Source organism: Bubalus kerabau, chromosome 1 (assembly GCF_029407905.1).
Source record: "Bubalus kerabau isolate K-KA32 ecotype Philippines breed swamp buffalo chromosome 1, PCC_UOA_SB_1v2, whole genome shotgun sequence".
Taxonomy (NCBI): Eukaryota; Metazoa; Chordata; class Mammalia; order Artiodactyla; family Bovidae; genus Bubalus; species Bubalus kerabau.
In genome coordinates this window covers 40322504-40899219 of record NC_073624.1, presented here as the reverse complement: position 1 = coordinate 40899219, position 576716 = coordinate 40322504, and the positions used below count along the sequence as shown (strand labels likewise).

Here is a 576716-nt window from a genome sequence, read left to right as displayed (position 1 = left end):
AGAGATGGAGCCAAAGTGAAAACAACACCCAGTTGTGGATGTGACTGGTGATGGAAGCAAGGTTCAGTGCTGTAAAGAGCAATATTGCATACGAACCTGGAATGTTAGGTCCATGAATCAAGGCAAATTGGAAGTGGTCAAACAGGAGATGGCAAGAGTGAACATCCACATTTTAGGAATCAGTGAACTAAAATGGACTGTAATTGGCAAATTTAATTCAGATGACCTTTATATCTGCTGCTGTGAGCAAGAATCCCTTAGAAGAACTAGAGTGGCCTTCATAGTCAACAAAGGAGTCTGAAATGCAGTACTTGGGTGCAGTCTCAAAAATGACAGAATGATCTCTGTTCATTTCCAAGGCAAGCCATTCAATATCACAGTAATCCAAGTCTATGCCCCAACCAGTAATGCTTAAGAAGCTGAAGTTGAATGGTTCTATGAAGATCTACAAGACCTTCTAAAACTAGCACCCAAAAAAGATGTCCTTTTTATCACAGCGGACTGGAATGCAAAAGTAGGAAGTCAATAGATACTGTATTAACAGGCAAGTTTGACCTTGGAGTACAGAATGAAGCAGGCCAAAGGCTAACAGAGTTTTCCCGAGAGAATTCACCGGTCATAGCAAACATTCTCTTCCAACAACACAAGAGATGACTCTACACAAGGACATCATCAGATTGTCAATGTCAAAATCAGATTGATAATATTCTTTGGAGCCAAAGATGGAGAGGCTCTATACAGTCAGCAAAAACAAGACTGGGAGCTGACTGTGGCTCAGATCATGAACTCCCTATTGCCAAACTCAGACTTAAATTGAACAAAGTAGGGAATACCACTAGAACATTCAGGTATGTGGGTATGTGTGTATGTCTACAAATACACATATGGGCTTCTCAGGTGACACTAGTCACAAAGAGAATAGCCCGCCAGGCTATTCTTGGAATTCTCCAGGCAAGAATACTGGAGTGGGTTGCCATGCCCTCCTCCAGGGGATCTTGCTGACCCAGGGATGGAATCGGAGTCTTTTATATCTCCTGCATTGGAGAAGCCCATAAAGTGAAAATGAAGTTGCTCAGTCATGTCCAAATCTTTGCAACCCCATGGACTGTAGCCTACCAGGCTTCTCCATCCATGGGATTTTCCAGGCAAGAGTGGGTTGCCATTTCCTTCTCCAGGGAGAAGCCTATATATATATAATATATGCATGTGTGTATATATATAATATATGCATGTGTGTATATATATATATATGCTTAGTCACTCAGTCATGCCTGACTCTTTGTGACCACATGGACTGTAGCCCACCAGGCTCTTCTGTCCCTGGGGATTCTCCAGGTAAGAATACTGGAGTGGGTTGCCATGCCCTCCTCTAGGGGATCTTCCCAACCCAAAAACTGAACCCAGGTCTCCTGCATTCAGGTGGATTCTTTACCTTCTGAGTCACTTGGGAAGCTCAAATTTTATATATATATAAAATACGGAGAAGGCAATGGCACCCCACTCCAGTACTCTTGCCTGGAAAATCCCATGGATGGAGGAGCCTGGTAGGCTGCAGTCCATGAGGTCGTGAAGAGTTGGACACGACTGAGCGACTGAGCGACTGAGCGACTTCACTTTTCACTTTCATGCATTGGAGAAGGAAATGGCAACCCACTCCAGTGTTCTTGCCTGGAGAATCCCAGGGGCGGGGGAGCCTGGTGGGCTGCCGTCTGTGGGGTCGCACAGAGTCGGACACAACTGAAGCGACTTAGTAGTAGTAGTAGTGGTATATATATATTATATATATATATATACACATATATGTCTAAAGTTCTATTTATCCATTTATCCTTCAGTAAATCTTCTCATTGTCTAAATAATTGGTGATGCATAACATAAAAATAAAACATAGCATTTGACTTGAAAATCATAAGTAATTTCAACATTAGAGTTCTCAGGATGCAGTAAAAGTAAAGTACATAATATTTTTTTGATGTATATATGGAAGAATATATATACTGGACTGCAAGGAGATCAAACCAGTCAATCCTAAAGGAAATCAATCTGAATATTCATTGGAAAGATTGATACTGAAGCTGAAGCTCCAATACTTTGGCTACCTGATACAAAGAGCTGACTCACTGAAAAAGACCCTGATGCTGGAAAGATTGAGGGCAGGAGAAGGGGACAACAGAGGATGACATGGTTGGATGGTATCACCAACTCAATGGACATGAGTTTGAGCAAGTTTAAGGAAATGGTGAAGGAAAGGGAAGCCTGGCATCCCGCAGTCCATGCAGGACTCCTGCAAAGAGCTGGACATGACTAAGCATCTGAACAACAATAACAAATAGATACTGATTAAATCAATGGATAATTGAGAAATATAAGGATGTCTCTGGAAGTTTTCTAACTCTTGAAGTGTCCTATCGTCAGTTCCTAAAACTAAATTTTTTAATCTCCTCAGAGAAGTTCTAGGAAATTGTTCTAGAAATGTTCTAGGAAGTTATAGAAAATGTTCATCATGCAAACCACTCCCCTCCCAGACTGCTCTTCCCCACAGAACTGTGTATCACACTCTTACCCATAAGGAACCATAGACCCAGTGTTTAGAACTCATGGATATGTTGAAACTGATTTTAAAAAACTATTTTTTCCAAAACGAATGCTGAAAAGTTGAGATTTTAGTACTTAAAAAGATGTGGAATCATTTTCCTAACACACCACATATTAACCTTTTTAACTGCTAAATATGGTATTTGAAATTAGTTACTTTGGGAAACCATTTATAGATTAATTTTTTTTACTTAATCGGAATATCTGAGTCTTCATGATAATTGTGAAGACATCATACCCGAGCATAAATTAAGATTTATTCAGAATAAAATACTTTCACAATCAAAAATCAATGTGTATAATACACTTGATTTGACATAGGGACCTTTTAGAATAAAAGTTACCAGGACCTGCACAGGTCTTAGGACAGTCCCAGAAGTCATTTGTTTGATTCATGAGTCTGGGTGGAGGTCACCAACAATTCTGTTTCTTCATGAATGAGCCTTTTGGGACTCTTGCTCTGCCTCTGCTCTCTTGTTCTCTTGTCCCCTTCATTTTGGCCTGGGGAAAGTTGCGCATGACTTTTCTTCCCACTGGCATGGGGTTAGCACGTAGGGGCAAGTTGCTTGCTCCTTGTTCTCCTTCTTACAGGAGGCTATGTTCCATTTGTGTGGAAAGAAGTAGGAAGCTTTGTTTCAAACTCAGACTCACTCCCTCTCTAACCCAGTCTTACTAGCACTGAGGTAAAAGCTATGTTTCAATTTCTAACATGCTGCTCTATCTATTTCTCAGTGAGTCCAAATTCCAAAGAGGAAAAGGGATGAAGGGTTAGGCTCCCTCAGTAGCCTCAATAAATATTTTATTAGATGCTGAATATATCTATAAAATAGCTAGGATGTGATATATCAACTGCCAAACCACTAGAAGAAAAATAATATGGAACAAAGAAAAGTCAAGTATTCCAACAAAAGATGGAAAAATACACAATAAGAAATCATAGAAAACAGGACACACAAAACAAAATGTCAGGAATAAAGCCAAACAGATCATTAATTACAATAAGTGCAATTGAGTTCAAATATATTTGTATATATGCCCACATGTGTATAGTTTATTAGATCTGCAATGAGAAGTTTAACTGTATTTTAGTGAGAGAAAATTTGTACTTGAAATCACATGGAAGTAAGCAGGCAAATCCAAACCAACTCTTAATCATTATCTTCAATACAATTGCAAACCAGGAATTCAAAAGGATCAATCAACAAGAAACTGCAATGAAAATTTATGGGGAAAAGGTATTATATACTAATTTTTTTCCTTTAGGAAGGTAGCAATCATATTGCATTTAAAGAGGTCTGGCAAAGAGAATAAAAACTTAAAACTAGAGAATTATTTTACTATAGCTTCCCTAATATCAACCAACCCGTGCTGGTAACTATCAATCAGGGAAGAAATCTGGAGAACTATCACAGGCTTTCAGTTCAAAGGAATTGTGGTTACCAGGTCCTCAGAACTTAACACCAATTTCCCTAACACGCTATGTAAAGCTATTTTGATATGTATAATCTTTGTTGCTTTTCAGTCACTAAGTTGTGTCTGATTCTTTGCTACCCCATGGGCTGTAGCATGCTAGGCTCCTCTGTCCTCCAATATTCCCTAGAGTTTGCTCAAATTCATGTCCATTGAGTTGATGTTGTTATGTAACCATCTGATCCTCTGCCACCTCCTAATCTAATATCAGTCGTTTGCCATATGAAGTGCATGGCATAGTGGAAGTCAAGGGATTTCAGAAACATCCTGGTTCTATCATATAATTCCAATACGTGACCTTGGGTAAATTATTTAGTTTCCTGAGCCTCAGTTTCTACACTTCTAAGTGGGTTTAATAACAACTTTCCTTAAGCAGGAACAGTTTTTTCTAAAAGGTTTCGTGAAAATTAAATGTGAGGGCTTCCCAGGTGGTGCTAGTGGTAAAGAACCCACCTGCCAATGCAGGAGAGGTAAGAGAGATGGGTTTAATCCGTGAGTCAGGAAGATCCCCTGGAGGAAGGCATGGCAACCTACTCTAGTATTCTTGCCTGGAGAATCCCATTGACAGAAGAGCCTGTCAGGCTACAGTCCACAGGGTCACACAGAGTCAGACACAACTGAAGCAACTTAGCACACACACATGCAATGTGTATGAATCAGTAAGACAATACTTACCTCATAAGTGTATTGCATTCATTTGTTAGCGTTGTTAAAACAAAGTGCCACAAGATGGGTGGCTTAAGTAAAAGATACTTATTGTCTAACAGTTGGAGATCAAACCAGTCAATCCTAAAGTAAATCAACTCTGCATATTCATCGGAATAGCCATTCACTGGAAGGACTGATTCTGAAGCTAAAGCTCAGAATACTTAGGCCACCTGATGTGAAGAGCTGACTCACTGGGAAAGATCCTGATGGTGGGAAAGATTGAAGGCAAAAGGAGGAGGCTGGGGGCAGAGAGTGAGATGGTTAGATAGCATCACTGACTCAATGGATATGAATTTGAGCAGACTCTGGGAGACAGTGAAGGACAGGGAAGCCTTGTGTGTTGCAATCCATGGGGTCACAAAGAATCAGACAGAACTCAGCAACTGAAGAACAATAGTTCTGGAAGCTAGGCATCTAAGTTTAAGGTGTCAGCAGAATTGGTTCCCTCTGAGGGCTATGAGGAAGAATGTTCCAAACGTTTCTTCTTGGCTTGCCATTTTCTTTGTATCTCCCCTCTGTGCATATTTCTGCTTGCAAATTTCTCCTTCTTATAAAGATATCAGCCATATTGGATGATGACATTGCTTTACCCTGCTGCTGCTGCTAAGTCACTTCAGTCATGTCCGACTCTGTGCGACCCCATAGATGGCAGCCCACCAGGCTCCCCCGTCCCTGGGATTCTCCAGGCAAGAATACTGGAGTGGGTTGCCATTTCCTTCTGCAATGCATCAAAGTGAAAAGTGAAAGTGAAGCCGCTCAGTCCTGTCCGACTCCTAGCGACCCCATGGACTGCAGCCTACCAGGCTCCTCCGTCCATGGGATTTTCCAGGCAAGAGTACTGGAGTGGGTTGCCATTGCCTTCTCCTGCTTTACCCTAATTACCTCCATAAAGTCCCTTTCTCAAAATAAGGTCACATTCTGAGGTACTGAGGCTTAACACTTCAATATGAATGTTGAAGGGACATAATTCAACCCATCACAAGTACCTTCTATTATGATTTTCTCCAAATGTTCCCAAGAAATGGAGGAAATTATTGTTTTAAGTCAAAAGAGGCCATGGTATGAGAAAAGAATAGGAGATCTGATCTTCCTTTATTAATGATTTCACACTACTGAATAGTCTATAACCTATCCTCTGAATCAATTATAATTGTTTCCAGAAAAAAATGTTGGAGATGTGAGACTTCTGCATATGCAGAGCAATTTCCTCCCTTAACTTGTTCACCATATCCCCTTCTGTCCACAAAACACTCTGCTTGGGATACCACAAAACCGAGGAAGGCCACTGTAGATGAGAGTCCCTGCCTAGTACAGAAACAGGCCATTTCTCTTGAGTCATCTTGGTAAAGGCTGGCCTTAATTCTATTTGTATATGGCTCAACCTCAAACACCAGCTATAGATGAGTACTTTAATTTAGGTTGCTAAGTGGCATTTGTGGTCATCCTCCCCAGGAGAAACCTGAAACGGCAGTTTCTGGCAAACAGACAACTATGAGTATTTCTTGACTTACAAAGTTTTCCTTAGCAAGAGTGAATGAGTTCTCTCATAGGAGAGAGTCAATTAAAAAATATGGGCTATATTAATATATGAAGAAGACTAAAGATATATATCAAACCATTTGTTTAGGAATATGTCTTTCCATTGGGGCAACCTCTCAGCCACAAAATCACAGATAATTAAAATGTTGTTCCTTGGACAAAATATCCATCCACTGTGAGAGAAAAATGGCAAGCCCTCATGCTATGGATGATAAACTCTCTCCTTCTCTAAAAAGGAGCTGAGAAATCCAGGGCGAAAATTGCACATTCATGCAATGAATTCAGACAGACTTAAATTTCATATCTGCTCTGGTGGCCAACATATGAGCTGTCTGTATTTAGGGTAAAGTCATTTTTTTTTTCCTTCTTTTTTTTGGCAAGAATACTGACTGTAGGATTATTTGCCTTGCATATTTTTAATATCTGAACCAGCTTATACAGAATGTTTTTAAACAGATATGTATTTATCTTCAAAGACTAAAGCTCTCACTCGCCTGGATAAAACGGTAGTGGATCACTTAGTTCTCAATCCCTACCGGTTGTTAGTAAAGATTATGAAAATTTTCTTTATCCTGTTTTCACTTGGTTGGTAAAATAAGGAAATGTATGGAGACTTCCCCCTAAATGGGACCTCTCAATATGAATGCCCTTGCAGTCTAGCTCACTGCACAGACACTGAACTACAAAAGCGATTTCCCAGTAAAGTGTACCTCTTACATATTATATAGAAACAAGGAGAAAATTTCTGAAAAGAATACAGACAGGATTCACAGAGGCTCAGGTCTGAAGATAACACCATAATTTATCAGTTGTACCCTGGGGCAACTTGCTTAACCTGTCTAAACCTGTTTCCTCATTCTAAAATGGTGTTTGGAGGAATAGAAATGACTGAATCCTCAAGAAACAATGCTGTAGTGAAAAAGAAGAGAAAATGCTATCCCTAAGGACAGATAGCTAGAGGTAGGTAAACTGGGAACTCTGCAGCTCAAAGGAGAATTTTGTGCAAAGGCCAAATGGGTGGGCCTTGGAGCAAGAAGGAAGGAAACTCTCATTTACTGGCACCGCTGTCTCCTAGAGATCATGACAGGCCCACTCCTGTAACAGCTCCCACTTGATTCTTACATTAACCTTAGGACAGGATATCATCATCTCCATCACATAGAGGCTAAGTGAAGTTAAATAAATTATCCAAAGCCACAGAACTTATAAGATGTGGAGCCAGGAATTAAAATTGTCTGTCTGATTCCAAAACCCATTATTTTCCATAACACCAAACTGTATTAAATAAGAATATCAATAATCATAATAACAATCTTGTTCTTGCAGAGTCCAAAAGGAAGTTGGACCTCTGTCCCCGGGTCAGCCTTCTTAGCACCGGCCCTGCCCTCTCCCCAGTGTCCACCCTGCTGTCTGTTGTTGCTGCCTACTGCCAGATGTTCCTAACATTATGCCTCTTCCTCTCCTCAGCTTGACCTTTGGCCTCCTCAGACTCCTTCCCAGAGTTTCAATTTTGCCTTCGCAGTTCTATCATTTCTGTTTGGCTGCCAACCAAGTCCTGATTCTGAGAAGTTATCTCTAGGGGGAAAAAAAGTGAAAAAAAAAGACTTTGAACAGAGCAACAGTTCTTTGTTCCATTCACTACATCCTCCTTAAAACCAGTTCCTTCAGGCAACCTTGCATGAGCACTCAAACCAGATTAGGGACCTCCATTCAATTCCCCAAATCCTCCCTGCCTATTCCTGTCATAGCAGTAAGCAAGCTCTGTTAGGTCCAGCTAGTTAACACCACCAGAATGTGAGTTCTTGGGGGATAGTATGTATCTTACTCATCATCATCTCCCTAGCACTTCCTAAGGCACTTCACACATAGTGAGTCTTCAATCAATACTTGTTGAGTAAAAGAGTAGATATTGCATAGATTTGAATGAGTCAGTGGACAGTCGGACAATTAAGCTCAAAAAACACTGTAATTATACATTATGCCTTATCCCCACAGATCCTTGATGTGCTGACAAATGAAATTATTTTAAAATGGCTTTTGGTGATTATGTTTTAAATGGTTGAAAGGTAATAATCTCAATGGGAAGAGTATTTTGTGAATGTCAACAATCAAGAAGTTAGAAAGCTGAGTTCAATTTTTTCATCCGAAATTTATAATGTTCTGACTTTCGTGCCATGAAGCAAAAAAGAGTCTGGTTTGATTATGATAATGTCCTTACTCGAATTTGAATAAATGTCCAATTTGTTGTCATCTGATTTCCTTCCTTCTTTCTATATCTTAAAGCTTTTTATCACTGCTTATATTAAATATTCTCAAAGTAATAGATACAACATTATCCAAAGTTTATTCAAACTTATCTGAACCTTTTGGGGCTAGAAATTAGGTGGGAACTGTTTTCTTCATGAGATTTCTAGTGCTTTTTGGCTTTGAAAGGCTGGAAATGCAACAAGAATAGCTTTTCTTGCGGTATTTTGGTTTCTACTCCCAACCAAAATCAGGAAGTGCAGAGATGCACAAAAAATTAAAATAAAGGGGAAAAAGTTAACTCAACTTCTTGAACCTCAAACAAGATTCAGGTTCAATTTCAGTTTAAGGCAAAGGTTCAACTAAGATCTTGTTTTATCCAAACCACTTGGTCTTTCCATTGAAATAACTGGTAGACTCACATATGGAATTCTTTTCTAATGTAAGAACAGAGGCAATTGTTGGTATGTAGAATCACTATGTCAATAGAATGCTCTCAGATATTATCATTGTGATGCTAGATTTCCCCAGGACAGTGACCATAGGAAAGCAGAATGCCTTAAAAGTGCAACTTCTGCTTTTCAGAACTCATCTTTTCTTAATATAATATTTTATAGAATACAACTCCTGAAAGATGAGCTTAGCTCAGACTGAGTTTGTACTTCTTTCTATTGGGAACATTAAAAGAAAAGTTACTCTCTTAAAACTTCCATTTAGAACCAAAAGTTGGCTTCTGCATTGTTCTAATTGGTTAGTGAGTCAACAAGTGACACTGAAAATTTTTGCATAGATAGTTAAAGGAGAATTCATGAGAATTAAAAAAAAAAATTAAACCATTAGGATAGTGAATGTTCAATTCCTTGAAATTGTATTTTCTTCTTTAAGACTCTAAAGTTTCAGAGAGAACCAAATTCTATCCCTGTACAGCCAAGAACAGAGATTTACGAATGGTAGAAAAACCAAGTTAGCTATAAACTGTGAGTGGGTAAAAACAGGATTCAAATACTCAGGGATAATTGGTATCCCAAGAAGAATCCTCAGGTCAGATTTATTAGCTGTTCTATTACTTGAGAACAACTTGACTACAGGAACCTATTTGCCTGATAAGTGCCAAAGGAAATAAGTGGGGCTATTTTTTCTCTTAGCCTGTGTCTACATGAAAAAGAAGTTGGCCAAATAACAAGCCAAGTCAGTCAATTCACTTGAAGAGTGTCCATCAAACCAGTTGCCTAGCCCTGAAATAGGCAACTAGCTCATTTTTCAACTAGTTGCATTCATGTAGACACTAGCACAATCAAACGTCTACACAGAATGAAATTTGAATAGGAAGCAAAGAATTTGACATTTTAATCTTAATTGAATTTCCATACCCTTGCAAAAGGATGCTAGTAAGAATGGTTGCCTCATTGGTTGGTATCCAACAAACATTCAGAGCCTCTCAGTACAAATGCCTACAGAGCTTAGTTAGTTTTTACATTTCTGATAGTTTGACCTCAAATACGTAAGTGGCAGGTGCCTAAAGTATGTTTGGGTATGAATATTTTTTATATCTTTGAATAAAAGATCTTTGATACGTTATTTTGTATAACAGACTAAAAATTTATTTGAAATACTGTTTTTCAGGCCAAGATTCAGAGCTATTTGGATAGATAACAGAGGTTGCTTTATTAAATATCACCATTTTCAGGGATTTGCAGATAAAAGTTTTAGTGATGCTTTGAGAGTTATTTTATGGTTTAATGTTGAGAATATTTCAACAATCTTTGAAGTGCTATAAAAATATAAGGTATATTTTTAGCATCTAGCTTCTCCTATTTGAATATTTTATAATAATTTACCAAATAAAGTTTGAGAAAACCCCACAGCACTGCCAGATCTAAAAACAAGAAGTAGCATAATTTTCTGGGGAAAAATCTTGGCATTGGTAGACAATAAGGCTCGTCCAGTTGTCTTGAAATATCACACAAAGATAAAGGCCTATGTTCTGTTCCAGGGTTGAAGCATATGGTATCTCTCTTCCAGACCTAATGCAAAGGGAGTGCCAGATAAACACAGAAAGCTCCTAAGGACATCTAAGTAGTGAGCAAATACTCTTCATTTCTTGATGATCCTAGTCCATTCTATACAGTTATGCTTTTGAACCAACTTTAAACTTCATTGAAACTGTGTAGAAATGGAAGTAGACCTTTTGTAGAACTGACTTAAGTGCCAGGTTAAAAAGAAGCCAGACTTTTCAAGGAAAGTGGATTTCCCTTGTGTGCTCTGGCTTACAAAGTCTGTCTCTTTCATTTGAGGAATAAAATTGTCGCACCTTCTAAACAGTCAAATAAGCCAAACTCAACAATCAAAGTTCTGTTTTTCTGTGAATGATCTTGACCAGTCCCTTGAGAAAGTGAGTTGGGTGGGGAATATAAATGTATGATGAAGGAATAAAAATATTGGCTCTTATTATTAGAGTGAGCATTTCATCTGCCCATGATCTGCCTCTATTATTAAAAAAAAATTATTCAAAATACAAAGCACTGGCTGGAGAAACAGAATCTTAGATGTCTCCTTATTCAGAATGGAAAATAGATAAGAAGCAACCAGAGAAATTTCCCCATCCATGTCTGTCTGTGCAAGAATACACAAAGGAACTGTACAAAAAAGATATTCATGACCAAGATAATCACGATGGTGTGATCACTCACCTAGAGCCAGACATCCTGGAATGTGAAGTCAAGTGGGCCTTAGAAAGCATCACTACGAACAAAGCCAGTGGAGGTGATGGAATTCCAGTTGAGCTATTTCAAATCCTGGAAGATGATGCTGTGAAAGTGCTGCACTCAATATGCCAGCAAATCTGGAAAACTCAGCAGTGGCCACAGGACTGGAAAAGGTCAGTTTTCATTCCAATCCCAAAGAAAGGCAATGTCAAAGAATGCTCAGACTACTGCACAATTGCACTCATCTCACATGCTAGTGAAGTAATGCTCAAAATTCTCCAAGCCAGGCTTCAGCAATACGTGAACTGTGAACTTCCTGATGTTCAAGCTGGTTTTAGAAAAGGCAGAGGAACCAGAGATCAAATTGCCAACATCCACTGGATCATCGAAAAAGCAAAAGAGTTCCAGAAAAACATCTATTTCTGCTTTATTGACTATGCCAAAGCCTTTGACTGTGTAGATCACAATAAACTGTGGAAAATTCTGAAAGAGATGGGAATACCGGACCACCTGACCTGCCTCTTGAGAAACCTATATGCAGGTCAGGAAGCAACAGTTAGAACTGAACATGGAACAACAGACTGGTTCCAAATAGGAAAAGCAGTACATCAAGGCTGTATATTGTCACCCTGCTTATTTAACTTATATGCAGAGTACATCATGAAAAACACTGGGCTGGAGGAAGCACAAGCTAGAATCAAGATTGCTGGGAGAAATATCAATAACCTCAGATATGCAGATGACATCACCCTTATGGCAGAAGGTGAAGAGGAACTAAAAAGCCTCTTGATGAAAGTAAAAGAGGAGAGTGAAAAAGTTGGCTTAAAACTCAACATTCAGAAAACTAAGATCATGGGATCCCATCCCATCACTTCATGGGAAATAGATGGAGAAACAGTGGAAACAGTGTCAAACTTTATTTTGGGGGGCTCCAAAAACACTGCAGATTGTGATTGCAGCCATGAAATTAAAGCACACTTACTCCTTGGAAGGAAAGTTATGACCAACCCAGATAGCATATTGAAAAGCAGAGACATTACTTTGCCAATAAAGGTCCATCTAGTCAAGTCTATGGTTTTTCCAGTGGTCATGTACAGATGTGAGAGTTGGACTGTGAAGAAAGCTGAACACCAAAGAATTGATGCTTTTGAACTGTGGTGTTGAAGAAGACTCTTGAGAGTCCCTTGGACTGCAAGGAGATCCAACCAGTCCATCCTAAAGGAGATCAGTCCTTGGTGTTCTTTGGAAGGACTGTTGCTAAAGCTGAAACTCCAATACTTTGGCCACCTCATGCGAAGAGTTGACTTATTGGAAAAGACTCTGATGCTGGGAGGGATTGGGGGCAGGAGGATAACGGGACGACAGAGGATGAGATGGCTGGATGGCATCACCAACTCGATGGACATGAGTCTTAGTGAACTCCGGGAGTAGGTAATGGAAAGGGAGGCCTGGCGTGCTGCAATTCATGGGGTTGCAAAGAGTTGGACAGGACTGAGCAACTGAACTGAACTGATGTCTATCTCAAAGCAACCAGAGATAGCCCCTTAGAGGTAAAGACCATTTGATTCTCTTAAATAATAAACTTCACGGGGGACCCAGAAACAAGATCACCAAATTAAATTGATGACTTTATTATCATAAAAAATACCTTGATACCTTCCTACTTAGAAAAAAGTAAATCTAAATTTTCAGTCTGCAAAAGTCTTCAACAGAGTACCTACTTCTTGTGCTTTACATTGTAACTGCTATAAATCATCTTGTCATCCATTTGTATACATGAAAAGTGAAAGTGTTAGTTGCTTAATGTCTAACTTTTTGCGACCCCATGGACTGTAGCCTACCAGGCTCCTCTGTTAATGGAATTCTCCAGGCAAGAATTAGGTAATCGTTCCCTTCTCCAGGAGATCTTCCTAACCCAGGGATCAAATCCAGGTCTCCTACATTGCAGGCAGATTTTTTACCATCTGAGCCACCAGAGAAGCCCTATTTATATACATATGTATAAATACACATAAGTATTTTTTTGTATATGTATTTGTTGTCATAATAGATCCATGGCAGTCTCTAAATAATTGCCTGCCTTTACCGGGAAGATAACAAAGTGTAAGAAGTTAATAAAGACATAAATACAATAATTATATAAAACCAAATAAATCATCACAATTTAAATAATATTCTAAGATTTAGCTTACTTCCCTTTATGTGAAATCAATATATCTTCATTTGTAAATATTGGAATGAAAAGAAACAAATGATGACCTTTATTTTGTTATTGATGTTAATAACTGTGTCCTACTGCCTCACAGCTATTTCATGGTATTTAGAAGAATACAGAGAAGGAAATATTTTCTAAGAGCACTGTGTTGAAAGGCTGTAATGGAATTTAATATAGTTTTGGGAACTCAATTCCACTTACTTTGTCTGGTGTGTATATGTGCATAAGATCAGGTTACTGAGAAAGAAAAAAAATACACTACTCTTTTCATTGTTTAGACAAAGAGTGAATTACAGCTAAAAGAGGAGGCGAGGATAGAGGGAAGGAATGAGCAGAGTTGGTGGAGTCAGGAGAGATAACTAAGACAGCCTTGGATAAGGATAGAACAAATGGTTGATTTGTAGAGGCAACCCTTATGTCTTATGAGCAGAATCATTTCCAAAGAATTCATTCAATCCATCTCTCATTGATGATTTTTTCCCTGATGACCTATGTGTCTTGTACGGGTCTCTCTTTCAAAATGTATCACATACCATGTTACCTCTATAGGGGCTGTCTGGCTTATTACAACCATGAGCATCTCAAAAACTATATCAACTAAATATTTGTGTTCACCTCACTGTCCTTCACTGTGCATAAGTCCAGTAAATCAAGAAACATTTTTAAAGAAAGTTATGATTTAAAAGTAATGTAATTTTATTCTTTTTATTATTTTTTTTAATTGCTTTATAATATTGTGTTGGTTTCTGCCATATATCAGTATGAATCAGCCATAAGCATACATATGTCCCCTCCCTCTTGAGACTTCCTCCCACCCCATCCCACCACTGTAGGTTGTCACAGTGTTCCAAGTTTGAGCTCCCTATGTCATGAAAAGAAAAGTAATAAAGTCAAAAGAAAAGTAAAAAAGTCAAAAGAAAAGTAATAAAGTCAAAATTGATTTGACTTTCAATAAAAGTGTAGCTCAGCAGAGCCCCTTCTCAAGTGCTAAGACTGCATCATATTTCCACTTTGATAAACCAGTGTGTTCTGTGGAACACAAACCAAAAACATATTTGGTGAATTCACATTTATTTGTTATAGAAAAGCTGTTCTCAAAGTAAATTTGGGACTTCTGAGGGTCTACAAGGTTAAAATTATTTTCATGATGATGCTAAGACATGATTTGCCTTTTCATCAGGTTGACATTTGCAAAAAAAATGGCATGTTGCAAGTTCAGTTCAGTTCAGTCGTTCAGTCATGTCTGACTCTTTGTGACCCCATGGATTGCAGCATGCCAGGCTTTCTTGTGCATCACCAATTCCCAGAGCTTGCTCAAACTCATGTTCATCAAGTCGGTGATGCCATCCAACCATTTCATCTTTCGTCATCCCCTTTTCCTCCCACCCTGTATCTTTCCCAGCATCAGGGTCTTTTCCAATGATTCAGTTATTCACAACAGATGGCCAAGGAATTGGAACTTCAACCTCAGTATCAGTCTTTCCAATAAATATTCAGGACTGATTTCCTTTAGGATTGACTGGTTGGATTTCCTTGCAGTCCAAGGGACTCTCAAGAGTCTTCTCCAACACCACAGTTCAAAAGCATCAATTCTTCGATGCTCAGCTTTACGGTCCAACTCTTACAGTTTGCTCAAACTCATGTCCATTGAGTCAGTGGTGTTATCCAACTATCTCATACTCTGTTGGCCCCTTTTTCTCCTACCTTCAATCTTTTCCAGCAACAGCATCTTATCCAATGAGCTGGCTCTTCACATCAGGTGGCCAAAGTATTGGAGTTTCAGCATGAGTCCTTCCAATGAGTATTCAGATTTAATTTCCTTTAGGATTGACATATAGACATACAGAAATAAGAAAGTTGCTTAAAAGAAAAGCTTTTCTGTGAAATATGTTTAAAATGATTAACTGAATTGATAGCTCTTTTTCATAGAACACAATTTTTACTCAAAAGACCAACTTACAGACAAACTGATTATTCACATTTGGGCATTGGTTGACAATCTCTCAAAAATGAAAAACAAGTGAGCCTATCACAACAAGGAAAACAATGGATAGTTTTGTTGCCAGCAAACTTTTCTCCACCACTGGTAATTGAACAGCATTCTTTTACTTGACTTTTCTGATGAAATTGGTGAAACTATTAACCAGTATGGTTTTTTTTACATTATGTAATAAAATCTGTCACATCTGGAAAATCTGTTTAACTCAATAAACCAATCTTCTGCAAATGACTACAAATGATAATAAAAAAATCATGAATTTGTAACAAAGCACAAGATTGACCAATTGATTTTAATATGATAGTGAAGGAGGATTTCATTGATATGATTTCAGATTTCACATTGTGCTAACCTTTAAGAAACATACTCCAACTTTCCCAACTCCATGTAATTCAACCAAAGAAACCAGCAAAGTGAGAATCATTGTCTAAAATTCATTGGTAGTAATATAATAATCAAATGTAATTACCTGTCAGATTCTGACTAGCACATAATTTTCAACTTAAGATCTTATAATAAATGTTTTGAAACATCTAACACACATGATACAATAAACCTATCTTCAAATAAAAGTAATGAGGTATTCTAGAAAAGAATCCCTCCTTAATTCTTCACTCTCATAAAAATGGGATTAGAGATACTTCTCTGCTTTTTGTCATTTCATACATTTTGCAAAGTTTTTATCTTTCAACCCTCATTTGAAAATTAGAAAGGCTTAAGTTATTGACTTTCAGAATACCAATCTCCCTATTATAAATAATGGGATTGCTTTTGATCATCTCATTTCTTCCCTTCCTTTCTTCATTCCAAAACTATTTATTGAGCAACCTGTCTCAATTGAGAAATGTAAAAATTAGTAAAGTCAGAAACCACAGGATTGCAAGAACTATATAATGGTTAGCAAAGAATACATATGAATATGAGTAAGAGATGGTCTTTAAGTTTGAAACTTTTCAGGGCAAAAATGAATATAAATTCATTTTTCCATTGTGTTCAAGCTTCCCAAAATCACTGACAGGCTGGCACACACCCCTTCCTCTGTACTGCACTTGGCACTTGGTCACCTCTATTGGTTTCTGCATGAGTCACATGCAGAAGGAAGTAAAGTGTCCACTATGATCGTGAAGAGGAAAATATATGCGTCCCATTTCCATACCTCAAATTTGTACTATTTTAAATCAATATGTAGTATTATTGGTTTTAATTAAAACAAGGGACAAGCTAGGTTGTTATCAAACACTCATACATACATGTATCTAAAAACCATGTTGATGTATGGCAAAACCAATGCAATATTGTAAAGTAATTAGCCTCCAATTAAAATAAATAAATTTAAATTAAAAAAATAATAAATAAAAAACAAAAAGTCATAGTGCATCTCAGTTGTACTCTGTTTCACATGGCACCAGTAACAAACAGTAGTGGAAAGCATTTTCAAAGACCCCAGATTCTTTTAAGGACTCCAAGTCTAATTACAAGCATGTTGAACATCCTAGAAATATTTATAGAAATTCACTTAAGACATGCTGCTGCTGCTGCTAAGTCACTTCAGTCATGTCTGACTCTGTGCGACCCCAGAGATGACAGCCCACCAGGCTCCCCAGTCCCTGGGATTCTCCAGGCAAGAACACTGGAGTGGGTTGCCATTTCCTTCTCCAATGCATGAAAGGGAAGAGTGAAAGTGAAGTTGCTCAGTCTTGTCCGACTCTTAGCGACCTCATGGACTGCAGCCCACCAGGCCCTCCATCCGTGGGATTTTCCAGGCAGGAGTACTGGAGTGGGGTGCCATTGCCTTCTCCACACTTAAGACATAATTTCCAACTAATTATGGAATAATTAAACAGGGCCTTTGTTTCTGTACCTGGAAAATGAACACACTAACTACTGTATATAGGTGAGCAATGGGATGTGTGTTGGAATGGAGAAAGTGCTCCTTGGACATTTCTCCTTTTGTTTTTTCCAAAAGATTACTCATGGCCACGGAGTCATCTTTCTCTGTTACAGCAGGCTCCTGTACATAATCTACATCATGCTCCCTTCTCATCTACTTCTCCCTGAGATTTTCAATCCCGCCAAACCCACAGGGAAGCTTTCTGCCTAACTTCAGCATCCCTATCTGCTGCTATTACCACCAAGGAATGTTGTTATTCACCATAATCCAGGAACAGCAGTTGAATCCCAAAAGCAAACACATGGGGAAGAGGAAGAATCAGTCATCTATGAGCAACAGGCCATTGTGACACCCAGGAATCACCCATAATATGAATCAATCATCAGTAAAGGGAGAGCAGTTGATGGGATTCATCTTGGATTCTTGCTGAAATATGATTCAGTATCTTATAATCCTCTCTCTGAAGATAACTTACTTGATTAATAGCCTTTTAGGGAAAGTAACTTGGAATGGAAATGGAAGCTTGGTTCTGTCATTGGTCACAGGTAAGTTATTCCTCTTTTTCAGTGAAAGTGGGATAAGATGGTGGATTCTTAGAATGTTTAATTACTCTGAGATGAAATCAAATCTCAGCTACATAAGCTTGGGAAATGTATTCAACATCTCTGAATTTCAATATCCTCATCTATAAAATAAGAATTAAAACATCTCCTTTAGAAATGCTGTAAGGATTGAATGAGTGAATGAGCATTAATCCCTCTTGATAAGGTTAGTTCCTTTCCCTTTCTTTTTGGGTTTTCAGATCAGATCAGATCAGATCAGTCACTCAGTCATGTCCGACTCTTTGCAACCCCATGAATCGCAGCACGCCAGGCCTCCCTGTCCATCACCAACTCCCGGAGTTCACTGAGACTCACATCCATCGAGTCAGTGATGCCATCCAGCCATCTCATCCTCTGTCGTCCCCTTCTCCTCCTGCCCCCAATCCCTCCCAGCATCAGAGTCTTTTCCAATGAGTCAACTCTTCATATGAGGTGGCCAAAGTACTGGAGTTTCAGCTTTAGCATCATTCCTTCCAAAGAAATCCCAGGGCTGATCTCCTTCAGTATGGATTGGTTGGATCTCCTTGCAGTCCAAGGGACTCTCAAGAGTCTTCTCCAACACCACAGTTCAAAAGCACCAATTCTTCAGTGCTCAGCTTTCTTCACAGTCCAACTCTCACATCCATACATGACCACAGGAAAAGCCATAGCCTTGACTAGACAAACCTTTGTTGGCAAAGTAATGTCTCTGCTTTTCAATACGCTATCTAGGTTGGTCATAACTTTCCTTCCAAGGAGTAAGCATCTTTTAATTTCATGGCTGCAGTCATCATCTGTAATGATTTTGGAGCCTAGAAAAATGAAGTCTGACACTGTTTCCACTGTTTCCCCATCTATTTCCCATGAAGTGGTGGGACCAGATGCCATGATCTTCGTTTTCTGAATGTTGAGCTTTTAGTTCCCTGCTAAAATACTCCATAAGCACATCTTTCTGCCACATCTGACAGATAGCCCTTCTATTGTAAGAATACAATAGTATTTGTTAAATGTTTATTTTTTATTTGGCTCTGCCAGGTCTTAGTTGCAGCAAGCAGTATCTTTGATCTTTGTTGCAGCATGCGGGATCTTTAGTTGTGACATGTGAACTCTTAGTTGTGGTATGTGGGATCTAGTTCCCTGACCTGGGATTGAACCTGGGCCCCTTGCTTTTGAAGCAAGGAGTCTTAGCCACTGGACCACCAGGGAAGTCAAATAAGATTAATAATGATTTAAATAGTTCACCCCATAAGTGTGCCTGTGTTTTTAATGGAAGGAATCATCTTATTCAGTTCAATTTAATTTGACGAATAGTTATTGAGGATATACCAGGGATAAGGTACAGAACTTGAGCTCAATGAGAAAAACACAGTGCTTCTTCTTTGGAAACATACAAGAGAGTATAGAGATGCCCAGCATGTATGTCAACCATGGTGATATGTGATGGGACAAGGAAGTGCCTCTAGATATGTGCACATGGCCTAGCAGGTGTCTTAGGTGTATCTTCACACAACTCGTGAATGGTGAGCCCCTTAGGAGAGTTTCCATATGCCATGAACCAACCCATAGAGAGAGAGGACACTTGGTGATTTCATGAAACACTTCAGAGCTGGTAATGTAGTAAAGTCCTACCACTTCCCAACTCATTGGTAGAATGTGTGGCAAGCCTGATTTAGAATGTTAATACACATCAATGCAGTGCTGTAGACCTCTATCCTCTCCTGAAGTCAAAGTAGTTTGTCTCACATTGAATTTAGGAAAAAAAAATAATTGGTAAATCTATATTGCTCCATAAACAGTACCGCACAAAGTCTGTTGCAATTCTCTGCAATTTTCTGTAATCATATATACTTAAGTGAAATTTACATTATCCTTATGAGCTGCACCATGGAAATGATTCTTTTAGCCTACAGCTATTAGAACCACCCTGGTGCCAGGACCAAATTGTCAGCACCAGGGGAAGCAATTTCATTGGGTTTCTTTTTACATAGACACACGGCTCCTCTTAGTGCTTATGCCTCCTATTTTGTTTTTGTTTTTTTTTTCCCTGGACTCATGAAGTTTGCCTCTTTGGGTAGAAATGAAAACAATTTCAAGAATGAAAAGTTTCAACTTGTAGCTAAAAATATCCCCAATCATCAGCAGGGGAGGCAATTTCCTCAGACACTTGCAACAAAGATGACCTCTTGGGCTTGGTGTACAGCAGGAGATGTCTACTCATGAGCTCCTTTTACATGGGCTCAAAAATAAACAGCTTGTTCTCCCAGCTGGCCTCCCAACTTGAGTGGAGGCAGGGAAGGTTCTATACAAGGAAATCTTTTCTCTTTAAACTAGGGGCCAGTCCTAACCAAGTCAATTGAAGCATCTGATATATGTTAGACACTAATAGCTTTTAGTTGCAGGTGCCCAAGTGGACCAGTTTAGTGCCTTTCAACCCTGAGGACTCAGCACATTGAGGGTATTCATATTATAAAAGTGAATCAGTGCACTATGCTGTTTCTAAAAAATAAAATCAAATATCTTTTCCACACAAGCCTCTACCTTGAATATACATCTCTCCCAAGGTCATAGGAATACATTACCATATTATAAGGCACCAAGTAAGCAAAAATTAGGAAAATGAATGCCAAGTTCAGGAAAAGTAATACTTAAAATTCCCTCCTATCTCTAAAGCTGACAGTGAAACTTATACAGCTGAATTCACACTCTGAAAAATTGAAACCACATGGTATCTTTACCCCAGGTACCATTAGTTATGAGAAGGAAACATGCCAAATTTGCTTTTTGAATACAGAGGTTGAGGCAAAATATCACAAAGAACTGATAAAAAAAAAATTGGAATAACAACGTAGGGCTCTCTCTGTTCTTCATCTCCTGACATTGGTAGCTTAATCAGCTAGTCAGAATAGGGTTATAGAGGACACCAAATTTTAAGACTGTATGCAGGTCAGGAAGCAACAGTTAGAACTGGACATGGAACAACAGACTGGTTCCAAATAGGGAAAGGAGCATGTAAAGGCTGTATATTGTCATCCTGCTTATTTAACTTATATGCAGAGTACATCATGAGAAACGCTGGGCTGGATGAAGCACAGCTGGAATCAAGATTGCCGGGAGAAATATCAATAACCTCAGATATGCAGATGACACCACTCTCATGGCAGAAAGTGAAGAGGGACTAAAGAGCCTCTTGATGAAAGTGAAAGAGAACAGTGAAAAAGTTGGCTTAAAAATCAGCATTCAGAAAACTAAGATCATGGCATCCAGTCCCATAACTTAATGGCAAATAGATGGGGAAACAGTGGAAACAGTGACAGACTTTATTTTTTATATGTTTGGCTCCAAAATCACTGCAGATGGTGATTGCAGCCATGAAATTAAAAGAAGCTTACTCCTTGGAAGCAAAGTTATGACCAACCTAGACAGCATGTTAAAAGGCAGAGACATTACTTTGCCAACAAAGGTCCATCTAGTCAAAGCTAAGGCTTTTCCAGTAGTCATGTATGGATGTGAGAGTTGGACTATAAAGAAAGCTGAGCACTGAAGAATTGATGCTTTTGAATGTGGTGTTGGAGAAGACTCTTGAGAGTCCCTTGGACTGCAAAGAGGTCCAACCGGTCCATCCTAAAGGAAATCAGTCCTGAATATACATTGGAATGGCTGATGTTGAATCTGAAACTCCAATATTTTGGCCACCTAATGCGAAGAACTGACTCATTTGAAAAGATCCTGATGCTGAGAAAGACTGAAGGCAGGAAGAGAAGGGGATGACAGAGGATAAAATGGTTGGATGGCATCACTGACTCAATGGACATGAGTTTAAGTAGGCTCTGGGTGTTGGTTATGGACAGGGAGACATGTCATGCTACAGTCCATGGGGTCACAAAGAGTCAGACACGACTGAGCGGCTGAACTGAACTGAACTGAATTTGGGTGTGCAAAACTTTATTTTTTTTAACAAATCAGTACAATATCTAATTTGAATCCCCATTGTACCTGGTGTTAGGAAATACAGTCTTGATCAATTGCAGGAAAATAGAGTAATATAAGGTTTATTGTTGTAAATTCAGAATTACCCTTATGATTTCATCTCCCCACTCATTTCATCACTCAGATGATGGCACTTGAGTTCCATGGTGTACTCCAGGTTGTGTCAAAGGAATGTGGGTGGGACAGGAGAGTTATGTGTCATCTGCTGAGATGCACATTATTATTCTATTTGATCCCTATTGCTCTTCCTTCATTTTTGCACCCACTGAGAAGTCTGAATTCCCAGCTGCTGAGGGTATTCCCTTATCCTCACCATGAGACCCTCTAGGTCTTTCAATTTTCAGTACCACATTTGACCATTTACCACAGTAAAATATTTGGCTATTACCATGGTAAATGGGGCATCTCAGGGATTCAGAGAATGCCTAATGTGTATCTTTCTTAGACACATTCCTGTCCCTCCCATGCCACAATACAGCAGAGAACTTCGGAGCTTGCCCACTCTCCACTCCCAGAGATGACATTGGAAATAGGGTAGGATATAACAAGTGAAATTCTGGCTGAGATCTGCTTAAAGAAGTTTATTATCTTTCTTCCTGTCCAGTTCTTCTTCCCCTTAATAAAGCTGAAGGATCTCATTGAGGAGTTGGGAAAAGGGATGGTAACTAATTTGTTCTTGTCAAACACATATTCTTAGATATTTTAATTAATACTTCATATCACTGCCAATTGATCAATTTCAGGAAAATAGAGTAATATAGGGTTTATTGTTGTAAATTCAGAATTACCCTTATGATTTCATCTCCCCACTCATTTCATCATTCGGATGATGGCACCTGAGTTCCATGGTGTACCCCAGGTTGTGTCAAAGGAATGTGGGTGGGACAGGAGAGACACTTCACTTTCACCATAGGTGTAAAGTCATTAATAAAAATCAAATACTTAACTATTCTCCCTTTCCTCAAAGAACTAATGTCATAAAACACTATGGAAAAGTAAGGAGACAAGATAAGGACACCGACTGGAAATGATGAATTCAAGAATTCATTGACTATTATTTTTATTTGAAAGACCTCCTCTATACTGTCCCAGTTTTTCTCTTTTTTTCCCTCTATTCTCCATTCCTTCTTTTCTTTTTGAGCAAATGGTATTACAAATAGGCATTGTATTTGTACAGTGACTGGCCTAAATGCCTTTCCACAGTCTCACAACTCTTGACTACTCTGAGTTTTTTCATGATTGTTCATCACAAACTGTCCCTCTGTCCCCTCTATTCTGAGTATTGTTCTCATTTGTTCTTCTGGTATTTCATTTTCCCTTTATCTATCCCAGAACATCACAATCTTTTTACTTTATAAAAAATTATAATATTTATTAGACAGTAAGGATGGCATCACCAACTCAAGGGACATGAGTTTGAGTAAGCTCTGGGAGCTGGTGATGGACAGGAAAGCCTGGCATACTGCAGTCCATGGGGTTGTAAAGAGTTGGACATGACTGAGCAACTGAACTGAAATGAAGGGATAAATGAATGATTTCTGGTCATGGTCAGACACCTTGAGCTTGAGTGATCCAGTATCTTAGACATATCTCTAACCTTTTTGTGTAATGCTATTGAACCTCAACAAATCAATTAGGAATATTTGATCTGGTCAAATCTCCATTAACCATCAAAATCTTATTCCTCTTCCAAGTCATCCATGAAGCACTTATCAACTATTGTATGATCTCTTAAGAAGCGCTTCAAGGATCCTCTGTGCCACCCATTTTAACTGTTCATCCTAAATCTTTTAACATAATTATCTTTTAACATAATTATCTTTTTGTTTTGAGTGTGTTAATGCCAACCATATTTTAAAATACTTGAGGATAAAGGTGCCATGTTTTCTGGAACTAGAACCACTTCTAAAATTCAAGGCTTGAAAAGTTACAAAAGCTCAAAAATTATGAAGGAAAATATTGCATAATGAAAAGAATATGGGCAGAGTGATCAGAATTCAAACCCTTCTTTCATCACTTATTGGCTGGATAAATTTAAGAAAGTCAAATTGTGAATGCTGTGAGGATCAAAGGACAACATCTAGTAAACTTTTAAAAGCAATCAACTGAATAAGTAAATGAAGAAATTTCAGGAATAGGATGTGACAGATGATAAGGAATGTGTCAGATGAGAAAAGAAGGAAGGGTTTGAAAGAGATGGAATAGCCAAAATCTACAGAGGCCAGAGGCTGGTGAGAACATGATGTATGATGGAAACAGCAATATAACTTGAAGTTATCAAAGTAACAGAGGGGACTTCCACTTCTAATGTATATGAACTGAAAGAAATTAGATTTATCATCCTTCCCCAAAAAGTAACCCCACAGACTGAGCTAAATTTATGAAATAACATTTTCAAAACATTGTCTGAAGATTGGGTAATGAAGGACAATGATCCATTAAAAATGGGAAACAAATGAGATAGATGCTATTTTTGCCTGGGCTTAGTTCCCTGGTGGCTCAGATGATAAAGAATCCGCCTGCAATTCAGGAGACGCAGTTTCAATCCTTGGGTTGGGGAGATCTCCTAGAGGAGAGAATGGTTACCCACTCCAGTATTCTTGCCTGGAGAATTCCATGGACAGAGGAGTCTGGCAGGCTACAGTCCATGGGGTCACAAAGAGACAGACATGACTGACTGACTAACACAGTACCTTTAATGAGTTTACATGCTTCAGAGTAAGGAAAGAAAACAGAAGCAGAGTCCAGGCCACCCCTGAGTTGAGGATGCAAAGCTGAGAGTCTGAGGAAACCAAGAAAGCTAGAATCAGCAGGACAGAGTACTGACAAGGCCTCAAACCCCCACAGTTGACAACTATAATGTCCGAGGTGAAAAATACACCAGACAGGATTAATGGCAAATTAAACACTGTGAAAGAAAAGATTACTTAACTTGAAGACATAGCTTTAGAAGCTACACTAAAAGAAACATACAGAAAAAAGAATTTAAAAAACAAAGTATCAGTGAGCTGTGTGATAACTTCAACTAACCCAATATACATGTTATTGGAGTCCCTATGGAAGGAGGCAGGTAGAAAAAATATTTGAAAAAATAATGGCTGAAAGTTTTCTAAATATGATGGAAAATATAATCCAAGAGATCCAAGAAACTCATCAAATATCAAGCACAAAGAAAAGAAAACATAAATATACTAAGGCATATTTTAATCAAATGTTGAAAATCAATGATTCAAAAAAATCTTAACAATAGATAGAGGGGAAAGATACATTCTGTACTGAAAGAAAAAAACAGTAAAAAAAAAAAGATTAGGATTATAGAAAATTCCTCATCAGAAACAAAGTACCCAATAAGACAGTGGGAAATATCTTTAAAATACTGATAGGAACAAATCAAAACAAATACTTATCAGTGGAGAATTCTATACTCAGTGAATATCTTTCAGAAATAAAGACACAATACTTTTTTAGACAACAAAAACTAAATTCATTACAAGGAAACTAGTGCTATAAGAGATATTAAAGGGAATTCTTCAGCCAAAAGGAATATGACACTAGACGTGGATGCTGCTCACAGACATGAGGATTCACAAATGTATTTAAGATGAATGTATTTAAAATATTTATATTTTTCTTATTTTTGTCATTGTAATGGAAAATCAACTAGGAGTCATATTGGAGAAAGGGTAAATCTTTAAGCTAATGAAACAGAAGAGAGCTCAGACATGTCAGCTGAAAACTGGAGATCCGGAAAGCTGGTAGGGTGGTTCAGTATGAGTCTGAAGGCCTGAGAACCAGAGGGTGGATAATCCCGAAAGAGGGCAGAAGACTGGTATCCCAGAATAATCAGTTAGGTAGGAAGAAAAATTCAACTTTCCTTTCCCAGGCCCTCATAGGATTGAATGATGCCCTCCTTAAGGTAGGGCATCTGCTTCACTGTGTCCACCAATTCAAATACTCATCTTTTACAGAAACATCTTCACAGACACACCCAGAAAAAAATTTTTAATTAGATGTGTGGACATCCCTTGGCCTAGTCAAATTGATATACAAAATTAGCTATCACAATTTTTTCAACAAATAGTACTAAACAACTAAATGTCCATAGCAAGACAATCCATTTCAATCTAAAGCACATATCTTACAGAAAATTAGCTTCAGCAGAATTATAGACCTAACTGTAAAACTAGAATTTGGAGAAGAAAACATAGGAAAATGAATTGGTATATTTTGGTTAGAAGAAAAGTTCTTAGATGCAACACCAAAAGCATAATTTTTAAAGGAAATAAATAATAAATTGGACTTCATCAACATTAAGAAATACTGCTCTTTGAAAGATAATGAAAAGACTGCAAAGATGAGCCACAAACTGGAAGAATATGTGTACAATATACATATCTGATCAAGGGTTTGTATTGAGAATATACTTTTAAAAAACTTTCAAAATTAACTATAAGAAAGTGAGAAATTCAATAAGAATATGGAAAAAATTTGAACTTTACCAAAGAAAATACAAAATGGTCAAAAGCACATGAGAAGATAGCCAATATAATTAGTCACTAAGAAAATGCATCCCTAATTATTAGAGAAATACAGACAAAACTACAATGGGGTATCACCAGACTCATGTCAAACGGCCATTAACAAAAGATCTACAGATAATGAATGCTGGAGAGGGTATGGAGAAAAAGGAACCGTCCCACATTGTTGATGGGAATGTAAATTGGTACAGCCACTATGGAGAACAGAAGAAAGGCTCCTTCCTTAAAAAACTAAAAATAGAGTTACCATATAATTCCACAATCCACTCCTGGGAATATATCCAGAGAGAAATTTATCCAAAGGATACATGCTCAAAAATGTTCATTATACCACTATTTACAACAGCTAAAACATGGAAGCAACCTAAACATCCATCAACAGATGAATGGATAAAGAAGATGTCATACATATATATAATAAAATACTACTCAGCCATAAAAAGAATGAAATAATGCCATTTGCCACAATATAGATGGACCTACAGATTATCAAACTAAGTGAAGTCAGACAGATATAGACATATATCAAATGATATCACTGAAATGCACAGCCAAAGAAAAGATACAAATAAACTTATTTACAAAACAGAAATAGAAGCACAGACTCAGAAAACAAGCTTATGATTACCAAAGGGGAAATGAGGGGAAGGATAAATTAGGAGTTTGGGATTAATGCACACTCTTATATATAAAATAGAACCAATAAGGACAGACAACTATACTCATTTTTTAATAATGTAAAAGCCTTTGACTGTGTGGATCACAATAAACTGTGGAAAATTCTGAAAGAGATGGGAATACCAGACCACCTGACCTGCCTCTTGAGAAACCTGTATGCAGGTCAGGAAGTAACAGTTAGAACTGGACATGGAACAATAGACTGGTTCCAAATAGGAAAAGGAGTACGTCAAGGCTGTATATTGTCACCCTGCTTATTTAACTAATACGCAGAGTACATCATGAGAAATGCTGGGCTGGAAGAAGCACAGGCTGGAATCAAGATTACTGGGAGAAATATCAATAACCTCAGATATGCAGATGATACCACCCTCGTGGCAGAAAATGAAGAAGAACTAAAGAGCCTCTTAATGAAGGTGAAAGAGGAGAATGAAAAAGTTGGCTTAAAGCTCAACATTCAGAAAACGAAGATCATGACATCAGGTCCCAACACTTCATGGCGAATAGATGGGGAAACAGTGGAAACAGTGGCTGACTTTATTTTTCTGGGCTCCAAAATCACTGCAGATGGTGATTGCAGCCATGAAATTAAAAGATGCCTACTCCTTGGAAGGAAAGTTATGACCAACCTAGACAGCATATTGAAAAGCAGAGACATTACTTTGCCAACAAATGTTCGTCTAGTCAAGGCTATGGTTTTTCCAGTGGTCATGTATGGATGTGAGAGTTGGACTGTGAAGAAAGCTGAGTGCTGAAGAATTCCGCTTTTGAACTGTGGTGTTTGAGAAGACTCTTGAGAGTCCCTTGGACTGCAAGGAGATCCAACCAGTCCATCCTAAAGATCAGTCCTGGGTGTTCTTTGGCAGAACTGATTTTGAAGCTGAAACTCCAACACTTTGGCCACCTGATGCGCAGAGTGGACTCAGTTGAAAAGACCCTGATGCTGGGAAAGATTGAGAGCAGGAGGAGAAAGGGATAACAGAGAATGAGATGGTAGGATGGCATCACTGACTCAATAGACATGGATTTGGGTGAACTCTGGGAGTTAGTGATGGACAGGGAGCCCTGGTGTGCTGCAGTTCATGGGGTCACAAAGAGTTGTACATGACTGAGCGACTGAACTGAACTGAACTGATAAGGGAAAAGAATCTGAAAAATAATATATATAAGTACGTGTGTGTGTGTGTGTGTGTGTGTGTGTGTATACATGTGTGTCTGTGTGTGCTCAGTCACTTCAGTCAAATCCAACTCTTTGCAACCCTATGGGACTTCAGCCCACCAGGCTGCTCTCCATGGGATTCTCCAGGCAAGAATACCAGAGGGGGCTGCCATGCCTTCCTCCAGGGGATCCTTCTGACCCAGAGATCAAACCCATATCTCTTTCATTCCAGGCAGATTCTTTTCTGCTGAGTCACCTGGGAAGACCATATATGTACATATATATACACATATTCACAGTCCACTATGAAGATAAATAACATAATATAAAATAATCAACTAATTCAAGAGAAGGCAGTAAATTCAAGCAAGGAACCGATCAAACAAAAAACGGTAAGCAAGATGGTAGATTTAAATCCAACTACAGAATCGGCCTGCTATGCAAGAGACACAAGAGAAGCAGATTCTATCCCTGGGTTGGGATGATCCCCTGGAGTAGGAAATGGCACCCCACTCAAATTTTCTTGCCTGGAAAGCCCCATGGAAGAGGAGCCTGGTGGACTACAGTACATAGTGTCCCAAAAGAGTTGGTAGTGACTTAGAGACTAAACAATATTAAATTATGTCTTTTGCTATGTTCTTTTTCAAACTAAATTTGTTAGAAAATTGTGAGCTTAAAAAATATATCATTAATTTGACCTTGGCAAATTCTGTGATTAAAAAGAAAGTCAAATGTTGTGTATCACTCATTTTATAAAGAAATTGATCTCAGAAAATGAATTGCCTTTAAAAAGAATGTTTTAAAGCGTGTATAATCCACTATCTCTTGAGTGAGAGAAACATTAATAATTTATCTCTGGTTCTTTGAAATCTTTAATTACTCCTTCTTCTTTAGTATCAGGGATGACCACACAGCATCAAGGCATGTATGGCAGGCATTGTTGATTTCCAACCAAGACCATTTTTTTCTTGCTTATTAATGAAACTCTTAATTTTGTTTCAGAACAGAAATGTGCACAGTCTTAGTTGATCATGATTGTTTTAAGCATCAATTCTCAGAAAGAAAGCTTTTGTCAGTAGAAAGATGAGAGCTTATTATTAAATAGTTGTACAGGACTATACTGCCAATGGCTAATAATTTTGCCTCCCCTTTTCATTGCAGACTAAAGGCCAGCAGTGCTCCCTGGTCATTGGAATAATCAAAAACTGTGAAAGTGAAGATGTTAGTCATTCAGTTGTGTCTGACTCTTTGTGACTCCATGGACTGTAGTCTGCCAGGCTCCTCTGTCCATGGAATTCTCCAGGCAAGAACATTGGAGTAGGTAGCCATTTCCTTCTCCAGGGGATATTCTTGACCCAGGGATTGAACCCAGGTCTCCTGTATTGCAGGTGGATTCTTTACCATCTGAGCCACCAGGGAAGCTCCAATAAAAAAAATGTGAAACATATTCAAATGCTTTCCTAGAGAGTACTATTCTCCTGTTGAAAAACCATTGGCCAAGCTGTGTTAGTCAGCTTGGGGTGCTGTAGCAAAATCTCACGGACTGGGCGGTATAAAAAACAGAAATTTATGATTTCACAGTTTTGGAGGCTGGAAGTCCAAGCTCAAGTTGTCAGAATGTTTGGCTTCTTCTTCTTGTTTGCCCATTGCTCCTTGCTTTCCCCGTTGGCCCAAGCAGTTAAGAATCTGACTGGAATGCAGAAGACTTGGGTTCAATCCCTGGGTCAGGAAGATCCCCTGGAGAAGGAAATGGCAACCCACTCCAGTAGTCTTGCCTGGAAAATCCCATGGACAGAGGAGCTTAGTGGGCTATAGTCCTTGGGGTTGCAAAGAGTTGGATATGACTGAGCACAGATCCTTGGTTTGCCAATGGCCACCTTCTCTCTGTGTCCTTACATGGTCTTTCTTCTGGGTGCACCTCTGGTCTCTCTCCATGGGCCCCACGACCTTGGGCAAACTTCAGGAGACAGTGAGGGACAGGGAGGCCTGGTGTGCTGCAGTCCGTGGGGTCACAAAGTGTCAGATATGACTGGATGACTGAACAACAGCAAGAACAACAATCTTTACTTTTAAGTGGAGTGCTTAAATAATTTATATCTTATTTATTATTAATAATGTTGAGTTTAAATCTGCAATCTAGTTTGTTTTCTCTTTGTTTTCTGGATAATCCAAAAGAAAGCATGGAATTAGGTAAAAGGAGGTAAGCAAAGAGTAAATGAGACAAAGAGAAAACAAACTAGACTGAAGATTTAAATTTAACATTATCAATAATAAATAAAATATAAATTATTTAAACACTCAAAGTAAATATTGTTGTTGTTCAGTCACCCAGGGAAGCCCCATTGGTTTATTAGCCTAATCTGTTTATTTATTTGGTTGCTTTTCTGGTTGCAAATTGAAAATATATATACTTAATTTATCAGAGTCTAATTTTAACTTCATGCAGAGAAAAATCTCCCAATACTGTACTTTCAATTCCTTCTCCTGGTCTTTATCCTATTGTTGGCATACCTTTTACTCCTGCATATATTCTTAATTCCACAATATATTGTTATCCATTTTGCTTTAAACACTCAAATATCATTTTAATAAGAAATTAAAGATGAGAAAAAATGTTATATTTACCCATAAATTTATAATTTCTGTCACAATTAATTCTCATGCTTAGACAGGTCCAAGTGTCTACATAGTATCATTTTATTTCCAGAAGAATGTTCTTTAACATTCTTTAGCAGTGCAGTCTCTCAATACTTATTTGTTGAAAGTTGCATTTGGGTCTTTTTTTTTTTTTTTCTTTAATTTTATTTTATTTTTAAATTTTACATAATTGTATTAGTTTTGCCAAATATCAAAATGAATCCGCCACAGGTATACACATGTTCCCCATCCTGAACCCTCCTCCCCCCTCCCTCCCCATTCCATCCCTCTGGGTCGTCCCAGTGCACCAGCCCCAAGCATCCAGTATCGTGCATCGAACCTGGACTGGCGACTCGTTTCATACATGATATTTTACATGTTTCAATGCCATTCTCCCAAATCATCCCACCCTCTCCCTCTCCCACAGAGTCCAAAAGACTGTTCTATACATCAGTGTCTCTTTTGCTGTCTCATATACAGGCTTGTTGTTACCATCTTTCTAAATTCCATATATATGCGTTAGTATACTGTATTGGTGTTTTTCTTTCTGGCTTACTTCACTCTGTATAATAGGCTCCAGTTTCATCCACCTCATTAGAACTGATTCAAATGTATTCTTTTTAATGGCTGAGTAATACTCCATTGTGTATATGTACCACTGCTTTCTTATCCATTCATCTGCTGATAGACATCTAGGTTGCTTCCATGTCCTGGCTATTATAAACAGTGCTGCGATGAACATTGGGGTACACGTGTCTCTTTCCCTTCTGGTTTCCTCAGTGTGTATGCCCAGCAGTGGGATTGCTGGATCATAAGGCAGGTCTATTTCCAGTTTTTTAAGGAATCTCCACACTGTTCTCCATAGTGGTTGTACTAGTTTCCATTCCCACCAACAGTGCAAGAGGGTTCCCTTTTCTCCACACCCTCTCCAGCATTTATTGCTTGTAGACTTTTGGATCGCAGCCATTCTGACTGGTGTGAAATGGTACCTCATAGTGGTTTTGATTTGCATTTCTCTGATAATGAGTGATGTTGAGCATCTTTTCATGTGTTTGTTAGCCATCTGGATGTCTTCTTTGGAGAAATGTCTATTTAGTTCTTTGGCCCATTTTTTGATTGGGTCATTTATTTTTCTGGAGTTGAGTTGTAGGAGTTGCTTGTATATTCTCGAGATTAGTTGTTTGTCAGTTGCTTCATTTGCTATTATCTTCTCCCATTCTGAAGGCTGTCTTTTCACCTTGCTAATAGTTTCCTTTGATGTGCAGAAGCTTTTAAGGTTAATTAGGTCCCATTTGTTTATTTTTGCTTTTATTTCCAATATTCTGGGAGGTGGGTCATAGAGGATCCTGCTGTGATGTATGTCAGAGAGTGTTTTGCCTATGTTCTCCTCTAGGAGTTTTATAGTTTCTGGTCTTACGTTTAGATCTTTAATCCATTTTGAGTTTATTTTTGTGTATGGTGTTAGAAAGTGTTCTAGTTTCATTCTTTTACAAGTGGTTGACCAGATTTCCCAGCACCACTTGTTAAAGAGATTGTCTTTAATCCATTGTATATTCTTGCCTCCTTTGTCAAAGATAAGGTGTCCATATGTGCGTGGATTTATCTCTGGGCTTTCTATTTTGTTCCATTGATCTATATTTCTGTCTTTGTGCCAGTACCATACTGTCTTGATAACTGTGGCTTTGTAGTAGAGCCTGAAGTCAGGTAGGTTGATTCCTCCAGTTCCCTTCTTCTTTCTCAAGATCGCTTTGGCTATTCGAGGTTTTTTATATTTCCATACAAATTGTGAAATTATTTGTTCTAGCTCTGTGAAGAATGCTGTTGGTAGCTTGATAGGGATTGCATTGAATCTATAGATTGCTTTGGGTAGTATACTCATTTTCACTATATTGATTCTTCCAATCCATGAACATGGTATATTTCTCCATCTGTTAGTGTCCTCTTTGATTTCTTTCACCAGTGTTTTATAGTTTTCTATATATAGGTCTTTAGTTTCTTTAGGTAGATATATTCCTAAGTATTTTATTCTTTCTGTTGCAATGGTGAATGGAATTGTTTCCTTAATTTCTCTTTCTGTTTTCTCATTATTAGTGTATAGGAATGCAAGTGATTTCTGTGTGTTGATTTTATATCCTGCAACTTTACTATAGTCATTGATTAGTTCTAGTAATTTTCTGGTGGAGTCTTTAGGGTTTTCTATGTAGAGGATCATGTCATCTGCAAACAGTGGGAGCTTTACTTCTTCTTTTCCAATCTGGATTCCTTTTATTTCTTTTTCTGCTCTGATTGCTGTGGCCAAAACTTCCAAAACTATGTTGAATAGTAATGGTGAAAGTGGGCACCCTTGTCTTGTTCCTGACTTTAGAGGAAATGCTTTCAATTTTTCACCATTGAGGATAATGTTTGCTGTGGGTTTGTCATATATAACTTTTATTATTTTGAGGTATGTTCCTTCTATTCCTGCTTTCTGGAGAGTTTTTATCATAAATGGATGTTGAATTTTGTCAAAGGCTTTCTCTGCATCTATTGAGATAATCATATGGTTTTTATTTTTCAATTTGTTAATGTGGTGTATTACATTGATTGATTTGCGGATATTGAAGAATCCTTGCATCCCTGGGATAAAGCCCACTTGGTCATAGTGTATGATCTTTTTAATGTGTTGTTGGATTCTGATTGCTAGAATTTTGTTAAGGATTTTTGCATCTATGTTCATCAGTGATATTGGCCTGTAGTTTTCTTTTTTTGTGGGATCTTTGTCAGGTTTTGGTATTAAGGTGATGGTGGCCTCATAGAATGAGTTTGGAAGTTTACCATCCTCTGCAATTTTCTAGAAGAGTTTGAGCAGGATAGGTGTTAGCTCTTCTCTAAATTTTTGGTAAAATTCAGCTGTGAAACCGTCTGGACCTGGGCTTTTGTTTGCTGGAAGATTTTTGATTACAGTTTCAATTTCCGTGCTTGTGATGGGTCTGTTAAGATTTTCTATTTCTTCCTGATCGAGTTTTGGAAAGTTATACTTTTCTAAGAATTTGTCCATTTCGTCCACGTTGTCCATTTTGTTGGCATATAATTGTTGATAGTACTCTCTTATGATCCTTTGTATTTCTGTGTTGTCTGTTGTGATCTCTCCATTTTCATTTCTAATTTTATTGATTTGATTTTTCTCCCTTTGTTTCTTGATGAGTCTGGCTAATGGTTTGTCAATTTTATTTATCCTTTCAAAAAACCAGCTTTTGGTTTTGTTGATTTTTGCTATGATCTCTTTTGTTTCTTTTGCATTTATTTCTGCTCTAAGTTTTAAGATTTCTTTCCTTCTATTAACCCTGGGGTTCTTCATTTCTTCCTTTTCTAGTTGCTTTAGGTGTAGAGTTAGGTTATTTATTTGACTTTTTTCTTGTTTCTTGAGGTGTGCCTGTATTGCTATGAACTTTCCCCTTAGGACTGCTTTTACCATGTCCCACAGGTTTTGGGTTGTTGTGTTTTCATTTTCATTCGTTTCTATGCAAATTTTGATTTCTTTTTTGATTTCTTCTGTGATTTGTTGGTTATTCAGCAGCGTGTTGTTCAGCCTCCATATGTTGGAATTTTTAATAGTTTTTCTCTTGTAATTGAGATCTAATCTTACTGCATTGTGGTCAGAAAAGATGCTTGGAATGATTTCTATTTTTTTGAATTTACCAAGGCTAGCTTTATGGCCCAGGATGTGATCTATCCTGGAGAAGGTTCCAAGTGCGCTTGAGAAAAAGGTGAAATTCATTGTTTTGGGATGAAATGTCCTATAGATATCAATTAGGTCTAACTGGTCTACTGTATCATTTAAAGTTTGTGTTTCCTTGTTAATTTTCTGTTTAGTTGATCTATCCATAGGTGTGAGTGGGGTATTAAAGTCTCCCACTATTATTGTGTTATTGTTAATTTCTCCTTTCATACTTGTTAGCATTTGTCTTACATACTGCGGTGCTCCCATGTTGGGTGCATATATATTTATAATTGTTATATCTTCTTCTTGGATTGATCCTTTGATCATTATGTAGTGACCATCTTTGTCTCTTTTCACAGTCTTTGTTTTAAAGTCTATTTTATCTGATATGAGTATTGCTACTCCTGCTTTCTTTTGGTCCCTATTTGTATGGAAAATCTTTTTCCAGCCCTTCACTTTCAGTCTGTATGTGTCCCCTGTTTTGAGGTGGGTCTCTTGTAGACAACATATGTAGGGGTCTTGTTTTTGTATCCATTCAGCCAGTCTTTGTCTTTTGGTTGGGGCATTCAACCCATTTACGTTTAAGGTAATTACTGATAAGTATGATCCCATTGCCATTTACTTTATTGTTTTGGGTTCGAATTTATACACTGTTTTTGTGTTTCCTGTCTAGAGAATATCCTTTAGTATTTGTTGGAGAGCTGGTTTGGTGGTGCAGAATTCTCTCAGCTTTTGCTTGTCTGAAAAGCTTTTGATTTCTCCTTCATACTTGAATGAGATCCTTGCTGGGTACAATAATCTGGGTTGTAGGTTATTTTCTTTCATCATTTTAAGTATGTCTTGTTATTCCCTCCTGGCTTGAAGAGTTTCTATTGAAAGATCAGCTGTTATCCTTATGGGTATTCCCTTGTGTGTTATTTGTTGTTTTTCCCTTGCTGCTTTTAATATTTGTTCTTTGTGTTTGATCTTTGTTAATTTGATTAATATGTGTCTTGGGGTGTTTAGCCTTGGGTTTATCTTGTTTGGGACTCTCTGGGTTTCTTGGACTTGGGTGATTATTTCCTTCCCCATTTTAGGGAAGTTTTCAACTATTATCTCCTCAAGTATTTTTCTCATGGTCTTTCTTTTTGTCTTCTTCTTCTGGGACCTCTATGATTCGAATGTTGTAGCGTTTAATATTGTCCTGGAGGTCTCTGAGATTGTCCTCATTTCTTTTAATTCGTTTTTCTTTTATCCTCTCTGATTCATTTATTTCTACCATTCTATCTTCTAATTCACTAATCCTATCTTCTGCCTCTGTTATTCTACTATTTGTTGCCTCCAGAGTGTTTTTAATTTCACTTATTGCATTATTCATTATATATTGACTCTTTTTTATTTCTTCTAAGTCCTTGTTAAACCTTTCTTGCATCTTCTCAGTCCTTGCCTCCAGGCTATTTATCTGTGATTCCATTTTAATTTCAAGATTTTGGATCAATTTCACTATCATTATTCGGAATTCTTTATCAGGTAGATTCCCTATCTCTTCCTCTTTTGTTTGGTTTGGTGGGCATTTATCCTGTTCCTTTATCTGCTGGCTAATCCTCTGTCTCTTCATCTTGTTTAAATTGCTGAGTTTGGGGTGTCCTTTCTGTATTCTGGCAATTTGTGGAGTTCTCTTTATTGTGGCATTTCCTCACTGTGTGTGGGTTTGTACAGGTGGCTTGTCACGGTTTCCTGGTTAGGGAAGCTTGTGTCGATGTTCTGGTGGATGGAGCTGTATTTCTTCTCTCTGGGGTGTAATGAAATGTCCAGTAATGTGTTATGAGATGTCTATGGTTTTGGGGTGACTTTGGGCAGCCTGTATCTTGAAGCTCAGGGCTGTGTTCCTTTGTTGCTGGAGAATTTGCTTGGTATGTCTTGCCCTGGAACTTGTTGGCCCTTGTGTGGTGCTTGGTTTCAGTGTCGGTATGGAGGCGTTTGATGAGCTCTTGTCAATTAATGTTCCCTGGAGTCAGGAGTTCCCTGGAGTCAGGGTTTGGACTTAAGCCTCCTACTTCCAGTTATCAGTCTTATTTTTACAGTAGTTTCAAAACTTCTCCTTCTATACAGCACCATTGATAAAACATCTACGTTAAAGATGAAAAGTTTCTCTACTGTGAGGGTCACTCAGAGAGGTTCACAGCGTTACATGGAGAAGAGAAGTGGGAGGAGGGAGTTAGAGGTGACCCAAATGAGATGAGGTGGAATCAATAGTGGAGAGAGTGGGCTAGCCAGTAGTCACTTCCTTATGTGCACTCCACAACTGGACCGCTCAGAGATGTTCACGGAGTTATACAGAGAAGAGAAGAAGGAGGCAGGAGACAGAGGTGGCCAGAAGGATAAAAGGGGGAAATGAAAAGGAGGGAGACAGATCCAGCCAGTAATCAGTTCCCAAAGTGTTCTCCACCATCTGGAACACACAGAAATTCACAGAGTTGGGTAGAGTAGAGAGGGGTTAGGGAGGAGATACAGGCGACCTGGTGGAGAAAACGGAGAGTCCAAAGGGAGAGAGAGCAGTCAAGCCAGTAATCTCGTTCCCTAGTGAAAAATGGGTCCTGAATATTGGGTTCTTAAAGGTACAAAATTGGTAACAAATACATAAAAGCAAAAATTAAAAATCTAGAGTAGAGTTTGGAATTTCAAAAATGCGATGTTAATGAAAAGAAGGAAAAAATGAGAGAAAAAACGAACAAAGAAAAACAAACAAAGTTGCGAAAATTATAAAGAAACTACAGGTACAAAATTGATAACTAATATCAAAAAGCAAAAATTAAAAATCTAGAGTAGAGTTTGGAATTTCAAAAATACAATGTTAAAAAAAAAGAAGAAGAAATATAAAGAGAGAAAACAAACAAACCAACATAAACAATGTCGCAAAAATTATAAAGAAAATACAGGTACAAAATTGATATCAAATACCAAAAAGCATAAATTAAAAATCTTGAGTAGAGTTTGGAATTGCAGATATACGATGTTATATAAAAGAAGAAGAGAAAGAAACAGAGGGGAAAAAAAAAAAGTCACAGAAATTATAAAAAAAACTATATGTACAAAATTGATAACATATACCAAAAGGCTAAAATTAAAAATCTAGAGTAGAGTTTGGAATTTCAAAAATACAATGTTAAAGAAAAGAAGAAAAAGAAAAAAACAAAACAAAACAAAATACAGTCAAAAAATTATAAAATATATATATGAAGTTTGCTGAAGAAAAAAAAATAGGGTCTTTTTTTTTTTTTTTTTTGCAAAGTAATAGTTATAAAAGTGAAAATTAAAGGACAATAGAGGACTTAAAATTTTTTTTTAATTAAAAAAAGAAAGAAAGAAAGAAAGATTGATCATAAAAATAGTAAAAATATATCTAGGTTTTTCTTTGGTTTTGTTGTGAGTATTGTGGGTTCAGTTCATTTTTGGCTAGTTCCTGGGTCTGACTTATATTTCTCAAGATCTATAGGCCCCTTCCTATGTAGTTCGTAGTAACCACAGGGTTTTAATCTATGGCCTGTAGCTTCCAAGGCGTTTCCCTCTGTTATAGCTTCTTCTGTTTGCTGGTCTCTTCAGTGTCTGGTTCCCGCCCTGGGTCTTTTTATTTTAATTAAACTCCTTCTTGAAGTATTTGTAGATTCACATACTGTTGTAAGAAACAATTGAAAGAGATCTTGTGGGAAAAAAAAAAAAAGAAAGAGATCTTGTGTACCCTTCACCTAGTCTCTCCAGTGATAACATTTTGTATAACTATAGAACATTATCACAACCAGGAAACTGACATCAAAGCAATCCACTAATCTTATTCAAATTTTATTAGTTTTACATACACAGAGTTGCATGTTTTTCTTTATTTGCATGTGTGCGTTCTAAGTTGTTTCAGTCGTGTCCGACTCCTACGACCCCATGGACTGTAGCCTGCCAGGCTCCTCTGTCCAGGTGATTCTCCAGGTAAGAATACTCGAGTGGATTGCCATGCCCTCCGCCAGCAGACCTTCCTGATCACAGATCAGACCCACATCTCTTATGTTTCTTGCATTGGCAGGTGGGTTTTTTTACCATCATCTTCACCTGACCCCAAACCATACGCAGAAGATATTGAGCCAGGCATTTCAGTTCCTCCTACTAAACTCAGAAAAGGGTAAGTGAAGAGGCAGAGAGAGGTCAAGAGTTACTCCAGAGGAGGTTTCTTCTACAGTGAACTGTGATGAACAGGAGACAAGTGCTCTCCCAATCATTTTACTAACAGACAAGTCCCTTCTCCTGTTACCTTTTGCATATTTAATGAAGGTCTCTTAACTGCAAACATCCTTTCAGTGTTGTTTAAGTCCCAAGATTCCTACTACTGTCCTACTATTCCATATGGTAGACCACATGTGAAAACGAAGACATCATCCTTGCATAACTAATTACAAAAAATTGAAGAAAAGCAAGTATAACCATGTTAATAGAAAAAACATGACATTTTTAAGCTAATATTTTCTCAAAACTTCTAATAGTGCCTAGCTTATACCCATACAATAAGTGTTGAAATAATTAAGCTCATAGGACAACAGTCAAAAACTAGTTAGATTGGCAATACCACCCCCCTCCAATTTTTTTAAGTAAAATAATTCAAGCAATGGACATTGAAATCAGGACTACATGAAGAGCATGTATTTTAGATTCCAGGCTTAGTTTCTGACTTTTTTGCACAAGTAACGCCCCTGGTCCCAGGTTCTCTCACATCTAAATTAGGAAACATTCAGTTCAGTTCAGTTCAGTTCAGTCACTCAATAGTGTCCAACTCTTTGTGAACCCATGGACTGCAGCACACCAGGCTTCCCTGTCCATCACCAACTTCCGGAGCATGCTCAAACTCATGTCCATCAAGTCGATGCCATCCAACCATCTCATTCTCTGTTGTCCCCTTCTTCTCCTGCCTTCAGTCTTTTCCAGCATTGGGGTCTTTTCCAATGAGTCAGTTCTTCACATCAGGTGGCCAAAGTATTGGAGTTTCAGCTTCAGCATCAGTCCTTCCAACAAATATTCAGGACTGATTTCCTTTAGGATGGCCTGGTTGGATCTCCTTGAAGTCCAAGGGACTCTCAAGAGTCTTCTCCAACACCACAGTTCAAAAGTATCAATTCTTCAGTGCTCAGCTTTCTTTATAGTCCAACTCTCACATCCATACATGGCTACTGGAAAAACCATAGCTTTGACTAGATGGACTTTGTTGGTAAATTAATGTCTCTGCTTTTTAATATGCTATCTAGGTTGGTCATAGCTTTTCTTTCAAGGAGCAAGCATCTTTTAAAATCATGGCTGCAATCACCATCTGCAGTGATTTGGGAGCCAAAAAAAAAATAGTCTGTCACTTTTTCCATTGTTTCCCCATCTATTTGCCATAAATTGATGGGACCGGATGCCATGATCTTTGTTTTCTGAATATTGAAACATTATCTACTCTAAAGTGGTTCTGTGAAGGTGAATGAGACAATTCACTTAAAGTGCTTAACCCACAATGCCAACACAGTGACATTAATCAGGTGAGCAAGACAATAGAGGTCTCTAGATTGCTAGTCAACAAAACAGAATAATTGTAACTCCATTGCCTCTCTCATAGTTTGTTGAGAGGGTCAAATAAAATGTTTGTGAAAGAACTGTCTGGACACAAGGTATTCACATTAGAAAATAGTTTTTCAGGCTCCACTGCTCTTCATTTACTTATGACTCGTAATAAAGGTGTAGAAAGCTAGGGCTATCTGGGAAAAGATCAATGTTTTATAGGCTAAGACATTTTTCTGAGCCCATCTGCAAAGCTGATGACAGACTTTTTATTTGTGAGGGCTGTGCCTCTTAACCAGGCTGTCAGCATTTCTTTCTCACATGGGTGTGGCTGGGGGAGACTTGGCTGAAAGGCAGCCTCTCTGGGTGGTCTTTCTGTTGCTGCTTAGTCTGATGCTGCCATCATTTCTTAAGGAATCATCTCATCGGCTTCTTTATAACCTTGACCTCTCGCATTGAATGGCCTCTCCTGCAGATCATACTACAGTTATTAAACGGTAGTAGCTGCAAATATTAATAGTCAAATGATTTTGAGGGCAGAAAACCAATTTAGAAAGCACAACTCCCCTGATGAAGCATATATACAGGTTACATGGATCATCTCAATCTGAATTACTTTATTTACTTATAATTAACCCATCTCTGTTTATGGCGGTAGTGTTAAAGAACTGGTCTGCCAATGCAGGAGACATAAGAGACATGGTTTGGATCACTGGGTCAAGAAAATGCCTTGGAGGAGGGAATGAGAGTCCACTCCAGTATTCTTGCCTGGAGAATTCCATGGACAGAGGAGCCTGGCTGGCTACAGTCCATGGGGTCTCAAAGAGTCGGACACAACTGAGCAACTTCCATTTATTTCATTTCATTTTCTTATGGGAGGCTGAGAAATACAGGATGCTCAGGACTGGTGCACTGGGATGACCCAGAGGGATGGTACAGGGAAGGAGGTGGGAGGGGGGTTCAGGAAGGGGAACACGTGTATACCCGTGGTGGATTCATGTTGATGTATGGCAAAACCAATACAATATGGTAAAGTAATTAGCCTCCAATTAAAATAAATAAATTTATATTAAACAAAAACATATGTATCCCAATGTTTATTGCAGCACTATTTACAGTAGCCAGGACATGGAAGTAACCTAGATGCAAATACCACACCATTTTATAACAGGGACTTGAGCACCTGGGGATTTTGGTATCCATGGTGGGGTGTATTTTAGAACCAATCCCCCACTGAGGGACACTGAGGGACACTGAAGGACAACTGTATGTTCCATTACCCTTCTTCCTCTATTTTTTCATCTCTCCCTCACTCTGTCTACAGATTAGCTTATTCTTTAATCCTTAGTAAAAAGGATGTAGCTTAAAGGAATTTAAAGGTACATAGCCTTATTACATATAATCTTCAAGAATCTCAAGAAAAAAATATGTTCTAATGTCTTTCTAGGAATGTTGCATAGCCCAATGACTAGAATCCTAAAAATGCTTATACTGTCTCAAAATTCATAGGTCATAATATGAAACTGTTCTTCAATTATTATATTTATTGATCAGATGGTTTGAGGAAAGGCTACTGAATACTGTGCTAATAACTTCCTGCTCAGTGAATTTTTAAGTGCCCTTAAATGGAAATACTTCTGTCTTCTCAGACATGTTCTAATTCTTTATTAAGTTATCCTGAATACTTTAAACATTAAACGCAACTCAACCTAGAACAATCATTTGATGAGGTAAAGAATTTTTTTCAAAAACATTGGCTCCAAATGTCTTAACATTTAGGCTAAAACTGTGATTATTCCAATGACAGATATCCCAAGAATTTGTTTGCATATCTGAAATTCTCACTGTGAGAAGAATTCTTCAAGTAGTTAGTTGAGTTTAATTAAAACATAATGTATTCAGTGTTAGTTAAAGGTCACCCTCAAAACTGCAGACAGAACAAAACAATGCATTACCTGTTTACATGCTAGCTGCTATTCCAAGGCAATTAAGTAATTCAAGTTTAATTATCAATAATGAGCTCTAGCAAAATCATAAAAATACTTTTTAAATTAAGTTATAATGGTACCTGCTATTATTTTACAGAGTAAGTTAGGTTCTGACCATTGAGTTCTAAATGGATTTTACTCATTGGTTGGATGAAATTGTTGTTTCTCCTTAAAATTTAATGGCACCTGAACATGGCAATTTTTTCCTAAAGAATCTGAAATATTTCTTTAGCTGTGACATCTTTATTAATCCCTACTTTTTTGTGTGATATCCTCTTCACAGATTTGAATAGAGATCCCTTCTCCACTGATTATATCTTAAAATATTCCTAGAAATATCTCATTGTAGTTTTAACCCTGTTTACATATACAGATTATTATAGCATTAGCTCCCCAACTATTTCTGTTAAATGTTTCATTTTGTTACAGTATTATCTGTACAAGTTTAAGATGTCAATTGGTTCTCTAAGCCTTATGAAAACAAACAAGTAGTCTCGTCTCCCACCCCTCATCACCTCCCCCAAAACAACTTCAACATTTTTAGTTGGGTCCTTACTTTTATATGCTTAAGTCTATATAAATGATAATACCACTATATCTAGATTTTAAAAACTTTACTCATTATACTTGGAATTCCTATTATGAAATATAAGGATTTAACAGCCTTCAATTTTATTTTCTACCTCATTCTTTACACAAATATTCTCCTCCCTCCCATGCATTCAATATAGCTATGAGTTTTGGTTAAATTAATATGTCAGATAATTTCATGATGATTATGTAATTATTATTCACAGATGAGCCAAATGAAATGCTCTAATTTGTTTCCTGTATTAACGTTTCTTCCTATGGAGTTAATAATTGCCTAAGATAGTTTTTCCTTAATTGCTTTTTAAACCTCTTTTTCCTACCTATGTTGGATTCCTCTATTAACTTGATGTGTCTGAAAACTCTTTATTGGAATTCATTTTTCTGCATGGTTTCAGATTAGCATCCTCCAAAATAACACCTTGTGCAAGATCTTGAAGGTAGAGATGCAGCTCTGAGCACTGGTTTTCAAAGGTCTTTTCATGGATAGAACAATGACAGATACACACAGAGGTGCCAAGCAGCTACAGGTTGGGCTTACTTTCCTCTGCTCCCTATCCAGTTCTCCTTCTAGACTACAGGCTTTACTGACTGCACGTCCACCACCAGATACAGTGTCTACACAAAATTTCCCACAGATCTCTCCATGAGCTCCCCTCTCAGGGACCCACTTCAGTGGGTAGACATACTTGGCCTGTTAGATTTTCCTACAAGCTCCAACTTGTTCACATGTACCAGGGTTTAAGGTGAGCTGGTTAGTAACTTAATTATCTAGTTCTTTGGGCTTCCCTGGTGGCTCAGATGGTAAAAAAATCAGCCTGCAATGCAAGAGACCTGGGTTTGATTCCAGGGTTGGGAAGATCCCCTCTCTAAGTCTTTAATGCCCCTTCTAGATTTTACATTTCCAGCTTATCTCATAATATGTGTGGCTTAATTCCAGTAATTATCCCTGAACATATATCATAGTGGTGTTCTTCTCTCTCTGAACCTTAACTTGTCAACAAAGGTCTCTCTAGTCAAAGCTATGGTTTTTCCAGTGGTCATGTATGGATTTGAGGGTTGGACTATAAAGAAAGCTGAGTGCCAAAGAATTGATATTTTTGAACTGTGGTTTTGGAAGACTGTTGAGAGTCCCTTGGACTGCAAGGAGATCAAATCAGTCTATCCAAAAGGAAACCAGTCCTGAATATTCATTGGAAGGACTGATGCTGAAGCTGAAACTCTTAATAGTTTAGCCACCTGATGTGAAGAACTGACTCATTGGAAAAGACCCTGATGCTGGGAAAGATTGAAGGCGGGAGGAGAAGGGGACAACGGAGGATGAGATGGTTGGATGGCATCACTGACTCGATGGACATGAGTTTGAGCAAGCTCCAGAAGTTGGTGATGGACAGGGAAGCCTGGTGTGCTGCAGTCCATGGGGTCGCAAAGAGTTGGACATGACTGAGTGACTGAACTGGACTGAAACATTAGCTGAAGTTCTATCACAATTACTATGCCCAACTCTTGAAAAAATGATAGATTTCTAATTTATCTCTACACATTAGAAAATTTATTATTTTAGGTTCTTTTCTCTTCCCTACAAGAGTCCCTTTTCCTGACTCTATGTGGATTGGCTGCTATGAAAGTCTGATCCATTTGTGTTACCCGGGATCACCCTTCACCTTTATTCTCGGAATTCCCTACATGTCTATTTTCTTTCTATGTTAGGGAAGTTTACAGCTCTTATTTCTTCAAATAAGTTTTCTGCCCTTTTATCTCTTTCTTCTCCTTCTGGGCCCCTCTATAACACAAATGTTAATATGCTTGATGCTGTTCCTGAGGTCTCTTAAACACAACCTTCATTTTTTAAAAAATATTTTTTCTGTTCAGATTGGATGATTTTCACTGCTCTGTCTTCCAGTTCACTAATCTGTTCCTCTGTATCATCTAGTCTGCTACTGACTCTCTCCAGTGTATTTTTTAATTGCAGTTTTTGTATTCTTCAGCTCTGTTTGGTTCTTATTTATATTTTCCAACTCTTTGTGAAAATTCTCATTGTTGTTTATCCATTTGTCTCCCTAGTTTATTGAGCAGTTTTATGATCATTACCTTAAACTCTTTGTCAAGTAGATTGCTTATCTTCACTTCCTTTAGTTCTTTTTCCAAGGTCTTCTCTTATTCTTTCATTTGGAATGTATTCTTGTCTTCTCATTTTGCCTAATATTCTGTGTTTACTTCTAAGTATTAGGTAGGTCAGTTACATTTTCCAGTCTCAGAGAAGCCTTATGTAGGAGACATCTCATGAGGCTCAATAGTACACTCCCCTATGGTCACCAGAGTCCTGTGCTCTAGGGCTGCGCCCTATGTGAGGGTCATGGGCCTTCCTATTATGGTAGGGTGGACAACTGCCAATGTCCTGGTAAGTGAGGCTGCCCCCTGGCCTTGCTGGCTGCCAGGCTGTGCCTTAAGTAGTAGCTGCTGGCCAGCTGGTGAGCAGGACTTGGTCCTAGAGTGGTTAGCTGTGTGGCTCAGCAGTCCCAGGGCTTGTGTCTGTCCACCTCTGGGTGATGTTGTGTCCCAAGGCAGCTGGTTACAGGGTCTGAGGCTTGTACTTGTCTACTGCTGGGTAGAACCTGGTTCCAGGGCAGTTGACTGCATGGCCAAGCGGGTATCCAGAGTTGATACTGGCCATCTGATGGGTTGGAAGGCTTCCAGTGCTAACAGGCTAGAGGGAAGATTCCAAAACGGCTCCTGCCATTTTACCTTGTGGTAAAGTGAGCACCCCCAAATGGCTGCTGCTCATGTCTATGTCCCCAGGGAGAGTTTCAGTTACCTTCTTCCTCTCCCAGAGACTCTCCAAAAATCACCAAATGTGCCTGACCCAACCTCCTTTCAAATTACTCTCTGTGCTCTAGGACTTGAAGATTTTGTGTGTGCCATTTAAGGCTGGAGTCACTTTTCCTGTAGATTTCTGGCTCTTCCACATGCAAGCCCAGCTGGCCTACAAAGCCAGGCTTTCAGGGGGCTCATCTTGGTGCAGTTCTCCTGGGCTGGGGAGCCCAGTGTAGAGCTTGAAACTCATTCCTGTGAACCTCTGCTATTGTGATTATCCTCCCATTTGTGGCTCACCTAACTAGAGGTAACTAGTTAGGTGACTATACTAGTTAGGTTGACTATACTGCACCTCTGCCCCAACTATTTATCTTGCCATGATTCTTTCTCTATATCTTTAGTTGTAGAAAATATTCTCTGCTAGTCTTCAGCTCATTTGCATATATGGTTACTTTGTAAATAGTTGTAATTCTGGTGTGCTTGTAGGAGGCAGTGAGCTCCAGTTTTCTTGTTTTGCCATCTGGTCCACACCTCTCTAATTCTCCATTTTAAAAATAAGACTTCATATTTTTCATATCTTTGTCTCTTCCTTCTATTTTCTATGAAATCTATTTAAATTATCTTCCAAACTCCTCTAAAAAGTTTTCTGCTTTTGTGCTTTCAATTTCCAAGAGTTCTTGTTCCCCAGATATTCCTCTTGCATGGCGTTCTGCTCCTATATTTTGGATGTAATAACTACTGTTCCCTCCATGATGAAAGTAATTTAAAACAAAAATATTCTGCTTCATGAACTTTGTCCTTTCTTCTGCAAGCTTCTTTTTGTTTCTATTATGTTAAAGTGAGGCAGAAGAGGTTGAGTGGACACTCTCTGGGACAGAGCACGTCTACAAATAGGGCTCCCAGTGTGGTGACTGGACAGGGAGAGAATTTTGTGATTTTGCTTTTGTTTGGTTTGTTTTCTTTTGCTTTGCTTTATATTCAAAAGCAATGACTTCACTTATTTAAGGGAATATTCATTCACTTCTTTATTGATGGCAAATTTGAAAAAAATGGTCTTAGGTGGTTATTTGGAATACATCCTTTTATACAGCCTCTAGATGTCTTTCAAACACTTCATATACTAGGCAATAAAAAGGCCATATTTTATTTGTATGTTCTACTCAAGATAAAATAGATAATTCAACACGTTGTTGATGAGAAATTAAATGAAATGTAAGCAGCATAGAAAATAAAAGTATATGTAAAGAAAAAATTGCCAATGAAAATTCTGAACCTTAACAGAGAACATAAATAATAAATAAACATAAAACAGTGGTTTTAAAGAGAAAATGATGTCTCTCCTCTCATTTAATAATTATATTACAAAAATATAATTTTATAAGCAGAATCTGTGTGTTCTGGCCTAAAAGTGATGACAGAATTCTTTGCATATTTAATTGTTATTTTAAACATGAAAGAGCTAAAGCTTCATTTTTGGTTGGAATTCAAGTCTACAAATCTTCTTAAAGAGAAAAAGCTCATGAAATTCATGAGCTTTGGAGAAAACTCCAAAAGAATATGTCCTTTCATAGGCTTCACTTAAAATTAGGCAAGGGTAACAATAAGAAATGGGAATACCAGACCACCTGACCTGCTTCTTGGGAAATCTGTATGCAGGTCAGGAAGCAACAGTTAGAACTGGACATGGAACAACAGACTGGTTCCAAATAGGAAAAGGAGTACGTCAAGGCTGTATATTGTCACCCTGCTTATTTAACTAATACGCAGAGTACATCATGAGAAACGGTGGGCTGGAAGAAGCACAAGCTGGAATCAAGATTGCCGGGAGAAATATCAATAACCTCAGATATGCAGATGACACCACCCTTATGGCAGAAAGTGAAGAGGAACTAAAAAGCCTGTTGATGAAAGTGAAAGAGGAGAGTGAGAAAGTTGGCTTAAAGCTCAACATTCAGAAAACGAAGATCATGGCATCTGGTCCCATCACTTCATAGGAAACAGATGGGGAAACAGTGTCAAACTTTATTTTTTGGGGCTCCAAAATCACTGCAGATGGTGATTGCAGCCATGAAATTAAAAGACATGTACTCCTTGGAAGAAAAGTTATGACCAACCTAGACAGCATATTGAAAACAGAGACATTACTTGGCCAACAAATGTCCGTCTAGTCAAGGCTATGGTTTTTCCAGTAGTCATGTATGGATGTGAGAGTTGGACTGTGAAGAAAGCTGAGCACCAAAGAATTGATGCTTTTGAAGTGTGGTGTTGGAGAAGACTCTTGAGAGTCCCTTGGACTGCAAGGAGATCCAACCAGTCCATTCTGAAGGAGATCAGCCCTGGGATTTCTTTGGAAGGACTGATGCTAAAGCTGAAACTCCAGTACTTTGGCCACTTCATGCGAAGAGTTGACTCACTGGAAAAGACTCTGATGCTGGGAGGGATTGGGGGCAGGAGGAGAAGGGGACGACAGAGGATGAGATGGCTGGATGGCATCACTGACTTGATGGATGTGAGTCTGAGTGAACTCCGGGAGTTGGTGATGGACAGGGAGGCCTAGCATGCTGCAATTCATGGGGTCGCAGAGTCAGACACGACTGAGCAACTGAACTGAACTGAACAATAACTAAAAATTAATAATTTCATTTATTTTTAAAAGTACTCCTTATTACCAATACTTGAAATATTTACAAGGAATAGTTTGCAAATATTTTAGGCAGTCCTTATTAATTTTTTTATTTAGTTAATAATTAATGAATACTATGTGCCAGGCGAAGTCCTCAGCACTAAGTCTATAAAATGAACAAAATACAATCCTCTCCTTCTCCTCAAGGCTCCCACAATTTGATAAAAGAGAAACTCAAGTTTACAGTTATCACAATTCATTGTATACTACAGTGTGATACATACTAAAATAGAGACTGAGTAAAGGATACTCAGATGACATGAGTGAGAAAACATTGAGTCTTGGTAGAGGGGGTCAAAAAGACTGGTCAGGGAAACTGAATTGAAAGAAAGTGAGAAAATATAAAGGATGAGAGGAAGGGGGTTAGAAAGGCTATGCTCAGGGAGCAAAGCCCGCATGGTGACAGGGACCACAAAACATTTGGAGACCTAGTAAAATGTGTTAAGTGGCCAGTGAAAGATGTGGCTTGAAGAAAATGTGAAGACACAATATAAAACTTCTTATAAGCTATGTGAAGGACTGGGGACTTTGAGCAGGGAAATAACTTTACCAGATTTTATTTATTTTTTATTTATTTTTTTATTGTATTGGTTTTGCCATACATCAACATTACCAGATTTTAGTTTTCAAAAGATCATTTTGCTTGAAGAGAACCTTAGAGACAGGATTGAAGGTGAATCAAATCAGAGCCAAGGTAAGCAGTTAGATGGGTACTACAAAAGTCTGAATGAGCCAAGATGATAACATTAATTTAATACCCGTGAGATGGAGAGAAGTAGCCTGATTCCAAGCTGGTGAGAAAAAGATGACTGGAATTTGGTGATTGATTTGATGTAGGGAGTGGATTATTTAAAGAGTCAAGATTGAGAAGAAAGCTTCTGGTTTTAGCATCTAGTAAATGGAGTAGAAGAATCAATGAATAACTTGAATAACTATGGGACATCTAAGTGTCCAGTCAGCATGTGGTCATGCTGATCTAGCGGTCAAAGTGACCTGTGCTGGAGAAATAATTTGGGATGTTTTGGTAAGCACACAATAATTAAAGTTTTAGGAGAGGATAGTATCATGCATGGAGAATAAATGGAGTGAGAAAAGAAAAGAATAATTTTATAAAGTAGATTGTTGTCATATCTGTGATAAAAGTCATTTCACAGGAGAGAACATGCTTAGAGAGAAAGCTTGACCTAGGATGATTAACCTAACTATTCAGTTAACAATGAATATATCCTGCATTTCTGGCTCATGAATTTAATTACAGAAAGGGTTGATTTTCATAACTGTAAGTCATCAAGATTGAGAGTATTCTCTAGGCTTATTGAGGAAAAAAAAGCCTCATAATGTGTATGAGAAAAAGTTTAAAAACAGCTTTGCCAGAAGCATGGTGTAAACATTACTTAATTGAAAGATAAAGAAAGTATTTCATATGTATAGGATTATTTAAGAAAATATTTATATACAATATTGCCACTTGAACAGTAATGTTATATATAAAGTTTGATAACACAGTGAAAAGATCAAGTTTGAGGCATAAGATAATGTGTTGTATGTTGGAGAAAGTATATTTAAGGTGTTAGTCCTTCATTCAAATGGAGATACCAATAGGGATTTTTAAACCTGAGTTGGATCTCTGTAGGGAGATCAATGCTGAAGACATAATTTGAGAAGTCATCAATATTAAAAAGGGGTAGGAAAAAAGCTTGAAAAAGATGAAATAATAATAGAAAACAAAGAACGACATTGTCCAGTTCACATTATTCAGAAGGAAATATATTTTCAATGTCTTTTAAAAATGGAGTCAAGGCAAAAAATGTAGCTGGCCCCCAAAAAACAATAAATTATTAAAGAAGAGCTTGAATTCTATAAATTTTGCTGTTTCCACCATGAATTTGTTGTTCAGTTGCTAAGTAGTGTCCGACTCTTTGTGACCCCATGAACTATTGCAGGCCAGTCTTCCCCATTTTTCACCATCTCCTGGAGTTTGCTCAAAGTGCTGCAATTCATGGGGTCGCAAAGAGTCGGACACGACTGAGCGACTAAACTCAACTGAACTGAACTGAATAACAATACAGTTGAGTAAACTATAGGTTATGTGGGCAACTAAAATGCAGAAGCAACTCTGATAGACAGTCAATATTTAAACTGTCACTCAACTGTTATTTTGTTCAAATGTTAGTTTCTAAAACCATACTTCCCCCACCACCCAAAAAAAGAAAAATGATTTCCAGAAACCTTTAGGCAAAATCACTGTTAAATTTACTTCAACAATAAGAATATTGTCTTTTTGGAGAGAAAAAGTTCAGAACCACACAAGTAGGGGTTCATTATCAAGTGAATGATCTAAAAATCATGACTTGTTATGAAGAGAGAAAATTCCAACAAGACAGACACTTCAGAAATCCAGCCAGCAGCATTCCAGGATTTTTTTTCTTTAACAATTTAAATTTTATTACAACAAACAAGAGTTAGTCCCATTTAATTCAATATCAAGAAATGTTCCAGCCTTGAAATTTAAAACAAAACTGAGAGATTTAAAATACCAGGAATAAAGAACCAAAATATTCACTATTTGGAGACAGTATTTAAAAACTAAGAAAATTCTGTCGTATTAACTATTATAACTCTTACTGGCTATTGCTTAGCAAGTTTAATTCTATAAGCTAATCTTTGTTCCAATTACATTGCTAAAAATCTGTTACCAGTTTTTTGTTTTCTATCAAAGTATAGCTAATTTGAAATATTATATTAGTTCTAGGTGTACAAACTAGAGATCCAACTATTTTTAGGTGATAATCTATTTACAGTTATTAAAAAAAAAAAGGCTATATTTTCCAGTGCTGTACACTACATCCTTGTTGCCTCTTTATTTTATGCATAGAAGTATGTCTTGCCCCTCTCCTTCTTTCTCCCCACTAGCAACCACTGGTTTGTTTTCTGTCTGCAGTCTGTTTCTATTCTGTAATATGCATCTATTTTATTTTTTAAATTGCGCATGTAAGTGATAATCATATGGGCCTCCCTAGTGGCTCAGATGGTAAAGAATATGCCTGCCATATGGGAAACCTGGGTTCAATCCCTGGTTTGGGCAGATCCCCTGGAGGAGGGCATGACAACCCATTACAGTATCCTTGCCTGGAAAATCCCCATGGACAGAGGAGCCTGGTGGACTGCATGGGGTCACAAAGAGTCAGACACAACTGAGCAGCTAAGCATACGTGCACGCAAGTGATAATACAGATTATTTGTCTTTCTCTGTCTGACATATTTCACAGTGCATAATACTTTCTAGGTCCACTTATGCTGTTGCAAATGGCAGAACTGCATTCTTTTTATGGCTGAGTAATATTCCATTGTGTGTATATATTACCTTTATCCATTCATCTGTCAATGGACACAGATTGCTTCTGTATCTTGGCTATTGTGAATAACGCTGTAATGAATATTGGGTGCAAGTATCTTTTTGAAATAGTGTTTTTGCCTTCAAATATATACCCAGAAGCAAAATTTCTGGGCCATATGGTAATTCTATTTTTAGATTTTTGAGAAACCTGAATAATATTTTTCCACAGTGGCTATGTCAATTTACATTCCCACCATCAGTGTACAAAGGTTCCCTTTTTCCCTCATCTTTACCAATATGTGTTATTTGTGGTCTTTTTGAAGATAGCCATTCTGACAGGTGTGAGGTGATATCTCATTGTGGTTTTGATTTGCATTTCTCTGATAATTAGCAATGTTGAGCATTTTTCATGTGCTTGTTGGCCATCTGAATGTCTTCTTTGGAAAAATGTCTATACAGGTTTTCATTGGGCTGTTAGTTTTTCTTGTTGTTGTCACTATTCAGTTGTATGAACTACTTTTATACTTTGAATATTAACCTTTTATTGGTCATATCATTTATAAGTATTTTCTCCCATTCAGCAGATTGTCTTTTCATTTTGTCAATGGTTTCTTTGCTATGGAAAAGCTTTTAAGTTTAATTAGGTCCAGTTTTTTATACTGTTTTTGGCTACACTGTGCAGCATGTGGGATCTTAGTCCCTGACCAGAAATCAAACCCATGCCCCTTGAATTTGAAGCATGGAGTCTTAAACACTGGACTGCCAGAGAAGTTTCCATTTGTTTGTTTTTGTTTTTATTTCTTTTGCCTTAGAAGACAAATCTAAAAAAAAAAAAATTGCTGATTTACGTCAAACTGTTCTGCCTATGTTCTTTGTTAGGAATTTTATGTTTACAGGTCTTATATTTAGGTCTTAATTCATTCTGAGTTTATTTTATATATAGTGTGAGGAAATGTTCCAATTTCATCTCTTTACATGAAGCAGTCAGGTTTTCCCAGCACAACTTTGTGAAGGGATTGTCTTTTCTCCACTATTCTTGCCATGTTTGGCATAAATTAATCGACCATAAGTACATATGTTTACTTCTGGGCTCTCTATTCTGTTCCATTGATCTGTATATCTGTTTCTGTGCCAGTACCATGCTGTGTTTTTTTTTAATTTAAATTTATTTATTTTAATTGGAGGCTAAATTACTTATGGCAGAAAGTGAAGAGGAACTAAAAAGCCTGTTGATGAAAGTAAAAGTGGAGAGTGAAAAAGTTGGCTTAAAGCTCAACATTCAGAAAACAAAGATCATGGCATCTGGTCCCATCAGTTCATGGGAAATAGATGGGGAAACTGTGGAAACAGTGTCAAACTTTATTTTGGGGGGCTCCAAAATCACTGCAGATGGTGATTGCAGCCATGAAATTAAAAGATGCTTACTCCTTGGAAGAAAAGTTATGACCAACCTAGACAGCATATTGAAAAGCAGAGACATTACTTTGCCAAAAAAGGTCCGTCTAGTCAAGGCTATGGTTTTTCCTGTGGTAATGTATGGATGTGAGAGTTGGACTGTGAAGAAGGCTGAGCGCTGAAGAATTGATGCTTTTGAACTGTGGTGTAGGAGAAGACTCTTGAGAGTCCCTTGGACTACAAGGAGATCCAACCAGTCCATTCTGAAGGAGATCAGCCCTGGGATTTCTTTGGAAGGAATGATGCTAAAGCTGAAACTCCAGTACTTTGGCCCGTCATGCGAACAGTTGACTCACTGGAAAAGACTCTGATGCTGGGAGGGATTGGAGGCAGGAGGAGAAGGGGACGACAGAGGATGAAATGGCTGGATGGCATCACTGACTCGATGGATGTGAGTTTGAGTGAACTCTGGTTGTGGTGATGGACAAGGAGGCCTGGCGTGCTGCGATTCATGGGGTCACAAAGAGTCGGACATGGCTGAGCGACTGAACGGAACTGAATTACTTTACAATATTGTATGCTGTTTTGATTACTGTAGCTTTGTGTTTTAGTCTGAAGTCAAGGAACTCAAAACCTCTAGCTTTGTTCTTTGTTGCAAGATTACTTTTGCTCTTCAGGTTCTTTTGTGCTTTCCAATATGCCACAATAGGATTAGTTGCTCTAGTTTTGTGAAAATGACAGACATTGCTTAAAATCTGTAGATTGCTGCTGCTAAGTCACTTCAGTCGTGTCTGACTCTGTGTGACCCCATGGACGGCAGCCCACCAGGCTCCCCCATCCTGGGATTCTCCAGGCAAGAACACTGGAGTGGGTTGCCATTTCCTTCTCCAATGCATGAAAGTGAAAAGTGAAAGTGAAGTCGCTCAGTCATGTCTGACTCTTAGCGACCCCATGGACTGCAGCCTACCAGGCTTCTCCGTCCATGGGATTTTCCAGGCAAGAGTACTGGAGTGGGGTGCCATTGCCTTCTCCGGTAGATTGCTGAGGGTAGTATAAATAAATATTTTAACAGTTTAAAATATTTCAGTGTAAGAATATGGAATATCCCAGTGCACCAGTCCCAAGCATCCTGTATCCTGCATCGAACCTGGACCAGTGATTCGTTTCTTATGTGATGTTATACAAGTAATTAGCCTCCAATTAAAATAAATAAATTTTTTAAAAAAGAATATGGAATATCTTTACATGTCTTTGTAGAATTCTCAAATTCCTTCACCAATGTTTTGCAGTTTTCAGGGTATAGGTATTTGACCTCTTTGACTAAGTTTATACCTAGGTGTTTTTTTATGTGATTTTAAATGAGAATATTTTCTTGCTTTTTTTTTCTGATAATCCATTATTAGTGTATAGAAATGCAATAGATTTCTGTATATTAATCATGTATTCTACAGCTTTACTGAATTGATTTATTAGTTCTAATAGTATTTTGGTGAAAGCTCTAGGGTTTATATATGGTATCATGTCATCTGTAAATAGTGACAATTTTACTTCTTCCCTTCCATTGTGGATGACTATTTCTTTACCTTATCTAATTGTTGTGGCTAGGACTTCCAACATTATACTGTATTAAATGGAAGTGGCAAAAGTGGGCATCTTTGTCTTGTTCCTGATTTTAAAGGAAAGGTTTTCAGTTTTTCACCATTGTATATGATGTTAGCTATGCATTTATCATAAATTGCTATTAATTATGTTGAGATATGTTCCCTCTATACCAACTTTGATGATAGCTTTCTTCATGAATGATGCTGAACCTTCAAATGCTTTTTCTGAGTCTATTGAGATGATCATTGATTTTTATCCTTCTTTTTATTAATGTAGTGTATGACATTGATTGATTTGCAATTATTGAACAATCCTTGCATCCCTGGAATAAATCCCAGTTGATCAGATTGTATGAGTCTTTTGATATATTGTTGGATTCAGTTTGCTAATACTTTGTTGAGGATTTTTCTGTAAGTATTCATCACAGTTACTGGCCTATAATTTTATTAATTTGTAGTTTCTTTGTCTGGTTTTGCTATCAGGATAATGTTGGCCTCTGTTTTCTGGGAATTTTATTTTTTTATTATGAATTACTTTGCTGGGAGTTTTTATATTTTATTATAAATTCAATTTCATTACTAGTGATCAGTCTGTTTAGATTGTCTATTTCTCCCTGATTGAGTCTTAGAAGGTTGTATTTTTCTTGAAATTTGTCCATGTCTTTTAGTTTGTTTAATTTGTTGGCAGGTAACTATTCATAGAATTATCTTATAACTTTTGTATTTCTGTGGTATCAGTTGTTATTTCTCTTCTTTCATTTCTTATTTTATAAGTGTCCTCATTCTTCTTATTAGTGATTCTGGCTAAAGGCTTATCAATTTTATTTATCTTTTCATGAAACCAGCTCTTGATTTCATTAATCTTTTCTATTTAGAGGAGTCTCTATTTTATTTATTTCTTCTTTGATCAATATTACTTCCTTCTTTCTCTTAAGGGTTTTTTTGTCCTTCTTTTTATAACTCCTTTAGATGATAAGTTGTTTATTGGAATTTTTCTTCTTTCTTGAGGTAGGCCCGTATTACTATAAACCCTCTTAGGACTGCATTTGTTGCATTTGATAAATTTTGGAAAGTCATTTTTCTATTTTCATCTATTTTGGTATTTTCTGATTTCCTCTTCAATTTCTTCATTGACCCATTGATTTTTTTCATAGCATGTTGTTTAGTTCACAGGTATTTGGGATTTTTTCCCCATTTTTCTTCCTGTAATTGATTTCCAGTTTCATACTGTTGTTGTTGGGGAAAAATGCTAGATATCATTTCTATCCTCTTAAATTTGTTAAGACATGTTTTGTCACATTGCATGTTATATATCCTGAAGAATGTTCCAGGTGAACTTGTTTTAGGATGGAATGTTCTGTGGATATCTAATTAGCCCAACTCATCTATTGTATCATTTAAAACTACAGTTTTCTTATTGGTATTCTGTATGGATGATCTCTCCATTGGTGTAAGTGGAGTGTTAAAGTTCCCTACTTTTATTATGCTATTGTCAATTTCTCCTTTCATGTCTATATTTGCTGTATATATTTTGGTGCTCCTTCATTGGTTGCATGTATGTGTTAACAAGTGTAATATCCTTTTCTTACACTGATTCCTTTATATTATATAATACTTTTTTTTGTCTTTTGTTATGAACTTTGTTTTAAATTCTATTTTGTCTTATATGGGCATGGCTACCCCCACTTTCCTGTCATTTTTCTTTGTATGAAATATCTTTCTCAATACCCTCACTTTCAGTCTGAGTGTCTCTTTATCTCTGAACTGAGTCTCTTGTAAGCTGCATATTGAAATGTCTTATTTTTTAATTCCAATCAGCCATCTTATGACTTTGATTGGAGCATTTAGTCGACTGACATTTAAAGTATTATAATTATTGATAATTATATACTTATTGTCATTTGATTGCTGGTTTACCATTTGTTTTTGTATTTCTTGTCTGTTCTTTATTTATTTCTTCTCTTTTAGTTTTATGATAAACTCTTAGTTTTTATAGTATTGATAAACTCTGTTTTTGCTTGTCTGAAAAGTTCTTTATCTTAACTTTTAAATAATAATTTTGCTGGATGGAGTGTCTTAGATTGCAGGCTCTTTCTTTTCAGCAGTTTGAATATATCATGCCACTTGCATCTGGCCTGCAAGGTTTCTGCAGAAAAATTAGCAATGAAATAAGTCAGACAGAGAAAGGCAAATACTGTGTGATATCTCTGACATGAACACACTAAAAAATATAATAAACTTGTGAATAAAACAAAACAGAAACATTTCAAATGTAGAGAACAAACTAGTGGTTACCACTGGGGAAAGGGAAGAAGAGAAGGGCAATATAGGGACAGGGAATTAAGAAGAGGTACAAACCATTATCGGAGAAGGCAATGGCACCCCACCCAGTACTCTTGCCTGGAAAATCCCATGGATGGAGGAGCCTGGTAGGCTGAAGTCCATGGGGTCGCTAAGAGTCAGACACGACTGAGCGACTTCACTTTCACTTTTCACTTTTCACTTTCATGCATTGGAGAAGGAAATGGCAACCCACTCCAGTATTCTTGCCTGGAGAATTCCAGGGACGGGGAAGCCTGGTGGGCTGCCATCTATGGAGTCGCAGAGTCGGACGCGACTGAAGCGACTTAGCAGCAGCAGCAGCAACAAACCATTATGTAGCTTACAAAATAAGCTTCAAGGATATATTGTACAACACAAGGTATATTTTTTATAGTTTATAATTTATAGTTACATTTTGTGGTAACTACAAATGGAGTATAAATTTGGAGATTGTGAATTGCTATGTTGTACACGTAGTTTATGTCATATTGTGCCTCAACTATACTTCAATAAGAAAGAAAAAAAAGACATATATTATCATCAAATTGCTCTATGTGTTCATGAGTGCTCAGTCTCTTCATTTGTGTCTGACTCTTTGCAACCCTCTGGACTGTAGCCTTTCAGGCTCCTCTGTCCATGGGATTCTCCAGGCAAAAATACTGGAGGGGTTGCCATGCCCTTCTCCAGGAGATCTTCCTAACCAGGGATCTAACCTATGCCTCCTGCATCTAATACATTGAAGGCAAATTCTTTATCCACTGAGACACCAGAGAAGGCCAAACTGATATATAGGTTTAATGTAATTCCAATTTAAAAAAATCTCAGCAAGCCCTTTGAAGAGACTGGCAAAACTGCTGAAGAGTCCACAATCTGAGTCAGAGGGTAGAACTGCGTTATCAAAATGGCAGGCATTATTAATCTGAAATTATTTGATGACTTTATCTTGCATTGGGAAAAGCATTTCCAGAAGGGATCTGTTACTTGCAAATCACCCTTTCTTCTACAGATACCACTGAAGATGCTATGCTCATGTTTGCTTCTCTATTCTTTTCTTTTCTTGCATGGCAACTAATCTCCCATCTGACTGACATGTTGATCCCTTCCAAATTTGAATGCTATGCTCTGCAAACTAGGGGTGCAAACAAGCCCACATTGAATTCCAACTAATAATCCAACTTATTGCCCCCAACACCAATCTTATTAGCAGGAAGTCATTCTTCCAATACTTTTCTTCTTCCTCAGTTCAGTTCAGATCAGTTCAGTCGCTCAGTCGTGTCCAACTGCTTGAAACCCCATGAATCACAGCACGCCAGGCCTCCCTTTGCATCACCAACTCCCGGAGTTCACTCAGACTCACGTCCATCGAGTCGGTGATGCCATCCAGCCATCTCATCCTCTGTTGTCCCCTTCTCCTCCTGCCCCCGATCCCTCCCAGCATCAGAGTCTTTTCCAATGAGTCAACTCTTCGCATGAGGTGGCCAAAGTACTGGAGTTTCAGCTTTAGCATCATTCCTTCCAAAGAAATCCCAGGGCTGATCTCCTTTAGAATGGACTGGTTGGATCTCCTTGCAGTCCAAGGGACTCTCAAGAGTCTTCTCCAACACCACAGTTCAAAAGCATCAATTCTTCAGTGCTCAGCTTTCTTCACAGTCCAACTCTCACATCCATACATGACCACTGGAAAAACCATAGCCTTGACTAGACGGACGTTCTTCTTCCTACTCATTTGCAAATTATCTAAGAATTTAAGACCTTTGGGGCTCACTCCATGCAACTAATTTGCTTCCAAAAACAATGCAAGCCATCAAAAGAACTAGAGGCCATCACTGCTGTTGTTTCTGGCTGCCTTGTGACGCCCTAGTCCAAAAGTGGTCCTGCAGTCAATATGCCCATTATTGCTGCATACTCAAGGGAAGGTTCACACCCAGGCCATATAAGAACCCATGAAGGGTGAAGGCTATTTAAATTCACCATCCAGAGCTCAATGAAGTATTCCCCAAGCACAGTCATCGTGGAGGACAATTTGGAGAGTATTCCAGCCTCAGACACACACTGTGCTAAAATTGGGCCCCTCTGTTAAATCTTTGTATCATGGTGTGACCTTGAGTTACACACCTAAACAAATACTGTAGTCCACCAGACTCCTCTGTCCATGGGATTATCCAGGCAAGAATACTGGAGTGGGTAGATATTCCTTTCTCCAGGGGATCTTTCCAACCCAGGGATGGAACCCAGGTCTCCTGCATTATGTACAGATTCTTTATCATCTGAGCCACTAGGGAAGCCCAAAACAAATACTAATTAACCCCAACTATTGATCCATCACCACTCCACTTCACCTCCTCCTTTCATTTTCTTGAACAAAAACATTCTAAGTCAGTTCAGTTCAGTCACTCAGTCGTGTCCGACTCTTTGCGACCCCATGAATCGTAGCATGCCAGGCCTCCCTGTCCATCATCAACTCCCGGAGTTCACTCAGACTCACATCCATCAAGTCAGTGATGCCATCCAGCCATCTCATCCTCTGTCGTCCCCTTCTCCTCCTGCCTCCAATCCCTCCCAGTATCAGAGTCTTTTCCAATGAGTCAACTCTTCGCATGAGGTGGCCAAAGTACTGGAGTTTCAGCTGTAGCATCATTCCTTCCAAAGAAATCCCAGGGCTGATCTCCTTCAGAATGGACTGGTTGGATCTCCTTGCAGTCCAAGGGACTCTCAACAGTCTTCTCCAACACCACAGTTCAAAAGCATCAATTCTTCGGCATTCAGCCTTCTTCACAGTCCAACTCTCACATCCATACGTGACCACAGGAAAAACCATAGCCTTAAGACACACTATTAAGACTGTGGTCCAAGTACCCACAGCATGTTAGTTTTACCTAGGAGCCTGTAGAAAATTCTCTTGCTTAACTGGTAACCTTTTTTAAAAAAAATAAATATTTCTTTTTATTTATTTATTTGGCTGCACTGGGTCTTAGGTGCAGCATACAGGATCTACCTCCCCAACCAGAATTGAACCCAGGCCCCTTGCATCGTGAGTTCTGAATCTCAGCTACTGGACCACAAGGAAGTGCTACTAACCTTTGCAACTGCTAACCTTCAAACTGAAAAGCTCAAGAATAAAACTAAGAATCTGTGTTGAACATGCTTTCCAGATAATTCTTAGGCACAGTAAAGTTAGATTTGCTGTTTTAAGTTGTTTTAATGTCTTTGCCTATAATGAGAACAGATGTTAGTATTTTCAAACAGGTTACAGTTCTACTCAGCCAGGGAGCTATTCTATTTCTTCAAGAGCCCATTTGTACTCTGTAATTCCTTAATTATGCTCTTAGTAGTAAGAAGATTTGAAAAGTGTAGCCATTTTCTGAAAGAAAATTTCACCCTTGGACAAACATGTATACACATGAAAATCCAAGAGATTGCATAAGAGAAAATTCAGTTTTCCCTTGAGTAATTTATCAGTTTTCATTGCATCATTTCCTGGAGAAGGGAAAGGCTACCCACTCTGGTATTCTGGCCTGGAGAATCCCATGGACTGTGTAGGTCCATGGGATCGCAAAGAGTCGGACACGACTGAGTGACTTTGACTTTCACTTTATTGCATCATTTCAGCATAAGTAATGGAAGCCATTACTCTTGATTGGACTGCCACCTTCCACTCTTTGCTGGAATCCTCCCAAGTCATTTTTCAAAAAATCCTCATTTCTTCTGCCATGTATGCCCTGCCTTCTTATTGTCATCCTATATATATTTAAAGCAAAGAACATTTTGTGTAAGAAAATCTACCCCCCTAGGAGCCCAACAGAGCTTGATAAACCATAAATTTGGCATTTCTAACTCTCTCCATATTGTGCTCTTGGCTATTAGAACATAGCGTTTTGGACAGTAATATGCATTTTAAAAGAGTTAGGGAAGGGATTTAAGCAGTTATAAAGATGCTCAGTCTTTGAGCATACAATACAAACAGATCATCTAAGAAACTGCAGGCTGCTGGGGGTACTGGGGGGTGTGAAGAGAGGGGCAGGAGCAGTCCCTATCCTTACCATGTCCTTGTGACATCCTTTGGAATACATCTCCTTCTCTGGGAAACACCAAATCCCTTCCTCCTCCACACTCATTTTGCTTTCCTAATGCAACTGAATCCATGAAAAAGTCCCAAATCCAGGCACCAAAAAAAGTCACTATGCCTCCACATGAAGTTAAAAACTGACTACCTCATTTTTCATAGACTCAAAGTGTTTTCCAAGGTGTCCACATTTATCTCCTAACCCCAGGCGGAGAAGCCATGTAAGTAGCTACTGCATTTCAGACACATCCTCAAGTAAAGCCCTCACTCCCCCGACCTCCACCCCTGCATCTTACTCTGCTCTCCACCAGAAAGTTGTTTGGCAAATTACAAAGAATAATGTGGTCTTTTCTGACAGTTTGGCTTGGGAGCCCCAAATGTAAACTCACATCACTGCTACCAATGAATGATTTTATTCATTTTTAGGTACTTCTTTTCTTTTTTTTATTCAAATACACTTTTTAAGACATGCAGTGCCCCAAGAGGAAGTGGAAGAGGTTTAATTTCAGGAGGCCGACTTACATGACAACCTTGACATGAAAAATATTAAAAATTACTCTGTCGAAAACTCCCATTGAGAACTGCATTCATTTGTTGCATTTTCAACCCCTCGAACATCAAGGTGTATGTGGGTGTGGGTGTGTTTGTGGTTGCGTGGGCCTGGTTTGTTTAGGGAGAGGTTCCACTTCACCATTGCCACCCACTCTGTCTCAAAACCCAAGGTATTTTGAGGTGCCCCTGGGTTACCTGGAAGTGAATTCACCATACTTTAGTACCAGCACGTCTCTCTTCAAAATGTGGCCCGGGAGTCACTAAAGGAAACCACACAGTGTTAAGACTAAACATTCTTGAGTAAGCCTCAGTTATGGCAAGTTCAACAGCCTGGCCGTTCAGAGAGCAGTTACCGAAATTTTCCAAATAAATAAAGCAAACAAGTTACTTCAGGAAGAAGTTCACATCTATATGATTTATAATACTGGGAGTTGGCCCACTGAGGCAGAAGGAACCCAGTGAACCAGCAGTAAACCAGAGGCCACCCAGGCACTTGGGGCGGCCTCCAAGGTTTTAATTCACGTTCAATCACCTACTGAATCCTCACCAGGAGGTGCTCTGTCTAGGGAGCTGATGGTGTCTTACAACATCCTGTGAGACTTATTGGCTTGAACTTTATCGTCCAGCCTTTAAATGGGTTAATATTAACAGGAAAAAAAATAGGGATCCTATTTAGAGGCTCCTGGCAGCAAGCAAATACAGAAAAAAAAACTGCTCCTCCAAAATCAATGTTTGCTTTGCTGAGGGCCTCCTTAGGTGTACATTGGAAACAATTCTGTCTGTCTCCCACAGTTAAGTCACCCTGCAGCCTCCTATGCCAGCCAGGAGTGCTTAGCCGTCCAGAATCAACAGGTTGCTGCTGTTGAGCAGAACCAGAACACAGAGGCAAAAAGAATGGAAAATGTCATATGTGACACAGTGGTCTTGATGGATGATGATGATAAAAGATGAGATGCAGGTTGAAGATCCTACCTCTCATCACCCCCACCCACCAATTTCCCACTAGGCACCATCTTCAGTAATCATTCTGGCCATGAGGTCAATAACTACTGCTCTGTAGCTGGTCTCCATCTGTCATCCTCAGGCATTTCCAAATTCACACACACACACAGAGCATACTATGTATATTACTATGCAGGAGGACATTATGCTATGATGTAGCTATTAACCCATGCTCAACATTCTTGCAATCATGCCTACTTATCTCTCTGCCTTGGTGTATATTATACATGTATAGAATTATACAACAAAGCACATAAAGGGCATAAATTGTGTTTGATTAAATTACCCCACATGTGTTCTTCAGCAGAAGGCCTAAACTCCTTTTAGTGGACTGGAAATGAATTTAAAACACCTTTCAGTTGTTCAGTCTTAATATTTTATTCATATTATGAAGCATGTATTAAATGAAAAATAAATATTAGCTATTTATATATATATATGTGTATATATATATCTGAAAATAGCCAAGTGATCTATATTATTCTAATATAACTTTTTAATCAGCAAATTATAGCAGCAACATATCTTCCTGTCATTGGCCTAATGTTTCAGTTTGCAGGCAGGGATGTTCTGTCTTTGGTTCATGACTATATAATTAATACTTTGATGCCATTTAAAAAAATGCATGTAATCAAACTGTAAGTTCTACTTCACTGAGAACTGGAGTTCTCAGTCAATGTCAGCAGAGACAATGACCAGGCGAAGGAATATTTATAAACATTTTAAATATCACCCCAAATATTTATCTGAGTGAACCATTCTCAGAACATGCCAGGTACATGGGCATATCTTTGAGAATATCAAGATAAGTATTTATGTATTTATGCACACTGTGCTGTGCTTAGTCGTTCAGTCATGTCCAACTCTTTGCAATCCCATGGACTGTGGCCCACTAGGCTTCTCTGTCCATGGGATTCTCCAGGCAAGAATACACACACACAGAGCATACTATGACCCCTCCAGGAGATCTTCCCAAAGCAGGGATCAAACCCAGGTCTCTCGCATTGCAGGCGATTTTTTACCCTATGAGCCACCAGGGAAGCCCATATTTATGCACACATAGCACTTAATATACATCACTCTGTTTATGACACTACAACAGTCTATAGTTGGAAAGAAACAACATTGGCTACAAAGAAGGAATCATTTCTAAAACAAGAAAAATTAATGATCATGAAGAAACAACTAGGAACAAACAATAATACCAAGAAATAGAAGCCATTTCATGAAGAAAAAGTCTAAGTATCAAAAAAGATTTTAGACTAGCTGAATATTCTTCAATGGCACAATATTCAGGACATAAGAAAAACTTGTTCCAACTAGAACAAGAATGTGGAAAAATAAAATAAAACATGTATCCTCATAAGGGTATAAATAATGAGAAGGTATTTATGCATAAAAAGATTGAAAAGCAAAAATTGTGATAATGTCAAAATATTTCATGACTTTAATAAACCAGATAGAGAAGAATACAGAAAGGCCTTAAAAAAGAGACAAGGAAACATTTAAGATTCTAACAAAGCAAGACTGGAGTTTCTGTTTTCTTTTGTAGCTGTATTTACGTTATGAGAAAAGGTTGATAAAATGACTGCTGAATGAGGGAATCCTAAGGGATAGGGTGTAGGAAACAACTTTTGCAAAAGTAAGATTATATAAGCCATTTGCTAATTTTAACGCAAGATCTCCAACAAGAATCACCACAGCAGTGCACATTCTACTCCTTTTAGATAAAATTATCACAACCAAAGCAGGTGTTTGGAGAGCTAGTGGATAATAGGAAGATTTCCTCAGATAATGTTGAGCAGAGCCCCTAGATGGTCCTACATAAACATTCAGCATGAGCAAGAGAGAAACCTTTGTTTCTCTGAGCCCCTGAGACATAGGGGTTGCACATCACTGCAGCAAAACTGGGCCTATCCTCACTGATACAACAAGGGTGAAGAATAAATCTCTTTCCTATGAAGTGTTCTCATAGGAAGTAATTATATAGCGAAGAGAAAATATATGGCCGCAACTTCCAAATGCTGTTTACACTACAAAGTGAACAATTGGTTTCATTTTCTCTGGAGATGGTATGGTTTTTAAGAGACAAAGCAATGGGAGGAATTAACCACTGTGTATATGGCAATGTTTATTGCCCTCATATTAAAACCTAGACTCTGCAATTATAAAGAAAGGCACAGGAAGGGTCACAAAGTACAAGACATGAATACCAGAGTGGGTAGCCATTTCCTTTTCCCGGGGATCTTCCCCACCCAGGGACTGACCCCAGGTCTCCCGCATTTAAAGTAGGCAGATTCTTTACCATATGAGTCAGCAGGGAAGCTCTAACAAGACATGAGTCCAAATACAATTCAAGCAAGGGTGTGCATGACTGGGGACATCAACAGAGGAGGGCTCAAAGTAAAGAATAAACAAGAAAGTACAGCAGCAAAGGTGGAGATGAAGGCTGATCATGATTTTCTAATACAGAGACTATTCATTCTATTTGAAAACTGAAGAACATCCCTTCAGAAGTCTGCCCACCATTTTCTGGAAGGCATAGGTCTCCAACTATAGCATCCAACCCACAGACATTGGTAATCAGTTGTGGTGGGACAGGATCAGAGAGATAACCAAGGATGAGTCTGGAAAAAGTGTGTCCTAGAATTTCCAGAAGGAGCAGCAAAAGCAGACTTTTTTTTAAACCAAAAGTAAAGAAGCTCAGCAAGTGGTCAAAGATGACATTACTGGTTTCTCATTTAATAGGTGAATAAAACAGCTCTGGAGGCCCCTCAAATCTCTTGTGGTTAGTTTTGATTGGAAAGTTCAAATGGAGTATTTGCTATTTGTTTATTCCCTACTCATTTCCACAAATAATTTGAGGGCATAGGAAAATGATCCCTATGAAACTACATGGGTACCCAAGTTGGTAAAGAAGGACTTCATGTTTTCCTTCCTTTTGCCTCGATGTTATTTGAAATTTGTACAAAGGGCATGTACTCATGTACTACTTTGGAATTTTAATTTTTAAAAACTTTAAAAGGCTACAAAGTAGACTTTTCTCCCTGTATTTGATTTTTCTCCTCACTTCTGAGAACAAGATGAGACATCAAATTGGACTGATTGGTAAAGTGAACAATTGGGGACCAAAGAAAGATAATAAGAGAAAACTGCAGCCAAGTAAAAACCTACACAATAGGAAAGACAATACACTTGGATTCTCTCAAGTGTCAGGGGGAAGGTCAGAGGGTCACCACTGAACTCCAGGGGAAGAGTTCTTGCTTATAAACATTTCTGGTCACACATGAGTCTTATCTGTTACAAGTGCACAGAAGCAGAGACTGGGGGTCGGCAGGTTTGGCTGTGAACCCCACTGCACTGCATTCTAGCCAGGAATCTTGGTAAGTATTTTGAGCATTCTGAACACATTTATTCTCCTAAAAAATAGCTATATTTAACATGTATCTTGAGGAACGTTGTGAGGAACAAATATGGTGGTAAATATAAAACACAGAGAAGATCATCAGTAAATGATGTGTGTGTTACTCACTCAGTTGTATCCAACTCTTTGCGATCCCATGAACTCAAGCCTGCCAGGCTCCTCTGTCCATGGACTTCTTTAGGCAAGAATACTGGAGTGGGTTGCCATTTCCTTCTCCAGGGGATTTTCCCCACCCAGGGATAGAACCCAGGTCTCCCACATTGCAGGCAGACACTTTAACCTCTGAGCCACCAGGGAAGCCCTTAAATATAAAAACAGAGAAGATAATCAGTAAATGGCAACAAATATTAGCCATAAAAAAGCATAAAAAAGAATGAAATAATGCCATTTGCAGCAATGTGGATGGCCTAGAGATTATCATACTAAGGGAAGTAAGTCAGACCAATAAAGACAAATATGATATCACTTATATGTTGAATCTTTTTTTAAAAAGATAAAATGAATTTATTTACAAAACAGAACAAACTTCAAAAACAAATTTATGGTTATAAAGGGGAAAAGGTAGGGGGAGGGATAAATTAGGAGTTTGGGATTAGCAGATATACACTACTTTATACAAAATAATCAATAAGGATCTACTGTATAAGTACAGGGAACTATACTTTATATTCTGTAATAACCTATATGGGAAAAGAATCTGAAAAAGAGTGGATATATGTGTCATATAACTGAATCGCTTTGCTGTACACCTGAAACCAACCCGACACTGGAAATCAACTATACTGTAATATAAAATAAAAATTACACTTAAAAGATCAAGTGAGATACAACCCTTTATTCAACACCTGTCTAGATTCTCTAAAAATACACTATACACTTTGAAGCAGGAAATAAATTACGTGGCAAAAGGAAAAAAGAAAATGGAATTATCCTATGTGAAAAAGGCTAATTAAGAACTCTAATCATTCTCAAAATTTATAAATGGTATAGGAAAAGGAATGAAAAACCATTCCATGAATCCTTATGAGAAAATAGATTTACATTTAGGAAGAACACCTGAGTTTCTAAATATGAGAAGCTCTCAGTCATATGAATGAGTGATGCCTTGGCAATCATTCTCTCAGGAACTTTTGAAATACTGAATAGATTGACATCTCTAGTCTTGATGGCATGGAGTTTGCAGAGTTCTATGCTAAAACAGCTCAAGTCCCAAGATAATCATGCAGTTGAATTAGGTTGATTTTGAACAGCTTTAGGAAGAAGTGAAAAGAGAAAGGAAAGGAAGTCAGAATCAGGAGACCAAGGAAGGCTTTCAAAGTGGAAGGAAAGAGGTTACAAACCACAAACCCAGAGGGATAATGGTCATGATTCAGACAAATATCCCCTTATATCAAATTTATCTGGACATTTTAGTGACCATAAATGCATATTTCAGTAGGTAGAAGTTGAGGTGGAGAGAGATTTGAAAATTAGGTTTAAGAGACAGCACTGAGGCAGTAACCACCATCTCACCCCACCCCTGCCAACGCTCCTAGCAAGGGGACCAAGTCTCAAAGAGAAATGAATAGATTGACATCTCTAGTCTTGATTCCACCCTGAACGGGTCTATATCATTCCCCCTCCTTCATGAGATAGAAAATTACATTTTCTTCTTTTCGGTTGTTTTTAATTGACCCCCATCAGCGCACTTTCGAGAGCCGAGGGCTGTTGGGGTCATAACTCAACTTGAGAACCGTGTGAAGCAAGGTGAAAGTTTTCTCAACACTGGAAAATCTAAGAATTTGTCTCAAACACAGAACTTAGAGTGCCTGACTCTATGAAGAAATTGACGTTTTTACCTAAAATAACTGTTCAAACTGTACATTTGCTACGTTTTATAAACATCAGAAGGGCACCACTGACACCCAAGTGAAAAATCCCCACCTTGGCCAAAATGGTTTCACATAAAAACAACTTACCTACCAAGGAAAACTTTCTGCACTCCCTGTGCCCAGGGGGATTGGGGGCAGGAAAGCCTGTGCCTTCTTTGCGAAAAAGCAAAGATTTTAACCCCAGATGGGAAAGATGGGTTTAGGTTGCAACACAGCTAGCATTAGCATCTCTCCTTTTCTCCTGGGAGCCCAGTAGGTATCTCCCAAATTCACCCTTCCAGCAGCCCCACACAGCGATTTGTCTGCTCTCCACCTTTTAACTTGCTCTGAATAAACATTTCCCCTCCGCCCTCAGACAGCCGCCCACCTCTGCCTGCCTCCCTGCCTGCTGGCCTCCCCTCCCCAGTTAAAGCTGGAGGAGCGCCTCACAAACAACTCTTGCTTTGGGGCTCAGTGTTCTCCAAGCCTGCCAGTTCTTTCAGGAGGTCGTTTACACGCCTGGCTCTTACTTCAATGAGCTACTCTGGAACATCCAGTGAAAAGTGCTTTTGCTCCTGAAAAATATTGGAGTGCTTTGTTGCAAATGGTGGGTGAATCCTCGGCCCCCAGTCATTAAAGATAAGAGCCAACCTAACCTGATCGAAGTGGTGGCTACTTAGGGGTTGACTGCCTTTCCTTGAAGTGCAATATGACAATCTCAGCTCCCAGATTATGTTTTGTCAATAATTTGTCATTTTCTCCTTATTCATCAAACTTATGTTGGCTCTGCTTACCTGGTCACCCTCTTGTTTGTAAATCGCCATGGTGCATAACTCTTAATGGGCCAAACTAAGACACAAAGCTAACATTTACTCATTACATCCACATAGAGTGAGTGAAGAAAAACACCCCCCTCGCACACACCCTTTAGAAAAGACATAAATTTTGACAGGGAAAATATTTCCAGGGGAGCTCTGTGTATTTCTTTGCTCAATGTAATGGCAATATTATCGAATGAGTTTTCATTGCCTCCAACTTAATATTTTCATTTGGTTCTTTTTCCTCTTAATTGTACTGTAAAATGATGATTAATCATAAAGGGAGGGTTACCTTTGATTAAGGAAGCTAATTATGAGTGGCTGACTTGATGTGGGTGGGCAGTTCCCCATCTGTCATTCTATTTTCTTCTGCATGGGAGAGCTAGAAAAAGGGGCCATAGGAAATACCACAAAGAAGGAACCACTGGAGAACCTTTAAAGTAAGAAACTTTAAAGGAAACTTCAACTTCCACTGCCATCATCAATAAGCAATTTGAAAATGTTTCTTTGTCTACACTTTATAGCACATTTAATGGGCCTCCAAGTACTATACCAACATTGAATACATTTCCAAAACTCCCACGATGGATTATATATACTATTATATAGTATATATAACATAATCGCCATCATGGGTGACCCATGATGGTGATTATGTTATATATAATATACACCCATTTTAGGAAGGGGAAACTGAGTCAAACCTGAATTATAAGAAAGGAAACTGTCTTCATTATGTGTTTACTCCTGGAGTCCCAGGAGTAATACTTAAAAAGTATTTAAGTATTTTAAGTATACTTATGTAATACTTAAAAAGTATCTAAGAAGAGGCAGTGCCAACAGCTTTAGAACCTGGATGCCTGGGTTAGATTCTGCCTTCACATTAGATGAGTGAACACAAGAGAGTATTTAACTGCTTTATGCTTCAGTTTTCTCATTTGCAAAATGGGGATTATAATGATAATGTCAAGAATTCATTTTGAAGATTGTGTTAATTTGTGAAAACTGCTTAGAACACCACCTTCCTTATGCAGTAAGTGTAGTATAGTAGTAGCTGTTGTTGTTATTTGTTATTATTATCATACTAACATTATAATGTGTAAACACTTTAGTGGAAAAAACAATATTGAACAGAGAAAGCTCCCATGAGGCAGATACTTAGTCTACTCAGCTCCACTGCTTGTCTGTATCTGACTGGTCTTCAAGGGCCAGAGTGTGCTTCAGGTGGAACTCATCTTCAATTTTATCCTGAGATACTCAGCTCCTGGGTATCCCTTTTCAAGTGTGCTCAAGGAAAGTTTTGGTATCAACCACTCTCAGCTTCATGTTGATGTATGGCAAAACCAATATAATATTGTAAAGTAATTAGCCTCCAATTAAAATAAATAAATTTATATTAAAAAAAAAAAAAAAAGAGTGAGTCTAGCTGTCCTTCCTCAAGGCCAGTCTAAAGAGCTGGAATTTCCATGACTCTTGGCCACAACTGTTTCCTCCTTGGTCAGGGCTGAAGATAAAAACCTAATGTTACAATTGGTTGATTGCCTTGTGATAGATTTTAGTTTCTTGAGCTCCAAAATCACTCTGGATGGTGACTGCAGCCATGATGTTAAAAGGCGTTTGCTCCTTGGAAGAAAAGCTATGACAAACCTAGACAACATCTTAAAAAGCAGAGACATTACTTTGCCAACAAAGCTCCATCTAGTCAAAGCTATGGTTTTTCCAGTAGTCATGTATGGATGGGAGAGTTGGACCATAAAGAAGGCTGAGCACCGAAGAATTGATGCTTTCGAACTGTGGTGATGGAGAAGACTCTTGAGAGTCTTGTGGACTGCAAGAAGATCAAACCAGTCAATCCTAAAGGAGATCAACCCTGAATATTCATTGGAAGCACTGATGCTGAAGCTGAAGCTCCAATACTTAGGCCACATGATGTGAAGAGCCAACTCAATAGAAAAGACTTTAATGCTGGAAAAGACTGAGGGCAGGAGGAGAAGGGGCAACAGAGGATGACTTTGTTGGATGGCATCACCAACTCAATGGGCATGAATTTGAGTAAACTCCAGGAGATAGTGAAGGACAGGGAAGCCTGGCATGCTGCAGTCCATGGGGTCACAAAGAGTCGGACATGACTTAGTGACTGAAAAACAGCAACAGCTTGTGATCTGAGCCAGAAGACTGAAACACATTTCTGTTTTTAATGGTTGGAACTTTGCTCCCATGCCAGGCTCTGTATCCTTCACACTCAGTGACATCTCCTCATAACCTTGCCAGTGAGGGTGTAATGAACTAGCAAATACCATGTGGACACATTTTCTCAGCCAAGTTACCCTGATGTGTCCAGCCAGCTCCTCAGGGACCCCCAAAGTTCTCCATCTGCCTGCATCCTTTGAAATATGATCTGAAAGTTCAGTAAAGACGAATGTTCTTCAAAAGTGCCCTGATTCACCTGTCCACATGTGGATCACTTACAGGTAATTTCTACATTTGTCATCCTTATAAGAATGTACGAGGACCCACTGTCTCCACCCTCAGTTCTCTCATTTGTAAAATAGCTATAATAAACAACATCCATCTCAGTTGCTGTGGGGATTAAGGAAGATAGAACATCTTTTATACTTAAGACTATATATATTTTTGTCTGTGTCCTGATTTTACTGTTTTGCAGCGGAGTACCCGACATAAAACACAACTACACATATATTCAACTGTGCAAAAGAGAAAGGGCAATATTTTTAAATGTTTAGTAAATGCCTAACAAATATTAGCTGTTATGTCTGTGCTCTTATGCACTCTCAAATCAGATTACACAGTTGGTAACAACAGAACTCATATTTTCTAACTTCTTTGTTTTCAACCAAAGTAGTTTATACTGTGCTCTCATGAGATAATGTCCATTCCATTAAGCCTCTCTGCTTAAAAACATGCAGTTTCCTCTTTCTCTTCTTGTAATGAAATTTCTTAGATGGTTTTTCTGTCTGTAAACACCTAGCCATTCTTCCATTCAATCATCACTTTCTATATGAGTCAGTTTGCCTGGTGTCCTCTCTTTAGGTCCTCTTAGTGCAGTTACCATTATGGTAGTTCCTGTGATTACCATTTATATGTTTCAATTTATATATATATATATATATATATATATATATATATCTCAAGCTCTTTTGCTTTTCTTGAATTTCTTTTCTACATTTGAATGATGGAATACAACTATTTTCCGACCTCCTGAGAAGACTTCAAAAACCAGCCCTCCTTGCCCTAGAGCAAAGGGAAACAGGTTTCCATTGACCCCAGATGGAGTTTAGGGTTGGGGCAGGCTTCAGATCTTTTGTGAAAGATCCAGAAGATAAAGGAAGGTTTCCAAGGAGGAAGCAGGGCAGGCTAGGGGAATTTTCCCTAATATCAGAGAAAAGGAAAAGAATTGAGGAGATGACAGAGGATTCCAGCAGAGCCCAGGAGGTTGCCCAAGAAGGAAGAGAGCTGTGCCCAGAAGAAAGGAAGTGGGAGGCATCCTTGGAGGACCCAGGAGGCTACAGTGCCCCATATCACCCAGCAAGGACTGGCGGGAGATGGAATCCATCCTGAGCTCTGGCTCTGCTCCAGGTGAGCCTGCCCCAACAGCAGAGAGGAGGGCCTGGCTCCACATCCCCTTTTCTTTCCAGTTTGGTGGCCACCACTGCCGCACAGGCCTCCAAATCCACACAGACCTCCTCGGACGATACATCCTTTATCGGCCTTCCAACTCTCGCCTCAGTCCCAGAGCCATACGCCTAAGGGGAGGGCAACCCCCCATGGCAGGGAAGCTTCACACTTGGGAAGGTAGGGGAACTGAATGACAGAGCTCCTGACACTTCTGTCATTTCATTATATTTATGGCTTTGTCACCTGTCCTCTGCCTCCTCTTTCACTGGCCTGTGAGCAGGTAGGGGTGGGGTCAGGGGTAAGCAAGGACATTGCCTTCCCCTCCCCTCACTCCTAGAACACTTCCTGGCCAATAGTAGGGGGTTCTATTTAACCGTCTTGCTTTGGCTGAATAAATCACTTAAGCTAAATCAAATAAAGTATGGGAAGTTATACAGCTTCAGATAAGGCAACACAAGAAAAACAAATCCCATGAGATTCCGAGAACAGGAATCCTATATATCTCTGGTATTTCCATCCAGTCTGTGGACTGACTGAGACCATTACCAGTGCTGAATCCTAGTACCAGTAGTCATGATTAGTGGGCAAGATTATACATGAGTGGGCTTCCCTGGTGGCTCAGATGATAAAAAAAATCTGCCTGCAATGCAGGAGACCCAGGTTCAGTCCCTGGGTGGGGAAGATCCCCTGGAGAAAGAAATGGCTGCCCACTCCAGTATTCTTGCCTGAAGAAGCCCATGGACAAAGGAGCCTGGGCTGGGCTACAGTCACTAGGATCACAGAGTCAGACACGACTGAGCAACTAACACACTTTACGTGGGAGTAACATGACCGCATTGCGACCCCATGGATGGTAGCCTACCTGGTTCCGCAATCCATGGGATTTTCTAGGCGAGAATATTGGAGTGGGCTGCCATTTCCATTGCCAGGGGATCTTCCCAGCCCAGGGATTGAACCCTGGTCTCCTGCATTGCAGACAGACGCTTTACCATCTGAGCCACAAGGGAAGCCGGCAGGTACAACACAGGGAAATATAAGTTTTATAACATTGAACTTGCTTTGGAAAGCTGGAATAAAATCTGAAATCTTTCTTACTTAAATTCTTGCACCCTTTTAAGGGTGATACTCTACACTGGTACTTCCTGTCTAAGGCATAGTGTCTGCTGTTAATGCAGGCATTAGTGGGACATTCCTTCAAACTCAGATAGATCAGTTCAGGTTTAATAGTCCCAAATGCACTCCCATATTGTCTTGAAAGACTCATCATTCATATGAAGATAGACGTTTTCCAGAATCATATAACTGTAGTTTTAAAATGGCAAAATGCTTTTAGCATAAAAATAATATGTAGATATATTCCTACCTAGGGAATAGCTATAAAGCAATTTATAGCTGTGTTACTTTCATTTTCTGTTGCAAAAATAACTGTTATTACACACAAGGAAAGAGTTTTGTAAATGATAAGGGTCATAGTTGGCTTTGGTTTATTTAAATAGGAAAAAAAAAGTTATTGATAGGGTATTGGGTAGTTCACATAATTATGCACAAGATTAGGAAACCGGCCTCATGAAGTGGGCAAGAAGAAGAAACCATGGTGAAAATAGAATCTGTCTATTTAGTACATTGCACCGAACACCAGATGCTACAGTTTCTACCACTGCTACTGCTGACAACCGATTCTGCTCACAAGAAAAAAGCTGTCCCTGATATCTGAGAACTGATCTGATCTGATGTGCACAATTAAACCATATCATTTGCTCACAGTAAAGCCTCAGACAAGGTCCCTGTGCAGCACAAAATACTCAATATTTCCCCTTTGGCTGAATGAGTACCTACTATTTTGTTACTGATTACAGCTTTATCCTTGCTCTGGTCTGCCCTCTCTGTGAGTAGATTTACTGAGACCATTGCAGAACTGCCCCCTGGTTCTGATAGTATCCTATCTAGAGTGAGCCCTCCCTTCTTCTATCTTATCAACCAAAGCCCAAATCCTACAACAGGTTTTGTTTTTTGTTTTTTTCCTAAAATCCTCTTACTGAGACACTCTGTGGTTCTCTGTGATTTACACACTCCCTCACTGCAATGCGGAGATGGCAATGGCACCCCACTCCAGTATTCTTGCCTGGAAAATCCCATGGATGGAGAAGCCTGGTGGGCTGCAGGCCATGGAGTCGCTGAGGGTCGGACACGACTGAGCGACTTCACTTTCACTTTTCACTTTCATGCATTGGATAAGGAAATGGCAACCCACTCCAGTGTTCTTGCCTGGAGAATCCCAGGGACGGGGGAGCCTGGTGGGCTGCTGTCTATGGGGTCGCACAGAGTTGGACACAACTGAAGTGACTTAGCACTCACTGCAATGAGTGATGAACTCAACCTGTTCAACTGTAGATGTGGCCCTTGATGTTGAAGCTTCCTTGGTGGCTCAGATAATAAAGAATCTGCCTGCAATGCAGGAGGTTTGGGTTTGATCGTTGGGTCAGGAAGATCCCCTGGAGGAGGAAATGGCAACCCATTCCAGTATTCTTGTCTGGAGAATTCTGTGGATAGAGGAGCCTGGTGGACTACAGTTCATGGGGTTGCAAAGAGTCAGACACGCCTGAGTGACAAACACTTGATATTGGTGGCTAAAGGGCATTGACAGTTGTCATAGCTAGCTCCGTGCCACTTACCGCCCTTGATGGATGTTACCATCCCAACTGTCTCCATAGAGAATCTCCCACCCCTACTTCTTTGTGTCATTAGTTCCAGGTTCAAAACCCTAGGTGGACACATCTAATTAGCTGATGCTTATAGGAGAGGGGGGAAATGAGAAACTGAAGTTTGGGGATTTCTTTGCACCCCACCAAATCTCATGAAATTTCCAAAATATGGTAAGTTCATAAAATGTCTTGGGGAGGGAGATAGAGAAGGAGGAAGGAAAGTAAGGAAAGGAAAAAAGAAAGAAGAAGAAAAGTCTGGATGTGTTATTTTTTAAATAGCTCCTATAAAAGGTGACACATGAGCTAAAGGAAGAAAGAGATTGCATTTTATTGCCCAAACCACGATCTGAGAAGATACCCCTCCCTCCCAGATCCTTGGTGATGGTATAGTCAGGAAACCAGGATGGAGCAGTAGGTATGCTGTCGTATGCTTTCAAACTCACTGTCTTTTGTAGGATTATGTTTGACTGCATAGGTCAACAAAACCGAAATAGGGAAATCAGATAAAAGTTTCCCTCCCATTTACTGGTGGTGTTACTAGCATGCTGTTCCTTTTTTCTTGCTTCTCCATCATTCTTAGCATCCTTGGACATGCCTTTAAGGTGCAGGAATATATCCTTGTGATCCTCACCTTCTAATTTTTATATTCATATTTCAGGGAGGAGAAAGGAGGTGATCAAGGAGTTCTCATGCTCTCTTTTTCCTTTCAAGAAGACTTCCTGGAACCCCCACACAACATGATCTGGTATTTCTTATTGGGTCCCCAAATGGTGAGAGCAATGCTGGGAAATCTAGGCTTTCAACTGGGCAAAATATCAAAAAGAATGGGAAAATGAATGTTAGAATAGCACATACCACTTCTGGCCACAACTCATTTAACCCTTTTCAGAGTATTTTAATAAGCAAACATACATGAAGTGCAGTAACACACCTACTGGAAAAAATCTTATCACCGTCAGAAACATATACAGCAAATTGCCTCAGCCAGCTCCCTGAGATGGTTTAGTCACTACTCTCAGATTCACCAGTCAGCTATAAACTGGATCTTTAAGCCTGCTGTTAACCTTTTTCTTGTTTTTCTAGATTCTGTTTTCCCAGAACTGAAAGAGGTGACAATGTTAAGTCTGACTCCTTGCAACCCAATCAAGAAGGATAAAAAAGAGTTTGTTTTTCTAAAGATGAAAGTGAAATTAGCAGAAATTAAACATGTTTATTTCACTTCAGTTTCTGCCAGGATGTACATTTGCTGTGGTATACATAAATGGTTCTCAAATTGTGATCTCAGGGCCACTGGTGGTCCTCTATGTCTTAGGTGGTCCTGTGGCCAATTACAAATACATTCTAAAAATCAGCCTAAACTTGTGTTTCAAATTTATTTTAGTTTACTTGTTGCTTTTAAATCAAAATGTAAGAATCAATATTTTTAAATTGTAACCTCAGCAATGATTATTAATTTGAGAAAAGATTTCTTAAGATTTGTGTGTGTGTGGTGGTAGAGTAGGTGGTCCAATGGGCCTTTGCCCAATCTTCATGCTCTATGCTTGGAAAAAATCGAAAGCACAGAGTTTATCCTCTTCAGCTTAGGGTGATCCAGGGCTATAAGACTAAAACTATCAGTTACAGAAGACTCAACAATGAGCTTTATGTCAAAATTTGGGGCAAGATACAAAAGCCCAAGTAGGGTCTATAGGATGAGCTTTCTGCAGGAATGGACCACACACAGGCCATCTTGTACTGTGGCTTGGAGTCACCTTACGATACAATGTGCTGTGCTTAGTTGCTCAGTCATGTCTGACTCTTTGCGACCCCATAGACTGTATAGAGACCAACAGAGACGTCCTTAAAATGTAGCCAAGGTTAAGAAAGGTCAATTTATGCTTGAAATTTTTGATATTACTACCACTGGGTAGCAATAACACATGATTGGTTGATGGAGTTGTAAAATAGAAAAAAAAAGCATTTGAGAGTAAGAAAATTTTAGATTGATATAGTTTTTTCCAGAGAAGAGGCCCAGAATGACTCATACTGTGCATGTCAGATTGCTTGGTCTGTTAGTTAGCTTTTGCTTCACAGGCTTATTTCTTATATTAGCTAACTCTCTTCTAATTCTGTATTCACCAAATAATTATCTAATTTTATTTGGTTTCACTAGTAGATAGCAATTCTGATTGATATATATGTATTGATGTGAGCTTGGCCCTTGGGCTTTGAAACTGGCTGCTTTTAATTCATTCTTTTATTCATTCCTGGTGCTTTTACTGAGCATCTGCTCTGTGTTAAATAATATGTTAGGTCCTGGAGATATACTATCTCGAGTGCAATAAATTCCTATGGATCAAATTTGCAACACTTAAATAAATAAAAATACATTTCTGAACCATGCATAATCAACCTAGGTAGTGTCATTCTGTAAAGCCCTTCTTTAAACAGCTTTCCTGGCCTTAACCAGGTTCCCTTAAAAACTGAACCTAAAACAAAGGCTTATGATCAGGTATTAAATTATGGGATGTGATCCTAGGCCGTAGCAATAAAAAGCAGGAATAAAGGAGAGCAAGGAAGGAGAAAAAAAATCAACTGGAGGATATATTATTGAGTTGGCCTCCAGTGTGGGAAAATGGAACTTGATTCTGTGGAATTCTCTGAAGGAGCTTCATGAAATACATATCTGGGTGGCTTGCCCAAGAAGCAAAGTTAGAAAGCATTTATCCCATTTTGATCAAGGATCTCTCCACAGATGTTAACTTCCTTACATTTCTGAAGTCTACACACAGAAGTACCAAGCCTGGATCAATAAGCATCCCATGTGGCATCAGAGAAGCCCCAGGACGGGAAGTCAAAGTAGGCAGGAAGATCCTATACAATGTACTCTTGAATTACATCAAGTTATACTTGTAGGATGTTAAAGCCTCCATGGAACTTATTGCTACAACAGTGGCTGGTTGCAGTAAAGAAGTTAATTCTGAGAGAGGATTTGAAAAGGTGCATACGAAATAGCCTATAACAAGAATATCTTCACATTCTCTAGCCACCACCTCCACCACTACCAGCCAGCCCTACCAGTCCTTCACCGCCATCTGTCTTTCTCACCACCACGTCCATCATTTCCCTTACCGCTGCCGCCACCTCCGCCGCTGCACCACCTTCCGGCACCCCCTCCGCAGCCCCGGGAGTACCGCAGTCAGCGCCTTTGCCTCCACCAGGGGTGCTGCCACCGCTCCTGTTAGACTACACTGCCACCTTCATCTCCACCACCGCACGCAGCCACACAGGCATTGACAGTGTCTCAGAACTCTATTTTCTGAATGTTGCCTCTCAGTGTTTATACTTCTTAATAAACAGAGTCTTTAGTCCTGGACTAAAAGTTCTTGTGGTAACTTAAATTAGGGAAGACTTGTTCATATCCTAAGTAACTGGAAAGTATCTAAAAGGTTTTTATGCTTTGCTACCTAATAACTTGAAACTGAAGGAAAAAAAAAGAAACCTTAAAGCTAGACTGTAAATTTCATATCATCAGCACCATAATATAGTAAGGAAACAATTAGAGGTTTAGGCAAATTTTTATAGAAGAATGTTAATTGCAACATTACGTAAAATGCTGAAAACAAGGAATAATCTAATTGTCTAACAACTGGGGAGTAGTATGATAAATTATGGTGCATATTTGCAAGGAATGAATAATGATATGGGACAATGTTCATGTTACATCATCAACGAAAAGAGTGTGATATAAAAGAGCTAACCACCCAATATCTATCTTTACAGTCCCCCTTCTTTTGTATTAAAAAAGCCTTGACTTTATCAGGAATGGCAGTTTGCCCAATTAAAAGATAACCTTTGCCGTTATCCCTTGAATCTGCCTGTAGGGATGATGATTCAATGTCTGGAGATAAACTATGCATTTTCCAACAGTGAGAATTAAAGCCCCATGTTATGGGTGGCTGGGGCTTCCCAGCTGGTACAGTGGTAAATAATTTGCCTGTCAATACAGGAGACACAGGTTCAATCCCTGGGTTGGGATGATACCCTGGAGTAGGAAATGATAACCCATTCCAGTATTCTTGCTTGGAAAATTGCATGGACAGAGGAGCCTGGCAGGCTACCGTCCATGGGATCACAAAGAATCAGAGAATCAGACATGACTGGGTGACTGAGCACACACAGCACGTGGATGGTTGACTGGGAAACTGGAATGAGCCTAGATCACTAAACCTAGATCACCTAAACCAGCCCTCGACAGCCTATATCCAAACTTCTTTTGTTATGTATGAAAAGCAAAAGCATTTTTGGTTAAGCCGTTATAGTTGGGTTTCTGTCACATAAGCCAAATGCAGTAATACCCACAAGTTCTGCAACTTAAAAAAAATAAAAAAACTTTATCAGGATGATTTGCATGTCATAAAATTTGAAGATTTTAAGTGTTACTTGTTTTTGTTTTGATTCTTACTTAGCTTGCATATCCTTTCATAAATAGTACGTATGGATCTGACATGTTCTTGTTAAATAACTGCACAGTGTGATAGTCAGTGTTATCTACTGATTATTTCAATTTAGCATCAGGACACAATTCCTCTGCCCTGTGAAGTTAGGTGTGACCACCTATGGAAATAAAATGTCATTATAAGTGACAAAGTGATACTTTATTTTTTTATTAAATTTTTAAATATAACTCTACAATATTGCATTGGTTCTGCCATACATTGACATGAATTAGCCATGGGGGTTCATGTGTTCTCCATCCTGAACCCTCCTCCCACCTCCTTCCCTATCGCATCCCTCTGGGTCATCCCAGTGCACCAGCTCTGAGCACCCTGTCTCATGCATCAAACCTGGACTGGCGATCTGTTTCACATGTGATGCTTTAAAGATTCAATGTCTGTAGTTCAGCACTTTCTATCTTCTGTTGTGGTGACTAGAGCTGTGGTAGATAAATCAGTCTGGGTCCCAGAGACCCAGACTGATGACAGAGCACAGATTCTAGCTGATCTAAGATGAATATGTACCAAGAGTGAAAAATAAATCTTTGCTTATTTTTTGCTTACTGAGAATTTAAGATTGTTTTCTCATAGCAACATAACCTAGCCCATCCTGCCTGAAATGATATTACAAACTACAGCTATATCTTCATTTATTTCATCAAATTCATGTTGTTTATCACTTTGTCTAGCTTTAGTTTTTGATATCATCAGTTCAGTTCAGTTCAGTCGCTTAGTCGTGTCCGACTCTTTGTGACCCCATGAATCGCAGCACGCCAGGCCTCCCTGTCCATCACCAACTCCCAGAGTTCACTCAGACTCACGTCCATCGAGTCAGTGATGCCATCCAGCCATGTCATCCTCTGTCGTCCCCTTCTCCTCCTGCCCTCAATCCCTCCCAGCATCAGAGTCTTTTCCAATGAGTCAACTCTTCACATGAGGTGGCCAAAGTACTGGAGTTTCAGTTTTAGTATCATTTCTTCCAGAGAAATCCCAGGGCTGATCTCCTTTAGAATGGACTGGTTGGATCTCCTTGCAGTCCAAGGGACTCTCAAGAGTCTTCTCCAACACCACAGTTCAAAAGCATCAATTCTTCAGTGCTCAGCCTTCTTCACAGGTCCAACTCTCACATCCATACGTGACTACTGGAAAAACCATAGCCTTGACTAGACAGACCTTTGTTGGCAAAGTAATATCTCTGCTTTTCAATATGCTATCTAGGTTGGTCATAACTTTCCTTCCAAGGAGTAAGCGTCTTTTCATTTCATGGCTGCAGTCACCATCTGCAGTGATTTTGGAGCCCAGAAAAATAAAGTCTGACACTGTTTCCCCTGTTTCCCCGTCTATTTCCCATGAAGTGATGGGACCAGATGCCATGATTTTTGTTTTCTGAATGTTGAGCTTTAAGCCAACTTTTTGACTCTCCTCTTTCACTTTCATCAAGAGGTTTTTTAGTTCCTCTACACTTTCTGTCCCATGAAGTGATGGGACCAGATGCCATGATTTTTGTTTTCTGAATGTTGAGCTTTAAGCCAACTTTTTGACTCTCCTCTTTCACTTTCATCAAGAGGTTTTTTAGTTCCTCTACACTTTCTGCCATAAGGGTGGTGTCATCTGCATATCTGAGGTTATTGATATTTCTCCTGGCAATCTTGGTTCCAGCTTGTGCTTCCTCCAGCCCAGTGTTTTTCATGATGTACTCTGCATAGAAGTTAAATAAGCAGGGTGACAATATACAGCCTTGACGTACTCCTTTTTCTATTTGGAACCAGTCTGTTGTTCCATGTCCAGTTCTAACTGTTGCTTCCTGGCCTGCATATAGGTTTCTCAAGAGGCAGGTCAGGTGGTCTGGTATTCCCATCTTTTTCAGACTAAAATTAATATTCTGATATATTTATCTTTATGCATATTTCGATATTTTTAGAATAGTCTTAAGATAGAATTTCAAAATTAATGGACACATATTTTATATTCTAATAGATATTATCTACTTGCTTCTTGGGGAAAAAGAAGACACTTCTTCCTCAGAAGAAAGTTATGACAAATCTAGACAGTGTATTAAAAAGCAGAGATATCACTTTGCTGACAAAGGTCCATAAAGTCAAAGGATTTTCCAGTAGTCATGTATGGATGTGAGATTTGGACTATAAAGAAGGCCAACTGCTGAAGAATTCATACTTTTGAACTGTAGTGCTGGAGAAGACTCTTGAGAGTCCCTTGGATGTCAAGGAGATCAAACTTGTCAATCCTAAAGGAAATCAACCCTGAATTTTCATTGGAAGGACTGGTGCTGAAGCTGAAGCTCTAATACTTTGGCCATTTGATGTAAAGAGCTGACTCACTGGAAAAGACTATGATGCTGGGAAAGATTGTGGGCGAGAGAATGGGTTGACAGAGGATGAAATGGTTGGATGGCATCACTGACTCGAAGGACATGAGTTTGAGCAAACACTGGGAGATGGTGAAGGACAAGGACGCCTGGCGTGTTGCAGTTCATGGGGTCACAAATAGTCAGACCCGGCAACTGAACAACAACAACTTACTTTCAAGGAAAGATTGTGAATATTCTCTCTGACCAGAAGAGAGTGCCTGTGTCCCAGCCATAAAAGCAATAATAGATAGTATTATTATCTTTACTTTTGCAATCTGATAGATAAAATATATTATTGTGCTTAATAAGCGTCACTGATTGATAATGAAATAGGGCATATTCATATGCTGGGCAATTGAATGTCTTCTTTGTGAACTACTTGTTTCACTGAGAAGTGCTTACTTTGACCTTATGTTTTACCTCTTGGATTCTTTATCTTTTTCTTCCTGATTTTGAGGCGCTTTTACTGTGGTATGAATATTAATCTTTATATTATGTGATGCAGATTTTTTTCAACTTAATCTGGTATTTTAAGTATAAGTACAGTGCTCTTAAAATAGTTTGTATTTAAATCTGTTATTTTATTTTGCAACTTCTGAGTTCTGTGTGTGGTAAGAATGCCTTTCCCCACCATGATTAAAAATTTTTTTCCGTCTACTTTTAATTCTTCTATAATTTCGTTTTTCACAGTGCACATTTATAATTCATTTGTGTTTTTTAATGAATGATGTGAGCTAGATAAGACATCTTAATGTAGTGCTTTCCAAATAGACTATCAGTTTTTCCCATAGAATTATTAATCCTACAGATCCAAAATACTACCTTTGTCATAATCAAAATTAGTATGTATAAAAATATTGATTGTGAACATTGTTTTGTTTCAATGATCAATTTTCCTATTGATATCCCAGTACTCCCTATTTTAATTAAGGAAGACCTCCGTAACTGTTCTACTTTTCAGTTTTTTCTGTTAATTATTCTTGCACATATTCTCTTTCAGATAAACCTGAGAAACAACTCTTAAAGCTCCATAAACTATTTGTTAGAATTTTGAGATTGTATATAATTTACAGATTACTTTGGAGTCATTTAACATCTTTACAGTATTTGCATCTAAGAACACAACACGTCCCTCCACTAACTCAAGTCTTCTTAGTTCCCTTCCTATAGGTCTTGTACATTTTGATTGGCTTTTTTAATGGATTATTTTTGACATCTTATTTCCCCAGGTTGCAAGACAAAATGAAGTCATTAGACTGAAGCAGTTGCTTCAGTTCAAAAACTTTGGTTTCACTCTGGCATTTAACATTTGGAGAAATGTCTACTTATTTCTTCTTCTCTACTCAAGCAAAGCATTATCTTTCTGTTGTGACAGTTTGGAACAACCCATAGCATTTGACCTGCACATTTCCTTTCATCTGATCCAGATTTATGTTCTGCTGCACGAATGATGACAGGATAGTTGATCCCAATTGGCTCCACTCTCTTTATCCAAATGGTTTTTGCCTTATTATGCTGTTTTAAATAATGATTCCCTCTGAGCATGTTAGTTATTAAATCACAGTGAAATTCTTTTTGCACAACACAATGTTACATTTATATTAAACCTCTGGGAGCAGCAATACAGAACACATTGCACATATGGACCTTCAGGCAAAATTTAGGGCCTAATCATGTGTAGGAAGGATTTCCTCAGTGGCTCAGCAGGTAAAGAATCCACCTGCAGTGCAGGAGACACAGGAAACGTGGGTTCAGTCCTTATGTTGGGAATACTTCCTGGAGGAGAAAATGGCAGCCCACTCCAATATTCTTGTCTGAAAAATCTCACGGACAGAGGAGCTTTGGCGGGCTACAGTCCAAAGGGTGGCAAAGACTTGAACAAGACTGAGCAACTAAGTACTCACACACACATGTATAGGAAGTGGAAGGCTAGACTCATTTTAGAAGAAGAGGAATTGGCATAATTTATTAAGATCCAACAGGTAAACTAGTAATGGTGAAACAGCCATGACTGGAACCAATTTCCATTCATCATTGTCATACTTTTAACTGTTGGGCTTTCAGAGAAAGTGAAAATTCTAAAATGTACTTTGAATTTCCTATTATAGCACAGTGAACTTTTGAAATGGCTACAATGATTTTTATTGAGGACTTTTCCATCTTTTTTGTTTCAAATGTGTATTTATTTCTGTATTTTTGGAGCTCTGTAAATCCAAATAGAATATTAAGATTTGATTGACTTGATACAATATCTATAGCAAGAAATTGTTTTAGAAGTTTTCATCTTTCTTTACTTTTCATCCATTTTTTTTCCTTTTCTTTCTCTATTTTGTTTGTTTCTTCTCATTTCTTCATTTTTCAAGTATAAATAGTAGGAGACATATTGATTCAGTATATTGATTCAGCTCATTGGAGACTAGAACAACTTCAGATTTAAATTATGGCTGCATGGATAGAAATGTGAGTTTTCTTAACTGTTGGCTATGACACAACTTCCCAGAGGTTTCTGTGTTTACCACTGACCTTGTTTCATGAGTTGAATTGAATCCTCCCTCCAAAGACATGTTGAAGTATGAGGTCACATACCTCAAAATGTGACATTATTTGGAAATAGGGTAATTACAGATGCAACTAGTTAAGATGGGGTCATCTTAGAGCTCAGTGGACTTAATCCTGTGTGACTGATATCCTTATAAGAAGACCTCTATGTGAAGACACACTGTGAAGATGGAGGCAGAAACTGGAATGACGCTTGTACAAGTCAAGGTACGCCAAGGTTTGACAGCTATCATCAGAAACTAAGAGGAAAGAATGGAATAATCTCCTTCAGTGTCCTCAAAAGCAACCTCATGATTTTAAACTTCTAGCACCCAGAAATGCGAAAGAATAAATTCCTATTGCTTTAAGCTACCAGAGTGTGGAACTTTATTATAGCACATTCAGTTCAGTTCAGTCGCTCAGTCATATCTGACTCTTTGCGACCCCATGAATCGCAGCATGCCAGGGCTCCCTGTCCATCACCAACTCCCGGAGTTCACTCAAACTCATGTCCATCGAGTCGGTGATGCCATCCAGCTATCTCATCCTCTGTCATCCCCTTCTCCTCCTGCCCCCAATCCCTCCCAGCATCAAGGTCTTTTCAAATGAGTCAACTCTTTGCATGAGGTGGCCATAGTATTGGACTTTCAGCTTCAACATCAGTCCTTCCAATGAACACCCAGGACTGATCTCCTTTAGGATGGACTATTTGGATCTCCCTGCAGTCCAAGGGACTCTCAAGAGTCTTCTCCAACATCACAGTTCAAAAGCATCAGTTCTTTGGTGCTCAGCTTTCTTCACAGTCCAACTCTCACATCCATACATGACCACTGGAAAAACCATAGCCTTGACTAGACGGACCTTTGTTGGCAAAGTAATATCTCTGCTTTTGAATATGCTGTCTAGGTTGGTCATAACTTTCCTTCCAAGGAGTAAGCGTCTTTTATTTTATTTTATTTTATTTTATTTTATTTTATTTTTAAACTTTACATAATTGTATTAGTTTTGCCAAATATCAAAATGAATCTGCCACAGATATACATGTGTTCCCCATCCTGAACCCTCCTCCCTCCTCCCTCCCCATTCCATCCCTCTGGGTCGTCCCAGTGCACCAGCCCCAAGCATCCAGTATCGTGCATCGAACCTGGACTGGCAACTCGTTTCATACATGATATTTTACATGTTTCAATGCCATTCTCCCAAATCTTCCCACCCTCTCCCTCTCTCACAGAGTCCATAAGACTGTTCTATACATCAGTGTCTCTTTTGCTGTCTCGTACACAGGGTTATTGTTACCATCTTTCTAAATTCCATATATATGCATTAGTATACTGTATTGGTGTTTTTCTTTCTGGCTTACTTCACTCTGTATAATAGGCTCCAGTTTCATCCACCTCATTAGAACTGATTCAAATGTATTCTTTTTAATGGCTGAGTAATACTCCATTGTGTATATGTACCACAGCTTTCTTATCCATTCATCTGCTGATGGGCATCTAGGTTGCTTCCATGTCCTGGCTATTATAAACAGTGCTGCGATGAACATTGGGGTACACGTGTCTCTTTCCCTTCTGGTTTCCTCAGTGTGTATGCCCAGCAGTGGGATTGCTGGGTCATAAGGCAGTTCTATTTCCAGTTTTTTAAGGAATCTCCACACTGTTCTCCATAGTGGCTGTACTAGTTTAGTAATCATCTTTTAATGTCATGGCTGCAATAACCATCTGCAGTGATTTTGGAGCCCCAAAAAATAAAGTCTGACACTGTTTCCACTGTTTCCCCATCCATCTGCCATGAAGTGATGGGACCAAATGCCATGATCTTCGTTTTCTGAATGTTGAGCTTTAAGCCAACTTTTTCACTCTCCTCTTTCATTTTCATCAATAGGCTTTTTAGTTCCTCTTCACTTTCTGCCATAAGGGTGGTGTCATCTGCATATCTGATATTATTATTTCTCCTGGCAATCTTGATTGCTGCTTCTGCTAAGTCGCTTCAGTCATGTCTGACTGTGCGACCCCATAGATGGCAGCCCACGAGGCTCCCCCGTCCCTGAGATTCTCCAGGCAAGAAGACTGGAGTGGGTTGCCATTTCCTTCTCCAATGCATGAAAGTGAAAAGTGAAGGCAATCTTGATTAGGCAACAACTATACCCTGTTTCGGAGAAGGCAATGGCACCCCACTCCAGTACTCTTGTCTGGAAAATCCCATGGACAGAGGACCCTGGTGGGCTGCAGTCCATGGGGTCGCTAAGAGTCAGACACGACTGAGCGACTTCACTTTCACTTTTCACTTTCATGCATTGGAGAAGGAAATGGCAACCCACTCCAGTCTTCTTGCCTGGAGAATCCCAGGGATGGGGGAGCCTGATGGGCTGCCGTCTATGGGGTCGCACAGAGTCAGACACGACTGAAGTGACTTAGCAGCATACCCTGTTTAAGAGTGTCAATTTTGATCTTTTCCCTAGTGTTCAGATTTTGAGCCCAAGTTCAGTTCTTCCTTCCTCCTCTACAGGCTTTCTCTTCACAGATGCATATCAGTGTACTCTAGAACCAGACATTTTGGATATGTGTTGTACTTTACTGCAGTTATGTGCTGGTAGTTGTTCAGTCGCTAAGTTACATCTGACTCTTTGCGACCTCATGGACTGCAGCACACCAGGCTTTCCTGTCCGTCATTATCTCCTGGAGTTTGCTCAGATTCATGTCCATTGAATCCAGGACGCTATCTAACCATCTCATCCTCTGCTGTCTCCTTCTGCTTTTGCCGTCAATCTTCCCCCGCATCAGGGTATTTTTCAGTGAGTCAGCTCTTTGCATCAGGTAGCCAAAGTATTGAAGTTTCAGCTTCAGCATCAATCCTTCCAATAAATATTCAGGGTTGATTTTCTTTAGGATTGACTTGCTTGATCCTGCAGGCTAAGGATAAAGATATTGTTTAAGGATTAAAAATATAAACCAATAGATGAGCTACAAGCGCTCAGTTAGTCATAAATCTAACTTGATATTCAATATTACCTTTTATAGTTTATCTCCCAAGCCAATGGTTTCCTCCTATAAAGAGCCTAGTCCTCTTTATTTGCTCAAAGTCACATCTTCAACTCCAGACTGAACCATCCAGTCCCTACCTGTGTGACCCACCCACTAGGTCACCTAGATTCTGAGCTTAGAACCCTGTGAAATTTCTTTCCTTAGGTACCACATCATGGATGGAAATCCATTGGTCAGATCTCACACCTTGGATCACTTCCTAGAAAACTCATCTTTGCTGCATCCAACCATGCTCACTGTCATCTTCCATACTGCTAGCCTTCTAACTGCCTGCCATTTGCCTTGTTGTTACAATCTCTCTTTCCCAAGTGCATGCTCAGTCACTTCAGTCATGTCCTAGTCTTTGTATCCCCAAGGACCAGAGCCTTCCAGGCTCCTCTATCCATGGGATTCTCCAGGCAAAAATACTGGAATGCATTGCCATGCCCTCTTCCAGGGGATCTTTCTGACCCAGGGATCGAATCCACATCCCTTACATCTTCTGCACTGGCAGGCAGGTTCTCTACCACTGGCACCACCTGGGAAGCCCACGTATGTATTTGCAAATATGTAATTTTTAATTTGTTTAAACTCAGCCCAACATCCCATGCTCCTTCATGGAGTCTTTTAACCGAACACTCACAGTGTTCAAAAAGTGCACCATTCCTGGATCTCTATAAAACTGATACCTCCAAATCCCCTGTTTTATTCAACATGCATGAGATTTGAGTTGGGGAAAGAGCATACAGTTATTCCCTCCAGCACACATAGGATTGGAGAGGATTTTCACAACTGGAACATATAAATATTTCATGTGCAGGCTTCTTTGTGGAAACATTATTTTATGATCTATATAACCCCATAGGGTACCGTTTGATCTAAGACACATATGTGGCATGTTTAGTGAAGTCAGTGGAAATCTACACGGATCTCCTGATGGGAGGAATTAAATTCAGATAGGGTGAGATAATTTTACCAGATGCTATATATTTTCTATGCAAAACTTAAAGTTGTAAAATAGGAAGATTGGCACAAGGGAAAAATACTTGCATCATCTAACATCCTTCACTAGGAGCCCTTCACGGATAAGCAATAGGCTTTCTTGTCAGTACAACCTTTCACAGAAAGGAAGACAGTATGAGCATTTTAGAGTTATTTAGAGGTTGTTTTACAAAAGTGCTTTCTATCTCTAAGAACTCAGACTACCAATCTGTTGTTTTTCTTTATTTCATAGACTCTAAAAGCAGGAGAATCACCAAAGAGAAACAACCATTCTGAGATGGATTTGCAGAACTTACATAATCCAGTAAGAATTGTATTATTTTGTCAAGTAGAGCAACTGACACATGAGTGGGCTCCCAGGCCTGGAGTTTAGGATGTAACTAACAAGGTAGCATGAAGGAGACAGACTGTGTGTACCTCTTGCCCTAGGCTTCCAAAATAGAAGTGAAGCTGGCCAAAGGTTCCTCGGAGGCCCTGCCTCCAAATGACTATGCTTCTCTGCTCTGTCTCTCCCCTTCCCCAACTTCTCAGCTTCCCTAAGCCTTCCCACGACAAGACCCTGAGGAGCCATCCAAGTCCTTAATTCCACAGTGCACGTGTGAAAACATTCCTTCCTGACAGATCCTTTCTGTTGGACTCCCACTTCATCCAGGAAGGTTGGTGGGGACAGTGCTTACAGTTTGGTCAAGACTGTTGTGTTGAGTCTGAGGAAATTGCACGTCAATGTCAACGTGAACTTCAGTGCCTCACCACACCTAATACTAAGTGTGGAAATGGCTGGATTCTTCACCTCTGGAAAAAAGGAAGCCTTGCTAAAGTCACCTCAGATATGAGAGGATTACTGTTGGAAATAGAGGAGTATCACTACAATCTGATTTTGTAAATATACAACAAAACTATTCTATACATAAGGCTTGCCCTCAAGAAGAACTCCAAACTCAGCCATGGAAAGGCCTCACCTGTCTTTCCAGCTCAGACCTGGCTTCTCTGGCCCCTCCCACTCTGCTCTTCTACCACACTGACCCCTCAAAGTTGGCCAAAAGTGTAGCTTCAGCCCTTCCTTTTCCCTCTAACGTTCATCTCAAGACCCACACCACCTCCCTCCCACTCTAAGTAATCCTTACTCTTCTTTGGAAGCCAAAATTCCAGCTGTACAGCCCTTTGATTTTAGAATGTCCTCCTTGAGCTCCCAGAACTCAGAGGGAGGTTCTATGTTAACTTCAAGTCAAGCACTCACTGCTTTGTATTTCTGTTCACTTGCCTGCATCTCCCACTAACCTGACACCTCCTCAGAGACAAGTTCTGAGTCCAGGTCACCTTGGTATCCCTAGTACCCTGCCCAGTATCTAGCAACAGGAGGTACCGATTATTATGTTTCAAATGAAGACTCTCTCCCTCCTCCCCTCAGAACATTCATACAAACAACATCATGAGGCCAATTTTCTCAGTGAATTATATTATATCTTCCCAGTTAAAGAATGTTGTGACTTCCTGGTGTCTATGAGTCACCATATTCAAACCAAAACTTGGACTGGAAGCCACAGAGGTGAGGGGAAGTTCAGATTAAAACAAAAAACTCAACCAAAACAAAAGACTCGCAACTGTGATTTTATTGTCTGTTAAATGAAAATACTATACATAAGCATTTTCCCTCACAGACTCTCAGTGAGGTTCAGTGAGATAACCCACATTTATGCCTTCAGTGGAACACCTGGAACAAAGTAAACAATCAATGTTAGTTCAAGGAAGGGTAGTATAATAGAGTCTTAGAGGTCATTTCACAGAGCCTTGTCCTCCTGCCCACTGCAGGAAGGGCTTTGGCTGAGGGTTGGGCACCCAGCCTCTGTCAGACCACCCAATAGGCTCAAAGCAACCCATTCCCAGTGTAGACAGTCATCCTTATTAAAAAACTCCTTCCTCCAACTGAGGTGGAATCTGCCTTCTGCACATCCATCCTCTCATTCTCTATGTAGAAAAGTCAGATTCATTTTCTTTTTACTGATTTTATTTTCTGCATAAGTAACATGCAAATACATTCCCTTTCTTAAAAACTTCAAGCATTACAATTGAGGTTCTTTTCTCCAAATGCTTTTTATCCCCAGAGTCCACTTCCTTTGTATGTGGCAATTTTCTTAAAGCTTTACCGCTGTTTCTCTCCCCCTTCTCTGCATTCTCTCTCCAACCCTTCTTGTCCTTAAGCTAAACTCCCATTTCCTTCCTAATCTTATAAGATTTCTGTTATAAAAATCTATACCATGCTAGGGGCTTCCTCTGACCGTATTCAAATCCAAATTGTCAATGTTCACCTTTGCCTTGCATCGTCATTTCTTAAGGGTTGCTGTGAAATGTCTATCCCTCCCCGAACCCAGAAAAGGGATAAATAAAATTACTCTTTAACACAGTCAGACAATATTAATCAAAATCTAAAATGCATAAATCTTTTGACTTAGCAATTATATTCACATAGGTACACTAAAAATATACATAATTCATACACATAGGTACACACTATTACTGAAAAACTAGATTCACTTCTTGGTGGATGTCGAGCAAAAAATGATTGCAAGCCAAAGATTGGGAAAAGGAAGGACTTACTCTTGCAGTAAGTAAGGAGAGCACTGGGGCTGTTTCCCAAAGCAGGGTCTCCCCAACAAACAAACAAAACCTGGGGAAGTTTTAAGTTAAGGGTAGCATATTTATGAAGGGGTTTGGGCAGTCCACAGAAACCAAGATTTAGTTGATTGAAGTCAGGAGGGTCAGAAAAGGTCAATATCATCATTCCTTAGGTTCCAGTTGACCTGGCAGTTAAGTGCTTCAGGCTAATCTTCACCTTTGACACAGAATCTTTGCTACTGCTTCTTCTGCCTGATGGCAGTCATTTGTCTCTGCACTCTTTTGCTCCCTTAAGATCATTAGTTACTGAGAACTGTTCAAGAGCAAGCACTGTGGTCAGGCTTAGATCACAAAATGGCTTAGCCCAAAAATGGTTTTTCTTATGTCAAGAAAGCCATGTCTAGTTCCCTTTCTCTGGGGATTCCATACTCTTATCTACTTACAAAATAGGTGTGCATGTTTGTTTAAGTACATATTTCAGTGTATATTCAAATGTTAGAGTAAAATACATCTGATAAAATAATGAAGTTGATATGATTGAGTTATTTGGAATAATAGCCAATGTATTAAGGGAATTATGAAATTTGCATTTTTAGGCTACACCTGTTTCTGTTAAGATTTGAAGTTATGCAGAAATATATTTACTTGCATTTGCTTAGAAAATGTCTAGAAGACTACACAGAAACAGTTAACAGTTGTTATATTTGGGAAGACAGAATGAGGTATGGCAAAAGTGGGGAGGAGATGAACTTTTCTTTTTCATTTAATAATATAGTGTTTAAATAATCTTTTGCCATGAGCACATATTACTTTTATAGTTTAAATTTATGTAACTAAAAAATTATTCCTTAATATTAAAGTATAAAAATCAACACTTAAGAGATGTAAGCAAAACAGTGCATATTCTTCCTAGTGTATTCCTCTGATTAAATGGATTAACATTTCTAAAGGACTGACTGTCACTCAGGAAAGGAAGGAGAAGAGTCAGCCAAAGAAGGTCACCAAAGTATCAAGGAGATAACCAATTACAAGATCCAAAAATAATCCAAAGGAAATGAAGCTTCACCAGTGGACTTCAAATATCCCCACCCCACTGGCAAAGTCATCTGCATACAAGTGATGTAGTTGGTGCCATGGCTCATAGATTTCAAGTAGTTGGGTCCATTGTGTGAGTACTAAGTTGCTTCAGTCCTGTCCAACTCTTTGCTACTCTATGGATTGTAGCCCAAGCTCCTTTAGCCATGGGATTTTCCAGGCATGAATACTGCCATGCCCTCCCCCAGGGGATCTTCCTGACCTAGGAATCGAGCCCACTTCTCTTATATCTCCTGCATTGGCAGGAGGATCTTTACCACTAGAGACACTTGGGTCCATTAGCAAGACGCAATTGTATTAGACTACTTTTGTCTGATAACACAATGAGTATGAAGATACTGTAACCAAGAAAAGAAAGTAAAAGTATTAAGAAGTGAAGTATGTATATTCACCTTGGAGAGGGATGAGTGGAGAATTGAGAGATGAAGCATCCAAAATGATAGCTGTTTGAGTTGTCATATTCCCTCTTGTTTTAAATTCACCTTAGTTGCATCTCTCAAGCCACAATGCATATTTCTTAAAAGAAGAAAAATTTCATATGCCTGCTGATAGTTTACACAATTTCTCCTTAATCCTTATACTGAAAATGTCCCAACTGCAAAATTCCAGATACTTTATGTTATGGTCTTTGAAGGGTCTGACATTTTGCTCTATTGGCAAGCTGAGTTAGCTTATTACTGTTTCACAGATGCTGGCATAAGACATGAAATTCAGAGATCACAGATAAAGGACTTTAGTACTTATTGCACAGCAAGAATCTTAAGCTTTATATTGGTTTGCATTGATTCCCTGATGTGTGGTACAAGTGGGATTAGATGGATTTCTATAAATGCATTTTGTTGAGTTTTGTTGTTGTTCCATTGTTAAGTCATGTCCGACTATTTGCGACCCCATGGACTACAGGACACCAGGCTTCCCTGTCCTCCACTATCTTCTGGAGCTTCTCAGATTCATGTCCATTGAGACGGTAATGCTATCTAACCATCTCACCCTCTGCCTACCTCCTTCTCCCTTTTCCTTCAGTTTTTCTCAGCATCAGGGTCTTTTCCAATGAGTCAGCTCTTCACATCGGGCAACCAAAGTACTGGAGCTTCAGCTTCAGCATCAGTTCTTCCCATGAAGATTCAGGGTTGATTTCCTTTAGGATTGACTAGTTTGATCTCCTTGACATCCAAGGGACCCTCAAGAGTCTTCAGCACCACAATTCAAAAGCATCAACTCTTTGGCACTTCTCTATGGTCCAACTCTCACATCCATACATGACTACTGGAAAGACCATAGCTTTGACTATACAGACCTTTGTCAGCAAAGTGATTTCTTTGCTTTTTAATATGCTGTCTAAGTTTGTAATAGCTTTCCTTCCAAGGAGCAAGTATCTTTTAATTTCATGGCTTCTGTCACTGTGTGCTGTGATTTTGGAGCCCAAGAAAATAAATCTGTCACTGCTTCCACTTTTTTTCCTTCTATTTGTCATGAAATTATGGGAGAGGTGATTGTTGAGCTTTAGGAGAGGAAAAAATGAGCATGGGCTATTTATTGCTTTTGTAGGTAAGTAAACCTATTCTTTGCCTGTAAGAAAGTGAAAAGTGAAGTTGCTCAGTCGTGTCTGACTCTTTGTGACTCCATGGACTGTAGCCTATCAGGTTCCTCCATCCATGGGATTTTCCAGGCAAGAGTGCTGGAGTGGATTGCCATTTCCTTCTCCAGGGGATCTTCCCAACCCAGGAATCGAACCCGGGTCTCCCACATTGCAGGCAGATGCTTTACCATCTGACCCACCAAGGAAACTACTCTTTGCTTGAAGGGAGGTGTTATCTCCTCCTTCAAGGTTACCACTGCAAACACAATCTTGAGACTATTCTCAATGCGAACAAAACACTAGACTATGAGAAAGTCGAAAAGTGGCCCCAGGAAAGAATGGCCAAATCTTTGTATTCTTGGCATAAGTGGTGAGAATGTTCAGGGAAGTCAGGGCTGATCCAAGATTGCCTCTCCCAATGCTTTCTAGTTGGAGAGCAGGTGAGGAAGTGAAAGGACAACCAGCAGTGCTCTCCTTGTAACTCAATATTATAAGAAGATGGGTATTTAAAATAAAGGAAGGGGGAAGGAGGGAGGAAGGAGAGGGTGGGAAAAACTTACCACCAAAGAATACCAGAGGTTCTGTTTACACATTATGATGACAGTTCAACCATACTTCAAGTTTCTAGAGCATCTCCAACAGTATCTCTGGTAGGGATGTCATTTCAGGTATTCAGAATCAAGGCAAGAGCATAGGGAGAGCAAGAAGACTTATGCAGAACTCAGACCATACAACCTGTCCCTAGTCTCTGCCCATTCCCTGAATTTAAGGGTCCTCTGATATGGAAACCTCTGCTGGCTTTCTGCTAGTGAACACTTTCCGTGTTTTCTTAGAACAGTTCCAGTTGTTCATTAGAACAACTAATACATATATAAAGCTAGTTTTTTATTTTGTTTTTCATTGTGCACCCATTGATGCTTGCCCTGAACATGCTTCTAGTATAGTATCTCTAACACTAATTTTTAAAAATTAATACATGGTTCTCAAATATGGACTTCTTCCTACCAGAATAGTGAATTCCTCCCAACACACTGAAATGACTTAGACTGTTATTCATAATAACAGTGACCACAAAAATAGCTGACATGACGCGATGCCTACTGAACACCAGATACTTTTCTATAAACTGCAATTTTCCCAGCAGCTGAATGATGTAGGTATTATTTACATTCCCATTTTTCAGGTGAATAAACTTCAGGAGGTGAAATAACTCATAACCCAGAGTTAGAATTCAAGCTCAGGCAGTTGGTATCAGGACTTGATTTCTTAATCATCAAGCAAAATGAAGCAAAAATTTAATTACACTATTTCCTCAAATTTTTTGTTATCATTTTCTTTTCTTTTTTCTCTTAACTGAAAAATAACAGTTAGAAAACAAGATCAGTGAACATTTTAACTTTTGTATGTGTGTTAAATTGAAACAACTTTTGAAAATCATGAGATGTTTCTGAACAGTGCAGATGTCTTTAATCTCTACCTCCTGGTGTTTATCGGGTTCCTGGCACAAAATGGAATCTTAAGAAAGGAAGGGAAAATTGGAAAGGGTAGTGAGAGAAGAGAAGGGGAGGAGCAGGAAAAGGGCAGAGTGCAGAGAAGGAAAGTATGAGACAGTAATCACCATGTATTACAACTACTGTTGTTTTGACCTGGTATCTGCAACAAAATGACCACATAGGCAATCTCTGTTCAAGAAAGGAAGTACTTGGTTCTTAGAAGCAATTTGGCCATGGGCCCTGGGGCCTTTCATTTCATTCGGATATCTCAAGATATCTTTTCCATTTTCTTTTTCCAATACACATAAATAAAAATAGATGAGAAGATAAGACTATGTCATCCCATAAGACTCTAATACTTTGAAGTCAGAATATTTTTGAACAAAGTCAACTGAATACTACCCAGAAAACTGCTTTTTCTGGGAGAAATATCAATAACCACAGACACACAGATGACACCACCCTATGGCAGAAAGCGCACAAGAACTAAAGAGCCTCTTTATGAAAGTGAAAGAGGAGAGTCAAAAAGTTGGCTTCAAACTCAGCATTCAGAAAACTAAGATCATGACATCCTGTCCCATCACTTCATGGCAAATAGATGGGGAAACAATGGAAACAGTGACAGACTTTATTTTGGGTAGCTCCAAAATCACTGCAGACAGTGACTGCAGCCATGAAATTAAAAGACACTTCCTCCTCGGAAGAAAAGCTATGACCACCTAAACAGCATATTAAAAAGCAGAGACATTACTTTGCCAACAAAGGTCCGCCTAGTCAAAGCTTTGGTTTTTCCAGTAGTCATGTATGGATGTGAGAGCTCGAGTATAAAGAAAGCTGAGAGCTGAATAATTGATATTTTTGAACTATGGTGTTGTAGAAGACTCTTGAGAGTCCCTTGGACTGCAAAGAGATCCAACTAGTCAATCCTAATGGAAATCAGTCCTAAATATTCATTGGAAGGACTGATGCTGAAGCTGAAGCCCCAATACTTTGGCCACCTGATGTGAAGAACTGACTCATTGGAAAAGACCCTGATGCCCAGAAAGATTGAAGTCAGAAGGAGAAGGGGATGACAGAGGATGAGATGGTTGGATGGCATCACCGACTCAATGGATGTGAGTTTGAGCAAGCTCCGGGAGTTGGTGAGGGATAGGGAAGCCTGGCGTGCTGCAGTCCATGGGATCTCAAAAAGTTGTACATGGCTACGTGACTCAGACCCAGCAAATGGGCTTCCCAGTGCTAGTGGTAAAGAATCCGCCTGCCAGTGCAGGAGACACAGAAGACTTGGGTTCGACCTCTGGGTGGGAAAGATCCCCTGTAGAAGGAAAAGGCAACCACTCCAGTATTTTCTCCTGGAAAAATCCTACGAACAGAGAAGCTTTGCTGGCTACAGTCCATGGGGTCACAAAGAGTTGGACACGACTGAACACACATGCAGCTATGCACCCAGCAAATCTAGAAAAGAGCCTTTCTTAGCATTATACTTTGTCCAATAGAGCTCATGTTTTAAAATAGGAGAGTAAAGAGATCTTATTCTAGATATGCATTTTAAAACACAAATGACTCATGGCTCCCTTAAAACAAATAAATAAATAAACAATGCCAGTACCCTAGCATTCAGGAACAGCCCTACAACAACAAACCAGTGTGGGCAAATTAAAAAAAAAAATTATTTGCAAGGAAATTAATTCATTCCCAGAGTTTCCAAGAGGTTAGTATAAAAAACAGTGACTACATGTTTTGTTAAGACAAGAAAAAATTGCCTTACCATGTTTATAACTATTTTCTAAAGGAAGTTGCATGGCCTAATGAACTGCATCTTGGATTGGGAGTTAGAAATTTCAAATTCTGCTCTTTCTCAAACACTGTCTGGCTGTGTGGCCTTGAATAAATTACTTACCCTCTCTGTGTTTCCTTATTTTTTTAAAGTGAGGATTACATTGACTGACTGCACAGAAGAGGTATTGTGCTCACCAATGAATTAGTGACTAGAATGAATCGTTCAAATATGAACAAAGAAGCGCTATGTCTAACCTGAAACACACATTTTAAAGTAGTTGGGAACAGTTCCCTCATTAGGTAAATAAAGCTGTCCCACTTGTTAATTTTTGAAATAAATTCCAATTTAAAAAAACCAATTATTCTGAGAGCCACATTTCTAAAACTACCCTAGAAAATTCATAATTTATTTTTGATATTGAAACTGCATACCTTTTTGCATAGTTTCTTAAAGAAGATCACCTATTTTTAAAAAATATGTTTTTCAGGAAGCAGGATGAGAAAGAAATTACTTTAGCATCTGTGCCCTCGTCTACTTCTAGCAAATCTTACTAATCTTCGGAATTCTGACTCTGACTTATTAATTGACATGAGGAAAGGTTTAGTCACTCAGTCATGTCCGACTCTTTGAGTCCCATAGACTGTAGCCTGCCAGGTTCCTCTGTCCATGATATTCTCCAGGCACAAATGCTGAAGTGGGTTGCAATTTCCTTCTCAAGGACTTATTGATGACCCACAGTAAACAGTCAAATAGAAAAGAACCTAGGAAATGGTTTATGATACCCCATAAAAGCCCACTAGAATAAGCCCATCATGTTCTGAACATTCTTTCTGATATGTCTGTTGCTCCAGTAGGTTATAAAATAATCCAGGAGGAAGACTCCCTTATCCATCTCTACACACACAATATCTAGCATAATGCTTGGCATATGGACACTGTTAAGTAAATATCTGTTGAGCAAAACTGAAATTGGAGTGGGTAAGTTGGTTTATTCAGGAAAATTTGAGTCAAAGTAAATTTCTTGAATTGACCGTTTTCTAACTAACAGAATCACAGATAAGCTTCAGAAGCTTCTTCTATCAATTAATTGCTGGATTGGAGAATGCAATGAGGCATAGCTAATTTAATAATTTCTGTAACCTCCATGAACTTTCCACTGCTTCACAGATAGTCTAAATTTAGCATGACATGTGGGGCCCATGCAGCTGTATTGCCATCCTTTTTGGGTAAAAATTCTCTCCATCTTCATTTCAACACTGGCAACTCTGCCCAATGCACTTTGCTCTAGCTGATTAAACTTGTTGCTAATTTGCAAACACATCAAGCCTTTCTCCATCCTCCCAGTTTCATAAGGATTTTCAAAGGGAATGCCTTTCTATGTGCAAATCCCTGAAACTAGCATTTCTCACTTTTCTTATACATAAACACCCACTCATCAATAAGACCATACTTTGTGAAGTTTTCCCAAATCTCCTCCCCCTTTTGAGGGGGTACATACCTCTACAATAACACATATTTCAATAGTTCATGTATATAATTAATCAAAGGCAGACAATGCATCTTATTTTTTTTATGATCCCAATATTATCATGACACATGGCTTTTATTATGTGGTCAATACATTTTTATATAATGATTTGATGTTTGGGGGTCCTATTTTTTCAAATTAATGTTCTTTCCACAACTACTTTTTTCTGAAATTAGTAGGTGATTAAGCTTTGGGGATTAATAATATATTGTGGTGGGAGAAAGGACTCACATGAGCTTGAAGTACTTTCGGGATCCCTGGTAGAGAAACCCTCTCACTAAGCCAGTTTTGGTGACGTGGGATGTACTGGGTTGGCCAAAGTTTCACTCTGATTTTTATGATACCTCTTAGGGAAAATCCTAAATGAAATTTTTGGCCAATTCAATAGATAACACTTGCAGTACGCCTTAGGACATCAGAGACTAGGTTTTTGAGGGTAAGTTTAGTCACATAGATAGGCTTGTGTGACAACAAAAATAGCGATATGACAAATCACTTTACAAAACCGAGTGAGTATATTTTGTTGCTGTTTTTCAGTTGCTCAGTCATGTCCAGCTCTTTACAACCCCATGAACTGTAGCACACCAAGCTTCCCTATTGTTCACAGTCTCCCAGAGTTTGATCAAACTCACATTCACTGAGTCAGCGATTTCATCCAATTATCTCATCGTCTGTCACCCCCTTCTCCTCCTGCCCACCTGACGCAAAGAGCCAACTCGCTGGAAAAGACCCTGATTCTGGAAAGATTGAGGGCAGGAGGAGCATATTTCACTGCTTGTTAAAAACAAGTAATCTCTCTCCAAAATGTGATTGAGACTATAGGGATTAGTGTTTCCATGAAGAAATTCTTTCCCAGCACTTCTCAGGACATTTTTTAATGTATTTTTCCAAATCCCAATCCTCATCAGAATCAGTGGAGAAATTGAGAAAAGGCAGAAAAGTGTCCTATTTCTCCTCTGAGAATTAAAATGACATAGAGAAGTGGCTTATTTAGGGAATCCACTTATGTCAACTCAAAGACCAGAGTGAAAAGGGCAGTCATGTCTAGAAGACTGGAATAGTGGTATGTGAGATTGAGAGAAGATAGATTGAGCCTGAGAGGAACTCTTGGAATTAAAAAGTGTGCTGTCACTTGAGGAAATACCCTGCCTTGCTCTCTGATGGTAGATAGTGCTCCAAGATCCCAACAGCTGCCCTGAAGAGGCCTGATAAAGCGGTCATTTGATCAAGAATATACCCTTTTCTAGAGTGTCAGGTCTCATGCAAAAATAAATAAAAGGAATGGAACACAAAATTGCCAATGAGAATGAGAAAAGTATAGGGCTTTGAGGAGAAAACTCTTATTCTTTTCCATCCCATAGTTATTTTAGCAAAGATAAGCTGTAAATGGCTGCAAGATACTTTTACTAAAAAGAATAACCTGCTTCATATCAATATATCATAGTTCCTACAACTGTGCTTTTCCATAATCCCAACATTCTACTGCAAGGAGATCCAACTAGTCCATCCTAAAGATCAGTCCTGGGTGTTCATTGGAAGGACTGATGCTGAAGCTGAAACTCCAATACTTTGGCCACCTCATGCGATGAGTTGACTCGTTGGAAAAGACCCTGATGCTGGGAGGGATTGGGGGCAGGAAGAGAAGTGGATGGCACAGGATGAAATGGCTGGATGGCATCACCGATTCGATAGACGTGAGTTTGGGTGAACTCCGGGAGTTGGTGATGGACAGGGAGGCCTGGCGTGCTGCGGTTCATGGGGTCGCAAAGATTTGGACACGACTGATCGACTGAACTGAACTGAACATTCTACAGCTTGACTGTGTTGTTTTGGTCCCTCTCTTGTGAAATTGTTAATTCAAAAATCAGTGGTTTTCAAGCTGCTAGTATTACTTATTTTTTAGTGGCCTTGTGGTGTAGCAAGGTCTTGTGCTTTAATATAGATGAACATAGGTGGGCTTTCAGTTCAGTTCAGTTCAGTTCAGTTGCTCAGTCGTGTCGGACTCTTTGCGACCCCATGAATCGCAGCACGCCAGGCCTCCCTGTCCATCACCAACTCCCAGAGTTCACTCAGACTCACGTCCATCGAGTCAGTGATGCCATCCAGCCATCTCATCCTCTGTCGTCCCCTTCTCCTCCTGCCCCCAATCCCTCCCAGCATCAGAGTCTTTTCCAATGAGTCAACTCTTCGCATGAGGTGGCCAAAGTACTGGTGGGCTTTAGTAACCTATTAACAACAGATAATAGGTTACATTTATTGAACAATTACTATGTGCCAAACTGGGCTTAATGCTTTACATGTAGTATCCTGTTCACCTTCCCTAGTGGCTCAGATGATAAGGAATCTGCCTGCAATGGGGGAGACCCAGGTTTGATCCCTGTGTCAGGAAGATTCCCTGGAGAAGGAAATGACTATCCACTCCAGTATTCTTGCCTGGAGAATTCCATGGACAGAGGAGCCTGGTGGGTGTGGCAAAGAGTCAGATAGACTGAGTGACTAACACTTTCACTTCACGTAGTATCTTATTTCATGTTTACAATAATTCTATGAGGTATGAGCTGTTAAAAGATAAAATGAGGCATATTAAAATTTTTAAGAATTTATTTGAACAAAACTCTATTAAAAGTGGTGAACAGTACTACACCTACAGAAACCAGGGTGAGACATTTATATATGGAAGCAAAGCAAAGAAATTGGCTATAGCTAAAGAAGTTGACTCTTTGGGAAAAACTGAGTTAGCTGTTTGTGATTGTTGGTCCTTAGGTTTTGATTTCTTAAACTTGAAGGCATTACAGGCTTAAGTTTTGGTTTGCTTAAATAGACTGCTAAGGCATTAGAATCACCTCAAATGGCCCCTTATTTAATTAATTTAACCATACTCTTTAATTATCTTTAATTTGCAGATAAAAACACTAGATTTCAAGATTACAGCTAGTAGGCATCATTGTCGCAATTCAAGCCCAGGTTTATTCAATGTCACAACAGTCTTTTCCCTACCGTGCCATATTGCTTTTGGTCATTATTGTTCATCATTAGAGATCTTGTCTTTCTGCAGTAAAATCAGACACACTTGATGCTGTTGAACATGTTTGGGAGGTCAGATGCAAAAGCATCTATGCTAGGTTTGATTCTCTGTGTATGCCAGTGAGCCATGCCAACAAACCCACACTGAAAATTCCTCTACTTTTCTTATCTGATTCAAAATGATGAATCAGGGCTACTAACATAAAGAGAGCTTAGAGACCATCCATTTCTCAAATTTTAGCTGCATCAGAATCATCATGAGGGTTTGATCACACAAAATTGATGAGCCCTACACAGTTCCAGGGTTTCTGATTCAGTAGTTCATTTGAGGGACCCTAATTTACAAGTCTCTCAAGTTCCAGATTCTGTTGCTGGTCTGGGGACCACACTTTGAGGATCACTGATTTAATACAACCTCAATTAATCTTCAGGTGAGGAAATAGAGGCCTGGGGAGACGAAGGGTTCTTCCAAAGACTCTTGACAACAAAGAATACGGAGGCAGAATAGAATATAACACAAATAATAGAATATAAATTCTTTCCCCCTCATGATGTGGCATCTGAAAATAACTGACAATAAAAATAGCATTGCCTGGAGGAAGAAAGCTCATATGCTGCCAATGGAAGCATAAATTGGCACAAAGTCTTGTTGAACGCTCTCAGGCACAATACATTAGGCATTTTTAAGTGGTCACACCATTTGACCCCATCATTTCAGTTTCAGCAGACTAGCTTTGGAAACAACCAGAGGTGGCTAAATAGTTTTGCACAAAGTTATACATCTTTCTGCAATATACATATTGAATATATATAGCATTTTGGGGGAAGGGTGGAGAGTATTCGCACTAAGATTCAGTCTTCTCCCCTTCCAAAGCTCACAGCATCAAATACAACACACAATAGTAATAAATGTACTGTTGGTGGCTGGGGCAGTGGTTGTCGCCACTCCCCTGCCTCTGTCTACACTCACTTTGGTCAGGATGAGGGTTCTTTGTGCTCTCACTATCCTGAGTGTTCAAGCAACTCTCTCTCTACCAGGAGTCTACAACTGTCCTTAGCTGTTGACACGACAAAGAGGCATTAATTCAACCTGCATTTGTACCATCAACAAAGCGTGCCTGTCAGTGTCTCATCCTCGTTTCATGTACCAGGGTCTCTGTCCCCCATCCTCCTCATCAGGACCTGTGTGTTTTTCAATCTGCTCACTAGAGATTTAAAACCAATAAAAAATCTTGTTCTGAAAAATATCACCTTAGTTGTCTTACATTTAGAAAAGTGCCTATTGAAATTAACAAAACAGTATTTGCAGCCTTTGTTTTCTGTGTCCCAAGTGAGTGACTTTAAGTCTAGTTGTTTAGGATGGTGGATATCAAATTTCAGGGAAGGCAATTGTGGAGGGCAAATGGGGAAGTGATGGATGTTGGGGTACCAAGAAGAATTACAAGGGGCACAGAAACAGTGAAAGCATTCAAATGATTACATCAACATAAATTAGACTGCCAAATAAGCAGTTTGTTTAAATACCAACAAATATATGAACAAGAGCTTAAACAGTAATAATGACACATATTAAAGAGCAAAATTTCTCGTATCTCCCTCTCCCCAAATCTTTCCCCAGAAGTGAAGTGTTCCACTTTTCAGCTTGTCCTCTCCAGGGCCATATTTTGGTTTTGTGGAGCCTGAAAGGTACTCAGTCTATGGGGCTGTTTTAAAGGAAAATAATTCAGCTCATAGTGTGTGTACCTTTCCAGGCTTTGGGAGGGGCCTGGAGGATAAGGAGTTCTGACACTTGAGTTTCATTAGTTTCATGCTTAATCTGCCCTTGGTTATCTCAATAACTCCAGGTAACCTCTACCCACTCCAGAAGGTGCAGACTCAGCTCACCCAAGACAACCTCGCCCTCCCTCTCTCCTCCATGTGTGTGTTAGTTGCTCAGTCATGTCCATCTGTTTGTGATCCCAAGACTGTAGCCCGACAGAGGACATGCTCTTCTGTCCATCATATTTCCCAGGCAAGAATACTAGAGTGGGTAGCCATTCCCTTCTTCAGGGGATCTTCCTGACCCAGGGATTGAACCTGGGTCTCCGGCATTGCAGGCAGATTCTTTACCATCTCTCCTCTATGTCTAGCTGTATTTTTAGTTCTTTGGAGATGTTTTTATCTTTAGGTTTCAGTATATTTCAGTTAATATACTGAAACCTATTTCTGCTTCTTCAAGAAAAGTTAAATAAAAGATTAGGAAATGAATTTTCCTACACTTCTCTTTCTCTTTTCTCTCTGTCCAACCTCTGCTATCTCTGAATTTCTGTAAGCTATACCAATACTCCAAAAATACCAGTTTAACAAAATATACATATATATTGCTCAGTTTCCATAATTGTTTTGTGCTATGTCAACAAAATGATTTTAAAGGCGGCTGCTGTTGCTGCTGCTAAGTCACTTCAGCCTTGTCCAACTCTGTGCTAACCGCCCCCCCAAATATCATTGATAACATTATGATCATGCAAATATGAATAACTGCAGAAATACATAGTATGATTAGAACTTGGAAGAGAAAATGCAATCCCATGACACAAAATCTGGACTTTTAAAGGAAACAGTCTCAAAGGTAAAGTTCAAATAAGTTCTCTTTGATTGCATTTTATTATTTGATCAAGATTTTGTGATTTTTAGTTTCCTTTATATTTATACCACAACTTTCTTAAACAGATTTTTTCTTAGTGTTTCTAATTGTCTTACATTTTTCTTTCTTTTTCTTTTCTTTTTTTACTGTTCTCAAGATAGTATATATTAATGTGATTCTAGTGACTACTAACCACACTCAGCTCTTTGAAGCTGCTATCTATTACAGAAAATGTGTTTCCTTCTTAATGTCATGCTACCTAACTTTGGTTTCCTATTCTCATTTTGAGGGATTGCTTCCTAACTCTGCTGCACAGTAGTCATGCTAAGAATTGTTTTCATAATATTTCTGTTTGGAGCAACTGGTCCTTGACTCTCATGTCTTACTCTTTTTTGGATCCATTTTTGGTTTTGCAGTTATACATACATAAGGAACCATTTTTAGAAAAAAGGGAGGAACATTGTCTAAGGACTTACATGTCTAAATATGTCATTACTTTGTCTTCAGTCTTGATTGACAATTTCACTGTTGTTGTTGTTCAGTTGCTTAGTCATGTCCAACTCTGCAACCCCATGGACTGCAGCACATCAGGCTTCCTTATCCTTTACTATCTCCCAGAGTTTGCTTAAATTCAAGTCCATTGAATCGGTGACGCCATCCAACCACCTCATCCTCTGTTGTCCCCTTCTCCTCCTGCCCTCAATCTTTCCTAGCATCAAGGTCTTTTCCAATGAGTCAGCTCTTCGCATCAGGTGGCCAAAATATTGGAGCTTCAGTTTCAGCATCAGTCCTTCCAATGAATATTCAGGGCTGATTACCTTTAGCGTTGACTTGTTTGATTTCTCTGCAGTCCAAGGGACTTTCAAAAGTCTTCTCCAGTACCACAGTTTGAAAGTATCAATTCTTTGGTGCTCAGCCTTCTTTATGGTCCAACTCTCACATTCATACATGACTACAGGAAAAACGGTATAAATTAGTTTTAATTTAAGTGTATGGATTCCTAATTTCAACATTTTTTCCCTTAGAATGTAAAGGCATTGCATCACTAATTTTAGCATCCAGTATTTCTGAAAAAATTCTGATGCAAATCAGACTCTTATTCTTTTCCATATTGCCTGCTTCATTTTTCCCCACTCGGTAGATTTTTTTCTATAACTTATTTCTATCATCAGTGTTTAAAAACTTCAGTACTCTGTGCACAAGTATGAGTGTTTTTTCTTTCATTTCAGTTTGATCTATCCTATCTTTCAATTAAAAAAATTAATGTCTTTCTCCAGCTCAGGAGAATTTCCTTCAGAAAAGTTAAAAAATTATTTCCTGTCCTCTATTTTCTCTGTTCTTTGATTCTGGAATTTCTCTTAGATATTTAATCTCCTGAATTAATCTTGTATGTCTCTAAATGTTTATATTACATTTTCTTCTCTTGTCTTTTGCTCTGAATTCTGGATAATTTCCATGAGTTTCTTCCCAGACTTCTATTGAAAAATTTGGCCATTAGAGTTTTAAATTCAAATAAATCTTTCTTGTCCTTGGATTTAATAAATTTCACAATTTATTAAAAACTTCTCTTCAGTTTTCTGAATTGTCCTTGGATTTAATAAATTTCACAATTTATTAAAAACTTCTCTTCAGTTTTCTGAATTCTGAACCCTATTTTCTTTAGGGTTAAGACATCTCTTATCAGGCCTTCTGTGTGTGCTGTTTGCTTTTCTCAACTGTCTTGACTTTCCATTCATGTTGGAAATAAAGGAATTTACTTGACTGATGTTAGTAACTTGTGCAGATTTCCTCCTTTAAAGCATAGTGCTTTTTCAGCAGACCTACCAGCTGAGTGGAGGGCTGTTCTTGTGTGCACTGATCAAAGTAAGTCTTCTGTCACCGGGGATAACTGGAAGATAACCACTGGATAACTGGCCATTATTGACTAAGATGAGGAAGGATTAGCTATGGAGCACGCACATTCACACCCAAAGCCTGTTTATTTCCAGGCAGCTTGTTTAACTTTTTAAGAGCATCTCTTTGGTTGTGGCTTGTGGATGGTTTTTGCTCTCAGCTGCTCTATGCATGCAGAGGTGGGGAAAGATAAGGGAGACTGAGGGGGCAGCAGGGTCAGGTCTTCTATAGCTGACCTGCCATTAATATCCAGAGGTAGCCCCACTCTATACTCCTGCCTTTTTCCTCTCTAATATCAAGCTTGGAGTTTATTTGAGGTTCAACTAGGGAGCTGGATTTGGCCTTCACCAATTTCTTCTTGTGACTGAACTTTACCCACAATCCACCAGTTTTCTATATTCCAGAAATTCACCAACATGTCCTGTCTGCTGAGCCATTCCCTCCCAAATAGTTAACAACTTGCTTCATTTTGTATTTCTTCAGTGTCATTTTGTACTATTTTGTACTTAAGCATCATTTCAATGATGTTAATAGAATCAAGCAAAATCTGCCTTGAAAGGCCCATTTTGTCTACTTCAGCTTTAATCTTAAAAAACAGAGCTTCCCTTTAAAAGAATCTAGATCTGAGTACACACACACACACACACACACACACATTGCATATAAAATATTGGACTAAAATGATTCTGTAAGACAAGAGAAAGGGGAAAATCTTCAAAAAAAATCAGTCAATAAATGCTTGACTGATTGATTACAAAACCTTGTCCAACAGAATGCAATAGTTTTTATAATAGTATACGAAAAGAGCAACCTGGAAAGCTATTACCCAGTTGGAAACAAATTATCTAAGGCATTTCAGACCTGCTGACTAGTGGTTTCAAAAGCAGCAGAATATGCCAGGTGATAAGTTAGAACATAGCAATGTGCTTCTGATACTTAAAATGGAACACCTATAACCACTTTGTATGTTTATCCTATACACATGGTCATGAAAAGTTTTTCAAGTTTTATTGCAAATATACCTTGTAAATGACGTAACATCAAGCAGTAAAATGTAGTAGTCCCTGCTTTACTAGGACACTCTGGAATTTACCAAAATGCTCTTTTTCTTATACAGCAGCTATGACTTTGTGTAATGTAATGAAAATAGTAACAAACTTTTAACATTTTTTATGGGCTTATGAAATATTATTCCCCTGCATTTTTAAAATCTGAAAGCAGCAGCACGTTGGCAACTTATAGTACTGAAGATTCTTTTAATTAAGCACATACATGGCTTTGAATGGAAAAACATTAAGAAAACATTTAAACAATTAAAACTTTTTGTATTGTTTTATTAAAGCAGTGGTTACTTTAGACAAGCCATGTGACAGAAGGTTAGAAATTGTCACTTCTGTGACCACTTGTGAATCTTCCAAGGTCTCCTTGACATTCTGGGCTTAGGTTTCTATGCCTTTGTCAGCTGTGTAACCATAAAATATAGTAGCTGGAAATATCCTCTCCTCTTGCCATGTTTCCCCTCCATTTACCCCTCTTGCATTTTTCTCTTATTTTCTCTTTTGGAAACTTGAAAGATACAAAGAATTAAAAGGTAGACATTCTTACTCTCACCATTGACAATTAAATACTATTAATATTTTGCTTTATATTATCTCAATTTTATTCCTATGAATACATGTTCAAAGAAATTACACTACTATATGACTACATTGTCTTCTCAAAAGAAAAAAAAATAAAACTTACAAATTAAAATAGAAGTGCTCTTTAAACTCTTGCCCTTCTTCAAAACAGTCCCCATTTCTAAGAGGCAATCATTATTATAAGCTGTTGTATAGCCTTTAAAGTTTTTAAAATTTACATATATATGTACATACTCATAGAATAACTATGATGTTGCTTTGTACACATTTTTTAAATTATGCATAAATTATATCATGCTGTTCATTTGTTAGGCAACTTGTATTATTTACTAAATATTATGTTTTGGGGATCTATCTTTATTGCCAACATAGCTGTAATTCACTTGTTTAAATAGCTGTATTACAGCCCAACATTAAATTCTGTCTTGATAGGTATAGATATTACTAATATCGTATTAGAGAGTAGGGGTGAGTACATATGCTATATCCTTGTCCATCTTTTTATTTCCCTTTAATCATCTTATCAATAAGCATAGATAAGTGTCTCTTATCAATGGCACCCCACTCCAGTACTCTTGCCTGGAAGATCCCATGGACGGAGGAGCCTGGTAGGCTGAGGTCCATGGGGTTGCTAAGAGTCGGACACGACTGAGCGACTTCACTTTCACTTTTCACTTTCATACATTGGAGAAGGAAATGGCAACCCACTCCAGTATTCTTGCCTGGAGAATCCCAGGGACGGGGGAGCCTGTTGGGCTGCCGTCTATGGGGTTGCACAGAGTCAGACTCGACTGAAGCGACTTAGCAGTAGCAGTAGCAGATTTTTTTTTTTTTTTTTTTTTTTTTTGGTACTCTCCCGGGTCAAAAAGAGAACAGGGTCCTTTACTTTTTTCCTTTTTTTTCTTTGTATATTTGTTTATTGATTTGGCTGTGCCTGGTGTTAGTTGCAGCATGCGGCATTTTTAGTTGCAGCATGTGAGATCTAGTTTCCTGACCAGGGATAGAACCCGGGCCCCCTGCACTGGGAGTGCAGAGTCTTCGCTATTGGATCACCAGGGAAGTCCCAAGAGTTTGCCTCTCTAAATAGATAAACTTATCTCATTTGAATTTATTGTGATTTTCCCCCTTACTTTTGGTTTTTATTTACCATGCTTTCTCTTTGTTTCCTCTACTTTAAATCTTCCTCCTTCTCTCTTCCAGTGAAATGATCATGTTTTCTTGGACCTGTTTTCCCATTTGCTGGATCTGAACTTATAACTCTATTTCTTTTATTCAGTGATTACCCTAAACATTTAACAGGTATTATAACCAATGTTTTCTTAACAGTCTCATATTTACCACTGTACCTGTCTCCTACCTACTTAAGATCTGCTTTGATTGCCCTCTGCACTCCCTTTCTACATCTGCTTTGCTGCTGAAATGTTAGTATTATCAAAAATATAAAAGAAATATTGGTGTTGTTGCTATCTAATTACTTTCATGGTCAATACTTATTTTTGCCTGCTGCTTTGTGGTCAGGGTCAGGGAACAGATCGTGTCATCTCATTGTGTGTGTCCACATAGGGCTACCACCTTCTTGCTGGCCCGGCAGTGACCAGGTTTACCTATGAAAACTAGACTGTGGAGTCAGACATTTCCATTCTAGGGGTTGTATTAATAATACAAGCACATATTTGGTTTCATGTTTCAGCTCAATTCTACTGTATTTCTACAGAGAATTCCATGCTGGGATTATGCAGTACTAACCTGAATTAGGGCTTCCCCCATGGCTCAGTCAGTAAAAAAACCTACCTGCAATGCAGGAAGATGCAGATTTCATCCCTGGGTTGGGAAGATCCCCTAGAATAGTAAATGGCAACTCATTCCAGTATGCTTGCCTGGAGAATCCCCATGGACAGAGGAGCCTGGTGGGCTACAGTCCAAAAGGTCAGAAATTGTCAAATACAACTGAGCCGCTGAACACACACACAACCTGAATTAATCAAATCAGTATTGGTTTGTTTATTTAATGGATAGTGGACAGATGCAGGGTCAGAGGCTCTATTGAAAATATGGTTATACAAAGAATTCTATATGAATTAAAGTTAAACAGAAAGCAGGAGATGATCAGAGGAACTGGAGTAATAGAGATTTATTTTTCTTGGGGAGTCACAGACATCTTCCAGTGAGATAGATTTCAATTCGGCCCTTGAGGGATGATGGACCATGAACCAGGTCAGGCACTGAAGAATGATGTAAATTCAAAGTCAAAGAGTAGGGCCCATTCAGAAAATGCCACAAAGCTCCGCACGACTGGGGAGAATGACATGAGGAGAAGTATGGAAGGAAAGATGGGAGAAGCGAGGGCAGTAGGCCGGAGTCAGGTACTGACTATCCTCCTATGCTACTTTATGGTACCTAGCACATTGACTCATCTCCCTTCTCATCCTTGGCAACAATGAATTAGTCATCTTAGTTGCTTCCCTAGTGGCTCAGATGTAAAGAATCTGCCCACAATGCAGGAGACCCGAGTTTGATCCCTGGGCTGGAAAGATCCTCTGGAGAAGGGAATGGCAAACCAGTCCAGTGTTCTTGCCTGGAGAATTCCACAGAGAGGAGCCTGGTGGGCTACAGTTCGTGGGGTCACAAAGAGTCAGATATTATTGGGTGACTAACACTTGCACTTTCTTTTCCCCACTGAGCCTAAGTGGGGCCTTAGAAACCCTTTCAGCAGGACACTCTCAAGAAAAAGTTTCGATTAAAAAGAGTTGGCATCTCTATTTGTCATCACCGATATTAACACATTACTAACTGGAGACACATTAACACCACAGGTGTTAGTTTCTGCAAAAATCTCCTAGTCAGTAGTCTGTTAACCATGAAAAGCCTCAAATGCCTGATTCAGACTTTAGAAGGGCAGTTTTGGTGAAGAGATTAACACAAAAGATGGAGGAGGAAGTGACTGAAGACCAGAGAGGACGAAGTGCAATCAGAGAGTAACCGATATAAAGTAGAAGTAGTCATAATAAATTTGAGAACAAATTCAGTAGGTGGGTTCAATCCAGATTTGGCACTAAGAGGAGGAGGAGAGAAGAGGGTGGAAACCAAGGGAAAATCACGGACAGCTCTATTTAGGAGGCTTTATGACTGGACAACCGGGAGATGAGTGGGTGGTGCCTAGTTCCACATCCCCGCTGCCCACCTGCGACTTGGGCTGCAGCTGTGGTGAGCATTCCTGTCCATGCTGTCAGCCTCCTCCTTCAAGGACCTGCTAAATGCCTCTGTTTTTCTGCCTCATGACTGTGGAACTTCCTAGCACAGAAATAGCCCAGAAATGGCGAGACATTTATGATGTTAAAGATGCTTTTCCCAGAAGGAAAGCAAATTGGTGGATAAATGTCCCAGCCTCCTGTCCTCCAAAAGGAAAAATCTGAGGCACATTCTACATGGTTCCTGAGGGTCCCCAGTGAAACTGAACCTCAGCCACCATGGTAGTAATCAGACCAGAAGCACACTTCCTCAGCCCCTCCTCCTTTCCGGGCTTTTCTGAACTCCTCAGTCTTACTTCTGGAATGATCCCTCAGATAAGACACCTGCATCTTAGTCCTTGTTTCACGCTCACTTTGGGGTTATCCATAAAGACTGATGAAAATGCCTGTATTTGAAAGGAATGGAGACTTCAGGAGAAGGCTAAGGACCTCCATGGTTGAGAATCACCCTGCCAATGCAGGGCACATGGGTTCATTCCCTGGTCCAGGAAGATTCCACATGCCATGAGGCAACTAAGCCCATGCATGACAATCTTTGAGCCCCAACTCTAGAGTCCACAAACAGGAGCCCACGCATCTAAAACCTGTGCTCTGCAACAAGAGAAGCTGCCACAATGAGAAGCCTACGCATAACAACTAGAGAGTGGCCCCTGCTACCCACAACTAAAGAAAGCCAGGGCACAGCAACAAAGACCCCGCACAGCCATAAATAAACAATTATCTAAAGCCTTTAAACAGAGAAAGCTAGGACTGGAGACTGTAGGAGGGAAAATAAAGTGGCCAGTTTGAGAAACAGGAAATGTGAAGTTCCTGTGGGAATTCCAAGCATTAAAGAACGAGAACAGCAAGTGGAGGCTGCCAGTCATGCCAAGATGGCAAGTTAATGGATAAAAAGAAATTATATTTTACAAGTCAGTGTCATCTGTGTTGTATTTGAGTTGCTTTTTTTCTCTTATGTGATGAACGGGTAGTAGTTGAAATCTGGAAGCAGATGAAATCTTATGGCAAAAGTCAATTCATGCTTTAAAAAAACACCAAAGGCATGAACCTAAACTCCAAGACAGGTTTTTGGAGCCTGATGCCCTGCACACTCCGCACACCCTTTGGTAAATTAATGAGGTTGCCAAGATGCAAATTAATGGAGAAAAAGAAATTATATTTTACTAGACAGTATCATCTGTGTTTTATTTGAGCTGCTGTGTGTTTTTTCCCCCCCTTTGAAGAATGTTACATTAAAGAAAAAAGCTAAATTTTACAGGAAATAATTTGCAGATTTTGATGGCATTGGTGGAGATTTTGGGAGACCAAGGGCATGGTGGTAGGATCAGCTTCCCTTCCTCCTGTTCAGTGACTTTCACTGGTCACTTGGGCAAAGTAGTTTCTGTATTTTGTGAAGCTGATGTGAAGAGCAGCTGACAAGTAAGCATTTTGTTTATAAAGTTGTGCTGTCAAATACATTAGCTACTAGCCACATGTGGCTATTGGGGACTGGAAATGGTGGCTAGTGTAACTGAGAAGTTTCACTATGCATGGGTGTTAAGACACTTGAGCCATGTCAAACTCTTTGCAACCCTGTAGACTGTAGCCTACCAGACTCCTCTGTCCATGGGGATTCTCCAGGCAAATATACTGGAGCGGGTTGCCATGTCCTCCTCCAGAGGATCTTCTGGACCCAGGGATGACCTGAGTCTCTTACATCTCCTACATTGGCAGATGGGTTCTTTACCACTAGCGCAACCTGGGAAGCCCGAAGCTTCTTACTATATTTTAATTTATTTAAATAAAGAAGCTTAAGCATTGTTAACTATTTTTCTATGAAATACAACTTAGTTTTGGTAGGACTATAATACACTTAGTTGAAAATTTTTCATCTGAATATCTATTTCTTAGACCTAGTATGATATTTTGTCTCATTAATAATGTTTAACTTGGGCTTCCCTGTGGCTCAGACAGTAAAGAATCTGCCTGCAATGTGGAAGACCTGGGTTTGATTCTGGGATTGGGAAAAGTCCTTGGAAGAGGCAACTCACTCCAGTATTCTTGCCTGGAGAATCCCCATGGATTCTCATGGACAGAGGCTCCCATGGACAGAGGAGCCTGGAGGGCTACAACCCATGGGGTTGCAAAGAGTCAAACAGGATTGAGTGACTAAGCACACACACAGTATGATATTTTTGTCTCATTAATAATGTTTAACTACTTTGTTGAGGTATAAATATCATAGATAAGCCTGCACATAGTTAATGTACACAGTCTGCTGAGTTTGGGTATATGCATACACCTGGGCCCACTCCACCGAGGTCATGGTGGAAAGGGCTGACAGAATGTGGTCCACTGGAGAAGGGAATGGCAAACCACTTCAGTATTCTTGCCTTGAGAACCCCATGAACAGTATGAAAAGGCAAAATGATAGGATACTGAAAGAGGAACTCCCCAGGTCAGTAGGTGCCCAATATGCTACTGGAGATCAGTGAAGACATAACTCCAGCAAGAATGAAGGGATGGAGCCAAAGCAACAACAATACCCAGTTGTGGATGTGACTAGTGATAGAAGCAAGGTCTGATGCTGTAAAGAGCAATATTGCAGAGGGACCTGGAATGTCAGGTCCATGAATCAAGGCAAATTCGAAGTGGTCAAACAGGAGATGGCAAGAGCGAATATCGACATTCTAGGATCAGCGAACTAATGGACTAGAATGGGTGAATTTAACACAGATGACCATTATATCTACTACTGAGGGCAGGAATCCCTCAGAAGAAATGGAGTAGCCATCACAGTCAACAAAAGAGTCCAAAATGCACTACTTGGATGCAATCTCAAAAACCACAGAATGAACTCTGTTTGTTTCTAAGGCAAACCATTCAATATCACAGTAATCCAAGTCTATGCCCCAACCACTAATGCTGAAGAAGCTGAAGTTGAATGGTTCTACGAAGATCTACAAGACATTTAGAATTAACACCCCAAAAAGATGTCCTTTTCATTATAGGGGACTGGAATGCATAAGTAGGAAGTCAAGAAACACCTGGAGTAACAGGCAAATTTGGCCTTAGAATATGGAATGAAGCAGGGCAAAGAATAATAGACTTTTGCCAAGAAAATGCACTGGTCATAGCAAACATCCTCTTCCAACAACACAAGAGAAGACTATACACATGGACATCACCAGATGGTTAACACCAAAATCAGATTGATTATATTCTTTGCAGCCAAAGATGGAGAAGCTCTATACAGTCAACAAAAACAAGACCAGGAGCTGACTGTGGCTCAGATCATGAACTATTTATTGCCAAATTCAGACTGAAATTGAAGAAAGTAGGGAAAACCACTAGACCATTCAGGTATGACCTAAATCAAATCCCTTATGATTATACAGTGGAAGTGAGAAATAGATTTAAGGGACTAGATCTGATAGATAGAGTGCCTGATGAACTATGGATGGAGGTTCGTGACATTGTACAGGAGACAGGGATCAAGCCATCTCCATGGAAAAGAAATGCAAAAAAGCAAAATGGCTGTTTGAGGAGGCCTTACAAATAGTTGTGAAAAGAAGAGAAGTGAAAAACAAAGGAGAAAAGGAAAGATATAAGCATCTGGATGCAGAGTTCCAAAGAATATCAAGAAGAGATAAGAAAGCCTTCCTCAGTGATCAATGCAAAGAAATAGAGAAAAACAACAGAATGGAAAGACTAGAGATCTCTTCAAGGAAATTAGAGATACCAAGGGAACATTTCATGCAAAGATGGGCTCAATAAAGGACAGAAATGGTATGGACCTAACAGAAGCAGAAGATATTAAGAAGAGGTGGCAGGAATACACAGAAGAACCATACAAAAAAGGTCTTCATGACCAAGATAATCACGATGGTGTGATCACTCACCTAGAGCCAGACATCCTGGAATGTGAAGTCAAGTGGGCCTTAGGAAGCATCACTACGAACAAAGCTAGTGGAGGTGATGGAATTCTAGTTGAGCTATTTCAAATCCTGAAAGATGATGCTGTGAAAGTGCTGCACTCAATATGCCAGCAAATTTGGAAAACTCAGCAGTGGCCACAGGACTGGAAAAGGTCAGTTTTCATTCCAATCCCAAAGAAAGGCAATGCCAAAGAATGCTCAAACTACCACACAATTCCACTCATCTCACATGCTAGTAAAGCAATGCTCAAAATTCTGCAAGCCAAGCTTCAGCAATATGTGAACCTGAACTTTCAGATGTTCAAGCTGGTTTTTTGTTTTTTTGTTTTAATTTTATTTTATTTTTAAACTTTACATAACTGTATTAGTTTAGAAAAGGCAGAGGAACCAGAGATCAACTTGCCAATATCCGCTGGATCATCGAAAAAGCAAGAGAGTTCCAGAAAAACCTTTATTTCTGCTTTATTGACTATGCCAAAGCATTTGACTGTGTGGATCACAATAAACTGTGGAAAATTCTTCAAGAGATGGGAATACCAGACCACCTGACCTGCCTCTTAAAAAACCTATATGCAGGTCAGGAAGCAACAGTTAGAACTGGACATGGAACAACAGACTGGTTCCAAATAGGAAAAGGAGTACGTCAAGGCTGTATATTGTCACCCTACTTATTTAACTTCTATGCAGAGTACATCATGAGAAATGCTGGGCTGGAAGAAGCACAAGCAGGAATCAATATTGCTGGGAAAAATATCAATAACCTCAGATATGCAGATGACACCACCCTTATGGCAGAAAGTGAAGAGCAACTAAAAAGCCTCTTGATGAAAGTGAAAGAGGAGAGTGAAAAAGTTGGCTTAAAGTTCAACATTCAGAAAACGAAGATCATGGCATCTGGTCCCATCACTTCATGGGAAATAGATGGGGAAACAGTGCAAACAGTGTCAGACTTTATATTTTTGGGCTCCAAAATCACTGCAGATGGTGACTGCAGCCATGAAATTAAAAGACACTTACTCCTTGGAAGGAAATTTATCACCAACTTAGATAGCATATTGAAAAGCAGAGACATTCCTTTGCCAGCAAAGGTCTGTCTAGTCAAGGCTATGGTTTTTCCAGTGGTCATGTATGGATGTGAGAGTTGGACTGCGAAGAAAGCTGAGTGCCGAAGAATTGATGCTTTCGAACTGTGGTGTTGGAGAAGACTCCTGAGAGTCCCTTGGACTGCAAGGAGATCCAACCAGTCCATTCTAAAAAAAAAAAAAAAAAAAAAAGGAGATCAGCCCTGGGATTTCTTTGGAAGGAATGATGCTAAAGCTGAAACTCCAGTACTTTAGCCACTTCATGTGAAGAGTTGACTCATTGGAAAAGACTCTGATACTGGGAGGGATTGGGGGCAGGAGGAGAAGGGGACGACAGAGGATGAGATGGCTAGATGGCATCACTGACTTGATGGATGTGAGTCTGTGTGAACTCTGGGTGTTGGTGATGGACAGGGAGGCCTGGAGTGCTGTGATTCATGGGGTCACAAAGAGTCGGACACAACTGAGCGACTGAACTGAACTGAACTGAACTGATACACCCAAGAAACCATCACCATAATCAGGGGGAATAGCCATAGCCATCACCTCCAGAAGTTCATCCTTTCCTATGTTTGCCCTTACCATGAGAACTACCATCTTAAAGTTTTGTTTTATGGTATTTATTGTTGATTATAGCAGATCCCTAGAGCTAATTCTTCTTGCTAATTCTCATGTAGCATTTTACAGTGAGAATGGTATGGATACGTTGAATTAAAATATATTCATTTTTAAAAATATCTTTTTGATTTTTTAAATGAGGCTATTAAAAATAAAATTGTATGTGTGGCTAATATCATAATGTTATTGACAGTACTGCTATAAACTGTCCTAAAAGTATAAAACACAAGACCTCTGGTGAATGGCAGTGTTTTCTGGGTACAAGGATGACAGCTGGGGTGCCCTCTACAGACTCTCTTTTGACCTGATGCTTCTCAAGTACCTGCTATACTAATTGCTTCTTAATACTTTGGCACCTGGGAATAAAAGGCACAGGTCTTAGTTTTAGTTTTTTAAGAAATCTTCATACTGTTCTGCATAGTGGCTATACCATATAACCCAGCTATCCCACTCTTAGGCATATATCCAGAGAAAACCATAATTCAAAAAGATATCTGTGCCCCAATGTTCATAGCAGCACTGTATAGAATAGCCAGGACATGGAAGCAACCTAAATGTCCATCAATAGACAAATGGATAAAGAAGAAGTGTTACATATACACAATGAAATATTACTCAGTCATCAAAAGATGAAGTAATGCCATTTGCAGCTACATGGACAGATTTAAAGATTTTCATACTGAGTAAAGTAAGTCAGACGTGAAAAGACAAATACCATATGATATCGCCTATGTGTGGAATCTAAAAAATGAAGAGTACAAATGAATTTATCTACAGAACAGAAATAGAGTCACAGTTGAAGAAAACAAAATTATGGTTACCAGGGAATGTGGGAGAGGGATAAATTGGGAGATTGGGATTGGCATGTACATACTGCTATGTATAAAATAGATAAGTAATAATGACCTACTGTATAGCACATAGAACTCAATACTCTGTAATGGCCTGCATGGGAAAAGGATCTAAAAAAGAGTGGATGTGTGTGTATGGATAACTGACTTACTTTACTGTACACCTGAAACTAACACAACACTGTAAATCAATTATACTCTCCAATTTTTTTTGTTTTTTTTTTAAGGGCACAGGTCCTATAAGAAAAGAAAAAAAAATTGTTAGGATTTAGTTTTGATTTGTTTTGATTCTTGACACAGACTTTGGCTCTTTAAATGTATCTGCCAGTTTGTTTGTTTTATTGATGCCTAGAGCCCTGGATTTTCTTTCCAAATGGCAGGAAGAGGGTGAGATCTGAAGAGGAAGCAAAACCAAACCAAACCAAGCTCCCTGGCCCTGCAGAGAACTGGGGTGAGGCAGGGTGTGGCTGGGGCTGCCCTGGCACCTGGAAACAAGGGATCAGGTAGAGGGCAGCCCGGGGTGACGGCCTTGAGGATTGGTAGGGAGTATGCTCAGCTAGGGGAGCAATGCTGTTCCTGGGACCAGTCCAAGAGAAGAGATGGAGCCAAAAGCCGCTGGTGCTGGGAATCACAATAGAGGCCCGGACCAATCACAACAGAGAAAGTCTCATAAACAAGCTTCTGGGGAAAACACAAGGGAGGGGTGCGGTCCGGGGTGTCCTCCCATGGTCCACGTCATTCCTGCCAGTGCAGATGGTTTCACTGCACATCCCTCGTCTGGGACACTCTGCTGCCCAGCTGCTGACACATGTGTTTACTTCTCGGCCCTCGTGTTCAAAGCATACTCTGCTGCTCTCTCTTCAGATTAGTTGGTATTGTTGAGTTATTTTGCCTCTTCCACATTTCTCACACAAAAGTCTAACTTATTTGTTTGTTTCTCTACCTACTAGACTGGAAACACCTTATTACTCTATCACCAGCGCCCAGCAAGCTACCAGCTACGGAATGGTGGGCGTTGGATGTGGAATTAGAATTAGGAAACAATATCACTCCAGGATTCGTAAATCCCAGGACTGTAACAAATATTCCTCACAGATTCATTTTAGCACAACATGCAGATATTTAAATATTCACATTTGCACATATATTAAAGCCCCATGTATGTGAAAATAATCATTTTGATGTTGTTGGAGGTGAGGGGCCCCGCCTTTAGAATGGGTTGAGGAGGTTGTTTTTAAGAGCTTTCTTTGCAGCTGGATTGTTCACTAGCTCAATGGGGCTAAAACGCTCCCAAAGAAATGCACTGTCCTTCCGGAAATAGCGGAAAGAAACACACCAAGTTTCTTGGCATGACGCAGCAAGGCAGGCTGCAATAGATTAGCTCTGCCCTTAACAACAAGTTTCACTGGGCCGATGAGAGATGTTATGGAAACATATCAAGGGAAAGCAGACTCCAACTTCAGCTGGCCAGCAGAGCATCGGATAATCACTGCAAGGAAAACACTGAACCGGCACCAAGACTCACAAAGCAGCTTATTTTAAGGATTTAATATACAATATTATGGAGATTCTGGAGAGCTCTTGTAATGAGATACGGAGCCTCACTCTTCTCAGCCCCTGGGTCAGATTTGGACAGGGGTCCATTTCAACTCAAATTAGTTGCCATTTGAGACAATTTGGAGGCCTTGGCAAAACAAAGTGGTCATCTCATCCTAGTGACCAGGACAGCTGATCTCCCCAAAGTGAAGAATCCAACGACACTGCCCATTGTCAGGCCATAGATTCCCTTTCACAGCAGAGATACGCATCCACTAACATTATTTTACAGATGCTCTAATCACAACTCCAGCTCTGTGACCAGAAGGGCCAGGTTCCAGAGAGTCTAGATTGCAAAGGCTTTTCCTTTTGCTTGTTTAAAAAAGAAAGTTTTTTTTTTTTTTTAATTTTTTTAAGAATTCTTCCAGGACTTCCCTAGTGGTGAGGTGGATAAGAATCTGCCTGCCAACGCAGGGGACACGGATTCAATCCCTGGTCTGGGAAGACTCCACATGCCACAGACAACTAAGCCTGTGCGCCACAACTAAAAAGTCAGCCACAACAAGAGAAGCCACCGCAGTAAAAATGTAGCCCCCACTTGCCATAACTAGAGAAAGCCCATGCAAAGTAACGAAGACCCAGCACAGCGAAAATAGATAAATAAATTTTTTTAAAGGAACTTTTCTATGGCAAGATTAATTTTTCCTTCAAGAAAGAGAATGGTGACTCATGGTGGTCAGCTACTGCAGCCATCAAGGGGTTGTTTCTCAGGGGCCGAGTCCACCCTACTCTTGAGGATTCCAAGGAAGGCATCTTCCAGGGCTTTCATGAATGTCCAATCTGGCTGGATCTTGCTCTGTCCTTGCTTGTCCAGCTGCTACCTATCAAATGGTTTTGTTTGCACAGAAATAAGAATTAAGTTAGGTAAGTCTTGCTATCTCCATTTCTGACAGCTACACTCTGTTCTGCCACACCCTTGTTTCACAGAAGGTTAGGAAATAAGAGGTTATCAGAAAAGTGCCTGTGAACTTCATGGTGCCTGAGGAGGCTGACTTCCTGGGGGCGGAGGTCTGGGGGTCTTCTGAAGGACACTGAGGCCCTCTAAGCATCGCTGTTAAGTATACAATCCAGAACCTGCTACTGTTTCATTGATGCAGACAAGGCAAGGCAAGAGAGATCTTGCCATGTCTCGGCCAGAAAAATAGAGTTGCAGATAAAGCTGGAGAAAAGATTGATGTTCCTAAAGCTTGTCCCTGTCCCTGTCCCACCTTCCTGGATGTCCCTACCTTCACTGCCACCGTTTGGCATCTGGGACCCTTTTTGTGGCTCTAATCCCACAGAATATACACTAGTAACATAAACTTTCTCTGAGTGCAGTGTTCCAGTAAACCAAAATCTAGATTGACACATGCTTTCAGATTTGTGCCGCCTGAAAATTATACAGAGGTGGGCAGTCAGGCAGTCCACACCTCTTCAAGTCTCTGGGTTTCTTTTCAATCTGTCATCTTCTTGAGAAAGAGCCATTGAAACATGAAGAGAGACGATCCGGAAGCACCTCTACCCTTCCTCAAAAAGTATTATTTGGTGGGCAGAGCATCAAAGACATCATTAGACACCAGAGAGCAGGAACAGTACAGTTCTCTATCTGGTCCTTAAGACCTTGTTCACTCTCACAAACCAACCAGAAATGAAATTCACAAGCAAAATGACTTATGGTTATTTGTGGATGCAAAAGGTCAATATATCATCCTAATGTAATAGAGTATTAAAAAGAAAGTAATTTACAATTAAGCATACATTTCAATACACATCTGCGCTCCACCTTCATGATGGAGGTAGCTGGAAGTGTGACCTGACAGAGGTGTGCTTTATTGGCAGTGTCCATACTGGGGGCAACAGGGGGTACTTCTTTAATGAAATTGTGGACAGTGCTTATAAGTTCTGAGCAAAACAAAATGTAGTCTTCCATATTAGATGCACTCCTTGAAGATTCAATATATCCTCAACCTGAGCAAAACATACTTCATATAGATCTCAAACACAGAGTTAGAGTTTAGGCTTGAGCAATCATAAATAGATTTTTCACCTTTGTGATTGCCCAGTGAGGACTTAAAGATCATGAAGGGTGTGGGGCAATTTTCTCCATTATGGGGCTGGGGATTGCAGTACAAGACATCCAGAGACCTTGTATCCTGATTCCCAGAGGCCAGTAGCTTCCCCCCTTCCCAGCATTGTAACACCCCATAATATCCTCACCACTTACCCCTCTTAAGAACCATGAGCCAGAATATTAACCTAGTGGCTTGGTGCAGACTTTTGGTGTGTCCCCCATTATTTACTGTTAATGCTTGTTGAATATCTGTCACACCTACTAAATTATAAGTTCAGAGGGAGCCGGGGATATGCCTGTCTTGATCACCACTGAATCGCCTGACATGGTCTAGATGCTCAATAATATTGGTTGAATGAATCAATGGGGAAATGAATAAATGAATGGGTACCATATAATCATCAAACTTGCATAATATATAAGTATGGGCTAAGTCTATATTGCAATGCTTAAATTTTCCTTTAAAGATTTAACTTTAGGCTTAGTATTTACTTACATTAGATTTAAATGTAGTAACTCCCATGGCATCCTTAGGAGAACATTCCTAGCTCTGCAACTGGAGATTATCATACTAAGAGAGGTCAAAAAGAGAAAGACAAATACCATATGATATCATTTATACATGGAATCTAAACTATGAATGAACCTACCTATGAAACCAAAACAGAATCACAGACATGGAGAACAGACTGGCAGCTGCCAAGGAGCTAGGGGTTAATGGAGGCATGGAGTGGGAGGTTGGGGTTAGCAGATATAAGCTTTTGTATGTAAGACAGATAAACATCAAGGTCCTACTCTCTAGCATAGAGAACTATATGTAATATCCTGTTAAAAACCATAATGGAAAAGAATAGAAAAATAGAATGTATAAATGAATCACTTTGCTATAGAGCAGTAATCAACACAATATTATAAATCAACTATACTTCGTTAAAAAAAGAAAGAAAGAACAGTCAATATCCGAAGAGGGTCAGGATGATTTCTTGAGTCAGAACAATTTCTCTTTGTTCCAGAGAGCCAATACTGAGAGGAAGTAAAGAAGCATGGCCTGGGATAGCCAAAACCTCCATCTGGTCCCAAGTGTTCCTTTTCTTTGTGGCTGCATTTAGTGCCCTCAGCTCCTCACTGCAGGAGGCCTGCAGTCACTGCTCATGTTTCAGGGAAGGCCTCATGTCATGGGTAACATGTGAGGCCTCTCAACTACAAATTGGCACTGCCAAAGCATTGCCAGCGACTGAACAACAGCCAGAAGTGCATTTGCCATCTGCCTCTGCAGAGACTGAACCCTGTGCTGCTGCAGCTGCTGACCTTCAGTACCCCCTGAGGGGAATGCAGGATGGAGAGTGAGGCACTCTGTGCTCCAGGGAAACTGGTGGAACAGGTCTTTAGATAGATATTTTCAGGAACTGATTTCATGATCCTAATCCTTGCATCTCTTCATATCTAATAAAGCAATAAATCCCTTCATGGTGATATTAGCTCCTCATGACTGGGAGAAAACCTTTTGTAAAGTAGGAACTTGATTGCACTGAACTCTCCATTCATCAAAACCTTATATATTGCCCTTCCCCCACTGACTCTTTAAGTCTCTCAGAGCTATCTGAAGTGCTGCCTCCCGGGCTGCAGTCCTCATTTTGCCCCCGATAAAACTCCATTTGCAACTCTCAAGTTGTGTGTCTTTTTTATTAGACAAGCCCACCTTTGTTGGACTGGGAGTCGGGAAGACTGACTTTCCATGCCAATCTTGCCATTAGCCAGCTGTGTGACTTAGGAAAGTCACTTCCCTTCTCTAAGTCTCTGTTTCCTTGTTCATAAAATGAAAGGATGACACTGAAACTTTCAGCTTTAATATTTGACATTCCATTGATATGATATTTCGCAACTGGAAATAAACAGGTAGACCCAAAGTTGCAGAAAAGTTAGAACACGGCTTATGAAAAAGGCAAAGGTTGGAAACAGCTTTGCTTAGTTAAGTGACAAAATACCCTGGGAACTTCACAGAATGAGAAGGAAAATAAGTCTGTTTAGACTGCAGTTTCTGTAAAGTGAACTTAACTAATTTCACTCTCCGTCTAAAAAGGATTTATATTTCCTTCTGCATTAGCTGGCAAACCTGCTACATGATGTATTCTTATTTTTCTTTACTTTTAGTGTTCAAAGAGGTCTCAGCAGTAGGTGGTAAGCTGTCCAAAACAGACCCCACATTATGTCGGCAGCTAGTAATATTGTTGATTCTCTTCCTTGCAGGATCCTCCAAACTCTGAGCTTCAACTTAAAGATCAAACTCTATCATATTTAGGCCTAAGCACATTCAAAATTAATGATGTAATTTTAAAGAGGTTTCATTTGGAGGTTCTAAGTTCATCTTAGGATTAGCCCATGAAATCAGGGAATTGTTTTTTTCTGGAGGGAAAGAATTAAGTGGTATACACGTGTCACCTGTCCAGCTCCACCGATACAGAAGCATCTCAACGGCCCCTCCTTAGGCACCAGGCTGGGCCCATTCTCCGAAGCATCTCCAGGTATCTGCTGATCAGCTTTTCCCCAAGGCTAAGGAGCATGGGAGTGGAATGAGAACTGTGGGTCCATAGCAGGGAGGAAAGCTGAGCATGAATGAATGGACTTTACATGCAGTACAACCTTACTCCTTGTGCTGAAGGAATCAAAGGAAGAACAGGAGGTATTGATTGTTTAGCTCTCTATATCCACCTGCCATAGAATCTTGACATGAGCAAATGGCAGAGAATTCTATTTGAGAGCTTGATCCACCTTTAGTGACTTGAGAGATACCTCAGTACTGTGTGTGTGTGTGTGTGTGTGTGCGCGCGTGCGTGTGTTGTGCTGGTGCAGGGCCCAGGCTTTTGAACTCTCTGCTTAGGCTCAAACTCCAAGAACATGACAGAAGACTGTAAGCACTTTTACTACAGAGTAACCTTAAATGTGGAGCTCCCACCTCTGTGACGCCCACTGATCATCAGAGACTTGAGCCACATCCACTCTAGGTTTTAAGTGGTCAGAGGAGGAGGGAATGTCAAAAATCATACGGAATGTGCATGCTGCTGTTGTTCAGTTATTAAGTCATGTCCAACTCTTTGCGACCCCACAGACTGCAGCATATCAGGCTTCCCTGTCCTTCACTGTCTCCTGGAGTTTGCTCAAATTCACGTCCATTGAGTCAGTGACGCTATCTAACCATCTCATCCTCTGCTGCCCCCTTCTTTTCCTGCCCTAAATCTTTCCCAGTATTCCATGAAATGTGTATCAAGTAGGTCTTTCCTCCAATTCCTCAAAAAATAACAATGGAGTGAACAGATGGCCAAGGACACAGAAAGACAAAAGTAGCAACTTTGTCCCTCCCCATTAAAGCCTTTAAAAACTTAACAGAGTTCTCATTTTTTTCAGCATTCATTCAAATCTAAAAGTCATTCCCTTCTTGAATTGACTCCTCCAAGAGCATCTTCCCTGCTATTATTAGTGGATAATTGCTTAACATTTCCTAGAGGTAATTAACCTTGCCTTTGAAATGAAAGAAATCCCTAAATTGAGCAATAAGATGAAAGCCATTCTTTCAGGTAATTTAGTCTCATCAGCCAATACCAACCTTAAGTACATCAATTTCTAGCTCAAAGGCAGTGCTGAAAAATAAGCAGTGGCAATAGTTTAAAGAAAAAACTCAAGGTCTTAAGACTGTCCATCTCAGTTTCTTCAGAACAGGGTTCCTGAAGTGGCCACCTTGCACAAGATGGCAAGAGGCTTGTTCTTCTGTTTAAGCCCCACACAGTGACCTTGACAGAGGGCATCCGTTAGAATGAGTGCATGTCAAGCTGACAGCAGAATGCTAGGGGTTGCCAGAGTACCTGAAGCCTCTGGAGGTTTACAGAGGACTGAGAATTCTGTGTTGAAATTTAATTTTTCTTAACATTTTTAGAAAAACCAGTCTGCCCTATGGCAAAGAACTCGGATATTCTAGTTTGTCAATCCCACCAGTATTTGTGTGCCTGCTTGTTTCAGGACTAACTGGGTAAGCATCTCCTTTCAGTTCCTAGATTTGGGGGTTGTGAGACCCCCCTAGGCAGTATTTGTGTCCCCTCCCTCCACCGCAGGTTGTGTCCAACTGCTTTCAGACGGAGGGGTATCAGAATTTTCCTCTCGCCAAGAGAAAGACTTCCAAGATGGAGACTAAACAACATCCCCTAGGATCTCGTTCCAAAGGTTGGGAAAGTTCTGTGCCAGGAAACCACTTTGTGGTTACATTAGACGCTCTCCGCCGCCCTGCGGTTAAGGGAAGTCAAGTTACCGCAGGGCTTTTATCACCCAGCGACTGCATGTAAGCTTTCTGGGTGACCCTGGCCCACGCCCCAAACCAGAGGAAGGCCCTGAGGAGCTTTTTAAGGACCATCTAGAAACCCTCAGAGATGCAGGGGTTCCATGCCAGATCCCAATCTACAGAAATAATACTCTTTTTAAAAAAAGGACAATAACAAAACAAAAAAAAGCGTGACGATCACTCTGGCGCCCTCTAGGGGCAACTTTTTGCCATCTTGTGATTGTGAAATAGTAAGCTTGGGGGCTTTCAGGTCAGTATAGAGACAAACATCTTGTTAGCTATTTCCTCATACGGCTTACCAGTACCCTTTCCTGCATTCTTTTTGTTGATTATTTTACATGACCGCAGGATCCCTTTTCTCATGGAAACTTCATCATAAAATCCAGTACCAAAGGGGGGGGAAAAAAAACCAACAACAACAAAATTAAAGCCAGAGATTTTGATTGTGTCTATCAGTTCTGTTTATTTTGATGCAAGCATTGAAGGCAGCTTTTCAGCCATTCTTTTTAAATGTTTCCCTTTCACAAACATGTGATTTGAGTTGGTTTTTATCCCCCTTTAACAAATGGGGACCTCTGGCACCATGTATAATATTCAAAAGCATGGCGGTTAGCATCTGACTGTAATTCCCAGCACCACTTCTTAACTGTCTCTGGGTTAGCTGCTTAACTTCTCTGTGCTTCAGCTTCCTCAAGTGTTAAACCAGTCACATAAGAGTGTTCCCCCTTTTGAATGATATGGAAATTAAATGAAATAACGCTTATAAAGCAGTCATCACCCTTTACCTGTATCCAATGTGTCTAGGTGCTCAGGGCAGGAGAGTAGAGGAGACTCAGGGACCACATAACAAAAGCACAGCCACCTCATAGGGTGGCTGAAGGTGTTAAATATAGTTAATGAAGTCGAAAGCCTGAAATAATGCTAGTGTCTGAGTGTGTATATGTGTGTGCTCCATTTTGCCCAACTCTTTGGGACCCCATAGACTGTGTAGCATGCCAGGCTCCTCTGTCCATGGAATTTGCCAGACAAGAATACTGACGCAGGTTTCCTTCTCCAGGGATCTTCCCAACCCAGGGATCAAACCCATGTTTCTTACATCTCCTGAATTGACAGGAGGGTTCTTTACCACTAGTGACACCTGGGAAATAAAGTTTGCTATGCTATGCTATGCTAAGTCACTTCAGTCGTGTCCGACTCTGTGCGACCCCATAGATGGCAGCCCACCAGGCTCCCCCATCCCTGGGATTCTCCAGGCAAGAACACTGGAGTGGGTTGCCATTTCCTTCTCCAATGCATGAAAGTGAAAAGTGAAAGTGGAGTCGCTCAGTCGTGTCTGACTCTTAGCGACCCCATGGACTGCAGCCTAACAGGCTCCTCCGTCCATGGGATTTTCCAAGCAAGAGTACTGGAGTGGGGTGCCATTGCCTTCTCTGGGGAAATAAAGTTTCAGTTTAGCCTGTAGTAAATACTTGAAATTGTTTGCTGATGTTGTTTTCTTTATTAATATCTCCATTTTAGTGGAGCAAACTAAACACATAAAGTAACTTGCTTAGGAAACAGATAGTGAGCAGTGGAGTCAGAAACTTGCCTGCCTCTATGGTCCATGCTCTTGGCCATGATGCTCTCTCTGTGTATAGTAAGCATTGCTCTCAGTATTATTTTGACAGGAAAAATACATTTCTTTTTTTTTTTTTTTTTTAGTGAAGAGGAGTTTCTAATCCATCAGCCCATGAAGTATACACCCTGCAGCGTGAACCTGCTTACATTAAGACACTAAAAATGCTACTGCTGCTAAGCCGCTTCAGTCGTGTCCGACTCTGTGTGACCCTATGGACAGCAGCCCACCAGGCTCCTCTGTCCACAGGATTTTTTAGGCAAGAGTACTGGAATGGGTTGCCATTTCCTTCTCCACTAAAAATGCTACCCCCCATCAACTAGTCTTATGGTGGCATAAGGCAGAAATCTTTACCTTTTTTGTTTTATAGCAAGAAGTTATTTTCCTCTTGCTAAAATCTTCAAGTCGGTCTGGAAGAGGTGAGACAGTTGATAAGGAATTTAAAGAGGGAATACCCCGAGGAAAGCAGGAAAGCGTTCTTAGGGAGCCTTTCCACTAAGGTGAGTGGAGTCAGGCACCCTGGTAACTTCTGGCTTTTGTCTCAAAAGGGTTCCAGGCCACTCTACTTTCTGCTCAGAAATTTCCAGCATGGAGGATGCTCTTGCCCCCCTGAGAAGTGGCTTGAGAATTTTCATAACTTCTGTTGAACTTGTATAGAGCGATTCTACGCTTACAATTATTAGAGTGTTTCTAATATGGTTATGGGTTTCCCCTCCTCCTTCTCCCTGCCTTCTCCATTCTCCTTCTTCTTTTCCCTCTTCCACTCCCTCTTCTTTCTCCTTTTTTATTATATAATTGTCATCAGTTCAGTCAGTTCAGTTGCTCAGTCGTGTCCGACTCTTTATGACCCCACAGACTGCAGCATGCCAGGCCTCCCTGTCCATCACCAATTCCCAGAGTTTACCCAAACTCATGTCCATTGAGTCAGTGATGCCATCCAACCATCTCATCCTCTGCCGTCCCCTTCTCCTCCTGCCCACAATCTTTCCCAGCATCAGGGTCTTTTCGAATAATTGACATAGAGCAGCATATAAGTTCAAGGTGTACAATGTAATCACTTGACTTACATACATCATGAAATGATAACCACAATAAGTCTAGTGAACATCCTTCATTTTATATAGATAAAAATAAAGAAAAAGAAAAGTGTGTTTTTCCTTGTCATGAGAATTCAGGATTCACTTTAACAACTTTCATATATAACACAGAAGTATTAATTATATTTATTGTCTGGTACATTGCATCCCTAATACTTGTTTATCTTATAACTAGAAGTTTGTGCTTTTGACTACCTGTATCCAACACTCCCTCTTCCCAACCTATGCCTCTGGTAACCCCAAATCTGATCTCTTTTTCTATAAGTGTATTTGTTTGTTTTTGAAGTATAACTGACCTATAACACTATGTTAGTTCCTGATGCACAACATAGTGATTCAATATTTCTATACATTTCTAAATGATCACCATGATGTCTAGTTACCATCTGCCTGGTTTTCTCCACTCTCTTTGTTAGCATTTTACAGCTCTGCTAGCTAAGCTGCTAAACCTCAGAGTCTTATCAAGTCAAGGATCTCCCATTGATTTTAGCTTCTAAAATGGGGCAATGAAACATTTATCACTAGATCATTACCGCTGGTGAGAAGTCTCCTGCTATTCTGCTTCGTGTCTATAACTGCTTAAGCTGTGGAAACACAAGTCTCTGAGGCCATTTTATTTTGTCTGAGGGCAGAGATAGTTTGTTGTTTTAGGGAAGGCACTCACTCCTTAGACGTTTTCTAGCTATTGGGCAGGAAAAATAACTATTGGAAATGACTGTTTTTCTGATACTGAGGTGCAAAAATATGTATATAAAAGAGGTGTTTTTTTCAGAGAAATTGCCAAGATGTACACTTTCCTTTAAGTTCAGTTTGGCCATGACATTTCTTAGAACATTTTTCTCCCTTATTTAGGCAAGATGATAAAATACCTAATAGGTTAGTTTAATCTTTATTCACATGCTATATAAGAAGGAAAGAGGCCCATTTACACTAAAGTAAAATCACCTGAAAAAATGTTTTCCCTGGACATGCTAATAAGCAAGAGGAGGACATTTTCAGGTTTAATATTAGTCTTGAAGATTCTCAAAGACTTCATACTGCCTGAAAGTTATCACTCCTAGATAATCACAATTAATAGCACAAGCAGTAAGACAACAATGACAATTCCACTTGGCATTTATTTTTATATTGGTGTTTCCCTAATAGCACAGTTGGTAAAGAATCCACCTGCAATGCAGGAGACCCTGGTTTGATTCCTGGGTCAGGAAGATCCACTGGAGAAGGGATAGGTTACCCACTCCAGTATTCTTGGGCTTCCCTGGTAACTCAGCTGGTAAAGAATCTGCCTGCAATGTGGGAGACCTGGTTTTGATTCCTGGTTGGGAAGATCCCCTGGAGAAGGGAAAGACTACTCGCTCCAGTATTTTGACCTGGAGAATTCCATGGCCTATACAGTCGCAAAGAGTTGGACGACTGAGCGCCTTTCACTTTCACTTTTCATGAAAAGTTCAAGTGTATGTCAGGTTGTAGATGCACTCGCAGGTATGTTATTGCTCCCATTGACAGATGTAAAAAACTGAAATTGTAAAGGTGTCTGTCTCATTCAAGGGCTCAGAATAAATTATTCAGTGGAGACAGAAGAAAACACAAATTTCTCTCAGTATGCAGTACTGCACCTCCTAATATACACTATAATTCCAAGTATAGGGTTGATTAGTGGGAAGAGATACATGATGTTAGTATATTAATGCATTAATTTGACATCAGTGATTATTCATTACATGCTAAGTACTGCTCCAGGTAGTAGCAAGTAGAGTCCTTAATCTCACAGAGTTTATATTCTGCTGAGGCGAGGCTGATAATAAATCAAAATAAAATACCAGGTGAAGGTAAGTGCTGTGGAAAAAATAAAACAAAGGAAGGGGGCTAGGGAATGCTGAGCTTCTCTCATGGTGTTATTTTATACAGTGTAGTCAAAGGAAGCTTTCATAAGAAAGTAGCATTTTGAGCAAGGATTAGAAGGAAATTGGGATTCAGAGAGAGTTATTAAAAGTAAAATTTTCAAATAGTCAAAAAGTGACTCTCACATGATTAGAAACTGAGCATATGTCAAAGATTTATTCTATTCACTAAGTAATAAGGAAACAACAAGATACTAGGAGTGGTTCAGGTATTTCCTCAGCAGCCCAGTGGTTAGGACTCTGCGCTTCCAAGGCAGGGGGTGAAAGTTCAATCCCTGATCAGGGAACTAAGATCCTTCATGCCACGGATGCAACCAAAAAAAAAAAAAAAAAAAAGTGGTTCAAAAGGCATTCAAGTATCTGATATTTAAACAAAATTTAATAACAGAATGTTCAACTAAGAAAGACCAAACTGGTAAATGTCCCACAGGATAATAAACTATGTTCTTTGGGGTCATTTTTCCTAGTGGACAAAATTTGTTTGGATCTCTCATTAACAAAAAAAAAAAAAAAGACTTCGTAAAAAAAAAAATTTTAGTAACTTTGCTACATCTGGAACTTTGAATCAATAGTAAACAGTAAGTCAAATAAAGTACAAAAGTACATCCCCTAAATAATGAATTCTATCTTGAGCCTATTAGACAATGTACCCATAGGACACTGAAAGGCCACGCTGATCACCTTTTCCTCTGTTTTCAAGTTTTGCTTTTCTTTTTTTTTTTAAAGGAGCCATGGAGAGATGACTGGGCAAAGAACATTCTAGGCAGAGAGAGATGTAAAGGAATCAGCCCATTTCCCTCCACTCATTCTTCATTCTTCCTACAGCCAAGGAAAGCCCTCCCCCCACCCCTCCTTACCCGCCCCCCTCCCCTCTGCAGATTCACACACTCACCTGGACCATGTTATACAGTTTGATGTAAGTAAAGAGCTGGGAGCAATCTGGACAAACTAGAAAATTTATATTGGAAGAAGAATGGGAATTGAGGTTGGGAATTAAGAGTAGGGGAGAGTTTTTTAAAAATATTAGAGAGTGGTGACTATGCAAAGCAGTGAAAGTAGGGAAGAATGGATTTTCATGTTTTGCTATTTTTCTATGGCATAAAAATGTCCTTCCCCTACCTCAGTCCCACCTTTGGCTGTGTCTTGAGAGACTGAGTAAAAATATGAATTTGTTCAGATTATACATCTGTTGCTTGTCAGATTGGGTTCTATGTGAGGTGGGAATCAGGCTAATTTCCCAGACTCATGTTTGTCTGGTACAACCTTTTTCTGTCTCTGAAATGATTCCACGTGTGAGATGGAAACTGAGGAGGAAAGGAAATGGGAACTTTCTTTGAGTCTGGAGGGTTAGAGGAGCTATCAAGGGAAAAAGTGTGCATCTTCCTTTCTCCCACTCATTAGAATTGGTGCTCCTTTTCCTCTTTCCACTGCCCTTCACTAGACCTGTAGCCTCCACACTAGCTGAAGTTTTCAGAAGTTACAGTCGACTCTGCCTGCACAAAGCCCACACTTTAGTCCCTGTCTCCTGTCTTCCTTTGCATGCTGCAGGCTATAATCAATCTCTGACTTTCAAAATATCTCCTGTTCCCACTATCTGTGTTCCATAAAAGCTCCCATGCCCTTATAATATTTTTAAATACCTCCTCGAGAATCAAGTATCTCCAAATTTTTCACTTGGCCAGCTAGGACCACTATTAGAGGTCCTTCCAGGTATGGGCTTTCCTGGTGGCTCAGCTGGTAAAGAATCTGCCTGCAATGTGGGAGACCTGTGTTTGATCCCTGGGTTGGGAAGATCCCCTGGAGAAGGGAAAGGCTACCCACTCCAGTAGTCTGGCCTAGAGAATTCCATGGACTGTATATGTCCATGGGATTGGAATAGTCAGACACGACTGAGCAACTTTCACTTTCCAGGTAAGGAAAAGATACTGGGTGTAGGGAGTAAATTTTTCAGATGTGTAATTTATAGTTCCTCTGAGACATTTAAGAAGAACTGCTCTCCTGTTACAGCCCATTACTGAAAGATGAAGTTAAGACAGAACAGTCTGAACTTCAGACACTAGACAAGGATGTGATGGAAGAGGAATACAGCAGCAGCAGTGGGCATCCCTTATCCCCAGCCAAGAAGGAGATGTGGAAGGAGGAGGGGTGGTTCAGGGAGAAAAGGGAGAAAATGGTAATAAGGAAACAATAAAAATGTGACCCTATCCTCTTTGTTTTAAGAAGAAATCCTTGCTCCCAAAACTTTCTCTATACTGCTTAAAAGTCTACCAAGTAGATTCATTTGGTTAATATTTAAATATCTCAAAATGAGACCGTCATTCTTTCATCTCTCCCTGTAAATTGATTTCATAACTAGATTATGAAACTATAACTAGGTTATAAGACCAATGCAAAAATGGTGGAGTGAACGAACACTGAACAGAAAAAGATACTGATAACTTTTTTCTAGTATCAATCCAGAGCCATGACACCAAATGAAGGCCAAGACGCTGATGTGAACTTGCATCTGAGCCCTGTCTTTGGGCATTACCTCCAGCGTTTCCCAAGTTCCAGATTTGTGATATCTTACTGTAGAGGCTCCCTGGCTATCAGCTCCAAGTTAGTCCTAGAAGTTGGCAGAAACAATACAAATGCCTATATGTGTCCCCCTATTATCCTGGGGGTATTTCAAGTTTCATTCAGCTTATTATGGCATCAGGAAGCATTCTGTTCTCTTTCCCATTTTCAAGGTCAAGAATTTGATTCCTGATTGTTGAGAAAGGCCAAACTTCTCCTAGGAAGGAAATATCTTTGTTAGAGACGTCTGTGTCAGATTATTTCATCTGTTAACAGCAGAACCAGAAGATAATGAGGACTATTTGAAAGGAACTAGCATTGACAAATGGTATACATTTTTGAACTCATTTCAAAGTACGAACTCTTGTTTCATTTCATTTTCTAAGGCTCTGAGTAACTTACAGACAGTTTAATTGCCTGTATTTGGAATAGAGAATTCCTAAAATGCTGAGCATAATATTTGGATTTAAAGAAAAAGACACCATAATAGAGGCCATTGTTCAAATAAGTACAGACAGGTTCATGTATTTCAAACCTTGGATAAAATATAAAGAAGATCATTGAGCTCTAATTTGAAAGAATTCTATTGAAAGGCTCAGAAAACAATCCAGTACAAGAATATGAGACAGAATTATAATATTTACTGGACAATTGTTTGCTAAGAAGCATATATTTTATATCACTTTTTAACAAGACTGAACTGTCAAATTGTTTAAAATTCCATTGGAAAAATTTGGATTATCATAAAAGTGTTTACTTTTTTACCCTTCCATGTGTATTGAATTACTCATGGAAGACAATCGAAAGAATCTGAGAAATTCTAGTTTTAGCAGCAACTCAGACTACATTTCAGAACTATTACAGACTGTGTAAATGAATGCGACTTTTCAACATGTATTAACATAGCTGCAATACTATTTGGGTGCTATGTAGGCACAAAGAAATGAAAAATTACAGCATTATCAGTAGGAATGATTATTTGGAAGATGATGGGACAAATTAAACATTCTTCTCATGTGTATAATGACCATGCTTGCATAGGAAAAGAAGGATCATCTTTATCTTGTTTTGCTAAATACCATTAACTCCAGCAGCTATGATTCATAACTGGTGCAAATATATATATCCTTTTAAACCAGCACTAGAATTATAGAGTTATCATCTAAGAAGGTATTGTAGTCATATATATTCTAGATCATTCACTGAACATACATCCATGTAAAAGCATATTTAGAACAATGCCAAACTTCTCTTGGTATTAAAATCACTTTTGATTATTCATTATAATACCAAACAGGCATTTCCACCTTCTTTTATATCTGAGTTAGACATAAATAGCATATATTTTTTTAATTTAAACTTTTTGTTTTCCACTGAGGTATAGTCGATTAACAATATTGCAATAATTTCCAGTGAACAGTAAAGGGACTCGTCCACACATATACATGTATCCATTCTCCCTTAAACTCCCCCTTGCCCCATCTAGGCTGCCACATAACACTGAGCAGAATTCCATGTGCTATACAGTATATCCTTGCTGGTTATCAATTTTAAATACAGCAGTGTAGACACATCAATCCCAAACTCCATAACTATCCCTTCTCCCCATTCTTCCCCTGGGCAACCATAAGTTCATTCTCTAAGTCTGTGAGTCTCTTTCAGTTTTGTAAGTAAGTTCATTTGTATCATTTCTTTTTAGATTCCACATATAAGGGATGTCATACAATATTTCTGAGTCAGTAAAGTTGAGGTGGGGCAGAGAATGTGCTTTTAACAAACTCCACATGACAATGATGTGGCATTCCTGGAAACCACACTTTGAGAACTACAGCAATAAAGGAATCCGGGTTCAGTTCAGTTCAGTCACTCAGTTGTGTCCGACTCTTTGCGACCCCTGAGCTGCAGCACGCCAGGCCTCCCTGTCCATCACCAATTCCAAAGTTCACCCAAATTCATGTCCATTGAGTCCATGATACCATCCAACCATCTCATCCTCTGTCGTCTCCTTCTCCTCCTGCCTTCAATCTTTCCAGCATCAGGGTCTTTTCCAATGAGTCAGCTTTTCGCATCAGGTGGCCAAAGTATTGGAGTTTCACCTTAAATATCAGTCCTTCCAATGAACACCCAGGACTGATCTCTTTTAGGATGGGCTGGTTGGATCTCCTTGTAGTCCAAGGGATTCTCAAGAGTCTTCTCCAACACCACAGTTCAAAAGCAGCAATTCTTTGGCGCTCAGCTTTCTTTATAGTCCAACTCTCCCATCCATACATGACTACTGGAAAAACCATAGTCTTGACTAGATGGACCTTTGTTGGCAAAGTAATGTCTCTGCTTTTGAATATGCTATCTAGGTTGGTCATAACTTTCCTTCCAAGGAGTAAGCGTCTTTTAATTTCATGGCTGCAATCACCATCTGCAGTGATTTTGGAGGCTCCCCACCCCCCACCAAAAAAAAAGTCAGCCACTGTTTCAATGTTTCCCCATCTATTTCCCATGAAGTGATAGGACCGGATGCCATGATCTTAGTTTTCTGAATGTTGAGCTTTAAGCCAACTTTTTCACTCTCCTCTTTCACTTTCATCAACAGGCTTTTTTGTTCCTCTTCACTTTCTACCATAAGGATGGTGTCATCTGCATATCTGAAGTTATTGATATTTCTCCTAGAAATCTTGATTCCAGCTTGTGCTTCTTCCAGCCCAGCAGTTCTCATGATGTACTCTGCATAGAAGTTAAATAAGCAGGGTGACAATATACAGCCTTGACATACTTCTTTTCCTATTTGGAACCAATCTGTTGTTCCATGTCCAGTTCTAACTGTTGCTTCCTGACCTGCATATAGGTTTCTCAAGAGGCAGGTCAGGTGGTCTGGTATTCCCATCTCTTGAAAAATTTTCCACAGTTTATTGTGATCCACACAGTCAAAGGCTTTGGCATAGTCAATAAAGCAGAAATAGATGTTTTTCTGGAACTCTCTTGCTTTTTCCATGATCCAGTGGATGTTGGCAATTTGATCTCTGGTTCCTCTGCCTTTTCTAAAACCAGCTTGAACATCTGGAAGTTCAGGTTCACATATTGCTGAAGCCTGGCTTCAGCAATTTTGAGCATTACTTTACTAGCATGTGAGATGAGAGCAATTGTGCGGTAGTTTGAGTATTCTTTGCCAATCTTGATTCCAGCTTGTGCTTCCTCCAGCCCAGCATTTCTCATGATGTACTCTGCATGTAAGTTAAATAAGCAGGGTGACAATATACAGCTCTTCCAACAACACAAGAGAAGACTCTACACTGGATATTACCAGATGGTCAACATCAAAATCAGATTGATTATATTCTTTGCAGCCAAAGATGGAGAAGCTCTATACAGTCAGCAAAAACAAGACTGGGAGCTGACTGTGGCTCAGATCATGAACTCCTTATTGCCAAATTCAGACTGAAGTTGAAGAAAGTGGAGAAAACCAGTAGACCATTCAGGGATGACCTAGATCAAATCCCTTATAATTATACAGTGGAAGTGAGAAATAGATTTAAGGGACTAGATCTGATAGAGTGCCTGATGAACTATGGACGGAGGTTTGTGACATTGTACAGGAATTTGGGTATCAGGGGCTAAAAGCAATTTGAAGAAAAAAATACATGTGGATCAGGTTGATATTGTGCAAAATGAGATGAAATCTAAACTTTCCCCTAAAGACCCAGCTTCCCTGTGGCCTCTGATCTCCACCAGAGCCCTCTGCCTCCTGTTTTTCCAATTCTCTTTTTTTTACCTTCAGTTCTCAAAAGTTTTTGTAGATCTTGCTTTCTTAATTTACCCTAAAATGTAAATTAATCACAGTAGATATTCCTCTCAGAGAGCTTTCCATTTTGAATCAAAACTGTAACACCCATAAACGAAATTTGAACAATGAAAAGGCATTAAATTTTTTTCCCTTCACTCTCTTTCCTTCATTACACCAGTGACCTAAAAGTCAAATCTCTTCATGGTAATTTCTTATTAAAAGTCTTCAGTAACCGTCCTTCTACAGGCAAATATTAAATGCTTAGCTAGACTTCCAGGCCTTTCATTTCAGGTACTGTATTATTTAACTCTGTTCTTTAAATTTTCTAGCTCTTTGGTATACATTTATTGTATTCTCTCAGTCTTTTTCTGAGATCTTATCCTCCATTCTTTATCTGAGATCTTTGATCTTCATTATCATTACTCTGAATTCTCTTTACTATCTTCACTTCACTTAGTTGTTCTTCTTGGATTTTGTCTTGTTCCTTTCTACAGTACATATTTATCTGCTGTCTCATTTTGTATGCATGCATGCTAAATCGCTTCAGTCATGTCCGACTCAGTGAGATCCTATGGACTGTAGCCTGCCAGTCTCCTCTGTTCGTGGGATTCTACAGGCAAGAATACTACAGTGGGCTGCCATGCCCTCCTGCAGAGGATCTTCCCTACCCAGGGATCGAACCCATGTCTCTTATGTCTCTTGGCAGGTCGGTTCTTTACCACTAGTGCCATCTGGGAAACCCCCTCATTTTGTATAACTTTCTGCATTGGTGGTTTCCATTCCACAGGCTGCAGGATTGTAGTTCCTCTTGCTTCTGGTGTCTGCCCCCTGGTTAGTGAGGTTGGTCCAAAAAGTTGTGTAGGCTTCCTGGTGTATGGACTGGTGCCTGCCCACTGGTGGGGATAGCTAGGTCTTACCCATCTGGTGGGCATGACTGTGTCAAGAGGTGTGTCTAGAGGTGACTGTGAGCTCAGGATGACTTTAGGCAGTCTGTCTGTTGATGAGTGAGGCTGTGTTCCTGCCCTGTGGGTTGTTTGGTCTGACATGTCTCAGCATTGGAGCCAACAGGCTATTGAGTTGGGCCAGGATTCAGTGCCAAAATGGTGGCCTCTAAGAGAGTTCAAAATGATAAATATCCCTGGGGATTTCTGCCACTGATGTCCTTGTCCCCACAGCCAGCCACAGGCAATCCTTGCCTCCCAGGAGACCCTCCAAGATCTGAAGGTGGGTCCTGCCCAGGCTCCTATAAAGTCACTGCTCTGCCCTGGGCTCCAGTGCATATGAAACCTTGGGTGAGCCCTCTAAGAGCGGAGTCACTATTTCCCCCAGCCTTGTAGACCTCCTGCACTCAAGCCCCACTGGCCCCCAAAACCAAATACTCTGGGGTCTCCTCCTCCTGATGCCAGAGCTCCACGCTGGGGAGCCTGATATAGGGATCAGAACTCTCACTCCTGTGGGAGAACCTCTGCGATAGAATTATTTTCCGGTTTGTGGGTCACCCACCCAGTGGTTATGAGATTTGATTATATTGTGAAAGCACCCCTCCTACCATCTCACTGTGGCTTCTTTTTTGTCTTTGGATGTAGGATAACATATTTGGTAGGTCCCAGTCTTTTTTGTTGGAGAAGGCAATGGCACCCCACTCCAGTACTTTTGCCTGGAAAATCCCATGGACAGAGGAGCCTGGTGGGCTGCAGTCCATGGGGTCGCTAGAGTCGGACACAACTAAGCGATTTCACTTTCACTTTTCACTTTCATGCATTGGAGAAGGAAATGGCAACCCACTCCAGTGTTCTTGCCTGGAGAATCCCAGGGATGGGGAAGCCTGGTAGGCTGCCATCTCTGGGGTCGCACAGAGTCGGACACGAATGAAGCGACTTAGCAGCAGCAGCAGCAGTCTTTTTCGTCAATGGTTGTTTAGCTGTGATTTTGGTGTCTTCATAAAAGGATATGAGCTTAAGTACTTCTACTTTACCATCTTGTACTTTTCTCCTCCCAGGCCTTCCAATATATGCCATTACCTGCCTGTTCAACTTCATCAGCCACTTCTCCCTCCTTCTACTTTGTATAAAACAAAATTGTACTGTTTCAAATCCTGTGAAAATGTCCTATTCTCAGGATCAGCTACATAATTTCCAGGCCCCAGTGAAATATGAAAATGCAAGACACTTTGAACAAAAAGCATTAAAGACTTTCAAGGCAGGAACAACTGAGCTTTTGTTCAAGTGTAGAAGTCTGAACATGGGGTCCTGTGGACTGCAAGTCACACACCCATGAAGCATCCCTGACTACTCTAGAGACATAATCCCTAAGTCCCTGGGCACATGTGTTGAGGCATCACAAAGAAAGAGTGAAAAGTTTTTATTTCCTTTTGCTCTGAATTAGTATCTTTAGACTTGTTGAACTTCGAATATAAGAAAGCTAATAAGCATTGCCAAGCATTTTTTCATTTTCTAGGAAAACGTGCAGTCAGGGAGTATAACCTCTTACTTTAATCATGGCACCACTGACTCTCCTTATACACTGTTATAGTCTTCCCCTTTGTGGTATGTTTGGTACTAGTTCCTCATCCAGCAATGCCATTCACCTGCTTCTCATCTGATAATCCCCACTCACATATCAGCTGCTCAGCTCAGGCTGCTCCTGGGCTGTGAGGCTTCTCCCAGTGCTCAGGACACACTGGGCACTTGGAGCAGGCTTGACTTGAGAGGTGGGTTCACTAGGTTTTGATCATGTTCACATGAATATCTTATTCACTAGACTCTAGGCAATTTCAACAATGCCTTCCTCTTTGTACCTGAAAAATCTAATACAATACCTGGATTTTGAGAGGGACTCAAAAATGTTTTTAAATGAAAGGATAGGTGATCACACATTAGAACATTTTTCACTAATTAAAAAATAGTTTCTTGGAAGAAAAATATTTCTGAAGCTGAGTGGCAGCTTAAATGTGATTCAGCCTTCTGGAACTAGTAGATGAGCTTGTCAATCTGCTGCTGGTTACCACAAAAGTAAGATAGTCTGGGGCAAGAATGAAACTCCTTAGTCTCTCAAGCCTAGTCTATGTGGGTGTGGCCCCCAAATCTGTGTTCAGGCTTGCTCAGTGGAGGAATCTAACACATGAGAGAGTCTATGAGAATCATCAAGAATGCCTTTCCTAGACTGATTTCATGTGGGAACTTTTAGTTTTAATTCAAATATCAGCACTTATCTGAGGCCTACATTCAGTTTTCCAGGGCTGATGATCTGGTCTGTGGTTGATAAGTCATTTGCCTCTCTTCCTCCTTCGTGACTTCTGACTATTCACTGTCGCTCTAGCTTGAGTGGGTGGAGAAAAACCTTACACACTGAAATTCAAACCAATAAAGTCTGCTTTTTGTAAATGTATGTTCATCTACCAGTTTCACGTACCCCAGGTCTTCATCCCTAGCTACACGTAAAATTTGAGTGTTGGCAGGATATCATACTTACTTAGGTATTTTTCTCTGACTTGCATATATATATATATATATATATATACTCTTCTAAGCATGTTTTGAAAGATAATTCAAGAAGCTTTTTTTGTTTGTTTTTAATATAATTATTTTAGATATCTTTTAGTGACTGATACATACTTTGTCCTTGGAAACAGTCTAGGATTGAAGGAGCATCTGGTGGGATTTTTCTGGCTGAGCCATAAAGAAAGAGAGTTGGTTGTGCAGCTTCTCAGTCTTTCTCTTTTTACCACTGTTTCATCTCTTGAAGCTGATGGGCTTCCATCCCTCAACGTGCCTCAGCCCTGTGGACATCACAGATGAGCTGGGTCAAATGGGTCTGGGCCTATATCTCAAAAGACAAAGACATCACCAGGTTAGATTCATCATCAGGCAGGTGTATCTGCTACCTGCTCTGAGACCAAATCCCGGCTGCCTAAACTAAGCCACTAGTTATGGAGTGGCAGAGAATACATGTGCAAGTCTGCATTGAACCAGAAACTTATTTCAATAAAATGACTTGGATGTGAATGGTTTTAATTTGATCCTGTTGGGGTGGACTTTTCAGTTCTTTACTCTCAGTTTTGTCACTGACACCATGCATTCCCAATCTGAGCCCTGTTTCCTTGGACAGTTGATTTGTTTAAAAGCCTTGGAAGTTGCTTTTCTAGACTTAGAATTTGGACTCCAAGATCAGGAGGGAGTTCAAAAGGTTCTATAGTCTATACTCACCTAACGCTTGAACCTGCCCTACCATTGCCATACTCAGGGTGTGTATTACCTTTCCCTAAACACTTCCAAGCATGGAAAATTAACTGCTGCTTGAGGTCACCCACTTAATCCTGAGTAGCTCTTTTAGAAATATCTTCCCTTAATAAACCAGATGTCAGCTAAAGTCAACTTGCCCTTTTAGAATTTAAATGAAATTGTTTTGAATTCTCATGCCTTATGAGGTAAGCCATTTAGCAACTCTTTCAAACTCTGTTAATCTTTGGCATGTGGGCAAGAGGTTGTTTACAATTGTCCTGGCTGCCTCTGGCTAAAGCCAGACAACTCCATGTATGGCTCCTTGCTTGTCTATGCCTGGTCTCCCTTCCGTTTTCCCTCTGTTTTCCTTTCTGTTTCCCTGTGCCTCCACACCGAACAGCCTCTTTGTTCCTGTTTTGACATTTCCTGTTTCATCCTAAACACAAAGTTGTGTTAAGTGTGTGCACCACACTATTATAGGAGAATAGGGGCAACTGTTTAGGTTTATAGAGCAGCAACCAATTTATGATTAAATTGTACTCCTGGGCTTCCAAACTTTTCAGCAAGCTCATCACCAGGGACCTTGTTCCCTAGTCACCTTTATCTGTGACTTCCACCTCCCACCATGCTTGGTCCCTTCTCTTAACTCTTCCTCTTTTCTAACATTTTGCTTATATCTCAGATTCCAGTTAACTTCCTCTGTAGAGAAACCTGATGTTGCTTTTGTTCTTCTTCTAGACCTTGCTCTTGAGACCTCCTGTTCCACACCCAGGTCAGTTTATCAATATGTTTTTCCAAAAAGAGCCTTCTCCCTAAAAGTCTTGTGCCAGATGTTACCCTGTCCCCATGTGATTGCATAAAGCCCAGGTCTGACTCCCTAAAATTACTTCAGTCCAGTTCATTACAGCCTGCCCTGTCTCGGCTGACCCCTTGCTCTGAAGTCATTGCTATTGACAGAAAGAACACAGGCTTCAGAATTAAATCACTTTAAAACCTGGAAGTACTCCTCATCAATTTTGTGACACCTTTTCTAGAGCATGTTCCTTAGCTCTGAAATGTTGATAATTATACCTTCTAAAGAATTTGTGTGAGAATTTGACTAGGTAATATACCACATCTGACAGATAGTTAACATCCCAAATTTTTATTTCCTTTTCTTAAAATAAAATAAAATGGAGAAAAGGCTTGAAAATCTCCCAAATCAACAAAACCACTTAAGTTATGTAAGCAAAATTAAATCTAGCTTGTTTTATGAACATAAGCACAGCTTAACTTAGGTTATGTCTTATAAATGCCAAAGATAATTATCAGTTCAGTTCAGTTCAGTCGCTCAGTCGTGTCTGACTTTTGCGACCCCATGAATCGCAGCATGCCAGGCCTCCCTATCCATCACCAACTCCTGGAGTTCACTCAAACTCACGTCCATCGAGTCAGTGATGCCATCCAGCCATCTCATCCTCTGTTGTCCCCTTCTCCTCTTGCCCCCAATCCCTCCCAGCATCAGAGTCTTTTCCAATGAGTCAACTCTTCACATGAGGTGGCCAAAGTACTGGAGTTTCAGCTTCAGCATCATTTCTTCCAAAGAACACCCAGGACTGATCTCCTTTAGAATGGACTGGTTGGATCTCTTTGCAGTCCAAGGGACTTGCAAGAGTCTTCTCCAACACTACAGTTCAAAAGCAGCAATTCTTCTGCACTCAGCTTTCTTCACAGTCCAACTATCACATCCATACATGACTGCTGGAAAAACCATAGCCTTGACTAGACAGACCTTTGTTGGCAAGGTAATGTCTCTGCTTTTGAATATGCTATCTAGGTTGGTCATAACTTTCCTTCCAAGGAGTAAGAGTCTTTTAATTTCATGGCTGCAGTCACCACCTGCAGTGATTTTGACTACAAAAATAAAGTCTGACACTGTTTCCACTGTTTCCCCATCTATTTCCCATGAAGTGTTGGGACCAGATGCCATGATTTTTGTTTTATGAATGTTGAACTTTAAGCCAACTTTTTCACTCTCCACTTTCCCTTTCATCAAGAGGCTTTTTAGTTCCTCTTCACTTCTGCCATAAGGGTGGTGTCATCTGCATATCTGAGGTTATTGATATTTCTCCCAGCAATCTTGATTCTAGCTTGTGCTTCTTCCAGCCCAGCATTTCTCATGATGTACTCTGCATCTAAGTTAAATAAGCAGGGTGACAATATACAGCCTTGATGTACTCCTTTTCCTATTGGAACCAGTCTGTTGTTCCATGTCCAGTTCTAACTGTTGCTTCCTGACCTGCATACAGGTTTCTCAAGAGGCAGATCAGGTGGTCTTGTATTCCCATCTCTTTCAGAATTTTCCACAGTTTATTGTGATCCACACAGTCAAAGGCTTTGGCATAGTCAATAAAGTAGAAGTAGATGTTTTTCTGGAACTTTCTTGCTTTTCAAATGATCCAGCAGCTGTTGGCAATTTGATCTCTGGTTCCTCTGCCCTTTCTAAATCCAGCTTGAACATCTGGAAGTTCATGGTTCACATACTGTTGAAGCCTCACTTGGAGAATTTTGAGCATTTCTTTGCTAGCGTGTGAGATGAGTGCAATTGTGTGGTAATTTGTATGTTTTTTGGCCATTGCCTTTTTTAGGATTAGAATGTAAACTGACGTTTACATTCTGACGTTTTCCAGTCCTGTGGCCACTGCTGAGTTTTCCAAATTTGCCGGCTTACTGAATGCAGCACTTTCACAGCATCATCTTTCAGGGTTTGAAATAGCTCAACTGGAATTTCATCACCTCCACTAGCTTTGTTCGTAGTGATGCTTCCTAAGGCCCACTTGGCTTCACATTCCAGGATGTCTGGCTCTAGGTGAGTGATCACACCATTGCAGTTTTCTGGGTTATGAAGATCTTTTTTGTATAGTTCTTCTAAACTATTTTAAGTTTTAAGTAAAAACTTAAATCAAATTGATTTCATTCTTAATAAAGAGACATAAGGTATATGTACCTCCACACAGAGGCACACAATGTGGGTCAGATGAAGCACGACTGAGCTTTGGATATAAAATGACTTGCGCTGCACTGGATTACTGGCCCTGCTCTGTTTTAGGTAGGGAAGGCTTTACCTATGGGCCCATCCTTGCCCAGTTCCTCAACCAATCCTGATCAGGTGATCAGGTTATCAACCAATCCTGATCAGGTTATCTAGTCACTTTTACAGCTAGAGCTAGGTTCAGAATCAGGTGTATCCTGGGTGAATCCAAATTGCAGCCCACCCTTAACGCCTGATTTGTCTTGTTATTTCTTGCATCTCAGCTCTTGTGCCTCTTCTCCTCCATCTCCACTTGTCCAGACACACTAATGATAAGATTGATCCAAAATATGACACAAAGGAATGTTACCAACAATGCTTATATACACTCTTCTGCTATGATCATTACCTTTCATGCAGAGATTCTTTCTTCCCCAAGTTCCAAGAAAAGAAAAGGGATGAGATGATCAGAAGCACCGATGTCAGGAAACTATACCAGAGAGAGATGTAGCCAGGATAGAAACTCAGATGATAAAAATACACATGTGGTGGAGAGTGGTCACATGGCAGTCCTCCATAAACTCCAAATTACAACACAGAAGAACATCTGACAAGTCCCACTACACTGGACAGGAGGATTGAGGGTGGTGAGAAGGGGAAGAGAGTGACTCGTGCATCATTCCATGCTCAAATGACCCTCAGTTCAATGGGATGTCCAAGGAGGATACAGTCACAAACTGAAGGAAGAACTATTACTAGAGTGGGTTGCCATGCCCTTCTCCAGCAGACCTTCCTGACCCAGGGATCAAACCCACGTTTCTTACGTCTCCTGCATGAGCAGTCAGGTTCTTTACCGCTAGTGTCACTTGAGAAGCCCATGGCACCTTGTAGGTTTGTTAAAGAATTACATTTTACAACAGGTGTCTTTGGGGCTTTCTCTGTCAAAAATATAATAGACCAATTAGAGCAAGACTTGATGGGGGAGAGATCTCACATGGACTCTTTGACTAACAGGTGAAACAAGAATATAAATAATTCCAAACAAGAGCTTCAAAAGATCTCGTGACCACTCACACACAGCATTTTATAGCTGACACGGCTATGTACCTGCCCAGACCATACCAACTGACAGAGTCAAAAGTAAAACCTAAGTATCGGGGTCTCCTGACCCAACAAGCCTCATCATATACTTCCTGACATCAGAGGAATCTCTTATTCTGAAAAGAAAATATCTCTTATAAGAAATCATGAAATTGTCCTTAAAAACATTTTTATCAAAAGGACAAGACCTGCGATGGTGAAACAAGTTCTAAGTATATAAATAACGTCATCTGACTGTTGTAGGTTGACCACATTCCTGAAGAGTTTGCAGAATGACCAATGACTTCAAATAAACATTTGGTTCTGGCTGCACAGTGTGTAAATGGCTTTAGAGGAAATATTGCTTCAAGAGCACTGAAGAGGCTCGTGATCTCAATCAGCTGGGAATGAGGACCATCCTTGCTGAAAGAGCAGAGAACAAGGTCAATGTTTATGAAAGAGCCCTTCCCATTGAGTGAGATAGGACAGGCAGCCTTCACTGGGAGGATGCTCCCATGAGTGAAGGGCTACTCCTCGTTCATCAGGGAGACCTGAGCAGGGATCAGTGTCCATAGGGGAGGGCGGGAAGGAGCTGTCAGGGCTTTTCAAGTCAGTAACTAAAGCTGTAGGCACTGGCAGGCATGTGGGAGCCTGGGAGGCAACAAGTTGAGGTGAGAAGTGCATTGCACAAGGATTCAGAAGTCTTGGGTTCCATCCCTAGCTTTGCCCCTGGCCGTCCCTGTCATGTCACTTTGAGCTACTTACTCCACCTAAGAGATGAGTTTCAGCTTCCTTCTCTGTAAAAGGAGAGGGTAGCACAACACGTTTTGGGACACTTAAAATTCTGTTGTCCAGGGGTCCTGCTCAAATACTGACAGTCATGGTTCCCAACCAGAGGCAATGTGGCCCCCCGGGGAATATTGGCAATATCACCACTGGTTGTCACACAGAAGCAAATGTGCTACCACTACGGGCCCCTGGTGGGCGCAGGACTGGACAGCTAAACTCCAAAGGACAGACCCCCACAAGCAAGAGTTATGCAGCCCCCTATCTCAACAGTGCCAGGGCTGGAAAACATGAACTGAGAGGACAATATAATGATAAACTTGTTTCAGCCACTTAATGTCATGATGCCAGAACTTTTGGCTTTTAAAGTGAATCTGAACATTTAATTTTTTATTTAAAATACCCCAAATTTAAAATATAACAACATGTAATTTTTTTTTTTTTCTGAAACACTCAGGCAGCCACATAAAATAAGCCTTCAGGACAAATCCTGTCTGCAGGCTGTCAATTTGTGAAATCTCATTTGGCCACCTACTGTCCAAGTAATTAGAACAGCTTAGCTGAAAGCATGGATTCTTTCATCTGTATCTGGTTATTTGAGCCAGAGCCGAGCAGGTCAGTGTTAATCCACATATGTGCTCACACACACGTGTGCATGATACTATGGCAAAAACACTAAGTGAAAGTATCCAGAGACATGCACCACCTGGGAACCTGGTGTGGGGATCATGAAATTCCTTGAATAGCAGGGTGTCCAGGGTGACTGCCCCTCCCGGTTGTCACAGTATCCTAGGACCCTGGAGCTGGAAGGAACTTTAGAAAACCCCTGCTGAGCAGTCAGACCCAGAGAAGTGGTGAGACTTTGCCTTTGAACTCATGGTTAACCAGTGGTGGGAAATGGGGCTTAAAGCCAGCTGTCCTGACACCCTGCCCCGAGCTTTCTGAAGAAAGTGATAGGGAGGAAGGTGGGGAGAGGAGAGCGCAGATGTGTCTCTCTACCCCCACTCTTACAGATGTGGTCTACCTGTGCCTTGCCTTCCAGATGTGCCTGAGCAACACCAGATGTGATCCGAGGATTCAGGGAGAGGGGATATGAAAGCGCTTGGGAGCCTGTAAATGGTTACCCTGTCTCTCCAATAAATGTAAGACTGGTGCCAGTATTAATTTGTCTCTGATGTGTGACCGCAGGCATCTCTCTGGCCACCAGCAAGTCAAGCGCCTGATGTTTGTCCCAATACAGCCTTAACCCATCATGACACTCTACCCTTCCTAGAAAAACCATGCAGAAACCGATCAGCACCACATGTGTGGTGCCAAGAGGCAGTGGTTTTGCTGCGCCCTTAGGATGGAAAATGCAGGTAAGTTGATGTAACTTACTAATGGGAGCTAATGGCATTAGAAGAGAACTCTCCATGGTCAACCCTGGTTTCAGACACTAAAAGCCCTTCCCAGGCCTTCTCCAAACCACTGCCTGCTTTCCTGTCTGAGACCTTGTTCCCTTACTTTACCATCTCCTGCTGGCGCCTTTTCCCTCTCCTGCTTATCTAAGCCTCCACCTCTCACAATAGGACACCAGGGTTTTTGACTGTTAGACTTTGCTCCAGTGCAGAATACGCCCTTCTGTCCCACAGCTGAATCTCCCGTCTCACGCCAGGTCAGGGTCCGACCACCCCTTCTGCTTTGATGCTGGCCAAGCCAACTGTGGTCCAGCTCTAAGTTCTTAGCATCTGTTCCATCTTTGCTGAGCACGCTCATTGTGATTCCATGGGAGAGAGCCCCAGGTTTGTTCATCAACATTCAGAGTTCTTTCCCTCCTTACATATTGTGCTTATTTAGGGCTAAAATATCTCCCAAGACCACTGTGAATATGACTATTGAATATGGCTCTTGGTTGTGCTGTCTGTGAGTGAGTCAGAACATGCTGGGGTCGCAGCTGCTGGTCCGCCAGGTTTTAAGTTTTTAGTGTAATGATAGAGTTTCCAGTTACTTACCACTAAGGGAGCAGCATTAGAAAGTTTGCAGATGAGTTAGCTCTCACTGTTTTTTTCTTTTAATAAAAGATTTCTTTTTTTAAAGACAGTTTTAAGTACACAGCAAAGTTGAGAGAAAGGTACAGTTTCCCATATACTGCCTGCATCCACACACACATGGCCTCCCCTGTTATCAATATTCCCCACCAGAGTGCTCCATTTGTTACAACTGATGAACCTATATTGACACAACATCAACACCCAAGTCCACGGTTGACACCAAGTTTCACCCTTTATGTTGTACGTTCTACAAATTTGGACAAAGGTATCCACCACAGTAGTATCATTCAGAATATTTCTACTGCCCTAAAAATCCACTATGCTCCACTCATTTATCCCTCCTTCCACCCTAGGTCCTGGTAACCATTATTATTTTTACTATATTCATAGTTTCGCCTTTTCCAGAATGTGACATAGTTGGAATCAAACTATATGTAGCCACTTCAGCTTGGCTTTTTTCACTTATTAATATGCTTTTAAATTTCCTTCCTGTCTTTTCATGGTCAGATAATTTATCTCCTTTTAGTATTAAATAATATTCCATTGTCTGGGTGTACCACAGTTTATCTATCCATTCATCTATTGGAGGATATATCTAGGTTGCTTCTAAGTTTGGGCAATTATAAATAAAGCTACTATAAACATCCATGTGCAAATTTTTGTGTGAATATAAGTTTTCAGCTTCTTTGGGTAAATACTAAGGAGTGGATTCACTGAACCATATAATAAGGGTTTGTCTAGTTTTGTAAAAAACCACTAAATTGCCTTCCACTAAATTGTCATTTTGAATTTCCACTATTTAATATTTCCACCAGGAGAATTCCTATTGTTCCACATCTTCACCAGCATTTGGTATTGTCTATGTTCTATACTTTGGCTATTCTAATAAGGATGTAGTGGTATCTTCTTGTTTTGATATGCATTTTTCTAATGACATACACAGTGAAGCCCCTTTTTATATGCTTATTTGCCACCTATATATGTTAAGGTACTTAGACCATTTTTTTTTACATTGGGTAGTTTGCTTCTGGTTAAGTTTTACAAATTCTTTTTATATTTTGGATAAAAGTCCTTTATCAGATGTTTCTTTTGTAAGTCCGTGGCTTGTCTTCTCATTTTCTTGACATAATTTTGATTGGAATTACATCGAATCTATAGATCAAGCTGGGGAGAACTTATATCTTGACAATATTGAGTATTCCTATTCATGGGCATGGAATATCTGTATTTATTTAGTTTTTTATTTTATTTATCAGAGTTTTATAGTTTGCTCACCTGGAGTCTTGTGTATATTTGTTATATTTACACCTGAATATTTTATTTGGGGGGCTGCCAATGTAGATGGTATTGTGCTTTTAACTTAAAATTCCATTTGTTCGTTGCTGTTATATAGGAAAGAATTTGACTTTTGTATATTAACGTTGCATCTTTCAACTTTGCTATGATTGGTTATTAGTTTCAAGATTTCTTTGTTGATTATTTCAGATTACCTACATAAAATATCATATCATCTGTGAATGAGGATGCTTTTGTTTTTGTTACCAATAAGTATACATTTTATTCCCTTTTCTTGTCTTATTGCATTAGCAAGGACTTCCAGTATGATGTTGAAAAGGAGATGTTGAAAGAGGAGACATCTTGCCTTATCCTAGTCAGAAAGATTTGAGTTTCTTGCTACTAAGTGTGATGTTAACTTTATGTTTATTATATATATTCATTATCAAGTTGAATATCCTCTCTACTCCAAGTTTGCTAAGTCAGTTCAGTTAGTTCAGTCATTCAGTCGTGTCCGACTCTTTGTGACCCCATGAATCACAGCACGCCAGGCCTCCCTGTCCATCATCAACTCCAGAGTTCACTTAAACTCACATCCATTGAGTCAGTGATGCCATTCAGCCATCTCATCCTCTGTCGTCCCCTTCTCCTCCTGCCCCCAATCCCTCCCAGCATCAGAGTCTTTTCCAATGAGTCAACTCTTCGTAAGAGGTGGCCAAAGTCCTGCAGTTTCAGCTTCAGCATCATTCCTTCCAAAGAACACCCAGGACTGATCTCCTTTAGAATGGACTGGTGGGATCTCCTTGCAGTCCAAGGGACTCTCAAGAGTCTTCTCCAACATCACAGTTCAAAAGCATCAATTCTTCAGCGCTCAGCTTTCTTCACAGTCCAATTCTCACATCCATACATGATCACTGGAAAAACCATAGCCTTAACTAGACAGACCTTTGTTGGCAAAGTAATGTCTCTGCTTTTGAATATGCTATCTAGGTTGGTCATAACTTTCCTTCCAAGGAGTAAGCGTCTTTTAATTTCATGGCTGCAGTCACCATCAGCAGTGATTTTGGAGCCCCCCAAAATAAAGTCCGACACTGTTTGCACTGTTTCCCCATCTATTTCCCATGAAGTGATGGGACCAGATGCCATGATCTTCATTTTCTGAATGTTGCTAAGAGTTTTCATTAAAAATGGGTGTTGGATTTTATCAAAGGCTTATGCTATTGATATGATTAATGTTGATATCAACAACCTATTGATTAATTTTTTAAATATTAAACCTGTTTACATACTTGGGGTAAATCCCACTTAGTTGTTGTGTTTAATTCTCTTCATACCTTTTTGGATTTGATTTGCTAGATTTTTGAGGATTTTTTCATCTATGCCATGAAAGATGTATGTAGATTTCTCTTATTGTCTTTGGTTTTGGTATCAGGGTAATGTTGGCATCATGAATGAATTAGGAAGCATTCCTTCTATTTCTATTCTCTGAAAGAGATAGTATACAACTGGCATTATTTCCTCCTTGAATATTTGGTAGGATTTACTGGTGAACCCATCTGCTCCTGGTGCTTTTGTTTTGAAAGATCATTAATTATTGATCCAATTTCTCAAATAAAGAGTGGACTATTCATATTGTCTATTTCTTCTTGTGTTAGTTTTGGCAAATTGTGTCTTTCAGGGAATCGGTCCATTTCATATATGCTATCATACTTGTGGATATAGAATTGTTCATGTTAATAGTATTCTTTTATTGTCCTTTTAATAGCCACAGGATTGGTAAGGATATCCCTATTTTAATTTCAGATAAGAGTAGGTTTTATCCTCCCTTTTTCAAATCCTAACTAGAAAAATTGATTTCATTGGTCTTATCAAAGAACCATATTATTTAATTTTATTCTCTATTGGTTCTCTTTTTCATTTTAATTGATTTCTGCCATAATTCTTATTAGTTCTTTACCTTTGGTTATCTTGGACTAAATTATTTTATTTTTATTAGAGAATAACTGTTTTACAATGTTGTGTTGGTTTCTGTCATACAACAATGTGAATTAGCTCTAAGAATACATATATCCCCTCACTCTTTCAGATTTCATTCCAATCCCAAAGAAGGGCAATGCCAAACAATGTTCAAACTACTGCACAATTGCACTCATTTCATGTGCTAGCAAAGTAATGCTCCAAATCCTCCAAGCTAGGATTCAAACAGTACATGAACCAAGAACTTCCAGATGTATAAGCTGAATTTAGAAAAGGCAGAGAACCAGAGATCTACTTGCCAACATCCACTGGATCATAGAAAAAAGCAAAACAATTCCAGAAAAGCATCTACTTCTGCAAAATCCTTTAACTGTGTGAATCACAACAAACAGTGGAAAATTCTTCAAGAGATGGGAATATCAGACCACCTTACCTGTCTCCTGCAAAACCTGTATGCAGCTCAAGAAGCAACAGTTAGAACTGGACATGGAATAATGGACTGGTTCCAAATTGGGACAGGAGTGCATCAAAGCTGTATATTGTCATCCTGCTTATTTAACTTATATGCAAAGTACATCATGCAAAATGCTGGGCTGGATGAAGCACAAGCTGGAATCAAAATTGCCAGGAGGAATATCAGTCACCTCAGATACTCAGATGACACCTCCCTTATGGCAGAAAGGGAAGAAGAACTAAAGAGCCTCTTGATGAAAGTGAAAGAGAAGAGTGAAAACAGCTGGCTTAAAACTCGACATTCAAAAAATCAAGATCATGGCATCCAGTCCCATCACTTCATGGCAAATAGATGGATAAACAAATGGAGACAGTGACAGACTTTTATTTTGGAGGGCTACAAAACCACTGCAGATGGTGACTGGTGCCATGAAATTAAAAGATACTTGCTCCTTGGGAAAAAAGCTATGACCAACTTAGAGTATTAAAAAGCAGAGGCATTACTTTGCCAATGAAGGTCCATATAGTAAAATCTATGGTTTTTCTAGTAGTCATGTATGGATGTGAAAGTTGGACCATAAAGAAGGCTGAGTGCCAAAGAACTGATGCTTTTGAACTGTGGTGTTGGAGAAGACGCTTTAGAGTCCCTTTGACTGCAAGGACATCAAACCAATCAATCCTAAAGGAGATCAACCTTGAATATTCATTGGAAGGACTGATGCTGAAGCTTAAGCTCCAGTGCTTTGGCCACCTGATGCGAAGAGCTGACTCATTAGAAAAGACCCTGATGCTGGGAAAGATTGAAAGCAGGAGGAGAAGGGGATGACAGAGGGCAAGATGGTTGGATAGCATCACTGACTCAATGGACATGAGTTTGAGCACATTCCGGGAGATGGTGAAGGACAGGAAATCCTGGCTGCTGCAGTCCATAGTATCGCAAAGAGTCGGACACAACTGAGCAACTGAACAACAACAACAAACGTGAGAACTTCGGCTTCCCAAGTGGCTCAGTGGTAGAGAACTCACTTGCCAAGCAGGAGATGCAGGTTCAATCCCTGGGTCAGGAAGATACCCTGGAGAAGGAAATGGCAAATTACTCTAGTATTCTTGCCTGTGATATCCCATGGACAGGGGAGCCTGGTAGGCTATAGCCCTTGGGGTCACAAAAGAGTTGGACATCAGTTCTATGAACTTCCCTCTAAGCACTTTAGCTTTTGCTGAAACCCATAAATTTTGCTGTGTTTAGTTTCTTCTTCTTCTTCTTCTTTTTTTTTTTTAAGTAGTTCTGAGGAAACCTTAGACTTCAGGAAATGTACTGCTGAGGAGTTGAGTCCTGGGATGATAAACCTTTTGGATAATGACTGAATCTTTCCAAAAAGTAGGTTTTGTTTTCAAATGGTAGAGGAATAAAAAAAATGATGTTATAGCTTGGAGAGAAAAATGAGACTTGGGACAAGAAGTGAGGAGGTTAGGAACTCCTATAAGTGGCTATACTGGTAAAGAATCTGGCTGCAATGCAGGAGACCCCAGTTCAATCCCTGGTTTGGAAAGATCCTCTGGAGGAGAACATGGCAACCCACTCCCATATTCTTGTCTGGAGAATCCCATGGACAGAGGAGCCTGGTAGGCTACAGCCCATGGGGTTGCAAAGAGTCGGACACAACTGAGTGACTAAGCACAGCACAAGGCATCAGTGGCTATATGATATTGGATATAAGGAATTAAATTTGGGGATTTTATTTTAGATTATGGAAATACTAAGTTCTTGGTCAAATTTTTTTTTCTGCAAGAATCACAATTCTTTTTTGTTTTTTTGTTTTTTTTCTAGTGCTTAAGAACAGCCAGTGACATGTCTATAATTGTGAGATGGCAGTAATGAAGGACATGACACAATTAAAAATAGAACTATCATATGATTGTCCAAAAACCCCACTTGGGGTATTTATCCAAAAGAACTGAAATAAGGATCTCAAAGAGATATTTGTATTCCCATGTTCATTGTAAGATGTTCTGTAACATCTTACAGAAAAGTCTGAAAGAACTTTTTGGTTAACCCAATATAATCTAAAACAGTCAAACTCATAGAAGCACAGGGCACACTGGTGATTGCCAGGTGTTGTCACTATGGGGATATGGGGAATATTGCAAAGTGTACAAAGTTGCAGTTATATACCATAAATTAGTTCAGTAGATCTGCCACACAGCATAGTGCCAACAGATAGCAATACTGTACTTGTACTTAAAATTCTCTAAGAGGGTAGAACTTATGTTAAGTGTTCTATAACAAAATAATAATAAGAAGTTATTATTATTATGAAAAGGGAATGGGAGAAAACTTTGGGAGGTTATGGATATGTGTCTATTGGTGATAGTGCTGGTTTCATGGTGAATACTTATCCTCAAACTCAGAAAGTTGCGTATTACTGAATATGTGTAGCTTTTACACATCAATCATACCACAACAAAGTGATTTTTAAAAAAAAGACTGAAATGACAAAACTGTCAATAGAAGTCAGGGCTATCTCAAGTTCGGCCACCACCTGCTTGAGCATCCCCTGTTCTGTGGAAGCCTTTGAAGAGCTGGCAGTGACGCATCAAGAAGGAGAGATGAGAACTGTATACCTCAAGTGAGTACCAATCAGTGATGATCCAGAAATAAACATAGACTAAGTCATTTCTTTTCTTTCTTAAATATAGCACAGGAAGGTGATTCTTAATGGGTAGAAAAATCTGATTATTTATGGAAAGGGCACTGCTGCCTTCAAAATATAATAACCTATTTTCTTTGCCCATTATAGTTGGAGACATTCCATTCGATTTGCGGTTTTCTTAATGAACAAACATATACCTTAACTAGCAGCCAAGTAAGAAGTGCTTGGTGACTCTTTAATCACAGCATATTGCAGAGTTACTTCTTTCCCCTAATTTCTGTTTCTATGAACAATTTACAGAGTTGTGCAATGTGCAGATGACACATGGAAATAGAAGTATTACTTTTATGAAGACCATGTTGTTTGTTGCCTGTAAATTGTCTCCAAATGACTCGGAGCAAGAGTATTCCTTTACACTGTTTTCAACCAGGAAGAGCTACCTGAAATCATTTCCACCGACTATTCAGTGGAGCTTATTTTGTGTCCTCCTCCACCCTGTTACCCAGGTGGACTATATCGGTTTAGTGTTTCTTCTTAAGGAAAAATTCCACTGGGATACAGAAGAGTTTAGAAATCTTATGATGAAAGGTAGGGGAAGAAAATACAAAAGCTGTTTGGAAGAAATCTGGAGCATCTTAAAAATCACTGTAATTAAAACACAATTTTTAATTATTCCAAAGGGAGAAAAATTGCAAGAAAGTCAAAAATGCTAAGTGCTTACCAGTGCTTTGCCATATTAGTTCAAATTGACTCGGACAGTTACAATATCTTCAGATGAACTGAAAATTATTTGGAAGGCTTAAAACAAAAGAAAATGCGACATAATTGGGTGGAAAAGCAGTGGGTTTGGAGTATGGTTGGTTCTGCCATTGACTAACCGATTGAACTTTGGCAATTCATGGAACTTCTCTGTGACTCAAATTTTGAAACTGCAAAACAGGATACCACCACTTAACCCTGGGTTAAAAGAATGTGTGTAAAGACGGTGTTTTGTCTTAAAATGCTACTTTCCACACCCTCTACTTGTCTCTGTTTCTCTTCTTTCCATCCAGCAGTATACAACTGCTTGCCTAAGTACACTACACCACTCCAAGCCACCTGTTTCATTTTTTATATTCAAATTTTTCCTTAGCATAAGGCTCCAAATTTATAAATTTTGGCTTTCTTAATATTTCCTAAAGATAGCATTCAATGTCATATTTAAAATTAACCCATTAATATACTTATGTTAAGCGTTTCTTCAAAGTACTCTGCAAATTAAGAAAAAGTACTGGAGAAGGGGATGGCAACCCACTCCAGTATTCTTGCCTGGAGAACCCCCATGGACAGAGGAGCCTGGTGGGCTACAGTCCATGGGGTTGCAAGAGTTGGACACGACTGAGCGACTAACACACATTCCTCGTTACTCTTGCTTTGGGTTACCACTGCATCTCTTTGTCCCCTACTACTAGCTAAACCATTCACTTTCTGATTCTTGACACAGGTGAAGTAGTCAAACATAAGGCAGCTTATTGAGGTGTTATGATAAAATCAGTCACTTCTGTAAGGGTTGAGAGAGTCTCCCAGTTGTTTGGGAATGACTAAGTATGTCTCAGCAGTTCTCAAACTTTACTGTGTATTAGAGTCATCTGGAAAACAAGTAAAAAATGAAAATTTCTGAAACCTTCTTTAGAAAATTTTGACTCATAAAGTTTAGGTAGGGGACCAGGAATCTGCATTTTTAGCAAGTACCCCAGCTGACTCTGATGCAGGTGACCCATCATTAGTGTTCTAGAAATGCTGTTAGAGATTATTTAGGCACTTCTAGAGCAAACTGGAGTCTACCCTTGTGGCTTAGATGGTAAAGAGTCCACCTGCAATGTAGGAGACCTGGGTTCAATCCCTGGGTGGGGAAAATCCCCTGGAGGAGGGCATGGCAGTCCACTCCAGTATTCTTGCCTGGAGAATCCCATGGAAGAGAAGCCTAGTGGGCTACAGACCATGGGGTTACAATGAGTCAGACATGACTTGAGCATGCCTGCACATTTGCAAATAGGATTTTTTAATATTAAAAAATGTGATGACATATGTTATCAGAGCACTGATCCAAGTTTGGATGATAGTTTGTTCACTTGATACCTGTGTGTCTTAGATAAGTTAGTTAGTCTTACTTTTCTAATATGTGGCATGAGAACACCATTAGCCACTTGAAGGAGGTTGTTTTTAAAAACACTTAGTCATGAAAAGGATAATAGAAATATTAATAATAATCTCTTCATTAATGATCAAGAACTAGATTATTCAACTAAATAAAGAAAAGCTAAGGTCAGATTTTCCATAAGTTTCTTTCCCACAAACTAGTATTTTTACTTATGTGAATCACTGCAGATGGTGATTGCAGCTATGAAATTAAAAGACGCTTACTCTTTGGAAGGAAAGTTATGACCAATCTAGATAGTATATTGAAAAGCAGAGAAATTACTTTGCCAACAAAGGTCTGTCTAGTCAAGGCTATGGTTTTTCCAGTGGTTATGTATAGATGTGAGAGTTGGACTGTGAAGAAAGCTGAGTGCCAAAGAATTGATGCTTTTGAACTGTGGTGTTGGAGAAGACTCTTGAGAGTCCCTTGGACTGCAAGGAGATCCAACCAGTCCATTCTGAAGGAGATCAGCCCTGGGTGTTCTTTGGAAGGAATGATGCTGAAGCTGAAACTCTAATACTTTGGCCACCTCATGCAAAGAGTTGACTCATTGGAAAAGACCCTGATGCTGGGAGGGATTGGGGGAAGGGGGAGAAGGAAACGATAGAGGATGAGATGGCTGGATGGCATCACTGACTCGATGGACATGAGTTTGAGTGAACTCCGGGAGTTGGTGATGGACAGGGAGGCCTGACGTGCTGTCATTCATGGGGTCACAGAGTCAGACATGACTGAGTGACTGAACTGAACTGAACTGAATATGATGGGTATGTCACTGCCCAGTGGCATAAGTAATAGGTCAGAGGCAAGGTAAGGTGCAACTATGAAACAGTTATGTGACTGAATAGCAGTTCTTTGGCATTAATAGTAATTCAATAAAATCTACATTTAATTTAGGACAAAAAACTGCAACTAAGTGTACATACAATGTAATAGTATGTACATAATATGTACACTGGCTTCCCAGGTGGCTCAAGATGGTAAAGAATCTGCCTGCAATGAGGGAGACCTGGATTTGATCCCTGGGTTGGGAAGTTCGCCACTCCAGTATTCATGCCTGGAGAATCCCATGCACAGAGGAGCCTGGTGGGCTACAGTCTGTGGAGTTGCAAAGAATTGGACACGACTGAGTGAATAGGCACATACAATGTAATAGTAAAATATATGTGTTTATTTTTTTTATTGCACTAATTCATTTCAGACAATTTCAATCTGTTCTACAAAAGAAAGAAAAAACAAACAAAATGACCAGTTAGACACTGGCTGGAAATGAAATATGTGATTTCCATATTATCAGGGAACCATTTTTATTCTGTGCAAGACCGTGTCAGGTAGACCACAATTACACTGATTACAAATTTATTCTGTCTGGCTTTTGGAATTTAGTGAAATACCAACTGAAGAATGTGGTGCCTTGTATCTTTCTCTCTCTCCCCCCTACTCCTTCAAATATATACATACACCTATGTTTAAAACATTCATGCAGACTGAGTGCATTAAGCATGTATGATGTGTACACACAATGCATGCATGCACCATTTTCAGATTAACAAATTTTTTTTGGTAATAAAAAAATGTTTTCAGTAAAGTTGCCCAACACTGAATGGCTCAACAAAACCCTAGGAAGTACTTCTATATGATCTAAAGTCAAGGGGTTGTATCCTCACAATCTTTCTCTCACAGGTATCTTGTGTAGTGACTAGAAATATTAGACACTGAACCAACACTCGTTGTGGAAGTTGACTGATCTCTTTGAGACAAGGTCTAAATGGGTATTAGTAAGAATCCCAAGGAAGTTAGTTTATCCTGAGATTTGTTTCATCTCTTTTTAGTTGTATTAAGATAGATCAAGTTCTCCTGCGATAATAGAAAACTCCCAGATCTCCAACTTAACATACAAAAAAAACGTTCATTTCTCATTCAATTAAAACCATGTGTGGGCATAGGTTTCCTCCAACAACTGTCCTTCTTGTGGCAACTCAGTGATGTAGGCTGTTTTGATCTCGTGTCTCTACCATTTCAACACAAGGTCTCTTCCACTGTCACTCAGCAGGGGAAGAGAGCTTCGGGCTGGTGGGTCTGGCAGCGGTAACTGAATGTTTTGGCTTGGACATGATACACTTCAGTTCTGCTCATTGTTCATTAGTATCTCAGCAGTGCCTCACTGAACTGCCATGGCTGAGAGAAATACAACCCATCGTCTGTCTCAGAAACAGAGAACAACTGGAGAGAATAAGAACAGAAGTTTCCACATACAGACTGAATGGTTTCCAAGAAAACACACAACACAGCAATTCAGTTCTTTTAAGGGGAAAATAACTTAAAAAAATAAATAGATTGATGAAGAGACTATTTAATCATAAATGAAATGAACAGCTCTTAGATGCTGATTATGAAGTATTCTACAATTTGAATACATTAAAAATGTAACTAAAGCTAAGTTTAAAATCAATATGAATTTATTTTAAAATGCCATATATTTAATATTTTAAAGCAACCTATCATTGTCAACTTATAACTGAAAAATAATTCTAAATAATAATAGAAACTAGGAGGATAGAAGGCCCAATGGTTTTGAGGTAAATCTTCACTGTGTTACTGAATATTTGCTCTTCAATCATTGGGGCATTGACTAAAGCAAACTTTCCTTCCTTTGACCATATACAATTTTTTTTTCTTATGTAATTCTCACAAAAACATTATAATGTAATGTAGTTATAATTTAAATTCCTGTTAGGCCAAAGCTTTAGGTATTATGCCGGTGTAGTTTCTGGTCATCTCAAAATCTCTATAAAAGGACTGCCAGGATTGAGTTGATTCTCTGAGAGTTCTTCAGAGTAGCTTTTCTCTGGGACTTTTCCAACTCTGGATCCCTGATGGATTAACAAAAATTGACCAGTCCCAAACCTGACACATAAAGCTGACACAAAAAATTTAGAACTAAATTGTTAACATAATTTATGATATTTAGTTTCCTCCTTAGTCACAAAATGGTGATTAAACTTACTGGTCCAGACACTGGAATTGGCTAGCGATCCTTAAACAAGAATACAAAATTGTATGAATTTATCAGAAATGGAAGCCAAGCTTAATGTTAACCTTTGTGAGAAAATCTTTAATAATATAATTAATCTTCTTATATGGATGTCATTTAGCATAGTTTGAGATACCATCTGTTATAAGAAAGTTCAAATGCAGTGTTTTCTGGATGCGCTGAACTAGGTCAAGTCTGAAATCCCCTCCAGACCTGGGATTTGATGCGTAGACAGAGCGTGCAATTTTGCAATCTGATGAGCCAGAAGAGGATTTAACACTGCATTCAAAGCTGTATTCAAACTGTCAAAAAATGTTCAATAAAATAACATTGCAAATCATACTCAGTTGAACTAGCTGGCAAAGGTAGCATAACAAAACTGAGAATTAAAGCATATGAGACGTAGTGTTATTTACATGTTTTCAGGGCTTACGCACTGGGTGGCTCGCTATTTACCAGACAGCAGTTTCCACCCTTCCCCTCTGCTTTAAGGTTTGGTGTGAGGCCAAGTCCTCCATCTGACTTCATCTGAATGTGGTCTAGTTCAGATTAGTGTTCGTCACCACTCTTCACAGCAAACAGGAATTCAGCAGACTAGGGGAGGAGGAGGAGGAGAAGGAGGAGGAGGGGCTACGTCTGTTGAAGGTAAACATACCTGAGACAATCACAACATTGAAATTTGGAGGTTGCATGGCAGTCAGATGTACATGGCTTACTTTTAGATAACTGTTGAAGGAAAGAGTGTTTTAGAATTCTCAAAATTTTTGCTGCCCCTGGAAAAAAAATCATTTGGGAAAGCATTATTTTCACCCTCTCTGAAGACATTTACAGGATTCTAAGCTTCTTACTTGGAATCTACTGGGACATGTGGCTGAAAGGTGACAGATCATAAATCTGTTTCAAATAAATGAAGACATGGTTTGACAGAAGAGAAAAACCATGAATCAGAACAAATGGGTCAAAATAACGCAAGTATTTTTAAAAGCTAAAAAAATGACATTCAATCAATATGAAAAACATTAACAAAAATAATAACAAAAAGTTTTAAAGATAATAAAAATAGCATTTTTATTCTTTATGAATACAGAAGATAAACTCTGAAATATGGGCCAGACAATATTTTAATGGCTTTACACATTAACCTAACAGGCTTATGAAGTGAATTCTAGTCTAAAACTGAGGAAACTGAGGCAGAAAACAGGTTAAATACTAAGTTGGTAAATGATGGACCTGAGAATTGAACCCACACATCCAGGCTCCATCCTGCACAACCTGTGCTAATTTATGAAAGGGAAGAATACAAACCTTCTCATTAAAGATTTGCAGTGGAAACAATTCTCTCTCGTCTATTCCCAAATTACTTAGTATGTGATGTAATTTCTGATGTTAATATCACTGGAGAGCTGTATCAATTTCAAATAATAGGTAAAATTTGAGAAAAGGAGCTAGTGGTTCTTGGCTCCGTTTTGTGCTCTATGACTAAGATTTAGAAGAGAATTAAATTACTTTATTCAAACCTTTTCTATTTCCTTCTCTGAAAATGTAAGGTTATAATGCTCATCATACCATCAAGTTCTTATTGATTTGGACTGACAGTTTCCCTTAAGAATTGATTAGAGCTTGGGAGAAGATTAATCTTTTGGCAGACTCTTTATTGTTACATTATATTAGCCAATACTGTAGAAGTTGATCTCTTGACTTTATATTCTTGTCATTCAGCTAATGTAACTCCAGGCTAAATTGCAGTATTGATTTGCTTGAGCTGTGGAATGTAAACCTTTTCCCACCAGGTAAACACAAGCAATTAAATGGAATTTGGCTTAGAAGGGAAATGATTTCCCCATAACTTTGCCCCATTAGCAGAAACCCTGGCACTCCAGTAAGCTACAGGGTTTAGTGCCAGGTGTGATGACGCACGCATCAGTCAGTGTAATCTGGTTGCCAAGAAGCTAAGCCTGGAATTTGTAAATTCTTTAAGATCATCAACATCCTTTGGTGGGAGACACATCACAAAAGTGAACCTAAACAGACTGAGTAGCTTGGTTAAATAAAATAGGTGCATGTCACTGGCAGAAGGAACTGTTTTGCCTTCTGATAAGCATGGACTTGTCATCAGGTAGACATGGGCTGGAATCTGGCTTTACACCTTATGAAGCGGTGCTTGTCAAGCCATGATCACTGCTGAGTTACTGACCCATTCTCAGCCTTATTTTCCCCTCCTAAAAAAGCACTGTTAAGAGCATTAATTAGCTGTATTTGCCAAGCACAATGCATGACACATAGTAGGAGCTCAGTGCATTTATTTTTTAAATGACAAGCTATTTCTCAACAAATTCAATTACTGGGGAAAAACTGTACATAAAATATTCTTGAAAGACATAACCAATTAGTCATTATTTTTATTAATTAAAAATCTTTTTGGATGTCTGAATCTTAGTATTCAATTATGAACGATGAGTAAATTGAATTATTCTAAATTGATTGAATAATGACATTATTCAATTTCTGCTTAATTTAAAAAATTAAAGTTATATTGATTCTCCAAGTCCCTCTCAAAAACAAACCAAGACTGAATTTAAAGTATTTCCTCAAATCTAGGAGGTGAGTTTCTGATTTTTTGGATTATTTTGGCCAAAGATAAATGGCTCTTCTTCGTAGGCACTAAACTAGAAATGCTCTTAGCTCTGAGAGTCATAGTAAGTCAGAGGGTTATTCTGACTTAGTAGGTCTTTTACTCTTTAGTCATGATAAAATTAAACACATCAACAGCACTGCCTTCTCAGCCTTCTGCTGGTGAGATATCTTTCCTTAAAGAATTTCACACGCATTTGAACTCTTGACCTGCTCAGTCCCCACACTAATCTTAAGGTGGGTGGAAGCAAACAAGTTTGACTGTGTTGAAGATTAAGGGTAAACAAATCTCATCACTGCCTCTTCCCTGGCAAGAAAATCTCTAGATTCACAATGCACAATATGGTGTCTACTAGTCACATGTGGCTGTATAAATTTAAACTAAATTAAATTTAAAAATTAATTTCCTCAATCACACAAACCACATTTTAAGTGTTCAGTACTCACCTACGGCTAGTGATTTACTGTATGACATAAGGCATATATAGAAAGTTCCCCTCATCTCTGAAAGTTCTATCCAGAGGCATTGCTACATGAATAATGGTAAAAGCCCCAGATTATTTTTCTTTCACATTGAGCATACTAAGATATTATCTTCCTTTTACTTTCTTATTTTTCAAGAGAAAGAAATACGCAAAAATACTTAGAGCACAAAATGTAAAATTGAAGACCATCTCATGCTTTTATTCCCACTCCTTGTTTTTACTGTTTCATGGAGTTGCTCCAACCTTGGGGTCTTATGTGGTCCCATGTCCTCTATTTCATAAAGGAAAGAAGTATGGCCACCTGACAGTGATCTCAGCATGTTGAAGCAAGCTTAATTGCCCAGAGGGTACCTGATACATTCTACTTCTCAAGTATTTCTGTTAGTCAATTGAATAGGTAATAATTAGAACAGGTAATTAGAAAAGGACAGGGTGCTCCTGTTTGGAATTTCTTGAATTTTGCTATTTCCTCCATTCTGACAACCCCAGGCCCCCATCTTACTTGAGTTTCCGACCTTGTTACTTGTTCATCATAATGGCAGGATTGGTGGTGCCACATGGCAAGAAGAGACAGTGAACTTTTCATGAGGGCTGAGAAGCCTCTGTCTCTCATCCCCAGAAGGTAGCTAATGAAGGTTGAGAAAATGTTGGTCCTTCATGCTGCAAGCCAGGGCTAACTTAGAAAATGCCCAGAATGGCCTGAAACTGCATGCTCCTTTGTAGTACACACAACACTGGATGAAAAGATTCACCACTGGGGGGTGGGGGGAAAGGAATATATTTTGCTTCCACTTTTTCCACCACTGTGGATAAAATCCCTAACCAATCTTGAAAAGGATTATATAAGACAGGGGTCCCCAACCTCCAGGATCTGATGTCTGATGATCTGAGGTGGAGCTGAGGTAATAGTGATAAAGTGCACAATACATGCAATGTGCTTGAACCACCCCCAACCACCTCCCCTGCCAGACAGGTGGAGACTGTAATAGATCACGGATGTTTTAATGTTGAGTTCTATTACACTGTAAACCTTTAAGGAGAAACATTTTGGTATAGAAAAGTTAATAATTGTAGAGAAGCAGGTCAAACTGAAGCCATATAGAAGGAAAGGATGTGAAAAAGAATGAGTTGGATCCCGAGTATATATATACTCATTGCACACTTGCAAGTCTCAACCATTCATTTACCACTTTCTCCTTTTCTTCAGCCCAATCATATGTTCACCACCTACACTTGATCATGTTAGTATCCCTGCCCCAGTGATTGAAACCACTGCCGATGATTTGAAATTATTTACTACTTTTATATATGTTCCTAGCATCCAGAGTAAAATTATGAATGTATTTTCCCATAGACACATTAGTTGGTTCAATAAATTTAGGCTTTAGGAAATCATTAACTGTAATGTGGAGAATTGATGATTTGAGACCAAGAATGAAAATAAGCACTCACTTAGCAGACTATTTCAAAAGCAGTGTGAAGGACAGGGAAGCCTGGGGTGCTGCAGTCCACGGGGTTGCCAAGAGTGGGACACGACTAAGATGACAAAGGCTTTGGTTTGCGAGGCAGTTGTGAGAATGAATGGAAAAAAGTAGGTGAATTCAGGAAAAGTCTTGGAGTACAGCTGACAGTACTAAATTTGAAGTAGGGAGTAAGAGATAAAAGAGAGAAATGGGGAAGGATGATACACTTATTGAGATGGGAAATATTACAAAAGACAGAGAAAGATCTCTGGTTGGCAGGGGTGACGTGGTGATGAAGAGTGCTGTTTTTGACATGTTGGGTACCACATTAATCAGGCAGATGGATATAAGATTGGACTTAAAAGTCAATGATCTTTTAGCCTATGGCAAGTAGCAAAGCTGTGGAATCAGAAGAGAAACAGAGAGAGAATAAAGAAATGAGAGCATCAGCCCCATTACATTTAAGATTAAGGTCTATATAACACTGCATTATGGGTTATATAGAATTTTCAGGCTTTAGATTACTTAACATGTGTAATAGAGAGTATGCTTTTCAATTTCTAAGGAATAAAGACATTTCTGAGCACAAGAATTCGTGTGGGGAACTGCCAGCGTTACCAAGGTAGAATCTCTGTGACACTCTGAATTTAATTCATATAAAAGAGAACATGTCTCTTATCAATAACTATAGCTGGTTATCTGGATTTCTTGGAAGCTAGGACTGGAGTTCTCTAAAAAATTCTGATTTGCCATTTCTACCTATTATGTCATTTTATAAAACTGCTGCCAATGTCAGTTTTGATTTGATACAAAGTGTAAAAGTCTATGACTTGCTTTATGAGAAAAAAGAAAAATTATAAGAAAAATAAAATGTTATTATTTTTAGCTACATAAAAAGCCATGAACAAAAAAACATACGGTTTGCCTGTAAAATTATAATGTAGAATTAATTCTGAAAAATAGCTCACTGAGACAATTACTAAAATTGTACTACTTGCATCCCTGTTATATATTTAATAAATCTATAAATCTTTATATTTTTAGAAGTTATGGAAAGCAAACAAAAAGAAAGAGAATTACAGAAAAGTATGTTTCATAAAGGTAGTATGTTTCACAGTATTTGGTGGATCTAACATTTTCAGAAAAGAATACCTACACAAAACAGCAAAAACTCAACATTTATTACTATACATCTTGCCACAAGACATTTTCTATAATCTGCTTCAGTATATGAACTTGTTAAGTCAGTGATTTGATCATTCTGTAGCTTCAGTTATTTCTTTTTAAATCAGCTTCCAGACTTTTGAGAAATGAATCTTTGCCAGGACTGAGTCGTTTTCCTATCTTTTGAATGATTTTGTTCCTTGATCTCTGTGTATTTCTCAAAAATAAAAGACTAGTTTGCACCACAGTTGAGTCAGAGTGGGAGTCTAAAAGCCTATTAGATATCCTTCAGCATTCATTAACACCAGGACTCACACATTGTTCTGAATATTCCTACTTCTGATCTGATCCCTAAACTCTCTCTTCACCTGTCCCCGTCCCCATCCCTCACCCAGCTCCTGCTGGGTCCTCAATATCTCCTATTCTTGACTCTAAAATCCTGTGCATACAATCCCTTCTCTAACTTTTCTTCCTCCCTCCTACTGTAGCTGAAACCTGATAGACCAGGACCAGTGAGTCTAGTATTTATAGCTCACTCCCAATACTGGGAGGCCAGGTATAGCTTGGTACTGTAAGAAATTATTTGACAAATAATTTTCCATATGGCTTCCCTGGTAGCTCAGCTAGTAAAGAATCAGCCTGCAATGTAGGAGATCCTGTTTCAATTCCTGGATTGGGAAGATCCCCTGGAGAAGGGATAGGCTACCCACTTCAATATTCTTGGGCTTCCCTGTGGCTTAGACCATAAAGAATCCACCTACAATGCGGGATATCTGAGTTCCATCCCTGGGTTGAAAAGATCCCTTGGAGGAGGGCATGGAAACCCAGTTCAGTATTCTTGCCTGGAGAATCCCCATGGACAGAGGAGCCTGGCGGGCTACAGTCCATGACATCACAAAGAGTCAGTCATGACTAAGCGACTAAGCATAGCACAGTCCCTACTTATACTCTTAGGGGATCTTGTAAATGTGGGTAGCACATCAATTTAGTAGCATTCTAGTAGCTGTGATTTAGTTATCGCATGTAGCATTTGGAAATACAGGTTCATTTTAAAGTGTTCAAAAGGCAGGTCACTGTTTTATGACAGTTCTTTAACTTTGTCATAGGACCTCATTTCTTATTGTACCACAGAAATTTTAGTTATTCCTTTAAATTAATACTCAGACTCTATTAGCTCAAGTTTAATTTATTACTAGTGGAATAACTGATCAATTATTTATGAACTCACTACTATATACCAAGTTCACACACAGGCTAAGTACCAGGAAATTCCTTCAGGATATAATAAACAAGATAGATGTGGGCTCTTCCTTCAGAAAGATATGTATAAAACAAATAAGAACATATATTATTAATTATAAGTGATAACTAACACAAAATATTATTTAATTCTGTATGTACTCCATGGGCTTCCCTGATGGCTCAGCAGTCTAAGAATCTACCTGCCAATGCAAGAGATGCAAGTTCAACTCTGGGTTGGGAAGATCACCTGGAAAGGGAAACTGCAATCTACTCCAGTATTCTTGCCTGGAAAATTGCATGGACAGAGGGGGCCATGGGGTCGCAGAGTAGGACATGACTTAGCGACTAAACAACAACAAACACAAAATATGATTTCATTCTATATGTACTCCATAGGAAATTACAATTTAATCTCTAGAGATAAAGTTTTGACAAAATTATATTTTCAGTGCGATCATATAAATCCAGTTCCCAACCTAAGAACTACTTATTTTGGCTTCTTGCTCCTCTGAGTAGTCTGGAGACTTAGCAGAGTTGTTTACTGGTATGTAAACAGAAGACTAGGGGCTAAATTCTTTTATATTCAATAACTCCAGTTTTTCTCTTATAGTTTTATAAATGTCTTCCAGGTATTTACATATCTTTTTTCTTATTCAGAATTTATTATGCAAAGACTTATTTTAATTTAGAGAATGAGTAATTCTTTTGTCATTCTTTAAAGCATATTAAGCATTTTCTGATTCCAGTCAGTATAACTGTCAGAAAAAAGTTATAATTGTAGATACCTGACTCAGTGCAGAATCCTATCAATCATAGGGACACTGTTCTGGTTTTGATTTCAAAGCAATTACTGAGTAAGGCTTCACTGAACTGCAACATGAATCAGCGTTTAGCGAGGCTGAGTTTAAACCTCTATTCCAGATTCTGAGTGACAGAGAACTTCTAAATAGGGCACTGTTTGTTCACAGTTTTAGGTATCTGTGATTTACTTGGCTTTATTAGACAATAGAGGCTTTGGTTCAGTTATATTTTTAACATTCCTTAAAATAAATCAAAGAATGTTCCCATTTTGGATGAGGATTAGTATGGTGGAGGAAATGAAGAATTTATAAGTGCCAGGTATCCAGGGATTATGAGCTGGGCTCTGTGCTGAACTGCTTTGGTTAATACTTTATTGGTTGCATGTAATAGAAACTGGCTCTGGCTAGCTTAAGGGAAAAAAGTAAGTGGTGCTGGCATACTGGAAGAATATTTGGGTAGCTCAAAGAATCCAAGACTCAGGAAAGACAGTGATCAGGGGACTTCTGCCCTCAGAAGTAGAGTTCCTGTCTTGCCCCCTAGGGTAAAATAGTTGAAATACCTCAGCACATGACTTTTCACAAGAGGCCCAGTTATGGTCTTCGACTATGGACACCCAGTCAGTGTCAGAGGGGCAGAATAATATTGTTTAGCCAGTTGCTTGTGGGCAACTGCACCTGTGTTTTGTGGGCAGTTCCCAGAGAAAGGGGGCTTATTGTGAACTGGAGGCCATACCAATGAGGTCTACTCTATGGGGCATTTTACAAGCTTAATTTTTTTTTTTAAGTCTATTAAACTCACTATTTTCACCTCACAAATGAGAAAACACAGACTCCATTTGGCTAGGCAACTTGTCCAGTGTTCCACAGTTAGAATGTGGCAGGGCTTGAATTCTAACTAGGCTTATAAAAGGGGGTTAGTCTCCTTCTTTAAAGATTAAAGTCATGTGATGACTATTTGGATAAATATTTCCAGATAATTTCTCATGGAGAGATGTTCAGTTCAGTTCAGTTGCTCAGTCATGTCCAACTCTTTGCGATCCCATGAATCACAGCACGCCAGACCTCCCTGTCCATCACCAACCCCCAGATTCACTCAAACTTCATGTCCATCGTGTCGGTGATGCCATCCAGTCATCTCATCCTCTGTTGTCCCCTTCTCCTCCTGCCCCCAATCCCTCCCAGCATCAGAGTCTTTTCCAATGAGTCAACTCTTCGCATGAGGTGGCCAAAGTACTGGAGTTTCAGCTTTAGCATCAGTCCTTCCAATGAACATCCAGGACTGATCTCCTTTAGGATGGACTGGTTGGATCTCCTTGCCGTCCAAGGGACTCTCAAGAGTCTTCTCCAACACCACAGTTCAAAAGCATCAATTATTCGGCACCCAGCTTTCTTCACAGTCCAACTCTCACATCCATACATGACTACTGCAAAAACCATAGTCTTGACTAGACAGACCTTTGTTGGCAAAATAATGTCTCTGCTTTTGAATATGCTATCTAGGTTGGTCATAACTTTCCTTCCAAGGAGTAAGTGTCTTTTAATTTCATGCCTGCAATCACCATCTGCAGTGATTTTGGAGCCCCCCAAAACAAAGTCAGCCACTGTTTCCCCATCTATTTCCCATGAAGTGATGGGACCAGTGGAGAAGGCGATGGCACCCGACTCCAGCATTCTTGCCTGGAAAATCCCATGGACAGACGAGCCTGGTAGGCTGCAGTCCATGGGGTCGCTAAGAGTCGGACACGACTGAGCGACTTCACTTTCACTTTCATTCACTGGAGAAGGAAATGGCAACCCATTCCAGTGTTCTTGCCTGGAGAATCCCAGGGATGGGGGAGCCTGGTGGGCTGCCGTCTGTGGGGTAGCACAGAGTCGGACACGACTGAAGCGACTTAGCAGCAGCAGATGGGACCAGATGCCATGATCTTTGTTTTCTGAATGTTGAGCTTTAAGCCCACTTTTTCATTCTCCTCTTTCACTTTCATCAGAAGGCTCCTTAATTCCTCTTCACTTTCTGCCGTAAGGGTGGTGTCATCTGCATATCTGAGGTTCTTGATATTTCTCCCTGCAATCTTGATTCCAGCTTGTGCTTCTTCCAGCCCAGCATCTCTCATGATGTACTCTGCATAGAAGTTAAATAAGCAGGGTGACAATATACAGCCTTGACGTACTCCTTTTCCTATTTGGAACCAGTCTGTTGTTCCATGTCCAGTTCTAAGAGATGTTAGGTATCTGCAATTTTATACTAGAAAGAATAAAACTACCTGTTGAAAGATCTGGGGTTGAATCCCCCCCCCAACTCTACCTGGTCCTCATGGGCAATTAAATACCTAATCTTCTACACTAATCAACATGGATATATCATCTCCTACACAGGGTTATTTCAACTTCACAGGGGTATTGAGACAATAATGTGAAAATACTTGGTTCAAAGCAGATATTCATTTGGTTTTTGAGGAAATAACTCTTCTAATAATGAACCCTCAAGCATGTTACTAAAAATGGACTCACAATTTGACAGTGCTATGTCACTCAAAAAATCTAATTACTCTCTTACCCATAGTCTTTCAAGATGGTGCTTTATTCACCTAGACATAAAGGTAGGAAATGCTATAAAAAGTGGTAAGGAAATCATATAATAGGAGGGGAAAGTTTTAGATACAAAACATTTGACTACTTTGAGACTTTCAGCTCATGTATCAGGGAGAATCTCTTATCTTTGGTCACAGTGTTGCAGGGAGGGGGACCCCCTTCAAGGGCCTGAAACTGGGCTCTTGTCTAACACTCAAAAATGACTTGTCTGGGGAGATATATGTGCTGACATATATAAAAGCAAGAGATTTCATTGGGAATAAAATCCCCAATTTTACTGGGGGCCTGGGCGGAGAGCAGTAGGGTAAGGGAACGTAGGAGAACTGCTCTGCCACATAGCAGTCTTGTGTTTTGTGGTGATGGGATTAGTTTCTGGGTTGTCTTTAACCCAGTCATTCTGACTCAGAGTCCTTCCTGGTGGTGCGTGCCTTGTTCAGTCTATATGGATACCAGCGAGAAGGATTCTGGGAGGTGGTCTGACATGTGGTGTCTCCTTTTGACCTTTCCCGAGCTCTTCTGGTTGATGGTTTATTAGTTCCATGTTCCTTACCAGGACCTCCTGTCAAAATAACTCATGCAAACAGTTACTCTGGTGCCTGGCCAGGGTGGGCGTGGCCAGGGTGGGCGGCTTCAGTCTGTGTGCTTCCCCTCACAACAGCACGATGCTTAAACTGTGAGAAATTAAATTGTAAGCATTAGATTTAAATGTGTAAGTCTAATTCTCTTAGTGAATGCTACCTGACATGGTTTATGTCCTTGTGATAACCAGAACAAAAAGAGAATACAGTTCTAAATGTGGAAACCTGTAATTGAATATCACTGAAACAGATTATTAGCTAATTCAGTTTGGAAGGATAAATGTATTAAATAGAACTATGTCCAGACGATTATTCTCAGTTATCTTTAAGGACAATTTCATGGGATAAAAATATTGTAGCAATCTAAGAATTTCTTATTGTGCATGGTGCGTGTTCTGAAAATATTCAGAAACTGATCAGTATCAATTTGTTCCAAATTACTTCAGACAATAATTAGTCTACATCAAGACCAAAACTAGAACTCCAAATGGAAGAACAAAAAAATCATTCTGTGCTGGTTGGGACAGAAAGAGGGGTGGAGGATGATTATATTCTCTTGCTACATCCTCTTCTCTGGATCTTAGTTTCAACGACCTTCTATGTTTCATTTTCATTGAACTCATATCTGAGTAACTCGTAAAATATCCTATCCTTTTAAATTTGATGACAGAGTAAACTGATTTTAAACATGACCATAACATTGTTTTATTGACTTATTTTTAGATTAAAAGCCCTTTCTCCCCTTTTTAACTGTGCTTCATTTCAAATCAGTGGCCTGCTTGCTTTAATTTCTTATTTAAATTTGTAAGATAAAACAACTAAGTAGTCATGAACAATTTAAAGATTCTTGAAGTGAAGTAAAAGTCACTCAGTAGTGTCCGACTGTTTGCATCCCCATGTACTGTAGTCCTCCAGGATCCTCTGTCTACTGGGATTCTCCAGGCAAGAATACTGGGTTGGGTTGCCATGCCCTCCTCCAGGGGATCTTCCCAACCCAGGGATCAAACCCAGGTCTCCCACATTGTAGGTGGATTCTTTACCATCTGAGCCAAGAGAAGCCCTTGGTAAATATTATTGAGCCACCAGGGAAGCCCTTGGTAAAATAAGCCCTTGTTAAAGATTCTTGGTGTGTAGGTATAAAGTAAAAACATCATCATCCATAGATGTAGAAGTTAGACTTAGAAAAAAATTAAAGAAAAAACTTTAAAGTATTAAAAATAACAATAACCAAATAATATTTGAAGCTCTCTTTATTACACCAAGAAATCCCAGAAAAGTACAAAGCCAATGAAAGTAGGAGCATTTCAGGAAACAAAACAAAAATGTTTGCAAACATTTTCAATGATATTTTAGTTTTGATGTCAAAAGAGAAAACAAAAACCTCATGATTTTGCACTGAAGCACACTGCTCATGAATTAAGTACATCCTGAAGTACTGGGAAACGATTTCACATCTCATATTTGAACCTGATTCCATTATATTTATATATGAGGGAATATAAATTCCCTGAGTTATATTCTCTTTCTAGAGATTAAGTTCATGGTGTGATTTTTAAGAAAAAAGATTTTATTGATTCATAGTGACTGTGAAGAACAGAAATAGGAGATAAGCATATTATACATATATATTCTTTTAGGTGGTACATAAGGTCAAAGTTGAATTAATTTAATAATCTTCAGTGTTTTTAATTGCTACCAATGACAATATATGGATCCCACTATAGAAGAGGTTGGTAATATCAGAATGATTCTCTGGCATATCCATGCTTTATAGCTAAGTTACACAGAAAGATGACGTTGAAAACCATGCTATTTATATCCTCAAAATCAAATAAATGTATGATGACATTCTAGAATCTCATCTGGAGTCACTGTGAAATGCTAAGTAAAGATATTTACTATTTTTGCCAAATACAGTGTGACCGGCCGCCAGAAGCTATAAAGTTTATTTAATTAAATTTGGTAATTTTCAATGGTTTTGAGGGCACATCATACTGTATGCTGCTGCTACTATTGCTACTAATAAAATAACATTAAACATAAAGGAGAAAATAAAAGAAAATAAATTAGATCTCTTGTTCTTCTAAATATTGTTTTAGTTTATCCTTGAAGTGGAAACCAATTTTCCAAGGTTTGGAAAGAAAACAAAAACATCTTTATAATTCAGAGCATGTATTTTAGAGGTCTAATGATTTATCCATTGCCAGTGTGGGTTAGCTTGTCACGTTTTCTTTATTCAATGTCGACTGGTTCTGTGGCTATTAAAGCACTTAACTGTTTCTGAGCACAGGAAAGGAACAGTTCCAAACTGGACAGGCTTCTTTGGCGGATGACTTGGTCAAGCTGTTGATATTTTTTTAAAGAAAAGAGAGAGAAAGAAAAAAGAATATACTTAGTTAAGGGATAAAGAATAGTATGCCACTGAAGGCCACTAGACAAAACTTTTCAGATGCTGATTTAGAAAATCAAACAGTGCTTTAAACTCAGATATAGTGCAGTCACTATTTTTGGTCTATCATCTAAGATGAAATGACAATTGTTACAATTTTATAATTGATGTTGATATTCAGCTACTGGAAAACACCGTAAACTTGATCAGAGTGATTTCAGAAAATATAAAATAGCATTTAAAATATCATTTCTTAATGAATATACAGACAAGACATCCACAAATATCATAAAACATAACAGATGCAAAAAACAACAGAAAAACATAGTAGGGAAAATCTGCATAATTACACCAGGCCTAAGTTTACCTGCGACAAAAAAGAAGTGAGGACATACACAGTATCTTAAAATTAAGAGAACGTTCCTGGGAAAGGAGCATTTTAAGGAATATTTGATACTGTTGAAACTTAAATTTGACTTGGTCTATCTGCTGAGTCAGAGATTTTTTTATTAGGATAATTTTAGTGTATTAATAATAAATGCAATGAACAAAATCATAGAGGTTTAGTAATAAAAGTCATATAAAAACTTTCATGATGTTAAGGATTATTAACTACATCAAAAAAAGTTTCTAATTCTCCTGCCTTAAAAAATTGCTCATGGTATAAAAATAACCAACAACAACATATTACCTACAGGTTATAGAAGAATGGATGAACGCAAAAGAAAGCCAAATAAATTCCATTTCACAATACACACCTGTCATATTTATGTAAAAGCTGACATATTCCTCCACAAGCTCCCTCAACATAAAGGACAAATCCAAACAAAAATTCTCTAGTAAATTACACATCTATAATCCACTAATTTCTAAAATGACTGAAAAAATGGAAGATTAAAATGTTGATATATCCTAAAAATTAATCAAAAAGAATACAGTATATTTATCAAAATCCTCATGTAAGAAGATTGAAAACTACTAAGACTCCCTCTAATATTAGGGATTTTAATGTATATACAGAAACAGGATTCTTGCTTATCCTTTTCCTCATTTTTTTTTTTTCCCGTTCTTCTCTCAAATGATAACTTTAGGTAAATATATACTTTATGCTTACAAGTTTCTATTAAGTAAGACAGTTCTTTACAAGGTAAACCCCAAGTGAGCAGAGAGCTTCTCTGTCTTGATGACTATTGTACCTCAGCATTAGAAGAAGGTTTGGTCACATGTTAGACATCCCATAAATATTTTCTGAGATTGAATGAATCATTAAATACTTAACCCAAATAGAGCAAAACAATCTACTAGGAAATGATAGGGATATTTTTTATTCTAAAAGTAAAAACATGCCTAATAATCTAAAAAGCTATGTAGTAGACATTTGAAATTTTTAAAGTTTCATTTTAATACACATAAAGCATACTGAAAGTTAACTATTTGAAGTTTTTTTTTTAACTTTACAATATTGTATTGGAAGTTTTAAAAAATTATTTTGCACTTGGTCTAAATTCAAATAGCACAGAAGGGTATACCAACACCCAGGTCTAGTATATTCCTAGTGGTTTCTACCTACTTTGGATGTTTCCAAGCACTTGAAGATGGGTTTTAAAAAATATTTGGTCCAGAGGCTGTAATTGTTAACCATAGGAGGGTTTACATAATCAATTTGTTCCACTGCCATTACTGGAAATTTTTCCTTTTTTTTTTTTTTTTTAAGAAATTTCTTGACTGTATTCCATGATTTATTTAGCAACTCTCCCACTGATAGACATGTACGTTTATTTCAATTTTGCCTTATTTTGCAGCAACAAAGAAATTTCAACCTGGGTGCATTCGCTTCAGATGTTCAAGGGTTTATAAAGGGATTCTAATATATGGATTTTCTACATTGTAAGATTTGGATAGTTTATTTTTAGATGCAAAATAATATGATGATATACGATATAATATCATATAATTGTGGTTGAACATGTTAGTATGTTCACATGGGCACTGTGTGAAGAACAGGCTATAAGAGGAGCAAGACAAAAAAACCAAGAGATACAATATACAAGGCAGTCAGTAAATGTGTGAAAAATAAACACAATTAACAAAAAAATCTCATTAATAGAGAAAAGTGTAATACTTCTGATCAGTTCAGTTCAGTCGCTCAGTCGTATCCGACTCTTTGCGACCCCATGAACCGCAGTACGCAGGCCTCCCTGTCCATCACCAACTCCCAGAGTCCACCCAAACCCATGTCCATCGAGTCAGTGATGCCATCCAGCCATCTCATCCTCTGTCATCCCCTTCTCCTCCTGCCCCCATTCTTTCCCAGCATCAGGGTCTTTTCAAATGAGTCAGCTCTCCGCATGAGGTGGCCAAAGTATTGGAGTTTCAGCTTCAACATCAGTACCTCCAATGAATACCCAGGACTGATCGATCTCCTTTAGGATGGACTTGTTGGATCTCCTTGCAGTCCAAGGGACTCTCAAGAGTCTTCTCCAACACCACAGTTCAAAAGCATCAATTCTTCGGCACTCAGCTTTCTTTACAGTCCAACTCTCACATCCATACATGACTACTGGAAAAACCATAGCCTTGACTAGACGGACCTTTGTTGACAAAGTAATGTCTCTGCTTTTGAATATGCTATCTAGGTTGGTCATAACTTTCCTTCCAAGGAGCAAGCGTCTTTTAATTTCATGGCTCCAATCACCATCTGCAGTGATTTTGGAGCCCAGAAAAATAAAGTCAGCCACTGTTTCCCCATCTATTTCCAATGAACTGGATGCCATGATCTTAGTTTTTGGAATGTTGAGATTTAAGCCAACTTTTTGACTCTCCTCTTTCACTTTCATCAAGAGGCTCTTTAATTCTTCTTCACTTTCTACCATAACGGTGGTGTCATCTGCATATCTGAGGTTATTGATATTTCTCCTGGCAATCTTGATTTCAGCTTGTGCTTCTTCCAGCCCAGCAGTTTCTCATGATGTACTCTGCATATAAGTTAAATAAGCAGGGTGACAATATACAGCCTTGACGTACTCCTTTTCCTATTTGGAACCAGTCTGTTGTTCCATGTCCAGTTCTAACTGTTGCTTCCTGACCTGCATATAGGTTTCTCAAGAGGCAGGTCAGGTGGTCTGGTGTTCCCATCTCTTGAAGAATTTTCCACAGTTTATTGTGATCCGCACAGTCAAAGGATTTGGTATAGTCAATAAAGCAGAAATAGATGTTTTTCTGGAACTCTCTTGCTTTTTCAATGATCCAGAGGATGTTGGCAATTTGATCTCTGGTTCCTCTGCCTTTTCTAAAACCAGCTTGAACATCTAGAAGTTCACGGTTCACATGTTGCTGATACTTCTAGGTAACTGACCAAAAATATTACAGCCAATGGTGACCCGACACACACTTCTCTCTTAGATGCCAAAGTACTTATAATTCATTTTTATCCTACTGTCAGTGCAGTTGCTGTTTTCATTGTTCCACAATCCAGAGTAGCCAGCAGGATTTTTCATAGGGAATGCCCGTGTTCTGATTAGACACCTAGCCAGTCACCTCTGTTCATCCATTCAAATCCTGTCCTTTTAAAAAATTCTTTATTTTTTATTGAATGGAAGATTCTTTAAATTCTGTAATGCTTTGTAATTTTCAAAAGTTTTACAAGGATGATTTCATATAATCTCATAATAACCCTGTTTTTTTCTTCTACCCCTACACGTTGCCTCTTTTCCCTTCCCTCTCCCCAGAGGTAACCAGTAGTGTGTTATATATGTGAGTCTGCATCTTTTTTGTTTTATTCACAAGTTTATTGTACTTTTTAGATTTCACATATAAGTGATACCATGTAGTATTTGTCTTTCTCTTTCTGACTTACTTCACTTAATATGCCATCCAAGTCCATCCATGCTGCTGCAGATGGCAAAATTTCATTCTTTTTTTATTGCTGAGCAATATTTCATTGTGTGTCTATATATACATCGTCTTTACTATTCATCTGTTGATGGACATTGAGGTTGCTTCTATACCTTGGCTACTATAAATAATGCTGGAATGAATGTTTGGGTACATGTATCTTTTCAAATTAGTGTTTTTGTTTTTAACTATATACCCAGGAGTGGAATTCCTGGGTGATATGGAGGTTCCATTTTTAGTTTTTTGAGAAATCTCCATATTGTTTTCACCAGTGGCTGCACCAATTTACATTCCCACCAACAGCATATGAGAGTTCAGTTTTCTCCACATCCTCACCAATATTTGTAATTTCTATTCTTTTCAATGATAGTCATTCTGGCAGATGTGAGGTGATATCTCATGATGGTTTTGATTTGCATGTCCCAGATGATTAGTGATGTTGATCATCTTTTCCTGTGTTTGTCTGCTGTCTGCATTTCCTCTTTGAAAAAAATGTCTATTCAGTTCTTCCACCCATTTTTAATCAGGTTGTTTGATAGGATCTGCATGTTTTAAATTGTGATAGTTATTACCAAATTGCTTTCCAGAGCAAGTGACAGTGAAAGTTGCTCAGTTGTGTCTGACTCTTTGGGACCAGATACTGGAGTGGGTAGCCATTCCCTTCTCCAGGGATTGAACCCAGGTCTCCCGCACTGCAGGCGGATTCTTTACCGTCTGAGCCACCTATTAGTCCCAGATGTAGTGTACAAAAGCACTGGTTTTTCCCTGTTTTCTTTGTCTAAACCACTGTATAATTTTCTATTTTCTATTTATAATTTAATATAATGAATTATTTTATTACTTATTTAAAAATTATACTATCGACAGACATTTGGATTGTTCCTAATCTTTCGCTTTTATACTAGCAAAATGCTGTAGTGAACATCTATCACACAGACCTCTGTATGCTACAGTATCTTATAGAAATTGCTTGAGCTGAAAAACATGTCATCTGCAATGCTACTTCTATCGTAAATCAGGTTTCCATATATGCCTGAATCTTTCTTCAGCCTCCCTATTCTGCTTCCACAGACAGTTCACCCTATTCCTATGTAAATATGTCACTTAAGTACGGTGAGACTCTTTGTGACCCCATGAACTGTTATAGCCCTAAAGGCTCCTCTGTCCATGGGATTCTCCAGGCAAGAATACTGGAGTGTGTTCCCATGCCCTCCTCCAGGGTATCTTCCTGACCCAAGGACTGAACACAAGTCTCCCATATCTCCTGCATTGCAGGCAGAGTCTTTACCACTCATGGACTTCTTGGTTGCACAGATGGTAAAGAATCTGCCTGCCATGCATGAGACCTGGGTTCAATTCCTGGGTCGGGACGATCCCCTGAAGAAAGGAATGGCAACCCACTCTGTTGCCTTGAAAATTTCATGGACAGAGGAGCCTGGTGGGCTACAGTCCATAGGTTCACAAGGTCAGACATGACTGAAACTAAGACTTTCACTTTCCTTACCATTGGGGAAGCCCATGGAAATATGTTCTTTTAAATACTACAACTGTGTAAATAAATTTCAGCATATCACATATACCTACCATTCAACCAACCATACCATCTAATACTTTAGAAGAATATAAATTACTTCAGTTCAGTTCAGTTCAGTCTCTCAGTTGTGTCTGACTCTGTGACCCCATGAACCAAAGCACGCCAGGCCTCCCTGTCCATCACCAACTGCCAGAGTCTACCCAAACCTGTGTCCAAAGAGTTGGTGATGCCATCCAACCATCTCATCCTCTGCTGTCCCCTTTTCCTCGCACCCTCAATCTTTCCTAGCATCATAGTCTTTTCAAATGAGTTATCTCTTCGCATCAGGTGGCCAAAGTATTGGAGTTTCAGCTTCAGCATCAGTCCTTCCAATGAACACCCAGGACTGATCTCCTTTAGAATGGACTGGTTGGATCTCCTTGCTGTCCAAGGGACTCTCAAGAGTCTTCTCCAACACCACAGTTCAAAAGCATCAATTCTTCAGTGCTCAGTCTTCTTTATAGTCCAACTCTCACATCCATACATGACTACTGGAAAAACCATAGCCTTGACTAGTCAGACCTTTGTTGACAAAGAAATGTCTCTGCTTTTTAATATGCTGTCTATGTTGTCATAACTTTCCTTCCAAGGAGTAAGCGTCTTTTAATTTCATGCCTGCAATCACCATCTGGAGTGATTTTGGAGCCCAAAAGAGTAAAGTCTGACACTGTTTCCACTGTTCCTCCATTTATTGGCCATGAAGTGATGGGACCAGATGTCATGTTCTTAGTTTTCTGAATATTGAGCTTTAAGCCAACTTTTTGACTCTCCTCTTTCATTTTCATCAAGAGGCTCTTTAGTTCTTCCTTACTTTCTGCCATAAGGGTGGTGTCATCTGCATATTGGAGAAGGCAATGGCATCCCACTCCAGTACTTTTGCCTGGAAAATCCCATGGACGGAGGAGCCTGGTAGGCTGCAGTCCATGGGGTCGCTAAGAGTTGGGCATGACAGAGCGACTTCACTTTCACTTTTCACTTTCATGCACTGGAGAAGGAAATGGCAACCCACTCCAGTATTCTTGCCTGGAGAATCCCAGGGATGGGGGAGCCTGGTGGGCTGCCATCTATGGGGTCGCACAGAGTCGGACACGACTGAAGTGACTTAGCATAGCATAGCATAGCATCTACATATCTAAGGTTATTGATATTTCTCCTGGCAATCTTGATTCCAGCTTGTGCTTCCTCAGCCCAGTGTTTCTCATGATGTACTCTGCATCTAAGTTAAATAAGCAGGGTGACAATATACAGCCTTGATGTACCCCTTTTCCTATTTGGAACCAATCTATTGTTCCATGTCCAGTTCTAACTGTTGCTTCCTGACCTGCATACAGGTTTCTCAAGAGGCAGGTCAGGTGGTTTGGTATTCCATCTCTTTCAGAATTTAACACCATTTATTGTGATCCACACAGTCAAAGGTTTTGGCATAGTCGATAAAGCAGAAGTAGATGTTCTTCTGGAACTCTCTTGCTTTTTTGATGATCCACTGGTGACTTCTAATTCACTCATTTTAGTGTCTCCATTTGTTTTATATGCTGAATCAGATATTAAGATTCTTAGAGGGGGTTTACACAGGCTGATTACAGGATCTTCATTCATGACTGTAGTCTTTTGTGTTTTCCTGATACTTTCTTTGAAACGGTTTGGCATTAAACAATTTGTGAAGGTGGTTTGTCTCTTGGGATGAATGGGAATCCCGTAATCTTCTCCGGGTCATAATCAGAGACAGTCTAGCACAGGCGGCTGTGAATGTTGCTGTTGTTGGAGGTGGGGAGCTCTTTGCTTCTTGATCTCCTTGGCTTCATGGAGTTGCCAACATTTCAGGACAAGAAACTTACGCAACCAAAACTGCTGACACTTGTATTCAGAAGGAAGGGTCAGAATGAAATACGTAGATTTATTTTGGAGGTGGCTTTTGTTTTATTACTATGGTTCATTACATATAATGTTAGATTTAATAAATTCAAAATCTTTTATAAGCTCCCCATGTCCCCAAAACATCAGGAGTTCTATTAAAAGCCAAACTGATTTAATATCCTAGAATTTATGAATGTTAGCTAAGAGGAGAAATTTCTCCTTTTGAGACCATATAGCATAAACTCATAATTGCACAAACTAGCAATCAACCTATGACTGTAACAATCCTCTAGATTATGCATCAGAATGAATATCCTGTAATTTTGTAAAAAGCAGGGATATGCACAAGGACAGAAATGTTTGCGAGACTCCAAGCACTCCTTTCTCTTGCCTGTGTTAAAAGTCACCCTGGAAGTAGTCACCGTAAAATGACTGATGTACTAACTGTGGGTTTAGGCAGCTAAACTTCACATCTTTCCTGAGTCTCCACAGAACTGTCTGAAGGCAAGAAGCCATTCAATTAATAAGAGTTCAGCACTTTAAGGAGCAAACAAGGTAACAAAGATACTCTGAGGAAGAGGATGAATTGGGTCATCTCAAATCTAAGCTTCCAATTTGGCAGTGTTTTCTGTGTTTGGTACTTAAGACCATGTCCACAGGAGGGACACTTGAGGCCTTTCTCTTATAGTTCAGGGACAATTCTTTTTTCTAAAACAAGTACATCAAACTGAAAAATTCCTGAATTTCAACAGTTTCTATTTTATTAGGCATGACCTTATTATCCTTTATTGAAACAAGGAGAATTTTGGCAAAATATTGAGTTATTTTTGCCCCGTTGAAGAGTGAGGCTTAGTTCTGTTTTTGCGACTTTCATCTCAAAGTGAATCAAAGATCTGTGTTCTGTGACTTCATGCTGACAATATTATGTCCAGAGCAGTGGTGGCAAACATATCTGGCTCTGGGTTTACAATCTCCTCACGATATTGTAGCTTTAACTGTACTCTTTCCCCTTCTATTTCCTGCTGCTTCAGCTATTGTTCAGCTCTTTCGGATACCTGAAAAAAAACCCTGGAAATTCTGAGATGTCTGAAATGGACAATGAGACTTTAAAAATCTTTTCTTCCCTTTGTCATCTCTTCAGTTTGCTAGCATACTGCTGAAACCCATTTAGAAGCGTACATACGGCTTGTTAAAAGTTAATATTAAGGTTAGGGGGTAAAAAGACATGATTTTTCAATAACTCCCTATATTAGATTCACTTGTTATTAGTATTTCATGCCATAGCAAAATAAAAAGACAAACAAAACAGCTCTAGACTTTAGCTTTTATTTCCTATCACCAAAGCATAATAGGATACATGGTCAACTTATTCTGGTCAAAAGAGCAAAATTCAAATTTGTTTAAAAACAACATAGCTTATTTTAATGGGACTGTTAAGAACACTGTTTACATCTTAGAAAATCTGGTACTTGTTTTTGAATATATATGTATACAAAATATATGAATGTATATAATTAATATATATGAAATTTAAAATACAGAGTATTAATTGTGATTTCAGTATTTTCTGGGGTTTCACCAACAACAAGATATACCAGAAGATGTGAAAATAGGTCTACTTTTATCAAAGTTACTTTTCCAACCTTCCCTCCTGCATATTTTAAACTTATGCTTTAAAAAAGCAATATTCAGCAAATCTACTGATAGAAAATTACTCATAAACATATGTTTTTATGTTTAGTAATTTGTTGAATGGATTCTGTTTTCACAGTCACTAACAAGCTCTTTCATAGGCATTGAAGAAAGGTCAAGTATGATGATCTGGAACTGTAATTACTCAGGCAGGTTTTCCAGTTGATAATATCATATCCGGTAAGAAGGACTGTTTACCTTCTGATAAATGAAATAGTTCTTCAGTTTTTATTACAATGCTACCCTTTTAACAATGTTAGTTGGATATGAATGCCTCTCTTTTTTTGACTTTATATACATCCACCACATACACACACACATCATACACATACACCTTCAAGCTGTTGTTTCATTTATATACATGCTTGAGATCAAGCTAATCCATTAATTAATTGGTCAATCAGCTAATAAATAAAAAAGTTAAGACTGCTATTATTTGTGCATTATTACCCTGAACCCCCCAAAAGTATACAAATAGTGACCTTGTCCTTAAGTTTATAATGTTTTTGAAGAGGCACACACAACCATTAAAGAACAACTAAGTGATGACAATTAGGTAAAGATGAGTCCAATGGAAGGTCAGAACTGGGGAGAGATCATTGTGGGAGAGTGTAGCAGAGACAACTTCATAGAGGTTGAGGAGGATTTAAAGAGACTGAAAGAGAATATCAAGAGTGTTTTCTTAAAGAGAAACAAGATGTGGACAAAAAATCTAGGAAAGCAGATGAGCAGGAACAAAGACAGACTGTTTAGTGACACCGAGGAAGGAAGTGACACTTGAGTTTAGTGGAGCTTAGGAGTAGTCATATAGTTTTTCATTCACTCATTTATTCAATATTTATTCTGTACCTACTATGTGCCAAGCACTGCTTCAGGCACTAGAGAAATAGTGGTAAAGAAGACTACTGTCTGCTACTGTACACTTTATATTTTAGCTTGAGGAGACAACAAATTAATATTCTTCAGGTGAAGATCAACACTATAAAACATAACAAAGTAGAGCAGAGGATTTGACAGAGGCAGAGAGGAGATCTTTTTGGAGGGATGGTTAGAGAATACCACTTGGAAAAGGCAGTAATTAAGAGACTTAAAATAAGTGGTGGTCCAGTGGCTAAGACTCTATGCTCCCAATGCAGGGGTCATGGGTTCAATCCTTGGTCAGGGAACTAGATCCCACATGCTGCAACAAAGAGCTCACCTGATACAATGAAAAGATCCCTCGTGCCACACTTAAGGCTTGGCTCAGCCAAATAAATAAATTAATTTAAAAAAATGTTACAAAAGAGAAGTGAGGGAGGAAAGGAATCATACAAAAACATCAGGAAAGTATGTCAAAAGCAGATGAAAACACAAGAGAAAAGTCCAAAATGTGTGTTCAGACTTGGTTTCAGTGAAGACTGGCAATAAGTATAAGATAGGTGCAAAATGAGCAAGGGGGGACTGGTAGGGTAGGAGAGCATCAGAGAAGCAGACAGTGATTAGAGCAGGAAGGTGTAACAGGGCATGGGAAAAACCTGGAGAACTTTGAGCAAAAGTGTGGCCATACTCTATGTTTGAAGAATGTCACACTTGTAGGGAGTTCCCTGGTTCTGAGCTTTCGCTGCTCTGGCCCTGGTTCAATCCCTCGTCAGAGAATTGAGATTCCATAAGCCATAGTGTCAGACTTTAGTTTTTGGGGCTCCAAAATCACTGCAGATGGTGACTGCAGCCATAAAATTAAAAGACGCTTACTCCTTGGAAGGAAAGTTATGACCAACCTAGATAGCATATTGAAAAGCAGAGACTTACTTTGTCAACAGAGGTTCGTCTAATCAAAGCTATGGTTTTTCCAGTAGTCATGTTTGGATGTGAGAGTTGGACTGTAAAGAAAGCTGAGCGATGAAGAATTGCTGCTTTTGAACTGTGGTGTTGGAGAAGACTCTTGAGAGTCCCTTGGACTGCAAGGAGATCCAACCAGTCCATTCTGAAGGAGATCAGCCCTGGGATTTCTTTGGAAGGACTGATGCTAAAGCTGAAACTCCAGTACTTTGGCCATCTGATGCGAAGAGTTGACTCATTGGAAAAGACTCTGATGCTGGGAGGGATTGAGGGCAGGAGGAGAAGGGGACAGCAGAGGATGAGATGGCTGGATGGCATCACTGACTCGATGGACGTGAGTCTGAGTGAACTCCGGGAGTTGGTGATGGACAGGAAGGCCTGGCGTGCTGGGATTCATGGGGTTGCAAAGAGTCGGACATGACTGAGCGACTGAACTGAACTGAAGCCATGTGTCATTGTCAAACAACAACAACAACAAAATCACACCTCATTACTGGGAACAACAGATTGTAGAGGGGGCAAGAGTGGAAGAAGAAAATCCAATTAAGAGAATTTTTGGCCTGGGAAAAAATATAAAGTTAATCAGACTATTGGCAGTAGAGGCTTAACAGCTGGTCCTATTTTTAGACAAGACCGACTGGAGTTACTGATGGATAGGAAGTGCATGGATGAAAGGAAAAGAGAAATAAAAGGTGATTCTTAGAATGGTGGTGGCATTTCTAAGATATAATGAACTGGAGAAAACTGGGGAAATGAAAGATAAAAAAGGGTTCCTTTTATATAGAAATTCTCAGAGCCTTAGTGCTAAGAAGAAGCATTGTGAGCTGCCAATATGGCCAGGGCATAAGTAATGTTTCTCAAACTTTTAGACCTTGGAATCATGTGTGTGTATAAAGCATACTTTGGAAAATGCCCCACAAATCAATTTTCCTTGAGAAATCCCCTAGACTCAAAACGAAATGTGTATATAGAGAGTAGGTTGCACTGATTCAGTTTCCCCTTAGTCCCCTATCATCTTGGAATTTTAATGCTAAGAGACATTGAGGCTGCTTAGTCTAACATCTACATTTTATAATTTTGGAAAACTGACATGTTGAATTGTTGCTGCTAAGTCGCTTCAGTCATGTCCGACTCTGTGCGACCCCAGAGATGACAGCCCACCAGGCTCCCCAGTCCCTGGGATTCTCCAGGCAAGAACACTGGAGTGGGTTGCCATTTCCTTCTCCAATGCATGAAAGTGAAAAGTGAAAGTGAAGTCGCTCAGTCGTATCTGACTCTTCGCGACCCCATGGACTGTAGCCCACCAGGCTCCTCTGTCCATGGGATTTTCCAGGCAAGAGTACTGGAGTGGGGTGCCATTGCCTTCTCCGTTGAATTGTTAACAGACCAGTTTCACAAACCTAGTATTATTTTGCTGACAAAGGTCCACATAGTCAAAGCTATGTTTTTTCTAGTAGTCACATATGGATGTGAGAGGTGGATCATAAAGAAGGGTGATTGCTAAAGAATTGATGCCTTCAAACTGGTGCTGGGAATCACAGCACAACTCTTGAGAGTCCCTTGGACTGCAAGGAGATCAAATCAGTCAATACTAAAGGAAATCAACCCTGAATATTCATTGGAAAGTCTGATGCTGAAGCTGAAGCTCTGATACTTTGGCCACTTGGTGTGAAGAGTTGATTCATTGGAAAAGGCCCTGATGCTAGGTAAGATTGAGGGCAGGAGAAGAAGAGGGCAACAGAGGATGAGATGGTTGGATGGCATCACCAACACAATTAACATGAGTCTGAGCAAACTCCAGGAGATAGTGAAAGACAGGGAAGCCTGGTGTGCTGTAGTCAATGGTGTTGCAGAGTCAGACACAACTTAGTGACTGAACTACAATATGTCATCTTACACTTAAAAAATACACTTACTCAAAATATATTTACACGTGTTAGCTTGAGTTTATCTTTGCTTAAGAAACTATATATCAAGACGACTATGGCCTCAGTACATTTTGACAATGGATTTGAGTACCAGCATTAGGACCAGAAAGGTGCTGACAATCATTTGGGGGGTATGATATAAATATCCTGTCTCTTAATGTAGCCATAAAAGAAGTGGATTATGTATCAGTTTTAAAACTTAATATGCACACATACTCATAATAGGCTAGTTGGTTTCATGAAATTATCCCATTAGGGGCTGATAGACTTGAAGATGACTTTTACTCTTTAGTGGTAATTATTTTTATTGTGACATTTAAACATTTTTGCTTTAAATACCACCTATATCCTATATCCTCAATTTCTGCATTTCAGCCTAAGAAAATTTAGACTTACCTGTAATATTATTGTAGCATTAATGGAGTCTCGATAGTAAATGTCTTATTACTGATATTATAACCATAAAGAGTTTCTCTTTTAAAATCATCTATATATTTTAGACAAGTAATAAAATAATCTTTTCTTTATATTTTCAGATAAATAAATTGGACTGCAAGAAATATATCCTGTATATAAAGCTGAAGTTGACATAGAAAACTCCCTCTCTGGGAATACAACTATTGTTGTTCAGTTGCTAAGTCATGTCTGACTCTTTGCGACCCAACGGACTGCAGCACACCAGGCTTCCCTGTCCTTCACCATCTTTTGGAGCTTGCTCAAACTCATGTCCATTGAGTCGATGATGCCATCCAACCACCTCATCCTCTGTCACTCCCTTCTCCTCATGCCCTCAATCTTTCCTAGCATCAGGATCTTTTCCAATGAGTCAGCTCTTTGCATCAGGTGGCCAAAGTATTGAGCTTTAGCTTTATGTTGTTATTATAAATCATGTTGAAAGAGATTCTGAACCAACTTCAGGATAACACTGATACAGAAATATATGTTTAGAATGACTCTAACTCTAAAAGATTTCAATATGATCAGGAGAGTGATTTGATCTAAGGCAGTGCCAGGTGCTTTGACCTGAACTTCTGAAATGTCGGCCTGATCTTTATCAAAACATTCAAAGAGCTTTAATGTCTATTGAATACTCAAGCCAGAGTTCACATCTCCTTTCCTCTTTGAGAAACTTTTCAACTTTAAAGTATATTTCAAATCTAATCTATTTAGTAAAAATCTATCAACATATAAAGAAGTTGTGTAACTTGCCAGCAAGCACAAGATGAATTACAGATGCTCTTTTAAGAGTAAATGAAAAACGGGTATAAAGAGTCTTAAATCCTATTGGCCACAACTAAAGAACTGTGAGTTTTGATTTGTTTTGCTTTTGTTTTTAAGATGTCTTAGGGTAAGTAAATTCTCTTTTTTTGACTCATCTATAGCTCTACATATTTGGGCAGTTCTGCCTTTTTATCCAAAACTACCACAGAATCCACGGGGAATGGGAACACTCATTTTTGTTCTTCACTAAATCATCTGGGCAGCATAAACCAGCATGTATTCCAAACTTTAATGTGCAGGCACACTATTCAGTCTTATAAGTTAGCTCAAGAGCAGTAGGCCAGAAAAGGATGCACTGGGGAAGGGAGTGAATGTTTTACCTTTGCTTCCTGATAACAGGCAGGAGACTTTCTAGTAGAAGGTTCCATGTGTGAAGCTTAATAAACTTGAAAAGAAAATAATTCTGGTAACAATTGCTTTTCTCCTAATTCAGACAATTTTCAAAACATCTGAAAAAACCCACAGATTTAGGAAAATTTTACAACAAAAGTAAAGGTAATTAAAATTGTATGTGTTAAGTGCCATAAGTTGCTTCAGTTGTGTCCAAGTTTCTGTGACCCTATGGACTGTAACCTGCCAGGCTCCTCTTTCCATGGAATTTTCCAAGCAAGAATACTGGAATGGGTTGCCAGGCTTTTTTTTCCAGGAGATCTTCCTGACCCAGGGATCAAACCTGGGACTCTTATGTCTCCTGCATTGGCAGGTGGGTTCTTTACCACTAGCACCATGTGGGAAATTGTATAGTAAAGTAGTAATTGCATAGAAATTCTATCTTAGGGCTCTGACCCATAAGGTTGTATTTACCTATTAAGTTCCATATTCTACTTTCCAGAGTTCAATGGTAAGAATTTATCTCAAATGAAAACTGGATTGATTCTGGCAAAACAGACTAACTGATTTTAATATGACATTTCCACATAAAGTGTTAAATACAATTTATTACATGTTCCCAAGCCACGAACAACCTTTTTCTACATATTTTCAAATCTTGGTTAGTGCAAAAGCATTGCAAAGATCACTGGTCTTTCGTAAATTAAACAACACAAAAATCCCAAACAAACATTGTTAAGTAACAAATTGATCAAGCACAACAAAAATAAACTCTTATATTTTCATCAATTTAAGTTAATATTTTAGCAATTCTTTTGTGCCAATCTAAGGAACAATAAATGCAAATTACTTTCTATATCCTTTTTTGTTTTGATTTTTTGGCAATTTAAATTTCATCTTATTTTCAAATAGGAGGAAGAATTACATGACTACTTCTGGGGGTTCTTGTCTTCCTGTGCTATCCTAAAATTCTCAAATGACTGATACATTTTGTCTTTTATGTTTCAATTTACAAAAGCAGGCAAAGGACTGTCCACAAACCTACTTCTTTTTTTTTGGTAACACCACACAACTTGTGGGATCTTAGTTCGCTGACCAGGGAATGAACCCGGGCCCTTGGCAGTGAATGCACATAGTCCTAACCACTGGACTGCCAGGAAATTCCCCAAAAGGCTTTATTGCAAGCTCTCTGCACACATATCAAGTCTAATCTTTTCTTGTTCTGAGCACAGTGTTACTATCACTACCTGCTATGCACAGGTGAACTGGCCTCTGTGTTATATTTGTTATCTATTTGTTGTTGTTTAGTCACTAAGTAGTGTCTGACTCTTTGCGATTTGGACTATAGCTACTCTAGACTGTAGCTGCCAGGCTCCTCTGTCCATGGGATTTCCCAGGCAAGAATACTAGAGTCGGTTGCCATTAACTTCTCCAGAGAATATTCCCAACTCAGGGATAGAACCTGTCTCCTGCACTGGCAGGTGGATTCTTACCACTGAGCCACCTGGGAAGCCCTTGGTTATCGATAACTGTGTAACAAATCACCCTAATAATGGCTTAAGTCAAAACAAAAAACTGTGATATTAATCATCTTCCTGTTTTTGTGGGTTCCGAAACTGGGTGCAGATTAACTGAGTGCCTCTCATGCATGGTCTCTACCAAGGGGTTACAATCAAGGCGTCACTGGGGCTGCAGCCAACTCAAAATTCAGCTGGGAAAGATGCTGATTCCAAGCTCACTGAGTGGTTGATGATAGGCCTCAAAACATCCACTTTCAACAGAGCTCATGTGAGCTTCTCCACAAGGCTGCTTAATAACATGACAGCTGACTTCTCCCAAAGCAAGGAACCCAAGGGAGAATTAGACACAGCAGGAGCACACCGAGAGAGCAAGATAACACCCAAGACAGAGGCCACAATCTTCCTAAAAGTCAACTTCACTTCATCCAGCCCAGGCTCAAGGGGAGGTAACTACATAAGTACAGGGCATCACTGGAAACTATCTACTGTGCATTATCTCAGTTTTATTCTACTGAAACTGAATGAGGCCATTGAGGCTTAGGACTGTTATGACTTGCCCGAGTGGTAGGGACAGGATTCAAATACAGGTGTGTATGATACCAAGCTATTCTCTCAACCACAATACTCCAGTGCCTTTTCAGATAAGAACTTCAGTTATGGCTGGGGGTCTTGGCACAGTATCTGTTTTGCTATAAATATGTAGGGGTTTCTTGCACTGTGTACCTTGTGCAAAAACTTGTCAAGATGCCAAAAGCCCTATAGATACAGTTATTAAAACATGTAATTTTCTTCTCTTCCTAAACAGCAGGTTCAGGAAGCTTTCTGTTATATTAACATACAAATGATTCCCTGAAAATGCAACAGAAGCATCTGAAGAAAAACTGGCATGTTAAATACATCACATATGCCTTAAAGGATCTGTAAACCTCAGTGGCTGTATATAAAAACAATAGATTACTTCTTTCTAGATCCATAATGAAAGAAAGGGGAAATACTCAAAAAGGCACTGTGTGGGGTGGACCTCACCTTGGGGGTACCTCTGAGGTTTCAACAATCTTTGCTTGCTTATCTTCTTTTCCACTAGTGATAGAAGGGGCTACGTGCGCAGGGTGAGCTACCCCACACCTGCGACACATATCTGATTCCCATTAAGAAATCCTCAGTATCCAAAATGGAACCAATGGAACAAAGAAACATTTAATCAGATGGAAGTCAGTGAGAATAGATGTTTTCCCTCTTATTTTAAATAAATAGGGCTGCTCTTCTTCTCCATTCAGGATTTTACAGTGTATATACTTGACTGCTAAAGCCTTGAAAAAACATGATGCCGTACGTCTGGCACATTTTAAAACACATTTATCCACCTAAAGGAATCGAGTAGGAAAATACCCTAAAATCCCAGCTGGCTTGAGAAATGTAAGAAAACCATAATCTCCCTCCTTGTAAACAAGTAAAGGAGGTTTGGTTTCAATTAAGAAAGCTAAATTTGGATATTATTGTCTAAAACTGGCAATAGCACCTGCTCAAAGAGATGCTGAAAATACTCAACACTGAAACCTACCAAACAGAAGATACGAGAAGTCAGGGATTACAGCAAAGCTTGAGAGTTCTCTCTCCAACATCCACTCATCTTTCTTACCAATAAAATTCCACTTTAGTCCTAGGAAAAATGTGAACTTCCTCAAGGTATTATTCCCAAAATTTCCTTCCAGCTGGCTGCAAGGGGTAACTAAAGAGAGGTTAGTGCAAGTTATTGGGGAGGATCTCCAGAAGAGCTCCTTAAAAGTGGGACAGACACCTGTCTCGATTTTCTTTTCCCTTTTTTGATTCTTGCATCCTTCCCTTTTCCTCTACCTCAAATGTGTTTACTGGAGCTCCAGCTGCCATTTTATAGCCTTAATCATGTAAGCCAGTGCTAAGGAGTTAAAAAGTACAAAGTCAGAGTGAGAGTGTGTGTGTGTGAAAGCCACTTAGTCATGTCTGACTCTTTACAACCCCTTGGACTATATATACAGTGCATGTAATTCTTCAGGCCAGAATACTGGAGTGGGTAGCCTTTCCCTTCTCCAGGGGATCTACCCAACCCAGGGACTGAACCCAGATCTCCCACATTGCAGGCGGATTCTTTACCAGCTGAGCCACAAGGGATGCCCAAGAATACTGGAGTGGGTAGCCTATCCCTTCTTCAGCAGATCTTCCCAACCCAAGGAATCGAACCAGGGTCTCCTGCATTGCAAGTGGATTCTTTACCAACTGAGCTTTCAGGGAAGCCCTACAAAGTCAGAAGGATCCTGAATTTTTTATGACTTTGCTAAGCTTTTGTACCTTTAAACTACTCACCTCTGACTTACTGCTATTTCTAGCTTCTGTTACTAGGAGGAAAATATAAGTTCCAGTGACAAAGGTACCAAGACTACACTGTATGTGTCTACTACTATAACAGAAACAAAAATTTACTTGAGGATAAGCTCAAAATGTTGGAAGTGAGACTGAAATTTCCACTGAGTTAGAAATTTTAATTTGGGGGCTGAAAAACAACTAGTGGAATATAATGTCCTGTAATAGCTTAAGAGTACATGAACGGTTAAAAATAAAAAATCATAGTAATCAGGTTATGCCAATCACCTGAACATATACACCTCCAAGTTGCATTGACAAGTATCTTTTCTTTTCTTGTTCTTTGCTAGAGTATCTAATCTACAAACTTTAGAGTGAAAACACCTAAAAATGTTAAAAAATAAATAAAGGGGATGAATTTTAAACTAAAGCAGTGAAATTTTGCCTAGGCAAACAAGTTAATATATGGAAAGAAACAAAGTTCTTAATCAATTTAAAACTTATATTATGGATAAAATATGATAGTTTTGTCCCCAGGAAATTCCAAGTAATTTTGCAGATTAACTTTGGTAAGTAGACAGGACATTGTGGCATAAATATATATTTATATTGACTTTCCATCAGTTTCACACTCATTGTTTGGTGTTCGTTTTCCATTCAACATGAAATTTATATTTCAACATGAAATATATAAAACATATATTTTATGCACTTCTGGAACAAAAAATATTTAACAAATATTTAAAAATCAAGACAGAATGAGTAGAACCAGACACAATCTGATCTCAACCATACAGTTAAGGGACTCATCTCAACAATAAAATAACAGCACCAGTAGCTAACAGCAAAAGTGAATGTTTTATGTGCCAAGTAATGTAAACACTACACATGCTAACTAATTAAATTCTCATAATAATCCTATGTGAGGTAGGAACTATTTTAATCTCCATTTTACAGATGAACAAAATGTGGCAAGAGAGGTTAAAGTACTTGCCTAAATTTACACATCTAATAAGTTGCAAAGGTCAGTTTTAATCCAGGAAATCTGATTCAAAACCACACATTTCTACTCGTATACTATTCTTACTAAGATGAAAAGTAGACCTATGCCATGCTACTCTGTTAAAGTTAAAAGACCTTCCAATAAAATGGGACAATCCAGTAATGGTAAACAAAACAAGAAAAGACCAAGAATCTTCTCTTTCTTTCTTTAAATATCTGTAGGGAATTTGCAAATCAGAATTGGTGGCGTTTTGGGTAGAAATTTCATAAATTGATGGTTCATAGCCCAGAGATATTTGTGAGGCTGGTATAAAAGCTATTATATGACTTGTTTCTATTTCAACCACTTACTTTTCTTGTCAAATAAATAACAATGATCATCTGTAGTTGCTTTTTATATATCCAAAAGCAGCAAATGGTTGGAAACTAGAATTCTTACAGAAATAGCCATGTCAATTAATAAAAATGCCCATTTAAAATTCTTATTTCTCACCTATACTTGTATTTTTGTATTTATATTGACAAGGGAGAAAGGTTCAGAAGAAAACCTGGCAAAGTGTCTTAAGTGTAATCCACCTTCCCCAAGCATCTTTACAAATGCATCACAACTAGGAAGTAAGATTAACAAAGGTGGGAGGATAATTTTAGTTCTTAAAAAAGTTATCCATAAGTGCATGCTGCGTTTGAGATGCACCTGAAATATCATATAAAGCATCACACAGTCCCAAGACATCTGCTCTTTCTCCATACAGTGTACTTTCTGAGGCCGCCATTAATTAAGGCAATGCAGCCAATACAGTAAAACTTTTCTCTTTTTATTTTAATATGAACAAATTCAGCCAATGCACTGAAACTCTTTCTTCTTGTGTTCTGATGTAAACAAATGACATTATGCAAGGAAATAGCAGGATCAAGTAATCTAAATGGTGTGTGGTAAAACAAATGCAGACTATTATCATAGAGAAATTCCATAGGTATGACCTATCCAAATGACTTACCACCTCATTTACTATATAGGTATCACTATGCTTGGATGAAAAATGATAGTTTTGCTGATGTATATCTAGATTTCTGTAAGTAAAAGACACTATGGAGTTTAAAGTCTTCAGGAAATGCCAAGATAGTGACTCTGAATATAACCATATATATGAAATATATGTTAAATATTAAGTATGCTAAACTAAAAATCAAATCATATGCTCTGAGTAGAAGTTGGTCTTACTAATTTTTCCATGAAAATCTAGCAGTCAAAAGCTATATGGAATCAGAGGAAAGAAGCAGAGAGAATGTTTCCTAATTCATTCTAGGCCAACATTCTAGTAATGTTGTGGCCAACATTACTCTAATGCCAACACCAAACAAAGACATGAACAGAAAATGAGACATCTCTCATGAACACAGATGAAAAAATCCTTGATAAAATACTAGCAAATCAACCCAAAAAAGTATAACAAGAATTATATACAATGACAAAGTAGGTTTTATCTCAAGTATGCAAGGCTAGTTCAACATTCAAAAATTAAGTAATTATCACATCAACAAGCTAAATAAGAAAAACCACATGACCATATCAATAGATGCAGACAATGATTTGAGACAAAATCTAACACACACAATAAAATCCCTCAGCAAACTAGGAAGGAGGGAAACTTTCTTAACTTCATAGACACTATTCACAAAAAACCTTGAGCTAATATTATACTTTAGGTGATAAATTCAAAGTTTTCCCACTAAGATCAGGTGCAAGGCAAGGATGTCCTCTCTTAACCATCCTTTCAACATCATAACAGAAGTCCTTGCTAATGCAATAAGCCAAGAAAGCAAAATAAAAGCTATACAGATTGAAAGGAAGATAAAAATCTTTGTTTTATAATAAAGATGGAATGATAAATAGATGGCAAACATACATATGAAAAGATGCTCAACATCATATGCCTTCAGAGAAATACATATTAAAATGACATACCCCTACACACCTATTAGAATGACCAAAATCTGGAAATTTTACATCTCTAAATGCTAGTGAGGATATGGAGCAACTCTCATTCACTGCTGGTGGGAATGCAAAATGGTCCAGCCACTTTGGAAAACAATTTGGTGGTTTCTTATAAAACTAAATGTATTTTTACTATATGGCTCAGAAATTGTGCTCCCTGGTATTTACCAAAGGAGTTGAAAATTTATGTTCATACATAAAACCTAAATGTGAATGTTTATAGCAGCTTTCTTCATAACTGCCCAAATTTGGGAACAACTATGATGTCGTGGGTGGTCTTTGGAAGGAATGATGCTAAAGCTGAAACTCCAGTACTTTGGCCACTTCATGCAAAGAGTTGACTCATTGGAAAAGACTCTGATGCTGGGAGGGATTGGGGGCAGGAGGAGAAGGGGACGACAGAGGATGAGATGGCTGGATGGCATCACCGATTCGATGGACCTGAGTTTGTTTGAGTGAAATCCGGGAGTTGGTGATGGACAGGGAGGCCTGGCGTGCTGCGATTCATGGGATCACAAAGAGTTAGACACGACTGAGCGACTGAACTGAACTGAATGATGTCCTCCAACAGGTGAATGGGTAAACTGTAGTATATCCAGACAACGAAATATTATTCAGCACACACAAAAAAAAAAAAATGAGCGCTCAAACCATGAAAAGCCATGGAGGAAAGTTAAATGCCTGTGTTGTGTGCTAAGTAGCTTCAGTCATGTCTGACTCTTTGTAACCCCATGGACTGTAGTCTGCCAAGTTCCTCTGTCCATGGGATTCTACAGGCAAGAATACTGAAGTGGTTTGCCATTCCCTTCTGCAGGGGATCTTCTTGACCCAGGGATCGAACCTGCATCTCTCATGTCTCTTGCATTGGTAGGCAACATTCTTTACCCCTAGCGGCACCTGGGAAATCGTAAATGCCTAATAATAAGAGAAAGAAGCCAATCTGAAGAGGTTACATATGATTCCAATTATATGACATTTTGGAAAAGGAAAAACCACGGACAGTAAAAAGATCACTGGTTGTCGGGGTGGAGTAGGAGGTGTTGAATAGGCAGAGCACAGAGGATTTTTAGGACAGTAAACATAAACCGTATGATGTTACAGGGTGGCAAGTCATGAGTTTGATCCCTGTATGATGTTATAATGCAGGGATGCGGGTTTGATCCCTGGGTCGGGAAGATCCCCTGGAGGAGGGCATGGCAACTCAGTAGTCTTGCTTGGAGAATCATCACAGACAGAGGAGACTGGTAGGCTACAGTCCATAGGGTCACAAAGAGTCAGACACGACTGAAGTGACTTAGCATGCACATATCATTATATATTTGTCAAAACTTATGAAATGTACAATACAAAGAATGAATCCCAGTCTAAACTGTGGATTCTGAGTGACTGCGATGTGTTAGTGTATGTTCACCAGTTGTAACAAATGTACTAACTTGTGGGGGATGCTGATAACAGGGAGACGGTGCAACTCTGGGGGCAGAGAGTATATGGTAAATCTCTGTATCTTCCTCTCAATTTTGTTATAAACCTAAAACTACTAAAAAGATAAATCTATATAGTTCTTCATTTAGTCAAAGAAAACACTGAAGTATATTTTAAAATTTATGTTGAGTATATATATATATATATAAATACAATTTTTAACAAAAAGTAGACCTTTCAGTGATCAGAGAGCTTTACATAAAAATGAATTATGTGTCCAGCATTACCTATGTTGTGAGCTGACAGAGAAATGAGAAAATGTAGGGATACTGTTTAGGGAGGAAGACCACTACACTAATGCAGATATTAGGGACCTCTGCAGAAGTACTCTTCTTCAGAGGTGGCATTAAAGCTGGGATTGCCAAGAGTTCATTAGTTCATGAATTACTCCCCAAATTACCAATCTAGTATTCATATTTTAAGGAATATTGAACCACAGTTAAGAAAAGACATGTTTGGAGTCTTGCTCAGTTAAAGTCAACAGAAGAATTGAGTTCTTTGGGGGAGTGTTACGAATAGATTTTACATGTATCTTGTAGATAGGAAACAAAGTCACAACTGATTGCTTTGAATCAGGGCCCATCAAAAAGAGGGATGAAATCCTGGAAAGCAAAGAAAGCTGACTGGCATTTCATTTCCTTGAGGGACTTCATCCCACTATTTGATGATCACTCCACAAGGTTCTTTGTACTAAAACTGTTGTTATGCAAAAGAATTGTACAAAGTTGTACAAAATATTGATTTCATCAGGTAAATTTAGTAGTTTCAAAAGAAGTCTCAAAAGTAGAATGGAAACTAAGTACTGACAATTCTGATCATCATTCCTATTTTACAGGTGAGGAAATTAGAACATCAAAGAGCTCTGTATCTGAGGACTGGCAGTAAACCATATTCAGAACATACAAGTTCTTGGCTCCAGAGTCTAAACTCATACTGTCGTGCTGACTTAATGTCCAATACTTTGTGACATAAGATGAATATTTAATGAAAACAGTATTTATGGGGAGTGGTTCTTGCCTGGAGAATCCCAGGGATGGGGGAGCCTGGTGGCTGCCGTCTATGGGGTCACACAGAATCGGACATGACTGAAGTGACTTAGCATAGCATAGCATAGCATATCTTTTTAAATCAACTTTAGTAAATTGTATAGGGAGAATACATAACAGTGTAAAGGACTATTCAGATTCTAGAATACATGAAAGTGAAGTCAATCAGTCATGTCCGACTCTTTGTGACCCCATGGACTGTAGCTTGCCAGGCTCCTCCATCCATGGATTTTTCCAGGCAAGGATACTGGAGTGGGTTGCCATTTCCTTCTCCAAGGGGATCTTCCTGACCCAAGGATCAAACCAGGTCTCCTGCACTGCAGGTAGATTCTTTACCATCTGAGCCACCAGGGATGCATTGTTGCTAACATACATGAAAGTACAGGAAAAATGAAAACATTTAATTAGAAAATTATTACAAGATATCTACACATGCTAAAGACTACAAAGTACTTCTGTTGTCCAAATCAAATAGTGAAGCTGTTGGAAGGGTTAATGAAACACATTTCAAATAAAGTTTGAAAAAAAAAAAATCACAGCAAAGCAACATTTCAAAATCTGGTTCTCATTATTTGGCTATTTAATCCAAAAAAGGTAAACGGGGTGGGGTGGGGAGAGGGAGCACTATGAATGAATAAATAAATAAATATTAAGGATCACTTCAGTGGCTAAATTTTCTGTATTCTTGAGTCATTACAAAGCGAACCACATAATTTTTAGTTACATCCATCTCAAAATAGTCTTTGGTAATGCAAAAAGGGAAGCTTTAATAGAATTGAGGAGTATGTTTATCAGATAATCAAAATATCAAAATGATAGTTATCAGTAACAACCACTTAAAGTGTAACTTACTAGAAAATTGACATAAATTACTTGATTAAAGGATAAAGCCACAAAAATTAATCTTGAAGAAAATATTTAAAACTCAGTTTATATTTTATAGGCAAGCAAACTATTGACAGAAAATGAAGTGAACAAATTTAATGTAAAAATAAGGATTATTTGTTTTGGAAACTTGCTCCTAATTAAGAGATCGCAGGTGCCTGATTTTGAGTATGAATAAGCCAGGTGCAATTTCACAACTCTTAAAATGTGAAAAAGAGACTCAATGAAAATATTTTAAAGCAGAACTTTACTATAATTAAAAGCTCATTTAAAAAGTATATAAGCATACTCTTCTCTAAAATCTGGAAATTTTACATTGTTCTTCCTCTCTCTTTAAACTTTTATATTCACCCAGTGTTCCCTACCATTTTTATCCTAGCAATATATGTTATGCTCAACAGTGATCACTCCATGTTACTTCTCTGAAAATATGCATTTAAAAATTAAAATTCATTGAGCCTTTTCAGAGTTTAAATTATAATTTCTGAAGTCCTTTCACTGTTAGGTCATCAGAGATAACATTAATTAAGGACTGCTCAATTATAAGTCCATGATAGCATTTGATAGAGATCAGTCACACCTCAATGTAAATCCCTTTTTTCAGTTTTCTTTTGGGCAAACACTTCAAACTTCACTTCCTAACCATCTTCCTGTTGCACATTTTGCTTCAAGCATCCTGTCTTTCTTACATTTTCTCAAATACAACCAAGCAGTCTTCTATATCAGCCCACTGCTCTTGGTGTTTTATCTGGAATGTTCTCCTAGACAGTTGCATGACTTGATCACTGTCTATATTCATGTCTATTTTTCAATGCCAACTCAGTTCATCACTGAGGGCTGCTCTCACTCACTTTTTTTTTTTTTTTTTTGTTCACTCACTTTAAAAGAACATCCCTACTCTTCATCTGCATCAGTAACTCCTGATCCTTCTTCATGACATTTATCATCCCCAAACATTATCAGTTCAGTCACTCAAGTCCTGCCCAGCTCTTTGCGACCCTGTGGACTGCAGCATGCCAGACTTTCCTGTCCATCATCAACTGCTGGAGCCTGCTCAAACTCATATCCATCAAGTCAGTGATGCCATCCAACCATCTAATCCTCTGTCATCCCCTTCTCCTTCCTGCCTTCAATCTTTCCCAGCATCAGGGTCTTTTCTAATGAGTCAGTTCTTTGCATCAAATGGCCAAAGTATTGTAGCTTCAGCTTCAGCATCAGTCCTTCCAATGAATATTCAGGACTGATTTCCTTTAGTATTGACTGGTTTGATCTACTTGCTGTCCAAGGGACTCTCAAGAGTTGTCTCCCAACACCACAGTTCAAAAGCATCAAGTCTTCGGCGCTAAGCTTTCTTTATAGTCCAATTCTCACATCCATACATGACTGCTGGAAAAACCATAGCTTTGACTAGATGGACCTTTGTCAGCAAAGTAATGTCTCTGCTTTTTAATATGCTGTCTAGGTTGGTCATAGTTTTTCTTCCAAGGAGCAAGTGTCTTTTAATTTCATGGCTGCAGTCACCATCTGCAGTGATTTTGGAGCCCTCAAAAATAGTCTCTCACTGTTTCCATTACTTCCCCATCTATTTGCCATGAAGTGATTGGGACCAGATGCCATGATCTTAGTTTTTTGAATGTTGAGTTTTAAGCCCACTCTGCTCTTTCACTTTCATTAAGAGGCTCTTTAGTTCTTATTTGCTTTCTGCCATAAGGCTGGTGTCATCTGTGTATCTGGGGTTATTGATATTTCTCCCAGCAATCTTGATTCCAGCTTGATTCCACCAAAATATACATGTACTTATACATGTACTTATTGTCAGTCTCACAGCCCATTAAAATGTAAGCTCCCTAGAAAATCCTAAGGAAAATAGGGATTCTGATATATTTACTTTTGTATCTACAATGTTTAAAATAGTACCTGGCATATGGGGCATTGACTAAATGTTTGATGAATTTATTGAATAAAGAACAAAAAGAGAAAAAAATAATTATTTATTTTAGCAGTTACACTTTAGAAAAAAATACTGTCATGCATTTTCAAAATTTTCAAGATTTTAATATTTTTACCTTCAAATAGATGTATAAATTATTTAAAATGATTTTAAAAGCTTGCAAATCATTTTAAAAAATAGTACACTAGTGATAGGGCTTCCCTCGTAGCTTAGTCAGTAAAGAATCTGCCTGCAATGCAGGAGACCCAGGTTCGATTCCTGGGATGGGAAGAGTCCCTGGAGAAGGAAATGGCAACCCACTCCAGTATTCTTGCCTGGAGAATCCCATGGGCAGAGGAACCTAGAATCGATGGGGTCACAAGAGTCAGACACAAGTTAGTGACTAAACCACCACACTAGTGATGGCTATTCTTTAAAATTACATAATCTAATTAATAAAGTACAATATCACATGTGATAAAGGTTTGCATTCTAAATAATGGATAACTGTTTTTATTTGTATGGTGTGTGTGTGTGCGCTCAGTTGCATCTGACTCTTTGTGACCCCACGGACTGCAGCCCACCATGCTCCTCTGTGTATAGATATACTCAGGATGAATGGGAGAATAAAAGAATTAGTAACAGTAATTTATAAAACTATTTGAAAATCATATATATTTTGAAATTTATAACAAATCAATAAAATGAGCAAATTGTCAAGTTTCTTCATTTCTGTCACTGAAAATTGTTATTGGAAACTCTCATTTTCTAAACTTTGTTAGATCTATTACTACAGGGAGGGTTCCAACCTAATTTCTTTGACATTGACAATTTTAGGCTTTTAAAACTAGAAGAATTAATGATGTTGAAGTCTCTCTGAAAAGGTAGCATTCTGGAATGCTCCATGAGTCGAGATAACACTGTGAGTCCTCAAACATCCTGGAATCTCAAAGAGTGCTTAACTGGCCCTAAAGGAAACTCCTTTCAGTGGTCTCTGGATACATAAGCTCTGCTTGCTTCAGCTGACTTCAAAATCCAATCCTCTTGTCACTATCTGTGTGAGGGTCAAATGTAATATTAGCTACATACATCTTTTAAAAATTACTATTTGAATCCAGGCCACACAGTAGAGATACAAAGTATCACTCAAAAAGAATTCTGTCCTTGTCTACAGATACTGCCTTATCCATCTCTGCGTGGAGAAGTGGCCCAGCACCAGTTATTAATATCATCACTATAAAACAAATTATCATAAAACTTAGTGGTATAAAACAACCATTGATCATGCTTATAAATTCTGTGAGTTAGGAACTGGAATATGGTGCAGCTGGACAGCTTATTTTATCTTCATGTTTGGGACCTCAGCTGGAAAACTTGAAGGCCAGGACTCAATCACTCTCATATTTGATAGTTGATGCTGGTCCCCCCACATAGGCTACTTTCAATTTTGTCACTGCTAGGTGGCCAGATATCACAAGTTAGTGTTTCAAGAAAGAAAAAGATATAGGTGGTAGCCTTATTGCCTTATCTAGCCTTGAAATTACATAGTGTCATATCGTCACGGGCTTCCCAGGTGGCACCAGTGGTAAAGAATCCACCTGCCAAATGCAGGAGATATAAGAGATGCAGGTTTGATCCCTGGGTCAGGAAGATCCCCTGGGGGTAGGCATGGCAATCCACTCCAGTATTCTTGACTGGGAAATCCCATGGACAGAGGAGCATGGCAAGCTACACAGTCCATAGGATCACAAGGAGTCAGACACTACTGAAGCGATTTAGCATGCACAGACGCATATCCACCACATTCTATTTGCTGAGGCGTTCAGCAAGTTCAGCCCCAGACTGAGGGGAGTGACAGGAGAATGCTGGCCTGGAAACACTACTGTGGCCTTTTTTGAAGAATATAACCCAACACAGGTCCTACCTGGATGCTATTTATTATGCACAATTTCTTGAGGGTGTTACTTCTACCTCCAGTTCAGGTGACTGTTAAGGAAGTAAACATTTACCTAAATTACAAGAGGTAACATAGGTCTCTGAATTGTGTTCAGGAAGAATAACTTCAATCTTTATTGGACTTAAAACACAGGAAAAATCAAGGTCAAGAAATAAATATGGAGGATTAGGCAAATAGTGATGGGATAATATATTCAAGAGACAGATTATTTTCCTCATTGGTTTATTTCCACAAATCACTTGCAACTGAACTTGCCTTTCTTCTTAAAAAATTTTAACAACATCCTCAAAAACATATCATACCATATCTCCTTGAAAACTATGCCCTTGCCTAGACATATGTTTCTGTCCCCACTATCTACTTGCCTTCCTTAGCAAATAGAAAACAAGAAGGGAACCAGGTGCTTGTACTCATCTTACCCTATTAACTTCACAGAAAGCCCATTCTTAGTCCTGTGGGTTTATATTGCTCTGTGAGTTGAGCAGCATGAAAATGCTCCTGAAGCCTCAATGTAAATTGTTTCTAATCCTATAAAAACCCCAAAACACACCCAGATAATGGGCAGGAAACTGAGCTAAACCAAGTTCACTGGTCAGCATCTTTCTCTAAACATGATGTGGATCAAATGGGAAACCAAAACTCCAGCCTTCTCCTGCTGGACACTCAAGTCAAACTTGTTTTAGCCAAAGAGGATTCTGAATATACTTTTAAAATGTAAAGAACAAGGGTTGAAATAATGGACATATAAAAAACAGACAACAGTCTACTTAAAATTGTTTTCTCTTTTTAAAACTAAGATATAATCAATATATCATGTATTTAAACAAAGCAGGATATAGCAGGAAGCAAAATCTCTCCTAACACAACTCCCAGAGAAGATCATTGATCACTTTTTCCTTTTGTTTATTAAAATATATTTTCTAGTACAATACTCACACAGAGGCATACAGCAAAATATGTTCATATATACAGGATCGTATGATCTAGGAGGTTTTACAACCATATCAACAAATCTAGATTTGCTTTAGCAGACACATGATATTCTATTATAATATAATTCATTTAATCAGTCCCCTGTGGATGGACATTTAGGTTGATTCTAACTTTGCAACTACTGAAAAATAGAACTCTACTTGGGTGACTATGTGCCAAGGGATATTTAACAAAACACATTTTCAAAGGTGGTAGGGACTGAGTGTCAAACTTTCTGTAGTAGCTTACAGGGCAGTTGAAAGGGAAAAGAAGCTTGCTTAAAGATGTATACATGTAAGATGATACTCTACCTCACAAATGAGAAAAGCTAACCTGTTAAGATGTGTTGGTGGTAACAGGGCTTCGGGCTTAGCCCTTGTTAATGAGGCCCTTGGGGAAATATAAACACTCTGCCGAGTTCGAACCATGTCTGTGCACCGCGTTTGTGTCTTCGGCTCAAGCTTCTGGTGCTCCAGCCTGCAACTGAGGCCTTGCATCAGATGCCAAACTAAACATTTGGGAACAAGAATTGTAATGACCTTCTGTTTATATTTGTTTGTTCTAAGTAATTTAAAAACATATAACATGAAGCAAAACACAGAAAAATTAGGATGGGGAAATAACTCTAAGAAATAGGAAACTGGATATCTTTCAAAGCATTTTCTTGGATAGGATATTCATATACTATTCAGAGCACCTAATTAATTGTCAGTGTCGATCAGCATGGCCTCTGAAACAGAGAAAGAGGAGGGGGATATATGAATTCTATTCAGACATTAGTGAAAAATACAAAAAGTTAAAATTACCTGAATGCATGAGATAAGAGCAGAACACAGACTCTTTCCAATTCACTTTCCATATCTCCATGTCTGGTGAAGTTTGCGTGACTGACTAATAGCTATTCTAGTGAAGCCACAACAGACTGATTATTGCTATTGTTTTTTTAATCATGAACTTTTTTATATAATTAAACCCTTCCTCCTTCTCTATTTTAAGAAGGGAAAATTGTCTGCCCCTGAAGGCTTTCATATGAAACATGCCAAAGCACATTGCTGATGGTGTAAAAAGGAGTTTGACATGTTTAGCATGAAATACTTCAGTGTCTGAAGACTACTCTCTTCTTAAAATGTCAGATTATTCTCAAATGGCCTAGATGAGTCTGTGGACTTATTAAAAGATTGTGCTAACTAACATCTCCTCCGTTTGTCTTTACAATGTAAGTTCCTAAGGAAGAAGTTTCCCTTTAGGGGAGTAGCAGTGACTGGAAAGAGGCCCGGGTGTCTGAGATGCTGGCAGTTTTTTGCTTGACTAACGTTCTGGTTACACAAGTGTGCTTCCTTTGTGAAAATTCATTGAGTGGTAGCCTTAGAATTTACATTAAACTAAAATAAAAGGTTTTTATAAAGAGAAGCAGCTGAGTAGATACAGCTTCATCTACTCTAGTTAATTTCTCTTGATATTTAAAAAATATTAATGGGCTATTACTGATAACCAGCACAACCAAATCAAAAGACAGTCTTCCTACTGTGAATCACTTTGTTATGCACTTGCTAAGTACAAATATTTTCTTAACTGAGAGGGTGATGCAATCAATGGCTAACATATGTTTTCCTTACTTTCATCAGCATAATTATCATAATACTGTCTGAAATAAAATATTCAATTTACTCTAAATATTGACAGTTAAGACTAACTAAGCACTTGTAATGTGCCAGGTGTCAGGCTCTGAGCTAAGTGGGTTACATGACCACTACCATTTAATTATTAAAAAAGTAGGAGCTTTCTTGCTGAGAAACACCATTCTAAGGTGGCACATTCTGAACAGTCAATAAGATTAGCTATTACTTGCACAGAATTTACCTTCCTTTATCGTTTGTAGGTTCTTTCACTTTTTCAAGCATAGCTGAGGATCTATGATATGCCAGGCAAGGTTCTAAACAATGCTGCAGCCTTAAGATTCCTATTTCTCCAACTCACCTCTTTGGGGGAATGATGGAGGACATACTTCTGGGAGAAGTTTTGACAATGATGCTGTGAATATCTTTGAATGTTATAGCATATCTGGGACTCAACAAAGAAAAGCACAGAGTAACAGAGGAAAGTAATTACAAGGAAGCTTTCTATACTTCAGCATGCTTAAATAATCACTTCACTATAGATGAGATTTATCTGCCAACCAATAACCATTCTGTGGTACCTATTCTCCTTAGTATCACTCAATGTGTCATTTATTGTTCGCCAATTACTCCATGTGATAACAACCAATTCAATCAGTTCATAAACTCTATGAGAATGGGGGTAATTGGACCACCAGGGAATTCCCTCTTTATATACCAGGGGCTGGCAAATATTTTTTACAGAAGTCTAGACAGTAAATATTTCAGGCTTTTCAAGCCATATGTCTCAGTCATAATTATTCAACTCTGCTCTTGTATCACACAAATAGCCATAGATAATATGCAAACAAATGGATGTAGCTATGTTCCAATAAAACTTTATTTAAAAATAGGCAGCAAGCTGATCATGTTTGGCAAACCCCTGCTTTATCCCACAGTATCTTTTCGAGTGCTAGACAGCTAGCTGGCCTCAGTAAATACATCTGGCTTGACAGAGCCAAGGGCATTGAAAAAGGGAATGCAGGAAATGGGGAGGGAACTGGGATTAATTCTGAGTTCTCTATATCCACATTCCTTTTGCTGCTATTCTGGATTATACTTCTTCCTCTTTGAAATCAGATTCTAGAGCTTTAGAGAATATTATTTCTACTGATTTAAGGAAATCACATTAGGAAAAGAAAAAAAATCTGACAAGAAATTCAAATTGATCCGGGAGTATAAATTCGCTCAGCGTAGTATCTTTTCCCTTGCAAGTAGAAAACAGTCATTTGTCAATAGGTAGGAAAATCCAATCGGAGAAGGCAATGGCACCCCACTCCAGTACTCTTGCCTGGAAAATCCCATGGACGGAGGAGCCCGGTAGGCTGCAGTCCGTGGGGTCGCTCAGAGTCGGACAGGACTGAGCGACTTCACTTTCACTTTTCACCTTCATGCATTGGAGAAGGAAGTGGCAACCCACTCCAGTATTCTTGCTTGGAGAATCCCAGGGACAGGGGAGCCTGGTGGGCTGCTGTCTATGGGGTCACACAGAGTCGGACACGACTGAAGTGACTTAGCAGTAGCAGTAGCAGTAGGAAAATCCAATAGGGAAAAAAGGCCCTATTCATAAAAGAATGCATCACAGAAACTCAAATATGGGTGGTCCAACCAGGACACAGCGGTTGGCAATGGGATTTAAAAAACAAGATTGACACAAGATGTTAAGTACTGAAATCCATCTAGTCACAAACACATGTATTTTTAATGACATTCAGAGCTATTTCCATAAAATGAAAGAATGGAGGTAGCTGCACTGAAAACATTATGAAAAATCTTAGAATGCCCTAGAACTAAGAACCTTTTATTATTTTCTCATGGCCAAAAAGCATGTTCATCTGCCAGTAACAAGTAATGCTCATGGCTAGATGGAGAGAGAAGACTGATAGCAGAGTAAAGTGACAGCAAGGGACCACAGCACCCCCTTTTTTTTTTCCAACATAAAATTGACATATGAGATGCAGATACATTGAAGGTGCCCTTCATAAAACAAAGCTAGCAAAGTAAGTATGAGTTTTTCTCGGACCTTACTGAATACAACAACTACTTCAGTAAGAGGAACCACCCCTGGCTCAGTCCCTGCTGTGACCATCACTCATTTATTCAGCAAATATTTACTGAATGCCTACAAAATAGGGTATCTACTGCAACATTTGGCTTTTTTTCTTTTAAAGCGCATCATTATTCTTTAGGGGAAATAGGACCATTTAAAACAGTAGGATCATTTCAGTTACTCTTAAGTGCTAAGAGAAAAAAATAAGTCCTGGGTGGGGGTGCAGGGGATAAGGCATGGCAGGTGTGGAGAAGAATGTATGGAGTGATTTTAGCTAGAATGGCTTAGGGATGGCCTTTCTGAAGAGATAACATTTAGGAGAACTTTGGAAGATTTCAAGTGTTACAATGTGATGATCAGATTTACGCTTTGAGAAGACAGATTGTGGGATGCTGGATGGACAATACAGTGCCGCGAGGAAGGGGGCAGAGGAACAGAAGCAGGTTTGGTCTTACGATACAGTTGTGGAGATGGAGGAGACGCTCTGCAGCATATCTGACCTGCTGAAAGATGCTATCACCTTGGGTTAGAGAGGATGAGATGGAGAGGAGGTGAAAAGTTGATGAAATCAGCATTATTTTGAAGTCTTGGAAATCTATGTGAATTGGGGAAAGGGGATGATTTCCAGGATTTTGGTTTGAGTGACTGTGTCATTTACTAAGATAAGAAAGGCCTTGGAAGGAGAAAACCTGGTAGAGGACATGTGGCAGACATCAAGAATCCCTTCCCTTTTAGACATATTGAGGTTTTCTTCCCAGCCCATGTTCTAAGGTAGACTTCACAAGATGGGCCGTCTGCATGTTGTGTTCCTCTGGGGTGAAAAATAATTATCTCATCTTTCTTTACATTATCCAAAGAATTACGCACATAAAACAGGTTCAATAAACTTATGAAACAAGTCATTATCCAACTAGTTATCAAAGTCTAACTTTGTGAATGGAATTAGAAAATTTGTTAAGAAGCATGACAAGCTTTCACAGAAACCATTTATTTCTGTTTCCTATCTAAACACCAACTTCATCCTCTCAGATTTCAAGATTCAACCCATGGTGGCTATACTCCCTTCTTCTCTGGTATGCCCCCTGCTGGTACACCTGTATTCTCAAGGAACAAGACTGCAAGAATGAGGACTGATGCACTGCAAGAGTTTGCAAACTATTACTGGTCCAGAAATAGAAGACTTCTTTTATCAAGACATAAAGATTTTACAACTAAGTGAAAATAATACATTTTCACAAAACATTTTAGACTAGAAGTAGTCTGAAACAAGAGAATACTATATTAATATCTACTTATAAGAAATACTTTGGCCACCTAATGCAAAGAGCTGACTCACTGGAAAAGACCCTGATGCTGGGAAAGATGGAGGGCAGGAGGAGAAGGGGATGACAGAGGATGAGATGGCTAGATGGCATCACTGACTCAATAGACATGAGTTTGAGCAAACTCTGGGAGACAGTGAAGGACAGGGAAGCCTGGTCTGTGGCAGTTGCAAAGAGTGCACCATAACTTAGTGACTGAATGATAAAAAGATAACAAATAGAAATTCTGTAACCAGGTGCTTTGAAGCCTTCCTTTTTTTTCTTTCTTGTTCCCATAATTATCATTTTTGAAAAGCAATCCAAATATTTTCATTTGGATAATACGTAACTACTTATTCTTTTGTATAAGTAAGCTACTTAAATTTATATGGATGGCATCACTGACTCAATGGACATGACTTTGAGCAAGCTCTGGGAGTTGGTGATGGACAGAGAAGTCTGGCATGCTGCAGTCCATGGGGTCGCAAAGTCAGACACGACTGAGTGGCTGAACTGAACTGAACTGAACTGACAGCCTTTAAATGGGCTTCCCAGGTTACTCAGTGGTAAAGAATCCACCTGACAAGCAGGAGACGTGAGCTCAATCTCTGGGTCGGGAAGAATCCCTGAAGGAAGAAATGGCAACCCACTCCAGTATTCTTGCTGAGAAACTCCCATGGACAGAAAAGCCTGACAGGTTATAGTCCATGGGGTCGCAGATTCGACAAAACTTAGTGACTAAACAGAAACAGCAACAGAGCCTATAATTAGCTCTTTAAATGTCATGTATGTTTAAGTAAATGGTGATCATAAAGTTTTATTTTCAAAAAGAACTTAATAAATAAAATGATACAAAAGAACACATTAAGTCACTCATGTCATCATCCAGAACTAAGCTCCATTAAACTGTGACATGTATTATACTTCTACCTAGAGACTCAGTTCAGTTCAGTCGCTCAGTCGTGTCCGACTCTTTTTGACCCAATGAATTGCAGCACGCCAGGCCTCCCTGTCCATCACTAACTCCTGGAGTTCACTCAAACTCACGTTCATTGAGTCCGTGATGGCATCCAGCCATTGCATCCTCTGTCGTCCCCTTCTCCTCCTGCCCCCAATCCCTCCCAGCATCGGGGTTTTTTCCACTTTCTTATTGCTTGAAGACAATAAATAACCCTCCATCATGTAAGATGACACACACCTCCATCCCTACTCCCCTGTCACCCTTCCACTAAGATTTACACCTCTTGTCTTTAAGACCTGGCTCCCAGACCAAAGCCACTATTTGAGCTACATCATAAACCAGCCTGGGAAGTGCTATGCCTGCTAAGGAAAGAAAGGGACTGTATTTCAATGGGCCTTTAGGACCTAGCCAACAGGAGGCTGTATGCGGGAGACTGTGCACGAGGGAGTGGTGGATCAAGAAGAGACAGAATATAAGTTTGGATGAGGGAGAGTTTATTGACATGCGAGCATTCTCTCACAGGATTTAATACCCTAGCTAGATTGCATACGATGATGCTAAGACAATGCTATGATGTTTCCTGCAAGCATACAGAAAGCAATGATGGTAGAAATCTTATCACTATTTATACCACCCAGAAGCTGCTGGTCTAATAGAGATGGAATAATCTATAGAAGGCACAGTTGAGATCCTACCTTCAAGATGCTATCCTATAATACACTCACAAGATTGCAGAATACACCCTGGATCAACAACAATTATAAGGAGCTGTGTTCCCAAGAAGCAGAATTCATAGGTCCAGAAAATAAAGAGGTGGCAATAAGAGCATCCCTACTTATCATCGACTAGAAGACTGTATGAGCAAACTATAGACTTTAGAGATACTGATTTTTTAAATTATGTCCCATCAAAGGACACAGTATAAGCCCCACTGAACTTTACTACTGTCACTTGGTCACTTCACACCAACAACTGTAGGCAAGGAAAAGAAGGCAGGGCTAAGTGATCCTGATCAACAAGAAGAGATAGGGCTGTTACACAATGGGATAAGGCTATGTCTGACATTCAGGTGATGCACAGGACATCTCTTAGAACTCTTTTAATTGTTAAATAGATAAGATCAGCATCCGGTCTCATCACTTCATGGCAAATAGATGGGGAAACAATGAAAACAGTGACAGACTTTATTTTCTTGGGCTCCAAAATCACTGAAGATGGTGATTGCAGCCGTGAAATTAAAAGACGCTTTCTCCCTGGAAGAAAAGCTATGATAAACCTAGACAGCATATTAAAAAGCAGAGACATTACTTTGCCAGCAAAGGTCCATCTAGTCAAACCTATGGTTTTTCCAGGAGTCATGTATGGATGTGAGAGTTGGACTATAAAGAAAGCTGAGTGATGAAGATGCCCTTGAATGTTCTTAATGCTTTTGAACTGTGGTGTTGGAGAAGACTTTTGAGAGTCCCTTGGACGGCAAGGAGATTAAACCAGTCAATTGTAAAGGAAATCAGTCCTGAATATTCATTGCGAGGACTGATGCTGAAGCTGAAGCTCCAATACTTTGGCCATCTGATGTGAAGAACTGACTCACTGGAAAAGACCCTGATGATGGGAAAGACTGAAGGCATGAGGAGAAGGTGATGACAGAGGACGAGATGGTTGGGTGGCATCATGAGTTTGACTGTTGGTTGATTATGAGGTTGATTGATGGTTGGATGGACATGAGTTTCAGCAGGCTTTGGGAGCTGGTGATGGACAGGGAAGCCTGGTGTGCTACAGTCCATGGGTCGCAGAGTCACACATGACTGACTGAACTGAACTGAAGATCAGCAGCCATGGCCTGAGAAACACAAGGCAACAGAGCTTTAGAGGTCTTATGAGAGTGGATCTGGGTTATCTCATCAGGTAAGCCCCTAGAATAGTAGAGTTCAGCCAAGGTAAAAAAAGGAGTGGAGAGTGAGAAGAGAATTACTTGTAGTCTTGAGACCAGGTAAAGCAGTAGAAATTACAGCTCAGCCCCTCAACTTTCCTCTTTTCTTTCCCTACAAAAGAAAACCAGAAGACCAAACAGAATCCTAGAGGAGCTGTTACAAGAACACATACAAAGTAAGTAGCAATAAACAGAATGAACTAGTACACAACCTCAGAACTAATTCTAAAGTTGCTGTGGGGCTCAGCTGAATTCCTCTCCAAGAATTGCTGCCTCAAACAAAGTCATGCCCTCCTCCTGAGCTCAGTGAAGGAAAGTGACTTTACGAAGGTCAAAAAGAAAGCTACCAGTAAAAAATGGATCTAGTAATTCATCCCATTTAATGCAATATTTTTCTGGTCCAGATGGCTGTCACTAACTGGAGAACACTGGAAACTTTTTACTCCCCTCAATCTCTTCCCTACAAACCAAGCCTATTTATAAAGTTCGATCTGTAGGCTCAAGACTTTTATTCACTAATAGATTCAAATCCTTCACTATATCAAGAAGCTAAACCTCGAATTTCCATCATAGGAAAAAAGTCATTTGTAAATGTATGCATTGTGCCTTTACATAACATTTATTGCCCAAATTAGATTCTAATAAAGCACGTCTACACTGTACAAGGCTACTGGTGGATTTATTATACTTATGTATACCATTTGTTAAAAAGTCTTTTTTGGTGGTCTTTTACCTCTGAGAGATTTCATTTGAGTATTAATTCTTCCCCATGGGGTACAGTCTGACGGGCTGTAATAAGGACTCTCGCCCTTCCCTAGCCAGAGGGCTGGCATGTAAGCCAAACTAATCCAGTCAGATGCCTCCTCCCTGGAATTCACACATACACACACACACACACACACACACACAGAATATAGTTAGTTTTGTCCTCATCTAGTAATGGTACACTACCTAGTTTGCTTTTCTTAAGTTGTGACACCACTGTTAATGTTGTTGTCTCTGAATTTCCAAAGATGATTTGTTTCTTCTGCCCATTTCTAAGTCTAAGGTACAGCCTTTCAACAATTCTCCAAGCTTTGGATATCCTTTCAACAAAATCCCTTATTCTTAGCCTGATTCAGTTGTATTGCTTGTAACCAATGAACTGTGCAGATATGTAGATGCTATATATCACACCAGCACCAAACACTAAACAGATAATTTAATTAATATGTGATTATTAGATACAAATATGATTTAGTGAATTTTCTCTGCCTTCAGAAATATGTTTAATCATTGATTTGCCTTTTGGTTTTAGCCTTCTTACATATTTATGCACAATGAAATCTATATAAGTCTTGAAGACTATTTACCTAAAGAAAATTTTCCTGTGGAGCAAAGGTGCTGTTTAAGCAGTCATCTCTGTTTGCTCTCCGTTGGAGCACTTCTTGGTAGGACTTCAAGAAATACAAGGCAAATGAAAAGAAACTGCATGTCTGATTGATGTCTGATTGCCTGGGTTCATAATTCTATAGGCTCACCTGAGATCTTAAATAAGAATCTTTTCAGATATAGAGCCTTTCATTATTTTTGGCTTTCCTTCTGTGTCTTGGATGTGGTTGCTCTTTGGGTATAGCTCTGGGTCAGACTCTGTTGTGGTAAATCTGAATCTGCAATTACTGGCATTGGGGTTGGAGGCGAGGACTGCAGCAGGAGTGTACAGCATGTTTCTTAAACAAGGAAAGAAATGAATAATCACTTTGGTTTATGCTTTACAGATGCTTTGATTCATTTCATTTTTCACTGTGGGAAGCTAGAATGGCAATTCTCTGAGTTGCTATCATGTTCGCTTCCCAGAATAACTCTTCCAAGGCCATGCTTCCATCAGCTGTGTTGCTATACGAAGAAGCCAATAAAATGGCACTTTAGTGCAGAGCACAAAAATACATTCTTTTCCATAATCTGGTATATAAAGTTCAGTGCTCCATTAGCGTTTCCCACATCCCGGATCATCTGATTCAGTAACAACTCTTTAAGCAAAGAAATCTAGAAAAACTAAATACATGCATAAGAAAATCAAAGACTCTTTGATCCTTGCTGAATAATTAAGCCAAATGTCATCTTTTTTGTTTAAAGATAAAATGAGGAAAGAAGCCCATTAACAAATGTTGCAATGGGTAACACTTCTTATTTTCAGTATCATTGAAGCAGCTTTTACCAGTTATGATGCCTATAATTTAGGTTGTCCTATGGCACAGTGGTAAAGAACTCACCTGCCAAAGCAGGAGATGTGGGTTCGATCCCTGGTCTAGGAAGATCTCCTGGAGTAGGAAATGGCAACCCGCTGTGTATTCTTGCCTGAAAAGTTCCATGGATAGAGGAGCCTGGTGGGCTACACTCCATGGGGTTGCAAAGAACAGGACATGACTGAGCGCCTAACACACACACACGGTACTATTACCCATCTGTCATCTTGCAAGTTTCTAAAATAGAAACGGCAACTCCAAAATGATCTCTGCAGATTAACTTATAGCTACAGAGGAGCTGTTTTTCTGGCAAACTTCATTTGTCAGTTACTTGCCAGACAGTAATTTTTCTTGACCTATAAATGATGAGTGAAAGATATGCATAGGAATTTTTTAAGTGACATAAGCATTTCATCACATACAGTTTAACTGGATCAAAACTTTCCTGTGGGAAAAAACCTTAGAGAAGGCATGGAAATATTTCATGATTATATAATTTATCTCTTTTCCTAGGAAATATTTTATCCCCTTGTAGTAAGGAAGCAATTGATTCAGGGTGGTTTTTTGATTATTCTTTCTTCTCAGTTGTATACCTTTCCTTCCTCAACCTACTAGCTGGCAATTCCAAGTTCTGAGAGAAGTATAAGGACCATAGTTGTAAGAGATTTCATCATATTATGGCTTATACTGAATGTACATACATACTAGAACTCATCAATCAATAATCTTTTCAATACTAAAGTGACATTTTCAACACCAATTCTTTTCATAATAACCTTACTCATAATAAGAATTCAGGTGTCATCAATTATTTCAGCAGGTACTTTTAAATCACAATCAAATTTTGCAATTTATACCCTAGTTCAAAACATGCTACGAGATTTAGAATACATGAATTTCAGCCATGAAAGCAGAGGAAATGTTTTTCAGTGTATGGCTGCACCTATTCATTCTTTCCCTCCTCCCAAGAGGATCAGAAAAAGAGGGATTTCAGTGACTCCCACTTTTCTCTACATGAAACTCTACTAGTTCCTTCTCACCAGAGATGTACTGAATGCTAACTACTTTTATTGAACTACATGATTTTAAGCCTTTCTTCTTAAAGAGATTGACATTTTTCAGTTTGAATACAATTAAGCTATACTCTGCTGCTGCTGCTGCTGCTGCTGCTAAGTCGCTTCAGTCGTGTGTGATTCTGTGCGACCCCATAGACGGCAGCCCACCAGGCTTCCCAGTCCCTGGGATTCTCCAGGCAAGAACACTGGAGTGGGTTGCCATTTCCTTCTCTAATGCATGAAAGTAAAAAGTGAAAATGAAGTCCTTCAGTCATGTCCAACTCTGTGCGACCCCATAGATGGCAGCCCACCAGGCTCCCCGTCCATGGATTTTCTAGGCAAGAGTACTGGGGTGTGGTGCCATTGCCTTCTCCAAAGCTATACTCACTGCCTTATATACTTTGCTACTTTTGAGAATTTTCCTTGTCCTTAGTTTAAATCAGAGATTACTGGATTGTAGCTCAGAAAACAAGCAATATGATTTCTTTGAAATAATGCTGGATGTGTTAGTCCTTTACAGGAGGTGGCCCTTTGTCACAACGCTGCTGACAAGCGATGTCCAGTTCAGGTGACAAATTGCTGTCTGAGAAGAGCATTTCTGTGGTGTAAACTTGCTGGAAAAACATGAAAAATTACTGAAATAGCTTATCCTTCATGATCTAGTTTAAGGTCTTTACTGGGGAAAGCTCGAAGAAGTCTACAACTGACTGATGGACTACTGAATATTTTTAAATATAGGGACCTGTGGAATTCTGTCTTCATTTAAGAAAAATGGACAGAAGAATGCCAAATTTTTTCTGATAATTCATAAATGATAAGAAAGAACATAATTTTAAAAATTTTCCTAAAATAGTTAAGGCAATTTGAATATTTAAATATAGTGAGTCAATATAAACTTCATTCTAGTGGCCTTCAGTCTCTTCACTGTACTCTCATATTAGTAATTTAACTGTGACTTGATGCTTTTTTTCCTTCACTTTTTTACTTACTCCAACCTCAAACATTCTTTTTCGTCCTTCAGACTGTGTGCAACAGACATCTGAAAAACAGTGGCTTAAACAAGAATTTATTATTTAATGCACCAAGGCCTGGGGGTATATAGGGCAGAGCTGGTAAAGAGTCCAGAAACCACACTATTTTTCTCCACAGCTATCTTCAGTTCAGTTCAGTTGCTCAATCATGTCTGACTATTTGCGACCCCATGGACTGCAGCACACCAGGCTTCCCTGTCTATCACCAATTCCCGGAGCTTGCTCAAACTCATATCCATCGAGTCGGTGGTGCCATCCAACCATCTCATCCTCTGTCGTCCCCGTCTCCTCTTGCCTTCACTCTTTCCTAGCATCAGGGTCTTTTCCAATGAGTCAGTTCTTCGCATCAGGTGGCCAAAGTATTGCAGCTGCAGCTTCAGCATCAGTCCTTCCAAGATGAATATTCAGGACTGATTTCCTTTAGGATGGACTGGCTGGATCTCCTTGCAGTCCAAGGGACTCTCAAGGGTCTTCTCCAACACCACAGTTCAAAAGCATCAATTCTTCAGTGCTCAGCCTTCTTCACAGTCCAACTCTCACATCCATACATGACCACAGGAAAAACCATAGCCTTGACTAGATGGACCTTTTTGGTAAAGTAATATCTCTGCTTTTTATTATGCTGTCTATCTTCAGCATATATATGTTTTCCTTTTGTTATAAGATGGCTATTGCACCTTCAGGCATTAGCCTGTCCTCTACGTGCGGAAAAAAAAAGAGGAAGGACATGCAAAACACACACTTGCCAAAGGGGTCTGTCTCTTTTTACCAGGAAAACAATAGCTCTCTTAAAACTCTCACACAGTAGACTCCCTTTGGCACCACAGAGCCTAGAATTAGGTTAAATGGCCATTCAAGGCTTGAAGAATTTGAGGAGTTGTGTGTTTGTCACAAATTATTAAAGTGCTACCTTAAATAACCTTGGCATTCTCTTAGTAGGCAGAAGGGGAGATTTTATATTATATGGGGAATTGGTACTGTTGGTCACAGTTCTTCAAGGTTAGATGAAGAACTACAGTCTTTCATAGTCTTTTCTGTTACATTTCAATCTTTCCTGATGGTCCTTTTTCTGAAGGCTCAGAACAATGACAGGCAGAGTTAAGTATTACAACAATCCTGTACTGCCTCATACAATGCATTAATTTTTAAATATATCTTTTGACTGATCATCTCATAAGCCCTTGAAAATAAGGACAAATTTTATATCACATGTGCATCATATAAATATGGTATTTAATTTATTGATGAATTTACTCATGAGTTCTACCTCAATCCTGTTTTCTAGAAAAGGAAATTATAGTTTATCACTGTTGCTAGAAGTTATTTCATTTGCAATAGCATGGATGAACTTGGAAAACATTATGCTAAGTCAAATAAGTCAGACAAAGAAAGACATTTGTACAGAAATAGAAAAGACCCCAAATAGTCAAAGCAACCTTGAAAAAGAAAAGAAGAGCTGGAGTAATCAGGCTCCCTGACATAAGACTATATGATAAAGCTACAATAATCAAGATAGGATACTGGCAAAAAAAAACAAAAAAACAAAAAAAAAAACAGAAATATAGATCAATGGAACAGAATAGAAGGCCCAGAGATAAAACCATACACCTATGGTCACCAAATCTATGACAAAGATGGCAAGAATATATAATGGAGAAAAACAGTCTCTTCAATAAGCGGTGCTGGGCAAACTACATGGCTACGTGTAATGGAATGAAATTAGAACACTTCCTAACAACATATACAAAAATAAATTAAAAATGGATTAAGTATTTAATTGTAAGGCTGGACACAATAAAACTCTTAGAGGAAAACATAGGCAGAACACTCTGATATAAACACCTCTTTGACAGCAACATGATCTTTTTTTTTTTGGACCCACGTCCTAGAGTAATGACAATAAAAACAAAAGTAAACAAGTGGTATCTATTTAAATTTAAAAGTTCTTGCACAACAAAACTATAAACAAAAAGACATCCCTTAGTATAGGAGAAAATATTTGTAAAAAATGAGCAACCATAAGGGTTTAATCTTCAAAATATACAAACAGCTCATATAGCTTAATATATAATACTACTATTAATAATAAAAATAACCCAATCAAAAAATGGGCAGAAGTTCTAAATATACATTTCTGCAAAGAAGACTACAGATGGCTAAAAAGCACATGAAAAGATGCTCAACATTATTAATTATTAGAGAAATGCAAATTGCAACTACATACAATGAGGTATCATCTCACACTGTTCAAAAACTACAAACAATAATGCTGAAGAGGGTGGGGAGAAAAGAGAAGTCTCCTACATCTTTTGGTGGGAATGTAAACTAGTACAGCCTCTATGGAGAACAGTTCTTTAAAACACCACCTAAGAGGTTCCTTAAAAAACTAAAATTAGTCAGAAAGAGAAAGATAAATATTGTATTCTAGCACATAAATACGGAAATCTAGGAAAATGGTACTGAAGAATTTATTTACAGGGCAGCAATGGAGAAAAAGGCATAGAGAGTAGACTTATGGACATGGGGAGAGGGGAGGAGAGGGGAGAGGGTGAGATGTATGGAAAGAGTAACATGGAAACTTACATTGCCATACATAAAATAGATAGCCAATGGGAATTTGCTTTATGGCTCAGGAAACTCAAACAGAGGGGTGGTATGGGGTGGGAGATGGGAGGGAGGTTCAAAAGGGAGGGCATATATGTATATCTATGGCTGATTGATGTTGAAGTTTGACAGAAAACAACAAAATTCTGTAAAGCAATTACTCTTCAATTAAAAATTTTTTAAAAAAGATTAAAAAAAAACCTTAAAACAGAACTACCATATGACTTAGCAGTTCAACTTCTGGGCATATACCTGGAGAAAACTATAATTCAAAAAGATAATGCACCCCAATGTTCACTGTATTTACAATAGCCAGGACATGGAAGAAATCTAAATGTCCATCAACAGAGGAATGGATAAAGAAAATGTGGTATACATATACAATGGAATTTACCCAGCCAAAAAAAGAACAAAATAATGCCATTTGTAGCAACATGGATGGACCTAGAGATTGTCATACTCAATGAAGTCAGTCAGACACAGAAAGACATATATCATATATTATTGCTTATACATGGAACCTAAAACATGGGTGCTAAGTTGCTTCAGTTGTATCCAATTCTTTGCAACCCTATGGGCCGTAGCCCACCAGGCTCCTCTGTCCATAGATTCTCCAGGCAAGAATACTGGAGTGGGTTGCCATACCCTTCTCCAGGGCATTTTCCTGACCTAGGGATCAAACCCACGTTTTTCACATCTCTTGTATTGGCAAGTGGGTTCTTAACCACAAGTACCACCTGAGAAGGGTACAATGAACTTACTTACAAAATAGGAGTAAAGTCATGGATATACAAAACCAAGTCATGGTTACCAGAGGATAACAGGCAGAGGGATTAATTGGGAGACTGGGATTGACATATGCACACTACTATATATAAAATAGATTAACTAATACAAACTCGCTTTATAGCACAAGGAACTCTACTCAATACTCCCTATTGGCAGGCTACAGTCCCTAGGTTACAAAGAGTTGGACACAACTGAGTGACTGACACACACACACACACATAAAAGGAATATAACTTAGAATTCTGAATCACTATGCTGGATACCTTAAACATAATTTTGTCCATCAACTATACCTCAATAAAAAAAAAAATTTCATTCTGGACTACTCCACAAGCAATCTACCTATTTTCTGAAATGCTATAAGTCTTATTGATTCTCTACTCTTCCTTAAGCTCCTAGCTTTCCTATCAACATTACAGCAATAAAACAAACAAATGTAACAAATATTCTTCTTTTTTACACTCTTAGGGAGTTCTTAGGGAGCAAAGTATATTTTAAAATAACTTTAAATATAGCACTAAAATAATGGTGGCACAAAGGAATTGTGACATCTGTTTTACATCTATTTCCATCTTGTTTCTCCCTGTCAAATATTCTCTTCCAATTTGAAATGAGGGAACAAACTGAATAGCTAACTTTCTCAACAAAAGCATGAAAGTGATTTTCTCACTACACTACCTAGTTAAAAAAGTTTTATGGGAATCTTGTCCTAGACATGAGTGTGGAGAAAAGTACAGATCTAAAATAGAAACATTTTACCCCTAAGAAATGTTTTTGATTAATTATGACCATATATTGTATTTTTTACTAACATATTATGCATAATATGAAATACACAATTTTTTAAAAAGTGAGACTAATGCAATTGAACAATGTTTCACTATACTTGAAAATCTTGGTTTAGTACACTGCAATACAGCAATTTGGCTCTAGATATCATATATTTTGCACTTGGTTTTAATGGCTGTCATAGCTGGAAAAGATGCCTCAAAATGATATGTGGGTCAAATCTGAAACAATGTATAGTTAACTGTACTTACTAAATCAAGATTCTCAGTTTTCAATTTCACCCATGGGTTCAATTTAGTAACATTTTGAAAACACTGAATGGAGTATTAGATGACATCAAAAACCTGTGAGAAAGTTGTAATATTTCTCTGTTCTGTTTGGTGTTTTTAAGAGGTAAGAAAAGAAACGGGGGGCCAGGTCACAAGGGTCATATATGACGCTGCAATGACCGACTTTTAGAGTGAGATGGAAAATTTTACCTTGGAGAAGAAAATGAAGCAGGGCAAAGGCTAACAGAATTTTGACAAGAGAACACACTGGTTACAGCAAACACCCTCTTCCAACAACACAAGAAACAACTACACATGAACATCACCAGATGGTCAATACTGAAATCAGACTGATTATATTCTTTGCAGCCAAAGATGCAGAGGCTCTATACAGTCAGCAAAAACAAGGCTGGGAACTGACTGTGGATCAGATCATGAACTCCTTATTGCCGAATTCAGACTTAAAGTGAAGAAAGTAGGGAAAACCACTAGACCACTCAGGTATGATCTAAATCAAATCCCTTATGATTATACAGTGGAAGTGACAAATAGATTCAAGGGATTAGATTTGATAGACAGAGTGCTTGAAGAACTATGGACGGAGGTTTGTGACATTGTATATGAGGCCGTGATCAGGACAATCCCCAAGAAAAAGAAACTCAAAAAGGCAAAATGCTTGTCCAAGGAGGCTTTACTAATAGCTGAAAAAAAAAAAGAGAAGCTAAAGGCAAAGGGGACAAGGAAAGATATATCCATTTGAATGCAGAGTTCCAAAGAATAGCAATGAGGGATAAGAAAGCCTTCCTCAGTGATCAATGCAAACAAATAGAGGAAAAGAATAAACAGGAAAGACTAGAGATCTCTTCAAGAAAATTAGAGATACTAAGGGAACATTTCAACCCACTCCAGTGTTCTTGTCTGGAGAATCCCAGGGACAGGGAAGCCTGGTGGGCTGCCGTCTCTGGGGTCGCACAGAGTCGGACACTACTGAAGTGACTTAGCAGCAGCAGCAGCAAGGGAACATTTCATGCAAAGATGGGCTCGATAAAGGACAGAAATGGTATGGATCTAATAGAAGCAGAAGATATTAAGAAGAGATGGCAAGAATACACAGAAGAACTGTACAAAAAAGATCTTCATGACCCAGATAACCACAATGGTGTGATCACCAACCTAGACCCAGATATCCTAGAATGTTAAGTCAAGTGGGCTTTAGGAAGCATCTCTACAAACAAAACTAGTGAAGGTGATAGAATTCCAGCTAAGCTATTTCAAGTCCTAAAAGATGATGCTATTAAAGTGATGAACTCAATAAGCCAACAAATTTGGCCACAGGACTGGAAAAGGTCAGTTTTCATTCCAATCTCCAAGAACGGCACTGCCAAAGAATGCTCAAACTACTGTACAATTGCATTCATCTCACACGCTAGCAAAGTAATGCTCAAAATTCTCCAAGCCAGGCTTCTATAGTACGTGAACCATGAACTTCCAGATATTTTAGATGGATTTAGAAAATGTAGAGGAACCAGAGATTAAATTGCCAACATCCATTGGATCATAGAAAAAGCAAGAGAGTTCGAGAAAAACATCTACTTCTGCTTCGTTGACTATGCCAAAACCTTCGACTACATGTATCACAACAAACTATGGAGAATTCTTCAAGAGCTGGGAATACCAGACCATCTGACCTGCCTCCTGAGAAATCTGCATGCAGGTCAAGAAGCAACAGTTAGAACTGGATATGGAACAACAGACTGGTTCCAATTGGGAAAACAGTACACCAAGGCTGTATATTGTCACCTTGCTTATTTAACTTATATGCAGAGTATGTTATGTGAAATGCCAGGCTGGAAGAAGCACAAGCTGGAATCAAGATTGCCAGGAGAAATATCAATAACCTCAGATATACAGATGACACCACCCTTATGGCACAAAGCGGAAAGGAAATAAAAAGCCTCTGATGAAAATGAAAGAACAGAGTGAAAAAGTGGCATAAAACTCAACATTCAGAAAATTAAGATAATGGCATCTGGTCCCATCACCTCAGAGCATATAAATGGGGAAACAACGGAAACAGTGACAGACATTATTTTTTGGGCTCCAAATTCACTGCAGTTGGTGACTGCAGCCATGAAATTAAAAGACGCTTGTTCCTTGGAAGAACAGCTATGACAAATCTAGACAGCATATTAAAAAGCAGAGACATTACTTTGCCAACAATGGTCCATCGAGTCAAAGCTATGGTTTTTCCAGTAGTCATGTATGGATGAGAGTTGGACTGTAAAGAAAACTAAGTGCAGAAGAACTGATGCTTTTGAACTGTGGTGCTGGAGAAAACTCATGAGTCCCTTGGACTGCAAGGTTATCAAACCAGTCAATCCTAAAGGAAATCAGTCCTGAATATTCATTGGAAGGACTGATGCTGAAGCTGAAACTCCAATATTTTGGCCACCTGATGTGAAGAATTGACTCATTGGAAAAGACCCTAATGCCAAGAAAGTTCGAAGGCAGGTGAAAGGGACAATAGAGAATGAGATGGCATCACTGGATGCTTTGATGGCATCGCTGACTAGATGGAGATGAGTTTGAGCAAGCTCTGGGAGTTGGTGATGGTCAGGGAAGCCTGGTGTAATGCAGTCCATTGGGTCGCAAAGAGTCGGACATGACAGAGCAACTGAACTGAACTGAATTGAAGCTGTTTCAAGGTTTTGTGCAGAGAAGTGACTAATATGACAAGTTTCAAAAAATGACTCTGCCTACTGTGTTAAGAGCAGACTTTGGAGGGCAACAGTAGAAGTAAAGATACCAAATTACGAGGCTTTTGTAGAATTCCAGGCAGAAGACTTAGTGGCTTAGACAGTGGTGACCATAGTCGTGATGGTCAGAATCTGGATAAACTCCCAGGATAGTCTTCCCTATGTGTTGGACATATGGAGAGACAAGTAATTCTTGAAGTTTAAGCTTAGACAATCAACCTAGGAAGGCTTCTCTGATCCATGGGCTTCTATCTCATGGGCTTCTACAGCTCCACCTGTTTCATTTCCCTTACAGCACTGTCACATGTGTGGCAATTTATCTTGTAGTATAAAGGTAAAATTTTCTTGGTATACAATTGTATAAAACCTTACTTCTCATTTTTCAACAGTGCTATATCACTAATTCTATATAAATAGTTAATGATCACTTAGACTTTACTATGAACTACTGTAATTAGATAATAGTATATTCTTTAGCAAATGGTGGTAGCTCTTGAATGATTATATCAAGGGCATTTAATACTATTTCAAATCTGAGTGCATGAAAATGTTTAAAGACCTAAAGTATAAATGAGAATTGCTATGACTGGTTTCATTTGAATGTGAGGTTGGCCACACCATATATACTATAAGACATTAATAGGTTGACTGTAAAAATAAAACAACTAAAGCTTCAGAGATGGGGGTTGGAAACATTCCTGTGATAACTGTTGAATTATGCAGTTCAGACTTCTAAAAATAGATCTAGTCTGATATTCTCTTGTTAAGTTTTTGCTTGGTTTGGTACCGTATGTACATACACTGAGACAAAGCTCTTGAAACAGAACTTTAAAAGCCCAAAGTAAATGAGCTTGCTTGCTTGCTAAGTCGCTTCAGTCGTGTCCGACTCTGTGCAACCCCATAGACGGCAGCCCACCAGGCTTCCCCGTCCCTGGGATTCTCCAGGCAAGAACACTGGAATGGGTTGCCATTTCCTTCTCCAATGCATGAAAGTGAAAAGTGAAAGTGAAATCACTCAGTCGTGTCTGATTCTTAGCGACCCCATGGACTGCAGCCTACCAGGCTCCTCCGTCCATGGGATTTTCTAGGCAAAAGTACTGGAGTGGGGTTCCATTGCCTTCTCCGAAAGTAAATGAGCAGCATGACTCAAAACTTGGTATCAGTATCAACTAATTTCGCCTTTCAACATATGCTGTGTGCTTGCCATATATGAGCCTAACAAGAAGGGGCAAATTCTTTATCATTAAAACTATTTTCAGTAGGGCCCTGAAGCAAAGATGATAAAGTATCTACAGTGAACAGAATTCTCATGAGATATTGAGTATAACATACTCCATGTAAAAAATACCTTTGTATTATCTTTAATGCTGTTCCTGTTTGGAAGGGAATTAAATATATACTTAGCTAATGGGGTCCATCCCTCAAGAAGTCTATCAAGGAGGTTTTACCCTGGTGAGACTACTACATTCAAGGATTGGTTTTCAGCTGCTTTGAGGTATAAACTCTGGACTTACAAATATACTAAGCACAGATCCTTTTCTCAGCAGAAGACTTGGAGTATCTTAAATTCACAAGGCTAACTATAAAAACATCTCCAAGATTGTCTTATATGCATGAAATCTGAGCAAATGAAGTTGGATTACATATATGTTTAATGGCATTCATGAAACAAAAATTTTTAATTATTTTAATTAGAGGCTAATTACGGAGAAGGCAATGGCAACCCACTCCAGTACTCTTGCCTGGAAAATCCCATGGATGGAGGAGCTTGGTAGGCTGCAGTCCATGGGGTCGCTAAAAGTTGGACATGACTGAGTGACTTCACTTTCACTTTTCACTTTCATGCATTGGAGAAGGAAATGGCAACCCACTCCAGTATTCTTGCTTGGAGAATCCCAGGGACAGAGGAGCCTGTTGGGCTGCCGCCTATGGGGTCGCACAGAGTCAGACACGACTGAAGCGACTTAGCAGTAGCAGCAGCAGAGGCTAATTACAATATTGTAGTGGTTCTGCCATACATGAATAGGCCATGAGTGTACATGTGTTCCCCATCCTGATCCCCCTTCCAACCTCCCTCCCCATCCCATCCCTCAGGGTCATCCCAGTGCACCAGCCCTGAGCACCCTGTCTCATGCATTGAACCTGAACTGCCGATCTGTTTCACATGTGATAATATACATGCATGAAATGAAATTTTATTGAACATCTGCTATGTGTTAGGCTTATTCTAGACACTGAGAACATGAAATAGACAAAGTCTTTTCTTTCTCAGAGCTTATACTTTATCAGGGGAGATAGATAATTAACATGAATTTTTATGTTTTATTTACTGATGTATCCTTAGTACTTGAGTACTGCCTGGTACCTATTAAGTATTTGATAATATTTCTCGATTGAATGAACATTAATAAGATAATTTCAGATAATGTGCACTAAGAAGAAAATAAAACACCATGGTGATATGATGGAATATACTTTGAAAGAGTGTAGCTAACCTAGCGGAGAAGGCAATGGCACCCCACTCCAGTACTCTTGCCTGGAAAATCCCATAGATGGAGAGGCCTGGTAGCCTGCAGTCCATGGGGTTGCTAAGAGTCAGACATGCCTGAGCGACTTCACTTTCACTTTTCACTTTCATGCATTGGAGAAGGAAATGGCAACCCACTCCAGTGTTCTTGCCTGGAGAATCCCAGGGACGGGGGAACCTGGTAGGCTGCCGTCCATGGGGTCACACAGAGTCGGACATGAATGAAGTGACTTAGCAGCAGCAGCAGCAGCAGCTAACCTAGACTGGGTAGTGTAGTACATCGAATTATTGTTTGGCAAATGTTCTTCTACTATTTCCCTTCACCTCCATGAGAAAAAGAATTTTTCCAAGCCATCAGTGTTGAATTTGACTGTGCAACATGCTTGGCCTCATGATGGGTGAAATGTACTTTATAGAGTTTTGACTATGGGCTTGGCCATATGACTTGCTTCGGCCAACAAGATGTCAGAGATATGATAAAATCAGAAACTTCCAGTGTTTACATGTTTTGGGTTTTCAGTACTTCTACCTCTGACATGAGAAGACCTTGCCCATCATAGATTTCTTCTGAGTTTTGGAAACTCAGTTCAAGTGGTTTAGATTATTTCACTAAATTTAGTGAATTAGTATCTTGCCTATTGATGCTATTTTCACTAATGTCTTGACTACTGATGTGGGAGTCCTAAATATAAAAGAAGTATGAGCAAACAAGTTGTATTTGGGGTAAGAGCTGTGAAAGGAAGGGATCTGTACTGTGAAAGCACTCAATGAAAAAAGGTAGATATAAAGCTTTTTTTTTTTTTTTAACAGGATTTTTAGTAATTTAACCACTAAAATCAACAAAGTGCAGAAGGAGAGCATGTTTGTTTAGTCCCATGGCTAAGCTCCACCCTAGACAAGATATTTTCATTTTCAACACATGATACATAAGAAAAGGAAAATGTGAACCACAGGAATGGAATAAATATCGAGGACAAAAGCAAAGTGTTGAATATATTATAGTCACACCAAATCTTACATGAATAAGCACTCTAAACTATAAAGGAAAAACGAAGCAACAAAGTTATTTCATATGCCAAATGTCCCCACAGATGAATAAAAAGCAGACATTAAAATTCTTGTAAAGTGGCAAAGAAACTATGATTAATATGTTCCTGGTACAAGGTAATAATCACATTATACATGCAAAAAATATGAAAAACCATGGTGACAGGACAGGAATATTGGGATTACTTAATGAATCAATTCCAATGTACACTGAATGCCAGATATAGGATTTATCCTAAAATACTGTACTTCAAATCAAATGTTCAGAAAGTCATCTATACTGGAAAACAACATTCAGAAAATACTCAAATTGGAACGATCTAACTTTCAGACTTACTAGTGTAAGAATGTTCTGACTGGCCGCCAGGTTTTGAACATAATCTTCTGTAACAACCCAGAAGCTCAAACAATGATAGAAGAAATAACGGCCAGTCAAGAGAGACACAACAAAACCTATACATTTATTACATATAGAACTGAAGGCTCTCCTTTTTTAGGCTTAGCATATGTTACTTAATTTGATAAACTCTACTTTGCTGCTCAGTTTCTCACCATTTTCTTCAGTTTTACACTTTAATCAGAGTTGAAAAAAACATCAGAAGCCATGGATAACAGGTTTGATTGCAAGAAAATGGAAAGGAGGGTAGAAGAAAGAGACCCACTCGTCAGAGTGTGAAGTAAATACAGAGAACAAAGATGGTGCCAAGGACACAGAGGCAATTAACTCAATCCAGGTGAATTCAGTAGAAAGACAAGTCAATCAAGCTCTCTTTAGTAACCTTTGTGGCCATCACTCTACGAAAAGAAGTTCTATAACTAATGCAAACAAAAATGTCCCAGAATTACCAGGGAGTGAAACTGTTGGTTAATTCAAAGACAAGTTTAATCACTAAAACTTAAAAAATTTAAAAAATATCTCTTTATACCTTCTAAAGTTACCGATATTAAGCATAAGTACATGGAAACAAAAACTTTATCTATCCAAAGTATTGCATATCTTCTGAACAGTGTCACATACATAACTGTAGAAACCTCAGACTACAGAAAAAGAATGAAGTGGTAGTGGCCAGGTGACAAACTTTCTACAGGATATCTGATGAACCTGGCAATTGCTAATGTTCTGTTTTAGTAAGAATGAAACCCATCTAGTTTGACTTCAAAGAATCAGTTTTAGAATTAGCCAAGAGACTAAAAAGCTGGAAAAAATATTTCTACTATAACCATAGCAACTTGGAAAAAATTCCCCAAATATGTAGTGACCATTTGTAATGTTCTCTGGTTTTTGATACCCTTCCTATGTTTGATGAATTTCTAGTCTATGAAGTATGACTCCCTTAGGTAAAACCCAGAAAATTTAGTTATCTAGCCTGCCCTACCCCAAAGGCTCTGATAATCAGTCAACTGTGAAAGACTTTGATTCAGAAGTGAGCAATTAGGGGAAGGAGGCTCTGTATAGCACCCATTTGCTCATAAGGATAAGAATCACTCATTCTCAATATCCTTTTATTAAAACTGCTGCTGCTTAACAGGCTGGAGGCAGTTTTTTCCTACTTAAAACAAAAACCCTGCTTGTTATTAAGTGGCTGCTAGAAGCAGTTGAAGGCAATACATCCCTAGGAAAATCAAAAAGATCTATGAATGGTTATCTGATGCTATAAGGGTTGATGGCTCCAAAAATCCAGCTAATTTTCTGAAGAAAAAAACGTCTGACAGCCCACAGCCCACAGCAGCAACTGCCGAGTACGGCAATGACTAAATTAAGCAATGGGTTCCCACAGTGCCTGATGAGAATGTGGCGACAAAAAGGGACTCATCTTTAAGCAAGTTTTGTGGTGTAGTTTTTGGTATTGTTTCTGGAAGCTTTACCTTGACCCTGGTTCTCCAGCTCTCAACAGCTTGGTCAACTACTCAATATCCTTTTAATAAAAACTTCTGCTGCTTAACAGGCTGGAGGCAGTTTTCTTCTACTTAAAATAAGAACTCTGGTTGTTATTAAATGGCTACTAGAAGCAGTTGAAGGCAATACATCCCTAGGAAAATCAAAAAGATCTATGAATGGTTATCTGACGCCATAAGGGTTGATGGCTCCAAAAATCCAGCTAATTTTCTGAAGAAGAAAAAATTAAAAAAGTCTTGCAGCCCATAGCCCACAGTAGCAAGGAAACAAACTATTAATTACAGCCACTTGAAATGAAGTGACAAATGAAGGCAAAACTTTGGGAGATCCAGTGGCTTGTAACACTGAATAATATAGAGTATGAAAAATTCAAGCAAAAAGTTAGTTGCTTCTCATTCCACAGGTCAGCTTTGTAAAAAGATATGGAAGTGCTCACAGTCTTAATGATGCTACAGTTCTCAGTTCAAGGCAAGGATCACAGCCACCACAGCCATGAGCTACCCCTTAACCCTGCTCCCTGGGAGGGAAGAGCCAGCATTGGTGATGAGCATTGTCTTCTATGACCCAAGAGAGGTGACTGGTACCAGTGCTTTCAACCTAGACCACGGGATGTGGAGGTGGAAGACCTCAGCAGAAGCACATAACTAGAAGGGGCAGGAGGAAATGGTTACTGTGATTATTAGAAGGGCTGAATTAAAATGCTTTGACCTGCAGTGACCATTAGCTCTGGCTACCTGATCAGATGATCTGTATGGATCAAACAGATAGGGATACAAAAAAAAAAAATTTCCAACTTAATAAAATAATTAAGGTATCTATATTTAGTGAGAGAGGTCTGACTTGAGCCACTGCAACAAAAACTTGTAATGTCTTTTCCAATTTCTAGTCCTAAGTCAATTCACAGACCCAGAGTTTTTTGAGTGAAGGAGAGAATGCAAGTCCTTGAAGACATATATTGCAGGTGTACACTGTAAACTTTCGGCTTGGCCTTCCTCATAAAGGCAACTGCACTGAAGTAAGGGAAATGCTTCCCTGGTGGCTCAGAGGTTAAAGCATCTGCCTCCAATGCGGGAGACCCGGGTTCAATCCCTGGGTTGGGAAGATCCCCTGGAGAAGGAAATGGCAACCCACTCCAGTATTCTTGCCTGGAGAATCCCATGGACGGAGGAGCCTGGTAGGCCACAGTCCACGGGGTAGCAAAGAGTAGGACAGGACTGAGCGACTTCACTTTCACTTTCACTTGGGTACTACTATCTAATCTATCTACTATCTAATCTATCTAATTGCTCTGAATGAGAACTAAAACTGGGGGCCTAGAATACCATTGTGGACTAGTGGTCAGAAGGGATGCTAGTGGGAATTAAATGATGCTGCTGCTGCTGCTGCTAAGTCGCTTCAGTCGTGTCCAACTCTGTGCAACCCCATGGACGGCAGCCCACCAAGCTCCTGATGAGTGGACTTTTAATCTGAATCTGCCTCCTATCTAGGCCAGCTGGGCCCTTAACACATACAGTGTATACAGTTAGAACTGGTGGAAGATATAAATGACTAAAGCCTAATCAGATAGTCATTTCTACAAAGCTGCTGTAGCAGACATGCATTCTTTACCAGAACTCAGTACCACGTATACAAGTATAACCTGGAAAATGCTTTTCCCCCTCTATTACAGTAGACATAGAAACACCTACCATAGCTATTTTTCATATGACAGATAGGGCAATAATTCATTTTATCTTAGGCTTATATACATTATTTGGCTCTGAACCACAGTATACTTACCTCACTAAGACCATTACTGTCTCACTATTACACAGGACAAATGCACTGATGATATATGTCTCTAGGAACTACAGTAATACTACTCAATATTCTTCATAAAGAACAGGTATGTAAAAAATACCTGTGAGTCTAATACGAGTGCAGTATGGTGAGAGATACATCAAACAAAAATATAAGAGCTACATCTTAGTGAAGTTTCTGAGAGTCCAGTGATCTTCAGCATATCAGGACAGCTTCTTCAAAGTTAAAGATAACTTACTGTGCCTTCTGACACTAAAAGAGCAGCACAGAGCTAGATAGGACTCTTGAAGGTAATACATCTTGTTTTGATCTATTTATGAAGTGACCTGAAAGCCTCTACTTGTGAGGGGACCCTGGAGGAAAAAGGAGGCCTCCTAGTTAGTCCAGGCTGCAGTGCATCTACTTGGACCTAATGACCCATAGACTCAACAGATGTTAGAACTGTCAACAGTTTATTAAGAGCCCGTGGGGAGTTCTTTTTTTTTTTTTTTAAACTTTACATAATTGTATTAGTTTTGCCAAATATCAAAATGAATCCACCACAGGTATACATGTGTTCCCCATCCTGAACCCTCCTCCCTCCTCCCTCCCCATTCCATCCCTCTGGGTCGTCCCAGTGCACCAGCCCCAAGCATCCAGTATCGTGCATCGAACCTGGACTGGCAACTTGTTTCATACATGATATTACACATGTTTCAATGCCATTCTCCCAAATCTTCCCACCCTCTCCCTCTCTCACAGAGTCCATAAGACTGTTCTATACATCAGTGTCTCTTTTGCTGTCTCGTACACAGGGTTATTGTTACCATCTTTCTAAATTCCATATATATGCGTTAGTATACTGTATTGGTGTTTTTCTTTCTGGCTTACTTCACTCTGTATAATAGGCTCCAGTTTCATCCACCTCATTAGAACTGATTCAAATGTATTCTTTTTAATGGCTGAGTAATACTCCATTGTGTATATGTACCACAGCTTTCTTATCCATTCATCTGCTGATGGGCATCTAGGTTGCTTCCATGTCCTGGCTATTATAAACAGTGCTGCGATGAACAATGGGGTACATGTGTCTCTTTCCTTTCTGGTTTCCTCAGTGTGTATGCCCAGCAGTGGGACTGCTGGATCATAAGGCAGTTCTATTTCCAGTTTTTTAAGGAATCTCCACACTGTTCTCCATAGTGGCTGTACTAGTTTGCATTCCCACCAACAGTGCAAGAGGGTTCCGTGGGGAGTTCTGATAGAGGAATCAGAAATAAGAAATAAGCAACTGGAACAGTGAAACTTGATGTGGAATCTTCCCTGCTGGTGAAAGTGGTGGCAGACTGCGTTTTTCAAAGCAGAGGTTGTGAAATGGTTTTAGTGGTACACAAATGGCATAATACGAAAGCAGAAGCAATCGCAGTCTTCTTTAATATTTGGTGGGAGAACAGTAGCACCAGAATTTCCTCACTAGACCAGTTCTATGTCATGGTTTTAGGCTTTAATTTTGGAAACTGAACTGTTTCTCTCATCCAAATAACCTCTTAATAAACAAAGTCCGTTTCTTTTTTTTTGCTGAATCAATCATAGAAAACTGTTGCTTAAATTTAGGAGTTCAATCTTAATATAAAAATATAATTTTCAAACAGACCAACAATCTATCAAATTGATATTAATATTAATATTATGTTACTCTCAAATTCTCTGATCAAGGGATACAAAGATAAAAAGTAGTTCTTAAGTGGTAAACCAATCTGAATGTTGGAGCTTTACATATAAAACTGAGGATTTTGAAATCTCAAGTACAGAATCTCAGTTGAACTAATCAATGATGAGGGAACAAATGAAAAATTACTAGAAAAAATATAGGGCAGTGAATATCTTTAAAGGAGAAAGAACAAGAAGAGATATACACTGGTACATCAATCTCAGAGAAGGAAAAGAAGTGCTAATAAAATTACTGTCCTGACTATTCATTTAGTATTCCATTTAGTATTATTCCATTGAGTATTACCATTTTTAAAAAATAACAAAAACAGTCCGACATTTTAGTCTGACATGATTCACCTATAATCTAATGGTTTCATAAAAAAATAATGTGATGATCATAAATGACATATCTTTTACTTCTCTGTTACAGACTGGAGTTCACATATATTAAATAATTGGGCTCCCTTTACAGAGTGAGCATGAAGCTTTCAGAGAAAGACAGGAGCACAGAGAGGTCATGTCAGTGCATATGAATCAGCAAGAAACAGAACATCAAGGAGGTTTTCTCTGTTTTCATATGAGAAGAAAAATACCGCATCTCTTAGAAAATGATTTTTTCATGCTGTTTCCAAGGCACTATTAGTTACAAACCAAATTGTTATTTTTGCTGGGTTTTTTTTTTTTAAAGGAAAGAACTGATGGCTGAAAAGATATATATGATGGAAAATAACTATACAATAAATCAAATAGAGTAAATTTTAAAACTACCAAATATTCTTTGGTAATAATACCATCTCCTTTCTACTGGAAGTTGGGGATTTTGATAGTGGAAGGAAATAAGAAAACAGTCACTTCAGGAATTTCTTTTAAAAAGCAGCACATAAAAAATAATTCATTTCTTAACTATAACTTTCTTTATATATTTGAAAAAGAAATCAAAGAATCAGAACTAGCAGGTATTCATAAATATTCAGGACAGTTAAAAGACTATTAACCTATTATGAAGTCTACAATCCAAGAGATATAATTTCTATAGTGCAATTGTTTAAAGTATACAAGAAGAAGGCAGTGTATTTTTAAATGTTTTACAAGAAATTTTGCAGATATCAGTGCAAGGCTTGAATTGATATTGCTCAATCATTGTACCTTTTTGTAATAACAATGATTTCTTCTTTCTACATCACAAAACAGAATTAGGAACTGAGAGAATTTCCTGGCTGTCCAGTGGTTAGGACTCAGCTCTTTCACTGCTGTGGTACAGGTTCAATCTCTGGTTGGGAACTAAGCTCCTGCAAGTCATGTAGAAAGAATGAAAAACTGAGAGCCACTGAAGAGAAGTGTCAGACTGGAGGAGAAAGTGAAAGTGAAAGTGAAAGTGAAGTCACTCAGTCGTGTCCGACTCTTTGCGACCCCATGGACTGTAGCCCACCAGGCTCCTCCATCCATGGGATTCTCCAGGCAAGAGTACTGGAGTGGGTTGCCATTTCCTTCTCCAGGGGATCTTCCCGACCCAGGGATCGAACCCAGGTCTCCCGCATTGCAGGCAGACACTTTAACCTCTGAGCCAAGGAAATCAACTCTGAATATCCATTGGAAGGATTAATGCTGAAGCTAGTTCCAATAGTTTGCCCACCTGATGCAAAGAGATGTTCACTGGAAAAGACCATGATGCTGGAAAAGATTGAGGGCAGGAGTAGAAGACGGTGACAGAATGAGATGGGTGGATGGCATCATTGACTCAATGGACATGAGTTTGAACAAACTCCGGGAAATAATGAAAGATAGGGAAGCCTGAAGTGCTGCAGTCCATGGGGTCCCAAAAAGTTGGACATGACTTAGTGATTGAACAACAATGTGGTTTAGCTCCAGGCTAAAATTGAACAAAATAAAATACATATATTCTCCAAGCTAACTGAACTTTAGAATTTTAAAAAATGAGCAGTTTTCAAATAGAATATGTTGAGTTCATGGCTCATTTTCTTGATTTGGTCCATAAAAAAAAAATGTTTGCAATACTTACTTGTATATTTTAATATATTTTAAAGGGCTGAAGTAACTTTGACATGTTAGTTCTGTTTTGCATCTTTTTTTTTTAATTCCTAGAGGAAGTATAATTTTAAGGGAATTTGGCATTAGCCTATATGTCCCTAGAAACGAGCATTAATTCCAATGATGTCCCTTATGGCAGAAAGTGAAAAGGAACTAAAGAGTCTCTTGATGAAAGTAAAAAAGGAGAGTGAAAAAGCTGGCTTAAAACTCAACATTCAAAAAAGGAAGATCATGGCATCTGGTCCCATCACATCATGGCAAATAGATGGGGAAACAATGGAAACAGTGACAGACTTTATTTTTTTGGGCTCCAAAATCATTGCAGATGCTGACTGCAGCCATGGAATTAAAAGACCCTTGCTCTTTGGAAGAAAAGCTATGACGAATCAAGATCGCATGTTAAAAAGCAGAGACATTACTTTGCCAACAAAGGTCTGTCTAGTCAAAGCCATGGTTTTCCAGTAGTCATGTATGGATGTGAGAGTTGGGACTATAAAGAAAGCTGGGTGCCAAAGAACTGATGCTTTTGAACTGTGGTACTGGAGAAGACTCTGAGAGTCTCTTGGACTGCAAGAAGATCAAACCAGTCAATCCTAAAAGAAATAATTTCTAAATATTAATTGGAAGGACCGATGCTGAAGCTGAAACTCCAATACTTTGGCCACCTGACGGGAAGAAGTGACTCACTGGAAAAGACCCTGATGCTGGGAAAGACTGAAGGCAGGAGGAGAAGGGGACAATAGAGGATGAGATGGTTGGATGGCATCACTGACTTGATGGACATGATTTGAATAAGCTCCGGGAGTTAGTAACGGACAGGGAAGTCTGGCGTGCTGCAGTCCATGGGGTCACAAATAGTCGGACATGACTGAGTGACTGAACTGACGGGGACTTTATGACAACTAAAGAGAACAGGCTAAGGGTTTAGTTCTAAACCACCTAATGTTGTCATGACAATTAGGAAAACTAATTAGGGACTGAATTTCATATAAATTAAAACATTAAGACCATGCAGGAATAAAATAATATTTCAAGTATCTAAACAAATAGTCTTTGCTAGGATACTCAAAAGTTCACCATAGGTAAAAAATGTATTTAAAAATAATTTACAAATTTTATGTAATACATAATTTCAAGCTATTTCCCAAATGAATTGTGTGTTCCTATGTGTGTGTATGTCTGCACTGTCTGTGTCAATCTACTTTTTTACCTAATTTATCTGGATGGACCCAACTTGATTAATATTAATATCTAGACAGAGCCTATAACATTTATCCAGTTTATTTAGATGGAGCCTATGAAAATAAAACATAAAATTACAAGTTTTTTAGAGAAGAAACTGACAATCCTAAAATACCACATGAAAAATGACGTGTAAAGTAAATTATCCAATCAGATTTAAAGAGTTACTCAGGAATCACCATACACATTTTCCAGTCAGACAGAACCAAGTTAAAATCTTGCCTCTTTTTATTGATCTCAGGCAGTTAGCTTACATCACTGACTTAGTTTTCCTTGTCTGTAAAATCCAGATAACATTTTAGAAAAGTTTTGAGAATAAGTGAAACAATGTAAACAAAGCAGCCACCATGGTGTTCTGGACAAACCTGGCACTCAGAAATGGCTGCTGCTTTGATGTTGAAGCTGAAACTCCAATATTTTGGGCACCTGATACAAAGAGCTGACTCATTTGAACAGACCCTGATGTTGGAAAGATTTAAGGCAGGAGGAGAAGGGGATGACAGAGGATGAGATGGTTAGATGGCATCAGCGACTCAATGGACATGAGTTTGGGTAAACTCCGGGAGTTGGTGACGGACAGGGAGGCCTGGTGTTCTGCGGTTCATGGGGTCTCAAAGAGTCGGAGATGACTGAGCGACTGAACTGAACTGAACTGATTATAAGAATCAAATAACATAGGTAAAAATCTTTATATATTTTAGTTGTTAAATACGTATTGCTATTATGGATACCAAGGTAAAAGCTCTGTTTCTTGATTATCTCATTTATTCTCATGTCCTGAGCACAGCAGAACATCATTAAAGATGCTTAACATTTCTTTACAGAATGGGAAAAAAATTAAAACTGAACCTTCCCAGTATACAGCTCAGGTTGGAGAATGGAAGGGTATATAAAGATGTACGTTGTATAGATACAAGGATCTATGTTGTATAGATCAAGATGCTGGCAATCTTAAATACCACTTCTTATTCATTTCTTTCTAACCAGCTTAAGAGCAGCATGGTAAAGGCAACTGTGACTCTTAATAAATACTTCATGAATAAATGAAGTTATATACACAAGCTTTTTAACTTCTAAGGTTGGCTAAAGGGTAAGTAAAACAACATATGGAAAAAAAAAAAACAAAATCTCCATCTCCACTATCCTCAATAACAATAGCTTCATGAACTAGTACATTATAGAACTGCAATCAAAAGGTATATCACGAATCTAGAAATAGGCTTATTAATAAAAATGTTTACAAATTAATTTGCCTATCCCTAAAGGAAACCAAACCCTTTGGTTTCTCATGTAACATTGTCTATCTTCCATTTACTATGTAGTCTAGTCCATATTTGGAGAAGGAAATGGCAACCCTCTGCAGTATTCTTGCCTGGAGAATCCCATGGACAGAGGAGCCTGGTGGGCTGCTGTCAATGGGGTCACACAGAGTCAGACACAACTGAAGTGACTTAGCCTGCATGCATGCATTGGAGAAGGAAATGGCAACCCACTCCAGTATTCTTGCCTGGAGAATCCCAGGTACAGAGGAGCCTGGCGGGCTGCCGTCTATGGGGTCGCACATAGTCAGACACGACTGAAGCGGCTTAGCAGCAGCAGCAGTATCAGCTAGTCCGTATTTTAGTTTCTATTTGAGTGAAATGAAAAAGCCCACTCCTATCATTGTAGTCTTAAATGATCTTCTGGAATTCTATTGCTAATTATTATCAACATAATGTTTTTGACCTTTTTTCAAGCACTACATTATGTTACGGTATTTACTATTGCTTCAAGCCATTTTTTGAACTTATATAATTACTTAAGATAATATGCTCTTATACTTTCCTTCTAAAACAAAAGTTACAGCTTTTTAAAGATACGGTGGTTCTGGTCCTTCACAGGAGCTTTGATCTGGTAGATACCATGTAGTGCCATGCAACTAATAAAACATAAATATGAATCTCTCTTATCCTCTTACTCTTCTTGGCTTTTAATTTGAAACGTTCACTCTGACCTATTCACAAAATTCTTCCCTGTTCTTCATTGCTGCATCTTGCCCACAGAAGTGGTTTGCCCAGCGGTTAACAGCTCAGGCTCCAGAGCCAGACTATCACTTTCTAGCTTTGTGATCTGGTGGCTACTAACATTATTGTGAGTAATTAATATATACACACTCACACATGTAATAATATCCTTGGACTAGTGCCTGGAACCTAGTAAACGCTATATAAGTATTAGCTTCTACTGCTGTTGTCATCATTGTTATTTCAATTTGGGGCCTTTGGTAGCCACCACTTCCTCTAGATCTGACCTCTCCTTTCCTTCTATATCAGCTGCTCACTGTTTACATCACAAGTTATTCAGCTATTCTTCATCTCAAGAAGCTATACCCAACTATAGGCCTTTAGTGATAGCATACCCATCAGGTGTGTCAACTCTTCACTTCCATGGCCTTTGACTCAAAGTTGACACTTCGATTTTGTTGATTAGACTATGATTAGAATCAATTCTTATCACCATCTGAATTTTAAGAACTTTAATGTTGTACATTAATGGAAAAATCAACTGAATATTTAAGAAAAAGCTAAAACCTTTTAATGAAGAATAAAGCTAATTGTCACTATCACTATAATGATTCAAGAAGTGATTGAATTATTTAGATGAACACTTAAGTTACACAAAAACAGAATAGGCATTTTTAGATACTGACTCTAACTAAAATATTTATACTTACTGTACTCTGATTTAGAAGTTTTGCTTTGTCTTAAACAAAAATGTTATCACAAAGAACAAAGAAGAGTACTAAATTAATTGCTGGGCCAAACCAATTAAGTGCAAATACATAAATTTTAATTTTAAGTTAGAACATATTTATGTCTTTTCCCTGAAACAGAATTATAGTACTTAATCCAAGCATTGTTATGTCTATAGTATCTTCTTAATGACCCCACTGTTGAAATGGAAATGGTCAATAGATTTGCCTTACTAAAGTCCATGATTGTTAACATGTCAGTAAGTTCTTTCAAGATTATTCTCATGTAAGTGAGTCCAGGAGAATAAGAAAGAGGATCAAGAAGACTGTTAAAATATGAAGGTGAAAAACAGCAATAAATTTGATTTTGAGGTGTACTGTATGAAATAAGCTTTCAGAGTATAAGATAGAAAAATAGTAACCTTTTAGATCATACCTATACAAATCTTTAAATTCCCTTTGACATAAAAAATGAGGTACAGCTGAAAGTACAGATAACGATTGAATGTGAGGGTATATTATTCATTTTAATATGACCTGGTCAGATAAAAGCCTTTTCTAATATGAGACCCAAAGCAAAAGTTACAAGGGCAGATGTTGAATTCCTACTGAGTTGCTTCTTGTGCAGGTAACAATATAGCCTGCCCCAAGATAGGAGAAGCAAGGTAACTGATTAGGATGAGAAGGGGCAAGAGGCTGGGGAATGTCAGGAAAGTGTCATTTCCCTACAGTAATGTATAAATAATACACCAAATAAATATAAATGATGCAAGTGATTTATACCAAGAATTAAAAACCCGTGGAGAGATTCATCAGTTGTCAAGGAAAATGTTACTCATAGTCTTAACTGATTTCAGAACTGTAAGACTCACACTAGAGACCAGCTGGTCTGACTCCCAAATTATTAAGAGGAGAAAAGTAAGGCAACACAAGTTATTAAAGAACTTGTCTTGAAATCATGTTTAATTAAAGTAACTATATAAAAGATCAGAAACTAAAGAGAGTTCATTTTGGCCAAATAGTGCCTTTTATTAAACAGTTTGAGATGCAAACACTCAAGAATACTGTAGAAAACCTGGATCAAATGAGTCCTTTTATAATTAAAAAATTATAACAATGCTTTGACCACAGAAACTTTGAAGTAAAGGTAATTGCTCCTTACTCCTCTCTGAAGATCTAAATTAAAAGAATCCTCTAAAGTGCAGATTATTTTCCTGGAGGTGATTTAGAAAATACAGGCCATAATTCTGGTTCTTAAGAGGAAAAAAAAATAATCTTTTATTACATTTGGATGGGATTTTATTTTTTAGGAATCACTGCTTGGCTGTGAGTAGTTGTTGCTTGCTGAATATTATTCACACTTCCTCCCTCATAGCAAGCTCATGTGTAACAGTCTTAACTTGTGGGATGAGTTAGAACACTTCATTCTAATCCAAAGGCCATAGGTCATTTTCAACCACAAATTCTTCCTCCCTAGGGAAGTGTCAAGGGATGTGGTCTTTCCCATCTCATTTTTCTACAGTCTCCTTTAGTCTAAAATAAAGTTTATGTCACTAATGACCAGGTCTGAAATACTATAATGCATTATCTGGTAATTAATATCAAGAGAGAAATCTTTTCCAGCACCTTAGGAATTTCAATTGTCTAGTTTTAATGAGGCATAATGAAAGAATAAATATCTTGAAGGGCTGACAGGAAGAAATTTTCTCATCAAGATTATTTTGATAGCCTAGAACAGGAGTTGACAAATGTTTTTCTGTAAAGGGCCAGACAGTAAATTTTTTAGGTTATGTGGGCCCCATGATCTCTCTGAACTACTCAACTCTGTGGTTGCAGCATGAACACGTAAATGAATGGATGTGGTTGTGTGTTTCAATAAAACTTTATAAAAACAGGCAGAAAATCAAATTTGACCCATGGGCTGTAGTCTGCTATCCCTTAATCCACAATTTGTAATGATTCAAGAGAGTTTAAAATAAAAAAAATAATTTTAATAAAGTATACTATGGCTGTGATAAATCACTACACTTAGGGATACCTAGCTGATTCCCAGATAAACTGAGTCAATGTTAAAATCTTTTCAGGTTTTCTTGCTTACCTTTTCCTCTCTATTATATGAATTATAACAAAAATTTATAAATTCATTAAAAATGTAGACAATTTCTATCAATTAATATGAAAAAATTATAAGAAGTGAGATTGCAAAACTTTGGCTTTTCAATTTCATACTATATTAGTGAACTCAATATAATAATTTTCTCAGTAACAAGATAGAGTTTATAGAGGATTTTTTAATACTATCATTTAGAATACCTACAAAAAAGCACTTACAAGATAGTCACTGAAACAGATTCATTATTAATTTGAATTATTTTTCTGGTTGATCATTTTAAAAGCTTTCTTTGAATAGTCTGATTACACACAAACTTTTGATTATTATTATGAATTGGACTAACAGAATAAGTATTATGTATTCAACTTAGTAAATAATTCAGGATGTAATTTCAGTATAAATTTTGATTCACATAATTAGTATATAGGTAGTATAGGTATAGGTAATCCCTTCATCTAAGATGTTTAGATGGATGAAGGTGAGTATTTATAAAGTTTAGTGACATCTCTATTGATAACAAAAAACCCTGGTAAATGACATTTAAAAGTAAAACATTTTCTCAATATAATTTTAATTTAATCCTAGTATAATTCTAATTCTAATTCTGGGTATAACTGTAATACTCAAAAGGGTTGGATCACTGATTAAAAACTTGTTGAGTCCAGACACCCAGAAAAAGGAATATTATCCTCTATAGTGATTTGCAATTCTACTGCACTTAATATTGTAGGATAAATTATAAGCTATTTGAAAAGATCATCATTTCAGATATTTCATTCTGTTTTTCTTTTAAAACACTGAACTTTTAACTTTATTGAGACTTAAAGGCTAAGTCAAAGATCTCTCTTGGTAAATGTCACATTGCACGTGAAAATATGTAGTTACTTTTAACTATCTTTTGATATTAATTTCTAATTCCACAGTGATAAGAGAACAGACTGTGTATGACTTCAATACCTTTAGACCATGAAATTTTTGTACCTTGTTTTAAAGCCCCTGGATATGTTCCACTGTCTCCTGGTTTATACTCTACAGAACTTGAATAGAATTTGTATCCTGCTGTTGTGTGAAAATTCTATAAATCTTAATTATGTTGAATTGGTTCACAGTGCTTTTCAGGTCTACTATATCCTCCTACTTTTCTGTCTATTCACTCTATTAATTTTTGAGACTTTGAAATTCCAACTAAAAATCTTAATTTATCTACTTAAAAATAACTGTAAAAAACAAAAAAAGAATAGAAAATGCCAGAGTACACTGTTCATAGTAAGGGTAGGTACTGTCTTGTAAATTTTTTTTTCTAATTTTATTTTTGTTTATAGATTCATTGAGAATTGGGTCACAATGTAAACTGCATTTCTTAAGGCCACTCCAATACACAATGATTCAAACTGTGGCTTTTGCTTAACAACGTATATTGAAGATTGTTATACTACAGTTTTAAAAAAAGTTAAAGACTGGTTAGGACGAAAGACATATAAAGACAGAAACTAACATGGGGCTAGACTTCTTCTTTCAACGATTTTGGAAAACTACAAGGGGGGACGATTACTTCACAGACTGGAATGTAAGCCCAGTTGGAATCAAGGTCTACAGGGCTTTTGAGGTGTCTAATGTTGAAAATCTCAAGTTAACTCTAGTTAAAAAAGCTGGAGAGGAGAAAGGAAAATTTTTGTTCTGGAAAAGTGTTCTTCTCTGATGCAAAAAGAAATTCATCTTACAAAGGAAGAAGGAGAGATGAGCTGCTCTAATTTAGTCTTTTGGAAACAGACAAAAAGACTATGAATTTGCTATAAAAACCTTTTGTTTTCTTCTAAGTATTACTTTATAAGCTACGAGATGTCTTTTTTGTGTGCATGTGAAAACTTTGCAAGCCTCCAAAACTCATAAAAATTAACTTGAAACACTGAAATCCATTTCAAAAAAGAATCAGAGTATAGAGAATCTTAATTTTTAAAAAGTTATATATATAAGGATTCATTTCGATATTTGGCAAAACCAATACAATATTGTAAAGTTTAAAAATAAAATAAAATTAAAAAAAAAAAAGAAATCTCATAGTGTGTGTTTTCATTTTAGATATTCTAGCCACTTTCCTTTTTTATAGCTTTTCTATTTGGAGAGGTGGAAACATTCAAATGTTAAAAGTATTCCACAATGTGTGTTATTTAAAAAATTCTCAAGTCCCGAAGTTAAAGTAATAAACTTTCTATTAATATATTAATTAAATTAGTTTTGATCATCTATGAATCTAGTAACATGAGTCAAATAAACTATTAGAATCATGTTTATTCTAAATCATGTTAATTTATTTAATAAATTAAATTTATTGTTCTTACTATATAAGGGAAGAAGGATAGAGAAGTGGAACTTTGGTGCAAATAGAATCTAATATTGTAATAACTGTTGTGATTTAATAACACTTCTAAAGGTGATAACTAGTTTATCTAACATAAAGAGATACTAATATTTTAGGCTCAAGGCAAAGGAGAAAAGGAAAGATATACCTACCTGAATGCAGAGTTCCAAAAAATAGCAAGGATTGATAAAAAAGCCTTCCTCAGTGATCAGTGCAAAGAAAAGGAGGAAAACAATAGAATGGGAAAGACTAGAGATCTCTTCAAGAAAAACAGAGATACTGAGGGAACTTTTCATGCAAAGATGCGCATAATAAAGGACATAAATGGTATGTGTCTAACAAAAGCTGAAGATATTAAGAAGAGGTGGCAAGCTCAAAATTCAGAAAACTAAGATCATGGCATCCAGTCCCATCACTTCATGGCAAATAGATGGGGAAACAGTGGCTGACTTTATTTTTCTGGGCTCCAAAATCACTGCAGATGGTGACTGCAGCCATGAAATTAAAAGATGCTTACTCCTTGGAAAGAAAGTTATGATCAACTTAGACAGCATATTAAAAAGCAGAGACATTACTTTGCCAACAAAGGTCAGTCTAGTCAAGGCTATAGTTTTTCCAGTGGTCATGTAAGGATGAAAGAGTTGGACTATAAAGAAAGCTGAGTGCAGAAGAATTCATGCTTTTAAACTGTGGTGTTGGAGAAGACTCTTGAGAGTCCCTTGGACTGCAAGGAGATCCAACCAGTCCATCCTAAAGGAGATTAGTCCTGGGTGTTCATTGAAAGGACTGATGTTGAAGCTGAAACTCCAATACTTTGGCCACCTGATGCGAAGAACTGACTCATTGGAAAAGACCCTGTTGCTGGGAAAGATTGAGGGCAGGAGAAGATGAGGACGACAGAGGATGAGATGGTTGGATGGCATCACCGACTCAATGGACATGGGTTTGGGTGGATTCCAGGAGTTACTGATGGACAGGGAGGCCTGGCATGCTGCGGTTCATGGGGTCACAAAGGGTCAGACATGACTGAGCAACTGAACTGAACTGGCAATAATATGAAGAAGAACTGTACAAAAAAGATCTTTATGACTCAGATAATCACGATAGGTGATCACTCACCTATAGCCAGACATCCTGGAATGCGAAGTCAAGTGGGTCTTAGGAAGCATCACTACGAACACAGCTAGTGGAGGTGATGGCATTCCAGCTGAGCTATTTCAAAAATATCAAGGATGATGTTTGAAAGTGCTGCACTCAATATGCCAGCAAATTTGGAAAACCGAGCAATGGCTACAGGACTGGAAAAAGGTCAGTTTTCATTCCAATCCCAAAGAAAGGCAATTCCAAACAATATTCAACTACCACACAATTGCATTCATCTCACATGCAAGCAAAGTGATACTCAAAATTCCCCAAGCTAGGCTTCAGCAGTATGTGAACTGAGAACTTTGACATGTTCAAGTTGGATTTAGAATCAGAGGAACTAGGGATCAAATTGCTAACATCCGCTGGATCATAGAAAAAGCAAGAGAGCTCCAGAAAAACATCTACTTTTGCTTCACTGACTATGCAAAAGCCTTTGACTGCGTGGATCACATCAAACTGGAAAATACTTAAAGAGATGGGAATACCAGACCACCTTTTCTGCCTCCTGAGAAATCTGTATGCAGGTCAAGAAGTAACAGTTAGAACCGGACATGGAAAAATGGACTGGTTCCAAATTGGGGAAGGAGTATGTTAAGGCTGTATACTGTCATCCTGCTTACTTAATTTATATGCACAATACATCATGTGAAATGCCGGGCTGGATGAAGTACAAGCTGGAATCAAGATTTCCAGGAGAAATAAAAGTAACTTCAGATACTCAGATGACATCACCCTCATGGCAGAAAGCGAAGAGGATCTAAGAGCCTCTTGATGAAAGTGAAAGAGTAGAGTGAAAAAGCTGGCTTAAAACTCAACATTCAAAAAAACGAAGATCATGGCATCTGGTACCATCACTTCATGGCAAATAGATGGGAAACACTGGAAATAGTGACAGACTTTATTTTCTTCAGCTTCAAAATCACTGTAGCCATGAGGCAGTGACTGCAGCCATGAAATTAAAAGATGTTTGCTCTTTGGAAGAAAAGCTATGACCAACCTAGACAGCATATTAAAAAGCAGAGACATTACTTTGCTGACAAAGGTGCATCTAGTCAAAGCTATGTCTGGATGTGAGAATTGGACTATAAAGAAAGTTGAGCACTAAGAACTGATGCTTTTGAACTATGGGGATGGAAAAGACCCTTCAGAGTTCCTTGGACAGCAAGGAGATCAAAACAGTTAATCCTAAAGGAAATCAGTCCAGAATATTCATTGGAAGGACGGATGCTGAAGCTGAAGCTCCAATACTTTGGCCACCTGATGCAAAGAACTGACTCACTGGAAAAGATCCTGATGCTGGGAAAGATTGAAGGCAGAAGAAGAAGGGGATGATAGAGGATAAGATGGTTGGATGGCATCACCAAATCAATGGACATGAGTTTGAGCAAGCCCTGGGAGTTGGTAATGGACAGGGAAGCCTGGCAGGCTGCATCCATGGGGTCACAAAGAGTCGGACGTGACTGAGTGACTGAACTGATATTGAACTGAATCTTTTAATATGGACTTAACAGGTGGCTCCGTGGTAAAGCATCCACCTGCCAATGCAAGAGATGTGGGTTTGATCTCTGGGTCGGGAAGATCCCCTGGAGGAGGAAACAGCAACCCACTCCAGTATTCTTGCCTGAGAAACCCCACCGACAGAGGAACCTGGGGGCATAGGGTTGCAAAATGTTGGACATGACTGAGTATGTAAGCACAATCCTTTAATATAATTTGCAAGATCACACATTAAATGGCAGAGATCATTGTCAGTTCTCATCAAGGGCTAATTATCTCACACAGGAACCAGATGACTCCTGTAAAGGCATTTCCTGTTCTCCTTTTAAATGTTTCTAATGGTAGCCACAAGATTTCTTTTGAGCATAAAGTAATATTCAATTTTTAAGTTTTTTAAGAGAAAATTTCAATTTTGATCAAAGAAATATTCACCTAAGACACCCTTATGAATAAGTTTGCTATTTTACATAATTTCTTATCCAAATTAAATGTTCAAATAAGAACTGGCCATATATTATTAAGAAAAGATGATTAAAAAGAATACATCTGTAAGAGTTTGGGATTAACATACACAAACTACTATATATAAAACAGATAACCAATAAGGACCTAGTGTATAGCACAAAGAACTATACTCAATATTTTGTTATAATCTTTAAGGGAAAAGAATCTGAAATATATACACACACACACACACACACACACACACACACACATATATATAAACTGAATCACATTACTGTACACATGAAACTAACACAACATTATAAATGAACTATATTTCAGGTTTTTTTTAAAAGGATACATCCACAATACCCTGAATTTATTTCAAGTCTGTGTTCTTTCACTATCACAACTCCTATGTGTATGTGGAAAGCACCTATAATTATTTTCTTGTATGACTGCTTCTGAAGTAGGTTATTTAACATAAACTTCTTGAGAATACACATGTAAATAGGAGTTTTCTGGGAAAATATCACTTCCTGAAAGGTCAGCTGATGACATCTGGCTCAGAATTTTCTCTTCTGAAAGTTGCTCAGTTGTGTCCAACTTTTCACGATCCCACAGACTATACAATCCATGGAATTTCCCAGGCCAGAATACTGGAGTGGGTAGCTTTTCCCTTCTCCAGGGGATCTACCCAACCCAGGAATCAAACTTAGGTCTCCCACATTGCAGGCGGATTCTTTAGCAGCTAAGTCACTCTTCTGAGGGTTATGTATCTATTAGAAATTTCTGGGGGGTTAAATTACTTTTAAAAACATCTTGAGATAAGTTGCACAGAGATTTAATCCCATATGAAATGTTTCTGTGAGTGGTTAATTAATCTGGAAAGCTTAGAATTTTTTTTTTTTTGCTCTGCTGACAAAACTCTTTGTTGAAACCTAATGGTAGCTATTGAGGGGTAAGAATTTTCTTTATATTATACCAAAATTGATTTTAAATTAAGAGTATGGAACTAAAGTGGTATCATGAGTTCTTATGACATTCCTAGGAGTGTCATTACTCTTCTACTTAACTGCCAACTGAAGAGTAATCTTTTATTTCTTACTCTGACAACCATTACCTGTGCCAAATATCCTCATACACGCTATGTTTTAAGCTTTATTTATAATTTTATTATGTTACATAATACCATATATTGTGTAATACATAGTCCTTTAATATTTATGTTATACTAAACATATAAATAAGACATAAAATAGTATGTGAGAATTCACCAATAACTTATTATATAATATACTGTAATTTAAATTGCTTATTACAGAGATTACCATTAAACATCTCATCCTAAGTGTTTCTCATCCTGGATACTAAAAAAAATAAAGATTTGTTGAAAAGTCTAAAAATTAAGCTATTAAATACATTATTTTCAGCTACTGCTCAGACTTACAAATTAATAAAATCACATTGTACCAAAATGACATTTATTTTGTAAAGCTTCAATATGCATTATAAATTCTGACTAGCATATTCTGAATTTTGTTCTCAAAATGGAACTATGGCAGAAGAGCCCTAATTTGCTAACTGTATTATCTATTAGAACCACAGTGTTGTTAACCTAGTCTGAAGGTCTAAAGAGTGCATACAAATTTTGACAACCATTACATAAGAAATAACAAACTTATGGCAAAAACTTAAAAAATCTATAACAGTAAAAACCTGTCTACTTTCTTTTTAAGTGTAAAGTCAAATTGAAAATAGGTCATTTCTGGGAATCCAGCAGGAAATTATTCAGTGCTTTTTTTGTTAACAAATGGAATTTATGTTTACAGATATAACTATTAGAATATATACTTATACCAGAAAAAAATATTAGATGAAGATTCCTAAATTAGATGAAAAAGGATGTTTTAAATATTTTAAAATTTAATGTTACTGTATGGAAGCCAATGCTTCAGTTTATGGAAGAACAAATTAAAACCCTTCAGGGGATACTTACCCTTTTCTGTTCCCTTACATACTCTATCAGTTCATCTCTTGTTCTCTTCACTGCCTCTTCCACAGCCTTTTCACTTCGTTTTTGCTCTTCTATTATTGCTGCCTTAACTGTTTCCTGTTTGTGGAAGGATGAGAAAAACTCAGGGAGGTATGTGCTATGACATGTTTAGGCCTATTTTATATAAACTAAAAACATTCAATGGTTGAACTTATTCTGTTCAAAGCATGTCTTTAAACAGGAATAAGAACTTACAGAATCTTTCGGGTTCTGTGAACAGATTCCACAGAATTCACTTTTTCAAACTGAGTGAAAGGGGAAAAAAATGGAGTAAGCCATTTATTGCAGGGAGAGCCTAAAATACTCGTGGCTTCCTTACCAACCTTTCATTTGATGTTTACATGATTGATTGCCTTCCTGTACTTTGCACTATTCACATAAGACTTCCAACTTGTATTTATCCTTCCAAGAACACCCTGATGTTCTAGGCTGTTTTATTCACATTTAGCTTTTCCATCACACAATATCAAGTGTGGTCTGGGTGGTAAGATTTACAGATAGTTTAGTCCTCCTGCCAGGTTAAGACGTTGAGAGCTGGACACCATGAATGAGAGGTAAAAACTTCACTCTGTGTCCTAATATCTGAAATGAGAAATCTAGGAAGAAAAGTGGTACTACTCATTTTGCCGAAATAGTAATCAAGGACCCTAAGAGATTTCAAATTTTCAGGTAAAGAGAAAGACGGCTAAAATTCTAAGTTTAAAAATAAAATAAAATAAAAAAATAAAATTCTAAAGAAGAAATATTAACACTTTTCAAAAACTAAGAAATATTTTGTGCTAAAATATATCCTTTCATAGATTGGAAGAATGCTACAAAATCTAACTTCCTTTTGTCTATACAGGTAGTATCTTTCTTTAAACAGGCAATCAGAAAATGCCTTGATATTTCTCAATAGTATTTCCCTCATTTTTCTATTCTTGAGGACCCTTCACGTTGTTGTGTATACATTTTGGTTTAGTTTTTCCCAATTTTATACACACACACACACACACACACACACATACTTAAGTTGGGTCTGAGTCTTTTGTGACCGCCTGGACTGTAGCCTACCAGGCTCCTCTGTCCATGGGATTTCCCAGGCAAGAATACTGGAGTGGGTTGCCATTTCCTTCTGCAGGGGATCTTCTTGACCCAGGGACTGAACCCATGTCTCCTGAATTGGCAGGCAGATTCTCTACCACTGAGCCACCTGAGAAGCCCTATCTGTTAATCCCAAATTCTAAATGTATGCCTTCTCCTGTCCCCTGCAGTAACTATAAGTTTAATTTCTATATCTGTGAGTTTCTGTTTTGTAAATAAGTTCATCTGTATCACGAACAGATTCCACATATAAGCGATATCATGTGATATTTGTTTTTCTCTGACTTACTTCACTCACTATGACAATCTCTAGGTCCATCCATGTTGCTGCAAATGGGATTAATTTGTTTTTTATGGCTGAATAGCATTCCATATTGTATGTTTGTGTGTATGTGTGAACACAGCACATTTATTCATTCATGTCAACAGACATTTAGGTTGCTTCCATGTTTTGGCTGTGCTGCTATGAACACTGGGGTGCATGCTTTTCAAACTAGAGTTTTCTCTGCATATATGCCCAGGAGTGTGATTTCTGGGTCATACGATAACTCTTAGTTTTTTTCAGGAACCTGCATACTGTTATCCATAGCAGATGCACCAATTTACATTTCCCCAACAGTGTAAGATGGTTCCTTTTCTTCATATGCTCTCCAGCATTTATTATTTGTAGACTTTTAAATCATGGCCATTCTAACCAGTATGAGGTGACACCTCATTATGAAAAGCTATAGTAATTTTTGAAAAAAAAAAAAAAAAAAAAAGACAAAAAGATTATTTCAAATAAAAGCACCTACTATTACAATTCCTGTTGGTTACACACATACTAATTTGGAACTTGAAACTTTTCAGATTTTATAAAGTCGAAAAGTTAATACATATGTTACTAAGCCGCCTGAAATAAAACACAATAATAGTTCTGTGATGAAGGGTGTGAATATTCACACTACGTGGGTAAATTAAAAGTATAAATAGTTGCACATTATTTCAGGACAGCATTTGCAAAAAGCCTTGTTTTTCAAGGGTTTTATAATTTTAAAACTATTGTAGACCTAGACTAGTTGAATATAGAAGATAAATCCATATCATATTGAATATCAAACACAATTTCTATCTAGTAAGGGTCAAATTTGACTAGAAATGTTTGAAGACAAAACCATCAATTTAAATAAAAGGAATATATCCAGGAAAAAGATGAAGAGAGTTAGCTACTATGTTCTTCAGTTAAAAAAAAATTTTTTTTTTTTTTAGGGTGGACGGGCCTAAGAGTTTATACAGTCTGCTCAGTCCATACTTTTGAGGCTCCTTCTTTCTTGAATTTTGAGTTGAAGAAGAACATTTACAAAGAAAGTCTCCTTTGATTCTCTCCTCCCCAGCTGGCAGTTAGGTGACAGTCAAGGTTGTGAAATCTATATATACATAGCTCTATTTAAAACAGATAACCAACAAATGGTTAGTATCCCTTAGGAAGCATCAGAATAAACAAAGCTAGTGTAGGTGATGGAATTCCAGTTGAGCTATTTCAAATCCTGAAAGATGATACTGTTAACATGCTGCACTCAATATGCCAGCAAATTTGGAAAACTCAGCACTGGCTACAGGACTGGAAAAAGGTCCGCTTTCATTCCAGTCCCAAAGAAAGGCAATGCCAAAGAATGCTCACACTACTGCACAGTTGCACTTATCTCACACACAAGCAAATAATGGTCAAAATTCTTGAAGCGAGGCTTTAATAGCACATGAACCAAGAACTTCCAGATGTACAAGCTGGATTTAGAAAAGGCAGAGGAACCAGAGATCAAATTGCCAATATACGCTGGATCACAGAAAAAGCAAGAGAGTGCCGGAAAAACATCTACTTCTGCTTCATTGACTATGCTAAAGCCTTTCACTGTGTGGATCACAACAAACTTTGGAAAATTCTTCAAGAGATGGGAATACCAGACAACTTTACCTGCCTCCTGAGAAATCTATATGCAGGTCAAGGAGCAACAGTTAGAACTGGACACGGAACAATGCACTGGTTCCATCGGGAAAGGAGTACTTCAAGGCTGTATATTGTCACCCTGCTTATTTAACTTCTATGTAGAGCACATCATGCAAAATACTGGGCTGGATGAAGCACAAGCTGGAATCAAGATTGCCGGGAGAAACATTAGTAACCTGAGATATGCAGATGACATCACCCTCATGTCAGAAAGTGAAGAGGATCCAAGAGCCTCTTGATGAAAGTGGAAGAGGAGAATGAAAAAGTTGGCTCAAAACTTAGTATTCAAAAAACAAAGATCATGGCATCTGGTACCATCACTTCATGGCAAATAGATGGGGAAACAATAGGAACAGTGACAGACTTTATTTCGGGGAGCTCCAAAATCAATGAAGATGGTGACTGCAATCATGAAATTAAAAAGATGCTTGCTTCCTGGAAGAAAATTTACGACCAACCTAGACAGCATATTTAAAAAGCAGAGACATTCCGTTGCTGACAAAGGCCATCTAGTCAAAGCTATGGTTTTTCCAGTAGTCATGTATGGATGTGAGAGTTGGACCATAAAGCAGAATGCGCACTGACGAACTGATGCTTTTGAACTATAGTGTTGGAGAAGGCTCTTGAGAGTCCCTTGGACAGCAAGGAGATCAAGACAGTCAATCCTAAAGGAAGTCAATCCTGAATATTCATTAGAAGGACTGATGCTGAAGCTGAAGCTCCAGTACTTTGGTCACCTGATGCAAAGAAGTGGTTCATTAGAAAAGACCTTGATGCTGGAAAGGTTGAAGGCAGGAGAAGAAAGGGATGAGAGAGGATAAGATGGTTGGATGGCATTACCGATCATTGAACTTGAGTTTGATCAAGCTCCGGGAGACTGTGAAGGACAGGGAAGCCTGGCATGCTGCAGTCCATGGGGCTGCAAAGAACTGGAAACAACTGAGCAACTTAATAACAACAGCCAATAAATACCTACTGTATAGCATGTGCAACTCAGGTCCATATTATGTAACACCCTAAATGGGAAAAGGACGTGAAAAAGAATATATACATGTATGTGTATAACTGAATCACTTTGCTATATACCTGAAACTAACACAATATTGTTAATCATCTATGCTTCAATATAAAATATAAATGAAAAAAGGAAAAAAAAAACTTTATTTTATTTATTTCAATAAATAAATATCTTTGAATATGACATCAAAAAGTTTAAACCTTTCATTTTCTAACTAAATTCTGAACAAGAAACAAGCAGTGAATTTTGTATGCATGGTCATGTGTCTATGAATATCTGCCTGCATGTTTTCTTGAATTCCATGAATGAACTATATTGTCCCTGTGAATCATGAGACTTAGTCTAAAATAAAATATACTTCACGAGGGATGATGATTTGCCACTAATTAATACATTCAAAGAAGGCAATTCTGAAAGAATACTTACCAGAATATTTTAGTAATGTGCACATCCTGAAACATAATATATTTTCTAAGGCATGATTCATACCCTAACCTTGGCACTACTGACAATTCCTTGCTGGGGGTGGAGATGGGAGTATTGTTATAAGTAGTATACTTGGTATTTGCTTACTAGATCATCTTCAGTTGAGAAGCACTGCTCTAAAATTAACAGTTTGGAGGGAAAAACATCCATTTGCATATGTATTTTGGTAAGCTTGTTAAAATATATTGACACTTCTCATCCTAAATATATTTTGTTAAAAATAAAATATGTGTGAAAAATCACATCCACTTTATTATATAACTAGTTTTTTAAGTGTGGAAGAAAGAGTGCTACTTACTAATTTTTCCACTACTCCTTACTAGAATCACCTTCTATAATGTTACAATTAAATAGGTCATGATGAAGGTCATTGCCTTTACTAGCAAGTGAGAAGATGCAATTGTGCGGTAGTTTGAGGATTCTTTGGCATTGCCTTTCTTTGGGACTGGAATGAAAACTGACTTTTCCCAGTCCTGTGGCCACTGCTGAGTTTTCCAAATTTGCTGGCATATTGAGTGCAGCACTTTCACAGCATCATCTTTCAGGATTTGAAATAACTCAACTGGAATTCCATCACCTCCCCTAGCTGTGTTCGTAGTGATGCTTCCTAAGGCCCACTTGACTTCACATTCCAGGATGTCTGGCTCTAGGTGAGTGATCACACCATTGAGGTTATCTGGGTTGTGAAGATCTTTTTTGGACAGTTCTTCTGTGTATTCTTGCCACCTCTTCTTAATATCTTCTGTTTCTGTTAGGTCCATACCATTTCTGTCCTTTATTGAGCCCATCTTTGCATGAAATGTTCCCTTGGTATCTCTCATTTTCTTCAAGAGATTTCTAGTCTTTCCCATTCTACTGTTTTCCTCTATTTCTTTGCATTGATCGCTGAGGAAGGCTTATCTCTCCTTGCTATTCTTTGGAAATCTGCATTCGGATGCTTATATCTTTCCTTTTCTCCTTTGCTTTTAGCTGCTTTTCTTTTCACAGCTTTTTGTAAGGCCTCACAGACAGCCATTTTGCTTCTTTGCATTTCTTTTTCTTGGGGATGCTCTTGATCCCTGTCTCCTGTACAGTGTTTTAGAAAAGGCAGAGGAACAAGAGATTAAATTGCCAACATCTGCTGGATCATCAAAAATGCAAGAGAATTCCAGAAAAACATCTATTTCTGCTTTACTGACTATGCCAAAGCCTTTGACTGTGTGGATCACAATAAACTGTGGAAAATTCTGAAAGAGATGGGAATACCAGACCACCTGACCTGCCTCCTGAGAAACCTGTATTCAGGTCAGGAAGCAACAGTTAGAACTGGACATGGAACAACAGACTTGTTCCAAATAGGGAAAGGAGTGCGTCAAGGCTGTACACTGTCACCCTGCTTATTTAACTCAGATGCAGAGTACATCATGAGAAATGCTTAGCTGGATGAAGCACAAGCTGGAATCAAGATTGCCGGGAGAAATATCAATAACCTCAGATATGCAGATGACACTACCCTTATGGCAGAAACTGAAGAACTAAAGAGCCCCTTGATGAAAGTGAAAAAGGAAAGTAAAAAAGTTGGCTTAAAGCTCAACATTCAGAAAACTAAGATCATGGCATCCGGTCTCATCACTTCATGGCAAATAGTTAGGGAAACAGTGTCAGACTTTATTTTTTGGGGCTCCAAAATCACTGCAGGTGGTGATTGCAGCCATGAAATTAAGACGCTTACGCCTTGGAAGGAAAGTTATGACCAATCTAGATAGCATATTCAAAAGCAGAGACATTACTTTGCCAACAAAGGTCCATCTAGTCAAGGCTGTTTTTTCCAGTAGTCATGTATGGATGTGAGAGTTGGACTGTGAAGAAAGCTGAGCGCTGAAGAATTGATGCTTTTGAACTGTGGTGTTGGAGAAGACTCTTGAGAGTCCCTTGGACTGCAAGAAGATCCAACCAGTCCATCCTGAAGGAGATCAGTTCTGGGTGTTCACTGGAGGGACTGATGCTAAAGCTGAAGCTCCAATATGTTGGCCACCTCATGCGAAGAGCTGACTCATTGGAAAAGACTCTGATGTTGGGAGGGATTGGGGCATGAGGAGAAGGGGATGGCAGAGGATGAGATGGCATCACCAACTCGATGGACATGAGTTTAAGTAAACTCCGGGAGTTGGTGATGGACAGGGAGGCCTGGCATGCTGCGATTCATGGGGTCCCAAAGAGTCAGACATGACTGAGTGACTGAAATGAACTGAACTAAACTGATCAAATATTTTCTAGAGCAACAATGTGCTTTACTTTATTTCTATACATGATATACATTGCTGTTGTTGTTCTGTCACCCAGTCATGTCCGACTCTTTGTGACTCCGTGGACTGCAGCCCGCCAGGCCTCTCTGTCCCTCACCATGTCCCGAAGTTTGCCCATTTCCTTTACATCAGTGATGGCATCCTGCCATCTCATCTGATGCCCTCTTCTCCTCCTCCCTCAGTCTTTCATAGCATCAATGACTTTTCCAATGAGTCAGCTGTTCACATCAGATGACCAAAATACTGGAGTTTCATCTTCAGCATCAGTCCTTCCAATGAATATTTGGGGTTGATTTCCTTAAGATTGACTGGTTTGATCTTGCTGTTTGAGGAACTCTCATGAGTGCTCTCCAGCACTATAGTTTGAAGGCATCAATTCTTTGGCACTCTGCCTTCTTTATGGTTCAGCTCTTAAAACTGTGCGTGACCACTGGGAAAACCATAGTCTTGACTACACGGACTTTTGTCCGCAGAGTAGTGTCTCTACTCTTCATAATTATTTAATTATGTATTACTTTAAAAGTTGCATGTGGTTGTGGAATTGCACCTCAGTAAATGAATGTCTGAATCATAAGTCAGCCTACTTTATGCAGTTCCTTAGTATCAACAGTTAAGGAATTAGGACTTCAATTCCTACATAAATTTATGAGCTCACATTACAGCTCCATCAGTGCTTTTCACATATTGATCTAACTGCAGATGAAATTTCCATATTTCAAAATTCATCTGCCAGGTAACTGAGGAGCTTCCATCTAATTTTCAATTGGAAATAATCAATCTGCAGTGTAATGATATGCAAAATGAGAAGAATTTAATTCTACAAATGCTTCTCAAGTAATGAATACGCTCAATTAAAATTATATACTCACTGACTGATACCAATATTTTCCAGTACTTATTTGTGTGAAGGACATTCTTAAAGATGAAATATGTAGAGTCTCATTAGATACCGGCATTAATAAGTAAGTATTTGTAATCATTTCTGATGATAGGAATACTTAATGGAACCACAATTAAGCAAAATATTATTCTTTCCAAAGAAAATTCTATTCTTCTCACTAGTAGTGAAGGATAGGGAAGCCTGGTGTGCTGCAGTCCAAGGGGTTGCAAAGAGTCAGACACAATTTAGCGAAGAACACAAGTAGATGCACATTATGAAAAATTAATATTATATTTTGAATTTCATCAACAAAAATTTGTGAATATTTGCTGTTTCTTGTGTAAACATAAGCTCCTACATAATATTTTCAATTAAGCCTCTTGGCCTGTAAGTTTCTAAAATATTTACTAACTGGCTCTTTACAGAAAAAGCTTGCCAATCCCCGATTTAGCTCATAATTCTGTAAGCTGGCAATCTGAGCTGGGCTCAGCTGGACAGTTCTTTTGGTCTTGGCTGGGTTCTCCCATGTATCTGCCATCAACTGGTGGGTCCCAATCTGGCTGCTGCTACAATGATGGCCTACAGTAGGCTGGCTTGTTTCTCCTTCGTGTGGGCTCCTATCTCCTGCAGACTAGTTCGGGATTTTTCACATAGCAGCTGGACAGAATTGTAAAAGAAAGGGTGGAATGTCTCTTAAGATATGGGCTCAGAAATAATCCAGTGTTACTGCAGCCACATTATACTGGCTTAAGCAAATATGTATTAAACACTAATTCCAAAATTCTTATCAAATTGTCTATATGTCTTTTCAATACATTCAAAGCTATCAAGCAGTCTGTTTACCTTCTTAGAGACATATCTCCAGGACATATCTCCAACCAGGATTGGTGGTTCTCTAGGTCAGTTATTGTGGGATTTCCATGATTTTTCTAGGGGTTTGGCTACATCTCTCTGGAGCTTATCAGCTTTCTAGATACCACTGGATTCTTTTTTCTTTCTTTACTTCTTTGTTTTGATAGAGTACTTCCTCCAGGAGATTCCTCAGAAAAGACACGTCTTTCTTTGTTTTGATAGAGTACCTCTTTCAGGAGATTCTTCAGAAAACGGTACGTGAGAAGTGTAAGTTTTGGTATTTCCTTTGTCTTGAAAATGCTTTCATTCTACCCTCACACTTAAATTATAGTTTGGCTGAGTGTAGCTTTCTAGGGAAAATTTGTGCAGTTTTCAATGTTATTGAGGAGTCTGCTTACACATTCTGATTCATTATCATTTGCATAAATGTGTCCCTCTTATGAGAACATTTATGTATTTTCTTTACCTTTGCTGCTCAAAAATTTAATGATAAACTTAGTAACAGCCCTACCTAGAAACTTGTATCTTACAATTTAGAAACGCATGTCTTTCAATTTTGCAAGATTTACTTTAATACTATTATTAATATATTTACTGCATTTTACTTTCTGCTTTTTATTTCCCCTCAAGATCCTGTGATTCAGCAAAAGAATCTCCTGAACCAATTGCTTAATTTCCTTGTCTTTTCACTTCTATTTTCCATTTCTTCATATTTTTATACAATGTTCTCTGGAAGACTCCTAACACTTCATCTTCTGACTCTTGATGTTGTTTTTTAAACTTTCTATTGTATTGTAAATTTCTAATCCTTTCATTTAACTTTTAAAAAGGCACTCTCTTCCTGTTTCATAGGTGCAAAATCTCTTACTTTTAAGGAAATTAATGATAGTGTGTTTTTTTTTTAATTTTTCATGTCTCCATAGAATGGTTTTAATCTCTGCTTTTCATGAGGAGTATTCTATTTATACTTGACTATTTGCTCATGTTTAAAGAGTAGAGCACTAAAATGCTGAGTAACGTATCTTTGCTTGCAGTTGTGGTTTATGGACTGTGATCTTTAGAGCAGAGTAATCTGGCTGAGTTGTTTCCTTGGGGAGATTTCTGATACCAATACAGTTAAGTCTTTTATCCTGGGCTGCCTAGATGCCTCAGTTAAAGAATATTCCAATTTCCTGTTTGGTTTTCAGCATTCTGAGAACTGTGATGGGAAAAATGGGTAAGGTTCTCAATAAGCAGCTGAAAACTTTTCACCTTGCTGTCCATCCCATTTCATTATAGCATTTATACCTTCAAGTATGCTTGGTGATCCCTGGTCCAGACACCTTCCACTTTCTTTTTCTTTTTCCCCCAGAGAACTAATCCCAGGTTTCTGACAGAATTTGCAGAGGATGAGTGGGGATCTGTTTATTACACAAACTCCCAAACTCCCCTTCAAATTGAAGCTTCATCTTCATTTTCGCTTCTAGAGATACCTGGTTCCACCAACTGGGAAGCCTTTGGGAGTTTCCCCAGAGTACACTGCATGTTGTATATTGGTCTTCTCAGTCATCTCCACTTCTAATTTAGGGCTCCATTTCAGAGTTTTCATTTCAGTGAGGTTTTAGAAGGGAGTTAATAAAACTGCTCTTTTATCTGGATATGTGTTAGAAAAAATGTATGAAACTTTTTATTTTGAAGTAATTTTAGAGGTACAGAAAACTTACAAAGACAGTACAAGGGTTCTCATATGCCCTTAACACAGCTTCTTCTAATATTAACATCTTACATAACTATGGTACATTTATCAAGCTAACAAATTAATATCATATGGTAATACTAAATAGATTACACTCAATAGATTATTCTGTTGAACATATACATCAGCTTTTCTAATAATGCCTTTTTTCTGTTCCAGGATTAAACTAGGGTAAGATATTGCATTCAGACATCATGTCTCATTAGTCTCCTCCAATTTGCGTCAGTTTCTCAGTCTTTCCTTATTATATTGACACTGTTGAAAAGTACTTTTCATTTTGAAGAAATTTGGATTGGTGTTTTTTTTCCTCTTACAATTAGACGGGGGTTATTAATTTTTGAGAATGCCACAGAAGTGAATAATGCTTTTCACTGAAATCAGTGATTCTAATTTTTACAGTTCATATTCTCATCCTCTGTCGCCCCCTTCTTCTCCTGCTGTCACTCTTTTGCAGCATTAGGGTCTTTGCCAATGAGTCGGCTCTTCCCATGAGGCGGCCAAATTATTAGGGCTTCAGCCTCAGCATCATCTCATCCTCTGACACCCTCTTCTCCTTTTGCCTTCTATCTTTCCCAGCATCAGGGTCTTTTCCAATGAGTCAGCTCTTCACATCAGGTGGCCAAAATATTGGCGCTTCAGCTTCCAACCTGTCAATGAATATTCAGGGTTGATTTCCTTTATGTCTGATTGGTTTGATCTCCTCACTGTCCAAGGGACTCTCAAGAGTGTTCTCCAGCACCACAGTTCAGAAGCATCAGTTCTTTGGTACTCAGCTTTCTTTATGGTCCAACTGTCACATCTGTACATGACTACTGGAAAAACCACAGCTTTGACTATACGAAACTCTGTTGGCAAAATGAGTACCTGGTACCCAGCAGAAATGCTTAATTAATCTTCAATAAATGAGTGAATTTGTTTCCTCAATTCAAAGAAACCTACTTAAGGGTAGGGACTATAACTTACACCTCTTGTGGACCCCACAAGAGGTGTATATCTTGTGGATATACCTAGGTTAAAGCTTCCCTGGCTTTTTCAGTTCATGATTTGTTTGGCTGTCTCAGTAATTTTGTTCATGGTGCCCTCTAGGCCAGAAGAAATACCTAATTGTCCCATTTATTAATGGAACATACCTTAGTAGCCATTTGAAAAGATACAAAAAATGGAAAGAAAAATACTTTTAATTCATTATTAACCATAGTTATTTATGGAAATTTGTACATGTCAGGCATTGTACAACTTCTTAAATCTTGACTTAAGACTGGACTTCATTTCCTATTCCACAATGATATTTGCATGGTAATTGTTTTTTATCATAGCAACGTCTAAAACCCACGTTCACTAAGATATGATAATAATAGAAAGAAATGTAAGACTGTCATTAGTACTGACAAACTAGTCAAGAGATCTCAAGTGTCTTCTCTGTGTTGTCCTTTAATACTTAAAATACCAGGCAGCATCTTTGTGAAGTCACTGCAGTGCAGGGCACCCTGATTCAGTTTAGAAACTATAGCCTGAAGTAATCTCAGCAATTAGCCACTCACTCACTGCTTATTATACATGGTAATATTCTAGGTGTTAAAACTACAAAGGTGGTGGTAATAATGGTAAAATAAACAGCATCAACAACAGCAGTGGTCATCTCAGTTACAACAAATCTTATGTTTCAGGCAACATGCTAAGTAAGCTAAGTGAATTTATGCTGGGCTATAAACTTATCAACAGTACTTAAAGATCCGGTGACCTAATAGAGGTCTGTGTGAAGAGCAGAGTTAAGCAAAACATACTGTAAACAGTATTAAACACTAAAAAAGCAATGATATTTGGTATTTAAAGTAAGAAAACTAACGTGCATTTTTCACTTAATCTTCAGAACCATTTTGAGAGGCAGGTATACCCTGAGATTTAAAGCAGTAAAACTACTTAATTATGTTTAAAAAGTGGCAATGTAAAAATTTCAAACATATTTTAAAGAGATTTTATAGTGATTATTTCTGGAAGAATTTCTAATGATTATGTTAACACAGTGGTAGATTTAGGGCACGTTAGTAACTGGGTACAAATTTGCAGGGTTGGTAATTCCTATTGACACAGGAAGATAGATTCTAAAACAAAAAAAGGACAGTAGAAATGATATTCTCTATATATATATATATTCTTTGGTCTCCTACTTAATCCTTTCTTCAGAGTCCTGGATAAAAATTATATACCTGTTGCTAGATAACCTGTGATCTAATGATTTTTTATCATACTGGGCAATTTAAAATTATTCACCTATTTCTTCTAATCTGTCCCTCTTCAAATAAATAAACAACAATACCCCTTCACTGCAGCCCTTCAAATATGTGAACAATGTTCTCATATCTTTATTCTCCTCTTCTCTGAGCTACATACTCCCAATTCCTTCAAAACTATACGGCAAATTTTCCTGCTCTGTCACTGACTTGACCACAATACCACATAATATCTACATGATATTTTATGGTGTCTAAAGCTGTTTTATAATCTATCAATGTTTTTATTCGACAATCGATCTATGTTTTTATTCTTTTTGAAAAACATGTTTTTAAAGGTCTCACAGCAACTATACAAAGCAGGTATTATTAATCCCACTTTACAGTGGGATTGGAGGAAATGGGGCCTCATACATTTTTAAAAATTGGTCAAGGTAACACAGTCACAAGCTAGGACTCAAATCTAACCCCATTTGCTACTTAGCACATTTATTTGGCAATCAGTTAGTTATTTCAATCACAGGTAACAGAAAATTCAGCACAAACTGTCTAAACATAATTCAGTCTCACACAGAAAAACATAAAAGAAATACAGATTCCAGCAATGTGATGGGGATCTCTCTCCCTAGCTCTGCCTTTGGTGTTGGCTTCATTTGCAGAAAAAGTTCTACACATATGGTCCCAAGATGGTCACCTATAGTTCCAAAGATTTTCTCATTTTTTTCTGTGAATGAGAGTGTTTACGTACTTGAGGATCCAAGTTCCAAATGTAGTCTTATAGGCTTGACTCAGAATTTGTGTGAATTCTTGGAACCTTCTAACATGAGGATGGAATATAATCATTAGCCTAAGTAAATAAGGACTTATGCCTAGATTAGAAAGTAGGTTAAATCTCACCTAAACCACATGGCTAAGAAATAAAAAGTATCACTTTGGGAAGAGAGGAATAGATGCTGAGGAAGCACTAATAAATGTCTTAAGTTAGTCCCATTCTGATTTGGAAATGTCTTTCTTAAAACATGGTATATGGAACTGAATGTGCTGTTTCCATCTGACCAGTGAGAGTGTGTGCTTCACTGTGACTAAACAATTCCTATTACCACTCATGCAGAAATTCACCACTACCTTACAACAAATTGAAACTAGTTGTTCAAAGTACACACTTCTCTGAAGCTGAAATTCATTATCCTTTTTTTTTTTGCCCAGATTTCTTTCTGAGTACGTTATTAAACTTCAATAGTAGTAACAATCATCTCAGTTTGGCACCCAACAGACAATCTAATGCATACTTTTTAAAAAGGGATCATAATAGCCAAAGCATTAATTTAGGTGATCCTACTTTTAGTAATACAGTCCATTTAAAAGCAAGCAAAACTCTTAAGAGAGCCAAATTGTGTTATCAGAGATCAAGTTCATTTTTGAAATATTAACGATTCTCCTAAAACAGAGCTGGTCCAGAACCATTTCACAATCTCTTGCAGCTTGTTCAAGACTCAGTTCCTATTTTAAAAGTGCTGATAATATAGTAAAGATGTCCATTAGCAGATGAATGGATAATAAAGCTGTGGTACATATACACAATGGAGTATTACTAAGCCATTAAAAAGAATACATTTAAATCAGTTCTAATGAGGTGGATGCAACTGGAGCCTATTATACAGAGTGAAGTAAGCCAGAAAGAAAAACACCAATACAGTATACTAACGCATATATATGGAATTTAGAAAGATGGTAACAACAACCTTGTATGTGAGACAGCAAAAAAGACACAGATGTATAGAACAGTCTTTTGGACTCTGTGGAGGGGGGGATGATTTGGGAGAATGGCATTAAAACATGTATACTATCATATAAGAAACGAACCGCCAGTCCAGGTTCGATGCAGGATATAGGAAGCTTGGGGCTGGTGCATGGGATGACTCAGAGGGATGGTATGGGGAGGGAGGTGGGAGGGGGGTTCAGGATGGGGAACAAGTGTACACTCATGGCGGATGCATGTTGATGTATGGCAAAACCAATTCAATATTGTAAAGTAAAAATAATAATAATAATTTAAAAATATATTTTAATTATTATTAAAAATAATAAATTAATATTATTAAATAATATGATGATCCAGATCCTAATATGGTTAGGCACTATAGAGTTAAATACTGCCAATGAAGAGGAAAGAACTTTGATTTAATCTGAGAAATGGACAAAGAAATTTACTGAATTAAAAAAAAAAACTAAGTTATTAACAAGAGAGGGTTTTGAAAGTTAGGAAAGCAATAGCATTCTAGGCTGAAGGCACAGTATTGCTAAAGGCCCAGTACCATAAATGGGGCTTCCCTGGTGGCTGAGATGGTAAAAATCTGTCTGCAATGCAAAAGACCCAGTTTTGATATCCTGGAGATGGGAATGGCTGCCCATTCCAGTATTTATGCCTGGAGAATTCCATGGAGATAAGAGTCTGATGGGCTACACTCCAGGGGGTCGCAAAGAGTCAGACATGACTGAGCGCCTAACACACATCATAAACAGGCTAGTAAGAGTACCAGTAGGATGGTACAAAAAGCATGAAGTGTGAAGCAGAGAGGCAGAATATGAGCTGGAAATGTGGAGACCAGGTCACTAAAAGATTTATATTTTATGTTCTGAAAGATCTGTCGATCATTCTACATATATTCTACAGGCTATGGGAGGCACTGACATTATTCCAATTTGAAAAGGGACAAAACTGGAAACAAAGAAATGTATATAAGAGGTCAAGGTAAGCAATAAGAACCCTAATTAAGACAATGATAGCAGGTAGGAAAGAAGTGTATAGGTTTAAGGATTATTTAACAGGTAAATTGGGAAAACTTAAATGATTTAAAGGTAGTGAAATGGAGACAAGAGAGGAAAAGTTTAGGAGGAGTTCCTTCTCTGCACTGGCTAACTTGGTAGATAGCTATTTCACTACTTGAATAAAAAGGAAATGTAACAGGAGGAAAAAGTCTTGAGAGATGAGAAGGTAAGCTGATGTACTACTATTGTTCACCTGTCTCTAGATACAACACTGTTGACAATTAAAAATCTAATTAAGATTTTACCTATACCTAACTAGGTTACTATCAAAATTCAGTACACAAAAAAATTTAAAACTAATGAATCAAAAAAAAAAATAAGTCAATACTGAAAAATTATTTCAGTGTTGTGAAACTATCTGGCCTGCTAAGTTAAAATAGAAACGTTATTTCCTTTTTAAAAAGAAGGGTCAGGTGGCAATGCTAAATTTTTTAAAGAAAATTTAACCACTGATTGTAATGTCTGTGGCTTCTGGGGAAAACATAACCCCAAATTACTGTGGCTGTGGTTATAAACTATTATGCAGAGCTTTCAACGTCAGACATAGTTTAAGTGTCTGTATGCACTGGAGTCTTTTTACAGGACTTTGCTAGAACAGCAAAATTAATGACTCTCTTCTTTTTGCCCACTTTGGTGTCAATAACAAATGTGCTTTAACAAAGATTTTTAAGAAACACAGAATTAATTTAATATGAACATCAAATAAGCCAGAGTCATAAGCTTTCTCCTTAATATACCAGAAAAAAAAAGTGCAAGTCTACAATCAACACTGTGACTTGGTCTTACTTTACAAACAAGGCCAAATCAAATCAAGTCATCTCTCAAGTACATTTGGATAAATGTGTGCCACAATCCTTAGGTAGTGTGTTTTTGGTCATAGTTTAACATTTCTCTCCTCAGTTAAAGTCAGTATTAATACAGAGAAAATCTAGAAGTAAATTGGGAAGCAAAAGCTGTTTTTCCCCTTGAATTTCTCAGGAGTAAATGATGTTGCTGAAGTTAAGCCTGATTGCTTTTTGCTTTGCCACATGCTATCCTCTCCACATTTGAGTAAGACTTAGTGGCCAAGATGTTAAGTGCTGCTAATTACAAATTTTATTTTCAGAATTCTTTCCATTAAAGATATATCTGAGTGCTGTGGAGTGACCTAAATCTTGGACTTAATGAAAACATTCCAGGCTTCACAAAGCCAGGCCCTTCAGTCAGTACTCAAGCAGTTTATAGTTCCCAGGACAGGAGTTCTTCAGGCTGGATGTTTCTCAACCAGCTGCCAGAGAACTAGCAGACAGAATGAGCGGTGGCCTCTGAAACCAGACAGGAGCTGGGCAGAGGGTGGCAGGAGTCGCTATTGTGCTGCTGGCTCTGAGCTTCCCTGAAAATGTAGATGAAGGGGTGGTTGATCAACCCTGGTAATAGTGTGATACAGAAAGCATCAATAACTTTAATACCTTCCCAATTTCATCTGAGATACAGTAATCAGTCTGTTTCTACTATTACACAGTTAGTTTAAAGTGGATATAGTTCTTTCTAGTTAGAAAATTGCCAAGTTCCATAAAAGAATGTCATGTAAAGTCTTGTCCAGATTTTATTTATTTGCTTTTAAATATCATTTATATACTTGTTAATCTCATATTTTGGTCTCCAGCCCTGACAACTCACCTGAACTCCAGGCTCATATTTGTAACTGCCTACTCAATATTTCCTCTTGGATTATGAATACATACCTCAAATTTAGTGTGCACAAATTAGATGTTATCTCCATAAAACTAAATTCTTTCTCACCATAGTACTGATAAATGAAGTCACCATCTGAAGTTGCTATCTATCCAATAATTTATTCTTGGTAGTCATTTGTTTTTAAAAATTAGCTTCATTAAAATATTATTTACATATAGTAAAATGATCAGTATGAAATATATAATTTGATATGGTTCTATCAAATCAAACATAAGCACCACTACAATTATGATTAAAACATTTTCATCATCTTCAAATGTCCCCCTGCTGTGTAAGTCTCTTCCCTATCAACTACTGATTTCTTTCCGCTCAAGCTAATTTTGCCTTCTCTAGGATTTTAAATACAGGCATATCTTGGAGATATTGTGGGTTTGGGTCCAGATCACAGCAATAAAATGAATATTGGAATAAAGTCACAAAATCTTTTGGTTTCTCAGAGCATATAAAAGTTATTAGGTTTACACTTTGCTACAGTCTATTAAGTGTGCAACAGCATTATGTCTAAAGTAATACATGCCTTCGTTTAAAGTTTTATTGCTAAAAAATGTTAAACATTCTCTGAGCTTTCAGAGAGTCTTAACCTTTTTGCTGGTGGAGGGTCTCGCCTCAAGGCCGACGACTTCTGACTAATCAGGAGGGTGGCTGCTGAAGGCTGGGGTGGCTGCGGTAGTTTCTTAAAATAAGACAGAACAATGAAGTGTGCTGCACTGACTGACTTCCTTTCACAGTCTCTGTAACTTGGAATACTGTTTGATAACATTTTACCTGGAGTAGAACTAACAAATTTGGAGTCAATCCTCAAAAACCCTTGCTGCTGCTTTAGCCAAATGTGCAGTTACTTCCTCCACTGAAGTCTTGAATACCTCAAAGTTATCCAGGAAGGTTGGAATCAACTTCTTTCAAACTCCTACATGTCAATATTTTGACCTCCTTCCGTGAATCTGAATGTTCTTAATAGCATCTAGAACGGTGACATTTTCCCAGAAGTTTTCCATTTACTTTGCTCAGATCCATCAAAAAATCAGTATCTATTGTAGCCTTACAGACTCTATTTCTCAAATAATAAGAGTTGAAAGTTGAAATTACTCCTTGACCCATAGGCTGCAGAATGGATATTCTGTTAAGCAGGCATGAAAACACCATTAACCTCTTTGTACATCAGAGCTCTTGGGTGGTCAGGTGTACTGTCAAAGAGCAGTAATATTTTGAAAAAAAAAAAAAAAAAATTTTTTTTTGAGTAGTAGAAACAGAGAACTGAAAATATTCGGTAAACCATGTTGTCGGCAGATGTGCTGTAATCCCGGCTTTGTTGTACCATTTATAAGAAGCATAGGCAGAGTAAATTGGGAATAATTCTGAAGGGCCTGAGGACTTTCAGAGCCAAAGGCGCACTGGCTTCAACTTAACCAGCTGCATTAGCCTCTAATAAGAGTCACCTGTACATTGAAGCTTTGAAGCCAGGCACTGACTTCTTCTCTATAGCTGTGAAAGTCCTAGATGATATCTTCTTCCAATACAAGGCTGTTTCATCTACACTAAAAATCTGTTATTTGGTGCAGTCACCTTCATTAATTATCTGAGCTAGATCTTCTGGATAACTCGCTTCAGCTTCTATATCAGCACTTGCTGCTTTAGCTTGCACTTTTATGTTATGAAAAAGGCTTCTTTCCTTAAACCTCATGAACCAACCTCTGCTAGCTCCCAACTTTTCTTCTGCAGCTTCCTTGCCTCCTTTGGCCTTCACAGAACTGAACAGAGTCAGGGCCGTGCTTTGGATTAGGATTTGTTGTGAAGGAATGTTGTGGCTGGTTTTATATTTTATCCAGAAAAACGTTTTCCATATCAGCAATGATGCTATTTTGCTTTCTTCTTATTTGTGGGTTCACTGGTGTAGCATTTTTCATTTCCCTGAAGAACTTTTCCTTTGCATTCACAATCTGGTTAACTCTTTGGTGTTAGAGGCCTAGCTTTCACCTTGTCTCAGCTTTTGACATGCCTTCGATCCCTGGGCTGGGAAGATCCCCTGGGGGAAGGAATGGCAACCCACCCCAGTATTCTTGCCTGGAGAATCCCATGGACAGAGGAGCCTGGCTGGCTATAGTCCATAGGGTTGGAAAGAGCTGGACACCACTGAAGCAACTCAGCAAGAATGCCCCTCACTAAGCTTAATCATTTTTAGCTTTTGATTTAAAGTAAGAGAAGTGTGACTCTTCCCTTCACTTAAACACTAAGAGACTATTTAAGAATTATTAATTGGCCTGATTTCAATACAGTTTTGTCTCAGGGAATTAGGGATGCCCAAGGAGAGGAAGAAGAATAGGGAAACGGCTCACTGATGGAGCAGTCAGAATACATACAAAATTTACAGACTAAGTTCGCTGACTTACACAGGTGCAGTTTGTGGTGCCCTCAACTCAACAATGATAGTAACAGCACAGATCACTGTTCACAGATCCCGACAAACAGAAACATAATGAAAAACTCTGAAATATTATAAGAATTACCAAATGTGACTCAGAGACATGAAGTGAACAAATGCTGCTGGAAAAATAGCGCCAATAGACTTCCTCAAGGCAGAAGTACTACAAACTTTCAGTTTGTAAAAAATGCAGCATTCACAAAGCTTAAGTAAAGTGAAGCACAATAAAACAAAGTGTGCCTGTAAGTAGAATCATGCAGCATGCAAGTTTTTTTGAGACTGGCTTCTTTCCTAACTTACATATCTAAAAGTTCCCCTACCACCTATCCTTACCCAAACACAAAACCTTGATTTTTTTCTTCAAAGTCCATATCACTATAATGAATTACTTTAATTATCATGGGTCATTCTCAACTTGAATATACACTCTATGAGTGCCTAGGGACCTTAGGTATCTTATTCATAGCTATATGCTCACAGCTTCCAAAAGTGCCAGTACATGGCAGATGGTCCTGATGGTACTGAATGAATAAAAACATAAAAAAATTTCCCTCACATTTTCCTACTAAAATTACCTATACAGTTAATTACAAATAAGATGTTTTTGTATTTGTTCTAGGATAAATTTGTTCTCTCACACTGAGAGAGAGAATAGTAGTAAGTTACAAGGCCTCTAGAGTAAGGCTGCCTGATTTTCAACGTGGCCTATTGCCTCACCTGAGTTACCATGGCCTTGAGCAAGATCATGGCATCTGGTCCCATCACTTCATCGGAAATAAATGGGGAAACAGTGGAAACAGTGTCAGACTTTATTTTTTGGGGCTCCAAAATCACTGCAGATGGTAACTGCAGCTTACTCCTTGGAAGCAAAGTTATGACCAACCTAGACAGCATATTCAAAAGCAGAGACATTACTTTGCCAGCAAAGGTCTGTCCAGTCAAGGCTATGGTTTTTCCAGTGGTCATGTATGGATGTGAGAGTTGGACTGTGAAGAAAGCTGAGTGCAGAAGAATTGATGCCTTTGAACTGTGGTGTTGGAGAAGACTTTTGAGAGTCCCTTGGACTGCAAGGAGAACCAATCAGTCCATTCTAAAGGAGATCAGCCCTGGGATTTCTTTGGAAGGAATGATGCTAAAGCTGAAACTCCAGTACTTTGGCCACCTCATGCAAAGAGTTGACTCATTGGAAAAGACTCTGATGCTGGGAGGGATTGGGGGCAGGAGGAGAAGGGGACGACAGAAGATGAGATGGCTGGATGGCATCACTGACTCGATGGACGTGAGTCTGAGTGAACTCCGGGAGTTGGTGATGGACAGGGAGGCCTGGTGTGCTGCGATTCATGGGGTCACAAAGAGTTGGACACGACTGAGCGACTGAACTAAACTGAACTGAGCAAGTTAAATAATCTTCTTGAGGTTTAATTTCTGCATCAGTGAAAATGGGAGTGATAGTTTTATCTCATAAGTTGGTTTTAAGGCTTAAATGAGATTAAACATGTAAAACAATTTAAAAAGTACCTCATACCTAGAACTGAATTAAAGATAGCCAATATCGTTAGAATTATCGCCATCTCTACCATCATCAACACCACTATCTTACTATTTTGTGCAAAGATGAAGAAACAGTTCCATAAGAACAGTTTTTAAGCTAATGACCTAAAATAAATAGCAACAAACGCATGGACAGAAGACAGATAAAGTACATCAAAGTCTTACAATGATACTCATATGAATCACACTGTCACCTTATTTGCCACATTAGTTAAGAAAAACTTTACATGTTGATAAACTCACTAGTGGTGAACTTATTATGAAAAAGCAAGGCAATATGAACACCAATCTAAATTCTATTCTTTTTTAGAGGATAATTAACTTTATTTTGAAATATAGTGAAAACCAATGTTACCCCAACTGGAGTCCTGACCACTGAGAGTCTGAAGCATTCTCTCAAGATAGAATAAAAATTTCCATAATTCTTTTGTGTTTGTGTTCAGAGAACCCCTAAAAGGCCAGTATTAAAGTGTCAATGCAATGTTTCCCAAACTTGGAGGTTGATGTGAATTTTCATCCTGTCAAAAGCAGGGGAAAAATGTACATAGACCAAATCCAAGAATGTGTACTGTGGTTTATTCTGTAATTAGGATACTCTTTTATGACAGGTGGGCTTCCCTGTGGCTCAGCTGGTAAAGAATCCTCCTGCAATGTGGGAGACCTGGGTTCAATCCCTGGGTTGGGAAGATCCCCTGGAGAAGGGAAAGGCTACGCTCTCCAGTATTCTGGCCTGGAAAATTCCATGGACTATTCCAAGGGGTCACAAAAGAGTCAGACACGACTGAGTGACTTTCACTTTATGACAGTTAACCTACCTACCTCTCACTTACCTATATATCTATTATAATATTAATTTTTCTGATAATCCATATAGAGATTATCAGGTAGAAATTTATCAACACTAAGATTGAGGATTATTTTCAACAAGTGTGAGGAAGAGGAAATTAGTGGTTTCCTAAAATGGAATATTCATAGAATTTTGTGCTCTAGGATCAATTTTATTTTCCATTTGGATACTATTAGCAAAAGCCTTCAGTAAAAGAACAAAATCAGAACAAGCTTGACTACACCTTACATACTGATATGCCCAGAGGCCCTGACCATATTTTAGGCATATCAGTCACAAGAAGGAAGGCTAGGGTATGTGTGAGGGGAAGAGAAAAGAAGCAAACTTCATTAACGATGAAAGACTTCAGGGCTAGTGGGCATGAAATTTTGGCTAGTTTACAACGGCAAACCTCTTATCCAAAAAGAATTTGGTATGTGAAAAGCATACCAAGTTCCAGCTTTCACGGATCCAAGAATGAGAACAAAACCATGTTTTCTAATGGGCTTCAAAGACCATGGACACATAATGACAATTTCATTTAGACATGCTCAAGCATGTCATTAAATTAGCATGCCTTTTCAAAGTTGAAGACCAAACCATGTACAGTTTTCACCAAGAAATATCACCATTCAGTTTTTAAACTAACAAATAATTCAAAGCACTATATTTCTCATTTTTAACTTCTTTTTCCTTTGCATTATGATAAATATGGGATTTCAATTCTGCCTTATATGATTAACAATGGATCCTTAATACTAGTGAATTAAAATAGCAGATTAAAGTCTTTGTCTATTAAGTCCAACATTAATGCGGTTTCTGTAGACTGTTAGCAGGACTGTAGCTCCTGTTTATAAGCACACCTTTCTGTTTCTTTGCATATCTCACAATGTTGTGTTGATAAAAACTGGAGAATCAAAATAGACCTCCTCCATCCTCTAGAATTAATTTTTGTGCTTCTTGTCTGTTTAGGAACTTTCATTTTGTAACTTTTATGACAATTTTTGCTAGTATTCTCATTGCCTTTCTGGATAAAATACTTAGCAGAGACTAAGGATCTCAAGTCCTGCTTGAACTCTCCATTTCAAAGAGTATCGATATCTGCCCAATTTCCTTTTAACATATTAAATTTCTAGATTTAAATATTTAATTAATCTGAAATTCATATTAGTAGACAAAATCCAGGAAAAAATTACAGCCAGCTGCAATTACAGTTGTTCCTGACTAACCCAGCCTTAAACTGCGAGTCCACTTAAATGTGTATTACTTTTTTCAGTAAACACATACAGCACTACATGATCATGACTGCTTGACTCTGCAGATGCAGAGCTGTGGTAGTGAGGTCTGATTTTAGAACTTGAGAGTTGGCAGATTTGGGTATTAATGATGGGCCCTGGCATCACTACCTCACAGATACTAAAAGAGGACTATATTTTTAATCTTGTCTGGGTTAATTAGTAAAATACTTTTGAGAATCTAATAAACGCTACAGAGTATCACTGCAGAAAAATCTGCACATATACACAAATCTTGCATAATTTCAGTAAATTCACAGACTGTCTAGGGCCCCTTTCTTTGGAACCCAGATTAAAAATTTGTAAATTATAGAAAAAATTTGTGTCTCTTTCTGTATTTTTATTCTATGGGTCATTGTATCTATCTATATCCTTAGCAGTGCCATACAGTTTTAATTACACCAAGCATCTTTCCTTGGTAGCTCAGTTGGTAAAGAGCCCACTTGTAATGCAGGACACCCTGGTTCCATTCCCAGGTTGGGAAGATCTGCTAGAGAAGGGATAGGCTATCCAGTAATCTTGGGCTTCCCTCGTGGCTCAGCTGGTAAAGAATCCGCCTGCAATGTGGGAGACCTGGGTTCGATCCCTGAGCTGAGGAGATCCCCTGGAGAGGGGGGAGGGGGATCTTCACTGCAGTATTCTGGCCTCAACAATTTCATGGACTGTATGTATAGTCCATGGGGTCACAAAGAGTCAGGCATGACTAAGCAACTTTCACTTTCACAAGCATCTTTCTGCTTCAAAGCCGTTACACTTGCTATTCTCCATGCCTGAAATACTCTTTTCCCCTGCTGCTGCTGCTGCTAAGTCGCTTCAGTCGTGTCCGACTCTGTGTGACCCCATAGACGGCAGCCCACCAGGCTCCCCCATCCCTGGGATTCTCCAGGCAAGAACACTGGATTGGGTTGCCATTTTCCTTTTCCAATGCATGAAAGTGAAAAGTGAAAATGAAGTCACTTAGTCATGTCCAACTCTTACCGATCCCATGGACTGCAGCCTACCAGGCTCCTCCGTCCCTGGGATTTTCCAGGCAAGAGTACTGGAGTGGGATGCCATTGCCTTCTCCGACTCTTTTCCCCTAGCTAGTCTCAAAGTAAACTCCTCACTTCAATGCAGGTCTCAGCTCAAATGCTATCTCCTTAAGTCCTTACTTGATTACACTATTTATACATTGGTCCCCTCACTTTTAGCTGCTTAGATAGCTTCATTTTTCTTCATGACCCTGATCACTACTTCATATTTTATTACAACTTTAATAGTTTCCTGTGAGTTTTCTTTACAAGAAGGAAGGGTATTTTTTTTTTTTTTTTTCACTACTGTATCCTCAGAAATAAGTAAAGTCCCTGGAATATTTCAGGCAGTCTTTTCAATTATTAATGTAAAACACCAAAGTTTGAACATGGCAACTTACTGGCTTATCCTGCTGGTCTAAGTAAGTAAAGTACATAACAGATATATAAGCTCCATCTGCTTCCCAAGAAAAGTAATTTGTCAACTTTCTAGAATAGGACTGTGAGGCTTTAAGAGGCTAAGAGAATGCTAGTTGTTTCACTGTAGTTTTTACTGCAACCATGTGAGAATAAACGTAGTGAGCTGTTTAAGGAAGACTTGGAATACATTTGGTAGGACCACCTCACTTCTGAAAATCAGAGTTACCTGGCAACATTGTTTGTTCTTTCTGTTGTAGATCTTCTCTAGTCAACTGTACACACACATACATACACACTCACACTTTTTTTTTCTCTTTATCAAAATATGTATCCATTTGTAAGAAAAGAAACACAATATATTTATTCCTGACATGACTGGATTGTCCTCATGGTACCCTGAGCCTATAGAGAATAAATTTCAACATCTGTCATATACTATAATGTTTCTTATGGACAAGAATACTTACAAATTCACAGAGGAGGGTGCTCTTCTATGTTTTTTGGTTTGGGTAATAAACATGTGCTGATTTATTCATGCCCTCTTTCCCAATTTCATGGTGACTAACAGCCCACATCTTTGTGAGGTTAAAGGAGTGGTCTGTGGTCACAAAGAAGTTTTAAGTAAACTCTCCCAAATTAGGATTTAACCAATGATCTTGACATTAGTGGCATGGAATTCCAACCAACTGAACTGACAGACAATTAAACATATATACAATATAAATTCATGACACTAACATAGGTTACAGAAAGAATTAGAAAATAATCATTATGCCAGTGGAAAAAAGAAAAGAAAAAAAGATAAAATTTATCACATTACTGTTATACTGTTTTCTTACCATAGGTAGATATTACTGACAGATCTGTTTAATTTTCATAATAAATGGGTAATTGTGTGTTTTTGAGAACAAACTTAAGTGACATTAAAAAAAAAAAACTATAACATTGATCCCAGATACTAGAAGCACTCGGTTTCCTAGGGCTTCATTAAAATTAATAAGTCATAAGAAAATCTGGGTTTTTGTTCTCAAAAGCTGCAAAGAAAAGTCATTTCAGTTACATTTATAAAAGCATGGTCAAATGAACAATGATGTAAAACAAAGACTTCTATGAGTGTTATTTTTTGCTTTTTATGCTTCTTGGAGGAAAGATTTATTCAGTTATCTCATACCTGCGATGACTAAATGCAAGTATTAATAGAACCATGCGAATTCAATTACAGAAAATTAAACTAATGGATTTTTAACTGTTCATTAATGTAATCAAAAGATATTTTGAATGTAGGCCATATTTGTTGATATGTGTATATTTCATGAGACTACAGGGGTTATTTGTGAGGTTCTACTTTTACTACCAACTACAGGTATATAGCTATACAAATTAGACACAGGTGAATCTAATTAAACTGTTTTCAACACATATATATTATTTTCTTTGATTTTATGTGCATGTGTGTGTTTGTGAAAAAGGAAAACAAGCATATCAAAGAGGAGACAATGTAGTTACAATGATTAAACATAAATTTGGATTCTGACTTCTTTGAAAATAGACTAAAAAGGCAAAATTATCAGCATTAAAAAGTGAAAAGTACAGATATATTAAAAATTATTCAGTTAAAATATTAAACTCAAAAGTAAAATAATTATGCCCAATAAGGTGATTTTAAATAAGATAAAATAATAGTAAAGTTACTTTATTTTGAGAAAATTTAGAAGAAAGAAAATATTCATACAGAGCTAATTTTACTAACCTGACTAATTTTTCTCTGCTCTTGTATAGCTTTTTGAATTGCCTGAGATACTTCCTCTTGATCTTTTGCGTGCTCAGTCTTCCACAACTCCCTTTCTTCAGCATGGACATTTTCCAAATGTTTTCTTTCTTCTTCTATAGCTTTTAAAACTGCATCCTTCACCACTTCTTTCTCAAGCTTCAAAACAAATAATGACCACAACAAAAATATCTGAGTGAATGACCACAGTAATTCCTTGAATAAGACACACTGGAGTTAACCTAAAAAACACAACACTTTGATCTTACTGGGTTTATTTCTGACATTGTTTTTTTTTTTTTTACTCATATGTAATAACTGCTATAAAATAAAATCAATTATTTGGTTTTACACAAATAACCAACTTATTTTCATGGTATTTCTAAACTTCAGAGAAACCAAGCCTTAATTTAAAGTAGCAGTTTTCAAATTATTTTGCCTTAGGACCTCTTTACACTCTTAAAAATTATAGAGGATTTCTAAGAGCTTTTGTTTACATGGGTTATACATATTAAGATTTTCCACCTTAGATACTCAAACCAGGAGAAGATAAACATATTAACTAATTAATTAAAAATTAATAACATTAAATATATGTTAATAATGAATTTTATGAAAATAACTAATTTTCCAAAGTTAAAAAGTTATAAGAATATTTGCAAACCTAGTTACTATCTGACTTAATAGAAGAAAGCTTAGATTCTCAGATCTGAGTTCTGTGTTAAATCTGCCATGATTTTTTTTTTGCTGAAGTGTATAAGAACAACCCAGCCTCACAAAGATATGAAGTAGAAAATAAAATGTATTTTATACATACTAAATGTATCCAGTTGAGATCACTGTGGATATTCTTTCTGATTTCACAGCAAAACTTAACAAGGAGTAGTTCTTAAAGGTAAGTTGCAGTAAGGAAAATAAAATCACGTCAATGAACTTCTTATACTGTTACATTACGATCTTTTCTTACTTCTGAATGAATTCTTTAAAGATGATTTTTTGAACATTTTTTATTTGGAAAACATTGATTCAATGAGTTATGCATCTCTTTCAGATGTTGACACATTTCTCAATATTATAACCAAAACAGTCATATTTGTTCATACCACCATCAATCTCATTAGAACAGTCTTTAAGTATTAAAAAGTAGAAATAAATCTTCCAAATTTCTAATTTTTGTTTTAAATCTCTAATTTTATCATTGGCAACAAAAACTGTCAGGGTTTTTTTGTTTTTTTTTTTTTCCCTTAAGGTGTTGGGCTCATTCTGCTTATTTTGGAGAAAGTATCTGCTTCATACTAAAGTCTGTATAACCCTAGTAATTCAGTAAAATGGCATTCCATGAAAAAAGAGCCCATTTTGGATGGAACTCAAACAGCTGCCTAAGAATTTTCCTCAAGAAAATCATCATACTTTGGTACACAGTAAAGTCCATGGGCCTCCCACTCCTGAGAGAGTTACCACTTTTTCCTCTTGTTTTCAGCTCACAAGCAGGTTTGACAAAAGCCATTAAAGCTGACAGTCATCATTTTTTTTTTAACTCTTGCTTTATTTCACAATTCTTTTGAACCACTCCCTTACTGTGTACACCAATAGCTTCCATGTTGTTTATACCAAATGGTATTTTTTGTTCTTTGTTTAATCCTTATTTTCATGACCTCAAGCAATGTTCTACATAGCTGATTATTTCTGATTTTGTAAAGCCCTCTCTTTTCCTGGTTTGCATGACAGCATGCTGCATATATTCTTCTATGCATCCCGCTGAGTGTTTTCAATTCTTTGGAACGTCTTCCTTTCTCTGGATCTGAAGGAATACTCTGGGAGTTCACAACTTGGCCATCTCCTGTATCATCCATATCAAACATGTTGATTCCATCTTCTATTTCCAGAATTTAGCTATTTTCATTATTTTCCAAGTTACTACTGCTACTTGAGTTCTTTCTGCCATTCACTATCTCTTACCCAGAATTCAGATACATTCTGCTAATTCCTTCTCAGGCTTTGGCCTTTCTTGCTACAGTTTTCCCCAAATTAATATGTTACCATTATGACCCACCTATACTTGGAAATTTCAATGTGTCTCTACTTCTCTAAGGAGAAGCCTGGTAGGCTTCAGTCCATGGGGTCGCGAAGAGTCAGACACTACTGAGCGACTTCACTTTCACTTTTCACTTTCATGCATTGGAGAAGGAAATGGCAACCCACTCCGGTGTTCTTGCCTGGAGAATTCCAGGGACAGCAGAGCCTGGTGGGCTGCCATCTATGGGGTCGCACAGAGTCAGACATGACTAAAGTGACTTAGCAGCAGCAGCTACTTATTTATGGAATAGAATTCCAACTCACTATTCAGAATGTTAGTCATCCTTCAAGGCTCAGTTCAAAAGAAATTTACTATTAAAAACTACTATGACATGGAAACACAATCTATGCACTCATAATACTTTAATGTGTTCCTTTTTACCTTATTAGTACATAAGGAAGGTTTTTTAATCTGATTGTAAATTCTTTAAGAAAAAGACAAAATCATAGTCATTCTCGAACTTGCACCCCAGCATAGTGATTTGTACATAGGAGACTTTCAACATGTGTTTGCTAAATTTAAATATAAATCCAAAACGCAACACTCAGTGCTCTATTTGTGTTAAAAAAATTAGTAAACAGAAACTTCAATTAAATAGTGTCAGGAGACCATAAGATAGAACATGCTGTGACATGGCAGAGCCCAGCGGGAAGAAGCAAGACTCCTCTACTTTCCCAGTGAGAATTCAGCCAATGAAATGCCATGGACTCTGTTCACCATGGCCCTCCCAACTTCCCTTTCTTCTTCCTCCCTTCCCGTATGGAGACTTGCACATGGCTCACAATATGGTTGCAGACCCTGAATTGCAATTCCCTGACAATCCTGAACAGATGCATCATTGCTGGAGAAATATCTGGCATTCTATTTATTTTAGGTCAACATTTTGGTGGCCTACATAGGGATCAGAGAAGACGCCTGAAGGCTCTGGGGCTACTGAACAGATGTGGAACCCAGTGTCACTCACTGCTTTCTTGTTGACTGGAGTTTTGCAGGTACGCCTTTCTCCTAGATCCCAAGTTCATGCCCTCTTTGTGTTTGAGGCTCTCCAGGTTTTATTCAGACTCTGTTTTAAGGTTTTGCATTTCTGCTAAAGGCCTTGTTCTGCATGCATTTGGTGCTTCAGTCTGATTTTGAGTTCAGACTGTTTCCATTGAAGCTGGCTGGAAATGCCTTCAGTCTGTTCCTTTGGGAATAGTGACTTCTTCACTGAAACTGTATCTGTTTTTCATCCTTTGGCCAATTCTTTGGAAGGGACTATTCTCTGGAAATTGACTGAAAAGGCCTTTGGCCTGGCTTTTCCAGGGCCACGCTGTCTCCTTAGAACTGACTGGTGATAGCTTATAAGCTGTTTGAGCTGTAAGCTGTTAAACGGTTTGAAATTGTCCTTTTAATCTAGAGAAAAACCTCTGAGAAATGAGATCCCACTTATCTAAGTATTTTGAGGTCACTCCCCCTACAGGGACTCCAGCTAAACTGATGTTTAAAAAGGATAGTGCTAATCCTCCTCATGCTCATTTTTGAAAAAAAGAAAAAGAAAAAAAGAAAACTGACATGACTAAAGACAAGTTAGAATATCAGTGGCCATTATGGGAAACTTTTGAAATTTCTAAACTTAATTTCCTTAAAACTGAATTAGATCACAACAGTTCAAAACCTTTCAGAACAGAGTGGTATGCCTGTTTTGATTGGTATCTTAAGACTTCTCACCATTATCTAAAGCTGAAAATAGCCTCTCTGCAAAATAAGATTTTAAGGTTAACTGAGGCAAACAAACAATTAAAGAAAGATGAAATGGTTCCGAAAGCCTCAGGCTCTTCTTCCTTGGTTTCCCCAGCACTATCTTTCTCATCCTTGGATCTTCTTGGCCGGACTCTGCCTCTGGCGCCATCTTCCTCCCACCTTTCTGTGCCCTTGACGCCTCCTCTATATCCCATAGTAATTATGCTATCAAACTTACCCTTTTTTCTAAAACTCTTCCCACCCCATTTTCCTCTGAAATATTCAGAACTTTTCTTGTAAAACTAAGCCTTGTGAGGATCCAGAAGTTAAAGTTTTAATTTCTTATATTCTCTGAACTAAAATTGAACTGCAAGTCATAATAAAATATTTTCTCAAAGTAAACTGAAGATCCTCATACATTTGCTGAGGAATTTAATAGTCATTCAAACTTATCAACAGTGTTCCTCTGACTCATGTCAGCTAGTTCATATGCTTGTTGGTTAAGGCCAGGCCCAGCATAGGATGAAAACCGCTAACTGGGAAAATCCTGAAAGGTCAGGCAATCATTAGATGACTTCATCGAGCAATTCCTGGGGCTTTTTCAAAACCTGTAGATTGAAACAGAATTCAGGATTGCACACAAAAATTGGATGACCCTTTTTATGACTACTATAATCAACTTCAGAATGCTTTTAAGAAAATTCTGGTCTTCCTTCAGATGTTGATTCCACCCAGGCAGCTTTGAATTCTGTATTATTAATAGGCTGAACTGGGACCTCTTTCTTTCCGTCTGGTAAAAAGGATGAGGATGGAATGGAAAACTATGTCTACTTCAGACTTAATTAATCTAGCAAACCAGCTCTCTCACACTCTAGATGAGTCACTGGAAAAGAAGAATACCAGGTTTCCTAATCTTCAAATCCAGCAAATGAAGACTTCTAAATGAAACCCAAACCTTCCCAGTTTCTGCTATAATTGCAAAGAGCCAGGCCACTGGAAAAGACTGTTACAAATTTAGGTACTTTGAGTGTTTTCGATCCTCTAACCAGCCTTTCTCTTGTCCTTTCAATTCTCAGTTGCAGGGTTTTGAGGAACTACAGGGTCTCTTCCCAGTCCTCCCTCTCAGTTGGCTTGGGGAAATATTTTTCGTGATTGAGGATGAATCTCTTCCTGTCTTAACCAACAACAAAGGCATAGTCTCAGGGTTCCATCTCATTACTATAATGCAGCTCCTGCTGTGGTTCAAATATCTAATGAACTTCTTTTATTCATGGTCTAGAGATTTCAGAGTGGACTGAAAGAAGCCTCCCCTCACAGACAGGATATTCTCTCTTCTGTGGCTAAGGTACTTTTAAAAAAGTTTGTCCCTACCTGAGGAGCTCATTTCAAACATCATAGTGATCTAGAAATCCATTTTACTGGCTATGCACTTCAACAAGTTTGTGTTGTTTGGCTGGTTTTAAAACATTTTCACTGTGCTTGTTGTTTGTTGCTATTTAGTCACTAAGCCATGTCCAACCCTTTGCAACTCCATGGACTGCAGCATGCCAGGCTTCTCTGCCCTTCACTATATGCTGGAGTTTGCCCAAACTCATGCCCATTGAGTCCATCATCTCATTCTCTGCTGCCACCTTCTGCTTTTGCCTTCAATCTTTCCCAGCATCAGGGTATTTTCCAATGAGTTAGCTCTTTATATCAGGTGGCCAAAGTATTGGAGCTTCAGCTTCAGAATCAGTCCTTCCAGTGAATATTTAGAATTCATTTCCTTTAGGATTGACTGGTTTGATCTCCTTGCAGTCCAAGGGACTCTCAAGAGTCTTCTCCAGCACCATAATCAAAGCATCAATTCTTCAACCCTCATCCTTCTTTAAGTATGGTCTGCCTCTCACATCCACATATGACTACTAGAAAAACCATAGCTTTGATTATATGGACTTTGTCAGTAAAGTGATGTCCTTGCTTTTCAATACGCTGTCTAGGTTTGTCATAGCTTTCTTCCAAGGAGCAAGTGTCTTAATTTCATGGCTGCAGTCAAGGTATGCAGTGATTTTAGAGCCCAATAAAAAAAAAATCTGTCACTGTTTCCACTTTTTCCCCTTCTATTTGCCATGAAGTGATGGGACTGGATGCCATGATCTTAGTTTTTTCATGTTGAGTTTCAAGCCAGCTTTGTAACTCTCCTGTTTCCACCTCATCAAGAGGCTCTTTAGTTCCTCCTCACTCTCTTCCATTAGAGTAGCATCTTCTGCATAACTGGAGGTTGCTGCTATTTCTCCCAGCAATCTTGAATCCAGCTTGTGCTTCATCTACCCTGGCATTTTGCATGATGTACTATGCATATAAGTTAAATAAGCAAGATGACGATATATAGCCTTGTCTTCTTCTTTTCCATGAACCAGTCAGTTGTACCATGTCCAGGTCCACTGCTTCTTGACCTGCATACGGGTTTCTCAGGAGACAGGTAAAGTGGTCTGCTACTCTCATCTCTTTAAGAATTTTCTAGTTTGTTGTGATCCACACAAACACTTTAGTGTAGTCAGTGAAAAGAAGTAGATGTTTTTCTGGAATTCATTTGCTTTCTATATCATCCAACAAATGGATCACAGCCTTGTCATGGTGAAGGGGCTTGTGTAACTCAATGAAGTTCATGACCACCAAAGATGGATGGGTTATAGTGAAGAGTTTTGAAAAAATGTGGTCCACTGGAGGAGGGAATGGCAAACCACTGCAATATTCTTGCTGTGAGAACCCCATGAACAGTATGAAAAGGCAAAAAGGTATGACACCAGAAGATAAATCCTACAGGTTGGAAGGTGTCCAATATGCTACTAGGGGAGAGTGAAGGGCAATTATTAATAGTTCCAGAAATAATTCAGAGGTTGGGCCAAAAGAGGAATGATACTCAGCTGTGGATGTTCCTGGTGGTGAAAGTAAATCTGAAGCTGTTAAAAAAAAAGAATATCACATAGGAACCTGGAATGTCAGGTCTGTGAATCAAGGTAAATTAGATGTGTTCAAGCAGGAGATGGCAAGAGTAAACATCGATGTATTAGGAATCAGTGAACTAAATTGGATGAGAATGGTGAATTTAACTCAGAGCACCATTATATCTACTACTGTGGGTAAGAATCCTTTAGAAGAAATGGAGTAGCCGTCATAGTCAACAAAAAGTCCAAAATGCAGTACTTGGGTGCAATCTCAAAAATGACAGAATGATCTTGGTTCATTTCCAAGGCAAGCCATTCAACATCATAGTAATCCAAGTCTATGCCCTGACCACTAATGCTGAAGAAGCTGAAGTTGGCCAGTTTTATGAAGATCTACAAGACGTTCTAGAACTAACACCAAAAAAATATATCCTTTTCATCATAGGGGACTGAAATATAAAAGTAAGAACTCAAAAGATACTTGGAGTAACAGGTAAATGTGGCCTTGGAGTACAAAATGAAACAGGGCAAAGGCTAACTAAGAGTTTGTCAAGAGAACACACTGATCATAGCAAATAGCCTTTTGCAACAACAGAAGAGACAACTCGACACATGGACACCAAAGTGTTAGTCCCTCAGTCATCTACAACTCTTTGCAACCCCTTGGACTCTAGCCCACCAGGCTCCTCTGTCCATGGAATTCTCCAGGCAAGAATACTGGAGTAGGGAGCCATTCCTTTCTCCAGGGAATCTTCCTGACCCAGGGATCAAAGTCAGGTCTCCTGATTACAGATGTATTCTTTACTGTCTGAGCCACCAGGGAAATTCCTACACATGGACATCACCAGATGATCAATGCCAAAATCAGACTGATTATATTCTTTGCAGCCAAAGATGGAGAAGCTCTAGACAGCAAAATCAACACCTGGGGCTGACTGTGGTTCAGACCATGAGCTCCTTATTGCAAAATTCAGGTTTTCCTGCTTTCTTCAATCCAAGCAAGGTAGAGAAAGTAGGCCATTCACTGTGCTTACCACCCTTAATCCCTCTAGCTTAGCTGAATACACTCATAGCATATTGAGATTCAGTTAGCAAAATTTCTTTCTAAATCCCAGGTCCACCCCTTTTGGAACTCATACAATGCTCACCCCTCTTAAAAAATATTTATTTACTTTGCTGTACCTGATCTAAGTTACAGCATGTGGGGCCTTTGATCTTGTTGTGGCATACGGGATCTTCAGTTATGGCATGCAGGACCAAAGAGTTCGCATGACACAATTAAATCATTCCAAATGTCACAACTAAACTCTCACCCTCCAAGACAGTCACAAGACCACCAATGCACTTGGCTCCTGCCTTTTTGGACCCACAACTAACAAAAGGAGTGATACTCCAATATTGCAAAAGCCTAGTTGTTTCCATTAAGAACAACCATGAAGAACATGTTTCCATGAAGAACAACCGTGCCTTGGTAGAGGAAGCCTTTTCACAACATACCCTTGAGAGGTGACGACCTTAAGCATCATACCTTGCACCTGGAGATGTGCCTACTGGAAGACATACTTCCAGAAGAATGCTCTTCCACCTCACTGAAGAGGCCCCTATCAGGCACTGATAACTAGCCCCTGCACTATCAAACTCCAAGGAACAGACTCTTGGATTCACAGTACATAGCTTAAGAAAGCACGGAACCCCAACTGGTCATGCACGTCATCTGGTGACCTGAAAGTAAAGACTTCCTGGAAATGAAGTCGATGACATCTGATGAGATAGCTTTCCCCAGATACCTAGACCAGGCTTGTAAGAAGTTTGTCACCAAACCTTTGATGATGATGATATAACACTTCAGATGATCTCTGATGTCTACAATTTTGATAACATGTGGACTTTAGATAAAAACTGCCTAAGATGTCTCCCCCCTACCCCTCCTTCTTACTTGAATGCAACTGCAATAGTTCTCCAACCTGCACCACTTTCCTTCTGACAATGATGGACAAAAATTGCTGTAACCAGAAACCCTGGTTCTTAATCTGTGATGTTTTCAGAGAAAGATCTTGATCAAAGGGGAAAATGTAAAAAAACTCAGAAACAGAAACATCAATTAAATAGTGTCAGGAGACCCCTTTAAGGGGGAGCTGTCACACCCTGCAGCTATAGTAGAGCCCAAGAGGAAGAAGAAAGACCCCTCTTCTTTCCTGCCAGGGACTCAGCCAACGACAAGCCATGAACTCTGTATTTCCTGTAACCCTTACAACTTCCTTTCCTCCCTATTAAAGTGTTCTTATTGCCACATGGGAATTTGTATGTGGCTTGCCATGCTAGCAGACCCCAAATTAAAATTCTCTCATAATACTGAAAAAACGCACTTTTGTTGGACAAATATCTGATGGTGTATTTCAGGTCAACATATGTATACATTAGCATACATATATTTAAAATCTATGCATATACTACCCACATTATTTATTTCAAAGTTGGCTTTAATAATCATACACCTTGATAAACACATATGTACATACAAATAAACACATATACTCAATACTTGTGTGATACCTGTCAAATACCAAGTGGATATTGTTGCACCTATGTAGATATATTGTTTTTAACATATGATTGATAATCTAAATGTAAAGCATTTCAATATCATTACCGTGTGTAATGTATGTTTAATAAGAATACAAACAGCAGAAGAGGAAAAAATTCTTGAATTTTCTGAAATGAAATATTTTAAAAGTATACTGACTATGCCATTAATGAACTCAGTTTATTAATTCCACTTACTTACAAAGAAATTTATTACTGATGGGTCTATATCAGGTAAATACTTACGCATAAATATAACAAAAACAATTCTTACATAAGACCAACAACATTCACTTTAGGCTTTGAGGAGGGGGTAAACATAAAAACAATTGGACTGATAAAATGTATTAGAATTAAACTTCACAATAAACTTTGCAGATAGAAATACCTTTGCAGCAGATATTAATGCTTCTTTATTTTTTTGCCTTTCTTCCTCCAAACATTTTTCCAATATTTCCTGTAAATGATAAGACAGTTAGACATTACAGTATTATTTGGGACAACAGAACATTCTTTCCACACTCTAAGCAAAATTAAAATATTACCTTCTGTTCTTGAGATTGCTGAGTCAAAGCTTCCTTTATTTTTTCTTTTAACAGTTCCTTCTCTGTGTCAAGCATTTCAAGGAGCCTCTGATGCTACAAGGAAAGTTAACTGCATTACAATTATGGCTCTGAGATAGATAACCTATCAACACGTAGAACAGCTGGTAGAATTCATTTGAAGTAGTTACCAGGGGAAATAAGAAAGTTGGCTAAAATGAGGGCTTAGGAGCCAAAAAATCTGAATTCCCATTTCTTTCATCAGTCAAGACATACTTTTTTAATCCCCAAATTCAGTATAGTAGATGACATGAAATTTAATTTGAAAGATATTCCAAATATGAAGTGAATCAGAAAATGATAAAATGTCCTTTTCCAAAATTAAACTTGGCAAATATACTCATTAAAATTATTATTAGTAGCTTACAGTGAGAGCAATCAGATTATAACTGATGTCTGCCTGAAGAAATATTATCCTAACAGAATATTCGTGTTTCTAGTAAAGTACTGTTAAAGAAATTTAAAGATCATTAGTCTCATCCTAAGATTTTGCTAGAGATTCAAAAAAAAATAAATAAATCTATGAAAGTAGTCAAAGGAATAGTATTGTGATAGCTAATGTTAAAGAATACAGAGTTCATGTATTCATTTTTATTTAACTGTAATAGTAAAAAAGCACACAGAGTCATTATCAAATTATCATAATTCAAACTTGGAGTTTGAATGAAGTTTTGTTGAGAAAATTTGACCTCTATGGCCTCAACACCTTCAATATAGATAAGCCAGATACTTGCTCTGAACAGTGCTCTCAGGGAAAGTAAAATATATGTATTCCCATTCACACAGATTTCACCTCAGTTACTAAAGGCAAATAAGATATTTTCTCAGATTTAGAACTATTTATATAAGTTCAGTTCAGTTCAGATCAGTCGCTCAGTCGTGTCTGACTCTTTGCGACCCCATGAATCGCAGCACGCCAGGCCTCCCTGTCCATCACCAACTCCCGGAGTTCACTCAAACTCATGTCCATCGAGTCGGTGATGCCATCCAGCCATCTCATCTTCTGTCGTCCCCTTCTCCTCCTGCCCCCAATCCCTCCCAGCATCAGAGTCTTTTCCAATGAGTCAACTCTTCGCATGAGGTGGCCAAAGTACTGGAATTTCAGCTTTAGCATCATTCCTTCCAAAGAAATCCCAGGGCTGATCTCCTTTAGAATGGACTGGTTGGATCTCCTTGCAGTCCAAGGGACTCTCAACAGTCTTCTCCAACACCACAGTTCAAAGGCATCAATTTTTTGGCGCTCAGCTTTCTTCAAAGTTCAACTCTCACATCCATACATGACCACTGGAAAAACCATAGCCTTGACTAGACAGACCTTTGCTGGCAAAGTAATGTCTCTGCTTTTGAATATGCTGTCTAGGTTGGTCATAACTTTCCTTCCAAGGAGTAAGCATCTTTTAATTTCATGGCTGCATCCATAGTGATTTTGGAGCCCCCCAAAATAAAGCCTGACACTGTTTCCACTGTTTCCCCATCTATTTCCCATGAAGTGATGGGACTGGATGCCATGATCTTCGTTTTCTGAATATTGAGCTTTAAGCCAACTTTTTCACTCTCCTCTTTCACTTTCATCAAGAGGCTTTTTAGTTCCTCTTTACTTTCTGCAGTAAGGGTGGTATCATCTGCATATCTGAGGTTGTTGATATTTCTCCCGGCAATCTTGATTCCAGCTTGTGCGTCTTCCAGCTCAGCGTTTCTCATGATGTACTCTGCATAGAAGTTAAATAAGCAGGGTGACAATATACAGCCTTGACATATTCCTTTTCCTATTTGGAACCAGTCTGTTGTTCCATGTCCAGTTCTAACTGTTGCTTCCTGACCTGCATATAGGTTTCTCAAGAGGCTGGTCAGGTGGTGTGGTATTCCCATCTCTTTTAGAATTTTCCACAGTTTATTGTGACCCACACAGTCAAAGGCTTTGGCATAGTCAATAAAGCAGAAATAGATGTTTTTCTGGAACTCTTGCTTTTTCGATGATCGAGCGGATATTGGCATTTTGATCTCTGGTATTTACATAAGAGCCTCCTTTAAATATGAACCAATTTCTGATACTCAGCATTTTAAAACAGATCTATGTCATTCAAAGTTGTTCTGATTTAAATGGCTTTTAGGCAGATAATCTAAGTTTAGAGTAAGTGACCAAACAGAAAGTTAAGATAATCTATGATTTCTATTTTTAATATTAATGCTTTTATCTTAATTTTTCAAGACAATAAGAAAAATTACCAAAAAATGTGATTTTTTCTTTAAAAACAAATCTAAACCGCAATATAAATCATGACACCATGATAAAAAATTGTTGGTATCCTATGAATTTGTGGAAATCATTTGAATAACAAATCAGTAGGCCTACCATATGATATATAATAACTAAGACTTTAACGTTATATTCTTTGAAAGTCTAAATGCACACAGAATTTCATGAAGTCAGAAACAACACCTAATACTCTTTATAAAACACACGATAAAATGTTTAACCAGGCAAATAATTAGACACAAAAATGGTAAGTACAATTCTCACTTGAGACTGAAAATATTCAATTTAGGCTTTGAAATGAGGGTAAACATAGCAAAAATGGAACAAGTAAAAATTTCCAGAATTAAACTACCGAAGAAATTTTCAAGAGTTGTCAATAATATTGAAAGTGATTTCTCCTTAAAATGAACAGTTAAGTTAATAAATCAGACTAATGGAGATCAATAAGTAATTAACTATAAGTAGGCCACCTTTCTCTGATGCTTCTCTTGTGGCACAGTCATAAGGAATCCACCTGGCAATACAGGAGATGTGGGTTTAATCCCTGAGTCGGGAAGATTCCCAGGAGAAGGAGATGACAGTGCTCTCTAGTACTCCTGCCTGAGAAACTCCATGAACATGGGAGCCTGGTGGGCTACAGTCCATGGGGACAGGAAGAATTGGACAAGACTTAGTGACTAAACAACAAAGAAGCCACATTTCTCCAAGGGTCCAACAAGAACTAGTAAAAGACGATACAGTAGCTAAAAATGACAATGCAAGGTTAGAAAATTCATTTCTGAACTTCATTTCTTAACTCTATAGTACACTGTAACAAAACACTATTTTTGAGCTTGTTTGAGCCAAAATAAAGTCAGGATAATAATTTGAAAGAAGCACCCTACAGAAAATATACCTTAAGTAAAATTATACATCTACTGGAGAAAATACAAAGTAACTACCATATATGTGTGTGTGTGTGTGTGTGTATACATATACACATACATATAAAATAATAGCTAACATTTTTGAGCATTTTAAAGTTTCAGACATTGTTAAAAGTATTTTACATGTAATTGTACGGGCTGCAGTCCAGGGGGTCGCTAAGAGTCAGACATGACTGAGCGACTTCACTTTCACTTTTCACTTTCATACACTGGAGAAGGAAATGGCAACCCACTCCAGTGTTCTTGCCTGGAGAATCCCAGGGATGGGGGAGCCTGGTGGGCTGCCGTCTATGGGGTCGCACAGAGTCGGACACGACTGAAGTGACTTAGCAGCAGCAGTACCATAATAAACATAAGAAATTGCTAAACTGAATGACAGTCTTCCTCATTTTCAGACTGAGTTATGTGAGACACAGAGAGGCTAAGAAATTTTCAGGTCTTGAAGGAAGAGCTTCAGCAATAATTATATCTATACACTCATTTTCAGCAGTAATAATCATTTAATAGCTAAAAGCAGTGGCAGTGTTACCTAGTTACTAAAGCTACATGATGTAAGTATTATAACACTTGGTGTTAAAAGGATTTGAGTAATCTGCTTTTGATTTTGTTTTTTTCAGAATAATATTAAAAAGATTCTTTGAATAAATATCCCTTGATATTAGGAAATATGATTGAAAAAGATATTTAATGGTATGGGAGAAGGTCAGCTTTCATTTCAATCCCAAAGAAAGGCAATGCCAAACAATGTTCAAACTATAGGACAATGGCAGTTAACTCACATGCTAGCAAAGAAAGGCTCAAAATTCTCCAAGCCAGTCTTCAACAGTATATGAACTGTGAACTTCTAGATGTTCAACCTGGATTTAGAAAAGGCAGAGGAACCAGCGATCAAATTGCCAACATCCGTTGGATCATAGAAAAAGCAAGACAATTCCAGAAAAACATCTACAGCTGCTTTATTAATTACTCTTCCAAAGCCTTTGACTCTGTAAATCACAATAAACTGCGGAAAATTCTTCAAGAGATAGGAATACTAGACTACCTTAGCTGCCTCCTGAGAAATCTGTACGCAGGTCAAGAAGCAACAGTTGGAACTGGACATGGAACAACAAACCGGTTCCAAATTTGGAAAGTAGTACGTCCAGCTTGTATATTGTCACCCTGCTTATTTAACTTCTATAGAGAAAACATCATGTGAAATGGTGGGGTGGATGAAGCACAAGCTAGAATCAAGATTGCCAGGAGAAATGTCAATAACCTCAGGTATGCAGATGACACTACCCTTATCATAGAAAGTGAAGAGGAACTGAAGAGCCTCTTGTTGAAGGTGAAAGAGGAGAGTGAAAACATTGGGTAAAAGTCAACATTCAAAAAACTAAGATCAAGAGAACACTCTACACATAGAAATCACCCCATGGTCAACACTGAAATCAGATTATATTATAATCTGAATATATTCTTGCAGCCAAAGGTGGAGAAGCTCTATAAAGTCAACAAAAACAAGACTGGGAGCTGACTGTGGCTTAGATCATGAACTCCTTATTGCCAAATTCAGACTAAAACTGAAGAAAGTAGGGAAAACCACTAGATGGTTCAGGTACGACCTAAATCAAATCCCTTACGATTATACAGTGGAAGTGAAAAATAGATTTAAGGGACTAGATCTGATAGACAGAGTGCCTGATGAACTATGGATGGAGATTCGGGACACTGTACAGGAGACAGAGATCAAGAACATCCCCAAGAAAAAGAAATGCAAAAAAGCAAAATGGCTGTCAGAGGAGGTCTTACAATTAGCTGTGAAAATAAGGGATGCAAAAAACAAAGGAGAAAAGGAAAAATATACCCATTTAAATGCAGAGTTCCAAAGAATAGCAAGGAGAGATAAGGAAGCCTTCCTCAAGTGATCAATGCAAAGAAATAGAGGAAAACAATAGAATGGGAAACACTAGAGATCTCAAGAAAATTAAAGATAATAAAAGGAACATTTCATGCAAAGATGGGCTCAATAAAGGACAGCAACGGTATGGACCTAACAGAAGGAAAAGATATTAAGAACAGCTAGCAAAAATACACAGAACTATACAAAAAAGATCTTCAAGACCCAGATAACCTCGATGGTGTGATCACTCACCTAGAGACAGACATTCTGGAAAATGAAGTCCAGTGGCCCTTAGGAAACATCACTATGAACAGAGCTAGTTGAGGTGATGGAATTCCAGTTGAGCTATTTCAAATCCTAAAAGATGATGCTGTTAAAGTGCTGCACTCAATAGGCCAGGAAATTTGGAAAACTCAGCAGTGGTCACAGGACCGGAAAAAGTCAGTTTTCATTCCAATCCCAACAAAGGGCAATGTTAAAGACTGTTCAAACTATGGTGCAATTGCACTCATCTCACACATTAGCAAAGTAATGCTCAAAATCCTCCAAGCCAGGCTTCAACAGGTAAACCTCCAGATGTTGAAACTGGATTTAGAAAAGGCAAAGGAACCAGAGATCAAATTGCCACCATCCGTTGGATAATAGAAAAAGCAAGAGATTTGCAGAAAAACATCTACTTATGCTTTATTGATTATGCCAAAGACTTTGACTATGTAGATCACAACAAACTGTGGAAAACTGTCCAAGAGAGGGGAATACTAGACCACCCTACCTGCCTCCTGAGAAATCCATATGCAGGTCAAGAAGCAACAGTTAGAACTGGACATGGAACAACAGACTGGTCCCCAAATGGGAAAGTACTAAGTCAAGGCTGTATATTGTCACTGTGCTTATTTAAATTCTATGCAGACTACATCATGTGAAATGCCAGGCTGGATGAAGTACAAACTGGAATCAAGATTGTGAGGGGAAATATCAATAACCTCAGATATGTAGATGACACCACCCTTATGGCAGAAAGTGAAGAGGAACTAAAGAATCTCTTGATGAAAGTAAAAGTAGAGAGTGAAAAAGCTGGCTTAAAACTCAACATTCAAAAAAACAGATTATGACATTCAGTCCCATCGATCCATTGCAAATAAATGAAGAAATAAGGGAAACAGTGAGACTATTTTCTTGGGCTCCAAAATCACTGCATATGGTGACCAAAGCCATGGAATTAAAAGACGCTTGCCCCTTGGAAGAAAAGATATGAGAAACCTAGACAGCATATCAAAAAGCAGAGACATTACACTACCAAAAAAGGTCCATCTATTCATGCTATGGTTTTCCCAGTAGTCTTGTATGGATGTGAGAGTTGGACTATAAAGAAAGCTGAGCACTGAAGAACTGATGCTTGAACTGCGGTGTTGGAGAAGACTCTTGAGAGTTGCTTACACTGCAGGGAGATCAAACCAGTCAATTCTAAAGGAAATCAGTCCTGGGTGTTCATTGGAAGGACTGATGTTGAAGCTGAAACTCCACTACTTTGGCCACCTGATGTGAAGAAACGACTGATTGAAAAGACCCTGATGCTGGGATATATTGAAGGCAGAGAAGAAGAGGACGACAGAGGATAAGATGGTTGGAAGGCATCACTGACTTGATGGACATGAGTTTGAGCAAACTCCTGGAGTTGGTGATGGACAGGGAAGCCTGGCGTGCTGCACTCCATGGGGTCACAAAGAGTAGGACTCAACTGAGCGACTGAACTGAATTGAAAATTGCCATTTTAGTGATTTGTTTGGGTGTGTATAACAGGGATAGAGGAAATGACCACGTTAAGTTCACCTTATTTATCTAGATTTAGAATCATTTAAAATATTTTAATTATATTGATCATTTTTTGAGAGACTATGTCAGGCACCATATTAGGAACTTTGTAAATATTAACGATCTGCACAATAGTTCAGAAATGTGTTATTACATTTGACAGGTATTAAAACTGAGTTCAGAAAGGTTATGTAAACTGCTGAGGTCTCACAGGACTAATAAATGGTTAGGCTGAGATTAGAACTCAAGAGATACAAAACCAAAGGGCTTTGTATACAAAAGCCCTTTGTTTTTTGGATACAAAACCCAAGGGTTTTACTCTAGATTCCTGAGAATTAAACATATAACTAAAGATGGCTCAATAAAGGAGAGAAATGGTATGGACCTATCAACAGAAGATATTAAGAGGTCACAAGAATACACAGAAGATCTGTACAAAAAAGACCTTCATGACCCAGATAATCACGATCGTGTGATCACTCATCTAGAGCCAGACATCCTGGAATGTGAAGTCAAGTGGGCCTTGAGAAGCATCACCACAAACAAAGCTAGTGGAGGTGATGGAATTCCAGTTGAGCTCTTTCAAATCCTGAAAGATGATGCTGTGAAAGTGCTGCACTCAACATGTCAGCAAATTTGGAAAATTCATCAGTGACCACAGGACTGGAAAACATCAGTTTCCATTCCAATCCCAAAGAAAGGCAATGCCAAAAAATGCTCAAACTACTGCACAATTGCATTCATCTCCCACGCTAGTAAAGTAATGCTCAAAATTCTCAAAACCAGGCTTCAACAATACATGAACTGTGAACTTCCAGATGTTTAAGCTGGTTTGAGAAAAGGCAGAGGAACCAGAGATCAAATTGCCAACATCCCCTGAATTATCAAAAAGGCAAGAGAGTTCCAGAAAAACATTTATTTCTGCTTTATTGACTATGCCAAAGCCTTTAACTGTGTGGATCACAACAAACTGTAGAAAATTCTGAAAGAATGGGAATACCAGACCACCTGACCTGCCTCTTGAGAAACCTGTATGCAGGTCAGGAAGCAACAGTTAGAACTGGACATGGAACAACAGACTGGGTCCAAATAGGAAAGGAGTAAGTCAAGGCTGTATATTGTCACCCTACTTATTTACTTATATGCAGAGTACATCATGAGAAACACTGAGCTGGAAGAAGCATAAGCTGGAATCAAGATTTCTAGGAGAAATATCAATAACCTCAGATATGCAGATGACACCACCCTTATGGCAGAAAGTGAAGAAGAACTGAAGAGTCTCTTGATGAAAGTGAAGGAGGAGAGTAAAAAAGTTGGCTTATAGCTCAACATTCAGGAAACTAAGATCATGACATCTGGTCCCATGACTTCATTGCATATAGATGGGGAAACAGTGGAAACAGTGGCAGACTTTATTTTGGGGGCTTGAAAATTACTGCAGATGGTGATTGCCGCCATGAAATTAAAAGACGCTTACTTCTTGGAAGGAAAGTGATGATCAACCTAGACAGCATATTAGAAAGCAGAGACATTGCTTTGCTGACAAAGGTTCATCTAGTTGAAGCTATGTTTCTTCCAGTAGTCATGTATGGATGTGAGAGTTGGACCATAAAGCTGAGCAATGAAGAATTGATGCTTTGGAACTGTGGTGTTGGAGAAGACTCTTGAGAGTACCTTGGACTGCAAGGGGATCCAACCAGTCAATCCTAAAGGAAATAAGTCCTGAATATTCTTTGGAAGGACTGATGCTAAAGCTGAAGCTCCAATACTTTGGCCACCTGATGGGAAGAAGTGACTCACTGGAAAAGACCCTGATGCTGGGACAGATTGAAGGCAGGAGAAGGGGATGACAGAGGATGAGACAGTTGGATGGCATCACCGACTCAATGCACATGAGTTTGAGCAAGCTCTGGGAATTGGTGCTGGACAGGGAAGCCTGGTGTGCTACAGTTCATGGGGTTGCATAGAGTTGGACTGAGCAATTGAACTGAACTGATAGTCATTTTAGCAATCTCATTGTGGCCTTTACTTGCATTTTCCTAATAACCAAGCATTTGAACATCTTTAAAAATGCTACTTCTACTTCTGATAGTATATTTTAACTACTCCTTTTCAAATATTACTATTCATAGTACTATCTGTATAAGAAGGAAAATGATTGGAGCTCTTTTTTCAACTTGGATTTGAGGTTTGTTCACTGACTATTTTCATTATTTAATCACATTAAGGTAGAAATTAAAAAGTATTGAGAGATAACTTGGCCAAAAAGGTTTCAGACTCTCTTTATTAAATCTAAAATAAAATATAAAGCATATCTGGAGATTGCCTGTATTACTTCTGTTGCGTGCCTCAATGGAGAATTCCCTACTTGTCTAAATTAAAAGTTAACACCATGGAAGTTTTGTGATATAAGGGATAATCAGTACAGTCTTTGTACCTTACTAGCAGACCATTCCAAGGTGAGGATGTTCTGAACACCTTTTGTTACATACCTCAGAGCCGGAATTCAATCAATGAAAATATTTAATCATATGACTCTTTAAATATTTACAATTTTGAAACAAAGAAGTCCTTTCTACAGAATTTGCAAGACACAGCCTTACAAAACTTTGAAAGGCATTATGAAAATGAGTTGAAATCTAAACCAGTAAATCTCATTTAGAAACACTGAAGAGCTTACTGTACTCTGATTATCTTAAATATCCTATTGATTGCTTCTTAAAACTATACTGAAATTTTAGTAATTTTTAAAGCAATTTAAAGAAATAAAGACAAACTACAGAGTACTGTTAATCTTACAGAGTAGGTGCTTAGTGTAACAATACCAAGAACAGCCCTTTGAAATTCAGCCTAAAACAAAAGGCGTTCAGAAGTGGGTTATTCTTTTCCCATATTATGGAAGAAATTTTTCCAAGAGAAAAATTTTTGATATAGACTCAAATATAAATATAGAGGTTATGTGGTTTTCACATGATTTTTGCAAAAAAAGAAAAGAAAAAAAATCCTCTTTCCTGTAATGTGACTCATAGGAGATACTGTAAACAGATTTAATCACAATCATACGTAGATAGTTTTTCAACATCAGATTTTTGACTAAGGAATCCGAGAAGCTCATGTTCAGGTATAGAGTTATCAATTTATCACAAGTCCACAAACTTCACATTATCTTATACATATAGTATATATTCTGCACATTCCAATAGCATAAACATTGAAAAAAGATCAAGAGGTCTGGTGAAAGTGAAAGTCGCTCGGTCGTGTCTGACACTTTGTGACGCCATGGGCTATACAATCCATGGAATTCTCCAGGTCAGAATGCTGGAATGGGTAGCCTTTCCTTTATCCAGGGGATCTTTCCAACCCAGGAATGGAACCCAGGTATCCCGCATTGTAGGAGGATTCTTTACCAGCTGAGCCACAAGGGAAGCCTGAAAGGTGGTCTTAAATCACACATTCATATTAACATGATTTGATGGATACTAAATAAATTCAATAAATGTCTTAATATAATGTTGAGTTACAGCTGCTTCATCTCTTCATGGGCTAATACATTAAATATAAACATAAATAAGATGAACTATAGATCTACTTAAAACATTTTTACCACAAACTCAATACTATCAATAAACTTCTTAAAATGAATAAAGTAAGACTAAAGATGTATGTGTGTTAAGTTCCTCAGTCGTGTCTGATTCTTTGCGACTCAATGGACTATAGATTGCCAGGTTCCTCTGTCCATGGAATTTTTCAGGCAAGAATACTGAAGTGGGTAGCCATTCCCTTCTCCAGGGTATCTTCCCAACAAAGGGACTGAACCAAAGTCTCCTGCATTGCGGGCAGGTTCTTTACCATCTGAGCCGCCAGGGAAGCCCAAGACTAAAGATAGATTATACTTAATTTATTTCACCAAATAGACATAATTTTTAATATGCATAAAGAATGGAAGCAATCAGGTTATTCCTCCAACTTAAACAGGTGTTTGATCTGAGGGAGTAATATGAACGGATGAAGCCAAAACTGAGGAAGAAGGCAAGGATGATGCCTCTCACCTCTGCTTTTCATCACTGAACTAGATGTCTTAGCTAATGCAACACAGTAAAAATCGGAGATAAAAAGGGAGAAGAAATTAGGCTGTCTTTCTTCACAGATAGCATGATTATCTTTGTAGAAAATCTGGAAGAATTAACTTAAAAATTCCTGGAATTGATAAGCAATTATAATAACATTGTAGTATATAAGATTAATACACAAAAGCCAATCCCTTTCCTATACAGCAAACAACTTTGAAATCAAAGTCACAATCAGTTCAGTTCAGTTGCTCAGTTGTGTTCCACTCTTTGCGACCCCATGGACTGCAGCATGCCAGGCTTCCCTGTCCATCACCAACTTCCACAGCTTGCTCAAACTCATGTCCATCAAGTCAGTGATGCCATCCAGCCATCTTATCCTCTGTCATCCCCTTCTCCTCCTGCCTTCAATCTTTCCCAACAACAGAGTCTTTTCCAATGAGTCAGTCCTTCACATCACGTGGCCAAAGCATTGGAGTTTCATCTTCAGTATCACTCCTTTCAGTGAATATTCAGGACTGATTTTCCTTTAGGATTGACTGATTGGATCTCCTTGCTGTTCAAGGGACTCTCACGAGTCTTTTCTAACACCACAATTTAAAAGCATCAATTCTTCGCTGCTCAGCTTTATTTATGGTCCAACTCTCACATCCATACATGAGTACTGGAAAACCAACAGGGCCACCCAAAATGGACAGGTCATGGTAGAGAGTTCTGACAAAACGTAGTTCACCAGAGAAGGAAATGGCAAACCACTTCAGTATTCTTGCCTTGAGAACCCCATGAACAGTATGAAAAGGCAGAGTCACATTACATTTTACATTATCACCCACAAAATGAAAATGTTAGGTATAAATCCATGATAATCTGTATAAGAGCTATATGAGAAAGACTACAAATTCTGATGAAAGATATCAAAGAACAATTAATAAAAATATATTTTCCATGTTTATGAAAGGGAGACTGAATGCTGTCAATATGTCAGTTCTTTCCAACTTGATGTATAAACACAATGTAATCTCAGTCAACATCCCAGCAAGGTACTTTGTGGATATGGACAAACAGATTTTAAAGATATGGAGAGAAAGAAAAAAAAAAACAAACAAAAAAACCAGAATGACCAATACAGTATTAAACAAGAACGAAGTTGGAGGGCTCATAACTCTCTGACTTCAAGGTGTACTATAAAGCCACCATAATCAAGATAGTGTGGTAATGGCAAAAAATAGACAAAGAGATAAATGGAATATAATAGTTCAGAAATAGACCCCTATGAATACAGTCAACTGATCTTTGACAAAGATGCAAAATCAATACAGTGTTACAGTCTTTACAAGTGTTACTAGAATGACTGGACATCTGCATGCAAAAATATGAATCTAGATACAGATCTCACTCTCTTCACAAAAATTAACTCAAAGTGGATCACAGACCTAAATTTAAAACACAGAATTTTTAAAACTCCTAGATGATAACTTAGGAAAAAACCTAGATGGCCTTGGATAAGGTAATGACTTTTTTGATATAACATTATAAGGACAATCCATGAAAGAACTAATGTAGAAGTTGACTTTCCATATAAAAATTCTACTAAAACTACATGTATATACCGACTATAAATGAACATGAGAGAATTTTGGAAGGGCAATGGAAATGTTTTATTTTATTCTTGTTTTAAGTGCTAGTTGTAAAAATGTTCTTGTCTGTCAAAATGCAAAGAATGGTACATCTAAAAGGGTACATATTTTATTTATGTGAATTATTTTCAATAAATTTGAAGAAAAAAGTATAGATACATTTTAAATTAATTTTTAACTCATACTAGTTTTGTCCCCTTGAGATAGCTTGACTTTCCTATTCCAGTCAAAAACAAATCTTTTCCCCATTAAAATGTTACCTCTTTTAAATTATTTCTTGAAGACTCAGAATTTCCTACTCTTTTATCTGCAATCTTAGAGCATTTTGTTTCTATAACTAATGCATTGTTTATTTTATTGTAATTTATTTTACAGCTGTCTCTCTTAATAAGGCTATTACTTTCTGGAAGGCAAAGAATGTTCTTATACTTTTAAAAAGCCTTTCTAGTACAGTGGCTGATATATTAAAAACTTTCAATTCAAGTTGACAACACCATTATAGATACTAGTGTTCAAGGGACTATCTAACAGTTATAATGCCTGCCTAAAGATAAACTAATGGAAAAAAATGTACTGGATTAATATACGACTCTGATAACAACAAGCAACTAAGTTTTTCCTATGATGAAAGGAAAAAAAAATAGTGGTCACCTAAAAATTGTACACAAATATTATTGGCAAACTAATTAAATAGCTCTAAGTGCAACCTGACCAATGCTTTAACAAGGTTACAGTTTGAACCACACCAATCATCTGGTTTGCAAGATTTCCTGCTGGACATCAACACCAACCACTCATTAGACCCCAAACCACCTTGGGAAATAGCTGTGGCTAAGATTTACACAGACCAGTAATGGACTAAATTACTAGTTCAGATGAAAAACAGGTCAGAAGCATATATAACATGACAGAAATTGGAAAGCCAATAAAAAGAATTATATATCAGACTCCCAGCCCCACTCCTCAAAATTTAGCTGAAAGTTTAAAGACTCTGAAGTTGGAAGACTTAAAAAAGGTCTGGCAATTTGCTCACACAAACTTTATAACTATTATGAAATGCAGATTTGATGATAACACCTTGGGAAATATTATCACATATTTAGTATCTTTTAGATGGGAAATGAAATAATCATATCAAATACCTTTGACATATTTTTTAAAAGATTATACATAGGGAAAGAATATAGAAAATAAAAAGACAGTGCCTCTTTCTCTTCCATATGAAAGAAAAACAAATTCTCCAGACAATGGGGACATTTTTAAAGCAGAATATTTTATTTTTACAGCTTTATAAAATACATATTTTAAAATAAAGCATACTCCATTTTTCCCCCCAAATAAACTGTGTACCTATGAAGTATATGAGGATACACAGTAAGCACTGTGAATGATAATGAATCAGCATATTATAAAAAATACACCATTAACTCTTAACATCAATTAAAGACAGAATGATTGACAAAAATCAATAGAATATTCAGAAGGGTTCAGCCCTGGTCTTGATTCGTTTATAGTAAGGACCAGTGGTTTTCAAATTCTGCCCAACAGAGCACTAGACATCCCCATCTCTATTTCAACTAGAGTCAACTATGCCTTTATTGGTCTTATTTGTAGGAATAAGCTTCAGTAGAAGCTTAAATCTAAGAAAAGGTATAATGGATAAGACACTTGCTAAAATAGATAATGAAATTGTATATTCACACATTTGGTTTCAGCTTTGACATGTAAAGAGCCTGGAAGATCAACGTGATCCTTGAACAAGAAAAAAGCTGAAACAAACTAAAGATCACATGCTTAGATCTCACATGCTTAGATCTATCAGAGAACCAGAATATAGCAAACCCTCCCATTCCCACCATAATGATCAATTTACAACTAGGCAAATCCAGAGTCACAACCAAGATCATCTTCCCAAGAGCAGAAGCTACTGGATATATAAACTGGTAGGCACTTAGATGGTAAATTTGAGGAACTGCTTGAGGCTGAGTGAGGATGAGTATGAGAGTGACAACTCTGCCAGCTGATGGTTTAGGGGGTTCCACACAGTTTAATGGGTTCTCCCCCCAGAAACTGCATCAGAATCTCAGTATGAAAAGCCAAGAAATTTCCCCTCATGTTCTGTTGAAAGGAGTAGAAAAAGTACCCACTGTGAATTATTCCGAGAGCATGAAGTGAAATGCAAGTTGCTGAGTTGTGTTTGACTCTTTGCAACCCCATGGACTATCCTGCCTGTCTCCTCTGTCCATGGAATTCTCCAGGCACGGATACTGGAGTGGGTAGCCGTTCCCTTCATTCTCTATAACAAAAGTCTATGCTTTACTTGAAAAGACTTTATCAAAACCTTATGAAACCTTAAACCTGGGCAAAGGGCCTTACCAAGATTCCAGCTCCCTCAACCCTTCTTGACTCACAAAAAAGAGGGGGAAAAGCCAACAAACACTTGTGAAGGTCACAGGCTCACTAAAAGATGAAAATTTAATCAATTACAGAATACTTCCCCTCTCCAATGCCTTATATCACCAAACCAACAAGTGAGTGAGTTAGAGTCGCCCAGTTGTGTCTGACTCTTTGCGACCCCATGGACTGTAGCCAGCCAGGCTCCTCTGTTCATGGAATTTTCCAGGCAAGAATACTGGAGTGGGTTGCCATTTCTTTCTCCAAAACCAACAAGGTTCTAGAAAATCATAGTGGATAACAGTTGAAAGAGCAGTTAAGACACAAACTCTTCTTAAGGAGGAGTTCTTAGAGAAGCAAAACACAAGAGGAGAGACAAACAAACAAAAACTCTGAGGAATCTGAACCCTCTAGCAAAAAATCTACAGCAACAGAAAACATTAAACACAGCTACTCCTTCCTAGACAAATTAAGAAAACCTCCCTTTAAATGTGTTAGCTGCTCAGTTGTGTCCTACTCTTTGCAACCCTATGTACTGTATTCCATCAGGCTCCTCGGTCCAAGGAATTCTCCAGGCAAGTATACTGGAGTGGGTAGCCAATCCCTTCTCCAGGGGATCTTCCTGACCCAGGGATCAAACCCGGGACTCCCGCATTGCAGGCAGATTCTTTACCATCTGAGACACCGATGAAGCCCCTTAAGAGTCTACTTCAATTCTGATTACATGATACAACATGTTCATCTTTTTTTTTTAATTGAAGTATAATTGACATATAACATTATATTAATTTCAGGTATTCAATATATTGATTTGATACCTGTATATACTCGGAAATTTTCACTATAATAAATCTAACATCAGTCACCATACATAGATAAAAAATAATCTTTTAACAAAAAAATTAAGGCATACTGAAAGGCTAAAAAGTCTGAAGGAACAAAAAAAAAAAAGCATCAGAACCAGTTTCAGATATGTCAGAGGTTTATGAATTATCAGACTGGATATTTAAAATAAAAATGATTAAATATGTTGAGGAAGCTAATGGAAAAAGAAAATAACATGCAGGATCAGGTGAATAAAGTACAGATGGAAACTCCAAGGAAGAAACAAAGGAAAATACTAGAAGTAAAAACAGAAAGAAAGAATGCCTTTGATGGGTTCATCAGCAGAGTCAACCTAACCAAAGAAAGAAGATAGGCCAATGAAAACTTCCTAGACTTAAGTACAAAGAGGGAGAAAAAAAAAAGGAAAACAAAAACACAGAGCAGAACAGTCGAGAATTATGAGACAATTTTAAACGACATAACATATGTGTAACCGCAATACCAAAAGGAGAAGAATAAAGCAGAATATTTGAAGAAATAATAGCCAAAATTTTTCTAAAATTAATGACAAATACCAAACCATGGATCCAGGAAGCATAGAGGACATCAAGCAAGATAAGTACCCCAAAAATTCCACAAAACCCCTACACCTATGTGTATTATATTCAGATGGCAAGAAAAAAAAAAAAAAGAGAGAGAGAGAAATCATGGAAGAAGCCAGGATAGGAAGAGAGGAAAGGGGGGAATACTTTACTTACAAGAGGAAAAGGCTAAGAATGACAGTAGATTTCAGAAACCATGCAGCTACAAGAGAGGAGTTAAATATTTAAAATGTTGAAACAAAAATCATCAAAAGGAAAGAGCAGAGATTTGCCATACCACACCCTGGGAAATACCACACTGTGCAGTAATAAAATATCATGATATTTATGTAAAAAAAAAAACAGATTAATGCAACAGAATAAAAAGCTCAGAGACAGACCATGTATCCCTGGGAACTTGATCCCAGGTGGCACTAGTGGTAAAGAATTTGCCTGCCAATACAGAAGAAACAAGAGACGCAAGTTCAATCCCTGAGGTTGCAAAGACTTCCTGGAGTAGGAAATGGCAACCAACTCTGGTATTCTTGTCTGGAAAATTCCATGGACAGAGGAGCCTGGCAGGTTACGGTCCATGGGGTCACAAAAGAGTCGGACGCGACTGAGCACTACTAGGATAGTGGTAGCAGGACCTAAAGGAGTACCACAAAAACCAATGTATAAAGGGTAACAGGTTTTGTCAGTGGTTCTCAAACTTAAGCATGTTATCAGAATCATGTGAAGCCTTTGTTATGAGCTTGATCAGCCCAAGAGCAGAGTTTTGGATTCAGCAGTCTGCAGTAGCACTAGGGAACTTGCATTTCCAATTGTTCCCAAGTGATGCTGACAGTGAAGCTGCTGACTGAAGAACTACAGTTTGAGATCCTTGATCACAGTGATCCCGAGAGCTCAGGTGAGCTGAAGAGAGCAAACTCTCAAGTGTCAGACTTGCTGATTAAGCAACCGACAATGAGCCAAAATGACAGAAATGAAGAAGCTTTTAATCACTTACTGGTGTAGTACAAGCAAGCGGCTAAAACCCCCTGCTTCCCTCTACCCCACCCCGCACCATGGAACAGCACAGAAGGTGAAGGTCGTGTGAATCAGCGCAGAAGGGGGAGTCATCTCACTGCTGCAGGTGCTCCCAACAAAAATCTCTGGGTGTTTTATGAACCCTCAGGTGGAAGGGAGGGAAAAGCCAGGCAGGGAAGGAGAGGAAAAGTTACGAAGACAGTCAGAGTAGGGAAGTGTCTTTAAGTTTCTTTTTCCTCCTCCCAATGAGGAGGTCTTGGCAGAATCACCCGAGGAAGACTTCTGCCCAGGGCACATATAAAGAGCCCTAGGAATGAAGGCACCTGAGGCAGAAATGAATAGTGAAAGTGTTAGCTGGTCAGTCATGTCTGGCTCTTTGCCACCGCCATGGACTGTAGCCCACCAGGCTCCTCTGTCCATGGAATTCTATAGGCAACAATACTGGAGTGAGTGGCCATTCCCTTTCTGACCCAGGAATCTAACCTGGGTCTCTTGCACTGTAGGTGGATTCTTTTACTGTCTGAGTCACCAGGGAAGCCCGAAGCAACTATGTAAAGAGCATGACCAGCAGTGGGGCCTGAGGACTTGAATGCCAAGGCTGCAAGGCCCTGGCTTTGTAGTAAGTCTACTAAGGGGAATTGTTTTCTCTCTTGAGGCCTGCCAGGTAAAGCCTTTGTAATAGCCTAGAGTCAGACCTGAAAAAAAAAAATCACATGCAGATTTTTAACCAGGAATCAGACTCCTCAAGTATATGCTACTAGGAAAAGTGGCTCATTTTAGGGAGAAACCTAAAAATGGATACTGAATCTTTATCTAAGATGATAAACAAAGCAAGACTATATGGATACAATACCAAAATGTGAAAGGTAAAATAATAAAGTTAATAAGAAAAACATGTACCAATATGCCTTTGGCTATAAGGACAATAAAGAGATTCTTAAAGAACATTAATACAAACCACAAGGCAAAAAACATTCATGGGATTACATCAAAATAAGGGATTTGCTTCTAGCAATAGATACTAAGAACAAAGTTAGTATTCCAATTACAGATGAAAGAAATCTGTTTTATCTAAAAGCCTTTAGGGGTTAATATTTCAATTTACAAAGAACCCCTGCAAACTGACAAGAAAAATATATCAACTTCAATTTAAAAAAAGGTTAATGAATAGGCAACTTACTGAAAAGTTAATCTCCAAAGTAAATAAACTTACAAGAAATTTAAGTTAAGAATGAGGTTTCTATAGTTTATTATAAAAAGTAAAATTTTGGGAATTCCCTGGACTCAGTGCTTCCACTACTGTGGTCACAGGTTCAAGCCCTGGTCGGGAGACTAAGACCCTGAAAGCCACACAGCATGGATGGATTTATATTAAAACACAAGATTTACATGCACACATAACATCAGTTTCAGATTTTAAAAGCAAAATGTTCAGTGGATTTCTCTTAGAAGTCTAGGAAACAGAATGCATTCTATACATAATAACATTTTTTGTAAAACAAAAAAAATATGCACATCAAATAACACAGAGTTTGCAAGAGCACATTCAAATAAGGACATCTATTAAAATGGAGGGAAGACACTGGGAGTAAGGAAGAAGGATAAAAGTAGGGAAGTAGGAAGGATAAAAATTGTATAATTGTATAAATGTACACTTACACATGCACAGACACACACATAGGGAAGGGCCTTATAAGATACAACAGGATAATAAGCCAAGAATTGAGGAGTATGATTAACTCTCTTCACCTAAGTTTAATGAAAATATTACAATTATACCGATAAAGCAGAAAATAGTATTACTGACAGCTAGCCCAAGAGGGAGAATTATGAATGGAAACAAAACCATATTTTTCAAAACATACTTACGTCACAAAATAAACTGTGCCAGACCTAACCATGATGCACATAACAGACTAAGCTCAAATCTTTTAATGACATTTCACTCATACCCATCGTTCCCAAGAGCACAGAAAAACTAACCTAAAAGTAACTCTAGAAAGACTCATGTATTCTAAAGATCACAGACTGTTACAGCAACTTTTAAAATACATTTGATATTAGCCAACGGCCAAGAGGTGATGAGCAAGTTTTTCTTTTTTTAAAAAATAATTTATATATTTTAATTGGAGGCCAATTACTTTACAATATTGTGGTGGTTTTTGCCATACATCGAAAGGAATGTGCCGTGGGTGTACATATGTCCCACAATCCTGACCCCCCCTCCCAACACCCTCCCCACCCCATCCCTCTGCGTTCTCCCAGAGCACCAGCTTTGGGTGCCCTGCTCTATGCATTGAATTTGCACTGTTCATCTACTTTACATATGGCAATATACATGTTTCAATGCTTTTCTCTCATATTGTCCCACCCTTGCCTTCTCCCCCCGAGTCCAAAAGTCTGTTATTTACATCTGTGTCTCTTTTTGCTGTCTTGCATATAGGGTTGTCATTACCATCTTTCTAAATTCCACATATATGCATTAATATACAGTACTGGTGTTTCTCTTTCTGGCTTAATTCACTCTGTATAATAGGCTCCAGTTTCATCCACCTCATTAGAACTGACTCAAATATGTTCTTTTGAATAGCTGAGTAATATTCCATCCTGTATATGTACCCACAACTTTCTTATCCGTTCATCTGCTGATGGACTGGATATCTAGGTTGCTTCCACATCCTAGCTATTGTAAAGACTGTTTCAGTGAACTTTGGGGTACATGTGTCTCTTTCAATTCTGATTTCCTTGGTGTGTATGCCCAGCAATGGGATTCCTGGGTTGTATGGCAGTTCTATTTCCAGTTTTTTTTTTTTTTTTTTCTTGTTAATTAATTTATTTTAATTGGAGGCTAATTACTTTACAATATTGTAGTGATTTTTGCCATACATTGACATGAATCAGCCATGGGTGTACATGTGTCCCCCATCCTGAACTCCCCTCCTACCTCCCTCCCCACCCCTCTATTTCCAGTTTTTTAAGGAATCTCCACACTGTTCTCAAGAGGGTTCCCTTTTCTCCACACCCTCTCCAGCATTTATTGTTTGTGGACTTTATGATGGCAACCATTCCGAGCAGCATGAGATGGTACGTCATTGCAGTTTTGATTTGCATTTCTCTGATAATGAGTGATGTTGAGCATCTTTTCATGTGTTTGTTAGCCATCTGTATGTCTTCTTTGGAGAAATGTCTGTTTAGTTCTTTGGCCCATTTTTTGATTGGGTCATTTATTTTTCTGGTATTGAGCTGTACGAGTTGCTTGTATATTTTGGAAATTAATTTTTTGTCAGTTGCTTTGTTTGCTATTACTTTCTCCCATTCTAAAGGCTGTCTATTCACCTTATAGTTTCCTTCATTGTGCAAAAGCTTTTAAGTTTAATTAGGTCCCATTTATTTTTGCCTTTATTTCCATTACTCTGGGAGGTGGATCAGAGGATCTCACTGTGATTTATGTTAGAGGGTGTTCCGCCTATGTTTTCCTCTAAGAGTTTTATAGTTTCTGGTCTTACATTTATATCTTTAATCCGTTTTGAGTTTATTTTTGTGTATGGTGTTAGAAAGTGGTCTAGTTTCATTCTTTAACAGGTAGTTGACCAGTTTTCCCAGCAACGCTTGTTAAAGAGATTGTCTTTTTCTCCCTTGTATATTTTTGCCTCCTTTGTCAAAGATAAGGTGTCCATAGGTGCGTGGATTTATCTCTGGGCTTTCTATTTTGTTCCATTGATCTATATTTCTGTCTTTGTGCCAGTGCCACACTGTCTTGACTGGAGCTTTGTAGTATAGTCTGAAGTCAGGCAGGTTGATTCCTCCAGTTCCATTCTTCTTTCTCAAAACTTCTTTGGCTATGTGAGGTTTTTTGTATTTCCATACAAATTGTGAGATTATTTGTTCTAGATTTGTGAAAAATACCATTGGTAGCTTTAGGGATTGCACTGAATTTATAGATTGCTTTGGGCAGTATACTCGTTTTCACTATATTGATTCTTTCAATCCACGAACATGGTATATTTCTCCATCTATTTGTGTCATCTTTGATTTCTTTCATCAGTGTTTTATAGTTTTCTATACATAGGTCTTTTGTTTCTTTGGGTAAATTTATTCCAAAGTATTTTATTCTATTCATTGCAATGGAGAATGTGATTGTTTCCTTAATTTCTCTGTTTTCTCATTGTTAGTGTATGGGAATGCAAGGGATTTCTGTGTATTGATTTTATATCCTGTAACTTTACTATATTCATTGATTAGCTCTACTAATTTTCTGGTGGTGTCTTTAGGGCTTTCTATGTAGAGGATCATGTCATCTGCAGACAGTGGGAGTTTTATTTCTTTTCCAATCTGATTCCTCTCATTTCTTTTTCTTCTCTGATTGCTGTGGCTAGGACTTCCAAAACTATGTTGAAAATAGTGATGAGAGTGGGCATCTTTGTCTTGTTCCTGATTTTAGAGGAAATGCTTTCAATTATTTGCCATTGAGGATAACGTTTGTGATGGGTTTGTCATACATGGCTTTTATTATGTTGAGGTACGTTCCTTCTATGCCTGCTTTCTGGAGAGTTTTTATCATAAACGGGTGTTGAATTTTCTCAATGCTTTCTCTTCATTTATTGAGATAATCATATGCTTTTCATCTTTCAATTTATTAATATGGTGTATTACATTGATTAATTTGTGAAAATTGAAGAATCCTTGTAATCCCTGGGTAAAGCACTTAGTAATGATTTATGATCTTTTTAATGTGTTGTTGGATTCTGTTTGCTAGAATTTTGTCGAGAAATTTTGCAACTATGTTCATCAGTGATACTGACCTGTAGTTTTCTTTTTTTGTGGCATCTTCATCTGGTTTTGGTATTAGAGTGATGGTGGCCTCACAGAATGAGTTTGGGAGTTTGCCTTCCTCTGCAATTTTCTGGAAGAGTGTGAGTAGAACAGGTGTTAGCTCTTCCCTAAATTTTTGGTAGAATTCACCTGTGAAGCCATCTGGTTCTGGGCTTTTGCTCCTTGGAAGACTTTTGATTACAGCTTTGATTCCCATGCTTGTGATGGATCTGTTAAGATTTTCTATTTCTTCCTGGTTCAGTTTTGGAAGGTTGTACTTTTCTAGGAATTTGTCCATTTTTTTCAAGTTGTCCATTTTATTGGCATATAATTCAACTTAGGATCTTTTGTATTTCTTTGTTGTCTGTTGTGATTTCTCCATTTTCATTTCTAATTTTATTGATTTGATTCTTCTCTCTCTTTTTCTTGATGAGTTGGCTAATAGTTTCTCTATTTTATTTATCTTCTCAAAGAACCAGGTTTTAGTCTTGATTTTTTTGCTATAGTCTCCTTCATTTACTTTTCATTTATTTCTGTTCTGATTTTTATGATTTCTTTCCTTCTAACTTTGGGATTCTTCTTTTTCTAGTTGCTTTAGATGTAAAGTTAGGTTGTTTGTTTGATGTTTCTCTTGTTTCTTGAGGTAGGCTTGTTTTGCTATGAATCTCCCTCTTAGCACTGCTTTTACTGAATCCCATAGGTTTTGGGTTGTTGTGTTTGTTGTTGTGTTTTCATTTTCATTTGTTTCTATGTAATGACCAACTTTTAAAATACATTCTGACAAATCTTTGCAAGACCATTCAATGACCAATTATAACCCTCCCATTCTATCATTATTTGTCCCTAATCCCAAGACATACATGGTTTGTATGTATCATGCCTTGCTGCAGCAAGCTTTAAACCACATTCAGACTGAAGGTAAGTTCCCAGCAGCCTTTGGTTCATGGCTTTTAGTAGGAAGGCACAATAGGGTAAACAGAATTGACTAATCTCAAACAGCTGGTAGCTGTTGGCTGGTAGCTGCTGCACTATAGAGCCTTCCATTTATTTCAGGTCCTTCTATTCTGAGGAGAGCCTATAGGATCACTATTTTGGGCATAACGGCAAAAACTTCATGTAAGTTCTCTGCCAAGTTGTCTAATTATTTGTTCCACTCATTTTAACATAAATGAAACATACCAAATTTAGTTAATAGAGTAAAATGTTTAGAGCATATATTTAGGGTAATTGTATATATTTAGTATATAATTTAGTATATATTTAGTGTAATTGTATATATTTAGTATATAATTTAGTATATATTTAGTGTAATTGTACATGCTTTTTTGGACATGCTAGTTACAGTAAATCTGATAGTTGTATAATCTGAACTTCAATCCTCATTTTACCTATTTATTTCTTCTTTCATTGCTGCTCATACTACCAAAGTGTTAAAAGCTTTACAGTGGTTAGAACATGATAGGGATAAATGGAAAACTCTTAAGTATCTATGAAAGATATTTTTGAGATACTCTACTGGGTCACAAGTTCTTGCTGCCTTCCTCTACCCATGAAACAGAGAACACAAAGCTTGATCCACTAATGGCCAGGTGTGCAGCTGGGAGTTTTGATAGATTGCTTCTCTTACACCCGTTCCTTGTATCTTAATTTCCAAGGACAAGGTGTGACTTGTGCTGGCTTTTGAAATGGGTAGGGGGGCCCTGGAATTCTCTTACTTATAAAAATTTTTACACATTTGTATGTGACATGAAGTAGTATTTAATTTTTTTTTAATGGTGGAGTAGTGAGGCTATATCTAAAATTGAAATTCAAAAGGAATAATGTCTTTTACTTTAAACTTCAGCATTAGTAGATGATTAGGAACCAATTTCAGCCACACAACATGTATTTAACATTTGTGTGCATGCTTGGTCAGTAAGTCATGTCTGACTCTTTGTGATGCCATGGACTGTAGTGCACCAGGCTCCTCTGTCCATGAGATTTCCCAGGCAAGAATACTGGAATGGGTTGCCATTTCCTTCTCTAGGTGATCTTCCAACCCAGTGATCAAACCCACATCTCCTGTGTCAGCAGATGGATTCTTACCACTGAGCCACCTGGGAAGCCTTTTATTTAACACTAAGTGTTAAATGCTAGTTTTAAAAATGAATGTCATTTTAGTCTGATGTAATTGAAATTAACTTTCAAAAAAACAATGAGAAGAGGGAAGTCCCACTCTTTTTCAACTTATATCACATAATTCCCTTTAGTACTGAGTATCATACTTTTAAAAGGTTGTATTCAAATAGGAAAATATTTAATGGCCAGTGGATACAGGATTGAAGGGACACAAAGACATACAGTATGAAGAACAACTGAAGGTACTTGAAATAAGTTTCCTATTTGGAAGATTGTTATATGAAGAAAGAATAGACTTATTCTGGATCCTTACAGAACTAGGGTAATGTATTAAAACTAGGAAGAAACAGTTTAGCTCATGAAAATACAAAGGTATTAGGTTTCATCTAACTATATTGTGTTGATATGAAATCAGCTATATTAGACCATTTTTACCTATAAAAATAACTATTTCATATACTTCAACCCAATACAAAGGGATAGTGAGTGAACAGTGTTCCCTTCATGGGCTTCCCAGGTGGCTCCGTGGTAAACAATCTGCCTGCTAATGCAGGAGATGTGGGTTTGATCCCTGTGTTGGGAAGATCCACTAGAGTAGGAAATGGCAACCCACTGTAGTATTCTTGCCTGGAAAAACCCATGAACAGAGAGTAGCCTGGCAGGGCTACAGTCCCTAGGGTTGCAAAAGAGACACAACTCAGAGACTAAACAACAAGTGTTCCTTCAGGTAGCAAATTTCTTTTCACTCGAGTAACCTCCTCATAATATGGACAATCATTTAATGAGTAATTTACAGAGGGGTTTCAAGCACTGGATGAGTAGTTAGAATATTTCTCTTAAGTTAATTTCTGATCCAAAGATTCCACGATTCAAGAAACTGAATTTAATTCTGATTCACTGTGCATTTGCTGAATGGAAATCCAGATACACAGGGGAATGAGAAGATTTGACATTAGCTTTGTTGATTTAGAATATTCTCATTTGTCGAGATTCACAAATATCTTTTGCTAAATTTAATGATATAATATGAGAATATTTTATATATCAGTAGGCTGTTTACTCCAACCCTTAATGTGGATATTTTAAAAACCACTTCACATTTATAACCTTTTTGAAAAGTATTTTATTTTTGTAAACTAATATCTTAGGTATTTTCCTTTAGAAATATTAATATTTTCTTTAAAATATCCACTCTGGATAAAATTAATTCTTTGATTAGAAATAATTTCTTATGAAATACTTTTATTAACTTTTAGAAAACAAAGTACTGAAAGTAGAAATAATAATAAATAACTTTAATCTAGAAAAGTTATTCTGAAAACTAGTTTCTACCCATTAAACTTATTTTATTTGCTCAGAGATTTTAAAAAAGTGTTCTATGTAACAATTTTGACAAAAAATGGAGACATAAGAAAGATCTTTATATTCAATGGATTCTCTATCATATAAACAATTTAATAATTCAGACTGCAGAGCTAATCATTATTTTTGATACCTTATGATTAAAACTCATGAATCAGAAATTTGATGTAAGATGAAATATAGTTATATTACCTGGATACTCAAAGCATTGTTTCACCATAAGGACTGTCTGAATCTAGCTTAGAAGTAACATTCTGAATTTAAACTCAAATTTGAATTCCTTGCAAGGCCTCTTTCAAGAAATGGTGACCCATTAGGGCAACACTGTGGCATCCCACTATAGATCATTCTTCTGAGTGGATAGTAACCTAAATATTTATGTACTTGGCAAGGCCATTTAGCCAATTTTTATCTATTGCCCTAGCTCTCATGTATTTCATACTTTTGTTCACAATGAGTTTGTGAGAGACGTAATTTGTTAAATTTGAGATAATCTGTTCTATCCCATTTTCCTGTCTAGTCTAGTAAATCTGACCTCCAAAAGGATAAGTTTAGCCAGACTTTATTTCATTAGAAAATCAATCTTGGTTCCAGAAGTTACCAATCTTCTTTAACAATCCATTATACAATCATGCTAGGAAACATCTCAACAATCACCAGTTTGTGAAATAATCTTTTTGAAAGTCACTACAAAAAGTAACTTGTGAAAGTTACTACAAAAAAGTAACTTGTGAAAGTTACTACAAAAAAGTAACTTGTGAAAGTTACTACAAATACTTTTGCATTTGTAATCTAGAGTAGCTGCCCTCAATTTTTTTGGCATCAGGGACCAGTTTCATGGAAGACCATTTTTCCACAGATTGCAGGATGAAGGGTCATTTCTAGATGATTACATTTATTGTGCACTTTATTTTTTTATTATTATTACACTGTGATAGATGATGAACGAATTACACAGCCCACCATAATGAACAATCAGTGGGAGCCCAGAGCTTGTTTTCCTGAGCTCAGGCAGTAATGTGAGCAATAGGGAGCAGCTGTTAAACACAGGTTAAGTTTCATTCACTCACCTGCCATTCACCTCCAGCTGGGTGGTCAGGTTCCTAACAGACCACAGATCACTTCCAGTCTGTGGCCCAGGGGTTAGGAACCCCTGATCTAGAGTATTTAGCACATTCTTTTAAAATTCAAAAGATTACAGGCAATGTTTCATCCCTTTCATTTACCAAGTTTCTTGATAACAATTCACCTGGACAGGCAATTATGGACATATCAGCAGCAGATTGGTGCACAATAGCGATCTTTTCACTGATCTAGGGCTTCTGTTCTCCTTTACCAATGTCCTCTGTGAAAAATGATTTTTGTACCAAGAGAGAGTAATGAAAGTAAAAACAAAATACAACACAGGACTTAAGAAAATTAACCACGAATTAAGAAGTTCTCCCTTCTCTTGATCACTACAAATTTCCCCCCAAGTAATGAGAAGGACTATTCTTTCCACGGCTTTCTACTTATGTAAACATTACTTGTATGTGCGTGCATGCTCAGTCCTGTCTGACTCTCTGCGACCCCATGGACTATTGCCCTTTAGGCTCCTCTGTCCATAGGATTTCCCAGGTAAGAATACTTAAGCAGGTTGTTATTTTCTTCCCCAGGAGATCTTCCGGACCCAGGGATCAATCTGAGACTCCTGTGTCTCCTGCACTGGCAGATGGATTCTTTACCACTGCTGCTGCTGCTAAGCCATTTCAGTCATGTCCAACTCTATGTGACCCCATAGATGGTAGCCCACCAGGCTCCCCTGTCCCTGGAGTGGGTTGCCATTTCCTTCTCCAATGCATGACAGTGAAAAGTGAAAGTGAAGTCACTCAGTTGTGTCCGACTCTTAGCAACCCCATGGTCTGCAGCCCACCAGGCTCCTCCATCCATGGGATTTTCCAGGCAAGAGTACTGGAGTGGGGTGCCACTGCCTTCTCCATCTTTACCACTGAGTCACCTGGAAAGCCCAAACATTACTCACAGTATTTTAAATGTTGATGATGATTGGCCTATTCTCTCAAATAATATATTCAGGAAAAAGAGGAAGTAAGCTTCTTATTTTCTGTGTAGTAGATTTCAATTTAAAATTTCACCTCTTTATTCACTCTCTTAAATTTACTACTCGTAGAGAATAAAGACAAGTGAAGTATGTGGTAAGAGAGAAAAACAATTTTATGGCTAGCCACAACCTGATCATATCACTTATATACATTTGAGACAATAATTAGCAGGTAATAAAATGTGTTTTTCCTGGCAGATAAATGGTCTCAAGGCACACTTTTTCTGCCTATTTTATGATAATGAGACTTAAATGATCCTGATGACATCCTAAGAATGGATTAGAATAGTAACACCATAGCTCATATAAAAGTATTAAAAGTTAATGTTGTTTTATAATGTTTAATAGATGAAATTAAGTTTAAAAATAAGTAATATCTGCAACTAATGAATTCTTCTAAAATTTGAAATTTGATACCTACAATTTTATTCATACAAACAGCAGTATGAAAAAAGAACTACCAAAAATTTGATCAATTAGCATAACTAAATGAATTTGAATTTATGAGAAAATTAAACTTTGATTATTTCAATGTAATTATAGCACTCTTACACAATAAAGGTGACAACCAAAAATCTTCAATAACCTCCTAAGTAATCATGATTTACAATAAGCATTTGACATGCCCTAAAATGATAGAGGTACTAAGAGTGACAGATGGAAATGAAGGCTTTCCAGCACTTTCACTGATTATATACATAGCTAAACAAAACTCCAATAGACAAATAGAACACAGTATGTATAGAAGAGCATGACAGAGTACTTAAGTATCTTTACAAAGTCATGGCAATCTCAAAGACAGGCAAATAAATACAAAGTACTTACTGCCTTAGTCCATAAAAGGACCCACACACATATGTGCAATTAATTTTCAGCAAAAGTGCAAAGGAAATTCAATGGAGAAAAGGATTTTCATAAATGGTGTAGAACAATTGGATACTCACATAAAAAAATATTCAATTTGATCTATACCTCATGCCATACACAAAAATGACTCAAATGTAAAGCCTACAACTTCTAGATGAAAATATAACCTTTTGACTTGGGATAGGTAACAAGTTCTTCTGTGTAACATGGAGAATATAATTCATGAGAAAGAAAACTGATGAAGTGAACTTCATCAGTATTACGAACTCCTGCTCCTCCTAAAGACACTGTTAAAAGAATATAAAGTAAATATTTACAAATGATAAATCTGATAAAAGACTTAAGTATATAAAATGTCTTCAAAACAAAATAAAGAAATTAATAATCCAAAATAAAAATTAAGCATAAAACCAGATATTTCACTAAATAAAATGTACTGGTGGTAAATAAGAACAAGAAGATATTTAAAATTATTAGTCAAATGCAAACTGAATATAACTTATATGCATATTAAATGCAAGTCAATGCAAATTAAAACCACATACAGAATCCTAAAAAGTAGTATAAATGAACATATTTATGGGCCAGAAACAGAGTCATAGATATAGAAAACACACTAAAGGTTACTAAGGGGAAAGGAGGACAAGGCATAAGTTGGGAGACTGGAATTGGCATACATACTATTATATATATAAACAGATAACTAATAAGAATCTACGGTATAGCACAAGAAACTCTACACAATACATCGTAATGACCTATATGGGAATAGAATCTTAAAGAGTGGATATATTCACATATAATATGTATAACTGATTCACTGTGCTGTGCGGCAACTATACTCCAGGATAAATTAATTTACAAACATAAGCCACCACTACACAACTACTGGGATGGCTTAACTTAAACAAACATTGTGCCAAGAGCTGATAAAATAATATGAAACATTCTTACACTGCTGGTAGGTGTACAAACAGTACAACCACTTTTGAAAAACAGACAGCTGACATCAAGTTAAGCAGATACTACCTAATAATCCAGATACTAAAAGTTTTTAAATTAAAACATACATTTATTACAAAATTGCACATAAATATTTTACAGCAGCTTTATTCATAATCACTGAGAACTGAAAACGACCCAAATTTTCTTTAACTGGTAAATGGTAAATGGAGAAATAAACTGTGGCACATTCATACAGTGGAATACTACGTAGCAATGGAAAGAATACACTAATGGTAAATATACAACATAGAGGCATCTGAAATATAGCAAGTGAAAGAAATCAGTCTCAAAAGTCAACATACTACCAGGTTCCATTTACATGATATTGTGTAGAAAAGGCAATACTATAGGGCCATAAAATTTTCCATCCACCAATTTTGTGGCTCAGCTAGTTAAGAATCTACCTGCCATCCGGGAGACATGGGTTCAATCCCTGGGTTGGGAAGATCCCTGGAGAAGGGAAAAGCTACTCATTTCAGTATTCTGGCCTGGAGAATTCCGTGAACTGTATAGTACATGGGGTAGGAAAGAGTTGAACACAACTGAGCAACTGAACTGAACTGAACTATGCAAAAATAATGCGTTTTAAAAAATAAACCTGCCAAATGCAAATAGAAATTATAGCTAGACTTCAAATCTAAATATTCTTTCAAAAAGGAAACCAAAAATAAAAAAGACACAACAATGGATGAGTGAACTATTCCTTGTTTCAGAAGAATGAACTTCCTTTACATAAAAATAATCACAACATATCAGATCAAGATATTTCTCCATGTAACAACAGCTACTGGTGATTGAGTAGTACTATATTCTAGGCACTGTGCTTCATTTATCTTTACATAGCCCTGTTGAAACAGTATGCTAAGTCACTTCAGTCGTATCCGACTCTGTGCGACCCCATAGACGGCAGCCCACCAGGGTCCCCCGTCCCTGGGATTCTCCAGGCAAGAACACTGGAGTGGGCTGCCATTTCCTTCTCCAATGCAGGAAAGTGAAAAGTGAAAGTGAAGTCGCTCAGTTGTGTCCGACTCCTAGCGACCCTGTGGACTGCAGCCTACCAGGCTCCTCTGTCCATGGGATTTGCCAGCCAAGAGTACTGGAGTGGGGTGCCATTGCCTTTTCCGTTGAAACAGTATAATTAACTCTAATTTAGAGATTTTAAAAAGAGGCACAAAGAAATTACACAGTTGCTTCAATTCAAACTACAAATAAAGAATAAAAAACAATGTAAGTGGCTTCTAAGGTCACAAAGACAGTATAAATTTACATGTCCTTTCTTCCACCGTATCCTTTTTTACATTTAAATTGCAAAAAAAATGCTTTATAATATTGCTGTGATTTCTATCATATATTAACATGAATTAGCCATAGGATAATCAAGATGGTGGGATCACTCACCTATAGCCAGACATCTAGGAATGTGAAGTCAAGTGGGGCTTAGAAAGCATCACTTCAAACAAAGCTAGTGGAGGTAATGGAATTCCAGTTGAGCTATTTAAATCCTGGAAGATGATGCTGTGAAACTGCTGCACTCAATATGCCAGAAATTTGGAAAACTCAGCAGTGGCCTGGAAAAGGTCAGTTTTTATTCCAATCCCAAAGAAAGGCAATGCCAAAGAATGGTCAAACTACCACACAATTGAACTCATCTCATACACTAGTAAATAATGCTCAAAATTCTCCAAGGCAGGATTCAGCAATACATGAACTGTAGGCTTCCACATGTTCAAGCTGGTTTTAGAAAAGCCAGAGGAACCAGAGATCAAATTGCCAACATCTACTGGATCATCAAAAAAGCAAAAGAGTTTCAGAAAAACATCTATTTCTGCTTTATTGACTATGCCAAAGCCTTTGACTGTGTGGATCACAATAAACTGTGGACAATTCTGAAAGAGATGGGAATACCAGACCACCTGACCTGCCTCTTGAGAAACCTGTATGCAGGTCAGGAAGCAACAGTTAGAACTGGACATGGAACAACAGTTCAGTTCAGTCACTCAATTGTTTCCGACTCTTTGTGACCCCATGGACTGCAACATGATAGGTCTTCTTGTCCATCACCAACTCTGGGAGATTACTCAAACTCATGTGCATTGAGTCAGTGATGCAATCCAACCATCCCATCCTCTGTTGTCCCCTTATCCTCCTGCCCTAAATCTTTCCAAGCATCAGCGTCTTTTGCAGTAAGTCAGCTCTTTGCATCAGGTGGCCAAAGTATTGAACTTTCAGCTTCAACATCAGTCCCCCTAATGAACACTCAGGACTGATCTCCTTTAGGATGGACTGGTTGGATCTCCTTGCACTCCAAGGGACTCTCAAGAGTCTTGTACAACAACATAGTTCAAAAGCATCAATTCTTTGGCACTCAGCTTTCTTTCTAGTCCAACTCTCACATCCATACACGACCACTGGGAAAGCCATAGACTTGACTAGATGGACCTTTGTTGGCAAAGTAATGTCTCTGCTTTTTAATATGCTGTCTAGGTTGGTCATCACTTTCCTTCCAAGGAGCAAGCGTCTTTTAATTTCACGACTGCAGTCACCATCTGCAGTGATTTTGGAGACCCCCAAAATAAAGTCAGCCACTGTTTCCCCATCTGTTTGCCATGAAATGATGGGACGGGATGCCATGATCTTCATTTTCTAAATGTTAAGCTTTAAGGCAACTTGTTCACTCTTCTTTTACTTTCATCAAGAGGCTCTTTAGTTCTTCTTCACTTTCTGCCATAAGGGTGGTGTCATCTGTGGTTATTGGTATTTCTCCCAGCAATCTTGATGCCAGTTTGTGCTTCTTCCAGCCCAGCAGTTCTCATGATGTACTCTGCATTTAAGTTAAATAAGCCAGGTGACAATATACAGCCTTGACATACTCCTTTTCCTATTTGGAACCAGTCTGTTGTTTCATGTCCAGTTCTAACTGTTGCTTCCTGACCTGCATATAGGTTTCTCAAGAGGCAGGTCAGGGGGTCTGGTATTCCCATCTCCTTCAGAAATTTCCACAGTTTACTGTGATCTAGTCAAAGGCTTTGGCATAGTCAATAAAGGAAAAATAGATGTTTTTCTGGAACTCTCTTGCTTTTTCAATGATCCAGCAGATGTTGGTAATTTGATCACTGGTTCCTCTGGCTTTTTTAAAACCAGCTTGAACAACTGGAAGTTCACAGTTCACGTATTGCTGAAGCTCGGCTTGGAGAATTTTGAGCATTCCTTTACTAGCATGGGGCTTCCCTGGTGGCTCAGAGGGTAAAGCGTCTGCCTGCAATGAAGGAGACCCAGGTTTGATCCTGGGTTGGGAAGATCCCCTGGAGAAGGAAATGGCAACCCACTCCAGTACTCTTACCTGGAAAATCCCATGGATGGAAAAGCTTGGTAGGCTACATACAGTCCATGCGTTGCAAAGAGTTGGACACGACTGAGTAACTTCACTTTCATTTTCTTTCACTTTACTAGTGCATGAGATGAGTGCAATTGTGTGGTAGTGTGAGCATTCTTTGGCATTGTCTTTCTTTGGGATTGGAATAAAAACTGACCTTTTCCAGTCCTGTGGCCACTGCTGAGTTTTCCAAATTTGCTGGCATATTGAGTACAGCATTTTCACAGCATCATCTTTTAGGATTTGAAATCGCTGAACTGGAATTCCATCACCTCCACTAGCTTTGTTTGTGGTGATGCTTCCTAAGGCCCACTTGACTTCACATTCCAGGATGTCTGGCTCTAGGTGAGTGATCCCACCATCGTGATTATCTGGGTCATGAAGATCTTTTTTGTACAGTTCTTCTGTGTATTCCTGCCACCTCTTCTTAATATCTTCTGCTTCTGTTAGGTCCATACCATTTCTGTCCTTTATGGAGCCCACCTTTGCATGAAATGTTCCCTTGGTATCTCTAATTTTCTTGAAGAGATCTCTAGTCTTTCCCATTCTATTGTTTTCCTCTATTTCTCTGCACTGATCACTGAGGAAGGCTTTCTTATCTCTTCTTGCAGTTCTTTGGAACTTGCATTCAAATGGGTATATCTTTCCTTTTCTCCTTTGTTTTTGCAGCCCTTCTTTTCACAGCTATTTGTAAGGTTTTCCCTGACAGCCATTTTGCTTTTTTGCATTTCTTTTTTTTAGGGATGGTCTTGATCACTGTCTCCTGCACAATGTCATGGACCTCTGTGCATAGTTAATCAGGCACTGTCTATCAGATCTAGTCCTTTAAATCTTTTTCTCATTTGTATAATCATAAGGGATTTGGTTTAGGTCATACCTGAATGGTTTAGTGGTTTTCCCTACTTTCTTCAATTTCAGTCTGAATTTGGCAATAAGGAGTTTATGATCTGAGCAAAAAGACAGGACACTGAAAGATGAACTCCCTAGGTTGGTGGTGACCAACATGCTACTGGTGATCAGTGGAGAAATAACTCCAGAAAGAATGAAGAGATGGAGCCAAAGCAAAAACAACACTCAGTTGTGGATGTGACTGGTGAAAGAAGCAAAGTCTGATGCTGTAAAGAGCAATATTGCATAGGAACCTGGAATGTTAGATCCATGAAACAAGGCAAATTAGAAGTGGTCAAACAGGAAATGGCAAGAATTAAGCATAGTAAGTGCTGAAGATGAGCAATACAGAGGCAATACTAAGTTCTTCAATAAGTATTACCTGATCAGTCTACTAGAAATACATATACTTGGGCTCCAACTAAACTATTAAGAATCAAAACTAATGGTCAAGAAGCCTGTTAATCTGAACAAATATCTCCAGAAGTCTCATTGGAAAACACTAACCAAAATGATATTTCCCAATAATGTGGAAACAAACACTTTGCTGGTTTCCTGTTAAAACTACAACAGACTGAAGCACATTAAAATGCTGCTTTTGTAGACAAAAAACCAGCTAAGTATTGCCAACTTCATAAGGTTCAGCTTCATGTATTTCTTTGTCCCACTGGATTTACTGCATCAAACTCTGTAGGAAAGAGAATGTTGTTAACAAATAAAGCAGTCCAAGAAATTTTCATGATAAAGAAAATCTCAGAAAAAAACAATTATCACCAGGAGGAAATTAAGAGGTCAGAAAATTAAAATTCCCCAAGTTATACTAGTTCCTGTTCTAGATCTGTGAGGCTGGCAAATCTCATTTCAAATCTAATCTGGAGCCTAATTTTTATTGAAACACAGCTGTGCCCATTCACTATACAGTGTTTATAGGCACTTTCTCACTATACCAGCAGAGTTAAACAGTTGCAACAGAGAGCCTAAAATATTTACTATTAATACCTATCCTTTTTGGGAAAGATTTGCCAAACTTCCCTTAAAGCAATATAAATAACACAACAAAGATTTGCAAACGATAAACCAACAGAGGCCATAAAATTATGTGAAGACATAATAATCCTAAACATTTATGCACCAAATACAAGTATGCCAGATAGATGGGGAACTAGTCAAATGCATAAGTATAGTCATATATTTTAACACCTGCTTCTCAATAATTGGTAGACAATAGAACAAAAATCTGTAACAACATGGACTTAAATAACATGACAAAAACTTGATCCAATTAACATCTATTTAAAAAAAAAACTGCACCAACAGAAGAATGAACACTCTTTTCAAGTAGACAGAGAAATCTCAAAAAAGTACTTAAATCATATGAGGTATATTCTCTGTCTATATTACAATGAGATCAGAAATCAGTAAAAGTAGTACATTTGGAAAACCACAGAATATTTAAAAACAAATGACACATTTGTAAATAATCCAAGGTTAAAAAAAGAAATCAATAAAAAAACTTAAAAGTATTTTTTCTCACTGAAAATGAAAATATGACATTTAAAACTGTGAAACACATATCTAAAGTAGTACCTAGAAAGAAATTTACATTACTAAATAGGTTATTTATAAAGCAAGACTTCTATCAATGACCTAAGTGTCTACTTCAAGACACTAGAATAAGTACAAATTAAATCTCAAATTAAAATTAAGCTAAAGAAATAAAATAATAAAGGTCAGAGTAGTAATCAGTGATGCAGAAATAAGAAAAAAAAAAAAAAAACAAAGAAAATCAATGAAATACGCTGACTCTTTGAAAGGATAAAAAAAATAATAAACCTCTACAGAACTGTCAATTCCCTGGTAGCTCAGATGGTAAAGGATCTCCCTGCAGTGCAGGAGTTTGATCCCTGGGTCTGAAGATCCCCTGAAGAAGGGAACTGCAACTCACTCTAGTATTATTGCCTGTAGAATTCCACGGACAGAGAAGGCTGGTGGGCTACTGTCCATGGGGTCACAAAGTGTTGGACATGACTGAGCAACTAACACTTTTGCTACAGAATTAATGAGGAAAAAAGAGGATACGGATCACTAATAACTGGAATAAAATAAGAGATATCACCAAAGATTTATGAAAAAAATTACACCATAAACCTATACAGAGATAAATGACAATAAAATCCAACATCTATTCCTGGAATAAAAACTTGGAAGTAGAAAGAAAATACTTAACCTAATAAATGCCTTTAGGGTATCTATAGCTAAGTTTGTATCTAATGATGAAAAACTGAATGTTTTCTTCCCAGGTCAAAAAAGGCAAAGATATCCTTCTATTTTAACATTTACTAGAGGTTCAGTCGGAGAAGGCAATGGCACCCCACTCCAGTACTCCTGCCTGGAAAATCCCATGGACGGAGGAGCCTGGTAGGCTGCAATCCATAGGGTCGCTGAGGGTAAGGCACAACTGAGCAACTTCACTTTCACTTTTCACTTTCATGCATTGGAGAAAGAAATGGCAACCCACTCCAGTGTTCTTGCCTGGAGAATCCCAGGAATGGGGGAGCCTGGTGGGCTGCCGTCTATGGGGTCACACAGAGTCGGACACGACTGAAGTGACTTAGCAGCAGAGGTTCACTTAGTTCATTAAGTTAAGAAAAATAAATAAAAGGCATCGAGATTAAATGGAAAATGAAATGATGTCTCTGCTTTCAGACAACATGATCATCTATACAGAAAACCCTACAGACTTTACAAAAAGAGGTGCTTAAACTAGTAAGGGATTTTAGCATCATTACAGAATACAAGACCAATACACAACAATCAATTGTATTGACTGTTATGTACCAGCAACATGAACTGGGTAATTAAAATTCTTAAAAATATATGTCAAACTACCACTAAATAAATATAAAATATATCAGGATAAATTTGACCCCAAAACTGTGTTCGACTTGAACAGTGAAAAATTTTAAACTGGAAAATTTTATAAAGACCCAAATAAATGGAACAATAAACTGTATTATTAGGTAAGAAGACTGAATACTGTAAAGTGGTCAACTGCATCTAAATAGAATCAACTTAATCCAATCAGTATCTATGATACAATAAGAAATACATATTAGGTCTTTATCCCCAGTTCCTAGCAGAGACCTAAAACCCTTTTAATCCAGGGTATTTAGGAGTGAAAGGAGTATCTTTTATTATTCACAAGAAGACTCTTTCAACAATACTTGAGTTTATGCTAATGAGGAGACTCTTGGTAGGTCTCAAGATATCTTCAGGAGACTGTCAGAGTAACAAACCATATCATAAAGAAAGAGTTGGAACATTCAACCTTATCCTCTTCCTCAACATGGATGGAAAGGAGCGGTGCTAAAGACAGTTAACCAACAATGGCCATAGATTTAATCAGTCATACCCACGTGATGAAACCTCTATAAAAACCCCTAAACAAAAGTTTTCTGAGAGCTTCCAGGTTAGTGAACACATCAAGTTGCTGGAAGAGATACATACCCAGAGAGTACCTTCTCACCCTTATCTTGCCCTACGCAACTCTTCCACCCTTATCTTGCCCTACATTGCATCATTTATAATAAAACTATCAAAGCCTCAAAAGGAATTTTTGGGAACCCTTGCTTTATACCCAGTTAGTCAGAAATAGAGGAGGCCCAGGACTTGGGACTGGCCTTTGAAGTTGGTGTAGCCTTGTGGAACTGATCCCTTAACCAGTGGGGTCTGCTCTAACTCTGGGCAGTGTGAGAATTAAATTCACTTTAGGACATTCAGTTGGTGTGCACAGAGAACTAGAGAAATCTCTGATGTTAAAACCCACATATTCGGTGTCAAGAGTATTTGGCTGTGAGCAAACACAGTTCAAAACATCCCAGCATGCTTTGCTGTAGAAATCAACAGGCTGATTATAAAGATTACATGGAAATATGAATGACCTGCTGCTGCTGCTGCTGCTAAGTCGCTTCAGTCGTGTCCGACTCTGTGCGACCCCATAGACGGCAGCCTACCAGGCTCCCCCGTTCCTAGGATTCTCCAGGCAAGAACACTGGAGTGGGTTGCCATTTCCTTCTCCAGTGCATGAAAGTGAAAAGTGAAAGTGAAGTCACTCAGTCGTGTCCGACTCTTTGCAACCCCATGGACTGCAGCCTACCAGGCTCCTCTGTCCATGGGACTTTCCAGGCAAAAGTACTGGAGTGGGGTGCCACTGCCTTCTCTGATGAATGACCTAGAATAGCCCAAATGACTCTGATATACAAGCACAATATTGGAAGATTTACACTACCTGAATTCAAGACTTATTGAATGTGTATGGTAAATAAATAGTACAAGACTTGAGTTGAAACAGACAAATAGATAAATTGAACTGGTAGAGAATTAAGTAGCAAACCCACACATAACATGATTAATTTTTGAAGAAGGTACAAAGGAAATTCAATGGTGAAAGAAAAGTCTTCTTAGCCATTAAGACTGTAATGCTTAGACATCCATACAAAAAAGAAGAAGAAGAAGAAGAAACTTCAGTCCATATCTAGAACCATATGCAAATATCAAATGAATTACCTGGATCATTTGTAAACCTGAAATTATGAACTAATACCTTTAAAATTAAATACGGAAGAAAATATTTTTGATTTTGGGTTAGGTTAAGACTTCTTAGATGTAAGTAACATCAAAAGAATTACCCATAGGAAAAAAAATGAATTGGATTTGTATGTCATTTAAAATTTCTGCTTTTGGAAATACATTAGAAGAAAAGAAAAGCCATAGACTATGATAAAGTATTTGAGCACATATCTGAAGAAAGATTTATATCTAGAATATTAAAAAAAAAACTCTGAAAATTCAACTATGAGAAAACAATAACAACAATTAGGGACAAATGTCACTTTCCTAGTTAATATCTTTTAATAGCACCCAATTTCAGGTCAGACAATGTGGCAGACAAGGTCATTCTATTCAACAACAACAAACCATTTCTTGATCAGATTGTGACAGCAACAAAAAGTAGATTTTATATGACAACTGATGATAACCAGTTTAGTGGCCGGACAGAGAAGAAGCTCCAAAGCACTTTCCAAAGCCAAACTTGTACTAAAAAAAAGTCATGGTCACTGTTTGGTGGTCTGCTGCTGGTCTGATCCACCATAGCTTTCTGAATCCTGGAGAAACCATTACATCTGAGAAATGCTCAACAAATCCATGCTGCTACTGCTAAGTCATGTCAGTCGTGTCGGATGCTGTGCAACCCATAGACTGCAGCCTACCAGGCTCCCCCGTCCCTGGAATTCTCCAGGCAGAAACACTGGAGTCGGTTGCCATTTCCTTCTCCAATGCATGAAAGTGAAAAGGGAAAGTGAAGTCGCTCAATCGTGTCGACTCTTAGCGACCCCATGGACTGCAGCCCACCAGGCTCCTCCGTCCATAGGATTTTCCAGGCAAGAGTACTGGAGTGGGCTGCCATTGCCTTCTCCACAGCAAATCGATGAGATGCACCCAAATCTGCAACTGCTGCAGCCGCATTAGTCAACAGAAGGGGCAAATTTTTCTCCATGACAACACCTGACTGCACATCACACAACCAACACTTCAAAAGTTGAACTAATCAGGCTTTGAAGTTTTGCCTCCTCCACACCTGACTTCCCGTCAACTGACTACTACTTCTTCAAGCATCTAGAAAACTTTTTGCAGGGAAAATACTTCCAGAACCAGCAGGAGGCAGAAAATGCTTTCCAAGAGTTTGTCAAATCCTGAAACATGGATTTTTACACTACAGAAATAAACCAACTTATTTTGCACTGGCAAAAATGTGTTGACTGCATAATGGTTCTATTTTGATTAATAAAGATGTGCTTGAGCCTAGTTATAATGATTAAAACTTATGGCCCATAACCACAATTACATTTGCACCAACCTAATACATTTAAAAGATGAGAAAAATAAACCACAGAGAGGTTAAAGGACATTCCACAGTAACACAGCTAAGTGACAAAGCCAGGGATAATGGAGCCTCTTTGATTCTGGAGCACATGCTTGTAACTACTCTTGTGAGAGTTAACTTGCTTTTCCCTTAAATTCTAAATTTGAATAAAATAGAAAAAAAAAAGACTCATATACACATGAAAGGTTGAGCCAAATTATTCTTAAAGAACAATCCAGGTATTATTTTTATTAAAGTTACTTATTTCAAATTTCAAAAGACATCTCAAGAAATATGATTTGGAAAATATGTGTGAAATGCCATTTAAACACTTTATATGACTTTTACCTAATGATCATATCGCTGCTGCTGCTGCTGCTAAGTCGCTTCAGTCATGTCTGACTCTGTGCAACCCCAGAGACGGGAGCCCACCAGGCTCCCCCGTCCCTGGGATTCTCCAGGCAAGAACACTGGAGTGGGTTGCCATTTCCTTCTCCAATGAATCAAAGTGAAAAGTGAAAGTGAAGTCACTCAGTCGTGTCTGACTCTTAGCGACCCCATGGACTGCAGCCCACCAGGCTCCTCTGTCCATGGGATTTTCCAGGCAAGAGTACTGGAGTGGGGTGCCACTGCCTTCTCTGGATCATATCGCTATTAAGTACTATTTAATTACACTGAATTGTTTATGATCCTCTAAATGTCCCATGGTAGTCTTGAGTGCTCTTCACTAAATATTTCTCATGGAAATATTTCTGGTGATATTCACTGATGAACATGCAATGCATTTCCATGTATTTAGGTTATTTTCAATTTCTTTCAGCAATGTTTTGCAGTTTTTAGCTTACAAGTCTTTCTTCTCCTTGGTTAATTACATTAAAAAAAAAAAATTAAATGCCTCCAAGACAGTTTGTTCTTTAAACTGCTCTTGCAAACAGTAAATAGGCGAACCCACTGTTAAAGATTCAATGGATTAAAGGATCCCCAGGAACAGACTCAGTAAGTCTGTGATGGTCCTGTATATGCTTTCATTTAGGACCAAAAGGTTTGAGAAAAAGAGAACACTGGGATTTCTTCAAACTGGGTTTCATAAACGAAGCTATCTTTAATCAGAAGATGAGAGAGACATAGACAGACAGGAAAGCTTGAACATATTTAACATATTAAATCTAGAACATGGGTCTCTAAAATAACTAGGGATTTGCATCTAACAAATGGAGCCAACTGTAACCAGATAAAATGTCCAAAGAACTGTCATCCTGAACTGTGACTGTTTCCTACCCTAAATGACGCAGGACTCCCAAATTTTTATAGAGAGGGAGCAGGGTGAGAAATTATATAATCTCCAATACTCACATTAGGTATAGCCAAAAAAAAAAAAAAAAAAACTAAAAATTTAGACCCTATAGGATTCATAAAGAACAATGGACAAGAAACCCTGGCCCTAAACCCTGAAAAGTAAATCACGGTAAATTAAAAAGCAAATCCAATCTCCACAGCAGAGATACTTACTGAATCTATTCATTGAGATTTTAGAATTGCTACACAGTAATGCTAGCTATGCATCTCTGATTCATCTTTCCTTCTGAGAGCATTCACAGTATACACCCTGCCCTTTATCTCACTACTGTATACCAGATCTGTTGGTGGTAAACAACATATATTTTAGTTCCTAGTTCTTCAGGTCAAAAGGGACTATATGTCTAACCCTGATGATGTAGAGACTACAGCACATCATTTCCCACCTATCACTCAAATATCCTGGACTTTTGAGCATGAGACTATCACTTACCAACAGCCAGACATCTGGGACTGTGATGTCAAGTGTGCCTTAGGAGGCATCACTGCAAACAAAGCTAGTGGAGCTGATGGAATTCCAGCTTAAGCTAATACAAATCCTAAGAGATGATGCTATTAAAGTGATGCACTCAATATGCCAGCAAATATGGAAGACTCAGCAGTGGCCACAGGACTGGAAAAAGGTAAGTTTTCATTTCAACCCCAAAGATTGAATGGGCATTCAATGGGATGGGCAATGCCAAACAATGTTCAAATTACCATATAATTGCTATCATTTCACATGCTAGCAAGGTAATACTCAAAATACTTCAAGCTAGGCTTCAACAATATATGAACCAAGAACTTTCAGATATACAAGCTGGATTTAGAAAAGGCAGAAGAACCAGAAATTAAATTGCCAACATCTGTTGGATCATAGAAAAAGTAAGGGAATTCTAGAAAAACATCTACTTCTGCTTCATTGACTAAAGTCTTTGACTGTGTGGATCACAACAAACTGAAAAATTCTTAAAGAGATGGAAATATCAGATCACCTTACCCACCTCCTAAGAAACATGTATGCAGGTCATGCAGCAACAGTTAGAACTGCACATGGAACAACACACGGGTTCAAAATCGGGAAAGGGCGACACCAAGTCTGTATACTGTCTCCCTGCTTATTTAACTTATATGTGGAGTACATCATGGAAAATGCTGAGCTGGATGAAGCACAAGTTGGAATAAAGATTGCTGGGAGAAATATCAATGACCTCAGATATGTAGATGATACTACTTTAATGGCAGAAAGTCAAGAGAAACTAAAGAGCCTTTTGATGAAAGTGAAAGAAGAAAGTGGAAAAGCTGGCTTAAAACTCACCATTCAAAAAACAAAGATCATGGCATCCGGTCCCATCACTTCATGGCAAACAGATGAGAAATTAAGGGAAACAGTGACAAACTTTATTTTCTTGGGCTCTAAAATCAAAGCAGATGGTGACTGCAGCCATGATATTAAAAGATGATTGATCCTTAGAAGAAAAGTTATGACCACCCTAGACAGCATATTAAAAAGCAGAGATATCACTTTGCCAACAAAGGTCCATATAGTCAAAACTATAGTTTTTCCAGTAGTCATGCACAGATGTGAGAGATGGACCATAAAGAAGGTCGAGCACCAAAGAATTGATGCTTTCAAATTGTAATCCTGGAAAATTCTCTTGAGAGTCCCTTGGACAGCAAGGAGATCAAACCAGTCAATCCTAAAGGAAATCAGTCCTTCATATTCAGTGGAAGGACCAATTGATGCTGAAGCTGAAGCTCCAATACTTTGGCTACCTGATAGGAAGATCTGCCTCACTGGAAAAAACCTTGATGCTGGGAAATATTGAGAATAAGAGAAGTGGGTGACAGAGGACGAGATAGTTGGATGTCATCATCGACTCAAAGGACATGAGTTTGAGCAAACTCGGGGAGATAGTGATGGACAGACAGGTAAGGAAGTCTGGCATGCTGCAGTCCATGGGATCACAAGGAGTCAGACACAACTGAGCAACTGAACAACAACAACAATATCTGGATAGAACCTTCAGATTTTCTCCCATATGGGCAGGTTAAGAAATTTTACCTGAGAGATGAAGGCTGGAAATATCTGGCAACCTAAAGAGCAGACCATGGTATACCAGGGCTGCTTATCAAAGATTTTCTGCCCTCTCCCTCTCCCTACTCCAGATTCAGAGTAGGGTTTCACTCCCTGACCCCAAGATGACTGCGGGCACTGCAGATACAAGTTGGGAGTAGAAGTGTCATTTCCAGTCCAGAATGTTGAAATACCAGAAGGAAATCTGACTTTTTCTTTTTTTTTTAACTCTACCAGGTAACATTCCACAACTGAACTGTTTTATCAGACTAGTTTCCATCATGAGGACATCATGACACTGAGCCCTCAAAGCAGCCTCAGTGTATACAGAGAATTGGCTAAGATATAAATCTTCGCTGTCTGAAGTCAGGGAGTTTAAGGCATAAAATGGCTTGGCCTGGCCTGGCTAATACATGCCTTATGCTGTTTTACAGTTCTGTAACCTCCTCTTCTCTGTGATTTTTCTGTACATTTATACAGACATATCCTTTTTATCTCTGACAACCTGGTATTCTACCAGCCAAGAGAGTGCAATTGTTTTTTATTAAATTTATAAAATTTGCCATGCATTTCCTATTCTAAACCACTTATTAAAATGACCCTGAAAATACTGAACCAAACTGACCCCAATCTTGGGGACTAAGTGGCATGTTTATAAATCTTTGTTTAAATTCTAGATCTAAATTTTCTATTAGTATATTTTCTTCCTGTAATACGAAATAGGTCTTTTACATAAGGTTGATTTTATTTTCACCTATCAAGCCTCAAGTTATTCAAAAGTGTAGCTGGGAACTTCTTGCACATATTATTTATACTACGACACATACATACAGGCTTTTCAATTGACTATTTCATGTAAATGTACTTATCATGTCTGCAATGCTTTCTAAGACATTAATCAAGAAGAAACAAAAAAATCACGAGAAAATATCAAAATAGAAATAAATTCATATAAGCAATGAAAGGTAAATCAAACACAAATAAGTACTTAAATTCAAATATATTTATAAATCTTACACCACAAATTATTTCACATGCCATAATACATTTACAGTCATCTCTTTTGCTTTTGCTATTTGATAAATAATATGATACTCCAGAAATCAGCATAAGAATTAGCATTAATTTGGGGAATATTCACATAATTTAGGCCTTTAGGCCTATTTTTAGTCTATCATAAAATTCTCAAATTTTAACATTGATTTTACATCAGCAGATTTTTTTTTCTCCAAAATACATCAAGGAAAGTAAATGGCATGAAAGTGAATAAACAGTTCTAGAGCTCTCAGGGGAAGAGAGTCAGAAGAAAAGTACGAATATATAATGGATGTGCAATCTTATTACCTGAGTATTTAACAACTCTTCACACTTGTGTGCTTGTTTCTCAATTGCAGAAATGTACTGCTTTTCAATAGCTTCTACTTGTTGCTTAACTGAAGACTGTAGTAGTGCCTAAAAACAAGCAAAAATGTTATTTGGATCACAGACAAAACTTGGAATCTACTATTGGCATGATAAATTTTTTTTGACAGATGTACATGTCTGAAATATGATCTTCTGCATTACAAAATACACATTTGCGAATATTAAAGTACATTCATATATAACACTACTTTAAGCTTTTGGTTTTAGGTTTTCCTATTGCCCAAACTACAGTTTTTTGGCTCATTTTCCTTCCACACACCTTCTTGTTAAAAAGGCCAAGTCACAGAAGATGATAAAGAGAGTGAGCAGTTCTGTTAAATATAAATTCAGTTTAGCAAAGACCACACAAGATGAGAAGCATATGAAAGCTGCTGAAGAAAAAAAGAAAAGAGAAAAAAAACCAGACATATTTCACTGGCTGACAAAACTCCACATCCTCTCGGCACACTGTAATATCCCATGGGCCAAGCATGATCTTCAAGACCACAAGTCAAGTAAAAGCAGATGGAAACTCTGAGCAGTTTCAATCATGAAAAAAACTGCCCCCTAGGAAGTGCACGCCCCTAATGTGAAAAGGTGTAAGGCAAAGTGTGGATGGCAGAATCTCAAGGCAGTATTCATAAGAAGTAATAAAATGTGGGAGACTAGACAAACGCAAGTGGACAGTGTAAACACTGGAACCTCAGTCACTTAAATATAAAGATGTTAACACTGTTCTAAGGGAAGCCAAATCAGCAATGGAAGACGTTCCACCCACTTACTTCCTTATTGGCGACGCTTAGAATATTATCATCTTTCCTTTTTTTTTAAGGCATTATACATTATAGTTAATGTGCTCTCGATATTATCTTACATGCTATTTATAAATCCTGAATCATTCTAAAATATTCACTTCACCATATGCATAAGAACTCTTCAGCAAATATTCTATTTTTGAAGGTCTATCTGGATAATAAACTACTCATAATCAAAATAGTAAGTTGAAACAGACACATGTCTTATAGAAAACAGACCTTTGGCACATTTACCAAGAAAAGAAAAATATGCCAAATCTCTTAAATAATCTCTGTTTTGAAATAGACTTACTTGGTTGGAAACAACATGCATTAAGAGGCTAAATAAATATGCATGTATTTTTAAAAACTGAGACAAAAATATTTTTGAAACCTCTGGATAAGTCTCAAATCTTCAAATAATTAACTTTCTCTTGCAAATGTTAAACTGTCTCATGATGCTTCTACTCCTATAATTCAACAGTCATCACTCTGAAGCTGCAGAATTACCAGTGAGTTGGTAAAGGAAAATAAAGCTCTGATTGCAGTTTCACCAACATGAAAAGAACGGCTTTAACAGCACTGCTTAAGGTTTTCATTTATGTATTATGTCTTCTAAAGAATCCATAATGATAATTTATTTAAAAAATTAAAATTTAAACTGGCTAGACAATGTAAAGCTCCTATTTACCTTTGGTACAATATAATACTATTTTTGGACTTCAGAAAATTTAAAGGTTGGTAGATTTATGGCCAGTTCTCTTGGGTTACATTCATGGCATCTTTTGTAGAAAGAAAAATGTCATTCTCTAGGGGGACTTGGGTTATGGCAGAACTGTTTTGCTTAATGGAAAGGATTGTTTTCACTTCCATATTTGCTGATACCAAATAATCCCAGTTTTAATACCAAGTTGTTATTTTTTAGTAAATTATATCCTTTAGAGAGACAGGTAAATTAATGAAATAAAGTAATACTTCCTTATCATAATTAAGAAACACAAATGAACAGTACTTCCTCCTTTGGTGATTAATTTGTAAACTACATACTCATTTGCTACCAAACTTCAAGGAAGTAAGCACCCTAGGATAATGAATCATGTAAAGGCTAAACTGTAATTATGGGACATGGAAAAAAGCTTTGCACAAATGACCAGCTTTTCACATAGTTCAAGCCTCTCATCTTAGCCCCATTCAGTTACTTAAATGTATCCATCTATAAAAGGACACCAAGGCAAGTAACAGGAACAGAAAGATTTAAAAAGTCAGTCCTCATTGAGTTCATTCTATTGTTGAACAGAAACATTCTCCAGAAAACAGAAGGTGCACAGTGATTATCAGAGATAGAAAATTTGCCCAAGGCCTGCCTGTAAGGCTGATTGCTATTCACAGAGAACATTAAATAAAGAAGACTAGCTGGACTTAAAGAGTGGAGGCAGATAGAATGGCAGAAAATGTAGAAAAGTAGGCAGGTGCCATATACTAAAAATCTTTGTATTGCCACAACAAGATTTTTTTTTTAAGTGGGACTATAATACTGAATGCAGAGTCGGACATGACTGAGCGACTGAATTGAACTGAACTGATAATACTGAACTTCCTAGTTGTGCATTCCAGTCCCCTATAATGAAAAGGACATCTTTTTTGGGCGTTAGTTCTAAAAGGTCTTGTGGGTCCTCATAGAACCATTCAACTTCAGCTTCTTCACCATTAATTGGTCAGAGCATAGACTTGGACTACCATGATACTGAATGATTTGCCTTGGAAATGAACAGAGATCATTCTGTCATTTTTGAGATTGCATCCAAGTACTGCATTTCAGACTCTTTTGTTGACTGTGATGGCTACTCCATTTTTTCTAAGGGATTCCTGCCCACAGTAGTAGATATAATGGTCATCTGAGTTAAATTCATCCATTCCAGTCCATCTTAGTTTGCTGACTCCTAGAAGGCAGATGTTCACTCTTGCCATCTCCTGTTTGACCATTTCCAATGTGCCTTGTTTCATGGATGTAACATTCCAGGTTCCTATGCAGTATCGCTCTTTACAGCATCAGATCTTGCTTCTATCACCAGTCCCATCCACAAGTGGGTGCTGTTTTTGCTTTGGCTCCATCCCTTCATTCTTTCTGAAGTTATTTCTCCACTGATCTCCAGTAGGATATTGGGCACCTACTGACCTGGGGAGTTCATCTTTCAGTGTCCTATCTTTTTGCTTTTTCATACTGTTTATGGGGTTCTCAAGGAAAGAATACTGAAGGTGTTTTGCCATTCCGTTCTCCAGTGGACCACATTCTGTCAGACCTCTCCACCATGACCCGTCTGACTTGGGTGGCCCACACACATGGCTAATGCAAAAGTAGGAGGTCAAGAAACACCTGGAGTAACAGGCAACTTTGGCCTTGGAGTACAGAATGAAGCAGGGCAAAGGCGAACAGAGTTTTGCCAAGAGAGTGCACTGGTCATAGCAAACACCCTCTTGCAACAACACAAGAGAAGACTCTACACATGGACATCACCAAATGGTCAACACTGAAATCAGACTGATTGTATTCTTTGCAGCCAAAGATAGAGAAGCTCTATACAGTTAGCAAAAACAAAACCTGGAGCTGACTGTGGCTCAGATCATGAACTCCTTATTGACTGATTTAGACTTAAATTGAAGAAAGTAGAGAAAATCACTAGATCATTCAGGTATGACCTAATCAAATCCCTTGTGATTATACAGTGGATGTGACAAACAGATTTAAGGGACTAGATCTGATAGAGTGCCTGATGAACTATGGACAGAGGTTCTTGACATTGTACAGGGGTCATGAAGATCTTTTTCATACAGTTCTTCTGTGTATTCTTGTCACCTCTTCTTAATATCTTCTGCTTCTGTTAGGTGCATACCATTTCTGTCCTTTATTGAGCCAATCTTTGCATGAAATGTTCCCTTGGTATCTCTAATTTTCTTGAAGAGATCTCTAGTCTTTCCCATTCTATTGTTTTCCTCTGTTTCTTTGCACTGATCACTGAGGAAGGCTTTCTTATCTCTCCTTGATATTCAAATGGGTTTATCTTTCCTTTTCTCCTTTGCTTTTCACATCTATTGTAAGGCTTCCTCAGACAGCCAGTTTGCTTTTTTGCCTTTCCTTTTCTTGGAAATGGTCTTGATCCATGTCTCCTGTACAATGTCAAGAACCTCTGTCCATAGTTCTTCAGGTACTCTATCAGATCTAGTGAGTGTGATCACTCACTTAGAGCCAGACATCCTAGAATGTGAAGTCAAGTGGGCCTTAGAAGTATCACTACAAACAAAGCTAGTGGAGGAGATGGAATCCAGTTGAGCTATTTCAAATCCTAAAAGATGAAGTTGTGAAAGTGCTGGACTCAATATGTCAGCAAATTTGGAAAACTCAGCAGTGGCTACAGGACTGGAAAAGGTCAGTATTCATTCCAATCCCTAAGAAAGGCAATGACAAAGAATGATCAAACTACTGTACAACTGCACTCATCTCACATGCTAGTGAAGTAATGCTCAAAATTCTATAAGCCAGGCTTCAGCAATACGTGAACTGTGAACTTGCAGATGTTCAAGCTGGTTTTAGAAAAGCCAGAGGAACCAGAGATCAAATTGCCCACATCCGCTGGATCATCAAAACAGGAAAAGAGTTCCAAAAAAATGTCTATTTCTGCTTTATTGACTTTGCCAAAGCCTTTGACTGTGTGGATCACAATATACTGTGGAAAATTCTGAAAGAGATGGGAATACCAGACCACCTGACCTGCCTCTTGAGAAACCTATATGCAGGTCAGGAAGCAACAGTTAGAACTGGACATGGAACAACAGATTGGTTCCAAATAGGAAAAGGAATACATCAAGGCTGTATATTGTCACCCTGCTTATTTAACTTAGATGCAGAGTACATCATGAGAAATACTGGGCTGGAAGAAGCACAAGCTGGAATCAAGACTACTAGGACAAATATCAATAACCTCAGATATGCAGATGATACCACCCTTGTGGCAGAGAGTGAAGAACTAAAGAGCCTCTTGATGAAAGTGAAAGAGGAGAGTGAAAAAGTTGGCTTAAAGCTCAACATTCAGAAAATGAAGATAATGGCATCCGGTCCCATCCCTTCATGGGAAATAGATGGGGAAACAGTGGCAGACTTTATTTTGGGGGGCTCCAAAATCACTGCAGATGGTAACTACAGCCATGAAATTAAAAGATGCTTACTCCTTGGAAGGAAAGTTATGACCAACGTAGACAGCATATTTAAAAGCAGAGACATTACTTTGCAAGCATAGTCAAGGCTATGGTTTTTCCAGTAGTCATATATGGATGTGAGAGTTGTACTATAACGAAAGCTGAGCGCAGAAGAATTGATGCTTCTGAAGTGTGGTGTTGGAAAAGACTCTTTAGAGTCCCTTGGAATGCAAGGAGATCCAACCAGTCCATTCTAAAGGAGATCAGTCCTGGGTGTTCATTGGAAGGACTGATGCTGAAGCTGAAGTTCCAATACTTTGGCCACCTGATGTGAAGAGCTGACTCATTGGAAAAGACCCTGATGCTGGAAAAGATTGAGAGTAGGAGGAGAAGGGGACGACAGAGGATGAGATGGTTGGATGGCATCACCGACTCAATGGTCATGAGTTTGGGTAAACTCTGGGAGTTGGTGATGGACAGAGGCCTGGCGTGCTGTGGTCCATTGGGTTGCAAAGAGTTGGACACAGCTGAGCGACTGAACTGACTGACTGATAATGCTGAACAGTGGAATTATTATTGTCACTGTCCAAACAAAGGATGTGCTGTCCGAAAACAATCCTTCGAAGTAGAATATTAATCATTGTGGACATAAATAGTAATAAACAATGGTACTACCTACAAGGTTTTATAGCTAATTCTATCATTATATAACTGGATATTTATTCTCCTGTGTAATATACTATAATAACTACCTTACCACTTCCTGTGCACTTATGTTCAAAAATGTACATTAGTCTTAACATTTTCCTTTAATTGTTTTTTTCCTTTGTAATCGGCTCTAGAGATATCAAAGACACAAGTAACCCTTCCCTTGTGTTTAAATAACACTACAAAAATGATTCATGAATTAGTTCCTTTATCAGCTATTTTAAACTGCTCAACACAAAGCACTAAGATTTTCATTATATCTAGAGGCAGAAAAACAAAGATGCACACAAGCATTCTATAAAGAAAAAAATGATACCCAAAGCAGGGAATATTTTGTTAATTTTCAACATGTTTAGGTTTTAGCTTCAGTCTTACAAGATCCTCTGTTATCATCCTGCTGCTGCTGCTGCTAAGTCACTTCAATCGTGTCCAACTCTGTGCGACCCCATAGGCGGCAGCCCACCAGGCTCCCCCATCCCTGGGATTCTCCAGGCAAGAACACTGGAGTGGGTTGCCATTTCCTTCTCCAATGCATGAAAGTGAAAGTGAAAGAGAAGTCGCTCAGTCGTGTCTGACTCCTAGCGACCCCATGGACTGCAGCCCACCAGGCTCCTCCGGCCATGGGATTTTCCAGGCAAGAGCACTGGAGTGGGGTGCCATTGCCTTCTCCACTGTATCATCCTAGCGGACAGGAAAACTACTGACCACACTTCTTCAAGAATAATTTTAAAGGTGTGAACAAGATCATAGATTTCATTAGAACAGGAACTATGTCACGTTTATATTCAGCTTTATATATTACACAGAGGTTTTTACAGTTATTTGTACATAGCATACACATGCAATAGCTATTTGGGGAGTGGCATTCCTTATACTGAGATTAATGTTTTAAAAATCATAGTTTTAATGATACCAATATTCATTAGAAAATTCACTAAGTTTCAAATTATAACTACCAAGGTCAGTTACCAACTTTGTTGCTGAATACATTTAATTCCTAAGAGAGATCTGAATTTTTTTTTTATTATTTTAGACTAGAAATATTTATTCTTTCTACTCCACAAGTATAAATTTTGAATAAACAAAATAGGGCATGTGAAGGATGATAAACTCCTTGAAAAAAATGTATGTTATAAATTCTTTAATGATTAGACTAGAAAATACTGATATTAAGTCAAAAACCTTGCTACACCAACCAATACCCATAAGCAGGAGACAGACTGTTTTTAATGGAACTGAGTATACACTGGAATCTAAGTGAGTGGAGAAGTTACAGTTCAAGTGGACTACTGCAAACCAAACTACAATCCACTGTACCAACAAATCCACAGAATTTCTCTTTTCCCTTGAAACAGCCCAATTCCTACAGATCTCATTCCAGCCTCATCAAATTTAATTACTTGTCCAGATTTTCAGAGCAGATGTGTCTAAAGAACCAGATGGTCTCTGAAACATTAATATCATGTTGGCATTTAGCACATAACCTTAAAAGAATACTTCATAGCTAATTTTAGTCAATAGTTAATTAATTAAAATTACTTTAAAAGTCAATCCTCTAAGTCATAATTTACAAATAGGAATAAGCTAGAGGCAAAACACAAAATAAATATCCCCAGTAAAAATTAAGCCCTAGGAAATAGGAATCTGTGATTAATTCACTGATGGATCCATTTTACCTACAATAGTACCTATGCTATGCTATGCTAAGTCGTTTCATTCGTGTCCGATTCTGTGCGACCCCATAGACGGCAGCCCACCAGGCTCCCCCGTCCCTGGGATTCTCCAGGCAAGAACACTGGAGTAGGTTTCCATTTCCTTCTCCAATGCATGAAAGTGAAGAGTGAGAGTGAAGTTGCTCAGGCTTGTCTGACTCTTCGCAACCCCATGGACTGCAGCCTATCAGGCTTCTCTGCCCCTGGGATTTTCCAGGCAAGAGTACTGGAGTGGGGTGCCATTGCCTTCTCCTAATAGAAGACAAATAACTATTGAAGGAACTGAAGAAATAAATCATGATTTCAGTATATCCAATTTGTATTATTTGCCAATTCATAGAAAAACTATTAAAACACTGATAATAACTAGGTCTGTATCTATTGTATTAGTTTAGCTTTTGGACTGAAGTAGTACACATAAATAAACTGCTATAAAGGGTCATTTGAAATCAAATACAATTTTACTTTTCTTAGGAAACTATCACAGTTTGCCTTTTTTTTTTTTTTTTTTTAACACCATAAACATTTTGTATTGGAGTATAGCCAATTAATGTTGTGGCGGTTTCAGGTGAACAGTGAAGGCACTTAGCCAGACAGTTTGCTTTTTTTAAATCTATTTCAGATCTTTTCCAATTTAACTAAAAATAAAATAAGAAAATTAAACATGGAAACCCACTCCAGTATTTCTTTCCTGGAGAATCCTATGAACAAAGGAGCCTAGCGGGATACTGTGCACAGGGTTGCACAGAGTTGGACATAACTGAAACGACTTAGCACACATAGCACAGAGCTGTTGTTCACAGTGGGCTTCACAGGTGGGGTGAGCAATAAAGAACTCGCCTACCAATGCAGGAGACATAAGAGGCGGGGATTAGATTGCTGAGTCAGGAAGGTCCCCTGGAGTAGAAAATGGCAACCCACTGCAAGACAGCGGAGTCTGGCTGGTGCAGTCTACAGGGTTACAAAGAATTGGATATAATTGAAGTGATCAAATTGCCAACATCTGCTGGATCATTGAAAAAGCAAGAGAGTTCCAGAAAAACAACTATTTTTGCTTTATTGACTATGCCAAAGCCTTTGACTGTGTGGATCACAATAAACTGTGGAAAATTCTGAAAGAGATGGGAATACCAGACCACCTGACCTGCCTCTTGAGAAACCTGTATGCAGGTCAGGAAGCAACAGTTAGAACTGGACATGGAATAACAGACTGGTTTCAAATAGGAAAAGGAGTACGTCAAGGCTGTATATTGTCACCCTGCTTATTTAATTTAGATGCAGAGTACATCATGAGAAACGCTGGGCTGGAAGAAGTACAAGCTGGAATCAAGACTGCCGGGACAAATATCAATAACCTCAGATATGCAGATGACACCACCCTTATGGCAGAAAGTGAAGAACTGAAGAGCCTCTTGATAAAAGTGGAGGAGGAGAGTGAAAAAGTTGGCTTAAAGCTCAACATTCAGAAAACAAAGATCATGGCATCTAGTCCCATCACTTCATGGGAAATAGATGGGGAAACAGTGGAAACAGTGTCAGACATTATTTTTTTGGGCTCCAAAATCACTGCAGATGGTGACTGCAGCCATGAAATTAAAAGACGCTTACTCCTTGGAAGGAAAGTTATGACCAACCTAGATAGCATATTCAAAAGCAGAGACATCACTTTGCCAACAAATGTCCATCTAGTCAAGGCTATGGTTCTTCCTGTGGTCATGTATGGATGCGAGAGTTGGACTGTGAAGAAAGCTGAGCGCTGAAGAATTGATGCTTTTGAACTGTGGTGTTGGAGAAGACTCTTGAGAGTCCCTTGGACTGCAAGTAGATCCAACCAGTCCATTCTAAAGGAGATCAGCCCTGGGTGTTCTTTGGAAGGAACAATGCTGAAGCTGAAACTCCAGTACTTTGGCCACCTCATGCGAAGAGTTGATTCATTGGAAAAGAAAGACTCTGATGCTGGGAGGGATTGGGCAGGAGGAAAAGGGGATGACAAAGGATGACATGGCTGGATGGCATCACCTACTCGATGGATGTGAGTTTGAGTGAACTCGGGGGATGGTGATGGACAGGGAGGCCCAGCGTACTGCGATTCATGGGGTCGCAAAGAGTCGGACATGACTGAGCGACTGAACTGAACTAACAACTGAACAACAATAATTATTCATTAAAGCTTTATTTATTCAACTAATATTTACTGAATGCATGCTTTATTCCCAACATTGTTCTAGGCACCAGGGATGCACACCCAACAAGAGAGATAAGAGCCTGACTCTCCTCAATTCACATTGTAGATAAGGAAAATGGGGAAGACAAAGAAGATTGAAGGTAGACAATAAACAAATATTTCTGATGGTGTTACATGCTGTAAAGAAAATTAAAAAGGGCAAAAGGAACAGAATAATGGGGGAGAAACTTTTCAGAGGAGGAAGTCAAGAACTCTCTTAGGAAGTCACAAATGAGGAAGAAAAAAACTCAGTTTTATTTTGAATCTGAGGGAAGAACATTTCCAACAAAGAAAAATGTCCAAAGTTTTATCATGGGAATAAAGGCTGATAAATTGTAAAACTAGAAAAAAGGCCACTGTTTATCATACAAAACAGGGAATCCAACCAGATGCTATAGCAGCACCAGACTTCCAGACAAAGGCAATCACATAGAACCATGGAAATGCATTTTATTTTTAACTCAAAGAAAGTTTCTATAATCTGACCTACTTTCATTTTCTTCAGTGTTTCAAAGTATAAAAAACAGTCAAATGGTATAAAACAAATTCTTCATCAATAGACAATTTGTGAGAATGAAATATGTAGCACTGATATTTGTCAGCTAAACATATACACACACACACACATATAAATGCACCATGCATATACCACTTTTTATTCAGTATAATTAAGAGTAATAAAATTATCCTCTCTGGTAATGAAGGGGTTAGTCCTAAAAAGAACAGTTGAATGATTTTCATGGTCTCACAGAAAAGTGCCATAGATATGCTACACGTATATATGCCAATTAACGTCTACCTGAACTTCATCTGGACCCGCTGTCTATTAGCATGAAGTTCTTCTATAATAGTTACATTCTCCATTTTATACTGAATTACATTCTCCATTTTATACTGAATTAGAGTGACAAGATAAGATGATGAAAATTAATATATAGTGTCCAAATGATGGCAGCTCACTAACATGTCTTAAAGTTCAATGACTCTTGGCTAATCAGATATCTTCTGCCAATGTTGGAATCTAAAATGTCAACCTATAACTTTGTTGGCTTGTAGTTTGGGAAAAGAAACTGATACAGACACACATATTTTAAGACCTCAGTGAGTTAGTAATTCAACTGTGGTACAGATGTAGTTGCATTAGAAGAGAAACATTAGGTTATCTCTGAAAACAATATTTAGACATTTTAGAAAATTTTGTTGGAATACAAAAAGAATTAATGTGATAAAAATCTATCACTGGTAAGTGATTTAAACATACAAGGTAAATAGGACTAAGCAATATAACTCTCTTAAAGAAAAACTTCTATCTGAAATTAAGGCTTGGGTTTACTTTAAAAACCTGGATCTAAATCCGAGCTCAGGTTCATGGCCTGACTACCCAGGCAGGAAGAAGTTAAGCAACATCTAGAATCTTTAAGTTCAACCCTTGGGGAAAATGAAGGTGCATGCTTCTCAAGAGTGTAAACTCCAGATGTCCGCAGAGTTATAGTAATGGATTTGGTCAAATTTATTTTTAGAAAGCAGGACAAAAACCAATTCCTAAAATTATGGATAAATGGATTAAAAAAAAAAAACAACCCCACCCTTCCTTTTCCTTAACTTAAACAACAGCAGTGTCAAGGTCATGGAGAAGCTGGTGAAAATTTATCTTGTCACAGATCTCAAGCATTTGGAATTGTAGAGATCCTAAATTTTTCTAGTATTTGAAGTGCTGTGCAGTGGCACTATACTAATTCAAAAAGAAAAATGTTAAATTATGGGTGTAGATCTAAACATGGAAATTCAATACAGTCTAGCCATGCTATAAAATGCTCTGCGGGCTGTGAAAGCCAAAAAAAAGAAAAAAATCTTTAGGACAGAAGAAATCATTCCTGTTGGCCCTGTTGTTAAGGGATTCTAGTAACATCAGAGTTGTTACCTCAAACACCACAAAAGTCTCCCAGTGAAAATTTCTTTTGTGCCATGGACAACACATTAAAATTAAGAAGTTTCTAAAATTAAGTTCAGCAGAGAGACGCTGCATGTCTGCCTTCCAGATACTTTAAACTTCTGAAAAGCTGCCATATGGACATGCCTCTCCCTCAGATGCCACAATATTATTTCTTGTGACTTGCATAAGAGCTACAGTTTCAGCTAAAGAAGAAAGAAAGGAAGGAATGAAAGAAAAGGAAAAAAAAAAAAAGAACTCTGACTAAAATCTCTCCAGAATCTTTCATAGGACTCAACACAGCACCTAGTTATTAAACACTAAAGACATAACATTCCGTTTTCTGAAATATCAGAAACCACGAAAAAAAGAAACCCATGTACATGTCAGGAATATCTGACTTAAATACACAATCATTAACCTTCCAAGGAGGCAGCATAACTTGCTAAATAGAGTTCTGGATCAAGCTTTGAATGATCTGACTATATTCACAACTCCTTCTCTGGTTGTACGTGTTTGATCAGGGCACTGTGCTTCTCCATGTCTCAGATGTGTTATCTAATAAATAGGAAGAGTAATAGAGCTTCGTCTCTGCCAGTAATAAAGGAATGCTGTGAAATTCTGATCGCTAAGTTAATTCTTTATATTGATAAACTTTCAAAAGAGAATTGTTCAACCTTCTGCTGATTTTTGAAAACTAAACTCCTTACTTGCATGAAAAGGAAACTCAAGCTATTTGGATTCAAATTGTATCAAGAATATTTTTTAAGTTTCCAGATTTAAGATAGTTAAAATAATTTCCCTCCAAATTAACAGACATCCATTTACCAAATATAGATCTCAAAAATTAGAAAAGAACTTTTATTCACATTGAAAAGTTGAGTGAGATTAGAGGTTTCATCAAAATCAATATATCAGAAGATACACTGACAAAGTGTATCTTGGAGAAGGAAATGGCAGCCCACTCCAGTACTCTTGCCAGGAAAATCCCATGGACAGAGAAGTCTAGTAAGCTACAGTCCATAGGGTCTCAAAGAGTCAGATATGACTGAGTGACTTCACTTTCACTTTCACACTGACAAAGATGAAATTTTCCTTTATGTCTTCTTTTTGATCACAAAGAGAAGAATGTTGTAAACTTAGATGACAATTTAAGGTACTTTAACCTGGTTCTTTTCCAGCTAAGTGTTAACCATATATTCAGTTCAGTTCAGTTGCTCAGTCATGTCTGATTCTTTGTGACACCCATGGACTGCAACACACCAGCCTTCCCTGTCCATCACCAAACTCCCGGAGCTTGTTCAAACTCATATCCATCGAGTCAGTGATGCCATCCAACCATCTCATCCTCTGATCACCCCCTTTTCCTCCTGCCTTCAATATTTTCCAGCATCACAGTCTTTTCCAATGAGTCAGTTCTTCGCATCAGGTGGCCGAAGTATTGGAGTTTCAACTCCAAAACCATATATAACAGAAGTGATATTGCACGGGGAGATGTGTAAACTATTTAAAATCCGTAAGATTGGGCGCCAAAAAATCAGAAGTGTCATCCCCAGCACTGGAGCAGGTGTCAGAGGTCCCTGCAGTGCTGATCTCTAGCTTGACTGTGAGGGGTTAGGATGAAGCCTCAGGGAAGGGACAAAGTCATCAAAGTGTCTCAGAGAAATTGTTAATATACTAACTAGTATGGAAGTATTTCACCATTAAAATACAAAGTAGTGATTTATTGATTATCGATTTATCGAAAGTTATCAGTCATGTCTGATTCTTTGCAATCCCATGGACTATACAGTCCACGGAATTCTCCAGGCCAGAATACTGGAGTGGGAAGCCTTTCCCTTCTCCAGGGGGTCTTCCCCATCCAGAGATCAAACCCAGGTCTCCTGCATTGCAGGAGGATTCTTTACCACCTGAGCCACAAGGGAAGACCTTGCCGGCACCCAAATTAGCTTGTTACAATGAATTAACTACCAAGAAACTTGATTACATGAATATTCTACTAAACTACCAAAACAGGATAACTTTTGAACTTGGTGCTTCTAACCACATGGATAAAATCAGACTCTATAAGTTTTATTCTTCAAATGGAATTCCTTTCTCACTGCTATAAAACAATTTGACAATCAATTTATTGCAAATCAGAGACATGACAATCTTTAGCAGATTATCTCACTTCTGGAAGCAATAAAGCCTAAAGAATAGATGGGAATTGATACTCTAACAGCAATGGGAGCAAAATTTAATTTTTACTATGCATATTTCTGGGCTTCCCAGGTGGCACTAGTGGTAAAGAATCTGTCTGCCAATGCAGGAGACATAGAGATAAGGATTTAATCCCTGGATTGGGAAAATATACTGGAGGAGGGTATGGAAATCCACTCCAGTACTCTTGCCTGGAGAAACCCATGGACAGAGGAGGCAGGCAGCTACAGTCCATAGGGTCACAAAAAGAGTCAGACCAGATGCGGTAACTTAGCACACACACACACATGCATACTTTCATATCTTTTAAATTTTGTATTGTATGCATGTTTCCTTGGCAAAGAAATAATATACTTTGAAGACAATAGGGCAAATCATTTACTCCCTAATAATTTATTCTTGATTGTTGTTCCATCGCTCACTCGGGTCTGACTCTGTGACCCCGTGGACTGCAGCATGCCAGGCTTCCCTGTCCTTCACCATCTCCTGGAGTTTGCTCAAACTCATGTCCATCCAACCAACTCATCCTCGTTGTTCTCCTCTCCTCCTGCCTTCAATCTTTCCCAGAATCAGGGTCTTTTCTAATGAGTTTGCTCTTCACATCAGGTGGCCAAAATATCAGAGCTTCAAGCTTCAGCATCAGTCCTTCCAATGAATATTCAGGGTTGATTTCCTTTAGGATTGACTGGTTGGATCTCCTTGCAGTCCAAGGGACACTCAAGAGTTTTCTCCAAAACTGACTTTTGAACACCACAGTTCAAAAGTTTCTCCAAAACTGAGTTTTGAACACCACAGTTCAAAAGTATCAATTCTTTGGCACACAGCTTTCTTTATGATCCAACTCTCACATCCATTCAATACTGGAAAAACCCATAGCTTTGACTCTATGGAATTTGTCAACAGGCAAAGAGATGTCTCTGCTTTTTAATACACAACCTAGGTTTGTCATAGAGTTTCTTCCAAGGAGCAAGTGTCTTTTAATTTCATGGCTGCAGTCACCATCTGCATTGATTTTGGAGCCCAAGAAAATAAAAGTCTGTCACCATTTCCATTGTTCCCCCATGTATTTGCCATGAAGAGATGGAACTGGATGCCATTATCTTAGGTTTTTTTTTTTCGTAGTTAAAATGTTTACTTTTATTTTTTTGAATTGATTTTATTGAAATATAGTTGATTTACAATGTTAATTTCTGCTGTGCAGCAAAGTGATTCAGTTACATAGATGCATATATTCTTTCTCATATTTTTTCCATTATAGTTCATCACAGGATATTGAATATAGAACCCTATGCTATACAGTTAGAGAATCTTTATTCTTTTTTTTTTTCTTTTCTATAATCATTTTATTTCATATTTAAATTTTATTATTTTTTAAATATAAATTTATTTATTTTAATTGGAAGCTAATTACTTTACAAAAATATGGCATGCTTCACGAATTTGCGTGTCATCCTTGTGCAGGGGCCATGCTAATCTTCTCTGTATCATTCCAATTTTAGTATATGTGCTGCCGAAGCGAGCACTATCTTAATTTTTCAATGTTGAGTTTAAAGCCAGCTCTTTCATTCTCCTTTCACCTTCATCAAGAGGCTATTTAGTTCCTCTTGGCTTTTGGCATAAGGGTGGTATTATCTGCATATCTGAGGTTATTGATATTTCTTCCGATAATCCTGATTGCAGCTTGGCTTCATCCGTCCCAGCACATGTTGTACTCATTTCACATGATGGATGAAGTCTGTTGTTTGACCCAGGGATTGAACCTGTGTCTCATTCTCCTGCACTGGCAGGCAGGTTCTTTACTACTAGCACCACCTATGTGTATATATATATGTATATAGTGATATAGTGAAGTCGCTCAGTCGTGTCCGACTCTTAGTGACTCCATGGACTGTAGCCTACCAGGCTCCTCTGTCTATGGGATTTTCCAGGCAATAGTCCTGGAGTGGATTGCCATTTCCTTCTCCAGGGGATCTTCCCAACTCAGGGATCGAACCCGGGTCTCCCGCATTGTAGACAGACGCTTTACCATCTGAGCCACCAGGGAAGTCTCTCTATATATGTATATATATACATAAATATACTTTTAAATATGTTTATATACATTTATATAAATTTATACATTTATATACACTTATATATCTATATCCATATATATGTTATATATATATACATATATCTGTATATATAAAATTACACAAAACATACATATATATGTATATATAAAATTTCCCAAAAGCTAATTAACTAGAACTTAGCAGATAAAATCAAAACCAGATGTGTATTCTGATACTGGGTTGCACACTAATGGTTTATAGTTCAGATTAACGCATAAAGTTAACCATTCCCCTTTTATTACTTTTCAAGCAGGCAAAAAATTAGAAAAAAATCTTAAAAGTAGTTTTTTTATATACATATCTTCATTTGGACTTATCAGAATAATTTTAACCAGTTTATCTTTTCTGCCTTTAAGAACTATGGTATGTAATTGTCCACTAACTGGATTATTAGTTTCCAATAAAAATAAATCTGTAACACATCAATTACATCTCTTCTAAAGTCTAATAAACATGTAAGACTTCAATACTATCAAAAATTGAAAAAGACTGATTACAGACAGACCTTACTGATAATTCAGTTCACTACAATAACAGAAGATTAAAAATCACATAACTGATACATCACATTGACTAAAATAGTTACAGAAATTATATTCTTTAGATACTACTATAAACTCACTCTTTCAGCACTCCTACTAGATTTAGAAACCTCCTAAATAACATTGTTTTTTTTTTTTTTTTTTTTTTTTTTTTTTTTTTTTTAATTTTATTTTATTTTAAAACTTTACATAACTGTATTAGATTTGCCAAATATCAAAATGAATCCGCCACAGGTTTACATGTGTTCCCCATCCTGAACCCTCCTCCCTCCTCCCTCCCCATTCCATCCCTCTGGGTCGTCCCAGTGCACCAGCCCCAAGCATCCAGTATCGTGCATCGAACCTGGACTGGCAACTCATTTCATACATGATATTTTACATGTTTCAATGCCATTCTCCCAAATCTTCCCACCCTCTCCCTCTCCCACAGAGTCCATAAGACTGTTCTATACATCAGTGTCTCTTTTGCTGTCTCGTACACAGGGTTATTGTTACCATCTTTCTAAATTCCATATATATGCGTTAGTATACTGTATTGGTGTTTTTCTTTCTGGCTTACTTCACTCTGTATAATAGGCTCCAGTTTCATCCACCTCATTAGAACTGATTCAAATGTATTCTTTTTAATGGCTGAATAATACTCCATTGTGTATATGTACCACAGCTTTCTTATCCATTCATCTGCTGATGGACATCTAGGTTGCTTCCATGTCCTGGCTATTATAAACAGTGCTGCGATGAACATTGGGGTACTCGTGTCTCTTTCCCTTCTGGTTTTCTCAGTGTGTATGCCCAGCAGTGGGATTGCTGGATCATAAGGCATGTCTATTTCCAGTTTTTTAAGGAATCTCCACACTGTTCTCCATAGTGGCTGTACTAGTTTGCATTCCCACCAACAGTGTAAGAGGGTTCCCTTTTCTCCACACCCTCTCCAGCATTTATTACTTGTAGACTTTTGGATCGCAGCCATTCTGACTGGTGTGAAATGGTACCTCATAGTGGTTTTGATTTGCATTTCCCTGATAATGAGTGATGCTGAGCATCTTTTCATGTGTTTGTTAGCCATCTGTATGTCTTCTTTGGAGAAATGTCTATTTAGTTCTTTGGCCCATTTTTTGATTGGGTCATTTATTTTTCTGGAGTTGAGCTGTAGGAGTTGCTTGTATATTCTGGAGATTAGTTGTTTGTCAGTTGCTTCATTTGCTATTATCTTCTCCCATTCTGAAGGCTGTCTTTTCACCTTGCTAATAGTTTCCTTTGATGTGCAGAAGCTTTTAAGGTTAATTAGGTCCCATTTGTTTATTTTTGCTTTTATTTCCAATATTCTGGGAGGTGGGTCATAGAGGATCCTGCTGTGATGTATGTCAGAGAGTGTTTTGCCTATGTTCTCCTCTAGGAGTTTTATAGTTTCTGGTCTTACGTTTAGATCTTTAATCCATTTTGAGTTTATTTTTGTGTATGGTGTTAGAAAGTGTTCTAGTTTCATTCTTTTACAAGTGGTTGACCAGAGTTCCCAGCACCACTTGTTAAAGAGATTGTCTTTAATCCATTGTATATTCTTGCCTCCTTTGTCGAAGATAAGGTGTCCATATGTGCGTGGATTTATCTCTGGGCTTTCTATTTTGTTCCATTGATCTATATTTCTGTCTTTGTGCCAGTACCATACTGTCTTGATAACTGTGGCTTTGTAGTAGAGCCTGAAGTCAGGTAGGTTGATTCCTCCCGTTCCATTCTTCTTTCTCAAGATCGCTTTGGCTATTCGAGGTTTTTTGTTTTTCCATACAAATTGTGAAATTATTTGTTCTAGCTCTGTGAAAAATGCTGTTGGTAGCTTGATAGGGATTGCATTGAATCTATAGATTGCTTTGGGTAGTATACTCATTTTCACTACATTGATTCTTCCAATCCATGAACATGGTATATTTCTCCATCTGTTAGTGTCCTCTTTGATTTCTTTCACCAGTGTTTTATAGTTTTCTATATATAGGTCTTTAGTTTCTTTAGGTAGATATATTCCTAAGTATTTTATTCTTTCCGTTGCAATGGTGAATGGAATTGTTTCCTTAATTTCTCTTTCTGTTTTCTCATTATTAGTGTATAGGAATGCAAGGGATTTCTGTGTGTTGATTTTATATCCTGCAACTTTACTATAGTCATTGATTAGTTCTAGTAATTTTCTGGTGGAGTCTTTAGGGTTTTCTATGTAGAGGATCATGTCATCTGCAAACAGTGAGAGCTTTACTTCTTCTTTTCCAATTTGGATTCCTTTTATTTCTTTTTCTGCTCTGATTGCTGTGGCCAAAACTTCCAAAACTATGTTGAATAGTAATGGTGAAAGTGGGCACCCTTGTCTTGTTCCTGACTTTAGAGGAAATGCTTTCAGTTTTTCACCATTGAGGATAATGTTTGCTGTGGGTTTGTCATATATAGCTTTGATTATGTTGAGGTATGTTCCTTCTATTCCTGCTTTCTGGAGAGTTTTTATCATAAATGGATGTTGAATTTTGTCAAAGGCTTTCTCTGCATCTATTGAGATAATCATATGGTTTTTATTTTTCAATTTGTTAATGTGGTGTATTACATTGATTGATTTGCGGATATTGAAGAATCCTTGCATCCCTGGGATAAAGCCCACTTGGTCATGGTGTATGATCTTTTTAATGTGTTGTTGGATTCTGTTTGCTAGAATTTTGTTAAGGATTTTTGCATCTATGTTCATCAGTGATATTGGCCTGTAGTTTTCTTTTTTTGTGGGATCTTTGTCAGGTTTTGGTATTAGGGTGATGGTGGCCTCATAGAATGAGTTTGGAAGTTTACCATCCTCTGCAATTTTCTGGAAGAGTTTGAGCAGGATAGGTGTTAGCTCTTCTCTAAATTTTTGGTAGAATTCAGCTGTGAAGCCGTCTGGACCTGGGCTTTTGTTTGCTGGAAGATTTTTGATTACAGTTTCAATTTCCGTGCTTGTGATGGGTCTGTTAAGATTTTCTATTTCTTCCTGATCGAGTTTTGGAAAGTTGTACTTTTCTAAGAATTTGTCCATTTCTTCCTCGTTGTCCATTTTATTGGCATATAATTGTTGATAGTACTCTCTTATGATCCTTTGTATCTCTGTGTTGTCTGTTGTGATCTCTCCATTTTCATTTCTAATTTTATTGATTTGATTTTTCTCCCTTTGTTTCTTGATGAGTCTGGCTAATGGTTTGTCAATTTTATTTATCCTTTCAAAGAACCAGCTTTTGGTTTTGTTGATTTTTGCTATGGTCTCTTTTGTTTCTTTTGCATTTATTTCAGCTCTAATTTTTAAGATTTCTTTCCTTCTACTAACCCTGGGGTTCTTCATTTCTTCCTTTTCTAGTTGCTTTAGGTGTAGAGTTAGGTTATTTATTTGACTTTTTTCTTGTTTTTTGAGGTGTGCCTGTATTGCTATGAACTTTCCCCTTAGGACTGCTTTTACCGTGTCCCACAGGTTTTGGGTTGTTGTGTTTTCATTTTCATTCGTTTCTATGCAAATTTTGATTTCTTTTTTGATTTCTTCTGTGATTTGTTGGTTATTCAGCAGCGTGTTGTTCAGCCTCCATATGTTGGATTTTTTAATAGTTTTTCTCCTGTAATTGAGATCTAATCTTACTGCATTGTGGTCAGAAAAGATGCTTGGAATGATTTCTATTTTTTTGAATTTACCAAGGCTAGCTTTATGGCCCAGGATGTGATCTATCCTGGAGAAGGTTCCATGTGCGCTTGAGAAGAAGGTGAAATTCATTGTTTTGGGATGAAATGTCCTATAGATATCAATTAGGTCTAACTGGTCTATTGTATCGTTTAAAGTTTGTGTTTCCTTGTTAATTTTCTGTTTAGTTGATCTATCCATAGGTGTGAGTGGGGTATTAAAGTCTCCCACTATTATTGTGTTATTGTTAATTTCTCCTTTCATACTTGTTAGTATTTGTCTTACATACTGCGGTGCTCCCGTGTTGGGTGCATATATATTTATAATTGTTATATCTTCTTCTTGGATTGATCCTTTGATCATTATGTAGTGACCATCTTTGTCTCTTTTCACAGTCTTTGTTTTAAAGTCTATTTTATCTGATATGAGTATTGCTACTCCTGCTTTCTTTTGGTCCCTATTCGCATGGAAAATCTTTTTCCAGCCCTTCACTTTCAGTCTGTATGTGTCCCCTGTTTTGAGGTGGGTCTCTTGTAGACAACATATGCAGGGGTCTTGTTTTTGTATCCATTCAGCCAGTCTTTGTCTTTTGGTTGGGGCATTCAACCCATTTACGTTTAAGGTAATTACTGATAAGTATGACCCCGTTGCCATTTACTTTATTGTTTTGGGTTCGAATTTATACACCATTTTTGTGTTTCCTGTCTAGAGAATATCCTTTAGTATTTGTTGGAGAGCTGGTTTGGTGGTGCAGAATTCTCTCAGCTTTTGCTTGTCTGAAAAGCTTTTGATTTCTCCTTCATACTTGAATGAGATCCTTGCTGGGTACAATAATCTGGGCTGTAGGTTATTTTCTTTCATCATTTTAAGTATGTCTTGCCATTCCCTCCTGGCTTGAAGAGTTTCTATTGAAAGATCAGCTGTTATCCTTATGGGAATTCCCTTGTGTGTTATTTGTTGTTTTTCCCTTGCTGCTTTTAATATTTGTTCTTTGTGTTTGATCTTTGTTAATTTGATTACTATGTGTCTTGGGGTGTTTCGCCTTGGGTTTATCCTGTTTGGGACTCTCTGGGTTTCTTGGACTTGGGTGATTATTTCCTTCCCCATTTTAGGGAAGTTTTCAACTATTATCTCCTCAAGTATTTTCTCATGGTCTTTCTTTTTGTCTTCTTCTTCTGGGACCCCTATGATTCGAATGTTGTAGCGTTTAATATTGTCCTGGAGGTCTCTGAGATTGTCCTCATTTCTTTTAATTCGTTTTTCTTTTATCCTCTCTGATTCATTTATTTCTACCATTCTATCTTCTAATTCACTAATCCTATCTTCTGCCTCTGTTATTCTACTATTTGTTGCCTCCAGAGTGTTTTTAATTTCACTTATTGCATTATTCATTATATATTGACTCTTTTTTATTTCTTCTAAGTCCTTGTTAAACCTTTCTTGCATCTTCTCAATCCTTGCCTCCAGGCTATTTATCTGTGATTCCATTTTAATTTCAAGATTTTGGATCAATTTCACTATCATTATTCGGAATTCTTTATCAGGTAGATTCCCTATCTCTTCCTCTTTTGTTTGGTTTGGTGGGCATTTATCCTGTTCCTTTATCTGCTGGCTATTCCTCTGTCTCTTCATCTTGTTTAAATTGCTGAGTTTGGGGTGTCCTTTCTGTATTCTGGCAGTTTGTGGAGTTCTCTTTATTGTGGCGTTTCCTCGCTGTGTGTGGGTTTGTACAGGTGGCTTGTCAAGGTTTCCTGGTTAGGGAAGCTTGTGTTGATGTTCTGGTGGATGGAGCTGTATTTCTTCTCTCTGGAGTGTAATGAAATGTCCAGTAATGAGTTATGAGATGTCTATGGTTTTGGGGTGACTTTGGGCAGCCTGTATCTTGAAGCTCAGGGCTGTGTTCCTTTGTTGCTGGAGAATTTGCTTGTTATGTCTTTCCCTGGAACTTGTTGGCCCTTGTGTGGTGCTTGGTTTCAGTGTCGGTATGGAGGCGTTTGATGAGCTCCTGTCAATTAATGTTCCTTGGAGTCAGGAGTTCCCTGGAGTCAGGGATTGGACTTAAGCCTCCTACTTCCAGTTATCGGTCTTAATTTTACAGTAGTTTCAAAACTTCTCCTTCTATACAGCACCACTGATAAAACATCTACGTTAACGATGAAAAGTTTCTCTACTGTGAGGGTCACTCAGAGAGGTTCACAGCGTTACATGGAGAAGAGAAGAGGGAGGAGGGAGTTAGAGGTGACCCAAATGAGATGAGGTGGAATCAATAGTGGAGAGAGTGGGCTAGCCAGTAGTCACTTCCTTATGTGCACTCCACAACTGGACCACTCAGAGATGTTCACGGAGTTATACAGGGAAGAGAAGAAGGAGGCAGGAGACAGAGGTGGCCAGAAGGATAAAAGGGGGAAATGAAAAGGCGGGAGACAGATCCAGCCAGTAATCAGTTCCTTAAGTGTTCTCCACCGTCTGGAACACACAGAAATTCACAGAGTTGGGTAGAGTAGAGAGGGGTTAGGGAGGAGATACAGGTGACCTGGTGGAGAAAATGGAGAGTCCAAAGGGAGAGAGAGCAGTCAAGCCAGTAATCTCGTACACTAGTGAAAAATGGGTCCTGAAGATTGGGTTCTTAAAGGTACAAAATTGGTAACAAATACATAAAAACAAAAATTAGAAATCTAGAGTAGAGTTTGGAATTTCAAAAATGCGATGTTAATGAAAAGGAGAAGGAAAAGAAAGAGAGAAAAAACGAACAAAGAAAAACAAACAAGGTCGTGAAAGTAATAAAGAAACTACAGGTACAAAATTGATAACTAATACCAAACAGCAAAAATTAAAAATCTAGAGTAGAGTTTGGAATTTCAAAAATACAACGTTGAAAAAAAAAAAAAAGAAGAAGAAGAAAAATAAAGAGAGAAAACAAACTAACCAACAAAAACAATGTCGCAAAAATTATAAAGAAAATACAGGTACAAAATTGATATCAAATACCAAAAAGCATAAATTAAAAATCTTGAGTAGAGTTTGGAATTGCAGATATACGATGTTATATAAAAGAAGAAGAGAAAGAAACAGAGGAAAAAAAAAAGTCACAGCAATTATGAAAAAAACTATAGGTACAAAATTGATAACATATATCAAAAGGCTAAAATTAAAAATCTCCTTTCGAAGAGTTGGGCTGCTTTTCTGGGTGCCTGATGTCCTCTGCCGGCATTCAGAAGTTGTTTTGTGGAATTTACTCGACGTTTAAATGCTCTTTTGATGAATTTGTGGGGGAGAAAGTGTTCTCCCCGTCCTACTCCTCCGCCATCTTGGCTCCTCCTCCCTAAATAACATTGTTAAAGGGGTTTATTTCAACCCTATAAGAACAAAACAGACCCAGCCTCATTCAACACAGAAAGGTAATATTATTATGGATAAAAGGTACTTATGATAGACCATAAGTATTATTTCATGATAATAAGCAGAAGTCTGTAATTAATTAACAATGGACAGGAATCACACTGATACAGTTTTCAAGTCTCATTAACATTATTCACAAATATTAACCTGATGTGATATAAAAAAAAAATGACATTTAAATTTCATTTTGGAAGGTAAGCCAAAAATAACTAATGGAAACAGGCAGGTCTTACATGTCTTAAGAAACAACTAAATAAAACCTATTCATTAATTTTTTTGTTAATCTTTGGAGTTATTTTTCAAAGTCTTCTCTGCAGCAAAAATTTGAAATTTATAGCCTCAATACAGAATGGAGTCTTCTCCTTCATTCCTTTGACTATCAGGCTGAAAATCCAGTCACAATATAAAGGAAAGCCTTAAATCTATATTAGAACAAGTTTTCTTGCAATGTTTCCAATGCCTTTTGGTTTTGGCCTGGCTGGAAAACCACAAGAATAGCCTTGCATGCAAGATTCTGGCTTAGCCCAGAAAACTCAGAGGCACATAAGAACAGTTCTCAACTACCAAACCTTTCTCAATCCTCTGCTGAGGTTAAGTTTGATGGGAGGGATAAGAATGTACAAGCCAAGTTGTGAGTTCCAAACCAATCACTAGTATCTAGCATGCTGTTAGGCCAAACACTATTGGCAACAGCAAGCATCTTTATTTGTCCAGGAAAAATCTGATCATATGATAAAAGCTGGAATTTATGAGGATCCTTGTTCAATCAAATAACTAAAACTATAAATTTATTTCATATCTTTGGGTTAACAAAAAGGTGTAATTTTTTTTAAAAAGATATATAACGGATCTCACATATCTTCATTTTTACTTATCCCCTCTTTACACAAAAAGTTAGCAATCTCTAATCAAGGGAAAACATCAAAAGAAGAGAAAATGTCATTTCCTCCTCCTTGGAGCAGAACTTTATACAATAAAAGTAATTCTACACCCTGGGAAAAATTGGTCTCCAAAATGTATTATGTTCTCCCTTATAAAACAGTACAAACAACTCAAGAGTTCAAATAAAATACTAGCAAGTAGATGCTTTTGAAAAATGGAATATAGCAGGCATGTGATATTCTAAGCTGGCATTTGCATAAGTTACACTGCTAAAATTCAAAGCTGCTGCTGCTGCTAAGTCGCTTCAGTCATGTCCGACTCTGTGCGACCCCATTGACGGCAGCCCACCAGGCTCCCCCGTCCCTGGGATTCTCCAGGCAAGAACACTGGAGTGGGTTGCCATGTCCTTTTCCAATGCATGAAAGGGAAAAGTGAAAGTGAAGTTGCTCAGTCGTGTCCGACTCTTCGCGACCCCATGGTCTGCAGCCTACCAGGCTCCTCCATCCATGGGATTTTCCAGGCAGCAGTCCATAGCAAAAGAGACTTAAGGCATACCAACCTTTGAGAAATGCACAATAAACCAATACTCTCAATAAAACTAAGGTTGATCAAATGGGAAATAAAGAATTTTACTCAAGATAATTTAAGAACAATTTAAGTTTATGTAGCAATTCTGCACCATCTTTCACTCTGAATAGCAGAGAATGTATGTGTCTGATAAGCTAAAACTCTAGTGTATATAGTTCAATACTCTGGTACTTAAACATAAGAAAAAAAAATCAGCAAATTCTCTTCATAAAATGTTCTGAGACTTTAGAAAAGAATCAGCTAATACCTTGCCTGCTCATTTAAATGAGTAAAATATTTATAAGCACTAATCATGTGTCCAGCACAAGATGGAATCAAGATTGCTGGGAGAAATATCAATAACCTCAGATATGCAGATGACACCACCCTTATGGCAGAAAGTGAAGAGGAACTCAAAAGCCTCTTGGTGAAGGTGAAAGAGGAGAGTGAAAAGTTGGCTTAAAACTCAACATTCAGAAAACAAAGATCATGGCATCTGGTCCCATCCCTTCATGGGAAATAGATGGGGAAACAGTGCAAACAGTGTCAGACTTTATTTTTTTGGGCTCCAAAATCACTGCAAATGGTAACTGCAGCCATGAAATTAAAAGACGCTTACTCCTTGGAAGGAAAGTTATGACCAACCTAGATAGCATATTGAAAAGCAGAGACATCACTTTGCCAACAAAGGTCTGTCTAGTCAAGGCTATGGTTTTTCCAGTGGTCATGTATGGATGTGAGAGCTGGACTGTGAAGAAAGCTGAGCGCCGAAGAATTGATGCTTTTGAACTGTGGTGTTGGAGAAGACTCTTGAGAGTCCCTTGGACTGCAAGAAGATCCAACCAGTCCATTCTGAAGGAGATCAGCCCTGGGATTTCTTTGGAAGGAATGATGCTAAAGCTGAAACTCCAGTACTTTGGCCACCTCATGCGAAGAGTTGACTCATTGGAAAAGACTCTGATGCTGGGAGGGATTGGGGGCAGGAGGAGAAGGGGACGACAGAGGATGAGATGGCTGGATGGCATCACTGACTCGATGGACCTGAGTCTGAGTGAACTCCGGGAGTTGGTGATGGACAGGGAGGCCTGGCGTGCTGCGATTCATGGGGTCGCAAAGAGTCAGACACAACTGAGCGACTGAACTGTACTGACTGAATCATGTGTCTAGAGCTCAGTAGCTTTTGGCATCTGGGATGTAATATACCAAGTTAAAGATCATCAATTCAGACAAGCTTTCAGAAACAAAGACTGAAAAATGAGTATATGTCTATACATCTACTCTGGTGGAAATATCTTGAGATACGTAAATAAACATAAATAAGCCTGAATTTTTAAAATGTACTCAATTTGGCCAAAAGCATGCACAGAAAACACAAGGGTTAGAATAGAAAGCTCTAAAGTTTCAGAAGAGGGTATAAAAACTTCTAGTTTGAAAATGAATGTGATGACCAGGAACTAATTTTCATATCACCAAAAAACTGATACAGAAAATGTTTAGGTTAGGCACCCACAAGGGGGCCAAGAAATATGTAATAGACTTTAAATCACTACAGTTATAATTTATTGGTGTTTGCAATAAATATTAAACCAAAATGCATTTTCTTTTTTGCCTTTTTTGGGCTAACTTTCCAGTCACCATTTTGACTCATCTATCAACTATATCAAATTCAATGTTTCAACACTTCTATCTCCTATGATTTGAAAAATGTCTAAATCCCTTAAGTTTAAACAACAAAACAGCTGAGTGTAAATCAATTTGAAAAATAAACAAGTTGAGTCTGAACAAAAAAAATAACTAACTTGCAAAAACAACTTCAGGATGAAATAAATTCTGAATACTAGAGTTTCAAAAGGAAAAGCACTTTTTTCTAACTGATCTATCTTAAAGCAAACACCACATTAAAAAGAAAGAAAGAAAGGAGGCAGTCTTTTGTCATTGCCTTGAAAAGAAGATTCTTGAAAAAGAAGATTCAATATATAATAGTAAAACAAAACTATTAACCAAAAAAACCTATGTTATCTTATACATGTCAATTTGGGATCATCAATGAACTGGACTCAAAGTAAAATAAAATAAAATAGAAACAACATGCTAAACTTAATTTTTTGAGTACTTTCCACTCACTGTTAGAGCATGTGAGCAAAAGTTCTAGCTTTGAAGTTTAACATATTGAGTCAACTAGAACTTTCTTTGGAAAATTCTTTGCAAAAGGCATTTTGGATAAAAAAGAAAATTAATTTTAAGAATGTATTAACATCTAAAATAGTTTTGCCTCAACCACTTACATATAGTATATTAACTGAATAAATGTATACAGAGATAGTTCTGGAAAACAAAACAAAACAAAACAAGAACCAAACATATCTGTGCGAGAAATGGAGATCGCAAGATACTTTCTCTTTAAAATTCAGGGCATCACATGCCTTAAGTTAAAGAACTACATTTATTTTAGCAAATATGCCTGTATTTTTTCTATATATGATTTTCTTTGACAGTCCCTCTGTGCTATTATACCAATACTCCACTGTAAAGAAATTTTTCTTTGCTCTGATCACTTATTCTACATAAAGGAAAATAAGACGTAAGTTTAAAAAAATCTTTGGAGAAGGAAATGGCAACCCACTCCAGAACTCTTGCCTGGAAAATCCCATAGACAGAGGAGCCTGGTAGCTACAGTCCATGGGGTCACAAAGAGTCAGACACGACTGAATGACTTCACTTTAACTTTTCACTTAAAAAAATCTTAATGTGGGATAAATCTAGTTCCTTAGTTATAGCTAAAACTTTTGCTTCTTTTGTAACTTTTAAAAACAGAAAGCGGTGCATTCAACTGTCATTTAAATCTGTCAGAATATCTCTCATTTTCTCATAAGGAAAAATTTCATAGTGATTTCAATCTAAACATGCACACAGACACACATACCCACCCACACACAATCTTGACAGGTTCAATTTAGATAATCAGAATGGGGAAAATAGCAACAGATAGGATATAATGATAGGCAAATAAACATGAAGGGATAAGCTGATGGTTAACAACCTCCTCGGGGTAGCAGAATGACTTCTAAAACTTCAAAGAAAATACAGATGCCTAAATCTCACCTATGTGAACTGATTTTAAATTTCCAGAGAAGAAAATTAGTATGATTTCTTAAAAGGAACCCAAGTAATTTATTATGTCCTGCAAAAAGTGCAGGTTAAGATACCCTAATCCATGACAACTGATGAGTGCATTGTAAGCCAAATAGCAGCCCAGTAATACAACTACACATTACCTTAATAAAAAAAGGTGCTCTACATCATGGATGTGTCCCAGGTAGCACTAGTGGTAAAGAACTCCCCTGCCCATGCAGGAGACTTCAGAGACACAGGTTTGATCTGGGTCAGAAAGATCCCCTGGAGGAAGCCATAGAAACCCTCTCCAGTAATTTTGCTTGGAGAACCCCATGGACAAAGAAGTCTAGTGGGCTATAGTCCATGGGATAACAAAGAGTCAGACACAACTGAAGTGATTTGGCACACACACATATCATGGATAGTAATACTTGATAGAAAAAACTACAGATATAAAGAACTGTGAAGTCTGAACTAGTGTATATAATAGCAAATGACAGTTTGAAGAAAAAAGCCCAGTTAAACAAGTAAAGGAAAATTCTTGTTCCTTGTAGTAAACAATCTTAGATGTGGCAGGCTCCTATGGCAAGCCTCCCAAGATCTCCAGTTATTTTACTGTTGTTAATTATCAGGATAAAGGATTTCTTAAATCATGACATGAAAGAAAAAAATAAATACAATGAAGTAAATATTATAGGAAAAGTTGGCATATGTAGCACATTAAGTTAGTGTTAGCGTTGTTTTCTTCTGCACTTTAGCAGAATTTCACATGGCCTTTCATTCATCATGGACTTCCCTGGAGGCTCAGATGGTCAAGTGTCTGCCAACAATGCGGAAGACCGAGGTTCAATCCCTGGGTTGGAAAGATCCTCTGGAGAAGGAAATGGCAATCCACTCCAGTACTCTTGCGTGGAAAATCCCATGGATGGAGGAGCCTAGTAGGCTGCAGTCCATGGAGTCGCAAAGAGTCAGACATGACTGAGTGACTTCACTTTCTTTCTTTCATTCTCAGTCTGAAGCAACCTATTTACTTTCTTCTTTTTAATTAATTATTTTATTTGGAAAATAATAACTTTACTTTCTAAATGAATAAAAGAACAATGACTTTTTAGCAGAAGCCCAGGAGTATGAAGGGCTAGACCATGATCGCTTTCTCTTAAATAGACATTTCTAAAACAGACTGAAACAAGCATCCACACCGTATAATTATGAGAAGTAAGCTAATTAATAGTCAGCTGTAAGATAATGACAAGCCATTAAAATTGCTATACTAGAAAACTGATATATTGAATGTTATAATAACTAAATTGCAAAAATTTATTGACAGCATCATCATTGTTGTTTTTGTTGCTCAGTTGCTAAGTCACATTCAACTCTTTGGGACCCCATGGACTGCAGCATACCAGGATCCTCTGCCCTCCACCATCTCCCGGAATTTGCTCAAATTCATGTCCACCGAATCAGTGATACTATTATTATTAGCCATGATCAAATTCATTATCTCACTGGGTCCTCACAATACTTCTCTGAATAAGTTCTATGTTTTATTCCCTTATATACTTATAGGGAAATTAAAATTCATATATAATAAATTGCCGGAGGTGACACTGTTAGTAAGTACCCGAGCTAGGGCTTAGATCAGGTTTATATGACTCAATCAATCAGCTCTACTAGTAGAAATTCTTAGGAGTCCTAAAGAGGAAATTTTTGCAGAGATGCAAATTCCTTCAGGAATTTAGAGAATAAATGTATGAATTATGATATAGCATTATTCAGATCAGATCAGATAAGATCAGTCGCTCAGTTGTGTCTAACTCTTTGCGACCCCATGAATCGCAGCACGCCAGGCCTCCCTGTCCAACACCAACTCCCGGAGTTCACTGAGACTCACGTCCATCGAGTCAGTGATGCCATCCAGCCATCTCATCCTCTGTTGTCCCCTTCTCCTCTTGCCCCCAAAGGTAGCAAAAGATAAGGATATTAGTACACAATACATAATAATAGGGGCTTCCCCTGAAGCTCAGCAGTAAAGAATCTGCCTGCAATGCAGGAGACAAGTGGAACACATCACATAAAGGAAAAAAAAAAAAATAATTTTCAACAGAGATGTACCATTGGATAATATCCTGCGGCCTTTCATGATTTAAAAAAAACAACAAACTACAAATAAAAATGAAATTTCCTCAACCTAATAAAGGCCATCTATAAAAATCTCACTGATAACATCATACTTAATTGTTAATCAATATATACATATATATTTATCAGCTCTTATTAATATTATATTGGAAGTCTACCTGGGAAATAAGGTAAGAAAAAAGAAATGAAAAGCATCCAGATTGAAAAAGAGGAAGCAATCTCTAGTTGCAGATGGCATGGTCTTATATATAGAAAATCTTACAAAATCTAAACAACTATTAGAACTAATGACCATGTATAAGAACAACACACAAAAACATGGCAGCACTGAACAATCTAAACATGAAATTAGGAAAAACAATTCAATTTAGAACATTGTCAAAAAGAATAAAAGAATATTGAAAACTATAAAACACTGTTGAAAGCAATTAAAGAAGATAAACGTAAAGCCATTTCAGGACCATGGATCAGAAAACTTAATACAGTTAAAATGGCAATACTCCCTAAATTGATCTACATATTCAATGAAAACACAATTAAAATCCAACTCAGACTTTTTAAATTTACATACTGATTCTAAAATCAATGTAAAAATGAAAGTGACCCCACCCCAACGGGGTTCCCTAGTAGTTCAGATGGTAAAGCACCTGCTTGCAATGCAGGAGACCTGGGTTCGATCCTTGGGTCAGGAAGATCCCCTGGAAAAGAAAAATGGCAACCCACTCCAGTATCCTTATCTGGTAAATCCCATGGACAGAGGAGTCTGGCAGGCTACAGTCCATGGGTTCACAAAGAGTCTGACATGACTGAGCAACTAACACACACACCGCTCCGATGAGGATGACAAAGGGCACCTCATTACAAACTGATAAAAGGTCAAATCTAGGCCCCCTTAACTAGCCTTTGTGGGCAGGGCTTGGAGTTGGGCTACAGTTTGCTCTCTGGTATTTGGTGGAATTAGAATGTTTATTATCTAAAGCAAGTGGAAGCTTTCCTGGTCTTCTGGATAGAAAGAGTAGGTTTTTCTTGGGGTCTACTGTCTGACCTCATTGATATTTCTGGGTTGATTACTTCTCCAGTACCTTGTATGGGGCAAATGAGGCAAAAAGAGAAGAAAAATAAAATAATTAGCACATGAACTTCTCATGCATGAATTCATGATGAAAAAAACAAAATTGTTTCTTTTCTTGTTCCATAACAGGCCACAAATCATCAACATTTACATTACAAAGACAACTAACCAACCAAGAAAACATTGACATTTTTCCTATCTAAATTACTTTAGTTTTTCCATAGTACTATGAAGTTGTCAGTTATCATTCTAAGACACTTTGGTTTCTAAAATTTTATACAATAATTAATTATCAGATATATCCTTTGTAAAAATACTGTAGTATCTTTGTGCAAAATGTGAAGCTCACCAATAAATCAATACAGAAGGTTATATAAAAAGTATTTACACTGAAGTTCCATGCTATAAGAGAATTTATATACTTTACGTATTAACTGACTATAAGTATAATATGATAAATTAAATATAACTTTGTAGAATACTTGATTTGATACCTAATCCTTTTAAGCAAATTGAAATAAATACATAATGCCTGAAACTTCTAAATTCTTTTTTTAATAAGCATCCCATAATGATATGAGACAAAGAGGTGAAATGAGTAGCTCTCAACTAATTTTCTTTAAAATGTAATTTACAAAATATATTTGCAAAGTTGTCAATATGCTTTTAAACTCATTATTTGCCAGTGTTGAAAGTAATACACTATAAACATGTTTTTAGCAAAGGAAATATGTAGAGCCAGAACCAAAAAAATTTTAAATATAAAATACTAAGTTTTTCAGAATAACACAACAATGTAAGTACTTTCACAACATTTAATTTAGAATTCATAAATATAAATAAGTAAAACATAAATTTATCCAAAAATACATCATATAATATGCCAGGAGAATTATGTAAATTCCATTATTTTAATTCTTCCCACCCTTAGCCTTAGGACAAAAGAGAAGATGGTTCAAAATAGATCCTATACACTTTCCTCCAACTCAATAACTATAAAGCTGGTTTATATTAGTAGAACAAAAAATTCCCAACATTATAAAGAAAAGAGCCAATAATCACAGCTATGAAAAGCAGACATTTTAAAACAGCCTTCTCAAGAATGGCACAAGTTTCTGTATTGGGTGTGGTCATAAAAATGACCTTCCAGGTCCCAAGACCTATCATCTACCAGACTATTTTAATACCTTCAATTTTTTTAAAGTGTCTTTCACTTAAAATCTAGATCTATTTCTTTTACTACTTTTATTCAAATGACTTGTTATGGGAAGCTTTTTGACGTTAAACTGTCAACTAATTAAAATGAAATGAACTTCTATCTTGTCTAGGGATAAAGTTGAATCAACAAATAATGTCTATATTCCACATATGATAGAAGGATTTTTTTAAAGTTATTATAATAATTAACAATAAAAAATAAACTAATGCCTAATTATACAGGTAGAATTAAGCCAATTATGGTGCATGTATATATACATATATATGTGTGTGCATGTGCATGTGTATAAATATAGAATATAATAGTATAGAACAATGACAAAAATAGGATAAGTTTATATATACTGACATGAAAATATGTATTGACAAGTATAACGAGAAACAAAAGAATAGATTGAGTAGAAGAACATATTTCTAAAAGCAAATCAAAATTGTATACCATGATATGAGTAAATATGTATGTGTGAGTAAATGTGTATGTATTTAAAGAGAAATCTCTAGAAGGATGGATATCAAACCATTCACATCTGATTTCTGGGGAGAACTGTTGTAATTTGATTTCAACAAGAAAGCATTCCTTAATTACTTTATGGGAAAAAATGATCTAAAATGAAATTTAGGAACGAAAAGATTTTGTCATTAAACTCTGAATTTGCTTTAAATGTCTAAGTTTATGCTGCTACTGCTGCTGCTAAGTCGCTTCAGTCGCGTCCGACTCTGTTCGACCCCACAGACGGCAGCCCACCAGGCTCCGCTGTCCCTGGGATTCTCCAGGCAAGAACACTGGAGTGGGTTGCCATTTCCTTCTCCAATGCATGAAAGTGAAAAGTGAAAGTGAAGTCACTCAGTCGTGTCCGACTCTTAGTGACCCCATGGACTGCAGCCCACCAGGGCTTAGCTTATTCAGAATAATACTGAGTATATCATTGATATTGATACTTAGTTAATGTCAAATCTATTTAACTTGTTAAAAGAAAAAAAGTATGACAATAATTTTCAGATTTATATATCTTTTTTTCCTATAAAAGTAGAATCACAGTAAAGACCAAAAAAGCTAATCCAGCAATTAATTCTATAGCATTTTGTTTTAAAACTTCAATCTTTCTTGTGTACTCAAATATTCCGTAAGTTCTCAAATGCAGAGCAACATCTAACATTACCTTTGTAATTTACCAAGTACACTTTCAATGAGCACTATTGATCAACGGAAAGGAATTCCATATGAAAATATGATAACAATTCTATAATTTGTGAATATTTGCATATACATAATGTTTTTACTAAAATTTGCCAAACTTTAACAGAAAAAAGGAAACAGATTCTCAAATAACTACCTTATATTCATCCACAATAATGCTGAGGGCTTCATGACCCGCTTTCCTCATATCTTCCAATTCTTGTTTATGCTTTTCCTGAAAGAAAATAAGAAACTAAGCTATGATTTGTTTTTGTTTTTTGTTGTTGTTGTTGTTGTTTACAAAATAACACACCACTGACTTTTGCATTTATAAGTGATGTGAGTGATTTGTGGCACACCAATGTTGCAGCTGAAAACAAAGAGAAACTCATTCAAAAAAACTTTGTTTAAAAGCATTCTGAAGATAGCAATGAGAGATTAAAGGGAAACCATAACTGGGAAAGGAAAGCCATGCTCACAGGTAAGATAACCCAAGGCAATGGTGTTATCCCTTGAGACATCTGGCAATTGTGGACCTGGATCTAGAGACAGGAGGCCCTGTGTCATCCAAAAAGCCAGGACCTTTTTTTTTTTCGTTACTTCTCCAGTAATACACACATGTCAACAGTTCAATATGTAACAAAATTTGAGAACTACTAGATTAAGGAGAACAAACCCTCATTCTACCTTCCGAGGAAAGGAGAAGCTGAATTCTCTTTGGAGAATGTTAACATCCTACAGAACCTTTCCAATTTTTCAAACACAATGTAAAGCTTTCAATGCAAATTATCAGAAATGATAACAGATGAGACCAAAGAAACATAAAATAGAAAAGACAAAAGAAATAGACCCATGGGTGATTCAGATATTAGTTATCAAAAAGTTTACAATATTTATGAATAAATACACACAAGAAAATAGAGAAGTGGGGAAAGTGGATAGTACAGAGAATTTCTTCAGAGAATTGGAATTCATAAAACAAATTCTACAGCTCAATGCGATAAATGAGGTAAATAATAGGTAAAACAGCAGAAAGCAGGATTAGAGGACCAAAAGATAGGGAAAACCTACAGCAAAAGAGAAATAAATGATTGAAAGTATATTAAAAAAAAAAAAAAACCTTTAAAAAGACAAGAGACAAAATAAAAAGGCAAATATTTATGTAAAACAATTGTTAAAAAAATAATCCAAAGAAAAAGAAAAAAAAAATAATCCAAAGAAAGAAGAAAAAATAAAATCTAGCAAGACAGGAACAATAAAGTGATGAAGAAAATAAAAAACAAAAATTTCTAATATTACTCATGAATTCAGGATATTATACAACCAATAGATTTTTCTAAACAAATAGTAAGATATTGTTAAATATTACAGCAATAAATATGAAATTTTAGGTAAAATGAAAAAACTCCTGGGAAAAAAAAAACAAAACTGAAAGAAGATGAAATAAAAATTCTGAAAAATTTTGTATGTGTTTAAAAAAAAAGTACCTATATTACATTAAGAACAAAATAAAACTTCTGACCTAGAAACATATAAGTGCAGATTATTAAAAAGGTTACTTTTAATAAACAATTAATAAATAACAGAACTCTTACACAAAATCTTCCAGAGAATGGAAAAAGAGGGAATATTTCCCCACATATTTTACTAAGAAAGCATATCCCTTATACTTCAATCTGCAAAGATAAAATTATGAACCAATCTCTTTTATGAAAAGAAAAACTAAAATTCTACATAAAATATTAGTAAATGGAATCTAGCAATAAATAAATTATACATCTCAACCAAGTATGATTTATTTTAGGACTATCAGGTAGCTAGAAGTGATGCACACCATTTCAGACCTCAACCACAAAACCTCCAACAAATCCTCCACACACTTCCTTTGTCCCCCAATATTTGCTTGCTGATGTCATTGCCCTGGATGACAATTAAAGCCATGTGCTGCAAACAGCAGGAGGGCCTCTGTCAGCCAGGGACTCTGAATGACTACACCATCACCTCAGTGGACTTGGTGAGCAAATTAATGATATTTAGGAAAAAAGACAAGAAAAACAGTTCTTGTTCATGTATTCTTATGAGAGTGTGTGCCAACTTGCCTTGGTCATGGCCAATTCTGTGCGACCATATGGACTGTAGCCCTTCAGGCTTCCCTGTCCATGGGATTCTCTAGGCAAGAATACTGGAGTGGGTTGCCATGCCCTCCTCCAGGGGATCTTCCTGACCCTGGGATCAAACCTGCATCTCTTATGTCTTCTGCATTGGCAGGCCGGTTCTTTACCACTAGTGCCACCTGGGAATGTTACCAATTCCTCATTTATAAACTGCTTATACTTAACTTATTCAAGAATTATTATTTCATTATCAAATTCTAATTGCCTTTTCCAGTATATAGCTTTATGTATCTTTCTCTAGCTAAATCACTCTTTACCAAAAAGCCTAAACATAAAGGACCAATAAGGGCCCTTGATATAGACACTGATTTTTGTTGGTATGATTATCAATCTATGGCTCATGGCAGCAATCTTTTTTTAAAGTCATTTTCCCATTTCTGTGAGAGTTGTTTTCATTTCAGTTGCTCAGTCGTGTCCGACTCTTTGTAACCCCATGAATCGCAGCACTCCAGGCCTCCCTGTCCATCACCAACTCCCAGAGTTTACACAAACTCATGTCCATTAAGCCAGTGATGCCATCCAACCATCTAATCCTCTATGATCTCCTTCTTCTCCTGCCTTCAGTCCTTCCCAGCATCAGGGTCTTTTCCAATGAGTCAGCTCTTTGCATGAGGTGGCCAAAGTACTGGAGTTTCAGTTTCAGCATCAGTCCTTCCAATGAATATTCAGGACTGATTTCCTTTAGGATGGACTGGTTGGACCTCCTTGCAGTCCAAGGGACTCTCAAGAGTCTTCTCCAACACCACAGTTCAAAAGCAGCAATTCTTCGGTCCTCAGCTATCTTTATAGTCCAACCCTCACATACATACATGACTACTGGAAAAACCATACCCTTGACTAGATGGACCTGTGTTGACCAAGCAATGTCTCTGCTGTTAAATATGCTGTCTAGGTTGATCATAACTTTCCTTCCAAGGAGTAAGTGTCTTTTAATTTCATGGCTGCAATCACCATCGGCAATGATTTTGGAGCCCCCAAAAAAATAAATGATAGAAGACTGAACAACACATACACCAACTATAAGAAATGAAACTATAGAATACATCACCCAACAACAACAGAATACACATTATACTCAAGTAGACATGAAACAATCTCCAGGATAGACTACATGGTAAGCCACAAAACAAGTCTTAATAAATTTTAAAATACTGAAGTTATACAAAGCATTCTCTTCAACTACAAGGGAATGAAATTTGAGATAACAGTGAAAAAATGAGAAAATTCACAAATTTGTAGAAAACAAACAACATATTCCTATGTAACCAATTACTCAAAGAGGAAATCACAAGGGAAATTAAAAATCTATATTAAAAAAAGAAAACATCAAACCAATAACCTAACCTTTCACCTTAAGGAACTAGAAAAAGAAGAATAAACCAAAGCAAGCATAATGAAGGAAACTAAAAGAAAATAAAGAAAAGAATAGAAATCAATAGAGAAAATCAACTGGACCAAAGTTGGTTCTTTATAAAGAAAATAAAGAAAAGAACAGAAATCAATAGAGAAAATCAACTGGACCAAAGTTGGTTCTTTATAAAAAATCAGCAATATGACAAACATTCATTGACCAAGGCAGGAAAAAAAAAAAAGAGATAAGGGATGAGTCAAATTAGTAAAATTAATAACAAGGAAAGGGCTTACTACTGAACCTAAAGAAACAAAAAAGAACATACAAAAATATTATGAACCACTAAAAGACCCTGATGCTGGGAAAGATTGAAGGTAAAAGGAGAAGAGGGTGGCAGAGGATGAGATGGTTAGATAGCATCTCCAACTCAATGGACATGAATTTTTGCAAAGTTTGGGAGAAAGTGAAGGACAGGAAATCCTGGCACACTACAGTTCATGGGGCTGCAAAGAGTCAGATATGATTTAGTGACTGAACAAAAACAACATGCCAACAAATTAGATAACAAAGTTGTAAGGCACAAATTCCTAGAAATATGCAAACTACCAAAATTGACTCAAGAAGAAACAGAAAACCAAACAGACCTATAACAAGTAAGGAGACTGAATCCAGTAATCAAAAACACTTCACACAAAAGAAAATCCTTTCTTTCAAATGACTTTAGTGGTGAATTCTAACAAATGTTTACAAAAGGATTAACACCAACCTTTCTCATATAGATGAGAAAACATGCCCTAACTGATTCTATAAGGCCAGTATTACACGAATGCAAAGCCACACAAAGACAACACAAGAAAAGACAAAGCAGTAAGCAGAATCCAACAGCATATTTAAAAGTCTATAGCCTAGGACCAAGTGTAATTTATCTCAGGAATGTATAGGTGGTTCAACATATAAAAATCGATCCATTTTATATACCACATTAAAACAATGAAGGAAATAAAAGCCTGCAAGATTATCTCAGTACCCAGAAAAACAGTGACAAGATCAAGCAAACTTTCATGATGAAAATATTCAGAATATTAAGAACAAAAAGCAATATCTTCAAGCTGATAAAAGACATTGTGAAAATCCCTTTTTCACTGTGGAAGCACCATTTTACATTTCAACCAGCAAAGTGGAAGGGTTTCAGTTTCTCCACCTCCTTACCAATACTTATTTTCTGAATTTTAATTATAGCCATACTGGTGGATGCCAGTGGTTTTGACTTGAATTTCTATAATGGCTAATGATGTTGAACATTTGTTTCTTTGGAGAAATAGCTACTCAATTTCTCAAACAGCTGAAATCATATTATTGATGAAAGACTGAAGACTTTCCTCTAACATCAGGAACAAGACAAGAATGCCTACTCTTTCCAACTCCATTAAACAGTATACTGAAATTCTAGCAAGGGCATCAGGCAAGAAAAAGAAATAAAAAGCGTTCTTAGAAATTATTAGATTAGAAATGAAGGAGTAAAACTATCCTGATTTTCAGAAGACATGATTTTATATATGGGAAACTGAAAAATTATTAGGTCTAATAAACAAAATATTATTAAATACTATTAAATAAACAAGTTCAACAACATTATAAGAAAGAAGATTAACACACAAAATCAGTTGTATTTCTATACACTTGCATGAACAATCCAAATATGAAATAAAGAAAACAATTCCATTTACAATAGCATAAAAAATGTAAAATACTTAGAAATACTTTTTTACCAAAGAAGTGTGAAATTTTTACACTACTAACTATAAAACATTGTAGAGTCTTAAAAAATAGGAAGGACATACTGTATTCCTGGATTTGAAGATTTAATATGTTAAGTGTCACTACTCCCAAATTTTATCTAAAGATTCAATGCAATCCCTATCAAAGTTCCAGTGACTTTATTTTGCAGAATCAGACAAGCTCATCCTAAAATTCATATAGAATTGCAAGTGATTATGAGTCGCTAAAATAATTTCAAAAAATAAAGCAACGTCAGAGGACTTACACGTCCTAATTCCAAAACTGAGCAAAGGGCTGCAGTAACCAAAACAATGTGATATTTGCATAAGGATAGAGGTTCCAGTGGAAAATAAAAATGAGTGCTTCAAAATAAGTTTATGTATCTATAAGCAACTGATTTTTGACATGAGTAAACAAGTCAGTTCAATAGGGAGAGAATAATTCTATCAACAAATGATGGTGGGAAACTGGACACACATGCAAAAGGCTAAACCTGGAACCCCAACTCACATGATGTATAAATATTAAAACCAAATGAATCAAATTCCTGAATCGAAAAGATAAAACTACTAAATTCTTGTAGGAAAAGATAGGTACACACCTTTATCACCTTGCATTAGGTAACAGTTTCTAAAAATATGACACTAAAATATAAGCACAAGCAAAGAACCTAAATACCTAACTTAAAACTTTATGCATTAAAGGATACTACTAAGAAAGCAAAAAAGAAACCCACTGAATATCTGTAAAAATATCAACAGATCTAAGATCTGTTATCCAGGATATATAAGCAACTCTTGTAAATCAGCAACAAAAAGATAACCAAACTTTAAAAATGGGCAAAGAACTTGCGTAGCTATTTCTCCAAAGAAACAAATGTTCAACATCATTAGCCATTATAGAAAATCAAGTCAAAACCACTGACATCCACCAGTATGGCTATAATTAAAATTCAGAAAGTAAGTATTGGTAAGGAGGTGGAGAAATTGAAACCCTTCCACTTTGCTGGTTTAAATGTAAAATGGTTCTTCAACAGTGAAAAAGTTTGGTAGCTTCTCAAAAAATTAAAGGTAGATTTAATTAAACATAGACTTACCAAATGTCCCAGAAATTTCACTCTTAATTATACACCCAAGGGCACTGAAAATATACATTTACACAAAAACTTGGACACAAACGTCCATATGAGCATTATTTAATAATAGCAAAAAAGTAAAAACAATGTAAATTTTCATCAACTAATAGTTTTTTTAAATGAAGTATTATCCATACAAGTGAATATTCTTCACCCATAAAAGGAATGAAATGATACATGTTTTAATATGAAAGAACCTTGAAACCATTATGCTATGCCGAAGTAGCTAGACACGAGAGGCTGTGTATTCCATGGTTTCATTTTATGAGGAAATGTCCAAAATAGGTAAATAGGTAAAATAGGTAAATCCAGAAACAGAAAGTAGATTGGCAACTGTCAGGTGCTGGGGGAGAAGAGACCTAGGGAGCAACTGCTTAATGCATTCAAGGCTGCTTCAGGTGATGATACTATCTGGCCAGTTAGATACTAGTGACAGTACAACAATATTGTGAATATACTTAAAAAAAACACTGAACTATATTTTATATCATTTTAAATGATGAATTTTACGTTCTGCAAATGTTACATGAACGCCAAAAAACTGCACTGGTGGAAGAAAAAAAACAGTATGTTTGTGTCAATTTAATTTCTAAGCTGAATGGTGTTTTTCTTTGATTTTGCTATTTCATTTCTAATTTTGTTTTACTCTGATCAGAGAATGCTGGTTTTAAAATTTTACTTCTTAGAATTCACTGAGGTGAAATATTTCTCATAAACAACCAAGAGAATAACAATCTTTACGTTTCTGATTGCTGAGAACCATTTGCAGCTTTTAAAATAGAAAACCAGTTAACTGTGCGGATTCATACTTTATTTTAGTATTCTAATTATCTTACATTATTTTGTTGGCATATAGTGTGTTTTTTAAAACGTCTGTCATGGATCTAATTTTATTTTATATTTAGATTGACTATATAATTTATTTTCCAAATTGGGTCACTTTTGAGAATAAAAGGAGTTTCTGTTAATAACTGCACTGCTGCTGCTGCTGCTAAGTCGCTTCAGTCGTGTCCGACTCTGTGCGACCCCATAGACGGCAGCCCACCAGGCTCTGCCGTCCCTGGGATTCTCCAGGCAAGAACACTGGAGTGGGTTGCCATTTCCTTCTCCAATGCAGGAAAGTGAAAAGTGAAAGTGAAGTCGCTCAGTCGTGTCCGACTCTTAGCGACCCCGTGGACTGCAGCCTACGAGGCTCCTCCGTCCATGGGATTTTCCAGGCAAGAGTACTGGAGTGGGGTGCCATTGCCTTCTCCCTAATAACTGCACTAGGATAACAGTATAAATATAGACTATCCTGGGAAAACCAAAAAAGCAGAGTCACTGGAGTTACAGATTCCCAAGGTATTATTTTGAAAAACACTTTGTTTAAAGTCACTAGAAGATGTCTCATAATTGACTGCTACTGCTGCTAAGTCACTTCAATCGTGTCCGACTCTGTGCGACCCCACAGATGGCAGCCCACCAGGCTCCTCTGTCCCTGGGATTCTCCAGGCAAGAACACTGGAGTGGGTTGCCATGTCCCTCTCCAACGCATGAAAGTGAAAAGTGAAAGTGAAGTTGCTCAGTCGTGTCTGACTCTTAGCGACCCCATGGACTACAGCCTGCCAGGCTCCTCCGTCCATGGGATTTTCCAGGCAAGAGTACTGGAGTGCGTTGCCATTGCCTTCTCCCATAATTGACTGTTAGGGGTCTATTTTTTCAGGTATACATGTACATTTTCAAAATAGGTCCCAGTCTTCTTTCATATCATGTAAGGTGGTTGAATTACATTTTTCATACAGTTCTGTTTCACCTCTCTAGTCTTCCTCTTCGGGGAATCCAATTACACACACACTGGATCGGGTAAAAACAAACATACTGTTTGTTTTCTATAATTATTCCTTTCTCTCAAATTCTTCTTCATTTATGTTAGTTTTCATTTTGTCATGCTTTATTATTTTTTTCTTTCTATACTATTGCATTCCCTCTTTTATTCCTTCAGGCTTAATCTTCATTTTGGGATTTTTTTTCTTTTATGTCTTTTTTCTATCAGCTATATCTTATTTCTTCTTTTCCCATTTCTGAACTGTTGTTCTATTTCTGATTTTTCCTGCTGTTCAAATGCTTCCATCACTGTACTCAGTTTCGCAGCAATCATTTTCTCTTAACCATGTAGTAGTTTACTCTGAGTTGAAGTTAGCCTGAAGAACTTCCTCAGCTTCATGATTCTAGGGCTTCCTCTTCTGTTGGTATTATAAGATTTTAAAAAGAAAAAAGTGTTTTTCCAATGCAGCGACTTCTTGAGTACTTTCTGATAAATGCTTTCTCTGATCCCCTTCCTACCAGTATCTGAACATTCTCCCCCTTCAGTGTCTGTACGATGCTTTACCATCCTCCTTAGCATGGATGACTTTAAGATGGGTACTTTCTCTGTGTATTTCCAAAAGAAATGAGGGCTCAGAGACTCAGCCAGCTTTAACTGCTGTCCTCAGTCCTTCCAGATCCTCTACTCTGAGTGGGAACTGCTTCTTTTGGCATGGCAATACTTGGGTCTCTAGGCCCCCAGAACCACCCTAAATCCCCTTTATGTTCCCCTCCATCACTCAAGCAGGGATGTGAGAGACATGCCTATCTTGTTGCCGTCAATAGTTCAGCTCTACTAGCTTCTGCACCATAAATCATATAAGCATAACTGACATCTATTTTCCTATTCAAGATGTTACTTATGGACTTTTCCCCCTTAACTACCTTAGACTAGGTTTTTTTTTTAAGAAAATATAAGAAGATTCAAAAATCATGTAGCCTCTGCTGCTGCCAATCACCAAGCCCAATCCACCCCTCTTCCTTCTTGAAATATTTTCTTCATTTGTTTCTTCCCCTTCTCAGTCTATCCTGTTTGCTATTCTTCACTGCCCCAATCTCAAACTGCAGGAGTTCCAGAGAATGAGACCTCTTCTTTAACTTGTTCAACTGATAAATAAACTTAAATATCGTCTTTGTACAACTCCTTAAATTATATCCCCAATTCTGCCATAGCTAATCCTCAGATTTCTTTATCTAGCTGCCTATTAAGGTCTTTACATGTATATCTAAAAGAAATCTCAAAATTAACATGTCTAATGTCAAACCTTTTATTTTCCTTTACCAATCTTCCCTTCGCTCAAAAAAATTCTGAAATCATTTTTAGTTTCTCTCCTTTTTTCCCATCACAATCCACATGTAATATGTCACAAAACCCTACTGGCTTGATGTTCCTTTTTACTTCTTTAACAAAGTCTTTAACTTTGTTAATGTCAACAAAGGCTAAAACACCTGATTAAAATTTCTTTAACAAAGTCTCTAGCAATACAACTGTGTGCCAGGCACTGTTCCAAACCCTTTGCAAATACTGGGTCATTTATTTACTTATTTAAACCTCCTAATGTCTCCATCTCATGATCTACAATCTGGACAGTTGTCAACATCTCCACTGCTACTTCTCTAGTCCACACTACGATCGTTTCCCAACATCCCTGACTCTTTGATTCTACCCTTCTTCCAAGACTGCAGCAAAAATAGTCCTTCAAAACTTGAAAGTGAAAGTGAAGTCGCTCAGTCGTGTCCGACTCTTTGCAACCCCATGGACTGTAGCCTACCAGGCTTCTCAGTCCATGGGATGTTCCAGGCAAGAGTACTGGAGTAGGTTGCCATTTCCTTCTCCAGGGGATCTTCCCAACCCAGGGATTGAACCTAGGTCTCCCACATTTTAGGCAGACGCTTTACCCTAAAACTTGAGGGCAATCACAAAGAATGTAATTTCTATGATGGCAGAAATTCTTCACCACAGTATCCGCAACATGTAAAATACTACCAGGCATAGTGTGGGTACTCAATAAATATCTGTTAAATAATAAAATATCACACATCTGACTACAATTTCTAAGCTTCCACATTACTGCAAATAAACTCTATAATCCCTCCCATAGCCCAAAGTTATACCCCTCTCTCCCTAAATCTTCCATCTGTTGTCACTGGCCTTCCTCAAATCATTATAAGCACATTATTACCATAAGGCTATTAAAGTTATTTGCTGTGTTTGATATACTCTTCACCCCAGATATCACACACTCATTTCCTCTGAATACTACTCAAAAACCATTGTACTAGAGGGATGCTTGCTGACCACCCTATATAAAATAGCACACACTCATCATTGTCCACTAATCATGCTTTATTTTTATTCATTGCACTTATCACTACTTACTGTTTTGTACTCTTCATTGCCCATCTCTCTCACATACTGCAGAAGATAATGATGATACTCTTAACCCTATGGCACTTTGGAAAGTGAGGAAAAGACTGACAGTAGGGAGATTTCAAAATCTGACATTAAGTTCAATTTAGGAAGGTGAAATTTCACTTGCCATTGAACATACATATCACAAACGGCACCTTGTATATAATGTCTGTTCACTAAATAAGGACTGAATAAAGATGAGATTGAATGGACAGGATCTGAAGGCCAAATACATGAGGTAAGTAAGGTGCACATGAGGTGCTCAACAGAGAGAGTTATTTAAAATCATAATAAGAATTGTTAAAAATATATTTAAAATTTGGTCTTCAAAAAGAAGGCTATTTGATAGATTCACATATCTGTTTTTTGGATGACTGAATGAGATTATGATCAAAGTTCTTTTTCTGATATAAGCCCAGCATATAAATTAAGAAACATCTTTGAGCAGGTTTCTTTACCTATTAAATAAGAGAGTTGGATGAAATCATCTAAAAAATATACTACCAACTCCTGACAGACATGTGTTTGAGAAAACTCCAGAAGATAGTGAAGGACAGGGAAGCCTGGTGTGCTACAGTCCATGGGGTCGCAAAGAGTCAGACACAACTTAGCAACTGAACAATGAATAACATTCTATGATATCATTGTATGATACTGTATGTTAAAACTAGCTAGATAAATCAACCCACTTTGCTTACTTCAAAGTTACTGATGGTAATCATACAACCACATTGTAACAGACCAGGCTTCCCAGTTACCAAAAGAAAAACACAGGAATAACCAAATAGTCATACATGGCCTGAAATTCTTATTTCAAGAAAATAGAGCCAAAAATTTACAACCTATGTTCAAAGCAGTCAAAACCAAATCTGACCACAATGATAGCTTTCTTTCAAAATGTCAAACCCCAAACCATCATTAGAATGGGAAAATTCAGGAAAATGCCCTCACCTTAAATAAAGCTACAGAGTTTCTAAACAAGACTTCAAAGGTAAGTTTTTTCAGTGCATTCATTTTACAAATGAGGAAACTAAGGCTGAGAGATCAAGAAGTTTGTTCAAGATCACTGAGTTATCAGAGAGGGCAAGGCAAAGGCTAAATCACATCTTCTGATCTGCCAACCCGATGTTTACTAAAAAATATCATGACAAAGACTGAACTATCTGATATCTGAGTACATTCCAAACTGCTTTTCAATAGATTTGCTTTCTATAAAAACTCATTAATAAATAGACTAATCTGTCATAAGTCACTCCTTCTGAAGGACATGAGTTTGAGTAAACTCCAGAAGATAGTGAAGGACAGGGAAGCCTGACATACTACAGTCCATGGAATTGCAGAGTCGGACACAACTTAGCAGCTGAACAACAATGAACAATATCTGATGAAAATAACCCACAAACTGATCACTCTTGGTAAAAATGAAATGGTCATTCATCAATTCATTACTGTCAACCAGAAATTCTGGTCTGACAAAAATGTGAAAGGTGCTTTTCAAATGTTACCAGAAGCACATTAACCAATTCTCTGCTAACCACAATCACCCAATATCAATCCTTTGTCGAAATTATTAAACATACATTAAGTCTAGTATTTTAATATGCCTGCACATGTTTGTTGCTGAAAAATTATCTTTGAATGAATACACGGGTAAATAGGAACCACAAAATTAACAAATATAGATGTTTCACGGGAAAATGAGAAACTAGCAACTTTAAAAAAACTTTAAAATCTCATTGCTATATTGATGACAAAACTCTATTCAAATATTTGAATCACAATTCATGCAGAAAAATATTCTTAAGCCAAAGCTTATGGGAAAAGCTGATAAACACTTTACAATTCACATTATTATTGGCCATTAAAAAATCCAGTAGAACCCATACTGTGTGCTGTGTGCACAGTTGCTTCGGTCATGTCCAACTCTGTGCGACGCTATAGACTACGGCCTGCCAAGCTCCATTGTCCATGGGATTCTCCAGGGAAGAATACTAGAGTGGGTTGCCATGTCCTCCTCCAGGGGCTCTTCCCAACTCAGGGGTCAAGGCCATGTCTCTTATGTCTCCTGCATTGGCAAGCAGGTTCTTTATTACTAGTGCCACCTGGGAAGCCCATACCAATCATCTCTAATAAATTGATTGATGCATAGTAGCAGGATCCTCTCCATTAAAGATGGTAAAAGGCAACATTTGACTGATGTATTTGGAATGAATTGTTACAGTAGTTTTAAAAAAAACCTTGAGAAGGACAGAAGGTAGGAAGCAAGGAATGGAGGGAGGGAAGGAGGGGCAGAGGGAGAAAGGAAAATTCACAAGTCCAATCCACCATTCTACTTCACCTATTAGAAAGCAGTTGCTTTTCACTTTCCAAATTCTTTGGCCAAGAACAAGTCTATAATTAGGCTGAGCATAATTAGTAGAATATAATTAGCTAATATAGCCTGATTGAGAAAAGTTTTCTAATTCAGGTGTCATCACCACTCTCTCTCTGAAGCCACAAGATTATATCCCTTACAAATCCACTATATTGGGTAAGGCAGTCATAACCATCTCCAGATATTCCAAAAGGAAATTTGCAGGGCAAGAAATCAAAATAAAAATAGTGGGATAACATCTAACCAATGCACTTAAAGATTTGGAGTGAGAAATGGTATAAACTGCTCCCACCAAAATCTGAAGAATCCAACATATGGCCCGATTATAAATGTCAGAAAAGCACAAAGATGAAATTATCCCATAGGAATCCACTTTGTCAAAACAGAACAAAAACAATAAAACACCACCTCTCCATCTCTTACTGACCCCACATTCAATAGCTGCAACAAGCCTAGTTGTGCTCTATAATAAAGAAAAGTAGGTTTCACTGGCATGATGCAGCAAAGTCTTTCCCATTGAATGTATGTTTAATCTTTGCCTCCTTGCCCCCTCATTTCTTAGTTTCCCTATACAACCAGTAAAAACAATACATGACAGGATCCTTCAAAGTATTACCAAGTCAGTTTCACAGGCTAATTCAAATTCTTAGCCAAATATAAAAAGGGAGAAAAAAAAATAACACAAGCATGGAAGAATCAGCCTAAAGGTAAACTAATCTTACATATGGAAATAAAGCATTAGTGCCATAATCAACTGTATCTAGTACTGAAACAGACACCCTTAATATGTGTGTCCCATTAGCTTAAGATTTCCAAAATTTTTCAAAGAGTTAATTTTCATCTGGCCTTGACCCACTAATGGCCAACTTAACCCACCTGTATGGATTTCATCAGCACACAGATCCCAAACTATTGGTTCTGTGTCCCCCTCTCAGTCAAAAAAAAATAATGAAACAAACTTCTTCTCGAACTTTTCTAACAGATACAATGGATGATGGTATGCAAAAAAATTCCCATGATGTCTTCACACCAGCACTGAGGTAACTTACTTTTCTACATGCCACCTTACAAAACGCAAATGTGACAATGTCACATCCATGTCTAAAGCAAACTTTTAGGAAAGAATTAATACTTTCAAATGAGAAATGAGTAAGCAGGCCATAGCCAATTTAGTTTAAAGATGAAAACAACTACTCAAGTGCAATCCATTACAGAAGATGATGTGTTTATACAGTGCCATTATTGTTGCCACTATCAGTGCTCTGTTAACAAAACAATTTCTCCACCAAATATAACCCGTTAAAGAATAAAGGCCAAATCCCTCCAAGCCTGAGAATTTGGCCCCTTGCATAACCCTGGCTAAATTCTTAGCTAATTTGTTGATTGGATTGGCACTGCTCCTATTGCTACTTCAATGTCACCTTATTATTTGCTCCAAAGGGAAAGGCAGAAACTCCACTCTGTGCCACATTTAAAACAAATTACTATTTATTTTCAACTTTGTTAAAGTCTTCAAAGGCAAAGTGCCTTGAGAAGCAGATGCTCAAAGCTAATTCAAGCCAAATAGAAAGAAAAGAAAGGAATGGAAAGGAGAAAGGGAGAGGAAAAGATGATGAAGGAAAAGGAGGAAGGAAGGAAGAAAGGAGGATAAAGACGGGGAAAGAAGGAAGAGCAGACAGCTTGCAACAGTTAATGGGAAAGACTTATACCTTATGTATACATCTACAAACATTACCCCACCATTCAGTAAGGATATCAACATCATCAAATTCTAATTTCTTACACCTTTTCTCATTTTAAGCCTGCTCTCCAAAGTTTGGCTGTATTTTAAATTCTTTTAACAGAAAGGGACTTTCTAACAACACTGTCTCTCAAAATAGTTAATATTTTGATGGAGAAAAGAAAAATGGATTAATAATAAAAGTCATTTTTTAATGTTTTCATCATTTGTCTTCATATCTGAGTGTTTCTATTCACATATTATGATGTGCATTCACATTTTAAAATACACGGAGATTCACCTCTGGTGCCTGCAGTGGATTGAACTGTGACACCCTCAAAAGAGATAATCTCCTAATTGCTAGTATCTGTGTATGTAATTTGGAACTAGGGTCTTTGATATCCCAAGATAAGATTACCTTGGACAGAGTGAACCCTAAGTCCTAAGATTAGTTTCCCTATAAGAAAGGGGAGTGAGACTAGTGAAGAAGGAGGCAGAAACTGACTTCAGCTACTTCAAGACACAGAATGCTAACTCCAAGAACATCACTACCAATACGTTCATTTTAGACTTTATTTCCTATATCTGTGAGAGAAAAAATTTCTGCTATTATCAGTCATCAAGTTTGTGGAACCTAGTTACAGCTTTAGGAAATACAGGTTTCATGTGAAATGTCAGGCTGGATGAAGCATAAGCTGGAATCAAGATTGCTGGGAGAAATATCAATAACCTCAGATATGCTGATGACAACACCCTATGGCAGAATGCCAAGAAGAACTAAAAAGCCTCTTGATGAAGGTAAAAAAGGAGAATAAAACAGATGGCTTAAAACTCAACATTCAAAAAACAAAGATCCTGGCATCCGGTCCCATCACTTCATGGCAAAAAGGTAGGGAAACAGTGGAAACAGTGGCTGACTTTATTTGAGCTCCAAAATCATGGCAGATGGTGATTGCAGCCATGAAATTAAAAGATGCTTGCTCCTTGGAAGAAAAGCTATGACAAACCTAGGCAGCGTATTAAAAAGCAGAGACATTACATTGCCAACAAAGGTCCATATAGTCAAAGCTATGGTTTTTCCAGTAGTCACAGATGGATGTGAGAACTGGACAATAAAATAGGCTGAGTGCTGAAGAACTGATGCCTTCAAACTGTGGTGCTGGAGAAGACTCTTGAGAGTCCTTTGGACTTCAAGGAGATCAAACTAGTCAATTCTAAAATAAATCAACACTGAATACTCATTGGAAGGGCTGATGCTGAAGCTGAAGCTCCAATACTCTGGCCACCTGATGCAAAGAGCTGACTTAATGGAAAAGACCCAACTCAATGGCTAAGATCCTTATGCTGGGAAGGAGTGAAGGTAGGAGGAGAAGGAGACAACAGAAGATGAAATGGTTGGATGGCCTCACTGACTAAAAGGACATGAGTTTGAGCAAACTCAAGGAGATGGTGAAGGACAGGGAAGCCTGTCATGCTACAGTCCATGAGGTTAAAAGAGTTGGACACAACTGAGTGACTGAATAACCACCACCTGTTTAATGGCATTAATCCCTTCAGATTACACAGGAGATCCACAAGGTTTTTAAGAATGTTATACCAGCAAACCTGGATGGAGAGAAAGAGACAAAAATGGAAGGAAATGAGAGAAGGGTACTGGATTTCTGGGATTTACAACTAACAACAACAAAAACAAAAAAACACAACAAAAAGAGCAAATGGCTGTCTGAGGAGGCCTTGCAAATAGCTGTGAAAAGAAGAAAAGCAAAAAGCAAAAAGAAAAGGAAAGATATACCCATTTGAATGCAGAGTTCCAAAGAACAGCAAGGAGTGATAAGAAAGCCTTCCTCAGCGATCAATACAAAGAAATAGAGGAAAACAACAGAATAGGAAAGACTAAGATCCCTTCAAGAAAATTAGAGATACCAAGGGAACATTTCATGCAAAGATGGGCTCAATAAAGGACAGAAATGCTAGGGACCTAACAGAAGCAGAAGATATTAATAAGAGGTGGCAAGAACACAGAAGAACTATACAAAAAACATCCTCATGACCCAGATAATCATGATGGTGTGATCACTCACCTAGAGCCAGACATCCTGGAATGTGAAGTCAAGTGGGCCTTAAGAAGCATCACTATGAACAAAGCTAGTGGAGGTGATGGAATTCCAGTTGACCTATTTGAAATCCTAAAAGATGATGCTGTGAAAGTGCTGCACTCAAAATGTCAGCAAATTTGGAAAACTCAGCAGTGGCCACAGGACTGGAGAAAGTCAGTTTTCATTCCAATCCCAAAGAAAGGCAATGCCAAAGAAAGCTCAAATTACCACACAATTGCACTCATCTCACACGCTAGTAAAGTAATGCTCAAAATTCTCCAAGCCAGGCTTCAGCAATACATGATCTGTGAACTTCCAGATGTTCAAGCTGGTTTTAGAAAAAAAGGCAGAGGAACCAGAGATCAAATTGCCAACATCTGCTGGATCATCGAAAGAGCAAGAGAGTTCCAGAAAAACAGCTATTTCGGCTTTATTGACTATGCCAAAGCTTTTGACTGTGTGGATCACAATAAACTGTGGAAAATTCTGAAAGAGATGGGAATACAAGACCACCTGACCTGCCTCTTGAAAAACCTGTATGCAGGTCAGGAAACAATGGTTAGAACTAGACATGGAACAACAGACTGGTTCCAAATAGGAAAAGGAGTATGTCAAGGCTGTATATTGTCACCCTGCTTATTTAACTTATATGCAGAGAACATCATGAGAAATGCTGAGCTGGAGGAAGTACAAGCTGGAATCAAGATTGCTGGGAAAAATATCAACAACCTCAGATATGCAGATGACACCATCCTTATAGCAGAAAGTGAGGAACTAAAGAGCCGTTTGATGAAAGTGAAAGAGGAGAGTTAAAAAGTTGGCTTAAAGCTCAACATTCAGAAAACTAAGATCATGGCATCCAGTCCCATCACTTCATGGCAAATAGATGGGGAAACAGAGGAAACAGTGGCTGACTTTATTTTTCTGGGCTCCAAAATCACTGCAGATGGTGATTGCAGCCATGAAATTAAAAGACCCTTGGTCCTTGGAAGGAAAGTTATGACCAGCCTAGACAGCATATTTAAAAGCAGAGACTACTTTGTCAACAACAGTTCGTCTAGTCAAAGCTATAGTTTTTCCAGTAGTCATATATGGATGTGAGAGTTGGACTATAAAGAAAGCTGAGCGCACATGAACTGATGGTTTTGAACTGTGGTGTTGGAGAAGAGTCTTGAGAATCCCTTGGAGTGCAAAAAGACCCAACCAGTCCATTCTAAAGAAAATCAGTCCTGGGTGTTCACTGGAAGGACTGATGTTGAAGCTGAAACTCCAATATTTTGGCCACCTGATGCGAAGAGCTGACTCATCTGAAAAGACCCTGATGTTGGGAAAAGATTGAAGGCAGGAGGAGAAGGGGATGACAGAGGATGAGATGGTTAGATGGCATACCGACTCAATGGACATGAGTTTGGGTAAACTCCAGGAGTTGGTGATGGACAGGAAGGCCTGGCATACTGCGGTAATGGGGTCACAAAGAGTCGGACACAACTGAGCAACTGAACTGAGCAAGGAACACACAGGCTGATAGTGCTATATAGCTATAAACATATAATAAACTTCAAGTAAAAGGAGGAAGATTCTGAGAACAGAGCCATGGGTTGAGAGGCTAGGACCATGGACCTACATGCAGAAGCTCAAGCTATGTGTACAGTCTGCAGAATCATGAAGAGGGTGACAAAGCCACTGATGTAGAGGGTGAACAGGCCAGAACCATGAGCACAGTGGGCAAAGCAGCTGCAGCCATGCACCCAGATACAGACCAAGCCAAAGTCACAGTTACAGAGGCTCACTAAGCTGCAGCTTTCAGCCCCCAGGGTGGAGCATCAAGCTGGACAAGACTCTTCTCAAGCCTTAAAAGCTAAAAGACCTTGTGCTTCTGTGTTTCAAACTTGCTTAGATCTGGTGGTCCCCATTTTTTACTTTCAATTCCTCTTTTTTGAAATGGGAATGCCTATCCCATATGTGTTCAACCACTATATTCTATAAATTGATGACTTGTTTTATAGTTTGACAGATGTACCAGGGAAGAATTCTGCCCCAGGATGGACCATATCGTCTCACCTGTATCTGGTTTAGATAATTTAGATAACAACATTTGGGATTTTCTAGCTAATGACACTTAGATGATATTTTAGACTCAGAGCTGATACTGATATGAACTGAAGTTTCTGGGGATGTTACAATATGGCAAATGTATTTTGTACTTTGGAAGGGCAGAAATGTGTGGAGCTCTAGGGAGCAGGCTCTACTGGATTAAATTGTGTCCTTAAAAGATATATCAAGTTCCTAATTTCTAGTACCTATCAATTTAAAATTTTTTATAAAAGTTTTTAATTAAGTTAACAATTGTGACATGATATCATCTTGTATTTACTCTTAAATCCAATGATTGGTTTCCTCTCTCTCTTTTTTAACGTATAACTGACATATAATGTTATTCACACAGTCATGTCTGCCTCTTTGCAATCCCTTGGACTGTATCCTGACAGACGCCTCTGTCCCTGGAATCCTCCATGTAAGAATACTGGCAGGGGTAGCCAATCCCTTCTCCAGGGGATCTTCCAGACCAAGGGATCAAACCCAGGTCTCCTGCAAAGCAGAAAGATTCTTTACCCCCTGAGCCACCCAGGAAGCTGAATAACTGACATATAACAACGTTATGTTAATGTCAGGTATACAACACAATGATTCAATATTTGTATATACTGCAAAATGATCACAATAAGAAGTCTAGTCAACACTGGCTACCATATAGCCAGAGAGTTTTTTTCCTATAATGATAATTTTTAAGATCTGTTCTCTTAGGAACTTTCAAATATGCAACATAGTATTTTTAACGATAGTTATTATGCTTCACATTACATCCCCAGGAGTCATTTAATAACTGGAAGTTTTTGCCCTTTGACCCACTTCACCCATTTTTTTCCCACTTCCCACTCCCTGCCTCTGGCAACCGCCAATCTGTTTTATTTCTAACCCTGGTTTGGTTTTCTTTTTATATAGTTCTATTTGCGTATTTTTGCTTTTGTTGCCTTTGTTTTTGGTGTCAGATCCTAAAAAATCATCACCAAGCCCAATGTCAAGGAGCTTATTGCCTATGTTGTATTCTAGAAGTTTTATGATTTCAGTGTTTAATACATTTGGGGTTAATTTCTCTGTTAATTTCTCTGTATGATATAAGACAGTGGTGCAGTTTCACTCTTGCATGCGGCTATCCAGTTTTCTCTACACAATTTACTGAAGAGAGAATCCATTCTTCAGGGTATATATATGACTCCTTTGTCATAAATTAATTGGCCATACATGTTGAGTTCTGGACTCCCTATGCTGCCCCAGTGATCTGTCTGTTTTTATACCAATAACATGCTGTTTCAATATTATAGCTTTGTAATAAAAGTTGAAATCAGGGGTGTGATGCATCCGGCTTTCTTCTTCTTTCTTAAAACTGCTTAAGCTATTCAGGGTCTTTTGTGGCTCCATACAAATTTTAGGATAGTTTGTTTTATTCCTGTGAAAAAAAGCCATTGGAATATTGATAAGGATTGCACTGAATCTATAGATTGCTTTGCGTAGTGTAGACATTTAACAATATTAATTGTTCCAATCCATGAACATAGAATATTTTTCCATTTATTTGTGTCTTCTTCAATTTTTTTCATTAATTTCTTATAATTTTCATTGTAAAGGTCAATCACCTCCTTGGTTAACTTTATCCTACGCATTTTATTCTTTTTGATTCAATTGTAAATGAGATTATTGTCTTAATTTCTCTTTCTGTTAATTGTATTAGTGTATAAGAATGAAACAGATTTTTGTATATTGATCTCATATTCTATAAATTCAGTGATTTATTAGTTTTAACAGTTTTTTTAGTTTTCTTTATATTATATCCTGTCTTCTGCAAATTCTAACAGCTTTACTTGTTCCCTTCCAAAGTACAATCCTTTCATTTCTTTTACTTGCCTATGTCTCTGTCTAGGGCTTCCAGTACTATGTTGAATAAAAGTGGCAAGAGTGGGCATCCTTATTTCTGGTTTTGAATGAAAAGCTTTCAGTTTTTCACCATTTAGTACTGACTGGTTTCCTTATTATAGAAAGGAGAAGAAGATTTGATATACAGGTAAAAGGTCATGTGACAAAAGAAGATAATGAAGTTTTGCTCCCAGAATCAAGGGAAGTCAGGGGCCATCAAAAGCTGGAGGAGGAAAGACACTCCACTAGAACCTTGAGGGGGAGAGTGGGCCTGCAGACGTTAATTTCAGACTTCTGACTTCTAGAATTTTGAGAGAATAATTTCTGTCATTTTAACCCACCTAATTCATAACAGTATGTTATGGCAACCATAAGAAATCTATTACAATACTAATGTCCCTTTTTGAAAGAATTTCTTCCTTTACTCCCCAACAAACCTGAAGTACCTCAGTATTCATCTCAGGAGACTCAGTATTTGTTGTCGTTGCTCTGTTGCTAAGTCGTGTGCCACTCCTTGTGATCCTATGGACTGTAGCATGCCGAACTTCCCTGTCCTTCACTATCTCCCAGAGTTTGCTCAGATTCATGTCCATTAAGTCAATGATGCTAGCTAACCATCTCATCCTCTGCCACCTCCTTCTCCTTTTGCCTTCAATCTTTCCCAGCATCAGGGTCTTCTGCAATGAGCCAGCTTATGGTACCATATCGCCAAAACATTGGAACTTCAGCTTCAGCATCAGTCTATCCAATGAATACTCAGGGTTGACTCCTTTAGGATTGACTGATTTGATCTCCCTGCTGGCCAAAGGACTCTCAGGAGGCTTCTCCAGCACCACAATTCAAAAGCATCAATTCTTCAATACTCAGCCTTCTTTATGGTTCATCTCTCACATCCATACCTGACTACTGGAAAAACCACAGCTTTGACTATATGGACCTTTGTCAGCAGTGATGTCTCTGCTTTTTAAAACACTGTCTAGGTCTCCATAGCTTTCTCTCCAAGGAGCAAGTGTCTTTTAACTTCATGGCTGCAGTCACCATCCACAGTAATTTTGGAGCCCAGGAAAATAAAAGTCAGTCACTGCTTCCACTTTTTACCCTTCTATTTGCCATAAGGTGATGGGACCAGATGCCATGATCTTAGTTTTTTTAATGCTGATTTTAAGCCAGCTCAGTATATTGATACAATAAGATATTTCTCCTAATGATGCAATCACACAGCCTTTTTCTGGATTTCTTCTTAGCAAATTGTGTTTAAAATAGAAGAAAACAATAGAATGTGAAAGTCTAGAGATCTCTTCAAGAAAATTAGAGATACCAAGGGAATATTTCATGCAAAGATGGACACAATAAAGGACAGAAATGGTATGGACCTAACAGAAGCAGATGATATTAAGAGGTGGTAAGAATAAACAGATGAAATATACAAAAAAGATCTTCATGACCCAGATAATCATGATGGTGTGATCACTCACCTAGAGCCAGACATCCTGGAATGTGAAGTCAAGTGGGCCTTAGGAAGCATCACTATGAACAAAGCTAGTGGAGGTGATAGAATTGCAGTTGAGCTATCTCAAATCTTAAAAGATGATGCTGTGAAAGTGCTGCACTCAATATGCCAGCAAATTTGGAAAACTCAGCAGTAGCCACAGGACTGGAAAAGGTCAGTTTTCATTCCAATCCCAAAGAAAGGCAATGCCAAAGAATGCTCAAACTACCACACAATTGCACGCATCTCACACACTAGCAAAGTAAAGCTCAAAATTCTCCAAGCCAGGCTTCAAGAGTACATGAACTGTGAACTTCCAGGTGTTCAAGCTATATTTAGAAATGGCAGAGGGACCAGAGATCAAATTGCCAACATCTGTTGGATCATTGAAATTCCAGAAAAACATCTATTTCTGCTTTATTGACTATGCCAAAGCCTTTGACTGTGTGGGCCACAACAAATTATGGGAGATTCTTAAAGTGATGGGAATACCAGAACCATGAGACCTGCCTCCTGAGAAATCTGTATGCAGCTCAAGAGGCAACAGTTAGAACTGGACATGCAACAAATAGGAAAAGGAGTACATTAAGACTGTATATTGTCACCCTGCTCATTTAACTTATATGTAGAGTATATCAAGAGATACATTGGGCTGGATGAAGCACAAGCTGGAATCAAGATTGCCAGGAGAAATATCAATAATCTCAGATATGCAGATGACACCATCCTTATGGCAGAAAGCAAAGAAGAAATAAAGAGCCTCCTGATGAAGGTGAAAGGGGAGAGTGAAAAAGTTAGCATAAAACTTAACATTCAGAAAACTAAGATCATGGCATCTGGTCCCATCACTTCATGGCAAATAGATGGGGAAACATGGAAACATTAACAGACTTTACTTCTTTGGGCTCCAAATCACTGCAGATGGTGATTGCAGCCATGAAATTAAAATATGCTTGCTCCTTGGAAGAAAAGTTATGACCAACCTAGACAGCATATTAAAAAGCAGAGACATTACTTTGCCAACAAAGGTCTGTCTAGTCAAAGCTATGGTTTTTCCAGTAGTCATGTATGGACATGAGAGTTGGACTATTAAAAGAGCTAAGCACCGAAGAATTGCTGCTTTTGAACTGTGGTGTTGGAGAAGACTCTTGAGAGTCCCTTGGACTGCAAGGAGATCCAACCAGTCCATCCTAAAGGAGTTCAGTCCTGGGTGTTCATTGGAAGGACTGATGTTGAAGCTGAAACTCCAATACTTTGGCCACCTAATGTGAAGAACTGACTCATTTGAAAAGACCCTGATGCTGGGAAAGATTGAAGGCAGGAGGAGAAGGTGATGACAGAGTATAAGATTTTTGAATGGCATCACCAACTCAATGGACATGAGCTTGAGTAAATTCCAGGAGATGGCAATGGAGAGAGTGGCCTGGCGTGCTGCAGTCCATGGGGTTGCAAGGGGTCAGACGCAACTGAGCAACTGAACTGAACTGAACTGAATTGTTTAAAATAATAGCTATTGTTTTAGAATATTGACTATATAATACATGTTTAAATCCTCATCATAATAACAACAGAGGATTTTTAAAAGAAATGGCAGATTATACATAAATATTTACTGCTTCTGCCACTCCAAATGCAACAAAAATCTCTGAAAACATTTTTTAGCCTCTAATTTTTTTTTCCTCTTTTTTGTGTGTATTTGTAATAATACAAAACTAAAAAGCAAACAGTCAAAGAATTGAGAAGACAAAAGATGGAAAGCAGATGGACGTACATCCCTCTCAGAAACCCAACTTTCTTGCTTTCTAAAAATATATTAAATACAACTTTACCTCTTTCATGTGTTTACTCTGTCTGACCCACTTCTCTCACACATACCCAGGGTCCAGAAGGCCTACCTATACCTGTCTTTCCAAAAGTTCTCTTGTCAATAGAGGCTTTCCACTACCACCTTATCATATCCTAACACTTTGCAGATCCTTTATTCTGTTATTTTTTTTTTTTAAGTATTTATCATGCCATGACAACCTACAGATTTATCTGTTTATATACTGTCTATACCTCATCAAAATTTGGACTCTAAATTCAGGACTTTGTCTCTAATGATGTCTGGTAAGTTGCTGTTCACTATTAATTAACCATAATCATTAAATGATTATTCTAGGAAAAATATTCACACACAAGAAAAATATTTAATACCCACAACAGAAAAAGTATCTATAAAGTGTATAAGAATTATTGTAGGGACTTCCCCTGGTGGTCCAGTGGTTAAGACTCCATCCTTCCACTAAAGGTGGTGTGGGTTTGACCCCTGGTTGGGGAACTAAGACCCTGCGTGCCACAGCCAAAAAGAAGAAATGTTGCAATCATAAAAGGAAAATGTTCAAAATATGGGATAGATACTTCCTATGGAAAAAAAGAAATATCTGAAGGAAATATTTTTAAGTCCAACACAAAATATAATTTCAAAAAAATTAAATTTAAAGGTGATACCTTTTCTAAGAATTTGTCCATTTCTTCCACGTTGTCCATTTTATTGGCATATAATTGTTGATAGTGGTCTCTTATGATCCTTTGTATTTCTGTGTTGTCTGTTGTGATCTCTCCATTTTCATTTCTAATTTTATTGATTTGATTTTTCTCCCTTTGTTTCTTGATGAGTCTGGCTAATGGTTTGTCAATTTTATTTATCCTTTCAAAAAACCAGCTTTTGGTTTTATTGATTTTTGCTATGATCTCTTTTGTTTCTTTTGCATTTATTTCTGCTCTAAGTTTTAAGATTTCTTTCCTTCTACTAACCCTGGGGTTCTTCATTTCTTCCTTTTCTAGTTGCTTTAGGTGTAGAGTTACGTTATTTATTTGACTTTTTTCTTGTTTCTTGAGGTGTGCCTGTATTGCTATGAACCTTCCCCTTAGGACTGCTTTTACCGTGTCCCACAGGTTTTGGGTTGTTGTGTTTTCATTTTCATTCGTTTCTATGCAAATTTTGATTTCTTTTTTGATTTCTTCTGTGATTTGTTGGTTATTCAGCAGCGTGTTGTTCAGCCTCCATATGTTGGAATTTTTAATAGTTTTTCTCCTGTAATTGAGATCTAATCTTACTGCATTGTGGTCAGAAAAGATGCTTGGAATGATTTCTATTTTTTTGAATTTACCAAGGCTAGCTTTATGGCCCAGGATGTGATACATCCTGGAGAAGGTTCCATGTGCGCTTATATCCACAAATCAATCAATGTAATACACCACATTAACAAATTGAAAAATAAAAACCATATGATTATCTCAATAGATGCAGAGAAAGCCTTTGACAAAATTCAACATCCATTTATGATAAAAACTCTCCAGAAAGCAGGAATAGAAGGAACATACCTCAACATAATCAAAGCTATATATGACAAACCCACAGCAAACATTATCCTCAATGGTGAAAAATTGAAAGCATTTCCTCTAAAGTCAGGAACAAGACAAGGGTGCCCACTTTCACCATTACTATTCAACATAGTTTTGGAAGTTCTGGCCACAGCAATCAGAGCAGAAAAAGAAATAAAAGGAATCCAAATTGGAAAAGAAGATGTAAAGCTCTCACTGTTTGCAGATGACATGATCCTCTACATAGAAAACCCTCAAGACTCCACCAGAAAATTACTAGAACTAATCAATGACTATAGTAAAGTTGCAGGATATAAAATCAACACACAGAAATCCCTTGCATTCCTATACACTAATAATGAGAAAATAGAAAGAGAAATTACGGAAACAATTCCATTCACCATTGCAATGGAAAGAATAAAATACTTAGGAATATATCTACCTAAAGAAACTAAAGACCTATATATAGAAAACTATAAAACACTGGTGAAAGAAATCAAAGAGGACACTAACAGATGGAGAAATATACCATGTTCATGGATTGGAAGAATCAATATAGTGAAAATGAGTATACTACCCAAAGCAATTTATAGATTCAATGCAATCCCTATCAAGCTACCAACAGTATTCTTCACAGAGCTAGAACAAATAATTTCCCAATTTGTATGGAAATACAAAAAACCTCGAGTAGCCAAAGTAATCTTGAGAAAGAAGAATGGAACTGGAGGAATCAACCTATCTGACTTCAGGCTCTACTACAAAGCCACAGTTATCAAGACAGTATGGTACTGGCACAAAGACAGAAATATAGATCAATGGAACAAAATAGAAAGCCCAGAGATAAATCCATGCACATATGGACACCTTATCTTTGACAAAGGAGGCAAGAATATACAATGGATTAAAGACAATCTCTTTAACAAGTGGTGCTGGGAAATCTGGTCAACCACTTGTAAAAGAATGAAACTAGAACACTTTCAAACACCATACACAAAAATAAACTCAAGATGGATTAAAGATCTCAACGTAAGACCAGAAACTATAAAACTCCTAGAGGAGAACATAGGCAAAATACTCTCTGACATACATCACAGCAGGATCCTCTATGACCCACCTCCCAGAATATTGGAAATAAAAGCAAAAATAAACAAATGGGACCTAATTAACCTTAAAAGCTTCTGCACATCAAAGGAAACTATTAGCAAGGTGAAAAGACAGCCTTCAGAATGGGAGAAGATAATAGCAAATGAAGCAACTGACAAACAACTAATCTCAAAAATATACAAGCAACTCCTACAGCTCAACTCCAGAAAAATAAATGACCCAATCAAAAAATGGGCCAAAGAACTAAATAGACATTTCTCCAAAGAAGACATACAGATGGCTAACAAACACATGAAAAGATGCTCATCATCACTCATTATCAGAGAAATGCAAATCAAAACCACTATGAGGTACCATTTCACACCAGTCAGAATGGCTGCGATCCAAAAGTCTACAAGTAATAAATGCTGGAGAGGGTGTGGAGAAAAGGGAACCCTCTTACACTGTTGGTGGGAATGCAAACTAGTACAGCCACTATGGAGAACAGTGTGGAGATTCCTTAAAAAACTGGAAATAGAACTGCCTTATGATCCAGCAATCCCACTGCTGGGCATACACACAGAGGAAACCAGAAGGGAAAGAGACACGTGTACCCCAATGTTCATCGCAGCACTGTTTATAATAGCCAGGACATGGAAGCAACCTAGATGCCCATCAGCAGATGAATGGATAAGAAAGCTGTGGTACATATACACAATGGAGTATTACTCAGCCATTCAAAAGAATACATTTGAATCAGTTCTAATGAGGTGGATGAAACTGGAGCCTATTATACAGAGTGAAGTAAGCCAGAAAGAAAAACACCAATACAGTATACTAATGCATATATATGGAATTTAGAAAGACGGTAACAATAACCCTGTGTACGAGACAGCAAAAGAGACACTGATGTATAGAACAGTCTTATGGACTCTGTGGGAGAGGGAGAGGGTGGGAAGATTTGGGAGAATGGCATTGAAACATGTAAAATATCATGTATGAAACGAGTTGCCAGTCCAGGTTCGATGCACGATACTGGATGCTTGGGGCTGGTGCACTGGGACGACCCAGAGGGATGGTATGGGGAGGGAGGAGGGAGGAGGGTTCAGGATGGGGAACACATGTATACCTGTGGCAGATTCAGTTCGATATTTGGCAAAACTAATACAATTATGTAAAGTTTAAAAATAAAATAAAATAAAAAAATTTAAAAAAAAAAAGGTGATACCGTTTTATGGGTTTCCAATTAACAAAACTCTCCTTAAATGTAATATATATTATAAGGCAAGTATGAGACAAGCACAGGGCTTCCCTGGTGGCTCAGAGGGTAAAGTTTCTGCCTGTAATGCAGGAGACCCAGGTTCAGTCCCTGGGTCAGGAAGATCCCCTGGAGAAGGAGATGGCAACCCACTCCGGTACTCTTGCATGGAAAATCCCATGGATGGAGAAGCCTGGTAGGCTACAGTCCATGTGGTCACAGAGTCAGAAATGACTGAGCAACTTCACTTTCTTTTATGAAACAAGCACTGGCAACATGACTTGGTTCAACCTTTCATGAAACTAACTTAATATTTTCACCCTGTGATCCAGTAATTCCTCTTCTAACAATTTACATTAAAAAGAAAATCATAAATCAAGATGGGCTTTCCTGACAGCTTAGTTGATAAAGAATCTGCTTGCAATGCAAGAGACCTCGGTTCGATTCCTGGGTCAGGAAGATGTGCTGGAGAAGGGATAGGCTACCCACTCCAGTATTCTTGGGCTTCCCTTGTGGCTCAGCTGGAAAAGAATCCACCTACAGTATGGGAGACCTGGGTTCAATCCCTGGGTTGGGAAGATCCCCTGGAGAAGGGAAAGGCTACCCACTCCAGTATTCTGGCCTAGAGAATTCCATGGACTCTATAGTCCATGGGGGTCACAAAGAGTCAGACATGCCAATTCCTCTTCTAACAATTTACATTAAAAAGAAAATCATAAATCAAGATAGGTTTTTCTACATAAAAATTTTGGGGGACAACATGATTTTAAAAGACAAAATATTTTTAATAATAATCAATATGTAAAACAACAAAAAGAGAAGATTCTGAAAATTATGGTTCATTCCAATGCATAATATTATGCAGTAATATTTGTAAAGAATTTATAGGAGTATGAGAAATGTGTAAGCTATGTTAGACAGATAATGGCATACAAATAGTTTGCATTTGACACATTCAGAATATCATTAAAAAGAAAAACATATCAAATGCATGATGTTATTCGGTGGAAGTATTATAGATAATTTTATAATTCTTGGCATGAAAGACACTTCTCTCCAAGGAACAATGATTAACTTCAAAACTATGCCGTAAACTGAAAGAAAACTAGGTAAAACTAACCATTTCAAATCGGTGACAACTGACCTGGAAAGCCTACTTGACAGTGGGGCTTTAACAAGTACTCAGTAACTTGAACCAAAAATGATGCTGGGAAAGTACTCTGCATATCATCCAGATAAAACACAGCACTATTAAGACAAAGATCTTCTTACAGAAGGAATTAATTTGAATAAATATGTTGAAAAATGGAAACTATCTTCTTCAGTTAGTAGCAACTGTTTTAAAAAGATGGAAAATTACATGTAGGAATCCATATAAATATCCAAAGTTAGAATAGTTACCAAATTTTACTTTAGAAAAAATGTTTCACACAGGGCATTCTGGCAAGTACTATTTTTCATCATCTTCTTCTTTAAGGTGATTCAACAATGTAGCCACAAAAGCATAAGAAATGACAGATCTTCCTATTCTCCTGTCTACTTTTATGTTTGTAATCATTCCCAAAATGTGTCTTAATTTTCTAGAAAAAAATATATATATACCACATGCTAGAAATAACAATTCACTAGGATTTGAACAAAACTCTTCAAACTTTAGAAAATAAATTAGTCACCAATGAACTAAGCCTAACTCTGCCAAATCTTAGCCTAAAACAAACTGAAGTTGAATTATTAAGCCCTTTACAAGTTTTCTTTAAGAGATAATGTAACACAACTACAAAAATCACCACACTGTTACCACTGCCACTATGTCCAATATGTGTAATAATATACAGTATAAATCTTGTATGTTCCAACAGAACTTAAGGAACACTTTCAAAAATCACATTGAGCAATACAAGATGGATATGTCCCAATTTTCCAATGATTATTATTCTGATTAGTGTATCTATGAATCAGATTCTCTTCCTGTCTTGCCATAAATTACTAATTATTTCTGCTAACAGCTAACCAAGCTAGACAAGAATAAAATATTCCAACCAATTCCCTTCTGGGAGTATCCTATTCTTTTGAATGAGGGCCCCAGTGATTGGGAATTGCCTGTTTATTTTTTCCACTTATTACTAAGAAATTAGATAAAATGATCTATTTGTATTTCTTTAGGAAAGGGGATTGGGGTTAGAAAAAAGCAAGAAGAGCTGCTGTTTGCTTTTTTAATCTACCCCTCAGGGTATCTCAAACACTACCCTCTAATAATAATACACAATCATCACTTCTGAGAAATAAAAATTTGTGGCAAATACTTCTGCTATATATGAGATGAAGAGGAAAAAATGTGGTATTTTTCTCTTGGTTTTCTTGCAGGGACATACAGTCTTGACTGCTCTACAGACCATGAGAGCAACAAGAGTTAACATGTCAGTGTAAGAATCAGTGCTCACAAAGCTGTCCCTCTACCAAACAAATGGTAACAGATATTTAATATAATCTCTAAAAACAAAAAGAATAAAGAGAGACAGGGAGATGTTTGCTATATGTCAGAGTTCTATTCAAAACAATTAAGGTATTTAAATTAAATACTTTCAAAATTAAACTCTGAACAGAATAAAAGCTAACATTCTTTATCTCCTCTAAGGAATCAATTACAACAAAATATCACCTCCAATACCATTCTAGTATGTTCAGGTCTATCCAATTTTAAACCTAGGGAATGAGTTTACTAGCAATGTGAACCCTGCAAGCAATTTACAATTATCACTTTCTTCCACTGTAAATGGGACTAATAATGCCAATCAGACCGTCTCAAAGTGGGAATTAAGTGATAGTAAGTATGCCAAGGGTTTATTAGCATGGTAATTAATATACTGTAGACAACCAAACACTGAAAAGAAGAGGTACATCATATGGAAATTGAGTTGTAGTAAGAACACATGGGAAAGTCAAAATTGCTCCTGACAATTTCCTGAAAACAGACACCCAGGAATCCAACATACTGTATCTTCTCTATTTATCCAATATAGTTTCTATAACACTGAATCGATCACTCTCTCTGGTTAATCATCAGATACACTAATTGATTTCTATTAAGGGGTAATTTTGTGGGTAAGGGCAAGAGAAGGGGTGGATGGATTTTAAACATTCGAGTTACACATATTACAGTGAAATGTTAACAGTAAAAGAGGGACACTCAGAATATCCTGACTGAGTGCATAGCACAACTCACCCTACGATTACACATTTTAGGGCGTAAGTCAATTTTGTTTGTCCATTTGGAGAGAAGAGTTTTTACATCTGTTTGCTTGACTTAGGGCACAGTGTTTTTGCTTTTGCAAGTACATAAATTTCCTATAAGCTAAGAGTATATAAGGCTGATCACTGAATTTTCTTATCTTATTAAATAAACAAATCAAAAAAAAAAAACTTTTTTAAAGTAAAAAATCAATGCATGCTAAAAAGTAAAAATAGTTCACAAAAATTTGTGCTCCAGAATTTCTCTGCTCTATATAAAGAAGAATTGCCCCAAAGTCTAATACAGTGGCTACTAATCCGTCTTCAAACTATTCCACCTAGTAATCCAAGTTCTAAGCTTTCAGCACATCAGAGGAGCAAGGGAAAGAAACACCACGTGCAGGGATGTGTGCACTGTGTGTGCTCAGTCACACAGTCATGTCCAACTCTTTGTGACCCCATGGACTGTAGCACGCCAAGCTCCTCTATCCATGGGATTTTTCAAGCAAGAATACTGGAGTGGGTTGCCATTTCCTCCTCCATGGGATACTCCCAACCCAGGGATCGAACTCATGCATCTTGTGACTCCTAAAATTGTCAGTGGATTTTTTTTTCCCACTGAGCCATTGGAGAAGCCCCAAGGAAACTGGTTTCTTTAGAGAAAATGAGCTTTTTTTTTTTTTAATAATACCAAGAAAATGATGAGCTCTTACTAGGTGCATTTTAAAATCGCTTTAGTAAAACCTGCTTTCCTCTTCAAAGATCATTCTTTTAAATTCCTTAAAGCAATCAATCTTAGTAAAGAACAACAGAAATATGCCAACAAACTGACTCCCACACTAAACGTGGAAAAGCAACTGTTCCGTACAGAAGAAAATTTAACTGCTGCTTTCAGTACCTCATATTCCTTAGGCTATTAGATTCCTGAGAAAATAAACCTTTAAACACTCAAGGAAGGACTGATGCTGAAGCTGAAACTCCAATACTTTGGTCACCTGATGCGAAGAACTGACTCATTGGAAAAGACCCTGATGCTGGGAAAGACTGAAGGCAGGAAGAGAAGGGGACGGCAGAGGATGAGATGGTTGGATGGCATCATCAAATCAATGGACATGAGTCTGAGCAAGCTCGAACTCAAGTTGGTGATGGACAGGGAAGCCTGGCATGCTGCAGTCCATTAGGTTGCAAAGAGTCAGACACGACTGAGTGGCTGAACAAAACTGAACTGAAACACTCCTATTTGAGACTGTAACTAAAAGACATGCACATATACACAAATGTTTCCAGAAACTATTTCAACTGCAAATAAAGGACAAGTATATACATCCATCTTAAAATGGGTATTGAAACAAACTTAAACATCAGCTATATTTTTAAACCCCTTCATGGATCACAACCTTGTCATGGCAAAGGGGCTTCCATAACTCAGTGAAGCTATGAGCCATGCCATGCGGGGCAATCCAAGATGAATGGGTCACAGAGGAGAATTCTGACAAAAGATGGTCCACTGCAAGAGGGAATGGCAAACCACTCCAGTATTACTGCTGCAAGAATATCATGAACAGTATGAAAAGGCAAAAAGATATGAGACCAGAAGACAAGCCTGCCTGGTAGTCCACTATGCTGGGAACAAATGGAGGGCAATTACTAATAGCTCCGGAAAGAATGAAGCTGCTGGACCAAAGTGAAAATGACGTGCAGCTATGGATGTGTCTGGTGTTGATATTAAAGTCCAAAGCTGTAAAGAAAATATTGCATAGGAACCTGGAATGCTGGTTCCATGAATCAAGGTAAATTGGATGTGGTCAAACAGGAGATGGCAAGAGAGGACATAGACATCTTAGGAATCAGTGAGCTAAAATGGATGAGGATGGGCGAATTTAATTCAGATGACCATTATATCTACTACTGTGAGCAAGAATCCCTTAGAAGAAATGGAGTAGCCCTCACTGTCAACAAGAGAATCTGAAATGTAGTATTTGGGTGCAATCTCAAAAATGACAGAAGGATATTAATTCCTTTCCAAAGCAAACAATTCAACATCACAGTAATCTATGTGATGTCTATAATCTAAGTCTATGTCCAACCACTGATGCCAAAGAGCTAAAGTTGAATAGTTCTATGAAGACTACAACACCTTCTAGAACTAACACCAGAAAAAAAAGATGTCCTTTTCATCACAGGGGATTGGAATGCAGAATTAGGAAGTCAAGAGATACCTGGAGTAACAGCAAAGTTTGGCCTTAAAGTGCAAAATGAAGCTTGGCAAAGCTTACAGATTTGTCAAGAGAACACACTGGTCATAGGAAACACCGTCTTCCAACAACACAATAGATGACTCTACACATGAACATCACCAATGTGATAAAATCAGATTGATTATATTCTTTGCAGCCGAAGATGGAGAACTGTATACAGTCAGCAAAAAACAAGACTAGGAGGCAACTGTGTCTCAGACAATGAGTTCCTTATTGCAAAGTTTAGGCTTAAATTAAAGAAAGTAGGGAAAACCACTAGGCCATTCAGGTATAACCTAAATCAAATCCCTTATGATTATACAGTGGAAATGACAAATAAGATTCAGGGATTAGACCTGGTAGACAGAGTGCCTCAAGAAGTACGGATGGAAGTTTATAATACTGTAGAGGAGGCAGTGACCAAAACCATCCCAAAGAAAAAGAAATGCAAGAAGGCAAAGTGATTGTCTGAGCAAGCTTTACAAACAGCTGAGGAAAGAAGAGAGGCAAAAAGCAAGGGAGAACCAGACAGATATATCCAACTGAATGCAGAGTTCCAGAGAAAAGGAAAGAAAATTAAGAAGGTCTTCTTCCATGAACAATGCAAAGAAGTAGAGGGAAACAACAGAATGGAAAGACTAGAGATCTCTTCAAGAAAATTGGAGATACCAAGAGAATATTTCATGCAAGGATGGGCATGTAAAGCAGAGAAATGGTAATGACCTAAGAAAGGCAGAATAGATTTTAAAAAGTTTGCAAGAATAGACAGACTATACAAAAAAAGGTCTTAATCACTTGGATCACCACGATGGTGTGGTCACTCAGCTAGAGCCACACATTCTGAGGTATGAAGTCAAATGGGACTTATGAAGCATTGCTACAAAGTTAGTAGAGGTATTTAGTAGAGTACAGAATTCAAGTAGAGCTATTTCAAATCCTAAAAGATGATGCTGTTAAAGTGCTGCAATCAATATGTCAGCAAATTTGGAAAACTCAGCAGTAGCCACAGGACATCAATTCTTTGGCACTCAGTGATCTTTATGGCCCAGCTCTCAAATCCATACATGACTATTGGAAAAATAACAGCTTTGACTATATAGACTTGGAGGCAAAGTAATGCCTCTGCTTTTTAATACACTATCTATATTTATCATAGCTTTTCTTCCAAGGAGCAAGCATCTTTTAATCTCATAGCTGCAGTCACCATTCACAGTAATTTTGGAACCCAAGAAAATAAAGTCTGTCACTGTTTCCATTAATCCCCCATCTATTTGCCATGAAGTGATAGGACCAGATACCATGATCTTTGTTTTTTGAATCTTGAGTTTTAAGCCAGCTTTTTCACTCTGCTCTTTCATGTTTATTTCAGAGGCTCTGTAGTTCCTCTTTGCTTGTCTTTAGTTACAAGTAGCTAAAATTTACTTGTAACCCAAATCAATACTCTAGGTACTTCTGGAGACACCTAAGGATGGACATAGAACATTGAAGAATTTGACCTACCCAACATACACATTCCCAGGTCAGGTCAAATAGGGCAATTCTCTCTGCCTTCTTGATTCAGCTGTCCTTCTATAAACAAATAACTTTGTCAATCTATTCACTACCATATTTTTTGCATTTTTGTGCTTATTGCTGGTGATTTCATTTTTAAAATGCTCCTCAGGCATACTGCTGAAGTGCTGACTAGTGTCTCTAAAAGCAAGAAGGCTGTGATGTGACTTATGGAGAAAATAGTTGTGTTAGATACACCTTGTTCAACCATAAGTTATAGTGTAGTTGGCCATGACATCAACATATCTACTAAATGGCAATTTTCATATAAAACAAGGTTAAATATAACTCAGTTGATAAAAGTACTGTGATCAGAGGATCTCAGGAGCCTAACCCTGTATCTCCCTTAAGAGCAGTGGTTCAGCATTTGAGAATTCAGTGTTTTCAGTGACTTTATTGGACACAACTATTTTATTGAACAATGGGAATCAACTGTATTAGAATAAGAATCCAGAGCGGGGAAGATAGAAATGTAAAAATTCTCCTGTACTGAAAAAACACCTTAATGGGACCACCAAAGGGAGACCTTTTTCAAACATTAAAAAATAATAAAGGGGAAATAAGTCTGACAATATAAACAATATAAAGTATGTACTTTTGCAGTCACAGTCTCAACTGTTCACCTCTACCAGAAGCCAGGCTATTTGGTAAGGCCTTCCCACGCTGGCTCTGGTCATGGTCATGAGATCTACTGGGATCAATCAGGTGTTAGCAAACATCATGAAAGCAGAAACTGAAAAAGTGCTTGCATATTGGAACTTGCCCTCTTGATATTTTTGAAACTCTTTTCAGCCACTGTAAGAAGACAAAACTAGCTTACTAGATGACGAGATATGCAGCCCGTTTACTTGGTCACCATAGCCAACAGCCAGTCAACCACCACACATGTAAATGAGGTCTATCCAGATGTGCCTGCCCCAGGCCTACCCATCAGATGAGTGCAGATTTCTGAGAGAGCTCGACAGAAGTCAGCTGAATCTGGACTACATCAGCAGAACCAGCTGATCCAAATGCTCAGGAACAGTAATAATAGATGACTACTGGTTTAATGTAGGAGTTTTGAAGTAACTTGCTATTCAGCTATACCAAATTGATACATATATGGAGAAAAGCTATGACAAACCTAGACAGCATATTAAAAAGCAGAGACATCACTTTGCTGACAAAGGTCTGTATAGGCAAAGCTATGGTTTTTTCAGTAGTCATGTGAGGATGTCAGATTTGGACCATAAAGAAGACTGAGTGCTGAAAAATAGAGGTTTTCAATTTTTCAAACTGTGGTACTGGAGAAGACTCTTGAGAGTCCCTTGGACAGCAAGAAGACCAAACCAGTCAATCCTAAAGGAAATCAATCCTGAATATTCACTGGAAGGACTGATGCTGAAACTTAAGCTCCAATATTTTGCCCACTTGATGCAAAGAGCCGATTCACTGGAAAAGAGCCTGATATGGGGAAAGATTGAGGACAGAAGGAGAAGAGGGTGACAGAGGATGAGATGGTTGGATGGCATCACCGATTCAATGGACATGAGTTTGAGCAGACTCTGTGAGATAGTGAAGGACAGCGAAGTCTGGTGTGCTGTACTCCATTTGGTCGCAGAGAGTCAGACACGACTTATCGACTGAACAACAATAAATAAAATTTTAAAACTAACAAATTTTAATATGGAAGAACAAACTACAGCACCTTATCTTTTTCTTCCAATGTATAACAAGATTAGTTTTCAAACAGTATAACTTAACCTAGAAAATTAGCACATGAGAAACTCTGGAGGAACAGACAGTCATACCATGGCACGGCTCCACCCCTCATCACCTAGGCCCCACTAGGAAATTCTGGAGACTTCTAATATTCTCAAGAGAAACAAGTTGAGACGCTATCCACAGTTTTTCAGGTAGAATATGGATTGGCCAGAAGAAAAGACCCCTTTTAATTTCTTGATCCAATAACCTAAGAAGAGATAACTTATTTAAACTGAGATGGCCATTTACAGGACGAGCAGTTAAAGCATACTGTTTCCCTCACTCTTTGGTTCCATGCTAAGATACACACTGTCCTACCAGATCTATGAAAACATCTGACTACAATTCTTATTTTCAAGGCTTATATCAACCATTCTGGAAGCATTTACATCAATAATCCATGAGCTTCCATCTAAAAGAATGCTTATATGCACTGGAGTTTCCTAATTCCTAAACCAAACTCAGCATCATCTAGGCCACAAACGAGGTGGTGGAGCTCAGGGAGAGGGACATAGTAGTGGTGTCTCTGCTTCCAGCTGTCCAATATCTCAAAGAGTTTTTTCCCTGGAGTCAGTATTCTTCTTGCTTCTGAATGTTGAGTACATGGCTGCTATAAGAGGTAGACAGAAGTAATGTCTTCAGAACTACTGACTACAAGTGAGGAAAAGATCCAAAGCTCAAAAGTATTAAATGTAGAGAAAAGAAAAACAGGTACACTGACTGCATCCTGACAGAAACCTGTGAAGCAATTAGGGCCCAGATACTCTAACAAATCTAATCAGTTCTTCAACTGAACACTCTAGGACTTAAACTACTGCCTCATGTGACAGACTGTGAACAGGCTTCAAACTGTTCTGCACAGAAAAAAGGCAGCTGATCTCACATAAAAGGGAAACAGAATCAAGGTTCAGTTCAGTTCAGTTCAGTTGCTCAGTCGTGTCCGACTCTTTGCAACCCCATGAACTGCAGCATGCCAGGCCTCCCTGTCCATCACCAACTCCCAGAGTTCACTCAAACTCACGTCCATCGAGTTGGTGATGCCATCCAGCCATCTCATCCTCTGTCGTCCCCTTCTCCTCCTGTCCCCAATCCTTCCCAGCATCAGGGTCTTTTCCAATGAGTCAACTCTTCGCATCAGTGGCCAACGTATTGGAGTTTCAGCTTTAGCATCAATCCGTCCAAAGAACACCCAGGACTGATCTCCTTTAGAATGGATTGGTTGGATCTCCTTGCAGTCCAGGGACTCTCAAAAGTCTTCTCCAACACCACAGTTCAAAGGCATCAATTCTTCGGCGCTCAGCTTTCTTCACAGTCTAACTCTCACATCCATACATGACCACTGGAAAAACCTTAGCCTTGACTAGACGGACCTTTGTTGGCAAAGTAGTGTCTCTGCTTTTGAATATGCTATCTAGGTTGGTCATAACTTTCCTTCCAAGGAGTAAGCGTCTTTTAATTTCATGGCTGCAGTCACCATCTGCAGTGATTTTGGAGCACAAAAAAATCAAGTCTGTGTTACTCACAAATTTTTATATCACAGCAAATTCAATTTCTGGATAAAGCCACCCAAACATGGGCATTAAAAAAAGAAACATGGTAACCATGCCAACACACAAACACTCCTCCCTCTACTATGCACACATATAGAAAGAATAGAAAGGAACGAGTTTGTGAGAGGATGTTGATAAGGATTTTTTCCGTTATCTTGGAAGTGCAGTTAAGCTTAAAAACTCCAGTCAAGAGATACAATGTGCCGTCTTGCTCTCAGAGTTAACTGACGGGTAGCAGAACCGGCCCTTACCAGTTCCAAATGCCTGCGCCACTGCCAGGGTCAGCACCACCACTGGGCACACAAAGAGCAGCAAGGGAAGAAAAGAAGGAATAAGGAAAGAAGTCTTCATTTTCATGGAAATGACACTGTTCCTGGAGAAAAGCTTCTCTTTCCCCTCCCAGAGGAATGTATTTACTCATGTCTGATCAGACAGTAAAGAATCTACCTGCAATGCAGGAGATCTGGGTTCAATCCCTGGGTTGGGAAGATCCCCTGGAAAAGGGAATGGCTACCCACTCAAGTGTTCTTGCCTGGAGAAGTCCATGGACAGAGGAGCCCACAGCAGGCTATAGTCCATGGGATTGAAAAAAGTTGGACACAACTGAGCAACTAACACTTTCACTTTTTTCTATTTTCTTTGGGTAATAAAATAGAGTCAGTCTCTCGTAACATCTTAAAAGGTCCTCCTTACTCTTGACTCTCTTGACTTGCATCAGCAGCTACTGAACTAGATGAGAAGTCACACCACCAAGAGAATGACCTTGTCCTAGACAACTGACACAGCCAGCAGGTAGCCACACTGAAGAAGTCCCCGGCAAATAGTACTGCTGAGGTAAATCTCAGCACTGCCCAATGAAAACCATGCATAATCCATGTGGGGACCAAGAAATTATTAGGAGCACCATCAGTCAGTAAAATCAGATCTCACCCAGAAGAAGAACACGTATGTCTCACATCACCAATAATTAAGTATTAAGGTGCTTACCCATTCCTCCACTTCCTCCCAACTCACTAGGAGAGCTACAGACTAGAAAGTCAGAGGGGAAGAGCAGACATCAATCTGGACTGGTGTACTATATACTAATCAAAAACATTAATACTCCTAGTCTTTATTAACTATCACAAATGACAGAACACATTTTCCAAATGAAAAATCAAGATAAATAGTTTGAACAAAGATTGTTCCCCTCATTTCTTAATCTATTTCTTTGAAAGATAATATACTGGTATACAAAAGTAAAGGCTTCCCTGGTAGTTCAGCTGGTAAAGAATCCACCTGCAATGTAGGAGACTCCAATTTGATTCCTGGGTCAGGAGATCCTCTAGAGAAGGGATAGGTTACCCACTCCAGTATTCTTGGGCTTCCCTGGTGGCTCAGTTGGTAAAGAATCCACCTGCAATGCAGAAGACCTAGGTTCGATCCCTGGTTCGATCCCTGAATTGGGAAGATCCCTTGGAGGAGGGCATGGCAACCAACTCCAGTATTCTTGCATGGAGAATCCCCATGGACAGAGGAGCATGGTAGGCTGTAGTACATGGGGTGGCAAAGGATCAGACACAACTGAGAGACTAAGCACACATATACAAAAGTATTTTTTAATCATTATTAATCAAAAGAAAATTTCTGAAAAATTCAAGTTAAAGTCCACCATACTTTTAGGTCATATTTTCCGTTTAATTACTAAGGAGGCTCTTTTCTGAATCACTTCAAGTTTTTTAATTGCTTCCTTAAAATATAAACTGCAAAAACTAGAAAAGTCATTCTTAAAATGCTCCAACAGATGCCAAATTTACCTGAACCCAAGAGTATGTATCACCATCTTACAATTTGGAATTTTTATTTACCAATTAGTTTTGTCACTGTGCTTTGCATGCTCAGTTGCTCAGTCCTGTCTGACTCTGTGCAACCCCATGAACTATAGCCAGTCAGGCCCCACTGTCCACGGGATTTTTCAGGCAAGAATACTGGAGTGGGCTGCCATTTCCTCCTCCAGGGATCTTCCTGACACAGGGATCAAACCCACATCTCTTGCATCTCCTGCGTCTCCTGCATTGGCAGGAGGATTCTTTACCACTGAGTCAACTGGGAGGCAATTACTGAAAGAGTAAGTCTTATTTGATGTGACTATACCTCTGTCAATAATATTTTACTTAGAATATCTATACTAGTTATACACCTTGTATTTACAATTTCCTAATAAGTATATTAACTACCCTGAATTCTTTCTGAATAAAGGATATCAATAAATCTATATATTTTTCAAATTTTAATAAAACATTCAATTACACTACTTTCTAATTATCAAAGAAATAAATCCTTTAAGTAAGCACTGGGACTTAAAAATGCAACCCTTATCTAAAATATTTACTAAATTCGACACCTATCTTATAAACTTATCACATATTGACTGTCTTATATGTGTATATATAATCTCCAATATTAGATTTTATGAATAGGTATCATTTCTTATATATTTTAGTAATCCTTAAAAAACCATTCCTAGAACAAAAAAGGAGTTAGTTGGTAAGAATTTTTTTTGAGGACTAAAATATCTGTTCCCAAAGAGACATATTTCAAAAGTTATAATTTCTAACAATGATCTTGAAGGCATTACACAAATGAAAAATATTTAACTTCTGATTTAGTAAAATGAACATTTGATTCTATTTTTACCTCTCTTGTGCTTATTAAATAAATGGATGAGGGCAAATATAATTGCATAAAAACAGTGAACTGTCTCCTAAGTCAGGGTGAAAAACTGTGGCATACAAAGTAATCTTTCCAAAAATAGACTAACTTGTTATGACTATCATCCCTAAATCCTAGGCTTCAAAACAAGGGGAAAAATTGTATTTCAAAATCTGTGGCATTTCCACAGTATTTTAAAAATGATTTTCCAAAAGGGCTTGTGGCAAAAACTACAACACCATCACCATTTTCATAGAATACAATACTTTTGCTTCTCTTTTGTCCTGTAATTTTACCCCAGTCTGACTTTCTTTCCTCACATGAACCTCTGTCAGGAGGATGCTGTGTTGGCAGCAAATAACCAATCCACAATATTCATCCTGGAGATTACTGACAACTCAAAAACCACAAGCATGGAGTTAAGATAGCATTTAAGCATGCCTTTGGGGTTAGAAAGTAGTATTTAGCTTGCAGTTCATCAGTTTTTATATGACCAAGGTGAAATAAATAAAAGGAGAAATCTACGAATGATTCTCTTTGCCTCAGAATATTTCCTGATTTTTTAATAAGTTTAAAACTACCAGATCACAGCTTTGACAGATGACTTTGACACGTAATTGAAAGCTCAAAAATAAATTCTAATCCGGGAACATGAGCTTTTATTGCTGAAACTAAAAACATAATCAAAAAGAACAGGCTAAAGTCAATTTTATGATGCCTACTAGTTAGTGATGACTAATATTCTCTTCTCAAGGCTTTCTTGCATGACTAAGTTGTTTTCTTAAAAAAAAAAAAAAAAGACGGCAACACTTGGAAGCATTAAGAAATGGTAGTAGCTAAATATGTATAACCCTGCAGATTGCAATAAGCTCAACATAAAGAGCAATAACCTTGGCTATCTTCCAATCTGGCTGCAACAACAATCAGAGTGCCCATTAAGTAATATATTAAATCATGTCAGCAATTATCTCAGTATTGGCCAAAATGTTCTTTAAAATGTCTAATAATTTACACTATGTATATGTGTATATATATATGTGTATGTGTATATATATGTGTGTGTGTGTATATATATATATATATATACACACACACACATACAGAGTCTATAACTGTCATTTGGTCACAATTACTGATTCAGCTCCCATAAAATTAAAAAGTGTGCCAAGCATATGAGAACTCAAATGATATAAAATATAATACATTTAGGAATACATAAGAGGGTTTATTTACAGCATACGGAAAAACAATTTATTTAGCATATGGATTAGATTTAGATCTATGTCCACATTTGTGCTAGGGATACGAAAGGAAAAATTTAGAGGGAACGAAATAAATGCCACAATACGATAAACAAGTACTCCAAGATGGAAAAAAACAAACAAAAAAAAACTGAAAGGAAGTCAACCAAAGGACACTGATTCTAAAATCCAACCCAAACACCTTGCTTTTGTAATACTTTCATAAAAATTATTGGCCCCTGAAGTCCAACACTGAACTGAATCATTATTTGCATAACAGGGAACTGAGTCACATTTTAATTTTCTTTCTTCAGTATTATTTCAGAAAGACTCCTTTATTTTCTATTTAATACCATATGAAGAGTCCAGGTATGAAAATGCATCTCTATTTTCAAAAAGACCAATTTTATGAGCTTAGTAGAAAATAAATGGATTACAATATTTTTCCCCAAACATCATTTCTCTTTTCTATTGTCTAAAGTCTATCATTTGTCTCTACTATCCAGCTATCATCTGAAGGAAAATTTCCTATTTGAAGTATCTATTTTCAATAAAATTGTCCAACAGCTAAGTGGCCTAAAAATGAAATTTAAGAATATATTTTTCTGATATTCACATATGAAATCCCATTACCTTGTTTATAAACAAAAAGGAGGTTAAAAAATTGACCTCTACTTCATATCTAAAACCTTCACAGAAAACAGAAATAATAATTCTTGGTATTATTGGTATACGGCAACTGTGATGCCTCTTCAAGAAGATGGACAACAGAACATGATTATGGGTAGAGGGAAATGTTTTGTCATCTCTCTTCCCTTTTTATTTTCTGCAACTATACTGCTTTGAAGTGCAAGTCCTTCATCCAAATTTTTAGGCCTTATTACCACAAATTCTACAAAACGTCTATGCAACTTTCACTTAAGTTTTTCTTTACAAGTTACAATGTCGGCCTGTTTAGCAAAATTAGTCATCTGAGAGTAAAACCTGTAGCTCAGTGCTAAAAAAAAAAGTTTAGAAATAATTATACATGCCCTGCTTTTCTCTTGGCCTTAATATTCCACTCGGTCTATTCCCTGATTCTGAGTTTCTTCAGAATCACCAGAACATGACTCTGATGTTCTTCAAACATCTACTTTGATGTTTCAAATCAAAAAAGACACTCAAAACTTTTGTAGAAGGGCTTCCCTGGTTGTCCAGTGATCATGAATCCATCTGCCCATGCAGGAGACATGTGCTTGATCCCTGGTCTGGGAAGATTCCACATGCGGCAGGGCAAGTAAGCCTGTACACCACAACGCCTGAACTTGTGCTTTAAATCCTGTGAGCCGCAGCTACTGAACTGCCGTGCTGCCGTGTAACTAGAGCCCATGTTCAACAACAAGAGAAGCCACCATAATGACAAGCCTGCGTACCACAGCTAGAGAGTAGCCCCCCTCGCCACTACTAGAGAAAAACTTGCATACAGCAATGAAGACCCAGTGCAGCCAACACTAAATAAACAAATTTTTTTTTAAAAAGGAAACTTTTGTGAAAAGAAATGAAAAATCCGTAATATAAATCTACAGTTTTTGGTTTGTTTGTTTTTGTTTTTGTTTTTGTTTTTGCTTACAAAAAACAACCAAAGCTAAAATACCCAAAGTGGAAATTTGGGTTGAAGTATCCTCTAGATATATTTCTCTAGATAATGATGTAAGGTAGATGGAAGTATCTATGATTCAATTTTCCTGTAGTTTTGAAAGGTGATAGCAATGCAAGACATCAATTAAATTTGTGATACTTTTGAAAGGCACAGAAGTTTAAAAATCTACAAAATGCAAATTAGTAAAGTATTAATTTGTCAAAGTATATTATCAAGAATATATGATACCAGGGAATCCTTTGAATTCCATATACAATAAACTCTGCTTCATTAGTTTCTTTAAAAAATTAGCTGTCAAGTTTTCAATGAGTACAGTGGAGATTTAAAATTGTCTTAAATAGTTTTAAAAATCATTAAAATACTAAAGCTGCTGAGAGTCTACCAAAGACATACAAGAAATATGCCAAATGGTCCATCAAGTTCAATCTTGCTTAAAAACTAATCCTATTTGAAGTCCCAGCCAAATCTCACAACTGCAGAGAAATAAAGATGGATTTATATTTTAATTCTAAAGCAGATCATATGTTTGCAATGACACAGAAAAAAAAAAAAAGAGAGAGAGAGAGATCCACTGGAGGAAAAAATGTGGAGCGCCACAAAAATATTTTAGACAAAAAAAGTTGAAACAAAGAGTGTGCTGAGCCATGTCTGAGTCCCCGATGAAGGAAGAAAGCTGGCTGCTGACCAGGCTTTACTTGCAAAGAAGAACACATATGCTCTGGAATGACAATAGACAGCCTGCTTTGCAGAACATATAGTCTATTACTGCCTACAGTACTGCTTACTGTGGCATACTCTTTCAACAAAATGTGATGATACTCATACATTTTTAAAGTCTAAAATTGAACACTTTCATAAAAATATTTTTTCCTAAATAAAATTCAGTTTTATGCCCTTCCCATCCCTTGCTCCACCTCCACTGTGAGGTGACTTCATTTCCTACATTCCCTCATTCATTCTGCTCCAGACACACTGCACTTGTAGGTTCCGACTTCAGAGTATTTTCATTTGGCTTCTCTCGAGACTTAAAATCTTCACTTCTCACCATCTTTAAATCTCTGCTCAAAAGCCATGTTTTAACTGAAACCTTCATCATTTCACTTAAAATTTTGATCTACTCTTCCCTTCCCTAGTACTCCCAATTCCCTTATCCTGCTGTTTTTTTTTTTTTTTCATCTAAGTTAGATAAGCTTCTATTCAGCTTATTGTAAAGTTATTATTCTCTTTCATATACTAAAACAGAGGTTCCATGAACAGGAATTTGCTGCTGTTAGTTTTTTTCCCACTAATATATCAAGCACCCAACTTATACCTAGCAAAACAATACCTAGTCACTCAATCATACCTGACTTTTTTGTGACTCCATGACTATAGCCCGCCAGGTTCCTCTGTCCATGAGATTTCCCAGGCAAGAATACTAGAGGTCTTCCTAACTGCATCTCATCTTCCTCCAAATTATACCTATCAACTACAAGAACATCTTTCTAAAACACCAAAAAAGTCAGTGTCACACAACTACCAAAACCTTTTGACAGACCACAGCAACCTTTTCAGATTCTGTAACTTTCATGTCTTGTGCTAATAATCCAAATCAGACACACTCACTACTGAATCTCCAGTACTAGATGTCTTTCAAACCAGTCACACTATTTTATACCTGCAGGACTTTGCACATGTTCCTCCCTCTACAATCCATCCCCTCCCCACTGATGACCACAAAGACCAGTCAATCTTCTGAGTCGAAATTCTAATGACTTTTCCTCCTTCATGATCTTGCATACTTAGCATACTATCAGACTACATGACAATGCTTGCATTTATTCTTTTATTCATTTACCCAATCAAAAACATTTCTACCTTCTTGGTGTAACACAGTTCCTGGGAGAGTATATGTACTCTAGTTTGTTGCACTGAATTCAGGAGTAAAATCTATAGCAATAGTAGGTGCTAAAGGGCTTTTAACTATCAAGATTGAAAGCCAAGGTGAGATTATAAGAAACCTGATTCTAAATAACAAGTATATTGATATATCTGTTATTTAGAATTATAAAGTATAAATTCACAATACAAGTATAATTATAAATTTATTGTGAAACAAAAACTCTTAACATGTTTAGGAAAAACTTAACACTAAATGTCCAGGAGTTATAAGAAGAAAACTATAAAACTCAACTGAGAGATATTTTAAAAGTCTGGAATAAACTGAGAAACACATCCCCTAAAGAACAATTTAATACATGGAATCACGGAATTTATGACACAGATAACCACAATGGTGTGATCACTCACCTAGAGCCAGACATCCTGGAACGTGAAATCAAGTGGGCCTTAGGAAGCATCACTACAAACAATGCTAGTGGGGGTGATAGAATTCCAGTTGAGCTATTTCAAATCCTAAAAGATGATGCTATGAAAGTGCAGCACTCAATATGCCTTCAAAATCTGGGAAACTCAGCAGTGATCACAGGACAGGAAAGGGTCAGTTTTCATTCTACTGCCAAAGAAAGGGAATACCAACGAATGTTCAAACTACCGCACAACTGCACTCATCTTACACACTAGAAAAGTAATGCCCCAAATTCTCCAAGCCAGGTTTCAACAGTACGTGAACCGTGAGCTTGCAGATGTTCAAGCTGGTTTCAGAAAAGGCAGAGGAACCAGGGATCAAATTGCCAACATCCACTGGATCATCTTACATTACAATGTTTTTTGTTTTTTGTTTTTTTAATTTAATTTTATTTTTAAACTTTACATAATTGTATTAGGATCATCTTAAAGGCAAGAGAGTTCCAGAAAAACATCTACTTCTGCTCTATTGACCACACCAAAGCCTTTGACTGTATAGATCACAATAAACTGTGGAAAATTCTGAAAGAAATGGGAATACCAGACCACCTGATCTGCCTCCTGAGAAATCTGTATGGAGGTCAAGAAGCAAAAGTTAGGACTGGACATGGAACAACAGACTGGTTCCAAATCAGGAAGGAGCACATCAAGGCTGTATATTGTCACCCTGCCTATTTAACTTATATGCAGAGTACATCATGCAAAATGCCAGGCTGGATGAAGCACAAGCTGGAATCAAGATTGCCAGGAGAAATATCAATAACCTCAGATGTGCAGATGATACCACCCTTATAGCACAAAGCAAAGAACTAAATGGCTTCTTGATGAAAGTTAGAGGAGACTGAAAAAGTTGGCTTAAAACTCAACATTCAGAAAACTAAGATCATGGCATACAGTCACACCACTTCATGGCAAACAGATGGGGAAACAGTGGAAACAGTGACAGACTTTATTTTTCTGGGCTCCAAAATCACTTCAGATGGTGACTGCAGCTTTGAAATTAAAAGATACTTGCTCCTTGGAAGAAAAGCTATGACCAAGAAAAGCATATTAAAAAGAAAAGACATTACTTTACCAACAAAGCTCTGTCTACTCAAAGCTATGGTTTTTCCAGTAGTCATGTACGGTTGTCAGAGTTGGACTATGAAGAAAGCTGAGCATCAAAGAATTGATGCTTTTCAACTGTAGTGTTGGATAAGACTCTTGAGAGTCCCTTGGACTGCAAGGAGACCCAACCAGTCAATCCTAAAGGAAATCAGTCATGAATATTCACTGGAAGGACTGATGCTGAAGCTGAAGCTCCAATACTTTAGCCACCTGATGCGAACTGACTCATTGTAAAAGACCCTGATGCTGGGAAAGATTAAAGGCAGGAGGAGAAGGGGATGACAGAGGATGAGATGGTTGGATGGCATCACCGACTCGATGGACATGGGTTTGGGTGGACTCCAGGAGTTGGTGATGGACAGGGAGGCCTGGCATGCTGCAGTCCTTGGGGTTGCAAAGGCTGGCACATGACTGAGCAACTGAACTGAACTGAATACAGAATAATGTCAATTTTCTACACGTAAATCTAAAAATTTAATGAAATTTCTATCAGAATTTCGAGTGTTCTTTTTAAATTTAACATGTTGAATGATTTTAAAATCTAACTGGAAGACTAATAGTTAAGATTAGCTAAGAAAAAGAAGTATAACCATATAGATAACTAAATGGTCAATTAAATGGAAAATAATCCTCATAATATTTGGCAAAGTGTAAATAACCCTCATGTATAAAGGTTTTCTATAAATTATTAAAAATTTGATGACTAGATTTTTTTAATGGACAAAAAAGAAATAAAATTCAGGGATGAAATGAAAATGGTTAACAGCACAAGGAAAATTCATACATATCAATAAGAAAATAAAAATTAAAAAACAAGAGATATATTTTACTTTTCTAATTGGCAAAAAGACTGGTAATACATAGTACAGGCAAGAATGTGGCAAAATAGGCACATTCATTTATTTCTTGGTAAAGGTATAAATTTATACAATATTCTAGAGGAGAAATTGATAGTATCTATCTTAATGTTATCTGTAAGGTATGAAATTATAAGCAACTTTCACAGTTACAGGTTTCTATACTAGAATTCTTATTAGACCATGTTATCAGAAAGATTATGTTTTAAGAAAAATAATAAAGAAAATGTATAAGACAGAAGCAATAATATGGAAGGCATAGGAAGTATAGACATATATAAAATGTACACAACTGAAAAATAAGAAAAAGAAACTTTCCAGGAAGCATATTACCTGTACAAAAGAAACTATGACAAAATGGGGGAGAGTTCCAAGGCTACGTGGGGAACAAGTCTGAAATAACAGAGGAGGAAAAAGTCTCATGAAACTGAAAGCAAAAGAGGGCTCAATGATTTTAAACTGTGTGAGGTCCTTGATTAAGTCTTAAAGCAGAAGCAGGACCTGAGCTGTTGCCACATTTATAAATTCCTATGCAGTAAAGAGCAAGTTCAGAGACAGCAATGGCACCCAACTCCAGTACTCTTGCCTGGAAAATCCCATGGATGGAGGAGACTGGAAGGCTGCGGTCCATGGGGTCGCTAAGTCGGACACGACTGAGCGACTTCACTTTCACTTTTCACTTTCATGCATTGGGGAAGGAAATGGCAACCCACTCCAGTGTTCTTGCCTGGAGAATCCCAGGGACAGGGGAGCCTCGTGGGCTTCCGTCTATGGGGTCGCACAGAGTCAAACACGACTGAAGTGACTTAGCAATAGCAATAGCAAAAAGAGCAAGTTAGTGTTTGCTATGAAGGCTACCATTTTCAGATTCTAGAGGTTTTGGGCTGTTCTGTGATTTCAGACACTGCCGTAACTTGTGACACTCCCTGGCTCTTAGTCTGTAATTTCAGAAGCAGAAGGAGTAAGTAGCATATTTATATCTATTTTTCATTACTAAAATGCCCTCCACTCTGTATCTACAGCTGAAACCAAATATTTTCTTATAAGATGCTATTTAACAAAATACAAGGGTAATATATGTATTAGGTCAAAAGAAAATACACATTTCCTAATATTTTTATCAAAAAATATTCCTTTAAATACCATAAATTCCTTAAGCAGTTTTTTAAAATTATTAAAATATTTTACTTTTATCTTTTAAATAATTGAATCCAACTAAGTTTTAGCATAGAGATGGCTCACAAAAGGAAACATTAAATGGATGATGAAGTACACTACAGCCTTAAATATAAAACACCTATTTGTTGTTGTTGTTCAGTCTCTAAGTCATGTCTGACTCTTTGCAACCCCATGGACTGCAGTGTACCAGGCTTCCCTGTCCTTCACTACCTCCTGGAGTTTGCTCAAATTCATTTCCAGTGAGTCAGTGACATTATCTAATCATTTCATCCTTTGCGGCCCTCTTTTCCTTTTGTCTTCAATCTTTCCCTACATCAGGGTCTTTCCAACAAGAAGGCTCTTCACATCAGGTGGCCAAAGTGTTGGAGATTCAGTTGCCACCTCAGTCCTTCCAATGAATATTCAGGACTGATTTCTTTTAGGATTGACTGGTTTGATCTCCTTGCTGTCCAAGGGACTTTCAAGAGTCTTCTCCAGCACCTCAATTCAAAAGCAGCAAAAACACCTATACTCCATGTCTTAGTGTACTCAGGATACTTTGACAAAATATCATATATTAGCTGATAAACAACAGACATTTGTTTTCTCACAGCTCTGAAGGCTAGAAATCCAAGATCAAGGTGCCAGGATGAATGATTTCTGGGGCTTCCCAAGTGGTGCTAGTGATAAAGAACCTGCCTGCCAGTACAGGAGATCTTAGTGATGCAAGGTCGATCCTTAGGTTAGGAAGATCCCCTGATGGAAGGCATGGCAACCCACTTCAGTATTTTTGCCTAAAGAGTCCCATGGGCCCATGAGCCTGGAGGGCTACAGTCCATGGGTCTCAAAGAGTCAGACATGACTGAAGAAACTTAGGATGAATGATTTCTAGAGAGGACTTTCTTTCTAGCTTATAGCTTAGAGAAAGCTACCTTCAAGCTGTGTCTTCACATCCCTAGGGGAAGAGAGTGACCAAGCTCTCTGGTTTCTCTTAAAAGAGCACTAATCCTTTCCTTTCCTTCTGACCTTACTGAAATGTAAGATCTCCCAAAGGCACCATCTCTAGATACGATCACAATGGGGGTTAGGGCTTCAGCATATGAATTTGAGCAAGGGGGAAGTAGGGAGAGACACTAAATTCAGAGAACTTCACAAGCTATTAACAATTTCAGTCAACCAACCAACCAACATACATTTTTTTATGTGTCAAGCACTATTTTGGGAGTTGATAATACAATGATTAAAAAGGACAGAAAATGCCTCACCTTCCTGGAACTTATATTCTGAGAAAAGGGAGGAATAGTCAAACAATACATACATAAGCAACATTCTTCTAAGTACTCTGAGGAAAACACAGCAAGAGTGGGGTTAGGGGGAGCAGACACTACTTTAGCCAGATATATCTGAAGAAGGTTATTTCAAGATGTGGCCTTTCAGTTAAGAGGTAAATCATGAAGTAACAATGACCTAGTTAAGCCAATCACAAAATTCTCAGAAAGCATTTATTCTACATAAGTATCCTTCCAAAGCTAACAAATTTTGGCCACGATTCTCTGTACTGTGAAAAGGTTTTAAATAGTAAATTCCTGACTCTTCCCTTCAGAATCACAATATTCAGAAAGAATATGTAAAGCAAGTAAACATTCAAAGAGAAAAGGATATAGTACACTTGAAAGCAAATCTATTGATATGTAGTAAATGTGCCTTACGATACCACTTTCCTAAATGTTTTTACCTGAGTAAAGTCTAAAATTTTAAGTCCATCAAAAAAATATAGAGAAAACATATAGACCCTGGGAGCCACCTAACCCTGCCTCAAATTTTCTCAGATTTTTCAAGCTTTGGGTGTGTTTTCTCCTTCAACATTCATTTTTGGCTGCTGTGAGTGTAAACATCTTTTCTCCATTACTTTGTAGTCAACCATCTGGTTGAGAGAGAAAAAGACTCCATGACTTACCTACCAAATAAAGTACATGGATTTTTAAAGAATTTGCTCAAACCATTCTCTTCATTTACTGGTGAGGTCTGTGGCTTTGTTCTAGAATGGTTGAGGTCAGAGTGTGACCTCAGATAAGTAGGAAAATACAGTAAATATATCCCTTGAGATTGTAAACTCGAGTATTCAAAAATAACAGGTTTGCCTCACCACTGGATGAAAATAAGGCTTGGCCACATTGTAAGTCCATGTTTTCCTACTTTTTGGCAATACCATTACACACACACACAAATCTATCACTAAGCACTGCTCAAAAACACTGGGTACAAAAAAATCCACCTGCACTCCAAGAATTTTCCTTGGGTGATTAACAATCTCATAAAGAAGGTAAACCATGAACTCTTAAAGTGACAAAGGTACTTATAAACATCCTAATTGTAAATAGGATTACTGTAACTAAACATTTAAATTATATTTTACCAATTTATGTGATCCTGAAACGAAAATTTTACGTTATTTAAATTTATAAGACAAGTTAAAGATCTAATTCAAGATCATAAAAAAAGGGGGAGAGCAGAATGTTAGTCTTATAATTGGCATCTAGCGCAGAGAGGAGCCCCATGTTTTTTCCAAGACAGAGTCAAAATGGGAGGATTTATCTCACTGGAGAAAGTAACATTGTTTAGACAGTAAGGAGCAATCAAACCTGGGCTGAGTGTAGGGGATCTTAAAGAGTTAGTGCTCATTTTATGAAGCGTTTATGTGTTAGAGATACATATTGAAGTATTTATGTGAAAGGTGATAGGTCGTTTCCAGAAAACATTTCTAGGTGTGATGAATGAACAAACAAAATTGTGGACACTCTGTAAAAGAGAAAAACAAATGTGACTCCATATTGTATCTTTTACTTTAACCTTTGTATTCTATTGCTTTTGCTACAAGTTAAGAATGCTGCCTATAGCCTGAGATAAGTTACTGGATAGCCCTTTCTGAAGGCTGTGACCTTTAAAGTTATAACAGTTTTCCATTCACAGAGATAAAACACTGCATAATAGAAAATAACATTTCTCTTGCTGGCTGTTAGGCTGTGCTATGCTGGGTTCTGTCTGACTCTTTGTGACCCCATGGGCTGTACCCCACCAGGCTCCCCTGTCCATGGAATTTTCTAGGCAAGAATACTGGAGTGGGTTGCTGTTTCCTTCAGGGTATCATTCCAACCCACAGATTGAACCCAAGTCTCTTGCATCTCCTGCATTGGCAGATGGATGCTTTAACACTGTGTCAGCTGGGAAGTCCCTGTCTGTTGGAGGTTTACAAGCATATGGTGACCTGCCTATGTAGACAGCTGCAAGAACAAAAGATTCAGGCACTAAGAAGTCTGCAGCAATCAACCACACCTCACCCCTTTCAGTATTAAAAAAGCCTGAATCCTAACTCAGGGTAGATGATTTTTTGGGATACTATCCAATCATCTTCTCCATTTGCTAACTTTCCAAATAAAGTTCCTACTGCTTGCTCAAAAAAAAAAAAAAAAAAAAAAAAAAAAATTTAGTGTCACAGAATAACAATGATAATGATTCTATACCATCTCTGACATGTGTTCATATAAACCTTGGCATTAGTATAGCTCACAAGGGGTCATGTACTATCTAACTTGAAAATAAATCATGACTATGAAATTAGCATCCAACCTTGAATCACTCAATTAAAAATGAGCAAAACTTCTAAGACCAAATAAACATATAAAAGTAATATACACTTGCTGCTAAAATTTTACACAGAATCATACTATGAGAATATAAGTAATTAAATTTAAGGTAGATTCTTAATCCAGTTTTTGGTATTAAAAACTTTTTGCAGAAAATCTTCTCTTTAATGAAGGCAATTCATTAAAACTGAGATAACTAGTTTTAAATTAAAAGCAGGTTAAAAAACTTTGTCTTAAAATTAGTTTTTCATTTCCCTTTTAATTGAAGGATAACTGCTTTACAATGCTGTACCAACCTCTACCTTACAATAGCAAGAATCAGCCATAATTACACATATATGCCTTCCCTTCCAGAGCCTCCCTCCCTGCTATCATCCTTCCCTTCTAGGTTGTCACAGAACACCAGGATGGGCTCCTTGCCTGTATAGCAACCTCCCACCAGCCATCTATTTCACACATGATAGTGTATATACATCAATACTACTTTCTTAATTTGTACACTCTCTCCTTCCCCCACTCTGTTCACAAGTCCATTCTCTATGTCTGTGTCCCCATTCCTTCCCTGAAAGGAGGTTCATTAGTTCTATTTCTCTAGATTCCATATATATGCAGTAATAGACAATATTCGTTTTTCTTTTTTACTTGACTCTTTTTAATAGGCTCTAGGTTCATCCACTTCACTACAACTGACTCAAATTCATTCTTTATTATGGCTGAGTAATAGTCCATCGCATAGATATACCACAGCTTCTTTATCTATTCATCTATTGATGGACATCTACGTTGCTTTCATGTCCTGTAAACAGTGCTTCCATGTCCTGTAAATAGCAACTGTAAATACTGCTGTAATGAATACTAGGGTACATATGTCTTTTTGAATTATGGTTTAAAAAATCTTTATTTTCTGAGTTCTGAAGTTAGGAAATGTTACTTTTTCTGTCCCTTCAAAATATATTATCAAATTCATGCTCTGCCTATGTTATCTTAGATAATCTATGTAAGCTATGTTATCTTAGATTTGTGAAGTGGTAGCAAACATTTTAAATTTCTATTGTTGTGTAAGTGAGAAAAAACATTTTCACAATGGTCAATTAGTCTACAGAATTGAAGATGGTATTCCTCTAATGAATTCAAAATTACACAATTATGTTTTGATAAAGGGACAACTTGATTTTCAAAATTATTAGAACAGGAATGAGAAAAATCACATGATACCTTCAAATATTAACCGGTATAAAATTTCAAAAATGTATACCTATAATGTCAGTTCTCAAAAATGTTTCCAATCTTGGAACTCTATGAAATTAAAAGGTCAATTTTCTCATTACTGCTATTTAGTAACAATCTATCTGGTCAATTATACATTTTTACCATTGGTAGTATTCTTGCCTGGAAAATCCTATGGACAGAGGAGCCTGGTAGGCTGCAGTCCATGGGGTCGCTAAGAGTCAGATACAACTGAGTGACTTCACTTCCACTTTTCACTTTCATGCACTGGAGAAGGAAATGACAACCCACTCCAGTGTTCTTGCCTGGAGAATCCCAGGGATGGGGGAGCCTGGTGGGCTGCCGTCTATGGGGTCGCACAGAGTCGGACACGACTGAAGTGACTTAGCAGCAGCAGAACTAAAAATATTATTTTTGCTTTTCTAAAAACTGCATATTTGGATGATAAAAGGTGGAAGGGTGCTTTCCTAAAGTATTTATAATTTTGTTACTGTTTAAACTCTTTTGAAAAATCTAGTCTTTTTTTAAGAGTTTATTATTTTCATTTGTATGTGCTAAAAAATGATCCTCATTTAAAAGAAAAAGTTGCTAACTCCTAAGTTAGGGAAAGGTTAACACCTAAGTTAGGGAATAATGAATGAGAAGAAATAGTATTATTCTAAATCCTGAAAGATGATGCTGTGAAAGTGCTGTACTCAATATGCCAGCAAATTTGGAAAACTCAGCAGTGGCCACAGGACTGGAAAAGGTCAGTTTTCATTCCAATCCCAAAGAAAGGCAATGCCAAAGAATGCTCAAACTACCGCACAGTTGCACTCATCTCACACGTTAGTAAAGTAATGCTCAAAATTCTCCAAGCCAGGCTTCAGCAATATGTGAACCATGAATTTGCTGATGTTCAAGCTGGTTTTAGAAAAGGCAGAGGAACCAGTGATCAAATTGCCAACATCTGCTGGATCATGAAGAAAGCAAGAGAGTTCCAGAAAAACATCTATTACTGCTTTATTGACTATGCCAAAGGCTTTGACTGTGTGGATCACAATAAACTGTGGAAAATTCTGTAAGAGATGGGAATACCAGACCACCTGATCTGCCTCTTGAGAAACCTATATGCAGGTCAGGAAGCATCAGTTAGAACTGGACACGGAACAACAGACTGGTTCCAATAGGAAAAGGAGTACATCAAGGCTGTATATTGTCACCCTGCTTATTTAACTTATATGCAGAGTACATCATGAGAAACGCTGGACTGGAAGAAAAACAAGCTGGAATCAAGATTGCCGGGAGAAATATCAATAACTTCAGATATGCAGATGACACCACCCTTATGGCAGAAAGTGAAGAGGAACTCAAAAGCCTCTTGATGAAAGTGAAAGTGGAGAGTGAAAAAGTTGGCTTAAAGCTCAACATTCAGAAAACGAAGATCATGGCATCCGGTCCCACCACTTCATGGCATATAGATGGGGAAACAGTGGGAACAGTGTCAGACTTTATTTTTCTGGGCTCCAAAATCACTGCAGATGGTGACTGCAGCCATGAAATGAAAAGACGCTTACTCCTTGGAAGGAAAGTTATGACCAACCTAGATAGCATATTGAAAAGCAGAGACATCACTTTGCCAACAAAGGTCTGTCTAGTCAAGGCTATGGTTTTTCCTGTGGTCATGTATGGATGTGAGAGTTGGACTGTGAAGAAGGCTGAGTGCCGAAGAATTGATGCTTTTGAACTGCGGTATTGGAGAAGACTCTTGAGAGTCCCTTGGACTGCAAGGAGATCCAACCAGTCCATTCTGAAGGAGATCAGCCCTGGGATTTCTTTGGAAGGAATGATGCTAAAGCTGAAACTCCAGTACTTTGGCCACCTCATGCGAAGAGTTGACTCATTGGAAAAGACTCTGATGCTGGGAAGGATTGGGGCAAGAGGAGAAGGGGACGACAGAGGATGAGATGGCTGGATGGCATCACTGACTCGATGGACGTGAGTCTCAGTGAACTCCGGGAGTTGGTGATGGACAGGGAGGCCTGGAGTGCTGCGATTCATGGGGTCACAAAGAGTTGGACACGACTGAGTGACTGATCTGATCTGATCTGATCTGTGTTTATTCTCAAGATACTTAAATCTTTGCAGGGGTGGGGGGTGACTTAACAACGTCCTTATTAGGAACACCAATCATGATCTTAGTGATCTGGATTCTAAAGATACAGGTAAAAAGGTAGAAACACAAGTTATAATTTACAGGACAAAAAATCATATGAGTAGTAGCCATTTAGATATACTTGTATAAAGATGGTAACAATAACCCTGTATACGAGACAGCAAAAGAGACACTGATGTATAGAACAGTCTTTTGGACTCTGTGGGAGAGGGAGAGGGTGGGATGATTTGGGAGAATGGCATTGAAACATGTATAATATCATATATGAAACGAGTTGCCAGTCCAGGTTCGATGCGCGATACTGGATGCTTGGGGCTGGTGCACTGGGACGACCCAGAGGGATGGTATGGGGAGGGAAGAAGGAGGAGGGTTCAGGATCAGGAACACATGTATACCTGTGGCAGATTCATTTTGATATATGGCAAAACCAATACAATATTGTAAAGTTAAAAAATAAAATTTAAAAAAATTTAAAAAAATTTTAAAAATTAAAAAAAAATTTTAAAAAATGGAATGAAGCACATGAAATTCAGTAACTATCACGAAAATGTAATATAATTGACTTTCTATAAAATTGAAGATGAAACAACGCATAAAGTAGTAGTCTTCCCAAGTAGTTTTTCTTTATTCTCTTGACATTTCTTTTTTATTTCAATAATTCTCACAGGCACCTACATGGACCAAGCAATAGTATATAAAAATAAACAAAAGATGTTTTTTAGCCACATGAAACATGAGAACTCCAAAATAGCTAATATATGGGATCTGGATCAAAAAGAAGGCTGAGCACCAAAGGATTGATGCTTTTGAACTACGGTGTTGGAGAAGACTCTTGAGAGTTCATTGGACTGCAACATCAAACCAGTGAATCCCAAAGGACATCAATCCCAAACATGCATTGGAAGGATTGATGCTGAGGCTGAAGCTGCAATACTTTGGCCACGTGATGCAAAGAACTGATTCCTTAGAAAAAACCCTGATGCTGGAAAAGATTGAAAGCAGGAGGAGAAGGGGATGACAGAAGTTGAGATGGTTGGATGGCATGACCGACTAGATGGACATGACTTTCAGCAAGCTCTGGGTGATGGTGAAGGACAGGGAAGCCTGGCATGCTACAGTCCATGGGTCGCAAAGAGTCGGACACAACTGAGGGAGTGAACGACAACAACAACTCACCAGAGAGGTCAGCAGGCCAGTGTGAGGACAGCAGGTAAGACGGAGGGGCCTACCATTCCCGTAAGTATGAGTGTCCCTAGTGTTAATGGCCTGGATAAACCAGATCCAGTAAACTCTATGTCAAGAGAAAGCCAGCCCCATACTGAGCAGAAAAAGCTAAGAACGGAATCCACACAGACCAAGTCAGAGACAACAACAACAACAAAAAGAAAAAGGAAGGAAAAGAATATCAAGTCAAAGTGAAAGAAAGGAACAGCAGCAGAAAAATCTACAAAGTTTGCCACATCCTTTTAATCTGACAAAAATACAAGAGCACTATACCATCATGAGGGTAAAAAAAGCCTTAAATCACTCCTCCAGTTAAAAAGATCAAGAAAACTAATTTTGCATAAAAACAAAATAAAATTATTAAGTCAAATGCCAGACAATGTTTTATTTATATATTTATGGAACAGCATGACAGCCCTACAGAATATAAAGGCACAGCAGAAATATGTAGTTCAAAAAGAAATTTTAAATTCTATCCCTGTACATCAAGGTAAGTTAAAAGATATTATGAAAGTAATAAAGTAGATTATAGAATAATATGAATTATTATTAGAAAAATTCAGGAATGATGTAAGAAATTTTTAAAAATTATAACAGAATAAATTATTTCAGAATTGATGACTAATTAAAAAGAACATAATATGAAATGAGCTGAATGGATAATACCTTAAGAGAACACATTTAAGAACACATTTAAGAACATTTATTTTCTTAACACCTTAAGAGAATAAGAGGAAACACATTTTACGTCAAAAGTAAATGAAAAAAGAGATGAAAAGCATTCAAGAATAAAGGGCAATATGGAAGACAAAGAGTAACCAATACACACACAATTAGTCACCAGAATGAATAAAACATAGTGAGAAAATAATACAGATATTAAGTTTATAATTAATAAAAACTACTTGACATTTAGAAAGAGGAATTGAAACTATATATGTATATTAAAGGACACACTGGAAATCTAGGAAAGTCAATCCAGAATGACCAATACCAAGACATATTATAGTAAAATTATTTGACTTTAAAAAGTAAGAAATTGAAAGAATAGACTGAAAAGAAGCAGTACTTACAATAAAAGAAAACAGAATAATATATTCAGATACCCATGAAATGAAAATAATAAGGAATCTCTTAATGAGCCACTATGCATGGGCATCCAAGAAATATTCTTAAAAAAGGAAAAGGAGAATATTTTCTCAAATAAAAGTGTATTTATTTAGTACACTACCATCTGTATATAGGCATGCCTCACAGATATTGTGGGTTTGATTCCAAACCACCACAATAAAGTGATACTGAAATAAAGCAAGTCACACAAATATTTTGGCAAGTGTGACACAAAAGTTATGTTTACAGCATGCTTTCATCTATTAAGTGTGCAAAAAGCATTATGTGTAAAAAAACAATGTAGTGACCTTAGTCAAAAAATACTTTACTGCTAAAAATTACCAGTAATCATTTGAGTCTTCAGTGAATTCTACTCATTTTGCTGGTGGAGGGTTTTGCCTCAGTGTTGATGGCTTCTGACTGATCAAGATAGTGGTTGCTGATGGCTGTGGTAGTATGGCAATTTCTTGAAATAAGGCTAGCAATGAAGTTGGCCACGACGACTGACTCTTCCTTTCACAAACACTCTCGGTAGCATGCAATGCTGCTTGATATATTGGACCCACAGTAGAACTTTTCCAAAACTAGAGTCAATCCTTCCAAACCCTGCCATTTACCACCTAAGCTTATATAATATTCTAAACCCTGGTTGTCATTTGACCACTTTCACAGAATTTTCACGTAAAGCAGATTCCATCTCAAGAAACCACTCTCCCTGCTAAACCAAAAGAAGCAACTCTTAAATTTCAGTAACGTCTCCAGGCTCTATTTTTAATTCTACTTCTCTTGCTATTTCTACCATCAACTACATTTTGGTTTACTTATGCAGAACTGATTAATTCCTCACAAGTTATCAAGTTAAATGCTCAAGGATATCAAAGCCATTGCTTTAATGCCATAAAGCATAACTAAAAATATTACAGTGGTCTCTGGCTAAGCACCCAACTTCCCAACAGCTGACTAGTATTCAGTTTAAAACTATACAAAAATACTAAGCATAATATGTATTCTTATTGAAGTAATGTAACCTCTGAAATCAGCAACAGAACACAAGTAAAAACCCATTTATGAGATCAATTGAAAGTCCTCTGAAACACTGGATTTTCACAATATTTTTTTTAAATTAAATTCTCAAACAGAATACTCAACATACTATATAACTAAGCAACATCAATGGGGAATAGCATTTGGAGGAACAGACTCAATCTTTAAAGAGTTTGTATAGAAAATTCCCAAATCTAGCCATAGGTACCAATACTGACAACTATCAGAGATGATTTAACAATCAGCTAAGATCTATTAGTTAAACCTGTTAAAATGTGGTCACACTATGAGATGCACAGTTTGATAAACTTCTGAATTTCCTCACTGCCTGTCACAGGTGTGATGTACTTGCTATGAGAGTCAAAGAAAGAAAACAGAAGACACTGGAATCCAAATTATACTAAGATAAGTTCTCTATTCATGTTTCATGAGAAGTCCTTTAAATAGCTACCTCAAACGCAGCATGACTCACTTTTCTTCCTCTGCTTGGGCTACACACCCTGGACAGAACAGGAAAGGAGAGGTAGTGCACACCCCCATTGTACTGCAGGCTTCACGTTCTTTGTTATTTCCTTCTGTTATCAGCACATTCACACCCCTCCACCTAGCCTAGCAGTTAGACCATATCACAAAAATCAACACTGGCAGAATTCTCTGTAACAGTTAATGTTTTTGTTTTGGGTTTTTTTTTTTTTTCCCCAAAGTTTAAGGGTCTTACAAACATTCCATTTATTAATTATTCCATCTCTGGTTAGACTAAAATCATGACAAAGGCTCACCCAACACTAGTCTAAGTAGAGGCAGATTTCTTTACAAGACTGAAAACTGAAGTACTACATTTTCAGAGCACTTGAAAATACCTAGATTTTTCATGGTGATGAGAAGGTGTGAATTTTTTTTTTCTCTTTTTCTGTATTGTACACCTCCACACATAAACTTTTCAGTCAATTTAATCCACTCTTGCCAGGTTATCTTTGTGTACTCCTGGATATTTTGCTTCATTTAGGATGTCCAGAGAAGCAAGCACCAATATATTATCCCTATCATCAAAAATAGCAGAAAAGAAAATGTTTTCTATTTCATTGAGCTCCACACACATTTAGAAAACTTGTATGTAATATATGGCTTAATATAAAAATTATATGGATTACCATAGTCCGAAGAAAATACACAATAAATACATTAACTTTCAAATATCTGAGAGATGACTGACAGGCCAAAAATTCAAGCAAAAAACTTTATATTCATGATTCCAAAACTCACTTTTGCTAAAATTTCATCTTACTTATATTTAGCATAGAGTATTCTCCTTTGATATTCACAAATTTAATCACATTGTCTATTTCTTAAAAAGTACTAGATAGAACAAACTTTGTACCAGTTTTTTAAAAGGGCTATAGTCCCATAAAAAAATGAATTACACAAAGTAGGTTAAAGAGTAAAGCCCAAGATTTTCTCAATTCTTAATAATCAGGTACAATTAATTTAAAAATATTTATTAAAAATATACTTCCAAAAAGTCTAACACATAACCTATTTATGCATAAACTTATAAGTATAATACAGATATAGAGATTTATGAATTATCTCACAAATTGAGCTACACATATTTTTATTTGCCCCTCCTCTATCTACAATGACTCTGAGTTGATTACTTAACACTAATTTCATTAAAAAAAAATTTACTCAAAATACTTACTTTAAATTAATGTATTTTAAGGTGGAATTGATTTCCTGTAGTAGCTACAACACATAATATTTAAAATTTAAAATATTCCTTCTTATTTCACTTCTAGACTAAGATCAGGTAGATGCACCTCTCCCTAGATTTCTCAGTAAGTACAGCTGAAAGGCCCGGACATTATCTTTAAAACAACTCTAAGAAGACTACAGAGGGAGACAAGAAAACAGACCACCTGGGAATCTGAGGACCCAGGAATGACACAGTAGCAAATTTTTTAAGTTTGCTTTTAGTCTCCCTCATAAATTCCAAACTGGATAATGGAATGACCAGCAATGAGGACATGCCAATGAGCACAAACTAAACAAGCCCAAAGAAAAGCTCTCCTTCTCTACCCAAAGGTTCACCAAAGGGGCAACCTAGCAGAACAGGTAACTTTTAGATAGTAAACACCCTGCTGCTGCTACTGCTGCTAAGTCACTTCAGTCGTGTCTGACTCTGTGCGACCCCATAGACAGCAGCCCACCAGGCTCCCCCGTCTCTGGGATTCCCCAGGCAAGAACACTGGAGTGGGTAAGTAAACACCCTATGAGAGTCAAACCTCTTGGAAAAAAACATGATCCCTTCTCCAGCTCTAAGAGCAAAGACCAAAATGATAAGCCCAGACTTCTTCCATCACCCAGTAGTGATATAGAAACTAAACAGAACATCTGTCTTTGAGTTCAATTTGACTATTAGACTTCCTAGTACACTTTTCTATCACTTATTTAGCCAAGGTGATAAAATACTCCCTAAGTTACTTTACTCTTTTTTACACATAGTAAGAAAAGGAGAGAGGTCCTTTTTGGTACTGAATGAAAATCACCTAAAAAATGTTTTCTTGGGAAGTATTGTTTCTAGTAAAAGGAAAGTATTTTTAATATTGAATATTAGTTTTAATATTGAATATTAGTTTTTAAAACTTTTAATACTGAATATCCATTTTGAAAATTGAAGTTGTTACTCTTAGATTATCACTATTGACAGTAAAAGCAGTACTTCAGCAATTATGTTGTCACTATTGGCCTTCACTATGGAAAGCTCAAAGTGTTATGATGTCAGGTGTTGGTCTCTCAGGTACGTTATTGTTCCCATTAACAGACTGAGAAACTGAATTTCAAAGGTATCTGTCCCACTAGCAGGCCCAGAATAAGTCACTCAATGCAGAGAAAAGAAAACACAAAGTATTCAGTATTCAGTACTGAACCTACTTATAAGCACTATAATTCTAAGTATGTGACTATAAATGTGGACATACACACTGTAATCAGCCCTTGGGGAGCAGGGTGCATTATACTAATGAATTCTTGCATTCAAGAGTATTGACTGAGCCATATTATAAGCCAGTATTGCTCCAGGCATTGGAAAGGAAAGTTCCTAATCTCATGGAGCTTACACTCTGGTGGGGGAAAACAAAAAATAAACAAATCAAAATGAAATAATAGGTGTTATGACAAGAGGGGGGAAAAAAAGCAAAGAAATGGGGATAGGAAACGCTGACCATGTACACAGGTTCTTATTTTCTACAGAATAGTCAAAGAAAGCTTCCAGAAGAAGGTAGCATTTGACCAAGTTTCTAAAGGTAGCAAGGGTTCATGAGAGTTGTTAAGGAGTACAATTTTCAAACAGTTGAAACGTGATTCACATAAATATAAAGGAAATACATCACAGACTTAATCTACTCTTTATTAATGAATCATTTATGTTAACAGAATGAATCAGATGTTAAGACCATTGCAAAGAGCATTTCAATTGGCACACCTATAAAAAGGGCATCCCAGGCAGTGCTAGTGGTAAAGAACCTGCATGTCAACACAGGAGACATAAGCGACACGGGTTCGATGCCTGGGTGGGAAGATCCCCTGGAGGAGAGGATGGCAACCCACTCCAATATTCTTACCTGGAGAATCCCATGGATAGGGGAGCCTAGCAGGCTACAGTCCATAGTGTCAAAAAGAGTCAGACAACTGAAGCAACTTAACACACATGGATAGAAAATTTAAATAACAGAGTATTAGACTAAGCAAGAGTGCTAGTTAGAAACAAAAATGATGAATATCCTATAAGGTAATATCAACAGTATTTTTTGAAATTCTAACAGACCAGTATTGTTTGTATCTTTTCTGTCAAAAAAAAATTGACATGTAATGTCAATACAACTAAGACTTTTAATCAACAGTAAACAGTGAGCACTGTTTAATAGCACTGGTACATTTCTCCCAAATAATCCGTGAGTAGGTCGAGTAAGTAACGTCCTCCTAGGGCACTGAAAGAACACACTGTTAATGCTTTTCCTTATTTTCAAGTTTTGCCCTTTTTAAAACAAAACCATGCAGATATCTGAAAGGAAGAGCATTCCAGTCAGAGACAATGTGAATGAATCACAAATTGTTTCCCTCCATTCACCACCCCAACAGGCAGGGAATGCTCTCAGTAACACAGACTCACACATTTACCTGGACCTCATTAGGAACCCAGTGTAAGTTAGCAGCTGAGGTGAGGCCAGCAAGGGTCAGTGGGGGTGGTGTATGTGTAGGGGGGCGCGGTTGTTGGCAGTGAGTTGGAGAGAAGTCAGAAGATTTACACTGAAAGGAGGAGAATGATAATTGAGGTTGGGTTATGAAGTGATTCACATTTTTAAAAACATTATTTCACCTGCTGAAACAAAGACTCATTAGGAGTGAAGAGCAAGGGTAGAAGCTAGAAGACCACTTAGAAGACTATTAAAATGATCTATGCAAATAAACAAGTAAATACACAGTTTGTCAGATGTAAAAAGTGCAGTGAAGAAAAATAAAGGAGAATATGGGAAGGCTGGTAGGGGATGTCAGCACTGTCTAAAAGGTTTCCCTTGATAAGGTGAGACTGGCATGGAGACCAGGATGATATCAAAAAGTAAACCATGCAGAAAAGTGAGGGATGTGTATTCTAGACAGAGGGATAAAGTAAAACAATTGAGGAGAAAGAGTCAGGGAAAAGAAGGGAGAAGGGACGCAAGAAAATGAAGGGCCTTGCAAACCGTTTTAAGGACTTACTTGACTTTTAGTTTGCGTGAGATGAGAAGCCACCGAAGGTTTCAAAGCAGAGAAATGACATGAGCAGCTTTAACTATTAAACAGATCACAGTGGCTGCCATGTAGAGAATGATCTGTAAGTGGGCAATGACAGAAGCAGAAAGATAAGTTAGAACAGAAGATACTTCAGTATTCCAAGGAAGAAATAAGGGAGGCTTAGAATAGGTTGGCAGCAGTGACCATAATGATAAACAGTCGAAACCTGGATATTGTGAAGGTAGAGCCAATAGCTAAAGGAAGAGACTTGGAGTACGTACAAAAGGAGTAAATCTGGGTTTCAGCTTTAGCAACTGGAAAGACAGAATCGCTATTTACTGAGACGAGTAAGACTGCAGAAGAAACAAATTTGTTAAGGAAATGTGAGGAGAAGAGGAGACTGATTACATTTATGAAAAAGGTTAAATATATCAGTTCTTTTCAAATGTAATCACAATATGAAAAACTGCAATGTGCAATTTCCAAATTGAGAAAATCATCAGAAACAAAATATTTTAGGCCAGATTGAAACTCAAGCAACTAACCTTCACAGCTTCTCAGAGACATCTACTTTTCAAAATGGCATTTATCATTGATTTCATCAATATTAGTCAGTATTTTACATATTTAAGCAACTATCTGATCCCTCACTCATAAAGCATTTATTGAGCACTTTTTGAAATTACATATGACATGCTTCATCAAAAGGCCTACATATTAAATTTTTAATTCACTGTTTACCTGAAGTTCTTTGTATCTATCTTGAAAAGAAATGGCCTCTTGCTCTTTTTCTTTAAGGAAATCTTTTTCTAGGATACTATGTTTCTCCATCAATGATTCCACATCCTAAAAGAAAAAACCAAGAGTAAATTGTGTAATATTTATGGCAAAAAAATAGACTCTGATTTTTCAATGACACAATAGAAAATATATGGAAAGGAAAGAACCCACAGTAAGTATGGTCTTTAAATTTCAACAATATAAAATGTACGTTTAACTCTCATTTCCAGACCAATACCAAACACTAACATTAACACTAACCTTGATATAATACTAAAAGCATTCATGCTAAATAAATACATAAAAGCATTTAAGCTAACTATAAACATGCTACTTCAACATATTGTACAGGAGGCAGGAATCAAGACCATCCCGAAGGAAAAGAAAAGCAAAAAGGCAAAATGGTTGTCGAGGAGGCCTTACAAATAGCTGTGAAAAGAAGAAAAGCTAAAGGCAAAGGTGAAAAGGAAAGATCTATCCATTTGAATGAAGAGTTACAAAGAACAGCAAGGAGAGATAAGAAAGACTTCCTCAGCAATTGATGCATAGAAACAGAGGAAAACAATAGAATGGGAACCACTAGAAATCTCTTCAAGAAAATAAAAGATACCAAAAGAACATTTCATGCAAAGATGGGTACAATAAAGGACAGAAATGATATGGACCTAACAGAAGAAGATATTAAGAAGAGGTGGCAAGAATACACAGAAGAACTATACAAAAAAGATCTTCACGACCCAGATAATGATGATGGTGTGATTACTCATCTAGAGCCAGACATTCTGGAATGCGAAGTGAAGTGGGCCTTAGGAAGCATCACTAGGGACAAAGCCAGTAGAGGTGACAGAATTCCAGTTGAGCAATTTCAAACCCTACAAGATGATGCCATGAAAGTGCTGCACACAATATGCCAGCAAATTTGGAAACTCAGCAGTGGCCACAGGACTGGAAAAAGTCAGTATTCATTCCAATCCCAAAGAAAAGCAATGCCAAATGCTCAATCACAATTGCACTCATCTCACACACTAGTAAAGTAATGATCAAAATTCTCCAAGCCAGGCTTCAACAGTACATGAACCATGAACTTCTAGATGTTCAAGCTGGATTTAGAAAAGACAGAGGAACGAGAGATCATCATAGAAAGAGCAAGAGAGTTCCCGAAAAACATGTACTTCTGCTTTTTTGACTATGCCAAAGCTATGACTGTGTGGACCACAACAAACTCTAGAAAATTCTTAAAGAGATAGCAATACTAAAACACCTGATCTTGAGAAACCTGTATGTAGGTCAGGAAGGAACAGGAAGAACTGGACATGAAAACAGCGGACTGGTTCCAAATAGGAAAAGGAGTACGTCAAGGCTGTATATTGTCACCCTGTTTATTTAACTTACATGCAGAGTACATCATGCAAAACACTGGGCTGGATGAAGCACAAGCTGGAATCAAGATTGCCAGGAGAATTATCAATAACCTCATATATGCAGATGACACCACCCTTATGGCAGAAAGTGAAGAGGACCTAAAAAGCCTCCTGATGAAAGTGAAAGAGGAGAGTGAAAAAGTTGGCTTAAAACTCAACATTCAGAAAACTAAGATCATGGCACCTGGTCCCACCACTTCATGGCAAATAGATGGGGAAACCTTGGGAATAGTGACAGACTTTATTTTTGGGGCTCCAAAATCACCACCGATGGTGACTGCAGCCATAAAATTAAAAGACGCTTGCTCCTTGGAAGAAAAGTTACGACCAACCAAGACAGCATATTAAAAAGAAGAAACATTGCTTTGCCAACAAATGCCGTCTACTTAAAGCTATGGTTTTTCCAGTAGTCATGTATGGATGTGAGAGTTGGAGTATAAAGAAAGCTGAGTGGCAAAAAATTGATTCTTTTGAACTGTGGTGTTGGAGAAGACTCTTGAGAGTCCCTTGGACTGCAAGGAGATCCAACCAGTCAATCCTAAAGGAAATTTGCCCTGAATATTCATTGGAACAACTGATGCTGAAGCTGAAACTCCAATACTTTGGCCACCTGATGTGAAGAAGTGACTCATTGGAAAAGACTCTGATACTGGGAAAGATTGAAGGCAGGAGGAAAAGGGGACAACAGAGGATGAGATGGTTGGATGGCATCCCTAACTCAATGGACTTGAGTTTAAGTAAACTCCAGTAGTTGGCAATGGAGAGAGAGGCCTGGCGTGCTGTGGTCCATGAGGTCGCAAAGAGTCGGACATGACTGATCCTCTGAACTGAACTGACCTCAACACATACTCAAGTCTTTTTATAGAGACATTTGTAGAAAACAGAAATAAGAACACACATAAATAATTTACTAGAACAGCTGTATTTCTAAGTATTCTGTCAAATATTGCATGATGCGTGACTTCTCTAAAGACAAATGAATAGTACAAATCTTCTAATCTACATACAATTGCAACACTATGTACTTTCAAAATAAAGAAACCCAAAGGAAAGCATTCATTACAAAAACAAAAAAATCTAGTAAAAGTCATTCATATCTTTAAAAGTATATATTTATGGCTAGAAATTTCTTATCAAAGGCTTTTGTAAGTGATAGACTCATCTAACAGATTTAAGCATATCACAAAGAGCATAACAGCTTTTCCACTGATGAATTTTCAATCAGAGGTTGGGACTATATTGTATTTCAGAATATGTAATTCAAACATTTATTTTTTAGGCAAATGTAAATATACCTTTTTAATTCTCTGTTTTTCTTCCTCAGAAACTTTGAGTTTCATCTCCAGAGTTGAAATTTTCTGCTGAAGCTGTATGTTTGATACATTGGCTCCAGGATCCTCAGAATCATCCACAAGAGCAATTGTTCCATTACTTTTCTCATCAGTTAAACCCAATGGAAAAAGTGAGATATCCAGATGAGTGTGCGTTGATTGCTGAATCTAAACCACATTAAAAAAACACACACACACACACAAGAGAGGAAAGTTTACACTGTACCAAGAAAGAAATCACCCAAAGAGCACTAGAAACCACATTGGAAATTAAGCTGTAGCAAAGGTTCTGAAATTATTTCACCCTATAAGTAAATCAACAGAAGACCTCAAACTGTTACAACAATCTGATCTAAGAAAGAAAATTTTCTCTAAACTTAAAAGTTTAAGGTTTTTATTATTTTCCAAACAAAGCACTAAAAAACTTAAAACTTTTTCCTTATGTTGAGGGTGTATAATAAGTATAGAAAATTCTGACACTCACAAGTTCTTGAATTTACACACACATTCAGAATTTGCTTATCTATTACATTATACATCAGAATTTGAAATTAATCAATAATCTTTAATTGATCATCACTTTTTGGAAATGTAGTGCTCAAGTCACATTCTGCTTCAAAAAGTTGTAACAAATACAGATGAATTAAAAGAAAAAAAAAAATTGATCATCGCTTTCTGGTAAAGATAACAGGTGACTCAAGATTGTATATAGCACTTTGGAAATCTGGACTAAGTCCAGCATCTAGCACAAGGCCTGGATCAATAAGTAGTTGAAAGAATAAATATTATGACTGCTATATTTTTGTTTTTAATCTAAAATTGATATGAATACTCTAATACTTGAAAACATATTTTAAGTTCCCCTGAAAGAGAAATATTTTTTTTATTTTTTAAGATTTATTAATTTATGTATGTATTTATTTTATTTTATTTTTGGCTGCACTGGGTCTTCATTGCTACATGTGGGCTTTCTCTAGTTGTCATGAATGGGGCTACTTTCTGTTGTGATGTGCGGGCTTCCCATTGCAGTAGCTGCTCTTGTTGCAGAGCATGGCTCTAGAGATACAGGCGTCAGAAGCTGTGGCTCCTGATCTCCAGAGCACTCGGTAGTTGTGGTGCATGGGCTTAGTTGCTCCGAGGCATGTGGGCTCTTTCCAGACCAGGGATCAAACCAGTATCCCCTGCAGCAGCAGGTGGATTCTTAACCACTAGACAACAAGGGAAGCCCCAAGAAAAAGTTTTTTGTAATTATTTTCCTTTTTGAAATTCATGATTTCCAATGCAAAAGTAAGTCTATTTTAATAAATAAGATATTCAAATCATATTTTAGTAACTAAAGCTATTTGGACACAAAGAGTATCTACAGGAAAAAAAAAAAAGGGGAAATCAGGCAAACTTCAATTAAATTAGTATGCAATTTTTTAAGTAGGAAAACTTCCTATAAAAATTTGCTTGTCTTTACCTGTGCTTTAGGAATAGTCTGACTGCCAATGCTGTTATCTGCATGTGTATTCTCTGGTGATGCAATGATGGGCTCAGAAGAGAGGCAGCCAACTGAAGGGGAAGTGTGGTCATGGTCCAATACAATCTCAGGAGAAGCTGGAGAAAGATGGACTCCAGATACTGAAGGAAAACAAATAAACCAAAAAAACGTATTAGTAAAGGGAAAATAAAGAGCAATTAAGGGGAAGAAAGAGAGTAGAGGGAAGGAAAGGAAACAGGACAAGGAAAGTAAAAGCAAAGGATAGAAAATGAGGATTCTATGATTACTTTTCAGGGATTGTTATCTAAGATCTAAAACTAGTGTTTCTAAATTTAACATGACATTTCCATGTAAGACCCAGGCAAACAAAACAATTTAATAGAATCTTAATGTTTACATACTAATACATTACCACAGGGGTCCATTTGCAACTCAGAAATTATTTAACTTTATTATTTACCTATTCAGTTAGTTACGAAAAGCACTAGAATGCCTACCAGTGCCAGACACAGGCACTAGGCACCTAGAAGACAGCAATGAGCAGTTCATGCATCCACGTATTCAGTGACTTTATGACCCAAGAGGCAAATCAGATGAATTAGTTATTACCAGAGCTAAGGGGAAAAAGAATGACATTACAATAGTTAATCTACTGTCTCTAGATTAATTTCTTCTTTTACAACAACATAAGATTTTTTTTCATATTAAGGTCAATTTTTGTTTGTTTCCACAGACAAATAATGGTGAAATGCAACTCTGTAGTTAGTTTCACAACAAAACATTATTAGATTGTAATTAGAGTTCAAGCACAAAGGTCACAAAAGGAAAGCCAATTCCAAACATGAAATGAGACAAAAATATTGATGACAGCAAAATAAACAGATTATTTTCTAATGTCCCTTATAAGAATTCAAATACATTTGCATATGTGTTTTAATGTTTAAGAAGAGAAATTAAATCACTTTTAAGAGTAATTCATTTATCTGTTTTGACTGTCTAAATTATAAAGACCTTTATTCCACATTGGCATCAGTAGCAACGTCAGCGAAGCTCTAGCATAAATTCTGGAAGGCAGCTCACAATGGCAATTGCATTTTTCCCTGAAGAAAGACATTTATAAGGTCATTAGGTATTAACAAACTAAAGACTGTATCAATTTTTTATTGGTACCATACAGGACTACTTAACTATCTTATATATGCTTTTACTGTGTATCTATATTGTATTTTTCAAATACTGTGTGCCATACTGGGTAAGGTATCCTTGTTTCTCTAACAAGCATTTCACTATTTTAACTAAAACACAAAAAAAAACCCTGTAATTTTAATTCACATTTCTACTTGATGTGTCTTTTTCAGAAATTATTTTTTCTATGCTTCATTATTCTATATGCTAACAGATATCCCTAAAATGTCAAAATAGTCTAACTTCTAATTTTAAATTAAAATCGCAGCACTGTTTATAATAGCCAGGACATGGAAGCCACCTAGATGTCCCTCAGCAGATGAATGGATAAGAAAGCTATGGTACATATACACAATGGAGTATTACTCAGCCAATAAAAAGAATACATCTGAATCAGTTCTAATGAGGTGGATGAAACTGGAGCCTATTATACAGAGTGAAGTAAGCCAGAAAGAAAAACACCAATACAGTATACTAACACATATATATGGAATTTAGAAAGATGGTAACAATAACCCTGTATATGAGACAGCAAAAGAGACACTGATGTATAGAACAGTCTTTTGGACTCTGTGGGAGAGGGAGAGGGAGAGGGTGGGATGATTTGGGAGAATGGCATTGAAACATGTATAATATCATATATGAAACAAGTCTCCAGTCCAGGTTCGATGCACGATACTGGATGCTTGGGGCTGGTGCACTGGGACGACCCAGAGGGATGGTATGGGGAGGGAGGAGGGAGGAGGGTTCAGGATGGGGAACACATGTATACCTGTGGTGGATTCATTATGATATATGGCAAAACCAATATTGTAAAGTTAAAAAATAAAATTTAAAAAATAAATAAATAAATATTTGTTGAAAACCTACCATGCCCTCTTCTAGTTGCTGAGTTATTAACAAAAAAAAAAATTATACTAAAAATATTACTAACCTTTTAAAGGAATGATAATAGGTACTGAAGTATAGTAAAAAGGAATACAGCCTTATGATTAAGAGCATAAACTTTGAAATTATATTGCCAAAATAAGTACAAAACAGTTGGCAAATTTACTTAACTTCCTTCAGTTTGCTCATTTGTAAAACTGACATAGAGGTGATGATGAGGTTTTAATTGACTAAAATATGTAAAGCTTTTAGCACTGTGCTGAAATTACCTTCATCATTACTTCAAAGATTGTTAAAATTTGTTGGACAAGTATGTTTACTTCTGGGTATAAAAGGTACAAAGTGTATGGATAGGTTTCCCCAGTGGCTCAGCAGTAAAGTATCCGAGGAACCTGAGGCTCCTGCATCTCCTGGACTGGCAGGCAGATTCTTTACCATTACGCCACCTTGGTGTCCGGAGATGGTCTGCAATCAAGAGACTTGGGTTTGATCTCTATGTAGGGAAGATCCCCCAGAGAAGGAAATGGCAACTAACTCCAGTATAACTTGCCTGGAAAATCCCATGGACAGAGGAGGCTGGCAGACTACAGTCCATGGGGTCGCAAAACTCAGACACAACTTAGCGACCAATACCACCATGCATGTTATTCATATTTATATTGATAATGTAAGACAAAATGCCACGTTGTCATGAGTTAAATTCTCACTCTGTAACATTATATGTTCAAGTACGCCATGTTAAGAAAAGAAAGAGGGAAAGAGGGTAGAATAAAGGAAGTAAGAGAAAGGAATGAGATAAATAAAGGAAAGGAAAAGGGAGGTTGAGGGAGGAAAGTACGGAGGGCGAGGAAGCACCCTCACATTCACACTCCAATAGTTACCACCACCTTCTCACACTGTCCCTTCACAACCAAATTTCCTTTTTCTTTCAAATCCCCATCACTCCACTAGACTCATAATTTATGATGTTAATTTTCCTTTCAGCTATTATTAAGTTAAATGAACATTTCTTATTTTATCCTTCTTTTACTCCAGAGCACATAACACTAATGACTTTCCCTTTTCCTTGAAACTTTTCCTTTGGCACCTATAAGCCACTATATCCTAAATTCCTGGAGGAAGGCATGGCAACCCACTGCAGTATTCTTGTCTGGAGAATCCCATGGACAGAGGAGCCTGACAGGCTACAGAGTGGGACATGACTGAAGTGACTTAGCACACACACGCACACACATCCTAAATTCCTTCTAGTATTTTGACTTTTTTTCTTGTTTTTCAGACTCTTTTCCACTCAATCTTAATTTCACTGTTTTTTACACCCTCTAATCTTCTCAGTATTCACAATATTCTTACCAGGTTCAGAAGTTCTTATTTAAATTATCATCTATAAGCTAATGACAAATGATTCACATCTCCAGCACAAACCATTCTACAGACCTCCTGATCCAGAGGCTCACCTAACCACCAGACCGTTGCATTGAGCTGTCTGGTACATGCATCACACTTACCCATTATCTTACATAAGCCTGCTTTATTTCATGTTAATAGTATCCCAAAGAAATATTTGCCCAACACAGAAATGATACCACTAAGTGCCAATTTCACTCCAGTCACACTGTGCTACTTACTGTTCCCTGATTAACCCACACTGTTCAGTACCTCTGTGACCTCACAATATTGTTGCTTAAGTAAAAGCCACAGCTGTGGAATCAGAATGGGTTCAAATTTGAACCATAACAACTTATTGTTATGCAGCCTTGGGCAAATTACACAAACCTCTATAAGTCACAGTTTCCTCTTCTAAAAATGTTAAAATAATACAAACAAGCTTTTCCAGGAATCTTTTTACCTACTCCATTATCCATCCAGTCACAGAACAATTTTAATTTTCCACTGTAAAGACATTACACATTTCTAAGAAATAAAGAAAACATTACATATCTATGGTATACATTTAAAGCAGTGTTTAGAAAAAACATGTAGAGCCTTGAACACTTCAATTTTAAAATGAATTAAATTTCTATATCATAAACTAAAATAGAAACAACACAGAAAACTTTAAAAGCATGTAAAAAATAATAAAGACAATGCAGATGTCAAAGGTTAAAAAAGCAGATCGAATTAATCAAAATCCTGACATTCTAAGAAAATTAAGTGAACAGTAATTAACTTATTAACTTATAAAAGGAGAAAAGTACAAATATAAAAATTAAGTCACAAAGGTAACATAATAATTAAAACAAGAGTTTTTTTTTAATCCTAAAATCCTCTAAGACTTCTAGGTAAATAAATTTGAAAAATCTGGATATAATGGGCAAGTCTCCATAGAAATATAGTCTATAAAAGATAACTGGATTAAAGCCAAAAAATAATTTTAAAACATATATTTCCTTGGGGAAAAAATAAAATTATAAGCCAACTACCTTATAGATAAGGGCTTCCCTGCTGGCTCAGACTAGTAAGAATCCGCCCGCAATATAGGAGAGCTAGGTTCAATTCCTGGGTTGGGAAGATCCCCTAAAGGATGGCTTATCAACACACTCCAGTATTCTTGCCTGGAGAAATCCCATGGACAGAGAAGCCTGGTGGGCTACAGTCAGTGGGATCGCAAAGAGTTGGACATGACTGAGTGACTAAGCAGACCCTATAAAGTATTTCAAGAGAATTTCTAACAAAAATTCAAAAAATGAATTATCCCAATACTCAAAAATTATTACAGAGCATTGAAAATGAAGGAAAACTTCACTACAGTTATATAATATTAACATAACATTGATAGCCAAGCCTGATAATAATAATTTAAAAAAAAACAGAACAATAAAGATCTTTAGAGTATTTAACTAAAAATAATTAGGTAAAAGTTTTAAATAAAATATTACTAAACATAATCTAACACCATATTGAGAAAATGATATGCAATGAATGAGTTTGATTTGTTCAGGAATGCAAGGATAGAGAATTCATTAATATAACATTCTATATTAATAGACTTATAGAGAAAAATGGCAAAACTAACACTGGAAAAAAAAACACTGAAGAAATAAAAACCAGTGCATACTTTCTTATGGTAAAACATACAGACCTCAGTCCTAAAGTAATCATGCTAATTAAAGGAAAAAACCTATAGGTATTTCTTCCAAGATCAGGATTAAGACAAGGATGCCTACTATCTCAATACCACTTAATACTGCACTAAAGCAATGCAATTAGACAAGAGAAATTAAATAGAAGCATAAAAATAAGAAAAGGAGGAAAACTGCCTCATGCTCCTACTAACTCAAACAGTAAACACATTCAGTAAAGTAGTAAGATATTAACTTAATGAACAGAAGCCAATAGTATTCATATGTAAAAACAATAACTATCTAGAGGATATGGTGGTAGTGAAAATATTATTTTCCATACCAACAAAGAAGATAAAATACTTAGGAATACATTTAGCAAAAAACATGAGGGAACCTTTAAAGCATTTCTGAAAGACTCAATGCTAGATCTGAACAACAATAGAGATTCTTCTGATTAGATAGGGCAACTAATCATAAAGATGTCAGTCTTCTCTTAGTTAATGTATAGATCAATATAACTCCAGTAAAAGTAAATATTTTTTTATAATGAAGCTAGACAAATTGACTTTAAATATTACATGGAAAAAGTAAAAATGCAAAAGGTAAAAAAAGAAAAAGTATTAGGAGGATACTTGCCCATTATTAAAATAAACTAAATTATAATAAAACATACTACTGACCTTGTTAAGATATTCTATAATAAATTATGTTAAAATAAATAATAAATCCTTTATAATTAAGACAGTGTGTTTAAACAAAATACAAAACATGGTCTACAGGAGAAGGGAATGGCAAACCACTCCAGTATTCTTGCCTTGAGAACGCCATGAACAGAATGAAAAAATATACCAGAGAGTCCAGAAATAGAGTCATGCATGTGAAATATAAATATATGACCAAGTGGCATTTCAAATTACTGGGGCAAACATGGGCTTACTAATAAACAACGCCTGAAGAACTGATTAGCCATTTGGAAAACACTGAAATTAAACTCATATCTCCCATTATAAACAAACCAAAAACAAACAAACAAACAAAAGCAACAAATTGATTAGGGTTCTAAATAAAAATAAGATCATATAAGTACTAAAAGAAAATATAAGAGCATGTAAGAAATGGCTAACTATGACTCAATTCCAGACACAACAAAAGAAAAGATTGACAAGTGACTATAGAATACACAGAAATATTTTGTCTATCAAAAATCAACTTAAATAAAATTTAAAGATAACTTACAGAATACAAACAGTCCTTAAATACATGAAAAGATACAGATGCACGCATCTACTTATTTGTCATAAAGGAAACATAGAAAGGATAAAGCAAAAATAAAGAGACTGGGAGGTGCAAGAGAGGTGGAATGAAGTAGAAAGACACAGAATTAAACAGTACCTCTTCCCTAAAGGTAATTTCATAATATGTTTCTGAGTTCTGGAACCATATTAATGTTTCACATACTCAATAAAATAAAACTAGAATCAACAGGCAGAGGAATAGGGAAACTGAATCCTAAAATGGAATACAAAGAACAACAATCAAACCATATTTCAAATAAATAATAAAACAGCATTACTAAGGAAAGGGATTGGAGGGTAGAAGGTGAGAATCAAATGTTACTTTAGAACACAGTACTTTGCCTATATTGCCTCAGTAAAAGAACAACAACAACAAAAAAAAACACTAAATAAATTATCAGGAGAAAAAGAGAAAAGGGAAGAAAAAAGAAGAGAATGAAGAGGAGGGAAAAGAATAAAGATAAAGTAAACATGACAAAATGTTAATATTTGAAGAAAGTGAATGAAGGGTATGGAGAAACTATTTGTCTATTTCTTGCAGCTTTTTCTGTAATTAAAAATAAAAAGTCAAGAGGAATGAGCAAAAATGAAAAATATATAATAGGAAAGAAATTACTCATGAAGGGGAAAATAGTTTGTCTCCAACAAAAGTCTCCCCTATGCAAAACTGCTGAATACAGACTTGGTATCACTGAAAACATGTATAAGAATACTCCTAGCAATACTGACACCTGCATATCTGCTGACAGTCAAATGATTAAATGAGCTGTGGGATAATCATAAATTAGAATATTTTATATCAGTGAAAATAAACATAAGTATATACAACAACATGGGTAAGGCTTGAAACATAACTTTGGATTAAAAAAAAAAAAAACTGCAAGAAAATTTGCACAGTATTAACCCATTTCTACTGGTAGCTCAACTGGAAAAGAATCTGCCTACAGGGCAGGAGATCCAGGTTAGATCCCTGGGTCGGAAAGACCCCCTGGGGAAGGAAATGGCAAACCACTCCAGTATTCTTGCCTGGAGAATCCCATGGACAGAGAAGCCTGGTGGGCTACAGTACATGGGATTGCAAGAGTCAGACATGATTTAGCAACTAAATCACCACCAACAACAACACATTTCTACAAGGCACATAACAAGTAAAACTATATATATAGATATATATACACACACACATATATATAAATGTCATATATATGTAATATATATAAAAAACTTTTTTTTTTTTTACAAAAGCAAGTAAATTATAACAAAAATTTAAGCCAGAGTTTCCCTCTGGGGAAAAGTACAGGGACAGGACAGGGTTGTTACAGTTAGTCATGTTCTAGTTCTTAAGTTAAATAGCTAGATTCTTGAGGCAAAATTTTAAATATAACAACAAAAAAAAATTACATATGCTTTCAAATATAATTCTGAAGATCTCTTGTTTCATTGTCCTTCCTTGTTGCAGTACTCAAAGTGCATGAGCTGTACCCTCTCACTGACCAAAATTTGCTCTGGGTAAGTAAGAGAAGAAAAAACTCTAATCCAAATTAAAGACTGATAGTGACCAATTAGGCTCCCCCAGTGGCTCAGCGGTAAAACATCTGCCCACAGTGCAGGAGATGCAGGTTCAATCCCTGGGTCTGGAAGAACCCCTGGAGAAGGAAATGTCTACCTTCTCCTGAAAAATCCCATAGACAGAGGAGTCTGGTGAGCTACAGTCCACGGGGTCACATAGATTTAGACACAACTGAGCGACTGAGCACAGCACACAGTGTACTCAAAGAAATGATGCTTTAGTGAAAAGATATCAAGAATCAGTAAAAGACCAATAAATATTAGATCTGGAGGTGAAAATCCTTCTAGCATCCTACTCATCACATCAAAACTTATTGCAGACATCAGTAAAGTTGAACCTAAAATGCCTAGAATTTACATGTGCATTCAACTTATGAAAGATTAGGAAAATTTTCAGGAATATTTTTAATTTGATAATATAAATGTTTGCTGAACATAATTCATATCTTAGTTTAAAAATTAAATGAGAAAACAAATGAGTAGTGCTGCAAAAGAAAAGAGAATATAAAAATGTTACCCTTTAACCAGAAACTAGATTTTTCAGTTAGGCCTACTATGCTACAACTAATATATTCTCACTGAATTTTAGATGACTATGCAAAAACAGCAATTCATCCTAAAAAAAAAAAAAATCTACATTTATAAATACTGTACACATAAACATACTCTAAACATAATGCAATAACATAGATGATATACATATTTATACATGTTTGTTCAATGAGAATTTTTAAACATAATAATGAAAAAATATAAATTTCAATATGTAAAATATAATTATCTTCTCATCTAGCTGAGAAGTTACAATTTTTAATGTTTCAAACTGCTGTAGTCTTCTTTGGTCTATTGAAAGTTGACTGCTGTAAGTCTATGCCCAGAATCTTTAAATTCACATCAAGTGTACCCAACAGCAACAATTTCCATAAAAATTCAGCCAACACTTTTCAAGAAGTAGAAATCTACAATATTTTCTTCAGGTATTTTGTCTGTTTGCTTGCTTTTAAGTCTTAAGCAAGACTCAGTTCAGTCCACTTCAGTTCAGTCGCTCAGCCGTGCCTGACTATTTGAGACTCCATGGACTGCAGCACGCCAGGCTTCCCTGTCCATCACCAACTCCCGGAGCTTACTCAGACTCCTGTCCATCGAGTTGGTGATGCCATCCAACCATCCCATCCTCTGCCATCCCCTTCTCCTCCCACCTTCAAGCTTTTCTAGCATCAGGGTCTTTTCCAATGAGTCAGTTCTTCGCATCAGGTGGCCAAAGTAAGCAAGACTACAGACACAAATTGCTTCATTTCAAATGAGAACTTCTTGTTTTTCTAAGAATTAAAGGATACAAGGTCATCATATATTCCTTTAAAGCAATAAAGTTAATTAAAAGTGCAATGAATGACAGTTCCTCATCTTTAACTTTGTAATGGTAATTAGCATAGTCATTGAGCATATCATTTTTCATTGGCAGACCTCTTCTAAAACACAAAAATTAAGCACATTAAGTCATAACACCACACAAGCAAAGAAGCGCTAAGTTTCCAAACAGTATGCATTTTTTTCCAGTAATTCTGCCTGTGGTCAACTATATTTTGTTTACACAAGCATAATAACTCTTGCAAAGTCTCAACAAGAAATAGGTGGAATTATCTATGCACTTTTAACTATACTCAAAGAAATCTGTTTATATCTGTTAATAGTTAATTCAAGAGTAGAATACTAATATAATGATAATAATTTTTACAACTTTTAACATAGAAATGATTTTTGATCTTTAATTTCCAATTAAAGATGCTCTTACCCAGTCAAGGGCCCACTTTTCAACATTCTTTCATTTATATGAAAAACAAAGGATATGTAAAAAGTGAGGAAATATGGGAAATATTGAGGTCAGGAGGAGAAGGAGGCAACAGAAGATGAGACAGTTGGATGGCATCATTGACTCAATGAACATGAGTTTGAGCAAACTCTAAAGGACAGTAAAGGACAGGGAAGCCTGGCATGTTGCAGTTGATGGAGTTACTAAGCATTGGAGACAACTTAGCAACAGAACAACAACAACAAATGTGAATTGAAGAAAATCTAAACAGCATATCTAAATATGAAGATGGTAGCAAGTACAAATAAGTGGATAAACTTTTTTAACTGACAAAAAAAAATGGTAAAATTTGCTGGTTAGAAAAGTATTTTCTCTCTATAAGAAAGGTTCCCTATAGGAAATACCTCTTGATTAAAAATCTAATTGGTAAACATAATTTAATGGGTTCAAGATGTATCTGAGATACCTGTTAGAGATTTAAAGAGAAATATCAGTTCAGTTCAGTCACTCAGCGTGTCTGACTCTTTGCAACCCCATGGACTATAGCCGCCCAGGCTTCCCTATCCATCACTAACTCTGAGAACTTGCTCAAACTCACGTCCATCGAGTCAGTGACACAATCCAACCATCTCATGCTCTGATGTCCCCTTCTCCTCCTGCCTTCAATCTTTCCCAGCGTCAGGGTCTTTTCCAAAGAGTCAGTTCTTCGCCTCAGGTGGCCAAAGTATTGAAGCTTCAACTTCAGCATCAGTCCTTCCAATATGTATTCAGGACTGATTTCCTTTAGGATTGACTGGTTTGATCTCCTTGCAGTCCAAGGGACTCTCAAGAGTCCTCTCCAACACCACAGTTCAAAAGCATCAATTCTTCAGTGCTGAGCTTTCTTTTTAGTCCAACTTTCGCATCCATACATGACTACAGAAAAACCATAGCTTTGACTAGACAAGACCTTTGTTGGCAAAGTACTGTCTCTGCTTTTTAATATGCTGTCTAGGTTGGTCATAAGTTTTATTCCAAGGAGTAAGAAACTTTTAATTTCATTGCTGCAGTCACCATCTGCAGTGATTTTGGAGCCCAAGAAGAGAGAAATATATAATACCTTTAAAAACTTGAGGTTGAATCATAAGAAACAGACATGTTACTTTCTTAATAAAAGGGGCAGCACATACATGATTAAATTTTCATCATTTTAGTTATTTTATATTACCCTTCAAAGTGTTCTATAAATAAATGCTCCATCTCTACTTGATTAATTGAGGAATAATAGTGTTTCTCTAAGGGCTGTTTAGGAAACACTAATACATACCAAAAATTTCAGTGAGTACTTTTTAGAATTACAGATGACTAAAGAAAGTATGTTGTAATTTCTAAAATAGAAAGAGAGAGGTAAAGTCTCTATAATCCATTGCTAGCATGGTCAACAAAAATTCGTATCTTATAAATATAACTTTTGAATACGAAAATGAAAAACTGTGCTACTTACGTAACCACTGATTCTTTATTATCACAGCAGGAAGAAAACCCTACAGCAACTACAAAAGAAATAAAAACAGAAACTAACAAGATACATTAACAATGCCCTCAACTAACAAGAGGGCATTGTCTGAGTCTTATAAGTTGGAAGAATATGCAAGAAATATTTCAAAATCACACATCTTTAGACCAAGTTACATCCCAAAATCTGAGATTTCTTTTTATTTTATCTCTTGGTCATAGGCAAACATATTCAACTTCTAAGCAATTTCCCAACAGAAAGAAAAAAACTGCTATTGCAACTTAAAGCAATATAGTAAGGTGTTATGCTAAGATACTTTTTCCCTCCTCAGTCTATGGAAACTGGCTACTTAAGACTTTCTTTTAGATACCATCTATCAAAAGGGACCAAAAGCAAAATGGCCAAGCAAACTAAACTACAACAAACTTAAAACTATTAAATAGGAGAAAATATTTCCAAACCATATATCTCAAAAGGCGTTATATTCAAAATATATAAAGAACTCTAGCAAAAAAAATTTGATTAAAAAATAAGTTCTCAATAGATATTTTTCCAAAGAAGACATATAGATGGCCAATAAGTACATGAAAAGGTGTTTAGCATCATTAATCATCAAGGTAATGCAAACCAAAACCACAAATGAGATACCATCTGTTAGAAGAGCTATTATCAAAAATGGAAGAAATAACAAGAGTTGGTAAGGAAATGGAGAAAAGCAGCCCCTTGTGAACTATTGGTGGAATGTAAATTGATGAAGATGCTATGGAATACCATATGGAAGCTTCTCAAAAAATTAAGAACAGAATTATTGTATGATGCAGCAATTCCACTTCTGGATTTTATCCAAAGAAAACAAAAATAATAACTCAAAAGGACATGTGCACCCATGTTCAGTGCAGCATCATTTATAATATTGAAAATATGAAATCAACCTCAGTGTCCATCAATGGATGAATGGATAAAGGAAATGTAATACATACACACACACACAGGAATATTATTTGATCATAAAAAAGAAGAAAAGCTTGCCATTTGCAACAACATGGATAGATCTTGAGGGCATCATACTATGTGAACTAAGTCAAACAAAGACAGATACCTTATGCTATCATATAAGGAATCTAAAAACAAACCAAGGAGCACATGGATAGAGAGAGTAAACCAGTGGTTTACAGGAGCAGAGAGTAGGGGAAGACAAAATGGGCGACTGGGTATAAAGGTACAAATTTCAAGCTATAAAATAAATATTCACAGGTATAATTTAATATATATATTAAATATATACAAATATATATACGATGACCATAGTTAATAATACTGTATGGTATATTTGAAAGTTGCTAAGACATGAAGTTTTACAAGTTCCTTACCACAAGAAAAAAAATCTATAGCTGTGTATGAGCAAAAATGTTAGCTTGATTTTATTGTGATCATTTTTGCAATATATATAAGCATTACATCATTATAAGCATAAAACTGATATGTTACATGTCAATTATACCTAAATAAAAAAGAAAATTTAAATCTCATTACAATATGAGAAGAAACTTAAGGGAAAAAAGTGGTGGTCTTTCAGGGACTCCTTTATCAATTCACTCATTGAAAACACAATTATAGAGTATCACTATATTTAAGACACTATGCAATGAAAGATACAACACAAATCCTTTAAATTAGAAATTTCACCCTAAGACAATCACATCGATATTAATATACAAATCATAATTATAATAAAAATATTATACTCACCTTAAGAATATCACACTAGTATTAAAATAATAAATATTAAACCTTAGTTGTTAAATATTTATAGTGAGTAAGACTTGCCATTGTTTGTAAAGTTGATATCACTATTGGAACATCTCAAATAATAAATGATTAAAATAAAATATTAGTATACCAAGTTACAACAAACCTAGACAGGGTATTAAAAAGCAGAGACACTACTTTGCTGACAAAGATCCGTATAGTCAAAGCTGTGGTTTTTCCCATAGTTATATATGGATGTGAGAGTTGGACCATAAAGAAGGCTGAGAGCCAAAAGAAATCCAAGAGACAGGAGTTGGATCCCTGGGTCAGGAAGATCCCCTGCAGTAGGAAATGGCAACTCACTTCAGTATCCTTGCCTGGGAAAACTCCATGGACAGAGGAGTTTGGTGGGCTACAGTCCACCAGGCCGCAATGAGTTGGACATGACTGAGCAACTGAGCACAAGCATACACATGCTGCTCACAGTAGCTGTTTAATAAACTAATCTACTCAGGAGGATTTATTTAGACATTCTTTGGAAGTAGTGTATATTAATATTTAAATATAGTAAAGAAAGATAATCATTCCAAGACAAAGAGTAAAATTTGACTCTCGTAGAGATACAAATGAACACATGTGATTTTATTCTGCTCATACAATGAGGGAACCAGGCAAATGTTACAACCAGTTCAAAGGAAAAGTTAAACTAGCACGAATTGATAGGGAGTAAAAGAATGCTAAAATGAACTGCAACCAAAAAGGGGAAGGAAGACAACTGAAATTCTACCCAACATGACAGAATTTACCTGTGTAACAGTTACCCATAACATATAAATAGCTGTAAGATATAAAATAGTCCAAAGACAAGGAATAGGGCTAGAATCAGATAATCCTTAAATTTATGCTGAATGTACACAATGCATAGTTCCACTAAAAACCATTTTTGTCTACATGACCAAAAACAGTAGCTCAAATTTCTGTTAAACTAGTGAAATCAAGAAAGGGGAGAGAACTGTCATTGACTGAGTACATAGTTAATGCCAGGCATTGTGCAAAATATTCTGTTTGTTAGCTGATTGTGTCTGTGTTAGTCACTCAGTCATGTCCGACTCTTTCCGACCTCATGGACTGTAGCTCACCAAACTCCTCTGTCCATGGAATTCTCCAGGCAAGAATACTGGAGTGGGTTGCCATTTCGTTCTCCAGGGGATCTTGCCAACCCAGGAATTAAACCTGGGTTTCCGGGATTGCAGGTGGATACTTTACCATTTGAACTACTTGGAAGCCAGATGATTAGATACTTAATAATAATCATTTTATAAATGAAGAACCTAAGGTTTCAGTTTTAACTATTATGTCCCTGACCTCATGGCCAAAAGACTATCAAGATCAGAATGTCTATTTGCTTCAAAGGCTTAGTCTGTATGCTAAAATGATCAAAAATACAAGTTAAAATCATGTAGGATTTGAGGTTTATGTGCATGTAAACAATAAAAGATACAGTACAAGGAAATGAAACATACACCACCTAACAGTAAAAGTATAAAGTAAAAAAGAGATGAAAACTTAAGAATTTAATAAAATTCTTATTATCCTCAATAAAGTATATATTTACATGACACCAACAACAGAAGCTACTATTCTGTTATTAAAAATCTGGCTATCATATGTACAGTAATTTAACAATGTCAATTAAAAGAATAAAGACAAAACAGCAGTCCTCAAATAAACTCTTAACTATATACTATTGACAATGAAAAGCAAAACTAATGAAGTAAAACTAAAGCTCACTTCTGCCCTCTGAGTTAATCAAATGGCCAAGCTAATCTAGTTACAAAATGTGAATGTCAGAAAAATGCAATTCACAATTCTTTCTTTCTTTCCTCTTTCTTTAAACCTTCACTATAAACTCTGCCACAATTTCCTTTCTCTATACAGTGTGGAGATTATATGTTATTCTTTTTGTTTCTGATGTGTACTATTCTCTCATCAATAGCAAATTTCTTCTTTTATTCTCTGAAAGAGCCTTTACTATTCTCTTCCTATATGCCACTTCTGCCACAAAACTTTTTAAAACATATGTTAATACTTTTGGTTTAATCATTGTTTCTTGAAGTCAAAATAGTTTTTCTTTTCTTGGTTATCTAAATCATAAAATAGAAATATCAATTTAAAATTTTCCATAGCAACATACTGACTGGTTTCAGTAGATTACAGCATGATTCCTACTTGCAAGAAGCTAGCTCAGCCTCCTAAGATGAAATAAATGGCCCCATAATAATTCTCAGAGTTTGTGCAAAATGAATCATCATTGTATACAAATGGAACTGTTCACTTTTCCTGTATTCAAGTCTGAAGCATCTATATAATTCTAAGCAGTATAGTATATTTAAATATTCCCATTAAAGTAATGTAGTATCTACATGATTATGTGTGTAATACATACATGTATGCGACTTTCATAAACTTTATAAACACCAAAATTTTTAACAGCAGCAGACTAGTCTACTTTTTATCAATATGATGAATACACTATTAAGAAAAAAAAAACTTACCACACCAACATATTATTTAGAGATAGATATCTAAAGCTATATGTCCTCAACCCAAAGTGGAGGTCATTATATCTTCTTTATCAGTAATTTAAATACAATAGGAGCTATTAGACACCTAAACTCTTAGAATTACCTTCAAGAAATTTTATAGGCCCAAATCTAGATGAAATATGTGGCTTAAATAAAATTCTCTTCTCAGTTTACCCATTAAAATTAATGAACCATGTGGTTAAAATAAATTGAAAATAGTGTACATCTTCAGTAGTTCTCAAAACAAAAATTAAAAGGAATACAACTTCATCTAAGTAATGTCTGTCACAAGAGTGCAATGAATCATCTAACTAATGCTTCTTAGTAAGCATAAAAGACAAAACAAAAAATGAAATTTTTAATAAGAAACACTAGTGCTGAAAAATCTTATACTTTAAAAAAAAAACCCACATAGAATGGATGTGAACCCTGAACAATTGTTCATTTAAGAGAAACAACAATCTAAGGTTTAGAATATTCAGTATTTAACTCACTAAAAAATAAATAAATTTAATTAACTGCAACAAGAACTTACATCTAGAATTCACAAAAATAAAATACAATTGGCTTGTACTTCCTTGATGAAAGTTCACTTTACTATCTATGAATGAATAATTTGGAAAAAGAAAACAAAATCTGAGATCAGAAGCACATCAATGCTTTTAATGCATATTTCCTAGTCTCAGTGTTCTTAATGGAACTCAAGCCACTCCTCCAGAGTATCCAAGAATAAACAACATCTAGGCTGCAAAGAACAAAGGCCTTTATTTGGGGTCTGATGAACTACAACTCACAAGACACAGATTCAGGTAAAACCAAAAGAGTATTCTAAGGAAGAAAAGAGTCAAGGTCTTATAAAGGCAAAAGGCTACACTCTTGACACAAGAAAAGAAATATTTGTCCTTAATGAGTAAGCTGTTACCAGTTGTTTTAGGGTAAAACTCCAATACATATCTTGGGTTTCTGGCAGATGTTCTAGATGCTGTTAGGACAGTAAGTGCTCAAGAGGGCAGATTTTACCTAGGCTGAAATATGCATAAGCCACACTTCTTCAGTGGCCTCCCCACTCCAGTTTAGAGAGCAATCTTAGCAATACCAACTCCATTTAGATTTTCCTTTCACAAGAGAAACATAGAACAGAGAAGAAAAAATGAACCTTAAGAATTAGATTTATATCCCAGTTCTACAGTGGGATGTAGGGGGTAGAACTCAGTACCCCAAGGCAGACGGTGGGCCTTGATTTCTTCATTTATAAAAGGAAAAAAACAAAACCAGCCTCTTTTTCAAAAAACAAAACAAAACAAAATTTATGATAATCAAATAATGACTGGGGAACTGCTTTAAAAACTCAAGTTATCAGAAGAATCATCACCTAAGTGATCAAAACACACAAATATGCACAATCTTCTAAATAAAAGAGAACTATTCCCAAGCCAGAAAGAGTGAAATACAAAATATTAATTTATCTAGTTAATATATTTAAAGAAATAAAACAAGCAACCAGAAAGAAGATAGGTTTTAGTCAGAAACTTGAAAGATAGAGAAATATTAGCAGAATTCATGTATTATCCAGAGAAAAGGACAGTTAAATCAACGTTTTAAACTATTCCACTCCTCTTGCCAAAACCATTTCTATAAAGTGAAAGAAACATGCTAACTCACCATAATATCATTTAACTCAATTTATGTAACTCCTTTTATTCTAGTTCCATGTTTACCACACACTGTGTGATCATACTGTGATTTACCGTTTGTTCTGCTTGAGGAAGACAACAGACTCTGAGCATTCCATCCTCTGACAGAAGTTTTACACTGTAAATTAATAAAACTGCAATCTGGTTTTATATTTAAGTTTCATGAGTTTAGTTTGTCTCTGAGATAAATCAACTCTCAATATACTGACAAAATTAGATAACTGAGTCCACAAGGGCCAGTTTCCAACCCTGAGTGGGGGCAAATTCAACAGGAAAATAACCGTCCATCTCTAGAGCCTCTTAGGCAAAAGTGTGCCAAGCTTTTCATGTGGGTACAATGTCACAGTGTTTGTAAGCAAGACAACATATAGAAAAAAATTTCCATATCATAGGCAATTAAGTCTAAAAAGTTCAAGTGTCTCATCTAAATTATAGTGCTGAACAGTAAAAGATTCAGACTATAACGCATGCATACATGCTAAGTTGCTCAGTTCTGTCCAATTCTATGCAACCCCATGGACAATAGCCCGCCAGGCTCCTCTATCCATGGGATTCTCCAGGCAAGAATACCAGAGTGGGCTGTTACGTCCTCCTCCAGGAGATCTTCAACCCATGCCTCTTGTGTCTCCTGCACCGGCAGGTGGGTTCTTTAGCACTAGCTCCACCTGGACTTTCCTAATTTCTAATGGCAGTTCTTTCCACCCATTCTCCATAATATAGTAACATTTGGAAGAATATTTCATGAAACTTTTAAAGTTCATGAAAACAAAGTTATGTTTCAAAGACAAAAAACCTTGCTTCATTAGAGGCTACTTATAGCAGAAGACAATTAATATATATTTCACAGGGAGTAGTACAAAGGCCAGACCAAAAAAAAAAAAAAAAGAAGGAAGAACACTTCATTTTCAGAGTAAATAACCTGCTTCTACTTTTATTTAATCCTCATTGCCTGACCATGGGTCAAATTGTGCTACTTTCATTTCAGCATATATACAATTCACAAAAACTCAGTAAATACTGGCCATGTTCATGGAGATGAGGAGGCACTGGTTGACAAACATCATTTCTATAGACAGACATTAAATACAAAAGGTATAATCACAAAGGGTGAAAGCAGGGAATGTTAGAAAGTCCAGAAAATCTAATTTGCATCAGCTATTAACCTCTGTGCACTAAATTTTTATCAAGAAGGCAAACTTTATTAGTATTATACATATGACAACAAACATGTACCTAGAAAATACTTTGAAATCGCCTACAAATTTTGGAGAAATGCCTATCTCAGATTTTTGGCCACCAAAAAAAAAAAAAAAAAACAGTTTCAGACAATTCTGTTATCCAATTTAGATTTCTGAGTAGAGATGACCTATGTATTAAAGGCATCACTGTGGTGGCTGTTCTGGGAACAGATTGTTGTGGGTTAGAAGAAACCAGATCTATTTAGTAGATCTTTTCAATAACCTAGTCAAGAGATGATGGTGACTCAAACTATTAATAGTAGATAAGAGTGACAAAATACTGCATATATTCTTGAGAGTATAGGCAATAAGATTCCCTGGTGAATTAGATGGAGGGTGTAAGAGGAAAAAAAAAGAGTAAAGATGACTCAAGCATTTTAAGTGAATGAAAGGATGGAATTGGCAACAGCTAAGCTGGGGAAAGTTGCTGGGGTTTAGGTCAGGGACAGAAAAGGAGTTCAAATCTGGACTTCACAATACCCCTAAAGTGAGTCTTTTATTTCCAACTAGACAGCTGGATTCAAAACTACCAGATCATAAGGGGCATCAGATTCACTTACAAGATTTAGGATAGAAACAACATATGCCCTCAAACCAAGCCAAAGCTCATAATCAAGTAAGTATTGTGATAGTGAGACTCATCTCGACTGAGAAGCCATCCATATGCTCCCCAAGAGTCAATACCTTTTGAAACAACTTTGTAGGCACAGCTATCAAGGTCTTAGAAAAGACATGTTCGGTTACAAGAATTAACACTCAGTCCAAAACTATGGCTTCCAACCAGGTGTATACTGCTTATTTACAAAACACAGAATTTACTTACCAAGTTCATTTTTCATCCATGAACACTCTGCCTGGTAACAAGTATGACCTTCTACTTCATCATGTTTTCAGAGGAAGAGAGCCAGAAAGTTAACTCAACATAAACTATGTATTTAGAACAGAACATATTGACTTACAATGTCTAATAGACATCTAAGTAAACTATCAATAGATCATATGAATCTAAAAAGAGATTAGAGACTGAAATCTACTTACAATAGTAATTCTAGAAACAAAGAAAAAATTGAAATAATAACATGCAGCTTGACTACTTCCAAAAAAGAAATTATCAAAATGCACCTCTAAAGTGTCCCCACCTTGTATACAATAAAAAGTTAATTTTACTCTACAGAGACATATCTTTACAATAAACAAATAGTAATTTTCATGAAATGAAAAAATGTTCCATACAAATTAATTCTAGATTTAAAATATAGGGCAAAAATGGCAATAAAATACATGATATTCTGAAATTAAAATCAAGTTTTAGAGTTATAAACAACTTAGAATAATCTTAATATGATTGGTAAAATTATCAATGATTTCATAATTTTCATTCTTTCAGCTTCTATGGTAAATAGTATCATTATCCTATAGAACTCCTTAAATCACATAATTAGATTTAATTTGGAATTTTAAAACCTGTTTGTATTGACAGGATGATGAAAAATATCAAAGGTAAGAAAAAATTACCAACCAAATAATAGAGTACAAAGGTTTTATTTTTATTCATTATAAATATTCTGAACACAGTTATTTTCATTGTTTAGTTTTCTCTTATTGGTGCTACATATACATTTTGACCTTTAAATTATGATATTTAAAAGATTCCTGCTATCTCATAAAATATATCTTTCAATTGAAACATTTACAACTCTTTTCCATACATGGTGCATAGACTAAAGAATAGAAGAAATAATTTAAATACATTATCCCATTTTTTTCATTAAATCTAGGATTCTATGGGATAAGTCAAACCAAAGTATAACCTTTCAGCAGTAATAATCAGCAGCTTTGAGAAATTTATAAAACTGCAGTAACAGAAATAAGATGAATAGATTAAAATAAAATTTACAACTTCAACTACTGAATACTTCTTAAATACTATTGTGACTGACTGCTGCCTGTAATGGCAAAACAAAATAGAAATAATATAATCATGCTAAAATTTACATTTAAAGAGATACACAGTCATACATGGTACATAATGCCAGGCTGGATGAAGTACAGCCTGGAATCAAGATTGCTGGGGAAAAGATCAATAACCTCAGATACACAGATGATACCACCCTTATGGCAGAAAGCAAAGAACTAAAGAGCCTCTTGATGAAAGTGAAACAGGAGGGTGAAAAAGTTGTCCTGAAATTCAACATTCAAAAAACTAAGATCATGGAACCAGTCCCATCACTTCATGGCAAATAGACAGGGAAACAATGGAAACAGTAAGAAACTTTATCTTGGGGGGTTCCAAAATCACTGCAGATGGGTCTACAGCCATGAAATTAAAAGACACTTGCTCCTTGGAAGAAAAACTATGACCAACCTAGATAGCATATTAAAAAATAGAGAAATTACTTTGCCAACAAAGGTCCACCTAGTCAAAGCTATGGTTTTCCCAGTAGTCACATATGGGTATGAGAGTTGAACTATAAAGAAAGCTGAGCACCGAAGAATTAATGCTTTTGAGCTATGGTGTTGGAGAAGACTCTTGAGAATCCCTTGGACTGCAAGGAGATCAAACCAGTCAGTCCTAAAGGAAATCAGTCCTGAATATTCATTGGAAGGACTGCTGCTGAAGCTGAAACTCCAATACCTTGGCCACCTGATGCAGAAAACTGACTCACTGGAAAAGACCTTGATGCTAGAAAACATTGAAGGCAGGAGGAGAAGGCGACAACAGAGTATAAGAAGATTGGATGGCATCACTGACTTGATGGACATGAGTTTGAGCAAGCTCGGGAGCTGGCGATGGACAGGAAGTCTGGGATGCTACAGTTCGTGGGATCACAAAGGGTTGAACACGACTAAGCGACTGAACTGAGCTGACAGGCATACACAAGAGAAAGTAAGAATACTGTGACAGTCTTTTAATATGTCAATTTGGATATGCTATCATCACCAGGTTTTTTTTTGTTTTTTTTTTTGTGTGTGTATCTCTTTTTTTTTTTTTTTAAACTTTACATAATTGTATTAGTTTTGCCAAATATCAAAATGAATCCGCCACAGGTATACATGTGTTCCCCATAATGCAACCGTAATCTAGGTATTGCTGTGAAGATATTCTGATTAAAGTTCAAAATCAAATGACTTAAGCAAGGGAGACTATTCTAAATAATTCATATAGACTTGATGCAATCACTTGAGATATCCTAAAAGGAGAGCTGAGGTATTCTGCTTGTGATCTGCAGCTTCAAACTGTGCCTAATAATTCAAACCTGCCCTCCCTGATGATCTGTCTTGTGGATTTCAGACTTGCCTAAGCCAGCTCCTTAAACCATGCAAACCAATTACTTTCAATATGTCTCTTTATACATACACCCACAGCCACACCCAAACCCACACCCAGACACATATTCCCTACTAGTTCTGCTTCTCTGGTAGAACTATGGATGATACAAATGACATGTCCACATAACAAACGATACTCAAATATTTCCCACAAATGCTTAATGGATAAAAATCTTCCAAATTTTTTAGATCTAATAAACATTGCCAACAAACCTATCAAATGCATTAAGCCCTTTCTAGAACAAAGTAGATAAGAAAAAATGAAAAAAAAATTCACACAGAAAAATGAACAGTACAAATCCTCATATTGCACAGAATTGTCACCTGGGAAGCCCATGGGATTAACATACACACTACAGTACAGTTACAGTTCAGTCACTCAATCATGTCCAACTCTTTGCGACCCCATGGACTTCAGCACACCAGGCTTCCCTGTCCATCAGAGTTTTCCTGTCCATCATCAACTCCTGGAGCTTGCTCAAACTCATGTCCATCAAGTCAGTGATGCCATCCAACCATCTCATCCTCTGTCATCCCTTTCTCCTCCTGCCTTCAACATTTCCCAGCATCAGGGTCTTGTCCAATGAGTCAGATCTTCACATCAGATGGCCAATGTGCTGGAGGTTCAGCTTTAGCATCAGTCCTTCCAATGAATATTCAGGACTGATTTCCTTTAAGATTAACTGGTTTGATCTTCCTGCAGTTCAAAGGATTCTCAAGAGTCTTCTCCAATACCACAGTTCAAAACCATCAATTCTTCAGCGCTCAGCTTTCTTTATGGTCCAACTCTCACATCCATATATGACCACTGGAAAAACCATAGCCTTGACTAGACAGACCTTTGTTGGCAAAGTAATGTCTCTGCTTTTTAATATGCTGTCTAGATTTGTCATAGCTTTTCTTTCAAGGAGCAAGCGTCTTTTAATTGCATGGCTGCAGTCACCATCTGCAGTGATTTTGAAACTTAATTCCAGCTTGTTTCATCCAGCCCACATAATAAATATACTCTGCACATGTGCATCATGTTAAATAAGCAAGGTGACAACATACAGACTTATCATACTCCTTTTCCAATGGAACCAGTCAGTTGTTCCACATCCGTTCCTAACTATTGCTTCTTGACCTGCATAGAGATTTCTCAGGAGGCAGATAAAGTGGTCTGGTATTCCCATCTCTTGAATTTTCCACAGTTTGCTGTGATCCACAGTCAAAGGCTTTAGTGTAGTCAATAAAGCAGATGTTTTCTGGAATTCTCTTAGTTTATCTATGATCCAAAGGATGTTGACAATTTGATCTCTGGTTTCTCTGTCTTTTCTAAATAAAATATATATAAACAACTAGTATTTACCATATAAGGGCCTCCCTGGTGGCTCAGCAGTATGAATTTGCCTACCAATGCAAAAGACTTGGGTTCGATCCCTGGGTCAGGAAGATTTCCTGGAAGAGGAAATTACAACCCATTCCAGCATTCTTGCCTGGAGACCCCAATGGACACAGGAGCCTGGCGGGCTACAGTCCATGGGGTCACAAAGAGTAAGACATGACTTAGCAACTATAACCAGAACATGCTAATCCCATACTCCTAGGTTATCCCCCCTTTCCCCTTTGGTATCCATAAATTTGCCTTCTATGTCTGTGAGTATGTTTCTGTTTGTAAATTAGCTCATTTGTATTCTTTTAGAGGTTCCACATATAAGTGATATCATATATTTGTTTTTCCTCTGTCTTAACGTAATTTTGTATGATAAGCTCTCGAACCATCCATATTGTTGCAAATGGCGATCTTTCACTCATTTTTATGAGTCTTTTGCTGGTGGCAGAGCTTGCCTCAATTTTGATGGCTGATGAAACATCAGAGTGGTAGTTGGTAAAGGTTGGAGTGACTGTAGCAATTTCTTAAAATAAGACAACAATGAACTTTGACACATCACTTGACTCTTCCTCTAACAGTTTCTCTGTAGCATGCCATGCCTTTTGATAGCATTCTACCCATAGAAGAACTTCTTTCAAAAGTAGAGCCCATCCTCTGAAACACTGTTGCTGCTTTATCAACTCAGTTTATGTAATTCTAATTTCTCTGCCGTCATTTCAATAATCTTCACAGGATCTTCTTCACCAGGAGCAGACTCCATCTACAGAAACCAGTTTCTCTGCTTATTCATAAGTTATTCCTCATTCCTTCAAGTTATATCATGAGACTGCAACAATTTAGTCACATCTTCGGGCTCTATTTGAATTCTACGTCTCTTGCTATTTCCACATTTGCAGTGATTTCCTCCACTGAAGTTTTAAACCCTCAAAGTCATCCATGAGGGTTGGAATCAGCTTCTTCCAAATTCCTATGAATGCTGATATTCTGACCTCTTGCCATGTAAACTGTGTTGTAAACAAATGTGTGTCATCCAGGTTGTGTTGTTCTATTTATAAAATATGGGCATGATTTTGAAGGACTCCAAAATTTTCATAATGGAAAATGAACATTAGCTTGTACTTAAAGTCATCAGCTTCTACTTTTAGCCACCAGCCACATTAGCCCCTTAACAAGAAAAGTCAGCCAGTCCTTTGAAGCTCTGAAGTTTCTCCTCTTTAGCAATGAAAGTCCTACATGGCATCTCTTCCAATAGAAAGCTGTTTTGTTTATCACGAAAATCTGTTTCCTAGTGCAGCCACCTTTATTAATTATCTGAGCTAGGCCTTCTGAATAACTTGCTGAAGCTTCTACATCAGTACTTGCTGCTTTACCTTATTTATGTACTTATTTATGTTATTAAAAAGGCTTCTTTCTTTAAACCTCATGAACCAACCTCTGCTATCTTCAAATATTTCTTCAGCAGTGTCCTCACCTCTTTCTGCCTATACAGGAATTGAAGAGAGTTAAGGTCATGCTCTGGACTAGGACTGGCTTGGAGGAATGCTGTAGCTAATTTGATCTTCTATCGAGACTACTATAACTTTTCCATATCAGCAGTAAGGCTCTTTCACTTTCTTATCATGTCTGTGTTCACTGGAGGAGCGCTTTTCACTTCTTTCAAGAACTTTTCCTTTGCATTAACAGCTTGGCTAACTCATTCAAGAGGCTTTCAACATGTCCTCACTAAGTTTAATTATTGCTAGCCTTTGATTTAAAGTGAGAGAGATGTGACTTCCTTTCACTTGAAGATATAGAGGCAGTTGTAGGATTATTAACTGGACTAATTTCAATATTGTCTTCAATACTGTTTGTGTCAGGGGTTAGGGAGGCCAGAGGAGAGGGAGAAAGATGGGGGAATGGCCGGTTGGTGGTGCTGTCAGAACATACACCATATTTATGAATTGTTTGCCATCTTATATGGGTATGGTTCAAGATGCCCCAAAACAATTACAATAATAACGAAGATCACTGTTCACAACTCACCATGACAAATATGATAATAATGAAAACATGTGAAATACTACAAGAGTTACCAAACTGTGACAGAAAGACAGAAAGTGAACAAATGCTGCTGAAAAAAACTGTGCTGACAGACTTGCATGATGCAGGGTTCCCGTGAAAGACACAGTATCTACCAAATGCAATAAAAACAACATATGCCTGTATATGTGTAAGTATGTGTATGCACTATCACTTGATCTTCATAATATCTCTTATGAGCATGCATTATTAAAATTCTATAGATAAGCAAACGGGTACTTAAAAGTGTACTTAGAAAGGTCACAAGGCTTTTAATTGTGAAGCTGAGACTCACACCTACGTCTGTATAATTCTTACTTTAGGACTTTCTAGGCAAATGAAATGGCATACAAAAAGGTACCCAAAAAATGTATAGAATCATGAATTCACATAATGTGTTTAGGGTACAGCAAGTTTTTCAGCATAATTGAGAAGAAAAAAGCTCAAAAGAAATATGGAAATTACAGAGGCCCCGATCAACTAACTGTAACAAATTTTTTAAAATGACATGGGAATAGCATAATTACCTGACCTATATACATGAATGAATGGTGATTTCATTAAGTGGAAAAAAAATATATGAAGAGTACAGGCCGGAAGCAGTAATAGGAGAGACAGGTTATGTTACAAACATGTAGACTTTATGGTACATATGGAGCCAGCTAGATCAGAAAGACCAACCTGGAGCTCTAAAGAAGGGCATGAGTAAAGGTATGACGAATGTAGAGCCTTTTACACAAAATGAAGTAAGAAAAAAATTAATTAAAAATTATTTTTAAATTTTTATGTATTAACATTAAGTTTTTAAAAAGTAAGTACTTTTAATCAATCATATATTAATACATATATATGCAATCTAGAAAAATGATGAACCTATTTACAGGGAAGAAATGGAGATGCAGACATATAAAACAGACTTGTGGACACAGGAGGGGAAGGAAAGGGTAGGATGAACTGAGAAATATATACATTGACATATATACATCAGTTCACTTCAGTCACTCAGTCATGTCCGACTCTTTGCGACCCCATGAATCGCAGCACGCCAGGCCTCCCTGTCCATCACCAACTCCCGGAGTTCACCCAGACTCACATCCATCAAATCAGTGATGCCATCCAGCCATCTCATCCTCTGTCGTCCCCTTCTCCTCCTGCCCCCAATCCCTCCCAGCATCAGAGTCTTTTCCAATGAGTCAACTCTTCGCATGAGGTGGCCAAAATACTGCAGTTTCAGCTTTAGCATCATTCCTTCCAAAGAAATCCCAGGGCTGATCTCCTTTAGAATGGACTGGTTGGATCTCCTTGCAGTCCAAGGGACTCTCAAGAGTCTTCTCCAACACCACAGTTCAAAAGCATCAATTCTTCGGCACTCAGCCTTCTTCACAGTCCAGCTCTCACATCCATACATGACCACAGGAAAAACCATAGCCTTGACATGTATACATGGTCCTGTGTAAAACAGATAGCTAGCAGGAAGCTGCTATATAACACAGGGAGTCCAGCCTGGTGCTCTGTGATGACCTAGAAGGACAGGATGGAGTCAGGGGGGCTCAAAATGGAGGGGATATATATTATATATATATATATATATAAAATTATGACTGCTGGGGATGTTGTATGGCAGAAATCAACACAACATTGTAAAGCAGCTATCCTCCAACTTAAAAAAAAATTTAATTTAAAACAAAAGAGTAAAGGCACAAACTTGGATGTGCAGTCTGCTAAGTAATAACGCAAAAATATACAATGGAGAAAAGACAATCTCTTTAACAAGTGGTACTGGGAAAGCTGGTCAACCACCTGTAAAAGAATGAAACTAGAACACTTTCTAACACCATCACAAAAATGAACTCAAAATGGATTAAAGATCTAAATGTAAGACCAGAAACTATAAAACTCTTAGAGGAAAACAAAGGCAGAACACTCTCTGATATAAAGTGCACCAAGATCCTCTATGATCCATCTCCCAGAGTAATGGAAATAAAAACAAAATAAACAAATGGGATCTAATTAAACTTAAAAGCTTTTGCACAACAAAGGAAACCATAAGCAAGCTGAAAAGGCAGACTTTAGAATGGGAGAAAATAATAGTAAACAAAGCAACTGATAAAGAATTAAACTACAAAATATACAAGCAACTCATGCAGCTCAATACCAGAAAAATAAAGGACCCAATTTAAAAATGTGCCAAAGAACTAAAGAGACATTTGTCCAAAGAAGACATACAGATGGCTAACAAACACATGAAAAGATGCTCAACATCACTCACTATCAGAGAAATGCAACTCAAAACCACAATGAGGCACCATCTCATGCCGGTCAGAATGGCTGCCATCACAAAGTCTACAAACAATAAATGCTGGAGAAGGTGAATGTTGTTGGTGTGAATGCAAACTAGTACAGCCACTATGGAGAAGAGTGTGGCGATTCCTTAAAAAACTGGAAATAGAACTGCCATACGACCCAGCAATCCCACTGCTGGGCATATACACCAGGGAAACCAGAACTGAAAGGACACATGTACCCCAATGGTCACTGCAGCACTGTTTACAACAGCTAGGACACAGAAGCAACCTAGATGTCCATCGGCAATGAATAGATAAGGAAGTTGTGATACATATACACAATGGAATATTACTCAGCTATAAGAAAGAATGCATTTGAGTCAGTTCTAATGAGGTAGATGAAACTGGAGCCTATCATACAGAGGGAAGTAAGCCAGAAAGAGAAACACCAACACAGTGTTTTAAGGCATATATATGGAGTTTAGAAAGACAGTAATGATGACTCTATATGCAAGATAGCAAAAGAGACACAGATGTAAAGAACAGACTTTTGGACTCTGAGGGAGAAGGCGAGGGTAGGACAATATGAGAGAATAGCATTGAAAGATGTATATTACCATATGTAAAATAGATGACCAGTGCAAATTCGATGCATGAAGCAGGGCACCCAAAGCTGGTGCTCTGGGACAACCCAGAGGGATGGAGTGAGGAGAGAGGTGGGAGGAGGGTTCAGGATGGTGGGATACATGTATACCTATGGCTGATTCATGTCGATGTATGACAAAAACCACCACAATATTGTAATTAGCCTCCAATTAAATAAATTTTTAAAAATTTTTTGATTTAAAACAAAAGAGTAAAGGCACAAACTTGGATTTCTGTATGCTAAGTAACTTCAGTAGTATTCAACTCTTTGCAACCCTATGGACTATAGCCCACCAGGCTCCTCTGTCCATGGGATTCTCCAGGCAAGAATACTGGAATGGGTTGCCATGCCCTTCACCAGGGGATCTTCCCAACCCAGGGAACAAACCCACGTCTCTTATGTCTCCTGCACTGGCAGGTGGGTTCTTTACCACTAGCACCACCTGGGAAGTCCCCATTTAAAAGGTTCCATCAGTGAAAAAATGAAAAGGTCAAAGACAAAACCCTACAAAACAACAATTTTTAAGAGGAAGGGAGAAAGAAAATAATAAAGTGAAGAACCCAAAAGGAAAGTTTAGAGAAGTAGAACAGAACCAGGCTTACATGGCACAATAACCATCGACCTTAAAGGGAATTATTAACAGAAAAATGGCACAGATAAAACAAAACAGTAATTAATAGAAAAAGGTCACTTTCAGATTTGGGAAGAATTGAGGTGGGCTGAAAACACTGAATGAGGAAAACTCAGTGGAGAAAAAGATATTTAAACCAGGCCTTGAAGGTAGGATGTGATTTGAACGTGCAGAGATGAAGAGAATATTTCAGCTGGAAAGCAAAACTAGAACACAGAACTGAAGCAAGAATATACTGGGAAAATGTGCCAAAAAGAGCAAGTAATTTCCGTTTTACTGAATCATTGGTATGTCAAGGGTAACAGTGAGTGAAAAGTCAGCAGAGTCAGGTCATTACCAGGTAACAGTGGACGTTGAAAGTCAGACAAAAGAACTTAGGGGTCCTGAATGCCACTATATAAAAACTTCTGGAAATCATGTATAAGATGAATTATAAGACAAAGGGGCCACTTAAGATAATATTTATAACAGTTCATATGAAATGCTGTATAAATTCAGGCTATTGTGACAGAAGTGAAAACAACAACAGGGCTGATGCATAAAACAGAGGAACTTAGCCAACAGCACTTAGCAATGCAGCTCTGTTCAGGTTTTGCTAAAGTTAAGTAACTGGATTAACCAACAGGCAATGTCATTTCAAGACAAAGCTAAAATAAACAGCATTTGTCATACCAGAAACAGATTACTCCATTAAAAAAAAAATTCCAACTCAGCTGACATAGTAGTATTTATAGCACTCATGATGAATATTAGAAATTCCCTTTATTACAGTAAGTCACTTATAAATCTCTAAAATTTTCAATTACTATGAAGAAAGTGAGTTTGTGGCATCTTCTTATAAAAATATATTTGAACATAAAGCTTTTTTAGTTCTAAAACATTTATTAATTTTAATGTACACTTTACATGGTCTTAAATAGAAAGGTTATATTACTTACTAAATCTGTAAATATATCAGTATATGTTATGAGCTTATGAAATATGGCTTCAATTAGCCTTTAGGAAAACTAATAGCATATCTTTGAAATTCAATTTCCTGTAAATCTTGGCAGGTAAGTAAAACATAATTATAAAATTAAAAATCTAAAAACAAAAAGCTGAAATTTCTCTAAATTATACACGCAGTAAGTATATATTAACCTATAAAAATATACATATAAATTTCAACAGACAAATGATAAAAGTTTATAGTATGGACTCCGTCATGTCAGATTTGTTTTAATCCACAAAGAAGTCTTGGCCAATAATTTCAATAAGCAAAACAATGAAGACCTTTTCTAAACCAAATTTGACCAGTTAAACTTCTATATTTCTGTCTAAAAACACTGCCCTTCTATGAAAACTTTAAAATCCAATTGCCCCAAGAAGACTGATTCAGACTCAGAAACCTAAGAGAATAAAGCAAATAAAGCAAAAATCACAATCTATCCCTCAGCCCAGCTGTTTAACATTTTATGAGCTACATAAAAAAATTATACAAATGGTACAACAGAAACAAGAAAATGTGAATCACTTTACAGAAGTAAAAAATTCATAGATTCATATCCATCTCCTCCAGAGAAAGAACACAGTATTTATTTTCATTGTACGTGCGTGTTAGTCACTCAGTTGTGTCCAACTCTTTGTGATCCCACAACTGTAGCTTGCCAGGCTCCTCTGTCCATAGGATTCTCCAGGCAAGAATACTAGAGTAGATTGCCATTCCCTTCTCCAGAGGATCTTCCCAACCCATAGATTGAACCCAGGTCTCCTGCACTGCAGGCAGATTCTTTACCATTTGAGTTACAAGGAAGCTCCAGTTATTTTCATTATACACTTGGTAAAAATGATTGTATATTTAGTTCACTTTAAATATAAGAAAACCTAGGAAACATGTATCTCTTTGGTTTACACCCAATTAATCCAAAATGACATCAGGTTTCAACTCTACACAGTACTTTCTTGACCAATAACAATACCTTCTCTTTCTAAAGAAATGTAACTCAAAAATTTTAGGAATCATGTATATATATATATATATGTATATATAAAATATTCAATTAATGAAAACATACCAAATGTTCTTAAATAATCAAGGGATATAAACTATGATTTATATAGAATATGGTCTAAGAAAAAGTCAATACCAGCACATTTGACATTATCATATTTAATTAGGCCACAGTAAATGATGATACAGGACTCTGAAATATATTATATATACAATTATATCCTCTAATTGCTAGAATCTGGCAAACAAAAATCCATTTGCCTAATTTTTCATGTCAATTTTTTTTTTTTTTTTTTTTTTTTACTTTCAGGGAAATTAGCAAAGACCAGGCATCAAGTAGAATACATGGGTAAAGAATTCATTAAAAAAGTCCTAGAACTAACCACTGTTTCCAAAATTATGGGAAAGTAGGTATCTGGCTAACAGACCCATTTCTATTTCAATTAAATGTACAGAATAATATAAAAAAAGTAGAAAAGAAAAGTCAACCTGAGGATCTGGCTAAAAGTAAGAAATACTCAGGTACAAGATAAGTATGTAACAGACATTAGCAACTTTTTGCCTTGAACACATTTGCCAAACTTTGTAAAGATCAGTTTTGGTTTTCATAACCTCAGAAACACAAGGGACAAAGAAAGAAGTTCAGGACTCACTCAAGGACCCTCCCCCATACATCTGACCCCCAAAGGAATATATTCTCAAAGTCAAAATAAACTAAAAGTAATGTACCCATCCTAGAACAAAAGAAAGAAAACAGCCTGTATCAAACAATGCAATGGAAAGAAGGGAAGAGAAGGGAAGGGAGGTGTAGGAGGGAAGGGTATAAGACAGGGAGGGAAAAAAAGAAAGAGCAAAAGGGAAGATAAAGGAAAAGGAGAAGGGAAGCAGAAAGGAAAGCTGGAGGAGAGGGTGTTGCAGAGGGTGGGTTGGATGTTGCAGAGGATAGGAGGAGAAGGAAGGAAGAGAAGGAGGGAGGGAGTGGGGAAGGAGAAAAGAAAGAAAGAAAGTTGAAAATTACAAACAATAGATAGGTTATGTATCAGCTTTGACAATGATGAAGAAAAGCATAGTGAAATGGAAGATACATCTATAATTAATCCTCAGATAGCATGTCACAGAGCAAACTTCATCAAATTACCCAAAAAATAAATAAATAAATAAATAAATATATATCTATAAAGCTACTTTCTCTGGGAATAAAGCAATCAAAAATACAGTAACTAGGAAAAAAAATCCATGCTTAGAAATTAAGAAACACTGTTAAAATAACTCAAGAAATAATTCAGACTCCAAATTAGGAAATATATATAATTAGAGAATTTAAAAAAAAAACAGCAAGACGTAGCTAAAGTAATAATCAATGGGAAAATTATATCCTTGAATCCTTATATTTGAAAGGTTAAAATTAACATAGGCATCAAATTTTTTAAATTAGGAAGAAATACAAAAATAAGCCCAACAAAATAGAAGAAAGAGAAAAGCAATCATGAAAGGGATTTTAATAAATTTAAGAATGTTGACACTACCAAAACTTAGTATCTTTAGAAATGTTCTCTCAGTGTCCCCTTCTCTACTGCAAAGCTTTCAGGTCTTTCAGGTAAGTCTGTCTCCCTAAACATAAGAGGCCCTTTTTTTTTTTTGGCCTGTTGATGTTGACCCCTATTTGGCCTGAGACAGTGGTCTAATATCCTTCCCAGAGAGTGTTCACTTCACTCTGATCCTGCTATCCTGATATCCTTATCCTGTATCTACCCTTAAAAACGATATCCTAGTTATAATTAAATAATGAAATGTAACTGTTTGTTTAATTTTTGTGTACCTTACAAGGTTGAAAGACTCATGAAGGTATATATCCTCTATGTCGAGAGTTTAGCTAAGTGACTCCACAGTCTAGCTGCCTCCAAATTCTCTTGTTTGGCGAAGTGGCCTGCAGGGACAATAAACTGCCATAGTCTTCTTGGGCAAGCACACGCCCTATGATAACAGCCCACACACGGGTCACAAGCAAATTTAAAGTTATTAGTACGACATGCCCTACAACCCTTGTGATCAGCAGTCCCCTCATACCTCCCAAGACATTCTGCACCTCCTTGATAAGACCCCTGGAGAGGATCCTATAGCCTGCTCTTCAGGTTTAAACTGAGCAATCCAAATTTAGCCCTGAAACCCCTAAGACCTCTACCCAGGGACACAAATAAAGGCATATGCCCTGAGTTCTCCCATACTCTATCTCTGCACTCTAGCTTGGTTTATCAAGTGGCCCCACAAGGCATGCCATGTACTTCCTCCAGGACCTATGAGCAATAAATTTATTCATTTCAACTTCTCCTGTAGTCTGCTGTGGGACTAAACTCACCATAAGGCAGCCTGTGCTCCACTTGACAAATGTTAGGTAACAAATCCATAGCATTTTCATCGTGGCTATTTTGTGTTGTTCTCCCTGTACTTGATATACAATAAATACTTACTGTATGGGGGTGGGGGTGGGGGAACAAACAAAAGAAGGTAGAAAGTAAAAGTTCTATGCCCTGACTCCAAACAGGATTGTAATCAAATGAGAATCTAACCTATCTTTAAAAATTTAGAAACGAAATTCTTAAATTTCATTACATATTTCATAAAAACAAAGTATTAGTGTTCAGATCATAAGACCAAAGAGTAAATTACTAGAGAATGTTCCTTAAGGAATGTAATAGATTGATAAAATCCATAAATGTCTGTTCACTCTTAAATGAGCAATTCTATCAGCAAAGTTTTCCTTTTGTTTTACTTGCTGTATATTCCTAAGTGTCAAGAGAATGATTGAAGACAATAACAGTTTTATTTAGATGGCTAAAGGATTACATAATAACAAACTGCAAGAAATATTTTATTACCATATTGTGACAGTTCTGTGATATCTGCCAAAATAAATTTAAAAATTTCTATCCAAATGCTGAGTCACCATTTACCCACTTTCCTTCATTATGACCTTTAACTTGACAAATAGAAAATAATCACAACCTTCATGTCAGGCAGACAAACTTTTTAAAGGAATAAGATTAGGTAAAAACATCACTAAAAGGTATTCCTAAAAAGATGATACTGTGAAAGAGCTGCACTCAATATGCCAGCAAACTTGGAAAACTCAGCAGTGGCCACAGGACTGGAAATGGTCAGTTTCATTCCAATCCCAAAGAAAGGCAATGCCAAAGAATGCTCAAACTACTGCAAAATTGCACTCATCTCACATGCTAGCAAAGTAATGCTCAAAATTCTCCAAGCCAGGATTCAACAGTACATGAACCGTGAACTTTCAGATGTTCAAGCTGGATTTAGAAAAGGCAGAGGAACCATAGATCAAATTGCCAACAGCCGCTGGATCATCGAAAAAGCAAGAGAGTTCCAGAAAAACATGGACTTCTGCTTTATTGACTATACCAAAGCCTTTGACTGTGTGGATCACAACATACTGTGGAAAATTCTTAAAGAGACAGGAATACCAGAACACCTGACCTGCCTCCTGAGCAATCTGTATGCAAGTCAAGAAGCAATCATTAGAACTGGACATGAAACAACAGACTGGTTCCAAATCGTGAAAGGAGTGCGTCAAGGTTATATATTGTCACCCTGCTTATTTAACTTATATGCAAAGTACATCACGAGAAACGCTGGGCTGGAAGAAGCACAAGCTGGAATCAAGATTGCCGGGAGAAACATCAATAACCTCAGATATGCAGATGACACCACCCTTATGGCAGAAAGTGAAGAACTAAATGGCCTCTTGATGAAAGTGAAAGAGGAGAGTAAAAAAGTTGGCTTAAAGCTCAACATTCAGAAAACTAGGATCATGGCACCTGGTCCCATCACTTCATGGGAAATAGATGGGGAAACAGTGGAAACAGTGTCAGACTTTATTTTGGGGGACTCCAAAATCACTGCAGATGGTGACTACAGCTACAAAATTAAAAGATGCTTGCTCCTTGGAAGAAAAGTTATGACCAACCTAGACAGCTTATTAAAAATCAGAGACATTACTTTACCAACAAAGGTTCAGCTAGTCAAAGCTATGGTTTTTCCAGTAGTCATGTACAGATATGAGAGTTGGACTATAAAGAAAGCTGAGCGCTGAAGAACTGATGCTTTTGAAGTGTGGTGTTGGAGAAGACTCTTGAGAGTCCCTTGAACTGCAAGGAGATCCAACCAGTCCATCTTAAAGGAAATCAGTCCTGAATATTCATTGTAAGGACTGATGCTAAAGCTGAAACTCCAATACTTTGGCCACCTCATGCAAAGAACTGACTCATTTGAAAAGACCCTGATGCTGGGAGGGATTGAAGGCAGAAGGAGAAGGGAACAACAGAGAATGAGATGGTTGGATGGCATCACTGATTCGATGGACATGAATCTGAGTAAACTCTGGAAGTTGGTGATGGACAGGGAGGCCTGGCATGCTGCAGTCCATGGGCTGCAAGGAGTCGGCCAGGACTGAGCGACTGAAGTGAACTGAACTGAAGATTATGCTCAAAATCCTTTAAGTTAGGCTTCAGCACTATGTGAAGTGAGAACTTCCAGATGCACAAACTGGGTTTATAGAAAAGGCAGAGAAACCAGAGATCAAAGTGACAACAAAATTTGTTGGATCACAGAGAAAGCAAGGGAATTCCAGGAAAACATCTATATCTGCTTTACTGACTATGTGAAAGTCTTTGACTGTATGGATCACAACGAACTGTGGAAAATTCTTAGAGATGGGAATACCAGACCACCTTACCTGTCTCCTGAAAAACCTGTTTGTGGGTCAAAAAGCAACAGTTAAAACCTTACATGGGAAAACTGACTAGTTCAAAATTGGGAAAAGAGTACAGCAAGACTGTATATTGTCACTCAGTTTATTTAATGTATAGGCAGAGTACATCATGAAAAATGTCAGGCTGGATGACTCATAAGCTGGGATAAAGACTGCCAGGAGAAATATCAACAACCCCAGATATGCAGATAATACTACTCTAAGGGCAAGCGAAGAGGAACTGAAGAGCCTTTTGATGAGGGTGGAAAAAAAAAAAGTGAAAAAGCTGGCTTAAAACTCAGCATTCAAAAAACGAAGATCATGGTATCCAATTCCATCACTTCATGGCAAATAGAAGGGGAAAAGTGAAAGCACTGACAGATTTTCTTTTCCTGGCTCCAAAATCACTGTGAATAGTGAGTGCAGCCATGGAATTAAAAGATGCTTGTTCCTTGGAAGGAAAGCTATGACAAACCTAGACAGTGTATTAAAAAGCAAAGACATCACTTTGCCAACAACATATAGTCAAAGATATGGTTTTTCCAGTAATCATGTATGGATGTGACAGCTGGACTGTAAAGAAGGCTAAGTGCCAAAGAATTTATGCCTTCAAATTGTGGTGCTGGAGGAGATTTGAGAATATCAGGATTGACTGGTTTGATCTGAAAGCAACCCTGAATATTCATTGGAAGAACTGTTGCTGAAGTTGAGACTCCAATACTCTGGCCACCTAATGTGAAGAGCTAACTCACTGGAAAAGACCCTGATACTCAGAAAGATTGAGGGCAAAAGGGAAAGAGGGTGGCAGAGGATGAGATGGTTAGATAGCATCACCAACTCAATGGACGTGAATCTAAGCAAACTTAGGGAGACAGTCAAAGACAGGGAAACCTGGCATGCTGCAGTCTATGGGGTTGCAAAGATCAGACATGACTTAGAAACTGAACAGCAACAGCAATAATTCAGGAATCCACGAAGATTAAAAAAAAAACCCAAACATTTCTAAATAAAATCAAATTCCACATAAAGCCAAGATTAACTTATGAGTATTCACTGGGGCCCATACCTCTGGGTGCCACTTAAAAGTGGTGAGAGATTTAAGAGTGGGAATAAAAACTCCTGAAGTCATCCCAGAAAGACATGATGGGACCTTTTACTGGGGCAGTAACTAGGAAAATGGGCTTCCCCAGTGGCTCAGTGGTAAAGAATCTGCCTGCAATGCAGGAAACCCAGGTTCAATCCCTAGGTCAAAAAGAGACCCTGGAGAAGGGCATGCCAACCCCTTCCAGCATTCTTGCCTGGAGAATCCCATGGACAGATGAGCCTTTTGGGTTACAGTCTATAGGGTCACAGAGAGTCAGTCACAACTCAAGCGACTTCGCACACAACTAGGGAAGTAGAGGAGAAGTGAAAAGATACCCAAGTTTAATTAAACACAGAACCTACAGTATTTGATGATGGGTGGGTTGCAGATCATAAAATCACAAGGAGGGAACAGGAATAGAGCAGGATCAGAAGATTCAAAAATCTCAAGAAATCATGGTACTCCTCAAAGAGGATCCCCAGAAATGCAGCATCTATAGAACAGCACAGAGGGTTGGAGACTCTATTTGAGAAGATCAAATACCCAACCTTCAAAAAGAGGAAGAAGTACTTGAAAACGCAACCTGAGTGAGCACAAAGAACACACTGAAGCAACAGTGTTCATGAGAAGACATCAGTCCAAAGACATCAAGTCAGGTGTGAGCAGGCACAGCAGCAGAACCTCTGGCTGTGCTGGTCCAATCATCCTGTCAAGTGTCACGATCCCATGGGCCCCTCAAACTTCAGTTTGGCCACTTGAATTTTTTCCACAGTAGAAGATTTTATTGTTTTCAGCTTGAGGTAGGCCTTAGAGTCTAGAACAAGAATCCTAGGGGGAAAGGCATAGAAGGGATGAGAGACACAGGCAGTTCTGTTAGCTTCACGTCTGGTCTTTGCCTCTGACCTTCCTCCAGAGAATTTAAGCCGGAAGTATTTCCTAGTCTCATATTACCCCATTTATCCACCGTTCCTTTTTATCTGAAATCTACTCCCCAATCCCTACCCCACGCTGTCCTGAGTAAGTAAAAAGATGACTTCCGCCCTTTGGCAGATTCAGACATGGGGCCCACTATGAACCGGTTTCGAGCCTAGCTCTCTGGCCAAAACACAGAACCCTCAACTTCATGAAGAACAAGAATTCCAGGACTCCAAATGGAGGCTGACACTGTAGACCAGATTTTAGCACTAGGCTCTGAATTACAGAACAGTTTATCAATTGAGACTTCTGACTGATCCCTTAAAGACACTGTGAAAATAATGCCTATGTTTAGGATATTCTTTCCTGTTTTTATGTACAGTGGTAGTTTGCTAACTTTCCAGGTGTATGGTTGTCTGTCAAATAAATATATCCCCAAATATTAAGCTTTCTCCTTGTGATTGACATTTGGGTTGTTTCTTTTTCTTATTTAGTCACTAAGTCATGTCTGACTCTTTGAGACCCCATGGACTGTAGCCCACCAGGCTCCAATATTCATAGAATTTCCCATGCAAGAATACCAGGGTGGGTTCCATTTCCTTGTCCAGAGATGTTCCCAAATCAGGGATCCAACCTGTGACTTCTGCACTGCAGGGGAATTTTAGTGACTGTAATTACAGACTTAGGATTCCAAAAAAAACTGGCTTTGCTGTTGTTTAGTCGCTAAGTTGTATCTGACTCTTTGTGACCCCATGCACTATAGTCCACCAGGGTCCTCTTTCCATGGAATTTTCCAGGCAAAAATAGTTTAAGTTATTATAAACAGTGTTGCAATAAACATTATTTGACACATTAAAAAATACAGTGTAACAACTGAAGAGTATTTCAACCTAAGATGCTATTTTGCTCATAGACAGCTAAAGATTTTTAATTTCATTTATTTTTGGCTGCACTGTGTCTTTGTTGCTGCATGCAGGCTTTCTCTAGCTGTGGTGCAAGAGCTTCTCATTGTGGTGGCTTCTCTTATTGCAGAGCACAGGATCTAGAGTACACGGGCTCAGTAGTTGCAGCGCACAGGTTTAACTGCCCTGAGGCATGAGGAATCTTCCCAGACCAGGGATCAAACTCACGTCCCTGCATTGGCAGGCAGATTCTTAGCCACTGAACCACTAGGGAAGACTGCCAGCTGAAGATTTTATTTTCAACATACTCAAAAAGGGAAAGGGAATGGCTTCCCATTCCAGTATTCTTGTCAGGAGAATTCCAGGACAGAGGAGCCTGGTGGGCTATACGTCCATGGGGTTGAGAGCAAAACCACTCTTTGGGCTTCCCAGGAGGCTCAGATGGTAAAGAATCCACCTGTAGTGCAGGAGACCTGGGTTCAATCTCTGGGTGAGGAAGCTCCCCGGGAGAAAGCAATGGGTACCCATTCCAGTATTCTTGCCTGGAGAATCCCATGGATAGAGGAGACTGGCAGGCTACAGTCCATGGGGTGGCAAAGAGTTGGAGACAACTGAGCGACTAAGCACATACTCATAAAATGACCATGAGTGTGGTCATTTTATGTAACCAATGTGACCAACATTTTCTTATATATGGCTACATAAATATAAAATTTGACATTATTTAGAGTAAGAGAATGTTTGCCTTCTGCTCATATTAGTAAAATTAATAAATGAAATATGTTCATTTTAATTAATCTTTCCATTAAGACACATGAACAATATAATATTATCAGCTAAATTAAAACAGCTTCAGCGAAAATACATACAAGAAATTCACTCCAGGGCTACTTCTAACAGAAAAAACTGACAGTAAAATAACTGGTTACGTCTATAATGGCACATCCATGCAGAAGTGTGTTATGCAACTACTAACAGGAATCTGGAAGATCGACAAGTACTCCTGTGGCAAAATCTCCTGGTGTGGGAAAAAAGCAGATGTTAGCATGTACATACAGTATGTACAGTATGCTATGCCTATCTCAGGAGAGGAGGAGGATACATTCACATTTTATATGCCTGGCAGATACCTGGAGGGTTTCAACAGAAAGTGTAAGTAAGTTATCTCAAGGGAGTGGAACTAGAGGACTAGCAAAAAAGAAGAAATGCTCAGTGTGTATCTTTAACATTATTTCCCTTTTATTTCATGCATTTTGTACCACATATGTGTATGTCTCCCTATCTGTCACAAACAATAAAAAGTTTACTTTCTGAGTCAATTAGTGTAATGTAGAAGGAGACATATAAGGAAATGTACATATTTGTATAAGAACATTTGACAAGGACTTCTAGTGTTACTGAGCCAGACAGAACCTGTTTGGTTGCTATTGCTGTTGGCTAATTAAGCATTGTCATCAAGAGTCAGAACACTACCTTTATCTTACAGAGAAAAGAGTCACTGCCAAGCCTTCATCATTTTTAATAATGTGGAAAAAATTTCTACAAAGCTCTATTACAAACATTTTTACATGTATTCTATAATATTCTAAATCAAACCATTATTTTTTCTTCATTTTTTTTTAAATTGGAGGTAATTGCATTATACACAGCATATTAAAAAGCAGAGACATTACTTTGCTACCAAAGATCCATTTAGTCAAGGCTATGATTTTTCCAGTAGTCATGTATGGGTATGAAAGTTGGACTATAAAGAAAGCTGAGTGCCAAAGAGTTGAGGCTTTTGAACTGTGGTGATGGAGAAGACTCTTGAGAGTTCCTTGAACTTCAAGAAGATCCAACCAGTCCATCCTAAAAGAAATCAGTTTGAGTAAACCCTGGGAGTTGTTGATGGACAAGGAGGCCTGGAATGCTGCAGTCCATGGGGTCGCAAAGAGTCAGACACAACTGAGCGACTGAACTGAACTGAATTGCTTCACAATATTGTGATGGTTTCTACCATTCATCAACATGAATCAGCCATTGGTATACATATGTCCCCTCCCACTAGAACCTTCCTCCCACCCCATTCCAACCCTCCAGGTTATGACAGAGCACCACACTGAGCTCCCTGCATGTCATACAGCAAATATGCACTGGCTAATTCTACAGATGTTAGATATATGTTTCAATGTGACATTCATTCGTCCTGACCTTTCCATACTCCACTGTGTCCACAAGTCTGTTCTCTGTGTTTGTGTCTTTACTGCTGCCCTGCAAAAATTAGTACTATTTTTTAGATTCCACATATGTGTGTTAATATACAATATTTGTTCTTCATTTTCTGATTTACTTCACTCTAGAGTGAAGTAAGTTGGCTTACTTAAAAAGTTGGCTTAAAGCTCAACATTCAGAAAACGAAGATCATGGCATCTGGTCCCATCACTTCATGGGAAATAGATGGGGAAACAGTGCAAACAGTGTCAGACTTTATTTTGGGGGGCTCCAAAATCACTGCTGATGGTGACTGCAGCCATGAAATTAAAAGACACTTACTCCTTGGAAGGAAAGTTATGACCAACCTAGATAGCATATGGAAAAGCAGAGACATTACTTTGCTAACAAAGGTCTGTCTAGTCAAGGCTATGGTTTTTCCAGTGGTCATGCATGGATGTGAGAGTTGGACTGTGAAGAAAGCTGAGCACTGAAGAATTGATGCTTTTGAACTGTGGTGTTGGAGAAGACTCTTGAGAGTCCCTTGGACTGCAAGGAGATCCAACCAGTCCATTCTAAAGGAGATCAGTCCCGGGTGTTCTTTGGAAGGACTGATACTAAAGCTCAAACTCCAGTACTTTGGCCACCTCATGTGAAGAGTTGACTCATTGGAAAAGACTGTGATGCTGGGAGGGATTGGGGGCAGGAGGAGAAGGGGACGACAGAGGATGAGATGGCTGGATGGCATCATCGACTCGAGGGACTTGAGTTTGGGTGAACTCCGGGAGTTGATGATGGACAGGGAGGTCTGGTGTGCTGCAATTCATGGGGTTGCAAAGAGTCGGACACAACTGAGCGACTGAACTGAACTGATATAACACACTAGAGGTTCATTTACCTCATTGGAACTGACTAAAATTTGGTTTTTTATGGCTGAATAATATTCCGTTGTATATATGCACCACAACTTCTTTATCCTTTCATCTGCCAATGGACATCTAGATTGCTTCCATGTCCTGGCTATTGTAAATAGTGTTGCAATGAACACCAGGGTACACATGTCTTTCAGAATTGTGGTTTTCTCAGGGTACTGCTGTCTATGGGGTCACAAAGAGTCAGACACGACTGAGTAACTGAACTGAACTGAACAGGGTATATGCCCAGTGGTGGGACTGCCACATCACATTGCTAGTTTTTTAAGAAATCTCCATACTGCTCTCTATAGTGGTTATACCAATTTACATTCCCATCAACTGTACAAGAGGATTTCCGCCCCCCACCACACATCATTTTCTCCACATTCACACCAGCATTTATTGTTTAGATTTTTTGATGATGGAGAATCTGACCAGAGGTGACACCTCATTGAAGTTTTAATTTGTTTTTCTCTAATAATAAGCAATTTTGAGCATTTTTTTCATGTGTTTATTAGCCACCTGCATAGCTTCTTTGGAGAAATGTTTGTTGACATCTTCTGCTCATTTTTTGATTGGGTTGTTTGTTTTTCTAATATTGAGCTGTATGAGCGGCTTTTATATTTTGGAGATTAATCCTCTGTCAGTTGCTTCATTTGCAATTAATTTCTCCCATTCTGAGAGTTGTCTTTTCATCTTCCTTACAGTTTCCTTTGCTGAAACCACTGTCTTTTTAATAAGCAAGCTCAGAATCAGATAGAAGAGATACAGACTGTACCATAAAATACCAGAAAATAAATCAGTTTAAACAATAACTGATAATAATTAAAATGCATAGAAAAGTTTCTTTTCAGTATTATAGTTCTTTATAGTGACATCTGTGTTCTAGGTTTACAGCTATGTTTTTAGATTAAGTGTAATTAGATCAGCACTGTGTCAATGGGACCATGCAGTTAAAATGAGGTATCATGATTCACCTACTGGAGGCTACTCATATCACAGACACTATAATCAGAAAAAAATTAGAAATTAATGTGGAGCTCAAACTCTGGAAGAACACTTAGATATCACCTAGTCCTTCAATTTATAGATTAAATAAGTGAGTCTCAGAGAAGTTACACAGTTAGCTAAATGCAAAAACCAGAACTCCTCATTCAGTGTCAGAGATAATGGATTCTAAACCACATTACAAACCTAATCTTCAAGGTCATAATAAATATCACTATTATATTCTTTATTATATGCATTAATGAATACAAAAGTTGTATAAATTACTGAAAATCCACATAAGGCCTAATATATGTACAGGAATAATTCATACCTCTCTAGAAGCTAATCATTTTAGTCCTCATTTATAAAGTTGACTTCAGAAAAAATAAAGGTGAGTTAAAAATCCAGGGAGGTAAGAAAAAAATACAAGTAGCAAAAAGAAGCTAACTGGCAACCTTCCATTCAAACACCCAGGGTAACAATATTACAAAATTACTACACTACAATTGAAATCCAGTTGATGTCCTGGCAAAAAATATACAATGTGGATATAAAGTAGAAGCAATGGGAAGTTCTCAAACATCACCAATACTGTCTATTATAATACAGTAGGTGAACATGTAGTAAGTCATCTTCAAATTTTACCTCAGAGATAAATCAGACCAATGAATTCACTTAATATTTACTATCCCTGTGTGCAAACCACAGATTAATCTGAAAGAAAATATCACAACTTTTTCTCAAACAAAAAATGTGTGGACTCAGGTTCTGAGTTCTTATAGATGCGTAACACAGATTCTACTGGAAAAACAGGGTTAGCAAGGAGAGTAATGGGATATTAATAAAAGAACCGATTTGTTGTCCTAGGTTTTCCTGGCCGGGAGAACGGAGAATGGAAAAACTGAACCATGAAATCAAAAAGGCATCTGTCTTCCAGGTTTCTTTCTGCCAATGTCTTGAGAAAAATGTTTGAACTTTCCTGTTGGCTTTGTATGCAAATAGCTCCAGATGCAAAGTGAACCACATCTAAGTTATTCGGTTCAACATCTGCTGGTCCAACTCCCATTATTCCTTCTAAAGAGTCAGCTTGTGAAAGACAGTTTAGTTGCTTCCTATATACACTGTTTTGAAGGAGCTAATTTGGATTAAAGTATCTATCTGGACCATGTGCTTTTACCTTTGATGGTCAATGCATTCTAATGTGGTCTGTGTAGCGCTGCAAGGAACTTGGAAACATATTGGAAAGGACAGTATTCAAGGTTTTGCCTTGGACCTCACCTTCTAGGCAATTTACATTTATACAGTTAAGAGTAAAAAAGTGCAGTCATTTGCCTCTGAAACAGCACCACCCATACTGAATACAACGGCATCGTGATGATACTTTCTGACCTAATATACTTTTCATGCAACCTCTATCATAGATTTCAAGCTAAAGTTATTTATAAAAGCACTTGCCAGTACTAACATTACATTTCACAGAACATCTCGTCATTTGAGATGACTCTTTTCATATGGTATCACTGAAAGTGGCATAAGTTGGTCCATGGCAAATGGCACTTTGTGTCAGATATACAGTATATTTTCAAACGTGATAAATGAGTATATGAGCGAATGAATGAACAAACAAGTTAAATAATTAATTTAAATAATTAATTCTGTAACTTTGAGTCTGCTGAATTCAGAAAGCATAATCAAAAATATACAAAAGCCAAACTAAGACTAACAGTCTAATGTTCTTAGAGTTCGCAAGGTCAAGTAAAGATAAAATCCTTCCTTCAAAAGAGTATGGTAGGAAAGGTAATCTGCAATGAAGGTAAAAGTGGAGTATATGTCTACACGTGTGTGTGTGTATGTACATTTGCGTTTGAATTTGTATAAAGGAACACACATTTGCATTTGTATAAAGGAACACAAACATATATATATCAAAAGCTAGACATTCATTTCAAAGATAGACATTCATTGCAAAAAGTTACTTTTCTAAAAAGCAGAGTATTACCAGTCTTCTAAAAATTTACAAAAGACAGTTAATTGCTCAAAAATGATTCTGAAAAAATAGATTCCTCAGCCAAAAATTTGTTTTTCTAAAAAGTATAGTTCTTAAAAGAAGCCAATTCAAAAACTTACTGATATCATATGATATGCAAAATCTGGAATGACTTTTCTTTGGGAAAACATTAGAAAAATAATATTTTTAAAAGGAGGTAAAAGCACTGGATACTATTATTATTGCTTCTATACTCCTACTATCTTGAACTAAAATTTAGCCTAACTGCTGCTGTCCTCTACTGTTACCTGCCAACACACTGTAGGACCAGGGGAGAAAATTAGAATAGAAAAATAGCTAAATAGCTGTTCACTTTCTGAGAATCTGTGGCTACTCTTGTTAATCATTATCCCCAGGTTATTTGTCTAAATGGGGAATGACCAGGAAAGTTAGCTGAGCTCCAGACGAAACAACTTGTTAACCATTCTTGAATAATTATCTAAGATTTCCAGGTGTTTTTTTCTAGATTACTGTAATTTTTAAGGAAAACTTAAGTTTGCCTTCCTTTAACTTGCAATTGACAGGCGATTTAAATACTCTCAAAGAATTAAAATAATCTAAAAGAGTTACTTGAAAGTAAATCTGCTCTACTCATTATCAAGAAACAATTAACAAGCCCTGTTCATTAGCAAGGCACAATGCTATACTAGGTAATTAGGATTCAAAAAAAATTTAAAACATAGTCCCTGCCCTCCAAGGCTTAGACTAAAGTAGACATGCAGAGATGAATATCATATTGAAAAACTGGTATTTTTAAAAGTATTAGTACATCAATGTCCAAGGCAGCATTATTTACAATAGCCAAAGGAAGCAATTAAGTGTCCATGGACAAATGAACACATAAACAAAATGTAGTCTGTACATACACTGGAATATTATTTAGGCTTAGAAAGGCAGGAAATTCTGATGCATGCTACTGCATGGATGAAACTTGAGAATGTATCATGCTAAAGTAAAATAAACTGGTCACAAAAAGGAAAATACTGGATGATTCTATTTATATGAGATATCCAGAGTAGTCAAATCCATAGAGATAGAAAGTAGAATGGGAGTTGACAGAGGCTGTGGGGAGGGGAAATTGGGTAATTATTGTTTAATGGCTAAATAGTTTCAGTTTTACAAATGAAAAAGTTCTAGAGATTAGTTGCACAACAATATGAATATAACTAAAAATACTGAATTGGACACAAAACTGATTAATATGGTGGGGAAAGGGATAAATTGGGAAATTGGGATTGACATATATGCACTACTATATATAAAATAGGTGAGTAATAAGAACCTACTGTATACCACAGGAAACTCTATTCATTACTCTGCAATGACTTATATGGGAACAGAATCTAAAAAAGAGTGGATATATCAATATGTATATGTATAATTGATCTGCTTTGCTGTACAGCAGAAACTAACACAACACTGTAGATCAAATATATTCCAATAAATCATTAATTCAGTTCAGTTCAGCTGCTCAGTCGTGTCTGACTCTTTGCAACCCCATGCACTGCAGCATGCCAGGCCTCCCTGTCCATCACCAACTCCCGGAGTTAACTCGAACTCATGTCCATTGAGTCGGTGATGCCATCCAACCATCTCATCCTCTGTCATCCCCTTCTCTTCCTGCCTTCAATCTTTCCCAGCATCAGAGTCTTTTCAAATGAGTCAGTTCTTTTTTAAAATTGTGGTTAAATGCATATAATGAAAAATATTCCGTTTTTATTATTTATAAATTTTAAAAGGCACAGGTATATGACAAGGGCCAAGGAAATGAGACAGAAAAAAAAGTGATACAGTAGCTCAGACCAAGAAGCAATTATGAGAAATGGAACAAATTCAGTGAGAACTGTATTTTTTTTTACAAGAAAAATAAGACTCAAGTAAGCAGACAGGGGATGAGGGCAGGTATGACAACCAGAAGCAATGGCAAACAGTAGCAGACATCATCTAGAAACATAATGTAGATCACAGTTTGATTCATAGGCTTCAAACAACAGCCAGGGAGACCAGCTAGAGGGTAAGGCTATGAAGGAGAGAGAAAAATGCTTGAGGCAATTCTTCTCACTGAATAGCAGTATAGCACTAGTCGTTCGGTCATATCTGACTTTTTGAGACCCCATGGACTGTAGCCCGCCAGGCTCCTCTGTCCATGGGATTCTCTAGGCAAAAATACTGGAGTGGGTTGCCATTTCCTCCTCCAAGGGACCTTCGCAACTGTACATAAATGAGACTTCATTAATGTGCATTAGAGGATACCCCAGGTTAACCTGTTATAGAAAACTCTCTTGAGTCTTTAAATTTTATACCAATTCTCACTGAATAACTTTTTCTGAAATGAGGCAATATTCATCACAGTTTTACTAAGAGTAAAGGCAAGAAGAAAAAAGGAGATTCATAATTTCATATTCATTCACATCCTACATTCTCCAACTCCTATGATTAAGGAAGTGCATAGAGCTGCTGCTGCTGCTGCTAAGTCACTTCATTCGTGTCCAACTCTGTGCGACCCCATAGACGGCAGCCCACCAGGCTCCCCCGTCCCTGGGATTCTCCAGGCAAGAACACTGGAGTGGGTTGCCATTTCCTTCTCCAATGCATGAAAGTGAAAAGTGAAACTGAAGTTGCTCAGTGGTGTCCAACCCTCAACGACCCCATGGACTGCAGTCTTCCAGGCTCCTCTGTCCATGGGATTTTCCAGGCAAGAGTACTGGAGTGGGGTGCCATTGCCTTCTCCAGTGCATAGAGATATATCACTAATTAGCTGCCTCAGCATAAGAAGGGATGGGCCTAGAGATAATAATCTGTGTGAAGAAGCAACATGTGCATTTCATTTACTCTGCAATTTTTAAATTTTATTATCAGCACTGCACATAATCCAGTATTTTAAAAGATCCCACTAAGTAAATGATGCTAATATTACAGAAAAATGCATGTCCCTAGGTACCTCCTTTGATTGACAGTATTGAAAGCTAAAACAGATAGTCTCAGAGGCAAATTATCCCAGTTGCTATAAGGAAATCATCCTCTAACCGACCGCCAGCCCTATAGCAGACTAATCACTAGGCACACTAGGCCAACTCACTCACTACTTACAAAACCATTTGAAATGTTCTATGTCTGATATCTGTGTTGCACTATTTCATACTCTCTTTATTTCTCAAGTCTCTTTTTTTCCTCCTGTTCCCTAACTATGGGCATCTAAATTTCTCTACTTAACTCCATTCTTTCTATATGCAGCTTCCCACTCTGATCTCCTACAACTTCAACTGTCATATCAGCGGGAAAACTCCCAAACCAAGACCTCCAGTCCACCTTTCTCCTGAACTCCAGGTACTTTAAATAAACATGTCTAAGACAAAGTAATTAAGGCCTCATACTGTCCCAAACCAACTCTTTTAAATTCTCTATTTCTTTCATGGTAATACTATACTTTTTAGAACCAAGTCTTGTAACCTTAAAAATCAACTCTGACTCCTCCTTCACCCAAACATGCAATCAGTCAGACAGACAGTCCTGCTGATGCTTTTCTCAAAAGACAGAGTTCCTGACAATATACTGAAACAAGAACCTGAAAGTCTAGATTTCATTCCTAAACATATTTATCTGTATCAGACTCCAAAACTTTCATAAGCTATCATTTCATTATCTGAACAATGGGAAGAATGCAGCTGCCCTACCTAATTCACAATAAACAAATACATAATGGTGTGCTGAAAATCCTCAACCATTATGTAAATATATTATCTAGTCTTCCTACCCACCTCCTGCTGTCACCCTAGTCTAGTCATTTATTCACTTACTTATTCATTCATTCACTCATTTTTTTCTTTAATTATAGGACCAAGTACAATCCAGGTACTATGTTCAGCATTTAAAACATAACAACAGAACAAACAGATGTAGCCTTACATAACTTACAGTCTAACATGAAAGTCAGAAAACAGGTACATATAGATGGGAGAAGGTTATCTGGGAAAACTTCCCAGAAAAAGAAAGAATAAAGTAAGAAACATAAAACAAACATGAATCTATATGGCAAGGGTGTGGGGGAGAGCAGCAGTAGGAAAAAGATGAGCAATTTGAGGCAAAGGAAACAATACTTATACCCCTCAAACAAGAATGAGTATCCCAACAGTGCCATCCTCTTTTCCACATTTACACCTTTATTCCATGCATTTTTCTCCCTTCAAAATCTGTCTCCATTCTTATCTCTGCCTATTGAGATTAAATTCATCCTTCAAAGCCCAGATAGACGATATATAACCAGTTTCAAGGACAATACTTGACTCATTTGAGGCATGAAGTAACATTTGCTAAAGGAATGGACGACAAAATCATCATTCTTCCCAAATCACAAATCTGCTTCATATTACATATATACACACACTTGCCTTGTCTTTCCTTGAAGTAAAGGACATGTCTGCATAGTGTCTCATGCATAAAAGGTACTCAAAAATATTTGTAAAATGAATAATTCTAATAATCTGAGACAGACCTGTTAAAGAATATTTTCATCTTCGACTCCTGACTTTACAATAATTTGGAGGAAAAAAGAAAACACAAAATAATATTTAGACATGAATTATATTAATACTGAACATTAGGTCTTCCACAAAATACTTCTCAATAATGGAACTTATTTTTGTATTTCATTTCTTAGATGGCTTAATTCTTAATATTTTTGAATGATTTTCCTATAGATATACTTCTAAATTTAAATACTGTGGGGGATGACAAATAATCTTTAGAATATTAAGAAAAAGAAGTCTCTAATTAATAGACACTCTAAAAAAATTACTTGGCATCTCACCTTTCTAAAACTAAAACAAATTTGGAAATTCAAATTGCACTTTAATTTCATTTTAATGCTGATGGTATCATTTTTGGAATCATGCCTCAAGCCACCATTTCAGAATTTGTTATGTAATTCATAATTAGTTATGCAAAAAACTAGGTTAAGTTTGGGTCATTCCATTTATCAGATCAAAGAAGGCAAAGTGCAAAGGTAGAAAGGTGCTTTCAAAAGAAAGACAAAAGTACTGAATAGGAAAACATTCGAAGTTACTCTATACTACCTGCAGGAAAAGCAGCCCAAGGAATGGCAGGAGATGTAGTTTGGGTTTCCCCATTTCCACCATCAAAAATCTCTGCCGCCTGTAAAACGAAGGCAAAATTATTTTAGAAAATCTGAAAAGTAGAAATGTTATTTAAGCAATTAAGCCTCCCAATTCTACAAGCGTAATTCTCTGTAATACACTGCTGCTGCTGCTGCTGCTGCTGCTGCTGAATCGCTTCAGTCATGTCCGACTCTGTGCGACCCCATAGATGGCAGCCCACCAGGCTCCCCCGTCCCTGGGATTCTCCAGGCAACAACACTGGAGTGGGTCACCATTGCCTTCTCTGCTGTAATACGCTACACATTTTCAAATTTCCTCTGAATACTAAATTGTTTTTCAGTCTTCAGTGCTACCACCTCCAACCACTAGTCAATGCCCCCAGTGCTTGTGCTCTCTCCTTGAGTAAAACTTTCCTTCTTACTCAGATATATTTCCTGTCAATGAAATTTTATTTTACATATCCTCACAGTTGAATTTCTGAACCTGCAATATTTACCAATGTATATAAGAAAAATACATTATTTTTCTTCAAAAATAGACACTAAATCTTTTTACTTAATTATCACAAGATCAAAAAGAGATTAAAGAAACAAGATTTACCCATAGCTTTAATAATATACCAGGCTTCCCTTGTGGCTCAGCTGGTAAAGAATTCACCTGCAATGAGGGAGACCTGGGTTGGATCTCTGGGTTGGGAAGATTCCCTGGAGAAGGGAAAGGCTACTACCCACTCCAGTATTCTGGCCTGGAGAATTCCCTGTATAGTCCATGGGGTCACAAAGAGTCAGACACAACTGAGCATCTTTCACTTTCACTTTAATAATATACCAGCTGGACTTACCAGCATTCAACATTTAGAAAATTCCTAAACCTGACATTTAAATTAAACCCTCATTTTAAACAGTTTTAAACTATGAGACAGCCAATTACTGAATTTTGAGTTTGTGGGTAAAAGTGCAGAGTTTTATCTCTCTTAAGTGTTCAGGTCACAGGAAAATTGCTACTGGAAAAAAAGGGCCAGAATTTCAACTTGGATTTTGCATTGAGTTGTCAGCCAAAAAGAGTCAATTGGGCAACTGACAAGCCAATTGAGGGAATCTGCCACAGGAGTTCAGAGAAGGCAATGGCACCCCACTCCAGTACTCTTGCCTGGAAAATCCCATGGACGGAGGACCTGGTAGGCTGCAGGGGGGGAAGACCCCAGGCTTCCATGGGGTCGGGAAGAGTCGGACACAACTGAGCGACTTCACTTTCACTTTTCACTTTCATGCATTGGAGAAGGAAATGGCAACCCACTCCAGTGTTCTTGCTTGGACAACCCAAGGGATGGGGGAGCCTGGTGGGCTGCCATCTATGGGGTCGCACAGAGTCGGACACAACTGAAGTGACTTAGCAGCAGCAGCAGCAGCCACAGGAGTTAAGTGACGTTGAAGTGAGAGAAGCTCACTTCACTCAGTGAAACTAAGCCATGCCCGTGGGGCAACCCAAGATGGGCGGGTCATGGTGGAGAGATCTGACAGAATGTGGTCCACTGGAGAAGGGAATGGCAAACCACTTCAGTATTCTTGCCTTGAGAACCCCATGAACAATATGAAAAGGCAAAATGATAGGATACTGAAAGAGAAACTCCCCAGGTCAATAGGTGCCCAATATGCTACTGGAGATCAGTGGAGAAATAACTCCAGAAAGAATGAAGGGATGGAGCCAAAACAAAAAGAATTCCCAGCTGCGGATGTGACTGGTGATAGAAGCAAGGTCCAATGCTGTAAAGAGCAATATTGCATAGGAACCTGGAATGGCAGGTCCATGATTCAAGGCAAATTGGAAGTGGTCAAACAAGAGATGGCAAGAGTGAATGTCAACATTCTAGGAATCAGAGAACTGAAATGGACTGGAATGGGTGAATTTAACTCAGATGACCATTATATCTACTACTGAGGGCAGGAATCCCTCAGAAGAAATGGAGTGGCCATCATGGTCAACATAAGAGTCCGAAATGCAGTACTTGGATGCAATCTCAAAAACGACAGAATGATCTCTGTTCGTTTCCAAGGCAAATCATTCAATATCACAGTAATCCAAGTCTATGCCCCAACCAGTAACGCTGAAGAAGCTGAAGTTGAACGGTTCTATGAAGACCTACAAGACATTTTAGAACTAACACCCAAAAAAGATGTCCTTTTCATTATAGGGGACTGGAATGCAAAAGTAGGAAGTCAAGAAACACCTGGAGTAACAGGCAAATTTGGCCTTGGAATACAGAATGAAGCAGGGCAAAGACTAATAGAGTTTTGCCAAGAAAATGCGCTGGTCATAACAAACACCCTCTTCCAACAACACAAGAGAAGACTCTACACATGGACATCACCAGATGGTCAACATCAAAATCAGATTGGTTATATTCTTTGCAGCCAAAGATGGAGAAGCTCTATATAGTCAACAAAAACAAGACCAGGAGCTGACTGTGGCTCAGACCATGAACTCCTTATTGCCAAATTCAGACTTAAATTGAAGAAAGTAGGGAAAACCACTAGACCATTCAGGTATGACCTAAATCAAATCCCTTATGATTATACAGTGGAAGTGAGAAATAGATTTAAGGAGCTAGATCTGATAGACAGACTGCCTGATGAACTATGGATTGAGATTCGTGACACTGTACAGGAGACAGGGATCAAGACCATCCCCATGGAAAAGAAATGCAAAAAAGCAAAATGGCTGTCTGGGGAGGCCTTACAAATAGCTGTGAAAAGAAGAGAAGTGAAAAGCAAAGGAGAAAAGGAAAGATATAAACTTCTGAATGCAGAGTTCCAAAGAATAGCAAGAAGAGTTAAGAAAGCCTTCTTCAGCGATCAATGCAAAGAAATAGAGGAAAACAACAGAATGGGAAAGACTAGGAATCTCTTCAAGAAAATCAGAGATACCAAAGGAACATTTCCTGCAAAGATGGGCTCGATTAAGGACAGAAATGGTATGGACCTAACAGAAGCAGAAGATATTAAGAAGAGATGGCAAGAATACACAGAAGAACTATACAAAAAAGATCTTCATGACCCAGATAATCACGATGGTGTGATCACTGACCTAGAGCCAGACATCCTGGAATGTGAAGTCAAGTGGGCCTTAGAAAACATCACTATGAACGAAGTTAGTGGAGGTGATGGAATTCCAGTTGAGCTATTTCAAATCCTGAAAGATGATGCTGTGAAAGTGCTGCACTCAATATGCCAGCAATTTTGGAAAACTTAGCAGTGGCCACAGGACTGGAAAAGGTCAGTTTTCATTCCAATCCCAAAGAAAGGCAATGCCAAAGAATGCTCAAAGTACTGCACAATTGCACTCATCTCACATGCTAGTAAAGTAATGCTCAAAATTCTCCAAGCCAGGATTCAGCAATATGTGAACCGTGAACTTCCTGATGTTCAAGCTGGTTTTAGAAAAGGCAGAGGAACCAGAGATCAAATTGGCAGCATCCGCTGGATCATGGAAAAAGCAAGAGAGTTCCAGAAAAACATATATTTCTACTTTTTTGACTATGCCAAAGCCTTTGACTGTATGGATCACAATAAACTGTGGAAAATTCTGAAAGAGATGGGAATACCAGACCACTTGATCTGCCTCTTGAGAAATCTGTATGCAGGTTAGGAAGCAACAGTTAGAACTGGACATGGAACAACAGACTGGTTCCGAATAGGAAAAGGAGTTCGTCAAGACTGTATATTGTCACCCTGTTTATTTAACTTATATGCAGAGTACATCATGAGAAACGCTGGACTGGAAGAAACACAAGCTGGAATCAAGATTGCCGGGAGAAATATCAATAACCTCAGATATGCAGATGACACCACCCTTATGGCAGAAAGTGAAGAGGAACTCAAAAGCCTCTTGATGAAGGTGAAAGTGGAGAGTGAAGAAGTTGGCTTAAAGCTCAACATTCAGAAAACGAAGATCATGGCATCTGGTCCCATCACTTCATGGGAAATAGATGGGGAAACAGTGGAAACAGTGTCAGACTTTATTTGTCTGGGCTCCAAAATCACTGCAGAGGGTGATTGCAGCCATGAAATTAAAAGACGCTTACTCCTTGGAAGGAAAGTTATCACCAACCTAGATAGCATATTCAAAAGCAGAGACATTACTTTGCCAACAAAGGTCTGTCTAGTCAAGGCTATGGTTTTTCCTGTGGTCGTGTACGGATGTGAGAGTTGGACTGTGAAGAAGGCTGAGCGCCGAAGAATTGATGCTTTTGAACTGTGGTGTTGGAGAAGACTCTTGAGAGTCCCTTGGACTGCAAGGAGATCCAACCAGTCCATTCTGAAGGAGATCAGCCCTGGATTTCTTTGGAAGGAATGATGCTAAAGCTGAAACTCCAGTACTTTGGCCACCTCATGTGAAGAGTTAACTCACTGGAAAAGACTCTGATGCTGGGAGGGATTGGGGGCAAGAGGAGAAGGGAATGACAGAGGATGAGATGGCTGGATGGCATCACTGACTCGATGGACGTTGAGTCTCAGTGAACTCCGGGTGTTGGTGATGGACAGGGAGGCCTGGCGTGCTGCGATTCATGGGGTCGCAAAGAGTCGGACACAACTGAGCGACTGATCTGATCTGATCTGAATGACCACCTGGGAAGCCCCACAAGTGGGGGAAGGCCAAAAAAATAAAATAAAATAAAAATACTGCATATTCCTTGACCTAGACATTCCATTTCTAAGAATTCATCCTAAACATATAATTGTAAAAATTTACCCAAAAGGATGTATACCAAAAGGTTACTTAGACAATCACTGGATACAATCTAAACATTTACCAGAAACCTGATTAAATAAATCAACTTTTACTCATATACTGGAATTCTCTAGAATCATAAAAAATGTTTTAGAAAAAAAAATCTTAATAACATCTAAAATATGTTCACATAAAAATACAGATAGTACTTGTCTAGAAAAAACTATATATTTATCTAGAAAAAAGGTAAGAAAGACAAAAAACAAATTAAAAACAAGGTTTTCTAGTGGCAATTTTTATCCATTTGGTTATTAGTCCTTTTTCAAATTTTCTGCACTAAAAATACTTCTAAAATTACAATACAATTATTTTTTTAACTGTATTAAAAATCATTTCAGAATATTCCATCAATGCTTAATTCACTGACATTGATAACTGTACTGTTGTTAAGCAAAGGAATATCCTTATTCTTAGGAAATATTAACACACACTAAAGTATTTAGGAATAAAGAAACATAATGTATTTAACTGATCTTCAAATGTCTCCTCCCAGAAAGGTTTCTATACCCAAGGATAGAAACCTGTCATATTTCTACAACAGAATGTAGAAAGAAAGAATCCCAGCAACCATAATTAAATTGGAATGGTTGGTTAGCATTGTACCTGTGTAACATTCAAAGGAATAGATCCATTAAATATACACTGAAGTATAACTGTTACTCTACAGAATACTATCTACTCTTAGTTCTCTGATAAAATAAATCAAGAAACATATTAAGATTCAGTCACCCAACAACCCAAAATACTAAAGCAAATGCAGAAAGCATATCAGTGTGCTAAACAAAAAGTTTTAGATGAAATGCAGAAAATAGATAAATTCATATTCTGATTATTTCCATATTAACAGAGAGCAACAGGAGAGCAACTGATCCTAACCTAAAATAAACTGATACCATTCTTTCATGACATTCAGAACACTGAATATATACTAATGTCTCATTTCTCCTATTGTAATGTCATCAATTACAGTCACTGTCTTTAACAATCTCCTTTTCACAAGTTCCAAACTAGATAAAAGTCTTTCTTTAAAAAAAAAACACAGAGCTCACTTGATGGTAGTTCCAGGAGTTGAGCTCAGGCATCTTGACTCCTAATCCAGAGATTTTCCTGCAAGACTATACTGGCTCCATAAAAATAACTGGGTTACAAAATATTTCAATAAAATGAACACACACTGAAAAGGATCAGGGAAAAGACAGGGCTTCTTCAGTTAACAATTTCCTTACAAAGCATCCAACTAAAACCTGAGAGAATAATCTAACAACACAAACACACTAATTAGCTCTGTAAGCCACCAAAAGGTGATGTACTTAATACATTAAATCAACTCATTACAGGTATAAACATGAAAATATGTCACAGATCTTCAACACTCATCCCTCATCTCACAAGTATTTCCTAATAGACATGTATCCCAACAGAACCATCTGCTGACAATTTCTCAAATCTCTTCTTTAGTGCTTCCACCAGTAGAACTTAATTACCTCAATTTAAAACATTCCTATGGGTATGATCAAGTGTTCAATAATAATAAATCAATTTTAACTTTCAGAGGGAATATATTTTAATTTTTCTGTATTTCATTTTTTTATTCCAGAGTTACATTCAAAATGATCAAGAAAGGATCATGAACATCAATGATTAATAAAACATTTAAAACAATTACATAAGTAAAATAAGGTAAATAATAGCACATACCTCAAAACCACCAAAATCATCATCATCCATTCTTTAAGTGCACCTGAAAAACAAAAGACATTGAAACAGGCCCACACACATAGTCATTTATGTCAGAACACTTCTCTCTCTTAAGGGTATATACATTTTGATTTGTTTTTTTGATCTGTAAATTAGAACTATTTCATTTGGGTTAAGAAAATGATTTAACTAAATGCATATGCATTTTTAACACAAAAAGACTGAGATTTTTTGGACAAAATTAGCCATTCTGGCAATATTAACAATTTCTGTGACTTTTTCAGCAACCATGTATTTTGCCATTTTGTGTTGAGACGCCAGGAGTGGAAAAATATTCTTTTACATTTTAATTTGCTTTTCCCAAATTGGCACTAGGGCTCAATTCAATAATGCTTCCTGCTTTTTGCATCTATTCCTCAGTTGTCTGGCAACATCAGCACAAACTCCAGCTAAGAACAGGACTGTGGTGAATTTTTGGAAATCTGTCCCACACCACAAAGGTTCTTCCCTTGGTTTCATGGCCGAGGTTGATTTAGATTTTCAAAATTGATCAGCATTTTTGAGCTGTGGCCACAACTTCTGGAGCATTTTGATATGTGTATTTTTAGCTGAAACTGCTTTGCACTTTTGGAAAAATGTGGAGCAAGTTACTAGGCTGATCAAGATAAATCAAGTCATGTATTCATGGAGACCAGGGAAGAGAAAAACACAAGCAAATATCCATAATACCTCTCTTCTTTACCCTTAAAATATGTAAGCGAGACAAGCAGTGGGATAATGCATGCTTTATTTTGTCCTAAATGCATACTATAAAAATAAAAGGGTAAAACTATGAGTGCCTAGAGCTTTAAAAAAAAGAAAAAGGAAATGCTTTCATCGAACAAACCATGAAAGATCTAAAAAACCTAGAAAGGTAAAACAAGTAATGAGTGATATATATAAAACAAAACTAAATTTACAATAAATTGTGAATTGGTGGACAGAAGTCACACTCTGGTCAATCACTGGTTTTCCTTTTCTATCTTTCAAAAGTGGACATATTCAAATATTAATTACAGCTTTCTTGACTCAATAATACAAGATGAACTTCATTACAGAAAATCTCCAACTTCTAAAAAAAGAACAAAAACAGCTAAGCAAATTAAACTGTATATACTAAGCAGTAAGTCTAAAGGTATTTTCTAAGGCATGTTGCTCTGACTGAAAAGCAGTTGTCATGCTTTACCTTGTCACCAAAATTACTACTGTGTGTGCGCGTGCTCAGTCATGTTCAACTCTTTGCAACCCCAGGGACCACAGCCTGCCAGGCTCCACTGTCCATGGGATTAATTAACACTAATGCCTTGAAAACTAAAACTCAAAAATAGTCAAAGAAAAGTAAACAGTAAAAAGCAATCTCAGGATTGTTTTATTTTAATAGACAAAATTTATTTTCCCAGAGACTCAGTAGGCAATGACACTATAAGAAATATATAGATAGAAATATTCAATACATTATAAAAATAGACAACACTAAATTAACTAGAATATAATACCAGTATTGTCACCATTACCCACAATTTAACAATCTGATGAAAAATTTTCAAAAGATGTACTTCTCCAAAAATCAAAACGAAGCAAATCATCCACATACACTTAAAAAATATGAACCAGACTTTCAGAAACTTTTGATGGTGGTTAGTTTGAAATGGAATTCACATTAATTCTGATGCAAGCGAGTAGAAATCTGTATGTGATTACATTTTTCATGAAGAAATTATGAAAGAAGAGTGATATGGATACTGAGAATTAACCAAGTCAAATTATAAACACCAAGTTTGTCTTTTCCATGTGTCCCACGAATCTCCGGAGACAATTAAAAGCTATTTTTAGCATCTGCAAACACTGTACCCAAATAATTTGGTTTCAAAAGAATGGAATTTTTAGAGTAATGCATCTATGTGTTTTCATATGACACAGACCAATAAGTTATTTGTTAAGATAACAGAAAATTTGAAAACAAAAACAAATACCCATGCCTAAGAATCATTCCAGCTTGTTTGCCTGTGTTAATCAACCAAATACCATCAGCTTCCTAAGTACTATTTAGCTCTACAAAAGAAGATGCTAGTGACCGCAGATGCTTTCCATACCCCAGCAACTATTACATATTAAAATGCAGATAAGTCATCCAGTATTTTCAAAGAAATATTAATATATTTTAAAAAGGCAAACGTGTCCTGAGGTTCTTAAAATACAATACTAGGGAAATAAAGATTATTTTAAAGTAATAGCCTTTCTCTGAATAATTTAGTTCAAATTCTGAAATAGTTTGTTTCCTTCTGAACATTTTAAAGAGCAGAGGAAGCAAAATTAACAGCACTGATTTGTCAAAATCAACTTTACAAAATACAAAAACTAAAAATTAGTTTTTAAAGGAAATATTACAAGTGTGGGCTTCTTTATGTATTTAGTTAGTCCAATATATTTAGAACACTGCTTCATCTACAGTGCATTTATTAACCTTTTAGAAGACTTCCAGCATTTAACATTATCTGCCTGAAGTACATATAAAATTAAGCAACACCAAATAGTTCTGTAATAAAAGTTATAGAATCATGAGCCTGGCCAAAAAAATTGGCATATCCATGCAGTTTATTCTTTGGTGTCATGGCAAGTGGAGAGATGAACACTTTGTTATGATTAGTTATCTATGTTGAAAGAGTCCATAAAATCCAGCTTTAACAATTCGGACATGACTTAGTGACTGAACAACAACAATTCTCAGACTTCTTTACTTCAGAATTTAATCTCTTTTGTTGCATTACTATATTAATTCTCTCCTAAATTACCCTCAGTATTTAATATATTGCCGATATTTCACAAGAAAAACATATACACAACACTTAGAAAAGAAAAATGGTTAGTCGCTCAGTCATGTGCGATTCTTTGTGACCCCCATGGACTCTAACCCATCAGGCTCCTCTATCCATGCACAACCTTTAATGTAACATTTTTACTGAGCAACTCTACAGAAGGGATCACTCAAGGTCCTCAAGAAGTTACAGTCTGCTGTAGAGCAGAGGGTAGTGTGTAAGAAGAGCATGCAAATACAAAAAAAAAAAAAAAAACACACAAAATATAAAAGGGTCTTACAAAAGAAGAAGAACATGCAAGGTGGGAAAAAATTTTCAGAAGTTGGAGCATCATGAAATCCTTCAGGTAAAAGGAGACATCGGAAATTTATTTCAAGACTTAGCAGAGAATTTAAAATGGCACATTAAGAACATGGATTATACTCAAGTCTTTTCTTAAAATCTTTTCCTAAAAGATAGCAAGCAAGGATTGGATTGTTTGCTTCCATATTAAACAAAGGTCAAAGAGTAGGTAAAAAGAAAAAAACTGCAAAAAAAAAAAAACCAAAAAACGGAAAGCAAATACAAGGAAGATGAATCTTACACTATCAGTAGGGAAAATGAGAATCAATCACATTTATATCAGGGAAACCACAAAAAGCTCAGGAATGGGCAGCACTGAAAGACGAGTAAAGATGAGACTCAACGTAAGAATCACAGATATATCCCAAGATCCCCTCCCAAAATCAGCACAACTGGGCAGTTAATAATTCCTCATCACAGAAGAAGACTGAAGGTTTAATCCTTGGACAGTGTAAAAGCAAGAATCTCTAGACTGGAAGATCAGAGACAGGTGACTAAATCAAAACTGTATTAAATTTTAAGACCCATGCCCCCATCTTCTTTCACCACTCAGGAACCAAACTGCCATTTGCAGGTCTTCAACTTCTAAACAGCAGATTATAAGATTCTTCTCTGATCTAATCTAATCACTCCCTGACAAAGGACCTCACCAGACATTCCACAAAGATACAGCTCACTCAGGTAACACTGCTTTGACAAACCCTACCCATATATGGGTCAAGAAGCAACAGTTAGAACCCTGTATGGAACAAGTGATTGGTTCAAGACCAAGAAAGGAGTTTCAAAGGGCTGTCGGCTGTCATCCTGTTTGTTTAACCTACATGCTGAGCACATCATAAGAAATGCCAGGCTGGATGAATTACAAGCTGGAATCAAGATAAGTGGGAGAAACATCAACAACCTCAGATATGTAGATGATACCACTCTAATGGCAGAAAGCTAAGAGGACTAAAGAGCCTCTTGATGAGGGTGAAGGAGGAAAGTGAAAGAGACAGCTTAAGACTAAATATTGGGGAAAAAAAAAAAAAAAACTAAGATCATGGCATCTGGTCCCATAACTTCATGGCAAATAGAAGGAGAAAAGGTGGAAGCAGTGACAGATTTCCTCTTCTTGGGCTCCAAAATCACTGCAGATCATGACTGCAGCCATCCATGAAATCAGAAAAGGACTACTTCTTGGCAGAATAGTGATGACAAATCTAGACAGTGTGTTGAAAAGCAGAGACACTACTCTGCCGACAAAGGTCTATATACTCAAGGCTATAGTCTTCACAGTGGTCCCATAGGGTTTTGAGAGTGAAAAGTGAAAGTCACTCAGTTGTGTACAACTCTTTGCAACCCCATGTACTGTAGACTGCCAGGCTCCTCTGTCCATGGAATTCTCCAGGAAGAACACTGGAGTGGGTAGCTGTTCCTTTCTCCAAGCGATCTTTCTAACCCAGGGATAGGACCCAGTCCTCCCACACTGTGGGTGGATTCCTCACCATCTGAGCCACCAGGGAAGCCCATGGTTGTGAAAGCTGGACCATAAAGAAGGCAGAAAGCCAAAGAATTGATGCCTTCAAAATTTGGTGCTGGAGAAGACTCCTGAAAGTCCCTTGGACAGCAAGGAGATCAAACCAGTCAATCTTGAACGAGATCAACCATGAATATTCACTGGAAGGACTGATACTAAAGCTGAAGTTCCAGTGTTTTGGTCATCTGATGTGAAAAGATGACTCATTGGAAAAGTCCCTGATGCTGGGAAAGACCGAAGGCAGAAGGAGAAGGCATCAAGAGGATGAAACAGCTGGACAGTATCATCGATGCAATGAACATGAACTTTGGGGAAACTCCAGGAGATGGTGAGGGACAGGGAGGCCTGGTGCACTGCAGTCCATGGGGTCACAAAGAGTCGAACATGACTGGGCTACTGAACAGCAACCCACATACATGTAATTCCCAATTTGCTCCTTATTTCATTAAGAGACAAAATAAGTATAACAGTTAAAAGAAGGGAATATGGATTTTGGCTGCCTGGATTCAGATTCTAGCTCTGCCACTTAAACTGTGTAAAACTGGGCAACTTATCATTTTATGATTCAGTTTTCTCATCTGTCAAATAGGAATAATAATAATGGTAACTAATTCCTAAAGTCCTTGTGAGGATTAAATAAGTTAAAATAGACGAAGCACTTAGAACAATGTCTGACACAATTTAATCATTACATAAGCATAAGCTAACTTATTATTAGTGTCTCAATCATATCTGAACAGATAGCCAAGGACAATCACAGATATGTAGAAATGAAATTATGGTTGCCGGGGGGTGGGGGAAGGATAATTTGGTTGCCTTTGAGAAGGCCATGTACACACTGCAATATTTAAAATAGATAAACAGTAAGGACCTATTGTATAGCACATGGAACTCTGCTCAATGTTATGTGCCAACCTGGATGGGAGAGGGGAGTGGGGAAGAACGGATACATGTATATATATGGCTGAGTCCATTTACTGTTTACTTGAAACTACCACAACATTGCTAATCAGCTACACCCTAATAAAAATAAAAAGTTTAAAATATGGGGGAAAAAACAATAAGAATATTCAAATGACAAAAAAAGAAAATAGCTAATATGAAAAGAGCAGAGGTCAATTACTAATAGCTCCAGAAAGAATGAAGTGACAAGGCCAAAGCAGAAATGATGCTCACTTGTGGATGTGTCGGGTGTGAAAGTAAAGTTCGATGCTGTAAAGAACAATACTGCTTAGGAACCTGGAATGTTAGGTCCATGAATCAAGATAATGTGGACATGGACAAGCAGGAGATGACAAGAGTAAACATTAACATCTTAGGAATCATTGAACTAAAATGGACGGGAATGGGTGAAGTTAATTCAGAATACTATTATATCTACCATTGTGGGCAAGAATCCCTTAGGGGGGAAAAAAAATGGAGCAGACTTCATAGTCAACAGATGAGTCTGAAATGCAATATCTGAGTAAAATCTCAAAAAATGACAGAATGATCTCGGATCATTTCCAAGGCAAACTATTCAACATCACAGTAACCCAAGTCTATGCCCCAACCACTGATGCCAAAGAAGCTGATGTTGAACGGTTCTATGAAGACCTACAAGACCTTCTAAAACTAACACCAAAAAGAGACATTTGTTTCATCACAGGGGATTGGAATGCAAAAGGAGGAAACAAGAGATACCTAGAGTAACAGGCAAGTTTGGCCTTAAAGCACAAAATGAAGCAGGGCAAAGGCTTACAGAGTTTTGTCAGGAGAACACATTTGGTCATTGGTTATAGGAAACACCCTTTTCCAAGAACACAAGAGATGACTCCACACATGGGCATCACCAAATCGTCAATATCAAAATCAGATCGATTACATTATTTGCAGACAAAGATGAGAAGTTCTATAAGTTAGCCAAAACAAGACCTGAAGCTGACCATGGCTCAGATCATCAGCTCCTTACTGAAAATTTCAGGCTTAAATTGAAGAAAATAGGGAAAACCACTAGGCCATTCAGGTATGACCTAAATCAAATCCCTTATGATTACACAGTGAAGTGATGAATAGATTCAAGAAATTAGATCTGGTAGATGGAGTGCCTGAAGAACTATGGACAGTTTCATAACACTATACAGGAGTCAGTGAACAAAACCATCTGAAAGGGAAAAAAAAAAAGACAAGATGTCAAAGCGGTAGTCTGAGGAGGCTTTACAAATACATGAAGAAAGAAGAGAAGTGAAAAGCAAGAGAGAAAGGGAAAGATATATCTAATTGAATGCAGAGTTTCAGAGAAGAGCAAGGACAGATAAGAAGCCCTTCTTCAATGAACAATGCAATGAAGCATAGGAAAACAACAGAATGGGAAAGACTAGAGATCTCTTCAAGAAAATTGGAGAGATCAAGGGAACATTTCATGCAAGGATAGGCACAATAAAGGACAGAAATGGCAAGGACCTAACAGAGGCAGAAGATATTAAGAGGTGGCAAGAACACACAGAAGAACTATATAAAAAAGGGTCTTAATGACCAGGATAACCACACTGGTGCCGTAACTTACCTAGAGCCAGACATTCTGGAGTGTGAAGTCAAGTGGGCCTTAGGAAGCATTACTAGGAATAAAGCTAGTGGAGGTGACAGAATTCCAGCTGAGCTATTTAAAACACTAAAAGTTAATGTTGTTAAAGTGCTGCGCTCATTATACCAGAAAATTTGGAAAACTCAGAAGTAGCCATAAGACTGAAAAGGTCAGTTTTCATTCCAGTCCCAAAGAAGGGCAATGCCAAAGAATGTCCACAGGAGAATTGTGCTCATTTTGCATACTCATTAAGATTACACTCAAAATCCTTCAAGTTAGGCTTCAGCAGTATAGGAACTGAGAACTTGAGGATGTACAAGCTGGATTTAGAAAAAGCAAAGGAACCAGAGATCAAATTGCCAACATTCATTGGATCACAGAGACCAAGGAAAGGAATTCCAGAAGAACATCTACTTCTGCTTCATTGACAATGTGAAAGCCATTGTCAAAGACAATTTACATTGTCTATGTAAATCACAACAAACTATAGAAAATTCTTAAGGAGATGAGAGTATCAGACCACCTTACCTGTCTCCTAAGAAACCTGTATATGGATCAAGAAGCAACAGTTATAACCTTACATGGAACAATAGACTGGTTCAAAATTGGGAAAGGAGCATGACAAAGTGTACAGTGTCATCCTGCTTACCTAACTTATATACAGGGTACATCATGCAAAATGCCAGGATAGATGACTCACAAGCTGGATTCAAGATTGCAGAAAAAATATCAACAACCTCAGATATGCAGATAATACCATTTGAAGGGCAGAAAGGGAAGAGGAACTACAGATCCTCTCAGTTCAGTTCAGTTCAGTCGCTCAGTTGTGTCCGACTCTTTGCGACCCCATGAATTGCAGCACGCTAGGCCTCCCTGTCCATCACCAACTCCCAGAGTTCACCCAAACTCACATCCATCGAGTTGGTGATGCCATCCAGCCATCTCATCCTCTGTCGTCCCCTTCTCCTCCTGCCCCCAATCCCTCCCAGCATCAGAGTCTTTTCCAATGAGTCAACTCTTCGCATGAGGTGGCCAAAGTACTGGAGTTTCAGCTTTAGCATCATTTCTTCCAAAGAAATCCCAGGGCTGATCTCCTTCAGAATGGACTGGCTGGATCTCCTTGCAGTCCAAGGGACTCTCAAGAGTCTTCTCCAACACCACAGTTCAAAAGCATCAATTCTTCAGCGCTCAGCTTCCTTCACAGTCCAACTCTCACATCCATACATGACCACTGGAAAAACCATAGCCTTGACTAGACGGACCCTTGTTGGCAAAGTAATGTTCTGCTTTTGAATATGCTATCTAGGTTGGTCATAACTTTCCTTCCAAGGAGTAAGCGTCTTTTAATTTCATGGCTGTAGTCACCATCAGCAGTGATTTTCCAGCCCCAAAAAATAAAGTCTGACACTGTTTCCACTGTTTCCCCATCTATTTCCAATGAAGTGACGGGACCCGATGCCATGATCTTCGTTTTCTGATTGTTGAGCTTTAAGCCAATCTTTTCACTCTCCTCTTTCACTTTCATCAAGAGGCTTTTTTTAGTTCCTTTTCACTTTCTGCCATAAGGGTGGTGTCATCTGCATATCTGAGGTTATTGATATTTCTCCCAGCAATCTTGATTCCAGCTTGTGCTTCTTCCAGCCCAGAGTTTCTCATGATGTACTCTGCATATAAGTTAAGCAGGGTGACAATATACAGCCTTGACGTACTCCTTTTCCTATTTGGAACCAGTCTGTTGTTCCATGTCCAGTTCTAACTGTTGCTTCCTGACCTGCATATAGGTTTCTCAAGAGGCAGGTCATGTGGTCTGGTATTCCCATCTCTTGAAGAATTTTCCACAGTTTATTGTGATTCACACAGTCAAAGGCTTTGGCATAGTCAATAAAGCAGAAATATATGTTTTTCTGGAACTCTCTTGCTTTTAAGAGGAGAGTGAAAATGCTGGCTTAAAACTCAGTATTCCAAAAACTAAGATCATGGCATCTGGTCCCATCACTTCATGGCAAATAGAAGGGGAAAAAGCAGAAGCAATGACAGATTTCTTGGGGCTCCAAAACTCATTGCAGATGGTGACTGCAGCCATGAAATTAAGATGCCTGCTGCTTGGAAGGAAAGCTATGACAAACCCAGAGAGCATATTAAAAAACAAAGACATCATTTTGTGAACAATGGTCTGTATAACCAAAGCTATTGTTTTTCCAGTAGTCATGTATGGATGTGAGAGTTGGACCATAAAGAAGGCTGAGTGCTGAAGAATTGATGATTTTGAATTGTGATGCTGGAGATGACTATTGAGGGTATCTTGGACTGCAAGGAAATTAAACTAGTCAATCGTAAAGAAAATAAACCCTGAATAGTCATTGGAAGGACTTAAGAGGAAGCTAAAGCTCCAATACTTTGGCCACCTGATGCAAAGAGCTGATTCCCTGAAAAACACCCTGAAGCTGGGGAAGACTGAAGGCAAAAGGGGAAGACAGTGGCAAAGGATGAGATGGTTAGATAGCATCACTGACTCAATTTGAGCAAACTCCAGGAGACAGTGAATGATGGGAAGCCTGATATGCTGCAGTCCATGAAGCTGTATAGAGTCAAACACAACTTATGAGACTGAACAAAAGCAACAGTATGAAAAACAGAAATTAACTCCCCAAAAAAGGAGAAAAGATGGAAGAAACAGAGACTACATATGAGAGAAATATTTGCTAAAAAATAAAAACTATAATGAATACCTTCAGAGAGTTGAGATCACAAGACAGTGCATTCATGAAATAATAAGAAGCTTTAATTTGGGAGGGAAGTTGGGTGGTATATAACAAGACTATGGTCTTTTTTTTTTTTTTTTTAGCTTTCACTTTTATTTCTCCATTATATACCTTGCTACTTAAATACAGTAGGATCCCTCTGTGCCACATAAAATGTGAATAAAAATGTCAACTTCTCAGGTTTAGTACAAAAATTAAGTCAGATAACAGAATATATTATAAAGTATCCAAAATGTTATAAGTCTCAAAAAAGGAAGAAGGTTTCTTCTGTATTTAGCTAAACTTTAAAATATGAAAAATATCTCAAATAGTTTTTGGTTTAACTCTCACATAAATTGCCTAGGAATCAGTAATATGAAAATATATTTAATAGCTTATATGACGCACCTAAAGCAGTGCTTGGAGAGATATTTAATAGCCTAACCATTTTTTTTAATATGAAAATATAAATGATTACAGAAATTAAACACTTCAGGTTGGATAATAAAGCTAAGAAAATCTCCTTTAAGAAGCAGAGTATAAAAGAAAAAGAAATGAGAAATCAGAGTAAAAATGTAAGAAAAGTATAAGATCCAGTCTAGAATATGCAATATTTAATTTTAGGAATTCTAGAAAGAACAGAGAAAACAAAAGATATATCATGAGCCAAATAACAAAAGAAACTTTTTAAAACTAAAAGATATAATTTGCAGATTTAATGGTTCCTCAGGTATCTAAGAAAATAGAAGTAAAAAGCCACACTAAGAGTGCAGTGTCTTACATCCTACAAAAAAAGAGAAGATCCTACAAGCTTATAAAGAGATATATATGTAATGGTATTAGACTTTACAAAAGCATCACTGAAAAGTGAAAAACAATGAAGCGATGATGTTAAGATTTTGAGGGAAAATTTTACAACATAGAACTTTATAATCAGCCAATCCAACAAATAACCAAGTACAGGGAAAATAAGTCATATTCACACCTGACAGTCTCAAAAAAAAAAGTTATTTCCCAACAATTCTATGGAGTAAAGAAATAAGACATGAGAGAGATACAGGATTAAGAAAAAGGAGATCCAAATAAAGTGAGAAACAAAAGGAATTGTCCCAGAAAAATGAAGTGAGTAGCAAGAAGAGACAGCAACAAGTCTAAATTGGAGTAGAGAGGAAAGCTCCTGGGAGATGTATTTGAGGAAATGAAGTTAAATAGACTGTCTCTGTTTTACCCTAATAAGAGTAATTTTAAACAACTGGAGAAAAATGTAGGCTTGATTAAGTGATTAGAAAATTAGCTAAATGAAAACAGCGAGAAAACAATGTGTTAGACAGGAAAAGCAAACATAATATACTACCTTTTTCAGCTGTGAGTAGTATGTACATGGTCATAATCATGTTAACAGTGAATAACTACCTGTACCAAAATTATAATATAACCATATTGGGAAGGTAAGAGAAAGATGATGAAGGATGTGGTATGAGCCAGAGGTAAAAGACAGTTTAGGTCTGATCTTCCATATTGGAAAGACAATGGGTATGAAATTTAAAAATCAAGACATAGCAATAATAAATGTTATTTTGTGATTAACTGGTAAACACTAAAAGATTCAGCTATATATGCTGTTAAATATCTTGCTTCTAGAAAGCAAGAAATGGAGAAGCTGGAAGAGAGGGCATCATAAGACGGACTTCGGCCATAACAAGACTTTTACAACTTTAAACTGCGGGCTCTCATAACTGACTTTTTTAATGACAGCATAAAAAAAAATCATGGCACAACTAATCAAGTACCCTTTATTTGCGTCAAAATACTACTCTGAAAAGAAAACTCAAGGCAAGTTTTATTTTTCAAAACAAACTGTAAGAGAAGGCTTAAATAGTTTAAATTAGCCTTTAATCAGTGAATAAATGGAAAATGTTTCATGTTAGTCTTCTTTATGACATATTCCCATATTATAAATATTTATACAAAATGTAAAAGTGTATCTCAGACACCAAAGTTGCTCAAAATAAAATGCAAAAAAACACCAAATAGAAAAGTAGACAATTTAAGTAACTGACTTCAAAAATTACCATCTCCAGAGATTATCCAGAGTATTCAGTCATCCCAAAGTGCCTTACACTGTCCACTCAGCATTTAAGTCAATCTCTATCCCATCTGGAAAATTACTGGCTAACCAACATCCAAAATTTTTTCTGTTTGAGACTATTTCATGCCATGTTTCCTAAAAGTAACAGACAGGTGATTTTTTTCAGACAATCCAGAGCAAATATAAATTGGTAAGAGGAAACCTAACAAAGGAAATACACATAAACACAGACAGACACACCCCCTTAGCTAAGGTAAAAGTGAACAGCCATTAATTAAGACTGAACTAAAAGGAAGAGTCTAATCAAAACACAAAATCAGAATTTCAAGCTTATCTTGTCAAGGAAATCATTTACCTGAATTTCCATAAGGTCTTCCAAAGTAATTTATGGACCATTTCTTAAACTTTTTTACTCCCTAGAACCTTGAACTATGCAGTTCCTAGCACACAGTAGGAGCTCCAAAAAGTATTTTTGAATCAATGCTTTTGGAATAAATGACTGAATGAAAGCAAATGAGTTACTCATAGTTCGTCCATTACTCTGCTTTTCCTCTTATTTCTCCAAGAAAAATACACTGGAGTTTGAGCACAAAAAGTCTACATCTTAGAAGAAATTACAGTGCCACACTCACTCTCTTATTCAATTATTATTGTGGGTAATGGTAATTTTGAAACTTCCTGTCGTTATTGTTGTTTTTCAGTCACTAAGTTGTGTTCTACTCTTTGCAACCCCATGGACTGCAGCACATCAGGCTTCCCTGTCCTTCACTATCTCCCAGAGTTTGCTCAAATTCATGTTCATTGAGTGGGTGGTGCTATCTAACCATCTCATCCTCTGCCATCTTCTTCTGCTAACTGTGTAGAGGTCAGCACGCATGCACAGAGAAAGTTCTTTGGGTTCCTCACTGGGAACTTTATGCCCATAAACAATATAATCTTTCTCTGATCTAGCTCTCATGAGGGAAATTCACCAGAGAAAAACTTTATATTCTTAGTCTGGATTCATGTTTTTTAGCCAATGGATAAATTTAATTCAGGAGAGAAATTGCAGGAGACCTCATTTCAGCCTCAATCCAAGCCACATTTACATTAAACTTTTAAGACTAGAGACACTTTTCTGGTTCTTATAACTCTTGGTTCTATTTCTCAATAGCTTCAGAACCTAGAGTTCTTATAAGGCAGGAGATAATAGCTCTCATACAGAACCACCAACAAACAATATCCAACTGCCTGTCTTCTGCTTAGAAGGATCATAAAATTCATGCTTCCCATCTTCAACTGGGTCCACAGCGCTGCCAACCACATACATTTTTTTCTTTAATTAAACCTCTTGCTCCCCTTCTCCAGAAGCTATTTCAAAGATTTCGCAGCTCTCCTCAAACTTTCCAACAAATTACTTTCAGTAATCGAAGTACATGATCAAGCCTCCTGCTAAACAAAAAAGGCATTTTAAGGGAAGGCCCTTTACTTTTTTCTACCAAAACTATAGTTACTAGCATGTGTACCCAACTGTGATGTGCTTAGTCGCTTCAGTCGCGTCCAACTCTTTGTGACCCCATGGACTGTAGCCTGCCAGGCTCCTCTGTCCATAGGGATTCTCCAGGCAAGAATACTGGAGTGGGTTCCCATGCCCTCCTCCCGGGGATCTTCCCAACCCAAGGATCGAACCCAGGTCTCCCACAGATTCTTTACTGTATGAGCCACCAGGGAAGCCCAACTACTCCACTTCATTCTGCTCATAAGGAAAAAGAATTCCTCCACTTAAGACTAATTCCTCCATCTGTGCTCTGAGACCTGACTCTCTCAGTTATTCCTTCTCTTTATTAAATATTCAACTTTCCCCTTTTATTTGGCTCCTTCCTATTAACAGTGAAACATGTTCCACGTCCTACATCTTTAAAAATGAAACAAAACAAAAACAAAAGCAAAACCATCCTTAACTGCACATTCTTCTCCAACCACAGCCCTCTCCTTTTCACAACTCAACATCATAGATGCTCTATTCTTAAAGACCTACAGACCATGCCTGCAACCAATTACCTCCTTTTCACTAAATGCAAAAAGACACTTTCAATTCCTTGTCATATTTGAACACTAACAGCATTTGACCAGTCTTTCCTTCTCAAAACACTCTCAATCTCCGGCTTGCAAAACAACCATACTTGTTCCCTCTTTCTTCCTGTTTCTCCGACTGCTTCTTCCCAGTCTCCCTTACAGGTCCTTCTTCTACCTACCCTTTAAATGCTGGCATTTTTATCTGACTTCAAATAAATTCTCTAGGTTATTCATTCCTTCAGATTCATTTTAAACAATTCATTTTCAGATTGTTTACAAACAATCTAAGGGATCTCTAGTTCAGATCCACCTCCTGAGCTACAGATCCATAAAATCAACAGACAACTGACTAGTTTCTTTTTCATCTAACAGGTACTTGAATACAATCAAACCTGAACCTAAGATCTCTCCCACCAACCTCAAATTGACTCTTCCTCTAGGATTGGCCAAGAACAAAAGCTGGAGTCATCCTTGCCTCCTCCTTCTCTCACCAAATTCTGTGTCTTAAATACTTCTAGAATTTATCTACTCAATTGCTAATATTTTTACCCTAGTTAAAGCACCTTTATGTTTTATCTGGTTCATAGCATCAGCCTTCAAAATAGTTTTCTGCTTCCAGTTTGCACCTTTCTATTCCATCCTCCACTCTGCTACACAGGTGATTTCTTCTAAAGATTCATGCCTCTATAGAACACAAACTCTGGAGTCTCACCACTAAGCAAAGCAAACATGAAGACAAAGTTGTAAATTGAGACTAATGATTAGAAGTAAAAGTATATTCTGCAAAAAGCCTACAATTATATCATAATATTAAGGCAATATTATGAGGGTACTCTATATAACACACAATAGAGAAAAGTGTTAGTGAACAACACAGTACAGTGTTGACAACTTTATAAAGTGCTTCATATCTTTCATAGCGTTATATGTGCTTTTTTATCTTTTTCTATTTTATAGTGAATTTTCATTTATCTGGACAGATATATTTAATAACCTCATCTACCTGGAACATGGCTGTTCTACTATAATAAGCATAAAACTCTTAGGTAGATTGTTGTTGTTGTTGTTGTTGTTGTTGGGTAAGAGTAAAATTAAAACACAATGTCTCAGTGTTCAGTTATTTAACCACAGACAGCTTTAAACCTTTGTTAAGAATTTGTTAACTCTTCTCCTAGACATAATTAGAGCATCCAGTGCCTCTCTGATCTAAACTATAACTCCCTCTGACTCACTCTGTTCTAGCTACATAGCCTCCCTAACAATCATACTCCTGCCTCAAGGCGTTCGGTCTTTTTTTTTAATTGTTTATTCCATTTTTTTTTAATAAAATTAAGATACGGAACCTACCACCAGGCATAAAACTGAAGATCATAGCAAATTACATACAACCCCTCCTTGGATCTCTCTGGACTCACAATCTTAAGTTTATTTTTCATCATTCCTTTATTTTCAAGTTAATGAAGTTCCATTTTATATCTACCACCAAAAGGTATATTTTAGCTATTTTTATAGGGCATCCTATGACATAAATTTAGGGGATTTAATTTTTTCACGTTATGTTGATAATATTATTTTAGCTACCGTTCATTCTTTTTTACTACTTTAATATACCATAGTTTATTCAGTCACTTTCTTTTCAACAAACATTTGTGTGGCTTACAATATTTTGTTACTGAAAAGATGTACCATAATTAATCTTTCTTAATGCCTATTAATAAAATCTTATAATTTTCACTGAAGAAGTCTTTTATATCTCCTACTAGATTTATCCCTAGATACTAACATTCTGATACATTAATATCTTCTTTTAAATTGTATTTTCTAGTTGTCTAATGCTGTTGTGTAATAATACAATTAACTTTTAACTTTTTTATATTAATCTTATATCCATTCAGCTTCACCAAACTGACATCTAATAATTTATATCTTTTGATTTTATTTGTAAATGATCATATTATCTCCAGATAACAATTTTACTTCTTTCCAATTCTATCTCTCTAATTTATTTTTCTTATCGTCAAGCACAGGTTATGTCCTTCAATAAAAGTGCTAAGTACAAGAGGTAATGTGGTGACTGTAGTCTTCAAAGACATTATCAAAAATATCTCCTAACTCACATATTCTCCTAAGAATGAAACACTGATACTCATTCCAAAGAGTCATAATAGCTGTTTTCTCCTTTTGAAACTATGGGATATTAATCATTAAACTTCTAAAACTGATATAGTACAGTAGAATTAACATGTGTGAGTTTCCCAGTTAGGTCATAAAACTGTAATTTCTGATTCTGTCCTTGTATTGCCTGGCTAGTAACCTAGCTACCATGTTGTGAGAAAAGCCAAGCCAGGCCACATGGAGAGGTGACGTGGAGAACCTGCAAGTTTTTCAACTGATTACCTGAGCCCCCAGCCAGCAACTGGAATCAAATCGCCAGATATATATAAATACTTTCAGACAATTCCAGCTTCAGCTATCCAGCTACTTGCAGTATTTAAGTCATCCCACCGATGCATTCGAAAGGGGCGAGCAGTAACAAACCTTATTTTGCACTGTTCAAGTTCCGGACCCTCAGAATCCATAGGAATAATAAAATAGTTGTTTAATGCCCTTAAGTTTAGGATAATTTCTTATGTAGCAATAAAACCACTAGAATGGGTGATAACATCCATGTCTGTAACATTCCTGTTTTTAAAGGGAATGTTTTTAATATTTTCCCATTTAAAAACATGTCTGTTGATTATTGTTGGTTTTTTTTTAATAGTCCCAACAGGTTAAACAATTTCCAACTTTGCTAATTTACTAAGCATTTTAATCATGAATTTACATGGATAATTAGATGCTTTTTTCCACCTGACATTACCATATGATTTTTCTCTTTTAATCTATTAATATCATCATTTACATTTATAGATCATATAATAGTTATCTAGCCTTGCATACCTGAAACAAACAGAACTTGGTGAGAGCATTTTTCTTCTTTTACAATGTAGATTTCAAAATGTTAATATCTTGTTTGAGATTTCTACATCTACACTCAAGAGTGAAATAACCTGTAATTTTCATTTCTTCTAATGCCTTCATCTGGTTTAGATATCAGGGTTACATAGGGCTTTCAGAACTAGGTGGGGCAACATTCTCTTTTTCTATTAATTAAAAGAGATTGCATCAGATTGGAATAACCTTTTTTAAAAAATTTTGGTAGAAACTTGCTCAGCAAATCATCTGGACTTGTTGCTTTCTTTGTGGTAAGATTCAATTTCTTGTAATTATAGGATGATTCAGACTTTTAATTTCTCCCTCATTTTTTGTAAGTAATATTTTTCTAGAAACTTGTCTATTTCTTCTAAGTTTTTAAAAAACAGCTGGCATAAAGTTGTTAATAATATCATCATGGTTGATTTTTTTATTGTGGTAAAATAAACACCACATAAAATTTACTATCTTAACCACATTTAAGTGTACAGTTCAGTGGTATTAAGCATATTCATATTACTATGAAGTCACCATCATCCGTCTTTTCATTTTTCTTTACAAAACTAAAACTCTGTCCCCATTAAATGGTAATTCCCCATTCTCATCTCCCTAGTCCCTGACAACCATCATTCTATGTTCTATTTTGACTACATTAAGTACCTTACGTAAGTGGAATAATACAGTAATTGTCTCTCTGTGAGTGGTTTACCTCACATAGCATAATGTCCTCAAAGTTCTTCCATGCTGTAGCATATATCAGAAGTCCCTTCCTTTCTAACTGAATAATATTCCATTATGCCACATTTTGTTTACCCATATATGTCAAGATACTTGGGTTGTTTCATATGTCTTAGCTTTTGTGAAGAATACTGCTGTGAATCAGTATCTTGTACCCTGCTTTTAATTATTTTGAGTATATATCCTGATGTGGAATTGTTAGAGTATACAGTAATTCTAGTTTTAATTTCTGGAGGAACTACCATACAGCTGTTTCCCACAACAGCAGTACCACTTTGCATTCCCACCAACAGTGCTCAAGTGTTCCAATTTCTCTATATCTTCATCAAAACTTATTATTTTCTGGGTTTTTTGTTTATTTGGGGGTTTTTTTGGTAATAGTAGGCATCCTAATGAGTGTGAGGCGGTATCTCATTACAACTGACTTTGCATTTCCTTAACGATTAATGATGCTGAGCATCTTTTAATGAGTTTATTAGCATTCTGCACATCTTTAGAGAAATGTCTATTCAAAACCTTTCAGTTCAGTTCAGTCATTCAGTCACATCTGACCCTTTGTGAGTCCATGGACTGCAGCATCCAGGCTTTCCTGTCCATCACCAATTCCTGGAGCTTGCTCAAACTGATGTCAGTCGAGTCCGTTAGCCATTTTTTAATCTACTTGTTTGTTTTTTAGTGTTGAGTTTTGTTGTTGCTGTTATTGTTTAGTTCCTAAGTCATGTCCAACTCTTTTGTGACCCCATGGCCTATAGACTGCCTGTCTCCTCTGTCCATGAAATTTCCCAAACAAGACGATACTGGATGCTTGGGGCTGGTGCACTGGGACAACCCAGAGGGATGGAATGGGGAGGGAGGAGGGAGGAGGGTTCAGGATGGGGAACACATGTATACCTGTGGCAGATTCATTTTGATATTTGGCAAAACTAATACAATTATGTAAAGTTTAAAAATAAAATAAATAAATAAATAAAAAAGAACACTGGAGTAGATTGCCATTTCCTCCTCTGAGGGATCTTTCTGACCCAGGGATCGAACTCACATCTCTGCATTGGCAGGCAGATTCTTTACCCCTGAACCACCAGAAAAGCCCTGTTGAGTTTTAGGAGCGCTCTGTATATTCTGGAATATTAATTCCTTATCAGATACATGGTTTGCAAATATTTTCTTCCATTCTGTGGAGAAGCTAGATCTTTTAAACACCACTATTGGAGATGTAAAATGGCACAGTCATTTCCGTTACTCTGGAAAATAATTTGCCAGTGTCTTTAAAAGTTAAAAATAAACTTACCAAAATATCTAGAATTGTACTCTTGGGTACTTCTCCCAAAGAAATGAAAACTTATGTCCACACAAAAATCTGTACATGATTGTTCATACCTTTGTTTTTATCAGTCAAAAAACAGAAACAACCAAAAAGTTCCAAAATAAGTAAACAGTTAAACTGTGCCACATCCATGCTACTATATTAGTCAGCATTACAAAGAAAAGAATTACTGACACATGCAACAAGTTAGATGAATCTCAAGCGCATTAACTGAGTGATAAAAAAAATCTAGTCTCAAAAGGTCAAATACTGTATGATTCCATTTATATAACACTGTCAGAATGATAAAACTGTAAATATGGAGAACAAATTAGCAGTTGCTAGGGGTTGGGGATGGTAGGAAGGGAAGGAATAAGGCTGACTATATAAAGGTAGCACAAGGAGATCTTACTGGTGACAGAATAGCTCTGTGTTTTGATGTGATATTGGTTACACAAAACTACGGATGTGGTAAAATGACAGAACTGTACACACACACTGTACCAACATCAATTTCCTAGTTTTGACATTGTATTATGCATACAAAATCGCTTCAATTGTGTCTGACTCTTTGCCACCCTACGGACTGTAGCTCACCAGGCTCCTCTGTTCATGGGATTTTCCAGGCAAGAATACTGGAGTGGGCTATCATGTCCTCCTCCTGGGGATCTTCCTGACCCAGGGAGCAAACCCGCATGTCTTACGTCTCCTGCAGGTGGGTTCGTCACCACTAGTGCCGCCTGGAGGAGATCATTATACCACAGTTACATGAAATATGACCATTTGGGAAACTGAACACAACAGGACTTCTCTGTACTATCTTTGCAACTTCTTATGAATCTACAAACATTTCAAAATGAAGTTTTTTTAAGCCATGTATCTTGAAAAAGTTAAATTATGTACTTCATTAAAACAAAATTTAAATGTCTCTTTAAAAATTTTGACTTACACAGCATTTTCCTTTAAATTGGCTAACCAATTTATCACATAATTGTCTTAGCTTCATAATGCATCAACTTATCATCATGGTGCTAAAGATTTCTCATTAATAAATCATAAAGAGAATGAAATTTTTAGGATAAGATACTGATAAAGATGCTCAATTGCCTGCAAATTTACACAGTCTGCAAATGCCTAAAGGATACTTTAAAATTATTTTACCACAAAGACAACTTATTATAAGACTAGATATTAGCATGTTGGTGTTTCAACACCAATGACTTAAAAGAGATGTGCCCCTGTTTAGTCATAAATACAATTCAACTCCATCTTCTACAAACAGCAACAAAAATTATGAGACAAGTAAAAGAGAACGAAAACTGTCAAGAGACAAAGAAATCAAAACCAGGCTAGGCGATGATCCAGATGACAGGAATTAAAAAAGAAAAAAGCAGCTGTGATAGACGAATACAATGGAAAGGTGGAAAATATGCATACATGGCTATCAACAGATAGATGGAAACCATTAAAAAGAGTAAAATGGAAATGCTGGTAATGTATCAGGAAGGAAAATATCTTCTATGGGTTTATCATCAAAATGTACAGAATAGGGAAAAAAAAAAAAAACAGTGACCTTGAAAATAGATGAACAGAAATTATTCAAACTGGAACACACACAAACACACTTTGGCTAAAAAAAGAGAGAGAGAGAGAGAGAAAAGAATCCATCCATAAATTGCAGGACAGTCTCGGAAAGTCTATCATATGTAAAATTAAAATCATCAAAAAAAAAAAGAGAGAGAGAAGAGAGAATATTTAAAGAGATATTGGCTAAAAGTTTTTCAAATCAATTAAAGACAACAAACACAAACCAAGAAAATTAAAAGAACCCCCACCAGATAAATACAAAGTACACAAACTCTCATAAAATCTAATGTGAGGTAAGATGCACACAAGTATACAAAAAGTAAAGTGTATAAGAGATTTGGAAAGATCCATCAAAAATAGAATCAGCAATTAAAATCAAATTCTCTTTCTCCTCTAATATGTAATGAACAAATCAGCTACATAACTGTTCAACTCTGAAAATAGCTAAGTTGTTAATCATTAAATAATTGAATAACATACAACAGCTAAGCTGTTACAGAACTGGCTATCTAAATCTGTACCAACACTGTAACTATAAAAGCATAAAATCATGCTAATTATTTCCAGATACTCAACAATTTTCTCATAGTAAGAAATATAGCACACGAAACTAAAGATTTCTCATTAATAAATCATGAAGAGACTGAAATTTTTAGGATAAGATACTGATAAAGATGCTCAGTTGACTCCAAATTTACAGTCTGCAAATGCCTAAAGCATACTTTAAAATTATTTCACCACAAAGAAAATTATATATTATAAGGCTAGATATTAATTTTTAGTAAGTAATTCTTCTAAATTTTGTTTTGCAATACTTGAACTGTACTTTTCTTGAGAATTTTATTGTCAAAACAACATAAAAACAATTTGCTATGATGTCATCCTAGCCTATTTATTTCTAGTATTCAAATGTATACATATATGTTTCAATTGCACATGAAATTATAAATTCCTTTTTCATATATTACACCATTAATATACTTCTAAGTCATTACGGGCTTTGTAACTGTACTCTTCATGACTGTATTATTTACATCCACATAATATACCATCAGCATGACAATCCAATCATTATCCTACTTCTAAACACTACAGTTTATCCAATATGTTCTCTACTATAGAACCAACATCACAACAACTTCATTATACATTAACTTTTTAAAATTATTTTAGGTCATAGTATAAACTTCCAGATACATATCGATAAGGTCAAAGACTATGAACACTGCTTGATGAAGTTTGTTAAATCACTTTCCAAAGGAACTATACTGATTAATAACATACATGCAATCTTTTTAATTATTTAAATACAGATATAAAAATATATAACTTTAAAGCATAAGTATGATTTTGCTATCATTAAAGTATTATTTTTAATGCAATTTTTCTTTTCCTTTGTGGACATCATTTCTTGTCTCACAGTATACCTTCCTTTCTTGCACCACATAAAGGCACCACCCATTTGCCCATCAAAACTCAGCAGTGGCCAAAGGACTGGAAAAGGTCAGTTTTCATTCCAATCCCAAAGAAAGGCAATGCCAAAGAATGCTCAAACTACTGCACAATTGCACTCATCTCACACGCTAGTAAAGTAATGCTCAAAATTCTCCAAGCCAGGCTCCAGCAATATGTGAACCGTAAACTTCCTGATGTTCAAGCTGGTTTTAGAAAAGGCAGAGGAACCAGAGATCAAATTGCCAACATCTGCTGGATTATGGAAAAAGCAAGAGAGTTCCAGAAAAACATCTCTTTCTGCTTTATTGACTATGCCAAAGCCTTTGACTGTGTGGATCACAATAAACTGTGGAAAATTCTGAAAGAGATGGGAATACCAGACCACCTGATCTGCCTCTTGAGAAATTTGTATGCAGGTCAGGAAGCAACAGCTAGAACTGGACATGGAACAAGAGACTGGTTCCGAATAGGAAAAGGAGTTCATCAAGGCTGTATATTGTCACCCTGTTTATTTAACTTATATGCAGAGTACATCATGAGAAACGCCAGACTGGAAGAAGCCCAAGCTGGAATCAAGATTGCCGGAAGAAATATCAATAACCTCAGATATGCAGATGACACCACCCTTATGGCAGAAAGTGAAGAGGAACTCAAAAGCCTCTTGATGAAGGTGAAAGTGGAGAGTGAAAAAGTTGGCTTAAAGCTCAACACTCAGAAAACGAAGATCATGGCATCCGGTCCCACCACTTCATGGCAAATAGATGGGGAAACAGTGGAAATAGTGTCAGACTTTATTTTTCTGGGCTCCAAAATCACTGCAGATGGTGACTGCAGCCATGAAATTAAAAAACACTTACTCCTTGGAAGGAAAGTTATGACCAAACTAGACAGCATATTCAAAAGCAGAGACATTACTTTGCCAACAAAGGTTCATCTAGTCAAGGCTATGGTTTTTCCTGTGGTCATGTATGGATGTGAGAGTTGGACCGTGAAGAAGGCTGAGCGCCGAAGAATTGATGCTTTTGAACTGTGGTGTTGGAGTGCAAGGAGATCCAACCAGTCCATTTTGAAGATCAGCCCTGGGATTTCTTTGGAAGGAATGATGCTAAAGCTGAGACTCCAGTACATTGGCCACCTCATGCGAAGAGTTGACTCATTGGAAAAGACTCTGATGCTGGGAGGGATTGGGGGCAAGAGGAGAAGGGGACAACAGAGGATGAGATGGCTGGTTGGCATCACTGACTTGATGGACGTGAGTCTGAGTGAACTCCGGGAGTTGGTGATGGACAGGGAGGCCTGGCGTGCTGCGATTCATGGGGTCGCAAAGAGTGGGACAACTGAGCGACTGATCTGATCTGATCTTAATATTCCATACTGTAGATATATATTCAATACATATTTATTCAGTCATTCCTCTACCAATAAACCTATATTCTGTTTCTGTCTTGTACACTTTGTTTCTGACTTTTTGCCACTATTGTTTAATAAATGAATAAACAGAAATCAGTCCTGAATATTCAATGGAAGGACTGATGCTGAAGCTGAAACTCCAATACTTAGGCCACCTGATGCAAAGAACGGACTCATTGAAAAAGACCTTGACGCTGGTCTTTTTGATTGAAGGAGGAAGGAGAAGGGGATAACAGAGGATGAGATGGTTGGATGGCATCACCAACTTGATGGACATGAGTTTAAGTAAGCTCCAGAAGTTGGTGACGGACAGGGAAGCCTGGCATACTGCAGTCCACGGGGTTGCAAAGAATCAGACAAAACTGAGCAACTAAACTGAACTGAAACAAATGTTTGTACAGAAACCTTTATATGCAGAGGTATGTTTCAATGGGCTAGATTCCAAAGAATGGGTTTGCTAGGTCAACTAGTATACATAGAATATTTTTTACTTTAATAGATGTCATCAGATCATCTTCCTAAAAGACTCCATTAATTTGTCTTTCTACCAGCAAAATATAAAAATAGCTTTTTCCCTTAGTCTACTGCCAGCAAAAGATTATTGTTGCCCCTTTTTCTTTTTCAAGAAGGGTAGGGGCGGAGAAGGCCATGGCACCCCACTCCAGTACCCTTGCCTGGAAAATCCCATGGACGGAGGAGCCTGGTAGGCTGCAGTCCATGGGGTCGCTAAGAGTTGGACACAACTGAGCGACTTCACTTTCACTTTTCACTTTCATGCATTGGAGAAGGAAATGGCAACCCACTCCAGTATTCTTGCCTGAAGAATCCCAGGGATGGGGTAGCCTGGTGGGCTGCCTTCTATGGGGTCGCACAGAGTTCGACACGACTGAAGTGACTTAGCAGCAGCAGCAGGGGCTGAGAAGGCAGTCTCATAGATACAAAGTTAAAATACATTGTTACCTTAACTTGCATTACTCTTCTATTAAGTATGAACATCTTTTTATATATTTGCTTGGATTTTATATATTTGCTTTGGATTTGCTTCTTCATATCTTGCACTAATTTTCCTGTATTGCTGCTCCCTTTTTGTCAATATCTAAGTAGTCGTTTCATGTAAGAGATATCCATTTGTCCCTTCTTTGCAATGTAAATACTTTTATCAGTTACACTGTTCATATGCTATCTTTTCTCATCCAAAGCTGTTTCATAAATTCAAATACAGTCTTCTCTCCTTATAGTTTATAGACTTATAATGATGGCTCATGTCACCCTCATCACAAGAACGCACATGCAATCTCCCAAATTTAGTGCAGAATTTTTATTATTCTTTTCACATGGAATTTATTTTTATATAATGTATTAGAGATCCAATTTATTTCCCACAAAGTGGATAGCCAGATGTGCCAGAACTAGTTATTAAATAACCTATCCTCATTCTTCTAAATTGAATTTTCACAATTAACACTGGTATATGTATAGAGATCTACTTCCAGATTCTCTATTCTGTTCAAATATATTATTTTACTTCAAAGCTTTTCAATACTATTCATCAAATATCCTTCTGTTTGTCTTTATCATATCCCCATCAACAATGGCTGACATGCTATTAACTGTTCAATTGTTAGTTGCTGAATGCATAAACTTTAAAACTAAATGTTTTAATGCAGCCACTTATCAACATCACCTACTCTATTTTCTGCCTAAGTTTATATCTTGCTCCCATTTCTAGTCCCCACATACAGCAGAATATAAATATTTCAAATTAAACAAATAATAATAAAGTTGATTCTGACTGGACCCCAGTAGGAAACTGCTTTGTCCTAAAGTTCATTAACCCTATTGAATCGCTAGAGTCCAATGGGTAATCAGCTTAGGGTTAATGGAGTCTTACTACCATATTACTATAAATTTTGTCTACAAATTATAAGTTAAGTCGCTCAGTCGTGTCCGACTCTTTGTGATCCCGTGGACTGTAGGCTACCAGGCCCCTCCATCCATGGGATTCTCCAGGCAAGAATACTGCAGTGGGTTGCCATTTCCTTCTCCAGGGGATCTTCCCAACCCAGGGATCGAACCCAGGCCTCCTGCACTGCAGACGCTTTAACCTCTGGACCACCAAGGAAGCTCTCATCATATTTATTCATAATACCAAAGTTATCAATTAACATTTAATTATGAATAACCAAATATTATAGAAGCCTATTTACAGTATGTGAATGGATCTATTACAAACATTCAAACTAAAACCAAATTATTTTTCAAAATTATATCTTCAGTATAGGATCATGTCTAAGTAAAAATATATTATTGATGTACAGTAGAATTAACATGAACTCTAAGTCTTTAAAAAACAATAACTAGATATATACACAAAAACCTGCACAACAATGTTCATAGCTTTATTCACAATCACTAAAAATTGGAAGCAACCAGAAAGCCCTTCAATATGAAAAAGAATAAACAAAGATACACCCACACAATGAAATACTTTGCAGAAGTAACAAGAAATGAGCCATCAAGCCACACAAAAAAAAATGGATGAATCTTTAATGAAGAGAACTAAGTGAAAGAAACCAGTCTGAAAAAGCTATATACTATATATTTCAGTTTAGTTCAGTTCAGTTCAGTCACTCAGTAGTGTCCAATTCTTTGCGACCCCATGAACCACAGCACGCCAGGCCTCCCTATCCATCACCAACCCCTGAAGTCCACTCAAACCCATGTCCACCAAGTCAGTGATGCCATCCAACCATCTCATCCTCTGTCATCCCCTTCTCCTCCTGCCCTCAATCTTTCCCAGCATCAGAGTCTTTTCAAATGAGTCAGCTCTTCGCATCAGGTGGCCAAACTATTAAGAGTTTCAACTTCAACATCAGTCCTTCCAATGAACACCCAGGACTGATCTCCTTTAGGATGGACTGGCTAGATCTCCTTGCAGTCCAACGGACTCTCAGGAGTCTTCTCCAAAACCACAGTTCAAAAGCATCAATTCTTTGGTGCTCCGCTTTCTTTATAGTCCAACTCTCACATCCATACATGACTACCATAGCCTTGACTAGAAAAACCATAGCCTTGACTAGACGGCCCTTTGTTGGCAAAGTAATGTCTCTGCTTTTTAATGTGCTATCTAGGTTGGTCATAACTTTCCTTCCAAGGAGTAAGCATCTTTTAATTTCACTGCTGCAATCACCATCTGCAATGATTTTGGAGCCCAGAAAAATAAAGTCTGACACTGTTTCCACTGTTTCCCCATCTATTTCCCATGAAGTGATGGGACCAGATTCCATGATCTTAGTTTTCTGAATGTTGAGCTTTAAGCCAGCTTTTTCACTCTCCTCTTTCACTTTCATCAAGAGTCTCTTGCACGTGTACAAAGTTGCTTCAGTGGTGTTTAACTCTTTGCGACCCCTTAGACTGTAGCCTGCCAGGCTCCTCTGTACATGAGATTCTCCAGGCAAGAATACTGGAGTTGGTTGCCATACTCTCCTCCAGGGGATATTCCCAACCTAAGGATCGAATCTGCCTCCCTTATGTTTCCTGCATTGACAGGCAGGTTATTTACCACTAGTGCTAAGCATAGCTACCAGAGTTGACTTCTCTGAAGTAATATAACTTTAACATTAAAATCCCTTAAAATGTAATATACTTGTCTAACCTTCCCTAATGGACTATATAGCTCCCATGAGGATAGAGCCTATCCTTCAACCCTGTCATTATATATCCTCATTTAACACAATACATTGCTCTGCAAGTAGTCTGACAGAGAGAAAATATAAACAAGAATCAAATGGAATTGAAGAACACAATAACAGAATTTTTAAATACAATAGAAGGCATGAACAATAGGTTGGATCATACAGAGGAATAGACCAGAAAACTGGAAAACAGTAGAGGAAGTCACTCAAATTGAACTAAAATAGAGAGAGAGAGACAGAACATTGTTTTTTGGGTTTTTTTTAAAGAGGATAGTTTAAGAGGCCAGTAAGTAGTTAAAGGACACACACACACACACACACACACACAAAGATGTAAAACATGATGTCAAAAAATTAAATGTGTGGGAGTGAGGGAATAAAAATGCAGTGTTATTAGAATGCATTCGAACTTAAGAAATTATCAACTTTAAAAAATCATATGCATGGATGTATGTGTATACATATTGTTGTATATAAAACTCACAGTAATCACAAACCAAAAATCTAAAAAAGATACGTGCTAAAAAAAGAGAAATGAATTCAAATATAACACTAAAGATACTCATTAAATCATTAAGGAATAGAGCAAAGAAGGGAACAGAAAAAACTACAAAAACAACCAGAAAACAACCAACACAATAACAGTAAGTACATACCTATCAATAATTACTCTAAATGTAAATGAATTAAATGGTCCAGTCAAAAGACACAGACTGGCTGAACTGGTACAAAAACAAGACCCATATGTATGCTGCCAACAAGAGATTCACTTCAAACACATACAGGCTGAAAGTGAGGAGATGGAAAAAGGTTTACATGCAAATGTAAAAAAGAGAACTGGAGTAGCAATGCTTATATCAGGCAAATAGATTTCAAAATAAAGACTGTAACAAGAGACAAAGAAGGACATTACATAATGATAAAAGGATGAAGTGGCTTCTCTGATAGCTCAGCTGGTAAAGAATCCACCTGCAAAGCAGGAGAACCCAGTTTGATTCCTGGGTCGGGAAGATCTGCTGGAGAAAGGATAGGCTATCCAGTCCAGTATTCTTGGGCTTACCTGGTGGCTCAGACGGTAAAGAATCTTGCAATGCAGAAGACCTGGGTTCGATCCCTCAGTTGGGAAGACACCCTGAAGAAGGGAATGGCTACCCACTCCAGTATTCTGGCCCGCAGAATTCCATGGACTGTGTAGTCCATGGGGTCACAAAGAGTCAGACACAACTAAGCGACTTCACTTTCACGTCACAAAAGGATCAATCCAACAATAATATATAACAACTGAAAATATATAAATATACATGTACCTAACACAGAAGCACCTAATTAAATATAGCAAATATTACAAACATAAAGGAAGAAACTGATAGTAACATAGTTGTAGTCGAAGACTTAAACAGTCCACTTAACCAATGGACAGATTATACAAACAGGAAATGAGGAAACACAGGCATTAAACAAGACATTAGACCATACAGACTGAATAGAGATAACATTCCATCCAAAAGCAGCAGAATACACATTCTTTTAACTGCACGTGGAACATTCTCTGGGACAAACCATATGCAAGGCCACAAAATAAAAGGACTGAAATCATATCAAGCATCTTTTCTGACTATAATACCATGAGACTAGGAATCAACTACAAGAAAAAAATGGCAAAACACACAGACAAGTAGAGGCTACTAACCAATCAACTGGTCACTAAATAAATCACAGAGGAAATCAAAAACCATCTGGACACAAATGAAAATGGAAACATAATGATGCAAAACCACTGAGACACAGCAAAAGCAGTTCTAAGAGAGAAGTTAACAGCAGTGCAAACCTACCACAGAAAACATGAAAAACTGCAACTACCCCTAAACTTACACCAAAGGAAACTACACAAAGAAGAATAAACAAGATTCAAAGTTAGAAGAGGAAAATAAATATAAAGATCAGAGTTGAAATAAAAGAACTAGAGACTAACACAATGAAAAAGATCAATGAAACTAACAGTTGATTATTGTTATATGCTTTTACATAGTAACAATAAAATGGACAAATGCGAGCAAACAAAATTCAACAATACATTAAAAGGACCATGCACCATGATCAAGTTACATTTATCCCATGGATGCAAGGAGAGTTCAATCCAGAAATCAATGAATGTGATAAACTTCATTAACAAACTACAGAATGAATTAAAATCATATAAACATCTCAACAGACACACAAAAGACAAATCAATATACATTTGACAAATCAATATACATTTAGGATAAGAACTCTGAACAAAGTAGGTATAGAGGCATCACACCCCACATAATAAAGGCCATATATAACAAATTCACAGCCAACATGAAACTCAAACAAGAAAAGAAGAAAGTATTTCTTCTTAGGTCAGGTACAAGACAAGGATGTCCACTCTCCCAACTTTTATTCTACATAGTACTGAAAGTCCTAGACACAACAATCAGGCAAAAAAAGAAACAAAGGGAATCTAAACTACAAAGGAAGAAGCAAAACTGTCATTGTTTGCAGATGACATGATAGCATATGTAGAAGATCCTAAAGATGCCACTAAGTAAACTACTAGAACTGACCAATGAATTTGGTAAAATCGTAGGACAGAAAACTATTAGATGGAAATTTGTTGCACATCTATACAATAACAATGAACTATCAAAGAGAGAAATTAAGAAAACAATTGCATTTATAATTACATCATAAAAAATAAAATACCTATGAATAAATCTAACAAGAGGTAAAAGACCTAGACTCAGAGAATTAAAAGATACTGAAAAGAAATTAAAAGATGACACAAACAAAGGAAAAGATATACCATATTCATGGGTTGGAAGAATTAATGTTGTAAAATGACCATACAAGCCAAAGAAATCTATGGAATCAACACAATCCCTACCAACATATCAATAGCACTTTTCTCAGAACTAAAACAAAAATTTCTGTGGAAACATAAAAGATGGTAGGTAACTAAAAAAAGAAAAGAAGAAATAAGCTGGAGGCATCACATTACCTGATTTCAAATTATATTACAAAACTACAGTAATCAAAAAAGTACAATATAAGCATAAAAGCAGACACACAGATCAATGGAACAGAATAGAGATCCCAGAAATAAAACCACGCTTAAACTGTCAACTAATCTACTCAATCTACTCAAAGTAGGCCAAAATATACAATGAGACAGTCTCTTCAATAAATGGTGTTGGGAAAACTGGACAGCTACATGCAAAAGAAATCAACTGGATTACTTTCTTATACACAAAAACAAACTCAAAATGGATTAAACATCTAAATGTAGACCTTAAACCATAAACTCCTAGAACAAAACATATGTAGTTAACCTCTTAGACATTAGTTTTAGCACTGTTTTTAGATATGTCTCATCAGGCAAGCAACAAAAGCAAAAACAAACAAACAGGACTACATCAAGTAAAAGCCTTTATACCATAAAAGAAACTATCAACAAAATGTAAAGGCAGCCTACTGAAAGGGATAAGACATTTGCAAACAATATATCTGGCAATGCTTAATATCCAAAATATACAAAGAACTCATACAACTCAACATCAAAAAATAAGTAATCTGATTAAAAAATGGGTAGAGGACCTGAACATGTTTCCAAAGAAGACATACAGATGGCCATCAGACACATGAAAAGATGCTCACTCACATCACGAATCATCAGGAATATGCAGATCATAACTATAATGAGGAATGACCTCAAAAATCAAAAGTGTTGACAAGGAAAAGAAAAGGGAACTCTTGTATAATTTTCACAGTGGAAACTGGTGCATCTGCTATAGAAAACAATGTGAAGTTTCCTCAAAAAATTAAATATAGAACTATAATAGGGCCCAGCAATTCTACTTCTGGTTATTTTTCCAAATAAAATAAAAACACTAATTCAAAAAGGTATTTGTGGCACCCTTATGTTCACTGCAACATTATTTACAATAGCCAAGATATAGAAGCAACTTAAGTGACCATCAATAGATGAACAGATAAAGAAGATGTGGTATAGTCAGTCAGTCAATGGCATATTATTATTCAGCCATAAAAAAGACCTAGAGAGTATTATGCTAAGTGAAATAAGTCACACCATGAAAGACAAATATCATATGCGGTATCTAAAAAACTAAATGAACAAACACAACAAAACAGAAACAGAGTCATAGACAGAGAAAACAAAATGGTATTTGTCAGAAAGGAAGTGAATCAGGGGACAAGTAAAATAGGTGAGAGAGATTCAGAGGTACAAATTTCCATTTATAAAACAAATGCAATGTACAACATGGAACAGAGTCAGGAGTACTGTTATAATTTGCATGGTGACAAATTGTAACGACATATCACAGTGATCACTTTGTAATGCATAAAAATATCAGATATATCAGGTGCTGTACATCTGAAACTAATACAATACTGTAGGTCAATTATACTTAGGTAAAAAATAAATGAACAAAATTTTTTTAATTTTAGAAATAAAATAATTTATTTGAATAAAACAGTTCAGGGCACAAAAAGACTGAATGGAAGTGAGGAAGGCATATTATAATAAAACAGTGACATTAAACCTAAAAACATAATTTTATACTGCTATTCAGAATATATATATTATATATAAAGTATCATAAAGCCAAACAGAAATATTCTTCCATAGAAAACTGCCTCTACCTTCTAATACATAATATTTATATAAAATAAGGAAACAAAGTTAATGGTTATAAAAATTAATTTATGACTATAAATTGTGCAACAGAACCAAAGTATGTAAGAAATTTAATGAGTCATTACTAATAACACTGCTTTACAAGTCACTGGAAATAACCAGTCTTTGTCCAAAGAGAAGAAATGACTTAATTAAAATCTGAAAGTAATTCTTCATGGCACCATTATGGAAATAGGTGCCACAGTCACAAGCAGAGAGAGAGAACATTTCCATTCTTGCTTTATTCCAAAAATATTTCAACACCGGTATTAATTACATCAATTTGATACCAATTATATAAGAATATATAGATCCAATTTTCTTGATCTATGTTTTCTCAGCACCCAACTAAATATAACACACACTCAAATGCTGGCTGATCATAAAGTGATATTACTTCCAACAGCAAAGCATAGCAAAACCTAGTAAAATAAATTATTTCTAAAGACCATTTTAGAAATTCTTCACTGTTTCTTCACTGTGATGACCAATGGGTCATCAAAAAAGATCACATTAAGTGTGTCACTGAAATATACATTATTCATAAAATCTGATTGTCCTTTATTGTTAACAGGTGATAAGAGATTATTACATTTAAAAACAAAGATAAATTTTACCAAGTTGTATATAAAAATGACACTGCATCCAGCTTATGTAACAAAGAAGAAAAACAGTATTTATAAATGTTAAATTCATTTTAAAATGCTGACTTCTAAAACATGAAACTCAGAGCTGGTCCATTTAAAACCAACTCACAATGTTGTCTAAAATGTCTGTTGTGAGGATACCAAATGGGATTTACAGCCTGCCAAGAAATTAAAACTTAAATTCATTCATGTATTTTATTAAGCGTTGTTTCCCTACCCTTTTTAAATGTGATGCGGCACTTTAACTCAAACCTAATGGTAGAATAGGAACTGGATTGATAAATAAAAACCTTACAATAACCATTGTTATAATGAAGTTGCCACCAGCATTCTAGTCGTCATCAGTTTTACTCTTTCCAAATATTTCATTTATAATTTAAATCAGTTAAATATAAACCCATGTTTTCTTCCATAGACCTCAATATTGACATCCAACAGAAATATACTCAAGCTTTTTAAAGTAAAAATGTTATTAATTATATACACCATTTAAACCCATGGCAGATTAAAAACAACCACAAATTCTTTGACATGCCTCCTACAGAGAGAAGAGTCTCTGTCTCCTCCTCTTAAATATGAATGGGCTCTGTGATTGATTGCTTTGGCCAGCAGCATGTGGTAGAAATGATGTTGTATTATTTTCTGGGCCTATACTTTATGAAAGTAATAGCTTCACCTCCTATCTTTTGGAACACTTGTTCTGGAGGAAATCACTCTCCACAGAAGAAATTTGACTATTCTGAGACCACTACACTGAAAGGTAACCCAAAACAGACATGTGGAGAGCCCACATGAAGAGAAAAACATCTACTCAATCTCTCACTCTTCAAGTAAAGGTTGCTTCCATGCTGGATATGTAAATGAAGAGGCCTTCAGATGTCCCCAGCACTTAGCCACCACCTGAGTAGAACAATGTAAGACCAGCAAAACCCTACCCAAATTCCCTGACCTGCAAAATCGTGAGCAAAATTAATTAAATTGTGATGTTTGCTGCACAACAGAGAAACAAAAACTATAATTTCATCATACGGCATGTAAACACTCACTATAGCAACAGAAAAGAAAGCAGAGAGTCTTTTCCTTACACTGCCAATTTATAGAGTTGCTGCTGCTGTTAAATCACTTCAGTCGTGTCCGACTCCGTGTGACCCCACAGACGGCAGCCCACCAGGCTCCCCCATCCCTGGGATTCTCCAGGCAAGGACACTGGAGTGGGTTGCCATTTCCTTCTCCAATGCATGAAAGTGAAAAGTAAAAGTGAAGTCGCTCAGTCGTGTCTGACCCTCAGCCACCCCATGGACTGCAGCCTACCAGGCTCCTCCATCCATGGGATTTTCCAGGCAAGAGTACTGGAGTGGGGTGCCATTGCCTTCTCTGTTATATGGTTAAGGCAATAAAATTTTTATAAATTTTTAAATTATCAACTTACTATCTGCAGAAGTTCTCTTGTCTTCCATTAACTAACTCATGAGTAAATTAAGGGATAAACCAATATTCCTAACTACTTTTGATTCTCACAGTGTGAAGGAAAATGTCAAGGTTACAAGGACATGACCCTGAACTTGTACATGACTCCCATCAGCTGAATTGTACACTATCAAGAATGAGTTGTTTTTGTACTAAACATTTTTATGAGTTGTATCTGTTAATATAATAATATAATTTGGTTAACTATTTTTAAAAAATTATGAGAACTAGAAGTACTTGTTTCCATGAATAAACTGGATACTTTATAACAAACTGATAAAGGCTAATTGCTTTAAAAATAAATACTGTCTTTTTTTATATAAATTTATTTATTTTAATTGGAGGTTAATTACTTTACAATACTGTATTGGTTTTGCCATACATCAACATGAATCCGCCACAGGTATACACGTGTTCCCCATCCTGCATAAAAAAAAAAAAAAAAAAAAAAATACTGTCAAGTGGCAAGACTATTTATAAACACTTAGTACAATAACCACTGAGACAATTTTTAACTGTCTCAGGACACTTAAAAGAAAACTGAAACTAGAAATTGAAGATAACAGGTCCATGATGAACTCCAATCAGATCTATGCTCATAGAATAGACGTGGACCCAACATCAAAAAACTGAACTATAAATATATATTATGTTTTAAGGTATATACAGATAATCTTTATGACTACTCACTCTGGCCAAAAAAAATTTTACAAACTTAACAATTACCAGGCCAAGTGAGTTGGATTACAGAAGCTTGTACTGTAAGTTCTTAAGGATGAAGTTTCAGTTTTACAATTAAAAGAGGATGAATGGTAATGATGATGGCAGCACAACAATATGATTGCACTTAATGCCACTAAATTATACACTTTGAAGTGATAAAGATGGTAAATTTTATGTTTTGCATCAAAAAGACTTAAGTGAATAGATGTCATAATAATAATCAAAGAAATCAAAAGTATTACATTGGGCAAAGTAAGCCAGTAACAAACAGTACATATTGCATAATTCCATTTACATGAAGTTAGAAAAAAGTAAGACTAATCTATGTAAACAGAAATCAGACGAGTGAAACAGGGCATGGGAATAGAGTGGTGTAAAAGAGAAAACATGGAATGTTAAAGAATTTTCTAGAGAAATGAAAATGTGTTGTATCTTCATCAGCGTATAGTTACACAGTTGTGTATTTGTCAGAACACAACAAGGCAAAAACACTTCTGATCTCTACCTTTCACAATATATGCAAAGTACACTTTTTTTTTTAATGGAGGTATGGAGGCTGCAGTCCCTAGGGTTGCTAGGAGTCAGACACGACTGAGCAAATTCACTTTCACTTTTCACTTTCATGCACTGGAGAAGGAAATGGCAACCCACTCCAGTGTTCTTGCCTGGAGAATCCCAGGGATGGGGGAGCCTGGTGGGCTGCCGTCTATGGGGTCACAGAGAGTCGGACACGACTGAAGCGACTTAGCAGCAGCAGCAGCAGCATGGAGGATACAGAAAGACTAAAGAAATTAAATCTAGAAATTAATTCATAAGAGCTATCTCCTGAAACAAAACAATGGTATTTTTTAACCACCAAAATTATTACACAGAGCAGCTTAATGAAAAGTAAATCTCTAGCTGATACAGAACAAAGACATGCTACAACTTCTGACTGCTGCTGCTGCTGCTAAGTCGCATCAGTTGTGTCCAACTCTGTGCGACCCCATAGACAGCAGCCCACCAGGCTCCCCCATCCCTGGGATTCTCCTGGCAAGAACAGTGGAGTAGGTTGCCATTTCCTTCTCCAATGCATGAAAGTCAAAAGTGAAAGTGAAGTCGCTCAGTGGTGTCCGACCCTCAGCAACCCCATGGACTGCAGCCTTCCAGGCTCCTCCATTCATGGGATTTTCCAGGCAAGAGTACTGGAGTGGGGTGCCATTGCCTTCTCCTACAACTTCTGACTAGTCCATCATAAAGGTTTTTAAATGTAAGGATAATATCATCATCTTTGATTCCTTAACTAAAACAATAAGATATCTGGAAAGACTTTTAAGACTCAGCTTTCTTCAGATCAGATCAGATCAGTCGCTCAGTCGTGTCCGACTCTTTGCGACCCCATGAGTCACAGCACGCCAGGCCTCCCTGTCCATCACCAACTCCTGGAGTTCACTCAGACTCATGCCATCAAGTTGGTGATACCATCCAGCCATCTCATCCTCTGGCGTCCCCTTCTCCTCCTGCCCCCAATCCCTCCCAGCATCAGTCTTTTCCAATGAGTCAACTCTTCACATGAGGTGGCCAAAGTACTGGAATTTCAGCTTTAGCATCATTCCTTCCAAAGAAATCCCAGGGTTGATCTCCTTCAAAATGGACTGGTTGGATCTCCTTGCAGTCCAAGGGACTCTCAAGAGTCTTCTCCAACACCATAGTTCAAAAGCATCAATTCTTCGGCGCTCAGCCTTCTTCACAGTCCAACTCTCACATCCATACATGACCAGAGGAAAAACCATAGCCTTGACTAGACGAACCTTTGTTGGCAAAGTATTCTGCTTTAAAAACTAAAACTCCAAAATTCGAATTATGAAGTGACAGACAACATCACAATCTGAGTTCTACTTATACAAAATCACACAGTTTTCAATGCTAAAGTCCTAATTTACAGCTGGGAAAAACACCATTGAAGATAGCTGAGCTTAGATCAGATTCACTTAATATAAAAGCAGATGCGGAGACCTCAAACTACATATGACGTCTCTAGCCAATCATATAAATAAGAATGATACAAGCTGAAAGACAATAAATTCACCTAGACATTTCTAAATTTGGCCGCCCCAGTAATATGTTTTCCTAAAGAAATGTTTTCCTTTCTCATATAAGGAGAAAGGAAAGAAGAAAACGTGTATCTTCTTCAAGTACAATTGCTGCTAAGCTACTAAGTGACTTCAGTCGTGTCCGACTCTGTGTGACCCCGTAGATGGTAGCCCACCAGGCTCCCCAGTCCCTGGGATTCTCCAGGCAAGAACACTGGACTGGGTTGCCATTTCCTTCTCCAATGCATGAAAGTGAAAAGTGAAAGTGAAGTCCTAAACCCTGCTGCTGCTGCTGCTGCTAAGTCGCTTCAGTCGTGTCCGACTCTGTGCGACCCCATAGACTGCAGCCCACCAGGCTCCCCCGTCCCTAGGATTCTCCAGGCAAGAACACTGGAGTGGGTTGCCATTTCCTTCTCCAAAGCATGAAAGTGAAAAGTGAAAGTGAAGTCGCTCGGTCGTGTCTGACTCAGCGACCCCACGGACTGCAGCCCACCAGGCTCCTCCGTCCATGGGATTTTCCAGGCAAGAGTACTGGAGTGGGGTGCCATTGCCTTCTCCAAAACCCTACAATTACTCATTTCAACTCTTTCAGATTCTTTTAAACAAATCAAGAAATTCTGCATCTTGAAATACACCTGTCATTTAAATATAAAGAAAAAAAGCCTTACTAGACTTTTAGGATAGTAAGCCTTGCCATGTCACCTCAGAACTCTTTCCCAAACAATTTGTCTCAAGTGCACAGGAATAAGTTGTACTAAGGATATACAGATATATTTATTTGTTTGTGTAATCAGCTACTGATTCCCCACTATAAGGTAAAAAAATCAAATATAAGTCAACAGGAGTCTGTCTACAACTATAAAATCGCTGGCTTCAAAAGTTTGTACCCTATGGAAAATCCATTTAAAATTTTACCTGGCACATACATGCTACTAAACAAAATATTTTGTTTGCTGCTTGAAGCACACTAGATTCCAACCACATAGACAGGATTTCCAGTTTATTTCTCACAAACTGCATGTACAAAACCCAAAATCACAATATAGAAAAGCATTGCTAAAACTCTGTAATAACAATAAAGCAAAATAATTCACCACAGAGTTCTTCTCTTGTGAATTTTTAAAGTCTCTGTATGCATAATACACAATATTTCAACATCTAAATTAAGCATTCAAACACACAAAGTTCACACTGGAACTCTAACCTAAGTTAGAGTTGTTTTAGGTTATGAATCAAGCCTAACTTAGCTCAAACACTGAAAATTGAATAAATAATGGTATGATTGTTTAAAAAGGACATGATATCAAAGTCTATAATTATTTCATCATTTATTAACACTATATTTCATACGCGATCCTAAATGGAAATTAGTCTCATGCTTCTTTATAGGCACCTACTCCATGTGAGTTCGAGAATTAAGACTGTTGTGCAGCATCAGAGAGCTGACATGTTGCAGCTGCATCACTTCAAAAATACCAGACTCTAGTACCGATCTTTCCCCATAATAGTGAATACCACAATGAGTCGGTATTATGGCCCCTCACTGCTATACAGAATTCAAACCATTCAACCCTCACTGCCATATTGATCAGTCTTCAATATAACCAAAAACCAATAAGCAAAAATATTAATCAAAAAACACTTGGGATATTTGGAAGATGAAACAATATGAATGTTAAAAGTTTTCTTAGTTAGGAAGACACATTTGGAAACTCTTTGTTTTCAATTTATGTGCTCTGTCACTCAGCTGTGTCTGACTCTTTGCGACACCATGGACCGTAGACAGCCAGGCCCCTCTGTCCATGGGATTTTCCAGGCAAGAATACTGGAGTAGATTGCCATTTCCTTCTCCAGCGGATCACCTCGACTTAGGGATTGAACCTGAGTCTCTTATGTCTCTTGCACTGACAGATGGAGTGTTTACCCCCTGGACCACATGGGAAACCCTTTCAACTTAAGAAATACTTTATGAAATACACTGGCCAATTTCCCTGCCTTAGGAAATAAAGTACGTATATCCTTTACATACGAACTATTCAGGGAATGAAGATATATTAAGAATACTATAAACATTTAGCCTTGATAAAAAGTCAACAAAGATAACAACAGGTATCTTCAAATATGTTACGACAGAACTGTTAGCTAACAAAATGAAATGCTCTTGACCCACAAGGTCCACAGTCATTTTGCCAACCCACACCCCTTCCTTCCATGCTTCTTCTAGCCATAAAGGTAGACAATTAACCAACACCAAGCTACACATCTCAGCCATAATAATTAGTCCCAAGGATAAAAACTATGGTGGAGGTAATGAAGATAATGGCGACTTCCTTCAAAACACCCCCTGCACACACTGCTACACTCAGTGCCCCCAACCCTGCAGCAGGCCACCGACCCACACCTCTGCCGGAGACTCCTGGACACTCACGTGCAAGTCTGGGTCAGGCTCTTGTGGGGTCACTGCTCCTTTCTCCTGGGGCACACAAGGTTCTCTTTGTGCCCTCCAAGAGTCTGTTTCCCCAGTCCTGTGTAAGTTCTGGCAGCTCTATGGAGAGCCCCTTGAACTGCAAGGAGATCCAACCAGTCCATCCTAAAGGAGATCAGTCCTGAATATTCATTGGAAGGACTGATGCTAAAGCTGAAACTCCAATACTTTGGCCACCTGGTGCAAAGAACTGACTCACTAGAAAAGACCCTGATGCTGGGAAAGAATAAAGGAGGGAGGAGAAGGGGACGACAGAGGATGAGATGGTTGGATGGCATCACTGACTCAATGGACATGAGTTTGAGTAAACTCCAGGAGCTGGTGATGGACAGGGAGGCCTGGTGTGCTGCAGTCCATGGGATCAAAAAGAGTCAGACAAGACTGAGCAACTGAACTGAACTGAAGGATAAAAAATTGACTCCAGCTGGATCAGTCTTTCCTAGTGACATTTCCAGCTAGAGATAGAAGGGAAAATCCCATATATCACAAAACTTTCTTCATCTTCTAAGTTCTAAATCCAATGCCTTAACTTACTCCTCAGCATGCAAGTTCAGTCCCACTGAATTTTGCCTGAGCTATTCCCCAGAGTACTCTTCCTTCTGATATTTGCATGGCTGGCTATTTCTTCTGATTCAGATCTCAGCTTTAATGGCCCCTGTGGACAAAGGCCTTTGTAAGCAGACATTTAATCACTGTGCTATCACTTTAATTCTCTGCAATAGCATTTACCACTTAGTATCTTTCTTTTTAATACTCTCTGCTGTATCTCTAACACCTAAAATAGTACCTGGCACAAACTATATACTCCATTCATAATTTGTTGAATAAGTGAAGAAATGAGCCCAAAGCCAACAGCCATGGTCTTAGCTCCAAGAAGAAGTCAGTCTGAAAGAGTGACGCCATTAAGGAAAGATTCAAAAAGAAAAAGCAGAATTTCCTGAGGCATCTGAGTCTCTTCAGTCATCCCAAAGGCCAGCTCTAATCCTACCCATACTACAGTTTGATTATATATATACATAAGAGGACTTTAATATATATATATATTATATATATATATATATATAAAATATTAGAGGACTTTAATGAAGAAGGCAATGGCACCCCACTCCAGTACTCTTGCCTGGAAAATCCCATAGACGGAGGAGCCTGGTGGGCTGCAGTCCATGGGGTCACTAAGAATCAGACACGACTGAGAGACTTCACTTTCACTTTTCACTTTCATGCATTGGAGAAGGAAATGGCAACCCACTCCAGTGTTCTTGCCTGGAGAATCCCAGGGACGGGGAAGCCTGATGGGCTGCCATCTATGGGGTAGCACAGAGTCAGACACAACTGAAGCGACTTAGCAGCAGCAGAGGACTTTAAAGTGGTATGCATATACCAACCTGAGGAGAACTAAGGGATACATAAGATGATCCATCAGAATGTGAAAAGAAATACTACATCTTAAATGGATTTTCTATGATCCTTTGTTTTATATTGTACAAAATAAATTATTATAGTCATTGTACACAATGTACAGATATATATACCCATACTGGATGTACATCTACTACTTAATAGAGGGAAACAACTGAAAAAGTCAGGAGACTATTACTGTCAATGAGCATGTTTTTCTTAAGCTAGAGTGTTTCAGATTTCTCTCATTTCTAACCAAGAGACTTCTGAAATGTACTTGACACATATTTAATGGTAAAATGCTTGTAAAATGCTGAATGCTCACATTATCACTTCAGAGAACAAATAAAAACTAATGGCAAACAGATTTCAAATATACATTTTAAAAAAATTTTCTAAAACTTAGACCTGTCCAAAAGTAATCAATAACCCTCCAATTATAAAATTTTTCCTACTGGACAGCTTCAAATGGAAGCCAGATAACCACTAGTAAAGGGTGCTTAATGATAATGTGGCCACTTAATGATAAGCACCCTATGGTTAGAGAGTATCCACAAATGAATCTGCTGGAGAAGTGGCTAGGAAACAAAACATGAAAGGTCATGATAAGGAATTTGGAAGGAATCACAGAATAATAAAAATGACTGTCAGACTTGTATGATTTTGTTCCAGACAGATATCTAAACTCTTTAGACACTCTAGCAGTTTTAGTTTTCAGAAGATCCCTATCATTATCTACACTGTTTAAATAAGGAAACTTAGGCTAGAGGCAGACCAAGTAATTTGACTAATATCACAATTAAAGTAGTGTCAGAAATAGAATTTATTTAAGAATTATGAGAAGGGATGTGTAATATGCAGTATTTTGAATGAATGATATGCATTTTAGGAAAACAGCTAAGAATCAATGAGGAAAATTCTAAAGAAGTAGCACACACCTGCAACAGACAAATATAATCCAAATATTTGGGATAAGGGAGGGAGAGGGGATAAGGGGGAAATACTGTGTGATTTCACTTATATCTAGCTTGAGCAAGCAGGTGGTAAAGTAAGTTTGGGTGGAAGTAATGAAGCAGAAAATGAAGAGATGAGGAATAAAATGAGTAGGCTGAGCCTAGGCAATATGGACATGTTTATTTGAGATTTCAGTAAAAAAAAGAAAAAAGTCCAATAGGAAGTTAACAAGAAAGAGTTCTTTCTAAAATAAAGGTGGGAAGACTGGTTAAGACAAACATATTTATAAATTATCAATATACAAAGAGCAATTAAAAAATTAGGCCAAGCAAGGTAGAAAATATCCACAATTCCATAGTGTTATTAAATAAATAAATGTCAGTAGTGAATGCTCAGTTGTGTCTGACTCTTTGCAACCCCATTGACTACAGCCCGCCAGCTCCTCTGTCCATGGAATTCTCCAGACAAGAATACTGGAGTGGGTTGCCATTCCCTTTTCCAGAAATCCTCCCGACCAAGGGATCAAACCCACAACTCGTGCATCTCTTGTATTGGCAGGTAGATTTTTTTTTTTACCACTAGCGCCACCTGCTGCTGCTGCTAAGTCACTTCAGTCGTGTCCGACTCTGTGTGACCCCATAGATGGCAGCCCACCAGGCTCCCACATACCTGGGATTCTCCAGGCAAGAACACTGGAGTGGGTTGCCATTTCCTTCTCCAATGCATGAAAGTGAAAAGTGAAAGTGAAGTCGCTCAGTTGTGTCCGACTCTTCCCGACCCCATGGAAGCCTGGGGTCTTCCCCCCCTGTAGCCTACCAGGTCCTCCGTCCATGGGATTTTCCAGGCAAGAGTACTGGAGTGGGGTGCCATCACCTTCTCCGCCTAGGAAGCCCCAAATAAGTAAGTACGGGAAATTGATCAATTTTCCATGCAGAAGAACTCCAAACAATTTATATAGATACTGTATCCTCACAGAGGTGGAACTCCTCACCCCTTAAGTGTGGGCTGCAGATAGTGACTTCCTTCTGGAGACTACAATATGGAAAGGGGGGGTGAAGAAGAATAACTATAGAACATAGAACCCTGATAAAATCCACCTCAGCCAGATGATCCAAGTCAGTATCAACAATAAGTCATGATGACAGTTTGTACCCTTGATATGATGTGATGAAAATGGCACTCTACTTCTGTAGTCTTTCTCTCCAAAACCCATAACTCTATTCTTAAACATGAGAAAAGCATCAGACCAAAACCAACAGTGGGACAATCTACAAAATATGTGACTATTGCACCTCAAAATAAATTGTCAAGGTCATCAAAAACAAGTTAAAAAAAAAAAAAAACCATCAGCCAAGAGGGACCATGACTGTTAAATGTAATATGGTTGGGATATATGGAGAGAGTAACATGGAAACTTATTTAATCATCATATGTAAAATAGACAGCCAATGGGAATTTGCTGTATGACTCAGGGAACTAAAACCAGGGCTCTGTATCAACCTAGAAGGGTGGGATGAGGAGAAAGATGGGAGGGAGGTTCCAGAGGGAGGAGATACATGTATGCTGCTACTGCTAAGTCACTTCAGTCGTGTCCAACTCTGTGTGACCCCATAGACGGCAGCCCACCAGGCTCCCCGTCCCTGGGATTCTCAAGACACTGTGCTTACAAGAACTTAAATATAAAAAGAGCGCACAACTTGTAGAAATGAATCCTTTTTCCTCTTCCACACTTGGAAAAGTCAATTTTGCAACACAGGAAGGAAAACAGTTGTAGAAGACAGTATTGTTCTTGACTAAAGACCATTTCAGAGCTGAGCAGGGCCCAGCAGCACTTCGGGCCGAAAGGTACCTCGATGAGGGCCTGGCTGGTGTCCTGGCTGAGCCTCGGCATCACGGTGCTGTGTGCGTAGGCGATGTAGTCCCTGAGCACTGCCATGTCCATGCCCTCCTCCTGTGCCTGCTCCTCGCTCTGGTAGTACAGGGACACCAGGTGGTGAGCCAGGCACCAGGCATACACCTCATCCTGGTGGTCCAGCATGAGGAAGATCAAGTCAAACCTTGATAAGAGTGTGTTTACAATGGCTAATTCATGCTGATAACGGGCAAAAAAAAAAAAAAAAAAAAAAAATTCTGTAAAGTAATTATCCTTTGATTAAAAAATAAATTTAAAAAAAATGTAATATGGTATTGACCTCGAGGAGACAGCAGTGAGTGGTGACTTGAAATGAGATCTTAGTTCCCTGACCAGGAATTGAAGCTCTTCCTTGAATTCAGATCAGTTTAATCACCAAAACTTAATTCATATGAAATCTTTATTCACAGTGAAAAGTATTACGAGATGCATCAGATACCATACTTTACTCTGGGAGTAACAAAAAATTCCAAAAGCAAATTGTCTTAAACAATAAGCAAGTGTATAACCATGATCTCGTATAACAAGTCCATAGGCAGAGCAGGCTCTAAGCACTACAAATCAGAGCTTCAAATATTCTCTGTAACTCCCTTGGATCTGATCTCCTATGTATAACTTCATCCATAGGCTGGAGATAAGAGCAAACTAGTCTGAGACTACGATCTGCTCATCTTTGAACCTGTTATTAACAAAGAAAGGGAATTACCATGTTTCACTTAGACTTACTAAAACCAATCCTGGAACTAGGAATGAGGACTCCTCTCTCTAAGTCAGGTGAAGGAGGGTTAGATACTTGAACAATTAGGTTGTTAGAAAAGCAGATAGGAGAATAATAAGGCTAAATATGCATAAACAGTTAGCCAATACAGGAGGTTCTTATTTGCATGATTTCCTACCTTCAGAGAAGTTTTTAAAATTCTTTAATGCAATGAAAATAGGCTCAAATAAAATAAGAGCAAAATAATTTCCTTCTTCAAATAAACAAGTGATTCAAGACAGCATTTTATAAATCAAGAGGAAAAAAGTGGTATGAATTTGTAAATTTTCTCTTATCACTCAAATTCATATCACAAAAATAAAATGTGTTTTGGTATTTTAAAACCAGAACCTTGATTTCATTTTACTCTTCAAAATTATTGTGCTGGAGATAAAATGGTAAGAGATCCCAAGGTAGCAGAAAGAGCAGGAAGAGCCCTGGACTTGACTCTTCCACTAAATCACAGTGTTTTCACAGATGGTCACCTTATCAATGCAGTTTCAGTTATCTGTGTTCAGTTATCTAAAACATCTTATCTGTGTTTCAGTTTCTTCCTTTGTTAAATTAGAAAGTCCAGAGAGGTCATCTTCAAATATTCTTTCTAGTTCATTCCAAGTTATAAATTATACTCATTCATTAACGAAAATATTTATGCAGACTATTTCAAGTTGTAACTCTGGTCTAGCCAAATCCTAAAGATGCCTTCCAGGACTACCTACAAGCTGATGACATGAAGCTTCTCCTACAAAATTTCACTTTTATGAAAATCTTCACCATGTCCAAATGTTAACAGCTTGATGTAACAATTCTTAAATAGCTCAAAACTCCACTTAACTTCTCTTTAAATCCAAATTCACTATTGAAAGGTTGCAGTATACCTACAAAAGCAAACCCTCACTGATGGACAGGGAATGGAAAATGACAAAAACGTAATCACTCTGAAATTCAATGAAAGACAAGATATCTAGCCAATAAGCCAAAAATGCAGAAAACAAAAATCAAAGCACAATGAGAAAGCTGGAATTCAACCCCTCATAAGAAATAGGAATTCTATACAGAAAAAGACATAGTGTGGAAATAACCTCCAAAAGGGATTTGATTTAGGTCATACCTGAAAAAGTTGGCTTAAAACTCAACATTCAGAAAACGAAGATCATGGCATCTGGTCCCATCACTTCATGGGAAATAGATGGGGAAACAGTGGAAACAGTGTCAGACTTTATTTTGGGGGGCTCCAAAATCACTGCAGATAGTGACTGCAGCCATGAAATTAAAAGACGCTTACTCCTTGGAAGAAAATTTATGACCAACCTAGATAGCATATTAAAAAGCAGAGACGTTACTTTGCCAACAAAGGTCCATCCAGTCAAGGCTATGGTTTTTCCAGTGGTCATGTATGGATGTGAGAATTGTACTGTGAAGAAAGCTGAGTGCTGAAGAATCGATGCTTTTGAACTGTGGTGTTGGAGAAGACTGTTGAGAGTCCCTTGGACTGCAAGGAGATCCAACCAGTCCATTCTGAAGGAGATCAGCCCTGGGATTTCTTTGGAAGGAATGATGCTAAAGCTGAAACTCCAGTACTTTGGCCACCTCATGGGAAGAGTTGACTCATTGGAAAAGACTCTGATGCTGGGAGGGATTGGGGGCAAGAGGAGAAGGGGACGACAGAGGACGAGATGGCTGGATGGCATCACTGACTCGTTGGACATGAGTCTGAGTGAACTCCAGGAGTTGGTGATGGACAGGGAGGCCTGGCGTGCTGCGATTCATGGGGTCGCGAAGAGTCGGACACGACTGAGCGACTGAACTGAACTGAACTGAACTGAATAGTCCAGTTGTTTTCCCAGATCAGATAAGATCAGATCAGCCCCTCAGTCGTGTCCGACTTAGGTCTGAATTTTACAATGAAGAGTTCATGATCTGAGCCACAGTCAGCTCTCAGTCTTGTTTTACCTGACTGTATAGAGCATCTCCATCTTCGGCTGCAAAGAATATAATTAATCTGATTTCAGTACTGACGATGTATCTGGTGATGTCCATGTGTAGGGTCTCTTGTGTTGCTGGAAGAGGGTGTTTAATTTGACCATGGCGTTCTCTTGGCAAAACTCTTGTTAGCCTTTACCCTGCTTCAGTTTGAACTCCAAGGCCAAAACTGCCTGTTACTCGAAGTATCTCTTGACTTCCTACTTTTGCATTCCAGTCTCCTACGCTGAAAAAGACATCTTTTTTGGGTGTTAGTTACAGAAGGTCTTGTAGGTTTTCATACAAACATTCAACTTCAGATTCTTTGACATTAGTGGCTGGGGCATAGACTTGGATTACTGTGATACTGAATGGTTTGCCTTGGAAACGAACAGAGATCATTCTGTTGTTTTTGAGGCTGCATCCAAGTACTGCATTTTGGACTCTTCTGTTGACTATGATGGCTATTCCATTTCTTCTAAAGGATTCTTGCCCACAGTATTAGATATAATGGTCATCCGAATTAAACTCACCCATTCTAGTCCATTTTAGTTCACTGATTCCTAAAATGTTGATGTTCACTCTTGCCATCTCCTGTTTGACCACTTCCAATTTACCTTGATTCATGGACCTAACATTCCAAGTTCCTATATAATATTGTTCTTTATAGCATCGGATTTTACTTTCATCACCAGTCACATCCACAACTGGGTGATGTTTTCACTTTGGCTCCATCTTGTCATTCTTTCTGGAGTTATTTCTCCACTCTTCGCCAGTAGCATAATGGGCACCTATCGACCTGGGGCGTCATCTTTCAGTGTCATATCTTTTTTGCCTTTTCACATTATTCATGGGGTTCTCAAGGCAAGAATACTGAAGTGGTTTGCCATTCCTTTCTCCAGTGGACCATATTTTGTCAGAACTCTCCATCATGACCTGTCCATCTAGGGTGGCCCTACATGGCATGGCTCATAATTTCACTGAGTTAAGCAAGGCTATGGTTCACCTGATCAGTTTGCTTTAGTTTTCTGTGACTGTGGTTTTCATTCTGTCTGCCCTCTGAGGAATAAGGATAAGAGGCTTATGGAAGCTTCCCGATAGGACAGACTGACTGTGGAGGAAACAGGTTCTTGTTCTGACAGTCAGGGCCATGCTCAGTAAATCTTTAATCTGATTTTCTGTTGATGGGTGGGGCTGTGTTCCTTCCCTGTTGTTTGGCCTGAGAGAGGGAAACTGTCCACCTACATCTCCACCAGAAAGTCCTAGACACTCACAAGCAAGTCTAACTCGGTCTCCTGTGGGGACACGGCTCCTTTCTCCTGGCTCCTGGTGTGCACAAGGTTTTGTCTATGCCCTCCAAGAGTCTGTTTCCCCAGTCCTGTGAAAGTTCTGTAAGCAAATCCCACTGGCCTCCAAAGTCAAATTCCCTGGGGGTTCTCAGTCCCTTTGCCAGATCTCCAGGTTAGAAAATCTGTTGTGTGTCCTATAACTTTCTTAGCAGTGCACGAATTTCTTTGGTATAATACTTGTGCAGTTTGTGGGTCATCTGCTTAGCGGCTCTATGGTGGGTAATACTACGTGATCCAGGGCTGCTGAAGTCAGAGGCCTTGTCACTGTGGCAGCCCACTGCTGACCTGTGCTTCTGCAGGAGACCCTCAAACACTCAAAGGCACGTCGGGCTCAATCTCTGTGGGGCCACTGGGTCCTGGTGCACAAAAGGTTTTGTTTCAGCCCTCCGAGCGTCTCTGGCAAGTATGCGGTTGGACTCTAAACTCAATTTGCCCCTCCTGACATCTTGCTGGAGCTTCTTCTTTGCCCTTGGACATAAGGTATGTTTTTTTGGTGCGATCCAACATTCCTCTAGGTTATGACGAACCTAGACAGCATATTAAAAAGCAGACACATTATTTTGCCAACAAAAGTCTGTCAAGTCAAGGCTATGGTTTTTCCAGTAGTCACATATAGATGTGACAGTTGGACCATCAAGAAAGCTGAGTGCTGAAGAATTGATGCTTTTGAGCTGTGGTGTTGGAGAAGACTCTTGAGAGTCCCTTGGACTGCAAGGAGATCCAACCAGTCAATCCTAAAAGAAATTAGTCCTGAATATTCATTGGAAGGACTGATGCTGAAGCTGAAGCTCCAATACTTTGGCCACCTGATGTGAAGAACTGACTCATTGGAAAAGACCCTGATGCTGTGGCAGCCCACTGCTGACCTGTGCTTCTGCAAGAGACACTCAAACACTGAAGGCGAGAGGAGAAGGGGATGACAGAGGATGAGATGGTTGGATGGCATCACCGACTCAATGGACATGAGTTTGAGTAATCTCCAGGAGTTGGTGATATACAGGGAGGCCTGGCATGCTGCAGTCCATGGGGTCGCAAAGAGTCAGACACGACTGAGCAACTGAACTGAACTGAACTTTCTTCTGTTGATGGTTGTTCAGCAGCAAGATGCAATTTTGGAGTTCTCACAGGAGAAGATGAGTGCATGTCCTACTACTCTGCCATCTTCTTGCTGGGCTTGAAGAAAGTAGGGAAAACCACTAGACCATTCAGGTACGACCTAAATAAAATCCCTTACGATTATACAGTGGAAGTGAGAAACAGATTCAAGGGATTAGATCTGATAGAGTGCCTGAAGAACTATGGCCAGAGGTTCCTGACTTTGTCCAGGAGGCAGTGATCAAAACCATCCCCAAGAAAAGAAGAGAAGCTAAAGGCAAAGGAGATAAGGAAAGACATACCCATCATAATACAGAATTCTAGAGAAGAGCAAGGAGAGATATGAAAGTCTTCCTCAGTGATCAATGCAAAGAAATATAGGAAAACAACAGAATGGAAACGACTAGTGGTATCTTTAAGAAAATTAGAGATATAAAGGAACATTTCAAGCAAAGAGTGGCTCAATACAGGACAGAAATGGTACAGACCTAACAAGCAGAAAATATTAAGAAAAGGTGGCAAGAATACACAGAAGAACTATACAAAAAAGATCTTCATGACCCAGATAACCACGATGGTGTGATCACTCACCTAGAGCCAGACATCCTGGAATGCGAAGTCAAGTGGGCCTTAGGAAGCATCACTATAAACAAAGCTAGTGGAGGTGGTGGAATTCCAGTTGAGCTATTTCAAATCCTAAAAGCTGATGCTGTGAAGGTGGTACACTCAATATGTCAGAAAATTTGGAAAACTCAGAAGTGGCCACAGGACAGGAAAAGGTCATTTTTCATTACAATCACAAAGAAAGGCAATGCCAAAGAATGTTCAAACTACCGCACAATTGCAGTCATCTCACACGCTAGCAAAGTAATGCTTAAAATTAACCAGGCAAAGCTTCAACAGTATGTGAATCGAGAATTTCCAGATGTTCAAGCTGGATTTAGAAAAGGTAGAGGAACCAAAGATAAAACGGCCAACATCCACTGGATCATCGAAAAAGCAAGAGAGTTGGAGGAAAAAAATCTACTTCTACTTTATTGACTGTGCCAAAGCCTTTCACTGTGTGGATCACAACAAACTGTGGAAAATTCTTCAAGAGATGGGAATACCAGACCACCTGACCTACCTCTTGAGAAATTGTATGCAGGTCAAAAGCAGCAGTTAGAACTGGACATGGAACAACAGACTGGCTCCAAATAGGGAAAGGAGTACATCAAAGCTATATATTGTCACCCTGCTTATTTAACTTATATGCAGAGTACATCATGCAAAATGCTGGGCTGGATGAAGCACAAGCTGGCATCAACGTTGCCAGGAGAAATATCAATAACCTGAAATATGCAGATGACACCACCCTTATGGCAGAAAGTGAAGAACTAAAGAGCCTCTTGATGAAAGTGAAAAAGGAGAGTGGAAAAAACTGGCTTAAAACTCAACATTCAGAAAACTAAGATTATGGCATCCAGTCCCATCACTTCATGGCAAATAAATGGAGAAACAATGGAAACAGTGACAGATTTATTTTCTTGGGCTCCAAAATAATTACAGATGGTGACAGTAGCCATGAAATTGAAAGACACTTGCTCCTTGGAAGAAAAGCTATGACAAACCTAAACAGCATATTAAAAAGCAGAGACATTACTTTGCCAACAAAGGTCCATCTAGTCAAAGCTTTTTCTAGAAGTCACATATGGATGTGAGAGTTGGACCATTAAGAAAGCTGAGCACCAAAGAATTGATGGTTTGGAACCATGGTACTGGAAAAGACTCTTGAGAGTCCCTGGGACTGCAAGGAGATCCACCCAGTCAATGCTAAAGCAAATCAGTCCTGAACATTCATTGGAAATACTGATGCTGAAGCTGAAGCTCCGATACTCTGGCTACCTGATGTGAAAAACTGATTCATTAGAAAAGATCCTGATACTGGGAAAGATTGAAGGCAGGAGAACAAGGGGATGATAGAGGATGAGATGGTTGGATGGCATCACCGACTCAATGGACAAGTTTGAGCAAATCTCGGGAGTTGGTGATGAACAGGGAAACCTGGCATGCGGCAGTCCATGGGGTCACAAAGAGCTGGACACGACTGAGCGACTGAACTGAACTGAACTGAACCTCCAAAAGTAAACCAATATAAAAATATGGAAGAAACTTAATTCTCATGAATTTCTCTTAAAGATTATTATTTACATAAAATTGATAGAAGTAATTTCCAAAAACAGGTTGGTGACAGTGAGACACAGGAAAGGAAACCATTATCTTATCCTTTGGGAACTTCAAATTAACCAATCTTGGCAAACCAGATAAAAATCATATGGGATGACTCAATAAAACCTCATGATTTAAGCCAACTGCATTATGACTTGGAGATGGTTCTTCTCAAAATTGTTAATAATGAAAAATACTTACACAGGATATACATGTTTGCCAAGGGAAAAAAAATATACTTCTTTGAAACAGTTTTTAAAACAACAAACCACCCACAGAAACCACATGGGCACAAAATGAAATGATTCTGGTCACTGATTTGTAGAAGAGCACTTAAGCACTCCCCAAATGAAAGATTCACTTTTGTCTCTCTTTCTGGGACAAGCAGATCATCCATGAAAATACCTGATTGGACCTAACAAGAAAACAGTGCAAACATACCCGCACCAGCCTGAGTTTCAACAGGAAAAACTTTCCCCAATGACAGCGTAACAGTTTTCAAAGACCACTTCCTTTTTTTAAGAAGACGTTTTTTTTTCCACATTAAGAATTTATACAAAGCTTAAAAATACCTCAAAATAAAATAAATCTCAGAGTACTTAATTATAATATTAAAGACACATTAATTAAAAATCTCCTGGAATTACCATTCTCTATCAGTAAAAATATCATTAATATGTGATAATTACTCAATTTATCAATTATGTAATATCCTAGTTAAACAGTATACTAGAAAGATAAGTTTCAAAAGCAGAAGGAATAAATACAAAGGAAGGGATATTGCTCAGGAGACAGGCAAACTATAGGGGTGGCATATAGTTGCACTGGACACTAGAAGCTAGGTTGGGTATATCCAATGGGTAAAAGGTACAGAAAATGAAGCCAAATGAAACCAGAGTCAAACACAGTCTAGCACACAGCACTGCCTGGGGTAAAATGCAAAGAATACAAAAAATTCCACTTACATACAGAAATATCAGATAAGTACTAGATATATCAACAGAAAGCAGAAAGTTAACCTTGACTCTCAACATCACTAAAAATTCACGTATCTCTTTAAATAAGTAGGAAAAAAAGCAGGGTGGGGGCGTTTTCAGGGCTATATTATATAGCCTGCACAGAACATAAAAAGAACTCAACAAAAACCAAGAAGCAATGCAAGAGCTACAAGTTTACATACATATGCACGTATACTTTTCACCAAGTGTTCAATTTCCTGATACAATGCCATAAAAATTGGGGATTTTTTCCCCTCTACTTTGGCACTACGTAAGTTGCTGACTTTTCCCTTGGATAGGATGGCAAAACTCGGTTTGTCAAAGCTTGCATAACCTTGAAGTACAAATATAATTCCCAGAAGAAATAAAGAAAGAATGGAAAAATAGATGAGTTTCCAAAAGAAATAATTTTAAATTGTATATATCTATAGTCTTTATGCCTTGGAAAAGATGTCACTGGTAGTATTTGTTACCACATGCATGAATCCTAAAAAATCCAAGGCACTGAATCCGTTCAAGTGCAATTGTAGGTATCTTAATATAGTTTGAAAATAATGAAAATATAATAATGTCAAAGATGGAAAGCCCTAGGATTGTCACCTAGTCAGAAAGAATACAGATTGGAAGAGAGATTAGATTAGACTCATTTCAGAAAATAAACAGGGAACTCCTATAACTATATTGAGGATCTCTACATAAACAAAATAAAATTTATACACTAAAATTCTTCATGTTGTAGTAAAGTAACTTGATATTTTCTAAATAGCTGCTGAGTAAAATGATCTTTTATGGATGCAGGAATGAGAAAATGTCTGGTTCCTTAAGGTTTACTAAAAGTAGAAAGTGATGTTTTAAGATAAAGCAAAGTACCAAAAAATATAGTACATTTTCCTAGTGGATAAATTTTATACAAAGACTTAGTAACATGTTAAGAGGAGAAATTTTACTTTTCTCAGTAATTTACAAAGTATACTTTATAAAATATAACACAGAATATAAGATAATAGAAATAAATTTTTTTAAACATATTTTCTAAATATCACCAATAGCTAATTCGTAAACATCTTTACTACTACACACCACCGGAGTATCTATTATTTCTGTACTATGGATGCTTCAAAATAAAACGATGATAAAGGTTGGAGAAAAGTTTAAACTACAATATACAGACAGCATTCTACTTCAAATCAAAATGGAGATACACAGACCATGCCCCAACTAAAAGAACTAGAAAACTGAACAAGATACATGAAACAATTGTATAAGAGACAACAGACAGCATCGAATTATAACTCCTGAGAGAAAGGAAACAAACAAGGTTTGCAACCTGAAGTCAGTTTAAAGGCTGGTTAAATGGTAGGGAAACCCAAGCCTCTCACTGAATTAAGGGGACAGAGTTAAAAGTTTACAAGATAGGTAGAATTTCCAGGGCCAAGTACTTGAGAAGAAAGAACTACACAAGATAAGAACCCTAAGAGTTAGAAAGATCTGTTCAAATCTTGGGCTAAGTAATAACCTCTAAACACATGAGAAAACTCCACAAGGACAGGAAAAGTAAAATAAAAGTAAGCAGAACAACATCTGAAGCTTCCACAAGCTGGCAATAGTTTGTATTCCTATCAGATTAGATAAACCTCTTAATGCATAGAGTATACAGCAAATCCTCAAAAGGGCATCTCCTTAGCAGTTGAGGTTAAATTAGACCCACAGCAAAAGGATTTTTCTGGACACTAACTAAAAATCTTGAAATGTCCCTCAAAATAATCCAACTGAATCCACATAATATAACTTAGAGCCAGAACAAAATGCAGCACTATTTGAAATACAACAAAATTCAGCAATCAATGAGATAAAATTCAAAATGTCTTAATCCAATCAAAAATTAACAGGAATATAAAAAAATCAGAAAAATAAGACTTATAACCAGGAGAAAAATCACCCTACAGAAATTAGCAAGATGAGAGAATAAGCAAAGGCATGAAAAGAGCCGTTATAAACGTTTCATGTTTAAGAAAGTAGAAGAAAAAAGGATTATGGTGATAAGAAACATGGAAGATGTAAAAAAGACTCAAATGGACCTTCCAGAGAACTTCTAAAACAAAAAAAATACAGCGGATGAGATTAACAACAGATTAAACATTATAGAATACAATATCAAGATAAGTCTCAACTGATTCAAAAATAGAGAAATCATTCAAAATATCTTCTCTAGGTGCAGAAGAAATATATTAAAAACCAATGTAAGAAAGAAATCTGGAAATTCTCCCAAATGCCTGAAAATTAAACAACACAATTCGCCAAAATATGAAAAACTTCCAAAAGTCACTCCAGATAAATAGATTAAATTTACTACAGCTGGATCTATTAAAGAAGTTGATTTCATAGTTAAAATCCTTCTACAAAGAAACTTTTAGGCGCAGGCGGCTTTACTGGAGAAGTCTATGAAATTCAAGAAACAAATCAAATTTTTCACAAACTCTTTAACAAAATACAGGAGTAAACTGTATTTGGTATCACTCCAATACCAAAACCAGACAAAGATCAGAGAATAAAAGATTATATAACATCCAATATCAATATAGATGAATAAAAAATCTTTAAGAAAGTTTAAACAACTTTCTAGCAATATATGAAGATAATATAACATGAAAAATAAGGCAAATAAGATGGTTAGATAGCATCCCTGACTCAATGGGCATGAATCTAAGCAAGCTCCAGAAGACAGTGAAGGACAGGGAAGCCTGGCACGCTGCAGTCCATGGGGTTGCAAAGACCTGGACATGACTGAGCAACTGAACAACAGCAGCAGGAATACAAGTTAGTTTGAATATCCAGAACTAAATAAACTTAATTTACATGAAGGCAAATCATATGATCATGTCAATAAATGCAGAAAACATTTTGACAGAACTCAAAACCCATTCAATATACAAAAAAACAGAAGAAAATGTATTCAGCTTGATGAAGGCTATTTACAAAAACAAGGAACTCACAGCTAACATAAAGGTCAAAGACTGCATGCCTTCATCTTAAGATCCCAAAGAGCTCAAAGATGCATGATTTCACTGGAGGTCGTAGCTAGTGTAATAAGACAATAAACTGAAATTAAAAACATATAGACTGGAAAAGATGTAAAACTATCTTCATTCACAGGAAAACACTCTTGTCTATTAAGAAAATCCTAAGGAATTTACTAAAAATTTTATATTGACTTTGTGTTAAAGGTCAAAGACTAGAAAACACAAAGTCAATATAAAAAAATCAACTGTATTTTATAGTCTGCTGCTGCTGCTGCTAAGTCACTTCAGTCGTGTCCAACTCTGTGCGACCCCACAGACGGCAGCCTACCAGGCTCCCCCGTCCCTGGGATTCCCCAGGCAAGAACACTGGAGTGCATTGCCATTTCCTTCTCCAATTTTATAGTCTAGAAACTAATAATTGAAAATTAAATAAACAATACCAATAGTATCATCAAACATCTGAAACAATGATAAATTTAACAAAATGTATACAAAACATATATATGAACCAGATTAATTCAGCATTGCTACTACTTCTCTTCAAATTGAGATATAAATTTAATATTTTCCTAATCAAAAGCCCAGTAGGCTTTACTTTAAAAACTGTCAAGCTATTTCCAAGATATGCATGAAAATGTAAAGAACCTAAATAACCAATACAGTTTGAAAATGAAGAACAAATCTGAAAGACTCAAGATTATGATTCTTACCTGAAAGCTGCAGTAAGTCAACATAGTGTGATAAGCACAGAGTTCAGAAACAGATACACATGTATGCCACAAAGTTCCCACGGTAATACAACAGGGAAAGAACAGTCTTTTGACCGGGTGGATATCAATATGCAAAATAATGAACCTCGACATTTACAGTGTATCACGCAAAGAAAATACTAACTTGAAACTGATAATAAACCTAAACCTAAAACTATGTAACTTCTACAGGAAAACACTGAAGAGAATCTTTCAAACCACAGGTTAGGTAGAGATTTCTTAAATAAAACAAAAAGTACAAACCACAGAAGAAACAAAAGAGACTATCAAAATTAAACACGTCTGTTCAAAACACATGTTTGTCTGCTCTTACTTCCAGAGAGTCTGAATCAGAGTGACATTCAAGAATCTGAATATATAAAAAGTTATTTTTGATGCCAGTGGTTGCTGAACCACCTTCAGAGAAACATTTAACTTTCAGATCAATGCATTAACACAAGTAACGGCTTTTATGAAAATAAGGGAGAAAGCACGCAAACCTGCAGCTTTTTTGGCTACTATTCTTCCTGTACTAGTAGCTGTTTCCCAATGGTTCATTGTCTATAATGATGAAGCACACTCACTGAACCAAGGCAGAAAGGAAATAGACTTTAAAAATGCAGCGTGTCTCGGAAACGAGAATGGTAGTTCCTCAAAAGATTAAGCATTGAATTACCATATGATCCAGCATGCCATTTGTGGGTATATACACAAAAGAACTTAAAGCAGAGACTCCTCACACACGAATACACTCACAATTATCTGAAAGCAGATAATCATATGCCCAACTTTATAACAGTATTATTCACAATACCCAAAAAGTGAAAACAACCCAAATATCTATCTGTAGATGAACAAACAAAATGTAGTATATACATAGAATGAAATACAATTCAGCCTTAAAAAGGAATGAAATTCTGATACATGACACAATATAGATGAACCGAAAGACATTATATCAAGTGATATAAGACAAAAACAAAAGAGCAAATATTATACGATTCCACTTATATAAGGCACTGATATAGTCAAATTCTTAGAGAAAGTAGAATGGTGGTTACCAAGGACCAGGGTGGGAGATTTTGGGGAATTACTTTTTAATGGGTACAGAGTTGCAATTAAGGATGACAAAAAAGTGGTGATAGACAGTGGTGATGGTTGCATAACAATATCAATGTACTTAATGCCATTGAACATGAGAATGATAAACTTTATGTTATACATATTTTACCACAATTTTAAATGTTTTTAAATATATGTATTGTTATGAATATGAAAAGGCAAGCCACTGATTGGGACAAAATATTTGAAAAATACATCTGGTAAAGGTCTTAGATTCAGAATATAAACATAACCCTTACAACTAAATAAGATGAACAATTCTATGTTTTAAATGACCAAAAAAATGAATACACATTTCATAAAGTATAAGAATAGCACATGAAAAGATGTTTAACCATCATTAGCCTTTAGGAAAATGAAAATTAAATCCAAAATGCAGGTACTGATCACATCTACTAAAGTGGCTAAAATTAAAAAGAATTAAAACAGACACAACTAAAATGCCTATCAACTAGTAAATGGATAAAAGAATTGTGGTGCATCCACACAGTGGGCTACTACTCAGCAATAAAAATGAGTAACATATGTGCAACATGGATGAATCTTTATTATATCAAGTGAAAGAAGCTGATCACACACAAATACAAAAAAAAGACATTTTTAATGTTCCTTTTATATTAAATTCCTAAGAAAGCAAAACCTTAGTAACCAAAAGCAAGTCAATAGTTGCCAGGGACCAAGAGTGGTAACACAGGATCAGCTGTAAAGAGACTCACGGAAGTATTTCAGAGTGATGGAAATGTTCTATATCATGAATGTAATATTCAGAAATACATGAATATTTGTCAGAAGTCATGTGATTTGGTGTTTCCCTGGTGGCTCAGGTGGTAAAGAAACTGCCTGCAATGCAAGAGACCAGGTTCAATCCCTGGGTCAGGAATATCCCCTGGAGAAAGAAATGGCAACCCACTCCAGTATTCTTGCCTGGGAAATCCCATGGACAGAGGAGCCTGGTGGGCTACAGTCCATGGGGTCCCAAGAGTCGGACACAGCTTAGTGACTAAACCACCGCCACCACTGTGTCATTTTAGTTTATTTTTTAAGATTTTAATGTTATTATATTATTGGTTATTTTAATTGTATAAATGTTACATCTCAATAAAACTGAGTTTTTAAATGACCACAGAATATAGAATAAATAGTGGAAAAGAATACTCTGAGACTTTTATCACAATCCCACTGCTTATCACTGTGCTAAGTCCCTTCCTCCAGCAGGGGTGGGAATAGAAAGAGCACAATGGAAACAGTCCAGCTAATGGTCATTTCTTGAAATTAAGGTCAGAGAAAAAATTATCTCTTAGGAAGAACTATAGTTGCTAGCAAAATCAAAGAGAGGAGGGAGTGAGACTTAGAGAAAAAAGATATGCAGTATGTAAAGTACCTCAGAGTGTGTAATATGGGCAAGCTTGAAATAGAGTATCCAAGGACAGAGAAAGTGAGAACAGATCATGGGGTCACCAAACTAGAAAACCAAGGAGACTAGAGTAGAAGGGGATAGATGTATTAGGAACACAGGAAGATAGCCTCAGATGTTAAGTGAAATATGGGGTGTTTTTAAACCTTTCTACAGTAAGCTAGGCTTCCCTGGTGGCTCAGCGGTAAGAAATCCACCTGCCAAAGCAGGAGACACAGATTCAATCCCTAGCTTGGGAAGATCTCCTGGAGAAGGAAATGACGACCCATTCCAGTATTCTTTGCTAGAATGTCTCATGGAGGTCCTTGGTGGGCTACAGTCCTATAGTTCATGGGATTACAAAAGAGTCAGACATGACATAGCGACTAAACAACTGTAAGCTACGCTGCCTGAGACTGGAGAAGCTACCAGGCATACTCAAATTGTAATCAGCTTTCTGATACTCTGTCTTGCTTTTAAACTTTCTGTCATATCACCACCCTTTGTCCCCAGAAAAGCCTTATTTTTTAAGATTGCTAAATAACAATGATTATATGTTTTGTTTTTTGTTGTTTTTTTTTTTTTCCCAAGCAATCAACAAGTGAGAGCATTATCCCAGCCTGCCCAGGGTGGACTTCATCATGCCCATGATGAAGCTTATACATTCCACTATACTGCTACTGGTAATCTATCCTTAGAGATCCTAGAGTCCCTTAATGATCTGGCTCAAATTTACATTTCTAGTCTCATCTTCTGCCTCTTTCAGCCATTCTGAAGTTTGCAATTTTTTTTTTTCCTGCACAGAACAATAGTTCATTAACACATTATTTTTAATTGACTTTACTGACTTCTACTTCTCAAATGAGAAAAAATCCAAAGTATGTCTGTAGCTATTAATATAAAACTAAGTAGTCAATTCAAAATTGCTATTTCAGAAATTTCCTTAAAAATTGTCCAAAAGCTATATACAACTCAAATATGCACAAACTTGACATATGCATAAACAACTCTACTGGAATATTTAAAGAATACAATGAGTTGAGGGATTTCAATATTCCCAGGCAACTTAAGGTGAAACATATACATATGTGTTAATATACACATATATTCAATTATGTGTCCTAGTCTGTGCTAGCATCTCTGTTGTCAGTACCATAATACAACCATCTAGTTCATTTTTCCATAGTCCCTGAAAATAAGCTAAGAGCTTACACTAGGCCAAGATTTTCTTATGGGAGAAACGTATATATGCACTATGGTAACATAAAAGCCATAGCAGTGATGTGAACAAAAGTGCAATTTTCCTAAGCCCTGACTCCTTCACTGTCATTACAACTGATTCCCTGGTGCTTATGATATTCCCTGGTACCTTTATGATATTCTGAAAGGCCAAAACAAAGAATATCTTAAAATGAGAGCAATATTATTTATATGCCTCAAAATAACTTTCTTTCTCAACACAGACACATACAACTTCATCATCAACAAATTTCAGTTTCAATTTCAAAGATGAAAAAACAGCATTTCCTGTTTATTTTAACAAGATTACTCTGAACAATTCTCATTATGTTCTTTTAAGAATGGATAAGAGCAGATAATTACATGAAAGAATGTTACAGTTCCTACACATAGAAACATATGCCCCAGCTTTCACATATAAAACCAATTAGTGGTGTTTTATTCAATTGTTATGGTTTCCTTCCTCCCCGAAGGTTGACGATGTCCATAAATCATTACACAGAAACTCCCAAAAAGATGTACACATTTCTCGATTAGAATAACTAGTTATGTGATATTTTTGAGGCACAATATATATATTTTAATTAATGACACAAAGTAACTGAATTGCACAAAGTAATGACAAAATGATTGAAGATTTGCCTAGAAAATCACTATACATTTTCCAAGCCTGAGAACCAAAAAAAGTTTGCTATGAAATCCAACATCAGAGACACAGAGAACAAGTCTGCTGCTGCTGCTGCTGCTATGTCGCTTCAGTCGTGTCCGACTCTGTGAGATCCCATAGACGGAAGCCCACAGACGGAAGCCCACCAGGCTACCCTGTCCCCGGGATTCTCCAGGCAAGAACACTGGAGTGGGCTGCCATTTCCCTCTCCAATGCATGAAAGAGAAAAGTGAAAGTGAAGTTGCTCAGTCGTGTCCTACTCTTAGCGACCCCATGGACTGTGGCCTACCAGGCTCCTCCGTCCATGGGATTTTCCAGGCAAGAGTACTGGAGTGGGGTGCCATTGCCTTCTCCGAGAACAAGTCTACTGAGAGTCAAATTAAAAAAGAAAAAACAAACATGTTTTTTGCCTGATTCTGGACCTCAGCTCCGCTACATAATCACAATGGAACGAATGTGTGGTAATTAATCAGCTTTCAATGCCTCTTGATGAAAGTGAGGGAGAAGAGTGAAAAAGTTGGCTTAAAGCTCAACATTCAGAAAACTAAGATCATGGCATCTCGTCCTATCACTTCATGGCAAATAGATGGGGAAACAGTGGAAACAGTGTCAGACTTTTACTTTTTTGGGCTCCAAAATCACTGTAGATGGTGACTACGCCATGAAATTAAGAGACACTTACTCCTTGGAAGGAAAGTTATGACCAACCTAGATAGCATATTCAAAAGCAGAGACATTACTTTGTCAACTAAGGTTCGTCTAGTCAAGGCTATGGTTTTTCCAGTGGTCATGTATGGATGTGAGAGTTGGACGGTAAAGAAAACTGAGCATCCAAGAATTGATGCTTTTAAACGGTGGTGTTGGAGAAGACTCTTGAAAGCCCCTTGGACTGCAAGGAGATCCAACCAGTCCATCCTAAAGGAGATCAGTCCTGTGTGTTCATTGGAAGGACCGATGTTGAAGCTGAAACTCCAATGCTTTGGCCACCTCATGCAAAGAGTTGACTTACTGGAAAAGACCCATTTGCTGTCTTGCATACAGGGTTATCGTTACCATCTTTCTAAATTCCATATATATGTGTTAGTATACTGTATTGGTGTTTTTCTTTCTGGTTTACTTCACTCTGTATAATCAGTTCCAGTTTCATCCACCTCATTAGAACTGATTCAAATATATGCTTTTTAATGGCTGAGTAATACTCTATTGTGTTGTTGATGTATGGCAAAACCAATACAATATTGTAAAGTAATCAGCCTCTATTTAAAATAAGTAAATTTAAATTAAAAAAAAGAAAGAAAGAAAAGACCCTGATGCTGGGAGGGATTGGGGCAGAAGAAGGGGACGACAGAGGATGAGATGGCTGGATGGCATCACCAACTCGATGAACATGGGTTTGGGTGAACTCCGGGAGTTGGTGATGGACAGGGAGGCCTGACATGCTGCAATTCATGGGGTCGCAAAGAGTCAGACACGACTGAGCGACTTAAGTGAACTGAACTGAAATGCTGGAAATATCCAAATATTTTTTCCCTAAAAACTTTTCTGAAAGGGGAAAATCCTATAGACTTCATGACTGCTCTTTCATTTACTTTTGAAAAATGAAAACAAAGTACTAAGTACTGCTATTCACGGATTTTTTTCTCTCTTTTTAAGTAGTATCTTATCAGAGATATGATTTCTTTTTTTTATATTCACTAAATCTCTCTACAGTATATGTGATTAACTTCTTAGCATAATGACTAGTTTCCATAATCTAATGAGACTATGATAAAAATAAAAGCTCAAAGAACAATAGCAGTAACAGTAACTGAGTTTTACTAGATACATTTAAAACAAAAGTAGACATCTGTAAGTAATCATTACAGACAGTTGTTAAATGTCAATACACTGAATGTGTCTGAAGCTAATTAATTCTGGGAACTTAGTCATGATTTCTAAGAGTTTTACTATAAATTATCCTTATAGTAGTAGGACTCAGCATCTTATAGTAATTTCTTTATCATCTGAAATTTGGAATACAGAAAGGAATGAATTGGGAAAGGAGTACATCAAGGCTGCATATTGTCACCCTGCTTACTTACTTATGTGCAGAGTACATCATGCAAAATGCCAGGCTGGATGAAGCACAAGATGGAATCAAGATTGCTGGGAGAAATACCAATAACCTCAGATAAGCAGATAGCATATCTACATATGCCTTATGACAGAAAGCAAAGAGGCTTTCATCAAAGCCTCTTGATGAAAGTGAAAGAGGAGAGTGAAAAAGCTGGCATAAAACTCAACATTCAAAAAACTAAGATCATGGCATCCAGTCCCATCACTTCATGGCAAATAGATGGGGAGACAGTGGAAACAGTGAGGGACTGTTTTTCTTGGGCTCCAAAATCACTGAAGATGGTGACTACAGCCATGAAATTAAAAGATGCTTGCTCATTGGAATAAAAGCTGTGACCAATCTAGACAGCATATTAAAAAGCAGAGACATCACTTTGCCAACAAAGGCCTGTCTAGTCAAAGCTATGGTTTTTCCAGTAGTCATGCATGGATGTAAGAGTTGGACTATAAAGAAAGCTTAGCACCAAAGAAATGATGTTTTTGAACTGTGGTGTCAGAGAAGACTCTTAAGAGTCTGTTGGACTGCAAGATCAAACTAGCCCATCCTAAAGGAAATCAGTCCTGAATATTCATTGGAAGGAGTGATGCTGAAGCTGAAGCTCCAGTACTTTGGCCGCCTGATGTGAAGAACTGCCTCACTGGAAGACACCCTGATGCTGGGAAAGATTGAAGGCAGGAGGAGAAGGGGATGACAGAGGATGAGATGGTTGGATGCCATCATCGACTTGATGGACATGAGTCTGAACAAGCTCCAGGAGTTGGGTGATGGACAGGGAAGCCTGGCTACAGTCCATGGGGTCATAGAGTTGGACACAACTGAGCAAATGAACTGAACTGAAGGAATGAAAGCAATTTATAAAGTAAACTGCAAGGTCACTCTTTTAAAACTTTTATTAGCTCCATATTTGACATTCCACTTTGCCAAAATAGTCAATTATTTTCTGTCCATGGTGAGTGTATTAGTCAGGATCCTCAAGATTATTGCAGCTGACCCTTGAACAACAATGGCACTGAACTGCATGGGCCCACTTGTATGCAAATTTTTTTCAAATAAATACATACTGCAATACGACATGATTTATGGTTGGTAGAAGCAATGGATGCAGAATCACAGATACAGCAAGCCAACTAGAAAGTTATACTCAGATATTAGACTACATGAGGTTCAACATCCAACCCCTACCTTGTTCAAATATCAGCTATACAAAAAATAATAACTATATATAACTGTTATGGCAGCCCACTCCAGTATTCTTGCCTGGGAAATCTCATGCACAGAGGAGCCTGGCAGGCTACAGTCCAAGGGGTACCAAAGAGTCAGACATGACTTAGCAAAAACAACAACAAAAAAATGTTATTTGTATATAATAATATATTTTATTTGTAATATTTAGATATTTATTTTTAATTTTTTATTTTATATTGAACTCTAGTTAATATACAATGTGGTGTTAGTTTCAGATGTATGGCAAAATGATTCAGTTACACATATACATCCATACATTATTTGCAGATTCTTTTCCCATATAAGTTATTATAGAAGATTGAGTAGTTTCCTGTGCTATACAGTAGCTCCTTATTATCTATTTTATATTAGTAATGTGCATATGTTAATCCCAAACTTGTAATTTTTCCCTCCTCCTACCGCCTTTCCCCTTTGTTAACCATAAGTTTGTTTTCAACATCTATGAGTCTGTTTCTGTTTTATAAATAAATTCATTTGTATCATATTTTTTAGATTCCACATATAAGTGATTATCATATGATATTTGTCTTTGACTTACTTCACTTAGTATGATAATCTCTAGGCCATCCATGTTGCTGCAAACGACATTATTTCATTCTTCTGTAAGGCTGAGTAATATTTCATTGTGTGTGTGTACCACACCTATATCAATTCCACTATTGATGGGCACTGAGGTTGCTTCCATGTCCTAGCTATTGTAAATAGTGCTGCAATGTACACTGGGGTGCAAGTATCTTTTCAAATTATGGTTTTCTCCAGATACGTGCCCAGGAGTAGGATTGTTAGATCATATGGTAGTTCTATTTTTAGTTTTTTAAGGAATCTCCATACCATTCTCCATAGTGGTTGTACCAATATACATTCCCACCAACAGTGTAGGAGGGTTCTCTTTCTCCACACCCTCTCCAGAATTTACCATTTGTAGACTTCTTGATGATGGCCATTCTGAACCATGTGAGATAATACTTCATTGTAGTTTTGATTTCAACTTCTCAACTAATTAGTGAAATTGAGCATCTTTTCATGTGTTTTTTGGCCACCTGTATGTCTACTTCAGAGAAATGTTTATTCAGATCTTCTGCCCACTTTTAGATTGGGTTGTTTATTTTTTTGATATTAAGCTCCATAAGCTGTTTGTATATTTTGAAGATTAATTCCTTGTTGGTCACATGGTTTACAATAGTTTTTTCGCACGATGTGGGTTGTCTTTTTGTTTATGGTTTGCTTTATTATACAAAAGCTTTTAAGTAAGTTTGTTTATTTTTATTTTCATTACTTTAAGAGGTGAATCCAAAAAGACATTACTGAGATTTATGACAAAGAGTGTTCTGCCTATGTTTTCCTCTAAGAGTTTTATAGTATCCAGTCTTACATTTAGGTCTTTAATCCAATTTGAGTTTACCTTTGTATATGGTGTTAGAGAATGTTCTAATTTCATTCTTTTCCATGCACTTGCATAATTTTGCCAGCACCACTTGTCGAAGAGACTGTCTTTTCTCCATTGTATATTCTTGCCTCCTTTGTCACAGATTAACTGACCACTGGTTAACTGGTACACGGGTTTATTTCTGGACTTTCTGTCCTATTCCACTGATTTATATTTCTGTCTTTATGCCAGTACCATACTATTTGGTTACTGCAGCTTTGTAATTATTATTTTTATAATAATATATAATTTTAATACAATTTTATATTTTATATATACATTTTATACATGTACACACACACACATAAAAGAGACACACAGAGAGAACTAGATTAAGGGGAACTGGCTCATAAGATTACAGAAGCTAAGAAGTCCCAAGATCCACAGGTGACAAGCTGGAAACCCAGGAGAACGGATGGTGCAGTTCCAGTCTGCATCCAAAGTGTCTAAGAGTAAGAGAAGACCAATTTCCCAGTTCAGGCAACTGAGCAGAAGTTTTATCTTACTCAGCTTTTTGTTCTATTGAGCAATCGGCTTTATTCTGTCTAGTAATTCTAATGCTAATCTCACAAACACACTCAGAATAAAGTTTGATCAAATATCTTCAGCAAGCACTTCAGCTGCTCATGGTTCTTTACATGGTGGGGTGATCCAAACCCTCATTCCTGAGAGGTCTGGGCCATTAGAAGACCTCCCTAAATTGGGTTGTTTTAGTTTTCCATTGACTTTAATCACAAGGCAAGATAATACTAAGAGATGCCTTAAAAAATCTCCTGTATTTCAGCCATAGACGTCCTTACCTCCACTGTGGAATATAAGTCTAATATCCCTTTGGTAGTCAGGATCAATCACCCTAACCAACACAATAACTCCTTCTTTGCCTGTTGATTCAGAGGCATGAGAAACCCAAAGTAGCTAGGTGGTAGTCTTAATTTCCAATTCAATGGAATCACTTCAAGTGAAAGCACTCCTCCTTTTGGAACTAGGACCTATAAACTGGCAGAGCATAAAGTCATAGAAACAGAAACCAAAAATGTTGCTAAAGGGTCACTAGGTGTAATAGGGAATAGTGCTGCTCCCATTTCCACCCCTTGATTCCTGGACCTGTGACCCTGGCTATGGGAAAAACAGCAGCATATACTGTATGCTAATTCAAAGTATAGACTACTTCTGGAGAACCTTGTCCCAGTCCTACAGAGTACTGACACCATAATAAGTTAATAATAAGTCTTCTGGCACCATAACTTGGTCTTCAGAAGACCATTCCACCATTTTGTCAAGCCAGTTGCTTCAGGATGGCAGCACAAGGTGTGCTGCGCTGTGCTGTGTGCTGTGCCAAGTCACTTCAGTCGCGTCAGACTCTTTGCGACCCTATGACCACAGCCCACAGGGCTCCTCTGTCCAGGGGATTCTCCAGGCAAGAATACTGGAGTCAGTTGCTGTGCCCTCCTCCAAAGGATCTTCCTGACCCAGGGATCAAACCAGTGTCTCTTATGTCTCCTGCACTGGCAGGCAAGTTCTTTCCCACTAGTACTATCTGGAAAGCCCAGGAAATAAGGTAAGACCAGTGAATTCCATGACCATGGGCCCACCGCTACACTTCTTTTGCTGTGAAGTGAGTTCCTTAACAGAAGAAATGCTGTGTGGAATACCATGTAGTGAATGAAGCATTCTATAATTCTAGAGATGACAGTTTTGCCAGAAGCACTGCATGTAGGGAAGGCAAATCCATATACAAACTAAGCATCTATTCCAGTAAGAACAAATCACTGCCACTTCCATGATGGGAGCAGCTCAGTATAACCAACCTGCCTCCATTTGGCTGGCTAATCACCCACTAAGAATGGTGCTATATCAAGGATTCAGGGTTAGTCTCTGCTGATGACAGATCGGGCCATTCAGCAGTTGCCATAGCCAGGTTGGCCTTGATGAGGGGAAGTCTATGTTGCTATGTCTATATGTAACCTCCACCCCTGCCAGCATGGCCACTTTGTTTATGAGCCCACTAGACAATGACACAGATGACAGGGAAAAGAGGCTGACTGGTATCCAGAGAATGAGAGAGTCATCCTATCCACCTGATTATTAAAATCCTCCTCTGCTGAGATCACTCTTTGGTCAGCATTCACATGAAATTCAAATATCTTCACTTTTTTTCCCCCATTCAAAGAAGTCTATCCAAATTTCCTTGTCACCCAAATTTCCTTGTCACCCAAATTTCCTTGTCACCAACATTCCAATCATGTTTCTCCCAAGATCCTGACCATCCAGCCAAACCACTGGCCAGAGGCCATGAATCAGTGCACATCTGCATGTCTGGTCATTTATCCTTTCAAGCAAAGTGAATAACCAGGTGCAATGCCTGAAGTTCTGCCCACAGGGAGGATTTCCCTTCACTACTATCCTACAGGGATGTCCCAGAAATGGGCTGTACTACTGCAGTCAACCACTTTTCTGGGCTGCCTGTGTATTATGCAAAACCATCTATACACCAGGCTTTAGTCTTCTCTTCTGTGGTCTGATCTTAGCAAACTTTTCACAAGGCCACAGGTGTACTCTGGAAAAAGACACTGTAGCAGAGTAGGGACCAGGACATTTAGGCCACTTCTTCCACTTGTCTGTGCCTTGAAGGCCTGCTCAGGCCTGATCAGATATATACCGCTTTCATTTGATAATGAAGTTCTGCTGTACATGCCCAATTTTCTGGGTTGGCGGGTCAGATAGCACTCATTTTATGATAAGCCGCTAAGGTGACATGGTAACTTGGTGTCCCATGGTTATGCAATCAGTCTCTAAGGCCCAAATGTAGAACAACAGCTATTTCTCAAGAAACACAGTTACCCATAGAGGATGGCAAGGCGTTGGTCCAAAATCCGAAGGGCCTGCTCTGTAATTCCCTGGCAGAAATCTGCCAAAGGTACCAAACAGTATCACTATCTGCCATTTACACTTGAAGGACCACCAGATCTCCTGGATCCCATGGCCCAGGTGACAGAGCAGCTTGCACAGCATCCTGGACCTTTGGCAGAATCTTGGTCTTGTTCTGGGTCCCAATCAAAATTAACAGCGTTTTGAGTCAGGAAACAGGCCAGAGCAAAATACCCCAAATGAGGACTATGTTGTCTCTAACGTCCAGAGAGCCACTGAACGTTGTGCCTCTTTCTTGATTGTAGGAGAGCCCAGATGCAAAAACTTATCCTTGTCTTAACCTTAGATGTGATATCTGAAGATACGTCACACCACTGGACCCCTAGAAATTTCTCTGAGGTAGGAGGTCCCTGAACTTTTATCAGACTTGTTTCTTACACTCTGACACTAAAATGTTTACTAACAAGTCTAATGTAGTTGGTGCTTCTTATTCACGAGGTCCAGTCAACATAATGTCCTCAATTTAATGGACCAGTGTGAATCAGGTGATTCAGAGTCACACAAACTAAATTATGATGTAGGGCTGGAGAGCCGATATACCCCTGAGGTAGGACAGTGAAGGTGTATTGCTGGCCTTGCCAGCTGGCAGCAAACTTTTTCAGTTAGACCTTATTGACAGAGATGGAGACAAAGGTATTTACCAGATCAAGAGCTGTACACAGTCACCTGGGGATGTAGTAAACTGCTCCAGCAATAAAACCATACCTGGTATAGCAACTGCAACTGCAATCACCACACAGCTAAGCTTGTAATAATTCACTCTCATTCTCCAAGATCCATCTGTTTATGCACAGGCCAAACAGATCAGACGAATGGGGAAGTGCTGGGAATCACCGTCCCTGCATGTTTCATGTCCTTGATGATGGCACTAATATCTGCGATTCCTCCAGAAATGAGAAACTGCTTTCGGTTTACTATGTTGTTAGGTGAGGCAATTATACTGTCTTCCATTTAGGCTTTCTCACCATAATCACCTTCATTCCACTGGTCAGGGAACCAATGTGGAGACTGCAACAGCTGCTGAATATATCTATTCCAATTATGCATTCTAGAACTGGACAAAACACCACAGGATGGACTTGGGGACCCACTGAGCCCACTGTGAGACAGACTTGAACTAAAACTTCAGTGATTACTTGATCTCCATAAGCCACTATGCTGACTGATAGACCAAAGGGACAATTTGGGTCTCTTGGAATTAGCATCAGTCCAAAGCCAATATCCAGTAGTCTTTGGAAGGTCTGATTATTTCCTTTTCCCCAATGCACAATCTAGTAAAAGGCTGTAGGTCCCTTTGGGGAGGGCTGGGAGAAAGATTACCAGTATATCCTTTGGCAGTGTACCAGAGTCCTTCTTCAAAGGGACCTTGCCTCGTCTTCACTCAAAGGATTCTAAGTCTGCAAAAATTCAAGTCTTAGAATTGACTGATGGGTCATGACTCTGTTTTTATGATTCAGGCTAGACTTCTGTTCACCTGACCTAGAACTTTTCTGCTTATACAGATCAAGTAAGAATTTAGTAGGCTTCCTGTCTTTTCACTTCTAGGACCACCATAATCAACTAGCCCACACCACTGTTCTGCATGAGTCAAACTATCATAACTGACACTTTGACTCTGCTGTCCAAACCTGGTTCACCTTGCCTTTGACATTTAGATGTCACGACTGGGTCCTGTCACCCTGGAATTCATTTCCTCCCATTTGCATTTAGTTTTCCCGATTCAGTGACTGCATTCCCACTGAATCAATCACAGAACTCTTCAAGGATGCCAGGACTCCCCTCACGATTTATCTCTCATAATATTAGTAAAAGGTATGTCTCTGGACTCCCAGTTGGGGTGAGCACTTCTTAAAAGACAAATCCACTCTAATATGCCTATCTCCCTAAGCCTCTGAATCTCTTCAAAGCCTTTGAATCCCTGAACCAAAATAGGTAGGTCCTGTGTTTGGAAGGAATGATGCTAAAGCTGAAACTCCAGTACTTTGGCCACCTCATGTGAAGAGTTGACTCATTGGAAAAGACTCTGATGCTGGGAGGGATTGGGGCAGGAGGAGAAGGGGACAAGAGGATGAGATGGCTGGATGGCATCACTGACTCAATGGACGTGAGTCTGGGTGAACTCCGGGAGTTGGTGATGGACAGGGAGGCCTGGCGTGCTGCGATTCATGGGGTCGCAAAGAGTTGGACACGACTGAGTGACTGAACTGAACTGAACTGAACTGTGTTTCCAACTCACTCACTGTGTGCCACCTTTTGGTGCATATTTCAGTCAAACAGCCACACTAAATGCAGAAGCTCTGCTTAGTGAGCCCATATACATAAATTCTGTCTGGTTTGGTTTTATGTTCTTCTCATGATTATGCCATACCTCTAGTATCATTCTCACACATGTTCCCTGGATTTCTGTCTGTATAAATTAAAAAGCTCAAGTAGTTCTTTTGGAGTGTAGAACATTTCCCCATAAGTCACACTTTGTACCTCATCTTTAGAAACCTGCTGGGATTTGAGTCTAGTCATAGATCTAGAAGAGTGAAGGGGCAGGTCTTAAGGAGATCAGCACTGCCTTTTTTGGCAACTGCCTCTGGAGTAGCCATTAATGCAAAATTAATCCCCTCACATCTCAGACAGTTGTGGAGAGCTACTCCCACAGGAGTGAGGCAGAGCCCCCAGTGAGGATGAGAAAGCCACCATCACTGAGCATGGGAAGGATGCTTCCACTGGCAAAAATACTCATCAGCATTCAGGGGCTCAATGTATCCAGCTTCATCAGGGTCTTCCCTTGCATTCCTAGTCTAACTTTCAGGACCCCATTACTTTTCAATCAGTGCTCTCCCTATAATGTATCATTTACATTACTCTCACCTACTTGACTGGGAGGTCCTTGAAAATCAAGTGACATTTATTTCTGTATCTTCCACTGCCTAGTACAGAACCCTGAAATTATAGTCAGGGCTCAATAAAGATTTCTGTTGAGTTGAATTTTGCTTCTCACCATAGCTCAGTAGTCCATTATTTCACTTTCATAAACTCAGTTTGACAATCATTAAATCCTTGTTCATGAACCTATCAAAGGCCTTCATCTGCTAGTAGTGTCCTTTAACAGAAAACAGACCTGTTTACCAAAAAAACACATAAAGGACTTGCTTGCTCACATCTTTCTAAGATAATATAAAACTGTCCTAATCACGGATTTTCATTTCTTCCTGAATCAAGGCACCAGTATCTTTGGCAGGATCATTTTTTTCATCTGATTGTTTTTTTTTTTTTTTTTTTTTAGATTAGAAAAGTTTGTTCACTCATTTATTCCTGTAGATTGTAAACTGCCAATATTTAAAAACTATCTGATTAGGTTTCCATGAACAAATCTGAGACATCCCATGTATCACAACCTTTCCTAAATATAGCACAGAGACTTCAATTTCTTGTAAAACAATGGTTCACCAGAAGGAATCATCAAGTGTCCATTTAGTTAAGTTTTGCTTTGCTATATTAAAACAAACCAGAATTTTTCTACTTTTTTCATTTGATTGGGAAGGTGGTTGATAGCGATAAAAATTTTCCTTCCAGGGTTTCTGCATATAAAACTGCATTTATATGCAGATTCTGATAGGGATGCTTTAAAAAATTACCCAATTTAAATTCCTTAATGTGTCTAATTAATTACAAAATTATTTAATTTGAAAGGTTAAGACTTAAATTTTTAATCTAAGTTGAAGTTATTTCTTATATTGCTCAAAATGATGTAATTCCAGAACATGGGCTTATCCATGGTTATGAAAGGCTGTGATTTAAATATATTTACCAAAACAAAAACCACAACAAAAAAATTAACTCCCAAACCATTTACATATGTCTTTTATGTATACATATAAAAAACTTAGAATGGTCCTCAGGCATATATGAGTTAAATGCAAATTCTAAATTCTGATTGAGTAATGACTATGGAGATTTCCTCCAACATTTAGAAAAACTGTTCTCTAATGCTGAGGAAATAATATACCATGGTATCAAATTATTTCCTACTGAAGGAGGCAACTACAGAAAGCTTTTATTTGTTCAAAGTAACCAGTGCTACAGATGGAAAAAAACCCAAAAAACCCAATGTAACTTTCCCAATATTACTTCAAAACAAACAAATCAAACCTGATTTTCATTAGAATGTAGTTATTTCTTCACACTAATAAATCAAAAAACCAAGACCCATGTTTTATATATATATATATAAATATATATAAAAGGCAATGCAAACAATTATTGAGCCTCATCTTCCAGACAAGAATGCCAAGTTAGACTCTCTTCATAAAAAGCAATTACAATTTGAGGACACTTCATATTTGCCTCTTTTGCCAGTACCAAGTCTGCCTCATCGGAATCTTTCCATTTCATGAGGAACATTAATTCTCCACTGCTGTCTGTGGCACCAATTATTCGTTCTTGATCAAGACCTCTGGCAAAACCTCTCGGTTTATCAGCAGCATCTCTTTTCTTCTTTGATTTGCTATCATCAGATTCACTGTCAGACAAAGATTTTCTTTTTGTTCCATCTTTTTCTTTACCAGCTTTTTGAGAATTAAGAAATGCTTCAATTAACTCTGGACAATCTAAATTTTCTTCAGGTTCCCAAGTATTGTCTGCATCTGTAAATCCCTTCCACTTCAGGAAATACTCCACTTTCCCATTCACTATACGGCGGTCCAGCACTTTTTCTACTACAAATTCTTCAGGTTCTGCCTCTTCAACTTTTTTACTCTTTCCATTTTGCTTCTTTCCCATTTTTTGCAATGTAGTTTTATTGGAGGCCATTTTTTATTGCAGACTTGAAGAGCTATTATTCACCGCCTCTGAGCTGCTCCAGGTCCCGGGTCTGTGACGTCTCCCTTTTCATCTGATTTTAACTTGTAATTTATTTTTTTCACTTTCATATATAATAAGTAATTGAGTACCAAATGTATCTTAAAGACTTCTAAAATATATAGACTCTAGCTCATCAAAAACAGAATTAAATATGCATGTGGAAACAAAAATGTCTGAAACACACAAGCCTCTATAATTGGGTATATTCCTGACAAATCTGACACCTTCTGAGCAATGTTTGAACAACTTTTCCTCTGTACCATTATGAAGATTAACTGAGCCATTAGCTAAAAATCCAAAGTTTTCTCACAAGGCAATCTAGGCAATCCCAATGGTTCTTTTTTTATATGCAATAGTGTCAAGATCCTACAGAAACATCAACTGACACTCTCTCTCTACTGAGTAAATATATAACCAAATCCAAAAAATGCTAGCTATTGGGTGATGGCACTGACAACAGTAAGTTTTATTCACTTAAGTTCCATTCATTGTAAGTATTTCTACACTTTAACCCCATGTTCTTATCAACTGTTTGAAAGCAACAATCATCCAAATCTCTTCTAAAATAGTGAAAATAACATTCTCAATTATGACTCTCAGGTAGTACAAGATGACAAGATGCTAAGTCAGTGAGTTAAATGCTAGGGAAAAAATAATAAGTTCAGTTACCTTTAATTACCAAGGCATTAAAACTCCACAAGTACAAGTCTAGAGATTTTTCACCAAATTGAAAAAACAAAAAAAAAACAAAAAAAAAACTGAGCTTCTACTTACCTTTCTTTACTAGAAAATCCCATTAACCAAGTACTACATTCAGGCATAGCATACTATAAGCATTTAATAATGTTTTCTTTTTATAATCATTTTAATAATTCTATTAATTTTTAAGCATAATTCACAAGCCCTAACTAAATATTTCCTCTATTTAAATTGACCCAAAAATATAAGACAGAATGGCATAATTCCAAGTGGCCACACAAGACAAATAACACAGAGTTTACATAAAGAGTTCACCAAGACAGAAAAATAGCAAGAAAAATAGTAACAATAAAAATATTAAAAACCTGGAGAGGAGAGAAAAAAATTTGATATCCCGAGTTGCCACATTACATATATATATAAAGTATATATATGTGTGTATATATATATATATTTATATGTATATATAAATATGTATATATAAATAAATATGTATAAATATATGTGTATATATATATATTTAAAGTATATATACACAACAAACATATATTTATAAATGTCTAGTTTCAACAAAAATTGATACATGCCAAGAAACAAAGTCTCACAAAATAAAGAATATTAATGAAAAGACAGGAGTTATAAAAATAAAACATAAAATATGGAGTTTATTTACAGGTCAGCAATGGAGAAACAGACATAGAGAACAGACTTATGGACATGGGGAGAGGGCAGTATGGAAAGAGTAACATGGAAACTTACATTACCATATGTAAAATAGACTGCCAAGGGGAATTTGCTGGATGGCTCAGGAAACTCAAACAGCGGCTCTGTATCAATCTAGAGGGGTGGGATGGGGTAGGAGATGGGAGGGAGGTTCAAAAGGGAGGGGATATATGTATATCTATGACTGAATCATATTGAGGTTTGACAGAAAACAACAAAATTCTGTAAAGCAATTATCCTCCAATAAAAAAATAAATTTAAAAAAAATCTATAGAGTTGAAAGTACATTGACTGATATTTTAAAACATCCACTAGAAGACCTCAACACCAAATTTATGAAATGATAGAAGGAAGAATCAGTGAATGTGAAGATAGGTCAATTGAGATTAACCAGTCTGAGCAAAAGGAAAAAGGATAAAAAAGAAATTAACAAAGTATCAAAGACCTGTGGATAACCACCAAGAAAACTAACATATGCATAAGCATAATCAGAGTTCCAGAAAACAAGGAGAGAGAGAAAGGGGCAGAAAAACTACTTAAGGAAATAATGCTAGAAAATTTCACAAATTTGATGAAAAACATTAACCTACACATCCAAGAAGTTCAACAAATTGCAAGTAGGATAAAATTAAAAGAGACCCACACTTTAAGGTGTCATAATCAAACTTCCAAATGCCAAAGACAAAGAGAGAATCTTGTAATCAGCAAAACAGAAGCAACTCATCAGGTACAAGCAATCAGTGATAAGATTTTTTACCTGACTTTTCATAAACAACCATGGAGGCAGAAGGCAATGGGATGGCCCAAAGCGCTGAAAGAGAGACTTTCAACCAAGAATTCTATACCCAGCAAAACTAATACTAAAAAAAAAAAAAAAAAAGAAGGAGAAATTAAGACTTACTCAAAGCAAAAACAAAGAGAATTTATCACCAGGAAGTCTTATCTATGAGGAATTCTAAAAGGAGTAATCAGGCTGAAATGAAAGAACCACACAAAGCGACTGAATTCTCACAAAGAAATAAAGAGCACCAGTAAAGATAACTACACAGGCAAATATAAAAGACACAGGTAAATATAAAAATTGTCTTTTATATTTATCTATGTAACTATAGATATATTTTGGGCTTCCCTGATGGCTCAGACAGTGAAGAATCTGCCTGCAATGCGGAAGACCTGGGTTCGATCCCTGGGTTGGGAAGATCCCCTGGAGAAGAGAATGGCTACCCACTCCAGTATTCTGGCCTAGAGAATTCCAAGGGCAGAGGAGCCTGGCAGGCTACAGTCCATGGGGTCACAAGGAGTCACAGAGACACCTGAGTGACTTTCACAAAAGGTATATTTGTAATTCTTTTTTCACCTATACAATTTACAAGACAACTGCCCAAAAAAGACTGCAAATCTATGTTGATGGGAATCAACATAGAAAGATGTAATTTATGCAATAGCTGCACAACAAAGGAGAAGAAATGGAACTACATAGGGGCAAACTTTTTATAAATGTGAGATTGTTGGTGCTGATTCAAAATAGACACCAGACTGTTATAAAGTCATTAGTTGTAATCCTCAGGGCAATCACTAAAAAAGTAACTTAAACATAGTGAAAGAAACAATAAAAGAATTAAAATGGAACACTAGAAAATATCTATTTAATACAACACAAAGCAGTAATGGGATTAAGGAACAGCAACAACAAAAACACTTAAAAATATACAGAAAACAAATACTAGGTTGATGCAAATGTAACTGCAGTTTTTGCTTGTAGAAATTTGCCATTTGATATTGGAATACATTCTTAAATAAATGTGGTTATGTTAAACATCATTTTAATGTGCATTTATTTTTTTTCTACTGACTTATTACTTGCTGTTTATTTTATATTTACTTTAGACTAGGGAACTGATGTTAGACAAAAAGTAAATTCAAGCAATTTTCTTATCTGAGTTCAAAATGGGAGGTAAAACAGCAGAGACAACAAAACAGCAACAACACATTTGGCCCAGGAACTTCTAACAAACATACAGTGCAGTGTTGGTTCAAGAAGTTTTGCAAAGGAGATGACAGCCTTGAAGATGAAGAGTATAGTGGTCAGCCACTGGAAGTTGACAATGACCAATTTAGAAACATCATTGAAGCTAATTCTCTTACAACTACAGAAGTTGCCCAAGAACACAACGTCAGCCACGGAGTTGAGTTCTTTGGAATTTGAAGCAAAGCTGAAAGCTGAAAAGGCTCGGTAAATGGGTGCCTTGTGAACTGACTGCAAATCAAAAAAATCGTCGTTCTGAAGAGTCTTCTTCTCTTATTCCACACAACACCAATTAACCATTCCTCAATTGGACTGTGGCATGCAAAGAAAAGTGGATTTTATACGACAACCAGCAACAACTAGCTCAGTGGCTGGACTGAGAAGAAGCTCCAAAGCACTTCCCAAAGCCAAACTTGCACCAAAAAAAAATTGGGGATTTGATGGAAAAAAAAAAAAGCAGTTACTTTGCCAACAAAGGTCCGTCTAGTCAAGGCTATGGTTCCATAGTTCATCAGGCACTCTATCAGATCTAGTTCCTTAAATCTATTTCTCACTTCCACTGTATAGTCATAAGGGATTTGACTTAGGTCATACCTGAATGGTCTAGTGGGTTTCTCCACTTTCTTCAATTTCAGTCTGAATTTGGCAATAAGGAGTTCATGATCTGAGCCACAGTCAGCTCCCGGTTTTGTTTTTGCTGACTGTATGGACAGAGGTTTGTGACATTGTACAGGAGACAGGAATCAAGACTATCCCCAAGAAAAAGAAATGCAAAAAAGCAATGGCTGTCTGAGGAGGCCTTACAAATACAAATATTGGTATTGTAGTCTACAAATAAAAGCAGTATTAAAAAAAAACACTTGTGATCAATCCAACTCTACCACTCACTGTTGATACAACCTTGAATAACATTGTTCACTTGTCTGAGACTCAGTTTTCTCATCTATTAAATGGGGAAAATACTACTTAGCTACAACAAAAGAGTCTGATTGGAATTCAATAAAACAACATGCATAAAGGGTTTCTGCATGATATTGAACACAAAGATTTCTACAATCCTTATAAAAAGAACTTGAGCATTTTACATTACACAAAATGCATCAGGAATTTTATCTAGATCACTGGCAGAAAAATAATAATGTGGAAGAAAAAGTCATTTACTTATTGCACAGGCTAAACCTATAAAATAAATGATATAAACTAGATAAATCTAATAAACCGAGTTTCTGAAATCCTAGGAGTCTATCTTGCAACACTGCTCCAAAGAAATCAACAATATTAACTGCCACCTTTCGCTCCAAAATTTGTTGCAAATAAAGGCCCAGGAAGATAAATTCTAGGAATATTAAATTAAACAAGGCAGCAATGTATATTAAGAATTTGGAAAAAGTTCATGCATTTTGAGTAATAATCACTTTTAAAAAAATCAACTAAAAGAATTTTATCAGAATTATGCACATAGACTTAATATTAATTCTAATGGGGAAAACAACCATCCGAATGACAAATCAAGAACATACAAGTCAAATTTTCAAGAAATTCATGATGCAGTAAGCAATGAGTGTAATGTTTAGTGAAAAGGAAAAAATGACAATATTTACAACTTTGTTTTTTAAATGTTTTCAAAATAAAAACAAACAAAAATGCCAGAATTTTTATGCAGGAATAATAATGCAGGAATTATTTCATACTAATAGAAATGGATTAATTCTTTTCTTTACTGGTTTATTTTTCAACTTTCCATTCTAATCAACTACAATTTCCACAATCAAAAAAATACAAAATTCATTTATGATTTTTTAAAAATTTTCACTAGAAGTTAAAAAAAATTTCCTCAATTTGATGAGAATTGTATTTACAAAAAACAAATAGCTAACTACTTCGTGGTAAAAGATAACATACTCTCCCCACTAAGATGAGAATTAAGGCAAGGATGTCAGCTCTTACTTGTTCTGTTTAACCTCATCATGAAGGTCCTAGCCAGTATAATGAGAAAATAAAATAAAATAAATAAAAGGCAAATAGGAAAATATGAACTAACTAAAACCGTCTCTACTGGCAGACAAGATTGTTTACATAGAAAATTCCGAAGAGTCTAAAAAACCTACTAGTGTAAGTGAATTTATTAACAAGATTGAGAATTCAGGGTCAAAATAAAGTATCAATTTATTTATATAAATAATTGTAAATTGAAACTTTTAAAAAGAATACCATTTACAACAGCACCAAATAACATAAAACATACACTTTTTAAACGTGTGTTAAAGTTTTATGCTAAAAGCTTAAAATATTAATGAGGAAAATCAAGGCTTTATTAATGGATTAGAAACCATTCAGATGTCAATTCTCTTCAAGCAAAATTATAACTTCAATGCGTCCAGAATCAAAATTCCAGGATGCTTTTCTATAGAAATAGGCTGATTCTACAAACATATATGGAAAGAAAGAGCTAGGATAACTAAAACAATTAAAAAGAAAAAAAAAAAAATGGAAGACTCAGACTTCCTAATTTCAAAACAAAACTACGAAGTTACATTAATGAAGACAGTGTCGTTTTGGCCAAAAGAAAGACACATGGAATGACAGAACCGAACTGAGAGTCCAGGAATGTATCTACACATAGAGTCAATTGATTTCTGACAAAGATGCTAAGAAATTTTACTGAAGAAAGGATAGTAAGGATAGTCTCTTCAACAAGTGTTACTGGACAAATTAGGTGTCCATATACCAAAAAAAAGAAAGAGAGAAAAAGAACTTTGACACATATCTTGTACAACAAACAGAAATGAATAAAAGGCTGATCAAAACAGATCACAGAACTAAAGGTAAAATCTAAAACTATAAAAGTTCTAACAGAAAACACAGAAAAAAAAATCATTGTATCTCTGGGTTAGTCAAAATTTTCTAGATAGGTCGCAAAAGCACAAATTACAAAAGAAAAAAAAATGATAATGTGGACTTCTTCAAAATGTACAACTTCAACTCTTTGAAAGATACAATTAAGAAAATAAAAAGACAAACCACAGACTGAAAGAAAATATCTGCCAAACTATACATGATAAAGCAATTGTATCCAGACTTCTTACAACTCAGTAATAAAACAGACCAAAGATTTTAACAGATACTTCACAAAAGAAAACACACAAGATAGCAAATGACAGCAAATGAGCACATGAAAAGATGCTCAAAGTACTGCTGTGGTTAGTCACTCAGTCATTTCCAACTGTTTGTGACCCCATGGACTGTAGCCCACCAGGCTCCTCTGTCCATGGGGATTCTCCAGGCAAGCATATTGGAGTGGGTTATCATGACTTCCCAACTCAGAGATCAAACCCAGGTCTCCCATGTTGTAGGCAGATTCTTTACCATCTGAGCCACCAGGGAAGCTCAACATATCAGCTGATAGGAAAATTCAAACTAAAACATCATTGAGATAGCCCTAAATATCTATCAGAATAGCTGAAATTAAAAGCAAAATGACAAATGCTGACCAGCATGTGGAGAAAATGGAACCATCAAACAATGCTGGTAATTTCTTATCTTTGGTAATGTTATAAAGTTAAGTGAACATCTGCCACATGATCAGAGATTCATACTCCTAGAAATTTAACCAAAAGTTATGAAACCATTTATCTACACAAAGACCCACAGAAGAATGTACAAAGAAATGTACATGAACGTTTATAGCACCTTCATTCCTAAATGAGAAACAACCTAAATGTCCATTAACTGGTGAATAAATAAAACTGTGATATAGCCATAAAATGAAATAGGCAGTCAGATCAGTCACTCAGTCATGTCTAACACTTTGCAATCCTAAGGACTACAACATGCCAGGCTTCCGTGTCCATCACCAACTCCCAGAGCTTGCTCAAGCTTATGTCCATAAAGTAGGTGATGCCACCCAACCATCTCATCCTCTGTCATCTCCTTCTCCTCCTGCCTTCAATCTTTCCCAGCATCAGGGTTTTTTCAAATGAGTCAGTTCTTCACTTCAGTGGCCAAAGTACTGGAGTTTCAAGTTCAGCATCAGTCCTTCCAATGAATACTCAGGCCAGATTTCCTTTAGGATTGACTGGAACTCCTTGCTGTCCAAGGGATTCTCAAGAGTCTTCTCCAACACCACAGTTCAAAAGCATCAATTCTTTAGTGCTCAGCTTTCTTTATAGTCCAACTCTCACATCCACACATGACTATTGGAAAGACCACAGATTTGACTAGACAGACCTTTGTCAGCAAAGTAATGTCTCTGTTTTTTAATATGCTGTCTAGGTCATAGCTTTTCTTCCAAGGAGTGTCTTTTAAATCCATGGCTGCATTCACCATCTGCAGTGATTTTGGAGCTCAGGAAAATAAAGTCTGTCACTGTTTCCATTGTTTCCCCATCTATGTGCCATGAAGTGATGGGACCAGATGCCACAAACTTCGTTTTTTGAATGTTGAGTTTTAAACCAGCTTTTTCATTCTCCTCTTTCACTTTCTTCAAGAGGCTCTTCAGTTCTCCTTCACTTTCTGCCAAAATAGGGGTATCATCTGCATATCTGAGGTTATTGATATTTCTCCCAGCAATCTTGATTCCAGCTTGTGTTTCATCCAGCCCAGCGTTTCTCATGATATACTCTGCATATAAGTTAAATAAGCAGGGTGACAATATACAGCCTTGAAGTACTCCCTTCCTGATTTGGAACCAGTCCATTGTTCCATGTCTGGTTCTAACTGTTGCTTCTTGACCTGCATACAGATTTCTCAGGAGGTAGGTCAGGTGGTCTGATACTCCCATCTCCTGAAAAATTTTCCACAGTTTGTTGTGATCCACATAGTCAAAGGCCTGGGCATAATCAATAAAGCACAAGTATATGTTTTTCTGAAACTCTCTTGCTTTTTTGATGATTCAACGGATGTTGGCAATTAGATCTCTGGTTCCTCTGCCTTTTCTAAAACCAGCTTGAACATCTGGAAGTTCACGGTTCACATACTGTTGAAGCCTGGCTTGGAGAATTTTGAGCATTACTTTACTAGCGTGTGAGATAAGTGCAATTGTGCAGTAGTTTGAATATTCTTTGGCATTGCCTTTCTTGGGATGGGAATGAAAACTGACCTTTTCCAGTCCTGTGGCCACTGCTGACCAAACTTGCTGGCATATTGAGTGCAGCACTTTCACAGCTTTTAGGATTTCACACTTTGAAATCTTTTAGGATTTGAAATAGCTCAACTGGAATTCCATCACCTCCACTAGCTTTGTTTGTAGGGATGCTTCCTAAGGCCCACTTGACTTCGCATCCCAGGATGTCTGGCTCTAAATGAGTGATCACACATTGTGGTTATCTGGGTCATGAAGATCTTTTTTGTACAGTTCTTCTTTGTATTCTTGCCACCACTTCTTTATATCTTCTGCTTCTATTAGTTCCATACCATTTTTGTCCTTTATTGTGCCCATCTTTGCATGAACTGTTCCCTTGGTATCAATAATTTTCTTGAGGAGATCTCTAGTCTTTCCTGTTCTACCATTCAATATCACAATAATCCAAGTTTATGCCCCAACTAGTTATGCTGAAGAAGCTGAAGTTAAACAGTTCTATGAAGACCTATAAGACCTTCTAGCACTAACAGCCAAACCAGATATCCCTTTCATCATAGGGGACTGGAAAGCAAAAGCAGGAAGTCAAGAGATATCTGGAATAACAGGCAAATGAAGCAAGCCAAAGGCTAACAGAGTTTTGCCAAGAGAATGCACTGGTCATAGGAAACACCCTCTTCCAACAACACAAAAGAAGACTCTACACATGGACATCACCAGATGGTCAATACCAAAATCAGACTGATTATATTTTTTGCAGCCAAAGATAGAGAAGCTCTATACAGTCAGCAAAAACAAGACCGGGAGCTGACTGTGGCTCAGATCATGAGCTTCTTATTGCCAAATTCAGACTTAAATTGAAGAAAGTAGGGAAAGCCACTAGACCATTCAGGTTTGACTTAATCAAATCCCTTATGATCATATAGTGGAAGTGACAAATAGATTCAAGGGATTAGATCTGATAGCCACAGTGCCCAAAGAACTATGGTCGAAGGTTCGTGACATTGTGCAGCGGCAGTGATCAAAACCATCCCCAAGAAAAACAAATGCAAAAAGGCAAAATGGTTGTCTGAGGAGGCCTTACAAATAGCTGAGAAAAGAAGAGAAGCTAAAAGCAAAGGAGAAAAGGAAAGATATACCCATTTGAATGCAGAGTTCCAAAGAATAGCAAGGAGAGATAAGAAAGCCTTCCTCAGTGATTAATGCAAAAAATGAAATAGTACTTGGCAATAAAGCAAAAAAGGACAAAGCAATGATACATGCACCAAAATGGGTGAATCACAAAAGCATTAAGTGAAAGAAACCAGAAAAAAATTCTATTTGTTGTAGGAGTCCGTTTATATGACATTCCAGAAAAGACAAAGCTATATGGATAGGGAACAGATCAGTGGTTGCCTGATCAACCACTGAGGGGAGGAAACCAACTACAAAGTCGCATGAGGGAACTTTTTGGAATGATTGAAATGTTCTGTGTCTGGATTGTGGTGGCAGTTATACGAATATTGTGCATGTGTCAGTTTAAAGAACAAGATACTAGAGACTGTTTTTACTTATAAACTATACCTCAATAAGCCCACATTTTAAAAGACACAAGACATGCTCTTTTGAAAAATATGTTGTTGTTATTTAATTGTTCAGTCATGTCTGACTCTCTGCAACACCGTGGACTGTAGCCAACTGGACTCCTCTGTCCAAGGAATTTTTTAGGCAAGAATACAGGGATGGGATGCCACTTACTTCTCCAGGGAATATTCCCCACCCAGGGATCAAGTCCCAGTCTCCTGCATTAGCAGGTGGGTTCTTTACCACTGAGCTACCAGGGAAGCTTTGAAAAATATGTTTCAAATTAAATGACAACCCACCTAAATGGGTATTGGGGTGGAGGAGAAACAGTGGGGGAAACAAAAATTTTTTAGAAATATTACAAATCAAAATACTGATTTATCATTAGTAAGAAGAAACACACTGATATAAAAAGTTTCTCCAGTATGTCCTTTTTATTGTTCTCATTGTTTAGACAGAAAATAACAAAATTTGATGAGTTTCAAGAAAGACCAAAAGTCACAAGTAACAGATTGATAAAGAAGGCACAGTGATTACAAGCTAAAATTTGGAAACACTCACCTAAACATGCCCTTTCCAAGTTACTAATAAAAATGACCTCAGCCAACCGAATGCACTTCCACCCCAATTTCTGCTATGAAGAACAAGACAATAAACATAGTTTTCTTTATTTATAACAGTCCTATATACTTCACAACCATATATCTAAGCTAGGAATACAAGATAAAATTCCTCTAACTAGGCAAATTCCTATTTGTCCATTTAAGCTTCAGACTAGCTACTTGGTAACCATCTACCTTCTTTTTTTCCCCCTACTGCCACCCCAAAAAAAAAAAAAAATGCTGTCTCTCTATGATGACTTTCTGCAGTTTCTGTTTGTCTGATATCAAGATGATTAAAATAAAATAGGAGTTTTGAGCTGATCACTCCAATAAGAAGATACATTTTTCCATTTAAGAAAAGTTAGGTAAAGTGTAACTTTCACCACTTTGTTTTATGTTTATTCCATTTGGCGTGTACTGTTGCTGGGAAACCAATTAATAATAATATTTCCCAACTCACAGAACAACTTCCTAGCCAGCCTGCAGTATACCAAACTTCGTAACCAGGGCAATTCTCTACCACACAATTTACCCAGTCGCCAGCACCATACAGGTGCACTCTATCTGGCGTCCTCCAGCTCCATCAACCTTACAGGTACAGTAGCGCTAATCCCCTCAATGGAACAGAAACTGCAGCAGAAAGCAAATGAGATAAAGGATACAGGTCTCCGATGGCAGAGAACAACGTAAATTTATTGCCAGTCCCTGTCATCCCACCCAGCTAAATATTCTGGGAATTCGGTCTTAAATTGTAGGGTGAAATGTTAGCCCATCCCCCCATTACAAGATGAAGTCAGGCCACCCCCAATCACCAGCACGAATGCAACATTCAAAATGCCATCCAAAAGCCTTCGTCCAACTACCGCCCAGATAAATATTTAACGAGTAAGGTGGGCATCAGTTCCTGTACAGTTCAGAAGGGGAGATAAGGAGAAAGAGAGTCCTAATTCCTAAGGCGCCTCTGAATCACCTACAGCTGTGGTCAGAACTTGACCCTCCAGGTAATCAGGCTGTGCCCCAACTCTTATCAGGGAAGCAAGTGAGAGTAGCAGCAGCAACATCACCCTACCAAATTAAAAAAAAAAAAAAAAAAAAAAACCCACTCAGAGCTGCTTTTAATAGAGTTCCCACTCCTTCAAGTGAAGCCAAACATAGGTTTTACGTCCAAAGCTTTGCTCCGCAGTATGCAACAAGGGCAGATGGAAGAATCATCTTTATTGCAGGAGAGGGGGCGCACTTAAGGGGATGAAAGATGCCTCACCACTTGGAAAGTTACCAGCCACTGCCTTCACTCTGAAATGCTACTTTTATTGCAGTCTGTGGCCCTAAGTAAAGACAAGGAAATGTTGACTGTCTGACGGACCCTGTTGTACTTAAGTCAAAGGGAAAACTTAAACAAGGCGCGATCGGTGAAAACTCGGCAAGGATCAAAGTCACCGTTCATGGGAGCTTTGGTGACACAGTAATCACGTGTACTTGTGCGTAGACTTCCGAAAACATTAGGTTCTGGAACATGCAGGGGCAGAAATTTGCCGGCGAGAGAAAGCACGGGTAGACACCGCCCGCTGGGGAGCTAGGCTCAGTTCCCGCCCGCGGCGGGTCACGCCCCGTGACTCCCCGGCCCGAGACCTCCCTGGACCGGGGTCGTACCCGCCGGTGGCAGAAGCCCGTCCGCGCTCCCCGCCCGTGCCCAGGCCGCCTCAGGGCGCGCCGCCGGCCTCGTGCGGCCCGGGCCCCAGACCCAGGCCCAGAAGGCGAGCGTCCGTTTACCTGCGCCCCGGCTCTCGCCGCTGCGGCCTGCCGTCACTGCCACCACAACTGCGCTGCTCCCCCACAGCGCCAGGTGAGCCACCCCCAGCACACAGCCACACGCGCGCCCCCGGGCGCGACCCAGACCTAGGCGAATGGGGCCCAGGAACAGGCGTTGGGACAGCGCACTCACCACCCGGCTTCCAGAGCCTCTGCCCCCGGAAGTTGATTTCCGCCAAGGCCCGCCCAACACCGCGTCTGTCACTCAACGCCCACAGGCGCGTCACGTATGCCCAGGCCAAGCGCAAGCCCCAGGCCCAATCTTCCGAGACCCGCCACTCTGGGCTCCTGTGGTCTTCAGAGCGCTTCCCTGTGAAACAGGTTGACTCGGGCGCTACCTCCTGTTGGTTACAGCTTCTTGTTCACTTGAATGACAGACTCTGTTTCTGTGCCTAACCCATTCAAGTCAAACCATCCCCATAATGGCACTCCTGTCTAGGACTTGGTAGGACTGGTCCCGAGAAGAACGGGCCCTGATTTCTTAACCACTTCCAAACAGAGTACCCTAAATACTGGAACTGAGTTAAGTGCTCAAGAAAAGAGTGGACTAGACAACGTCTCCTCTTGACCATCAGAACTCTCACAGCACCAGGTTGCAGTCAAGTTCAGAGCCTCTCGAGACCACTGCTGCATGACTCCAGCCAAAGATCTTTGCTCTAGAGTTACGTTTGTTCTTGGCTTTATCTCCACATCACAGAGATCTGTACATGCCATCTCTGTTCAAAGGAAAATCTGTTTTCAGCTGCCAAGTTACTCCCTGTTTACCAAACCTTCAAATAGTTTCTCTTAAAGACAAGCTGCTAAGTCACTTCAGTCGTGTCCAACTCTGTGCGACCCCATAGACGGCAACCCACCAGGCTCCCCCGTCCCTGGGATTCTCCAGGCAAGAACACTGGAGTGGGTTGCCATTTCCTTCTCCAGTGCATGAAAGTGAAAAGCGAAAGTGGAGTCGCTCAATCGTGTTCGACTCTTCGCGACCCATGGACTGCAGCCTACCAGGCTCCTCCATCCATGGGATTTTCCAGGCAAAAGTATTGGAGTGGGGTGCCATTGCCTTCTCCACCTAAAGAAAAGAGAGAATGATAAAATGACCATTTTATTTGAAAACAAGCATGGTTATATAAAGTTGTTTTGTTGCTATTGTTCCTTTTCAGATCTAACCTAGGTCTCCCATATTGCCAACAGATTCTTTACCGTCTGAGCTGCTAGAGAAGACACCCATAGTTATATAGATTTTTTTTTAATAAAGATTCTTCCAATTTTGACATAATAGGGATTTGTTGTTGTTTAGTCACTGAGTCATGTTTGACTCTTTGCAACCCCATGGATTATAGCCCACCAGGTATCTCTGTCCATGGGTTTTCCCAGGCAAGATAACTGGAGTGGGTTTCCATTACTTTCTCCAGTGGATCTGCCCCACCCAGAGATCAAACCTGTGACTCTTGCATTGGCAGGTGAATTCTTGACCACCGAGCCACAGGGAAAGCCAAGAGGTATTTGGGAACATTTACCAATTTGTTAATGTAACTACTGAGCCAAGTTGGGACAATCCAAAAAGAGCATAAGATACACTCAAGATTTTACCTTCAAGGAGTCAACAGCCAAATAAGAAAGACAAGTAGCCTGGGAATTTAATCATTAGTGTCTGGAATATTGATGATCATTGTATAACAAGCATTCTTTAACATTTTGAACTTTAACATTTTGGACATTATTTTTCTCATCTTTCCATTGAACAAAAGAGGATCAAGCCTGTAAGCATCTCTGCTCTGTATTGGAGGTGGAAAATGTCAGCAAAGAATCCTAACAATAAGTTTTCCAGTAATTGCAGGCTCAAGGGATTAACAAACAGTTTCAATATTGAGCATGAATGTCACCTCTTATGTACCCTTTTTTTCCTGTCCACCATCTTAGGTGTGTGCAAAACCAACATTTGTATTATAAGAAATAGGATACTTTCCTACACATTATTTGTTTACCTGTGTGCTGGACCACCAAGTCAAGGACCACTTCTCATTTGCACATCTTTTAGTCTACTTCTCCTTTATCTTTATATTCTGCAATCTAGCACAGTGTCTAGTGATTAGAAGAAAGAATTTAATAAATGTTTCTTAAGCTGAATATATACAATTATCTTTGTATTGTTTTGTGCCTCAAATTTCTTTCTGCTACAAACGTCAAATAAGTTTCTGAGAGTTTTCATTGATATAACACGCTCCTTTTGTCTCACCTAATCCAATATTCAATATTGAGCCGATTTATAATAATAATAGAAACTAATATTTATTGAACACTCGCTTTGTTCCCGGCTAAATATTTTCATCTGTTATATAATTTGTCATCACACTAATCCTCTGAAATAATTATACTGATATATTCACTTTTTAGATGAGGATACAAGCTTAGGAAAGGTAACTTGTCCAAGCGGCAGAGCAGATTCAGATCAAGTCTGCTGAACAAAAAGATTTGTTAATTCACTGAAACGTGCTATCTCTGCTTTTCACATCATTCATTTGTGTATCCAGATTTCTCCAGCACCAGGAAGTCTTTCTCTCCTTTTATTAAGTACAGTTCAGTGGTTGTTGGTATAATCACAAAGTTGTGCAATGATCACAACAATCAACTTCAGAACATTTTCATCACCCCCAAATAAACCTCATAGCCTTTGTCAGTCACTTCCCATTCCTCTTGTTCCCTTCTCCCTGATGCCCTAGACAGGCACTAATCTACTTTTTTTGTCTCTTTAGGTTTGTCTGTTCAGGACATGGCCTGTGAACAGAATCATGCAATATGCGGTTTTTTGTGACTGGCTTCTTTCACTTCAAGCCATGTTCACAAACTTTGTTTATCCATTCTTCAACTGGTAGACATTTGGATTGTTTCCACTTTTAGGCTATTATGAGTAATGCTTCTATAAACATTGATATACAAGTTTTTGTATCAACATATGTTTTCATTTCTCTTATAGCAGTGGAATTGCTGGGTCATGTGGTAAGTCTATGTTTAACCTTTTGAGGAACAGTTGAACTGTTTTCCAAAGTGGCTACTATTTTTTCATTCCCATTTGCAATGTACTAAGGCCCTAATCTGGAGAAGGCAATGGCACCCCACTCCAGTACTCTTGCCTGGAAAATCCCATGGATGGAGGAGCCTGGTGGGCTGCAGTCCATGGGGTCGCTAAGAGTTGGACACAACTGAGCGACTTCACTTTCACTTTTCACATTCATGCATTGGAGAAGGAAATGGCAACCCAGTCCAGTGTTCTTGCCTGGAGAATCCCAGGGACGGGGGAGCCTGGTGGGTTGCCGTCTATGGGGTCACACAGACTTGGACACAACTGAAGCGACTTAGCAGCAGCAAGGCCCTAATATCTCCACAGTGAGCCTTTTTATCTCCTCTAGAACTTATGACTCTATTACTGACTTTCCATAAGTCATCTTTTTTATTGTTAGTTACCTTTGTTATTTATGTATCTACAGACTTACCACCCTAATAGACTGTGACATTCTGAGACGAGAAACATAGTTCCTGCCCTCAAGAAGATCAAATTTGGAGAAAGATGTAGAGGATCAAATCAACTATGATGATAGTAAGCACTGAAATTAAGTTTGTTGTTGAAATGTGGAGGAGCATCTCCCTCACTCTGCATTAAACAGGAAGTACCTCTCATAAAATGTAAAGCACAAGATGAATTTTGAAGAATTAATTAGAATTGGCCAAGCTAAGAAGAGATGAAAATGTGCTCCAGACAAAGAAGCATGCACCTTTATATGTATTTCCTTGCATATGAACTGTTGACTTCAGTGTTGTGTAGTGTGTATGTCGTCTGTGGGGTCGCACAGAGTTGGACACGACTGAAGCGACTTAGCAGCAGCAGCAGTGTGTATGTAGATATCATGGAAGCAAAGGTGATGATGAGGGGAAGTGTGGCAGAGGAAATGGAAAAATGTAGATAGGGCAAGATAAATAGTTTTGCTTCCTCGACCAAGATAATCACAATGATGTGGTCACTCACCTAGAGCCAGACATCCTGGAATGTGAAGTCAAGTGGGCCTTAGAAAGCATCACTATGAACAAAGCTAGTGGAGGTAATGGAATTCCAGTTGAGCTATTTCAGATCCTGAAAGATGATGCTGTGAAAGTGCTGCACTCAATATGCCAGCAAATTTGGAAAACTCAGCAGTGGCCACAGGACTGGAAAAGGTCAGCTTTCATTCCAATCCCCCAAAAAGGCAATGCCAAATAATGCTCAAACTACCACAGAATTGCACTCATCTCACACGCTAGTAAAATAATACTCAAAATTCTCCAAGGCAGGCTTCAACAGTACATGAATGGTGAACTTCCAAATGTTCAAGCTGAATTTAGAAAAGGCAGGGCAACCAGAGATCAAATTGCCAACATCCACTAGATCACTGAGAAAGAAAGAGAGGTCCAGAAAAACATCTACTTCTGCTTTATTGACTATGCCAAAGCCTTTGACTGTGTGGATCACAATAAACTGTGGAAAATTCTGAAAGAGATGGGAATACCAGACCACCTGACCTGCCTCTTGAGAAACCTATATGCAGGTCATGAAGCAACAGTTAGAACTGGACATGGAACAACAGACTGGTTCCAAATAGGAAAAGGAGTACATCAAGGCTGTATCTTGTCACCCTGCTTATTTAACTTATATGCAGAGTACATCATGAGAAACGCTGGGCTGCAGGAAGCACAAGCTGGCATCAAAATTGCTGGGAGAAATATCAATAACCTCAGAAATGCAGATGAAACCACCCTTATGGCAGAAAGTGAAGAGGAACTCAAAAGCCTCTTGGTGAAAGTGAAAGAGGAGAGTCAAAAAGTTGGCTTAAAGCTCAACATTCAGAAAACGAAGATCATGGCATCTGGTCCCATCACTTCATGGCAAATAGATGGGGAAACAGTGGAGACAGTGTCAGACTTTATTTTTTTGAGCTCCAAAATCACTGCAGATGGTGACTGCAGCCATGAAATTAAAAGACGCTTATTCCTTGGAAGGAAAGTTATGACC

At 37.8% G+C, this 576716-nt stretch overlaps 2 protein-coding genes, 1 long non-coding RNA gene and 2 other non-coding genes across 7 annotated transcripts; 1 reads left to right on the top strand and 4 right to left on the bottom strand.

The window, feature by feature from the left end:
• Positions 1–19080: 19080 nt before the first annotated feature.
• TRNAL-CAA (transfer RNA leucine (anticodon CAA)) lies at positions 19081–19153 on the bottom strand. Its single transcript has one exon. It is a non-coding gene; the product is annotated as a tRNA-Leu (tRNA).
• A 152013-nt stretch (positions 19154–171166) lies between these two features.
• On the bottom strand, positions 171167–571780 carry CCDC91 (coiled-coil domain containing 91). 3 transcript variants are annotated; one of them, XM_055572830.1, is made up of 13 exons: positions 571643–571780; positions 486355–486397; positions 479827–479905; positions 430039–430199; positions 428541–428744; positions 425786–425890; positions 360628–360705; positions 326759–326866; positions 282090–282182; positions 281933–282001; positions 272221–272397; positions 245773–245886; positions 171167–172274 (listed from the first exon to the last, which is right to left on the bottom strand). In XM_055572830.1, the coding sequence occupies exons 2-13, from the start codon at positions 486382–486384 to the stop codon at positions 172164–172166; spliced, it is 1329 nt and encodes a 442-aa protein (XP_055428805.1). In that variant the 5' UTR covers positions 486385–486397; positions 571643–571780; the 3' UTR covers positions 171167–172163. The 3 variants fall into 3 exon arrangements, with proteins under 3 accessions (XP_055428805.1, XP_055428825.1, XP_055428815.1); XM_055572850.1 differs by lacking the exon at positions 571643–571780 and adding an exon at positions 431071–431159 and having other exon boundaries at positions 486355–486377; XM_055572840.1 differs by lacking the exon at positions 360628–360705.
• LOC129646523 (uncharacterized) lies at positions 304793–314611 on the top strand. The gene is made up of 4 exons (XR_008712005.1): positions 304793–305286; positions 305422–305484; positions 309504–309631; positions 314303–314611. It is a non-coding gene; the product is annotated as an uncharacterized LOC129646523 (long non-coding RNA).
• Positions 341996–342102, bottom strand: LOC129642457 (U6 spliceosomal RNA). Its single transcript, XR_008709727.1, has one exon. It is a non-coding gene; the product is annotated as a U6 spliceosomal RNA (small nuclear RNA).
• Positions 557803–559235, bottom strand: LOC129646516 (chromobox protein homolog 3-like). The gene has a single exon (XM_055572865.1). It carries the CDS (start codon positions 559129–559131, stop codon positions 558580–558582), a length of 552 nt encoding a protein of 183 aa, XP_055428840.1. The 5' UTR covers positions 559132–559235; the 3' UTR covers positions 557803–558579.
• Positions 571781–576716: the final 4936 nt, after the last annotated feature.

Bases quoted from the DNA above. Each gene is read 5' to 3' on its own strand.
- CCDC91 (XM_055572830.1), bottom strand. From the start codon at position 486,384: ATGGATGATGATGATTTTGGTGGTTTTGAG. The intron at 430,200-479,826 runs GTAGTATAGAGT...GTTTTCCTTCAG, and splicing joins TTGGGCTGCTTTTCCTGCAG to TATCTGGAGTCCATCTTTCT. The intron at 428,745-430,038 runs GTAAAGACAAGC...AATGTGGTTTAG, and splicing joins AGACTATTCCTAAAGCACAG to ATTCAGCAATCAACGCACAC.
- LOC129646516 (XM_055572865.1), bottom strand. From the start codon at position 559,131: ATGGCCTCCAATAAAACTACATTGCAAAAAATGGGAAAGAAGCAAAAT.